The following is a 466,510-nucleotide window of genomic DNA, read 5'->3' on the forward strand; positions in this document are numbered from 1 at the left end:
CAAGAAGGATGTATAAACAAACCTTGTTGAACTAATCCTGATCTTCCTAGTTACCATTTCACCATTTACTACCCCTAGCCCAAATTTCTCTGTCTTATCAATTCTTCACAAATTTATTTTTTCCTTGTCTAAGAGGTATAAAAGCTTCCTGCTCTGGTCACTTTTTTGGGTCTTGATTCTCTTGTGAAGGCTCCCATCTACATGTAAAAATTTAATAAAATCTGCATGCTTTTCTCCCATTAATCTGTCCTTATTGGTTTAATTTTCAGATGCAGCCACGGGCCCTAAGAAGGTTGAGGAAAAATTTTTTCCTTCTCTATAGAACTGTATTATTTCAGAACTGTGAGTTTGTAAAGACTGTTTTTCTTGCATTTCCTAATTCAATAAAGAAAAAGAACATGTACAAACCCTTTTTCACGATAGATGCTGCAATCTAACCTTCAGTAGGACTGAAATGTAAACACTCATTTATCTAGAAGGAATTGGGTACTAAAGTCTATATACCCTGAATTATGCTTCTGTTTCCAAACCAAAGCATCCGTGACCTTCAGACAATAAAAGGAAATGTAAGATTCAGGGTCAGAGGATTGGAATTCTGGTTTCAGTCCAACCAGTGATTTGTTGTGTGAATAAAGGAGAACTCTTTAACCTCTCTAGGCCTCCATTTCCTCAACTCTAAAAATGGAAGATGGCACTAAGTGTGGTAAATTTATGTGATCATATGAGAAATCAAGAAGCCAAAAACAAATACTACATTCAGAAAATTCCATTTAGGGAAATGCCTATTATTTTATATAATCTTAAGAGAGTTGGGTAAGGCAACTAAATTCAGAGCTATGGCCAAAGTACACATTTGTGAGGATGGTCAACAGACTGTATGCTTACGTGACATTTTAAAAACCTGGAAATGAGGCCTATGAGAGAATTTCTATGAATGCCATGAAGTCCTTCTCTAAAGAAATATTTGAGCATTCTAAGAAGATGAGAAGTTTACTCAACTAAGCTAATGTCTCTTCTGGCTTTAAAGATATGTGATTTTGCAGACAATAGAAAAAAATTGTATTCCTTGCTGCCCCCTTGTGAGATTTAGGGAAAATATCCCTTGGTTTATTAAATTCATTTTTTAATTCAGCAAACATTTATTATTGTTTATAGTGTGCCAGGCACTCTACTAGTGATGAGAACATACAAATAATTAAGGCACAATGCCTACTCTAAAGGAACTCACAGATTAACAAAGGCTAGCAACAGCCAAACATTTACAATGCAGTGTGATAATGACAGGTTCAAGGACTTACTGAACCACCTACATCAGCCAGTTTGGTTTGGGGAGGTAGGGTGGAATACTCCGGAAAGTCACCCCAAGAAGGAATGGGAGAGGTTAGCTGTTTCCAAAAGACATTTAGGTAGTGGGGTTAATGAGACTCCCTGATACGGTGATAACAGAGATGTGGTGATAGGGATCAAAGAAATAGAGTCTAGGAGAACAACAAAGACTACGTCTGTACAGCCAAACCTGGACTGAATACCACACGGAAATAAAAGAAACTTGGGGCACCTGGGTGGCTCAGTCGGTTAAGCATCTGACTCTTGATTTCAGCTCGGGTCATGATCTTATGGTTTGTGGGATGGAGCCCCACATCTGGCTCTGCAGATGACAGTACAGAGCCTGCTTAGGATTCTCTCTCTCCCTCTCTCTCTGCCCCTCCCCCACTCATGCCCGCACTCTTTCTCTCTCTCAAAATAAATAAACATTAAAAAAAAGAAAAAAGAAAGAAAGAAAGATGGGGCACCTGGGTGGTTCAGTCGGTTGAGCCTCTGACTTCAGCTCAGGTCACGATCTCACAGCCCCTGAGTTAGAGCCCCATGTCGGACTCTGTGCTGACAGCTCAGAGCCTGGAGCCTGCTCCCAATTCTCTGTCTCCCTCTATCTCTGCCACTAACCCACTCGCATTCTGTCTCTGTCTCTCTCAAAAATAAATAAACATAAGGAAAGGAAAGGAAAGGAAAGGAAAGGAAAGGAAAGGAAAGGAAAGGAAAGGAAAGGAAAGGAAAGGAAAGGAAAGGAAAGGAAAGGAAAGGAAAGGAAAGGAAAGGAAAGGAAAGGAAAGGAAGGAGAAGGAAGGAAGGAAGAAAGAAAGAAAGAAAGAAAGAAAGAAAGAAAGAAAGAAAGAAAGAAAGAAAGAAAGAAAGAAAGAAAGAAAGAAAGAAAGAAAGAAAGGATTTGAAAATGGTCTTTTCAGTTCTTTCAGCATAGTCTCTGGGAGTTATTTCCTATCAGTATCTTAGCCATATTTCATATTTAATTTCTCTTCTAATCTCAGCTATTATCATTTAGTACTTTTTTTTGTTTTTTTAAGAGAGAGTGTGTGTGCAAGCCAGTGAAAGGGGCAGAGGGAGAGAGAGAAAGAATCTTAAGCAAGCTCCATGCTCAGCACAGAGGCCGACAAGGGGTTTGATCCCACAACCCTGGGATCATGACCTGAGCCAAAATCAAGGATCGGACAATCGAGCAACTGAGCGGCTCAGGCACCCCTTAATGTGGGACCCAAGGAATTTAACAAAAATCCCCTACCCCTGGACAAGCAGAGCAAGACTAACTCCATTTTGTACTACACCCACCATATCATGTATAACCCCCACATGACCTACTTATTGCTTAAGACACTCTCCCACCCTAGTCAAGCTGCTGAGCACACCCTCACTGGAAACCAGCTCAAATAGGAATGTGGAACCCCTAACCGCCAAAGAATGTAAACCCCGCCTTTTGCCCGCCAAACTTGCACGCCAATTCTGACCAGAGTGATAGGCTAGTTGAAACAGTTACTATAGGGTAAATTGTAATTCAACTGGCCACCTGCGTGTGGACTGACATGACTATGCAACTTTCTGTGTGTGTTACAATCTCATTGGCCACTGGCCCCTATAAAACTGCTACGCTTCTTAACCTAGGGGTCCAAGTCCCTGCTCTGCCGTGTAGGGTATACTTGGGCCCAAGCTCCAGCCTGCAAATAAACCTTCGTGCGTTTGCATCGGTATCGGCTCCTTGGTGGTCTCTCAGATTCAAAATCGGGGGCATTACACTTATCATTTAGTACTTTTAAGGATTTTATTAGGGCATAGTTACTATTTTACTTTGGTAACTGTAGACAAAGACCAGGTAATATTCAAACCATAATAACTCAAACACCAGTGTCATCAAGAATTTTTAACAATAAATAAAAGCATTGGTGGTGTCAGGAAACAAGTTTAAAAAAAATCAATTTCGCTTTCTGCCCATGGACGCCGCCGAGTAAGCATCGTGAAAGTCTCCCCTCCCACCGCCGTCATGTCTAAGTCAGAGTCTCCCAAAGAGCCTGAACAGCTGCGGAAGCTTTTCATTGGAGGTTTGAGCTTTGAAACAACCGATGAGAGTCTGAGGAGCCATTTTGAGCAATGGGGAACACTTCAGGACTGTGTGGTAATGAGAGATCCAAACACCAAGCGCTCCAGAGGCTTTGGGTTTGTCACCTATGCCACTGTGGAAGACGTGGATGCAGCCATGAATGCAAGGCCACACAAGGTGGATGGAACAGTTGTGGAACCAAAGAGGGCTGTCTCGAGAGAAGATTCTCAAAGACCTGGTGCCCACTTAACTGTGAAAAAGATTTTTGTCGGTGGCATTAAAGAAGACACTGAAGAACATCATCTAAGAGATTATTTTGAACAGTATGGGAAAACTGAAGTGATTGAAATCATGACTGACCGAAGCAGTGGCAAAAAGAGAGGCTTTGCTTTTGTGACCTTTGATGACCATGACTCTGTAGACAAGATTGTCATTCAAAAATACCATACTGTGAACGGACACAACTGTGAAGTAAGGAAAGCTTTATCTAAGCAAGAGATGGCTAGTGCTTCTTCCAGCCAAAGAGGTCGAAGTGGTTCTGGGAACTTCGGTGGTGGTCGTGGAGGTGGTTTTGGTGGGAATGACAACTTTGGCCGTGGAGGAAACTTCAGTGGGCGAGGTGGCTTTGGCGGCGGTCGAGGTGGTGGTGGATATGATGGCAGTGGGGATGGCTCTAACGGATTTGGTAACGATGGAAGCAACTTTGGAGGTGGTGGAAGCTATAATGATTTTGGCAATTACAACAATCAATCTTCAAATTTTGGACCCATGAAAGGAGGAAACTTTGGAGGCAGAAGCTCTGGCCCCTATGGTGGTGGAGGCCAATACTTTGCCAAACCACGAAACCAAGGTGGCTATGGCGGTTCCAGCAGCAGCAGTAGCTATGGTGGTGGCAGAAGGTTTTAATTACTGCCAGGAAACAAAGCTTAGCAGGAGAGGAGAGCCAGAGAAGTGACAGGGAAGCTACAGGTTACAACAGATTTGTGAACTCAGCCAAGCACAGTGGTGGCAGGGCCTAGCTGCTACAAAGAAGACATGTTTTAGACAATACTCATGTGTATGGACAAAAAACTCGAGGACTGTATTTGTGACTAATTGTATAACAGGTTATTTTAGTTTCTGTTCTGTGGAAAGTGTAAAGCATTCCAACAAAGGGTTTTAATGTAGATTTTTTTTTGCACCCATGCTGTTGATTGCTAAATGTAATAGTCTGATCATGACGCTGAATAAATGTGTCTTTTTTTAAATGTGCTGTGTAAAGTTAGTCTACTCTGAAGCCATCTTGGTAAACTACCCCAACAGTGTGAAGTTAGAATTCCATCAGGGTGATGCCAGGTTCCATTTGAAGTTTATTTGCAACCTGCTTGGGCACAGAAGCCGTTGTCTCCACAAACATTGGTGTGGTTGAACTGACAGTTAATGTGTTGTGACCTGGAGTTCACCGTTAAAAGGGTCACCCAAGCAAAGTCCTGGAGTTTATTTGGTTATTAATATGATTGTTGGCACATCCTATGCAATATATCTAAATTGAATTATGATATCAGATAAAATTATAGATGGGATTAAAGCTTGTGTATCGTCCATTATCATGTGTAATCAATAAACGATTTAATATTCTCTTGAAAAATAAAAAAATTAAAAAACTTAAAAATTTGGGGCGCCTGGGTGGCGCAGTCGGTTAAGCGTCCGACTTCAGCCAGGTCACGATCTCGCGGTCCGTGAGTTCGAGCCCCGCGTCAGGCTCTGGGCTGATGGCTCAGAGCCTGGAGCCTGTTTCCGATTCTGTGTCTCCCTCTCTCTCTGCCCCTCCCCCGTTCATGCTCTGTCTCTCTCTGTCCCAGAAATAAATAAACGTTCAAAAAAAGAAAATTAAAAAAAAAAAACTTAAAAATTTAAAAAAATTTTAAAAAATCAATTTCTCACAGTTATAATCTCCAGGACTATCTAGAAGACCTAGCAGATGATTGGTTGGTTGAAATAATAAATTTGCATGAATGACTAAAGAGTGAATGAATTTGAATCAGTGAATAGTTCTGATATCAGCCTGTGAGGAGAGGGTAAAATACGGGTTACTAGAAAAGAAGGAGATGAGTATTTGAGAAAGGGAGAGCCTCGTATAAGCTAAGGCCATTTATCAAAAGAAACATGAAACTGGTACATGGATTAATTATTAATTAGTGCTCAGTAATTTAGGGGGCTATTTGGGGGCACAGGTATCCAAATATAGACAGAATCTGACTTGGGTCTTTTCTCTGAGCCTCAGAGGATTATTTACTGTACATCTATTCTTTGGAATATGAAGAGACTGAAGCGGGGCTTAGGACCCAGAAGACCTCCCTCTTCCACTTCCCCCCAAAATGTTGGCCTGTGTTACAGGCTTCAACCACTTCTTTTCAAGACCTAGACACAAATCTGGTTCAATAAAAACAATTAGCAGAAGAGAGAACATTCAAGAGTTGTAATTACCTAAATGTCCCACCATTAACCATTTGAATGACTAAATCCTCTACATTGATTGTTTTAATGAATGATAATTAAAACCAAATAACCTCTAGGCTCATTTGATGCTACAGTGACAAAACTGAACCTCTAGGCATTATATTGCAAGGCCCTGAATTGAGCCAGGGGAAGCCAGATAGATAAAGTACAAGGAGAATGAGATGGTGAGTGGAAAGGTACTGGTGCACACTGGACTAGAAAGAAGATGATGGGGGTGTCTGGGTGACTCAGTCAGTTAAGCGTCTGACTTTGGCTCAGGTCATGATCTCACGGTTTGTGAGTTCGAGCCCCGTGTCGGGCTCTGTGCTGACAGCTCACAGCCTGGAGCCTGCTTCGGATTCTGTCTCCCTCTCTCTATCCCTCCCCGACCAATGCTCTGTCTCTCTGTCTCTAAACAATAAATACATGTAAAAAACAAAAAAAAAAATTTTTTTAATTAAAAAAAAAAAAAAAAGAAAGAAGGTGATGGCTGCCCTAGCAAACACATTTCAGTTAGTTATCCATTGATGGGAGAGCCCTCAATACCACTCCCTAGTTAGGAAAATTCTTCCAGGAAAACACTTTCAGTCAGAAAAATGCCTTTGTAACAAATAGTGGTGGGGTTAGAGCAATCGCTTCCTGCTATTGCCTACCACCAGCCGCCACGCAGCTCAGCCCCTGGCTTCTGCCCTCTGAAGCAATGGCTTCCCTCATTGTCAAATCACTTTACCCAGTTCCAGAAGGCCTGCTAGGAAGATTATGTGTTGTCAGCAAAGACACATGAGAGAGGATTTTTAACTTTTTAAATCTAAAGTAAGAATTTTGCAAGGCAGAATTTCCAACCCAAACAATATTATAATGGAAAGAGATTAAACAGATTTTGCGGAGACCACCTTCAGGCAAACAAGCTTGAGCAATGGAATGTGGAAAAGGCCACAGTGACCACCTGGTTGATACAGACAGGCCCATCAGGTGACCCACCTCAAAATGTCCTTAGGCCCTAACTGACCAATGGGCTCCTTATGACTAGGCACAGTTACCAAAAAAGGTAAGATTCTATACGTTGCCAAACCTCCTCTTTTTCCCCCTTTAAAAGCAGCCCCCACCCACTGTGTCTTTGCAGACAGCCACTCTTCTGCTCTCGTACCCACCACTCCCTTGTGGTGTATTCAATACATTTTTGTCTCCTTTGTTCTGCCTCAGGTGAATTCTTTCATCTCCCACACCATTGGCTTCCACCTGATCTGATTGTTGCCCCACATTTGGTGGCTCCCCTCCTATGAAGAGATACCCCATTTAGACACCACAGATTTGGTTTGCCATATTCATAATACAGAGGAAGCCATCATCTTGAATAAGTTAAAGGAAGAAACTGTCATACTCATCATTATACCCTGGTGCAGCACGGGTTCACAAAAATAATTGTTTGAACCGAACTCAACACAAAGTAATTTAAACTAAAACCCAGGACAGACCTAACAATATGAATGTACAAATCATGCACTAGTGGATCTTTCCAAAGCACTATATTTGTTGAAATTTTGAAATACATACAATGGCAGGTGAGCAGTCTCCATGATTGGTTGCTCTGTGGCACGTGTAAAGACTGTTCTAAGCTTTTCTTCTGCAGGAAAAGCATTTCTAAGTTGAAGTCAGAGCCAGAAAGTTTGGGCAGTTCAGCACTTTTTATAACCAATCAGTGAATCAACATTTATAAAGCACTTATTGCGTGCAACGTACTGTTCTAAGGCGCTGGGATTATAATGGAGAGTCACTGGGGTTGAAAAGGGACTTTAGTCACCTCCATTTTGACCTTGGTCTGTACTTCCTAACTGATTTAAATTCTCCTTTGTTTATCTCTTAGACAAAAAAACCCAGGAGGCAAAGCATCCTCTGACAGGAACATAATTACCCTTCAAGCAATAACAACTGCCCTGAGCCAGCAAGACCCTGCTTGATTGACCCCAAGATAATGACCTTTACTGCCCATCTGCATGTACCCACTGACCTTTGTCTCATGTTTTCCTTATATAAAGGTAAAAGTATTTTCCGCACTGTGAAGACAGTCTTTGAGAGGCTTAGTCCCCTGTCTTCTGACTGGTGACGTCACTGAAATAAATTTCCTGTCTTATTTCACTACTGCTCCTCTTCCTGCCTTGGGATTTGTCAGTGGCCGGTGGTGGCTCCTGGTCCGCTTGGGACCCCCAGAGCCTGGTGCTCTTGCACCCCTGTGCCCCAGTTACAGGATCCCCTAAAAGTACAGGAAGGCTCTTCCCCAATGAAATACAAATTACCCCCAAATCTTCTATTTGCTTGAAATTTTTATTAAGACCCTCATAATCAAATAAAACTTGATACCAAGTACATGGGTTGATTATTAATTAGCGCTGACTGATTTAGTGGGCTACTTGAGGGCATAAGTATCCAAATGTAGACAGAAAGCAACTATTTTAAAATAGTGTGGGGCACCTGGGTGGCTCACTTGGTTGAGCAGCAACTTCGGCTCAGGTCATGATCTCACAGTTCATGAGTTCGAGCCCCACATGAGGGGCTCGGTGCTGACAGTTCGGAGCCTGGAGCCGGCTTCAGATTCTGTGTCTCCCTCTCTCTCTGCCCCTCCCCTGCTCTCTCTCAAAAATAAGTAAACACTGAGTGCGCCCCGCAGTCCTTCGGATCTGTCTCTTGCTTCAACAGCGTTTGGACGGAACAGACCCAGGGACGCCCATTCTACCGGCCTCCGACCACCCTCAACCTTTTTTCCAGTCGCAACCTTCGGAGCCATCTTCTTGCCACCCTCTGCCTCCGGGACCAGCCAACACGCGATTTTGAATTTAGCTCCTCATTACCAATCAACCCCGAGCGCCCAAATTAGTCAGAAGTACTCCACAGAGGTGGAAGCCACCGTCAACATGCACCTGCGGGCCTCCTACACCTACCTCTCACGGGGCTTCTATTCCGACCGGGACGACGTGGTCCTGGAGGGCGTGGGCCATTTCTCCCGCGGGGTGGCTGAGAAGAAGTGGGAGGGCGCCGAGCGTCTCTTGAAGATGCAAAACCAGTGCGGAGGCCATGGCCTCTTCCGGGAAGTGTAGACGCCGTCCCACGATGAGTGGGGTAAATCCTTGGACGCCAGGGAAGCCGCCCTGCTTCTGGAGAAGAACTTGAAGCAGGCCCTTCTGGATCTGCATGCCCTGGGCTCTGCCCGCGCAAACCCCCATCTCTGTGACTTCCTGGAGGATCACGTTCTAGATGAGGAAGTGAAACTCATTAAGAAGATGGGCGACCACCTAACTAATCTCTGCAGGTCGTCCGGTCCCCAGGCTGGGCTGGGCGAGTCTCTCTTCCAAAGGCTCACTCTCAAGCACGGCTAGAAGTCTCTGGAGCCCAGCAGCCTTTGAGAGGGTCCCTCTGACATCCACCAGGTGCCAGGGCTTGTGCCTGAGTCTCTCCTTGCAGCCACTAGGCAGCTTTTTAACCACGTGGAGCCCTTTCCCAAGCGGTGGACCAAATGAAAACAATAAAGCTTTCTGCAGCAAAAAAAAAAAAAAAAAAAAAAAAAAAAAGAAAGAAAGAAAGAAAAGAAAAAAGAAAAGAAAAAAAAGTAAACATTTAAAAATTTTAAAAATAAAATAAAATAGTGCAGTTTTCATAGCCTGGGTGTGTGTAATAGGACCCATGCACAATGGCATCTATGATGTGCCAAATAAATGAGTTCACAAAATGCACACTATAAATTAAACAATCATAGAAAACACAGTGCCAACTTCTCCCCTAGTAATCTTAAATTCAGATGCCTATGTTTGTCATTTTTTAAAATATTTATTTATTTTTGAGACAGAGAGTGGCAGAGCATGAGCGGGGGAGGGTCAGAGAGAGGGAGACAAAGAATCCAAAGCAGGCTGCAGGCTCTGAGCTGTCAGCGCAGAGCCCAACACGGGCCGAACTCACAGACTGTGAGATCATGACCCAAGCTGAAGTCGGATGCCCAACCGACTGAGCCACCTAGGAGCCCCTGTGTTTGTTATTATAGCAAACACTTTGTCTCTTTTAATTGTTTCCTTTTTTTTTTACCATGTACATGTATTCTCTATTACCATTCCTCCATCCACCTCGCTCCCACCAAATCTGTACCCATAATGGTACTTTTTTCTTTCAGGGAACTATCCAAGTTTGCAAAAGTTGACAAGAGGCATATCTCTTCAGCAAGAATAGGTCAGAAAAAAAAATTACTGTATTGAATTAATTTCAGATGATGTAAAGACCAAAATGGGAAAAGCAAAAGTCTTAAATGATTAGAAACCCATTTGGGAGACTCTGACATCCAGACATAAACATGATCCAAAACACAAAACATACAGAAAAATATTCATAAATTCAACTACATTAACACATAAAGCTTCTAAATAACAACAGTGACCATTTTAAAAAGTTAAGAAAAAGTTACAGACTGAGAGATGATATTTAGGAATGTAGATTAGCACAATTACTTTCAAGGCAATTTGTCTACATTTCATAAAGTTGGAAATACACATATCCTATACCCCAGCAATCCTACTGTAAAATGTATAGCTGGAACAGTAATTCTCAAACTTTAGCTTGTGTCAGAACCACTGGGGAGCTTGTGAAAATACAGTTTGTGGAGTCCCACCACCAGTTTCTGATTGAGTAAACCTGGGTGAAGGCCCTAGAATTTGCATTTCTAACAAGTTCCAGATGATATTAATGCTCTTGCTGCTGATTCAGGCACTACATTTTGCAGATCACTGCCCCCAAAGAAATCTCATACCTGCACTTAAGGGGACACATGCAAAAAAATTTTCACCACAGGATTGTCCACAGTTGTGACAAACTAGAAACCAACAATAAGGAAATGGATGGATAAATGTATATTCAAGCAGGGCAGTTAAATGAATGAACAACACGTATCGATATGAATAATTCTCAAATCCTAATGGTGAGGGGAAAAAACAAGCTGTAAAAGAATATATTCAAGATACCAATAAGGTAAATCTTATACAACAGTCTACTGTTTATGTGTACATTCACATGTACCAAAAGTACAAAAGCAGGGATAGCAAAGATACATGTTAGTGAGGGGTTAAGGGAATTAAGATTGGGAAGGGGTTCAAAAGGAGCCTCACTGTATCTGTGATCTCTTGTTTCTTTAAAACTGACCTGGAGCCCACTCCTTTCCAATTCCCTCCTCCCTACCCCAGCAGAGGGCACTGAGAAAGTGAGATCAGCCACCGTGTCTGGAGGAGAACTGCAAAGCATGTTTCAATGGGAGCATCCCTCTCTGCACAGCAAAATGATACAGGATTGAGAATGATCTATTTCACTACTTTTCATTTCTTTTTTCCTGGCTTTCTCTTTTTTAATATTTTTTAATGTTTATTCTTTTTTTTTTTTTTTTCTTTTTTGAGAGAGAGAGACACAGAGCACAAGCAGGGAAGGGGCAGAGAGAGAAGGAGACAGAATCTGAAGCAGACTCCAGGCTCTGAACTGTCAGCACAGAACCTGTTGCGGGGCTCAAGCACACGAACCTCGAGATCATGACCTGAGCCGAAGTCGGACGCTCAACTGACTGAGCCACCCAAGTGCCCCAGTGTTTTGGGGTTTTTTCCTGGTTTTCCAAACAAACTTAGACATCAGTACCTGCCTATATGGATGGAAGGAAGGAAGGAAGGAAGGAAGGAAGGAAGGAAGGAAGGAAGGAAGGAAGGAAGGAAGGAAGGAAGGAAGGAAGGAAGGAAGGAAGGAAGGAAATGATGGATCACACCAGCACTTATTAGAAGGATAATGCCTCTCTTTAGAGAATAGATATATTTTATCATCATGGTGTGTGAGAGGCACAGTGGGAGCCACAAAATCAATAATAACACCAACTTATATTTCCATAGTACCTTTCCGTTTCCAAGCTGTTTCACTGGGAGTAGAAAATAGACAGTTATATAAAGTAAGAGAAATTCAATGTACGCTGTTATGACTACCATAGGTTTGGGCTCTGATGAAAAAAATTCCTTCTTCCTTTGAATGTGAAGAGGTTCAGGGCATGTTAACCCCAAAATATGCTGCTTTGACATATAGACTATTTTGAGTTAAAGGCACTGGAAAACAGTGAATATAAGAAAAAGACTCTGACTTTCCTTCTGGTTCTTAAAAGCAGGAAATGAAATTCCCATGCACAGATGTCCTCCCAATGCAAAAAGGAAAGTAACATTCTTATCATCAAGGACGAGAAGCTGAGACCCAGAGAATCCTACACAAGCAGACCTTGTTAAAAGCATCCTCTCCCTTCAGCTGCCCCACAGTCTAGTCACTTCTGCACACTTGCCTTTGTTCAACTTTGTACAAAAACAAATAGGTTTTGCCATTTTTTGAGTCTTCATTCCTTAGGAGGTCTCATGTGTCACATAAAACTTAACATAAGTAGGGGCCAGTAAATATTTGTGGGACATATGAATGAATGAAGGAATCTATCTTTCTTGTGGTCTCTGTTCATCTTCCTATTTTTTAAGTTTATTTATTTATTTTTAGAGAGAGAGAGAGAGAGAGAGAGAGAGTGTGTGTGTGTGTGTGTGTGTGTGTGTGTGTGTGCGCGCGTGCCTGTAAATGGGAGGGGCTGAGAGAGAGAGAAAATCCTAAGCAGTCTCCTCACTATGAATGCTGAGCCTGATGCGGGGCCGAACCCATAAACCTCGAGACCATGACCTGAGCAGAAGTCAAAAGTCAGACACCTGACTGACTGAGCCACCCAGGCACCCCTGTTCATCTTCCTATTAATATTCTCCCCACTAATTCTAGATACCCTCCAGAGGGTGGTGCACTGCCAATGTACCAAGATATTTCAATCTTTTGCTTTTAATTCAACCTCGCATGCCCACTATACAAGAGGCTGCTGCAGAATCTCACACTCTCTGCTACCAAACAAACATCATTTTATTTTCTCCAAAAGAAGAAATTCAAATCAGGGTCCCCTTCACATCCCATCTGCCACCAACGCTTATCACTTCTTTCCCTATAATTGTTTCAGTCTTTTGTCACTGTTTACCATTGTTAATATAGCTCAGAATAACATAACAAATTTTAACTGAACATTGCCAATACAAAGTATTTTAAATTAATCTTACTTGACCCTTAAAACTGTATAAAACTGGGTATTTATCTTAGAGAAGTGAAGCTTGTGTTCATACAAACCTGTATGTTTATAAAAACATAAATGCTTACAGCGGTATTATTTGTAAGAGTCAAAGACTAGAAACAACTCAAATATCCCCCAGTAGGTGAATGGATACACTGCGGTACACTCATATAATGGAATACTACTCGTTAATTACTCGTTAATAAAAAAGAACTATTAACACATGCAACAACCTGGATGGGTCTTAAGAGCCTTCTACTGAGTGAAAAAGTCAATCTCAAAAGTTGACACATTGTATAATTGCATTTACATAACATTCTCAAAATGACAAAGTTATAGTGATGGAGAAGAGATTGGGTGACAGGGAGGGTGTGACTTTAAGGGATGATACAAGGGAACTTCCTTGTGGCAGTGGACCAGTTCTATATCCTGACTGTGCCAGTGGTTACACAAATCTATATATTTGAAAATTTCATAGAACTACTTAGCAAACCACCCTCCAAATCAGTATTTGTAAGAACTGTGAAATCTAAATAAAATCTGAATTATTGTTAGTATTTACCAATGTCCACTGACTGGTTTTGATAGTGTTATCATTGGAGGAAGTGGAGTAAAGGATCCACAGGAACTTTATACTGTGTTTGCAACTTTGAGGATACAAAATTATTTTGAAATAAAAAGCTTACAATGACTATTTTATTTTTTTAATGTCTATTTTTGAGAGAGAGAGAGAGAGAGAGAGAGAGAGAGAGAAAGAAAGAACACATGCACATGCACAAGCAGGGGAAGGGCAGAGACAGAGGGAGACAGAGGATCCAAAGTGTGCTCCCCACTGACAGCAAAGAGCCCGACATGGGGCTCAAACTCACAAATTGTGAGATCACAACCTGAGCTGAAGTTGGAGGCCCAACCAAATGAACCACCAGGCACAATGACCACTTTTAATTAGAAGGGCTACCAAGTAAAAAATTCACTTTGGGAAGATCCTCACTTGCAAACATTAGGGCTATATTTAATATTCTGTAGATCTACATATTCTGAATCCTTCCAAAAACTTAATAAAAACAATGACACTCTGAATTGGTAGCTGATAATTGTGATTAATGAGAAGCAAATGTAATTTTACTAACCTGGAGCTATAGCTGCCATCAGGGTTTCCAGAATAACTGCTTCCACTGAATTGGTCTGCTTTTACTCTCCATAAGGCTAGCCTCCCCTACATCTGCTGTGCAGGAGTCACCTGGCCTGAAATGTGATTGGGCAGGGGGTGGGGCACATAAAGCTAGTACTCAAAACAGTATGGTACTGGCACAAAAATAGACACATAGATCAACAGAACAGAATATAAAGCCCATAAATAAACACAAAATTAGAAGGTCAATTAATCTTTGACAATGTTGGCAAGAATATGCAATGGGAAAAAGACAGTCTCTTCAACAAATGATGCTGGGAAAACTGGACAATTACATGCAAAAGAATGAAACTGGACCACTTTTTTACACCATACACAAAAATAAGCTCTCACATTAAGGACCTAAATGTGAGACAGGAAACCATCAAAATCCTAGAACACAGTATAGGCAGTAATTTCTCCAACATTGGCCATAACAACATGTTTCTAGATATGTCTCCTGAGGCAAGAGAAATAAAAGCAAAAAGAAACTCTGGGACATCAAATAAAAAGCTTCTACATCAAAGAAAACAATAAACAAAACTAAAAGACAACCTACAGAATGGGTGAAGACATTGGCAAACAACATAGCCGATAAAGGGTTAGTATACAAAAATATAAAGAACTTCTACAACTCAGGGTGCTGCTTAAGCCTGCTTATTCTCTGTTTCTCTCTCTCTCAAAAATAAACTTTAAAAAAATAATAATTAAAAAAAGAACATACAAATCAACACCAAAAAAACCCCCATATAATCCACTTCAAAAGTGGGCAAAAGACATGAACAGACATTTCTCCAAAGAAGACATTCAGATGGCCAACAGACACACAAAAAAAGATGCTGAACATCACTCATCATCAGAGAAATGCAAATCAAAACTACAGTGAGAGGGGCATCTGGGTGGCTCAGTCAGTTAAGTGTCCAACTTCAACTCAGGTCACTATCTCGCAGTTTGTGAGTTTGAGCCCCACATCTGGCTCTCTGATGCCAGCGTGGAACTCACTTTGGATCCTCTGTTTTCTTCTCTCTGCCCCTCCCCCACTTGAGTGTGCACACATTCTCTCAAAAATAAAATAAGCATTAAAAACAAAAACTACAATGAGATATCACCTCACACCTGTCAAAGTGGCTAAGATCAAAAACACAAAAACAACAAGTATTGGCAAGGATGCGGAAAAAGTAACCCTGTGCACAGTTGGTGGGGATGCAAACTAGTACAGCCACTGTGGAAGACAGTATGAATATTCCCTCAAAAAGGTAAAATAGAACTACATTACAATACAGTATCACACTACTGGGTATTTACCCAAAAAATACAAAAACACTAATTCAAAGGGATATCTACACCCCTATGTTTATTGCAGCATTATTTACAATAGCCCAGTTTTGGGAACAGCCCAAGTTTCAAGATAATTGAAATTTTCAATTATTCAAGATAAATGAATAAAGAAGATGTGAGATAGATACACACACACACACACACACACACACACAAACACACACACTGGAATACTATTCAGCCATAAAAATGAATGAAAGCTTGCCATTTGTAACAACATGGATAGATCCAGAGAGTAAAATTCTAAGCAAAATAAGCCAGTCAGAGAAAGACAAATACCATATGACTTAACTCATATGTGTAATTTAAGAAACAAAACAAATGAGCAAAGAGGGGGAAAAAAGAGAGAGACAAACCAAAAAACAAACTCTTGACTATAGAGAACAATTGGATGTTTACCAGAGGGGAGGTGGGTAGGGGGATGGGTGAAATAGGTGGAGGGGATTAAGAGTACACTCACTTATCTTGAGGGGAGCCTGAGTGGCTCAGTCAGCTGAGCATCTGACTCTTGATTTCAGCTTGGGTCATGATCCCAGGGTTGTGGGATCAAGCCCTGTGTCGGGCTCTGCGCTGAGCATGGGGCCTACTTGGGATCCTCTCTCTCCCCCTCTGCCCCTCTCCCCAACTCATTCTCTCTCTCTAAAATAAAAAAAATAAATTAAAAAAAAAAAGAGTATTCTATCTTGATGAGCACTGAGTGATACATGGAACTGTTGAGTCACTATATTTTATACCTGAAACTAATAAAACACTATGTTAACTGGAACTAAAATTAAAAAAATCAAGTGTACAACATGATGATTTATGAATGCAATGTGAAAGAGGAAATAAGTTAACTTTTGTAATTTGGTTTTATGTCATTTATAATTTGATTTTATGTCATTTAAAAATTTCCCTTTGAGATGGAACAAGTTTAAAAAAAAAAAATCAAGGCTGAAAAAAGGATTCTGGGAACATAGTAGATAAGAAGCACCAGAAATCTGTCTCCTAACCTAGACAACAACTACACTGGTAGAACCTGTCTGATGTAACTATTTTGGAGCTCTGGAGTCTACGAAAGGTTTGAACTTACAGGGAAATGCCTGGAGAGCAAACAGGTTAATTTGGGTCCATTTCAACTCTCAGTTCAATAGCAGCTGCACATCCTTTACCCTCCAGCCCTACAGGCAGACAGCTCTATGGGCATTCCTGCAGCAGCCTGCATACAACTATGGAAGCCAGTGTTTGCAATAAGGATTTTGTCCTCCAAATACTGGGGATCTGTACCCTGATTCCCTAATCGCTGCATCTGATCACACAGGTGCACACACAGAGATGGACAGCTATTATTGCACTGCCCCACGGGCCCCCTCACCTCACATTGTTGCACGCCTCTCCCCATCTGACTGAAGCAACTGCAATGAAATTTAGAGGACTAGACCATCTCCCCACCCCCCCCACCCCGCCCTGCCACCTCTTCATTTTCTTCTTTTTCCCATTTTGGGAGTCAGACATTAAAGACTAGGACATTCAGGGGCACCTAGCTGGCTCACTCAGAAGAGCATGTGACTCTTGATCTCGGGGTTGTGAGTTCAAGCCCCATGTTGGGTGTAGAGATTACAAAATTAGAAAGGCATCATATAGGGGCACCCGGGCGGCTCAGTCGGTTAAGTGTTTGACTTCGGCTCAGGTCATCATCTCACAGTTTGTGAGTCTGCGGCCCACATCAGGCTCACTGCTGTCAGCACGGATCCTACTTTGGATCCTCTGTCACCCCCTCTCTCTCTGCCCCTCCCTGCGCACAGTCTCTCTCTCTCTCAAAAATAAATGAACATTAAAAAAAGGAAATGAAAAAGAAAGGCACCATATGTCCCCAGAGAAAAGCACAGACTCAAAAAATGACCTGAGAGCACCTTAATTCTATACTGCAGGCTGACCCTTCACAGAGAAAGCCTACAATTTTTTTTAATGTTTATTTATTTTGAGAGAAAGAGAGAATATGAGCAGGGGAGGGTCAGAGAGAGAGAGAATCCCCACAGGCTCCATACTCAGCGCAGAGCCAAACACAGGGCTTGATCTCATGACCATGAGATCATGACCTGAGCTCAAACCATGAGTCGGACACCTAACCAACTGAGCCACCCAGGCACCCCAGCCTACAAGTTTTCTGAAAAGCAAAACAAAACAAAACAAAACCAAAAGCCAAAAAATCTTGGGAAAGGAAGAGAATCTGATTTCCAGAGTTAGGCCATATCATTAGATTCAAATATTCATGTTTTCAACAACAACAACAACAAACCCACAAGGCATACAAAGAAACAGGAAGAGGAAAAAAACCACACCAACAGACCCGTCTCAATAGGTGGACCTACTACACAATGTCTGAACAAAGTAGACATATCAATAGGGAGATGATTACCCCATCTAATCCCCACCGTAACCAAAAGAAACCAAAAAGAGATTCTAGAGCCCAAAAGCACAATAACTAAAATAAAATTTTCAGAGATGGATTTGAGCAGGCAGAAGAAAGAATTAGCAAATTTGAAGAAAGAACAATGGAAACTATCGAGTCTGAGGAATGGAAAGAAAAAAGATTAAAGGAAAGTGAACAGGGTATACCATCAAGCAAACCATCACACACAGTGTGGGAGTCTCAAAATAAGAAAGAGAAAAGAGAAGAGATTATTTAAAGAAATAAGGGCTGAAAACTTGCCAAATTTGATGAGCTATGAATATGAACACCCAGCAAGCTCAACAAATTCCAAGTAGTATGAAATCAAGAGACCCACACCAAGATACATTGTGATCAATCTATTGAAAGAAAAAGAACAAGAGAGAATCTTAAACACACCAAAAGAGAAGTAACTCATCATATCAGGGACCCTCAATAACATTATTCACAGATTTCTCATCAGATACCGTGAGAGCCAGAAGGCAGTGGACTGAAATACTCAAAGTGCTAAATGAAAAAATTGTGAACCAAGAATCTTGTATCTGGCAAAAGTGTCCTTCAAAAATGAGACAGCCTCAGATGAGGGAATTTGTTACCACTAGGCCTACCCTGCAGGAAATGTTAAAGGGAGTCCTGCAGGTTGAAATGAAAAGACATTAGCCTATAACTCAAAGCTGTGTGAAGAAATAAAGATATTGTGAAGGTAAATATGTGGGCAACTATAAAACCAGTATCATCTGTAAAAAATGGTTCGTAACTCTACTTTTTGCTTTCTACATGATTTAAGAGAATAATACATTTTTAAGATTTTATTTTATTTATTTATTTTTTTAATGTTTATTTATTTTTGAGACAGAGAGAGACAGCATGAACGGGGGAGGGTCAGGGAGACAGGGAGACACAGAATCTGAAACAGGCTCCAGGCTCTGAGCCATCAGCATAGAGCCTGACGCGGGGCTTGAACTCACGAACCGTGAGATCATGACCTGAGCTGAAGTCGGACGCTTAACCGACTGAGCCACCCAGGCGCCCCTAAGATTTTATTTTTAAGTAATCTCTCCACCCAACATAGGTCTCAAACTTACAACCCCCAGATCAAGAGTTGCAAGCTCCAGACTGAGTCAGCCAGGCACCCCAAGAATACTACATTAAAAAAAAAAAAAAAACCATTAATCTAAAGCTCATATTCTTATAACTGATTTATGATTCCACATTTTATTTCCTACACAACTGACTAATACATTATAAATAACAATTATTAGTTTATGGTTTGGGACACACCATATATAAAGATGGATCCTATGACATCAATAACTAAAAGTAATGGGGAGGGAGCTATATAGGAGCACAGTTTTTGTACGTTATTAAAGTTAAGCCGGCATAAATTGAAATTAGAATGTTTATAACTTTAAGCTGTCAAATCTAATTCCCATGGCAACCACAAAGAAAATAGTTACAGAATATACACAAAAGAAGAAGGGAATTAAGGCATTTTACTACAAAAAATATCAGCTAAACACAAAAGAAAACAGTAATGCAGGAAATAAGGGACAAAAAAAGCTATTAGGCATACAAAAACACATAGCAAAATGACAGGAGTTCCTCTTTATCAGTTATTACTTCAAATGTAAATAGATTAAACTCTCCAATCAAAATACAGAGGTTGACAGAATGGACTTAAAATAATGATTTAGCTCTATGCTCTCTACTGTAGATTCATTTTATTTTATTTTTTTCAGAGACTCACTTTAGATCCAAAGACACAACTAGGTTGAAAGTGAAAGGATTAAAAAAAAGTCTTTCTATGCAAATAGTAGCCAAAACAAAGCAGAGGTGGCTATACTAATATTGGACAAAATAGACTTTTTAAAAAGTTTATTTATTTATTTATTTATTTATTTATTTATTTATATAAAGAGAGCACGTGCAGGGGGAGTAGAGGGGTGGGGGAAGGGAGAGAATCCCAAGCAGGCTCTGCACTGTCAGCATGGAGCCCAATGCGGGGCTCAAACTCATGAACCATGAGAATGTGACTTCACTTGATCTTAGCCAAAAGGCCAAGAAGTGATTCCATGAGAACATGACTTGAGCGGAAATCAAGAGTTGGAGGTTTAAGCAACTGAGCCACCAGGCACCCCCCAAAATAGGCTTTAAATTTTTAAAAGTTTGCAAGATGGGGTGCCTGCATGGCTCAGCCGGTTAAGCATCCAACTTCAGCTCAGGTCAAGATCTCCAGGTTCATGAGTTCAAGCCCCTCTTTGGACTGTGTTGACAGTTCAGAGCCTGGAGCCTACTTTGGATTCTATGTCTCTCTCTCTGTTCCTCCCCTGCTTGCACTCTGCACTCTGTCTCTCTCTCTCTCAAAAATAAATAAACATTTAAAAAGCTTGCAAGAGTCAAAGAAAGACATTATATATTCGTAAGTGGTTGAATACAATAAGAGGATAACAATTGTAAACATTTATGCACCTAATAATGAAAATCAAAATATATAAAGCAGAAACTGACGGAATTGAAGGGGAAAGTGGAAGTTCCACAATAATAGTTGGAGACTTTAATACCTTATTCTTTTTTTTAAATTTTTTTTTTTTCAACGTTTATTTATTTTTGGGACAGAGAGAGACAGAGCATGAACGGGGGAGGGGCAGAGAGAGAGGGAGACACAGAATCGGAAACAGGCTCCAGACTCTGAGCCATCAGCCCAGAGCCTGACGTGGGGCTCGAACTCACGGACCGCGAGATCGTGACCTGGCTGAAGTCGGACGCTTAACCGACTGCGCCACCCAGGCGCCCCTTTAATACCTTATTCTTAATAATTAATAGAACAAATAGAAGATAATTAAAGGGAGGATTTGAACACAATAAATCAAATAGATCTGAAAGGCATATATAGAACACTCTACCCAACACCAGTGTACACATTCTCCTTAAGTGCACATTGGACATTTTCCAAGATAAGCTATATGTTAGGCCAAAGATGAAGCCTCAAAATACTTTAAAAGATGGATAGCATACAAAATATCTTCTCTCATCACAAGATGAAGTTAGAAATCAGTAACAGAAGGAAAACTGGAACGTTAATAAATTTATAGAAATTAAACAACACACTCTTAAATAACCAATGAATCAAAAATGAAATCACAAAGGACGTTTTCTAATTTCTAATTTTCTAATAGTTAGAAACTAATGAAAATGAAAACACAACATACCAAAACTTATGGGACACAGCAAAAGGATTGTTAAGGGGAAAATTTATAGCTATAAATGTTTATATTAAAAAAACAAGAAAGATCTCAAATCAATAACCTAACTTAACAACCTAAGAAACTAAGAAACAAAGTAACAATAAACTCAAAGCTAGCTGAGAAGATAATATAGAGCATAAATGAATGTAATAAAGGGTAAGAGTAATAAATGTAATAAACAATGGAGAAAATCAATAAAACCAAAAGTTGGTTTTTCAAAAATGTCAGCAAATCGATATACCTTTAGCTAGATTGAATAGGAAAAAAGAGAAGACACAAATTATTTTAAAAAAAACAAAAAATAAAAATAAATGAAAGTGGGGATATTACCGCTGAATCTACAGATATAAAAATTATTATAAGAGAATACTATGAGCAACTATATGCCAACAAATTCGATAACCTAGATGAAGTGGACAAATTCCTAGAAAACACGAAAACTGCCAAGTCTAAAAAAGAAATAGAAAATCTGAATAGACCTGTAACAAATAAGGAAATTGAATCAGTAATCAAAAACCTCCCCCAAAATAAAAGCATTAGACCTGATGGCTCCGTGGTGAATTCTACCAAACATTTAAAGAAGAGCTAATACCAATCCTTCCCAAACTTTTGAAAGAACTGAAGAGGGGAGAACACTTCTAATCTCATGAGATCAGCATTTCTGTGATACCAAAGCCAGTCAATGACACTACAAAAAAAGAAAACCACAGACTATTATCTCTTATGAGCATTGACGCAAACATTCTCAAGAAATACTAGCAAACCAAATTCGACAGCATTTTTGGTCAAAATTTTCTTTAAATTCTTGTTAGCTAACATATAGTATAATACTGATTGCAGGAGTAGAATTTAGCGATTCATCACTTACATGTAACACCCAATGTTCATTACAGCAAGTGTCCTCTTTAATGCCTATCACCCATTTACACATTTACCCCACCCATCTCCCTCCATCAGTCTTCAGTTTGTTCTCTATCTTTGTGAGGCTCTTATAGTTTGCTTCCCTCTCTCTTTTTTTTTTCCTGCTTCCCATATGTTCATCTGATTGTTTCGTAAATTCCACATATGAGTGAAATCATACAGTATTTGTCTTTCTCTGATGGACATATTGAGCTTAGCATAATACACTCTAGCTCTATCCATACCATTGCAATTGGCAAGATTTCATTATTTTTGATGGCTGAGTAATATTCCATTGCATATTTGTGTATATACTACATCTTCTTTATCCATTCATTAGTCGATAGACATTTGGGCTCTTTCCATAGTTTGGCTATTGTTGATAATGCTGCTATAAACATCAGGGTGCACGTATCCCTTTGAATCTGTATTTTTTGCATCCTTTGGATAAATACCTAGTCGTGCAATTGCTGGGTTGTAGGGCAGTTCTATTTTTAACTTTTTGAGGAAACTCCATATCAAATTCAACAGCATAATAAAAGGATAATACATCATTGCCAAGTGGGAATTATTCCTGGAATTCAAGGAGGGTTCAACATATAAAAATTGATCAGTATAATACACCATATTAACAGAATGAAGGAAAAAACCCTTCATGACCATCTCAATTGATGCAGCAAAAGTATTTGATAAAAATTCAACATTCTTTGGGGCGCCTGGGTGGCGCAGTCGGTTAAGCGTCCGACTTCAGCCAGGTCACGATCTCGCGGTCCGTGAGTTCGAGCCCCGCGTCAGGCTCTGGGCTGATGGCTCAGAGCCTGGAGCCTGTTTCCGATTCTGTGTCTCCCTCTCTCTCTGCCCCTCCCCCGTTCATGCTCTGTCTCTCTCTGTCCCAAAAATAAATAAAACGTTGAAAAAAAAAATTTAAAAAAAAATATATATATATATTTAAAAAAAAAAAATTCAACATTCTTTTAGGATAAACACACACACACACACACACACACACACGCACACGCACATGCACACGCACACGCACACCAAACTAGGAGAAAGAAAGAACAAAACATCTAAATCAGAAAGAAATAAGTAAAATTATCTCTATTCACAGATAATGTGATCTTATATGTAAAAAACCTTAAAGATTTCACAAAAAAAAATTGTTAGAATAAATTAATTCAGCAAAACAGCAGGATATAAAGTACACACAAAAATCAGTTGAATTTCTATACACTAATATTGAACAAACTAAAAAGGAAATTAAAAAAAAAACAGTTCTACTGGGGCACCTGGGTGGCTCAGTTGGTTAAGTGTTTGACTCTTGATTTTGGCTCAGGTCATGATCTCTCAGTTCGTGGGATCAAGCCCCACGTTGGACTCCGTGCTGGCAGCTTGTTTCTCTTCCCCTGTGTGTGCCCCTCCCCTGCTCTCTCTTTCTCTCTCAAAAGAAATAAATAAACTTCTAAAAACTAAATAAAAAATAAAAATAGGGGCACCTGGGTGTCTCAGTCGGTTTAGCATCCAACTCTTGATTTCGGCTCAGGTCATGATCTTGTGGTTCTGATTCATGAGATCAAGTTCTGCATCCCCTGCTTGGGATTCTCTCTCTCCCTCTCTCTCTGCCCCTCCCCCCCACACACACACTCTCTCTCTCTCTCAAAATAAAAAACAAATAAATAAAAATTAAAAAAAAACAGTCCTACTTATAATAGCATCAAAAAGAGTAAAATATGTAAGAATTAGCTACCTAAGGAGATAAAAGACTTATACAAAGAAAACTAAAAGACATTACTGAGATTAAAGACATAAATAAATTGAAAAATATCCCATGCTCATGAATTAGAAGATTTAATATGTTTAAAATATCCTTACTACTCAAAATGATCTATAGACTCAATGTAATCCCTGTCAAAATACCAATGACATCTTTTGCAGAAGTAGAAAAAAATGAACCTAAAATTCATATGGAATTTCAAGGGACCCAGAGTAGCTAAAACCATCTTGAAAAAGAACAAAATTGGAAGTCTCCTACATCCTGATTTTGGAACTTACTGTAACACTACAGTAATCAAAACAGGGTGGTGGTGGCATAAAGATAGACATAGAGACCAATGGAATTGAATAGAGAGCCCAGAAATAAATCTTCTCATATATATGGACAACTGATTTTTGACAAGGGTGCCAAAGCCTTTTCCCCATTCAATGGGGAAAGGATGGTCTTTCCAACAAATGGTGATGTGAAAACTGGACATCCACGTGCAAAAGAATGATCTTGGACTCTTACCTAACACCATATACAAAAATTAAGTCAAAATTGACCACCAACCTAAACATAAAACTCTTAGAAGAAACCATGGAGCAAAAGCTTCATGACATTGGATTTGACAACGATTCCTGGATATGACACCGAAGGCCCAAGCAACAAAAGACAAAATAGACAAGTCAGACTTCAAGAAAATGTCAAACTTTTGTGCATCAAAGGACACTTTGAACAGCCTTTCCTGAGAGTTGCCATGGTTTCCTGCTTTGACAGTGCCTGGAGGGAAAAGGCGCTAACCCAACCCCCCCCCCCCCTCAGAGCCAGCCCTGGGCACCGCCTCACAGTTTCAGACTGCCCCAAGGCCATCACCCCTCTCCAGCAGCAGGGGGAGGGGGGGAGGGCAGCTGCTGTTGCCTCTCTTCAGCTGCTCACTGTGACCTCCTCGTCTCCCACACGGATGGGCCGGAAATACCACCAGGACTCAGAGGCCACTATCCACTGCCAGATCAGCCTGAAACTCTACACCTCCTACATCTACCTATCCATGTCTTACTACTTTGACCTCAGTGATGTGGCTTTGAAGAACTTCAACAAATATTTTCCTCACCAATCTCATGAAGAGAGAGAAAAAGCTGAGAAACTGATGAAGCTGCAGAACCAATGACCACATCCTCCTTAAGGCTATCAAGAAACGGGACCAGAAAGGACTGGGAAAACAGGCTGAATGCAATGGAGTATGCATTTTACTTGGAAAGCATGAATCAGTCACTACTGGTAATGGCCAGAATGGCCACCGACAAAAAACCCTACTTGTGTGACTTCACCGAGACTCATCACCTGAATTAGCAGGTAAAATCCACCAAAGAATTGGATGACCACATAACCAACTTGTACAAGAAATCTGGCACGGCAGAGTGTCTGTTTGACAAGTACACACAGACAGAGAGTGATAACAAGAGCTAAGACTTAGGCTGGGGTAACTTCCCTGGTCATAGCCACAGAGGTGACTTCCTGGTCACCAAGGTAGTGCATGCATGTTGGGGTTACCTTTACCTTTTCTATAGGTCTTACCAAAATGAATACTTAGGTTCTTTCATTTGTACCATTGCTTCAAATAAAGCAATTTGGTACTCCCTCCAAAAATGAGACTTTTGTGACAGAATGAAAAGGCAATCCCTAGAATGGGAGAAAATATTTGCCAACCATATACCTGCTAAGGGGCGCCTGGGTGGCTCAGTCGGTTGAGCATCCGACTTCGGCTCAGGTCATGTTCTTGCGGTCCATGAGTTCGAGACCCGCATCGGTTCTGTGCTGACCGCTCAGAGCCTGGAGCCTGTTTCAGATTCTGTGTCTCCCTCTCTCTCTGACCCTCCCCCGTTCATGCTCTGTCTCTCTCTGTCTCAAAAATAAATAAACTTTAAAACAAAATACATAGAGAACTCTAAAACTGAACAACAAAGAAACAAATAACCTGATTCGGGGGCACCTGGGTGACTCAGTTGGTTGACTGGCTGACTTTAGCTCAAGTCATGATTTCATGGTCCATGGGTTTGAGCCCCGTGTCGGGCTCTGTGCTGGCAGCTCGGAGCCTGGAGCCTGCTTTGGATTCTGTGTCTCCCTCTGTCTCAGCTCCTCTCCTGCTTTTGCTCTCTCTCTCTGTGTCTCTCAAAAATAAATGTTTAAAAAAATTTTTTAAATAACCTGATTCAAAAATGGGCAAAGGACTTAAATAGACATTTCTTCAAAGAAGATATTCAAATGGACAGTAAGCGCATGAAAAGATGCTTAACATTATAATCATTAGGGAAATGTAAAGCAAAACCACAGTGAGATAGCACTTCATATCTATTGGGATAGCTACAATGAAAAAATGTAAGGGGTGCCTAGCTGTCTCAGTCAGTAGAGCATGCAACTCTTAATCTCAGGGCTGTGAGTTTGAACCCCATACTGGGAGTGGAAGATACTTAAAATAACTTTTTAAAATTTGAAATAAAAAATGTTGGTAGGGATGTGGATAAATTGGAACCCTTGTGCACTGTTGGTTTGAATGTAAAATGGTGCAGCCGCTGTGGAAAACAGTATGGCAGTTCCACAAAAGATTAAAAATAGATGTAGCATATGATTCAGCAATTCCACTGATGGGTACACACCTAAAAGAATCGAAAACAGGGGCTCAAAGATATATTTGCACACCCATGTTCAGAGCATCATTATTCACAATAGCTAAATCAACTCAACGGTCCATAACATGGAAGCAACCCATCGGTCCATAAACAGATAAATAAGCAAAATGTGGTATACACTTATAATGGAATATTCAGCCTTAACAAAGAAGGAAATTCTGATATATGCTACACATGGATGAACCCTGAGAACATTATGCTAAGTGAAACAAGACAGCCACAAAAAGACTAATGCTGTATGACTCCATTTATATGAGGTACCTAGAGTAGTCAAAATCATAGGGACAGAAAGTAGAATGGTGGTTTCCAGGGGCTAGGGAGATGGGGAATAGGGAGTTATTGTTTAATGGGTACGAAACTTCAGTTTTGTAAGATGAAAAGAGTTCTGGAGATGGATCGTGGTGACAGTTGCTCAACAATACAAACATAACTAATGCCACTGAACTGCACACTTCAACATGATTCGGATGACAATTTTTGTCTTTTGAATATTTTACCAAAAATTTTTGAAAAAAAGTCAGGGCTAATTCAGTCCAAATCCAGTATGCACATATGTAGACCTTAGTCTTTATGTTTTTAAGTTTCTATGCAGTTAGTAAATTAAGCAACTAATTTGATTTGCCACCCCTCTATTACCTCTCACGTCCCAGAGGCATAGATTTTACAAATCAAGCTTCCCTATATACTCAACAAGTGAGAGAAGATTATACCCTATCTAACCAAACTGTCTTAAGCATGAGTGTAGGACAAAGGCATTGTCATACATGCAAAGCCTCCAAAAATTTACATTGCAAGCATTCTTTCTTCAGAGACTACTCTACAACAGAAGTCAGTCCATAACTGCTGGTATAAGGTAGCATGTGTTTTTCTCTAATGTCCCCACAGAACCTATTACAATTACAAACTCCCTGGGGAAGGGACCACATTTTATACTCCTGTTACTCAACAGGATTTTGAGACCGTGTTCATATTAGAGATTCAATAAATGTTATTTATTCTAGAGGTATTACCAACAGAAAGTGAATCTTCTATTAGCAGAACTAGGGGAGGAAAGAAGTCACCTGGGACACGGGGAGTGTTAAGTCTCATTTCTATAGGCAGTCCCCCCAAGTCCATCCAACCTCACCTCTAGTTCTTGCCAACATACACCCTTCCAGCTGGAATCCTCTTGGCTGCCTCTTCTGGAAATGATCGTTATTCATATTCTCCGTTGTCAAGAAACTCCTTGTGCTGGGAAAATAGAAATGGCTGTGCCCCACTTCCAAAGACAGACTGTCTCTGCAGTTCCACTAAGTCTCACTAGGTGGCAGTGACACCGTACAAACAGGTTCCAGTTTGATCTCTGTTTATTGAAAAAATCCATCTCCTTTTGCCATTGAGGTTACAATATTTATTTTTAGTGTGATTTGATGGGCCTTGTCTGTAATTTAACAATATTGGAATCAAATTCTGATACCTAATCACATGGATGTAAGCTCTATTAGATTTCAATTAGCATTCACTCTGATTTGATTATCAAGCTTTAGCCATTCAAATGGCTAATAGGGAAACATTTAGATAATTGCAGCTGTCTGGCATTATTACATTTGCTATCATTTCCACAGAGTGATTCATTTAAAGACTGGGCCATAAAATTTGTTTTTGTTGGTGGAGACAAGAAGTTATGGCTTTTGGGGTTGTGGGGCACTATTAAGCATTACGCTATTATGGTCAGACATTTGGGGTTGTTTTTCTCATTAGGAGGGAAATACAAGTGTAGGGTGCTTGCCATTTAACTATTTTCCAAAAAGATATTCTTGATTCTCCATCCACAATATGATTTCCTTTGACAAAAGAAAAGAGGCATTAGTCAAGCTTCCTTTTCCTCTCTTTTAATTGAACTGAATTACATTTGAACTGAACAAATTAACCACATCAAAACTTATCTCCTACACAAAGGCCTTCCTGAGTAAGTGAAATTGGGGTCTCCCTTCTCACCTAATACTATTCCTAGGTACAAACACTAGAGGTGTTTCACCAAAGTTGCTAGACCTCTTGGTGAGGATACTGAGGCATGCTTTAAGCATAGATGGAGTAGTTGGCTAAATGACCTTTAAGGGCACTTCGGGGCCCTAACATCTAAGATTTTAGGGATCAACAAAATAATTGTCCCTGCCCCCAAAAGCCCTCAGACCCTAGAAGCAGGACCAGTGCCTAGGAGCAGTCCACAAGTACTGTATTCCTCTGTGTGGGACAGAAGGCCTGCTCTAGAGAGGTGGGGGACCTCACCTGCAGAAAGTCACCTCTATTCCGTGTGGGCTGCTAAGAGCCAATTCAAATTGGCAGGGGGGAGTCATTGATGAAAAGTCATGTGTTTTTGAATCCCATGCTTTAGTCTATGGCCGTAACACCCTGAACGCGCCAGATCTCATCTGAACCCCATGCTTTAAAATTTTTACCCACAGATAACTTGATAATGCATAAATATGGCTTCCAAACTAACTTCTGTTCTAGGAAACAGATGTGGTCTCTGAAGATTCAAAACCAAATTGTGAGGGAAAGCTTAGAATTCTCTTTTGTTCTGCTGGAAACTATTTCTCATGTACTGATGTGACGACATGAATCATCATAGATACCGCTCCATTCTCAGAGGTCTCAGACATAACCTCTTAGAGTCCGGGACTGCATCTTTTTAGTCCCACGTTTGTGCGGGACCCAGCTCAAGGCTCTGCAGACAATAGTCAGGCACTTCACTGTGCCTCAGACCCAATTCTATCCCAAGTCATATTGTTTTTGTGAGAACATAAAAAAAGGCAAAATTTCTTAGAACAATGATCCATCCAGCCTAGTAGTTTGCCTTTGACTGTGGCAATTGTTACTTTTAAGATTTCTCTATGTTTGAATATAAATTCAGTAATCTGCCAGAAAGACAAACATGCTAGCCTGTCCTTTAATGTGTTAATGAATCGTTTTTTTCCCCAGTACAGGTGGCTGTGGGGTGCGCCAGGCCCCAAAAGGCTTGACCATAAAAAGAGTGTAGGCTGACAAACTAAAGGTCTGAGCCACCGCCCACGACTCATATGGGTGGGGTCAATTTTTCCCAGAAATGCACACAATGTAACTTGTAATACAGAAAAAATGCAGCAGACATTGCCAGGGCAATTCTCTTGGAATTTAGTGAAGAGATGGGGGGGGGGGGGGAGTGCCCCAGTGGATTAGGGAGGGAGAGAATGGGGTAGTGCACACATACACATAAAAGGTAACCAAAGAAACATTTCCTTCTCTATTTGTCTCTATTTGTCTTTCCAGGCTGGTCTGCATTCAATTGTTTTGGTAAAACACGCAGTTGAGCAAACTCATTAGCCACTAATGAGATCTCACTAATGAGATCTTAGTACTGGGAGATCCATAGCTCAAGTTTGGGACCTAGTGTTCCCTCAAAAGTAAATAGTACATTTTGGTTCAAGAAAAACAGAGTGATACTTATGGAAGAATTTTCTAAATGTTGTTAAAAATCAATCCCTAAGATCCCCAACACTGATCTGGTGCTCTATTATCTCTGATTTCATTTCCTCTTAGTCTTCCCCTGAGTCACTTTAGGTCACTCACACTGAGTCCTTGCTGTTCCTCAAAGGGTGTTCCCACCTCAGGGTCTTTGCACTCACTGAATACTGTGCAGACCATTCTTCCCCTAGATACCCACACAACTCACTCTTTGCTTCCTTCAGATCAGTCTGTCAATGTTGTCCTTTTAACCTCCCAGCCGTCCTCCTTAAAATTTTAAGAGGTCCTCTTTTTTTTAAAGTTTATTTTTCTTAGTACTCTCTATGGAGCTCAAACCCATGACCCCAAGATCAAGGGACACATGCTCTTGATCGCCAGTCAGGGCACCCCAAAATTTTAACATGTCCTCTTGCCCTGACATTTCTATCCTTTTCCCCTTTTTCTCTTCAGCATTCTCACTAATTTATTATATATTTCACTCATTTATCTAGTATATTTGTGTCTCCTGCACAAGGGACCCTCCCTGAGAGCAGAGTTTTGACCATATCCCCCAAAGCTACAAGAGTGTATAGAAGAGTGAGAGTGCTCAAAACAGAGGTTTGAATAAAGTTCTGTTCCATATTCATACTTTCCACAGAGACACTCTGATGCATGAAAAAAATATTCTTTCTAAGCAAATTAATATTATAAGGAGGGTTACTTAAAGAATGATTAAGCAACCTGGGAGATTTAACTGCTTTCTAGATTCCTCAAGCACTTTTAAGTGTTAGGGATAAAGAAGCCATATACAATAGTGGTTCTCAAAGTGGTCCCAGGCCAGAAGCAATAGAGAACAGGGAAGTTGTGAGAAGTGGGTTCTCAAGCCCCACTCCAGACCTCCTGAATTAAAATCTTGGGGGAGGCAAACCATAACAGACTCTTAACAAAAGAGAACAAAATGAGGTTTGATGGAGGGAGGTGGGTGGGGGATGGGCGAGTGGGGGGTGGGTATTAAGAAGGGCACTTGTAAAAAAAAAAAAAAGAAGGGCACTTGTTATGATGAGCATTGGGTATTGTATGTAAGCGATGAATCACTAAATTCTACTCCTGAAATTCTACTATACGCTAACTAGAATTGAAATAAAAATTTGAAACATTAAAAAAATAATAAATAAATAAATAAATAAATAAATAAATAAATAAATAAATAAAATCTTGGTGGAGAGGTCAGCATTACCTGTTTTAAAAGCTCTCCAGGTGACTCTAGTACAAGCTGATGTTTGAGAACCCACCACTGATCTAGAGGAAAGAGCTGTGGGCTAAATACATAGAGAGCTGGATTCAGGTCCTGATCTATTTCATTGGGTGATTCTGGTACATCCCTTAACCTCATCTACTTCCATCTGTTCACTTAAAAAATGAAAGAGATGCTGTATTTTTATTACATGCTTTTAATGTCCTAATGGTAAATCTTTAATTCACAGCCCCAAAGGACCCCTTTAGTTCGCCTTTGTATGTTTGTGAGTAAACATCATATCTCAAGTAAAACCTTTTCTTTCAGCCTGGCCTTTTTCTTCTCAAGTCAGCCTTGAGAAGAATTAGTGAGCAATTCACACAGACACACTCAACACTCTTCACAATGACCATCGCCTTGCACGGCTCACCTTTTTCAGCCTCTGGGACAGCTCCTGGTTTCCTTCTCATTTCTCTGAATGTTCTTTCTCAGTTTCCTCCACTGGCTTCTTAGCCTCAGCTCACTCCTTATGTGCTATTATTCCTGTCTTCCACCTTGGACCTCTCCACACAATTCCTGCGTGGCTTTGTCTTCACCCTGCCTTTATTTCTCGATAAGGGCATGACTTTTAGATATTTCATTCTCTTAGAACTGCCCACATTAAATCACCTGTTCTATATCCAGCAGGCTCTCAAATAAGCATGTCCAAGACAGAACTCAGTCTCTTTCCCCCAACCCACTTCTCCTGTTTCCCCACTGGGCGGCCCAAGTCAGAAATTGAGAGCTCCTAGATGCTTCCTCTCGCCTTCCCTCACATCCAGTTAGTCACCATGGCTGGCAGATCCTCATTCTTGGATCTCTCTTTAGCCATCTCTCTTCTTCCTGTTCCAGTCACTGCCTTTAGCTGGTCACCAGCTTCGTGTGTCACCCACTCCAGTCTATCTGCCACACTGTCTTCTGAAACACACACGGCTGATGGCCACCATATAAACTCCCTCGGTGGCTTCCAGGGTGCTGTGCCAGCTTCTCTGCTTGGTCACATGGCCACGCACCATCTCCTTCCTGCCTAACCCTCTCATCTTCCTCTACCACACACCAAGCCTCCTCACACAACACCAAGTTGGTCTACAACTCCGTGCTTATGCCTTGCCACAGGCTCAACCTTCTCTGGCATGCCCTTCGTACCCCTCTGACCGACCCCTACTTGTCCCTCAAAAGCCATCCTTGACCAGCCCTCCCCATCTGCTGTGGCTTCCCCTGTTCTTTGCTTCCAGAGCACTTTGTTCTTACCTCAACCAGAGCCCTTAACACTCCTTACTAGAATCACTCATTTACCTATTTCTCCACATCTATAAGGTCCCTGAGAATGGGAGCCCTCTTTGATTTTCTTTGTATTTCCAGACCTCAGTACAGTGCCTGGTACAAAATAAGTACATAAGAAATGCTTGATGAATTCGTGTTTATTTTTTGATTTCTAGAATACGTTTTTCTCTTTAGAGATTTCTTTTTCCATATTAGCCATGTGTGTCCATATTTCACATTATCTTAACCAATCTTTTGACTAAATGTAGCTCCAGGCAGTTAGGGACAGACGTCTTTGCTTGATCCTGGAGTAGGAACTTGGAACGTGAATTCACCCGGAAGGAAAGCCTCTGATCTGAGGTCTAGGGGTGAGGAATAAGAGCCTGTCTGTAGGAACTGTGATATTTTGAAAGCACCAAATTCACTGTCATCTTGAGCCTTTTTCTGTGGGGCAAAAGGGGTGACAGAGGTAGGGGCTTTTGTCCTCTCTTGTGGGCAGATTTCTTTGGTGAGTTTTCCTTTTGTGGTGCCTGTGGCCACAAAGGAGGCTGCCTCAGGAACCCCCACCTATTTTTAGCCTCAGTTCAACACCCTCCAGACAGCAACCTTCTCACATACCACTATGTTAACTTTCAATCTTGCTCTTGCCAATATGAATCACCCAGGGTTGGCCTGGAAAATTGCTAGACCTGAAATGAGAACAAAAAGACTTGCAGCCAAAAGGTAAAGTCTCGGACAGTGGAAAGTTGCAGTGATTCCCTGACATCTAATATGTCTAATAGCCCCCCTTTGCTACTGTTACCCAAAATTTCATGTATATTCCTATGTAATGTGATCTGAAAGAAGTTCTCTGTGATCAGTCTGAGATGTGGCGCCTACACCAGAAAACCTCAACTCCTCCCTAGGATTTCCTCTTTAAGGAAAACTTATCTGAAAAATGAGTGGTTCTAGATGTTACCTGAGTCAGATAGACTACACCAGGCTATTTTCTGATTAGGTTAGTTTCTGTATGCTTTGTTAAACTAGGTCGGTCAAACTCTTGATGTATGATATTTGCTGTTGGAAATTCTGCTACTGAAAGCCATCACAGATCACCTTGGAAGGGCAGCTGCTGGGCCTTCCCAGTTGCACCTCCACTAGGTCCAGCCAGCCATGTGTCCATGCACCTTCAGCCTTGCGGTCCATTGATGGGAATTCTGGGGATGCATCATCCTGCCTGGCAAGCTCTCAATCAACCAGACTGACTCCCCCTGTTCAGCCCCCTTCCCCTCATTCTACATCCCCAAAGGATTTTTGACCCAGGGGGTACTCTAAGCAAACGTTCAACTATTCCTCTAGACTGGAGCTCCTGCCCCAGTTTCCTTGTTGATCTCTCGTCCTGGGGAGCTGGGCTAAGCACTAAGCAAGACTCTAAAACCTCATCAATTTCCAAAGTAAAGGAGTCTTCCTCCTAACTCTGGGGCCCACCAGAGGTAACTCTCAGGCAGCAAAAGAAGAAAAAAGAGAGAAAAGAGGGGGAGGCAGGTACTGTCCAGGTCTATTTATAGTCTCCTCACTCTTCTTACAAATGCTCTAATGTCCAGGTGCGCTGCATCTATGGTGGCTCTGGTTTGACTTCCTGTCCTCCTAACAGCCTTTATTCCACAATGCCTCCTTCCTTTATAAAGTGAGAATAACACCAAGGCAGAAGCTGGGCCAGATGAGTTCTTGAGATGATTTTCAGATAGAGAAGAAAAGTTGATTGGATGAAAAGTCAGGTAGTGACAGAGAAGAAGAGTCAAAGAACAATTATGATAGGTCTGAGGGAAAGGGGATACTCATGCCTCAAACAATGGCTGGACAAAGGAGACACAGAAGAAATGAATGCTTTTCCTCCACACCCAGCAGTGCCCATTCCACCCCACATTCTTAAGTGTCTAACTGGAATCAGATGAGGACATGAGGAATAATTAGGCAGCGCAAGGCAACGTGTGACCACAGGCCCCGTACGTAAGACAGACGGCAAGAATTAGAAGGGTTCAGAAGAGAACAGAGTTCTCCAGGGAGAGGGAGGACAGGGAAGGACTCTTGGAAAGGGCCCGCCCTGGCAAGGAAACAGAAAGAAGTTGGTCCTTGGACCGAGCAAGAGAGCAGAGGACATATCCCAGGGAAGCCCAGAGAAGTTGGAACAGAGTGTTGGTGCCGGGGAGAAATGAGGACTAAGAGTGGCCAAGCTAGGCAGAGTCTGATTCTGGAGAGTTTTAAATGCTGCCTGAGGAATTCAGACTCCATGCTACAGGCCACGGTAGGTCTCTCCAGGCTCTGTTACAGGAAATAACATGACGAAATGTGTGTTAGAAACAATAGTGAAAGGGAATTTAATTGTATAATTGCAGCCCTTGTATGTTACTTGAACTTTTAACCATGTGCAAGTGTTATTATTTCAATTTAAAAACTAATTACCATAGAAAATGCAATGTATAAGTTGTGTCAATATCTTTGCAAATGTTTAAAATAAAAATTGTCAAGGGGTGCCTGGGTGGCTCAGTCGGTTAAGTGTCCAACTTCGGCTCAGGTCATGATCTCGTAGTTTGTGGGTTCGAGCCCCATATCGGGCTCTGTGCTGACAGCTCAGAGCCTGGAGCCTGTTTTGGATTTTGTGTCTCCCTCTTTCTTTGCCCCTCCCCTGCTTGAGCACGCTCTCTCTTTCTTTCTCTCTCTCTCTCTCAAAAATAAACATTAAAAAAATTTTTAAATAAAAATAAGCAACATTGTACAGTGTGGAGAGCAAAGAAAGGAGGGGCAGCACGGGGTGATAGGTTTGCACGCTGACTTCTGCCTTCTGAGTGAGGGGCTTACCCCCTTCTGAGCCTCTAATTCCTTTAAAACAGAAATAATGGTACCCACCCAACAGAATGGTTGTGAAGATTGAAGTATGCCAAATGGCAACCCTGGTAAGCATTCAAGGACTGTACCCATAGATGAGAGGCTACTATGGTAAAACAGGGCCTTCACTAATGAGGGGACGGTGAAAATGGAAGGAGGGTGGCGCTGGAGTCACAGCAAAAGCAGGATGAGAGGAGGTGCTCAGCTAGAAGGGTTTCAGGAGAAAGAACACTCACAGCTTTCCCTTGGGACTGTGACGAACGATGGATGCACTGTCGTGGCACTAAGCATCCAGCCTCAGTGGACATCTTTAACCTGACTTTCCCAAAATCCCCTCAAGAAAACGGGATTCCTCAGAGAACAGTTATTCCACAGACGGCCTGAAGATGTCACTGGAGACAGTTCCATCCACACTGTGCTCCTCCTCTTGGCGGCTGGATCCTGCCATTTGTGAAGGAAAAATTCCACTGTGGCTCCTTACCTAATTCCCCTTCCTCCATGCTCCTGACCTGTAGGCAGCCTCCTCTTTTTCGTGTGAATCCTTGTCCTTCCCCGTATCTCCCTGTCCTGATGCCCAGGCCACCTGGGGGTGGATCTGAGTCCTTTATGGACAATGTCAACGTTGTGACTGGGTTACATGTGTGCTTCCCTGTTATCTCTCCATTGTCTGTTCATATAGATTATTTACCAAGACCTACAGTCATGCTGTCACCCCCACCCATGGTCCCCTTGCTTCCTGAGTTTCAGTCAGTGAATGTCAGGGCACTCCCATTCCCTATCTCCCACGGTCTTTAACTTCTCTTCTAAATTGTCCCAGTTTTTAAATATTAACATTTAAAGATTTGGAGATGCATTAATCCACTTTGCTTTCTGAAAATATTAGTGTTCTTGGCACAATAATCCCTAAACTGTAGGCTATAGGCAGCCCTAGGATATAGGAAATGATGAGCATTCCTGAGCCAAGCTGAGTGACTTATCCAGAGGCAATATGTCACAGTCATGAGACTAGACTCTGACAGCAGAGACCTGGTAACAAAGGAAAGCCATTCTAGGCCAATTTCCCCCTTTCTCCTGCTCACAGCTCCTGCTTGTGACTCTTCTTACTCTGTCTCTCACTTAATTTCAGTATTTACAAATAAGCCTAAAAATAACTTTCAGAATCAATATTTTTATAGGTATCCCTCATTAATTGCTTCCGAGACTCATCTCAATTTCTAATACTTATCCAAGTAACCTGGGGCTCTACTCCAGAGGAGAGAGGCTCTAAAAGGAGTTTCGGGAAAGATATTATCTTATGATTACAAGAAAGGGCTGAGGATCAAGGTTCCTAAATCTTTATTTGTAAGCTGAAGCACATCTTTTAGCAGCTATGATTCTGTTTACCTTTGTCCTAAATCATTCCCAAGACCTTAGACCAAAGAGGGGAAAAAAATGTCCACATATAGTTTCTTTTAAAAAAAAAAAAAAACATTTATTCATTTTTGAGACAGAGAGAGATAGAGTGTGAGTGGGGGAGGGGCAGAGAGAGAGCTAGACACAGAATCCGAAGCAGGCTCCAGGCTCTGAGCTGTCAGCACAGAGCCTGACGCGGGGCTCGAACTCACTGGCTGTGGGATCATGACCTGAGCTGAAGTCTGAAGCTTATCCGACTGAGCCACCCAGGCGCCCCTACCTAATGTTTCTGATAGATTTTAACTCTGATGCTGACCCCCTGCCACCTGACTATGGTGCCCAAGAACAGGGACCTCCTATCATTCATGTCCTGTATCCTGCTACCAGGCTTCTGTGTAGAATTGCCCAAATGCTGAAAATGTCCTCATGCCCTGACTAAACTCAGAATGAATTTAACACACCAGACAAAACAGCAAATATAATGGCATGCAGAGGAAGCAATGTGCTCTTAAGCCTCCACCCCCTTCCTGATCCAGCTACTCCTCCCTAAACACAACAGAACATAAACAACCCCACACACCTATAGATATTACTTGGTTACTGCCAACAAACAATGTAAAGGGAGAGCCAGGAATTTTGGCCAGGGTGACACGTGCAGGCCTCCTTCTCTGACAGCAGGTTGTCCAACATGCAGACTGGGCACGTGGTTGGGGCACCAGCAGAGCAGGAACGTCTTGAAGAGGTGTTCATTAAAAGGAGTTAAAATAGGGGCGCCTGGGTGGCGCAGTCGGTTAAGCGTCCGACTTCAGCCAGGTCACGATCTCGCGGTCCGTGAGTTTGAGCCCCGCGTCGGGCTCTGGGCTGATGGCTCAGAGCCTGGAGCCTGCTTCCGATTCTGTGTCTCCCTCTCTCTCTGCCCCTCCCCCGTTCATGCTCTGTCTCTCTCTGTCCCAAAAATAAATAAAAAACGTTGGAAAAAAAAAAATTTTTTTTAAAAAAAAAGGAGATAAAATAAAATAAAATAAAATAAAATAAAATAAAATAAAATAAAATAATAAAATAAAATAAAACAAGACTACCTAAGTAGTCTTTGTGAGAAAAATCAGAACTTTGTTGAATTTGTTATACTTGTTTTACAATGTAATGTTTAAAAATTCTTTGGGGGAAGATAACTCTCCTCTTAGGGCTTAGAGCCTCTGATTCTAATCCTGCCTGCGAGGAGCAAAGCAAAACTTCCTGGACGGACACAACTGTGATCCTGGCCTCCAGTTGCACAGAGGAACAGAGACCCTGCGATACCAAGGAAGCCAAAGGCTAGTGCCTTCCCCCAAAGCACCATAAAAACATCATACCTTGGGGCGCCTGGGTGGCGCAGTCGGTTAAGCGTCTGACTTCAGCCAGGTCACGATCTCTCGGTCCGTGAGTTCGAGCCCCGCGTCGGGCTCTGGGCTGATGGCTCAGAGCCTGGAGCCTGTTTCCGATTCTGTGTCTCCCTCTCTCTCTGCCCCTCCCCCGTTCATGCTCTCTCTCTGTCCCAAAAATAAATAAACGTTGAAAAAAAAAAAAAAAATCATACCTGAGCTGAAAAAGAGGTTGTACACACATAAGCCTGTGGGCTCAACTTAGCCAGAAGATGCAGATATGTATTTTGTTTGGTTCCCACGTTTTAAAATGTTCACATCAAAATCCATTTTCTGATTTTTTTTTCTTTAACAATGGAACATCAGTACTGAATTGTGCTCCTTGGTAAGAATTGCCTGAGCTGAGGGTGAGGGACGTGGTCTCCCAGGTCTAGTCTGTTAGAGATGCCACTACATCCCTCTTGGACGCACATGGCTGGCCTCACTCATTTGTGAAACCCTCCTGGCCCCTATGCATTAGATATTTGAGTTTGAGACCCTTTAAAGCTTTGATCCCCCATTAATTTGCAGAATTTGTAGCAAAAGAAACACATGAAGGCTTTGACAGTGTTATTTTCAGTTCAGTACAAATGAAGGTCCTGATGGTCTTTCCTAAGAAGAGGTCCAGAGCTTGGGAGCTCCAGGTTCCGAGAGGGATGGAGGGCAGCAGTTGCTAACTATCACAGGAGGAAAAGACAGGGCCTGGGACTGAAAGCGGAATATAAATGCCGAGTTTCCTAACGGGGCTGTCCATCTGTGGTGTGCCTGACTTGCCTGCCCTTCAGGGCGGTGCCATGGCCACTCTCTCTTCCAGTCTGGCTGTATCAAGCAATCGGGTAGCTTTCTTCCGGAGTTCAGTTTGCTGGGGCTAACACAATTTTAGTTCCAATGGGCAAGGCAACTGGCATAGGACACCCTGTCCATGATGTTCAGCAAAGCCAAATATATTGGACAATGCTCTAAGCTGCTAGACCACTGGGCACTTCAGACGGTAGGTCCAGTCCACACTGCATTTCCTACCCAGGAGGAGTGCATGAAGGGCCTGTGTTCACACAGGCCTCTGTCGGTGCTCCTTCTTCCATGGGGGTGCTCCTGCCCAGAGTGAGGCCCAGTGAGCATCACTGACCATCCTGTCATTCTCTCTGGCTCCCTTCTGGGCTAAAATATAAAACCACTTTGAAGTGAACATATTCATTCCTTTGTCTTTTGCATTAAAATTTTTAAAGGCAGGGGCACCTGGGTGACTCAGTCAGCTAAGCATCAGACTTCGGCTCAGGTCATGATCTCAGGGTTCATGGAATGAAGCCCCAAGTCAGGCTCTGTCAGAGCCTGGAGCCTGCTTTGGATTCTGTGTCTCCCTCGCTCTCTGCCCCTCTCTCGCTTGTGCTCTGTCTCTCTCTCTCTCTCTCTCTCAAAAGTAAACAGTGAAAAAAATTAAAAAAGGAAAAAAAGGCAAATGACATTAAAAATGAGTTATCTAAGGTTTTAACATCTTTAGAATGTTGGGAGAAGTCTAAATGCCCAAGAGTTCATAAAGGTGTTGTTAAGCCAATCATGTCTTGCTGTCTTATTTTGCCCCACCTGCTCGTTTTCTGACTTCCAAGTACGTTCTTTTATTGTCTAAATTGTAACGTTTGTTGATTTAAACCACATAGAGCTACCTATGATAGAAAATATGTTGGATCACATTATTCAAAACTGTCTCCCAGGTTGCAGAAAATCATAGGGTACCTCCTTGGGAATCCCCACCACAGGGACAGGTCATCAAGGCTCAGCACCACCCAAAATTTCCAAAAGCACTATGACATATCAGGGAATGCCTGGGCCTGACTCTTACCACTAGGTGTCACACTACACAATCAGGAATAAAGACTACCAGTACTTCAACTCCATCAGGAACACAGAGCAGTAAGAGGTGCAAAGAAAGCTATTCTTGAGATACTTTTTATTTATGCATGGTTTTCTTTTTAAATAATCATTTTTAAACCTGGAGCTAAAAATCCTCCTCTAAGGTATATAAGTGGGGCACTTAGAGTTCAAGATTTCTGTACTTTTTTTTTTTCTTTTACAGACATGAATATTTCCAAACAGGGGAACATCTACCCTCTATTTTACCTCATGATTGGAGTAGAAAATATTTTTAGTATCTTCTTCAAATTATAGTATATTCAATATACTATATATTTTCATATTTTCACAACATGTTTTCAACAGTGTTAACACAACAATTGCTTTGGCCAAATGATTAATATGTTGGGATAGAAATTAGGTAAACTGCCATGGAGTGCCTAGGTAAATTTCTCTGCACTTCAGTTTCTTTGGGGGAAAGTAGGAAAAATACCTATCTTACAAAATTAGTTCTGAGAACGATGTTTGCATAAAGTCTTGGAGTCCTTCCAAAAACTTATACTGTGATATTTCTAAGAGACACAGTCACCCTTAAGCAGCTATACATGCATTTGTGAACAAGCAATAAAATTTTTAAGCTCAGAAAAAACCTTCAATGACATTAAATCCAATCTTATTATAGAAGCAGGTATACCACAGCAAAGTTAACTAATCTCTCCAATTAATGTGTAGTTAATTAGAGGTAGAGCCTGGAATTGAGATTTACTTATAGTTGCTGTTCTACCCTGCCTCAATAATTATCTATTTTGTACATCGTGTGCCTCCAGAGACAATGGAGTCTATGCTTGGGAACCTTTCATTGTAACATGTGATCATTACTATCCTGAAGGTTTTATTTCTTGATTTTAGGTTTTTTCCCCCTTATATGGTTTATCTTACCCCCACTGAACCAGATTCCCTATATTCAGATAGTTGGAGGGGCGTTAGGAGAATGGCCAGTCAAGTTAAAGATGCTTGCAATAATCACCAGACATTTCTGCACAACTATAGAGGCTTCTGGGGCTAATTCTGAAGAATTCAGACCCAAGTTGCTTTATTTTGCCTGAACCAATTCTAGAAGTAGATGAGTTCAATTACAGGCTTGTTGGCTAGGAGATGGGGGTGGGGCAGGGAACATAAGTTCTATTTCTGCAGGTGAAACCAGAGGATGAGGAGTCTGGAGTAGTTACACATATTGCCAGGAGAGGTCCAACTGCTTCCACCCCCACCCCCATCCCAGGACAGGTGTGCATGGAGTCAGCAAGGGGGTAATGTTAGGGCTGCCATGAGCCTCCTTGTGGTGTGCTTAGCAACTACTTTATTAACCATCCTTAAGGCCCAATCTTGTGTAAGGCACTACTCAACTAATTAATTCTTTAGCCTCTTCCAAATGCCCTTGGAAAGTCGCCCAGCTCGGCACCCAGAAGCAGTCACAGGATCCATTCTCTACAGCAGCACAATGCAAATCAGAGAACATGACCTCAATAATTATTTTGTTAACGCAAGGTAGCAACCTATAACCTCTACTACAAAGATTAACACCTTGCTTTACTTGAAAAAACATACGGTCATATTCAGCATTTTCCCCTGAATGCAGGGCAGAGTGCTTCCCTCTCCAGTCAATAGGACTGTTAACCCCGAGGAAACTATTTGAGGGTTCTCCAAGCATTTAGACTTTTAATGCCAAAGCATTCACAACTTCTACCTGAGGAGAGGGAGTGCTCGGGGACTTGCTACCTGTCCCTGTGCTGCAGAGAGCCTGGTACTGACAGGATGGCGGAGGCAGTCTGCAACCTTCTAACCCGCCAGGGCGTCCTTCCCCGCAGAGAAAAGTTTGGGGAAACAAATCCCCTCGTCTAGCCATCATTTCCACTCCCGTTTTCAAAAGAGCAAAAATCGGAAAGGACCGGCAGTTTGGCAAACCCCAAGGAGGAACTGCCCGGCAGGTCTGCGTTCTTTGGGATCTCAGCAGTCGACGACCCCAAATCGAATCGAACGTGGGAAACCCCAGGGAAAGGTTTCTTGCAGAGGGACAGGATTACTAGGTGCAGGCTGCAGGGAAGTACCGGGGGAGGGGGCCTTAGTCGGGAGGACTTTCCAGCCACTCAGCGTTCATCAAAAAGTTCCCAGTACATGACCCCAGTGGCTCATCGCAGGGAGTTTCTCTGATGAACCCCGGCTCAGAGTTTAGGCTTCTCCCCCTCCCACCCCCCCCGCCCGAGCAGAGGACGAGGCCAGTTCTCTTTTCTGGTCTGACTGGCTTGGAAATTCCCCGCGCCTGACCCCGCCCCAGAGAAATCCCCTGCCAGCGTTTATAGGGCGCCGCGGCGGCGCTGGCGAGCCCACAACAGTCGCAGCCAGCGGTCCTCCCCTCCGTGACACTGCGAGGCAGCGAGCGCGCAGCCCGCGGCCGAGCGCACCTGGGCAGCAGCGCCTGAGCTTTCACCGCGCCATGTTTCAACCCGCCGAGCACGCCCAGGACTGGGCCATGGAGGGTCCCCGGGACGCGCTCAAGAAAGAGCGGCTGCTGGACGACCGCCACGACAGCGGCCTGGACTCCATGAAGGACGAGGAGTACGAGCAGATGGTGAAGGAGCTGCGGGAGATCCGGCTTGAGCCCCAGGAGGCGCCGCGCGGCACCGAGCCCTGGAAGCAGCAGCTCACCGAGGACGGAGACTCGTAAGTGTCGCGGGCCCGGGTGGGGACGCCGGGCCTGCAGCGCGAGGCCCGCGAGGCGTCCGCAGATTGGGGTTTATGCACCGCCCCTGAGACCTTGCAAAGCAGCGGGCTGCGGGGGGGGGGGGGGTGGGGGGGAGGGGGGGCGCAGAGGATTAGGGTCAGATCCCGGGGCGGCGTTGCAGCAGCTCTGCCTTGCAGCCGCGCGCACCCCTCCCCCCAACCCCGGGTCCCGGTCCTCGGTCCTCTCGGCGGGGGCGGGGCGGCGGCGGGGACGCGAAGTCCCGGCTTGCATAAGAGGGGCGGGAGTTTCTGCCCCGCTGGCGGGCGCCGCGCGGCCGGGAGGGGAAGTACAGGGCGTTCCGGCCCGGCGGGAGGGCGGGGCGGTCTGGCCGGCGCCCGCCTAGGAGGAAGGGGGCGGGGGCCGGAAAGTCCCTGGGTGCCTGCCAGGAACACTCAGCTCATAATAACCTCGCGGAAAACACCGCGGCCTCGGCCTCCAGAAACCCCGGCCTTGCGCAATCCCCCGCAGCCCGCGCCTCCCTGGGCCCCACGCAATGCACTCAGCGGCCCTGGGGGTTTTTCCCTCTCTTACCCTTAGGTTCCTGCACTTGGCCATCATCCATGAAGAGAAGGCATTGACCATGGAAGTAGTCCGCCAAGTGAAAGGAGACCTGGCCTTCCTCAATTTCCAGAACAACCTGCAGCAGGTGCGCCGGCTTGCCCAGCCCCGTGCCTCTGGCCCAGTGAGGAAGTTACATTCTAGCACAGTTGCTCCCAATCCTTCCTAAATTAATCATCACTGGTCATTATCTGTCCTGACCTTTTACATTGGAATCAGTCAACATCCTAGAGAGTAAAGAAAATCCCATTGATTTGGTGAGGACTTTATGAAAGCCCACCTGGGGCCTCTGGGATTTGTCTTGCCCCTTATACCTGTCCGGGAGGAGCATCACCCACAATCAGGAGCTCTCTGGGGTTCAAGGGAATACAGACTGAGTTTGGGCCATGCTAATGCTCTTTCTGTTCCCTCTTCTGTTTGTAGACTCCACTCCACTTGGCTGTGATCACCAACCAACCAGAAATTGCTGAGGCACTTCTGGAAGCTGGCTGTGATCCTGAGCTCCGAGACTTTCGAGGAAATACCCCCCTACACCTCGCCTGTGAGCAAGGCTGCCTGGCCAGTGTGGGAGTCCTGACTCAGACCTGCAGGACCCAGCACCTCTACTCCATCTTGCAGGCCACCAACTACAATGGTAGGTCTGCCTGTCCTACCCTGCCGATTAGAAGGCAGGTGACATGGAGAAGGGAGAGGTGGGCCGACTCTAGGAGTCCAGGCAAAAGCTTAAAACACTCAACACTTGAAAGGTTGAGAAAATATGCGTGCAAAAGGCCTATTTGATCCCTTTATAAAGTTCATTCAGAACCCATGTTCTGGCTTCTTCAAATTCGAAAGAATTTGTTCCCTAAAAGGATAGGTGAAAGGTTCTTCTTGGGATCTGAGGGTTGAAACAAGTGGTTGGTTATACTTTCTTCATTGTTCTCCTAGGTCACACATGTCTACACTTAGCCTCTATCCATGGCTACCTGGGCATCGTGGAGCTTTTGGTGTCTTTGGGTGCTGATGTCAATGCTCAGGTGAGTGCTTCATGTCTCCAGATGGAATGCATCAGCTTTCAGGGCCCTCCTAAGATTTCACATATTTTTGTTGCAAGCAGAAATTCCAAACTCAGCTTAAACATCTCAAATTCCTATTGGTTTCAGGAGCCCTGTAATGGCCGAACTGCCCTCCACCTTGCAGTGGACCTGCAGAATTCCGACCTCGTGTCGCTTTTGTTGAAGTGTGGGGCTGATGTCAACAGAGTCACCTACCAAGGCTACTCCCCGTACCAGCTCACCTGGGGTCGTCCAAGTACACGGATACAGCAGCAGCTGGGCCAGCTGACCCTAGAAAACCTTCAGATGCTGCCAGAGAGCGAGGATGAGGAGAGCTACGACACGGAGTCAGAGTTCACAGAGGACGAGGTGAGTCTCCACTTTGTCACTCTGCACAAAGCACTGCCTTCCCAGGCCCCTAGAGCTACTCTTTATCCAAAGGTCTCAATGTAGCGAAGTTCTCAAACTTCAGGGTGCATGACCAGTAGTATCCTAAGAGTGTCTGTCTTTGCCCTTTTTAAAGGAGAGGAACATTAAAGGAAAACTTCTCAGCCCCTGAAGTTAATTTATGTTTGGGTTATGGAGAATAGAATCCAAGAATACTTGAGTTCCTTCCAGGAGCAGCCCTCACCATTATCCCAGGGCTTTTGGCAAAGCTCTGGGAGTTTAACATGCCTTTTTTTTCTCATGTGTTTAGCTGCCCTATGATGACTGTGTGCTTGGAGGCCAACGCCTGACGTTATGAGCTTCAAAAAGTACCTAAAAGAACATGGACTTGTATATTTGTACAAAAAGAGAGTTTTATTTTTCTAAAAAAAAAAAAAAGAAAGAAAGAAAAAAAATCAAAAGGGGTTACTTACAACCATACTTCACACTGCGTGGCCTGAACATTTACTGTTCTGGATCAGCCCCCATTTTTTTTTTTTTTTTTTTTTTTTTTTGGTGAACTTTGGAAGGGGGACAAAGAAGATCGTTGGAATTCAAAGAAAACCACTTTCAAGCCTCACCTCTATGGGGTTTTTGGAGAAGGTTATCCAAAAATGTGATGAAAGGATTACATTTTATTTATTGTGCTTTTGCCATTGAGTCACCATGGATTCCGTGGCTGAGCTCAGTGGTATCCTGTGACGTGTAACAACCAGGTGTGTTGTTCAACCTTTTGGCGGTGTGGGGTTAAAAGTCACTACCTATCAAGGTTTGTGTTACCCTCCTGTAAATGGTGTACATTGTGTATTTTGTTGGTAATTATTTTGGTACTTCTAAAATGTGTATTTATTAAACAGATTTTTACAAACAGAATTATCCTGATCATTCTCATTGGGCTGCAGCGGGGTTCCTAATCTGAGAGTTATCCGATCATCCACTGGCGGTGGAGAGTTGTGTGGGAGCACTTACCACAGCCAGCCACAAAGACCTTTCAGAGAGCAGCTTCTCACGCTGTGTATGCAGGACTCCCAGCCGGGGTTTGCAGGCGGCCCCAGGGCCCTGTGTGTGGGAGGGGAGGCTGTTGCAAGAAGATAGGAAACACCATTCTCAGGCTGGGGGTGGCAGCAAGCTGCTTGGCCTACAGCTGGAAACCTCCATTATCAATTGCTTTCATCTTGGTTTAATCTGTGCCAAGACCGTTTCACTTTAGGAAATTATTTGGGTCAAGTGGGATATGCTGAAATCCTATGTCATAGAGCTGGGAAAGATCTTGACTATGATACTGGCAGTTCCTAAGGAACGGGCTCGGGAATGGGACTGCACTAATGTGTTTTTAGCAGGTACCCACCTCTGAGCCTTCATTTCTTCACTTATAAACTGGGCTGTTGTGAAGATTGCACAAGACAATGTACGTACAAAGCATAGCAGAGTGCCAGGCACACAGTGCTAAAGAAAAATACAAGCTATTGCACAACATCCTGTATTTCACAGGGGAAGAAACAAGTCCAGAGAGAATGTCCTGTCCTAGGTCACCTTGCAGAAGAGGCAGGCAGTCAACTAATACTCTTGTTTTCAGGTGGTTAACATCTTTTACCTGCGTTCCACCTCTAAATTAACCTATTGTTACCAGCTGTAGTATGAAGGCTTGAAAAAATCTTTTTCCTCAGTGCAGTCTAATTCTACTTAATGGATTTGACAAGAAATCAGTAACTTGTGAAATTTATGTTTCAATGCTCTGTATCGATGTTTTCATCCCTAAAATACATCTCTTGCCTAGGTAGAAAGAGTAATAAAGGAAAGTTCGTGGCATTCTATAAAATACAGAAGGGCATATAAATACAATTCATGAACTTAAAAATTTTTTTTTTTTAACGTTTACTTATTTTTTTGGGGACAGAGAGAGACAGAGCATGAATGGGGGAGGGGCAGAGAGAGAGGGAGACACAGAATCAGAAACAGGCTCCAGGCTCTGAGCCATCAGCCCAGAGCCCGACGCGGGGCTCGAACTCACGGAGCGCGAGATCGTGACCTGGCTGAAGTCGGACGCTTAACCGACTGCGCCACCCAGGTGCCCCCATGAACTTTATACCTTAGAAAACATCGCCATTAAGTTGTCCCTTTCCAGATCCGTAAATGCTGTCAAAGTCAAGTGAATATGATGGTCACCTTCCTCAGACCAAAAAAGAGCCAATACACAGTGGGTCTTTCAATGTATAAAGTGTTTTGCTGTCGACTGGACTGACCAAAGCCAGTCCTGTCACCCTCCTACAGCTTCAGTCATCTAGAGCTGAGCACTGTGATAGCCCCTGTACCAGTCTTTCCATCTTTCAAAGTGATCCAGGCCCCCATCACTGAAACTCCTTGTGCATCCCAGAACACATGAACCCAGCCGCTTTGTGATGTGACACGTGAATGTCGGCTAACTAGGTTCAGCTCTGTCAGTTGATGAGTAGAAGAGGTAAGAGGGGTGTGGGGGCAGAGGAGGGAGGAATATCCACCTCATATCTAAAAGAACACAGGTTGGAAACTTGGCTTCCAAATTTGGAATGATTCGCTTAGGTCTGCTCAGTCAGACGTGCTTCTTTTTCCCCGTGTGATGGCACTGAATTTGTGCCAACTTGCTCATCACTCTTACTCCAGGTCTATGAGAAGACTGGAGAAATGGGACAGAGGGATGTGGCCCACTCTTCGGAAGCCTCCTTCATGGCTGGCTTTTGTGTGGGGTTGACACCTTCCATGGTCATGGCAGGGAGGGGCCTCTTCTGACCCATTTGGGCCCAGCCTCCCACATTTCTAGGCTTCGGCTTTACTGCTCTTCAGGACCCCAACCCTGAAGAGGGAGAGGGAGTGGATTCCATTGTCTGCATAAATCTTGAGGTCGCTTGGCCCAGTTTCTTACTCTCTGGTTCTTCTTCCTGTTTCTCCACCTCCTTTCTTTCTCTTCTTTTTATTTTAAACCTACTTTCTTTCCTTCATGCCATTGGTTGGGTGGCTGGAGTCTGGAGTTCCCTAAAGAAAAATTTTAGAATGGACACATTCTAATCTGTAGAAAGTCTTCAGCAAATTTCTAAGCAAACCAGAAGTTTTCAAAGAAAACAGAGCAGCAGACTGAGAGCCTTTTATGCACTTCAATTTTCTCCAAGGAGCCAAAGGTCTTGTCAGGACAGGTAGAAGTACGAGAGCCTTGGGAAAGAGGGAAGTGACAGAAGAGGGAAATAAAAAGTCACATCAGCAACTTCCTTGAATTTAGTTCCTTGATTCCTTCTGCCTGCCTCATCCTCAGGACAAATTTCCTTTATAGGTCACATGTTCCAAGTCCCTTCCAGAAGGAAGGGTGTTTCTTTAAGAGGGAACAAACTCCAGTCTGAGCAATCTGAAGACCATGTGGGGCCTGGGTGCTTGGGGGTATTTGCATTGAAACTTCGATTGCTACTGGAAGTGATTAAGTGCTGACGGTTAGAACTGAGTCAGTGAGATGGGTTCTTCCCTCGCCCCCTTTCCTCCCTGTTTTCATCAGCTTGCCTTAGGTGCAGTTGAAGTTTCCTTTGGCAAGAAAGGTCAGAGTGGAACTCCAGTCAGAAACATGCCCAAAAAGCATTCCCCAACACTGGTACTTGGGCAAGAATAGCCCAGGTCGTGTCCCCCATTTTAAGGGAGCATTACAGAAACTAAAAACAGATATCCTGTGTGTTTCCCTCCTAGAGAAGTAGAACTCTCAGATGCATTCATTCATTCACATTATAAAGCACTATTATTCGCCAGGTCCTGTGCCAGGGACCAGAGACCCTAAGAGGAACCAGTCACAGCCTCTGCCTCAAAGAGCTCCTTGCAGGGGCGCCTGGGTGGCGCAGTCGGTTAAGCGTCCGACTTCAGCCAGGTCACGATCTCGCGGTCCGTAAGTTCGAGCCCCGCGTCGGGCTCTGGGCTGATGGCTCGGAGCCTGGAGCCTGTTTCCGATTCTGTGTCTCCCTCTCTCTCTGCCCCTCCCCCGTTCATGCTCTGTCTCTCTCTGTCCCAAAAATAAATAAAAACGTTGAAAAAAAAAATTAAAAAAAAAAAAGCTCCTTGCTTAGGTCAGAAAGAGAACTGAACAAGCACAGCACATTTAAGACAGGCGGGTAAGATGAAGCACAGAGTACGATGTGAGCTCAGATCAGGGGTCCCTAACACTGAGTGCAGTGGGGGAAGGGGTCACGGGATTACACTCATGTGAGCTATTTGCCCCCACCCCTCCCCCAGCCAGTACTATCTATTCTTATTCCATGTCCCAAGTGACCAGTGGCACCCTTTTGACAAGTGGCAGAGAACAAAGCTATACTCAGAACAAAACTTATGGGCTGGGATAGGCTGTTCATTTTTGTATCTGTGTGCGATCCTGGAATCCAGAGCTGAGTCTGGCATCTGCCGCCAGCCTTTGAATTAATGGCAAATGATGTGCATGCCTTAGGCCAGAGCATCTTCAACTCAGCATGCAACGTGGCCTGGAGATGGTGTTGAAATGCAGGTTCTGATTCAGTTGGCCCAGAGCTGGCCTGACACTTGCATTTCTAACAAGTTCCCAGACAAGGTCTGTGCTGCTGGTCCGAGAAGCACACTCTGAAGAGCGTTTTGAATAACATTTTGAATAAAATGCTGTTTTAGTTATTTAAGGCCAGCACTTGCTGGCATTCTCCAGCTGGTACCACTGCAAACCAGGATAAGCTCTTCGGCAGCCACATATGAGGATGATCCAGCATCGGGCAACATGAGTCTTTTGGAAAGTAGGGCAGGATCCTGAGCACTGCTGGCCAAGACCAACAAAGCTGCCATTGAAACAAGTAAGTGTAATAAGGAAGGCTGACCAAAGGTATACAAGGCCAAAGGTATAATCAACTGAGGTCTAAGAAAGGAACAAAATTCTTCAAGGAAATGTATTTGAAGGGTGATACACTAATTAAGAAGTTGACAAGTTCGTTTTTATTTTTTTAAATGTTTATTAATTTTTGAGAGAGAAAGAGAGAGAATGAGCAGGGGAGGGGCAGGGAGAGAGGGAGACAGAGGATCTCAAGCGGGCTCTGCACGGACAGCAAGGAGCCCAAAGTGGGGCTGGAACTCACAAACCATGAGATCATGACCTGAGCTGAGGTCAGATGCTTAACCAACTGAGCCACCCAGGAGGCTGTTTTTGTTGTTGTTGTTTAAAGTTTTATTTATTTATTTTGAGAGAGAGAGTGTAAGCAGGGGAGGAGCAAAGAGAGGGGGAGAGAGGAGAGAGGGAGACAGAGAGAGAGGCGGGGGGGGGGGGGGGGGTGCGGAGAGAATCCCAAGTAGGCTCTATGCCCAGCACGGAGTCTGATGCAGGGCTCAATCCCACGGCTATGAGATCATGACCTGAGCTGAAATCGAGAGTTGGGTGCTTAATAGACTAAGCCACCCAGGCGCCCTGACAAGTTGGTTTTTAAAATGAACTTTTTGTACCTTCTTATAGGATTGGTGTGGCATGTGGCCCTGACCAGGCCCCTAGAAGGAGGGGAGGGAGAGCTGCTTCCCTATGACATAGTCCCCACTATCCTTATCAGAATATGAGAAGCCCTAACAAAGAGTTGACGAAAATATACTGGGGAAAACCTTAACCAAAGAATAACTTCTCCCTGGGGCACCTGGGTGACTCAGTCCTTGAAGCGTCCCACACTTGATTTTAGCTGGGGTTATGATCTCAAGGTTGTGGGATCAAGCCCCCAGCCCAGCACCGTGTTGAGCCCTGAATGGGGTTCTGTGCTGGGCATGGAGCCTGCTTGACATCATTTTCCTCTTTCCCTCTGCCCCCTCCTCCTCTCATGTTCACTCTTTCTCTCTAAAAATTAATTAACTAATTAATTTTTTAAAAAGAATAACTTCTTTTAAATGTTGCCATCATTTCATATTTTTAATTTATTGAATATAAAGTACTAGCACAAAAATAGACACATAGATCAATAGAACAGAATAGAAAACCCAGGAAGAAACCCATAATTATACGGTCAATTAATCTTCAACACGAGAGGCAAGAATATGCAATGGGGAAAAGACAGTCTCTTCAACAAAGGATGTTGGGAAAACTGGACAGCTACATGCAAAGGAATGAAACTGGAACACTTTCTTATACCATACACAAAAATAAACTCAAAATGGATTAAGGACCTAAATGTGAGACAGGAAACCATCGAAATCCTAAAACACAGCACACACAGTAGTAATTTCTCGGACATCAGCCGTAACAACATCTTTCTAGATATGTCTCCTAAGGCAAGGGAAATAAAAGCAAAAATAAACTACTGGGACTACATCCAAATTTAAAAAAAAAAAAAAAAAAAAAGCTTCTGCACAACAAAGGAAACAAACAACAAAACCAAAAGATAACCTACTGAATGGGAGAAGATATTTGCAAATGACATATCCAATAAAGGGTTAGAGTCCAAAATATACAAAAAACTATACAACTCAACACCAAAAACCCAAATAATCTACTTAAAAAATGGGCAGGAGTGCCTGGGTGGCTCCGTCGAATGAGTGTCCGATTTCGGCTCAGGTCATGATCTCACAGTTCCTGAGTTGAAGCCCCACACCGGACTCTGTGCTGACAGCTCAGAGCCTGGAGCCTGCTTCACATTCTGTGTCTCCCTCTCTCTCTGCCCCTCTATGTTTGCACTCTGTCTCTCAAAAATGAATAAACATTAAAAAAATTTTTTTAATGGGCAGAAGACATGAACAGAGCTTTCTCCAAAGAAGACATACAAATGCCCAACAGACACATGAAAAGATGCTCAACATCACATCATCAGGGAAATGCAAATCAAAACCACAATGAGATATCACCTCACACCTGTCACAATGGCTAAACTCAACAACACAAGAAACAACAGGTGTTGGTGAGGATGTGGAGAAAAGGGAACCCTCTTGCACTGTTGGTGGGAATGCAAACTGGTGCAGCCATTCTGGAAAACAGTATGGAGATTCCTCTAAAAATTAAAAGTAGAATGGCCCTATAATCCAGTAATTGCACTACTGGGTATTTACCCGAAAAATACTAATTCAAAGGGATACATGCACCCCAATGTTTATAGCAGCATTATCTACAGCCCAAGCCAAATTATAGAAGGAGCCCAAGTGTCCATTGATAGATGAATGGATAAAGAAGATGTGGTATATATATACAATGGAATATTATTTATCCACAAAAATGAAGTCTTGCCATTTGCAACAACATGGATGGATCTAGAAAGTATAATGCAAAATAAAGTAAGCCAGTCAGAGAAAGACATATGCCATATGAATTCACTCCTATATGGAATTTAAGAAACAAAACAAATGAACAAAAGAAAAAAAGAGAGAAAGAAAGAGAAGCCAAAAAACAGGCTCTTAAATATAGAGAACTGATGGTTACCAAAGGGGAGGTGGGGGGGGGTGGTATGGGTGAACTAGGTGAAGGAGATTAAGAGCACACTTATCTTTTTTTTTTTTTTTTTTTTTGAGAGAGAGAGAGACAGACAGAGAGAGAGAGCGTGCACAGTAGGAGAGGGACAGAGGGAGAGGGAGAATCTTAAGCAGAGCCCAACCAGGAGCTCAATCTCATGAACTGTGAGATCATGACCTGAGCCAAAATCAAGAACTAGACTGAGACATCCAGGTGCCCCTCTGGTTTTTTTTTAAGATTTTATTTTTAAGCAATGTCTACACCCAAGTAGGGCTCAAACTTATAGCTCTGAGATCAAGAGTCACATGCTCCATGCACTGAGCCAGCCAGGCATCCCACGAATATACTTATCTTGATGAGCACTGAGTAGTATATGGAATTGTTGAATCACTATATGGTACACCTGAAACTAACATAATACTGTATGTTAATTACACTGGAATTAATTTTTTTAAATTTATTGAATTATAGCTTATATGGAAAGCATTCAGCTATTTAAACGTAAGTTTTTAAAGTCTTTTAAATTGTCGTATTTTGTTTGTACAATGTATTTTTCAAAATCTCACTCAACTGATCTATGGTAACATATATCATGGGATAAAATAATAAATTCACCTTTTATTTATTAAACATGTATACAGCATTTCCTATGTGCCAGATACTATTCTAAATGGTTTGCAAATATTAATTCCTGTAATCTACAAACCACCCTGTGAGGTAGGTGCTATTATTATTTTCATATTTTTTTATAAGGAAACTGAAGCACAGTCAACTTAAGAACCTCAGCCCAGGCCACACAACGCCAGGCTTGGGTGGGCTCCAGATCCACATTCCCAACCTGTTAGTATAAAGCAGGCTTCAGGGGCACCTGGGTGGCTCAGCTGGTTAAGTGTGCAACTCTCGGTTTCGGCTGAGTTAGAGCCACGCATTGGGCTCTGTGCTGACAGTACAGAGTCTGCTTGGGGTTCTCTCTCTCCCAATCTCTTGGCCTCCCCCCTCCACGCAACCGCCCCCCCGCCCCCGCTCTATCTCTGTCTCTCAAAAATAAATAAACATTTAAAAAAATAATAAAACAAACAAATAAATAAAGCAGGCTTCAAAGGCACGCATGGGATTCCCACTGACTGAAGTGATCGCAACGCATCAATTTTGAACCTGTTTCTTACACATTCATTACAGGTATCCTACAGAAATGGGATAAATATTCCAAAGGATGGTTTGAATTCTGAGGTGTCCTGTTAAAGGAAGAGTGTCTCATAGAAACTATATGATAAGGCAGAGAATGGAAGATGTGAGCTCGCAGGAAACCTCAGTAACTTGAACAATAGTGGGGACCCGGATTCATCTCTGAATGTTTAGTGTTGAGTTTCATGTGGTGCTAAATAAAAGGAAGTGAGGCATGTCTGTCCTTCCAGGAGTTTCCAGTTGTGCGGTCTAGGTTCACTTGTGATTGAGGCTAGGTGTACCCAAAGTCACCACATTAAACATTTTGGTCAGACTTCTAAAAACTTGGCTGTATTTTAATATTCATCTCCAGGGAGGCCTAATACAAACTAGCAAGTGCAAGTTTTAAGGACTAATGAATGGGCTTCTTTCAGGTGAAATGTTCTAGTGTTGATTCCATTTTAAGTTGGGTTTTAACGTTCTCCTTCCAAGCCCTCACACACACACACACCACCGCCATTGGGAGGCAACTTCCCAGGACAGGACTTTGCCGTGTGACCCACCGTGTGTGGCCGGCCAGTTGTAGGGGACGAGCAGCCCTGGCTCCAGGGTCAAAAAACATTTCTGGGTATTTGCATTTAACTCAGTTGTTCTCCACAAAACACAGAGTAAGCCTCCGGTTTGAAGGAGAGGCCTGAACCATTGATATGTAAATACCATCAATTTACAAGTCGAATGGAGTAGAAAGCTTTCACCTTTTTGAAGGCAGAACTGGGAATAACTGTTCCACCAGCAGATTCACCACCAAAGAGCCTTGCTGGGGTGTAAGCAGTACTTTCCAGGTCTGAAATGCACACCCAGAGATGGGCAAGAGTGGCTCTACGCACAGGATCCTCCGCCCACAGTCCCCAAAGCACCCCAAGGGGATGACACAAGGTCAAATCTCAATGAGAATTTCAAGTTTCTCTTAAGCGGGTCTTTCAATGCAGGGCTTGATTGGGATTGGCAAAAGTTCAAGATAACAGCAGTTTGGGGTTGGAAAGAGCAAGGTGAGGGGTTATTTAAGGCAAGGGGTTTGAAGTGTCTCAGGCATGAACTGTCTGTTGATGCTTCCTACTAAAGAGTTGATGGGTCTTTTAGGAAATTCCTATGATAAACAATCAAGTTATTTGCCTAGGCAAGAGCAGCTTGGAATAGTTAAGTTACTATAATGAAGTTGAAGAATAGTTATGTTAATGTAGGCAGTAAACGAGGGGGCAGGATGGGGTAGATTCATCCCCAACCTGACTAGTCATTAGGCCTAGAGTAAGGGTCTGAGGAATATGAGGACACATGACAGGGACATTGTGATAAATTAAAATGATTAAAAATTCAGGACATAGACCTGAGAGCAATTGGGGGGGGTGGCGGGGGGAGAGGGGGAATGGGGCTGGGCGTGGGCTAACAGGGAGTTTGCAGAGGAAACTCTACACTTGGAGCACAGAGCAAGTGAGGCAAGGGTCAAGAAACAAGTTTTACATGTTCTGTCATTTCACCTGTAATTGAAGAGCCTGAGCTACAACATCTCTCTTTAAACGCATTAATTCACATCATAAATTCACACCGCCAAGTACCCAGGTAATCCAGCTACTGGTGAAAAATAATAGGAGGCATCATTTCTCAAACAGTGGCTATATGCCAGCCATTTTACATATAAGATCACTACAGGGCAGAGGTGGCATTATTAGCCCCATTTTACAGAGGTTCAGAGAGGTTTAGCAACTTGTCTGAGGTGATGCAGCCAGGAAAAGTGGCAGTGCTGGGATTCGAACGCTGCCCCCTGGGCCCCCAAGGCCCTTTCCCACCAGGCTGGCCAGGGTGAGCCTCCTCATTTACTGAAGATGTCTGAAGCTCCCAACAACTGCCATTTTCCACTACTGCTGTCGTTAGTCTTGAGTAGCTCTGACTGCCACACAAACCCATTTTACTCTGAGAAGCCACTTGCTACGACTTCTATTTCATAAAATTTCCTCATCGGAAAGGTTGGAAAAGTACCTCACAGGAGTGTCTGAAAGGTAACTGAGAGGGGGGCGTCTGGCTGGCTGAGTCAGAAGAGCATGCAACTCTTGATCTTGGGGATCGTGAGTTCGAGCCCCACGTGTAGAGATTACATACATATCTACACACTTAAAAAAAAAAAGTAACTGATAGAGCTGCTACAAGTGCATAGGAAACTCACCGCGCAGCTGTGGACGCAGTGCTGGGAGAGTTCTTGAAAGCGGCTGGTAGGAACCCACCTGCAAAGGAGAGAGAAAATTCCACGTTCTCTGGGCCTGCTGGGAAACCCTGTGCAAGGTCATTTGTGATTAAGTTTAGACCACATTCAGCTGACCCTCTGAGGAGGAGATTGGTACAGTGAGCAAATGCCCGTGGGGCCTGGGGGCAGCTGTTTCAAGGGGCGTCACCACTGGTGACTATCTGGACAGAGGCAGCCTCCAGAGGGACTTCCCAGTTAAGAGTATGTGGGGGGTGTCCTTTTGTAAGTATACAGACCTCCTTCCTCCTTCATTCTCTCAAACACTGTTAATGCTGCTACAAGAATGAGGGCGGTCTCTCACTCTCTTTCCCTGCCTTTTCCACAAGTGGGCAGGTAGAAGGAAAGGCAGGGTCTCCATAATTAAAGCTCACTTTCCTCATAATGAGGCAGGCCTGAGGGTACACCAACCTGGCTCCCACTCTGGGCCCCAATCTGTACCACTGCGCCCCTGGGCTAGTTGCTTAACTTCTCTGCTTCTCAGTTTCTCTTGTGTAAAGCAGGATGGCACAGCTCTCTGGCAGTTGCTGTGATGCTGGTGTCTGTGAAACTCTGGCAAAGCGCCCCGCACGTAGTAAAAGCTCAGATGACAGCTTGTCCTATTAGGATTAGTCACATGAGCAGGCGCCTGGGGGGGGGGGCTCAGTCGGTTAAGCTTCCTGGGTTCTAGCCCCATGTTGGGCTCTGTGCTGACAGCTCCGAGCCTGGAGCCTGCTTCAGATTCTGTGTCTCCCTCTCTCTCTGCCCCCACCCCCCACCCCGCTCACGCGCGCGCGCTCTGTCTCTGTCTCTCTCTCAAAAAATGAATAAACATTAAAAAAAAAAGTATTCACATTAGTAGCATTGAAGCAGCTGACAACCCTCCCTTTGGCATCCCACCCCTGCAAGTAGCACTCCTTCCTCTACCTCTCAGGGAAGCCCAGGACCTGTGGGACCAGATTCTCTAGGGACAAACTAGGGCAAGGAGCTTACCTACAGCTTCCATGACCTTGTGCCTTGCCCCAGGGCTCCACCCTCACCCAGCCCCATTTTGGCCTCCTATTGTCGTCGCCTGGAATGGGGACCAGACAGGCTGAGGGGAGCCCATTCAAACTGTACCTGACACACAGGAGTTTCCACGGGGCTGGACTAGGAGGGCCTGATCAATGAGGTGCCTGACCAAAGGTGGGAAACTGAAGGTTGTTGTGGGCCCCGGCAGGGGGGCGGCAGGCCTGGTGGCTCCTGACCTCCGACAGCCCTGTAAAGCCTTGGATGGTGTAACCTTTGCTCCTGTAATCAGCAGGCGGTCAGGCTCAGTCTGCCCAGGGGAGGAGGCTCAGTGGAAAAACAGGGCCTGCTTATGGAGGGTGACACACACCCCTCTCTTGGGGCCTGGCCGGGAGCCCACTGATAGGGGATGGCTGGTCAGGCACATCGTGACTCATTATGAGAAAGTGAACTTTTATTATGAAGACCCTTCCTTCCCTTCTACCACTTGTGGGAAAGGCAGGGAAGAGCGCCCTCATTCTTGAAGCAGCATTAGCAGCAGTTTGAGAGAATAAAGGAGGGAGGTCTGTATACCTACAGAGACTCCTTCCTCATGCTATTAAGTGGCGGCGGGTGGGGGGGGGAAGAGGTGGGGGGAGCACCTTACAGAGCAGTTTGCATAGTATAATCTTGTCAGTGAGCAAAAAACTATACAAAATGTTGTGCCCACCAGGATTTTCAGTTTGAGGGAAAGAAACAAATTCTGGATAATTTAGGCAGAAAATGTTTGTGAGAGGATTTGGGGGCGCCCTCAGAATCTCCAGGAAGGCTAAGGAGCCAAAGAGAAGAACTAGTGAGCTTACCACGGCAGCCTAAGTTGACCCACTGTGGCCCTAATGGAGTCCACACAATACCTCCCATTATTAGCCTCTGATTCAAGGTCCCGGGAGAGGGTGTGATTGCTGGAGGCTCTGTCATGTGCCTGAGAAAGGAGGCTGAGAACGTGAGTGGCTGGCATTTTTGCTTCAAGTTATGGCATCTCCTCCAAACATAATAAGTGGGTTAGGATGACAAATTTGAGTGACATATGTCCCAAGATGTTAATGGTAGTTATTTCTGGGTAGCTGGATTAAAGGGTGAGGTGTTGTTTTTGTTTTTTTGTATTTCAAGCAGATAAAAATGCAGAAAGAATATTTTTTTTTTTTTAATTTTTTTTTTTTCCAACGTTTATTTATTTTTGGGACAGAGAGAGACAGAGCATGAACGGGGGAGGGGCAGAGAGAGAGGGAGACACAGAATCGGAAACAGGCTCCAGGCTCTGAGCCATCAGCCCAGAGCCTGACGCGGGGCTCGAACTCACGGACCGCGAGATCGTGACCTGGCTGAAGTCGGACGCTTAACCGACTGCGCCACCCAGGCGCCCCGAGAAAGAATATTAAAATGAACCCCCATCCCTGGCTTCAGTTATCAGCCCTTGGGCAATTTTGTTTTATGTATACTTCCATCCACCTGCTTTCCCTCTCTTATTTTGAAGTAAACACCAGTCATCACATGTACATTCATAAAAGGTCATATAAGTTCACCCTTAAATATCTTAGTCCTTATGCCTAAAAATACAAACTACATTTTATTTATTTATTTATTTATTTATTTATTTATTTATTTACTTATTTTTAATTTTTAGGTTTTTATTTATTTTTGAGAGAGAGAGAGAGAGAGAGACAGAGTGTGAGCGGGGGAGGGGCCCAGAGAGAGGGAGACACAGAATCTGAGGCAGGATCCAGGCTCTGAACTGTCAGCACAGAGTCCGACATGGGCTTGAACCCACAAACTATGAGATCATGACCTGAGCCAAAGTCGGCTGAGCCACCCAGGTGCCCCGATTTTATTTCTTTTTTTAAAAGATTTTAAGTAATCTTTACACCCAACATGGGGCTCGAACACACAACCCCGAGATCAAGAGTTGCATGTTCCACCGACTGAGTCAGCCAGGTGCTCCAGAGAAGAGCAATATTTTAAAGATGTAACTTTAATACGATTATCACACCTAAAAAAAATAATTAACAATAATTCAGAGGGATTTTTAAAATTCTCTTCTTTGTATATTTCTCTATTACTTTAGTTGTCAGGAAAAAATAAAGCTATTGTCATATTTAATTTGTTCTAAAAAACATTAACCACAGTTGGGCATGCCTCACAAACTCAGTCTGAGACAGGGGCCAGTCAGGAAACACAGAAGCATAACCCAGGGTGACAGGGGCCATGGTTTAGGTCACAAGTAACAGAAGTCCCTGGTGCAAGGGCTCTGGAGGCTCACCGAAGTGGTGAGGCCATCAGACATCACCTGGGCCTCCACCTGTGCTCCTCTCAAACAAATAGCTCTGCCTGTTTCCTGTGTGTCCTGTCACATGGCAGGTGAGCCTGGCTGTGGCTGCCAAGAGCACAGGTGATAGGCACAGGATGGAGACAGGCCAACCCCTCAATGAATCTCGCTCTTTTTCTTACACACACGTTGACACACATCCACACTCTTAACACATACATTCATACTTACACATTCACCCACACACATATGTTCACACCCCTGTCCCATAAACACTCTGAGGGAGACAATCATATGGGTCTAATTATATCCCCAAAGTAGGGCATGTTTACACCTGTCAAGTCTTGACAGCCTGCAGCGAATCGGCCGATGAGCCTAGGCAGATCGATGACCAGAAGGAGAGCCACCATGAGCTGGAGAGCCAGCCTAGTAGGCGCTGACCTCACAAGAGGTCTGCGCTGGCAGAGGGTTTGGTTTCAGGAAAAGCCCCAATGCGGAAAATGGTTAGAAAGTCATACGGAGCATGACGCAGGGTTGGCGGTGGCCCGGGCAGCAGCACCCACCAGGGAGAGTCCTGTAGACTACAGCATTACCGACTCCCAGACTCTGCACACCAGTCAGGCTGCGGTCCGTGTGACTGGGGCCAACAGTGGGCTCTGTGCCTTTGTGGACCGTATGTGTCTCCTTTTTTCTGGGGTGCAACAGGCCAAGACCAGCTGCACCCACTCAGTTCATAGGACTGTAATGATGAAGGAAGAAGGGAGAGAAAGGGAGACCTTTGGATGGCCCCTCCATGACCTCTTCCAGGGCTGGGGCCTCATGAAAGAAAGGGGCGAACAACAGTGTGGGGAGGGGGCTTTGCGTGGAATTTGTTCAACTGGGAAACTGGGAGGAACCATCAACAGCCACCTGACCCATCCTGGGCCTTCTACAGAGGACAGAAGCAGCCCACAGGGAGGGTCAGTGATGCCCCAAACCAAGACAAGTTCCTAGAAACCCTGAACCAGATCCATAGAGCCAAATTCTTGCCAGAGTTTGGACAGACAAGAAGGGACAGGCTTTCCAACAGGGGAAGTGCCAAGGTGGGTGTCCAGTTGGAGCCATTCAAGGAGTACACACAGGGCTTCTATGGTCAGATGGCGGGAGCAGTACCAGATTAAAGGAGTGTATGGATGTCTAGACTTGACCCACACTAGGTTCTTGAGCAGAGAAGTGACAGGATAAAGGGCTCCAGTGACACTTAGCACAGCTAAGGATGCAGAGTGAGCTATAAGGGAAAACAGTTAGGAAGCAGTTGCAGTTGCCCAGATGGAAGGGATGGGGGATGAATTAAAAACAAGATATATTGTGAAGAGAAGAGTGTGGGATACTCTGGCTGACTCCCCATTACTAACTATCAGATGAGTGCTTGACTCGGGCTGATGCTTGCATCCATAATCTGTAAGCCAGCCCCAGCAGGTTTTAAGCAAAGGGGAAGTTGGTGGAAGCCCACAGGGAGTGGAGAGCTCACAGAATAGACAAGAGATTGGGAAGAGCAGGCTCAGGAAAGTCAGGAACCGAGCTCTCTAGAGAGCCAGAAGAAGGTCATGGCCTGTGCACCAAGACTGCAGCAACCCGGCTGCACCTGCTTGTGTAAATGACCTCTAACCACTCACTGTCCTCAGCTCACTTGCCCAGGATCTGAAACCCTAGGCAAGAATGTCCATTGGCCAGGTGGAGGCCACATTCCTGTCCTGACTGGGCAGGAAAGGGGGTGGAGTGGAGAGGATTTGGCTGCCTTAAATCTCTTTGGCTCTCTTTTGTTGAGGGAAGTAGGGATGAGGCAGTCCCCTCCAAAGGAGGTGAGAATGCTCTTTGTGGGTGCTGGACACACCCCAAAAATGACAACTACCTTCCACCTAGCCCTTGCTTCCATCCCACTGATTCCCCAGGTTGCTGAGATCTCTGACCAACACTATTCCTCTCCTGAAACTGCTCTCCACTACTACTGCCCTTGTAAGGGCCGCTCAAACATCCTGTGTTGCTTGATTTTGGGGAGTGCATTTGAGGTTCCTGCAATGACAGAGAATGCCTGCCCCTGGGCAAGTGGATGAGTGGTGGGCTGACCACTGGGCTTTCAGGACAACTCAGGGTGGTCTCTGACTCCTAGGGTAACTTCCTCCCCTAGTTCACCTTCACATAGCCCCAAAGCAAACCTTCCAGCATCCTCAAGATGAAGCTAAGTTCTTCTGGGGGCACATGAGGTCCCAAGGATCTGGTCCTGCCTGTGTGGCCTCCTTATCAGCCACACACACTTGCCACATTCTGTATATCCTTGCTTCTGCTGTTCCTCTGCTGAAAGACCTCTGGATCCACCCACCAGCCCAGGTCTGGCTGAGGCTAGCAGACTCCTCTTCAGCTCGCAGAACCCCTTCCCCAATCTCCCTAGCATTCCTAAACCCTCCTCCTTCCATCCTATCACATTGGTACATATCTCAACCAAAGCATCTCCCCCTGCCCAAATATCACATTGTATGATAGTTGTTTGCCATACTTTTTTCCTTTCAGTTAGAAAGGGGACTTGACACATAATTTGTAAAAAGTCCTTTTTAACTGCCCCCACCTCCCCCCACCCACCCCATTGCTGCATTTCCCTCCCTTCTCCCCTCTCTGTAGAGGTAGCACTTTCCTGAATTTGCTGGGTAGCCTCCAGATCCATTTTGTTTACTTTTATACACTTCTATTTACCCATAACCAGTGCTCAGTACCGGTCTTTGGTGGTGTTGATTTTATGCTTATTTGCATCAGTGTCGTCATGCTCCAAGCATCATTTGGTGCCCTCATTTTCCCTACTCAGCATCATCATGGCAACCAGCACACTGTGCTGTAACTATTTCTCTCTCACCATTTGTGTCCCCCTTGGAGGGCAGGGCCTGTATCTTTTCCCCTCTATATTCCCAGTTAGGTGCTCAATAAATACTTTTGAATAAATATATGAATATGAACACGGCTCGAGTTAATTTCAATATTTCTACTGAGAATGTGAAGTCATGGTAGCTGCTTCATTTCCCATCTTGCCTGTCTCCATCAAGTTCTACTTTGAGTTCTAAACTTTATTTATTTATTCATTCATTTTAATGTTTATTTTTGAGAGACAGAGACAGAGCATGAGCGGGGGAGGGGCAGAGAGAGGGAGACACAGAATCTGAAGCAAGCTCCAGACTCTGAGCTGTCAGCATAGAGCCCTACCTACACAAGGTTTGAACTCACGAGCTGAGCCCAGCTGTGAGATCATGACCTGAGCTGAAGTCAGACATACAGCCCACTGAGCCATCCAGGTGCCTCAATTAGTTCTAAACTTTAAATCCACATGGATCCTGCTCCTGCACCCCCTCCTTGTAATCACCTAATTTCCCATATAACATCTTCAGTTCTCCTGATCTTTTGGAGGACATTTGAATAAAAATTTGTGAAATGCAAAATCAAATGACTATAAATGGCCCCTCTCAGCCAGCAGGAAGAAATCAGATGACCTAATCCCAGCCATCAGAAAGGGAGGGCTCACGGTGTCTTCCTTTTATACATTTAGTTCTTTTTCTTTATAAAGGAAATGCATGTTTCGAAAGAAAGAAGGAAAGAAAGAAAGAAAGAAAGAAAGAAAGAAAGAAAGAAAGAAAGAAAGAAAGAAAGAAGAAAGAAAGAAGAAAAAATTCAACTCAACAAGACTTTCCTTACCCAACAAACTCAGCTACAGAGTAGCTCTCAAATTACTATTTTGAATTATTTCTTCCCTGATTTAAAAAAAAAAAAAAATTTAACGTTTGTTTATTTTGGGGACAGAGAGAGACAGAGCATGAATGGGGAGGGTCAGAGAGAGAGGAAGACACAGAATCTGAAACAGGACCCAGGCTCTGAGCTGTCAGCACTGAGCCTGATGCGGGGCTCAAACTCACAGACTGTGAGGTCGTGACCTGAGCCGAAGTCGGACGCTTAACCAACTGAGCCACCCAGGTGCCCCATTTCTTTCCTGATTTTATGCCATTTTTTTCTTTATACAGCTGTGTATATATACTTTCATAATCTATTTTAAAAAGTAACATAATGTAAGCAGTTTTCATATTATATAAGTTATTTAAATAGTAAGTCTTAATGGTTGCATAAAATCTAACAAGTAAATACTGTAATTTACCAAGTCACTTCTCTAATATTAGATACTTAATTTCCACTTTTTTTTCTTTTTCTTTTTTTTTTTTTTTTTTAGTACTGGAAAGAATGTTGAATACAGAGCTTCTTATGTATTTAAGGTGATACCTTTGGGATGGAATTTCATAAGAGCATGTGTTGACTGGGCCAAAGGGCATGGATGGGCTTACTAAGGCTCCTTACAACATTGCTAAATCTGTGCACTTTCTGGGAGCAAGCCCCAGTCTCCCAGCAGGGTATTAGTAAGAACACTTCTACAACAGTACTTTTTCTAACCCTGGATATTATACATTTTTAAAGTCAGCTAATTTGATAGATGGGAAATATACCCTATTTTAAATGCAAATATTTGAGGGTGCCTGGTGACTCAGTCAGTTGAGCGTCAGACTACATTTTGGCTTAGGTCATGATCTCAGCCAGGGTCATGGGATTGAGCCCCACAGTCAGTCTCCATGCTGAGCTCCTCGGGCCCTCTCCCTGCTGCTCGTGTGCTTTCTCTAAGATGGAAAAAAAACTAAATGCAAATATTTGATTGTTATACCTTTTCAATTGGTTAGTAATCAATTGTATTTTTCTTTTGTGATTTGTCTACTCATATTCTTTATCTTGGAATTATATTATTTTTCTTGCCCATTTAATATACAGTAAGAGTTTTAACACTTTGTCACCTTGCCTATCAATATCTTTCACCAGATTTTCTTTTAGTTTTTAAAAAGTTTATAATCATAGTATTGGACTTAGTTGAAATGTTTAGCCATGGTATTAAATCTCAGGCATACCATGTGTTTTCTAATGCTGTTTTCTGAGTATATTTTCTCCCACAAGGTACATGCTACTTCTGTGCTATTCCTGGGAAAGGATTTCACGGTCTACATTTTATTGGGATGCAGAGGCCATAGGCCAGCCTAGAGGTATTTCCTTCCTTGCCACAGGAAATAATCTTTACTCATCTCAGTTTGGTGTGGCTTAAAATATTTTTAAATCAAATCTATCAATCTTTGTAAAAAAATTTTTTAAGTTTATTTATTTTTGACAGAAAGAGACAGAGCATGAACAGGAGAGGGGCAGACAGAGACGGAAACACAGAATCAGAAACAGGAGCCAGGCTCTGAGCTGTCAGCCAGAGCCCGATGTGGGGCTCGAACTCACAAGCAGTGAGATCATGGCCTGAGCTGAAGTCAGATGCTTGCTTAACCGACTGAGCCACCTACGCGCCCTTATCAATCTTTTTATTTTTATTGTTTTTAAGAGAGCGAAAGAGAAAGAATGTGTGCGAACTAGGGGGAGGGGCAAAGGCAGGAGGGAGAGAGAATCTCAAGCAGACTCCACACTCAGCACAGAGCTCCATGTGGGGCTTAATCCCACAACTCTGGGATCATGACCTGAGCTGAAATCAAGAGTTGGACACTCAATTGTCTGAGCCATCCAGGCACCCTGATTATTTCTCTTTTAAATTCCGAAAGTCCTCTCATCTCCAATGGTTATATTACTTATTTTCTTTTGCTTTCCTTTAAATTTTGTGGGGTTTTTGCTCTTTTTTTAAAACTATCTAACTTCATTCCATATGGAATTTATTTTGGTGAGGTAAGTATAGGGTCAGTTTGGAAATAGGCAACAAGAGCTATATTTATATTCTCTGACCCACTTTAGAAGTACACTTCCAAGAAAGTAATTCAAAATGGAAGATTTTCCCAGATGTTCATGGCAGCACTATTTATAATAGAAACAGTGTAGAAAGTTTAGATACCTACTCCAGAGGAAGAGTTAAACACACCATGACACGGAATAGGAAAAAGAAAGGTACGTGTGATGAATTTTAATTCTTTAAATGTTTATTTTTGAGAGACAGAGAGAGAGAAAGTATGAGTGGGGTGGAGCAGAGAGAAAGGGAGACACAGAATCCGAAGGAGGCTCCAGGCTCTGAGCTATCAGTACAGAGCCCGATAATGCGGGGCTTGAACTTACAAACTGTGAACCAAAGTCAGACAGTTAACCAACTGAGCCACCGGGGCGCCCCTGAATTTTAAAAAGAATACAAAATGTACCTACTCTATGTTTACACTTACATATAATCAGGCAAGAAAATGACCATAGCCTGGGAAAAAGACACAAGTGGTAGGGTTGTGAGTAAATTACTGATTGCAGCTGGGCAGGGGTGGCCCCTGGCTGTCTGTCCCTTTCTTGAAAGGTATTCAGAAAGGGGATCTGGAGTTGGGAAGGGTGCCCCTGAATGAATTGTTTTCCCTTTAAATTTAAATTCTATTAATATCAGCAAAAGATTTATTACATTAATACAGCAGCTGCCTGACATTTGCAATGGATATGTTTCAAGAACTTTGTTAATCTCCAAATACGTACATAAGGAAACATCCATCTGCTCACCTGCTGGACCGTGTCTTCACAGAGACTCCTTGTGTGTCTCTTGCTTATTCTTGCATCTTTTCAACCATCACTAGTAGTCATTTTCTGGGTCTTGGGTTCTTCTTGAGAGACAGTGGGAGCAGAAGTGGGGGTGGGGCAGAAAGAGAGGAGAGAGAGAAACCCTAGAAGGCTCCACAGGGTTCCATCTCACAGACCATGAGATCATGACCTGAGCAGAAATCAAGGGTTGATGCTCAACCTACTGTGCCACCCAAGTGCCCTCAACCATCACTAGTTTGATCTCTCACATGACGCCCTTTCTTTTTTTCCACAAGGAGAAAGTGTTGAATCCCACTGCCCCCATCCCACACTTTAGGAGAACTACCCAGTAGTCAAGGTGAGTGGATGCCATCTAAACTTTGACAGGTGCTGCACAGACAGCCAGGCTCATTCACCAGTAAGTAATTCTCACTTCAGCACTGGCCTGGAGACACAATTCTAACACTGTCCTTGCAAAATCACAATCCCGACATCAGGTTTGCTCACAAGTGATTGGACCTGACATCATCAAATCCATAACTATTCGCGGTCCTCTGGAAAAGAAGGATGTTGCGGCAGACTGCTACACTGTGGTAGACTGTGCCCTCCCAGGAAGCAAGCTTCCTGGAATCCTTGTCCTTGTGTAGTCCCTCCCACATCATCCCTGGCCTTGGCCATGTGTCTGGCTTTGGCCAATGGGACTTTAAGGAGGCATAATACATGAACAGCCTTGATAAGCGCTTGTGTTTTAGGTTTGTCTGCTTGGCATACTCCCTCTTAGAATCCAGCTGCATGCTTTAAGGAAGTCCTGGCTAGCCAGTGGGAGTGTGGAGATGCCTGGGAGAATGAGACAGCTCATGGAGAAGAACAGAGGTGCCCAGTTGAGCCCCCAGCTGAATGCAGCCACATGAGTAACACCATGTGGAGCAGAAGAATCTCCCAACCAACCCACAGGATGATGAAAAATAATAAAGGTAGTTTTAAGCCACTAAATTTGGGGTAGTTTGTTAAACAGTAACAGATGGCTGAAATACATGGAAATGTACATGCAGTATATACTGTAGTATGTTAAGTGAGAAAGTAAAATACTGGGGTGCCTGCGTGGCTCTGTTGGTTTAGCATCTGATTCTTGATTTTGGCTCAGGTCATGATCCCAGGGTCATGGGATAGAGCCCCATGTCAGGCTTCACAATGAGCGTGGAGCCTAAGATCTTCTCTCTCTCCCTCTCTCTCTATGTCCCTGTCCCCCACTCATGCTCTCTCTCTCTCTCAAACCAGTACTAAAAGCCACTTTAAAATTATAGAAAATGGGGCACCTGGATGGCTCAGTTGATTAAGCGTCTGACCTCAGCTCAGGTCATGATCTCACAGTTCGTGAGTTCGAGCCCTGTGTTGGGCTCTGTGCCAAAAGCTTGGAGCCCAGAGCCTGCTTTGGATTCTGTCTCTCTCTCTCTCTCTGCCCCTTCCCTGCTTGTGCTCTCTCTCTCAAAAATAGATTAATAAAAAACATTTAAAAATTATAGAAAGTGCTGTTCATTAGGTTCCTTTTTTTTTAAGTTTTGATTTAAATTGCAGTTAGTTAACACACAGCCTAATATTAGTTTCAAGTGTACAAAAGAGTGACTCCACACTTCCATACTTCCATCCATTGCTCATCACAATAAGTACAATCCTTAATCCCCATCACCTATTTAACCCATACTCTCACCCACCTCCCCTCTGGTAACCATCAATTTGTTCTCTGTAATTAAGAGTCCGTTTCTTGGTTTGCCTTTCTCTCTCTTTTCTCCCCCTTTGCGCATCTGTTTTATTTCTTAAATTCCACATATGAGTGAAATCATATGGTATTCGTCTTTCTCTGACTTATTTTGCTTAGCATAATACTCTGTAGCTCAATCCAATGGTAAGATTTAATTCTTTTTTACGGCTGAGGAATATACCATCGTATGTATATCTACCACGTCTTCTTTATCCATTCACTTAATGCAATCCCTATCAAAATACCAATAGTATTTTTCACAGAGTTAGAACAAACAAACTTAAATTTGTATGGAACCACAGAAGAACCCAAATAGTCAAAGCAACCTTGAAAAGGAAGAGCAAAACTGGAGGCATCACAATTCTGGAATTCAAGTTATATTACAAAGCTGTAGTCATCAAGACAATATGGTACCGGTGCAAAAACAAAGAGATCAATGGAATAGAATAGAAAACCCAGAAAATGAACCCACAACTATGTGGTCAATTAATCTTCAACAAAGAGAGAAAGAATATCCAACGGAAACAAACATCTCTTCAACAAATGGTGATGGGAAAACCAACATTTTGCAACATGCTAAAGAATGAAACTAGACCACTTTCTTACACTATACACAAAACTAAATTCAAAATGGGGTGCCTAGCTGGCTCAGTTGGTGGAACATGCTACTCTTCACATCAGGGTCATGAATTCAAGGTCATGTAGAGATTATTAAAAAATTAAATAAATTAAAAAAAATTTTTTAATGGATTAAAGACCTAAATGTGAGACCTGAAACCATAAAAATCCTAGAAGAGAGCACAGGCAGTAACTTCTTTGACATCAGCCATAGCAACTTCTTTCTAGACATGTCTCCTACTGCAAAGGACAAAAAGCAAAAATAAACTATTGGGACCTCATCAAAATAATAAGCTTCTGCACAGTGAAGGAAACAATCAACAAAACTAAAGGCAACCTACAGAATGGGAGAAAATATTTACAAATGACAAATCTGATAAAGGGTTAGTATCCAAAATCTACAGAGAACTTATCAAACTCTACACCCCAAAAATAAATAATCCAATTAAAAAATAGGCAGAAGACATGAACAGACATTTCTCCAAAGAAGACATACAAATGCCCAATAGACACATGAAAAGATGCTCAACATCACGCATCATCAGGGAAATGCAAATCAAAACCACAATGAGATATCACCTCACACTTGTCACAATGGCTAAACTCAACAACACAAGAAACAACAGGTGTTGGTGAGGATGTGGAGAAAGGGGAACCCTCTTGCACTGTTGGTGGGAATGCAAACTGGTGTAGCCATTCTGGAAAACAGTATGGAGATTCCTCTAAAAATTAAAAGTAGAATGTAAACATTAAAAAAAAAAGGGGGGGGGTGCCTGGGTGGCTCAATTGGTTGAGCGTCCAACTTTGGCTCAGGTCATGATCTTGCAGCTTGTGAGTTCGAGCCCTGCGTCGGGCTCTGTGCTGACAGCTCGGAGCCTGTGAATCCCTCTCTCTCTGCCCCTAACCCACTCACATTCTGTCTCTGTTTCTCTCAAAAATAAATAAACATTAAAAATTTTTTTAAAAAAGTAGAATGACCCTATAATCCAGTAATTGCACTACTGGGTATTTACCCGAAAAATACTAATTCAAAGGGATACATGAACCCTGATGTTTATCGCAGCATTATCTACAGCCCAAGTCAAATTATGGAAATAGCCCAAGTGTTCATTAGGTTATTTTTAAAGTATATAGTTCTTTGAGTGTTATAGGGAATTTCAAAAAGTCTATCATGGCTCTTAGTCTCAAGAACTTCCAATCCTTGAGAAAAGTAGTGCCAGGCAGCTTTTGGGAACAATACTTGTGACTCCCAGCCCAGAGAGGGACTGGCTGAGTCGGAGAAGTTCTGGGGTCAGCAGAAGGCTAGGATGGCTTCTAGAAGAAGCAACTGACATCCTCTTTTTTGGAAAAGTGGCTCTCAGTAAGGAAGAAGTTCCACTATGAAACAAAATGATTGTGTATATGTGTATGCATATGAATGTGTGTGTGTGCATATGCATGCTAACAAAAAGTAATCCAGCACTAGAACCTTCCCCAATGCTGCCCAGTCCTGAGCCTCTGTGGTTTTGACAGTGTCGGTTCAGTCCGTAGGCTCTGGGACCTTCCTGGGACTCACTGATAAGTCTTGAACTCTCTCAACTCTTCCAGTCAACTCAGGCCTAATCATGCTGTGGTTGCCATCAGCGAGTGCATGACATGATGGGAGATGTCAATTGGGATGTTCTAAAGTTAACTGAATGCTTGCTGGCTAAAATACACTATATGTGAAGTTTGTGCAAAATTAGGAAGATTATAGCATTGGTAAGGAGGGCATGACTTCTGGGAAAGTATTTTTTAAAAAATAAACAACTTAAGTAATTGTGCAAAATAAGCAACTAGTAAAACAAAAAACTTTTACCTCCATCCTTCCAGTTTCTTGACTAATTATAGTAAATGTCCACATACATTTGCAAAATACATTTATAAGAGGAAATGGACATTAATGAAAAAATCAGAAACCATTGAGCATACTGTAAGTGAAAGCTTTTGGGGAGCATCTGCTTTTGAATGTGATTTCATGTCTTATTCATAGGCAAATTTTCTGTTGGCAACGTTGCTTCTTGGACTCATAGTTCAACATTTCCCAGTGTTCCAGAAGAACGCCCTGGCTACCACCAGGGCTGAACTAGTCTAGGATGCTCTGCAGAAGCACATCAGGTCACTCAGCCATTCCAGACTCAACTGTTTCTGAAAAGGTGAGCGCGCTATTGCTGCCAATCACGAATCTTGTAACTGAGCCCAGGGCCATCAGCAAAAAGTTCAGGAGTCAGGAAATCCTGGTTCAATCCACTTAGTTAGAGGGAACAACAACGTTCTTGCGAAACTTCTGGTTCCCTTTGTGAAATGAAGAAGTACTGAGTCACCTTTCTGAGGTATTCCTGCAATGAGCTTCCTACATTTCCCAAGATTTTTTACTTCATTTTCCCTTGATTAAGAAAGTAGTACAATGAATAGCCCAGTAAATGTCACAGAAGGTAGAAAGCCACTGGTGTTGACAACGAGGACTGCGTCAGGGTCAGGAAACTGGAAGCCGGACATGCCTTTCTGTTTGCTGAAATCTCCATTCACAGATGCAGGAAAGATTGCTGAGACCCTGTCCTGGGAAAGGAGTGGACCAGCCACACAGTGTTGATTTTCCTCCCAAATGGTGTCCTTCAACAACAACTTTGAGTTCTGATTGGAACCTTTTGTTCTAGCTGCTTAGTGAACAAGACCTCTGTGATCTTGATAAGGGGAGGCACCTTTCCTATTTTTTCTGGCTTCTTAGCCTGGCATTTTGGCTTGGTTTCCAGCCTTATTGTTTCAGTCTGTTCGAATAACCAGCTCTCTGGTGAGGGTTCTACGACCCATCCTCCAGCAGGCAGCACCGGGACTGGGGCCAGGGTCAGGCTGAACCCATTCCCCACGGGTCCTCTCCGTGCTCACTTGTTGCCTCAGAGACCCACTGGGCACCCAGGGGTGGAGCCCGGGCAAGGATGTCTCACAGCTCAGAGGAATAGTCATGGAACTATTGGAGTCCTGATGGTGACATAAAAAAGAATTAAGTTCCCTCATCTTGGAACTCCGCGTGCCTGAGCAGCCTTTGTGACTCTCTGCTCAGAGGACCCCTCAACATCCCATCAAGGGCAGGGAGGCCACCACAGAATCACTTTCAGGGGGAGGGGGCAGTAGAACATAGTGGTTAATGGTGGCCTCCTGGCCTTACCACTTGTCAACCATGAGGTTTTGAGAACATCATTCAACCTTTCTGTGCCTTGGTGTTCTCATCTTTAAATTGGGGGGTTTGGAAGTTCTTATCCATAGAGTTAAAAGGAGAAATCCAAATGCCATGGTAAGCTCTCAATAATACAACCATGAATATTAATTGTAAGGTGGGGAGAATAGGAAGTCTTTTTATCTGCTCTGCTCCAGAGAACAATCTCAATCGGTTCCTGTTAATCTGGCCCCAACCCCCATCCTCACCCCTGCTTGGCTGTAGAAGGCCTTGTCCCAGCTGGGATGGCCTAGGCATTAGCACTCAGACCTTCTTCAACCTCAGTCCTTGGATGTCTGTGGCTTCTGTTCTAGAGTGACTGTTTATCCAAATTGAACACACACTGTTCAGGTAGGACATGAATGGGGAAGTGGAAAATTGCCTAGGAGTCTGTGTACTGTGCAGGAGGAAAGAGCACTGACATTACATAGAAAAGGTGGATTGATATAGATGAATGTTAATGTTTACAGTCGACTTGGGGAGATCCAGAGAAACAGAGGGTTTCAGGGAAGGAAAGGGAACGGTAACTCCAATAAGGGTCATCAGGAAAAGCTTTGGAAAGCAGCATTTACTTTTCTCTCATTTGCCAGGATCATCCCTCCCAGCATCTGAACAACCAGGTTTCAACAAAGTATCTTTCACCTGAGCCTCTAGGCCTTTGGCAAAGGGTTTAGAAAAGCTGCTCAGAAGACAGCTTAGTGCCACAGGAGAGCAGGGTTGGCGGGAAAGGTGCAGTTCCAGGCTTTTGGATTTCTGGGTTCTAGCCCGGCTCTGCAACCCAGGCCCTTCCTTGTCTATGAAATCAGGGTGGTTAGGAAGTTGGCCAGAAGCTCCCCAACCTCTCTTCTGGCTTGCTACGTCCAGGATCCTTTGCGCTCCAGGCCCTGCCCCCACCCCAACCATAAATCTGGGCACCTGGGGAAGAAGCCCCGACAGGATTCAGCTGACTCATGTATGTTACCGTAACAGGATACATTTCATATTGCTCTCTGGACCTGGAAAAAGCCGAGAGTGCCAAGGGCGGACCTGTACGTGAACGCTTCCTGTTTCTCCCAAGGCTCACAGGCTTTCCGCATCCCGGGAGCAGCGCAGGCCAGCATCTCCCGAAATGCCCGAACCTCCAGGCCTCACTGGTTCTTTAGAGCGCTGGGCGTGGTTTCCGTGCGCTCAAACCCTCTGACGCAGGAGCCGGGAGCTGTCATCCCCCCCTCGCTGCTCCTCGGTGTTGCTGTTGTGGGAAAGAAGGGTTTAGCTCCGCAGCCTGGAAGCTCCTTAAGGGTTTTGTGCGCCCCGGCGTGCGCCGCACGCGGCTGGCGCGGAGGAGGGGGTCACATTGATCCCCGGTGCATCCAGAGGCTCCACATCTGGAGGAATGTGCTCGTCACATCCGTCTGTCGTGTTCCTGCGGGCCCTCCTCCCAGGATGGATTCATGCTTCCAGACTATAAGCCCTACCAATTCCTTTAAATGCACCGCTCTTGGATCTCCCAGGCTCTGGGCGTCCCCAGTGGAGGGTGGCATTCGTGGAGGTCATTTTGACAGGACACTGTGGGGGTGAGGACTGGATACGAGGAGAGGGTCTGAAATATCTGTTGTGAACATCACTGGTGTAACCGTCACCCGCACAGCAGGTAATTCCTCACTGCAGAGTTGAATAAAGAGACTTTTGAGAAAGGCGAGGGGGAGGGTGTGCGGGGTGGGGGGCGCTTGAGGCTCAGTGCAAGGCCTAGAGTCGCAGCAGTGGTCACGACCCTAGAAGCCTACGGGGGAGAGAGGGCGGCGATGGCCGAGCCCTGCAAGAGCCGGCAGCAGCGAGTGGGGGTGGGTGGGTGGGGGCAGGGAACGGCCCGGCCGTGCTCTCCCTCCCTCAGCCCTGGACGCCCAGCTTCTGTGCTGCTGCCCCCGCGGGGCAGAGAAGGGGGCGGAAGAGAGGAGCCGGAGGGAGAACCGTCATGCACTGCTAGCTCACGTCTAGGTGGTTTTGTTTTGTCTTTGCAGTTTAGAGATAACCGTATAAAATTAGCTGCATCCAGAGGTCTCAAGAGTCAAGGGAGTCCCCCTGAAACGCCAGGCCTCTCTCTGGCTTTGTGTTCTGGGGCCATTCGTGGAGCACATACTTCCTCCTCTGAGGTCTCTAGCACCAGCCTCAGGTGCGCGCTCTTCTGCTCAGTGGCCACTGTCACCAGCATGCTCAGGTCTCCTGTCCAGAAAAGCCTCTGAATCGCCGTTTCCACCCCGAGACCACTTAGAAGTTACAGCTGCTTACTTATTGTCCCTTCTCTGGGCCACCGTTGTGCGGAATCCCAGCTGAAGGAAAGCACCAGTGACTCCAAGTTACTTAAGAATAAAAATATACTTCTTATCCCAACAACATAAAACATTAAGAGGAATTATGTTTTTTACAAAATCCAACAAACCACCCACGATTGTACCTACCAAGCAAAAGCGGTACCTTTGTAAGCAGAGCAATGATGAAACAGACTCTGGCCACTTGATCTCAGGTCCTGGGCAGACCTTTAGGTGCCAGTCTTGTTTCTAACAGTCTGAAAAAGAGTTGACAAAAAGTAATGTTTATTGGCTACTTCCTAGGTCCTGTAAACCTGGACAAGTTTCTTAACCCTTCTGTGCCCCCCAACTTTTTATCTGTAGAATGGGAATAATCTCAATGCCTCTTAGGGTTTTGTGAGTATTAAATGAGTCCATCTCTGGAAAGTACTTGAATGGTATCTGGCGCACAGAAAAGCAGTATTTACATGTTACCTCAATATCAGCTACGATCACATGGCAGCCCAAAGGGGGTTCACGGTCTCTGTTTTTGAGACTATGGCTTCAGGGCTTCCTCAACACCCAGGGCCAGCAGCCATTAAGTGGAGCCATGGGTCTCCTGATCTTCGTTCCCTGGGGAGAGGTGTCTCCAGAACTCTCTCTCTAGGCCCTGCCTCCTCTAGCCTGAGTGCCAGGCACCTGGACCTGCCTTGGTGGTGGAAAGCGGCCCTGAGTTAGGATTCAGAAGATACTCAGTGTGGCAGCTGAGTGACCTTAATCTTTGGGCCTCAGGGTTCCTATCTGTACATTAGAGATAATAGTTGCCCTCCCCACAAACCCACATGCAGGGTGGTTTTAAAGACCAAATGCAAAATAACTAAAAGTTCTTCCTAGAGGTGACATCATGAGTCTCTGCTGTGCCTCCAACCCCAAATTGCACTTTTTTTTTATTATTTAAAAAAAATTTTTTTAACGTTTATTTATTTTTTAGAGACAGTGAGAGCAGGGGAGGGGTAGAGAGAGAGGGAGACACAGAATCCGAAGCAGGCTCCAGACTCCAAGCTGTCAACACAGAGCCCGATGCGAGGCTCAAACCCACGAACTGCAAGACCATAACCTGAGCTGAAGCTGGATGCTTAACCGACTGAGCCACCCAGGCGCCCCCCCCAAATTGCACTTTTTAAAGCTCAGCTGGGGGGTAGAATGGATTGAAAATAAACCAACCTCGATAGTTGTGCAGGGGTCTCAGGGGAGCTCCTTAGCCCTATAGAGTCCCTGTCTGCCCCCACTGCCAGGCTGCTACAGGGAGGAAACCATTAGCCCGAGTGAACTCTTGAAACACTGGGGGCGGTTGTTCCATCCCAGGTGGTTCCCATGTTCCAGGAGGAAGTAAGGATCTTGCCCCCAAAGAGCCCAGGATGGAGTCTGAGAGGAGGGTCTTCTGGAAAAGGCAGCCCAGGCCTTGGATGTGAAGCAAACCTAAGCAAACCCTTTGCAAACCTAAAGCTCTTAGCTGCAGCTGTGGGTAAGGGAAAGAGCCTGGGAAGGTAAGGGGCCCTGTCGGCAGAGCATCCTGCAATGGGGGAAATAAAAATACAGATAGGGTTCTCCCTGTCCCCACCCCAGTTGAAGAAGCCTAGCACTGGCCTGGCACTTAATAGATGCACAATGAATTTGTTCCTTTTATGCACCTGTGCACACACACACACACACACACACACACACATAACTCCATTTGGCCTCAAAGTACCTGCTACGTGCTGGGCACTGTGCAAGTTCAGGGGACCAGGTGCAAGAACTGGCCTTGACCTCTGGGAGTTGTATTTGGTGGTTGAGATAAACTTCAGCCCGGGAGAGAATTGGAGCCCTAAGAGGAGCCCTGGGGAGGTGCTCCAGAGCTGGGAGTGCTAGTAGAAGGGCCCCTAGGCTGAGGGGACAGCAGGCACAGAAGGAGGGGGCAGGAGCTCTGGGGTGACTGGGTTAGGCAGAGGGAAGATTCTTGGATGGTATTTTCTTGTTACATACCTATTTGATCTATTCTTTGGTACTTTCTGGAGAGGCAGGACCTTGGCTGCCCACCTTTGCAGGCCTCTGCATAACCGGTACGCAGTAATCCCAGCATGGAACCCCCGTCGTGGAAGGGGATGGCAGTGTAGCTCTTACCCCAGATAATAGCACAGGTGGACTGGAAGAATCTACAGAAGAGTCCTGTCCTCTGGGTTCCAGGAGAATCCTAACCAGCCACAGTCCTCATGGGACTGAATGTTTTCCCCGAGGTAGCTCCTAGGACTAACTCCAGGTGCAAGGCCTGGGTGCCACCCATCACTTCTTCCCTCCTGCCCACCCCACTTTTAGGAGAAGGTAGCCAGTTCTGTCCACATCTGGCTACCTGTAGGATGGTCCTGGGGTGTCAGATCCAGAGTAGGAAAGGAGAGGGTGGAAAAGAATCCTCTTCAGTGGTCTGCCCCTTGGGTGGGTGTCTCGAGCTAGGCCATCCTTCACACCACCCAGAGAAATCAACTCCTCAATTACGATGATGGAACTTGTTTCCTCCAGCCACATATTTGCATGAAAAGTTGGGGACTGGATATGGGGGAGGGAAAGCGATAACTCTGAGAGTTGACACCAGGGCTCAACTCTGGTGCCAGTTTGAGTTGTGCCTCAGAGCAGGTTTAGAACAAGGAACATGAAGGGGTGCCTGTGTGATTCAGTCAGTTAAGTGTCTGACTTCAGCTCAGGTCGTGACCTCATGGTTTGTGAGTTCAAGCCCCATATTCAGGGTCTATGCTGACAGCACGGAGTCTGCTTTGGATCCTCTGTTCCCCTTTCTCTCTGCTCCTCCCCCACTCATGCTCTCACTCTCTCTCTCAAAAATAAATTAAAAAACATTTTAAAAAAATGAGGAACATGTATTGAAGAGCACCTACTATGTGCCAGGCCCTTTGCATGTATTCTGCATGAGGTAGGTGTGTGAGGTAGGTGTTCTAGACACATTTTATAGATGAGGAAACTGAGATAGAGCGAGTTTAATTGAGTTGCCCAGAGTCACACAGCGACCTGAGAGGAGTAGAATCTGGTTCTGCTGGCAGGACTGTCTTTTCTGACTGAGGGTCCTTCAGCAAGCTCCTGGGACAGTGTGGATTCTGGGCGGATGGCTGCAGCTCAACTTGATGCTGCAGCCTGAGGAACCGTGTGGAAGGCCGGCTTGGTGAGCATAGCAGCCGTGTCACAGATGGATCAGGGCTTTGGGTGTCCTGCCGGCCAGTGAGGAACCATGCGAGGCGTTTGCACAGGCTACCCTATTCCTGAAGCCAGTGGGGGTCTCCAAGTCTTCTGGCGTGGGTGAAGGCTGCTTCCCAGTTGATGCACTTGGAAAAGCCCCTGCCTCTACCATGGGCCACGGAGTGCTGTGTAATTTCCTCTGTGGGTCAGTCCTCCACCAAGGGCTGTGACAGGGTGGTGAGTCAGACCGCAGCCTGTCACTGATAAGCCACCAGCTGCCTTGCTTCTAGCCTGCTTGGTGGACATGGGGATGGCTGCTCACTGCCTTCTCCCATCTCTGCTCTGCCCTGCGTAGGAGAAGTGGGGCTGCTCAGGGGAGGGTCAGGCAGACATCCGCTGTGGGTCATGTAAACCTCCAGGGTCAGAAATTGAGGTGCCACCCGGAAGCTGTTTGAACCTGGCCTGATCACACCATTCATCTCCCAAGCAAGAACATTCTCTGCCTTCCCCTCAAGTTCGGGAGACCCACAGGGGAATCTGCTCTTCTCAGAAAAAAGCACTTAGCTTAGGTGATTAAAAAAAAAAAATCAGTGGTTATTTCAACTGCCTTCAAGGAATTCACCATGTACAGACGGGCTTTGAAACTCAACAGCTGGCTTTTAGAAAACAAGAAGGATTATCTCTGGATCCCTTGCTGTGAGCTGACAGTGGCTCATCCAGAATCCCTCAGGGTAGGGAGGCTGTCACAGGCTGGAGTGCCAGTCATACTTCTGGGCAATTTAAAGCCACGTGCTCTGTGTCACCAAGACTGTGACTCAACCGTGTGCTTGCCAAAACTCATTCACAGAGGGGTTGAAACTGCTCTGTAGGCACTTTTCAGAGTGAGGGCTCTTCATGTCCTGGAGGGAAACGGGGGATGCACAGGAGATGAGCCTTCCCAGCAGTCCAGGTGAGGGCCGCTTCGAGCCAGGCCCCGTAGTTGTTCGCTTCTGTTACCTCGGCTCCTAGGCTTTCCATAAGTGTCTGTTAGATGACTGAATGAACAACAGAAGAAACAAAGTGAAGCTGGCACAAAAACCTAAAGCCCATACTTTCCTATGTGTGTCTTGCTGCTTAGCAAAAAGGAGTGATGCTCATGTGGTCCCCACAAGGGAGCCTGATCCTCCACAGACAGACCAGATGCCTGGCTGGCTGCCAAGAGATCCATGCACCCCGAGGGCTCACCCTTTCTCTGCATTCCTCCAAGAAGGTAGGAGTTGGCCCCAAACACCTTGAGGGAATAAGGCCACTCATATCTGGGCTATTTCTGGAATTTTAAATTTTTTTTAATGTTTATTTATTTTTGAGGAAGAGAGAGAGAGAGAGAGAGGCAGAGTGTGAGCAAGGGAGGGGCAGAGACAGAGGGAGACACAGAATCCAAAGCAGGATCCAGGCTCTGAGCTGTCAGCACAGAGCCCAAAGCGGGGCTCAAACTAACAGACCACGAGATCATGATGAGCTGAAGTCGGATGCTCAACCGACTGAGCCACCCAGGTGCCCCTATTTCTGGAATTATAAAGAGTTTGTGTTGGCTGAGATCCTCAAAAGAGATTTCTTAAATTATTATTATTTTGCTCCTTAAAGACAAAAACAAAAACAAAAACAAAGGCCTGATGACAGGTGCTAAGAGTCCAGGCTAGATCAGCATGGCCAGGCCGGGAGGAGTGAGCAGCCACCAGTGGGTCTGGTCAGGCAGCCCTGCCAGAGTGGGCAGGCAGGTCCTCACACTGCAGTCTCCATCAACCCATGCATCTCCTCACATCTTGAAATCTCCATCTTCAGTTACACCTGCGGGCTGGACAGCCACATTTAGACCAGCTCCTGCCATCACTACTCCTCACTGCAGAGCGCGACCCAGGCATCTTGGCTTTTTTTCTTTCCTTTTCTATCCTTTTTCTATCTCTTCCTTTTTCTTTCTTTGCCTTCTCCTTACTTAGTCTAATTGTCAGCCTGGCTGGTAGAGACCAGAGGCCGGAGAGGGTGTGACACTAGACAGAGACTTCCAGGGGCAGCAAGAGCCCAGTAGTGAGGATGGGGTGACTAGGGGGTTCCTTGGCCCGCCATGTGACAAGCAGATCCGGCTTATCATCCTGGAGACTTGGTTCCGAGGTTCTGCCCAGGAAATAGCTATAGGGCAGGAGAGAACAGGGGCAGGGGAGAGACACCAAGATTTGGGTCTCTAAGAGAAGAAGACAAGAAACGTCAACAGTTTTATTGGGCTGATCACATAAACTGCCAAAACACCAGAGCTGCGTGGATCAGAAACACATCAAGCATTGGTGGCTGGAGAATTCGAGTTTGTTCTGTGCTTAGAACTGTGATGTCCACATGGGAGGATTTTTCACTGGCTGGGGCCTTCCACAGAAGCGCATTTTTACCATTCTCTGCACCATAAACAAATGCAAACCCTCATGACAAGCGGTTTTCAAAGACTGTTGTCTCTAAAAGGAAATCGGGACTGCATTTTCCCACAAGAACTTCAAGGAATTATGATTACTCAGAACTCCCTCTTGACATTCTTGTGAACATTTGAGAAATTCCCAGTGCCTCCTGTCGCCCTGAGTGCGGGAAGCCAGGGATGTGCCGACTCACACACAGCCCAGAGAATGCTTTCAGGCTCATAGCAACTGCATAAACCATTGCATAACTGCAATCGCGCCTTTTTTTTTTTTTTTAAACTTTGATAATGAAAGGAAATGCAAATAAAGAAGTAATGACTTCTGGGAAAATGATGCCTAGAAGATGACTTCTTCCTCTCTATCCCTCCCATCTCCTCAAAAGTGCTCCTCTCTAGATCTCTTTTTCAGGAGCTGAATTCCCACAGCAATTTTCCAGGATTGTAAAGGGACATGGGACAGTCCGCATAATTAATTCTGTGAGCTCCCCTACTTTGGGGCTCAAACATTCCCTCAGGCCCAGAGATGGATGCAGGGACTCTCCAGGCTAGAAGAACTTCTGGCCACCAGCCAACTTCCAATGCAAAGTACAACTCCAATCATGAAACAGACATGGAGAGCCTCACCAAATACTAAAGACTACCGGAAAAGAGTTAAGGGCCTGCGTGAGCCTGCCCCCATCACTCAGTAGAGAGAGACAGCTCACCTTTGTTACCTACAACCATGGACAGTAGGTGTATAGGGACTGGATATGTAACCAGATATGTAACTGGATCTGGTAACCAGAGGGCTACCAGAAAGCCCAAAGAAAGTAACTAGTCACATGCATGCTACAGCACGAAAGGGGAAATAGCCACTGGACAGAAGAGAGTTCTGGAAAATAAAGTTTCCTAGAATTTTCTGCCTGGAGAATGCTGTAGGCAGGTAGACACATGTCTCATTTCTTTTTTTTTTTTAAGTTTATTTATTTATTTTGAGGGGGTGGGGAGAGAGTGAGAGCAAGTGTGCATGAGCAGGGGAGGGGCAGAGGGAGAGAGGGAGAGAGAGAATCCCAATGTTCAGCATTCAGGGCCTGAACGCACCACTGTGAGATCATGACCTGAGCCAAGATCAAGAGTCAGACAATCAACTGAGCCACCCAGGTGCCCAAAATGTTTAGTTTCTAATGAATGATTTGTTTTTCTAAGAAAGAAGAAGGAAGGAAGGAAGGAAGGAAGGAAGGAAGGAAGGAAGGAAGGAGAGAGGAAAAGAAAGAAAGAAAGAAAGAAAGAAAGAAAGAAAGAAAGAAAGAAAGAAAGAAAAAGAGGAAGGGAAGAAAGAAATGGGAAGGAAGGAGGGAAAGAGGGAAGGAGGCGGAGGGGGAGGGGAAGAAAAGAGGGAGGAAGAAAACACAAAAGGAAAGAAGAGGGGTGCCTGGGTGGCTTAGTCATTTAAGCATCCAACTTTGGCTCAGGTCATAATCTCACAGCTCAGCTTGTGAGTTCGAGCCCCACATCAGGCTCTGTGCTCAGAGCCTGGAGGCTGCTTCAGATTCTGTGTGTGTGTGTCTTTCTCTCTGCCCCTCCCCCACTCACGCTCCGTGTGTGTGTGTGTGTGTGTGTGTGTGTGTGTGTCTCAAAAATAAATAAACATTTTAAAAAAATTTTTTAAAGAAAAGGAAAAAAGATAAAAATTCTAGAGCTGTGCTGTTCCATATGGTAGCTTCTGCTCGCAAATGGCTTTTGGGTCCTTGAAGTACAGCTGATCTGAATTGAGATACACTGTAAGAATAAAATATATGCTGGATCTCAGTACAAAGAAAGGCATGTAAAATAAATACCAATTAATAATGGTTATCAATTACACAGTGAAATGATGTTTTGGAGATTAAAAAAAAATTTAATGTTCTTATTTATTTTTGAGACAGAGAGAGATAGAGCATGAGCAGGGGAGGGGCAGAGAGAGGGGGAGACACAGAATCCGAAGCAGGCTCCAGGCTCTGAGCTGTCAGCACAGAGCCAGAAGCCGGGCGAGTGTCTCTCACGGAGTGTGAGATCATGACCTGAGCTGAAGTCGGATGCTCAACCAACTGAGCCACCCAGGCATGCCTGGAGATTTTGAATTAAACAATATACATTAAAATGAATGTCATCTATTTTTCACTCTTTTTAATGTGGCTCCTAGAGCATTTACAGTTACATCTGCGGCCACACTCCATTTCTCTTGCAGCGCTGCTCTGGGTAGCTGCCTTCCGTGGCACAGGGCTGCCCTGGGGTTCCAGCCCCACTTCTAGCTCCTGCCACACTGTAGAGGGCCTCAGCTCCACCCCTTTCCCTGGACTGAAAATGAACTAGCTCAGATGGGAGATGTCTTGATTCTTAGATTCTCCAGAAAAGATCCAAACATCTCCCTGGAAAACCCTTTTGAGTTTCAAGCAGTCATGTTTGACCTTTCAAAATCCTCTGCATAGCATGAAGGCGCACAGGGGCTTTCTTGCACTCGTTCGAGAGATGGTAGGTGGCTGTGTGATAGCAACGGAAACTTTGAATAGGATGTGTGAGTCGTGGGAGGTTTTGGTGAGGCCTCAGTGGGGACTAAGACATTGACAGACACTGTTAAAGTTTGAATCCAGGTTCACCGGTAAATATTTAGGAGAATTTTTTACATTTTTTAAAAGTAGTCTTCACACCAAACCCGGGGCTTGAACTCATGACCCTGAGATCAAGACCTGAGCTGAGATCAAGAGTCTGATGCTTAACTAACGGAGCCACCCAGGAGCCCCCTAGGAGAATTTTTTAAAGTGGCAGAATATCGCGGCAACGTTGACAAAACATTTCTTCCAAAAATATGTGTTTGAGCACCTTCTCTTTGCCTGGAGTAAACTAAGCGATGAGCACAGCCGTCTGCTGTGGAGCCCTAGAAAGCAGAGAGGAAAGGCTGGGTGTGTGATGTGGGAGGGACAGGGTCCAGGCGCCAACGGTATACCTGCTCAGTTTCCCAGGCCTCCAGCCACCGTGTGCAGACTTTTACAAAGTTGAAATTATAGTATGCTTGCATGTTTTGCTTTATACTTCTTTCTCATAAATGCTCAGAAGCATTTCCCATGTTCCTATATAGTCTTCATAATCATCCTTTTTAGTACTTAACTGATACTCCAAGTGACTGTATCATTTTGTAACCTCCTGTGGGACAGTTTCCAGTTTTGTTTAAATAAGATAGCAGCAAAAATGCAATTTGCTTTCTTTGCTGTCTTTCCTTTTGGATTTAATTAATTGCCAGAAAAGAAAGAAACTACCGTGTTCAGGGGTATGAAATCTTTTCTAGTTCTTGATGGATATTGCCAAGGCGCTGTCCAAAAGGCATGTATGAAATTATATTGCTTGTCGCGATGGATGTACATACTAAGTTTCTTACAACTTTGCCAGGATTGAAGTTACAGTATATATATGTATATATGTGTATGTGTATTTTTAAGCATTTAAATTTGCAAACGTATATATACATGTACATGTATACATACACATAATATGTATGTATACGTTTGCAAATTGTATTGCATATGTTTTGAAGCTTGAGATTTTTGAAGCTTTTATAAGCAAAATGTTTATAGACAAGTAACACTATATATATATTTTTTTTTTCTGAAAATGCCATGATATTGTCTTGAGCATTTCCGGACTCTGCATGCATTTCTGTCTTTAGATTGTTCTGCACAAGTTTAAGAAACAAAACAGATGAACATAGGAGAAGGGAAAGAGAAATAAGATGAGAGAGGGAGGCAAACTGTAAGACTCTTAAATACAGAGAACAAACTGAGGGTGGCTGAAAGGGTGTTGGGTGGGAGAATGGGCTAATGGGTGATGAGCATTAAGGAGGGCACTTGTTGGGATGAGTTATAAGTAAGTGATGTATCACTGGGTTCTATTCCTGAAATCATTATTACACTATATGTTAACCTGGATTTGAATTTTTTTTTTTTTAAATTTTTTTTTTCAACGTTTATTTATTTTTGGGACAGAGAGAGACAGAGCATGAACGGGGGAGGGGCAGAGAGAGAGGGAGACACAGAATCAGAAACAGGCTCCAGGCTCTGAGCCATCAGCCCAGAGCCTGACGCGGGGCTCGAACTCACAGACCGCGAGATCGTGACCTGGCTGAAGTCGGACGCTTACCCGACTGCGCCACCCAGGCGCCCCTGGATTTGAATTTTTAAAAAAGTGCTATTGTCAGCCTCAAATATTTAAAAAAATTTTAAAAATGTTCTGCAAAGATATGTCTCTTTTTCTCCATTTATTAATTTATTTATATCAATATGGACTCATTTTATATTTTGGGTTCTACTCCAATTGATTGTGTTGCCCAAATCTTCCAGCTTAGGCCATCGGGATCTCTTTCATTTGGCTCCTGTGCCCCTTTGACATACCCTATCAATGTATTTGTAATTATCTCCTTACTTTCCAGCACTCCAAGGTGCTCCAGGCTCATCTTTCTCAGTCTTAGAGTCAGTCTGTTCTCCACGGGGCCCTGTTATTGGAGAATGGTTCTAGAAACCAAGATCTGGGTGCTCAGTGTGCTTATTGCTACTATGGTGTCGTTTTTCAGGTTCTCAGGTGACAGAGAAAAGACATATGCGTGTTTACCAGCCTGCATCAGGGGTAGATTCCCATAAGTGACATTTCTGGATCAGAGCAAACCCACATTAAACATGTTGTTACTGCCTAGTTGTCCTAAAAAAAAAAAGAGTGTTTTTCACTCTTCCCAGTGGTGCTTAAGAGCACCTGTTTTCCCACACTCTCACCAATACTGAATAGTAACAAATACAAAATTAGCAAATTTTTACTGATCTGATGAGTGGAAAATGGGATCTCCGTGTTTGAATAATTTGAATTGACTTTGAACTTATGTTTCTAGTTTTCTCACTGCTCATCTGTTACTAGACTTTGAATTTCTTCTTTCATCTTCTTTTATCTTGTGTAAGCATTTGCATCCTTCCAAATAATATCTAAAACGACTCTTTTAAAACTCTTTGCTGACCTCACCTTTGAGCTTAGGTAGATTTTGCTGAGAAATGGAAGCTCTTTTGACAGACTGACAACCGCACAGCTGGGGACAAGAGGACTCATTTTCCATCTCTCCTTGCAGGCACTTCCTTATTAGTCCTTCCCAGCCCCATCTAGAGCCCCTCCGGATAAACTATTCTAGAACACGTCGGCAATGCCTGCCTTTGGGAGGTTGTGAACTTTTGTCACAGTTTCCAGGGTGACTGTGACTCAGCCCCTGTTCCTGAAGTCTGAGGCTGTCCGCCTAGAAAGCGCTCATTCCCTAGCACAAACATGCCTCCCTCAGCCTCAGGCCAGCAGAAGCTCTTCTGTGCCTTCCTCCCCTTGCTCCTCCACTCCCGCTCCCCACTTTAACTCATAGTGTCATTATACAAATGAAACGTCCACAGACACGAACCATTCAAACAGTACACAATTATCCTGTGAAAATATATGGGTATTTGTTTAACCTCTGTGCCTCTTCAGAAATAACCATGCATAAACAAGAATATATTTGCATATAGATTCTTTTTTTTTAATGTTTATTTATTTATTTATTATTAAAAAAATTTTTTAAGTTTCTTTATTTCTGAGAGAGAGAGAGAGCAAGCGCATGAACGGGGGAGGAGCAGAGAGAGGGAGACACAGAATCCAAAGCAGTCTCCAGGCTCTGAGCTGTCAGCACAAAGCCTGACCCGGGGCTCAAACTCGAGAACTGCGAGATCATGACCTGAGCAGAAGTCAGATGCTTAATCGACTGAGCCACCCGGGTGCCCCATTGTTTATTTATTTTTTAGAGAGAGGGAGAAAGTGTGAGCAGGCAAGGGGCAGAGAGAAAGGGAGACAGAGAATCTGAAGCAGGCTCCAGGCTCTGAGCTGTCAGCACAGAGCCCGACGAGAGGCTCAAACTCGCAAACTGCGAGATCATGCCCTGAGCCGAAGTAGGACGCACAACAGACTGAGCCACCCAGGGGCCCCTATACATTCTTTTTTTATAAGGCAACTGGCAGAAAACTCTACACAGTGTTCTGCACCTTGCTTTTATTTTTAATTACCAGTGTATTTCGAAGATCTTTCCACATCAGCCTACACAAATCTGTCATTTTGAATGGCCACATGGTATTCCACTGATGTGTTATTGTTTATCTAGTCCCATTTTAATAGATACTGGATTTTTCCTTTTTTTTTTTTTTTTTTTGCCACTAGAAAGAATGCTACTATGAACATCCTTGTGGACCTGTGGGGTTATACCTGCAGGGTAAATTCTTTAAACTGGAATTTCAGGGTCAAAGAAAATGGTGTACTTTAATTCCAATAGATATTGCCAATTTGCTCTCCGAAGGGGCTGTGCCAATTTACCCTCCCGTCAACAGTCATGAGAGAGGCTATCTCTCTGTCCTCTCTCACCGGCATCCAGCTCCGTTATACTTATAAACCTCCTCCCAGCTGATAGGTGAAAATGGTATCTCATTATAATCTTAATTTGCATTTCTCTCATTATGGTTGAGGGATGTATTTCCTTTTTTTTTTTAAGTTTATTTATTTATTTTGAGAGAGAGAGAGAGAGAGAGTGTGTGTGTGAGCACTAGCTGGGGAGAGGCCGAGAGAGAATCCCAAGCAGGCTCCACCCTGTCAGTGCAGAGCCTGATGTGGGGCTCTGTCTCACAAACCATGAGATCATGACCTGAGCCGATATCCAGCGTCAGACACTCAACTGACCAAGCCACCCAGGCACCCTGAGGGATATATTTCAAGTGGCAAGAAGTCATTTATATTTCTTTTCCTGTGAACTACTTATATCCTTTGTGAATTATCCCATATGTTGCCAGTTTTTATCTTACTGATTTAGAAGCATTCTTCCTATATGAAGGAAATTAGTATTTTTGTTATATATGGTATAATGATTTCCCCCCAGTTCATTGTTTGTCTTTTGTTGGTGGGCTTTTTAAAAAAAATATACATGCTGCCCTTATAGATTCTGTCTTACAGCAGGTTAGAATTTCAATATACATATTTGGGTACATTTCTACATTTCATCTCCCATCCCCCTGAGGGGGCAGACACGTCTTGTCATCAGTTCAAAGATCAGCTGGTCCTCTCGTCCCCTCAAAGTTCCTGGGATGGTCCTGAGTTCAGTACACGAGAGGACAGATGGAGCACCTTCAATTCCCCAGGCTAGCTGGCCAGCTGGCATCGCCTGGGATTCCCTGGCTGGTCACTTTGGGCTGTCACTTCTTGTCCACAGGATCCCTCCATGTCTGCTCTCTCCTCCATACCCCTACACTACCAGTTACACAGGACTCTTTCTGCCACCCACAGCGAGGCAGAGACCCGTCTGCCTGACACGCCACAGCCATTTCTAACCTGGACCTTTGCCACTTCCTCTGGGTTCCGCCTAGGAAACCCAGGCAGGGTTTCTTTCTCAGGACCTCAACAACACCCACGTATATCTCAGGACACCCCTCACCTCTGCCCTCTTCCCAAGCCCAGACTGGCAAGCCTTGCTATTCCTTGTCAAGGAGCTCCCACATCTATTCCTGTGTTTTCCATTCCTCTGTGGACTTAAAATTCTGGAACTCAGAGGTCAGGAAGACTTTCTTTCCATACTTTTTCTTCTGTTTCTGTCTCACATCCTTTCCCTGAGGCAGCACACACAGAATGGTCAGAAGTGTGTGTGTGTGTGTGTGTGTGTGTGTGTGTGTGTGTGTGGTTCCTGGGGAGGGAGAGGCCAAAACTTGTCAGGAACCCCAGGAGAAAGCAGCCAGGTGTGAAACCCTGTGAACTTCCCCAGCCTCTCCCAGCAAGTCTCAGCCACACCCCTCGTTGCTGGGGGTCTGTTCTCTCCTAGGCCCTCTCTGATACCATCTGAGGCTGCTGTGGGTTGAGTGGTTGCCTGTGCCCCCTTTGTGGGTGGGGGCTGGCCCATCTTGCTATCCTCTGTGGAATCTAGACCATGGGCCTTGCACATCTGGGCACTCAGGATGTATGGCATTGAAGCACCTGCTGGTTTTACCAAGCCAGCTTGTCCTTGTTCTTGGTGCTCTCCGAGAGGCCAGGAAGGTGGGGCATCAGTGAGAGGGGTCCCCAAATACCCTCCTCAGCTTCTGCTTTCTTCTGAAGGCATTCCTCAGCTGACCTTGAGAAGCCAGGGTGAAAGAAGGTTTTCTCCAGAGAGCACTGTCGGCAGATGAGGCCTCCTCACCCAAGTTTGTCTCCCCTAGTCTCCATTCCTACTTTTGCTGTTCCTGCAGGCTAGGGGGCTGGATAGTGTGAGATGACCTCAGATCTCAGGTCCTCAGGAAGGGATGTTGGAGGGAGGAGCCAGAGAGGAGGTGAATACAACTGAATTCATTCCTCATGAATCCCATCCCTACTGTACTCCTGGTTCCATTTTTACTTTGCCTCTAGCTAAAAAACCTCTACCTTTTTTTTTTTTTAATTTTTTTTTCAACGTTTATTTTTATTTTTGGGACAGAGAGAGACAGAGCATGAATGGGGGAGGGGCAGAGAGAGGGAGACACAGAATCCGAAACAGGCTCCAGGCTCTGAGCTGTCAGCACAGAGCCCGACGTGGGGCTCGAACTCACGGACCGCGAGATCATGACCTGAGCCGAAGTCGGCCGCTTAACCGACTGAGCCACCCAGGCGCCCCTACAATTCCTTTTTTAACTAGAAGTTGGAAATGGCAATGGCAGTGTTAGGGAGGAAAAGCAGTGCTGGGTGTGGGTGGAAAGATAAACAGGCTATCAGCAGCCACACCCCCTCGAGTAGGTGCCAGCAAGTTCAGCTGGGATTGAATCAAGTTTGGAAACCTCGTGCTGAGCTCCTCACATCAGCAGGTGCCAGCCAGGCTCCCTGCCCCTGCAGGTGCGGTGCTCCCCACGAGCCAGTGTGAGGAAGGCAACCCCACCCATGGATGCTACGGGGGCCACCGATGCCCTCTTCCATTACCTTGTGTCATTGTGGTTTGTCACATCTGAAACATAGGCCACCAGGGAGGGTGCTGGGCCCACGAGACGTGGGCTGGGCTCACTGCAGAGCCAGAGGTGAAGGAACAGTTAGTTCCCTGAGAGGGAACAGCGAGTCAGGAACCTGGAGGACTGGAAGGCTCTGAAGTCACCGCAGTGGTTGGTTTCCCTTGTAGGGATGCAGAGTGGGAGATGCAGGGTAATGAGCCAGGAAAGGAAACAGGAGCTTAGAAACAAACTGCAGCTATCTGTGCAAAGATTGAACACACCTTCAGTTTCCATCACGGTGGGAAGACCGAATCATATAGGGACTATCCATACAAGGGCAGGCTGAACAGAAGGATGAGAATTGCATTATTTATTGATGTGACATGACATCCAATATGTATCACTAAATGAAAAAAGCAAGATGCCAACGGTGTATAAAAGAAGCTACCATTCATGTTTTTATTTGTGTGCATTTGCTTGAATATGTGTAAAATGTCTCTGGAGAAATTCACTGAGAAACAACTTCAAGGAGTTCATGTTTAATGGGTGCAGAGTTTCAGTTGGGGTAGATGGAAAAGTGCTGAGAAGGATGGTGCAGGTGGCTGTACAACAGTGTGAATGTACTTCATGTCACAGATTGTACACTTTAAAATTATCAAAATGGCAAATCTTATATATATTTAACCACAATAAAAATACTCCCAAACATTTCATCAGTTGCCTGTGGGGAGAGCAGGGTATTCGAGAGAGAGAGGAAGGGAGAATTTTACTATATATCCCTTTGTGCCCATTTAAATCTTTTCAACAAATAATTAAGAAAAATGAAAAATAAATGAGGCAGCAGACTGATAAGACCCCAAAACAAGCTAAGCCGTGCCGGATGGGTAGCCGTGAGCAGTACAGGGCGGTGGCTGGCTCACTTACACAGGAACTTTTTTTTTTTAAATTTTTTTTTAATGTTTATTTTTTTTTGAGACAATGTGAGAGACAGAGTGCAAGCAGCGGAGGGGCAGACAGAGACACAGAATCTGAAGCAGGCTCCAGGCTCTGAGCTGTCAGCCCAGAGCCCGACGCTGGGCTCCAACTCACGAACCATGAGATCTTGACCTGAGACAAAGTCTGACGCTTAACCAACTGAGCCACTCAGGCGCCCCTTCACAAGAACTATTTATAAAGATGTAAAGGGGGGAAAGAGAGCATGTGGACAGTGCAGCACCCTGGGGTCAAAAGCAACAGTTACTCATACTACTTACTGGAATTAGGAAGGAGAGAATCATTGCAAGAGGCTGCCTGACAGAGGCTGTGACCTTCCTTCCCGGGTCACAGCCAGCCTGGGTGACCCTACAGGGAGGGTCTTCCTGACTTCCATCTTTTCCCTTCCTTTAGTGTCTCATGGGCTCCCCATTGGCCAACACCGAAAGGCAGCCGGAGGCCAGGTGCACCTGTCAGGGCAGGATCAGTCACGTGGGTCAGCTTGCTCTGGACACAGTGCAGGGTGGCAAAGGATGAGGAGAGGATCTGGTGAGACAAAGGGACCGTCTCTGCGACGGCTTGCAAACCCAGGCACCAGCCTGCTACTGACTGCCTGGGTGCCCTTAGGCATCCTGATCTGTAACAGGCATAATTGTACCTCTCCGATAGGCTGGTAGGAGTGTTAAATTTAATATCCACGTACAGTGCTTAGAACAGTGCCGTGCACGTGGTAAACCCTATATGCGATTTGTGACTTACTTATTACAGCCTCCCCTGTGAGACCCAAAGCTTTCCGTGGTTCCTACTGAGGCCCGGTGCAATGGAGCAGGCCCATTCCGTGAGGAGAAGGGGGAAGCTGCAGTGAGTATCCTGGTGAGGCTGGCACCTGGAAGTAACAAAAAGAGCTACTCATCCAGCACCTCTCAGAGGCAGCCCTGTGCTGGGTCTGCTGTATCCATTGTCATGAAACCCTCACCACATGTGCCAGCTGGGTGGAATCTTCTTGCCTTACAGCTGAGGAAAGACTGCAGCTCAGAAGGGGAAGCCCCTGCCCAAGGCCACACAGCTAAGAAAAGTTACTCTCAGCAAGCACTCACCATGACAGCCCTCCCAGCTGCCAAGTGTTCCTTTAGAAACTCAGAGCCCAAGAAAGATTTACAAATTGCAGTACAAAAATTGCAGAAGGTATTAAGGATACCCTCTGTTTACAGAATTTCTCTGAGCTTCCTAGTCTTTATACAGAGGGTAAATCTCATTTAAAAATATTATGGTCGGGGCTCCTGGGTGGCTCAGTCAGTTGAGTGTCCAACTTTGGCTCAGGTCATGATCTCACAGCTCTTGAGTTTGAGCCCTGCGTCGGGCTCTGTGCTGACAGCTCGGAGCCTGGAGTCTGCTTCAGATTCTGTGTTTCCCTCTCTCTGCCCCTCCCTTGCTTGCGCTCTGCCTCTCTTTCTCTCAAAAATAAGTAAACATTAAAAAAATTTTAAGTATAAAATAAACTAATCTTATTTTTGAAGCAGCTCTTTCTGCCTATGGGTCATGTCCCCGTGCTTTAATAAAACCACCTCGCTGCACAGAGAAAACAACCTTATTTTTGAAAATAGTTTTTAAATACATTATTTTAGGGGCGCCTGGGTGGGGCAGTCGGTTAAGACTCTTGATGTCGGCTCAGGTCATGATCTTGCAGTTCATGAGTTTGAGCCCCACATCTGGCTCTGTTCTGATGGTGTGGAACCTGCTTGGGACTCTGCCTCTCCTTCTCTCTGCCCGTCCCCTGCTTGCACTCTGTCTCTTTCTCAAAATAAATAAATAAACATTAAAGATACATTATTTTGAAAGAGCACCAATATAATAAAATCAATTTGTTAGTCAAAAATACTTTAAAAAATGTAAAAGACAATGGCCAGGCCATATATCAGCATCTGTCAATGGACACATGGGCCACGTCCTTGCTCCCTGCCCCTGTCTCTTTACAAACTGACAAATGAAGGGTGCCTGGGTGGCTCAGTCAGTTGAGCATCTGATTCTTGATTTTGGCTCAGGTCGTGATCTCCTGGTTGGTGAATGAGAGCCCCACATCAAGCTCTGTGCTGACAGCTCACAGCCTGCTTGGGATTCTCTCTCTCCTCTCTCTGCCCCTCTCCCACTGTGTGCGTGCTCTCTTTCTCTCAAAATTAATTAGTTAATTAAAAAAAATGAAAGCTGATTTTCATCCCTATCAGTCTCCATTCATGGTAAATATAAATGAATGAGTGAGTGGATGGACAAATGGTGTATTTGAAGGAAAAATAAACCAATGAGAAGAGGTGCCGGTGATGAGCTTGAAAGACAGTTTGGATATGTGGGAAAGCCTTTGACCCAAGGCTGAGGAGAGGATTTCCCTCAAGAGGTGGTATAGTGCCCATTGGGGTTTAGGTCAGGAGAGTGATGTGACTCAGGCTTTAAGGAGATTTATCTCACTGAGGGGTAAGAGGACGGTAGGGAAGCTAGTAGTGTCAGTGTCACCATTTGGGGGCTCAAGGTGACATCTTCTTTGGGAGGTTCTGGAAAGAAAGGGAAAGAAGCCTGAGGGCCGGTAAAGAGAACTGGCAGGATCTGGTGGGTGCCTGGGTTGGGGGCCCAGGAGAGGGAGAGGTTGGAGATACGCTGGTCCCTTTGGCAGTTCCAGGGAAGCCAAGCAGTGGGGAGGAAACCTTTTCTGTCAGCATTAGAGTTATACTACCTGCCTCCCAAGAGTGGGGGTGATATTGAGATCATTCTTGAATCAAGACCTGTGTCTGAGGCTCGATGTCTCCCTTGTGCCCAGAACGGAGGACGCCAAGGCCACAGTACCACACTTCCTCTGATTCTGGCCCTGTTTCCGAGGTGAGGTTCTGTCCTCTACTTGAGTGGCTGATGGGAGGCATTGTATCCTTCATTACAGTCCCTGAGACTTCTCCCAAGCAGGCGGACCCTGGGCAGAACATTAATCCAGACACGCTTTTATATCCCTTAGCACATTTCCAGGATACCTGGTGGATAACTTGTCAACCACCTGAGACCATCATCTGTCTGTGCTGAATCCTCAGGGGCTGAGACAGCATAAGAACAGAAGATCCTAGATCATCTATCTTTGGCTCTTTACAGTCCTGCCTCGAATGTCAAAGTTCAGAATGAACTAGACATAAGGGAGAAGACAAACCATAAAGAAAGTGACTGCCCCTTCCATTCAGGCACACAGAAAGGCATGCTGGTAAGGAGGCCAAAAGGCCACAGACCGGAAGCTTCTGATTCTTGTCTGCAAGGCCAGTGCTGGGTAGATGGGATATTTATCAGTAAGAATACAGATCAAGTAGTCAGCAGCCTCTTCTAGTGTCGCATGGATGACTTATGATGCCTGTGAGCCGCAGGCTGCTCCTCACACAGGGGTCAAGTCCCTTGCCCGAAGCAGCCTTGGTTGTAAGAAGGCTGTGTCTGGAATCAAATGGCCATTTTCAAATTTTCAAATGAAACTTCTGAGTGATCCATGCCTGTTCCTGGTGGAGAGGACAGGGCTAGGCCATAGTATCAAAGACACTTTGGCAGCTCTGGCCATTTCCTTCATTCAGCACATATTTATGGAACATCCCCTGGCTCTGTCTGCCTTCTAAAGTTCCAGCAGAGCCTGGGATCACTCTAGGGTGAGGGCTGATGCATTTCAAGTGCGTGCTCAGCTCTCCTTGGCCACGGGAACCCAGGGCCAGCAGCAAGTAGGTAGAAGCCAGGAGGGTTGTAGAGAATGGGGCTATGGCCAGTGGAATCCTTGGGACATGCATGGGGCAGGGTAGGCCCTTCAAGTCCTGGGCAGCAGGTTCCTCAAAAGCAAAACCACTTGAAACACATCATGTGGGACAGCTGAGGCCCCTATGGCCAGCCCCCAGCAGCCCAGGAGGTTTCTGTTGTGGAAAGCCCCGGCCAACAAGGGCAGCTGCTGGCCAGAGATGCCCAGAGATGCATCTCCTGCCACACCCCTGCACAGTGCCCAGGATGGCTGCGAGCAAGGGGCTTGGGGCCAAGGAACAAGGAGGTGACTCTGGGGAGACAGCCACTCCGAGGGTTCCCTTGGGCTCCAGGACTACTCAGCCCTAAGCTCAAGCTCCCCCCCCCCACCCCCCCCCCATCTTGGCTCTGTTCCCCTCTTCTGTTCTCAGCTCTTGTCTTTCCCCCAGTGGAGGCAGGCTGGGAGGCTCGACTGCCCTGGGTAGCTGCCAACAAGCTGTGGAAGGCAGGGGCTTGGCAAGCACACAGTGTCGCCTCTGTGGGAGCAGTGGAGCTAATTATACTCAGCTGGCGGCAGCAGTGGCCGGGAGTTTCCCAGCTCACTCGCCTCGCCTCCTTCTGTGTGGTAAACACTAAAGGGAGGTGTGGGGACAGAGGGTGGGGAGGTGTGGGCAGGAGCCCAAGTCAGGCCTTGAAGGGGAGCCAGGTGGGACAGCCCAGCCAGTGCTGGCTCCAGCTAGGAACCTGACTTAGAATCCTTGGGTGTGGGGCCAGTGTGACACCCCCAGGGTTCAGGGTCCTATTGAAGGGGTCCAAGCCTCACCCAGCTGGGATATGGTAGAACCAAAAGGGGATGGAATGCTTGGGGAAGGCCCAGAGAAGCGGCCTGGTGGAGAATGTACTGTGTCTGCCTTTCCTTTTCCTACAAATCTTGGGGACTTTCCTGGGGTCAAGGCTGCTGTGTACAACTGTGCAGGTGTGGGCTGAGGCATGAGTGGGGACTAACCCAGATGGTGCTGGGTTGTGTCCATCTGAATGATGGGTCACCTTTTTCCAAATCACACAAAGGCCTGGTGCTGGCTGGTATCTGGTGCCCACCAGGCCAGAGTCAGAGGAGGCTGTTCATCAGAGGCGAGCCCTGTACACTGGATATCTGCCGGCCTTGGGAGTCCTTCCCCAGAGGATGGGGTGATGCTTTCAGGTCTGCACATCTGACCTGGTGTGGTGGGTTGGTAAACTCTCGGCCCAGGAGGTGACCAGCAGGTTTTCAGAGTAGCCTGAGGCCTCTGGCTGAGAAAACCCAGATCCCTCTCCTCCTCCCCAGACCGGTTGCTTCCACATCTTTCCTGCCTGCGTTCTAGCTTTTGCCACTGTGGCAGAGTCACCTCTGAACCAATCAGACGTCATCGCAAGTGGCTTGGGTCACACAGAATCAGGATGAGGAGTGAGCCTGTGGAAGCGAAGGCCGGGAGTCAAGTACATTGGAGCAAGACCAATGATTTAATTTCATACCCATCATTACATAATGCACAAGAATGTTCAGATTTACGAAAACTAATCTCAAAGCCCTATTCACTCCTTCAGCAAACATTAACTGACCACCTCCTGGGTCTCACTCAGCATTGTTTCTGAACTCAGCAGGGAAGCGGTTGCACCATATCACCACTCACATTCTAGTGGGTAAGACAGACGGACGAAAAGGCAAGAAAACAAGATAATTGCAAATTGCAAATAAGCCCCAGGGAGCAAATAGCATGCCACAGGGGAGAGCAACTGGCCTGTGTGAGTGTTGAAGGTGTAACTGAGCCGGTCCTGCTTCACTTTTTCTTTTTTTAATGTTTATTTATGTTTGAAAGAGAGAGAGAGAGAGAGAGAGAGAGAGAGAGAGAGACCGGGAGAGGGGCAGAGAGAAAGGGAGACGCAGATTCCAAAGCAGGATCCATGCTCCGAGCTGTCAGCCCAGAACCCAGCGTGGGGCTTAAACTAGCTAACCGAGAGATCATGACAAGAGCAGAAGTTGGATACTTAATCAACTGAGCCACCCAGGTGCCCCATGGTCCTGCTTCACTTCTGAAATAAGATCATAAGAAACCTACCCAAATCATTGGCAGATGTAAAACAAACCCTGAACTACCTCCAGACCAAATCCAGAAGAACCCGCTTCCCTGCACACCTACTCCAAGCTGCAGCTGCTCACAGAGGAGAGGCCCTCAGGGAGCCTTTGCTGACAAGAGGGCTCACAGACATGAGGGACATGACCACAGACACGAAAGACGTGCCACCTCGCAGGCACCATGGGAGAGGGAGACATCAGTTCTCTGTCAGGGTGGCAGGAAGGATTCATAGAAAAGGTGAGGGAATCGAGGTTGGTTTTGAAAGATGAATTCAAATTTGCAGGCCCACAAGGGGGAGGCCTACCCAGCACAGAGGTGCAGAGCAGAGTCACCGGAGTGTGCTGGAATGGGGTGCAGTGGGCACCCTGAGAGGAGAGGCCCAAGGCCTCCACCCGGAGTGTCAGAGAGCACCCAAGAAAAGGATGCATTCCCAGACCTCCATGGTCCCCCCCCCCCTCCTCCTGCCACCTCTGAGGCTCTCACGGGGTTTTCCCAGGCCGTCAGCCTGGCCAGAATTCCATAGGGCAAGGTCCAGGCAGAGTGACAGGAAGGGGGCAGGACTCTAGGGAGGGGCTCCTTCTCCTCAGGCCTGGCCACTCGTTTGTCTGTAGAAAGCACCAGGATACTGAGAGATGCCGCTCTTACTGAATGTCTGGCCATGAACACAGAAATTCAGGGAGGGAGGAGCTGGCTAGGGAAGAGGAAACAGGCTTTGTATAGAGGTGCCCTTGGTCTGGGTCTGGCCTGAGTAGGAGGGGCGATGGTTCTCAAACTCGAGGGTGCAAAATTCACCTGGGGGCAGAGGGGACTGTTAGCATGAAGATTCCCTGAGCTTCTTCCCCTCCTTTGAGATCAGAATGTCTAGGGTGGGACCCGTGAATGTGCAGTTTTAACAAGTACCCAGGCAATACTGATGCAGGTAGCTGGTGGGTCCAGAGCCCTGGAAATTGGGCCTACATGGCACAGAACTCACCAGGGAGGCTGGGAATTGGTGGCTCACTATGGGGCATGGCAGCTCCAGAGACCCCAAGACTTTTCCTTTGGTCCATATCAGTACCCGCCTCCCCCCTCATTCCACCACAAGATCTCAGAAGGGGGGCTTCTTGCTGGCATTTCCACCTGCTCTATCTGTGCTCTGACACATAAATGAAAGCCCCCTCCTCCATATTCTCAATAATGTTTTTTTCCACCAGAAAAACAGCCTGAACAAAGCAAACGTGAGGATTTGTGGTGGCCTCGGTCTGGGACCTCAAAGATGAATGCATTTTACCTTCAGGTAAGTCCTTCCCCACCGCCAGCACTCAGCTGATAGTGATGTTTCAGTGGACAAAGATGAATATCCCACAAGAAAGGCTTGAAACCACCAAGCAGTAGAGAGAGCTCACAGCTGCTAAGAACCTGGTGGCATCAAAGCTTTACTTCTCTGCTCACCCCACAGCTGTTAGGTTACACATGCCACAGGCAGGGTTGAGTATCCTGGTTGGCAGGAGAGTCAGAGGGGTGGAGAGGCCCAAGGAGGACCTCAGGCAGGTCAAGGATGCTGCCCTCAACTGGCCACCCCTCTCCAGGGTCAGAGACTGACATAGTAGAGGCACATCGTGCTTACCTGGGAGCAGATGGGCCTTGTTTGCATAAATTTTAGGGCCTCAAGATTCTTACTCACCTGCAGCCCATTGTTTCCTAAATCCTGAACTGCAGCCCTGGGGAGGTGAGCGCCTGGACTGTGGGGCTGCCCTTAAGGCCCTTGCTTGGGGGGCTGGGCAGAATGAGGCCTATGTTACGACTTGCTAGACTTTGTGGGAGGCAGAGCTTTTGCCCTGATAATTCTCGTCCCTTCCCAGCTCTGATCCAAGCTGTAGCCTGTGGCTTTTCTCCCATGAGAGCTGCCAAGCTGGGGGTTAAGAAGGGTTGCCCTGCCTGAATAGGAGATAGGTTCACAGGCTCAGCCCCAGAGCCCCAAACTCCTCCCTGACTTCTGGCTGGTGAGATCCACATCACTGACCACAATGAATAAATTTAGCTGCCTATTACCATCCAACACGAGCAAATTACACTTTGAAATTGTAAGGCAAGTTTACTTTGACTTGCTTCTTATTTGGCCTTATATCTCATTGGGTCTACACCCTAATTTGGAGGGCTCAGTGTGAAAATGGGACAGCTTCGCCTACCTTATTATTGTTAACCACCACTCCAGAAAGGCCATTTCAGAAAGCTGAGCCAATTCATACCTGTGTCTTCTACGGGCCTCAAGGGAGGCTCTGGGCTCCCTGTTGGAGGCGTCAGGATGCTGCAAGACTTGGAGTCAGGAGCTGGGCGAGAATAGGATGAACTGTGCTGGCTTTTGTAAGACAAGGCTGTGTGTTCTGGGCAACAGCTGCCTGTGGAAAGACTTGATGGCCATTGAATTCCAAACAGACCTGGCTTTGAATCATCGTCTACCACCTGTGTGTCCTTGGGCAAATCGCTAATCATTCTGAGCTTCAGAATCCCATCTGTCAAATAAGCATGACAACATCCACCTCATAGGATTGCTCTCGAGAGACAGTCGGTGGAGGTAGCGTTTACTTCAAGCACCAGTCTGAGGGCCTGGTACACAGTAGATGCTCAGTGAGTGTTCCTGCTACCTCGCCTTAATTAGGAGCCAGAGCCCCTAGGATTCCATTCCTCTCCTGAGCAATCATGACCTGATCACGAGAGGCAGCAGCTGCGAGAGGAGGAGGGTTGGCTGCCATGACTGCGCGGCCCTCACCAGGTCCTGGCCCTTACCCCTAGATGACCGGCGCTCTTGTGTGTCACTGCATGAGTCACGACCCAGGACTGTGGGACTTACAGGTGTTTGCTCACATGTCTCCACTTTCTGCTCTGGTCAGGACAATGCTTTTAAATTAAACAGAGATAAAGGCTAAACATGAACACAAACTTCATACAAACCATATATATATATATATATATATATATATATATATATAATTATATAATATATATATAAAACTTTATTATATATATAATTTTTAAAAATGTTCTTTATTTTTCAAGAGACAGAGAGCGCAAGCAGGGGAGGGGCAGAGAGAGAGGGGGACAGAGAATCCGAAGCAGGTTCTGTACTGACTAGCCGATAGCAGAGAGCCGACGTGGGCCTGACCTCACGAATCGTGAGTTTGTGACCTGAGCCAAAATTGGATGCTCAACCGACTGAGCCACCCAGACGCCTCCCATTTTTATATACTAAACAGACAAAAAGGACCTCAGAACATCGGAGAGGTCTCTGGTTTGAGCTCTGTTCCCTTACACGCAAAGCCAAGGCTTTTGTCTGGTCCCCACGTGGCCCTGCTGTGAGTTCTTGGCCCCGTGGGTGTGGTCGCCGAGGGCACTGAGGAACACGGGCCTGTCTTGTCCTCCTTTCCTGGGTCTCTCAGAGACAGACATTGCAGCTGCCTGAGCAATCCCAGGAGCACATTTGCATTATTTGGTGGCAACAAGCAAATTTCCTGGAGGGGGTTTTTTGGAAGAGCTGGGAGCCTTCCAGAGTGAAAGCCGAAAGAAGCAAGAGAGCAGGAGGCCAGGAAGAAACAGGCCTGGGCAGAGGTAGAGGCTGTGGGGGAACACAGCCTTGGCCTGAACGCTGGGCTGAGGGATATCTGGGGCGCTGAACCCCTCCTCCACCCTCCTGAGCTGCAGAGGGCGAAGCCAGGGCCCGAGCAGGCCCAGGCACTGCCTGAACCACCCATGCTGACCTGCAGGAAAGCTTGCCCAGCCCAGGCCTGTGTCAGTGGCTGGTGATGATCTATTTAAGGAGGAGCCGACAGGGCTGTAAGATGGAAAATCCCCATGGCGCTCCTACACGTGAGGCAGCACCCAGGGTGGGGGCTGGGCACCGTGCTCCACTCAGGCCCTGACTATAGGAGGCATGTGCCTGACTCCTGGGTTTGGCAGGGCGGCTGCCATCGGGGCGCCAGCAACTGAACAACTTCGAGGAGAAGGGAATAGAAACCTGGCCTTTGACCTTCCTCTTTATTCTTGTGTCCTGAGAAATGGCCTGACTCCAGGCTTAGTGTTCGTATGTGCTGGGTGGGATGCGGAGGGCATGAGGAAATGAGAGAAGGCAGACCCGTTTTCTGAATATAAAAAAGGTCCAACGACCACTCGAAATAGGCTGGGAATCTGAAAAAAAACAGGTCATAGTGGTTTAAAGAAATCAAACAGCATTCCACAAGCATGTAAGTCACTATTAAAAGTCAGATGCAGACATTCTAAGGTGCCACCAATACTGATGAACATCAGGCTGTACTGGGCTTTGGGCCTCAAGGAAGAACACCCATGGGGCACCCGCTGTGTGGTGGCACCGTCACATAGTCTCTCCTTCAGTTCTTGCTTGGTAGGGGCCCTGTGAGCAGGAGGGTGTGCTTGATGAGTACAGAGCAACATAGAAACACTCCTGATCTCTCTGCCCTCTCAGTTTCCCCCAAGAAGCCAGGCTCGAACAGACTGTCTCAAGGCCCTGGGAATGTAGGTGTTTTCCATCCAGTCAGTCTCTGGAGCAGAAACTTCATGTTCCCTGTACTCCAGGAAGATGAGAAGGATCTAGGTATCAGCGGATGTGTCCCCACTGTGGGGAGGCTGTGTGGGGCCCAGCCAAGGGAAGAAGGAAGGAAGCCATGCAAGATAGGACTTCCCCACCTCAAGGCCTACAATCTGGCTCCAATCACCTGATAAGCAAGTTGGTTTGTTAGCTAACCTGTAGTTTTCTACAGGTGACAAAGCCACTAGGAGGTTGCAAAATCTCTCCCACACAAGCAGATTTCAAGAGGACATGCTTTTTCCACAGGGATATGAAGAGAAGGTGCACAAACCCTGGACATTCTATAGAGGCTGACTAGCACGGCCCAAAACTACAGAGAGGAACTCAGTAGCACAGGAGGATTTCTCGTCTGTCCTCCCCATTCTTCTGGCCAGTTAGTGCTCCTCCACCTCTGCCCCTCCCTCCCTAACTGGGCTTGACTCACACACTCTCTGGGTGAGGCACCTGCCCTCTGGCCTCCCTCCATCTGTTTTGCTCTCCTCCCCAGGCTACCCAGGGTGAGGAGCCCCTGGCCAGGCAGGCTCTAGGTACAGGCCGGAGCCTTACTGCTCTGTGCTGGGGTCCAGCTGAGCCAGGACCACCAGGGTTCTTGAGGATTCTGCAGGCCCTGAAGGTGTGGAGGTGGGAGGAGATCTGAGCCTGGGTTCCCCTCAGAGCTCCGGGAGACTGGACTCATGGAAGGGTCAGAAGCTGCTTGCTTCCTGATGCCATCTTGTGTGTTCTTCCAGGACAAGAAGGCTCTATCCAGGACAGGATTAGCCCCAAAGGCCGGGGACCCCCGTGGGGAAAACTTACAGCCTGTGGATGTCATGAGCAAGTGAGCAATGGAGGTTCCCAGGAAGGAATCCCTTCACCCAGAAAGAAGGGGGAAGCTGGCTGAGCCATGAGCCTTGTGCAAGTTACTGAGGCCACACCTGCTCAGCTCTGGCTTGCAAGAAAGGCTTTTTCACTATAGGCTGGCTTCTGCCCTGTCCACCCTACTACTTAGGTGAAAATTTCCCAGGAAATTGTAATTTGGAAGGTCAGAATGCTTCAGAAACTTGAAAGCATTTAAGAGCCATTCTGGAAGAGCTACACCATATTCTGTTGATAGTACCTACTGTTCTCAGCACTTTAAGTGCATTATGTCATTTAATACCCACAGCAACCCTTTGAGATGGATCCTATGATTATATCATTTTGCAGAAGAGAAAACTGAGGCTGTAAATTACTGAGCTGTGGATCAAGAATTCAATGCGCCTCTCTGTTGGAGAGTTGAAGTCCTTGGCACTTGAATCTAACAGAGAGAGCCTGGGGGTGTAAGTGCCCCTTTCCCCCACCTCTCTAGTCTGTCTCTGTCACCTGGGTCTCCTCAGGCTTCCTGAAATGGAACAAAGGCAGAACTGAGACTTCAGTGGTGGGTGTGTATGTAGCCAGCAGGCGCTGTTGGCATGGTGTTTTCAGCGGGATCCTCCTCACTCCCAGTTTCGCTGTTGTCTGATGTCGGGTTCTTGTAACCTCTGCATGGAAAGCCCCTCCCTCTAAGGCCATCAGCTCCCCCCAACCCCCACCCCACCACTTTGTGTAAAGGAGGCCTGGTACTGGGGTTTTTCAGAAATGTGAAATCAGCTGTGAGCAGCTGTGAGCGCCTGCAGCCCTTCCTGCTTCAGAAGAAACCATACAATACTCTGTTTTACAATGACGTTTGTTTTTTAAGAACACAGAGTAGAAGAAAAAAAAAAAAACAACCCAGAAGGGATCTCCGTGTAGTTTGTGGCAGGAAAGGAACACACTAAGCATATGACAAATGAGAGTTGTTAGAGGCATCTTCTCACCCATCACAGGCAGGTTGCTGCTGGTCCCTGGGGGCCCCAACAAAGCCCATCTGGAAGACAGCCTGGAGGCTGGTTTGGCACAAGGTGCCTCCATGCCCAGTGTGCTTCTGTGAAGGGTCCACTCCCTACCCTGCTGGATGGAGGCAGGATGCAAACATCTCGTGACAGCTCACTCGCAGGAGATGCTCTGAGAAAGAAGCAAGAGCCCAAATCCTTAGCACCTGGAGAGAATTAGGCTGCATCGCCTTGTTTATCACTGTGACCCCAGGCCCAAAACCTGGGTCTGACTTGTAGCAGGGGTCAAAAATATTTGCCGGTAAATCAGAAGAACTAAAGAGAACTTTCCTACATTAACAGGAAATGGTGCAATAACATGGCCCCTGCACAGCAGCTCTCCTCCCCGGGTCCCTCCTAAAGCACATGTTGTCGGGTGGTTGCTGGACACAGAGGCACAGAGAAGCTGGCAGCCTGCTCCAAGTCACTCCCCAAGTCTCTCCAGCCATTCTATTAGGATCAATGAGCTACTTTTTTGGAGGGGGTGATTTTGTCCCATCGTGTCCATCCAAAACCTAGAGCCATCACAGAAGCACACTGGGCATGGAGGCACCTTGTGTCACCATTACTTAAGAAGTGCCTTGGGGCGCCTGGGTGGCTCAGTGTGTGAAGTGTCCGACTCTTGGCTTTGGCTCAGGTCATGATCTCATGGTTTGTGGGTTCGAGCCCCACGTCGGACTCTGCACTGACAGCGTGGAACCTGCTTGGGATTCTCTTTCTCTCTTTCTCTCTGCCCCTCCCCATCTCCGCATTCTGTTTCTCTCTCAAAAAATAGGCAAACATTAAAAAAAAAATCTTTAAAAAAGAAATGTGAGCATGGCCATCCTCACAGAAGCTTTCTTGCCTTCCCTTTTGGTGAGAACTTACATAAGCTCCCTGAAACTTGTGCTCACCAGGCCCCTGGAGGCTGCTCAAGGAGTCTGGCCCTAGCTATACTGACCCAGGCAAACGTAGCTCTGATGGTGGTTATCAACTAGAGAGCTAGGACCCATTGATAACCGAGGTTCTGCCTTTATCCCTGGAAAACCCCAGCGAGGCCGGGCACTCTGTGGCTGTTCGCTGGGGCTCCCCCCAATTCATCCCTACTCTGCCCAGGGAAACCAGGTCTTTCCTGTTCTTCTTCTGCTTCTCCTTTTCATCTTCATTCCAGTCCCCAGTAGAGCCTTAATCACTGTAGCTCTTGGTAAAACCTACATGACTGGGTTAACTCTGAGGTTTGCAGGTCAACTTGTGCAGTTAGGCCAGATGCTGATTTCTGTGTGAAAGATGTCTAATGCAGACAGTCTTCTTGTGGTAACCTCTCAGAAGGGGCATGAAGAGCATCACCAAAGTTTCTGCAACACCACTTGTCTTATGGGACAATGGCACATTCCCTTCTCCTAAATGTGTATTTCCCTGTATTCCCTTCACGTCCCTCTGGATCTTGAGCCCTTGCAAGGGGAACCCCAGGATACAGTTGCTGCAAGCTGGGCTGCTGAGAAGGGTTAATTATTGTTAGACATTTGCATTTTTTGTCCCCTTGACTGACTTTAGGACTCAAGGATGAGGTCAGAAAGGCACAAATGACATTAACCTAATGTACAGGGGTCACATCCTGGACACCCACTTGACTCTTCAGCACCCCAGAAGCTTCCCACTTACCAAAAAAGGAGTAAAGGGGAGATAAGCCCCAAATACACTTCACTATGATCACGCCACCGTTAATTACCTCTTACAATATTTCCTAACCAGCAGCAAACACCAGAACCACTGGGGAGCACCTCAAAATACACATGTCCAGAGCAGCATCCTGGGAACCTCTGAGTGATTGATCAAGATTAGAAGCCAGGTTCGTGTTCTTCACAAGAGTTCCCCTGGTGGTTCTGATGTGAAACCCTGGCTAAGAACACTAAGTCAGACATTTCAGTTTAAAAATCTTCACTGCTTACCCTCATGAGATGTGGGCATAGAAGAGTGGTATTACAGAGAATTTGAAACCACACTGAGCTCAGTGATTTCCTTCTTGGTAGAGAGGTCAGTGGGCAAAATAGTGCTTTTCGCTACCCAGGAGGCTCTTTTTCAGTCAGAAGCACCTGATGCTTTCTCTAAAGCTAAGGTGAGGCAGGTTCCCAGGGCTAGAGGTGAGGTCTAACGGATAACCCACAAGCACGGTGAGATTGTGCACCAGGGAACTTTGTAGGTTCCCCAACGTGTGCTGTGTGTGGCACTGATGATTTGGCCCGGGAAATGTAAACACTTCATGCATGCTCAGAGTTTGGGCCACCTGGGTTAGGGATTGTCTGTGCTCTGAACTGGGGAAAGCAAGCACCCATGGAGAGTTTGAACAAGGGGTCTTGACCAACACATGACTAGCTGAGCAAGGCTCCTCTCCAGTTAATGCTTCCCTCCAGGTAGGCTGTGCAAACACTTCAAAAATGGGTAAGACCCTCCATACCTTCACTTTTGGTATTTCACCAGGAAAATGTGGGCTTAAATTTGCTCATTAAAAAACTGAAAATTTCCATCAGGTTTTCAAAATCCATGCTTTTCAGTATAGGTTTTTAGAGTTCAGAACTTAATTTTTGCCTGGTCGTATAAGTAATACATAATCCATTTAAAAATTTGGAAAATACATTAAGGTATAAGAAATGAGAAAAATTATTCATAACTGATATAAACACTTTGGATTATCTCTTGAAATTTTCTCCAAGCATTTAAAAAATTAATAGACTTTATTTTTTAGAACAGTTTTAAATTTACAGAAAGATTGAGTGGATTGTACGGAGAATTCCCATATAACTCCCCTCTGCACCCACACACATACCTGTTTTCCCTATTATGAATATCTTGCATTAGTGTAGCACATTTATTTGATACATTATTATGAAGTAATATTGATACATTAACTAATGAACCAATGAACTAATATTGATACATTATTATGAACCAAAGTCCATGGTTTATATAGATATTCACCCTTTGTGTTGTACATCTCTATGGGTTTTGACAAATGCAGAATGTTGTGCATCCACCAGTACTGTATCAAACAATAGTTTGACCACCTTAAACCTGTGCTTCTCTAGTCGCTGATCCCTACCATCCTCCACTTTCCTTCACCCGTTCCAAATACCCAGTAATCATTGATTTTTTACTGTCACTATAGTTTTGCTTTTCCAGAATGTCATACAGTTGGAAGCTTAGTCTTTCCAGACTGGCTTCTTTCACTTAAAATGTTCACTTACAGGTTCTCGATGTCTTTTCATAACTTGATAGCACATTTCTTTTTAGAGCTGAATAATATTCCATTGTCTGGATGTACCACAGTTTGTTTTCCAATCACTTATTGAAGGACATCTTGCTTGCTTCTAGTTTGGGGCAATTATGAATAAAGCTGCTAAAAACATTTGGGGTTTTTTGTTGGTCTTTAAAGTTTATTTATTTATTTATTTTGAGGGAGTGTGAGTGGGGGAGGGACAGAGAGAGAAGGGGAGAGAGAATCCATCCCAAGCAGGGTCTGTGCTGTCAGCACAGAGCCCGATGCGGGGCTCAATCCCACTAACTGTGAGGTCATGACCTGAGCTGAAATCAAGAGTGGGACGCTTAACTGACTGAGCTGCCCAGGCACCCCTAAAAACATTTGTGTGTAGGTTTTTGTGTGGGCATAAGCTAGATCTTACAGCAAGATGGTATCAAACTGCCATCCAGAGTCATTCTCACCAGTTTCTGCTGTTTTTTATCTCCACCAGAATTTCATATAGTCAATTTGTTTTAAACCATCCTAATAGATGTGTAGTGATATCACATTATTGTTCTAATTTGCAACTCCTGATGACCTACAGTGTTGGCTCCATGCTGACAGCAAAGAGCCGGATGCAGGGCTCGAACTCACAAACTGTGAGACCGTGACCCAAATCAAAGTTGGTCCTCAGCCAACTGAACCACCCAGGCACCTCTGCCAGTTTTTGAACTGGACATTGTCTTACTGTTGAGTTTTAAGAATTATATATTTTTGGGGCGCCTGGGTGGCGCAGTCGGTTAAGTGTCCGACTTCAGCCAGGTCACGATCTCGCGGTCCGTGAGTTCGAGCCCCGCATTGGGCTCTGGGCTGATGGCTCAGAGCCTGGAGCCTGTTTCCGATTCTGTGTCTCCCTCTCTCTCTGCCCCTCCCCTGTTCATGCTCTGTCTCTCTCTGTCCCAAAAATAAATAAACGTTGAAAAAAAAATTTTTTTTTTAAATTAAAAAAAAAAAAAGAATTATATATTTTTGATTATCAGTTCTTTATCAGATATGAGTGTGCAGATTTTCTCCCAGCCCGTGGCTTGTCTTTCCCCTTTTTTTTTTTTTAACGTTTATTTATTTTTGAGACAGAGAGAGACAGAGCATGAATGGAGGAGGGTCAGAGAGAGGGAGACACAGAATCTGAAACAGGCTCCAGGCTCTGAGCTGTCAGCACAGAGCCCGACGTGGGGCTCGAAATCACGGACCCTGAGATCATGACCTGAGCCGAAGTCGGCCGCTTAACCGACTGAGCCACCCAGGTGCCCCAGTCTTTTCATTCTCTTAAGTGTCTTCACAGAGCAGAAAAAGTTTAGTTTATTAGCTTTTTCTTTCATGAATATGCTTTTGGTGGTGTATCCAAAAGCTCATTGCCAAACCCAACCTTGGGTTATGGTCTAAAAGTTTTATAGTTTGTTGTTTTACTTCAAGTCTATGATCCATCTGGAGTTACTTTTTGTGATAGGTGAACGTTTTGCATGTGAATGTCCAGTTGTTACAGCACCATTTGTCAAAAAGACTATTTTTTCTCCATTGAATTGCTGTTGCTCCTTTTTTCAAAGATTAGTTCATTATATGTGTGGGAGTCTATTTCTGGGATTTCCAACTGTCCTAATTGATTTACCTATCCTTTTACCAATACCAAGCTATCTTGACTACCCTAAGTTTGTAGTAAGCCTTTAAGTCAGATAGTATCAGTCCTTTGACTTTGTTCTTCTTTGGTAACTTTGGCTATTCTGGGTCTTTTGCCTCTCCATAGAAACTTTAGAATCAGCTTGTTAATGTCCACAAAATTACTTGCTGGGATTTTGTTTGGGATTGTGTGGAACCTATGGATTATGTTGGGAAGAATTGGCAACTTGACAATATTGACTCTTCCTATCAATATTGACTCTTCCTTTTCATTTATTTAAATCTTTCATCAGGGCCTCCTGGATGGCTCAGTCGGTTAAGCATCCGACTTCAGCTCAGGTCATGATCTCACGGTTCGTGGGTTCCAGCTCCGCGTAGGGCTCTGTGCTGACAGCTCCGAGTCTGGAGCCTGCTTCAGATTCTGTGTCTCCCTCTCCCTCTGCACCTCCATCGCTCACGCTCTGTCTCTCTCAAAAATAAACAAACATAAAAAAAAAACCCTTTAAATTTTTCATCAGTTTTAAAACTTTCCTCATATGGATATAGCACATATTTTATCAGATTTATATCTACGTATTTAATTTTTGGAGGGTGCTAATGTAAGTGGTAGTGTTGTGTTTTAATTTCAAATTCCAATTGTGCACTGCTGGTGTACAGGAAAGCAACTGACTTTTGTATATTAATCCATATCTGCAACCTTCCTATAAACACTTACTAGTTCCAACAGTTCCAAGAGTTTTTTTCTACATTGTTTGTATTGTTGAAATCATAGACTTTGTAAACAATCACATGCTATTTTTTCTCTCAATTATGTCATGGCATTTTCCAATGTAATTAAAAAAAATTTTTAAACACTTTTAATGGCAGCAAAATATTTTACTGAGCTATGATTAACATCCATCTTTAACTTCATGCATATTCCTTATTAGAAATACAGAAGAGTATAAAAAAACGTGCTCATAGTTCTACCATAAATAACCAAATTAATTTCCACCAGAAATAACCACAGTTCGGGGCGCCTGGGTGGCGCAGTCGGTTAAGCGTCCGACTTCAGCCAGGTCACGATCTCGCGGTCCGTGAGTTCGAGCCCCGCGTCGGGCTCTGGGCTGATGGCTCAGAGCCTGGAGCCTGTTTCCGATTCTGTGTCTCCCTCTCTCTGTGCCCCTCGCCAGTTCATGCTCTGTCTCTCTCTGTCCCAAAAATAAATAAACGTTGAAAAAAAAAATTAAAAAAAAAAAAAAAAAAAAAGAAATAACCACAGTTCATATTCTGTTGTTTTCCTTCTACTGTTTTTTTTCTGCCAATGGTTCGCCTTTCTTGGGCAATAGCCTTCTTTGAATATCTGATGAAAGCTATGGGTCTCTCCCAGGAAATTAAGATATGCACTAAATTTTGCAAAGTTCCAGAGGTCTAGAGGCCTCTATGGCCCATCCCAGAAATGACTGACAAGAGGCTGGGACAGGGCTACACTTATGGCTGCCCTGGGGGATGAGATGTTGGGACAGTTACATGTACCAAATGTACATCCCCTTCTGGTACCCCACCCCCACCTGCTTGTTTGCCACTAAGGGCAAGGGTGTGGCAGGTGGCACCAGGGCGAGGGCTATCTTCCTGCTTCCTCCTACTCGTCCTCCTCTGCTGGGGTGGCCTTGTCATCTCTCATGAATTATAGGCACTTTGACAGCTATCAGCAGGCGCAGCTCACGGCCCTTCTGTTGTGGGTGAGCCCAGGTCTCTGAGGAAGTTATAGTCACAACAGCAGCAACAACAAAATAGAGACAGAATATATAGAGAATATTCCCTCTGTTGACCTGAATATATTCTATGACATATAATTATAGAGAAAATATATGTGTTCTATTTTTGGAACATTCTTGGTATAGAATAATGGCATTTTTTAGAATTTTGAATCTAGCCACCTAACTGATGGTGGGGAGGGGAGAACTTGACGTAAGTGATTGTAGGTTTCATCTAATGCCCTGACAAAGAAGTCTTGGGGTCAGACAGTTGTGTGTGGGTCTACTCCTGTCATCAATGCTTGTGTGATCTTGGACAAATTAATTTATTGAGCTCAGTTTTTTCACTTGCGGTAGGGGACTATTGACAGTATGGATCTATGATCCTTTCTGCATTAACTCTTATATATCCCAGACTCTTAAAACACACACACACACACAAACACACACACACACAGAACTAGAGTGACTTAATGTTCATACTTAAATTGATCATTTCCATTTCTTCTGGCTCATTTAAGCATAATTTAGCCAATCCAAGAAGCTTAATACTATTTTATACTTGGGGCATCTGGCTGCCTCAGTCGGTATAGCATGTGACTCTTGCTTTCAAGGTTATGAGTTCGAGCCCCACATTGGGTGTGGAGATTACCTAAAAATAAAGTCTTAAAAAAACACTATTTTATACAGTAAAACCTTGGTTTGCGAGCATAATTCCTTCCAGAAACATGTTTGTAATCCAAAGCACTTGTATATCAAAGTGAATTTCAAAAACCATTGGCTCAGTTGTGATCATGTGACATTTGATGTTATGTACTCTTCTTATTGAAAGACATTGCTCATTTATCAACCTAAAATTTATCAGAATGTTTGCTCGTCTTGCAGAACACTCACAGAACAAGTTACTTACAATCCAAGGGTTTACTGTACTTAAATTTGTCTAGATTTTGCATAATGTAAAACTTATTTTTCTAACAAATGAGGCAATTTGCATTTTCTACCACTAAGAGGTATTTTCTCACAAAATAGCCAAGGTATTTGCTAGACTTTCTCCCATGACTCCAGAAGGGTGGAGTCGGTCAAAACTCTAAGGGTATAGTTGTCTGTTCAGTGAAGTAGGCTGAGGGTCTACACAGACCCCACTTTGAAAATGGTAGTACCTTTACAGGGCCTAGTGGATATAGATGGGTAATCCCAGAGCAGCAGCCCCTGAACTGGAAGACCTTGCTTCCCCTTTAGGACTCATGACTCAGCTCTGAAGAGGATGTGGTCTGTGAAGTTTCCTGCTTTTAGTGGTCACAAGTTCACATGGTCTCCCCTTTTGTGGGACTGGTGGCTACAGATACAGGAGCAACTGCCTCCAGGCATTTGTATTAGGCCAGCAGCCACGTTCACCTGTTGTGTGTGGTAACAGCCTGTCTCACCCAGGGCAAATGAGGACATGAAACGTATCAACCTTAGAAATTGCGAGATTTTTGGATCATCTGTAACAATTAGCGATTCATGTCACCAGGGTATCACTATGGGAATTTAAAAAAACTTAATTCTGGGGGCGCCTGGGTGGCGCAGTCGGTTAAGCGTCCGACTTCAGCCAGGTCACGATCTTGCGGTCCGTGAGTTCGAGCCCCGCGTCAGGCTCTGGGCTGATGGCTCGGAGCCTGGAGCCTGTTTCAGATTCTGTGTCTCCCTCTCTCTCTGCCCCTCCCCCGTTCATGCTCTGTCTCTCTCTGTCCCAAAAATAAATAAATAAACATTGAAAAAAAAAATTTAAAAGATAAAAAAACTTAATTCTGTTCAGTAATGATTTTTCTGAATATAATCTGCTCTTCTTTTTCCCTTAACATTGTTTATAGTGGCATCTCTACTATAGGCCAATTCCTTAAAGTCTGCTTTAAATAATTTTAAGGCAGCATAGAAAATACATATATTCTACAACTTTCCTGGCCTCACTGTTTCTCAAAGGTAACTGCAATTTTTGCTCTTAAAAATACTGCATCTTACGGAGTAGAGATTAAATGTGTATCTCAAAACCACTAATAACAATGCCAATCTTTTCACTCTGGTTAAAACCTCTGACAGAACTTGGGAGTCCAGTTCAGGAATATTCCATTTGAATGAATGAAGAAATGCAAAATAAAGGTCTTGCCTCACATGCCAGCTTACAATCAGAGCAAGTTTTACAACCACAGTTTTTAGTTTGCCATTTATTCATTAGGCCATAGAGCTATAGTTTAAACTTCTGCCTGTTAAGTTCCTAAAGCCAAAGAAACTTGGATCTCTGTCAACAAAAAGAATAAAGCTACAATGTGAGGATGGTGGGCACTAACAGTCTGCATGCACCAGAGGCTTACGACTTAAAACTTGAGGTGAAATTAAGACAAGATGCGATTATTTTCCAAAAGCACTATTTTTTTTTATTTATACAGAGTCCTAACCACTTCAGTGGCAGGAGGAGTGGGAGAGGTTCCTTTTTCAATCCAGGGGCCTCCATAATGTTGGTCTGTTGTTACCAAACACACAGGCAAGTGGCGTCATGGATTTGGTAAACTAACTACATACAATGTTTAGTCTCTCTCTGCTAGAGCAACAAGGTGAGCATCAATCTCTGCTTCTGTAAGAATCCTAGAAGGCAAGGAGAAAAAAACCCGTAACTATTTTACTTTTTGAAAACTTTTTCTTATCTAAAATTCCAAACACACGAAAGTAGAATAGATAGTAATGAATTCCTGTGTACCTAACTTGGACAATTATCAATTTACAGATTTAAAAAATCTGTATACCTGTCATCCCTTTAGAATTCCTAGGTATTTCATCAACTTTATCTATACACAAAAATGTTTACTTCTTTGACATCAGATCTAAAATTAGGTTTTCTGAAAGCAAACTCTTTTAGTTGTAGCTATGACAGAAAATATTTAAAGCAAACCTATACATAATGTATTCTATTTTAGCTCCAATGTCAAAATGCCCTTTAGAAAAAAGACGGACATCCGGGTGGCTCAGTTGGTTGAGTGTCTGACTCTTGGTTTTGGCTCAGGTCATGATCTCATGGTTTGTGAGACTGAGCCCATGTTGGGCTCTGTGCTGACAGTGTGGAGCCTGCTTGGGATTCTCTCTCTCTCTGCTCCTCCCCCACTTGCTCACTCTCTCTCAATATAATAAATAAACATTTAAAAAAAAAAAAAAAAAAGAGAAAAGAACTTGCAGGTCCTTTAAGCAGATTTATAAATTGCTCCTGCAGGAAAAATACTGCTAAAACCAAACACACAATTACTTCCCACAGAACCAAAAAAAAAAAAAAGTATAGATTCAAAAAATTTTTAATTCCATGAATTTTTCTTAAATCATTCATGTTTAAACCACTTACCTACAGGCAACAAAGAGAATAAATTAGAAGAAAAAATGCATGGTAACAAAAAACTCTGTAAGGTCCAGTTAAGCTTAGTTTACCACCTTTTTCCCCACCCCTAACCATTATCAAGTATCCCTGTAACTGTGACCTAAGAGTAAATACAAATTATAGTTAACATGCCTTCCAGCAGTTCCCTGCATCTGTGGATTTAACTGAAGTATTTTTCACAAGTGCATCCAGATTCATGGTAAGTAAACCACCTCACTAGGTTCTGGGGGGATTAAATGAGATGGTATATGTTAAGCACCCAGTATAGATTTGACTCATGGAAGCTATAAGGTTGATCTGTAGGAGTTAGTTACTTAGTAAGAACAGACAAGCATCCAGCATCTGCAATTCAATTAGCTATATTCAAAATTTGGGGTTTCCAAAGATCTCCAGACAGGGTCTGATATAGATCAGTATTTCATATTACTCTCAAAGCTCCACTTAAATAATCACTAAATAATCAAAGCTTCACCTGAAAAAAACTAAAAACTACTACTCTGGGAGATGAGGTTTCTATTGGCCATAAGGTAAAAAAAGGTAACACTTATGCTTACTTTACTCCCAACATAAAGAAGGTTATTTTATGTTGCCTCTGATATTTGATATAAAATCACTGAGAAATGAGAAGCAGTTATGTCTGCCTTAAAGAGATTTCTGGTAAGTTTTAAAACAGATCTCTCAGGTAATGAGGGAAAAAACTGCAATTAAAAAAAAAAATGCTTTCCCCCCGCAAGTTGTAGGACAAATGGACCCACACACTTCTACCCTTCTAGGCTGTAATTAATCTCTTGGCAAACTTCTTTAAGCACCTGTCCAACAATATAACTCACCTGAATTTAGGATTTTCAACTGTAACTACTCCAACTTCTATTTCTGAAGGTTTAAAATCAATTGATAGAACAGTAGATAGGCATGTAATTGCAGTCTGAAAAAAGTATCAACATTAAAATAGTATTTTTCAGAGATTCCAAGATTTTTCATTCCAAGCTTATTCAGATCATGAATTAACCACAAACTATTCATTTTTGTTCCATGTTTCAGTGATGCAGTTCTACAACCACGTGTTACCAACAGATTGCTTAATTCTAATATGTTGCCTGCCAATGAGAAGAAACTTGGCTTATACTAAGTCAAGTCATAAATGAAAGGGGTCTATCAAAAAACACAGGATGAATCACACACAACAGTCTGTTTGCTTGATGACCTCTACATGCTGGGCACTATGCTTAGCACTTGGGGTGAGATGGGGGAGAGGATAAACATGAATGATACAGCCTTCCTTCAAGGCAAATTTACAGTAATAACAGTTTAAGAATGTTTTAAAGTAGCTCTGTATCTGATGTGATTAATCATTTATGTAATTATGAACTGCAAGTAAAAGACCTTTTATAAACATTTAAACAGGACACAGTACCTCCCAGATGAGAACTAGCTTTATATCTCCCATTACTATAAATAATACTGCCAACCAAACATAAAAGTATTAGATAGTAATTCTTCTTTTGTCACTTACCAGAATCATGTTTTAAGTCTTTGGAATGGTTGTATCCCAGACCCTCCTTTCCAAAATTTACTAAAATTTTTGTTTTCAACTTCTTGGCAGTAAATAAGAGGTTTCCTTGGTCTAATATTACTAAACATTTATGTAAAATTTTAGCTTGTTGTCTCCATTTAAAACATCCCAATCATAATGAATAATCAATCCCCTATCATTCCTGCATTAAGCTAGCTCTGCTTTTGCATCCCAGATAGAATTTCTCTGTCAAGTTATCGCATGAGCATATATTCTTTAACCAAGAAGATGTTTGTTTGCTGAGAATCTGGTATGTGGCTGTTTCTCCTTTAGGGCCATAAGAGTAACACTGCGGACTCAATTTTTTCACTTTTGCTTCCAGGAAGCTTAAGTCTAATTTGAGTCACAACCATGCAGGTCTCAGGCCCTGGTCTTGAATTCTCATTTTTAGTTACATCTTCCCATTTTATAAGTGTTTTATTGGAAGCAGTTTCAAATACATTATGACATGAGATAAGGAATTACGTGAATACAAGCAGTCCTCATTGTTCCCATGTCAGCTGAATGACACCAATTTTACTATTAAGCCAACAAACTTGGTTCTGTGATAAATCCAGAACAGCCTTTTTAGATGGTCAATTTATACAATGATCTTCCCTATTCTATTTAGCATTAAAAAAAAAAAAAGGTCAGATCCTTTTGACTAACTTACTTCCACTGTCTGTTCAAATGTCCAATCAAATTTCTTCTTGACTTTTTTTTCAAGGAAGCTGGTTGATTCAGTTTGTTTAACTCCTGCTGCAGTGGCTTTAAACCCACAGTAGTAACCTGCAGGATCACACTTGTACACCTGAGGGCCTTGTTCTTCATCTATACCAATTAAAATCATACCTAAAAAGAAAGACCCTCATGAAATATCTTATACTTTTGTACAACACAATTTCTTCTTTCTTTGTATTGTCATAAAGCTATTGTTAATCACTATTCTGCCCATCTATTTTAGGATATGTATTTTGCTTAAAGAACACTGATAAAATACAGGTTATCACCACAGATAAACTAGGTAACCAAGAACTTTCCATTTCACAAAAGGCTTATCAAAGATGTTTTTAAAATTTGAATTATTACAATTATAATTTACAACCTTCTAAATCCTTGCTATTACTCAAAGCATATTCCTCTGAACCCTTGAGATGTTACCAAATAAATTTGAATTGAATTGAATTGAAGTTGAATTCAGTTAAATTTTTCATCTTCCTTTTAGAGAAAATAATATATAGTAGTATGGTAAATGTTCTGCTGTAGACTGACCTACTTAAACTTAGTAGTTCTTTAATTTATTTGACCAAGGAAGACTTTTTCTTTTTTTTAAGAACTTAAGGTTCTAAAGAATTTAAGGTTCCAGGGAACCAAAATTGTGGAATACACCTTGGGAATGGCGCAAAACGAAATACACCTTGAGGCTACTTGCTTATCTTCAGACTGCCCATCTTTGATACTGCTGGTATATATTCCCCTAGTAGTCAGGAGAAACCAAATTCTAAATTCTGTACACAGAACTTTATTATTACAAATCCATACAGTTAAATGACATACAGTTAAAATAAACACCACACCAAACTTCTTTCTACTCAGCAAAGCAGGTAATAAAGTATTTAAAGAATGACTTAACTCCTGGTTTCTTGTATTTCTAGATCTGAACCTCTTTTATGTATAGGCATGCCTCGTTTTATTGCGTGTTGCCTTGTTGCACTTCACAGATACTGCATTTCTTTATAAAGGTTTGTAGCAACCCTGTGTTAAGTCTATTTTTCCAATAGTGTTTGCTTGCTTCATGTCTGTCACATTTTGCTAATTCCTGGAATATTTCAAACATTTTCCATTATTCTTCTTATACTTGTTACAGTCATCTATTATCAGTGATTAGGACTTGTTGAAAGTTTAGATGTTAGCATTTTAGCAATAAAGTATTTTTAAATTAAGGTATGTACATGGCTTTTTTAGATATAATGCTATTGCACACTTAATAGAGTACAGTGTAAACATAACTTTCATATGCACTGGGAAACCAAAAAGTTCATCTGACTCACTATATTGTGATATTAGCTTTATTGCAGTGGTCTGTACTGAACCTGCAGTATCTCTGAGGTATGCCTGTAGTTTCCTCTGTTTTAAGATTCAGTAGTAGTCAATCACTTTATTCACATTTAGAGATGTTTTACCGAGTCTACCAATGAGGAATTTTGAAACTTATTTGATAAACACGATGACAGTGATCAGATATCTGTTTTAATCAAAGGTTATGTCACCCTCTAATTTTCCTTACATTTTATACTTGATATAAAGTATAGGGCAACACCAAAGAGATATCCACTTACTGCTTGAGGGAACAAACACTTTTTTACTCCAGTCTTGCAAGATCAGCTGGGTTTAATAGATGGTAGAGACATGAAGGGCAATCAAGGCAAAAGGAACAACATGCACAAAGGCATCAAGACATGAAAGGTCTTGTTATACCCAGGTGATGACAAAAGACCCACGCACTACCGAGACTTCAGGTGAGGAAGGAAAGCAGTACACGGAAGAAGGTGCTTGGGAATAAGCTGCATGTCATATTAAGGGGCTTGGAATTTACACTGTAGCTGATGAGGAATCAGTTTTTCTAGGGAGTAACAATCAAAATTTAATTTTAAAATAACTCACATAGCAACATGGAAGACTAGGAAAGAGTGAAAAAAGAGAGAAGAGACAAGTAAACTAAGTGGCAAAGGCAAGAGATGATGAAGAAGGAACAGAGGAGACAGGAAAGAACAGATATTCTGAGGTGAAGCTCGAAGACTAATCATATGACCAAGGAAGGTGGAGTAGGCGTAGCAAAGAGAAGTTGAGGATAAAAGCAGGAAAACAGCAATGATTTCAAGTCTGAAGCATCTGCAGGCTGTGGAGGAAGGGACTGGGCTAACACTAACGTAGTAGTGACTGGCTGAATACAGGTAGTAAACGAAAGTATGAAAGAGGGTGAGATCACTGACACAGAACCAAGAGGGAGAGAAGGACCACAGAGAAAGCCTGGTGAGCAAAAACATTTAAAGGAAAAGCAGAAGATGAGCTAAGGAAAGTGAGGAAAAGGGGGAAAGAGCATCACTGAAGAAACTGAGGGAGCATTTTTAAATGAGAGGTCAAAAATAGGGTCATATGTTAGAGAAAAATCATTACACTCACTGTTTTAATTCCCATAAACGACACAATGTCAAAAACAAATGTGTTCAATTTTTCAGGATAATGTATTACATTCAATCTAAAATCAGTAAACCTCATCTCTCTCCTAATAGAATTTTACTTATTTTTAAAAAAACATAATATAGTCTACAAATATGAACCACAGGTATATGTGTTTGAGCCTAATTCTTTAGGGTGATCAAAAAAAAGAGCTACATTGTTAAGATGCCTATTGAGACATATGCATGGAAAGAGTAATCTGGAATTGCAGTACAACTCCCATTACAACAGCCCAATGTAACAGTGACTTGGATCTTTCAAATCAAACATCCTTAAAAGAACTATTTTAATAAAGTCTAATAGCACCTAAAGCTTAAGAGATAATACCTAAAATACTGTTGTGAAACCTATCCTTCATCGCTGATTTATTATAGAGTTCCACCCTTTATATAATTTTCTTTTATTCCTCTTTCTGAAAAAATGTAATTCATCAATTATTTGTGAGCCTTGTTAGCATACTTACAACAACCAAGAGGCCTCATTTCAGCATTCTGTGTGTAGACCTGAGAAATATCAGCAATTCTTTTGCACAGCATGTCCACAGGAATCTCATAGCCATACTTGTACTTCCAATTAGCTGCCTCATAGCGTGCCCTCTGTACCTGGGATCTGCTGTCCGCTTAGAGCAGAAAAAACAAGTTTACTTCTTTAGAGGAAAGAGTGAACGTAAAATCAGACAATTTTCCATTTTCCATACATATATAAAATCTCCACTCTAACTTAAGGAAGGTAGAGTGGTCCACTATGGTTTCTTCTACCACCAATGAACGGTCGATGACTCAGCAACAAATACATGACAAAAAAGGAAAACATATTTAAAGATGGAGTTCTACACATAGCACTTCCTTTTACGCTGAGTCCTTTATCAGCCGTCAAAATAGTTTCCACAAGTGTTTAATAATTCCCAAAAGAACAAGTTTTAAGGAGAATGTTTCTCTTATCTTTTTTGTAGGCTTGAATTTTCTCTTGATTTCAGAAAACAGAAACCCAAAGTAATTTTTATAATTCTCATCTACTTCTAACTGTGCCATTATTACCAGGTGTGAAATATATGGACTTAACTGCCCTTAAAGTATTAACTATATATGAAATAAATCATCTATGAGAGGGGCCTCAGCCCAGTTTCCCTGACGGTAGTATACAGATCTAATTCTATTATACTTATGATTTCAAAAAAGCTCACAATACTCCGAATATACTGATACTAACCTTGGAAGATGGCAAATATACTCCTATATATCAGGCACATCAGGCACTAAAGGGAGCCTTTTAAAATTAATACAAAACTCAAAAATAATTGAAGAAAATAACAAATCTAAGTAGACATCAAATCAGTTACCTGTCATTCCTGTCATCACACAGCCAATGTTTTCAGTTATCTTGAATAAGTGAGTCACTGTGCTAGAATCCAATAATTTGTCCTAATGAACAAAAGAGATCAAGATAATTTTTGTAAAATCAGAGGTCCCAGTGCAGGGATAAAAAAAATACTATGGAGTTATGATAAACTATGTAACAAATGTCTTCTGTTCATTTTATTGTTAAACCCAATTTTTTAAAAAAGGCAGGGGATAGACTTTGTCTTCCTTTGTTAGATGATAGGTTTCCTGTGGGGGAGAACTATATCACCAAAGCCTGTTGCAAGATTCCTGAAGAAAAAAGACCTAGAATTCCTACTGTGCTTATAATCATTACCACAAAGTTCAATATGTTAATTCAGTCTACTCAGCTAAACAGTCCATAGCTGCCGAGTAAATACTTCTGGAGTGAAACGGGAAAGCACGAGGAAAGCAAGAATGTTAATGTATATAGGTTGTAATATAACTTTGTTTATACAAAACAAACTCATGAGTTTGTTGTTGTACAAACTAATGAAAAATCCTTACATTATATTCTGTAACAACAGGCTATCTGAGCAGTATTACTTACAGGTACTTTCTTCTGTGTGACAATTACTGCACAGTCTTTCCCTCTGACAGCTACTGATGTAAGGCCACCCTGGTTAATAGCCTTAAAAGCATATTCTGGAAAACAGAATATTGTTTTTAAAAGGTGGAATAAATTATTATAGATTCATCAAATGGAATAAGCAGTCACTGAAAAGAATGAGCTAGAGCTATACAAACTAACATGGAATGCTGTCCAAGACATGCAAAGTTAAAATAATAATGATAATAATAAATTCCAGTTAAACCAACTCCATTTCTTTTCATTTTAGTTTACTCATCATTTTCATCAGACTAAGTACCAAATTTCCAAAAAAGATTTAATTTATCATATCAAGTCTTTAAAAAAAATTTTTTTTAATGCTCATTTTTGAGAGAGAGACAGAGCATGAGTGGGGAAGGGGCAGAAAGAGAGGGACACACACAATCAGAAGCAGGCTCCAGGCTCTGAGCTGTCAGCACAGAGCCCGATGCGGGGCTTGAACTCACAAACTGTGAGATCATGACCTGAGCTGAAGTCAGACACTTAACCAACTGAGCTACCCAGGCACCCCTATCATATCAAGTCTTTATCAATTACATTTTATAATTTGAAAAGTTTGTTTTGTGGTCATTATTTCTACCAAGTATGGTTTTCATAGGTCAAATTTAGTTGCTCTAAATATTCTCAAGATCTACTACTACTGCTAATTTTGGCCAGTAACTAATTTGACCGTATGCAATTTTAATTGCTATTAAGATTATTCTGTATTGTCTTTTCCCCTACCAAGTTGAAATTTTCTGGATCATAGTTTTTCTGATTTTCATGATATCTAAAACAAGGATTCTTTAGTTTGTCTATAACAAACTTCAGCTTGTGCACTTCTAGCTGCTATCAAACCAGTCCCCAGGTTAAAACAGATGGATCAAAGAGGGAGCATGAAAACAAACTACTTTAACACCATGCAGTTGACAACAACTGCTTTTGAAGAGTAGAATTACAAATGAGACTACCCCTTTCTATGTTTTGTATTTCTTTAATATCTAAATCTAATATAAACACACTTTGTAATTATAAAAGTAGCAACAGATGAACTATTGGAACCTCATCAAGATAAAAAGCTTCTGTACACAAAGGAATCAATCAACAAAACTAAAAGGCAACGGACAGAATGGGAGAAGATATCTGCAAATGACATATCGGATAAAGGCTTAATATCCAAATACATGAAGAACTTACCAAACTCAACACCCAAAAAAACAAATAATCCAGTGAGGAAATGGGCAGAAGACATGAATAGACACCTTTCCAAAGACATCCAGATGGCTAACAGACATGAAAAGATACTCAACATCACTCATCATCAGGGAAATACAAATCCAAACCACACTGAGATACCACCTCACAGCTGTCAGAAAGTGGAGAAAGGGGAACCCTTTTGCAAGGTTGGTGGAAATGCAAACTGGTGCAGCCACTTTGGAAAACGGAATGCAAGTTCCTCAAAAATTACCTACAGAACTACCCTACAACCCAGAATTGCACTACTAGGTATTTATCCAAAAGACACAGGAGTGATGTTTCAAATGGGCACATGCACTCCAATGTTTATAGCAGAATTATTGACAATAGCAAAAGTATGGAAAGAGCCCAAATGTCCATCGACAGTTAAATGGATAAAGAAGATGTGGTATAGATACCCAATGGAGTATTACTTGGTTATCAAAGAGAATAAAATCTTGCCATTTGCAGCAATGTGGATGGAACTAGAGTGTGTTATGCTAAACAAAATAAGTCAGGCAGAGAAAGACAAATATCCTATGATTTCACTCATATATAGAATTTAAGAAACACAGCAGATGAACATAGGGGAAGGGAAGGACAAATAAGGTAAAAGGTAAAAACAGAGAGGAAGGCAAGCCATAAGAGACTCTTAAATACAGAGAACAAACTTGGGGTTGCTAGAGAGGAGGTGGATGGGGGGTGGGCTAAATAGGTGATGGGCATTAAGAAGAGCACATGTTGGGATGAGCCCTGGGTGTTATATGTAAGTGATGAATCACTGGGTTCTATTCCTGAAATTGATACTACACTGTATGTTAACTAACTTGAATTTAAAAAAAAAATTAAAAGAAATTAAAATAAAATATTAGTCATAAAAAATAGCAACAGAAATATTTGCTCACTGTAGAAAATACGGGGATTATAGAATACAATGTAAAAAAAAGAGTCACTCATAACTCTAATCATTATTGACATTTTAACATAATAGATGTTTTTAAAATTCTGTCAAGTATTACTCTGGGCACAGGGTCTGAATCCTAGTCTTCTATGTTCAGAAAGCCAACTGGTGACGAGGACCAGCAAAGAAAGATTACCTGTGCCAAAGAACTTCCTTTAATAGGAGCTATAATAAAAAACTCATTGGGGCACCTGGGTGGCACAGTCGGTTAAGCGTCTGACTTCAGCCAGGTCACGATCTTGCGGTCCGTGAGCTCGAGCCCCGCATCGGCCTCTGGGCTGATGGCTCAGAGCCTGGAGCCTGTTTCCGATTCTGTGTCTCCCTCTCTCTCTGCCCCTCCCCTGTTCATGCTCTGTCTCTCTCTGTCCCAAAAATAAATAAACGTTGAAAAAAAAAAAAAACTCATCAAATATTTCTAAGTAGCTATAGATTGAAGACAGAAAAATAGAGTAAAAAAGACTCTAGCAAAACACCATAAAGAAAATCCTCAAATCTACCTTAGATTCAACTAGATTATACTAGTTTATTTTTACCATCACCACAAATAATTTCTAAAGCATAATGTTTCAAAATGCTTCTCAGTTCGGGGCGCCTGGGTGGCGCAGTCGGTTAAGCGTCCGACTTCAGCCAGGTCACGATCTCGCGGTCCGTGAGTTCGAGCCCCGCGTCGGGCTCTGAGCTGATGGCTCAGAGCCTGGAGCCTGTTTCCGATTCTGTGTCTCCCTCTCACTCTGCCCCTCCCCCGTTCGTGCTCTGTCTCTCTCTGTCCCAAAAATAAATAAACGTTGAAAAAAAAAAAATTAAAAAAAAAAAAATGCTTCTCAGTTCTATTTCTTATATGGCCAAAAAGCTTCTATCAGATCAAACCTCCACAGATAAAAAACCATAAACTCTGAATAACTACCTGAAGACACCAGAAAGTGACAAACAGTAGGCAGATTCTAGAAGGGGAGGACAATGCTTGGAAGAAAGGAATGGCATGAATGAGTTTCCCATTTTCACAGCTTATAGACTGAGTGCAGGCCCTGGTCAGGGCTAAATACCCACAGAAAATTCAGTCTTTTTAGCCTGAAGAATTAGAGAACAGTTTGGGGGTAACTACAGCTACTGGAAAATGAGGGAAAGAAAGGAGAGAGCCAGAGAGGGAAAGACTCAACCCATATATTATGTTACCCAAATCTCTGGCTGATTCCATAATCACATATACACAAGACAGACTCCAGGCAGCTTAGCTAAGGATAAAAGAAAGGGAGATTTGAGCTGCCACCCAAATTAACTGCCTGCTAGAACAAATCAACATTCTTTGGAGGAATATAGCAGAATCCATGTCAACTGCATTAAATATTAATGGATAAAATACTCCAATTAAAGGCAGAAACTGTCAGAATGGATAAAAAAGCAAACCTCAAATATATGCTATCTACCACAGACACACTTTACTAAATGAATGGAAAAAAAGATGCTTACCATATAAACAGTAAGCATCATGTTTATATGCTTACCATATAAACAGAAGCATCAGAAAGTTGAATGGACAATATTAATATCGGACAAAGTAGAGATTTCAAGACAACAAATGTATCAGAGATAAAGAGGGACACTTCAAAAAAATGTCACAGAATGTCAAAAAATGTCATAGAAAAATCAATTCATAAGAAAGAAGACAGAACAATCATAATGTATATGCACCTTATAAGAGTACTTTAAAATACATAAAAGTAAAATTGACAAAATTAAAAAGAGAAATGGCCAATCCCATCCAGTTTAAGATTTTACCACCACCACCGGGGCAACTGAAATAGACATAAACACACAAAGTAGACATTCATGATATGGACCACACTATCAATCACCTTGACTGAGTTGTATCTACAGAACACTACTGGCAACAACTGAAGAATATACATGCACATGGTGTAATACAAATGTACATGGTACCTTTACTGAGACAGCATATATTAGAGACCATAAAACAAGTCTCAATAAATTTTAAAGTATTGAGATCCCTAACTATTTGAAAAATTTAAAACACCCTTCTAAATAATCCATGGATCAAAGACATAATCATAAGAGAAACTTAAAAATATTTTGAACTGACTGGTAATAATGTATCAAAATTTGTAGGATGCAGCTAAAAGAAGGAATTGTATTGCTATGGTAGAAAGACCCTAAAGTGGCCTCCTCTATATAATCCCTGCCTCCGGGTGTTCACACCTTTGTGTAATCCCCTCCTCCTGAATGTGAGCAGGACCCTTACTTGCTTCCGACAAAATGTGGCAAAGGTGATGGGATGTCATTCTCCTAATTACATAAGACATCTTAAAAGCAAAAACATATGTTACCTTCCATTGCATATTTCTCCTACCATCATCTTTTTGTAACATTCTTTTTGCCTTAAAGGTAAATGTCTGCCCCAAATGAATATGCAAAAATTAAAAATAAAAATGTTTAATTAATACAGTTTAATGCTTGTAAGAACAGCCAAACTAATTCCAATTACTTCATAAGTTGAAATGTACACTGATAGCTTTGAATGCAAAAATATTATCAGAGGTAACAATTATGGCATTTACAGATGTCATTAAGTGAGCTTATAAAATGATTTACCTGTGACATGAGGCTAATTTCAGTCCTTAACTGTACTTGTATGTGTCTCATTTATCAATAAAATTATATATATAGTTTATATATAAACAGATATATAAACATATATATTTATATAAATATAAACATATATAAAGACTCTGTCTTGCTAGCAGACTAACTCTAGAGATTCCTCTTGCTGGCTTGCTAAATGGCTGTATGACAAAGAACCATGGGTGTCTTCCAGTGAACAGTCAGCTAGTAGCTGGGACCCTCAGTCTTATACTGAAAGGAAATGAATTCTGCCAACATCCTCAGTGAGCTTGAAAGCAGAGTCTTCTCTAGTTGAACCTCCAGATGAAAACACAACCCAGACAACATGATTGCAGCCTTGTGATATTCTAAGCAAACTACTCCTGACCCACAGTAACTGTGACTTAATAGATGTATTAGTTTTAGCAGCTAAGTTTGTAGTAATGTTTACTCAGCATAGAAAACTAATATGCTAGCCTTGTTTATATTAGACAAGGTCTAAAATCAATTATTTAAGTTACTACTTTAAGAAAATAGGAGGGTGTCTGGGTGGCTCAGTTAGCTGAGTGCCCAACTTTAGCTTGGGTCATGACCTCACTGTTCATGAGTTCGAGCCCCACATTGGGCTCTGTGCTGACAGCTCAGAGCCTGGAGCCTGCTTCAGATTCTGTCTCTTCCTCTCTCTACACCTCCCTTGTTCACACACTCTATCAAAAATAAATAAACCTTAAAAAAATTTTTTTTAAATAAAAAGAAAGAAACTTAGAAGGGGCACCTGGGTGGCTCACTTGGTTAAATTTCCGACTTTGGCTCAGGTCACGAGTTCACAGTTTGTGAGTTCGAGCAAGCATGGGGCTCTCTGCAATCAGCTCAGAGCCCGCTTTGGATCCTCTTTCCCCCCCTCTTTCTGCCCATTCCCTGCTCATGTGCTCTCTCTCCCTCTCTCAAAATAAACATTAAAAAAAATAAGAAACTAAGGAAAGGTAAAATAAACCTGGTTCCCCCCAGATTTCCTTATCTAATTCCCATCTATATCAATTCACCTTCTCTGAGGAACCTTTCCTGGCTCTCCCTGGCTATGTCACTTTCTTCCCTTTTTTTATTTTTTTAAGATTTTTATTTCTTATTTTTTGGAGTAATTTCTACACCAAACATAGAGCTCGAAGTCATAACTCTGAGATCAAGAGCCACACGCTCAACTAACTGAGCCAGCCAGGTGGCCCATGTGTCACTTTCTATAGTAACCTTCTTTGTACTGTTATTTTAGTACTCACCATGTTGCACTGTAATTTCCAATAAAATTGTATATAAATGAATCCCTATTGTAATATTACCAGTGTAAAATATATATTTTATAGTAATTTCCAGAAAAATGGAAACTGCTGGAGTAAAGAATCTTGAGACAACATAATAAGTAAAAAGTATCTTCTAAAGAAACACTGGTAGGGTAAAAATATAGTTTACAGCAGAGGGGAGCATGAAGGCTAATTAAGAAAAAAACAGAACAGCATAAGGGGAACATTTAAAGGTGTATTTGATTTTTAAAGCCAGAATTCAAATACTGGAAATAGTAATTAAACACTTTATTTCCATCACTAAAGATTGGGACTTTTAGGGTAAAATTTCAGAAAAACTTACAAACTAGCAAGCACTATTACATTAATCTCCATAATCTGTTTTTGAATGCCCAAAATTATGCAGGATAATAACTGATAGTCCATTTCCCATTTTTTAAATGGAACAAATTATAATGAATTACACTCAATCTCAAGTCTTCATTTCCTTAAATACATAGTAAAATACATATTTGTAAAGTATTAGGTTGACCCACGAAAATCACTTTAATAGGTAAAAAAAAATAGTAAAATATCAGCAGTTTCACATAGTTCAACCTAACAATAAACCATAAGGTTAGAACGCAAATTGCTTCCTTGACCACAAACAAAATGGTAAATCAACAGTTGTTTTGTATAGTTATCTATTTCACAGTCATCTCTTATTCACTTTCTTTCCTTATACTTTTTCCCAGCACTTTCCCAACTTTCCTGGGAGTCATTTGTATAGTACTAGGAAAAAAACAGTGGGAAAATATAAAAGATACTGTGATAAAATGTTTAGGACAATCACAATACAGACAATGGCTCATACTACGACCTGCAACAGCAGAGATGCATATCCCCTTTATGAACACTCATCAGCTTTGCAAGGCATCTATAGATGATTCTGAGGTTCTGCCAATTACAGGACTATACTCAAGATTTTCCCCACCCATAATTTTGTTTAAAATGCTGTACTGAGTTTTGAGAGATAGATATGGGTTTTTTTCCCCCATATAATAAACATGGGCTGGAAAAATAAAAAAAATGAGAGATCTATACATTCTATGAAGTTTGGTTATGGAAAAAAAAAAAAAGGGTTGTTCTACTGGGGCAAGGCAGGTATTCTGCAAAATATGTCTATTTAATTTCAATGCTGCATGCTAGAAACTTTTTGTTAGTAAGATTTTTGGAAGCTGTTTATTCTTCTGTCTTTCCCTAACCTTGGAACATAAATGAGAAGTGCATCTCATTCCTTAGCACCACCTATTACCCTCTTTAAAACTGTGATCTTGGGGCGCCTGGGTGGCGCAGTCGGTTAAGCGTCCGACTTCAGCCAGGTCACGATCTCGCGGTTCGTGAGTTCGAGCCCCGCGTCAGGCTCTGGGCTGATGGCTCAGAGCCTGGAGCCTGTTTCCGATTCTGTGTCTTCCTCTCTCTCTGCCCCTCCCCCGTTCATGCTCTGTCTCTCTCTGTCCCAAAAATAAATAAAAAATGTTGAAAAAAAAAAATTAAAAAAAAAAAAACAAAAAAAAACCTGTGATCTTTGGGGTGCCTGGATGGCTCAGTCGGTTGAACGTCCGACTCTTGATTTTGGCTCAAGTCATGATCTCAGGTCCTGGGATTGAACCCTGCATCCAGCTCTGCGCTGGGTGTGGAGCCTCCTTGGGATCCTCTCCCTCCCCACCCCCTCTCTCTCTCTGCCTCTTTGTCCCCCTCCTCCACTCACTCGTGGGCACTCTCCCAAATGAAAAGACAAAACAACTGTGATCTTTAAGCAGGTGGGGTCATTAGAAATCTTGGCACTGGCGTGGGGATGCAGAGGGTGTATATGAGGTTTGAAAACATAGTGTTTGATCTCGTTACTTTCTGGTGTAGTTATAATATGTATGTATTTATGTATACAGACATTTAATTTCAAATCGATTCAAGGAGGGCATGAGAAGTCTAGGTTCAGAAACACTATTTTTTTTAATGTTTATTTATTTTTGAGAGAGAGAGAGAGAGAGAGGTGCATGAGAAGGGGAGGGACAAAGAGAGAAGGGGACAGAGTATCCAAGATGGGCTCCAGGCTGACAGCAGTGAGCCTAATGTGAGGCCTGAACTCATGAACTGTGAGATCATGACTGAGCCGAAGTCGGATGCTCGACTGACTGACCAGGTGCCCCAGAAATACTACTTTAACACGAGTTTTTTTTTTTAATAGCAAAAAATGTAAACAGTAAATACTTCCCAGTCCATTTATTTATAAAACTCTTGATTCCATTTTTATCACCCACTCATTTCTTCCTGACAGCATCCCTCACTGAAACATTTATTGAGCACTTACTTTGTGAAAGATACTGTTCTAATAAGTACATTGTATCTATTAAGTCATTAAATCCTTACAGCCCTATAAGGGACACGAAATTATTATTTCTATTTTACAAATCGAAGAAAATTCTCATAGTTGGTGTGGAGCAAGAACTTGAACTCAGGAATCCTGGCTTTGATACTATGCCAGACTGGTATTTCTAGATTAGAAAAGTGTCCTATCCAGTCTGATTCTACCAGTCTATTTCTTTCCTGTTCCTTATCAGCATACTCCCTTCTTAGAAGCAACTGGGCAGTGCTCATATCCCCCTGGCAGGCACATTCAAATGACACTCCTCTCCTCCCTTGCCAGACCTATCCAGCAAAGGATCAGCAAAATCAGGAGAGAAAAGCCCGAAAATAGTGAGGTTTATTTTGTCCCACCTGGGCCTTAGTTTCTTCATTGATAACTTAGGGATTTCTGAAGCTGGTGCTCTGTGTATAGTTCTACAATTTTTACATACACACATCCTGAATACATTCATTAAAAGAAAATTTTCAGTAGTTACTAAAGAGTACAAACAACAATGAGAAATCTTTCTCTTACTCCCTGGGAGCAAACACTGTCAACAGTTTGTAATTATGGGTAACATTTTAACTTTAAATTTGTATCTCTATTTTTTAAATTATTGCCTTTAGACTACATTTATGTTTTGAGTCCAACTATGGAAGAGGAGGAGCACACACTCACCTCTCCATTAATCTTTCCTTCCCCAGTCACCTCCCCATTTTTGCTTTATTTTTTTCCACTATCAAAGTTAACAATTTGCACTCATAATTCTTATATACTTTGTCTCTGGTGGATTCTAAAGTTTATAAACTCATCAACAGCATTCACAATATTATAATGTACAAATATTTCACTAGAAAACCAAGTATGGATAGACCATAAAAAAGTAAATACTCCATGTTTACAGAGCTACTAAGCTAACAGACCAAAAAAATGAGCCAAAGAATCAAATAAGCACCTAAAAACATTTACTGAGCATTTAATACTGTGCTAAGCACTCTACATGTATCATCATATTTAATCCTCAAAACAAGCACACAGGAAGGAATCGTTAACCCAACTCTGCAAACGGAAACTAAGGCTAATGTTAATGTCATAGATCACTTGCCCAGGTTGGCTAGTATGCAGTATGCAAGGATCTGAATCCAGGTAAGGCTCCAGGGCCTGACCTCTTCGCTATACTGCTTGCTCACACTAACTGTTCTTTCACTTTCCTTTTCCTAGCAATATCTAATTAGTGCCCTGAATAGCAGAATGTGTTATTCAACAAGGCAGTGCTTAAAGTCATCCTGTCTAGAGATTAAGCTTTTGGACTACATGTTTCATTCCAAATCTTTTTAAATTACTTAACTGACACTATATCCAGCCTTTCCACTCACCTAATCTGGAAGTATTAAAGACTACTTTTTGGCTGGATTTCACAATATGGTATACAGCAAAGTAAAGAGTAGGTCTGACTTTTCCTGTTCACATATTAAAAATCATAAAATAGAACATTCAAAGCAGTAGTCTAATACAGAAAAATTCTCTAAAACTCGGGAAAGAAACTAAAAATGAAACTTCCTTGAGGAGTTATCTTTCTTCTGTCTTTGGTCATATTTTTCGATTGAGGATGAGTGAAATGGGTTACTGAATTACCCTTGTTTCTTGCTACCTTGTAAACAGTATATAGCCATATACTGTGTAAGTTTCATTCCAAGTTATCTTGAACTATTTCTAAAATTTACAGGTGAAGAGAACCTCATTTATAGGTCAACTCTCTTATGATTTCCAACCAGAGATGGTATTACTGTCCTCCCCAAAGCACTGTGGCGGTAAACTCACTCAAAAATCAAAGGATCATGGGGTCAGATGTAAATCAGATTCTCCAGATATTAATTAAATTCCCTATGGCAGGAGATTAAGAATCCCTGACACCATTTCAATCCAACAAAATATATTGTTACACTGAATGAATGGTAAATAGTTTAGGGTTTATTTCCACTCAGGCTGTCTTTCAGGAAACAGCTAGTTCACCACTTCTCATCCACAATTCAAAACAAGCTTTTAAACTATTTAGAAACATTCAGATGTGGGTTAAAAGGGGATGCTAATTTCAAGAACAGCTCCAGAATTGACAGCCACTCACTCGATCTGCCAGTTTTTCAAAGATGTCCTGATCTGTAGATCCTTGTAATCTGGCACTTTTTATTTTTCTTTTTATACGTTTGTTTACGTTATATGTTACTCCCTTTAAGCTGTGAGCTTCAGTATAGGAGAGGGTGTGACATCTTTGCATCCCCTAGGACCGCCACAGTGTCCTCCACATAAAAGGGTCTGAATGCCAGTGTGGAATTAACTACTACAAGGAAGTACATGTTGCAAACAAAGGAAAACGGAGAGGAGTGTTTTAATGGCAAACTTAAGGTGCCAATTATTCTTTAGAGAAGTCCAGATGTTGGGCCCATCCAGGCCAAAACGTAACAAGTGAAAAAGCTTCAAGAAACCAGAGTCCAGAATTGCAGTCCTACCTTCCTTAACTCTTTATTGTGTCCAGGAGGTGCGGCCTCTCGCCCTTAAGAGCTCGAGGCCTTCAGCCTTCGGGCCCCCCGATCCCTGCCTCCAGACAGGCGTGGGAACACCTTGGGAATGGACCCTGACTCGGCCTTTCTCCCGTCCCAGCTCGGGCCATGCTTCAGTCGCGGACTAAACTCCGGCCGCGTCTGCCTGTTCCAGGCCATACCATGACAGAGCAATTCAAGTGGACCACAGGCGGACTCGGTTCACTCACCTACTTGGTAGAGCCGGCCCTCGGGTGAAAAAATGGTAATGTGGCGATCAAACCCAGCGCTGGAACCACGGGACATGTTGGCGCACCCACTATTTCAAGCACTGTCTCTGAGCCCCGTAGCTCCCGTACCAGGCGTACAAACCCCCCCGGAAGTTGCAACAACTGCTTCCGGGGCACCGGCCGGCTTCATCCGCTCTTACGCGCGGAACTCGCGACTCCAGCTCCAATTCAGGCGCGGAGAGCGTTCCGAGGCCACACCCCTTCTTGGGGGGTGGGGAGAGCAGGGACGGTGCGGCGTGGGGGGCGTTTTCGGTGAGCGCTTGCGTCAGCTACGCGTCTGAGCCTTGTGCAGATACCAGGTGAAACTGGCGTTGTGGCGGTTTAGAGTTTTTATCTGGAAAGTGAATGGACTGCAGCAAGGACGAAAAAGCTTTCTGGGGGCCCCGAGTAATAATCTGCCTACCGGTGGGACCTAAATGGATGGATGATGTGTTTAAGTCTCTCGTTAGTTTGGGGACGTATGTATCCAGCTTGTGTCTAGATTTCTTGCGTTCTTTCTAATCTACTTTTTACCCATCCACTTTTCTTCCTACTACAGGAGAAAATGCGTTGCAGGGGTTGCGGCAGTAACCGTTAATTTTAGGTACAGAAGGGACCGGGTTCTAGTAGCTACTGGAAAGAACAGAACTGTCTTCTGGCCAGGCAAGGCCAGCAATCCCGACAGTTTTGTCTTAGAAGTAGAACTGAGGAAATATAGGTGAGGAATATGAGGAATCATGAAGTTAAGTTGCTTTAATTGATAAGAACGGAAAGGACATGGAGTATAGCCCTGTTCATTTGTTGAATGAACTAATGGGAGTAGCGGACTGGGTGGCTCCGGGGAGGAAAAGTGGCTTTTCAAATTGTAAAACGGTGCCTATTTTGACTTTTCCCCAAGGCACACTCCTATTTAACCAATATTGAATGCAAAACATGACGTTAGGCTGGTGTCCCTAACCTCCCCCGTTTGTGCATCTGGGAGGCCGGTTTTGCCAAGGTTTCTGGCACTTGAGTGCCTGCTGTAAGTTAATACTAAAGCAAGGATTCTTACCTCTTTAACATATTTTCTCCTAAGCTCACTTTGCATTTAAAGGAAAAAAATGTGTAAGAACCTCTTAAGTAGTTCTTTTTTTTTTTTTTTTTTAATTTTTTTTTTCAACATTTATTTATTTTTGGGACAGAGAGAGACAGAGCATGAACGGGGGAGGGGCAGAGAGAGAGGGAGACACAGAATCGGAAACAGGCTCCAGGCTCTGAGCCATCAGCCCAGAGCCCGAGGCGGGGCTCGAACTCACGGACCGCGAGATCGTGACCTGGCTGAAGTCAGACGCTTAACCGACTGCGCCACCCAGGCGCCCCTCTTAAGTAGTTCTTAAGGAAACCCCAAATGTCAACAATGTTTTTAAAAATTAAACCTCCATTTTTATCAAGCTGAAAAAGTCCAAAAGTGAGACATGATTAAGATAATACTAAATGCATACAACATCTTTGGCACACAGGGTACTTTCCAGCTCTAATTTCCAAGTGTACGGATAAAAGTTGTCCCTTACTTCTGCCGCAGGTCCCTACCCTACCCTCAGGACAAACTCCTGACCTTTTGGGTGCTTTTTTCCTCACACTCTGAGCAACGCTAGTGTATTATAATTTTCCAGACTTTACCTGAATAGAGTTCTCTGTAAGGCTGCTAAGGAGGGTGAACTCTTTTAGTTGCACAGCCTCAACAGCCCCCCACCCCCACCCCATGCTAATGTCTCCCAAACCTATGTCTCTAGCTGGACCCTTCTCCAGAACGCATTCTTATCTAATTGCCTGTGGGATGTTTTTCACGTTGAGACAAAAGGTACCTCAAAACCCAATGCATTTAAAACAGAGCTCATCATGTCATTTCTTCCCCCACCAAGCCAGTTCCCACCCCTTGTACCACACTTTACAAGTACTCAGAACCCAAACCGTGCAGCAGTCTTCGATTCCTCAAAACTTCTTACTCTGTCCCTATAGTATCCTGATCCTTCATTTTCTTTTTTTCTGTTCTGTAATTCATAATTTTGTTCACTGTTTATTGTCCCATCCCCCACCCCACCCCCACTGCCCCCACCCCCCACTTGCTTCATGAGGGCAAGAATCTTTGTTCACTCCTGTAGCTCAGGCAACTTGAACAATGCCTAGCATATATCAAGTGCTCAATAAATACTAGTTGAATGAATGAATCCTTTACAGCATCGGGGTTAGGAGTACATCCTTTTCTATTTAAATATGGATTTAAATGCCATTTGTGGCAGTTACTAGATATGTGACCTTATGCAAACTCTCTAAGTCTGGATTCCCTTGTCTATTAATTTTGGATAATATCCACTTTATTGGAGGCTGTTGTGAGGATTAAATGAGAAGGCAAGTGAAGAACTAAACAAAGTACCTAGCACGTGACCGGGCGCATTAAACAGTTTATGTTATTGTTGCTTTCCTGTCTGGTCAGTTACCAAATCCTGTTGATTATTCCTATGGGATAGGATATGTCTGCTTTTCATTCCCACTGCCATGCAGTGATGGGATATTTAAAATCACAGACACTGGAAGCCATTAGAATGTCACATGTTCAAAGAAATCCTCATCCCTTCTTGAGGTTACATTTAAGCTGGGCCCTGAAAGAGGCATTGGATTTCAGATGGTATATACATTTTAGTACTCAACCTGGAAAGAATCAACCTCATTTTCCACACAAACACAAACTGAAAGCTACAGTTAGAACATTAGACTCCCTTAGGGCAGTGGGCACATTTATTTTGCTCCCCAGTGTATCCTCAATGGCAAACCATGTCTAGCATGAAGTAAGCACTCAGATCATTCAATGGATATGCATGCTCACTATCTGAGTTTTCTGTTATGTTTGTTTTTCCTAATTTGGAGAGAGTTGTGAATAAATGAGAAATCCAAATTTCAAAAACCTAAAAGGTCAGAGATTTTATATTAGAATTTGAGATTTTTTTCCCCATACACAAATGAATTCCTCTGGGAAATCTTTCTGAAAGACAAACCCCTCGCTGATTCCACTGCTAAGGGAAATCCCCTGGAAGCAGACTGAGTATGTGCCACTGGGTGCCAAGCAGCAGCCAAACTACTCACCCAGGTGGACTTCCCCCTTGGGTTAGGGAGCTTTCACCAAAGTCGTCAATACTCTTGTAGCTTTAACACAGGCCTATGGGGGCAGACTTGCTGTGTCTTTGTGGAAAATTTGATCTTCCTCTCTGTGGGGCCACCAAGTTAGACTTTTTGAAATGACTTTCTGGTTTTTTGAAAAATTTTAGAGATGACTTGACATCTTGTGAGTCTTGGAAAATCTCCTGGGGGCCTCCATTTGGCAAGGCCCACATTCTCCCCTGGGGGTGGAGGTAGGTGGAAGGTTGGGGTTACCCACAAGGCAAAGGTAAAAAGTGGCAGCGTAGATTCCCAGTGACTGCAGACATGCTGAATCACGTGGTGTTTAAAGGCAAGATAAGAATTTAGCCCTTAGCTTATAGTGAGCCCAGGGAATATAAAAATGGAGCTTATCTGTGTTTCCATGTGATATTAGCAGATGTTGAAACACAATGCCCTGTGAGTTAGCCATCAACACTGGTAACAGTATTTTAGGAGAGTGAGGATTTCTTGATGTTAAGGGACCCCAAAGTCAACTGGAGCCAGGACAGAGCTCAGGATGTAGCAGCTTGGGTGGACAGTAGGAGGGAGGTAGACCTCTGCCCAGCTCCCTGGCCAGACTTCCCAGTCAGGTGCTTCTCAGGGGACTGAGGGCAGGGACCTGGCTCTATTTGTATGTTTCCCTATTTGTATCATTCTCACAGCAATGTCAGTCCTACAGCTCTTCCTCCAGTAGCTATGGTTGGCTGCCTGGGAGTTGTCATTCTGGCTGAGTCTCTGGGAAGGAGAAAAGTGATGTCTCTGTACTCTAGTTCTATATAATTTATGGGCAGAAAAGGACAAATGCACCAAATGTGGGGGAAGCGTGCTTCTGTGACTTACATGAAGCACTTGATTATGCCTTTACTTGAAAGTCCTTCAAATCCTTTACGTGACCAGATTCCAATAAAGCAACACTCCCCTGCCCCCTTGTCCGTAACATCTTGTGTGGTTCTCTCATCCTCCAATACCAATGGTAGGTACGAGATGATGTCTGTCGACAGAACAGTCACACAACTGTCATTTCCATTCTGCTCCATCCTTTCCTTACCAGTCCATATAATTCTGTGCCTGGATTCTATTAGTCATCGCCAATATTGAGAATGTTGTCCTTTGCTATGAAAGGGAATAAACTTGCATCAGCCTAACCCAAAGGACATTTAACTAAAACTATCCAGGAATCCCCCACCTTCCCTTATATAGAGCCAAAACTTTTTTTTTCTTTTTTAGAGCCAAAACCTTTAGCTTTCAGTTTACCCTTGATTTTTAGCTATAACAACGTCAGTATTATCCTCTTACAACTTTTGACGTTTCTCTTGCTTTCTCAAACCCTCCTTAAATGAAGATGCAGTGCTCGACTGATCTCTTGTTTCTGGAAGCCAAAGGTCTTGAGAAACACTTGAGAGGTCTCATGGGTCTCCCCAGAATACTGGAAGAAGCAATGGAAGACCCCAGCTGTCTTGGGCTTAACCGTTGGTGGTTTTTAACATACAACTTCCCCTTAGGCATGATAACACAGGAAGCCCTGCATAGCTTAAGAGAACAGCAAATGTTCCAGTGAAAAATCTGAAGGGGAAGGGAGGGGCCTGAGTCTCGAACATGGTCAGGCTCTGAGTGTCAGAAGCGCTGAATTACAATCTGAGCCTTGCCACAGACTACCTGATGACCATGACCTCGGTTTCTTAAACAGGCAAGCATGCTGTACCCACCTTAAAGGCACAAAGAAAAAAATATTAACCACTACTGTGAAAATAAGTCACATACTAATAGACTTGAACTCAGCTTCTCTCTTTGTAAAGGGGAGCCACTGGTGAATAAAGGACTGGATTGTTGGCTATTTTGCTTTGATCTCACCCTAGTACAGAAGAAAACCAAGTACTGCACCAACCTGCACTGCACTCTGCTATTGTTCAGAAGTGAAAGTCTATTTTCTTAACTTGGAGAGCAGCCAGTTCTTACCCACCCTGTCCCACACACATGCAGCCTCACCCACGGCTGTGGACAGGGGGGTGGGAACTGTAAGCATCAATCAGTTCATTGATAAGATTTTCATACCTATCATCTTGAGGTCTTTAGGAATGCTATTTAACTTCATTCGCTCTGCTCGCCACCCTCACCCTTACCCCCATTCCAGCCCCCTAACCAGGTGGGGAAAGGGAGGTACAGAAGTTCGCCAGCACCAAGAGACCGAATTAAGGACAGAGAGGAAATAAGACTCAGCAGCCTTCCCTTTAGCCTAGAGACACTTCCTCTTCCTTGAGGTTTCCTAATTGGCTTCCTCTAATTCCTATTTTCTTACCACAAAATTAAGTCATCTCTGATGCTCAGAATCAGCCAGCCTCTCTCGGGGTAGTAACAGGGGAGACAGCAAATGAATGAGGTTTCTGATCATTATAACCAATATTTTCAGTCACTAATTTAGGAACTAGTTTTGAGAAGCCAGTTATTGATGGGAAAGTAAGAGAATGCTCCAGTCTTATTTTCTCCTTGCTTTGAAATGATTGATGGACCTGAGTTGAGATCCCCAAATTTCACCCCAAATGCATTTTGTCCACAGTGGTCAAACAAAGGCAACTTTGGAAAATCAACCAATAACAGATCTAAAACATTTCCAAGAGTAAAAATTCTGGAATGAGGTCTTACAGGTGTATAGCAAATTTTATTCCAGTTATCACAGTGCATGTACATAATGATGCCTAATACATCATACTGAATTCATATAAGACACAGGGGGCTTACATGGTAATGATTATAGAGGGTGGCAGTGAGAAGTTAATATTTCTTGAGGATCAAAGGATCAGACACCAAAGACTATGTTCTTGAGTTAGCCAGCTCACACACAAAATACCATGGAGCAAGAGGGGAATTCACTCAAAGGAGAAGTGGGAATTGGAGATAAAAATCAGGAAGATATTTTCAAACAACTTCTCCAAAGTCATTCAACAAACATGTATTGAGCCCCTTCTATGAGTAAGAAGCTGGGCTGGCTGCTCTGGGAGGCACAGAGATGAACCAGACAAGGGCCCCACCAGAACCAGAGTTCAGTGGGGAAGATGAAACATGACTAAAAGCAACACTAACAGTTCGTGATACATAAGGTAGACTCCAACAGAGCACTGTAAATGGCAAATTACCTTGGGCCATAGGGAATGTACGCTTCCTGTTGTAAGAAGTATATGTGAGCTTAGCATAGGAAGACAAATCCTCCAGGTGTGTTAGTTGTTGGAAGCAATGTCAATCAGTGGCACCAAGATGTAACATGGAGTGGGAGTGACACGAAGAGAGAAGCAGAGAAGGGAAAAAAAGCCTGTGCTTAGGACATGGCAATGGCGTAGCTTGACTAGGACTCACAAATTTTCTAGATTAGGGCACAAATGCAAGGAAGAGGCCTTGAATGCCTAAGCTAAGGAACTTAGGCTCTGGTTGGAAGGCAATGGGGAGACATTTAATATTTTTGCTTTAAAAAAAAATTTTTTTTTTTTTTTTTAGTGTTTATTTTTGAGAGGGAGGGACAGAGTGCGAGTGATGGAGGGGCAGAGAGAGAGGGAGACCCAGAATTCAAAGCAGGATCCAGGCTCTGAGCTGTCAGCACAGAGCCTGACACGGGGCTCGAACTCACGAGCTGTGAGATCATGACCTGAGCCGAAGTCAGACGCTTAACCAATGGAGCTACCCAGGTGCACCAATATTTAATGTTTTGGACTAAGGGAAGCAGCATAATTAGAACTATGCCCTGGGAATATAAAGCTAGTGGCATTGTTTATGATGAACTATATATAGATGGGGATATCAATCAGGAGGCTATTGTGAATAGTCCAAGTGAATGTTTCTGAAGGCCTGAACTGGGGTGGTAGTAATGGTTATGAAAGGGAAAGAATATTTACAAGAGATTTTTAAATAGCTGTCCCCCTATTGTTAAAAGTAATATACTATTCAAAGCAGTGCTATTTGTAATAGGCAAAAACTGGAAGCATTTAAATGCCCATGAATGGTACAATCAATAGTTGTGGTGTTCACACTATACAACATTGTACAACAATAAAAATGACTGAAATACAGTTACATGCAACAATATGGATGAACTTCACATAATGTTGAAAGGAAGAAGCCAGCCACAAAAGAGCACATCCTGAAGATTCCATTTACATAAAGTATAAAAACAGGCAGAATGAATCTATACTGTTAGAATAAGTAGTGTTTAAGTTTGCGGGGGCAAGAAATGATGGAAGCAGGCATCTGCGTTCTGCTAACAGAATCTGATGAACAGATTGTGATAAAACTCCAATTTGATTTTTCCTCTCCCACCCTTTCTTCAATCTTTCTTTCCTCTACACGAAAACCTGGCAGGTCCCATTACTTTGCTGTTCCTCAGACAATATGCAGTTCCATGGTCACTTTAAGTAATAAATGAAGTCTCAATTCAGAAATCAGAATATCCAGTTCTAGAACAATAAAAATTCCAAACAGCACTGCATCATTTCTAATCTGCCAGCTTAAGTTGGTTTCAGATTAAAGCCTCCCAGCGGAAAGGGATTGGGAACGTGGTTGGCTTTTCTGGTTCAGTCACTCCTGGTTCAATTCTGCCCCCAGCCAAGGTGGAGGATGGACAGTGGAGGGCTAGGATGGGAGGGTAGGTAAGAATGAATGGTTAATGTTTTCTGGGCCTAGCAGCTACTTAAAGCTGGTGCTTCTGGTGAGCCTGGTTAAAGCTGATGCTTCTTCTCTTGGCCACTCTTCTAGGGCCGTATATCTTTATGTGTAGGTGGCTACTTGCAGCAACTTCTTCAACCCTCTGGGCATCCAGAAGTTCCTCTCCAGCCCAAGACAACCCAACCCCAACACATCTGGCTCCCATCTGGCCCTTGGGAAACCTTTCAAGGCAGTGGCCTTGACTCAAGGGAGCCTCTGACTCCCTTTCCAATACTGCTTTTTGGCCCTTCTGTCATCTTCTATATTTGCAGACACACTCAGGCCCCATCCCCAAAGGCTTCAGCTTTCTCAGGCACCAGAACTCTGGGTCACCCATACTGTAGGAGGCTCTCCAAGTCCTCCTGCTGAAGCATCTTTCTTGGGATCCTGGGGGCAGAGGACACAACTCAGAGCCTGGCAATGGCTCTCTAAAGAAACTTCATCTTTTTCTTTCCTCTGACTCTTTTATATATTTGGCCTGGCTAAGAGGCCAGAGGTTGTGAGTCAGATTCTTCTTTATTCTTTTTGTAAAATCTGTGTATGTACCTCACATTCATCTGGGAATCTTAGTATGTACTGTATTTGTGCCTCAGTGGAATACAGCACATATATTGTAACAATTTCAGGCTATGCAGGAGATGAAAAGAAGAAAGTAAAAATCATCCACAGTTCTAACACCCAGAGATACCTATTAATATTTTGGAATCAATACAATGTTACTTTTTTTTTTTTTTAAATTTTAAAAAGACTTTATGTTTTTAAGTAATGTTTTATCCTTCATGGGGCTTGAACTCATAACCTTGAGACCAAAGGTTGCATGCTCTACCGACTGAGCCAGGCAGGCAGCACAATGAAATGTTATTTAAGATACATTTCTCCAGGTATCTCTTTCCTTCCCTCCTATTTATTTTATTTTTTTTTTAATTTTTTTTTTCAACGTTTATTTATTTTTGGGACAGAGAGAGACAGAGCATGAACGGGGGAGGGGCAGAGAGAGAGGGAGACACAGAATCGGAAACAGGCTCCAGGCTCTGAGCCATCAGCCCAGAGCCTGACGCGGGGCTCGAACTCACGGACCGCGAGATCGTGACCTGGCTGAAGTCGGACGCTTAACTGACTGCGCCACCCAGGCGCCCCATCCTTCCCTCCTATTTAAAAAATGGGATCATATTAGACATACCATTTTGTAGATGCTTTTCATTTAATTCATGCCAACACACAGAGTTTCATTTTAGTCACTGTAACATTAAAAACTACATTTACTTTTTTATTCCCTTGTTTTGAGCACTTAGTTATTTCCAATTTTATTATTATCATCAGTAACACTATTATGAACATCTTCAGGTACAAAGCTTTACAAAAGAACTTTTTTTTTTGAAAGACAGTCAAGAGTCGACTAGCCTGCAACAGACATTTTGAAGGTATAAATCAACGCAATTTGCTAATTGAGTAGGTATGCGAGTAAGGGGAAAGGAACAAGAAAAAATAACAAAGTAAGGCAGGAAGTTGCTTTGGGTGAAGATGAGTGGTTCCCACAGTGGTTCAGTTTGTAGGTCCTCAGGCCACCCAGGTAGAGATACTCAGCTGCAAATGTGAAATTAGAAAGAAACCAGGGGTAGAGATGGCGCCTACCTTTGAGATGTTTGTCTATTATACTAACCCTAGCAAGGCATGGTTTATGTCAGGCTACAAGCCTAAAGGTATTTGCAGTTAGCTGCGCAAAGAGCCAGTGGAAAGGGATTAACTGAAGAGAACAAGGTCTCAAGCCACCAAGAAGGGACAGAATGGAGGCAAGTAGAAAAAGTAACCTAGAAAAGAAAAGGGAGAAAAGTTCAGGATGGGAAAGTTACTGGAAAGGACAAAAATTGCAGAAGAGGCTTCAGCAGATTGCAGATGGCTTGTAGATCTTAGTTAAGTCATCTGCTGACAGTGAGAATAGTGAGGTTATGACTCAGGACTCAGACTCATGAGTGTTGTTGTATTATTATTTTAAAATAAGCTTGAGCTCACTTGAAGCTACTCACGATACTACTCAAAATATGGTCTGTAGCATTGCATCACTTGGTACACCAGACGTTAAATCAGAATCTGCATTTTAAACAAGATTCCAGATGATTCTATGTCTATTAAAGTTTGAGAAGTACTGCTGTAGCCCATCTTCCCAATTAACAGAAAAGGGAATGGAGGTTTTAGGAGATAAGCCATTTTTCAAGTTAATATTGCAAAGGGTGAGAGAGCTCCTTCAGGAAATTAATGGGAATTCAATTAAAGATGAAAACAAGGATCTTCAAATGAGAGTGAAGGTCCAGCTGTATAATTTCACGACTTTTCTAGCAATACTTGTGTGTAGGAATGGAGGAAGTGGAATGGTTTGGGGCTGTCCAAAATTAGGTTTAGGTAAGATGCTGCAGGAGGTGAAAGGAACAAAAGAAGGCAAGCAAAGGCAGATGGGGATGGACAATAGAGGCCTTTAGGTAAGGAAGGGATGGGCCAAAGAATACACCAAGGAACTGGTAGTTGGGATGAAGGAGTGGGGCTGGTAAAGAGGTTGTGGTCAAAATGAAGAACTTAAAAGTTTGAAATCCTGAAGGTAGAACACCTTTTTTTTTTTTTTGGTTTACTTATTTATTTTGAGAGAGAGAAACAGAGAGCAGGTGGGGGTTGGGGAGGGGAAGAGACAGAGAGAGAATCCCAAGCAAGTTCCAATCAGCACAGGGTTCTATGAAGGGCAGGACTTGATCTCACAACCCGTGAGATCTGGACCTGAGCCCAAACCGAGAGTCAGTGCTTAACTGACTGAGCCACCTAGGCACCCCTGGAACACTTTTAAGTAATTTAAAAGGTCCAGGTTGGCCATCTCACAGGGGGCTAAAAATGACCAGGTTTAAGAGGTTAAGAAACAAGACCAACATATGAGTGGTGTTAGATCTCTGGGTATAATGGCAGTGGACCAGAATAAAAAATCTGGTGACATTTATAAAGCACAAACTGTTCAATACTGATTGCCTCACATAAACTTCCCTTGGTGGGTCAACGAACAAAAAGAGCCATGTGATTTGCTTTAAAAGATAAAAAGCCCTTTTTATCTGTGTAAAGCAGCAATCCTTCCTGAGACTTTCTCTTCAAAAACTTGGTCTGACTAGAGTTTATTTCTTTAGCAGTTGGACATCAGAGGGCCTAACTTGGAAAAGATCCATTTCTTCAAAGATCTGACTACTCCTGCCACAGAATAAGACTAAATGCCAAAGGACATGACCCTTAATTTGAATCAATAGATACTATCAGAGTGACAGCTTCCTGGAACACAAATTTCCTTCTGAACACAAGGAAGCCTTGAGTAGTATATGAGTATACAGCTCTGCAAGTAGTAGTTTATGGTATACAACAGCCCTAGCTTAACTTGGCTGGCTCTCTTTATAAATTTACATTATTATGATTAGAGTATACGAAGAAGAAATGGTAGAAGACCATATAAACGTTTTCATTTTCTCTCAGGTGAACAAAAAGTTACAAAAGAGTTTACAGAGAATTGATCCTTTAAAAAAATCATATGTATGTAATAGACATATCTACGTATGTATAAAAGCTTAGTAGCAACAGACAGCCCAGCTTTGGAGCAAGGGATAGAGAAAAAAAAAATGCAGCTGTGGATTCTAGGACAAGGTCACTGAAATGAGGAAAATAGAATAATATATTTTTAAAGACTTAGGAATAGGTGCACCTAGCTGGCTCAGTTAGTACAGCGTGTGGCTCGATCTCAGGATTGTGAGTTTGAGCCTCACACTGGGAGTAGAGATCACTTAAAAAAATAAATAAACTTACAAAAAAAAAAAAAAAAGACTTAGTAGTTCAGTACATCTTAAGCAACAGGGCACTTACCTTCGGGAAGACCTGCCATGACCACTTCCAAAGGAACCTATTTCATGGAAGTGGAGGCCCATTCTCTTCTCCCAGGCCAGGACACCACTCTGCCCCGGACAGCCCAAGGAACAGCAGAATTGTGAGAGAATTCCACTGGCACCTATCAGAACCTGGACATTCTCTGTTCTGATGTGGTCATAGAAAGCAAAAGAAACCTGTTCAATTTTAAAGGTTTCTATGTGAACTAAGCTTGATACCAAGTAATGTTCTAGTCTAGCTGAGAGTGATAGGGCAATCTGACCCAGTCTCTTCAGAAATGAATTTATGTCTCTACCATAGTAGAAATTTAAGTCCCTAGCAGTGATTTTTCCAGCATTTGCTTTTTGTGCTGGATTTTAATTAACACCAAAGAGATGGTGGGGTAATCATTTTAATGTGGTTGAAATTTCCATCACATTTCTTGTCAGAAACTACCAAAACCCCTTCATATGACACTGTTATTTACAATAAATTATCGTGGTTACCTTAATAACCTAATCCATTTGATAATAGTGAACTGAGAGGACTCTGTACAAACTATTTTTGGCTGCCATCAATGACTACTAGATAATTGTCTTCCTGTTTATTTCAATTCCGGGTTGAAAGCAAGTTGTGTATGTAGGGTCTCTGGAAGCATCCGTCGGACTGAATATTGCCAACAAAGAACAAATCTCGGAAGACAGAGCTTCCCTAGAAGTATTTTTCAGTGGCAGAGCTTCAGGGAATTTTGAAACATCAAATGAAATAGACATGACAAGAGAAAATTAAAGACTATCTCTCCAGATTTACTGCATTTACTCATTGGTGTTCCCATCTCTTATATTTTTTCATCTCACTGCTTTCTATGGCTTTTTCTAAGTAGTTCTCTAAATGGAAGTCCCTTTGCTTATAGAGTGTACATTCAAGCAGATTTGTTATCAGCTGGGACCAGCAGGGAAAAGCTGGTCTTCTTGCCTTTCCTTCCTCTCTCAGGTGCCTTTTACTCACCTCCTTTCTTCTCCTTGTTTCCCTCCTGCCTCCTGTAAGACTACTGGGCTGTTAGATGCTTCATTCCCCACTACCACTCACCCTCCCATGTATGTCTCACCTAGGGTTGTCAGATGTACTAAATATAGGGTGCCCTGTTAAATGTGAACTTCAGATAGGCAATATTTTAGTATGAGTCTGTCCCTGCAATACTTGAGACATATTTACACTAAAAAAATGTAAATGCAAATTTAACTCCTAGTCCTGTATTTTACTTGAGAACCCTACTCATTGTGGGCTATAGGGGGCGCTAACAGCTGCCTGGTCTCTCTTACTGAGAACTCCATTTGCTGAAAGAATACCTAAATCAAAATAGCACCATTTCAGGGTGCCTGGGTGGCTCAGTTAGTTAAGCATCCGATGTCTGATTTTAGCCCAGGCCATGATCTCACGGGCTGAGCTCCTCGCTGATGGTGCAGAGCCTGCTTGGGATTCTCTCTCTCCATCTCTCTACCTTTCCCCTGCTCATGTGCTGTCTCTCTCTCTTTCTCAAAATAAATAGGGTGGCTGGGTGGCTCTGTCGGTTAAGTGTCCAATTCTTGGTTTCAGCTTAGGTCATGATGTCACAACTTGTGAGTTCAAGCCCCGTGTCAGGCTCTGCACTAATGGCACGGAGCCTGCTTAGGTTTCTCTGTCTCTCTCTCTCTGCCCCTCCCCTGCTCACACTCTGTCTCAAATATAAATAAATAAACATTAGAAAAAATAGGGGCACCTGGGTGGCTCAGTCGGTTAAGCGTCTGACTTTAGTTCAGGTCATGATCTCACGGTTCATGGGTTTGAGCCCTGTGTCAGGTTCTGTGCTGACAGCTCAGAGCTTGAAGCCTGTTTTGGATTCTGTGTCTCCCTCTCTCTCTGCCCCTCCCCTGCTCGTGCTCTGCCTCTCTCTCTCAAAAATTAAAAAAAAAAAAAAAACATTTAAAAGAAAAAAGAAATATCACCATATCTTCACAATGGTCTATGTTGCTATACTCCCAGTCATTCCCACAAGGGCTCCCTTAGGTGTTTTTCACTCTAGGAATTCCAAATTACTGAAGGACGGCTGAAATACCAGATCTGGACTCCATTTAGCTTTGCCCTCAATTACCCTGATAATACTAATTTTTAGCAAATGAGTATAAGACTCACCATGATGGACAGAATTCAGGTGCCCATATAACACACTCTTCCTTTCCATTCCTGCTTTAGAATGAAGCTATTAGGGAAAAAGAAATCCAACGTGAACATATATGATGTATTTTATAATACATTAGGACAATTTTTCAAAAAATGAGAAACCTGCTACAGGACCAAAGAGCAAGTAATTATATTTAAATGCAAACTTGTAGACACAAATTAATGTGAAGAACAAGACACCTGAGGTGAGGTAGTGTCAATGTAGTCCTGAGAGAATAATTAACTCAGGCTTCCCCTTTGAGATCTTCTCTTTATTCAGTCCGAGAACGGCAGGAGGCAAAGAGAGTATAAATTCAGGAGCATTTCTGAGGGAAACACAAAGCACTTTAGAAGATTGATTGATTGATCAATTGATTTAGAGAGAACATGAGCAGGGGAGAGGCAGAGAGAGAGAGAGAGAGAGAGAGAATCCCAAGCAGGCTCCATGCTGTCAGCACGGTGCCCCACATGGGGCTTGACCCCATGATCCTGGGATCATGACGTGAGCCAAAATGAAGAGTCGTACACTTAACTGACTGAGCCACCCAGGCGCCCCTGGAGGTATTTTCCAGTGGCAGAGTTAATGCTCTTTCAAAGCCTTCATTTGCCCTTTCAAAGCCTTCATTTGTTCATAGCTGACTTAAAAGACACTATTAATCCAGAAAATAACTTTTTTTTTTTAGTTTATTGTTTTTAATTTACTTTGAGAGAGAGAGCAAGCAAGGTAGGGGCAGAGAGAGGGGGACAGAATCCCAAGCAGGCTCTGCACTATCAGTGCAGAGCCCGATGTTGGGCTGGGACTCATGAACCGTGAGATCATGACCTGAGCTGAAATCCAGAGTCTGATGCTTAACTGCTTCACCACTTCACGAACTGAGCCACTGAGGCCCCCTTGAGCATAACTTAAAAGAATTCCTCTTCCCATTGTCTCAGACTTTGCTTAACTGGTAGCTTTTTTTTCTTTTTCATTCAGAATACAAAAGGGCAGCCTAAGTGTTTGGTACCAGCTCCCTTCCTTCAGAAGATCCCTGCACTCCTCAGTGTCCTGTGTCAGTGTCATTTACACTAAGCAGCCCTAGAATTCCCTTACTCCTGGACAAAGAACAGATGCACCTCAACTCAAGCAGAAATTAGGATTTTTCAAATTATTTATTTATTTTAGTAATGTCTATACCCAGCGTGGGGCTTCAACTCACAACCCTGGGATTAAGAGTCACATGTTCTTCAGACTGAGCCAGAGTTGTATTTTTTAACAGTATTAAAGAGTTCAAAAATAATGTAATTTCCCTGACACAATTTTGTACACTGAAGAGCCATTCTACAAATGTGGACCCTTTAAAGAGGTACTCCCTTGTTTCTTTGCTCTCATTCTTCCCCCTTTCTCTTATGTGGCTAAGTCCCTCAATCTAAATACTGGATGCCCTATGATTCAGTCTGTTTGAGTTTTTTTTGTTTTTTTTTTTAATTTTTTTTTTTCAACGTTTATTTATTTTTGGGACAGAGAGAGACAGAGCATGAACGGGGGAGGGGCAGAGAGAGAGGGAGACACAGAATCGGAAACAGGCTCCAGGCTCTGAGCCATCAGCCCAGAGCCCGACGCGGGGCTCGAACTCACGGACCGTGAGATCTTGACCTGGTTGCTTGACCTGGTTGAAGTCGGACGCTTAACCGACTGCGCCACCCAGGCGCCCCTAAGTCTGTTTGAGTTTTTATGAACTACCCTAACCTAAATCACAGTGTAGAGAAGGAAGATTATTTGGCTGGGAATCAGGGAAGGTAGGTTACAGTTGAAATGTCTCCACGAACTAGCTATGGGATCCACAGAAGCCATTTCATCTTTCAGGGTCTGTCCCTCCTCTATAAAATGCTACTGCTGGACTTTCTGTTCTTCAAGGTTCACTCAAAGTTCTGGGATTCCTTTTGTATTCTCCCCCATCTCCATGTGCTCCTTGTGAGGTATTTGTGTTAGGCTGTCAGATAAGCTTATTTAACAAACACATTTCTCTTTTTTAAAAATTTTCCAAAAACTAGGATAGTTACTTTAAAAAAATGTAACTCACTGAAAACACAGTTTTCTGTCTGTAGTTTATGAAATTTAGAAAATAAGCAGATTGGATGTAGGAGAATTTTCTGATCTTCAATATTTTCAAATTATTGCACACTTTTCTGGAAAGCTATTTTTTCTAGGCACGCAGCAGAGTAGGATCCAGTAAATGGATAAGGAGATGAAACATTCCCCTCCTGTGTTTTTCCTGAATAGTCTCTCTGTGCATAATACACACCCTACTTATATCTGTGTATATGGCTTTATGTAAGTGAGGTAATTATTTATTTCATGTAAATAATTATCTTAAAAAGTTTTTTAACACTTATTTAAAAAAAAAATTTTTTTTAACGTTTATTTATTTTTGAGACAGAGAGAGACAGAGCACGAAGGGGGGAGGGGCAGAGAAAGAGGGAGACACAGAATCGGAAGCAGGCTCCAGGCTCTGAGCCATCAGCCCAGAGCCTGACGCGGGGCTCAAACTCACGGACCGCAAGATCGTGACCTGAGGTGAAGTCGGACGCTTAACCGACTGTGCCACCCAGGCGCCCCTTTAAGACTTATTTTTGAGAGAGAGACAGAACGCGAATGGGGCAGGGGCAGAGAGAGGGAGACACAGAATCTGAAGCAGGCACCAGGCTCCGAGCTTGTCAGCACAGAGCCCAATGCGGGGCTCGAACTCACGAACTGTGAGATCATGACCTGAGCTGAAGTCAGGCATTTAACTGACTGAGCCACCCAGGAGCCCCAATAACTATCTTTTTAAGGTTAATGTTTTTTGAGCTACATTGTTGTAAAGGCATCCATTTTAAGTAGTGTGATAAATCGACCAGTATACACATACACCTAAGTTAGCATCACCCAGATCAATATAGAGGGAACTTTATATCACCCTCCAGAAAGGTCTCTTGTGCTCTTGCCTCAGGCAACTACTATTGTGATTTTTATCACCATAGACTGGGTTTGCCTGTTCTTTTTTTAAGTTCATTTATTATTTATTTCTGAGAGAGAGAGTGCACAAATGAGGGAGGAGCAGAGAGAGAAACAGAGAGAATCCTATAGAGGTTCTGCACTGTCAGCACAGAGCCCGATGTGGGGCTCAAACTCACGAACTGTGAGATCATGACCTGAGCCAAAATCAAAAGTCGGATGCTTCACTGACTGGGCCACCCAGGTGCCCCCGGTTTTGCCTATTCTTGAGTATTAAATCATACAGCATGTATAAATAAAGAAAAAACATAAAGTATTGTGGACATGAATATTTCCAGCTAAAATTAAGGCCCAGTGAGGTATAAGCAGGCTGGCAAGGAAGTAAAAGAGAGGCAAACATGAAAAGTTAATCACTTTGTTAAACTAAGTCAAACTTGATTAAATGAAAAAAAATCTGTATCCTTTAAAAAGCCCTCATATTCTGAGTGATGGAATTAATAGTGTTCACAAAATATTGAACCAATTTGAAAAAGGCATTGTAGAATGAAGAAATGACCACAGGCTAAAGAGAACAAACTGCTCCTTTCTCTCCCACTCAAATCATTGGGTGGTAAGTAAAAGTTGCTAATAAGCTTCTGATTTCTTGGCCAGTTTATCACAGAGGAGCATAAGTGATTCAGTATGAGTAGCAGATCATGTGTAGAGGATGAGATCATGCCAGAAATGGTAGAAGGGGTTTAGAAACAACATGAGTAGCCTAGGCCTAGATGCATTGGCTCTGCTATTTGTGGACCTGGAAGGTGAGGTCAGGGGTAGCAAAATGGATACCAGAAGCACCTGTTGTCCAAGTGAATGGCCAAGCTGGCCCGACAGGAGAAACGTAGACTTCACTCTGCCCTGACTTCCCCAACTATGGATAAATTCTCCAAAAACAAATGGCTGGTAAAAAAAAAAAAATACAAATACAACTGCTTATGAAAAGATATTATATTTTATTTAATTTAAAAAAACCCCTCAATTTGTTGACACCTGGACTGAACAGGACAAAGTGGATCACACAGGAGCAATGCTCTAAGTGAGCACTGACTGAAGAGCTCTGATGCCAACCAGAAGGGCACCCAAACACAAGTTCTGCATGGGGTATAGTCTTTATGTCTTTCGGTGAAGGCACAGCCATTTGGTTGGCACTTCATAGGAATATCTTTCCAACAAGTCTTCATCATATGGTATGTGCCATGAGTCTCCAGTTGTTTGCACCACTGTGTCATAACTGGGGATATGCTGTTGAATTAAAAAGGGAGCCAAACATTGAGAACAACACAGAGGGTTTACCTGGCCATTTCCCTTTCTTTTCTGACAACTTCTCAGTTTGCTTCAGGAGTATTCTCTGTCTTACTTAACAATGGATTTTCAAAGAGCAGCTAGCTCTGTGAAGATGAACCCTAGCATTAGGGGTTTCTTTTTTGGGGGAGAGTTTATCTTTAAGGTTAAAGACTCTCTACAGCAGAGTCTATATTTGGACTGAAAGAAAATTTTCATATATACAAAATAGAGAAATAGTATAATGAACTCCCATGTATGCACCACCCAGCTTCAGCCATTATCAACTCATGGATAATTTTATTTCATCCATACCACCCCCCAAGATTATTGTGAAGCAAATCTCAGCTATCATATCCCTTCTTCTATAATATTTAGTATGTACCTTTATTTTTATTTGTGAGAGAGAGAGAAAGTGGGAGAGAGGGGCAGAGGGAGAAAGAATCTGAAGCAGGCTCCATGCTCAGTGTGCAGCCCGAGGTGGGGCTCGACCCCAGGACTCTGGGATCATGACCTGAGCCGAAATTAAGAGTTGGAAGCTCAACTGACTGAGCCATCCAGGCGCCCCTCAGTATGTACCTTTAAGGATCTATTTTGTAAATATAAGATCAATACTATTATTACACTTAAGAGTTAATAATTCCTTATCATCAGATATCTACTATTTACATTTCCCCAATTATTAAATATGTGTACATATATTTTACAGTCGATTTCTTCGATTAGGAGTTGAAATTAGGTTATTACATCGTGACTGAATTATCTGTTAATTTTAATTAGAGCTTTACTTTCCATCTCTGTTTTTCTTGTCATTCTGTTGTTGTTGAGGAAACCAAGTCAGTTGTCCTGAATAGTTTCCCCCAGTCTTGATTTTTCCTATAGAGCTGTTGTTTTGTATATTTTTTGACCATTGGACCACATATACCATTGGCTAGTGTATTTTTCTATAATAGCTTGCCTTTGGATTTTTTCCCTTTGCTTTCACACAAGAGATAAGAGATCTCATATTTGCAGGGATCTAAACTAGAACCAAAGGAGAACTCAACTGAGACCATGCCGCAGAAGTGAACTAACAGGAAAAAGAGTTACTTAGCAGAAATATGACGAACCATAAGGGATAAGGAATTTTCAGGAAAATAAAAAACATGTATGAGGAGTTATAATCGGTGGCATAACTGAAGTCACAATTGATGACATCTCAGATGTTTTTGATATGTCAATTAATGTGATGTGAGGCTGGTCTATGGAAACTTTTGCTCTGGCAGACTTTCTGTGTCCAGGAACTGGCTAATCCCAAATACCAAACTACAGCTGAGAAAAATAAAGCATTCAGCACCTTCAACTAAGTGCAACATTCTTTGACTATGCCACATTCTTACTATCTATCTATATACCGTGACTATATACTGTACTTGACCCTGTTGGCATTATGTAGAGAACAAATAACATACCTGAAAGGTTATTTTTGATCCTGGAAGCCTATTAATGATTGCTAGCTGATGGCCCTGCTGCCACTTAAAGAAGAGGCGCTGGGTCTTGGCATCATGTAGACAGGCCTTGTGGTCCCGCATCAGATCTTTTGTGATAAACTTGCAGTGGTTCCCCGAGTGCAGCGTGGCATACAGAAGGAATGGGTCGTCTGCCGAGCTAAGCCAGGCATAAGAAAGAATACAATTAAGCACAGCCCCAAGGAGGCAGAGGATGGCATTCTTCACCACGCTTTTTACTTCTTACTCTATCTACTTTCCTCAGAGGTGCTCTGCATTCTTAACTGACATGATCTCAGTGATGCTTACAAACTACCTGCATCATGTCCTTTGCTAGTAGACAGCATTCTCTAGAACACAGGTTGGAAAGCTAAATGGAAGGGAATGCAAATGCTCAACTTGGTCCACTGTAGTGGGCTCTCCCACTAAAATGAAGAATTCTAACAATGACTTTCTCTTCACATTCACAGAGAACCCTGGTTCTCTGTGTGCCCAAGGTGTTGTTCCTATTGCCTTATCCACCACAGGGCACACCCACGCCACCCCCCTTCTCACCTTTCCTCATTTAAATTTGAGGAATATTCAAAATATTAATAAGGCAGGATGACACTTCCTTGCAAGCTACCAAAAATAATGGGCTGCCCTCAAAGCTAATAGTGGTATCTCAAAGAAGCTTCTGGGTAGTCACCCAGATCAGCACTCAACGGCATCTCCTGCTATGAGATGAACCAGTGACTCAGAGTTTCTAACAGACCCTCCACTTGAGCACTTACCACTGTAGTATGTGTGCTATAAAAACAGCCAAGTAGTTGCCTTGCTCAGGAGATTTGGACTATAGCATGTGGTATGTCTTATGCCTTGATCCAAATGACCCAAAGTAGGACCATTTATAGTTTATTTTATACTCAACTATTTCAAATGAAATGATAAATGACTAGAATCTATCTGCCTTAAAAATCTCCAGGAAAAAAGAGAGCGGAAAGAAAAATAGAAAAAATGTAGGGGGTTATATGCAACAATATCAGAAAAATGATAGTAATTGCTGGAGCTGGGTGACACTTCCATGGAGATTCACTATACTATTCTCTTATAGTATAGTATCTGTTTGAAAAGGCTTCTTTGGTACATTAGTGGAAAATAGAATTAATGTTAAAAACTTAAATATTCAAATCCAAAGCCACAGGAGGTCACTGAATCAATCTTTACAACTGGGTTTGGAACTTTAACAGACACAATAAACACAAGCCCCAAACCAAGCATGAGACCAATTTCCAACAGGCTTCTTGGTTGTAACACTGCATTTATCCAGTTCCTCCACCTAAGAAAAATAAAAGTGATGATGATGGCACTTACATATATGCTTTCCAAGTACTTGGTGCCCTGCTACAGTTTTCCATGGATTATTTACAAATATTACCTCACTTAATCTTCACAGAAACCCCATGGGGGTTATATATGAAGACACAGAGGGAAACATCTTCCCAGATAGGAGGTGGCAGGGCTGATATGAATCTGGGTAGACTAATTCCCAAGCCTGTGCTCCTCTTGTCTATCCCATTCTGCCTAAAGTGAGTGTGAAGAGTATTATTATTGCCTTCTACTCACAGAGACAAAGAAGCAACCCTTCCCGTGAATACATAAAAGGACTTAGCTAAGGAAAAAGGGATTGGTTTGGGATCTGAACAAGGGGTTAGCTCCCTGTTCCATGCACAGAGAGTCATTTTACCTTTTTAGGAATAAATGATTTGGGGAATACTGACAAATCTTGAAGCTACCACATTCAACATAATGAAACCTATACCCAGGACTGAGGTACACACATGATCCAGGCAAAGTTAAAAATAAACTTTTGTCAGCATAAATTGGATGTAAAACTAGGTGTATGTTAAAAGTTTACATGTCCTGTTGAGGATCTGTGCCCCTCCTCTGCTTTCTTCTTTATGGACACTGTACCATTTTGTCACTCACCGTGTTTTCCATGTTTCTTTGGATTCCTGAGAAGCTGTGGTTCACAGCAACATTCCCTTTATATTTAGAATAAATTCCAGGCTCCTCGCTTGCCTATCCGAGTCCACAGGTCTTCTGTACTATGGTCCTTTCCTTCTGAGTCCAGAACCTCCTGCTTTTCCTTCTTGCTGCTACAGCTCATCTACAATAGTTTGTTTGCTTTCTTCAAACATGTCAAACACATTCCTGCTTCAGGGCTTTTTGAACAGTGGCTGTTCCCTCTGCTTCATATATTCTTCCATCCACCCTCCCCCGTTTTCTCAAATGACTTCTTCCCTCTGGTTTTGCCCCCTCCAAAAGGCTATTCCTGACCACCCCATCTACTACCCTCTGACCTACCCCCTACCTAATCCTTTTTAATCTATTTACTCTGCTTTATTGTCTTCCTAGCCATTGATCACTGCCTGGAATTACATGACCTTTTTATTTGTTTACCTATTTACATCCCAAGAAGGCAGGCACTCAATGAACGACTGCTGTTTTCCAAGAACACAGAGCGTGCTCATATTTATACAATATTGGTTAAATGATCTGTGTAGGACCTTATGGCATGCATTCTGTGTACTCATCCCACTTCTGACTTTATCTCCCTCCTATTTCTCCTTTATCCTTATTTTATCATCCATTTAAATGTATCCCGCTGTAGAAAGTATATTTTCGTAAGCTGCTTCAAATCTTCTTTTAGAATGAGGCTGAATATACTACATATATACATTCAGACACATGCACTTTAAAAATGGCAAGAATAGGTAACTAACAAGCAGATGATGGAAGCCTAGTGTAATTCACCTAGTGCCTTCAGTACTTACATGTTGTCAGCAAAGAAGCAGCTGGCTTGCTTCTGCACCTCTTTCATCTCATCCTTTCTCCACCTGGAGTGCTGTGTTAGCATGTGCTTTCGGCCCAAGACCAGCAGCTGCAGATTCTGCTTGGCTAGTTGAGAGACCACATGCAAGAGCTAAAAAACACAAAGCCAGTCCCCAAAAGGGCCAGGAGAAGAATGTCAAGTAAGTGGAGTGATTCTTCTACCTGGTAGTCTCAATGGTGAAACACTCTTTTCTGGTAAGGGGTGAGAAAACATTCCTTAAAACAATTCTGCATCTTTGTAAGCCTGAAGCAAATGTTTCTTTGTTACAACTGTAGCCTACTGGTCGGGCTACATTACATTGGGTCTGGTCGGGGGGGGGGGAGGTTTCCTAAGCATAGACAAAATAGGTTGTTGTTGTTGTTGTTGTTGTTGTTTTACATTTAATTATTTTTGAAAGACAGAGAGAGACAGAGTACAAGTGGGGGAGGGGCAGAGAGAGGAGACACAGAATCCAAAGCAGGCTCCAGTCTCGGAGCTGTCAGCACAGAGCCCGACGCAGGGCCCCGAACTCACAAACGGTGAGATCATGACCAGAGCCAAAGTCGGACGCTTAACCGACTGAGCCACCCAGGCGCCCCCAAAATGAATTGTTTTTAAAGTGTGTTCCGCAGAGTCCACTGGGATAGAGACAGAGAGGTTCAATGAGGATGGGGTTTAGTTCCTATACTCCCGACCCTGTTTCAACCAAAACAAGCTCAGCTTTGGTACATTTATACATAGGTATTCTGCATAAGTTGTCACTTGAATAAAGTGAACAAAGTGTTCTACTTTTTTTTTTCTTGTAAGTTTGTATATGGCTGGAATAGATTGCATCTTTTCAGCCAACTTTTCCATGTCATGATTCTGCGGAGACTGATACCTTTCACTGAAATTCTTTTTTCCACTCAAAGACCTGTCAATTTCTGTTCCCCACCCAAAGATTGTTAATATGTATTTACCAGTGGTTTTATTTCATGCATTTTTATATAATCTTATAAGCCATAATTTTAAAAGGCTAGTAATCAAAAGCAAACATCTACACTATAAGAAAGTTTGGTTCATTGATTCAAACACCTCAAAAGATACTGAGAGGTGCATCTCCTTTAGAATGCATTTATAACATCCCTTCATTTATTTATTTTAATGTTTATTTATTTATTTTGAGAGAGAGAGAGAGAGAGAGAGAGAGAGCGAGCATGTGAACAAGCAGGGGGGAGACAGAGAGAGGGAGCGAGAGAATCCCAAGAAGGCCCATGCTCAATGTGGAGCCCAATTCGGGGCTTGATCTCACAAACTGTGAGATCATGACCTGAGCTGAAATCAAGAGTTGGGCACTTAACCAACTGAGCCACCCAGGCACCCATAACATTCCTTTCTTAAAACTATGCTGAGATTACAGATTATTTTCGGTGAGTTCAATTATAAAACGGCAACTGGATTCATTAAGAAGAATGACAATTAGTTTTAAAATTTTCCATATGAATTTCCATTGGATTATCACTTTATATTTTTAGTTTACTACTATACCCTGGTTTAGATAAATGGCCTTGAGTTTACTAATATTAAGTTAAAAAGAGGGGCCCAGGGAAGAACAGAAAGGGATTAGCTTGAACTGCTCTGGGGCACCATCTTGTGGCTTAGAGGTCTGTAGTAGCAGCAGCTCTCTGAAATGATGCTAACAAAAGAGAATAAAAGAAAGATACAGGAAAGAAAGATGAGTTTACAGAATAAAGGCACTGGCCTGAAACTCTATGACAGTCTAGCCATGAGCAGACTTCCTCTGCAGTAAATTCCAAGGCTAGATCCAGTGGGCTGGGTCAGAGTCACAGGTATACTCAGAATAGTAAAGAAAAAGAAAATTTACCTTAATTCTATGTTAGATCAAAAATAAAACTGGGGGGGATTTCCACTTCTTGGAAGATGGAAGTAGATCTACTTTTCCCTATCTCTAAAGTACTACTAAAAAGCCCAGACATTCTACAAAACAAACGTATAAAGACTTTGAAAGTTTGATGTTTCCAAAAATCAAAATGTTTTCAAACACATCTAAAATATAAAATACATCATAGGGGCACCTGGCTAGCTCAGTCCGTGGTATGTGCAACTCCTGATCTCAGGGTTGTGAGTTCAAGTCCCATGCTGGGTGTGGAGATTGCTTAAAAATAAAATCTTAAAAAAAATACCATAAAATGAAATTTATACCCATTTTGCACATAAGAAAAATATCAGAAATTAGAAAAAAGAAGACTGTGAAAGGTACAGAGGAAAAAGCAGACTGGCTAGGGACCTGAGGGCATGAAGAATGACATGGTAAGTGAGTTCCCTGTATATTCTTTTTGACTCATATATCCTAGACTTAGAGTGAAGAAGCTGGCAACCCAGAAATGCCAATGGGTACAAAAAGACCCCAAGAAAGGCCCAATTTCTATAGCCCAAGGACCAGGAAAGAGGCCATCCAGCAAGACAGAAAACTTGTTACAATGATGACACCAGAAGACTGTGGTATTGTGTGTGTGTGTGTGTGTGTGTGTGTGTGTGTACATATATACATGCAGTTCCCAGAGCAGCCATTAAAAATCTACACTAAAACACACTATATATTAAAAAACAAAACACAGTAAAAAACCCAGGACAGATACATAAAAATAGAATTCTATAAAAAAGTTCAAGTAGCCAATAGGAAGGCAGGAAAAATGAAACAGAAAACAAAATAGAGATGATATAAAACAAAAAATAAAATGGCAGGCATAAATCCTAACATTTCAATAAGGACATGAAATACAAAGGGTTTTAATACACCAATTAAAAAACAGAGGCGGGCAATGTGGATTAAAAAACATAACCCAACTATATACTACATAAAAGAAACTCATTTTAAATATAAAAATATAGGCTAGTGGAAAGTTAAAGGATGGAATAAGTTAAATCATGCAAAGATTCATTAAAGGAGTGCCAGAGTGGCTACATTAATATTAAATGAAGTAAAATTTAGAGCAAAGAAAATTACCAGATATGCAGAGGGACATTATGTGATAAAAGGATCAATTCACCAAGTAGACACAGCAATCCTAAATGTGTGTGCACCAAACAACAGAGCTACAAAATATGTGAAGCAAAAGCTGATAGAATGCAAAAGTGAAACAGACAAATCCATAATTATAGTTTGAGATTTCAATATTCCTCTCTCAACAACTGAGAGAAGACCCAGACGGAAAATCAGCAAGTATATAGAAGAACTCAACAACACCATCCATGTTCATAGATTGGAACACTCAAGACAGTAAAGATGTCAATTCTCCTCAAATTGATATATGGGTTTTAAATGCAATTCCTATCAAAATCCCAGCAAGTTTTTTTTGTAGATATAGACAAGATTATTATAAACTTACAGGGTAAGGCAAAGGAAGAGCAGCTGAAACAGTTTTGAAAAAAAAATAATAAAGTGTGGGAAAAATAAGTCTACCTCATCTGAAGCCTTATTACAGAGCTAAAGTAATCTACATTGTGTGATATTGGTAAAGGGATAGGCATATAGATCAATAGAACAGAATAGATGAGCCAGAAATAGACCCATATAAATATGCCAAGGAAAGGGAAGTTTTTCAACAAATGGTGCTGAAGTAATTGGACATCCATAAGTAAAAAATGAACCTCTATTTAAATCTCACACCTTATACAGAAAATTAAATCAGAGAAGATCATGGACTTAAATATAAAGCATAAACTATACAGTTGTAGGAAAAAAACCTAGGAGAAAAATCTTCATGACCAGAGATCTACACAGAGTTCTTAGATTTGACATCTAAGACATTGTCTATAAGAGGAATCTTTGGGGGTGCCTGGGTAGCTCAGTTGGTCAAGCATCTGACTCTTGATTTTGGCTCAAGTTGTGATTCCACAGTTCGTGACTTCAAGCCCTGCATTGAGCTCTGCGCTGACAGCACGGAACCTGCTTTGGATTCTCTCTCTCTCTCTGCCCCTCCCCTGCTCATGCTTTCTCTCTCCCTTCCTCGCTCTCAAAATAAATAAATAAAAACTTTTAAAAAAATTAAAAAAAAGAGGAATCATTGATAAATTGGACTTCAAAATTAAAACTGTTTGCATTGTGAAAGGTCCTGTTAAAAAAGATGAAAAGACAAGTTACAGACTGGGAGAAAATACTTGCAAACCATATATTCAACAAAGAAGTGATATCTAGAACATATAAAGAACTTTCAAAACTCAACAGTTAAAAAAAAGCAAATAATCCAAATAAAACATGAACAAAGACCTTTTCGAGTGCTTGGCTGGCTCAGGTGGTAGAGCGTGTGACCTTGATCTTGGTATTGTGAGTTTGAGCCCCACATTGGGGGTAAAGTTTACTTAAAAACAAAACAAAACAAAACGGGTGCGTGGGTAGCTCAGTCAGTTAAGCATCTGACTTCAGCTCAGGTCATAATCTCACAGTTGATGGGTTGAGCCCTATGTTGGGCTCTGTGCTGACAGCTCAGAGCCTGGAACCTGCTTCAGATTCTGTGTCTCCCTCTCTCTCTGCCCCTCTTCTGCCCATGCGCACGCGCGCTCTCTCTCTCTCTCTCTCTCAAAAACAAATAAAAATGTTAAAAAAAATTTTTTTTTAACAAAACAAAACAAAACCCAAAGAACTTTCACCAAAGAATGCACACAGACGACAAATGAGCACATGAAAAGATATCCAAAATTATTAGCCATTAGGGAAATGCAAATTATAACCCAATGAGGGATCACTATATACCTATCAAAATGGCTAAAGAAAAAATAGTAATGACACCAAATGCTGGTGAGTGAGGACAAGGAGAAACGGAATCACTCGCATATTGCTGGTGGGAATTTAAAATGGTACAGCCACTCTAGCTACAGTTTCTTGTAAAACTAAACATGCAACTACCACATGACCAAGGTATTGTATTTCTGGGCATTTATCCCAGAGAAATGAAGACCTATGTTCACATAAAAACTTGTACACATATGTTTAACTACTTAGGTTTATTTGTAATAGCCAAAATCTGGAAACAATCCAGATGTCCTTCAATAGGTGAACAGTTAAACTGGTGCATCTAGATCATCGAATACTAAACAACAATAAAAAGGAACAAACTATTGATACTGCAACAATCTGGATTGATTTCCAAAGAATTATTTAAGGGAAAAAAGCCAAACACAAAAGGTTATGTACTGTGTGATTCCACTTACATAACATGTCTGAAATGAGAAAATTATAAAAACTGAGAACAGATTGGTGGCAGCTGTGGGCTAAAGAGAAGGTGAGGTCAGGAGGGAAGTAGGTATGGCTATAATAAGGAAACAGGAGGGTTCCTTGTGGTGATGGAAATGTTCTCTATCTTGACTGTATCAAGGTCAATATTCCTGGTTGTGATAATATAGTTTGGCAAGATGCTACCATTGGAGGAAAGTGGGTAAAAGATACATGGGATCTCTGTCACTATTTCTTACATCTGTATATGAATCTACAATTATCTCAAAATAAGAAGTTAAACAAAAAAGCCAAAATAAAACAAAACCTCTAAACCAAAACAAACTGGGGCTCCTAAGGACAAACGGGTATGTGACAAATATCCAATGCATCCTGGATGGTCAGTATAAGATATAAAAGGCAATCCTCTCCTGAGACTATCAGCAGGAAATAAGTTTAGATAAGAAAGATAAGGAAGGGTTTTCTTAAACTCAGGACAGTCATGACCAGAGAAGCCACAATCCACTCTGGACTGTTCTAATGTGGAAAACCATGAATGAGATGGTAAGGGATAGTTCTGGGTTTGTCTAAGTAATCTAGAATCTGAGCCACATAATAGAACAAAATAAATAGTATGGCTCCTTCTGGAGAGTATCCAAAATTCCAAATTGATTCTAGAACTTCTCTGGGTATCTCAAGGTTAACCAGAGATTGGATCTCAACGCCACCACCACCCCCCGCCCAACCCCATTGCTCCTTAGGATGTCTAAAGGATAATTTTCCAAAAACCAGAAGAAGAAGAATAAATTTCAGACTAATATTTGATGCAAACACTTTCTGGTTTGGCTTCCATTCTAATTTGGTTTATCTCCTACAGGAACAGATAAAAGGTTTTTGTTTGTTTGTTTTTGTTTTGTTTTTTTTTACTTGTAAGTGACACTTATTTTTGGTATAAAATTGCTGAAAGGTAGTTCCTGAGTTTAGGGTAAAAATACATTTGGCAGGGCCACATCTGTTAGAAATAACTGCGTAGGGATACTCAGGAAGTAGAAAAGCTGCCTGGGAGGTGGTAGAGGCCAATGAGACCAAGAGTTTTTCTGAGTAATCCTAAACTGCAAGTGTAACTTCCTTTCCCTATTCTTAACTTTATACATCACCCCCTGCAGTCTCTTGTGCTTCCTGGGTTGTGTGGACTGTAGGTCTTCAAAAACTCTTAAGCTTTTGGGATCTGATGTCTACAGAAATTAGTTTTATGCCAGTTCTTCAGCAAGATAACTATAATCAGTATACCTTATATATGAGAATAGTTATTATCAGATACCTTCTGGAAAAAGTTTTGGAAACAACCCAAATGTCCATCAATAGATGGAAAGATAAACAAAACGTGTATATACACACAACAGAGCATTATACAGCTTTAAGAAGGAATAAAATTCTGATACATGCTACAACATGGAGAAACCTAGAAGACATTACGTTAACATTACGTTAACTTAAGACATTAAGCCAGACACAAAAGAACAAATATTGTATGATTCCACTTATGTGACGTATGTAGTCAAATTCATAGACAGAAAATATACTGATTGTAAGGGGTAGGGGTGGGGGAAAATGAGGAGTTATTGTTTAATGGGTACAGAGTTTCAGTTTGGGAAGATGAAAACGTTCTAGAGATGAATGGTGACGATGATGGGACAACAATGTGAAGCATTTAATGCCACAGAACTGTACACTTAAAAATGGTTAAAATAGAAAAAAAAGGTTAAAATAGGGTGTTATATGTACGGGATGAAATCATTAAATTCTATCCTGAAAATAAAATTATACTAAATGGTAACTAACTGGAATTTATTTATTTATTTATTTTTTTTAATGTTTGTTTATTTTTGAGAGAGAGAGACAGAGTGCAAGTCGGGGAGGGGCAGAGAGATGGGGAGACACAGAATCCAAAGCAGGATCCAGGCTCCGAGCTATCAGCACAGAGCCCAATACAGGGCTCGAACTCACTAACGGCGAGATCATGACCTGAGCCGAAGTCAGATGCTTAACCGGCTGAGCCACTCAGGTGCCCCATTAACTAACTGGAATTTAAATAAAAACTAGAAACTATAAAAGTGGTTAAAATGAATTTTATGTTGTGTATGTTTTGCCACAATGAAAGTTTTATTATAGAAATCTAAGCATATAAACAAAAGTCAAATATAATCACACTACTGTGTGCCTGTCACTAGTTTCAATAATTATCAGCTTAGGGCCAATCCAATTTCATCTATATCCCCACCCAGATTATGCTCCCATTCATATTATTTTGAAACAAATCCTAGACATTATATCACTTCATCTGTAAATATGTCAGAATATACTTCTAAACATAAGGACTGTTTTTTAAAAATAAGCACATAATACCATTATCACATCTAAAAAATTAACAATAATTCCTTAATGTCAAATATACACTATTCGTATTTCTCATTCATGATTTTTTTTTACAGTTTTCAAAAAAAAAATCAGGATCTAAAAAAGCTCCATATATTGCAATTGCTTGACTGCAGTTACAGAAATGTGGCCGTTTGTCTTACAGTATTTCCTGTACTTAGATTTTGCTGACCGCATCCCTATGGTATCATGTAACATATTCTCCAGTCCTCTGTTTTTGTTATAAATTAGTAGTTGGATCTAGAGAGTCAACCAAACTCAAGGATTTTTTTTGGTGTGTACTCATGTATGTGTGTGTATGTGAAACTCCAGTTCCTTCATAGAACATGAACGAGAACTTCTCTGTCAAGTCAATAAACAGGGGGCACTGGAGATACAGATATAAAGACACAGTAATCCCTAACCTCCAGGAGTTTACAGTCAAATGATTCTAGCAGAATTGAATAAGTCTAAGAGGGAGCACAAGGGATGGGCACTTAAATCACACTGAGGGTAGGGAGGGTGGTCAGGGACGTCTCCACAGAGGAAGCGACCGCTGAGGTTTCAGATGAATTATCCAGGCAAGGAATGGGAATTTCCAAGGACAAGGAGCAGCATGTTGAAGGTGGAAGCTCTTTATTAGTACACCGAATTCGAGGAACTGCAAGCTGTCAAATGTGTTTCAAGCAAAGGTGTGGGATGACCTGAGGAATGCCACAAATAAGGCTGGAAATAAATGTAGAAGTCAGTTCACAAAGGTCCTTGTAAGTTGTGATAAGGAATCTTTTCCCACCTGAAAGCAATGGGGGGGAAACAAAGAATTTAAAACAGGAGCATGGTATGACTACCAAGTTAGATCAAAACTGTGAACTTTGAGAAGGCTAGACTAGGAGATCAAGTAGCGGGGGCGGGGGGGGGGTTCTGCAGTAATTCAAGTAAGAGATGAGAACTGAGGCACGGGCAGTAAAGCTGGAGAGAAGAGAGCCTTCTAAGTTAGTAGAGTTAGTGGAGCAGAACTGATCAAGCTTAGTCACTGATTACCTGTGGAAATGAGGAGAGGGATAAACCAAGGAAGACTGGGACAACTGGACAAATGTTAGTACCAAGACAGGGTCTATGAGAAGAAAAGCTCATCATATCCCCAGGTGGGAGATATCCAGTGGGCAGCCAGTTATGTGACTCTACTATCTAGCAGGGGGCTCTGGGCTGGAGATAAAGATTCCAAGGCATCATGGAGTAGAAGTTTAACAGGAAGGATACAGAGAAAGGAATAAAACTGAGGATGAAATATGAAGAATACTATTTTTTGAAGGCTAGAATGATAAGAATTTAATGTCAACTGAGGAATGGTCAGAGAGATAAAGAAAAACCAGGAGACAGAAGTCTCTCAGACTATCAAGAGCTTTTAAGAAGAAAGGAGAGGCTAAGTATCAGTGCTTATAGAGACACCAAGGTGTGGCCTGCAACGTGGAGGAGTCATTTTGAGGAAGCCATGGGGACAGGAGTGAGATTTCAGTTGGTTTCCTAAACTACATAAGGTTTGCTTTTTCCAGAGAGACTCTGTTTTACAAGCATATCTGTATTTTGTTTACCAAAAATAACAATTCTGCTTTTTCATTTCAGAAACAATGTTGTGTGGTCTCTTCAAAACTTCCAACCTCCAGAAGCTTCATTTTGAAGGGAGGAGGTATTTGATTTTATTTTTTTAAAGACAGAAGACTTGAGAATATTTACATCCTGATCAGAAAAAGTCAGCGGCAAGGTAAAGGATGAAGATACAAGGCACAGAAAGGATAATTGTTGGAACAAGTTTCCTGAGAAAGCAGTAAGAGAATCCAGAGAATAGGCAAGAGAGAAAGAAAGAACACCTCTAGCACTGAAATGGATTTGAGCATAGATAAATTGGCTTGACCATGTGGCTCGTCTATGTATGTGTGTGGTGTGTATGTTGAAATGTGAGGTCACTCCTCCTGACAGTTTCTATTTTCTGTGTGCGACAGGAGGTGAGTCACTGGCAGCGGGATGGTGGGGAGGGTAGAGCAGGAGGCTTGATGGCAGAGACACGGAGGAGATACAGCTGGTGTGAGATTAGGAGTGAGAGCTGACCTCGGACTCACAGAGCAAGCCAGACAGCATAAAAACCCAGAAGAGGGTGGAAGCCAGGAGTGCCTTGAGGCAGCAGCAGTTGGCACAGTAGGGAGATTTTCAGCAGGCAGCATCCTGGCTGAGTGAGAAGGCCAGTGTGGGTAATGATAATCCCTTGCTCCGCATTTGGTCCAAAGGCACTTACAGGTGGAACCATCATCAAAACATCAGTCATCTAATATCGCTCTCCCTATTTACTACTGAAGATCTCATTCCAAATTGTTATCAATATAGGATCTGTGGTTTGGGGGTTCTGGCCTGAGTCAGGAATTTCAAATTCCTATTTATTTACTCAGATTGCTTTATTTTTAAAATGTGAAATAAGTTACCTCCCACCCTCTTCGCTCCCCCTCCCACTATCCTCAACAGTATTATGAACATTTATCTATCAAGTTATCATCAATAAAAATGTAAAATGACATCAACTCACATACAACTTCTATATGGAAAGATCTTTGGAGCAAGGATCTCAAAACCATCTGGCTTTCATGGCATGTTCTTTCTGGCAATGTTTCTCGCCTCTAATGACTTTTGGAAACCACTAGGGGTCAATTTGATAAGGGGTCCCAGGGGGCCACATGTTAGTGCTGAAGTATGTTTCCTTCCTCAACCTACCTCTCCACCTTCAGCCCTACCTCTCTCCTTTTAATGTATTAGTGTGGGGGGGGGGGAATGGGGGGTGGTGGTGAGAAGTTGTATTTACTTATCTTAGCCTTAGTTAAGAGCAGACGCCCCCCCCCCCCCCAGTCCCCAATTCTATTCAGCTAGTTGGAGCCCAGTACCCAGTGGATAAGGCACCCAGTATCATTCCCTGGCAGCTTCTGATGGTAATATTCAACGTGTGAAATGAGTAAGTGTAAACAGCTCTTCAGGAATCATGGAAAGTTGAAATTCCTGCACTTGGCTGGGGACAGTTTTCTTTAAAGGATCTAATATACAGATGGGAAGTGGGAAAAAAAGAGAAAAGAGGGAAACAAACTACAGGAGACTCCTAATAACAGAGAAAAACTGGGGGTTGATGGATGGAGGTGGGTGGCAGATGGGCTAGATGGGTGATGGGTATTAAAGGAAGGCACTTGTGATGAGCACTGGGTGTTGTACTTAAGTGATGAATCACTGAATTCTACTCCTGAAAACCAATATTGCACTGTATGTTAACTAAAATTTAAATAAGGAAAAAAAAAAAAAAGGACCTGATGTAGAAGGGGAGCTTAATTAAAGTAGAAGTTGTTCTCTCTGAAAATGGTCAGCAGCTGTTTATAGGTAAAAACTGATCAGGTGGGGTGTTTGAGGAGCAAGGCATCATGCATTTGACTGGTCCAAGCTTTTGGAGGCTTCATTTTTTCTCAGATAAAACCATACTAGTGCTCACACCAAGGAAGATGTGAAGTGATTTTGTCTTTGACCTGTCTCCTCTTTACACATACACACAGCTGTAGTTCAGCACCTGAACTGCAAAATGAAAAATTAATTTAAAAAAAATTTTTTTAAGTTTATTTGAGAGAGAGAGTGCACAAATGGGGTAGGGTCAGGGAGAGAGAGGGAAGAGAGAATCCCCAGGCTCTGGGCTGTCAGTGCAGAGCCTGATGCGGGGCACAAATTCACGAACTGTGAGATAATGACCTGAGCCAAAACCAAGAGTTGGATGCTTAACTGACTGAGCCACTCAGGAGCTCCAGAAAGCAGATTAATTTTATTAAAATTTTTTTTTTTCAATGTTTATTTATTTTTTTTTTTTTGGGACAGAGAGAGACAGAGCATGAACGGGGGAGGGTCAGAGAGAGAGGGAGACACAGAATCGGAAACAGGCTCCAGGCTCCGAGCCATCAGCCCAGAGCCTGACGCGGGGCTCGAACTCACGGACCGCGAGATCGTGACCTGGCTGAAGTCGGACGCTTAACCGACTGCGCCACCCAGGCGCCCCGAAAGCAGATTAATTTTAAATACAATGTTGCTATGGGGCACCTGGGTGGCTCAGTTGGTTAAGCATCTGACTTTGGCTCAGGTCGTGATTTCATGGTTCATAAGTTCGAGCCCCAAGTCAGGCTCTGTGCTGACAGCTCAGAGCCTGGAGCCTGCTTTGGATTCTGTGTCTCCCTCTCTCTCTGCCCCTCCTCCACTCACACTCTGTTTCTCTCTCTCTCTCAAAAATAAATAAACATTTAAGTCAAAGGCAAGCAAGAAAAGTAAGTAAAAATTCTTTGGCTCATTTTCTGTCATGTGCATTAATTAATTTTGACAATTATTTCCCACAAACTAAGAGAATATGAAATCACTTTAGATACACAATGAATGATTCTATAGAGGCAGTGTTCTCAGACTCAGAAGACTACAAACACAATGTTTATAACTGATGCACTGTGCTCTCCACAAAGTTTACAGCAGAAAAAACAAGGCAAGTCATAACTTACACTGAACAATGGAGTTTTCTACTTGTTTCTGTGTTGTTTCTACCATCTGCAGGTAAGCTCATACCTAGTTTCATTCTCTCTTCTGTTTTTGTAAGTCTCAGTGTTCTCTTGAGCTAAGTTTTGGGAAGAGAATTCCTGCTCAGGTGACTGCTATATTCAACATTTTTCTGTATACCTTAGAAAATACCAACAAGAAGGAGTTTAGGAAAACCACCAAAGTTTTGGCTCAAAGCTTCTCATCATGTTTTCATTTGCCAACTACTTACTGGTGCTGTCTCAGCCTCAGTTCTATCTTAGAGAGAGATATCATTCTTTGCTTAAGGAAGATGAATGATACTTCGTTGTTGGAACTGTTCAAGAGCTATCCACCATGTAAGATGTAGATTAGCACTTGATGAAAATGGGAGAATTAGAAGAAGATGAAAAAGGAAATGTTTTAGAGAAGCGGCAGAAGCTGGGGTGAGGAGGGGAGGGGTACTTTACTGGGTGGTATTCAAATGGAAGCTTCATAAACATGGTGGTAGAGTTCCAGAGAGAAAAGGCTGAGACTAAACCAGGGTTCCACTCCCATCTCTGGGACCATGTACTCTGACCACAGAAGATTTAAAACTTTGATGACTATGTAAATTTCTTTGAATCTCTTGGAAGAAAGCATATACACAAAATACTGTTACTTTATTATGATGTCATAAATGATCCCACTGGTTTACACTAGACTCACCATGTTCTATATATCCTGCTTTCATCAGTCTTTGGTATTTTGGGGAGATTTGAATGATCTCACGTTGTCTTTATTCAATGAAACAATTCTACTGAGGAAGAGAAATGCCCTTCCTGCCCTGGGAACATCCTGTCAAGTGTGGGATGTGTTTCCTGCATACCTTGTCTTCTCTGATGCCATTAGCACCCACACAATTGTCCAGCCTTTTAGAGAATGATTAACTTGGCCAAGATGGATTTCCCCAGCTAGCTGAGAGTCAGCACTGTCTAGAAAATAGAAGATTTGGCTCCTGACTCATAGTATGACTTTTCTCCAAACATTACATGCATCCTTTGGTCTTTTTAGTTTCTCTGTAAGATATTTGCGTTTCCTTTATCACTGTGAGACAGAAAAGGATAGTATTTTGAAGACTGAAAACTAATTTCAGGAAGATTAAATTAACTTACTCGGATACATTTTAATTTCCACTTGCAACAATTTAATAAAAATTTCCACTAGGGTTCTAGATCCAGTCCATGTACAGGGAGTAATCTGCTCACACTGATAAAGTATGTAAATACTTTCAGGCTCATAGATACCATTTAATGACTAGAAAAGAAAGAATATGATGACTGGGGCTGTGGAGGCTTGAAAATTTATGTAACCTTTCCATGGCTGCATTGATTTACATAGGTTCTGTTTTAGTAGAGAGCCACACACAAGAGTATATTATGGCTATTGATTTTGTTCACTTAAAAAAGTTTTTTTTTTAACGTTTATTTATATTTGAGAAAGAGAGACAGAGTGTGAGCAAGGGAGTGGCAGAGAGATGGAGATAGAATCTGAGGCAGGCTCCAGGCCCCAAGCTGTCAGCACAGAGCCTGACATGGGGCTCAAACCCATGAGCAGTGAGATCATGACCTGAGCTGAAGTCGGACGCTCAACTGACTGAGCCACCCAGGTGCCCCTTGATTTTGTTTTCTGGAACAAGCCTGTCAGTTCTAAATATATGAGAGACATAGGAATATAAAAAGACACCTTGGATATCTCCAGTTAATGTTCCAAGTCATCTTATACAGTTCTGTAGTGGAAAGGCTGATATGGTAAATGAAACTGAATAGAGACATAAAAGAAACTTTTGCAATTCATATCTAGTATTTGATAGTATAGTAATTAACAGCAATAAGCTTTGATATCAGGCTGCCTAGTTCAGATTCTGGCTCTACTGTGTCAGAGCTGTGTGACCTCAAGAAAGTTACATTTCTTTTTTGGGCCTCTGTTTCATCATTGGTAGAATGGAGATACAAATTGGGTTATTATGAGGATTAATTTAGATTCATTTAGCTACAAAGCACATGGAAAAATACTCAATAAATGCTAGCTATTATTAGACAGTACAGTCTGGATTAGTAAATTTAGACCTCCCAAACCCCACTGTATTCCCACTCCCTCAAAAAACAAAAACAAAAAACAAAACAGAAAGAGAATAAAACAGATAAAAAAGAAAGAAAAGAGAGATTCTTTTGGTATTATCACAGACCTCGGTGATTTTTGTATTAATCTCTCTGTCAACGCTTGTTAAGAGTAGAACATAAGCTTTCAGGTTAAGAAGACAAAAAACACATGCATCTAATATTAACCCCACTTGAAAACCTACTAAAACTATAATACAGAGCCTTCTAAAATGACAAATCCACAAGAACCTGGAAACAAGGGAGATAACAGCAATAAAATTTGGAAGCTGGAAAGGAGATGGACAGGTGGTAACTAATCTTGCAGATCCAACAAAGTCAATTTTGAAGAGGGGTGAACTAAGAACCAACCAACCTAATTTCTCAAAATACTCCAGAACTGGAAGCAAAGGAGGCAGGCTAACTGGAGGCGTATGTCTTCACTCAGAAGACCTGGATAAAAGCTGTTAAGGAAGCATCAGATTCCTAAATCTTCCCTCCCCACTCCACATACATACTGTTTCTGCTGTGGTGGGGGTAGGAAGTCTGAAGGTTCATTACTTGGATGTGGTAAATCAAAGGATCTCTATACTGGAGTACTGTGCACATTTCACAGTGTGACTACAATACTGAAAAATAGGCATGACGTGAATATACGTATATTGAAAGCAGGATGTAGAGAAACTCAGACCTGTTCCTGTTCCTCTACTTGGCTCTCAGAAACACTGGCAGTAGTAAGCCCTTGGCCCTGCAGTCAAGAGATTGGAAACTCTCCTTTGGGGAATCTGACCAGGCAAAGAAAAAACCCTAGACATCCTGACTGTTGGGAATTCCCCAACAAATGGCCCACCCAGATCATCCTACCATGAAGTCAATAAGCCCCACCTACACACCCAGAGCTTCTAATCAGCTCTTGAGATTATGTTTAATCTTAAGCACATAGCAAAGAATTATCACAGCTGTGGAGAGCCTATGACATGGAAGAGTCTAAAATAAATAAGAAAAAAAACAACAACAAAAGACTATAAAGGGACAAGGCCAAAATCCTACAAAAACTTATTAAAATCATGAGATAATATATATTCATTATGTATTTTTTTTAAAGGAAGAAAATAAAGAAGAGCTCTTAGGAATTAAAATATGGCTGCAACCATGAATTAAAAAAAAAAGCAATAGAAGGGTAGAAAGAGAACACTGAAGAGGCCTCCCAGGAAAGGAGCAAAGGGATAAAAATTAAGAAATTTAGAAGACCAGCCTGGAAGATCTAACATCTGAATAAGAGACAGAGAGAGACAGAGAAGAAGAAAGGGAGAGAGGAAGAAGGGAACGAACAGGGAAAAAAGAGAGGAGGGGTCATCAATGAAATAATCAAAGAACATTTCCCAAAACAGAAAGATACGAGTTTTTAGAATGAATGGATAGCAACTTGACCATATCAAGTCACACTACTGTAAAAGCTTACAATGCTGGAAACAAAAAGACAATTCCAAAAGCTTCCAAAGAGAAAAAAAAAATCATATAGAAAAGATCGGGAGTCAGAATGTCTTCAGATTTCCACTCTTCCTGTAAGCAGCCTGAGATGATCTTTGAAAATGGTTCACTATTCAGTTGACCCGGAAAATCATACAAAATCATGCAAATCAAGAGGTTCAAGGGTGCCTGAGTGGCTCAGTTGGTGAAACATCAGACTCTTGATTTCAGCTCAGGTCACGATCCCAAGCTTGTTGGGATTGAGCCCAGTGTCAGGCTCCGTGGTGAGCATGTAGCCTGCTTGTGATTCTCTCTCTCTCTCTCTCTCTCTCTCTCTCTCTCTCTCTCTCTCTCTCTCCCTCTCTCTCTCTCTCTCTCTCTCTCTATCTCTCCCTCTCTCTCTCTCTCTCTATCTCTCCCTCCCCACCCCATCCCCCATGCTTGTGAGCATGTGCTCTCTCTCTTAAAAAAAAAAAAAAGAGGTTCAAATCTTCATGTTCACTTTAACAACACATGTGAAACTGCCTAGGCCATCAAGGGTATGCATATCCAAAAAGCCACACAGTATCTGAAGGATGTCACTTTGCAGAAGCAATGTATGCCATTCCATTGCTACAAAGAGTGGGGCTAGACACAAGGTTGGTGTCCCAAAAAGAGTGCCAAATTTTTATTGTACGTGTTTAAAAATGCACAGAGTAATGCTGAACTTAAGGATTTGGATGTAGATTTTCTGGTCATTGAGCACATCCAGGTGAGCAAAGACCCCAAGATGTGGTGTAGAACTTACAGGACTCATGCAGATTAACCCATACATGAGCTCTCCCTTCCACACTGAGATGATCCTTACTGAAAAAAGAGCAGATTGTTTCTAAAGCAGAAAAGGAGGTTGCACAGAGGAGAAGGATATCCTAGAGGAAACTGAAGAAACAAAAACTTATGGCTCTGAAGTACATTCTGCATAAACTAAATGCAAATAAAAGTAAAAAAACAAAAACAAAAAACAAATGTCTTCAAATTTTCAACACTGGAAACATAAAATACTATCTTTAAAATTCTGGAAGAATATTATTTCTAACCTAGAGATCTATTTTCAGCCACTCTATCATATGTAAGAATAATATAAAGACACTTTCAGACATGGAAGCATTCCAAAATTTTACCTCCCATGCATCCTTCCTTAAGAAGCTCCTGGAGAATGTTTTCCACTAAAGATACTAACCCAAGAAAGAGGAAGACAGGAAAGAGAATCCAATACAGGAGAGAGGCAATGGGAATTGCAGGAGGATGGTGAAGAGAGATTCCAGGATAATTGTCTATGTATCAGATTCAGAGGGCAATCAATCTAGATTGGAAAGTGAGTCCAGAGACAGCCACACTGGGGACAGTCATCACCACGATCTCCACTACCATCACATCATCATTTTCATTTGAGCATACAGTGCTCAAATGCATGAGCTTGTACTTGGCTGTCTTAACCACAGTCTGGAGTTACTATACTCTCTACTCCCTGCCCTGCTGCCTGGATCAGTAAAGACTTGCATTTTACTGAAAATGCAAGCAAGTTTTGCTTTGATCTACTCCTAAAAGCTGGAGGAAAGCCATGTGAGTGTAGAGGCAGTAAACAGCAGCCTGTTTGGTTTGACCATATTTCTGTCAAATGTTTTGTAACTGATCCAAACTATAACTCTGCCAGATGCCTGATAAAACCTCTGTTTCCTAAGACTCATGCCTAACGCTGAATGCTTACTTCCCCAGAAGGGGCTCTTACAAGCTTTCAGAGAAGCCATGAACCAAAGACTCTGTTCACCTTCTCCAGGGAGTTGTCATCTAATAGCAACAACACTGGTCTTTCTTTACACAGCTAGGGTTGAGCTTGCTACTTGGTTTTTCTAAATTTTTTTTTTCAACATTTATTTATTTTTGGGACAGAGAGAGACAGAGCATGAACGGGGGAGGGGCAGAGAGAGAGGGAGACACACAGAGTCGGAAACAGGCTCCAGGCTCTGAGCCATCAGCCCAGAGCCTGACGCGGGCTCGAACTCCCGGACCGCGAGATCGTGACCTGGCTGAAGTCGGACGTTCAACTGACTGCGCCACCCAGGCGCCCCATGGTTTTTCAAATCTAAACAAAGAAGAGCAAGAAAATTATTTATACCATACTCAGGGTGTCAGGATGAAGAAGAGGTTAGTAGAAGAAAGAAAAATAAGTTAGGGCAGAGAGCTTCTTAATCTGACAGGTATAGGAGAGTTTTATTATTATTATTCTTTACATCATACATTTACATTTAAAGTGTTCTTGGGGCGCTTGGGTGGCTCAGTTGGTAGAGCATCCATCTCTTGATTTTGGCTCAGGTCATGATCTCCCAGTTCATGGGTTCTAGCCCCATGTCAGGCTCTGCTGACAGCATGGAGCTCACTTGGGATTCTGTCTCCTTTGCTCTCTCTTCTTCCCCTGCAGGCGTGCATGCACGTATGATCTCTTGATAATAAATAAACTTAAAAAAAAGTGTTATTTATAGATGATTATGTTTCTCTCTCTCTCTCTCTCTCTCTCACACACACACACACACACACACACACACACACACAGGCTCTGTAATATGAATCATATGAAGTTCCCAATATTCTACCATTTTTGAGGTGCAAAATAGCAACCTCCTATGTTTAAATCTAATAGTTGAGGCTCAGCAATGTACCTTATGCCCTTGAGGTGAGTTAAGAGCCTAAGTTTCCCCATCTGCAAAGTGTAGAGTGAAAAATAAAACAACAGAGAAATCAAAGAGTAGAGTGAAAAATAAAACAACAGAGAAATCAATGTAATGAACTCTCATAACTGTGTAACTCTCATACTATGTATGCCCAATACAATAATTCCTGTCCTCCAAAAAGTTAAAATGTAAGACTAAATGGGGAAATTCCTTTGTGTTTCCCAGAGTAAAGATCTGGCAAATATTATATTCACATAAGTATAGTTTAATGTAATGTAACAATGAGAACTTAGGAACAGTTTTTAGAAATCCCCAAACCCTCACATTTCCCTCACTTCTGCTTTTCTTAAAGAAATAGGGGCACAGAAACTGGAAATGGCAGGAAGCAATAATGGGGATGTGATTTGAGGGAGAGGTGTGAGAAGAGGAATTAGATATCAAATGAGACAAGTGTATTCACTATGCTCTAATCAAGGCAGAGATATGGGCAGACTGAGTTGGTTCTTGGTAGAAGAGCTATTTTGAGGCTTTTTCCAAGCATACAGAATAAACACTCATGTAAACTAAAAAGAATCATCTTCTTTTCTCCCTTTAGTATAATTTACTGGGCAATTCTGGTGGGTCAGAAGCACTTTAGGGGCGCCTGGGTGGCGCAGTCGGTTAAGCGTCCGACTTCAGCCAGGTCACGATCTCGCGGTCCGTGAGTTTGAGCCCCGTGTCGGGCTCTGGGCTGACAGCTCGGAGCCTGGAGCCTGTTTCGGATTCTGTGTCTCCCTCTCTCTCTGCCCCTCCCCCGTTCATGCTCTGCCTCTCTCTGTCCCAAAAATAAATAAATGTTGAAAAAAAAAATTAAAAAAAAAAAAAAAAGAAGCACTTTAAACATCTTTATATACATCTTCACTTCATCCTCATAGACGTCCTATGAATTTGGTACCATTATTAGCACCCTGCTCCTAATGCCCTTTTATGTACGAGTAACTGAGGCTCAGTAAAGTTAAGGAACTAGCTCAAGGTCACAGGCCAGTAAATAGCAGAGCCAGGTTTCAAACCTGGGCTAATTCTAACTTCAAACCCATTCTTCTTAATCAGTAACCCCCTTATACTGAATACATCTTGATTCTAACTCCTTTCTTTTCAAAATGTTCCCCCTTCTTAATCCTGCCCCTTAATCTATAGCTGTGACTATGATTTTTCCAGTAACATCTATTGCTTCCTCCTTCCTGAGTTGTGGGAAATCCCTAGCTACTTTTTTTTGACAGCCTAACGCTGTATTTCTTACACTGGGGTATGCACAAACAGTACTTGGCAACATATTGGGGGCACCCAGAAGCCCATAGGATAAACAGGCACATCCTCCTGGACTGACCATTTTACTTCAGTTTTGAGACTCTCCTTGCTTCTGATTTGAAAACAAACCCAGAACTGCTGTGATATCTTCAACTGCAAGATCTATACTGACTTTTAAGATGAAAGAAACAAGACTCCAGATATATTTTCTATTTGTGGCAGGGTCATATACTGCAACCTCTGGTTATAGGTGCTTTCTCCTCTACAAGTGTTAAGGAGTGATCACTGGGCTGTAAAGTAGGTCAGCAGAGAACAGCACTCTAACCAGCCCAGGAACAAAGGCAGACTATGGAACACTGCCCTAATCTGACTGTTCAAAGACACTTAGAAAACTTTGTACTTACTGGAAATGCATATATTTTTAAAAATGCAAATTTTAGAAAACTATGTTTAATGATGGCATTTCTGTGCAAAATAATTGTGTGTATGTGTGAAAACAGTCTTGAAAGATACATACTTAACTGTTATCAGTGGTTTCCTTTGAGGAGCAGAACTGAGAGAACTTTCAATTTCTTCTTTTTTTTTTAAATTTTTAAATGTTTGTTTATTTTTGAGAGAGAGAGACAGAGACAGAGCACAAGCAGGGGAGGGCAGAGAGAGAGAGAGAGGGAGACACAGAATCCAAAGCAGGCTCCAGGCTCTGAGCGGTCACAGAGCCTGACGCAGGGCTCGACCCATGAACCACGAGATCATGACCTGAGCCGAAGTCAGACACTAAACTGACTGAGCCACCCAAGTGCCCCAGGAATTTTCAATTTCTATCATTTGATAGTATTTGACTTTTTCCCTAATGAACATGTATACTACCTTTAGAAAACAAGAAAAACATCTGATGGTTAAAAAATAGAAAGAAGAAAGTGGGGGAAATGGGTGAATGTTGCCAAAAGGTACAAACTTACAGCTGTAAGGTAAGTAAGTTCTAGGAATGTAAAGTATAGCATGGTGACCACAGTTAACAATACTGCATTATATATTTGGAAGTTGCTAAGGAGTAGATCTTAAAAGTTCTCATCACAAGAAAAAAAAAACTATATGTGAAGTGACGGATATGTTAACTAAATTTAGCATGGTAATCATTTCACTATTTCGAATATCTATAAAGCAAATCAGTATACCTCAAACTTTAGGTATACAAATCAGTATACCTAAAACGAAGGGGAAAAATAGCAACAACAGCACACACAGCAATCCCCCAAACTAAAGATAAAAAAGGATTCCTAGAGATCTTCCAAATCAGTAATTCTCTGAATGACTGAGCCTAAAAGGTCAATCTGAAAATCAGCAGATCTCAGAGTAGGTTCTACCTGAATTTATTTAATTCAATTCAGCAAATATGGTGTCCACTCTGGTAGGCACTACTTGAGGTGCTGGGATATATAGACCTTTTTTTTTTTTTTAATAGATCTTAATATGAATAAGATTCACTTCTTTTGGGGCGACTGGGTGGCGCAGTCGGTTAAGCGTCTGACTTCAGCCAGGTCACGATCTCGCGGTCCGTGAGTTCGAGCCCCGCGTCAGGCTCTGGGCTGATGGCTCAGAGCCTGGAGCCTGTTTCCGATTCTGTGTCTCCCTCTCTCTCTGCCCCTCCCCCGTTCATGCTCTGTTTCTCTCTGTCCCAAAAATAAATAAACGTTGAAAAAAAAAAAAAAAGATTCACTTCTTTTCTTCCAAGAGTTCTGTCCAGGGACACAGACATGTAAACAAATCACTGTAATATATATAGTTTTAGTGCAATACAAAAATTTACCAAATGGATATAACTCTTCTGCTCCAGGTGACAGAAGGGTAAGCAAGACATGGTAACCTACCCTCAAGGAGCTTAGAGCTCACTGGGAGTAAATATAAGGTGTTGGCAGAATCTCTACAAAGGAGGCTGAAAAGAGAGGCCTGTGGCAAGTATTGAAAGTTAAAATGAAATGAAACGAAACTTCCTAGTCACATGGGGGAAATATAGGGGAGAATATTCTAGATTAAAGAAGTAGCAAATGCAAAGGCACAGATGAATGAAACAACACAGTATGTTTAAGGAAAGGCAGGAATTTTAGGATTGGTGGAGTGTACAGTGCAGGGTAGGAGGAAGGAGGTGCTGAGAAGGTGAGAGAAGGGCCAAGAGGTACGGAGAAGTCAAACAATCAGGACTGTGCACTGTACAGTACCTTGGGTTTATGTGATGACAAGCCTCTGAAGAGCTGTGGCAGCAGAGTAGTGACACTTTCAGATGTCCATTTCAGAAAGAGCATTCTCACTGAGGTTCAAAATGTAGGGAGGTCAATTATTAAACTTCAGCAGTAGTGAGAGATGAAGAGTCTAAATAAGATAGGACAAGACAGACGAGAGAAGTACAGCCCAAGTGAAATATGACATGAGCTGCAAATATAAGTTTGGTAGCCACATTAAAAACAAATAGAGGGGCGCCTGGGTGACTCAGTCAGTTGAGCATCCGACTTGGACTCAGGTCATGATCTCACAGTTCGTGGGTTCCAGCCTGCATGGGCTCTGTGTTGACAGCTTGGAGCCTGGAGCCTGCTTCGGATTCTGTGTCTCCCTCTCTCTCTGCCCCTCCCCCATTGATGCTCTGTCTCTCTCTCTCTCAAAAATAAATAATAAAACATTAAAAATTTTTTTTAAAGTTAAGAAAATAAAAAGAAACACAAAATATTTTTACTTAACACACTACATTAAAAATGTAGTTCAATATCAAAAATCAAAAGTTCAATATGAAATTAATATAAAAATTATTAATGAACTAGTTCCTATCCCTTTGTACACTAAATCTTCAAAACATGGTGTATTTTTCACACTTACAGCACTTCTCAGTTTGGTTAGCCACACTTCAAGGGTTCAACAGCCCCACTGACTGGTGGCTACCATATTAGTGCAGGACTGGAGGGATTAATTTAGGAGGCAATATTGATTTGCAGGATTTGTTAATTTCGTGAATGTGGAGAATAAGAAGGTAGAAATACCTGGAATTGCTGGCTTGGGTAACTGGATGGACAGTGGTACCAGCAAACCAAATAGAGGATATAGAAAGAAGAATGGGTCTGAGGGAGGGAAGGGAGGAGACAGAAAGTTTGGTTTTAGAGTGTTAACTTTGCAATGAAGTTATTTGCCCAAGCTAGTAACCTAGCTAATACATGACAGAGCCAGAATCCTGACCCAGATCTCTTTGATGTCAAACCTTTTCTAAAGATTACTCTAAGTGAGGATTTGACAAAAAAGAAGGATGAGGCATGGGAGGTCAAAGTCTCCCTTTATTTTCATTCAATATGAAATACCTTCACATTGACATGTCTCAGAAAACAAAACAAAAAAATTAAAAATCCCAAGTATGTGAGGCTTTTCATTCCATCTCCAAATTTCGTGCATTAACAGTGCAGCCATAATTTTCAGCATTTTTGAAAGACAGCAAGAGATTTTTTGAAATATGCCCAATTTAAGAAATCTAATGTAAAAAAATACACTTTCCAAGGTACTATATCCTACTTTGTAAATTTACACCAAGCCTAGAAATGGGATTTTTAAGATTTCATCAAAATTATGTCCATACTGTAGGTGAAGGTATTAATTTTTAAGACTCACCAGATAGTCAGAAAATTACTAAGACCTTCTGATATGCTAAAAAGTGCAGTCTGATTCTATATGTGAATTCACAGATGTTTACTTGAATTAAATTTTGGTTTCTCCTGCATATACGCCTAGGAAGAGAGTATTGGGAAAATGATACATCCAAAAGTAGGTGGCATAATAGCTGTCCTTGAGATTATTTGCTGCTTCAAAATACAACTGGTTGCCTTAGAAATGACTATGATCACACACACTCTCACATGCACATGCGCCTGCCCATATATGCCCCAAAGCTATCTATGAATGGGAATAAACAAAATAATTTGTTTTCAAAGGCATGATTTTCCAAAACAGAAACAGGCAAAGTGAGAAAACTTACCTGAGTCAGTTTTTTTTTTTTTATTTTAATTTTTTTTTTTTCCAACGTTTATTTATTTTTGGGACAGAGAGAGACAGAGCATGAACGGGGAAGGGGCAGAGAGAGAGGGAGACACAGAATCGGAAACAGGCTCCAGGCTCTGAGCCATCAGCCCAGAGCCTGACGCGGGGCTCGAACTCACGGACCGCGAGATCGTGACCTGGCTGAAGTCGGACGCTTAACCGACTGCGCCACCCAGGCGCCCCACCTGAGTCAGTTTTAAAACAAAGAAAAGAATGGTTTAAAATTTGACCACTATCCAGGAAATGGTAGCCACAATATTTTTAAAGGATGCTAAAATTAGAATGTATGTGTACAGAATGCAGTCTGAGTAGTAACTCTGGTGATAGTGAAATGATTTATAAACCACCAACTCTGTGCCAGTCTGCACAACATTCCTATCAAGCACTCTGTTTAAAAAAACTTTTCTCATTTTTTAAATAGAGAACAGAGCAGAAGACCCTTGGTTTTCCAGTTAGACAAGGCAGGACAATTCATGTCCATGGGAAAGTTATTTCAGTGTGACATACCACTGAGTTGAAATGGCAATGGTATGGCTTCATTTACTTACTCCTATTAGGCAATATAGGAAATGCAGAAGCAATAATGTGCCTGTTATCTGTCACCTGCCAAAAGGAAGGACAATGCTGTTTGTAAGATGTAGACCAGGCAGGCATCAAATTCTAGAAAATATTGCAGTTGGGAGTTATCACAAGAAAATCATTTTATGAACTGTCTTAGTCAGCTTGGGCTACCATAACAAAATATCATAGACTGGATGGTTTAAACAACAGAAATGTATTTCTCATAGTTCTGTAGGCTGGAAGTCTGAGATTAGGGAGCCAGCATGGTTGGATTCTGGTAAATGCTCTCTTCCTAGCTCACAGACAGCTGCCTTCTCACTGTGTCCTTGGCGTGGCAGAGAGAGAGAGCTGTCTCTTCCTCTTCTGACACTAATCTCAGGTCTCTTCCTCTTCTCATAAGAACCCCCCATGACCTCATGTTAACCTAAACATTGGTAGTTAGGGCTTCAACATGGCAGGGGTACACAATTCAGTCCATAGCCCATAGCATGAATCAGATCATCTGTTCTTATTTACCCACTGCCTGATCTAACCAACTCATGATATGCTGCCAAGCTGGCATTCAAACGGTGAGAATTTGATCATTTGCTTTGAGAAATATTGTTCGTTTTCGGGGAGGCAGAACATCTCTGAGAAAAGCACAGTATATGGATTCCGTGCAGTACTAGACAGCTGTTAACCTCTGGGCAAGTCACTTAACTTCTGAGCCTGTTTCCTCATATGTAAAATGACAAAAATACAACCACTTACTCCAAAGAAACATGTGAGGATAAAATCAGATAATATCTATGAAAGGACTCAGTAAGCTGTAAAAGACTACATATTGTTATTGTTAGGCTATGAAAGCACAAAAATGTGGTCCATTTATACATGGCTTTGACAGATCCTAAAAGATTACGATTTTAAGAGAATTAAGTTTTCATGAAAAAAGAGTGGACATATATTTGCAAAGATGCTTTAACTCCTTGATTTAAGCACATTCATTTCTTCTTGGTTTCACTGTCATCACTTGACTTCAAGATGCAATTAGGTCTCCTGACTGGTCTTCCAACCAGGATTCTCCTGGATCACTGCCAGGTTACTTTTCCTGCTATTCATTCTACTTTCTGGGATTCATCCCAATTTCTGGGATTCTAGGCTATCCTAAATTGTAGGTATGACAAATCCAGAATTACCTGGTGAGGAGAGGGCTACATATGCAGGTTTGGAAATTATAACACAGAACAACATACACAACACAGGAAGAGTAGCATAGTGGGAAGACCATGAACTTTGGAGTCAGATTGGCATTTGAATTCTGAATCTATTACTTGTATTTATTTACTCTAGGAAATGGTTTAATTGCATCTCAGTTTGTAAAATGGAAAGTTAATTGCTTACTTCATAGGGTTATTTAAGCACAGTGTCTAACTTTATTAGTGTGTGTGTTTTAGTTTCTGTCCCTTCATATAAAACAGATAGAAAAATAAGATGTTAATAAAAACAAAATGGTTATGTGCATTGTATATTTAGAGTTTTGTTTGCTCCACTGCATAATCAGGTACTATATCTAAAGTGCAAGAAGATAAAAAGGCTACATTGGAAAAGGGAACAATTTAACAAAATAGTTCACATCTGTTCCCAAAATAAATCTTTTTTTTTTTTAATGTTTATTTTTGAGAGAGAGAAAGGCAGGGCACAAACAGAGGAGGGGCATAGAAAGAGGGAGACACAGAATCCAAAGTAGGCTTCAGGCTCCGAGCTGTCAGCACAGAGCCTGATGTGGGGCTAGAACCCACGAACCGTTGAGATCATGACCTGAGCCAAAGTTGGACACTTAACCAATTGAGCCACCCAGGCGGCCCTCAAAATAAATCTTTTGACATATTCAGATATCTCCTTGGTCAAAACATCAAATGTAAATCTATGGTTACACTGTAAATTAAGTTTGAGATTTACATTTTTGTCTGTAGGATAGGTTGGATTTGAAAGAAACAAAACTGGAGATGAGAATCCAGTTACGAGGATATAGTAGCTATTTAAGCAAATGCTAATAAAGATTTGAAGAGAAGGCTATAGAACAGAGGGAAGGAAGAGAACTGATTTGAGAAATAATTAGAAAGTAAAATTGGCAAGACTTGGTGAATGACTGCATTTGAGGGCTATGGAGAGGGAGGAGTCACAGACCACGCCCAGGTTTCTACACTGGATGCCTGGAAGGATGGTGGTATCATCTGTAGGAGTAGAGGTTAGGGATGAAGATGCTGACTTCAGTTTTGGACATTCTTAGTTCGAAGTATGTACTTGTCTAGGGTAGAGATGCAGATTTGGAACTTGACAGCCCAGAAAGTGGATGAGATCCACTAAGGTGGAGCCTGAGACAGAGCTTCAGGGAATATCAACACTTAAGGGGTAAGAGGAGCTCAAGTATAAAAGATGACAAGGAATGGTCAGAGTACAAGAAGAAGGATAAGAGTATGGACTCACAGAATTTACATTTCAAGAAGAAAAAAAAAATAAAGTACTAAATATAAGAGAAAATGTCTGCATGTCTGTATCTCCCCACTGAATTCACATATTGAACGCTAACCCCTAGTGTGATATTAAGTGGGGATGGGAGTCTTTTGGGGGTGGTGATTAGGTTATAAGGACAGACCCCTCCTGAATGGGATTAGTACCCTTAGAAAAAAGGCCAGAGAGATCTCCCTTGCCCTTCTGCCATGTGAGAACACTGTGAAAAGTTGGCTATCTATGAACACAGAATCAGGCACTCACCAGACACTGAATCTGCAAAGCCACGAACTTGACTTCCCAGCACCCAGAACTGTGAGAAATAAATGTTTGTTGTTTATAAAGTTACCCAGGTTATGGTATTTTTGTTATAGCAACTCAAATGGACTAATACAAGGACTAAAATATGTCCACTGGAACTGGCAATTAGGAAACTACTGATGGCCTCAGTGGGGCTAGTTTCAAAAAAGTGATGGGGGCTAAGCCATCCCTTAGGGGTTAGGGAGTAAATGGATAGCAAGAAAGAAATTGTATACTAGTCTTTTGAGAAGTTTTGAGAAGTTTAGGAAGAGAGAAACTAGAGCAAGCTAGCTGTTTATGAGTTAGTGATTAAAGCAATGGAGATCCAAAGAATCAAAAGCATGATACAAAGAGGCCAAAGTAGAATTTCAGGAAAGAGGGACAAACAGATCTGTTATAGAAGAACATGGATTTTGGAAAGAAGTATTTATAATCCTGTAACTTTGCCCTTTCCTAGCTATGAGACAAATTACTTAACCCTTTTTGAGTTGTAGTTTCCTTATCCTTAAGAAAGAAATACCACTATCTGTGGTTCCGCTGTGAGAATTAAACGAGATGCTACATATAAAAGTGCCTTGCACAGGCACCTTCTGCTTGCTCCACAGAACATACTCAACAAATACTAGCTTCTATCTCCCCACAGAAGTCACTAGTAACATTGAAGAGTGTCATTTCAACTAAGCAGTGAAGATGATGTTAAATTGTCCTAGATTAAGGCATTCAGTTATGAAATATTACAAATAGGGAACAAGAATTGAAAGAGAAAAAGGATCTGAGAGAGTTAACCATGTTTGAAGCCTAAAAAGGATGAGGCAAGTAAACTGCCAAGAAAAACTAAGGCCAGAGGAGCCCTCATGTCTTATATACGATTAGTGTACGTCCCCAAATTATTTGAAATAGAGGTCCCCCACTGGTCTATAAAGGGTGCAATTTGCAACAAAGATGGAAGCTGTAGAAAGCTGGACATGGAAAGGATCACAGGTCAAATGAGCCACGTCATGGAGGAAAGTTTTGATGGAGCCTGGTGCTGTTGATCATTTCAGCAAAGATCGAGGAAACAAAATATTTAAGAATATTAGCTTCCAAAGCAGACTTGAATTCAAGCATCCCTGGGCCTGTTAACAAATGTGAAGCACACAGCTAGAGAATTTGTGGGTAGAAAACATTCCCTAATTGCACAATCTCTAAACCTTCCCATCTGATTCTAACTATAACAGATGTTCAAACAAATATACGTCTCAAGTTTTCCAACCCAAATGCACAAAGAATTACTCTCTTCAAACATACATTCATTCTAATAATTAGTCTTGACATGACAGCTTTCTTAAATAAATTCAAAGTCATTCCAGATGGGGTGTGTGTGTGTATGTGTGTGAAATTATCAATATTTTCAGCTTCATATGTTGGTTACAGAGAAAACCTAACGTTTAAAGAATTTAGAACTGCACAGACTCAAAAAGCAAGATAATGGTATAATGGAATCCAATGCTATTCTTTTTTCATATCTCTCTTCCTAAATAAATACAAGAAATGCAACTCTCTCTTCAAAATACAGGGCACAGACTTCTTACCAACTGCACATTTACTGACCGCAAATCAAGGTGGATGAGCAACCACATAGCTCGGAAGAAAAAAAGAGATGCTGTGATCATGTGAGGGAAAAGAAAACTAGAAAAAACTTCCCATGTTTCTCTGTACAGGGAAGAAAGAAAGAAAGAAAGAAAGAAAGAAAGAAAGAAAGAAAGAAAGAAAGAAAGAAAGAAAGAAAGAAAGAAAGGAAGGAAGGAAGGAAGGAAGGAAGGAAGGAAGGAAAGAAAAGAAAAGAAAAGAAAAGAAATTAGAGAACTCTTTAAAGGCAAAGAAAAAAATCTTCCAATTACTACTGAAGGTAAAGAAAGAAGTGGTAAGTGAATTTGAGAGCAACTTAACACAGGTAGTCTGAAGAAAGACAAAGGTTGGTTTCTCCACAAAACTTCTTCCACCCCCTGGGAGAGAACTTATGTGCTTTCCTTAAAGAAAAGAGTTGCACTCTGGCAATGCTGGAACGTGGGAAATGACTGACTTTATTATAGGAAATTAATTTTGACAAACATCCAAATTAAGCATAGTAGACAAGGTCACTGTGTGGAGTTGAGCTGGCTGTGCACTGCACAACTCTAGGGCAACATTCACACAGACTAAGATGTGAGAGCCCCTGTGGGTGATGCGCAGCAGCAGCCCTGATGGCAGGCATGTACTGAAAACAATGTGAGCTCCAAGAGGGCAGGGGATTTTCTCTGTTTCATTCATGGTATCCCTGGCACAAAGAATAGGGCCTGGTACTTAAGACGATCAATTAAAATGTGCTGCATGAATGAATGCATTAATGAATAAAAGAAAAGGGGAAAACTGAAGTTTGAGAGCAGAGGGGAAGTATATGTTAGAGCAGGATTCCTTTCAACTGGAAGACTGAGCAAGTAAAAAAATCCAGAACCTTGGAATGGAATTCCTACCTGTTATGTAGGAGGAGAAAGAAGGGATGACAGAACCAGTTTGAACTGTCTTGCCAAGTTTTATTGTGCTCTGGCATGGACTTATTAAGAGTGAAGCTAAAGTTATATTAATAAAGAGGGGTGGAAAGACCATGTTGGCATAGATGGGAACTTTTCTTCTTATTTTTTTCTTCTTAGTTAACAGGCTAAGTATGTCAAGAAAAGTTCACTCAATTGCTTTTTTTCTATCAAAAGTATCTACATGGCCATAACCATACAGGGAGGTGGAAGTCAGAAGAGGATTTTCACCATAATATGACTCCCCCCCCCAACAAATAAATTCTTGAACACATGATCAAGTAAAATGAACACTGCAGAAGTGATCTCTAAATTGTTATACACTACCATAGTGTTAGCTGTTTTTATTATCCAATTAATAGAAACAGAATTCACAAAGAAAGATTAACCAGTCACGTAATGTCTACTGACCATATTCTGAACTTGAGCATATATGCATGTATATAAAATAGGTAACTTATATTATTCCTTGATTTTCATTCTGTTCTATTTATCAGGTTTCAACTAGACCTGTAGTCTGTTTCCTTAAAACCCTCAACATCATCTTTACATGATCCCATTAAATAGATATAGAATTTCTAAGGATATGGGCTGTTTCTATGGAATTTCTTTACACATTCACAGTATTTTTTTTTTTAAGTTTTATTGATTTATTTTGAGAGATAGGGAGAGAGAACACTCGAGCACAAGTGAGGGAGGGGCAGAGAGAGAGAAGGAGAGAGAGGATCTCAAGCAGGCTCTACCCTGTCAGCACAGAGCCCAATGCAGGAACCAAACTCATGAATTGCAAGATCATGACCTGAACTAAAATCAAGAACTAAAATCAGAAGCTTAACTGACTGAGCCACCCAGGTGCCCCATATTCACAATGTTTCTTAAAATTTCAGCTACAAAAATTTATTTCAGGAGAGCTGATGCCTCTATATGTCCTGTTATGATTCCTCTGATGACATATCACAAACAATTCATCTCACCAAAGAAATTTGCTAAGTTGCTCTATATTCTGAGCAATACAAAGGTACTTACTGAACCATATTTTTTCTGTTCACAATCTGTTTTCTGCCATGGGTTTTGGGACACACCATCTGTAATTTCCATTAAAACAACAAAAGCAAACAAAAACAAAACACATAGCTCTTCGCTGTATAAAAAATCTGTAGTTGGCTTCTCTGGGAGGAACCACTCCTACTCACAGCCACTTGATGTTTATTAGGATCTATTAGTTGAGAGCTGTGAAAAATAGAGTGGGAAGTTCCCTGTAACCAAAACAAAAATGTTACAAATACTTACGTGATCCTTAGCAATACCTGTCTCCTATCCACCATATGTTTAGGAGTTTAGTAGGTTATAGAACCCACCAAATAAAGGACAACTCTTCATGTGGTAATGTGATGTACCAAGCCATTAAAGCTTTATTTTTCTATGGGTAATAAATCCACATGGTTCAAAAATCCAAAAGAAACCAAAGGGTATTCACTGAAAAGTTTCCCTCCCATCCTATCCTCCAGCCACCTAGCGCCTTTCCCCAGAAGCAACCAATATTTTCCACTTGTTGGGTGGCCTTCTCAAGAGACATGAACAAGCAAGTGTGTGTGTGTGTTTTCTTTCCCCTTCTTTGCACAATGGGTGGCACAATGTATACTGCTTAGACTCCTAAGCACTTCTCCCACTGTGCCATGGATAGGGAATAGGCTTCTTATATGGGTTTTTTTGTCGTTGTTAGATAGAACGATAGCAGTTTCCTCAAGTGCTGTGTTGTGAAGGAGCTTGAGGCCAGCAGGCTTGAAGGACAGTATGTTGTGAATGTTCTGTAATATCTGCTACAGCCATCTATTCCCGTTCTGTGCCTTACTTTATCTTCTACATGCCTCTATTATAAGAATTACCACACTTTATTATGCTTGGGAAGGGGTGTCTAAAGGTAGGTACCATGCTCTTTTATGGATATAATGCAAGGTGCCTACCCAGCACAGGACCTAGCATATAATTAGCATTTAATAAATATTTACTCAGTGAATCCCACAGCAAAATTCCCAACGTTTAGGGAGAATGAGAGAGCTTTTCATATTCATGGAAGAGCTACTTCCCTCCATACAAAGATAGATTTGATCAACTCTGGAACTGTAGATATACAATGATGGTGTATTTGAAACACAGGTGACAGTGTTCTCCCTGTCCCAGTCAGAATTTTCAGCAATGCCATGTGGCACTCAACCTCCTTGAGAAAAAATAATTTTACAGAACTTTACACAGGATCCTATATGTATAATCACCTGGTTTCCAATCACTGCCATGTAAAGGGAAAATGGTTGTATAACATGTGATTTCTGAAACAAAGGTGAGGTGAGAGGGAGGTCAGGTGATGGTGAAATAAAAATGAATGGAAACATCATGAGTGAAAAAGAAAGTTTATGATTATTTTTTAAAAATCCAGCAAATGAGAAAAATTAAGAACATTTCAACTGAACTTTACTCATTTAAGACTCCATCTGCTAATCATTCTCATATAAGTACTGCCATCTACAGTACATCTAGGAATCCTGGTATTTTTTTAGGGAGGAAATAACAGAAATGAAACGTCTGGCACACAACAGGCTAATGTCTTCATGCCCTTTTAAATACATGCATTTATCAAAGTTACATGGTATATTTTCTCTTTGTCATTTTGAAAGGTAATAATGCTTAATGGGTTGGTTATTATCTTTTAAAAATTTATAGTGTAAAGCTAGAGCTTATGATTTTAAGTCTTTAAATTACATGTTATGTAACTATTAATAGTGAAGAAAAAAAGAACTAATTTATAATTTTAACCTAGAATTTTAAGAAATATTTTAATATGCTCAAATTCTCATTCACTTCATTTTGTTGTAAGATACAAATTGGGACTCTCCAAGGAGAAGTAAAGAGAGTCCCTTTTTTGAAGTGAAAAGAATCTCTTATTTTGGGTGGGATTCTCTTTACTGACCTGTGGGTTAGTGTAGGGACAGACAGGATGGAAAAGGAGGAAGGGCCATCAAAAGTGAACAGACTGACTCATATTTGTAGGTACAAGCTGGAAAAGCCTAAATGAAGTTATCCCAAACCACAGGTGATCTTCATGTTCCCAAGAGAATATTATACCAATGTGCTGTGTTGTCACAACACAGCTTTTAAGGTAAATAAGTGGAATCCATTCAAAATACACTTTAGAATCAAAAAGAAGAAATTTGATTTTGGAGATAACATAACCACCAATATTAAGAAGACAGTGAATTTTTCTGGGTTGTTTATCCAACTATTGCCAACTGGGTATAAAATTTCATCTTTTTTCTCAAATCCCATCGTATTATGGGTACGAAGTGTTTGACAATAGGAAAAAAAGAGTGATATTTAGTACTTCCCCCACACACACCCTTTACTCCCTACCTCCCAAGAACTACTTGGCTACATAGTGCTATTTGAACATGTTGTCTGCACACAGAATCAGCCCCCCTTCTTTCTCACCTCCTCAGCTCTAGTTATAGAAACCTAACCTAGTCATAAAGAACCAATTAAATGGTGATGTCTGTCCATAAAGTATTCTTTTATTCCTCCTTAGCTAAAAGTAGTTTTCCTTAGCCTATGATTTTTTTTTTTTTTTTTTTTTTTTTAGTTTTTCTGAAATACTTCTTAGGGCCCTTATAAATAGTCTACATATGAACAACTTGAGTATTTACAAGATTATAAACTCCTTGACAAGGAGAGAACTGCATTTTACTCACCTTTGTATCTGCCACAATACCCAGCACTATGCCTGGCACAGGATAGGAAGTCAGTAAAGATTTAATGAATAATGTGTGTTTACATTTTAAAATTTATATTGTCCACAAGTAATTTTTTTGAGAAATATCATGGCACAAAGATCAACAACAGAAGCGTCTTTGTTAAATATTTCTTGGGCAAGGAAAGCCAGAATCTATGGCAACTACAGTAAAATATACATACTTAAGCTCATGGTTTTTATAAGAGTAATACTTAGTGTCATTAAGTCACTAGCAGTCTAGTGACAACTTAAAATTATAACTTGTCAGAGCTGTGGTTAGGCTAGGGGCATTTGATTTACAAGGAGCTAAAACTTCTAAAGTTCTTTTCTAATCATTAATTTATAGACTAGACAGATTGTACTATTGCCAGGGAGATGTCGTAACTACCAGAAAGGAAAGCATAACAAATTCTAAAACACACCAAATGTTGGGAAGAATGGCAGGTATTAGAATCCTTAGCCTTTTGTTTACTGATTTCATTTCTTGGGTCTCTCTTCACTACAGTAGAAAAATGCCCTACCAAGGTATTCAAGTGTTGAGGCTCTCTTATTCAGAGTTCCTAATAAGTTTATGTATGTGGAATGTTATACTACATAAAATTAACTACAACAGAGTTTCTTTTAAAACAATCAAGAACAATATATTCAGAAAAGAACACAAATCTATGCAGAGATATGGAAAAAATTAATTCATGATACTAGCAAAACCAATCAATATCAATGATTAGATATGAACATGGACAGGTGGAAATAATTATCAGGAAAAATTATAATTAAGCTAAAAGAGAAATAGATGAAAAGACATCATTAGTGTAACCCTGGAAACAATCAATAAACTTCCCACAATCTCAACCCAAAACATACCACAATCAACCAAAAGGAGTTTGTGGTCAAAGATAAACAAGAGCTAGATACAAACCATGTAATTTCAAAGCTGGGAAATGGGGAGAGAACCAAGGAGACAATAATTACCAGGGAGGGAACACTATTGTAATTAGGTAGCTTTGGGGAAAGTTATAATTATGAAGGTCAAGGTGCTACACATCTGATAAAATCCTTAATTAGTTGTTGTTTCAGTAATGTTTCATGTTCTTTAGGTATTTTCTAGTATAGGCTGTAACATTTTTTTCCATTGGAACTTTAGAAAGAAAATAAATTGGAAAGGCTGCATTATGTAGTGTTTAGAGCATAGGCTCAAGCCAGATTTCTTTAATTCAAAGTCTAGCTCTTGCTTAACTAGCTTTGTGACCTCAGGGATGTCACCTAATCTCTCTAAGCTTCAGTTTCCTCATCTACAAAATGGGAGCTAATACTGGTTCTCACCTGATAGGAGGATTTGTTTTTTATGAGGGTTAAATGATTAATTTAGTAAATTAATTTATTGTTTATAAGGCACTTTGGAACTGTCTCCCACAGAAGTGCTACGTGAATGTTTGATAAATAATATCGGTCCTCAATATTCCCACTGTTCATCTGACTTAAAAACTTTGAGATTGATCTGATTGCTGTAGATATCTGGCACCCCAGTCCAAGTTAGCATGTTCCAATTTTAAGGTCCCCATAGACCACTCTGATGGCCATGATCGAGAAGATCTTCAGATGTACGTATTATGATGACACTAGGTGTAATTTAAAAAATGGTTTTCTATTTTTTTTTTTTAATTTTTTTTTTCAACGTTTATTTATTTTTGGGACAGAGAGAGACAGAGCATGAACGGGGGAGGAGCAGAGAGAGAGGGAGACACAGAATCGGAAACAGGCTCCAGGCTCTGAGCCATCAGCCCAGAGCCTGATGCGGGGCTCGAACTCACGGACCGCGAGATCGTGACCTGGCTGAAGTCGGACGCTTAACCGACTGCGCCACCCAGGCGCCCAAAAATGGTTTTCTATTTTTGAAAAAGCCCTGCTTTGACTTTACTGTCTGTCCTTCATTCCCCCTGCTATGATTTCTAACTCTGTTTCTATAATTTTAGTTAAAAGATAGTTATCCAGGAAACAGTATACCTCTTACTCAGGGTGCTTAAGTGTTCACTGCCTCCAAATCTGCCATGACCCTAAAGAAATTAAAGGGCACACACACACACACACACACACACACGTCAGGGGAATACATAGAGAGAGGATATAAGAAGATATGCATCATTTCCACTGTTAGATATATGACAGTACACAGTAAAGCTGCGGATAGAGTGGGGTCTGAAGTCTCAATAAGACCATGTAAAATCAAGAAGAGCTCCCACATAGAGGTGCTGGTGTGATACCTAAAGAATACTATAGTAGAGGCTTTCAATAATTTATCAGTGAAAAATCAAGTAGATGGAGAGTAAGATAATGGCCTTATTCCTAATAACAATCTCTAGAACATGGATAACAAGAAAAGGAAAACTTGAAAGGTTAACACATGGAGGCAAGTGTCACTGAGACTCATGACACTGAAAAGGTATGTTCTATTCGAATGATGCTGTTGTGGTTGACGAACTGTGATGCTTTCCTAACACAGATTACAAAACAGATATAGACACGAACATACGGTAGTAACGGGAAATGTCACCTCTCCCAGCATGGGTGAGAGGTTTCATTCTGGTAAAAGTAGAGCACCTGGTAAGTTGATATCATATTGACAATTTCATTTCTCAGCAGAGGAAACAACAAAGAGAACTGCTATTCAGGAGTATAAAGACTGTCGAGGAGGAAACTATAGATGATGTGACAACGGCTTTAAAAGACATGATGGTCCTCACTAGTCTGGACTTTATAAGAGCAAAGGAAGGAAACATTTCCCATGGGAGGACCCTAGACCCTGAGAGAGAAAATGTCAAAGTGTTCAGACAGTATGGAGTAATTCCAAGCTAGAAACTCTAACAGGGAGTATAACCTAAGACAAGTGGAAGGTAAGGCTTTAAAAACAAAATTGTAATATTATTGACTCTATTGAGAAAAAAAGGAGAGAAGCAACTAAAGAAAAAAATTAAACACAGGTAGAGATGCATTTATTAAAGGATGAATACAAAAAGTGGTGCAAACTCACTACAATAATATCAAGAAAGTTAACGCCCAGAAGGAGATTATTTTTTTTCCTAAGCACATGACCTTTTTGTTTCCTGCTCTTCCTTGCCTCCCCCCTCCGCCCCACCCTGCTTCTCCTTCAGGTCAGAACTGCTGGTTAAGTTCTACCTAGCAAGGAGACCAGAGAATTAGAATCTCAGCCTGGGAAAAGAACTTGAGAGTACAAAATGGGGCAAAGACAGTATGTGTTAGGGACTTGGCAGTATCCAAAATAAGCTATTTTATGGCCATCAGAGTGGTCTATGGGGACCTTAAAATCGGGACATGCTAACTTGGACTGGGGGTGCCAGATATCTACAGAAATCAGGGAGACAGGGCTAGCCCCATCAGTGGATCTGAGTGGTATGTCCGTATTTCTCATGACTTTTTCTGTAGGTAACTGTTATTTTGAGCTTTTTGTTGCTTTTACTGAATATGCTCTGAAGTTCTTGAACCAAATCTGTAGTACTGTTACACATATGTCAATTTTTGAGGCCATTCTTTCCAAATACTGGACTCTGAGTGTAATAAATACTGAATAATGTCTCCCAGCTGTTTCTTGGTGAGTATCATTTGTTTTCATCCATGGATGCCTCTGGTGCTGGTCTTTGGTGAGATCCACTGAGCCTGGCATCCTTTAATCTCTGCTGTTCATATATTCAGGTCCAATGACTATTACAATTTGTAAGTTATGGACAACAGAAAATAAAAGTTCCAAGTTATATTCAAGTTGGAAATGCTGCACAAAAGACTGAATGAGAAAAGAAGTACAAGAGAATTGACTGAAAAAAATAATTACTCCAAGCGAGTTCATTTTTCTAGGCCTGGATGAATTTCATCCTAAGATACCAAGAAAACGTATATATATAATTGTGCAGCCATTACTGGTTATCTCTAAAGAAGGAAGAATGGAAGTCTGGAGATAAACAAACATGACTAATTTTCAAAAAGGAAGGAAATATAAATCTCGAATACCACAACACCAGTTCAGAAGAGGAACAAGATCAAAGAAGGTCAGAGTAGTAACACAGCCAAGGTCATGCCACAGGAGTGGTTAATTAGACACTGCCTCTGGGGCCCGCCACTGGACCCTCAGGTGAGCATGCTTGCATGTCGTGCAGGCACATACACCACAGTCACAGTAGGGCAGGATACAGACTTCCACTGCCGTTGTGAAATGTCTCTAACCGCATCTGTGTCTTTATATCCTCCAGAGTCAAAGTCCCAGGAAGAAAAGCCCACCTGGCTAAGCATGGATCTTGTCTGTCCGTTTTAGTTGCAGGGCTGGGACCAGAATGAGGTGACTAAGGCCCTTGCCTTGGGCACAAAATTTAAAGGGGCACCAAAAAATTCACTGAATAAGATGAACAGTACTTTAATGCAGTATTTTGCACGATCAAAATCAATGCACAAAAATCCACGATGAACAAAATATCAAAATTTAAAGAAAGACAGGTTCAATAATAGTGCCACGCCAAGCCATACCGGTGCCTATGACAAAAGGGACAATCAATAACAGTGATTCAGTTTTTCTTTAAAATTTCGATATTTTGCTCATCATGGATTTTTTTTTTTTTTAGTTTATTTACTTATTTAAGTAATCTCTACACCCAATGTGGGGATCAAACTCATGGCCCTGAGCTCATGAGTCCCATACTCTTCCAACTGAGTCAGTCAGGCACTCCCATCATGGATTTTTTTACATTAATTGTGATTTTTAAAATATTGCATTAAAACATTTATCCTTATTAATTACTGCATTTTGGGGCATCTCCTTAAATACTACAGCTGAGGTGAGTGCCTCATTCTTACCCCAGCCTCAGGCCTGCCCCTTGGTTCCAAGGAGCAACAAGAAGAACTGTTTGGAGCCATCTTTGATTTTCCCTGTGGGAGGGCATGGCTCCAAAATAGGAAGTGAATGTGGATGCTCCTTCTGCCTGGAACATAAATCTGCCCTGCCTCCCTCCTCTCTTCTTGATTGTCAGGTCTCAGTTTAGATCTCACTTCATCACTACTGATTTAGTTATTCCTCTATGCTCTCTCAGTATCCTATACATAAGCTTACCAAATATTTACCACAGTGTTTTACAATTTATTTGTTTACATCCTCCCCCAAACTACAGTCTTAGATGACACAGATTCTGGGATATTAATCCTTACATCATTCTAATACTTAACATAGTGCCTGATCATATTAGGCCCTCAATAAATACTTTCTGAATGAAAGTATGGAAGCCATATCATAGGGGAGTAAATGAAAATGAAAAGTATTGATTCCAGAAAACAAGACTCAGGGAAATATAAATAGTTGTCCTCATCTACCTGAATGGCTGTCATGAGGAAGAAGGTTAAGATTGCATTTCTCAATCTTTTGTCCATTCTCCACCCTCCTGGAGGAAGTTCATGACACATCCATCACAACTGGCTCACAATGATATTAAATATTCATTTAATATATTTTTTAATGGGATTTTTTTTTTTGGAGGGTGATGGTGGTAGTATATATGCTGGAAAGGATCTCATACCCCTAGAAGACTGTGTCAGAATGCTAGAGAAGCAGTACATGTGTTATTCTCCCCAAACCTGAGAATCATGGGACAAGTTTTTCTTATCCCATATAGCTTTATAGGAGATCTAGAACCCACTGTCAAATATTATCCCAGAACAGGTTTTGGCTCAACAGAAAGAAGGATTTTTACCCTTTAGAACTGCTCATAAACAAGATAGGTAGAGATGAGAAATGATGAATGTGCCATGACCATGAACATTGCAGCTCCTTATCAGGGTGTTGCAAAGTGAATCTGGCAGGAAGTGGAGTGAGATTAGGGTGTGGGTTGAATAGTGAACCTCAAAAAGATATATCCATGTCCTAATGTCTGGAAACTGTGAACTTGTTTGAGAAAAGAGTCTTTTAAGATGTAATCAAGTTAAGGATCTCCAAGGTGAGATCATCCTGGATTACCCAGATGAGTCCTAAATCCAAGGACTACAAGAGACAGAAGGAGAGAGCTCAGGGACACTGAGAAAGAGACATGAATATGGAGACAGGGAGAAATGAGACAAGTAGATTTGTGAGAACTTCTAAATTGAAGAATCTTTGTTTCTAGTCATTTCCTGCTTAGCAAATAAATCAAAACAAAACAAAACAAAAAAAAACCAGAAAACCAGAAAAACCGAGACCATATGGAAAGCTACCACTCAGGAAAGCTTTTCTGCGATGTTTCCTGAAACTGACACCTCTACTCTTCGTGCAGTAAAGGGTAAGTATTTTAATACAATCAAGTAGCATTTCTGTTGGCATACAGAAACTACAAAAAAATTAACTGGTAATGTTGTGAAGTTGATGGTACCAACTTATCTTTAACAAATGCATGAAGCTATGTCTAACACGTAGGATTTAGATGTGGACTCCATCCAAATGTCATGTATGGTCACTTAGGAAATGGTAGCTAATCCAAATTATGCAGGTAAGGGACAAAGTATGCTCTTCTGAGGGTCCACCAAACACTTTTCAAATACTCAGTGTCTAAACAATGTCACGTGTAGGCCACTAACTTTCATAAATGCTGTATGTCCCTTTGTAGAAAAAAATGTTTCTGTAGGCCCATCTTATTCTGCCCATAACTTGCTATTAATTTACAAAATGGGCTTTAAAAAATCTGTGACTATTTCTTAAGCTTTTAAAGAAAATGTAAATACCCAAAAATAATGACATTCCAATTTCACACTTTTTGGATTGTTAATTAAAAAGGGGGATAGCACAACTAAGAAAAAGGAATAAATCTTAACTATATGTCACCAGTGATTTTTACACCTCGAAATTGTTTTCATAAGACCAAATACTTTAAATAAAAAGGAATTTTTCTCCTTCCAATATAAGTTTTATTTGCTAATCACAAAACCATTTTATCAAACAGCCTAGTGTGTGATGGAGTTGGGTTGCACACAGATAATAAGAAAGACAGATCCAAACCCAGATTTGGGAGATCCAAACCCAGATACCTTTGCTCCTGCGCTCTTAAGCCGTCTGTCATGGTGTCTCCCAAGTTATTATTCTATTGGTGTTAACAGGCTACCCTGAGCTGGTCCACCAGTGTCTAAATTTATTTAGTTGTTCAAAATATTTAACGACAGTGTACTATGTGAGAATGTGTTGAGCCACAAAGGTGAAAAATACAGAGAACTGCAAGAAATAGAGTGACATGTAGGGAAGAAAAAACATGGACTGTAACAAATGTTCATCGATGGGTGAATGGATAAAGAAGATGTGGTGTATATATACAATGGAGTATTACTCAGCATCAAAAAGAATGAAATCTTGCCATTTGCAACTACGTGGATGGAACTAGAGGGTATTATGCTAAGCAAAACTGGTCAGTCGGAGAAAGACAAGTATCATATGACTTCACTCATATGAGAACTTTAAAACACAGAACAGATGAACACAAGGGAAGAGAAGCAAAAATAATATAAAAAACAGGGAGGGAGGGGTGCCTGGGTAGCTCAGTCAGTTAAGCATCTGACTTCGGCCCAGGTCGTGATCTCACAGTTTGAGTTCGAGCCCTGCATCAGGCTCTATGCCGACAGCTTGGAGCCTGGAGCCTGCTTCAGATTCTGTGTCCCCCTCTCTTTTTGCCCCTCCCCTGCTTGCACTCTGTCTCTCTCTCTCAAAAATAAATAAACATAAAAAAATTAAAAAAAACAGTAGGGAGACAAAACATAAGAAACTCTTAAATATGGAGAACAAACAGAGGGTTACTGGGGGGGCGGGGGTTGTGGGAGAGGCGATAGGCTAAATGGGTAAGGGGCATTAAGGAATCTACTCCTGAAATCATTATTGCACTATATGCTAACTAACTTGGATGTAAATTAAAAAAACAAACAACAACAACAACAACAACAACAAACTATAACATAACGAGTGGCAAATGCTACAAGACAGAGACAAAATAGGAATTCCAAAGAGAAAGAGATTATTTTTAGCCTGAAATAAGAGTAGAGTGGTAGAATCTGGGAAAATTTTTGAGATGTGCCCATGTGATATCTCAGAGTCAGCTCACTAGAGGAGGTAAGCAATGGAATGGTGATGATGATGATAACATCACCCATTAACTGAGCACTTATCAACATTTAAATTGCATTTTAAAATTTAATTCTCACTAAAATCCAATGGGTAGGTATTTGTCCTCCTTTTATAGATGAAGCAGTCAGAGAGACTGCATCTCTGTGGCATCTAAGTGGGCATAGGCCCGGGATCCTGCTAAGCATGGACAACAACAACAATGAACAACATAACCTCAAACAAAGAATTATCTGGCCTAAAATGTCAATAGTGCCAAGTTTAAGAACCCCTGGGCTACGCTATCTGGTCTCAACACTCCTGATTAAGATAGAACGAGGAATGTTCTACTTTAGAGAGCAAGTTAGAAAGAAGGAGATGAAAGAGGTAGAGAATGAAGAGGACTGAACAGAAAAAAAAAATAAGAAGAAACTCTGTAGCTTGAAGCTGGCTAATTAGTATGAGAAACATTAAAAAAGAAAGAAAAGAAAATGAAAAAAGAATAGCCACTCTTACAGTTTCTGACACAGGAAAAGAACTAAGAACAGAGAACACAGGCAAGGCAAGGCAAATCAAAGTCTTTCTCAGAATTAAAAGAACACGGGAATCTTGAAGGAGGTTACATGTAAAAACTTGAAGTTACACTGCTCTACTGAAAACCCAGTGATGTGTGCGTGCATAGGAAAGTCTTTTAACACCAAGTAAATCTAGCAAATTATACCAAGGTACTTTGGTGAGGTTTGTTGTGGGGTGCGGGGCAGAGGGGGAATCAAAAACAACCCCAAAATAAAACTAAGGAATTAGGATAGACTGACAACATCTCTGATATAATTATTATAAAGTATTTAAAATTTTGTTGTTTTAGGACTAATAAAACAGTTCTATTTATATATTTTAAAAATAAGTTTAAAAATGTAATCTACCTCTAAATGGCTTTTTGGACCACAGTGGCCAAGATTCATCTGATTTCCTAACAAGAATGAATTTAGGAAGGGGGAAATTTTCCAAAGAAACAAAGAAAAAATTAGATTAGGCCACTTAAAAACTAAAAGCTTGGGAAAATATTTGCAATAAATATAATAAGGTCCAATATACTTGCTTTATAAAGAATGCATACAAACAAAATAAATTTTAGGCCAACAGAAAAAAAAGCATAAACATATAAACTTACAGAAATAACATAAATTCACAGAAGAAATCGAAACTGCTAACAAACATGAAAACTGTCAGTCTCATTATTTACTTAAAAAATACAAATGAAAACAAGATACTTTAGATTCAATGTAATCCCTATACCAAAACATCAGCTGGCTTTTATGTAGAAATTGACAAGCTGATCCTAAAATTCCCATGGAAATTTAAGGGACTTAGAATGACCAAAACAATAAAAAAAAGAAGGTGGAGACTCACATTTTTCAATTTCAAAACTTACAACAAAGCTACAGTAATTAACACTATGTGGTACTGACATAAGAACAAACATACAGATCAGTGGAATAGAATTGAGGGTCCTGAAATAAATATTCACATTTATGGTCAAGCTAGATCATACCTTATACCATATATAAAAATCAACTGAAATCGATCAAAGATCTAAATATATACATATACACACATTCTACATACATACATATACATATATATATATATACATATACATATATATATTTACATACACACACACCCACACACACCCACACATACACACTCACTGGTAAAAAATTGAATGAGACAAAAAAAAAAAAGAATAGAAATACACCAAAATATTAATACTGAGTGTTGAGATTATGTGTACTGAAAATTTTTTCTTTGAAATATTATTTGCCAGATTTTCTAAAGTCAACATTAAAGAAAAGCTTTTAGAAACATCAATAACATTAAGAATTGGTTTATATTACCTTATCTATATAAATTTAGGGTATGAGATGCTATTTCTCAAAGGTTGGTAGTCTGAAGACATAAAATTAAGCTGAGACTCTACCTCTGTTCAGTTCTTTTCAAGAAAATGCTAAGGCTCTCAGAAATACCACAGCACCCTCTTTTGGAAGAAATGCATTGTTTTTCACAGGGAGTCTGCTGGAATCACTAAGTTTTACTGAGAGTCTCTTAGTATATTAAGCCTGGTCTCCTCATTTTATAAATAGGAATTTGGGGTTCAGAAAGGAAACACTACCCAAATCATAAAGGGAGGTAGCAGCAGAGCTGAGACTAGAGCCCCACATTAGATCTTAACCAGAGTATTTTTTTTCTTTTCATTTTTTATTAAGCACATTAGAAAATTTTTTTATTAAAAAATTTTTTTAAAGTTTACTTATTTATTTTGAGAGAAAGCGTGTGTGTGCGTGTGTGTGTGTGTGTGTGTGTGTGTGTGCACGCACGAGCAGGGAAGGAGCAGAGAGAGAGGGAGAAAATCACAAGCAGCCTCCGCATGCTGTCAGTGCCGTGTCGGATGCAGGGCTCGATCTCACAAATTGTGAGACCATGACCTGAGCTGAAATCGAGTCGGACACTCAACTGACCAAGCCACCCAGGCGCCCCTAAACACATTTTTTAAAGATTAAAAAAAAAATAATACTCTGCCATTCTTTGGTAAGTATGAGAGCCTAAACTCAAAAAGTACTCTAGGCACCCAGCCATTTAAAAGAATTATTTTAGAAGGGGCGCCTGGGTGGCTCAGTCGGTTAAGTGTCTGACCTTGGCTCTGGTCATGATTTCATGGTTCACGGGTTCGAGCCCAGCGTCAGGCTCTGAGCTGTCAGCACCCGCTTCAGATCCTGTGTCTCCCTCTCTCTCTTCCCCTCCCCCACTTGCACTCTCTCTTTCTCTCTCAAAAATAAACATAAATTTTTTAAATAAATAAATAAAAATAAAAGTATTATTTTAGAAGGGCACGTACATTCTTGCCTGTTGCTTGATACAAATCAGAATAAGAATTTATAGGAGCGCTTGGGTGGCTCAGTTGGGTGAGTGACCAACTATTGATTTTGGGTCAGGTCATGATCCCAGTGTTGTGGGACTGAGGCCCGTGTTGGGCTGTACGCTAAGCATGGAAACTGCTTGGGATTCTCAATCTCTCCCTCTGCCCCTCTCCTCTGCTCTTGCTCCCTATCTCTCTCTCTCTCTCTCTCTAAATTAAAAAAAAAAAGAATTTATAATACCTCACAACCTTTGCATCTATTAATAACACATCCTTATTATAAAAAGCAACAGTAGGGGCACCTGGGTGGCTCAGTCGGTTAAGCGTCCGACTTCAGCTCAGGTCACGATCTCGCAGTCCGTGAGTTCGAGCCCCGTGTCGGGCTCTGGGCTGATGGCTCAGAGGCTGGAGCCTGCTTCTGATTCTGTGTCTCCCTCTCTCTCTGCCCCTCCCCCGTTCATGTTCTGTCTCTCTCTCAAAAATAAATAAACGTTAAAAAAAATTATAAAAAGCAACAGTAGACAAGAAAGTAAAATCATTCTGTTTAGTTCTAAAAAAATTATTCTCTAAATCTATTCTCTAGTGAGAACAGATTCAATATTAGTTTGGGGCTTCTGAAAAAAATCGCTATCAGATAACTGACCTAATGTACTGGGATATTATTCTGGAGTAAAGTCCTACAATTTCACTACTTAGGCTGGTTTATGAATGTCTATTCATAAAGGGAAAGAAACAGTATATAACTCTTTTCCAAAAATATAAATAATATAGGGACTATTTCAGCCTTTATTCTCCTATTTGTAGATCTGAACAGTATACCTACTTCCCTGATAGGCAGTATTCTTTGAAAGAACACCCTGTGTTTTCCTCTTATTTGAAGGATGACTAGCAAAAAAAAAAAAAAAAAAAAAAAAAAAAAGACATGTGACAAGTGTTGAATAAAAGAATAAAGTATGGCTTCTATCATCAGCAGCATTTTAACAGCCTTTAAAGTATACTGAATACTGGGCACATGATACTTATTCCTGATTGATAGTTATTTGTCTATTGATGCACCTATAAAAGTAAGAATCATTAATTCTTTTGACAAATATTTACTGAGCAGCTATTGTCTGCAAGGCACGGTTTTAGGTGCTGGGAATATAGCAGTGAATAAAAGAGGCAAGGTCTCTGCTCTCATGGAAGAGAGAAAGCAAAATGAGAACCAGTAAACAAAGAAAAACAAACGAATAAGGTGATTGTGAAATGTGAAGACAACAAAATGGGTACCTAAGAAAAAACATAAAATTAATCTTTACAGTGTTGAACACCCACTAAAAATTGTTCACCAGTTCCACTGTAGCAACTGAGCGAATCCTATATATATGACTGTCCATTATAGTGCAATGTGATGTGGGCATAAAGCCTATAGTGGCTTGTTCTACTGAAGAAAACTGGAGGAGGTGAACTGTTGTGCTCTTTTTCTTCTCTTTCCAGAAGTTTAGTGTGCATATCTAAGTATTCCAGATATTTAAATTAGTTTATTTATCTAGTATCTAAATTAGGCAATGTTTCAGGTATTTCTAGCTAGTCACATGTGTTGATTTTCAAGATAATTAACACTTACCAACATGAGCTTCTTCTTACGAAATTCTGCCACTGTCAGAATACTAGCTATTCTTGCCACTTCTGCTGACTTCCCAGTCTAACTCTTCTCATGGGCTCAGTCAAGACTCCTAACTACGAGCTAAATGTTAAAAATGAAAACCACCCAGATGTAACTGAAATCAGAAATGTTTTATATAACTTTGACTTTTCCTCATCCATTCTGAAAACAGAGAATGAGATGATGCATCTTCACTATCCAAAATTAGATTTTTTTAAAGTTTATATATTTATTTTGAGAGAGAGAGCATGGCCAGGAGAGGGGGGGAGGGGGAGGGTGATGGTGAGAGCGAGAGAGAGAGAGAGAGAGAGAGAGAGAGAGAGAGAGGATCCCAAGTAGGGATAACCCTGACACAGGGCTTGAACTCATGAACTGTGAGATCATGACCTGGGCCAAAATCAAAATCAAGAGTCAGACACTCAACCGACTGAGCCACCCAGGCGCCCCTGAAACTAAATATTTTGTTAGTGGAAAAAAAAAAAGAAAGAAAGAAAGAATTTAGATGCCTTCCAATAAATAATTAACGATAGCTCAATTTATACATAGGAACATTCTTCTAGTTATTCAGCCAAATGTCTTTCTCCTAGTCAAAACTTCGTAACACCTAATCAATTTCTTTTTTTCCATTTGTGAGTTTGAGTGTGTCTGTTTGTGCGTGTGTGCACACATGCACACACACATATGCAATTCTATGAGTTTTATCAATACCACGATCAGGATACAGAACAATTTCACCACTAATTAATTTTTAATTTTTATAATTCTATGCTGGTTAATATTTTAACACTAGCATTTATTTTTTATTTTTACAATTGCAATATAAAGATCTTATCTGTTTTAGAGACACTGCTCTAGCAAAAAAGGGAGAAGGTAAACTGGCACAGCTTGAAACTAGAGGTAGGGGGCAGAAAACTAATAAAAAAATACATTAAATATTGCTATAGGGAATGCAATTCAACTCTAAGTATTGATGCCAAGAAATCAAGAGAAATGATTACGGGGGGGGACTAATAAGTATCTAACAAGGGAACTAAGAATAAAAATGACCTCGACACAAAAGGGTATGGCTTGCTGTGATACATACCACTACTTCTTTTGCATTCATTAGGAAATTGATTGCTAAGTCATTATATTCAGGCATGGACATTTATCAGAAGAAATATACTCCTGAGGTTTAAAAGTCTAGAACTATCTTGTCCAATATGGTAGCAATTAGCTACGTTACTATTGAGCACTTGAAATATAACTAAGTAGAATTGAGGTGCACTGGATTTCTATGAAAATTACTATTCACATAGAATATAAAATGTTTCATCAGTAATTTAAAAAATATTAATTACATGCTGAAATGATAACATTTTGGACATGCTGGGTTAAATAAGATTTAATGTTATTTCACTTGTTTCTCTTAATTTTTTTATATGGCTATTAGAAGATTTAATCTAATATTATATTTCTATTGAATAGTGCTGATCTACAATGTTACTCTAGAATGTTACTGGTCTGTTCTGTGAAAACCACTCTGTATAAGCTGACAGCACTGTACCAATAAGGCTGGTAATATGCGTTAAGAACTTAAGAGGAGTCAGAAGTGGTCATGTCTGCGCACTTGAATCCAGCCAGTTTGGGCAGGAATATACACACTGATCAAAGAGAATAGGTATAGACAGCTATAATCTACTTTGAAATATATTTTTAAAATCCACACTAATTAATGAATAGATGAAAGAAAGACAAACAGCTAACAAAACAAGTATAGTAAAATGTTAATAGTAGAATCAAGGAGATGGGTGTACAGATGTTCGCTGTAAATTCTTTAAACTTTAATGTATTTTTAAAATGTTTCATAATAAAATGTTGAAAAAAAAAGGGAAACAGGAAGCATTGTCTCAGCATGGAATAGTAGCTGATACGGATTAAACTGGAGGGTTAGGAGGCCTGTTCCAGATACCATCACTGTTAAAATGTATACTTTGCAGTTTCTTTGTTGGTGGAGAACAGGACAATGAACTATTTACGTATGCATAGTAATAGTGAAGAAAGTATTTTTTTCTGACAACTACAGTTCTTTATATTTGTTATCTGAATTCTGCCTTCAGGAAGTAAGGCTTTTCAATAAAACTATAAGGTCTTTTATTTTACATTCAAAAACTTTCTTTTAAGAGTAGAGAGTTAATCCCTTTCATGAAGATGGCAGCGAAGGCAGAAGGAAGCCCCTGCCCCTCCCAAAGCCGAAGCCAAAGCAAAGGCTTTGAAGGCCAAGAAAGCAGTGCTGAAAGTCGTCCACAGTCATAAAAAAAAGATCCGCAGGTCACCTACATTCCGAGGGCCCAAGACACTGTGTCTCCGAAGGCAGCCCAAATATCCTCTAAAGAGCACCCCCAGGAGAAACAACCTTGACCACTATGCCATCATCAAATTCCCCCTGACTACCGAGTCAGCCATGAAGAAAATAGAAAACAACAACACTCTTGTGTTCATTGTGGATGTCAAGGCCAACAAGCACCAGATCAAACAGGCTGTGAAGAAGCTCTATGACATTGACGTCGCCAAGGTCTACACTCTGATCAGGCCTGATGGAGAAAAGAAAGCATATGTTCAACTGGCTCCTGACTATGATGCTTTGGATGTTGCCAACAAAATTGGGATCATCTAAACTGAGTCCAGCTGGCTAAATCTAAATATAAATTTTTTCAACATAAAAAAAAAAAAAAAAGAGTAGAGAGTTAAAAGGCCCAGGAAAACACTTCAGCATTTATGTCATGTAGGATATAAATGTAGGCGCATGCCCAAAAGGCTCTGGCGTCCTTAGGTAAATGGCTTGACAGTATTCATTTGTTCAGCATTATTAGGCTGTTAGTCCTGAAGAAAAAATAAAAGAAACACAACCACCTTGAGAAAAGAATTCAAAAAGAGACGACTCCACGTGATAATAATCTACTATCAGCAAACTTCAGGGGTTAAAAATCAACACGCTGAATGTAATGAAGTTCATGTGTTAGAATTTCAACACTGTCATCAACAATGACAAACAAATGGCAAATGTATAATCACTACAGAGAAGAAAACTTCTCATTGACTTTCTCAATGAGCAGCACTGGAACACGGCTAAATAATTAACATAAATTATGTGTCCTAAAATAGAAATGGAATGGACCTTGAGAAACAATCCAGGTTAGTTCTATGGTCTCATGAACATAAAAACTCTCACATTAGAAAACAGATGAATGAGGCCCAAAGAAGCTCACTGTCTTACCTAAGGTCACCTGGTCAAAAAACATTGGTGGTGGGAATGGTGTGCAGTTTTTCTGACATCTGATATATGATGATGTTGCTAGTCTACAGACTTGTGATGGAGAAAAAGAGATTGGCTTCAGGTCAGGGGTGAATATTTAGGAATGATCTATCACCTTGACCAAAAGGTTTAAACCTGGTGCTGGTTGGTGAGAATATAAAGTATAAAATAGCTATGGGCCTGCACAGTGTAGACGTAGCCAATATTTAAATCAGAGGTCTTAACCAGTAAACTATAAGCTACCAACAGACTCTGAGGTTTCATGTCAGTGCCACTATCCTCCCCCTAACTCTACAGCTTGGCCCCCTTCTCACTGCGAAGGGAAGTAAGAGCAACACCAGTGTCCTCTACCCTACTCAGGGAATTCGCTAATAGCATTCCCCCACTCCTTTCCCATCTGATGACCTCAAGCCTTTAGGGATATGAAAAACAGTATTCACCAGAAAGAAATGGAGAGCCAAACAAAAGGTACGTTGTCTATCATAAGAACCACTATCATAGCCATCAAACATTCCACAAGTCTAAAAATACACTTTGGGTCAAACATTCACTCAACCTTTTGTGTATACTTAGCATATGCCAGACACTGTACTGGATGTCGAAATTTCTAAAAAGAACAGTTCCTGCTATCAAGGAGCTTAAGATAATTGCAATCGTGTGACTGATGCTACACCAGAGATGAGAGCGGGGTACTCAGAGAGCACACATTAAGAGGCCAACTGCCCAGACAAAAGATGACCTCTGGGAGAAGACAGGAAATGTGGGGAAGGGGTTTTAGGAATGAGAGAGGATTCCCAAGCTGAGCCCTGAAAGGCAAGAAGAACTTAGCCATACTACAGAAGCAACATGTACAAAAGCAAAAAATTATGCTGATATTACAAGTCTCAAGTGTTTGGTAGACTGTGAACATTTTCTATTTCAAGATCATGTCAATACTTAATTAAAATAAACAAATGCCACTGATGGCTTTCCTTTCACTTCTGAAGCTGCTTTTCTTTGTTAATAGAACAGATGTATGGAAAGCTGGCAAGATCGATAGAAAAGAATATAACACAGTGTTATTAGTCTTAGCCTCTGCTGTTAGAGAGCCTGGGTTTGAGTCTCAATTCTGACATTTACTAACTGTAAATTTATCATGGGCAAGTTTCTTGACTTCTCCAACCCCTTGTTTCTACATCTGTAAAATGGAAATGACACCTTATAAGACTGCTGTGAGGAATAAATGAGATAACATACGTAAAGGGCTTAGAACAGTTCCTGGCACATGTGAAATTCTTAATTTTCTCATTTCTTTTACAAATTATCTCCCAATATGACTTTCCAGTAACACGACCATGTGACATGAGTATCACCTGTAACAAAGTTAAAGTGGAAGATAAAAATTTTAAAGGAGAAGGGTAAGTAAACAGAAAATTACCTCTTCCTCTGCAGGAAGTTTTTTGTGGTTGCCAGATTAAAGGAGATAACAGATACCATTTGTGAAATACCAAGCACTAGATAACTACATAAGGGGTACATATTTAGTAGTTCAGAATTTAATTAACTAATTCAATAAAAAAACCTTTCGGATATTCTTGCTTGATTTTCAGGTTTCTTTTTTCTTTTTTTGCCTCAACACAGTAACAAAATGATCAATTCTATCAAAAGAATACCCTTACACTAAAATCTAGATGTTATTAGTGGTAAGATCAAGCAAAATTAAATAAGGTTTAAATCTACATTAATATACAATTTCTTTGCTTTTATAGACTAATCTTAAGAAAGTATAAAGAACATTTTACTATCTAAAATTACTTTTAATTTATTCTAAAAGGAGTCCAGGATTAAAAAGCATTAAAAACACTAATTTCGAATATCTGTTACAGCTTCTCATATAACAAGTGAATAGTACTTGATGACTTAGAAAGTTTGGAAGACGGTTGGTTACGCTTTAAGGCAAAATTTCCCCAAGTGTATTTTGAAGAATATGCCCTTCAAAATGCTCTGTGAAAAAAGTTCCATAGTCAAATAATACATCCTCTCTTGGAAAATATCCGTATACACTGTTCTTCTTCCCTCCATACTTCCTGTTTTGGCTAATTCCTCCTTCTATGCTCTGGACCCTATTGCTTTCCACCTTCTTTAATACACTAACCATTCACTCTTCTTCTCTTACATAGTCAGCTTCAACCCCAACCTGGATCTTCTCTCACATGTCTACTTTCTTTATCCCCCTTCAGATACTGCCCTGTTTCTATCCTTCCTACTTCACAGCCTCAATTTCCTTTATTCCTTGTGACATAATGAAAAGTATACATATATTGGTCTCTGCCCTGGTTCCCGGCATAGAGTCCCTAAAACCCTTATAATTTCCTAAGTGATAAGAATACTAGGAGCTCATCTTTTGTTTTAATATTTGGTCTCTGATCCCAGTTCATGATGCAGAGCTCCTAAATTCCTTAGAATTTCCTGGGTGATAGGAGCATCTTCCTTTCTAAGGAAGTGACTCCTGGTGAGCTCCTGGATAGCTTCAGGACAGGGGCTGATCACCAAAGAAAGACCAAACCATGATTAGAAGCTTGGAACTTTCAGCCCTAGCCCTTCATCCTCCAGGAAAGGAAGAGGGGCTGGGAACTGAGTTAATGATCATGCCTAAATGATGAAGCCTCCATAAAAATCCTCAAGTATGGGGTTTGGAAAGCTTCTAGGGTGGTCAATACATCTACGTGCCAAGAGGGTAGCACACCCCAACTCCACCAGTATGGAAGCTCCTGTACTTAGGACTTTTCCAGACCTTGCCCTATGTATTTCCTCATCTGGCTGTTCATCTGTATTTTTTACCATATCCTTTATTATATAATAAACTGGTAATCATAAGTGTTTCCCTGAGTTCCATGAGCCATTCTAGCAAACGATAAAACTTGAGGAGGGGTCATGGGAACCTCCAATTTATAGCTGATCAGTCAGAAGTACAGGTGACAACCTGGGAACTGCAATTGGTATTTAAGGGGTATAGGGAATCTTGCGGGAGAGCCCTTAACTTATGGAGTCTGCGCTAACTGCAGTTAGTATCAAAAAAATTTAACTCAATTGTAGGACAACCAGCTGGTATCACAGATAATTGCTTGATGTGTGAAAAACCCACACATCTGGTGTCAGAAGTTAAGTAAAGTGTGGGATGTTCTGTGTAAGTGATAAAGGAGAGACACACAGAGTGTGTAGTCCAAGCTACTCCATTTGACTGCTTATCCCTTCTCTCCACCTCCATAGCTCATTCTATGGTCACCAATCATCTCCATATCACTATATTCAATGACACCTCCTGATCCTCATTCCCCCATGATAGTTGTGTAATATTTGCAAATATTAATCTCTGCTCCCTTTTGAAACATTCTCTTCCCTTGGCTGCCATAACATACTTACTCTTCCAGTTTACCTATCATCTCTGTAGGTACTCTTCCATGTCCTTTGCAAGCTTATCCTCTTCCATATACTGGTTTATATATTAGAGTGCCTTAAAGCTTGGTCCTAGAATTACTCCTTTTTCATTCCAGATGGTTTCAATTATCACCTATAGGTATTTGAGTTAAAATTTCTACCTCCTGCCCAGACTCCTCTTTTGCATCGTAGGGCTATATGCCCAACTATCTATTAGGTATCTCCTTTTGGATACCCCAGAGGCATCAAACTCAACATATCTAAAGGCAGACTCATAATTTTCCCTCCAATTGTCTTCCAACCAACCTCTCAGGAAATGGCATCACCTTCTGTCCAGTTAAACAAACCCATTCCTTGGTATCATCCTTGATCACTTTCTCCAATTAACACCCCCCCCCCATCCAGTTCATTACCAAATTCTCTGTTTTATTTCCTAAATATTTGAAGATTCGTCCATTTTCTACCTAGTCTCTCCCTCTCTAAATTTATCTTTCTATGCTTCATTCTGGGTGAGTTTCTCAGTACCAACTTCCAATTCATAAACTCTTTCATTGTGGCCAGTCTAGAGTTTATTATGTCTACTGAATTATTTCAATGACTATTTTTCATTCAAGAGTTCTGATTCTTTTAAACATCTGTTTCTGTTTCATTTGCTTCATATTTTCTTGCTTGCCTTAAATAGAATATATTCATTTGAATCTGAGCAAATATATTAAACATACTTTAAAATATTTGAACCTTTACAGAATTAACTTGATCTATAAATTTATGTGTTTTTTATTTATTTTATTTTAGGGAGAGAGAAAGGGAGAGAGAGAGAGAGAGCAAGAGCACATAAGCAGAGGAGACAAGCAGAGGAAGAGAGAGAATCCCAAGCAGGTTCCATGTTCAGCGTGGAGCCCAATGTTGGGCTCAATCCCAAGACCCTGGGATCATGACCTGAGCTGAAATCGAGTCAGATGCTCAACCAACTGATCCACCGAGGTGCCCCTGTAAATTTATGTTTTAATTGTTCTGTTGGTTTTCTTTCTTAGCGTTAAATTTCTTCACACTTTGAGTTTTGGTTTGTAGACTTATTTTCATTTTAAGTTTAGAGTTTTTGGTTCTTTTCTCTCTTTCACATTCTTAGCTGCCATTATGCTGATCCTATCCCTCCTAAAAGTTTTGGGATTACTCATCTCCCTAGTTCCTGAGTCCTTTGTTGATGGGAATATCACAGATCCTGTCACTGGTGAGTTGCTAGAGTATTCTTCTGTCTTCATTCCTGGGGCTTGCAACTAGTTGACAGGCCATTAACTTCAAATGGTAGTTAAAAGGTTCCCCCCAACCTCCCACCCCAGTACCCCAGCTTCCTCTGCCATTTTGAGAAGCTTTGCTCCTGCTCTAGCTTTAAACAATAAAGCCCCATCTCACATGGCACACTTTTAGTCTTTCCTACCCCAAAGGAGTTAAATCCCTGCCTCCATGCCTATTCTAGGACTCAGAGCTAAGCAGGCCTGTGGTTACAGTTCTATTGAAGGTTTTGTTTATGCTTTGTTTTGTTTTTGAGCTTGGCAATATCTTTTTAGTTTGTAGTTTCTATAGTTCATCTATCATTGATATATACATGTAAAGAAGTGGTACATCAAAGTGTGAATTTATGGAACCACCTTAACTGGAAATCACTGATTCACTTTCCACACTACAGCCAGAATTATACTTTTAAAATGAAAACTGCATTATGTCAATTCCCTGCTTTCTATCACTCTCAGGATAAAGAACCAACTCCTTGAAGTCTATAATGTCTGGACCTTTTCCAATCCTACCATCCTGACCTTTCAGTCTCTCATACTTGTCATCTTCCTGTTAACCAGCCCCCACCAAGGGCCTCTGCACATGCTATTCTCTACCTAAAATACTTCCTTTTTTGTTATCTTTCTCTACTTAGTTAACTCCTATTCATCCCTCTGACCTCAACCCATTTGCCATTTCTTCAAAGAAACCTTTCCTGATCTTGTCCAGGTCAAGTTTTGTTTTTGTTTTCTTAAATGTCTTCATAGCACCATGTACCTTCTGTTTGTTTGTTTCATATCATTTATCACAACTGCAATTTTACACATATTTCTAGGATTATTATAACGTCAGGCTATAAACTCCACAGGGGTGATGATCATGCCTGTTCTGATTTACCACTGTACCTAGTTGCTGAATGACTGAAAGAAAATTCCAACCCTTCAATATTATATTTAAGGTGCTCCAAACCATGGCCACAACCAACATTTTCAACCTTATCTCCCACTACTACCAAACAAGTAAGCTATGTTCCAACTACTAGTGGTCTACTCACTAGTCTTCAAGTGTGCCTTTATTTTCTGCCTTTAAACACTCATGACTCAAACCATTGCCTCTGCTTAGACCACCCTTGCCCACTGACTCTGCCTGATGAAGTTCATCTCAAATGCCACCTTGTTCATGAAGTCTTTACCTAATCTCCTGATCTACATCTCACTAATGATGTTAATCCTCCTGCTCCTCCCTCATTTGAATATGTGTCTTATCACTTCTAGGTTGTGAGTTTCCTGAGAGCAAACACCATAAGGCCATTTCCAGAACCACACAATAGTAACTTAGTATTTACTGAACTGAATTCTGGGCACAGAGAGTTAAACTTATTTTTATTGATTTGCAGAAGATTTTATTAGAAAGTGACTATGCTGTATTTAAACTCTGGCAAACAAAACGTTATAGTAAAACAAAACCTCTTTGGCTTTGAGTTATATAACACAAATGTCTGGTTGTTTTACGGTATACTGAAATAAAAATAAGAACACACGGAGAGGACAAAAAGACACATTTTATGGCACAAAGAAATATAAACAAAACTCTATCAATGTTTTATTTAAAATATCCTAATTTCGAAATGGGAGAGCCATTTTTTAGGGGCTCTTGTGGGGGTGTGGAGGTAAACAGATTACTGGCTGCCGTGACATTCTTATTTTGAGATCGTGCCATATCCCAGGGAAAATGTGGAGGGGTTCCCTTGAGTTGGCAGGTCCAAGTTGGTGGGTGAAGAAGAGAGGAAAAAGAACAGGTAAGTAACCTTAGGTTGTAAGGGTCAGTGTGCATAGAATAGAGAACCCAGTGGATATAAAAAAAGAAAGAAAGAAATCAAGTCTCAGGATAGCATGGAAAAGCAGCAGAACAAAGAACCAGTGGGAAAGATTCCCACCTATTCCTTCTGCAGCAACACACCAAAACTGTATGTCTTTTTATAAGTGGTCTTCTCTACCTACAATATATTTGTAACTTCATTAAAGAAAAGTTTTACACTTCTGAAACGACTGTCAGAGAATACCAAAAATCTCCATGTTTAAAGCAGGCATTGCAATTACATAAAACAATTGGGCAGATACACCAATTTCACTAGTACAGGTACAGGCAAACAATATTAATGCAAAATAACTACAAGTCTTGAGTATATCAGGTGTGGGGGGGAAGTCCTTAAGTTCCAAAGCATTTCAAACCACAGAAAGGGTAAGTTTTTTTCTTTGCATCTCCACTGACTCTAAAAATAAGCCTTTACTATTTTCCAGATTATAAAAGAAATGTAAGTTCATTATTTAAAAAAATTCTAAAACTACACAAATACAGAAAGCCAACATTCTATATAACCCTTCCCTTTTAGAGGTAACTAGTGTTTATCAGATGGGTAACGACCACTTTTTGATTACTTGAGACACAGTAATAGTAGAGCTGCTCTGAACAAGTTTATGCTAATTATTTCAATTTATCCTTTGAGCTGTTACCTTTCCTACTCCACTGCTAAGGAAACAAAAAAGGAAAAAGAAAATTCAAAATACACGCTGATCCTCCAAAACAGGCAACACACAAATAAGATTAACCCCTGAGGAAAAAAAATCAAAGGTGACTGGGCAAAACTGTTACACTAAGTGGCAGAAACAAGTATTATTTGATATTGAAAAATAGAGTAAAAGTAGAAAAAACACTAACCTTTCTTGTTTATTGTTCTCAATAATCAAAAATGGAGACAGCATCTTTCCCTTCAATGGAGACTGATGCAGCCTACTTAATTACCTGTGTTTTCTAGCTTTCAAAAAAGAATGTTGTACAACTGAGTTACACTGTGGTGCCAGAAAGTAAGGAAATGCTCACAACATTGACAATGATGGGGGTATGTCAAAGAGACACAGGAGCCAACAAAAAGTTTGCAACTGCCAAAGCTAGAATATATTGAACAACAAAATAAATATTAGATTATAACCCAAAGTATAAAATAAAATATCCATGAGTCCATACTACTATAAATAAGCATTAAATAAATAAGTAAATGGGGGACAATACACACATTTCCCATGTAGAAGAATCTAAAATAATTTATGTAAATCCTCTGCCTCCAAGAAGGAAGAACATAACTCCCTCCTCTCCACATGTGGCTGCATACTGACTTCCTTCTGAAGATTACAACATGAAAAGAGGGGGAAAAAGAAAAACTTCAATATCATATTGGAGAAGTCTGACAAACACTTCCTCAGCCAGGTGATCACAGGTAACAACAGGAGGGATAAGTCATGTTGATACTATGTACTTTTAATATCATGTTATGGGACTGGTAATTTACCTCCATGGTCTTCCTCCCCAAAACCCATAACCCCACACTAATCATGAGAAAAACATCATACAAACCCCAACCGAGGGACATTCTATGTAATACCTGCCCAGCACCCCTCAAAACTGTCAAGGTCATCAAAATAAAGTCTGAGAAACTGTCACAGGGAAGAGGAGTCTAACAAGATGTAATGATTAAATGTAAGGTGGTATTTCTGGATGAGACCCTATGACAGATGTTATGATATCTTAATGTCATTTTTTTCTCTCTGATGACATGTCAGAATGACAACCAGGTAGTGGACATTGAAATGGAATTAATAAAACAAAATATTGGAAGTAATTAAGAATTTGGTATACTTAGAATGTTTTCATAACCATAGAACTATGCGGCTTTGCAGTTTTCACTTTCAAGTTCTTATTTTGGTAAAAGACTGATATTGATAAAACACTTTATGTGTATTTTGCAGGGTTATTTTGGTCCATTTTAAGAGGAAGTGCTATTTCCATTTATCTTCTAAGCTTAAACCAGTAAAATTGCCTGTTATCTCTTTCCTAAACCAATGAGAAAATTTTCAAGAGGTTTTCCTGCCATTCATATCATATGTGCAGATATTTTTGTGGAGAGAGATATCTATAATAATCGGAAAGCTTCAATTCAGATTAATTTTGTAACTTTATGTACACAAGTACTTTCTCGGCATTTATGATTTACACAAGACTGAGTGAGAAAGCACTACACTGATTAAATTAAATGATGTTGAGTTTGCAAGCTTCTTCTTTCACATAAAATAAATGGTATTTGCTATAATTACTTAACAAAAACCAAAGGCACTTCAGATACTCCAACCCACCTGAGTATCTCTTTAAATCTTAAGAGTGCTTGCTACATAGGCAGTGTATTAGAGATATATGTTTCCTAGCCAGATTTTTTAAAAAACTGAAATCAAATTATATATTTTAAAAACAAGGTCTAGGGGTGCCTGGGTGGCTCAGTTGGCTGAGCATCCGACTTCGGGTCAGGTCATGATCTCATAGTTAGTGAGTTCAAGCCCCGCGTGAGGCTCTGTGCTGACAGCTCGGAGCCTGGAGCCTGTTTCGGATTCTGTGTCTCCCTCTCTCTCTGCCCCTCCCCCACTCGTGCTCTGTCTCTCTTTCTGTCAAAAATAAATAAAAATTTTTAAAAAATAAATAAAAAATAAAATAAAAACAAGGTGTAGTACCACTGTGGATTACTGTGGATCCAAAGTGAAAAACCAGCTTACCCATTTTCCAAAGAGGTCAAGAAGCATGAGTTCTGCTACCAGGCCTTCTCACCAACTTGAGACAGCATTAATGATAATTAGTTATTGAGGCCTGTTCTCTCAAGCTCGTATATTATTCTTCTGACTCCTTTACTGCTGATACTTACACAGTCCATTCGCCTGGTCCTAACAAGGGTGTTGTAAAGAGCACCCACAGTGCCCACATGCCCTCTACTAAAAAGGCCTACAAGTGAAATCTCTTTGGTTCAAATATTAGAAATAATGGTACTGTCCCCAAACAATTAGTTTCCATTTGGTCTTATGAATTACATGAATCCCCCAAATCAATGAACCTTACAGTGGAAATAACTTCCTTAGAAGGTGTACCAGAATTGTGTGTCTTCAAACTGCTCTACTTTCTGATTATCTCTTCACTCTCCCAAAACCCATCCCAGTCCCTGTGAGAATCTCTTTAAGGAAAGAGAGTGTTTATAAATGGCAGTGTGGAGTGCTTATGAATGATGTACAGGCAGATAAAAGGACAAACCCCTACTCTTCCGCAATCATGTTTTCATCTTCAAGTCTGTTGACAGAATTTACAGCCAAATTACTAGAGCACTGCATGGTATAAATTTTGTGGAACCAAACTCAAGCCTCTTATTTTTCCTAAGCTTATATTCCCTTTGTGCTCTTATTTTAAGTTCATTTTATTTTATTTTATTTTTTTAATTTTTTTTTCAACGTTTTTTATTTATTTTTGGGACAGAGAGAGACAGAGCATGAACGGGGGAGGGGCAGAGAGAGAGGGAGACACAGAATCGGAAACAGGCTCCAGGCTCTGAGCCATCAGCCCAGAGCCCGATGCGGGGCTCGAACTCACAGACCGCGAGATCGTGACCTGGCTGAAGTCAGACGCTTAACCGAGTGCGCCACACAGGCGCCCCAAGTTCATTTTATTTTTAACTTATTTTAAGTTTATTTTCTGCATTACACACACTTTTTTTTTTTTAATTTTTAATGCTTTATTTATTTTTGAGAGAGAGAGCATGAGAAGGGGAGGGACAGGGGTGGAGTAGGGGGGGGAAAGAAGATCTGAAGCAGGCTCTGCGCTGAGAGCAGCCAGCCCGATGTGGGGCTCGAACTCACAAACTGCAAGATCATGACCCGGGCTGAAGTCAAACGCTCAACCGACTGAGCTACCCAGGCGCCCCTGCAGTGTACACATTATTATAATCATCTTTTATCTCATAGAACAAAGTGGGACACAGATAATCTACAAATAAAGAATAGCTATGGTGGAGGGGGAGATGAATACCTGAAGAACTATATACACTTCCCAATACTATCTAGGAAAAAAAACCACGTCTAAATGAAATATTGCAATAAAATCTAAGATCTGAATTGATCTCAATCAATCGATCTTCATTGTATTTGACTGGGAGAAAAATCAGCCTTTCAGTAGTTAAAAGTCTGAAATAGAAGCTATTTTAAAAGGAGAATTATTTTAAAATAAATATTTTAATATAAAATTAATGACTAATAAAGTATTACCACTGTAATAATAGGTAAGAATAATTGATATAACTTCAAAAACATGTTTAAGTAAACTTACTACTCATTCTGGAATTGCTGTTTACCTTAGAGATTTAACAAATATATATTTTTAAATTTTGATTAAAGTGGGTATTATATTTTCATAGGGAGCTCTGCCTACCACATTCCTGGAAGTGTTTTAAAACATTGTCATAGAAGCAAGGTACACACAATAATGATTCACAAAGATAATCTCACCACACCCCAAACAGTTATCACACAAACATTATCAGTGGCACATCAAGAGAAGAATCAACTTGTCATTGAGATTTTGTCAGAGAGACAACAGATATGGAAGCCTGGCAACGCTGTATTCCTAACAATGCTGTTCTAAGACACACAATCACTTGAATGAGTAACGCAATGGGGGAAATTTTCTTTCAAACACTATGCAAAATAATACCTTTTTGGAGATGTCTGGAAAGAAAGGGACATGAGGCTAACATCATTATAGAAATTTTGCCTGGCTTCATTCATCTTTCTACTTATTCCCTTGATTACTTCACCAAAACCCCACTTATGTGACAGTTGATCATTCACCCCATTAGCAGTTGGTACATGTAAGAATAATTCTGAGTGGTGTAGACTATTCTAGCAGTCACATAACAAAACAGAATTCTTATGTGTGTCAGGCAGGTAGAGTGGGTGGAATTGCACGTGGGTGAAAGGAAGTACCTAGTCAGTGTGGCATTATTTGATTGCAGGTAATGTGACCTCCTTGAGTTATCATGTCATGAAAGATGAATAGTAAGAAAAGGAACATATTTTGTGTTTTCCAGTAAATTCTAGATTGGCATTCACTAATGCCTATTTATTTCCCCAAGTCACTTAGATCATCTTTGACTAGCTAGATATAATTATTCTAAAAATAAGGAATCAAGATTAGACCTACTTTTTCTCTCCCATGTAGTAAGTTTATAGATTAGAGAACTCTTATCAGCCCTTCCAAAATCCCAATAAAACAGAACTTAAATGCTGCTACAGGTTAGCTGCCTTAAGATTCACAGTCCAAGTTTATAGTTACCACTGATTTTCTTTTAATCTTAGGCTTATAAATACATACTAACAATGACTTATTTGGGTGATTATTTCAGATGCCCTAGAGAGAAACAAGCAATTCCACTGGTTTGATACTCCCTATAATTAATTAATTGAGTCTTAGGCTTTCCCCAGTTAGCACATTCTCTTTGGGCTACTTAACATATTTTTTTAAAGTCATATTCTAGGTACCTGAAAATCATCATAATGCTAATATAACAACTTGATAATGTAACTGTTGGTTATGGAAACATGACAAACTTCTACTTTGAAAGTGGAAGAAGTATATTATTCTTAGGACCAAGTTTCAGTACCTTAAAATGAGTTTCATATATTCAGTTAAAAAAGCAGAATCCCAATCTAAAAATTATTAAGACTTCTAATAATTTTGAGTGTTTACCTTTTATAAACTGCTTGTTTTTGTAAAGCAGTATGAACACACTTCTGAGAAACTGTCTTTATATTATAGTGGTTCTCAAAATGTGGTCCCCAAACCAGCAGCATCAGCATTACCTTCTCAGCCCCACCCCCAGACCTTCAGAATCAGGAACTCTGGGGGTAGGGCCTGCATCCTGTTTTAACAAGCCCTCAAGGTGATTCTGAGGCACACTAAAGTCTGAGAGTCAATATTCTAAAATATAGCCGAATCACTAGAGGTTAAGTTTGTAATACTACATATTTATTTCAAAGTTTTTTTTTCTTTAAAAATATGTTAATTTTTTCTAAAGAAACATAAAATGAACAGTGAAGTCCTTTGCCGGATTAGAGTTTAACCTAGAAAAAACTGGATTCACAATTGTTCTTACAGCTCCTAGCCTTAAAAACACTGAAAGAACCAGTCTTTAAATTCCACTGGAGGGGCGCCTGGGTGGCGCAGTGGGTTAAGCCTCCGACTTCAGCCAGGTCACGATCTCGCAGTCCCGGTCACGATCTCGGGGTCCGTGAGTTCGAGCCCCGCGTCAGGCTCTGGGCTGATGGCTCGGAGCCTGAAGCCTGTTTCCGATTCTGTGTCTCCCTCTCTCTCTGCCCCTCCCCCGTTCATGCTCTGTCTCTCTCTGTCCCAAAAATAAATAAAAACTTTGAAAAAAAAATTTTTTTTAAATAAATTCCACTGGAAAGAAACTATTGTTAACCAGTTGACTAAAATTAAGAACATGTTTAGAAACAATCTCCAATCACTTATTTCCAGTCATTAGTAATCAACGAAACTTACGAAAGTAAACTGGGAAAAATGACAAGTTTTCAATTTGACATTTCAGTACAGAAAAAAGTTACTCAAACACCTTCTCAGAGGAAACATGGGGGTTAGTACATGTTTTCTGAAGGCAACAATAGCAGCATGACATCCTAGTTTTGAGACCCAAGGAACAAGACCTTCTACCTCTAAAGCCAGTCCTTAAGAGCTAGTCTTTAAGTAGGAAGAAAAACTATATGGAGAAAAGTATTTAAAAGTTAAGAAGGTATTATTAATAAAAATACTTCAATACTTAATCTAACATTTGCCACTGCAAACACAGTAAAATAATTTAAGAGTTTCTGTGCTACTTTAATATTATTAAAACATAATTTTGGGGCACCGGGGTGGCTCAGTCGGTTAAGCAGCCAACTTTGGCTCAGGTCATGATCTCGCGGTCTGTGAGTTCGAGCCCCGCGTCGGGCTCTGTGCTGACAGCTCAGAGCCTGGAGCCTGTTTCGGATTCTGTGTCTCCCTCTCTCTGACCCTCCCCCGTTCATGCTCTGTCTCTGTCTCAAAAATAAATAAACGCTAAAAAAAAAAACAAAAAAAACCCCATAATTTCAAGCACAGTTGGTGTTAAACTCTACAATATTTCTACCGTTTGAGCAAAAAAAAAAAAAAAAAGCCCAAGATCACACACACACCACACAAAACACTGAGCATAGTTTATTGTATCTTAGGTTTTTTATGGTATTGAAACATTTACAAGAGACTATGTAAATCAACCAAAAGAAATAAAATAACTTGGGTGGCAGAAAAAAAAAGAGAGAACTCATTGCTAAGTAAATGCTACTGCCAAATAACCTTTACTGGCTAATACCCATGCTTCAATTTTTCTCTCACTATAGTAAAACCAACTAAGAGGTAGCAATCAAAACAAATTCTGCAGTGTTTCCACCAAACTACTTTCTATTCAATGCCTCAAGCATGCTGTAAGGATAAAGCATTCAGTGCTGATGTCTGGCCATAATTCTTTTAAATTACATTATATATTTTCATTCTGTAGAAGCTATTTTAACCAATTCTCAGTTATCGACAAAAATTGGTAGCAGAGTTTTGAACAGCTAGCAAAATTAACTAAAATGATGTACTTTTCCCCCTATACACTACACCCTCTACTAAAGGAGCTTATTATGAACAAATGAAAATCCAAAATGCAAGCTGCAAAAGGAGCAAGGAACAAGGACACTAGGACTGAATTATGGGTAGGAGCGTGAGCCTGTGTGTGTGTGTGTGTGTGTGTGTGTGTGTTTGGCAGGGGAGACAAGAGAGAAAACTCAAAATAAGAACCCTTCCAATTTATATCCTTTTATTTTCTAGGTAAAAGGTTAGTACGGTGTCCCTGTCCCCTCAAGATGATCTCACATTGCCAATTATTAATGATGAATTGGTGGTTCAAAAGAAAAACTCATCCTGAAAATGAAAGTTGTGAAAGTGTGTGTAAAATATGAGTCATGGAGACCTTAGAATTCCTATCTGTTCATTCTAGAAAAAAAAAAATCAACCATCAGTTCTTTCTACATAAAACCATGGTGAAGGAAACTGATATTGGAAAAAAGAACCTAGGTGAAGACAGTTTGCATGGTCATGCTGAAACTCATTTCTAGCTCCTGGGCTACACTTGACCATTGTAACAAGCAAGACATCACCAACCTCAGTGTGGTAGTCATTAGAGCTATTCAAAAACATTAATTCTCCTTCTCCTTCTGGGCACATGTGGTGGGATTTCCCCCCAGTCCCCATCTTACTGAACTCAGGTGTAGCTGCATAGCTTGCATTAGCTGCTAATAAATTATGAGCAGAAGTGATAGGTATCAGATCTGAGTAGAAGCTTTATGAGTCAGCATGTGCTCTACACCTTCCCTTTTCCCTCTGTCACAGTGACTGGCAATATTTCAGAAAATTATGCGGAATCCTGGAATAAGGATGACAATGAGACAGATGATCCACACTGAACATGCAGCATAAACAAGAAATAATTTGTTTTAAGCCATTGAAATTTGGGTCTATTTTTTTTTTAATTTTATTTATTTATTTTGAGATAGAGACAGAGACAGAGACAGAGAGGGAGAAAATCTCACAAACCACGAGATCATGACCTGAGCCAAAGTCAGGAGTTGGATGCTTAACCCACTCAGCCACCCGGGCGCCCCAGAAATTTTGGGTTTATGACTGCAGCATTACATAACCTATCCTAATGAATACTAATACAGTCTTTTATTTTCTCTGTACCATTAATATATTTCTTATTTAATTATTTTACAGAAAAGTTAGCCATTTATTTAGACACTCAGGTTTAGATTCTAAGCATCAGTTCAAAACAATGAAGACCCCCAAATTGAAAAAACTAAGAGCGGATTGTCAGTTATATTTAAATTAGGAAACTAAACGCATCATAAAAAACTACCAGGGGCGCCTGGGTGGCGCAGTCGGTTAAGCGTCCGACTTCAGCCAGGTCACGATCTTGCCGTCCGCGAGTTCGAGCCCCGCGTCAGGCTCTGGGCTGATGGCTCAGAGCCTGGAGCCTGTTTCCGATTCTGTGTCTCCCTCTCTCTCTGCCCCTCCCCCGTTCATGCTCTGTCTCTCTCTGTCGCAAAAATAAATAAACGTTGAAAAAAAAAAAATTTAAAAACTGCCATACTTTGGTACCTACAAAGTTAAGACCATGGACAACTAAATGCACTCACAAGGTGGTGGTGGTTTTTTTTTTTTTTTTCTGCTTAAATTTATTGGACTATGTGCCAGGCACTGCAATAAGTGCTTTTCAATGATTAGTTCATTTATCTTTACAGAAGGCATGAAGAGCTTTAACAGCCTAGATCACAAAGCTAGCAAGTGAATGAAGTTGCAGAGTGAAACTCAAGAAGTCTTTCAGAGTTAACCCCCAAACCCAGTTATTTCTAACAGTTTATATAATTTCCTGTAACTCTATATCCATTTGTTCATTCTTTCATTCATTTACTAAGTATCTAGTGAGCAATTTACTATGTGTAAGGCCCTTTTCTCAGTGCTGAAACTATAACTGTAAACAAGATGTACAAGATCTTCAATATTGGGGCATTTTCATTCTGATGGAGGTTAATACAGTAAACAGAGACATGTATCGGAAATTGTAGATACTAAGTGCTATGAAGGAATTAAATAACTATTGCTGTATAATTAACTACCCTGAAACTTGGGTTAAAATAACCACTTATTTTCTCACAGTATTATGGGTTGGCAACTTAGGTTGGGCTCAGTTGGACAGTTATTCTGCTCCACATGGCATTGGTTAGGCCAATCCATGTGTTCACAATCAGTTGGCAGGTTGTCCAGAGGCTGTCTGGTCCCAGATGACCTTACTCATATGTTTGGAGCCTTAGTTGGGATGGCTGTGTCCCTGATCTTTCTTGCCCTGTTTTTCCCTCTCCCTCTCTCTCTATGTGGCATCTCATTCTTATTTATTTATTTATTTATTTATTTATTTATTTATTTATTTATTTAAATTTAATTTATGTTTTTAGTTTACATCCGAGTTACTTAGCATATAGTGCAACAATGATTTCAGGAGTAGATTCCTTAATGCTCCTTACCCATTTAGCCCATCTCCCCTCCCAAAACCCCTCCGATAACCCTCTGTTTGTTTTCCATATTTATGAGTCTCTTCTGTTTTGTCCCCCTCCCTGTTTTTATATTATTTTTGTTTCCCTTCCCTTATGTTCATCTGTTTTGTGTCTTAGAGTCCTCATATGAGTGAAGTCATATGATTTTTGTCTTTCTCTGACTAATTTCATTTAGCATAATACCCTCCAGTTCCATCCACGTATTTGCAAATGGCAAGATTTCATTCTTTTTGATTGTTGAGTAATACTCCATTTATATCTATACCACATCTTTTTTTTTTTTTATATATGAAATTTATTGTCAAATTGGTTTCCATACAACACCCAGTGCTCATCCCAAAAGGTGCCCTCCTCAGTACCCATCACCCACCCTCTCCTCCCTCCCACCCCCCATCAACCCTTAGTTTGTTCTCAGTTCTCAACAGTCTCTTATGCTTTGGCTCTCTCCCACTCTAACCTCTTTTTTTTTTTTTTTTTCCCCCTCCCCCATGGGTTTCTCTTAAGTTTCTCAGGATCCACATAAGAGTGAAACCATGTGGTATCTGTCTTTCTCTGTATGGCTTATTTCACTTAGCATCACACTCTCCAGTTCCATCCACGTTGCTACAAAAGGCCATATTTCATTTTTTCTCATTGCCACGTAGTACTCCATTGTGTATATAAACCACAATTTCTTTATCCATTCATCAGTTGATGGACATTTAGGCTCTTTCCATAATTTGGCTATTGTTGAGAGTGCTGCTATGAACATTGGGGTACAAGTGCCCCTATGCATCAGTACTCCTGTGTCCCTTGGATAAATTCCTAGCAGTGCTATTGCTGGGTCATAGGGTAGGTCTATTTTTAATTTTCTGAGGAACCTCCACACTGCTTTCCAGAGCGGCTGCACCAATTTGCATTCCCACCAACAGTGCAAGAGGGTTCCCGTTTCTCCACATCCTCTCCAGCATCTATAGTCTCCTGATTTGTTCATTTTGGCCACTCTGACTGGCGTGAGGTGATATCTGAGTGTGGTTTTGATTTGTATTTCCCTGATAAGGAGCGACGCTGAACATCTTTTCATGTGCCTGTTGGCCATCCGGATGTCTTCTTTAGAGAAGTGTCTATTCATGTTTTCTGCCCATTTCTTCACTGGGTTATTTGCTTTTCGGGTGTGGAGTTTGGTGAGCTCTTTATAGATTTTGGAGACTAGCCCTTTGTCCGATATGTCATTTGCAAATATCTTTTCCCATTCCGTTGGTTGCCTTTTAGTTTTGTTGGTTGTTTCCTTTGCTGTGCAGAAGCTTTTTATCTTCATAAGGTCCCAGTAATTCACTTTTGCTTTTAATTCCCTTGCCTTTGGGGATGTGTCGAGTAAGAGATTGCTACGGCTGAGGTCAGAGAGGTCTTTTCCTGCTTTCTCCTCTAGGGTTTTGATGGTTTTTTGTCTCACATTCAGGTCCTTTATCCATTTTGAGTTTATTTTTGTGAATGGTGTGAGAAAGTGGTCTAGTTTCAACCTTCTGTATGTTGCTGTCCAGTTCTCCCAGCACCATTTGTTAAAGAGACTGTCTTTTTTCCATTGGATGTTCTTTCCTGCTTTGTCAAAGATGAGTTGGCCATACGTTTGTGGGTCTAGTTCTGGGGTTTCTATTCTATTCCATTGGTCTATGTGTCTGTTTTTGTGCCAATACCATGCTGTCTTGATGATGACAGCTTTGTAGTAGAGGCTAAAGTCTGGGATTGTGATGCCTCCTGCTTTGGTCTTCTTCTTCAAAATTACTTTGGCTATTCGGGGCCTTTTGTGTTTCCATATGAATTTTAGGATTGCTTGTTCTAGTTTCGAGAAGAATGCTGGTGCAATTTTGATTGGGATTGCATTGAATGTGTAGATAGCTTTGGGTAGTATTGACATTTTGATAATATTTATTCTTCCAATCCACGAGCAGGGAATGTCTTTCCATTTCTTTAAATCTTCTTCAATTACCTTCATAAGCTTTCTATAGTTTTCAGCATACAGATCCTTCACATCTTTGGTTAGATTTATTCCTAGGTATTTTATGCTTCTTGGTGCAATTGTGAATGGGATCAGTTTCTTTATTTGTCTTTCTGTTGCTTCATTGTTAGTGTATAAGAATGCAACTGATTTCTGTACATTGATTTTGTATCCTGCAACTTTGCTGAATTCATGTATCAGTTCTAGCAGACTTTTGGTGGAGTCTATCGGATATTCCATGTATAATATCATGTCATCTGCAAAGAGCGAAAGCTTGACTTCATCTTTGCCAATTTTGACGCCTTTGATTTCCTTTTGTTGTCTGATTGCTGTTGCTAGAACTTCCAGCACTATGTTAAACAACAGCGGTGAGAGTGGGCATCCCTGTCGTGTTCCTGATCTCAGGGAAAAAGCTCTCAGTTTTTCCCCGTTGAGGATGATGTTAGCTGTGGGCTTTTCATAAATGGCTTTTATGATCTTTAAGTATGTTCCTTCTATCCCGACTTTCTCAAGGGTTTTTATTAAGAAAGGGTGCTGGATTTTGTCAAAGGCCTTTTCTGCATCGATTGACAGGATCATATGGTTTTTCTCTTTTTTTTTGTTAATGTGATGTATCACGTTGATTGATTTGCGAATGTTGAACCAGCCCTGCATCCCAGGAATGAATCCCACTTGATCATGGTGAATAATTCTTTTTATATGCCGTTGAATTCGATTTGCTAGTATCTTATTGAGAATTTTGGCATCCATATTCATCAGGGATATTGGCCTGTAGTTCTCTTTTTTTACTGGGTCTCTGTCTGGTTTAGGAATCAAAGTAATACTGGCTTCATAGAATGAGTCTGGAAGTTTTCCTTCCCTTTCTATTTCTTGGAATAGCTTGAGAAGGATAGGTATTATCTCTGCTTTAAACGTCTGGTAGAACTCCCCTGGGAAGCCATCTGGTCCTGGACTCTTATTTGTTGGGAGATTTTTGATAACCGATTCAATTTCTTCGCTGGTGATGGGTCTGTTCAAGCTTTCTATTTCCTCCTGATTGAGTTTTGGAAGAGTGTGGGTGTTCAGGAATTTGTCCATTTCTTCCAGGTTGTCCAATTTGTTGGCATATAATTTTTCATAGTATTCCCTGATAATTGTTTGTATCTCTGAGGGATTGGTTGTAATAATTCCATTTTCATTCATGATTTTATCTATTTGGGTCATCTCCCTTTTCTTTTTGAGAAGCCTGGCTAGAGGTTTGTCAATTTTGTTTATTTTTTCAAAAAACCAACTCTTGGTTTCGTTGATCTGCTCTACAGTTTTTTTAGATTCTATATTGTTTATTTCTGCTCTGATCTTTATTATTTCTCTTCTTCTGCTGGGTTTAGGCTGCCTTTGCTGTTCTGCTTCTAGTTCCTTTAGGTGTGCTGTTAGATTTTGTATTTGGGATTTTTCTTGTTTCTTGAGATGGGCCTGGATTGCAATGTATTTTCCTCTCAGGACTGCCTTTGCTGCGTCCCAAAGCGTTTGGATTGTTGTATTTTCATTTTCGTTTGTTTCCATATATTTTTTAATTTCTTCTCGAATTGCCTGGTTGACCCACTCATTCGTTAGTAGGGTGTTCTTTAACCTCCATGCTTTTGGAGGTTTTCCAGACTTTTTTCTGTGGTTGATTTCAAGCTTCATAGCATTGTGGTCTGAAAGTATGCATGGTATGATTTCAATTCTTGTAAACTTATGAAGGTCTGTTTTGTGACCCAGTATATGATCTATCTTGGAGAATGTTCCATGTGCACTCGAGAAGAAAGTATATTCTGTTGCTTTGGGGTGCAGAGTTCTAAATAGATCTGTCAAGTCCATCTGATCCAATGTCTCATTCAGGGCCCTTGTTTCTTTATTGACCGTGTGTCTAGATGATCTATCCATTTCTGTAAGTGGGGTGTTAAAGTCCCCTGCAATTACCACATTCTTCTCAATAAGGTTGCTTATGTTTATGAGTAATTGTTTTATATATTTGGGCGCTCCGGTATTCGGCGCATAGACATTTATAATTGTTAGCTCTTCCTGATGGATAGACCCTGTCACTATTATATAATGTCCTTCTTCATCTCTTGTTACAGCCTTTAATTTAAAGTCTAGTTTGTCTGATATAAGTATGGCTACTCCAGCTTTCTTTTGGCTTCCAGTAGCATGATAAATAGATCTCCATCCCCTCACTCTCAATCTAAAGGTGTCCTCAGGTCTAAAATGAGTCTCTTGTAGACAGCAAATAGATGGGTCTTGTTTTTTTATCCATTCTGATACCCTATGTCTTTTGGTTGGCGCATTTAATCCATTTACATTCAGTGTTATTATAGAAAGGTATGGGTTTAGAGTCATTGTGATGTCTGTATGTTTTATGCTTGTAGTGATGTCTCTGGTACTTTGTCTCACAGGGTCCCCCTTAGGATCTCTTGTAGGGCTGGTTTAGTGGTGACAAATTCCTTCAGTTTTTGTTTGTTTGGGAAGACCTTTATCTCTCCTTCTATTCTAAATGACAGACTTGCTGGATAAAGGATTCTCGGCTGCATATTTTTTCTGTCTAGCACACTGAAAATCTCGTGCCAATTCTTTCTGGCCTGTGGCATCTCATTCTTAAGGAGACTGATGTAGGCTTGTTCACAAGGTGGTAATTCCTTGAGAGTGACAGCATAGCTGCATGACCTCTTGCGCCCTTGCCCAGAAGTCCCACAATGTCACTTGTGCCACATTCTACTGGCCAAAGCAAGTCATAGAGCAAGCCCAGATTCAAAATGTGGGGAAACACTCCATCTCCAAATGAGAGGAACTGCAAAGAATCTGTGGCCGTTTTTAATCCATTACCAAAGTAAATAAGGTTGATGTAACTGAAAATGCAGGCAGAAGGTAGGAAAGCAGACTGGGGTTACTTCAGAAGAATTAGGGAAGGCCTCTGAGGTGCTGATAATGACCCCGCCATTTTAAGAAGAAAGAACATTAAAGGCTGAAGGAATAGCAAGTACAAAGACTTTAAGGCAGGAACAAGTTCAGTGTGTTTGAGGAACAGGAAAAATGCTAGTGTGCACATTATTCATTGAAAGAAAAAACAACAGTACTATAATCCATGATAAGGAACTTGGATTTCATTCTAAGTGTAACTGAAAGACATTAGGGCAAGGGTGAAAAAGCAAGGAGACCACTTAGGAGTTTAGATGAGAGATGATGTGAATGGAGATGGAAAGAGATAAGATTATGGGATATATCTGGGGGTTATGACCAATAAAACTTGTCATCGGGGCACCTGGGTGGTTCAGTCAGTTAAGCATCCGACTTCATCTCAGTTCGCCTTGTGGTTCATGAGTTCAAACCCCGTGCTGGGCTCTGTGCTGAAAGCTCAGAGCCTGGGGCCTGCTTCGAATTCTGTGTCTCCCTCTCTCTCTCTCTCTCTCTACCCCTCCCCTGCTTGTCTCTGTCTCTCAAAAATAAACATTAAAAAAATTGTTTTTAAGCAAACAAAAACAAAAAAACTTGTCAGTCAACTGGATTTGGAGCTAGTGAAAAAGAGCAATTGAGGCTAGAATCTTTGGTTTTTGACTTGAACAACTGGGGAGATGGTGGTGCCAATTACTTACTCACTTAAGCTCTAAAAAATACAAGTTAATTTCTACCTCTGGCTATGCAAAGCTTTTCCTCCAAAGACTTGTGGATTTATTTTATTTTATAATATTTTATTTATTTTTGAAGGAGAGAGAGAGAGACAGAGTGTGAGCAGGGGAGGGGCAGAGAGAGAGGAAGACACAGAATCCGAAGCAGGCTCCAGGCTCTGAGCTGTCAGCACAAAGCCCTACACAGGGCTCGAACCCATGAACCGTGAGATCATGACCTAAGTTGAAGTTGGAAGCTTAACCAACTGAACCACCCAGGTGCCCCTTTCCTTAGAAGTATTTGTAAGAGTCAAAATAGCATGCTGTTGGATGGCTGTTAATAAAGAGATTCATGAACCTAAAACTATGCTAAAAAGATAAGTTTATTAAATTAAAAGACAATAAATGCAATTGAAGAAAATCCAAAATACTGTATCTTGCAGAAGGTAATGCTAAAGAGATACCAGTTCAAGTGAGTCAAGGGTTCAATGGAGCAAGAGTTCATACCTGATACTTTAGTCAAAGTTTAAAATGTAATCAAATTTAGTTTCTCCCAAATTACAACACATTCTGGAGAACTGAATGTTATGAAAACTGTTTTGCAATACTTATTAAAAAAATTTTTAGCCCATGTATTTTGGGTAAACGTTATTCTCTACTCTGACATTTGAAGTAAATTTTTAAAAAAAGAATCATATACAAATATAAGAATCACTGTTAATGAACAACAAAATGCACAATATACTACAAATGTCTTGCTTAGATAACATACCTATTAGCCCAATTATGTTCCTAGCATTTATTGGCCTACAGACATATCCTCACATCTTAAAACAATATCTGACATGGAATAGGTGCTCAGCAAACAGTAACTGAATCTACATTGTAATTCCTGGCTAAGATGTTCTAACTGTCCTCAAAAAGGAGACTATATAATTAACCACTGGTCACCCAGAACCCTTCCCACTTTTCAAAATAAAAATACAAATTGGATCTTTTCTTCTTCTGAAAATTTGAAACTAAATATATATATTTTTAAGCAGGATACACTTTACATTTGAAAAATATCTACAAGATTAGTAACAAGTCTTATTTTCCCCAGATTTACTGAAGATTAAACAAATGAATCAGAAACAGTCAAAGGTAGTCCTATCTGAATCTATCTTCTAAATTATTGCTTATCATTTACCCATGACTATATCTCTAAATATTCAGAAACCATAAATGCAGGAACTAAAACTATAGAACTCTTAGAAGAAAACATAGGCATAAATTTTCATGATCTAGGTTTAGGCAATGATATTTTAATTTTTTATGTATTATTATTATTTTTTTTAATTTATTTTTGGCAATGATTTTTTTTTAGATATGACACCAACAATGACAGGCAACAAAAGAAAAACAATAAACTGGACTTCATTAAAATTAAAAACTTTTGTGCTTCAAAAGACAATCTAATTGGGAGAATATATTTGCAAATCATTTACCTGATAAAGATCTAATATTCAGAATATATAAAAAATACAACTCAACAATAAAAAGACAAGTTACTATTAAAAAATAGAGTATTTTTGGGGCGCCTGGGTGGCGCAGTCGGTTAAGCGTCCGACTTCAGCCAGGTCACGATCTCGCGGTCCGTGAGTTCGAGCCCCGCGTCGGGCTCTGGGCTGATGGCTCAGAGCCTGGAGCCTGTTTCCGATTCTGTGTCTCCCTCTCTCTCTGCCCCTCCCCCGTTCATGCTCTGTCTCTCTCTCTGTCCCAAAAATAAATAAACGTTGAAAAAAAAAAATTAAAAAAAAAAAATAGAGTATTTTTTAAATGTTTATTTACTTTTGAAAGAGAAAGACAGAGAGAATGAGAGAGAGAAAACGCAAGCAGGGGAAGGACAGAAAGAGAGGGCGACACAGAATCCCAAGCAGGCTCTCTGTTGCCAGTGCAGAGCCTGAGACAGGGCTTGAACTCACAAACCATGAGATCATGACCTGAGCCAAAATCAAGAGTCAGACACTCAACCAATGGAGCCACCCAGGTGCCACCCAAATAGAGGATTTTAATAGGTATTTCTCCAAAGAAGACATGCAAATGGCCAACAAACATAAAAAGATGCTTAACATCCTATGTCATTAGAAATGCAAATCAAAACCCACAAAAAATTCCACTTCATATACACTAGAATGGTTATAATAAAAAAGACTGATAGTAACATGTTGGTGAGGATGCAGAAAAACTGGAACTCTTATATACTGTTATGGAGATGTAAAATGGTGCAGCTGCTTTGGAAGTTTGGCAGTTCCTCAAAAGTTTAAACAGAGAATTACCATATGACCTGGCAATTCTACTCCCAATTATAGATCCAAGAGAGCAGAAAACATGTCCACACAGTGCAGCAAAAGTGGTTCTAAGGAAGAAGCATATAGCAATACAGGCCTACCTCAAGAAGTAAAAAAAAATCTCAACTAAACAACTTAACCATATACCTGAAGGAGCTAGAAAAAGAATAAGCAAAGCCCAAACCCAGCAAAAGGAAGTAAATAATAAAGATAAGAGCAGAAATAAATGATATACAAACTAAAAAAACAACAGAACAGATCAATGAAACCAGGAGCTGGATCTTTGAGGAGATCAACAAAACTGGTAAACCTCTAGCCAGACTCATCTAAAAAAAATAAAAAGAGGAAGAGAGAGAGGATCCAAATAAACAAAATCACTAATGAAATATGAAATAACAACCAACACCATAGAAATATAAACAACTGTAACAATATTACAAAAACCTACATGCCAACAAATTGGACAACTTAGGAAAAATGAATAAATTCCTAGAAACATATAAATAAATAAAGCAGGAAGAAAGTGAAAATTTGAACAAATTATCAGCAATGAAATTGAAGCAGTAATCAAAAAACTCCCAAAAAACAAAAGTCTAGAACCAGACAGCTTTACAGGCAAAATCTACTAAACACTTAAAAAAGAGTTAATGCCTATTCTTCTCAAACTATTCCAAAAAATAGGAGAGGAAGGAAAACTTATAAATTCATTCTATGAGGACAACATTACCCTCATACCAATACCAGATAAAAGATTAAAAGAGAGAGAGAGAACTACAGACCAGTATCTCTCATGAACACAGATGCAAAAATCCCCAACAAAATATTAGCAAACTAAATACAACAATACATTAAAAAAATCATATACCATGATCAAGTAGGATTTATTCTGGGGATGCAAGGGTGGTTCAATATTCACAAAACAATCAGTATATCACATCAATAAAAGAAAGGATAATAAACATAAGGTCATTTCAATAGACGCAGAAAAAGAATTCAATAAAGTGTAACATCTATTTATGATTAAAAAAAAAACCTCTGCAAAGTAGGTCTACAGAGAATATACCTCAACATACTAAAGACCTTATATGAAAAACCCACAGCAAACATCATACTCAAAGGGGAAAAAGAGAGCTTTTCCCCTAAGGTCAGGAACAAGACAAGAATGTCTACTCTCACCATTTATATTCAACATAGTACTGGAAATCCTAGCCACAGCAATTTGACAACATAAAGAAATATAAGGCATCCAAATTGGTAAGGGAGAAGTAAAACTCTCATTATCTGCAGATAACATGATATTATATATAGAAAACCCTAAAGACTCCATCAAAAAACTACTAAAACTGATAAATTCAGTAAAGTTGCAGGATACAAAATCAATGTAGAGAAAGCTGTTGCATTTCTATACACTAATAAGGAAGTGGCAGAAAGTGAAATGAAGAAAACAGTTCCATTTACAATTGCACCAAAAACAATAAAAAATATCTAGGAATAAACTTAACCAAAGAGATTAAAGACCTGTACTCTGAAAGCTATAAAATGCTGATGAAAGAAATTCAAGAGGACACAAAGAAATGGAATAACATTCTATGCTTATGGGTTGAGGAACAAATATTGTTAAAATCTCTGTATTACTCAAAGCAATATACAGATTTAATGCAATCCTTATCAAAATACCAACAGCATTTTTCATAGAACTAGAATAATCAATCCTAAAATTTGTATGGAACCACAAAAGACCCCAAATAGCCAAAGCAATCTTGAAAAAGAAAAAAAGGGAAGGTATCACAATTCCATACTTCAAAACTTACTACAAAGTTGTAGTGGTCAAAACAGTATGGTACTGGCACAAAAACAGACACGTAGATCAATGGAATAGAACATAAAACGCAGAAATAAACCCACAAATACATGGTCAATTAATCTTCGATAAAAGAAGAATGAGTATACAGCGGGAAAAAGACAGTCTCTTAAACAAATGGTGCTGGGAAAAGACAGCTACATGCAAAAGAATGAAACTGGACAATTTCTTACACCATACACAGAAATAAACTAAAAATGGACTAAAGGCCTAAATGTGAGACCTGAAACCATACAAATCCTTGAAGAGAGCACATGCAATAATTGCTCTGACATTGGCCCTAGCAACATTTTTCTAGATAGGTCTCTTGAGGCAAGGGAAATAAAAAGCAAAAATAAACCACTGGAACTACATCAAAATAAAAAATTTCTGCACAGTGAAGGAAAACAGTCAACAAAATTAAAGGGGAACCTACTGAATGGGAAAAGATATTTGCAAACAACATATCCTATAAAGGGTTAGTATTCAAAATAAATAAAGAACTGATATAACTCAACACCCCCAAAAAACAAACAATCCAATTAAAAAATGAGCAGAAGACATGAACAAACATTTCTCCAAAGAAGACATCCAGGGGAGCCTGGGTGGTTCAGTCAGTTAAGCATTGGACTCTTGATTTCAGCTAAGTCATGATCTCATGGTTGTTGAGATTGAGCTGCACTTTGGGCTCCACACTGAGAGTGGAGTTTGCTTGGGATTTTCTCTTTCCCTCTCTCTCTGCCTCTCCCCTGCTCGTGCACTCTCTCTCTCAAAATAAATAAACATTCAAAAAAAAAGACATCTAGATGGCCAGCAGACACATGACAAGATGATCAACATCAGTCATCATCAGGGAAATGCAAATCAAGTTACATGAGATATTTCCTCACACCTGTGAGAATGGTTAAAATAAAAAACACAAGAAACAGCAAGTGTTGACGAGAATGTGGAGAAAAAGGAAGACTCTCACACTGTTGACGGGAACGCAAACTGGTGCAGTCATTGTGGAAAACAGTATGGAAGTTCCTCAAAAAATTAAAGTAAAAACTACCCTGTAATCCAGTAATTGCACTACTGGGTACTTACCCAAAAAATACAAAAAAACACTAATTTAAAAGGATACATACACCCCTATGTTTACCGCGGCATTATTTACAATAGTCAAACAATGGAAGCAGCACAAGTGTCCATCGACAGATGAATGGATAAAAAAGAAATGGTATATATATATATATATATATATATATATATATATATATATATATATATAAAATGAAATATCATTTAGCCAAAAAAAGAATGAAATTTGGCCCTTTTCAACAGCATGGACAGAGCTAGAGAGTATAATGTGAAAATGAAATAAGTCAGAAAAAGACAAACACCAGGGCACCTGGGTGGCTCAGTGAATTAAGTGTCGGACTTTGGCTCAGGTCATGATCACACAGTTTGTGCGTTTGAGCCCCACATTGGGCTCTCCACTGTCAAGCATGGAGTCTGTTTCAGATCCTCTGTATCTCTCTCTTTTCCCCTCCCCTGCTCATGCTCTCTCTCTTTCTCTCTCTCTCTCTCAAAAGTAAACATTAAAAAAATCTTGCATTAAAAAAAAGAAAATAGAGATAAAGACAAATACCATGATTTCACTCATTTGTGGAGTTTAAGAAACAAAACAAAACAAATGAGCAGAGGGAAAAAGAGAAAGACAAACCAAGATACAGACTCTTAACTACAGGGAACAAATTGATGGATTTACCAGAGGGGAAGAGGGAGTGGGTAGGTGAAATAGGTAATGGGAATTAAGGGGTGCACTTATCATGAGGAAAAAAATTTTTTTTAATTAAAAAAAATTTTTTTAAAGGGTAGTTCACTAAATATTCAGTTTGCTAGCTGGATTCAGCTATTTTATTTTCTCCAAAATGACTTGCTTGTCTAGATTTGGCCCCTGAATCAAGATTAAACTTTCTAAAGGGTCATTACCTTAAAAGGTCATTTAATCTTATACCCATCCCTTGGGGGTGCCATTCAGGAAGGTAATTCTTCAATGTCATTAAGAGTTCTCTGGAGATCATGACCTGAGCCAAAATCAAGAGTCAGAGGCTTAACAGACTGAGCCACCCAGGTACCCCTTTTTATGTGCTCTTTTAAGGTGCTTCCATCTCAAATATTTTATTTTTTTAACTGTTTATTTAAGTTTATTTATTTGAGAGTTTTGAGAAAGTATGTACATGAGCGAGGGAGGGGCAGACAGAAAGGGAGAGAGAGAATCCCAAGCAGTCTCTCTGTGCTGTCAGTGCAGAGCCCGAAGCAGGGCTTGATCTCAAGAACTGCGAAATCATGACCTGAGCCAAAATCAAGAGTTAGATGCTTAACCAACTGAGCCACCAAGACACCCCTCAAATATTTTTAAATGGGTACTTCTACACCTTTTAGAATTTCGTTTTTATTGAGAGCTTTCAACAACTGTGAATTAAAATGCAGATATATAGTCATTACACAGTTGAAGCTCAATTAGGTAAGAAAATGGAAAAACACTGCAAGGAAATAAACACTGACAATGATTATTGTTGAATGATAGGGCTATATATAATTTTATTTACTGTAATTTCCAAATTTTCTACATGCATTACTTTTATAATCAGAGGAAACTAAAATTTCTTAAAATCATCACATTAGGGGCGCCTGGGTGGCTCAGTAGGTTAAGCATCTAACTTAGGCTCAGGTCATGATCTTGTGGTTCTTGAGTTCCAGCCCCGCATTGGGGTATCTGCTGTCAGCACAGAGCCCGCTTTGGATCCTCTGTCTCCGTCTCTCTGCCCTTCCCCCACTTGCTCTCGCTCGCTCTCTCTCAAAAATAAACGTAAAAACATTTTTAAAAACATCATTGCATTTAAAATTTTTCTTAAGTTTTTGGTAGTACTGCCTTCAATTCTCAATTATTACTTGAATACCTGACCTAGATTCAGTCTAATACTAAGGCAGAGTTTTGTATTTTAATTCTATTTACATAGATGATACGACGGAAAAAAACTGCCAAATAAGGGTCTACTGAAAGCAAGAATTACGGTTCCAGATAGGAAATCAATCTGAATAGTAATCACAATAATAGTTACACCTATTAGATACTTACAATGTGCCAAATGCTTACATATATTAACTCATTTATTCTTTATAACATCTTTGTAAGATAGGTACTATTATTATCTCCATTTTACACACTGGGAAACTAAGGCACAGAGAGGTTAATTTGTTCAAACCATGAAAGCTACTGAAAGTGGAAGAACCAGAACTAGAATTCAAAAAGTCTGACTCCGGAATCCTTATTCTTAACTTCTAAGCTAAAATTCTATTTACAAGGTTAACAGAAAAACTGGGAAGCTAGTTCTGACAACCTACAAAGTGTTAAAGAATAAACCTAAGCCACAAGAGGGTCTGACAATAGATATAAATAAAAAGGGGGGGGGGGGAGAGGCCTATGAGAAATATGATATATCTGTATTTTTTTAAATATAAATCTCTAGATTCGGAGATTTGAGAAAAAACTTGAGAAGGAAATTTTTTCCTTTTTCCTTATTCAGGTGGCATCTCTAAGCTGAGAGCCTCTGAGCTGCAGTTTCCCAAATATAATACCAATGTACTGCTACAAGATAAGAGTGCTTTTACGAGCTGAGTAATAACAGTTACCTGTCCACATAAAGTGTTGTTAACATTAAATTATTTTAAGAGTGAAAGCTAAAAGTGGTGGCAGCTGCCTATGATTTCACAGGTTAATCTTTGTTCCTTGCCTCTTGGTTTGCCAAAATCTGCTAAGATCTTTCCAAATGTAAAAAATTTTCTCCTATAGGGGCACCTGGGTGGCTCGGTCGGTTAAGCGTCCAACTTCGGCTCAGGTCATGATCTTGTGGTCCGTGAGTTCGAGCCCCGTGTCGGGCTCTGTGCTGACAGCTCAGAGCCTGGAGCCTGTTTCAGATTCTGTGTCTCCCTCTCTCTCTGCCTCTCCCCTGTGCATGCTCTGTCTCTCTCTGTCTCAAAAATAAATAAATGTTAAAAAAAAAAATCTCCTATAATACTAGGGGATGTATCCACTACAGCATTTTCAACGTGTTACTTTCCCCAAAAATGTTCACCCAGTTTGGGCTATATATTTCTGGCAAGCCAATTTTTACTGCTTTGTGTGAAACTGAATGTCAAATAAAAGGTAAACAAATACAAAACTTTACACAGATTAGCTGAGGAAGTTCTGATTTTGAGCTCCACCATGTACTAGTGATAGTAATTTTATGCTTCATTTTCTGGCTTTGCCCTTTTCAATATTGCTGCCTCAAATAACCCTTCAAGTACCTAAAGGACAAAAATATTTTCAACTTGCTTTTGTGTTTTTTAAAAATAAAGGATTGAAAAGTACATACTTGACCATAAAAATGTAGGCATAAAGGATAGACACATAAAGAAATTTCTGTAAATCAACCTCGTCCTTGGTACTTGTAAGCTTTTCTGAGTATAAATGGCCAAAAGGAACTAGTCGCATCTCTGAGAAAAAGCTTTTAAATTGGCAGTAATTTTTAAGAAATAACACAGATTAACTACAGATGAATGGCCATAGATTGCCAGCAGTAAGAACCACAAGCTTGAAATCCAGGAGCTGTCTACAATTTAATTCTGATGTTATGACTGCTTTCTACAGATTTACTATACAAAATTGGCTTCACTTTTCTAGTATTCTAATCTATAAAAATGAGCAATAAAAATTGCCATAAATTATATGTAAAATTTTATATAACTGCTATTAAAAATCATGATATTCCTATTAGAAACTACAGGACACTTATAAACTTATAGAACAAATGATTACCTTACAAAAAAAAAGAGCTGGTTAGATTCATTTATGAACATACTATGTTTGGAAAAAACAAGTATGGGTATATTAACATCTCTTAGTTTATGTTGAAAATTTTCAAATAGAGGAATGTGACTCACAGGGAAATGACAGAGTAACCCCAAAGAAAGAGTAGAGATGTAGAAGAAGGTTAGTTAAAGGTTATATAAGTAAAAAGGCTGAGGGCACCTGGGTGGTGCAGTTGGTTAAGTGTCTTGACTTCGGCTCAGGTCATGATCTTGCAGTTCATGAGTTCGAGTCCCACCTTGGGCTCTGTGCTGGCAACTTGGGAGCCTGGAGCCTGCTGTGTCTTCCTCTCTCTCAGCCCCTCCCCCACTTGTGCTCTCTCCCTTTCTGTCTCTCTCTCTCAAAAATAAACATTTAAAAAATTTTTAAAAAAGAAAGAAAGAAAGAAAGAAAAGAAAGAAAGAAAGAAAGAAAGAAAGAAAGAAAGAAAGAAAGAAAGAAAGAAAGAAAGAAAAAGGGCTGAAATGGCCCTCTACTACATGGCTTTTTAATCACTCTTGGCCAGCCTATAAGAGTCACTTTGTTGCCAGAGATGAAAACAGTGAATCTTAGATAAGTGGTTGGTTACTGTGACACCTTTCGGAGCTTATTTTTAGAGGAAGGAAAAATGGGGAGTTAACACATCCAAGGAAGATCACAAATAAGTACACTAAATATTTCTAGAGATTTGGAATAACAAAATAAAACTTGTACTTACAACTTGAGATTCACGAGCTTTAGGAAATGTTTTGGCAACATTGAGCCCATCGATGACGATATCAAAAGGAGGACAGCATTTTACAAAGTTCTGAAATCTCTCAAGTTCCTAAAAAAGAAAAGCCAGATAAAACAATAAAACTTAGCAAGGGCTTTATGATAAACACACTGTTATGACTTTTATTATTGTTCTGATAAGTAAATATATTCATCCCTTAAAAATACACACAAAAAGGGGCACCTGGGTAGCTCAGTTAATCACCCGACTTCAGGGTCTGGTCATGATCTCATAGTTTGTGGGTTCAAGCCCCGCATTGGCCTCTGTGCTGACAGCTCAGAGCCTGGAGGCTGGTTCAGATTCTGTCTCTCTCTCTCTCTCTGACCGCTCCCCTGCTCTCTCTCTCTCTCTCAAAAATAAAAAAATAAACATTAAAAAACTTTTTTTAAATGCACACAAAGATACTTTCAAAATGAAATCCAAAAAGACCAGACTAATAAATGCAACCACATGTAATTAACTGATATACCTTATAATCTCATAGCACTGTACACTTCCTAGAGTACTTTCACATGCTATTTCATTCGATCTTCACCTAGCTATTGCCTACTAAACTGACTTACATGGTAGTCATGATGAGAATGAAATGTCAAAATCTCTATATCCTGTTCTGTATGCCAAGGAGAAGTAAACCTCAGATATGTCAGTCTACTAGTGCAACTGTGTTGAAAGAACATGGCTCTACAATAGCTCTTTGGTCATCAAGAGGTTTTTATTTACTTCTGGCTATTTTGAAGAGTTGGGTTATTCAACAAATATTTGTGGGGCATCTACTGTGTGCCCAGCAGTTACCAGACAGATAAAACTCTAACTTAGTGGAATCTGCATTTTAGTGGAAGGAGACATAAAATAAACACATAAGTTAATAAATTATATTAAATGTCAAATGTGATGAGTGCTATGGAAGGAAGAAAAGGAGAAGGAGCTCCATTTCTGGTAATGATGGAATAGTCTGTCCTGGACTATGAGATAATATAAATTTTACATAAAAACCAACTATTTGAAGATACTAGACAATGACCGAAAGCAGGCAGAAATTAGAGGAAATGCAAAATGTGAATGACAGTATGGTGTTTTATTATTATTCTTCTTTTAAATCTTTTTTTGAGAAAGAGGGAGAGAGAGCATGCACAAGTGAGGGAGAGGCAGAGGGAGAGGGAGGGAGAGAATCCCAAGCAGGCTCCATGCTGAGCATGGATCTCGATGCAGGGCTAGATCTCATGACCTTGAGATCATGATCTGAGCCAAAATCAAGAGTCAGACACTTAACTGACTGAGCCACCCAAACTTACAGTTTTAAAATAAGTCATAAGGATGTAAAGTACAGCATAGGAAATATAATCAATAATACTGTAGTAACTTTGTATGGTGACAGATAACTATACTTACCTCAGTGAGCATTTCATAATGTATATAAATGTTGAATCACTATGTTGTACACCTGAAACTACTATAATGTTGTATGTCAACCAGGCTTCATTTAAAACTAAATTAATTAGGGGCGCCTGGGTGGTGCAGTCGGTTAAGCGTCCGACTTCAGCCAGGTCACGATCTCGCGGTCCGGGAGTTCGAGCCCCGCGTCGGGCTCTGGGCTGACGGCTCAGAGCCTGGAGCCTGTTTCCGATTCTGTGTCTCCCTCTCTCTCTGACCCTCCCCCGTTCATGCTCTGTCTCTCTCTGTCCCAAAAATAAATAAACGTTGAAAAAAAAATTTTTAACTAAATTAATTAAAAATAAAATAAAACTGGGGCGCCTGGGTGGCGCAGTCGGTTAAGCGTCCGACTTCAGCCAGGTCACGATCTCGCGGTCCGTGAGTTCGAGCCCCGCGTCAGGCTCTGGGCTGATGGCTCAGAGCCTGGAGCCTGTTTCCGATTCTGTGTCTCCCTCTCTCTCTGCCCCTTCCCCGTTCATGCTCTGTCTCTCTCTGTCCCAAAAATAAATAAACGTTGAAAAAAAAAATTTAAAAATAAAATAAAACAACCACTAATCCATATGCATGCTTTCATTTCTCACTTGACTTCTTTAGCTTTTCTATCCTTGCCAACTCCAGTTGTATGGGACCAACCTCTTTCCTTTCTACTCAGCATAACACTTTTTAAAAATTTCTTTGCTCAAATATATTTCCTGAAAAATGTTTAGAAAGTTCCAACTAATATCAAAACTAACTAAATAAAGTTGCAATAGGAATACTGTTTTTTATAAATGGAAATAAAACTATCAAGGAGAATTAAAACAGTTTGCATACAATATGACCATTTCTTGTTTTGGTCTGAATGAACCAAGGGAAACAAAACAAGTGCATTAAATTCTAAAATTCAGGTTTCACTAATTAACATGGAAAAGATTTCCCACTATACTTCCAATATATCATTGTGGTGTTGCTCTTAGTACTATGTTGTATTCACCTCAGGAGTAATGACAAAGCAAGGCAGTTCACCATGACTGGCAAAATGGACATTTGGAAAATCAAGAGTCAAACTAGATAACTTACAAAGTCCCCTTCCAGTTCCGATATTCTATGTTAACAAGACTTGGAAATCCCTTAAAATCACAGAATGGAAAAGGTTATACTTGTGATGGTTTGTTTGAAAGGTGAGTCTCAGGAACCTCTGTGCAATCATAGAATGTGTAGTAAAATTCCATCTGGAGATTTAGCCTCCTGATTCGTATCTAATACACAGAAAAATTTTAAATGTCAGATTGGGCTTTTCCCCCATTACGAAATCTCCATTTACTAAATATTACCAGTCGAGGAGTAACAATTTATTACTTTGTAATACTTTCTGTGTGTATCCAAGATGCTCACTTTTCAAACTAAACAAGTTTATATGTCGTTGCACTCAAAAGCCACTGAGTAGATCATGCTGATAAGGCATGACAAAGAAAGAGGTGACCTACTGAGACAGCATATTAACTATGGCATAGGCCTATACAAATCTGCAAGCTTAAGTGTTTTAATGGAGGGTAAATTTAAATTATTTCTTTCTAGTGCTGCTGCTGGGATTGTACTTGATTAGATTGGCTAATGATTTAAAGTATGAAAATCCACCAATCTTTTGATCATTTGTTTCTTGACTAACAAAAGAAGTTCTTTTGAAAAAAATTTATTGATACATAATTCATATACCATATGATTCACTCATTTGAAGTATAGTAAAACCTTGGTTTCTGAGCATAATTCCTTCCAGAAACACGCTTGTAATCCAAAGCACTTGTATACCAAATCAAATTTCCAGAACCATTGGCTCAGTTGTGATCATGCCATCTCAGTTTTAATCATGTGACCACGCATTCGGCATCACTTATTATTCATGTTGCAAAACATCGTTCATTTATCAAGTTAAAATTTATTAGAAATATTTTCTTGTCTTGCAGAACACTTGCAGAACAAGTCAGTTGCAATTCAAGGTTTCACTTGTATACAATTCACAGGTTGTGCGACATTACTGCAATCCAATTTTAGTTCTGTCTTTCCTACTAGAAACTCCATGCTCAGCAGTCAATCCCCATTCCACTACCTTACCACGTGGCAAACTGAATTATACAAATATATAGTCTTTTGTGACTGACTTCTTTCACTCAATATAATGATTTCAAGGTTCATTAGTATTATAACATAAATGAGTACTTCATTCCTTTCTATTGCCAAATAATATTCCATTGTATGGATTATACCACATTTTATTTATCCATTCATTAGTTGATGGACATTTGGATTATTTCCACTTCTTGGATATTACACACAATGTTGCAATGAACATCTGTGTACAAATTTTAGATGGATGTATGTTTCATTACTCTTGGGTATACATCTAGGAGGGAAACTGTCATGAGCTACCATATGCAATAATAGTAACTCTCTGTTTAACTTTTTGAGGAACTGCTAGACTGTCTTCCAAGTAGCTATACCATTTTACATTCCCAACTACAATGTACAAGGCTTCCAATTTCTCGACAGCCTCACCGATACTTGTTATTTTATGTGTTTTTTATTATACTCATACTTTCAGATGTGAAATGGTACCTCAGTGCGGTTTTGATGTACATTTCCCAAATGACTAATGATGTTGAGCATCTTATTGTGTGCTCATTGGCCTAAAAGGAATTCATTTGTGTGACATATAGGCTTTACAAATTCAACATATATTTCCTTCAATAAAAAGTCACAACTTCTATCATCTTTACTCATTTTACACTTCTAGGCTTAAATCTAAGAGGTGTTACTGCATAGGAATTACAAACACCATAACTTGCAATAGAGATTGTTAGCTCAAATGTCTACAAGGACCAGGCAGGTGACCTAAATAAGTAAAATGGGCCAAGTCTATGAAAACACAACAGAGCAGGCAAAATGACAAATAGCAAATAGTGTAAGTCTCATGGTCCAAGATTCTATAGAAAGAAGTAAAGGCTGACAAACTGGAGAATGTAGGTCCCTTACAAAGGGAGTAGCCCAGTGCTCAGCCAGCTAATTGCTGCCACATGAAATAAATATCCAGGGCTAGGAGATTTAATTTTTCAAGGAAAATAAAAAATCTGGCATTTTGAAACACTGTTAAATAACTATTAAAAAGAATAAAATACAAAGAAGCTCAAACAAAAAACATTTTTGGGCTAGATTCCACCTGCAGACCACAAGTTTATAATACATTCACTTGGTCAGTCAATAGATTTTCATTGAGCATGTGTTATGTGCCAAATAATATTCTTCTTCCTAGGAACAGAACAGAATAGTGAACAAATTCACTGAGCTAAAGAAATTTATATATTCGTAGAGGAAACAAGCAATACCAAGTTAACAAATAGATATTTAATTTTAGGTAGAGAAAAGTGCCTTGAAGAAAATTTAATCAGGGCAGGGTGTTACCCCAACTCTTCCAAGCCCCTCTCTACTTTAGATATGGTGAAAGAAAAAGGTCTTTCTAATCAGGTAACATTTAAACAAAGACTTGAATGAAGTGAAGGGGTCAACAACCATGCTTCCTCTGAGGGAAGAGCCTTTTAGGCAGAAGAAAGAACAACCAAGGCCCTTAACTAAACACCAAAAGCTTTGAACGTTTGATGATTAATGATTAGGCAATTTGAAAGTTCAAATAACTATAAAGTTTTTATGTATTATGTTTTGAGTTTAAGTTTTAAAAATTCAATTCTTGTTTATTACTACAATATGGGAAAGAGGAAATAAATGTAAAACAATTCTAAAACAGCTAATCAAAAGTTTTAGATTCTGTATCATATCCAATTTCTTATTTGAAACAAAGAAGCAGAATTGATATTTATTGTTTTGTAGTTGTTACCTAATCATAAATGAGTAGCAAAATGATCCAAATATGTGCATCAAAAAAAGAAATAAAAGAATGGGACAGCATATACATTACACAGATGATTCCAGCACCTGCCATCAAAGATCTGACTTCCTAATTATAAATGACTCTCACAATATACATGGCAATAGAAATTAACTCTTCTATTTATTACTCCTCCTACGTTATGGATGAGAAGGCAAAGAGGTTAAGCAACTGATTTTTCTCAACAAATGATATTCCAAGAGATGCTAAAACTTCTCTTTTACCTTTCTACCTAGAAGAGGTTAAATTCTTCAATTTTTTGAAATGATGGTTTATAGCAGTTTACTTAGGAGACTTTGATATAAACCTCACCAGGAAATTCAAAACAGATCTCTCTCATTTATTGTATTGAGTTAACATCCTCCTCTACAATGGCAACTCAGGGGAAACAGGACTACAACAATGTATACTCAAAATTTTACATCATAAAAGAAACAATGAACTCAACATGTTAATTATATCCAATGTACTACAACAATCATTATATTTTCCAAAGATTAGAAGAAAGGGAGTATTAAAACAACTGGCTTTAGTCATAACAGATATGGAAAAACAGGGGAATACCAGCTATTTTGGTGGGAAGCACTGTTCTTAACATGGAACCACAATAAAAAATCCATCTCTGCATCTAATGGACAAATTTCTTTGCATACCTTCTTTACCCCATGAGATATAAATAAGTGTGAAATAAAAAGAACACTAAAATGATTGCCTTACTGTAGCCAAAGAAAAACGAATTTGTATGTCTAGAAAATGTCACTGCAATCTAACAACTAATAGTCTTAGAAAGCTTACACTCCCTTAATAACAAGTTATATTTTAGGAGATGTTTTTCACTTAGTAATTATAGCTAGAACTACTATACTATGCTACTCTGTTTTTAAATACTTACAATCTTATCTGAGTTTTCTGATTCCAGAAAGATGAAAAAAACCCCAACAAACCCTGTCTGCCAGAAGTTTCTAAAAGGCTGTGTAAAATACAACAAAAATACCTTTGCATGGTTGAACTTGAAAGAGAGAAAGAAAGAAAGAAAGAGAAAAAGAAAAAGTATCCCAGTGCCAGAGATAAAGCCAAATCTGAAAATCAGAATGGTAAGGATAAAAATTGATGCTAATGTTGTCTAGGAGACAAGAAAAGGAATGGAGTGGGTATTAGCAAACAGGAGCCTGGTTTCTGATACCACCATGGAACCTGGAGATATAGCAAACCTTCCAAATGAAGGGAGAAATTGGAAGTGAATTCCCAAATAAAAGAGGAACCTTTACAGATGGGAACACTGATGTCAAAACACAATACACCGCCCTTTCTATCTCTACCAGGGATCTAAGTAGGAGGATCCCTGAACAAAAAGAAACTCCAGGTTTGTGTTTTAAATGTGTTTTAAAATGTTCCACTGAGAAATTACATAAAAACTAGTTCTGATCCAGAGGCGCCTGGCAGGCTCTGTCAGTAGAGCATGTAACTCTTGATCTCAGGGTCATGAGTTCAAGCCCTATGTTGGGAGCAGAGCTTACTTTAAAACACGCACACACGCGCACACACACACACACACACACACACACACACACACACACACACCTGGTTCTGATCCAGTAACATCTCTTGGACACTTGGCAGAAGCAAATACCAAACCTCTCCAGAGAGATAATACCGATAATCTAGGCAACAAAGGGACACTCATAGAAAGAGCAAGTCCTTCTAAAACCGAACTCACCAATTTAAAATTAAAAAACACAAGAGTAAACAATCTACCATGTGGGAGTCTTCTGACACACCGAAGGATTAATGCCCAAAGAGTTCAGGCAAAAGGAAAAATGGAGAAACCTAAGAGACAATATAAAATATGTAAAAATAATTAAAATGTACAAAAAGAATCAAAACTGTAAGAAAAGAAAGAGACCATGAAAAAAATGAAGAAAACAATTTGAAAGAGAAGTTCTAAAATTAACATCCTAAAATAACTAACTGAAACTAAACGGATGGGAGAAAATCCAAATGTCCATCAGTTGGTGAATGAACAAACTCTGATGTATTAACACACTTAAATACACTCAGCAATGAAAAATAACTGATACATGCAACAAAAACTCAAAAACACTATATTTCAAACTAAATCTAATATATTGTAAAAACAAATACACAGCATGATTTTAAGTGAAAGACAAACAAAAACATTACAGATTATATGATTCTATTTATACGCAACTATTAGTAAAGACAAAACTACAGAGACAGACAGCAGCTCAGTGGTTGCTGGGGTTATAGGAGTAGGAGTAGGGACTGACCTCCAAAGGGCATGATGAAAGTTTTTGGTGAAAGAAGTATTCTAAAGCTGAATCATGGTGGTAGCCACACAAGTATATAAATTTACTCAAAATCATTGAACTGTTCACTTAAAATGGTGAATTCTGTGGTCTGTAAATTATTGAAACAATAGGGGAAAAGCCCAGAAATAAATGGGTAGAGAGAAGAACAGACACATATGGGGTAAGAAGTAGTGAATTAGAAGATAGATCTAAAAATGTTACCCAGAATGCAATTCAGAAATATAACAAGATGAAATAATATGAAAGAAAGAGTAGGAGCATCTCAATGTCTCAGTCAGTTCAGTGTATGACTTCAGCTCAGGTCATGATCTTGAGGTTCGTGAGTTCGAGCTCCCACATTGGGCTCACTGCTGGAAGCCTGTCAGCTCAGAGCCTGCTTTGGATCCCCTGTTCCCCTCTCTCTGCCCCTCCCTGACTTGTGCTCTGCCCAAAATAAATATTAAAGGAAAGAAAGAAAGAAAGAAAGAAAGAAAGAAAGAAAGAAAGAAAGAGTAAGAGACATAGAGGAGAGTGAAAGGGTCTCACAAATGTCTAATGGGAATTTCAGGAGAGGCAATATTTGAAGATATAAGGGCTGAGAATTATTCAGAAGTGATTCAAGATATGAAACATCAGATTCAGGAAGCTCAGTGAATCCCAAGCAGGAAAAAGAAATACATTCATAATACATATCATAGTGAAACAGAAGTGAAAACAATTTTAAAGAGCAACCAGGAGGATGGAGATGATATACAGAACAAAAATTGAACTGATAGGGCACCTGGCTGGCTCAGTTGGAGGAGTGTGCGACTCTTCATCTTGGGGTCGTGAATTTGAGCCCTATATTAAGTGTAGGGATTACTTAAATAAAAAACTTAAAAAAAAAAATTGGACCAAAGCAATCTTCTCAATAGTAACTAAAATAGAGACCAGAAGATATTGCAATACTATCATCAAAGTGTTGAGGAAAGACATTAAATTCCATGTAATTAAACTATCATTCAAATAGACATTTACAGACAAAGAATAAAATAGTTTACCACTCTCATCCTGTCACTGAAAGGATGGTATTCAGGAAGATGGCCAACAGGAAGTTTGGGGTTCGGTGAGAATGTGAGGGCTAGAGCTATATATATCTTTGAGTCATTGGCACACAGGTGCTAGAGAAAACCAGAGTGGGTAAAATGGCCAGAAAGAATGGGTAGTGTAGCAAAAGCAGAAGCAGAAGTTCAGAAACAACAAAAACTCAGGGGATAGAGGACATATTTTATTATTGTTTATTTATTATTGAGGACAAATTCAGTTGCATTTATGAAGAAAGAGACCTGGCAAAAATAAAAGAAATGCAAGAAAAAACGAATTGCAACTGCAGAATTTAAATCTCCATGAAAAGCCATAAAGATTAGATTAGTAATTTACCAGAACATGGATTTGGTGAACCAACTTTGAGAAATTCTACAAGAATGCAGAGGAAAAGAACTAAAAGAAAATGTTAAGAGAAAAAAACATTATAGATACAAAGGACAGAGAACAGAGACAACTTAAGCCTCACAACAATGAGGAATAAATCAGACAAAAAGATGAGAACTGGGGTGCCTGGGTGGCTCAGTCCGTTAAGTGTCCAACTTCGGCTTAGGTCATGATCTCACAGTTCATGGGTTCGAGCCCCATGTTGGGCTCTGTGTTAACAGCTCAGAACCTAGAGCCTGCTTCAGATTCTGTGTCTCCCTCTCTCTCTCTCTGCCCTTACCCTGCTCATGCTCTGCCTCTCTCTGTCTCTCAAAAACAAATAAATGTTAAAAAACTTTTTTAAAAAGAACAAAAGATGAGAACTAATCATTAAAAAAAAATCTTTCCTAATATTAAACAAAAAATCTAAGTCTTTAAGGATTCATGAAATTCAGGGAAACTTAATGAAAAAATTCACCTAGTCCTCTTCTCACAAAATTTTTAATTTTGAGGTTGAAGAAAAAATCCTATATACATCCAAGTCAAATAAGAGTTACAGAAAGACTTTCATAGGGTTTTCTATGTGACAAGCAGATCACAAAATAGAGAAAAACAAGAATTCTAAGCGCTTTTCATATATTAACTTTCTCCTTCCTAAAAAGTGGTTAGGAACTTAACAGATTAGGAAAGTGAAAGCACAGAGAAGTTAAGCCAGTCACATAACTAGTAAGTGGTGGACTTGGGATTTAAAACCTAGAAGTCCATGCTCTCATATGTTCTACAACAGCTCAGAGAAACCAAAATCAAGCTGGCAACCACAAAAGCCAGAAGACAACCAAATGACTATGTTTGAAGATGGTGGAGTAGTCCTCAGAAGGGCCTGAACCCCACAGCACCTGCTTCGGAATAATTTTTCCTTCTTCCTGGACAGTACATACTAATAAATTGTGGCCTATGCTCTTTTTTTCCATTTTATTGAGAAATAAATGACATACATCACTGTATAAGTTTTAGGTGTACAGTATGAAGATTCACTTTACATATATTGTAAAATGTTGTCACAATAGATTTAATTAACATCATTTCATATAGGTACAATAAGAGGAAAAAAAATTTTCTCCTTGTGATGAGATCTCTAAAGAGCTACTTTCCAAACAACTTTCCTAGATATCCTACAGCAGTGTTAGCTACAGTCATCATGCTGTATATTACATACCGAGTACTTATTTATCTTATAACAGGAAGTTTGTATCTTTTGACCATCTTCCCCTAATTCTCCTCGCGACCTCCTGCCTCTGGTAACCACAAGTCTGATCTCTTTTTGTTTGAGTTCGGTGGGGGTTTTGCTTTTTTTTTTTTTTTTTTAAATTAGATTCCACATATAAGTGAGATCATAACAGTGTCTTTGTCTGACATTTCATTTAACATAATGCCTTCAAGGTCCATCCATATTGTCATAAATGGTAAAATTTCCTTGTTTTTTTATGACTAAATAATATTCCTGCCGTGTGTGTGTGTGTGTGTGTGTGTGTGTGTGTGTGTAACTTCTTTATCCATTCATCCATCGATGGACAGTTAGGTCATTTCCCTGTCTTTGCTATTGTAAATAATGCTAAGAAGATGGCAGTGTAGACATCTCTTTGAGTTAGTATTTTCATTTCCTTTGGATATGTTCCCAGAACTAGAATTTTTAGTTTTTTGAAGAACTTCCATATTTCATACTGTTTCCCATAGTGGCTGTACCAAAATTACAATCCCACCAACAGTACATAAGGATTTCCTTTTTTCCATATCCACACCAGTATTTATCTCTTGTCTTCAGGACAACGGTCATTCTTTTTGTTTGTTTTAGAGAGAGAGAGTACATGTGCAAGGTAGGCAGAGGGAGAGAGACAGAATCTTAAGCAGGCTCCACACTGAGCACAGACCTCAATCCGGGGCCTGATCCCAAGACACTGGGATCATGACCTGAGCCGAAATCAAGAGTCAGATGCTTAACCAACTGAGCCACCCAGGCTCCCTGAAGATGGCTATTCTAACAGGTTGTAATGTGATATCTCATTGTGGTTTTAATTTGCATTTCCCTAATAACTAGTAACGTTGAGAATCTTTTCATGTACCTATTGACCATTCATATAACTTCTTTTTTTTTAATGTTTATTTATTTTTGAGAGAGAGAGACAGACAGACAGCACGAGTGGGGGAGGGGCAGAGAGAGGGAGACATAGAATCAGACTCCAAGCTCTGAGCTGTCAGCACAGAGCCAGATGTGAGGCTCGAATTCACTAACTGTAAGATCATGACACGAGCTGAAGTTGGATGCTTAACTGACTGAGCTACCCAGGCGCTCCCATTCATATAACTTCTTTGGACAAATGTCTATTCAGGTCCTTTGTCCACTTTTCAGACAATGATGAAAGAAATCTAAGAAGATACAAATAAATGGAAAAGTATCCTATGTTGATGAATTGGAAGAATTAATACTGTTAAAATGCCAATACTATCAAAAAGCCATCTATAGATTCAATGCAATCCCTATCAAGATTCCAACAGCATTTTTAAAATAGAAATAGAAAAAATACTCCTAAAATTTATATGGAAACACGAAGACCCCAAGTAGCCAAAGAAATACTGAAAAAGAACAAAGAACAAGGCATCATACTTCCTGATTTCAAGCTACACTATAAGACTATAATAATTAAGACAGTATGATATCAGCCTAAGAACAAATACACCCGTGAAACAGAATGGAGAGCCTAGAAATAAGTCCAAGCATATACAGTCAACTAAAATTTAACAAGGGAGCCAAGAATATTCAATGGAGAAAAGATAGTCTCTTCAATAAGTGGTGCTGGGAAAACTGGATATTCATTTAAAACAATGAAACTTCACCCCTATCTTACACCACTAACAAAAATCAACACAAACTGGATTAAAGACTTAGATGTAAAACCTGAAACCATGAAACTTCTAGAAGAAAACAGGGGGAAAAAAGCTCCTTCACATGGGTCTTAGTAATAATTTTTTGGAAATCATACCTAAAGCAAAGCAATAAAATAAAAAGTAGGACTACATCAAGCTAAAAGCCTTCTGCAATAGTTTGAAAAAATATTTCCAGCCCAAAAAATGATAGGGAATATGAAAAATATATAAAGAACTCAAACTCAATAGCAAAAAACCCCAAATAGTCCAATTTAAAAAGCGGCCTATGTACTTTTCTTTTTTTTTTCTTCAAGTTTTTATTTTGGGGTGCCTGGGCAGCCCAGATGGTTCGGTGTGTGACTTCTACTCAGATCATGATCTCACGGTTCTCAGTTCGAGTCCCACATCGGGCTTGCTGCTGTGAGTACACAGCCTGCTTAGGATCCTCTGTCCCTCTCTCTCTGCCCTTCCTCCACTGGCACTCTCTCTCTCTCTCTCTCTCAAAAGTAAATAAACAGAACAAAAAAAGCTGTTTAGTTTTAAATAAATAAATAAATAAAAGCTTTTACTTTAACCACTCAGTGCTCATCAGGACAACTGTACTCCTTAATCCCCATCACCTATTTTACCCATCACCCCCTCACTTCCCCTCTGGTAACCATCACTTTGTTCTCTACAGTTAAGAGTTTGTTTCTTGGTTTACCTCTCTATCTCTTTTTTCCCCCTTTGCTCATTTGTTTTGTTTCTTAAATTCCACATAAGAGAGAAATCATATGGTATTTGTCTTTCTCTTATTTTGCTTAGTATTACACTCCCTAGTTCTATCCATGCTGTTGCAAACGGCAAGATTTCATTCTTTTTTATGGCTGAGTAATATTCCATCACACACACACACACACACACACACACACACACACACACACACACAGCCCACAACTTTATCCATTCATCTATCAGGCTACTTTTTATTTAATTTTTCTTTTTAAATGTATTTTCTTATAAGATTTTGTTTAAATTCAAGTTAGTTAACATATAGTGTAGTATTGGTTTCAGGAGTAGAATGTAGTGACTCATCACTTACATATAACACCCAGTGCTCATCACAAGTGGTCTCTTTAATGCCCATCACCCATTTAGCCCATTCCCCCCCCGCCGACCTCCCTTCCAGCAACCCTCAGTTTGTTCTCTATAGTTAAGAGTCTCTTATGGTTTGCCTTCCTCTCTGTTTTTATCTTATTTTATTTTTCTTTCTCTTCCCTTATGTTCATCTGTTTTGTTTCTTAAATTCCACATGAGTGAAATCATATGGTACTTGTCTTTCTCTGACTATCTTATTTTGCTTAGCAAAATATACTCTGGGTTCTATCCATGTTGTTGCAAAGGCAAGATTTCATTCTTTCTGATTACTGAGTAATATATATCTCACATCTTCTTTATTTGCTCATCAGCCAATGGACATTTGGGCTTTTTCCATAATTTGGCTATTGTTAATAGTACTGCTATAAACATTGGGGTGCATGCGCCTCCTCAAATCAGTATTTTTGTATCTTTTGGATAAATACCTACCAGTGCAATTGTTGGGTCATAGGGTAATTCTACCTTTAACTTTCTGAGGAAACTTCACAATGTTTGCCAAGATTGGCTGCACCAGTTTGCATTCCCACCAATAGGTTGAGAGGGTTCCCCTTTCCCCATATCCTCAACAACTGGGCTACTACCCTATCAGGACTGTTGTAAATAATGCTGCAATAAACATAGGGGTGCATGTATCCCTTTGAGTTAGTGCTTTTCTATTCTTTGGGTAAATACCCAGCAGTGCCATTGCTGGATTGTAGGGCAGTTCTATTTTCCAGACTGGCTGCAACAGTTTGCATTCAAAGTGGCCTAAGTTCTTATACAAGGCACGCCAATCAAGACTACTATGTTCTCCTATAAAGTACTTGCAAACAATGGGAGAGAAACGCAAATGTCTTTTCTGAGTTCTTTTGTTGAGAAATTCTACTTGCTTTGAAGTGGTCTTCCTTATTTATTTAGGATGAGATATCCCCCCTTCTCCTGCTCCCCCCCCTCCAAAAAAAAAATGACTACTATAGACTAATGGGATTTCACCTGAATAGAATTCTAATAAGGTATTTTTCAACTGCGGGTCACAGCTCAGTACTGGGTTACGAAATTAGTTTAATAGGTTGCAACCAGCATTTGTGGGGGGAAAGTATACAATTAGAGTACAACACATGTACCAAGAAGACATAATTTTTTGTACGTAAATTTTTTTCACTTGTAACATTGGTTGTTACATAAAATACAGTTTGTGCTTGAATTGTAGCCAAAAAAATTAAAGGTAATGAGACTCTGTCATACATACAAAACACGATTTTGTCCAAGGGAACATTATTAATACATTTTATCATAAGCCTATAATATTTGTCCCTTGAAAGTTTATTAAAATAAGGGTCAGAACTCTAAGGATTAATTCTACTATATTAAGATATATTATAAAACTACAATAATCAAAACAGTATGGTCAGGTACACAGATTAATGAATTAGAATAGAAAGTCCAAGACACAGACCCAAATATATATGGGAATTTGATATATGTTAAAAGTGGGATACCAACCTACTAGAGGAAAAGATAGGTTGTTATATAAATGGTGTTGACACAACTAGGCAATTAGCTGGGGCAAAAAAAGTCAAGTTGGAACTATACTACATCTACACCATAAAAAACTCCAAATGCATCAAAAATGTGAGGGAAAACAAAAGCAGTGGGGGACAAAAGGAGGGTTTTTTTTGGTTTGTTGCTTTGTTCATTTTTAAATAATCTTGTAATGGAAAGGTCTTCCTAAAAATATAAAGCCCAAAAGCCATAGAGAAAAGTTTGACAAATTTTACTATTTAAAATTTTGCATGGGAAGAAACAACGTAAGAGAAGGAAAGAAAGAAAGAAAGAAAGAAAGAAAGAAAGAAAGAAAGAAAGAAAGAAAGAGAAAGAAAGAAAGAAAGAAAGAAAGAAAGAAAGAAAGAAAGAAAGAAAGAAAGAAAGAAACAAGAAAGTCTCAAAAAATTCAAATCATAATTTTTCAGATAAAAAGCTCCTAAAAATCAATAAAACTCTCAGTAACTCAAAAATTAGCAAGACAGAAGCAAGCAGTTTGCAGAAAAGAAATACAAGTGGTTTTTAAACCTATGAAAAAATGCTTAACTTATTCATTAAGAAAAATGTAGGAGCACGTAGGTGGCTCAGTTGGTTAAGCGTCCGACTTCGGCTCAGGTCATGATCTCGCGGTTCGTGCGTTCAAGCCCTGCATCGGGCTCTGTGCTGACTGCTCAGAGCCTGGAGCCTGCTTCAGATTCTGTGTCTCCCTCTGTCTCTGTGCCCCTCCCCTGCTTATGCTCTGTTTCTCAAAAATAAACATTAAAGAAATTAAAAAAAAAAAGAAAAATGTAAATTAATCCTATACTGAGATTCCCTTTTTTACTTCAGATAGGCAAAAATCAAAATGTCTGATGACACACTGGAACACAAAAGTGTGGAGAAACAAAAATTCTCATACTTTGCTGATCAGTGTATGTATGTGTGTATATATATATATATATATATATATATATATATATATATATACATACATACTGATAAATTTCCATGGAGGCCAATCAAAATTGATTTTTTCCATTGCCCTAGCAATTCAACTTGCAGTAATCTATGTTACCGGTATCTTGGAATATGTGAGAAATTGCAAATGTGTAAGGGGATTCACTGTGGCATTTTTACAATAGTAAGATTTAATTTAGACAACCTAAATATCCTTTAATAAGTAAATTATGGTCATTCTGTTAGCTAGGATACAAAGGGAAGTTCCTCAAATAAGAGGGCTGAAAGCTATCAAACAGAAAGGAGAAGGAGAAGGAACAAAAGTAGGGAAGGAATGTATTTTGTTTTGCAGAATCAACAGTCCCAGCCAAAGAGACACTAATTAGGTGTTTCACTTGATAGCCCTTGCTAGTTGTGTCTTGCCTGACAGCCCTTTTACATGAGCCAGTTTGAGCTGGATTCGAGTTAAGGAGCTGTGCAGGAGCCCCCGGGAGCTGACGTGAAGTTACCTTTAGCTTCTTATAATACTAACATCTCTTGCTATCAGCAGAGTTTTCTGCCATTGTTTGAACATACAATGTACGCACTAGCATGTTGCCATGCTAGGCATGTGCAACTGAACAAAAGCTGTCTGCAAGCTCTCTGCCCCACCCCCTAACACACTGAATAAAAACTTTCTGTACTAATCCCAGAGACAGGCAGGCTTTGGGAGCTATCTCCTTGTCTCCTTACTTGTAACAAGTAATGAAAGTTCTTTTTCTTTGCTTTCAATATTTACCTTGGATTGTGTTTAATTTGATGCCCTCCAAGTGGTAAACCCCTTGAGTTCCATTACAATCCTATACAATGCAAAACTATACAGCTAGAAAAAGAAGAGAGGAAGAAAAGGAAGAGGAGTGGGGGGAAGAAGATAATCTATCTTTTGCTTTGAAACACAAATGATAGCGTACTATTAATTGCAAAAAGGACTGGAAATTTCCCTAAAAAAATTCTCAACTATCTAGAATTCAGAGTTGAAGACAAGTGTTCTCTAGCAGGTAAGTGTATTTTCACATAGATTTTTCTACTAAATATCCCAGACAGAATGGTACATACTCACAAGCTTAAAGTCATTTTTCTTTTTAAAAATTTTTAAAATTTGTATTTATTTGTTTTTGAGAGACATACAGAGAGAGCAAGCACAGGAGGGGCAGAGAGAGAGAGAGAGAGAGAGAGAGAGAGAGAGAGAATCCCACCCAAGCAGGCTCCTCACTGACAGCATGGAGACCAATGCAGGGCTCAAAACCACGAACCATGACATCATAACCTGAGCTGAAACTAAGAGTTAGACTCCCAATTGACTGAGCCACCCAGGCACCCCTTAAAGTTATTTCTTAAATCTTGCATGGGCTTTGGGGAAACAGATCTGATTCGGGTAAAAATAGTTTAAAAATTAAACTCCTAAGGGTGCCTGGGTGGCAAACCCAGTTAAGCATGCAACTCATGATTTCGGCTCAGGTCATGATCCCAGGGCAGAGGATAGAGCCCTATGACGGGCTCTGTGCTGAGCATGGAGCCTGCTTAAGATTCTCTTTCTCTTTCCCTCTGCCCCTCTCCCTCTCTCTCTAAAATAAAATAAACAAATAAATAAATTAAACTTCTAGGTAGAATAAAAAGCTGTATTCTTTATAATCCCACTCTCCTTTCTGTTCATATCATACCCTGACTGAGTTATAAAGACCAGCTAAAGGGAGCCTGGGGTGCTAAGTTGGTTAAGGGTCTGACTTCGGCTAAGGTCATGATCTCACAGTTCATGAGCTTGAGCCTCATGTTGCGCTCTGTGCTGACAGCTCAGAGCCTGGAACCTGCTCCAGATTCTGTGTCTCCTTCTCTCTGCCTCTCCCCCATTCGCTCTCTCTCTCTCTCTCTCTCAAAAATAAACATTAAAAAAAATTTTTTTAAGACCAGCTAACAGAAAGACAAAAAGGCAACACATTAAAAATAATTTTTAAAAATTTATTTTAATGTTTATTTTTGAGAGAGTGCACGCACGCAAGCAGGGGAGGGGCAGAGAGAGAGAGAGGGAGAGAGAGAATCCGAAGCAGGCTCTACACTGTCAGCACAAAGCCCAATGTGGGGCTCAAACCCATAAACCATGAGATCATGAACTGAGCCGAAGTCAGACACTCAACCAACTAAGCCACCCAGGCGCCCCAAAAAGGCAATCCATTTTTTTTTTTTTTTTCAACGTTTATTTATTTTTTTGGGACAGAGAGAGACAGAGCATGAACGGGCGAGGGGCAGAGAGAGAGGGAGACACAGAATCGGAAACAGGCTCCAGGCTCTGAGCCATCAGCCCAGAGCCCGACGCGGGGCTCGAACTCATGGACTGTGAGATCGTGACCTGGTTGAAGTCGGACGCTTAACCGACTGCGCCACCCAGGCGCCCCAAGGCAATCCATTTTTAATTGCAGACTCTTGCTCCCAAATTAGAAAGGAAAAAATCAGACGAGGAAACACGACAAACCTGGCTCCCAGAAATGCTGTTAAATCACTTTTTTTTTTTTTTTAAATTCTGCTTTTAGTTAAAGGAGTTCATCCATGCTTACACATCCTGGAAATCCCCTCTACTTCACAACCAACCAGGAACCAGCTCTAGAGCACCAACACTGTACCTAACTAACTTCCCTCCTTCCTGGGAAGCAAACAGAAAATTTAAGTCCCTTCAATGGATGATCCCAAAACAAAACAAAATTTAAAATATTGCACAGCTAAAGCTCATTGAAGAACTTTTCCAAGAAAAAAAAATCAGAAAATAAACACTTTTCAAACAAGGAAAAGTCTTAAAGAAAAATTTAGCACTATATATAGACAGAACTTGAAGCCCTTAAAAAGAATTCCCAGAGAAAAGCAATTACAGAGGGCTGCCCAAGGCTCTTTTTAAGAATCATTACAGATTTTTCATTGTCTACCCTAAAAAATGATCAAATTCAAAATGTTTCCTTTAACAATAACCTTGGACACTGTACTATTATTATTATCCCTCCCAGGAACAAGTACAAACCGTCAGAGGAGCTGTGGGGGTACCAAAGGAGCCGATCTGGGTTTGCATCTTCTCTGCTGGGCCACCCATTAGCTTATATGACTTTGGTCAAGTCACTGGACTTTTCTGGACCTCAAGATTCCTCTGGTATAAAGTAGAGCTACGTACCTACTTTAAAGAGCTATTGTAAGGACTCAATAAAATTAAGTGATTTGACTACAAAAAGTCTACACTACACAAGCCTCTAACATGTGCATTAGGTAAGTAGAAATAGTAGCACAAGTTTTACCAATAGTTTGTCACCAGATATAACTCTTTGGTTTTAAAAAAGGATACCAGGAAAATAACTATCCCTGCTCCTGTCTTAACATCGTGGTAAAATAGATGGATCCCTATAAGTATCAATAACCTGCCTCCAGATGTGTGAGGAAAGCATGTCTACACTTCATTTTTTTTCCCCCAGGTGTTCTGATTCAGGGGCCAAAGAAACTGTTCAGCCCACCCCCTTCAGAAGGGCTTTGGTCTAAGACGAGATCCACTGCCCTTGCCGTACACAAGTAAAGATAATTTATAAACCAAATGTTCTCCCCTGGGATTGCCTGTCGTGCATCCTTGAAAACTACTTTATGCTTTACAATTGAATATATCTTCTGATTCTGTCCTCCAAACAACCCTCTTAGAAAAATGAGTATACAGGAAAAAAAAAAAAAAACCGTAATGACTACGTAAAAGATACAGAACCTCTATTTCTGACTCCTACTTAACTCATTACCTTATTGAGCTGAATAAGCTATTTCTTTTATTTATAAAGCAGAAACAACATTGTATCTGCAAAAGCCATCAAAGTTTAAAGTCTTCTCATTAGCAGTAAAGCTGAATGAATCTACTATCATCTACACTCATTTTTATTGCTAATTAAAAAAGAAAACGGTTTGGGCTGTCTTTTTGTCCTCTTTCAGTGAAAAAAAAAATCAAGAATAGAAAAGGGAGAAGAGAGAAGGGAAAATTTAAAATTCCTGGGATTTCTAGTGCCTGAGTAAACAATACAAAATCTGACTAAGGTAAAAGAAGCAGACAGTAAATCCCTGTGCATCACAGTAGTAAAAAGTAGCCCACTGGGGGCGCCTGGGTGGCGCAGTCGATTAAGCGTCTGACTTCAGCCAGGTCACGATCTCGCGGTCCGTGAGTTCGAGCCCCGCGTCGGGCTCTGGGCTGATGGCTCAGAGCCTGGAGCCTGTTTCCGATTCTGTGTCTCCCTCTCTCTCTGCCCCTCCCCCGTTCATGCTCTGTCTCTCTCTGTCCCAAAAATAAAGAAACGTTGAAAAAAAAAAAATTAAAAAAAAAAGTAGCCCACTGAAGCTGTCTACATGGAAGGCAGAAAGGAACTGGGAAGTGATTTTCACTCTGAAAGAAATCCAAAAGATGAAAGACTGAAACAGTAAATGGGAGAGGCAAGAATACACAGGCAGACATCTTGGGGATATCCCGGGAATACTCATAAGCTCAAATGACGTGTCTCGCACATCTCATCAGTGGTTTTCCCTCCCATGTCCAACCTAAACAAATATTGAGTCGCTTAAGAACAACGTACAACTGGAAGATGAGTCACTCCACCAGTAAGCAACGAGATTAAGGGGAAATTTTAGTTTCCTGTGAACTCTGACACAGTTTGCTTGGCACAGTTTGCATCTGTTTGCATTATCCCTGTTAGCAATTACTGCTAATCCATGTTTGCACATCTTTTCTGCTACCATTAATTAAGCAAGTAATAGCAAGGTAAGTGTTAAGCACTCTTCCACCCTCAAAAAACATGCATCAAACTAATAAGGAAGTAGAATTACTAACAAGTGTAAATAGCATGTGTAATTGAATCCAAAGACTTGGGTTTGAATCCTGGATTCATGACTTAAACAGTGTGGCTTTGGCAAGCTACTGAACTTCTTTAAGCCTCAATTTCCTCATCTGTAAAGTATATAAAATACTTCTTCCCTCAAAATCATTGTAAAGATTAAACAATATATTAAGTATATGGTAGCTATTACATAAGAAATAGAAACATTGAAAAAAAAAAGAAATATAAACATTGGAGTGATAATACAGAAGTAACAATAGTTACTGCATGCCTACTGGATTCCAAGCATTGTGGAGAATACAAAGAAGGGCATCTTGCCCTTCCAAGAGTTTACAATGTGAGTGAAGAGATAACAGATACTGATGTGAAAAACCAAGCACTAGAATGAGAACACACAGTACAGGGTCAACGACAAGTGTGTGGCAGGGTTCAGAAATGCTACAAGTTCAAAAGAAGAAAAGATAAATGCAGACTAGAGAGGTCAGGAAAAGTCTGAAAAGGGTTTGGAGACAAGTGTAGATTTTAGAGGAGGAGAAAAAGCAGAGGAAAAAAGCAGCAAAGGAGGCCAGAGCCAGTGAGTCAGCTCTGGCTGCAGCAGGTGTTTGTAGAGGAGAATAAGAGATGAGGCTAAAAAAGTGGGTCGTGACCAGAAAAGGAGCTACTTTTAGGGTAGGAATGGGAAACTGCAAAAGGTTTTTGGGTAAGGGAATAATACAACTAAATCAGTGTTTTGATAAAACTGATCTAGCAATAGTGTGAAAGAGAGATGCAAGGAGGAGAGTGCAGACACATGAAAACCAGTTGGGAAGTAAAATGGGAGTTGAGGTTGAGGAAAGAAGTAGTGAAGGGATGGAAATAGTGGAAATGGACAAGCGGAGGCAGATGAGAGCAATACTGCACAACAGGATTCATGACTGATTAGCCACAAAGGTTAAGGATACGAGAGGAGTCAAAAGCAGTTTTACTCTCTTCAGTCTCAGTGGCAAAGAGGAAAGTTACAAAAAGAAACTCAATGGTGTGTGATCAGAAGCTAGAAGATAGAAGAGAAGAAGCGTTTATGAAGAATTTGATTTGTGACACGCTGAATTTGAGTTCATAATGGCATATTACATATAAATGTCACAAAGGCAGTTGATTACATTGATCTGGCATTCAAGAGAATAGTCAGAATTAAAGAAAACACTTTGGGAGTCACTTAGACAAAACAGCATTAAAGCTGAGGGAAAAAAAATCCCATCAGGGACACTATAAAGGCTCTGGGTCTTCTTCCAGGAGAAAAATCCATTCCATTGCAGGGAAATGTGGTTTCTCCTCTGGTGAGGAGGGGCTATGGAGTCCAGGAGAGCCCAATACTCATAAAAGTCCTCTTAAAGGAGGCATCCAGATTGTCTCTGTAAACAGTGGTCAGCCTAGGTATAAAAGATCTGTGATGCAATATGAATTAACATAGGAAGATCCTACCTTGGATGGCCATTGTCACTGGCTGCTCAGCCCCATTAGGGACTCCAGGGACCTAGGGAAAGTTTGCTGAAATACACTGCACTTGTTTCTTCTATATTTGGCCATTTTCTTTCTTTCCTTTCTTTCTTTCTCTTTTTAAAAATTTTTTTTAAAGTTTATTTATTTTTGAGACAGAGAGAGACACAGCATGAACAGGGGAGGGGCAGAGAGAGAGGGAGACACAGAATCGGAAGCAGGATCCAGGCTCTGAGCCATCAGCCCAGAGCCTGACGCAGGGCTCGAACTCGCAGACCGCGAGATCGTGACCTGAGCTGAAGTCGGACGCTCAACCGACTGAGCCACCCAGGCGCCCCAGTCTTTCTTTCTCTTTTTAATGTTTATTTTTGAGAGAAAGAGAGAGACACAGCTCAAGCAGGAGAGGGGCAGAGAGAGGAAGACACAGAATCTGAAGCAGGCTCAGGCTCTGAGCTGTCAGCACAGAGCCTGATGCAGGGCTCGAACCTACAGACCACGAGATCATGACCTGAGCTGAGGGCTCGAACCTACAGACCATGAGATCATGACCCGAGCTGGAGTCGGACGTTTAACCGATTGAGCCACCCAGGCGCCCCTATATTTGGCCATTGTCTGATAAAGTTTGGTGTCCGTAGCTATATAAACAGGGAATTTAATCTAATTTTACTCTGGATATAAGTGTGGTGTCTACCTACTAATCCAAAACCCACTTGAAACACTGCACACATATTTACACATAATTTTACTAAAGTTTCTGGGGTCTCAGAATCCCATGGAACAAGACCTAAGAACCACCAGAGTTAATTACAAAACAAGGGGAGGAAGAGTTATGTTCCTTTTCCCTCCTCCCCAAATCTACTATTATTCCTTTGCTTTATAAGGTTATTCTACTTTAAAAGTTTTATTCTAACACAATAATGTTAAATTAAAAGTAAACACTTTGGATTTTAATACTAGCTCAGCTTCACTGATAACATAGCTGACAGTTGGGAATGATGAATGCTGTACTTCGGATCTGATCGGTCAGCTCTGCTAGTTCTGGAAGTGATCTGTCAGGTTATTTTGGTACTTTATACAACAATCAGTTCCTTATATATATCCAATCACTATGTTATACACCTTAAACTAATACAATGTTATATGTCAATTGCATCTCAATGAAGTTGGAAACATTAAAAATAATAATCAGTTCTTGTTTTCTAATAATCATATGGAGTTTCTCGGATTGCAGACACAGAAGCCTTATACTATTAACACAATATTAAGCAACCTGAAAAGAGGTCACTTCAAAAATTTCTATATCCAGAGGACTGGCCCATTTATATTTATGAAAATATAGGCCCCTAAATATATTTTGAAAAAAATGAACCATGGTTATTAGGCCATGAGACAATGACTACAGAAAAGGTATACATTTTTGATAATGCCTTTCCCCTTTCACCTAATGCTTAATAGCTCTTGAGCATTTATTCTAATAAGTTCTTTTCACTTCCCAGAGACACTGCACCCACGTGCAGTACCTGATATGGCCTTATCCCATGTTCCTGAAAAATACCCCTTCTCATTTTTCTCATTTTGGAGAATTTATAGGTTAAATAATAAGTTCAACCCCAAAGACAAGAATTTACATTGCATTAATCTGCAAAGGAGATATAATATTTTTATTAAGATGACAGAATGCAATTTTGCCATTCATAGTTTTTCAGTTAGTTTGCAAACTTACTGTTAAATAAAGCAGTGGTCTGTCAAGATGGATGCCCACCTCTGAGACAACTGCGTTATCTGCTACTTCAAATCATCGGAATAAATGGCACAAATGCAGTGAATTTATAAACAAACAAAACAACACAACTGTTTAAATCAGCTGTGTGAATAGCTCAATCCATATGCATTCCACTCTTCCAATTATAAGTCTCCAGAAGTAAACCCAGTACTTGCCAGTGCAGGAAATCACATTTTACTACCCTGCAGCTGCTTCATAGCTCAGGAAAATGCAAAAACAAAGAGGAAATACGCCTGGAGATCTTATTAACAAAGAGTGGAAATCCCCTTACTCCACATCTTCCAATTAGCACTGCTTGAGAACATAAGCTCTTGGGTTCAAATTTCCCTTCATGGAAGGCCCAACCACACTGGAATTAATCTGCAGTTGCCACCTGCACTAAAGACAGGAGTAGATGCACACTGGAGCATTCCAGATTGCCACTTTAGCTATCATTTTCACTACAGAATGGATTAACATGTAAAGGATTTTTTTTAACTCCAGAACAGACATTAATCTTTTTGCAAAGCAAAAGCAATGTAGTTCAATAGAAAATCTCTCTCCTGCTCTTGATCTAAATTTCATCTTTCATGCATTTCATAAATGCAAAAAAGAATATTTATCATGTGCAAAAGACATGACAATTTTCAGTATTTTTAAATATTTGATGAAAGAAGGGGATTTTCACTTTCTATCGTGACATTTCTAAACTACTTTTGTATTTGACAATTAATATATGTTTGGGGAAGATATTATAGAAAGATGTTGCCTCTGCATGAAATTCACTAAAGATGCATTGTTTTATTAAACTCCCTCTTCACAATTTCTATCCTGAAAGCATATGTGTATTTATGTCGATTTTTAAAAAGACCTTTACAATAGAAATTTCAAACATATACAAAGTAGAATGATATAATAAATCCCAATGAACCCACAAACTAACTTTATCAACTCATGGCTAATCTTGTTTCATATGTAACTGTACCCATTCCATCCCCCATTTCCCAGCTATTTTTGAAGCATATCTTGGGCATCACATCTTTCATCCATAAATATTTTAGAGTGTAGCTCTAAATTATAAAGTTTTTAAAATGTTTGTTTATTTTTGAGAGACAGAGTGAGAATATGGGGGGAGAGAGAGAGAGAGAGAGAGAGAGAGAGAGAGAGAGAGAGAGAATGAATCCCAAGCAGATTCCATGCTGTCAGCACAGAGCCCAACTCAGGGCTTGAACTCATGAACCATGAGATCATGACCTGAGCCAAAATCAAGAGTTGGATGCCTAACCAACTGAGCCACCCAGATGCCCCTAAAATACAAAGTTTTTAAAAGATAACTCACTAGCATTATTATACCTAAAAAATAATAAACAATAATTTCTTAGTGTCTCCAACAATCAGTGTTCAGATTTCCCTGATTGTTCAAATCAGGAATTAAAAGCCAAATACAGTACACACTCTGCAAATGATTGATATATTACAAACTGCTTTTGATCTACAGGTCTCTGTTTCCTTGCAATTGATTTATTAGAAGATACTAGGTTGTCTCAGAGTTTCCCATGGACTGGATTTGGTACTGTATCCTCTAGGTGTAACATTTTCCCTATATTTCCTATAAATTAGTAGCTGGCTATAGATGCTTGATCAGATTCAAGTTTGACACTTTCATGTACCAGATTCTTAACTCTTACCTCCTATTTCTTGAAACCTAGGGAGAGAAGAAACACTGGCCAAGTTTCAACCTATTGCTAAAAAGTAGTACTGAATATTAAGGAGGTGTCATATGCTCTGCTGAAAACTTAACTTCAAATTTCTACCTTTGAAAGGCAGGGAGGGAAAGAGCTTCACACCACTGAAACCTCAACAATGATTTGATGCTCCCTTTCTTCCTTCCCAGACTGATACTGTGCTAGATACAGATTCTGCATTGTTTTGTTTTTTTAGAGAGAGAGAGAGCACATGAGCAGGGGAGAGGGGCAGAGGGAGAGAAAGAGAGAATTTTATGCAGGCTCCACGCTCAGCATGGTGCCCAATGCAGGGCTTGATCCCACAACCCTGGGATCACAACCTGAGCCAAAATCAAGAGTCAGATGCTCAACTGACTGAGCCACCCAGGCACCCCCAAGTTCTGCATTTTTATTCATCTAAATCACAACTTCCTCTTCTACTCTGTACTGTTTTCAGGGCTCCACCCTCATCTCTACTCCCACTAGGGAAAGACTACCTTATCTGACTAAAACATAACTAAATTGCCTGGCAACAGTTAGAAAGTCTTGACATTTCAGACCTGGAAGGGGCCTTGGAGATCATGGAGTCCAATCTGCTCTGTTTGATGTTTTTTTAATTTTATTTTTCAATCTGCTCTGTTTAATGATGAGGGAACAGAGAACAAGAATACAGTAGTCCTTCCTTATCTGCAGAGGATATATTCCAAGACCCAGTGGGTGTCTGAAACCAGGAATAGTACCAAACCCAAATACACTATATTTTTTCATACATACAAACCTGCGATAAAGTTTAATTTGCAAATTAGGCACAGTAAGAGATGAACAGCAATAACTAATAACAAAATAGAACAATTATAACAACATACTGTACAGAAGTTATGTGAATGCACTCTCCCTCTCTCACAAAATATCTATTGTACTGTACTCAGCCTTCTTCTTGTGATGATATGAGGTGATAAAATGCCTATGTGATGAGATAAAGTGAGGTGAATGACAGGCATTGTGATGCAGCTTTAGGCTACTACTGACCTGACAATTCGTCAGAAGGAGGATAGTCAGCTTCCAGACCACAGCTAACTACAGGTTGCTGAAACCGCAGAAAGTGAAACTGCAGATAAACAGACACTATTGCAATGAAGTAACTTGCCAATGGTTATGAAGATGATGTTAAATGAGTTAATAGCTATAAAATCCTCACAAAAGTGACTAACATATAATAAGCCTTATATAAATGTGTGCTTTATTTTAAAAAACATAGTTAAAACTAATTAAAAAGCAAAATTAATATTTGAAAGGATCTCTCAAATTTCTTCAAGAATATAAACACTCCCTTCTACCTTGCATGTTGGGGGAATAATATATTCTATATATAAGTAAATGTTCAAGATAACTGCTCCTTTAAATAACCAACTTTATTCCATATTAATCTTTACATTTTTTTAAATGTTTTTTTTTTTATTTTTGAGAGAAAGAGAGACAGACAGAGTGCAAGTAGGGGAGGGGCAGAGAGAGAAGGAGGCACAGAATCCAAGCAGGCTCCAGGCTCCAAGCTGTCAGCACAGAGCCCAACACAGGGCTCGAACTCATGAAGTGCGAGATCATGACCTGAGCTGAAGTCAGATGCCTAACTGACTGAGCCACCCAGGTGCCCCTCTATATTAATTTTTTAAAGTCAAGATAATCCAAGACAGAAATTGTTAGAAATATATTGCATACTTTCCTTTATCAAATGAAGAACACTAAACAATCTTATTAAATTTCAAAGTGACCTAGTATTTCGTTATGAACACAGGTAAGCTTAATGAAGAGAACTCAGATTTTAGAGACTTGGGTTCTAATCTTAGCTCTGTTACTTGAGTTCTAATCCTAGCTCTGCCAAAAAGCTTGTCTTGGCAAAGTCCCTTAACCTCTCTGAGACCTAGCAAATAAGAGATGCTGCTTTCCCTAGAGAATTATCAAAAGGATTAAAGATAACAAAGGTCTAACACAGTGCCTGATACATAGTCAGCATTTAGTAAATGGTAACTATTATTCATTAATTCAACAAAGTGAGAATCTTCATGCCAAGCATTGTTCTAAGATATGGGAATACCACAGAGTTCAAACAGATAAAAATTCCTACTATCATGGAGCTTCTAGTCTAATATGTGAAAAAAAATATTAAAAGCTAATAAAATATACAGTAATGTCAGATGGTAATAAGTGCTATGGAAAAAATAAAGCAGGGACAGAGTGCTTGGGCAAGGTGTGAGGGTATATATGCAATTTTAAATGCGGTGGTCAGAAAAAACCATTCTAACAAGTCTATACTTCAGAAAAGAGTTAACAGTGGATAAATAATCATGCAGATATTGGGAGGAAGAGGAAATAGCAAGGGTGAATGTCCTGAGGTAGGAGCATATCTGGTAGGATTGAGAAATAAGAAGGAAATATAAAGAAAAAGAAAAGAAACACACAAGAGTCCAATACAGCTGGAATGGAGCAAGATCTGAGAGGTTATGGGATGCCAGACTAAGCAGAGCCTTTCAGGTCACTGTAAAGACTGACTTTCAGCCTGAGTGACATGGAAAGCTCTTGGAAAGTTTTCAGCAGAGAAGAGATATGATCCAACATGGATTTAAAAGGATCACTCTGGCTGAAAACAAACTTGGGCACTGGGAAACAGGGAAACCAGTTAGGAGGCTACTGCAATTGCTTGGTCTAGCGATGATGGTGGCTTAGATCAAAAACTTGGTAGTAGTGAATGAAGGTGATGAGAAATGGTCTGATATCCTTTGAAGGAAATCAACAGAACTTTCTGGTAGACAGGAAGAAGGGTATGAAGGAAGAGAGAAGTCAAGAATGAGTGACATTTATATTGATATCTAAATAACTAGAAGGAGAAAGTTTTATTTACTGAGAGAAGAAAGGCTGCAAGAAGGGCATCTTTACAAAGATCAGGAATTTGGAGCTATGAAGGATGAAGGAGACCTTCTGCCCTTATTCTCAATATTTCTGCTGCTGCCATTTCACATTAATAATTTTCTCTTTCCTCAGAAGTAAACAGTCTTCAGAACCAGTTTGTTATCGTTTCTAATCTCTTATTTACACCATTCTATTCTCTAGGGAGAACAAATGAAAAGGCAATAAAAACTACTACATTTATTCAATAGTGAAAGAAAAAACTGAATCAGAAATCTAGGGCAGCAGTTTCTAAGGAAAAGAAAACTTAAAAGTGTGGTCACTCTGGGTAGTGCTCCACTTCCAACACATTATTTCTAAAAATTCACTTATAAAATGGTCATTTAGAACTCACAATATTTTTCTCATAAATACAAGTTTATAAGAAATGACTTGGTTTGGGGCACCTGGGGACTCAGTTGGACTGAGCATCTGACTTCGGCTCAGGTTCTCATGGTTCAGGGGAATCTGTCAGCAGACTCTCTCTCCCTCTCTCTCTGCCCCTTCCCCACTTTGCTTTCTCTCTCTCTCTCTCTCTCTCTCAAAAAGAAATAAACTTAAAAGAAAGAAAGAAATGACTTGGTTTCCATGCCAAACTAGATAATGGAACTACATTGTAACAAAAACTGTACCAGCCTGAATCTAAGGGAGAAAAGATCACAGCGTATAAGAAAGACCAGACTTCCTTGCCCTTGGCCTAAGAGAAAAATTAGTCAAGTTTCTCCTTTGCACATTCCCACCTTGTTCAAATCACTTATACTAAAAGCACCGTTATTAAAGCTTCTTGGCCTTTTGGCTAAGATCAAGGGTCTAAAAGCACCTTTATCCTCTGCCTGTAACACTGTAATCTCCATGAAACCTCCTATTCTAGCATTGTCTTCAAATCTGCCTGGAAATATGTTTTATGTTCTCTATGACCACCCAGTTCTAAAACAGCAGCCACCAAACACCCACGACCACACACAATTCTCATTCCCTTGTAAAACAAGACTCGGCAAAGCATCAGGAGGAAACGCACTGGTTAAAGTTAATTCTAATAAAAATGACTTGATCCCAGTTGGAAGAATTTCAGTAAGTACTATATAAGAGAAAATGAAGAATATAGAAATAAGAAGAATATTTCACATTGAGAAGTCCACTGCAAAGAATCAGCCTGCTTCTTTCTACATTTTCACCTTTCCTGTACTTCTAAACTCACTGATTTTTCTAGAAGTTTTACCTAAGTTTTCTAATTACATTTTGCCATAATTCTTGCACCAACACCCTGGACAATCTAGAGATTACATGTCTATTTTCCAGTTTTCCTTTTTTTTTTTTTAAGTTTATTTATTTATTTTGAGAGAGAGTGAGCGAGCGAGCAGGGGAGGGGCAGAGAGAGAGAGGGAGAGACAGAATCCCAACGAGGCTCCATGCTATCAGCAGAGCCCCATGCTGGAACTCATGAACCGTGAGATCATGACCTGAGCTGAAACCAAGATTCAGACGCTTAACTGACTGAGCCACCCAAGTGTCCCTTCCAGTTTTCAATTGTGGAGCTGAAGAAGAGGGAATGGGGAATAAAATTAGTGATTAATTAAGTATGCATTGGTAAAATGTTTTTAAGTTAAGAACTATATTCATTAATGGGCTTTTATAAATAAAGACTTCAAAATACATGGATTTAAAGCTATACTTTGCATATAATTAAATTTCTTTCTCAGGTTTTCTTCTTAAACTACCAAACCCCTCAAGTTTGCCATTTGCCATTCAACATTTTTTAAAATCTGGGGCGGGGGGGAACCTCATAGTTCATGTAAAAGATAACGAGCAAAAAAAAAAAAAAAAAAAAAGAGAGATAACTGGAGCCTCAAACCCAGAAAGATGAGAGAGCAAAGTTCTGAAGACTGCAACAAAGGGCTCAGTTAGTTCACATCTTTCAAGTTTGCAGCTGCCACCCAAACTAAAAACAACAACAAACACCTACATTAGATCAGTTCTTTTTTTTTTTTTTAAGTTTATTTTGACAGACTGCATGCATGCACAGGAGGGGCAGAGAGAGGGAGAGAGAAAACCAAGCTACACACTATCAGTGCGGAGCCCGATGCAGGGCTCAAACGCACAAACTGTAAATCATGACCTGGGCTGAAATCAAGAGTTGGACGCTCAACTGACTGAGCCACCCAGGCACCCCTCATTGGATCACTTCTTATACTGACATTCATTTGGGTCACATGTGCTGTCTTAAATCGGTAGTTAGAGAAACACCAGAAGGTCTCCCTTCTGTCATTTAACTCAAGAGATATCATCAAGCAGAACAAATTGTTTGACTTAAACTTAGCCCTAAAAATGATAGGGAAAAATGTTATAAGATGGCTGACAGGACTAATAGGAAAATTCCTGTCCCCGACCGACAGGACAGGTTGTTCTTCCCACCCTGCTTGCAGCATTGCTCCAAATTACTACTAATGCAGAATGCATATGTAACAGACTATAAATTGTTCCCTCTGTGTATCCTCAGGGCTCAGACCTCTGGAGAGTTAGCTCCTCTGAGCCCACAGGTGTAAAATAAACCTCCTGCCTTTCAAGATCTCTGAGTGCCGAGTACTGCTTGGTTCTTCCACTGGGTGATCCAGACCAGGTTCCGTAACAAAAACTCAATTAAATGTACGATAGGTGATTTACCTTCCTCCAATCCCTTTTTCAGAAAACAGAATCCCAAGTCATTAAAGTTTTTTTTAAGAAGTCCTAAATCACAGGATTATGGGGGACTGCTATTGTGATTAAAGTTTCATTTAGAGTTAAAAAAAAAAAGTTTTATTAAAAGTTCAAACTGAGAGGACCCTGGTAGGCTATTATTTCCCTCTTTAGAATTATCTATTTTAACTGTAGTTTTTAAATAATTAATAAACATCATTTTTATAATTAGAACAAAAGGCACTTCCATTTTGGAAAGTGACCAATGGTCAGGAAGTAAGTCTCAATAAGAGCTAAAAGAGAAGACCCTAAATAGAAAATAAGCTGAGTAGTGAGGCTGTTGTCTTTCACTTCTTTTGTTGATGTCTGTAGAATAAAACTGAGAGAAATAAATTTTACTTAAACTTTTCAAAGAGTTAGAAAAAGGAAACTACATCTGCAGTGGAATATTTCTAGAGCAGTGGTTCCCACACTGTGGTTTGCAGACTTCTGGGCATCTGTAAGACCCCTTTGGGAACTCTGTGAGGTTAAAAATGATTTTTATAATAATACTAACATGTTCTCTGCATTTTCCATTCTCATTTGCTCAAAAGTGTGGAGTTTTGGTAGAATATCAAAGAATAACCACAGTTACCTGAAAATGTCAATAAAATACTCTTAACTTTTTTATGTTTACCTATATGAGGTCCCTTTTTTTCATATGCTTCAGCCAAAATCACATACAATAAACTGAGTACAGAAGCAGACATAAAAATTCAGCTGTCTTCTATTAAGTTATGTAACTAAAGAGACTTCCAAATATATGACAATGCCTCTCTTTTCACAAATTTTTTTTGTTTTGGATGATAGTTATTACTAAGGAAATATTATTTATGTTAACATGTAATAGTATTTACATTGTCGTTTTAAATAAATTAATATTTTTAAAGGTTCTCAGTTTTAATTTCTAATCCAGTAATTATCAATAGATATAATCTCACATAAAATCTCTCAGGAGTCCTTAATTTTAAGCTATAAAAAGGTTGTGGGGCACGTGGCTGGCTCAGTTGGTGGAGCGTGCAACTCTTGGTCTTGGGATTGTAAATTTGAGCTCCACATAGGGTGGAGAGATTAAAAAAAAAATCTTAAAAAAAAAAAAAAAAGAATGTAAAAGGGTCTTGAGACCAAAAAGTTTGACAATTTTTACTGTTCTAAAGTATTCTTAGTTTTTTTTTTTTTTTTTTTTTAATGTTTATTTTTGAGAGAGAGAGGGTGAGTGGGGCAGGGGCAGAGAGAGAGGGAGACACAGAATCTGAAGCAGGCTCCAGGCTCTGAGCTGTCCACACAGAGCCCGGCGTGGGGCTCGAATCCACGAACTGTGAGACCATGACCTGATCAGGGGTGGGACGCTTAACTGACTAAGCCACCCAGGTGCCCAAGTGTTTCTTAGTTTTTAAGAAAAAATCACTGTGGGGGTGCCTGGGTGGCGCAGTCGGTTAAGCGTCCGACTTCAGCCAGGTCACGATCTCGCGGTCCATCAGTTCGAGCCCTGCGTCGGGCTCTGGGCTGATGGCTCAGGGCCTGGAGCCTGTTTCCGATTCTGTGTCTCCCTCTCTCTCTGCCCCTCCCCCGTTCATGCTCTGTCTCTCTCTGTCCCAAAAATAAATAAACGTTGAAAAAAAATTAAAAAAAAAAAACGAAAAAAATCACTGTGTAAAGAATTTTTTAGGTAAGAGAAACAAGTGAAGTGAATTTATAATTAACAGGACAAATGATTAAGATCACATTTGCTTCACAATCTGAGGAGCAAACAAGAAACAGGTGGAAGTGTTCATGAAATAAAAGTGGCCATGAGTTAATGATCATTGAGCTAGCGGTTCATTATACCAGTCTCTCTCCTTGACAGATGTTTGAAATTTTTCCTAATAAAAAGATTAAAGAAAGAAGTGAATTCAAATTTTTTTTTTCAACGTTTATTTATTTTTGGGACAGAGAGAGACAGAGCATGAACGGGGGAGGGGCAGAGAGAGAGGGAGACACAGACTCGGAAACAGGCTCCAGGCTCTGAGCCATCAGCCCAGAGCACGACGCGGGGCTCAAACTCACGGACCGCGAGATCGTGACCTGAGCTGAAGTCGGATGCTTAACCGACTGTGCCACCCAGGCGCCCCAGAAAGAAGTGAATTCAGACTTAGCAGTTGAATTAAAAAAAAAAATCGGACTGTAAAGTAACATTACTGCTTAGAATGAAGGAAAATAAAGGGAGGAAATCTTAATATTAAAAATTAACATTAATTATTAACTATTAATATTAAACTAGCAGTATCTACATAGCTCCAAATGCACTTAAAATTTTTTTTTAATGTTTCATTTATTTTTGAGAGAGAGAGTGTGAGCAGGGAAGGGGCATGGAGAGAGGGAGACACAGAATCTGAAGCAGGCTCCAGGTTCTGAGCTGTCAGCACAGAGTCTGATGTGGGGCTAGAACTCATGAACTGTGAGATAATGACCTAAGCTGGAGTTGGACGTTCAACTGACTGAGCCACCCAGGTGCCCCCCAAATGCACTTTTTAAAAAGGTTTATTTATTTTGAGAAAGACGGAGACAGTGTAAGTGGGGGAGGGGCAGAGAGGGAGGGAGACAGAGAATCCCAAGCAGGCTCCACGCTGCCAGCTGTGGAGCCTGATGTGGGGCTCAAACTCATGAACTATGAGATCATGACTGAGCCAAAGCCAAGAATCAGATGCTTAACCAACTGAGCCACTCAGGTGTCCTCCAAATACACTTTTTGATCTCCAATGATCTTTTCTCAATTAGTTTCATATAGTTAAACCAGCAAGATACACATACCATTCAGAGTTCTGCTTTGTTCACTTAAAATTCACTTATACAGCTCCTATCTTTACCTACTATCACTAACCAGACTTAAAAATGACATGCATCTCTTTCGGCTTAATAATTTTTTAAAAGATTTTTTTAATGTTTATTTATTTTTGAGAAAGAGAGAGCAGGAGCAAGAGAGGGGCAGAGAGAGAGGGAGACAACAGAATCCAAAGCAGGCTCCAGGCTCTGAGTAGTCAGCACAGAGCCTGATGCAGGACTTGAACTCATAAACCACGAGATCATGACCTGAGCCAAAGTCAGACACTTAATTGACCAAGCCACCCAGGTGCCTTTCTTTCAGTTTAATAATTAAATAAGGTTAGCAAATCCTTTAACCTAATTGATCTGACTATACAATAAATTTTACATGTGATACTATTGCCATCTGCTGGCTGTGATGTCTAAGTACAGTAAACAAAGGTTTAAAACAGAAAAGCTAAAAATCTACCTATGACTGAGGTTTTCTCCCAAAATTATCCTGTAGAAAAGAAGCTGCCATACATACATTAGGGTTCTGCAAAACATCACATTAGACAAGATTGGATGCATTCATCGTGGTATGGCTGTAGACCAAAACCTCACATCAGAAGCAGTGGTTCTTGACCCTGGTTACACTTTATTTAAAAAAAATTTTTTTAATGTTTATTTTTGAAAGAGAGAAAGATAGAGCAAAAGTGAGGAAGGGGCAGAGAGAGAGAGGGAGACACAGAATCCAAAGCAGACTCAGGCTCTGAGCTGTCAGCACAGAGACCGATGCAGGGATCAAACCCACAAACTGTGAGATCGTGACCTGACCCGAATTCAGACGCTTAACTGACTCAGCCACACGGGTGCCCCAACGTTGGCTGCACTTTAAAATCACCTGGGAGCTTTTGAAAATCCTGATGCCTGGGACCTAAAACCAGAACAATTAAATCAAATCTCTATTTTATAAAAATGAAAGGCAAGCCACAGACAGTAAAGATATTTGCAGAAGATCTATCTGACATAGGAAGTATACCTAGAATATATAAACTGTTACAACTAAATAAGAAAGCAACCCAGTTTTAACAATGGGCAAAATATCTGAACAGGCACTCACCAAAGCACATAAAAAGATGCTCAACATTATCAGTCATTAGGAAAACATAAATTAAAACAACGAGAGGGGTGCCTGGTGGCTCAGTCAGTCAAGCGTGCGACTGCGGCTCAGGTCATGATTTCACTCTCTGTGAGTTCAAGCCCCAGTAGGGCTCTGTGCTGACAGCTCAGAGCCTGGAGCCTGCTTTGGATTCTGTGTCTCCCCCAACTCTCTCTGCCCCTCCCCCACTTGTGTTCTGTCCCACTCTATCTCTCAAAAATAAAAAAATGTTAAAAAAAATGCAAACAAACAATGAAATACTACTTCAGATCCATTAGAGTAGCTAAAGGTAAAGAGACATCATAGTAAGTGTTGACCAGGATGTGGAACAACTGTAATGTTCATATAGTGCTAATAAAAATATAAAATGGGACAACCACTTTGGAAAACAGTTTGGCAGTTTCTTAAAAAGCTACACACACACCTACCATAAGACCCAACCACTCTACTGCTAGATACGTACCCAAGAGAAAGAAAAGTTTTAGTGGTTAGTATGCCTTCTAAAATTCATGCCCACCCAGGAGCGCCTGGGTGGCTCAGTCGGTTAAGCATCTGATTTCAGCTCAGGTCATGATCTCATGGTTCGTGGGTTTGAGCCCTGTGTTGGGTTCTGTGCTGACAGCTCAGAGCCTGGAGCCTGCTTTGGATTCTGTGTCTCCCTCTCTCTCTCTCTCTCTGCCCCTTCCCTGCTCGTGCTATCTCTCACTCTCTCAAAAATGAACAAACATTTAAAAAAAAAAATTTTTTTTAATTCATGTCCACCCAGAATGTGACCTTATCTGGATGCAGTTATAATTAGCTAAGATGAGATCATACTGGAATAAGATGAGCCCTGAATCCAATGACTAATGTGCTCATAAGAAGAGATGGCACACAGGGGTGCCTGGGTGGCTCAGTTGGTTAAGCGTCTGACTTCGGCTCAGGTCATTATCTTGCAGTCCATGAGTTTGAGCCCCGCATCGGGCTCTGTGCTGACAGCTCAGAGCCTGGAGCCTGCTTCAGATTCTATGTCTCCTTCTCTCTCTGCCTCTCTCCCACTCGTACTCTGTGTGTGCCTCTTTCTCAAAATAAACATTAAAAACAAAAGAAAAGAAAGACAAAAGAAAATATGGCACACAAAGAAGCAGAGAAATACACCTAAAAGCCAAGAAAAACCAAGGATTACCAGGAGTCAAGAGCTTGTGAAGCTAGAAAAAGAGAAGGATTCTTCCCTAGAGCCTTCAGAAGGAGCATGGCCCAACAAATACCTTGATTTTGGACTTCTAGCCTCCAGAACTATGAAATAACAGATGTTTTAAGTTACCCAGTTTGTAGCAATTTGGCATCCTTAGGCACCCCTAGGAAACAAACACAGAGGAACAAAGCACAAACTCTTGTACAAGAATGTTCTTTTATATTTTTTTAATTTACTAATTTGAGAGAGAGAGTACATGAATGTGTGGGGGAGGGGCAGAGAGAAAAAGCCAGAGACAGACTCCCAAGCAGGCTCTATCCTGTCAGCACAGAGCCCAAGATAGGGTTCAAACTCATGAACCATGAGATCATGACCTGAGTGGAAATCAAGAGTCAGACACTTAACTGACTGTGCCACCCAGGCACCGCATAAAAGAATGTTCTTATTAGCTATATTTGTAATAGCCCCAAAATGGAAATAACCCAAATGTCCATCAATAAATGAAAGAATTTATAAGTTGTGGTATATCCACCCCAACAGAATGTTACTCGGAATAAAATTGATTGAGACACAAAATATGAATGAAATCTCAAAATTATGCTCAATATTAAAAAAAAACAGACAAAAAATACTATATATGGTGTGCTTCCATGGTGTTTATGGGGCATGGGGCAAGGAAAGAGTGAGGTACAGGAGTCATTAGAAAGTAGCACAAAGAAACTTTTGGAGATGATATATTCATTATATTGACCGTGGTGACAGTTCCACAGGAGTATATATGTGTCAAAACTCACTAAGTTGAGGGGAAGATGGTAGAGATGAAAGCACCAGGAATTTGTCTCTCCCACCTAGATAACAATTACACTGACAGAATTTGTCTGATGTAACTATTTTGGAACTCTGGAGTCTGTTGAAGGCTTGCAAATTGCAGAAGGAGCCTTGTATGATAAACAGTGGTTAATTTTGTTTAGTTTTAACACTTAATACAGTAGCAACTACCCATTCCACACCCGAAGCCAAATGGCAGGCATCTGTCATGTTCCTAGAGCAGCTTGCACGCATTATGGGAGCCTGGGTGGACAAAAAGGATCCTGTCTTCCAAATACTGGGGATCTACGCTCTGCTGATCGCTGCTTTTGATCACAGAGGTACAGACAACAAGGCATAATCACAAAGAAAAAGAAAATCTGAATATACCTATACCTAGTATATATACCTAGTAAGGAAACAGAACCAGTAAGAAAATCTTCCAACAACAACAACAACAATAACAACAGCGGCAATGACATCTTGGACCTGATGGCTCACTGGTGAATTCTACAAAAGAGAATTAATATCAATCCTTCTCAAGCTTTTCCAAAAAACTGAAGAGGAGAGAATACTTCCTAATTCATTCTTGGAGGCCAGCATTACACTGGCTCTACCAAAGCTAGAGAAAGACACTACAAAAAAACTACATACCAAGATCCTCCATGAACAGTGATGCAAAAATCCTCAACAAAATACTAGCAAGCAAAATTTAGCAGCATATTAAAGGGATTACACAATATGACCAAGCAGGTCTATTCCTGGAATGCATGGATGGTTCAACATATGAAAATCTATCAATGTAATAGGCCACATCAACAGAATAAAGGAAAAATAAAACACATGATCATCTCAACTGATGCAGAAAAGCATTTGACAAAAAACCCTTTTCATGATTAAAAAAAAAACCCAAAAACTAGGAATAAACTACCTCAATATAAAAGCCATATGTGAAAAACCTACAGCAAACATAATATTCAACGGTGAAAGACTGAGAGCTTTTCCTCTAAGATCAAGACCAAGGCAAGGATGCCTTCTACTTCTACTTAACATAGTACTGGAAGTTCTAGCTAGAGCAATTTAATCATGTAAAATAAGTAAAAGGCATCCAAGTCAGAAAGGAAGATGTAAAATTATTTTTGTTTGCAGATGACTTGATCTTATATGCAGAAAATCCTAAAGATTCCACACCCAAAAAAAGCTGTTACAATATATCAGTTCAGCAAAGTAGCAGATTACAAAGTCAACATACAAAAACTGGTTGCATTTCTATAAACTAACAATGAACAATCTAAAAAATAAATGACGAAAACAATTCTATTTACAATAGTATCAAAAAGAATGAAATAGTTAGGAAGTAACCTAACCAAGGAAGTGAAACACTTTATAATGAAAACCACAAAAGATTGCTGAAAGAAATTAAAGACATAAATAAATGGAAACACATCCCATGTTCCTGAACTGGAAGACTTAACCTTGTTAAAATGTTGATACTACCCAAAGCAATCTACAAATTCAATGCAATCCCTATTAAAATCCAAATGATATTTTTTGTAGAAATAGAAAAACTCATCCTAAACTTCATATGGGATCTCAAAGGACCCTGAATAGCCAAAGCAATCTTTAAAAAGAACAAAACTCATACTTCCTGATTTTAAAACTTACTATAAAGTTACAGTAATCAAAACAGTGTAGTACTGGTGTAAAAACACACATACAGACCAACAGAATAGACATAAACCCAGACCCTCTCATCCATAGTCAAATGATTTCTGACAAGGGTGCCAAGACCATTCAATGGGGAAAGGGCAGTCTTTCAACAAATGGTGCTGGGAAAACTGGATATCGACATGCAAAAGAATGAAGCTGGACCCTTACATAACACCATACACAAACATGAACTCAAAATGAATCAAAGATCTAAATATTAAGACCTAAAAGAGTAAAACTCTTAGAAGAAAACAGAACAAAAACTGAATTCAACAATGATTTTCTTGGATATGACACCAAAGACATATGGTAACAAAAAAAAACAACAAACAAATTGGACTTCACATTAATAAAAAAATTTTGTGCATCAAGAGACACTATCAATAGAGTAAAGAGACAACTCATAGAATAGGAGATATTTGTAAATCATATCATCTGATAAGAAATTAATATCCAGAATATATAGAGACCACTTAAAACTCAACAACAAAAAAACAAAATCCTGGTTCAAAAATGGGCAAAGGAATTGAATAGGCATTTCTCCAAAGAGGATATACAAATGGCCAAAGAGCACATGAAAAGATGCTTAACATCACTAACCATTAGGGAAATACAAATCTAAAACTACAATGAGATACCACCTCATTAGAAGAGATACTACAATGAGATACCACCTCATTAGAAGAGATACTATTTTAAAAAAAGAAAAGATCAACAATAGCCAAAGTATGGAAAGAGCCCAAATGTCCCTCGATGGATGAATGGATAAAGAAGATGTGATACACACACACACACACACACACACACACACACACACACACACACACACACACACACACACACACACACACTGGAGTATTACTCGGCAATCAAAAAGAATGAAATCTTGCCATTTGCAACTACATGGATGGAACTGGAGGGTATTATGCTGAGTGAAATTAGTCAGTCAGAGAAAGATAAAAATCATATGACTTCACTCATTTGAGGACTTTAAGAGACAAAAAAGATAGATATAAGGGAAGGGAAACAAAAATAATATAAAAACAGGGAGGGAGACAAAACAGAAGAGACTCATAAATATGGAGAACAAACTGAGGGTTGCTGGAGGGGTTGTGGGAGGGGGGATGGGCTAAATGGGTAAGGGGCACTAAGGAATCTACTCCTGAAATCATTGTTGCACTATATGCTAATTTGGATGTAAATTAAAAAAATAATAAAATTAAATTAAAAAAAATAAATAAAAGACAAGAAAACAAGTGTTGGCAAGGATGTGGAGACAGTGGAATCCTCTTGTGCATTGTTGGTGTGAATGTCAAATGGTGCAGCTACTGTGTAACACAGTTCCTCAAAAAATTAAAAACAGATTTAGCCATATGATATAGCAATTCCACTTCCAGTAACATACCCAAAAGAACTGCAAGCAGAACCTCAAAGAGATATCTGTACACCCATGCTCATAAACAGCATTTTCATAATAGCTAAAATGTAGAATCAACTGAAGTATCCATTGCTGGATGAATGGATAAACAAAATATGGTACATACATACAATGGAATATTATTCAGCCTTAAAAAGGAAGGAAGGGCAGCTGGGTGGCTCAGTCTGTTTAGCATCTGACTTTGGCTCAAGTCATGGTCTCAAGGTTCTTGAGTTCGAGCCCTGCATAAGGCTCTGTGCTAACAGCTCAGAGCCTGAAGCCTGCTTCAGATTCTGTGTCTCCCTCTCTCTGCCCCTCCCCCACGTTCTCTCTCTCTCTCTCTCTCTCTCTCTCTCAAAATAAACATTTTTTAAAACTTAAAAAGAAGGGGCTCCTGGGTGGCTCAGTCGGTTAAGCGGCCGACTTCGGCTCAGGTCATGATCTCGCAGTCCATGAGTTCGAGCCCCGTGTCAGGCTCTGTGCTGACAGCTCAGAGCCTGGAGCCTGTTTCAGATTCTGTGTCTCCCTCTCTCTGACCCTCCCCCGTTCATGCTTTGTCTCTCTCTGTCTCAAAAATAAATAAACGTTAAAAAAAAATTTTTTTTAAAAACTTAAAAAGAAAAAGAGGAAGAAATGTCTGCACTATGCTACAACATGGATGAATGTTGAGGACATTATGCTAAGTGAAATAACCCAGTCAAAAAGGCAAATCATAATCCTTCATAATCCTTCTGCCCTGAGTTAGCATTTCTGCCATTCTCCTTAAGAACCATTCCAAACCATCTCTACTGTCTCTAGTGTTGACTAGACTTTCCACTTGACTCCAATCTCTCACCTTATATCCATTTGACACAGATGTCACTTCCCTCAAATTTCTCTCCCTCTTACCTATATATTATCTATATCTGCACCCATCTTCACTTTCTTTTCTACAGTCTCAAATAAGAACTCTCATTTCTAACCTCCCCATTTGTGCTCTTTTTGGCAACTCCTCCTACTTCTGAAGCTGGGTCATTCATAATCCATTCTCTCTCTTACGTGTCCTGCTTATTCAACATTTTTATCTTTACTGACACCTTTTCTCCATCATCTAAACATGCACAAGTCTCTCCCATCTCCCTATATCCCCTCCCTTGACGTCTACCATCCTCCAGCCACAACTATCCCATTTCTTCTAATTGATTTTCATCTAATCTTCTCAAAAGTATAGTTTACACTCAATGTGTGTTCACTCAGTTGCTCTAACATGGCTGGCTTTGGCCTCCAGTGTAGTATCAAAACTACTCTTCCTGAGGTTACCAATGATTTCTTAGTTACTTAGTTCTTAGGGAACCTATTCTCTCAAAGCATGCTATAGGACTGAGGAGAAAGAAAAGGCCCTCTTCTAGTACCCACTGCTCCTTCAAAATCACTATGTCTTGGAGTGCCTGGGTGGCTCAGTTGGTTAAGCGTCCGACTTCGGCTCAGGTCATGATCTCGCAGTTCATGAGTTCTAGCCCAGCATCAGGCTCTGTGCTGACAGCTCAGAGCCTGGAACCTGCTTTGCATTCTGTGTCTCCTTCTTTCTCTCTGCCCCTCTCCTGCTCACACTGTCATCTCTCTCTCTCAAAAATAAATAAAATTTCAAAATCACTGACTCCAATCCTCACATCAACTAAGGCTTATGATATTCATCTATACCACTGCTCAGCAAATTTTTCTGTAAAGGGCCAGATAGTAAACAGTTTAGGTTTTATGGGCCACATGGTCTCTTTTTACAGGTACCCAATTCTGCAAGGCAAAAGCAGCCATAGACAATACAGAAATGAATGCATATGGCTATGTTCCAATAAAACTTTATTCATAAAACCACGTGGTGGGCTGGATTTGGTCTGCAGGCCATACTTTGCTGACTCCTCCTCTTTGCTCTCACCTGTGTCACCCCAGACATTTCTACATGCGTCAAGAATTTGCCATCCGACTCAGTCCTCATCACCAGCCTAAATAACAAAGCACAGTGCCTGGCACCTGGTAAGCATTCCATAAAATGTGGCTATTTTAAAAAGCCACATGAATAAATTTAAATTTATTTAAATAACAATTTATTTAATTATTTAAATAATTTTAAAATTATTATTAAAAAAATTATCATATGGACACTCAATAAATCTGTGGATGACCATCTAGCACTTGTGGCTCTCAGTCTCTTCATCTGCTTAACTGTCATACTCTGGACTTTGTCATCACTGTAGAGCACTCAATCTCTAACATCTAAACTCTAATACACACTGATCAAAATCTCCTGTTTGTCATTCTCACTCCTTTTATGCTTGCTCTTCAACCTCAATGAGCCTCCAATCCACTTTTATGTCGATTGTCTCCTAATCCATGAGCTCCCACCCATCTTTACTTCCTTCCTATCAAGCTTGATCTCCTGGCCCATTAACTGATCCATCCTTTCACCTACACCTTCAACTCCTGTTTTCCCTCAACTATACCAGATTAGCAAAATCCTGTACCATCCCATCTATCTGCTTTCCCTATTCCTATTCCTAGATGGCCCAGGAATGCTGAAAATGTGTCACAGATCAATTCCATTACAAACTTATGCTCTCCACCCTCAGTTGGGACTCCAGCACCATCCAGTAATACTTTCTCCAATCCTCTCCCATATATTCCAAACTTCCAAGGCTTAAAACTCCTCAAGGCTCCTTAGGCTATATGCTTTCTCACACCTTCAAACGACAGATTTGCCTTGGGCTCTAGTCCCAGAAAAAGAGTTGGTTCTACTCCAATCCACTAGCGGTGCTCTGGATCCATCCCTGCCCCTTCTCCTCCACCAATACCACAAAAACTAAACCCTGAACAATCCAGCCACATCATATGACTTTCTTCACTGCTCTTTAACCATGGATACATTGCTTATCCTGAGCTTCCTCATCTTCAGAAGGGTGATATCCTTGCAATGTTGTCGTGAGTGTAACAGATCTTGAAGTACCTGACATATGATAATCATTCCATAAATGGTGCAATTATTATTATGTTAACAGCTTGAAGGTGAAAGGCAGTTTCAAGAGATGGAATATAGGGTTGGAGACCTTCAGGGGGAAAGGGGAAGCATACTGAAAAGAGAGAATAATTTCCCTTGCCCTAAAATATTCCAATCCTTTGGTGAATATAATCAGTTACTTTGTCAATTACAGTAATTAAATGTATGACTACTCTCTGCTACTCTCACCATAGTCTGGAGCGTGCAACTCCTCTTGCAGTATAACGCTGTCCAACGAGAAGATGTGCTCTGGGTTCTAAGTCTTTTCCAAAAGAGAATACTAACAAATCTTCCTTCTATTAATCTAGATTTAAAGTGATATTCATTAAAAAGGAATTACAGCAATGTTTAACCACTGAGAGGTGTCAAACAAAAGTATTCTATTAGTGATTGTGTCAGAAAGAAGAGAAGTGCAAAATCTGGGGGCAAAAACTGATAGGGTAGTGGTGAAATGCCAAAAAGAAACAGGAGATGGCTTGAAGGGGGCTCCTAAAAGATAAATCCAAGACAATTTGAGCATCAAAAAGAATAATGATGGTAATGGATTCTAACACAATTAATTAAAAAAAGAAAGTCCTTGTCCTTATGCCTATATAGAATAATAAAAAAACAAAACAGGGGCGCCTGGGTGGCTCAGTTGGTTAGGCGTCTGACTTCAGCTCAGGTCATGATCTCGCAGTCCATGGGTTCGAGCCCCACGTCAGGCTCAGACAGCTCAGAGCCTGGAGCCTGTTTCAGATTCTGTGTCTCCCTCTTTCTCTGACCCTCCCCTGTTCATGCTCTCTCTCTCTCTCTGTCTCAAAAATAATGTTTAAAAAACAAACAAACAAACAAAAGAGCTCCAAGAAAGAGAAAAACCATTTATAGAATAGTACCAGTTAATAAATGTGGAAGGAATAAAGTAACTCGAAGATCACCACTGTGCAACCTCCAAAAGTAGAGATCATCTCCATGATGTGAAAAACACTAGGTGAAGAGTTAACAGGAAATCCGCAAGAGTGACAGGATATCTGCATAGTCCTGAAATATTACTCCACAGATTACTTTTTAAATGTTTGTTTATTTTTTAGAGAGAGTATGCATGTGCACATGTGTGAACAGGGGAGGAGCAGAGAGAGACAGGGAGACACAGAACCCAAAGCAGGCTCCAGACTGAGCTGTCAGCACAGAGCCCGATGCAGGGCTCGAACTCACAAACCAAACCATGAGATCGTGACCTAAGCCAAAGTCAGACGCCCAAGTGACTGAGCCACCCAGGTGCCCCAAATCCCAAGCAAGCTCTGCACCATCAGCACAGAGCCGGTGCTGGGCTCCAACTCATGAAATGTGAGATCATGACCTGAGCCGAGATCAAGAGTTAGACGATTAACCAATTATGCCACCCAGGCACCCCACTTTTTAATTACAAAGATTACAAAGGGAAAAATGTACCTTTATAATGGAGATATCTGGCAGTTGTCCTCTTAATCAAGTGATGAAACTTAGCATCAATAGTGAAAATAACCTAGTATTATGTGGCTGCAATAAGCACACAGCATCACCCACATACTTTACCCAAAATCTTTTATACTGAATTAATGAATAAAAAGCAATCAATCAGTCTAAAGTCTTATTGCTCAAAATGTGGTCTAAAGACCAGAATCATATCATCTGGGAGCTTGTTCAAAATACAAAGTCTTGGGACCCTAGACAACTCAATCATAATTTGCATTTTAACCAGACCTTCAAATGATTCACAGGTACAAAGTTTGAGAAGTCCAGTATAAGACAAAACACCTAGACTTTTCAAAAAAAACATCAATGTCATTAAAAAAAAAAAAAAAAAAAAGCAGTGTGGGAGGGGCTGCTCTTGATTTAGAGAGACCTAACCACCAAAAGCAATGAACAAATCTTGACTGAATCCTGGATCAGTGGGGGGAAAAGTTATAAAATACATTTCAAGGAGGCAACTGGGAAAATTTGAATATGTGCCTTTTATAAAGTTATATTAATATGAAGGTTCTTAGATGTGATAATGGTATTTAATAACAGAATTTTCTTATTCTTAGAAGATACAGGCTGAAATATTTAAGGTAATATGTCTACAACCTATTATTTTTTTTTATTTGTTTATTTTGAAAGAAAGAGCAAGCAGGGGAGGGGCAGAGAAAGAAGAGAGAGAGACAGAGAGAGAGAGAGAGAGAGAGAGAGAGAGAATCCCAAGCAGGCTCCACACTAACAGTTCAATGTGGGCTTGAACTTACAAACCTTGAGATCATGACCTGAGCTGACAACAAGAGTTAGATGCTCAACCAACTGAGAGACACCCAGGTGCCCCCACAATCTACATTTATATAACTCATAAAAACATACGGAGGGAATGCATAAATGGCATGGTAACAATTGGTTACTCAAAATGAAGAGTATGTAGGTGTCTATTGTGCTATTCTTTCATTTTTCCTTTAGGTTGAAGACTATTAAATAAAAAATGAAAGGTGAGAAAACTTCAATTAATCCACAACAGAAATGGTTAAGTTTTTGGCAGCAAACAGCATAATTTGTATACAACCTTGCATCTATCTTAAGATCTACTGTAGAAAATACAGATAAGCGTTCAACAGATGTTTGATGAGGGAAATGAAATTTATTTATTTAAATCGTATTTCAGCTGGCAGAAATTCTTAAAGCTGCTCCAACCAGCTGGCTGTCAGATTTATATGGAACTATGGACTGTCATGCAGTGAGAGGCAATAGAGTGTGACAGTAAAGGTTTTAGGGTCAGTCAGTCCTAGTGAGGGGTCCTTGGGCAGATTTAATCTCCCAAAGCCTCAGTCACTCTTTCTATAAAACAGAAATAAAATAGTACCTTTTAGGGTGGTTATAGAAATTAAATAATATATAAGATAATGAATATAAAATACTTAGCATCATTAATAAACATTAACTAATTTTATTTATCAATAAAGTTAGCTAAAAGGTATTCCATAAAATGAAGCTAACGTTTTTATGGACCATATTTTGACTTTATTTTGAGGATTACAAGTTTTCATACGATCTAGGGGCCTTCTGTGACAATTTTAAGTCAAGGGGAGAAGGCAAAACTATTTTTACTTCTTATTTTTATTTGGTATCTTGAAGAAAACGCATTTAGTAAGATGATAAGCAATTTTTCCCCAAGTTGTAAAAGCATTTTAGTTCTTCAACTTAATCTTAGTGAACCAGTATAAAGTACTGAAGATTAGCAAAATGAAGCTATTAAAAATGACTTACAGAATCAAATTCAATACTTAGAAAATTTGGAAATAATTTTGTCAAGTTACCTTAAATTCTCTTGATTAGAAGAGTTGTGAAAAGCCATGTTTTCATGGGAATTTACTGAACACAGTTTTCTGGAAATACTTAGACAAAAAAATAAGCACCTATCTTTTTGGCTTAAGTGGACTTGCATCTACACGAAACAGAACTGACTTCAATACATGGATGACAGTCTACCCCAATTATTCTATTAAATTCTAAGCAGTCTCTCCTAAAGGTTGGCAACTATAGCTGGCAGGCCAAATCCAGCCCACTGTTATTTTCATTAATATAGTTTTACTGTAACACAGCCATGCTCATTCATTTATGTACTATATTATGTATTGTATTTCAAGTTGAAAAGTTGCAACAGAGACTGTATGGCCCACAAAGCCCAAAATATTTACTGGCCCACAAAGCCTAAAATATTTACTATCAGTCTTTTATAGAAAAAAATTGCCAACCCCTACTCTAGAAAAGCAATCCAAAAAAGGAATAAATCCTGTTCAGGACTCACCTGAGGGGTTGTCTTTTTGTATTGATCACCTCCATCTATCACATCCCTCATGATTTTTTCCTTGAGAAATTCATACTCTTCTGGACTCAGGTGAAGAGACTCTATGGTTTTTCCACAGCCCGAACACTGACCACTGTAATTACAAAAGTTTGTGTTAAATGGTATCCTGGAAAAGAATTTTCTCTAGAATGAATAATCCTAGGACAGAAAGAAATTGAAAGGTAATTTAAAAAGAATGTTATAATCTTTGTGATCATCACATGCAATTTTTTGTAAAACTGATAATAACACACATTAGATATGCCAGAAAACCCGAAAAAGTAGACTGCTGGGCATCCAGATAAAGTATTTAAACTTATTCCCAAAACACAACTGGGTCCCAGATCTGTAGGGCAAAATATCTCTGAGGCTTCACATAAGGCTCACTGCACCTATGGGAAAAACATGTTGAGCACTGCAAATCCTCCATATGCCAAATATGGCTTTTTTTTCTTGGGTACTCTCTTAATTATCCTATTTCTAAAATATTCTTAAAATGTTTTTGATCGGTAGCAACAAAACCTCCTAAACCTGAATCAAACAAGTTAAAAATAAAATACTGGTCTTTACCTTCCCTGGATTGTTGTGAACTGTCCTTTCCATTGTTCCCCAGGAACACTACAAAAAAAGATTACAACACCAAATCATTACGTCAGATTCCTAAAACTTGAAACAATATAAACAAATTGATAAAATAAATGAGATAATAATTCTAATTTTTTAAAAAAAAGAAAAAAGGTCAGATTCCCATAGAACCAAAAAATAGGCATTTTATTTAGAAACTGTATTTAGAAACTCGGCAGGCAAGAGCTCTGAAATGTTCAGGATACTTCCCCAGGATGGTTTAATTAGAAGAGTGGGTGATACACTGTGATGGGGCTAAGGAGGGAACAGTACCCTACTGTGGACCTCCTTCCCTTCACTTCTCTGGTCATTCAACCCTCATCTTCAAGTCTAAATCTACTTTCACGGGATTGTGCAGCTAACATTAATAGTGTAACCTCTAAATCAAACTCAACTCTTTCTCCATGAAGCTGCCAGAGATTGTTCCTGCCCAGAGTAATTCCTTCCCTTACACTATCTTCTTATACACCACTATTAACTGTCAAGTATTGCATTCTCCATTAGGTTGTGAATGCCATCATAATAGATCTTACATCACAAAACACCCAAAGTGCCTACCCAAATGGAAGCATTCAAAACTACCTGATTTATTTGCTCAATCAATGTATTCCTTTTTTTTCTCTCACATATACTACCATCAGTTTCTAAGGACTCTGTTGCCTTCTCCTTCCCTAGTTCATAATTCAGGATCTCATCATCTCTCATTCAAACCTACAATTGCCTCCAAACAGATCTTCCTATTTCCAATCTTAATCCCTCTCCAACCTTTTTTTCTGTTTTGGCAATTACCTTTTTTATTTTTATTTTTTAATTTATTTTTTGAGAGAGAGAGGAGAGTGAGTGCACACGCAAGAGAGCAGGGAAGGGGCAGAGAGAGAGAGAGGGAGACAATCTTAAGCAGGCTCCATGCTCAGCGTGGAGCCTGACACAGGGCTCTATCTCATAACCCTGAGATTAGGTCTCATGACCTGAGCCAAAATTAAGAGTAGGATGCTTAACCGACTGAGCCAGGTGCCCTGGAACTCTACTCTAAGGTAACAGAACAAAACCCAAAATCCTTGGCATTCAAATAATTTCACAATCTAGCTCCTCCACTCATATTCAACAAATTTGTTAAATAAGATAATTAAACATGATTGCTACTTCAAAGCTCTGTGCAAAGGATATACATATAGTTGAAAAGAGAAAAACAGAAAAAGAATGAATTTTTTTGAAAGTGCCTAAAAAAAATTAGTAGTGAATCAGTGAATAAAAAACTGAAGCAATAAATAGGGTCACAGCCAGGAACGTGAACAAAAAGCAAATGGAAAGCAGAGAGCCTTGGAGAGAGCAGTTGGGTGATGGAAAGATACAAAATGAACTGGAATGAAGAGATTTTCCACTTTTAACACTCGCATATCATGTTGCTCAGGCTTCCCTTATCTGTTCTAAACATCCAAGTTGATGAAATGCATAGATTAAACAGATACCAGTCACTAGGTTTCAGAAGAACTTCTGAAAATACTAATATGATCCAAAGACAGCTCCAGTTTTCTTGCTATAAACTCCAGCCATAAGTACTATTGGTAGGCACATCAAAGTGAATACCTCAGAAAAAACAGATGATCCTTCCAAACAGAAAAAATACATAAAAACATACAAATGATCTATAATTTCCCTTTTACGTGATGAATGGAAAATACAACAACTTGTTTATGCTATTACTTTTTTTAAAGAGAGAAAATGTTGTCTTTAACGAGAAATAAATCTCAAGGAAGGAAAGTATAATTTGAATAGAGTAATTCTCAGCAACAAAAAAAGGAGGCAGCTGCTTTTAGATAACAGTTTCAATTAAAAACATGCATATAAAAAAATTAAAATTACCTCTCAAACCATGTTTTTATACTGTGTGCAAATGATTCCCCAGGATATAGATGATTATTTCTTAGATACAAAAGAATGTCAAATAGCTTGTTTGAATACTGATCATCTTTTATGTTTTTTCCAAAATCAAAGAATGCTTTTAAAGTTTTCAACATAGGAATAAGATTATGACCCAACAATTCCTGATACAAATTCCACGCTAGGTTTACATCTTGGTGAAGGAGGGCTCCCTCGATACAATCATTGTAGTTCTTTTTTGAAGGAATCATGACTTTTTTGATATCCTCTAACAGCAGCAAGGCCTCTTTCCATCTGTCTGAGTGGATTAATCCTTGGATGAGAAGAGTATATCCTCCAGGTTCTAACCTCTTGTATCTGGCTTTCATGATTTCATAGACATCAATAACTTCTGATATATGTTTATGAAAGACGCAGAGATACAAATACTTGACCAGCAAATCATAGCCTACAATACCATTGTTTTTTGCAGCTACCCAGGCTAACAGAGATTTGGCCACATCTATAGAGCTATGGCAGTGAGCCATTTGTGAAATGATCCAACTTTCAAAATTAGCCTTTCCTTTGAAATCTTCCTTCAATTTATCCCACTCTTCTGAATTCAGAGGTCTTGTTGGAAGTTGCATAGTGTTCCTCACAGGTGGCAAGCCATGATCTTCCCTATGAGTATTCATCTGTGATCTCTTCTTAGCTGCTCCAGCAGCAAAAAGATGGGAATCAGAAGAAACTTGATTACTGCCTTCATCTCCTTTCCTGAGATATCTGGCCTTGGCAATCAGAAGATTCACTGCTTTAGTATTTTGTGGAGACACCGTTTTAAGAGAAAACCACTTCTGTTGGTTCCTGATGCCACAATAGTCTTTGAGAAAGAGAGAGAAATAAGAGTGTCCTGGGCCTACGCTAAGGTATGGGTTGCTCTTCCAAAACTTAGGAAGGCTTCGAATACCAGTGAAACAGAAAGTCATCATGCGGTGAGATCAGCACCAGATATAATTAGAGAGATGTTCATAAAGCCCCTACTTCTACAGCGTAATTAAGGAATTGGGCGTGAGGGGCGAAGAACCAAAGCACAATTTCTTAAAAGATGATTTTCATTTTCTCACAGACAAATCAAGGATCTGCTTTTTGGGCTATTAATACAACGAAGTCTGGTGAGTTCTCTCCATTAAACAACCATCCAGGGACAGCCAATGTTAGTCACAAGTCCCAGAACCAGGCGATAGGGCAGGAATCTTCTGGTGGCAGATAAATTCCAACCTATAAACCTGAGGAAAAAGCACAAGGAGGTCCGTCCAATTTGTTTCGCGTGTGTGCCCTTGAAAAAAGGTAGGATCCCATGGGAGCCTTGCTGACGGAAGGGCTTAAAGTGGAAAACCGCTACCAGGAGTCCCCAACCCCAGACCTAGCAGCAGCATGGACAGCGGCGAAAGCCCAAGTCTAGGAGCCCTGGGCCTGCATTACAACCCTCCCAGGCCGCCAAAGACGTCAGGTAAGGGTATGAGGGCAGGGGAGGTGGGGAGACAGCAGAGCCAACAATTCAAGTAAGGAAGGGAGGTACACAAAGGTCACTGCCTGCTATGTACGAACCGATCACAAACAATGTTCACTCCATTCAACAACTCACCTCAGCACTCACGCTGAACGCAACCATAAACACGGCGGAAACTACCGCATCCAGAATGCACCGCGAGGGCCCGGACCGCGGGGGCGTGACAGAACTCTACGCGAGCGTTTCGCTGGGCCGTAGGGCGATAAAAAAAACTACTTTGAAGCTTTTAGTGGCAGAATTGGCTGTTGACGTCTGCTACATTCAGAGAACCTTTATGGCCTCTAGATATCAGCAGTGAGCAATGAAAAGAAATTGTGAAGGAAGAAAACCTTCCCCCCGCCCCATCCCCGGGCCGGAAACGCTTAAGGACTCCTGAGTCACGTGGCCCATACGCGCCTAAGCCCCAAGTTAAAGAACACGTGGGGCTTCCTTATCCTGAACCTTTCAAATTGGACTTGGTGAAGTTGGGTGCTGACTTGCAGAGGATTGTTTTTAACGTCCCTTTCAAGTCCGTGTTGCCCGCTGTTAACGTGATTAGCCGTGTTCGCCGCAGTGGCAATAATCGTTTGTTCGCCTCTTCAGCCGACTTCCGCCCATGTCCAACATGGCGATTGAATATTCCTGACCTTTACGGGGTTGGGCGGTGATTGCTGTCTGAGCTGGTAGGGGGTGGAGCGGTTAGTAAACAGCAAATGCAGGAGCTTCTGCGCGGGAGTCAGCCATGGACTGGAAAGAAATTCTTCGCCGGCGATTAGCGACGCCCAGCACCGGTACTAACAGTGAGTTTGGGAGGGGCTGCTCGCAGAGATAGCCAGGCCCTAAATTCCTGAAGATGCGGGGAGATGCGGGAGAAGCAGCTACTGGGAGCCGCACTTTACGCTTCTATGGAAGCTCTCTCGATAAAGGCAGTTGGACTGTGATTTAGGGTTACTGAAAGGTTTGATCCCCACTTCCCGGGAAGAGGAGTTGCGGAATGAGGAGCTACCTTAGCACCAACTTACGTGGCTGTGACCTAGGCTTTTGAGGAATAATTGAGAATCCCAGTCCCAACAACTCTTTAATCCTACTGTAACCTATAATCCATTGATCTTTTGTCTTTTTATTATCACACTTTTTTTTACTTCCCTCCTTATACATTTTAGATTTCATAATAGATTTTTCCCTTATCCCTTCCCTTCACCTTCACGCTTGCCTGTTAACCAACCTGGTTAAAACTATCTTTCCTATTTCACACGTGCCTTCAGGGTAGCCAAAAGTGGCTGGAGAAAAACGAAACCATGGTGAATGGTCTCACTTTTAGTTCATGTCCACGAACCTAAAGGAAGTGTTTCAGTCATTTATTTACGCATATTCCTTGTTTCCTTACACTCAGTTCTGGCAGTTCTCATCTTCCAGACATCCAGTTCTCCAGTATACCCTACCTACTCTTTATCTTCAGTTGATGAACTTGTATATGTATTTGAGAAAGTCGGAGCTCACCTGTTCCCACTTACCATTTCTATCAGCCCTTTCCTCACCGTAGATGCCCATACACTCTGCCTTTACTGTTAAAATGAACTAATTGTCCCTGCTCCTATTTGAGACAATTCCTCCACTCCAACATTAGATCATGCTCTCTTTCTTTTATTCACTCTCATCTTCTCTCTCAGCTATTATCAGATTTTCCTTCTTTATTGGATCATTTCCATCAACTGACAAACATGTTATAATATACTCCATGGAAGAAAAATATTTTTTTAAACATTTATTTTATTTTTGAGAGACAGAGATAGAGCATGAGCAGGGGAGGGGCAGAGAGAGAGGGAGACACAGAATCTTAGGCAGGCTCCAGGCCCTGAGCTGTCAGCGCAGAGCCCGATGCGGGGCTCGAACTCATGGGCCGCGAGATCATGACCTGAGCCGAAGTCGGACGCTTAACCAACTGAGCCACCCAGGCGCCCCAGAAAAACATTTCTTCTCACATCTCCTTCCAGCTTTTGCTACATTTTTCTGTGCCGTTTATAGGAAAAGTTACATGTACTTGTACATCCTCGTCACTCTTCTCTTTTTTGAATTTTTTATAACATTTATTTATTTTTTGAGAGAGAGAGAGACACAGAGTGTGAGCAGGGGGCGGGCAGAGAGAGAGAGACACAGAATCCGAAGCAGGCTCCATGCCCCTAACTGTCAGCACAGAGCCCAATGTGGGGTTCAAACTCATGAACCACAAGATCATGACCTGAGCCAAAGTCAGAGGCCTAACCGACTGAGCCACCCACGTGCCCCATTCTCTGCTTTGCTCTTTTTTTTTTTTTTAATGTTTGTTTATTTTTGAGAGATAGACACACAGTGTGAACAGGGGAGGGTCAGAGAGAGAGGGAGACACAGAATCTGAAGCAGACTCCAGGCTTTGAGCTGTCAGCACAGAGCCCGACGTGGGGGCTCAAACTCACAAGCTGTGAGATCATGACCTGAGTCAGACGCCCAACCCACTGGGGCACCCGGGCGTCCCCTCTGCTTCGCTCTTAAACCCACCCCATTGCATGCTTGTTATGTGCCAAGTACTGTTCTAGGCTATAGCAGTAAACAAAACAGATAAAAAAAAGTCCTTGTAGAACTTAAGCTTTAGTGTTGGGAGAGATAAATAAAATAATAAGTAAATCATTTAGGTTGTACAGCTTCTATTTAAGGCTGTTTCCTTCAGTAGTGTGCTAGATCCCATTTTTACCTATTCAAAGGTGTACTCCTGCAGTTGTCTCTGTCTCCTGCACCAGGTTTTCTTTCTCAGTCATTCCTATCAGTATTTAAACATGGTGGTATTTCTCTCACCTTAAGAAATATTCTTGTCTTAAACTTCTACCTCTTAGCTATGCCTCATTTCCCTGTTCACCTTATATTATTGCTTGTTAAAAGAACTGTTGATTATGGGGCGCCTGGGTGGCTCAGTCGGTTGGGCGTCTGACTTCAGCTCGGGTCATGATCTCGCCATCCGTGAGTTCGAGCCCCACATTGGGCTCCGTGCTGACAGCTCGGAGCCTGGAGCCTGCTTCGGATTCTGTGTCTCCCTCTGTCTGCCCCTCCCCCACTTATGCGCGCGCTCGCGCGCTCTCTCTCTCTCTCTCTCTCTCTGTCAAAAATAAATAACTTAAAAAAAAAAAACCTGTTGATTAAATCTGTACTGTAATTCCTGCTTGTCAAGATCATTAGTGATCTCTGTGTTGTTCCAGTGGTCAGTGTTTAGTCCTCACTTTCCTTGACCTGCCAGGGATATAGTAGTTCACTCTCGTCCTAAGTATACTTTTCTCTCTTGGTTTCTGGGAGACACACTCCCTTAGTTTTCTTCTCACCTCACCAGTCATCCCTTCTCAATCTTTGTTTTCTTCTCCCCAGCAATTTACCATCAGAGTGCCCAAAGCTAAGTCCTTGGTCAGCTTCTATTCTATTCTCTATCTACACTTACCTTCATGGTGAAATTAACCATTATTTTTAAGGCTTTAAATACTGTATATTTGCTTTTGTCTCTTAAATGTGTATTTCCACTTCCCAAATGCCAGACTCATATATCTAATTGCCTACTTGACATGGCCACTTGGTTTTAATAGGAATCTTTTTTTTTTTTTTTTTTTTTTTGAGAGAGAGAGAGAGAGCACGTGCGCAATCCAGGAGAGAGGCAGAGGGAGACAGAGAGAGAGGGAGAGAGAGAGAGAGAGAGAGAGAGAGAGAGAGAGAGAGAGAGAGAGAGAGAGAGAAAATCTTAAGCAGGCTGCATGCTCAGTGAGGAGTGGGGTTTGATCCCATGACCCTGGGGTCATGACCTGCACTGAAATCAAGAGTCGGATGCTCAACCAACTGAGCCACCCAAGCACCCCTGTAATAGGTATCTTAATCTTAATTTATCCAAGACTGAACTCCTGCTTTCCTTTCTAACTTGCTCACTGGTAGCTTTCCACCTTTTTGATATTGGCCACCCCATCTGCTCAGGTCAAAATCTTTAGAGATATGTTCAACTGCTCTTTTTCTCTGATATCCACATCCAGTGTGTTTGCAAATCCAGGGACTAAAAAGAAAATATATCTAGAATATTTACTCCTAACTGCCTCCATTGCAGCCACCATGATCCAGGCCTCCACCATCTGTCACCTGGATTACTGCATTAGCCTCCTAATTGTTTCTGGTGGCTCTCTCCCTCACCAATGAGCTAGTGGCCTTGTCTCCCGTTAATCTGCCTTCCCTCATCTACGTTTCCTCTGGCCCACTCTGCTACAGCCACACTCACTGCCTCCCTCTTCCCTGGACACACCAGGCACACTCCTCTATCTTAGGGCCTTGACACTGGCTATTTCCTTGCCTGGTATGCCCTTCTCCCATGATATCTGGATAGCCTGCTTCCTTGCCTTCTTCAGTTTTTTGCCCAGTTTCATCTCCATGAAGCTTTCCCAGACACTGTTGAAAGTGTTGTGTGTATGTATGGACACATGTGCATGTGTCCACTCACACATATATTTGTGTGTCCCTAGAATAGTTGAGTGAAAAAAGAATGAGTGAAATAATGAAAATGACTCTAGGGGTTTGGGCTTGGGTGACTGGATGAATACCATTAACTGGGATAGAAACATGGAATTAGGAGAAGAGTAGTGAGGTGAGGAATGGGAAATTATTAGGTATGTTGGAGTGTGAGGATGAAAATATTTTGTTTTGAATGTATGAGGTTAGAGTTCAAGAGCAGTGTCTGTGTTAGTGACATACACTTGGGACTTAGAAGTCACACTACAAAAGTTGAAATGAGGAAGAAAGAGTAACAAAAATAAATGGCCAGAAAATAAGAGAATCGACAGTGTGGTCCAAGGTTAGGAATTAACATGGCACATGTGGCAGAAATGCAGGCATAAGAGAGGTTTAGGGGAACAACTATAGGCATGTTGGAAGGAAGTGGAAAGAGGAAAAGGAGGAGGAAAGTAAACTATTGAGAAAATAGACCCCAGAATTGAAGATTTCAGTGAGGCTGCAGTGTAGGTATGATGACAGTGAGGTTTTGAATACCAGAAGGAGAGAAAAGTTATCTGAGGGTATATGAGAGTTTAAGATTTTATATAAGGTTAGTATATTTAGGAGCAGATAAGATCTGTGGTCTTGCCATGGAACTGAGTGACAGAGGTGACCCCCTCTTCAGAGTTGAGGTGTCATGGTTACTATCATAAACGTTATCCTTCCTTGATGATTAATGCAAGACATTGAGGTGAAGAACACGGCACCAGTTGCTATGGTCAACAAACTGGCAGACTGACTAAATATGATGGCTATAGGCCAGCTGCAGGTGGTTTGGTGGGTAATAGCATCCTGAGGTCTGAGCTCAGATGGACGGGATTTGCATTAGGTAGAGGAACAGTGATTGCAAGCTGAAACTCATATGAGGTCCAGGACTGTTTTCTTACTGCTCTAGCCCCAGTGTCTAATAGTGCTCTATACATAGTAGGTGCTCAGTAAGTACTTTTAATGGAATGAATCATGAACATGCCAGAAGTCTGTAAGGGAGGCAGTGACTTGAGGAAGAGACAAGTATAGTGATAAAAAGAAGTGAAAGGAGCAGCTGAGATATGGTTGAAGTTGCAGGGGAGGCTTTTTCAGTGGAAGATAGTGATTCTTCCTGTTTTCAGAAAATTAATATAGATGTTCAGTATCTAAGCACAATTTTCAATGTCTTTTTTGCACTGTAATTACCCTATGGTAAAAAATACTTATTCCAAAAGTGCTTTTCCCTTTTAATCTATTTTGTTACCAGAAAAAAAAACTGAACAAGAATTAAAAGATGAAGAAATGGATTTATTTACCAAATACTACTCAGAATGGAAAGGAGATAGGAAAAACACAAATGAATTCTATAAGACCATTCCCCGGTTTTATTATAGGGTAAGTGGTATCTAAGCAAATGTCTTAACAGAGTTTATAAGTGAAATGTAATTTTTAAAATGGGATCAGCATCTTTTATTTTGTATAAATACAGGATTATATTTAAAATTTTATATAGTCTTTCATTGTAGTTGATCTTACTGTTTTGGAATTGATATATCTCAGGGCTTGATATAAATTGGTATAAGAACACAAAGTTGTTACTTGGCCCCCTTTTTTTGGGTTACTGGCTTTTTATTCCTCATTTTCCTATGGATATTTGTGGTAGGTATTCTGTTGGATTATGTTGTCTTTTTATAAGACTTAGGTTTACTTGGCTGATCACCATTTTTAACTTTTGTCTTTTACTCATGTTCTAAGGTATAATACATTTTGCTCAAGGTTGAACTGAAAAATAGATTAAAATGGAAAACTTGAAAAGTTAGACTCAATTATGTTTCCTCATGCCAAAACCGTGAAGTCTTTGATAAAGATTATAGTAAACAGTAAGACCTTAAGAAAGCTACTTAGAGCTGAAGTTGAAGGAATAAGACCTATTCAGTATTATGTAAAATGTGACCACTGTAGAAAAGTTAACTGTGGAATTTTAGCAGAATGTCTCTTAAACCTGTTACCTTCTAAACTCAATTATAACAATATTTACAAAGAAAGTAGGAGCAATGTATTAATATAAGTGAATTATCCAGATATTCTTCAAGTACAAACTTTTTCCAAGTAAAACAGTGTGGACATTCCTCAAAAAATTAAAAATAGTTCTACCCTATGACCCAGCAATAGCACTGCTAAGAATTTACCCAAGGGATACAGGAGTGCTGATGCATAGGGGCACTTGTACCCCAATGTTTATAGCAGCACTTTAACAATAGCCAAATTATGGAAAGAGCCTAAAAGTCCATCAACTGATGAATGGATAAAGAAATTGTGGTTTGTAAACACAATGGAATACTACTTGGCAATAAGAAAGAATGAAATATGGCCTTTTGTAGCAACGTGGATGGAACTGGAGAGTGTTATGCTAAGTGAAATAAGTCATACAGAGAAAGATAGACACCATGTGTTTTCACTCCTATGTGGATCCTGAGAAACTTAACAGAAGACCATGGGGGAGGGGAAGGGAAAAAAAAAAGTTAGAGCGGGAGGGAGCCAAACCATAAGAAACTCTTAAAAACTAAGAATAAACTGAGGGTTGATGCGGGGGTGGGAAGGAGGGTGGGGTGGGTAATGGTCATTGAGGAGGGCACCTGTTGGAAGGAGCACTGGGTGTTGTATGGAAACCAATTTGACAATAAATTTCATATTAAAAAAAAACTTTTTCCAAGTAAACCATTTTTATTGGAAACCTTTTTATAATACTGTTTGGCAGTCTTTTAAGAATTATATGACTAGGGGTGCCTGGCTTGCTCAATTGGTAGAGCATCCAAATCTTGATCTTGGGGTCATGAGTTTGAGCCCCACATCAGGTGTAGAAATTACTTAAAAATAAAATCTTTTTAAAAATTACATAACTAAGCCACATTTGTCATGGAAAAGAGAAAATACAGCTGATATTCTCCCATAACATTGCAGACATATAAGTATTTTTGCATGAATTCTTCTACATACTTCTGTGTACATGTATGTGTTTACCAAAAATGGGATGATACCATACATACTTCTGCTTTTTGTATTTCATAATTTCTTAAACAGTCCACTAGACAACTGAAAATTTTCGGTAGTCTGGGGGCACAGGAAGGGAATTGACATTTATTGAGTGCCAGTGTACTTCAGAGCATTTTATATTCATGATTTCATTTAATCAGGATTATGAAATAGTATCTTACTAACCCAGGAACAGCCCTTAGATGTTGATATGATCCCATTTCTGAACCCAGGAGTCCATTTTCCTGTATTTCCAGTACTAACCTTTGGCTTGCCATTGTGGTTCCTGAGGGAAACCCCTATGTCCCATTTCTGTTTCTTCCTTCTCTCTGTGACCTCTTCCAGATCCCAGATGGTTTCCTGTTTGCAGATGCGGATTTGTGGGATGTTCTTTTTGTTGTTTCTTCTCTCTCTGTCTTTCCACAGCCTTGGAGAACCTAGTATCTTTATCTTTGGTCACCACTTCCCTCCTTGGCAGATTAGCTGGTTGACTAGCCATTGGAGCACAGTCAGAGTTTCATCCCCAGCCTTACTTCCCAATACTTCTTCCTTTTCATGGGAGGGATGGCATCTTAATTCTTGGAAATGAAAGGTGGAAATCATGGCCAATTTGGATTATGGTTACTTAGCCACATTTAATGGGGCAGAGATATGGAAGAAGAAATCCTTGAAGCAAATTGTTTGAAGTCGAATTGGAATGAGTCATTTTTAAGCCCTGTTTATGGAAATCACTCCAGTGGGCATACCCTCTACTTGGAGGGGAACATAATAGACACTGACTTGACCATTTCCAAGGAGTAAGATCATCCAGGCTCAGAAGTCATATTCTGCTAAGGCGGTCTATCTTCAGTCCTAATTTCATTCTGTCAGTCTAAGGTTATAGTGGAAAGAGCACTCTGAGAATATAAAATGAAACTTGGGCTGGACCGTTAGTTCTTTCTAGGCAGGGATATGGTCTTGCTGATCATTGAATTCTCTGTGGATCTTTTTTTTATTTTTATTTTTTTTTATTTTTTTATTTTTTTATTTTTTTTTTTCAATGTTTATTTATTTTTGGGACAGAGAGAGACAGAGCATGAACGGGGGAGGGGCAGAGAGAGAGGGAGACACAGAATCGGAAACAGGCTCCAGGTTCCGAGCCATCAGCCCAGAGCCTGACGCGGGGCTCGAACTCACGGACCACGAGATCGTGACCTGGCTGAAGTCGGACGCTTAACCGACTGCGCCACCCAGGCGCCCCAGTGGATCTTTTTTTTAAATGTGTGTTTATTTTTGAGAGAGAGAGAGTGTGTGTGCATACAAGTAGGGGAGGGGCATAGAGAGGTAGGGACAGAGGATCTGAAATGGGCTCTGCACTGACAGCAGAGAGTCCGATGCAGGGCTCAAACTCAACGAACCGTGAGATTATGTCCTGAGCCGAAATTGGACACTTAGAACTGACTGGGCCACCCAGGTGCCCCTAAATGAACTTTTTAAATTAATAACTTGAAGTTAAGAAAAATTGAGATGCAAAAAGTAATTTGAGGGTGTGTACTTAATTTATGTACTATTTTATGAGGCCAAATATATTTTACATAATCCAGAACTGTGTAAATCCTAGAATTTAGGTGTAGAGAAATTAACTCTAGTGTATTTTTAGCTGCCAGCTGAAGATGAAGTCTTACTACAAAAATTAAGAGAGGAATCCAGAGCTGTCTTTCTGCAGAGGAAAAGCAGAGAACTATTAGATAATGAAGAATTACAGGTAAGCATAGAATAAAAGGTTGCTTTGGATGTTAGCTATTTTGTATTTGTACTAAAGTCATACAGGATCTCAGGGTTTCTTAATGGAATCACTGCTGCAGAGTGGGTGAAGGCCCTGGAGCAATGGTTCCTGTCAAAGTCAGCTGCAGAACTTGCCTGGGCACAGTTCTCCCCAAAATAGTTTTGTTTTTTCAAGTCCCTAGGTGGAAACCAATTTGACAATAAACTTCATATATTGAAAAAAAATAAAAAATAAAGTCCCTAGGTGACCTAACAAGGCCAAAGTTGAGAGCCACAAGTATGGGGTCAAACTGGGGGGGTTCACATCCTAGCCAGGCTCTGTGATCTTGGACAGTGGACTTAACATTTCTGTGCTCCAAATCTCATTTATAAAGTAGAGATAACAGTGTCTATGTCACATAGTTTATGGATTAAGGAAGTGTTGTATAAGAAAACTTTAAACTTAGGCATTCAATAAATGCTAGCTATTTGTATTATGTTCTTAGTAATCAAAAGGATAATAGGGGATAAGATTCATCTTAATACTAAATTTCTATCATGCTACCATTTTAATGGAAATAACACATTTAACCAATGTTAAATTTTGTTTTGTTAACTGTAACATCTTCATTTCTGCAATTCTCCTAAGAACTTATGGTTTTTGCTGGATAAGCACCAAACACCACCTATGATTGGAGAGGAAGCAATGATTAATTATGAAAATTTTTTGAAAGTTGGTGAAAAAGCTGGACCAAAGTGCAAGTAAGAATAGTATAACTAACAAAGGAGTATGTTAAACATTTTAAATGCCTCAAATAAATGTTAATGAAAATATAAGCCAGTGGGGTGACAATTTGAGTCCATTTGAGTTATTAATCAAGTTTAATAAAATTAGTCAAAATTCTATTGGTATGAAGTTGTTAAAAGAAATAATACTTTATAATATGGAGTATTTACATATCTTGCAACTACATATATATAGTACATTTATTTACAACAGTATGGGCTTTCATTCTTAGGATGATAAAATACAAAGATGTATGACTTAATATTTTAAGTTTTGAACTACGATTCTCACTTTGATTTTTTTCGTTTTGATTTTTAATTCTTTGGATTCATGCTGTTGTTAACTAATTCAATATAGAAGTCATTTTTATATTATGTTGGCATATGATTTTAATCTTTATTTCCTTTCCTTAGGCAGTTTTTTACAGCAAAAGTCTTTGCTAAACTCCTTCATACAGACTCTTATGGAAGAATTTCTATTATGCAATTCTTCAATTATGTCATGAGGAAAGGTGATTTCATTTTCATTGTGCTTAAATTCCTCTGGGAATCAAAGAGTTTTTGGTACATGCTTTTATAGTATCCCTTCCATGTGAAACAACTCTCTTAGTAAGTCTGAATAGCAGAATTTGACCCAGATTTGTTTTCTTATTACTCCATTTCTCTCCTGGAATTTGCTAGAGCTGAGATTTCTTACCATAAATTTGGGTTCATTATTATAAACAAAACAAAAACATGTATCCTAAAGATACTAACTAAAAAATATTAGGGGTGCCTGGGTGGCTCAGTTGGTTAAGTATCCAACTCTTCATTTTGGCTCAAGTCGTGATCCCAAGGTCATGGGATTAAGCCCCTCGTTGGGCTCTGCACTGAGTGTAGAGCCTGCTTGAGATTCTCTCTCTCTCCCTCTGCCCCTCTCCACTTGTATGCTCTCTTTTTCTTTTTTTTTTTTTTTTTTTAATTTTTTTTTTCAACGTTTATTTATTTTTGGGACAGAGAGAGACAGAGCATGAACGGGGGAGGGGCAGAGAGAGAGGGAGACACAGAATCAGAAACAGGCTCCAGGCTCTGAGCCATCAGCCCAGAGCCCGACGCGGGGCTCGAACTCACGGATCGCGAGATCGTGACCTGGCTGAAGTCGGACGCTTAACCGACTGCGCCACCCAGGCGCCCCTCTCTCTTTTTCTAAATAAATTAAATAAATACATACATACATACATACATACTATATATTAAAGGCTAAACCAAGAGTTTTAATGTATGGTGATTTAAATTATTTTAATTCACTGGTAATTCTATTTCACCAATATACAGTTGACTCTTGAACTACACAAGGGTTGGGGTACTGACCTCCCATGTAGTCAAAATGAGTATAAGTTTTGACTCCCCCAAAACTGACCTGTTAATAGCTTGTTATTGACTGGAAGCTTTTCCAATAATATAAACAGTTGATTAACCCATATTATATATGTTATATGTATTCCATACTGTATTCTTACAATAAAGGAAACCAGAGAAAAGAATGTTAAGAAAATTGTAAGGTGGGGCACCTGGCTAGCTCAGTTAGTGGAGTGTATAACTCTTGATCTCAGGGTTGTACGTTCGAGCCCCATGTTGTTTGTAGAGATTACTTAAAAAAAGGGGTGCCTGGGTGGCTCAGTCAGTTCAGTCTCCAACTCTTGATCTTAGTTCAGGTCTTGATCTCAGGGTCGTGAGTTCAAGCCCTGCATTGGGCCCTGCATTGGGCTCTGCACTGGGCATGAAGCCTACTTGGAGAAAAAAAAAAAAAACATAAGGAAGAGAAAGTACATTTATAGTACTATACTGTATTTATTGAAAAAAAATCCATGTATAAGTGGGCCCACACAGTTCAGACCCATGTTGTTCAAGGGTCAGCTGTATTGTAGGTTGAGTTGCCTGAGGATAGTTTCAAATTCAAAATTGTAGCATCACATTCTAGGAGTTTTTATTAAACAACCTGGAGTTATGATTCCTATTAAGTTCCAGAAAGATCTGTGAAGTTCTAGATGTATGATTTTTAACTAGTACTTAGTCACAGTAATAACCTCGGTAGAATAAATGCACCTTCATTGAAGGCATAACATTATAATTGCTGTCCCTTTTTGGTGAAACACCAAGTTTAATGGATGTAGAACAATATTCTCAAGGGCATGAACTTTATTGTCACTTTAGGCAGGGTAGACGTGTTGATATCTGCCATTAATTATATGGTATATTTCATTACAAACAATTTTGGGGTAATATATGTGTGAGAAATGTTTGTAGAGTTACTAGTTTGTCCCCCTAATCTAGCTGTCTATCTCCTTTTATCCAAATATATGCTAAAGGACAGATCTTAAAATTACATTTCATCTTCTTATGTATTGTCAGTTTGGCTTCATCAGACAAGAATAGGACTCAGTTTATATGATGTTGCTGGACAAGGGTACCTTCGGGAATCTGTAAGTATTAACCTATTTTAATAATTACTGTAGACACCAAAATGTTAAAAGTAGTTATCACTGGTTGGGTTACAGGTGATTCTTACATTGTTTTTGTTTTTGCAAATAATGTGTTTCCCCCAAAAAACTTTTAAAATGTACATTGACCACAAGAATTCCTTTTTAGATTCTTTTCCTCCAACTTTTTTTCTCCAACTTCTAAAAAGAGCCTTTCAAAAAGAAAATAAAAAGAATATAGTGTTTTAACAGCATTAAAACTCATTAAAGAAACAGAGGAAAGCTTTTGGTTATTCATGAGTGTCATAAATGATAGGGCCAGGAATTTTTCAGGCTGACAAAGATCAAAAAGTTCGATAATGCATTTAAGAAGGGAATATAAAATAGGGTGTGGTTTCCCAGACTCTCAATTCATGGTGCCCTTAGTATCTCATTAATTTTTGCATAGTTCCTCTACATCAAAAGAAATACCTAGCAGTTGCATTTATTAACCAGCTGGTTCTAAACAATTTATGAAAGTATCCATTAAGCTTATTATTGTATTAGCCATTTGAAAAAATAATACACATAAGTTGAAAATAAGTAATATTTTTGCTTCATTCTTAAATTACAATTACTAACGGAATCTGTGCCCATGGAGCAATGTATGGGTAGTCAAACTTGGCAATTAGATTGGACAGTCATCCTCATTTCCTATTCCATACTAATTTTCCTGTGGTACTTGCTTTATCACCACAACCATCAAGAACCTAGCTTTGCAAAGATTGATGTCATTAAAAAGCACATATCTCAATCAGTGTTGAAAATGTGAACTACCTTGAGCTCATAGCTCTAGCTCATAGTGACATCTATTATGTACTCTCTGGCAGATGTCACTGTTCTCCTGAAATTTTGAAAATACCCTGCTGCACCCCTGTGAGCTTACTGCAGCATTCCTGGGGCACAATTTGGGAACTGTTGGTTTAGCCTTGACTTGCTGGTGGGAGTGTAAAGTAGGTGTGGGCTTTTGGGGCAAGGTGGGAAATTTGCCAGTGTCTATCAAAATTATGAACATGCACATTCTTAAAAAAATTTTTTTTAATGTTTATTCACTTTTGAGAGAAAAGAGCATGAGTGGGGGAGGGGCAGAGAGAGATGGAGACAGAATCCAAAGCAGGCTCCAGGCTCTGAGCTGTCAGCACAGAGCCCAATGCAGGGCTTGAACTCACTGACCGTGAGATCATGACTTGAGCCAAAGTTGGACACTTAACCGACTGAGCCACCCAGGCGCCCCTGAACATGCACATTCTTTGACTCAGCAATTTCACTTACAGAAATTATGTCCCATGTTCTCTCATAATATCTGTGAATGGAAAATTAGCTTATTGTCCCTGGAGTATTGTTTTTAGTATGACAAAAGATTAGAAACAGTCTAAATGTCCATCAGTAGAAGACTGGTTAAATGGATTATGGTACACATTTACAACTACATGGATGGAACTAGAGTGTATTAAGCGAAATTAGCCAGAGAAAGACAAATATCATATGTCCTCACTGATTTGAGGAATTTAAGTTACAAAACAGATGAACATAAAGGAAGGGAAGCAAAATTATATAAAAACAAGGAGGAGGACAAAACGTTAAGAGACTCTTAAGTATAGAGAACAAACAGGGTTGCTGGAGGGGTTCATGGGAGGGAGGATGGACTAAACGGGTAGAGGCATTAAAGAATCTACTCTTGGGGCGCCTGGGTGGCGCAGTCGGTTAAGCGTCCGACTTCAGCCAGGTCACGATCTCGCGGTCCGTGAGTTCGAGCCCCGCGTCAGGCTCTGGGCTGATGGCTCAGAGCCTGGAGCCTGTTTCCGATTCTGTGTCTCCCTCTCTCTCTGCCCCTCCCCCGTTCATGCTCTGTCTCTCTCTGTCCCAAAAATAAATAAACGTTGAAAAAAAAAAAATTAAAAAAAAAAAAAAAAGAATCTACTCTTGAAATCATTGTTGCACTATATGCTAACTAACTTGGATGTAAATTTAAAAATGAATTAATTAAAAAAATGAAAAGAGAGCAAAAAAATAAATAAAAATTGGGGTGCCTGGGTGGCTCAGTCGGTTGAGCGCCCAGGTCATGATCTCATGCTCATGAGTTCGAGCTCCACGTCCAGCTCTGTGCTGACAGCCCAGAGCCTGGAGCCTGCTTTGGATTCTCTGTCTCCCTCTCTCTCTGCCCCTCACCTGCTTGCATGCTCTCTCTCTCTCTATCTCTCTCAAAAATAAATAAATATAAAAAATTTTTTTTTGAAAATAAATGGATTATGGTACATCTGTACAATGAAAAAATACATAACTATTTAAAAACAAGAACCTTGGGGTGCCTAAGTGGCTCAGTCGGGTAGGCGTCCGATTTCAGCTCAGGTCATAATCTCATGGTTTGTGAGTTCAAGCCCCACATCAGGCTCTGTGCTCACAGCTCACAGCTTGGAGCCTGCTTCCGATTCTGTGCCTCCCTCTCTCTCTGCCCCTGTCCCCCTTTCTCTCTCTCTCTCTCTGTCTATCTTTCTCCCTCTCTCAAAAATAAATATTTTTTTAAAAATTTAAATACAAAAATTTAAAAAATAAAAGCAAGAAGCTCTTTGAGAGCCAGGATTGAATGACTGTAAAGTATGTTGTTAAGTGATAAAAGCAAGATACAGAAGAATTTGCATAGTTTGCTGCTATATCCTTCATAAAAAGAGACAGAGAGGGGCTCCTGGGTGGTTCAGTTAGTTAAGCAGCCAACTTCAGGTCATGGTCTCACAGCTCAAAGGCTTGTGAATTTGAGCCCCATGTCGGGCTCTGTGCTGAGAGCTCAGAGCCTGGAGCCTGCTTCGGATTCTGTGTCTCCTTCTCTCCCTGCCCCTCGCCTGCTCATGGTTGGTCTCTCTCTCTCTCTCTCTCTCAAAAATAAATAAACATTAAAAAAAATTTTTTAAGAGAAAGAGAAATACACATATATATGTATTGGTTTGTATGTGCATAAGTTATTTTGGAAAGATGCATCAGAAGCTGATATAGGTTACCTCTGGGAAGAGGAAATAGACGAGACTTTCAATGAATACTTTTTGTTCCTTTTGAATTTGGAATTTTGTAGAATGTATTACTCAAAAATATGTTAAAATTGAAATAAAAAATAAATTTGTAGAAACACAATTTAATATGTTTACCACTCACATAGTTATATAACTAATTTAAGTAGTTTAATTATTTATTTTAAGTTTTATCACTCACATAGTTAATATACTATTAATGCTGAATGATTTTTAGGACTGAAATTCAATATTCCAGTATTTAATGAAGAAACAAGATTAGACATTTAACACTTTGATTTAACATTTTGATTTGTTTTATTCTTTCAGGACTTAGAAAACTACATATTGGAACTTATCCCTACTTTGCCACAATTAGATGGGCTGGAAAAGTCTTTTTACTCCTTTTATGTTTGTACAGCAGTTAGGAAGTTCTTCTTCTTTTTAGACCCTCTAAGAACAGGTAAAAGAAAATCTTATCTTAGATATTATAAGGATATTATTCTAAATCTTAATAAGCAGAGAAGTCATTAAGATGTCATTTATTTTTCTAACATGTCATTGCCCTTAATATATAAATATCTTTTATGATTTATTTGCACCAACTATAACGAGCTGTGTGACACTGGGCATGTCACCTAACCTCTAAAATGATGTATGAATTGGTTAATCAGTGGCTCCTTCCAGTTCTAAAAAACAGTTATTCTGTTCTGATACTTGCTCTTCCTGTTATGTAATATACGGAGAATTGGTTCTTTTTGATGTAAAATATGAAACTTTAAAATACCAATTGTGTGATTACTCTTCTAAAATACCTTTATAAAATTGAGTTCCTCTATTTTTTTTTAAATGAAATTGTGTTTGTTCTTTAAAGGGAAAATTAAAATTCAAGATATTTTAGCATGCAGCTTCCTAGATGATTTATTGGAGGTAAATATGTTTTTAAAATACTTAATTATATCACTTGACAGTTACTGTCTTCTAATCATGTCTCTGTGTTTATTTAGTTAAGGGATGAGGAACTGTCCAAAGAGAGTCAAGAAACTAATTGGTTTTCTGCACCTTCTGCCTTAAGGGTTTATGGTATGGTTCCTATCATAATGCTAAAATTTGAGTTATCCTTTCCTCAGTTAATTGGTGTGCAAAGAACAGTTTTATACATAGGCTAATGTAGCTTAGGATCAAAGTATTCTAATTACCTTAAGAGCTAGTATTATAAATTACTAAAATTTACTTCTCAGTTTCTTGCTCTTTAATAGAACATACAGAATGTAATTTGACCCTTTCTTAATGACTCAGGAGCATCTTTATGAACATCAGCTATTATCTTGCATTGTGATTAAAATGCCACTGCTGTCAGTATCCAGAGGCAGGTGTTCTAGGGACTGTTTGCTTATTTCCTTTAATTTCATTAGTCTGCTACACTATTCTCTTGGGTGGTCTTCTGATTCATTTTGGCATCCTTGATCTCTGCTTTCAAATACTCACATTTCAGTGCTTTTTATTGACCCCATCTCTCTCTAATTTCAACACCTAGGAAAGTTTTAAACGCCTGCAAACTGAAAACAAATAATGATGCGGAATAGCCCAAAGGCCATGGCCTTCATGATGGGTTTTCTTTAACTGGTTCTAGCTTAAGGGCTGGTGTGACAGAGTCCAGGGATAGTTGATCTTAGGGCACTACCCTAATATAGTTTGAAAATCAAAGTATTAGCCAATAGAAAGAACTTTTTGTGTTTATTCTTTTGTATTCTAATTAGAATTTTACTTCTGTCATGTCTTTTTATAACTTTTGTTCCCAAGGCCAGTATTTGAATCTTGATAAGGATCACAATGGCATGCTCAGTAAAGAAGAACTCTCCCGCTATGGAACAGCAACCATGACCAATGTCTTCTTAGACCGTGTTTTCCAGGAGTGTCTCACTTATGATGGAGAAATGGTAGTAGTTTAAAGCTCTGATAAGTTTTAAAAATTTAGGCTCCCGCAACTCCCACAAACCCTTTTCTTGATGTGATACAGCATTATTTTTACATCTATCTTAAAAAGTCCGAACTAATCAAATTGTTTGAGTTTTGGAGACTTTGATCTTAAGGAAAGTTCACTTTAAACATGGACTCGGGGCGCCTGGGTGGTGCAGTCGGTTAAGCGTCCGACTTCAGCCAGGTCACGATCTCGTGGTCCGTGAGTTCGAGCCCCGCGTCAGGCTCTGGGCTGATGGCTCAGAGCCTGGAGCCTGTTTCCGATTCTGTGTCTCCCTCTCTCTCTGCCCCTCCCCCGTTCATGCTCTGTCTCTCTCTGTCCCAAAAATAAATAAACGTTGAAAAAAAAAAAATTAAACATGGACTCAGGACAGATACAAAATTTTAATATTTTCATTTCATTATCGTCTCTTTTTTTTTTAATGTTTCAAGTTTTTATTTAAATTCTAGTTAGTTAACATACTGTGTAATATTAGTTTAAGGAGTAGAATTTAGTGATTCATCACTTATATAACACCCAGTGCTCATCACAACACATGTCCTCCTTAATACCCATCACCCATTTAGCCTATCCTCTGCCCACCTCCCCTGAAGAGTATGGACTAGTGAGAAAACAAAAAAAAAATCTCAAATGGGCAAATCCTATCGACTGTTTTCATATAGATGATTCATTCTTTAAACTACTAGGTCAGGTATAGTACCACAGATGCCATGGTTTAAATCCAAGAATCAGGTTGTATTATTTTCTGTAAGTGGCTATGTTAGTACCTAACAATTCACATGCACCTGTCCTTTTATCACAACAATGCAAAATACTTTAGGAAATTCTAACTAGTATTTTATGTTTTTTTGTTTATTTATTTTGAGAGAGAGTGAGAGTGCACGGGGGAAGGGCAGGGTAAGAGGGGAGAGAATCCCAAACAGGCTCCACACTGTCGGCACAGAGCCCACTGTGGGGCTCCAACTCATGAAATGTGAGATCACGACCTGAGCTGAAACCGAGTCGGACACTTAACTGAGCCACCCGGGTGCCCATCTAGCGTTTTAAAATCACCATCCTTGCTGTTAAAAACACATGTTAGGGATCTGATAAATTGTCAAACGAATGACAGTTAAGAAATGGTCGGGGATGGGGCGCCTGGGTGGCGCAGTCGGTTAAGCGTCCGACTTCAGCCAGGTCACGATCTCGCGGTCCGTGAGTTTGAGCCCCGCGTCAGGCTCTGGGCTGATGGCTCGGAGCCTGGAGCCTGTTTCCGATTCTGTGTCTCCCTCTCTCTCTGCCCCTCCCCCGTTCATGCTCTGTCTCTCTCTGTCCCAAAAATAAAGAAACGTTGAAAAAAAAAATTAAAAAAAAAAAAAAGAAATGGTCGGGGCGCCTGGGTGGCACAGTCGGTTGAGCGTCCGACTTCAGCCAGGTCACGATCTCGCGGTCCGTGAGTTCGAGCCCCGCATCAGGCTCTGGGCTGATGGCTCAGAGCCTGGAGCCTGTTTCTGATTCTGTGTCTCCCTCTCTCTCTGCCCCTCCCCCGTTCATGCTCTGTCTCTCTCTGTCCCAAAAAAAATAAATAAATGTTGAAAAAAAATTTTTTTTTAAGAAATGGTCATATTGTCAGAAGAGAATTGGGGTTTTAGGTTTTATCATTTAGCTTTAATAAGCAGTTTTCTGAATAACATAATTGATAGCTGGTGGCACAGGAAAAGGAGGGAAAGGTACAGAAACTCTGCTTTGTGACTCCTACGGCTGTTTACACTCTGAGGAGCTTGTACTATTCTAATGACTTCTGGTGAATAAAGTAAACCAGAGGCTTCAACTGTGAACGGAGTTAGATCATGATGAGGCTGCATCTCTTTAGCTCTTTATATTGCAATTTATGCAAAAAGGAATTCTTAATGTTAGCCTAAAAAAGTATTTTCCAAGAATATAAATTTTTTTCTAAGTGAGAATCTCTCAAGTGTTCTTTTCACCATGCAAAAGTAATCTGAATATGCCTTTTTTGTAGAGAAAGCTTTCTGTTCTCCTTATGTCATTCTAGCTTTTATTTGTGCTTTTTTCCATTTCTTTGCAGGAGAACAGTTTCAGTTAAAGTAGAATGTCTGGTAGTCTTAAGATGGCTTCTTACTGGAAATCATCTGATTTAAAAATGTTTAAACAGTATTTCAAAGTAACTATTTAAACATACTATTCTATTCCAGATAAACTTCCCCCCACCCCCAAAACTGACCACATTGAAATGAAGATGCTAATTTAGTGGCATTGTACAATAGCTTGGTCACTGTCCTGTCCATTTCAAAGGCATAATCAAAGAAAATTACTCCTTAAAGCAGCAAATCTCTCGTAAGAAAATGAGCTGTGTCCCCCAGACTATTCCCAATACAGATTAACTGCTAAGTAGAATCCCTAGAAACCAATATTAAGTATACAAGTGGATGTCTCATTTCATATTAAAAAAAATTGCCATCTTTGATTGTAAAATGGCTTCAATTCATTAGATACTCACTTGAAAAATTAATTCCAAATAAGGCTTCTAATGAACATCCTTTTCTTTTCTGTAGGACTATAAGACCTACCTGGACTTTGTTCTTGCGTTAGAGAATCGAAAAGAACCTGCAGCTCTGCAGTATATTTTCAAATTACTTGATATTGAGAACAAAGGATATCTGAATGTCTTTTCACTTAATTACTTCTTCAGGGTAAGTCTCATTTAACAAAACGTTTACTAATAGATGTTAGAAGCAAATCAAGTCTGCTTTTAGTTTTTTGTTTTTTTTTCCTATTTAAATTGACTAAAAGCTGATTAGATTAGTTGTAGAACACTAAAAAAGTGCAAATATGGAAGGGGTTATACTGGACATGGAGATACAGATATGCATGAGAAATTCGTTGCTTTGGTGATCAAAAACTAATGTGTAAAATCCTACAGAAGCTTCAATTAAACAGTTCAGAAAAGGTAGAACTTTTGCAGACTTTGGTAGTAGTAGATTCTTTTATTTTTTATTTATTTATTTTTTTTAATGTTTATTTTTTTGAGACAGAGAGAGACGGAGCATGAACAGGGGAGGGCCAGAGAGAGAGGGAGACACAGAATCCGAGGTGGTCTCCAGGCTCTGAGCTGTCAGCACAGAGCCTGATGTGGGGCTTGAACTCACGGATGGTGAGGTCATGACCTGAGCCGAAGTCAGACGCCCAACCGACTGAGCCACCCAGGCGCCCCAGTAGTAGATTCTTTTAAATGCTGTGCTGTAAAAAAAAAAAAATTATTTTTGTATGTATATATTTTTAATATTTATTTTTGAGAGAGAGATACAGAACACAAGCAGGGGAGGAGCAGAGAGAGACACAGAATCCGAAGCAGGCTCCAGGCTCCAAGCTGTCAGCACAGAGCCCGACATGGGGTTCACACTCACAGACTGTGGGATCATGACCTGAGCTGAAGTTGGACGCTTAACTGACTGAGCCACCCAAGTGCCCCTTATTATCATATTTAAAATAATTTTAGAACTGGCTAGGGGCGCCTGGGTGACTCAGTCAGTTGGGCATCTGACTCTTGATTTCGGCTCAGGTCATGATCCCAGACTCATGGGATTGAGCCCCACGTCAGGTTCTATGCTGTCAGCCCAGAGCCTGCTTGGGATTCTCTCTCTCCCTCTGCCCCTCACCCCTGTGTCACACGTGCACTCTCTAATAAAAAGAAAGTAACTTAGAAATAGGAATAATAATAATAAATTTAAAACTGGCTAGAATTGTGTGCCACATTTCAGCATGAAAACATTATTGCTGAAGTACTTATATTGCACCTTAGGTGGTCTCAGGGAATAACATGATGAGTTCTGAAGGGAAATTTAATTGTATCTTATCTGATAAGCCTCCAGGTGCACAAGGTATAAAAGTAGGAATGTCTGCCCTTTTAAGACAAATCATTCCTAAATTTGGTGACTTTTCCATTTGGTAGAATAATTTTGTATAGTAGTATTTCATTCCATTACCTTAGAAGACTAAGTGATTTTTATATGGTTAAGACAACAGTAGGAAGAAATGGCTTTTTTTAAATGATAAAAATGACATTTTCACATCTTTCTCATAAACCATTTTTCTCCAGAGGCTTTCTCTTTGCCATTTAAAAATTTGATATTTTAAAAATAACTATTTGGTTTCTGAGTTTCATACTATGTATTTCTTAGTTTCATGTTAAATTCTCTAAAACTTCCATTATGATTTCCTAGGTCGTAATGACTGCAAATATTAGGATAAATTACAATTGCAGTATTAGTATACATTTTTTAGAAACTGAGTCAATGGCTAATATAAGAATATAATACCAACTCATCATAGGGATCTCCCACTTTAGGCAGACCTATTCAATTAAGATTCAATTTTAGGAAAACAAAGTAAATGTATCTTTTGGAAATTAAACCCTCAACTCTTTTTCAAAAAGATTTCTTTATAACATTCTTATAATACTAAATTTTGTCAAATATTTTATATTGGGGTGCCTGGATGGCTCATTCGCTTAGTGTCCGATTCTTGATTTCAGCTCAGGTCATGATTCCACGGTAGCAAAATCGAGCTGTGTGCTTAAGATTCTTTCTCTCTCTCTCTGCCCCTCCTGCTTGCTCTCATTTATTTTATCAAAGTATTTAGGCTTGGTTGTGTGGGTTAAGGTAATTATTTATTGGTACTGAGTCCTGCAGTCCTAAGCTGTTCATAAAGTCTTTGTACGTCAATATTCCAGTTATAAAGTGGGCCTAGATGTTGCACTCTAGATCATACCTCCAGGTCTACCCCTCTAGTAGCTGGGGGTGTACTTAAAGATTCTCATCTACTTCAAAGAGATGCCCTGTGCACACACTGATACCAGTGGCACCACATACTGAGTAAGCACCTGCAACGTATTTATTTGACTATTTACCAAGAATTTTCCAGTGAATGACTCTCACCTAAAATATTTATTAGTCCAACTGGATCACAGTAGTTTCTTTAGTTAGGGTTTTTTGTTGTTGTTGTTCTTAAAGGTTATAAAAAAGTTTGAGGGAGTTTTGCTTACATTTTTTTCTGTCAAGTAGAAGGCAAAGTATAGGGTGGGAGGCAGAGGTGGCGTATTGGGTGTCTTAAAGAATGGTGAGGGTATGGGGCGCCTAGGTGGCTCAGTAGGTTAAGTGGCCGACTTCAGCTCAGGTCACGATCTCACGGTTTGTGGGTTCAAGCCCCGTGTCAGGCTCTGTGCTGACAGCTCAGATCCTGGAACCTGCTTCGGATTCTGTGTCTACCTCTTTCTCTTCCCCTTTCCTGCTCCCGCGCTCTCTCTCTCAAAAATAAACATACATTAAAAAATTAAAAAAAAAAAAAAAAAAAGAACGGTGAGGGTTTGAACAGCATTCCTGGAAAATGAGTGGATCAGGCATCACAGATTAATCACTAGGCCATGTAAAGGCCGATCTGAGGTTGGAGACCATTCCTATATGGTAGCAATAATCTGTAGACTTTTTTTCTGGGATTCTCAATAGCAACGTTATGTATCTTGAAAGGTTGGTAGTTACACTGAAATTGTTTAAGTTTGGCCGACTGGATGTGAAGCAAGGTCAAGGAAGTTGAGAATATTGGCAAGAGTGGTTGAAATGATAAGGCTTGTGGTCTGATAGGAAAGGAAGTGGAACTAGAAAGGGGCCTTGGGACAGGAAGGGGGCTGTTGTGCATTTTTTATTTACAGACTTATTTCTATCCATACAGGCCATACAGGAACTAATGAAAATCCATGGACAAGATCCGGTTTCATTTCAAGATGTCAAGGTTACCTTTTCTTTCCTTTTCAGTAAGCTCTACACCCACATAGAGCTTGAAGTCATGACCAGGAGTTGCATGCTCTACTAACTGAGCCAGCCAGGCTCCTCTACCTTTTAATATATGTAATACAGATAATCACCTATATTAAATGAAATTTTATATGAAAGAAACTTATGAACTATGAAGTGAATGAAATCAAGTATTTGCTGTTACTTGCTCTGAACCAATATTTAAATCATTAGTAACTGAGACCACACTTGGACTAATGATTTGTATAGTTAATGATTTTAGCATGTCAGTCTGTATTTTCATCGGAAGCATTCATTCATTTGATTGAAAATTAAGAGAATCCATATAACCTGCATCCTTTGGCAGCCTATTCCAAGTTAAAATGAATTTTTAGCTTGGTAACTATAGTTGACCCTTGAACAACACAGGAGCTAGGGGCAATACCCTCCCTGCTCACCCAAGCAGTTGGAAATTCACGTATAACTTTTTAAAAAATGTTTGTTTATTTTGAGAGAGAAAGAGAGTGTGTGTGCAAGCAGGGGGAGGCAAAGAGAGGGAGAGGATCCCAAGCAGGCTCCACGCTGTCAACAGAGTCCAATGCAAGACTCGATCCCACGGAACCGTGAGATCATGACCTGAGCTGAAATCAAGAGTCAGATGCTTAACCAACTGAGCCACCCAGGCGCCCCCCTCTCCCCCACCTATAACTTTTGACCCCCTGGAACTTAATTAATAGCCTACTTTTGACTGGAAGCCTCACATAAACAATAACATAAACAGTTAACACATATTTTATATATTACATGTTTTATATACTATATTTTTAAAAATGAAGCTAGGGAAAAAATATTGAGAAAATCGTAAGGAAAAGAAAATGCATTTACTGTATACTGTATTTATCAAAAATATCTATGTCTAAGCAGACCCATCCATTTCAAGTCCATATTGTTCAAGAATCAACTATATTTAGGTTTGGACACTTTTTAAATCTGCTACTTCAAAGGTCTTGCTTGCTTTGATACTATTATGGAAACATCAGTCTTACAATATGAAAACTACCACTATTTGAAACACATGCTGCTACTTAGCATTTTTGTAGACTTTACCAGCTATGAAAAACATTCAGTATCTAGTACAGATTCAGATTCAGGCTAAGTAAATAATAAAATAACACATCCAGTTTTAATTAAGTATAAAACAATAATAATAATAATAAATGAGACAAATCTGAAACTATGCAACAGGCAACCTAAGAATTAGTAATTTTAAATTGCCACTAACCTAGAAAGGGACGTTTCACAAACATACAAGATTAAAAGCTCATAGATTTCATTTACCTGAATTCTTCTAATCTTTTTAAAATGTAATCTCCCTCTTTAATTTTTTTTTTTTTTCAATGTTTGTTTATTTTTGGGACAGAGAGAGACAGAGCATGAACGGGGGAGGGGCAGAGAGAGAGAGAGACACAGAATCGGAAACAGGCTCCAGGCTCCGAGCCATCAGCCCATGTAATCTCCCTCTTTAAATGCTACTAAATCCTGAGTAATTTTCCTGCAAAAAGATTAGAAAACGTGCACCTAATTCCTTGTAAATATTCATATAGTATATCTCATAATATAGAAGAGATTTTTCCATCTATTCCAGTAACTTTTAGCACAATTTCATGGTCATTCTGGAATTCCTTGATACTGAATGTCCCTCACCCACCACCCATCTTAGATCCAGAGTATAAAACATTGACATCACTATTGGAAATGAAGCGTTGTCATTATTCTTGGCTCTGGAAGCATTTAAGTTTTTAGTTTGAGCTGAGTTTGCACTTAAATCAAGACCTTGCTTTACCAACAATTAGAAGACAACATTAAAGTATAAGATACTTATCATGTATTCAAAGAACACTGCATTAGTTTTACCACTAATTAGCTATATAGCTTGGATCAGATGAAACTCCAAGCCTCAGTTTCTTTCTCTCTCAAGATGAGAGATAGATGCCACATACCTAAGGAATCTTCCAGTAAAAATTTGATTGTGTGTAGGGAAAAGGAGTTGTCTGTTAAATGGAAAAGAAAAAAACTAGAACAAAAAATTTTACATGAGGTCAAGTGCCAGCCTTGAATTTCACATCACTATATGAAAGAAATTAAGTTCATCAGATACCAGGTTTCATTGTATTTTTTTCTCTCTCACAGGATGAAATCTTTGACATGGTTAAACCAAAGGATCCTTTGAAAATCTCTCTTCAGGATTTAATCAACAGTAATCAAGGAGACACAGTCACCACCATTCTAATCGATCTGAATGGCTTCTGGACTTATGAGAACAGAGAAGCCCTTGTTGCAAATGACAATGAAAACTCTGCAGACCTTGATGATACATGATCTCTCAAAGACTAGACTGTGTTCATTAAGATAAACTTGAATGCTGCATGCAAAACCTTTCAAGCTGGATCCTTAGAAATGGCCTAAATAAAATACTTTATATGCCTATAGAACACAGCAAATGTTCTGGTTATTGGAATTTTGTTTGCAGTAGTTGGAAAGCAATAGGATGAAATGTTTTAGGAGGTAGTAAATTCTGGTTCCACTTAGCTCAAGTAAGGCAAGTGTGATTTGGTAAAGGTAGGAGTCCACTTTAAACCTATATCATCTTCAGAAATGAAGTTTTCATGGGATATTTCTGACATTAGACATTGAGAATTTGCATATTTGAGGGATAATTTATTTATATGTGGTCACTTAACCTTGAGTCTTCTAAAGCATTAAGTCTTCTAAAGCATTAAAGCAGAGATTATAAACTTACCCATTCATTAGAAGAGAGCCATTTCATTTCTGGGTTAGAAGTCTTTGGACGTGATGTTTCTTTTTAGGATGTTTCAATAAAAAGTATTCAAGTTAATATTTCAACTAAAAACACTATTGTATTTTTAAAAATCTGTCTAGCTTTATTAACCAGTACCAGGGTTACACTGTACAAAACTCCATTTCGTTAAGGATTTTGTTAGAGAAATTAACTCAGTGTAAAGATTCTCAATTATACTGTTCTGTGTTTAATTTGTTTATGAGAAGAAAGATTAGAAGAGGGCAAAATATCATGAACTATGATCCAAAGGAAATAGTAATTATAAAAAGAGTTGAAAAGGAAGGAAAAGTGAAAGAGGCTTAAAAATAAGACAAAACCATTTAATGCATTTCTGGGAAATTTTATAGTTTGCATAAGTAAAGTATAAAAATTTAAGGCACAGTGAATAACTATATAAACATTACAAACTGGCCACTGTTGGACAAGTAGAGAAAGTGAAATTTAAGAAACAAAACCTTCATAATTCATCTTCTACTACAATCAGAAGAGTTTCTAGGTAAACTTTCAGATCTAGTGCCTTTCAAGAGAGAAGATTCAGATCATCTTTAGATATGCATGCCTTCACTGGATAAACCAATAAATATCTGAGTTAGAGGTCCTATCTCAAATGAAGTTTAAAACAAATTGGAGGAGGTCAGGTTAACATGTTTTAGCGCTACTGGTAAACTAAAATTTATGGTGACATTAATTACATAATCTGAAGATTAATCCTTTAAGTACTAAATTAAAGAGTTTATACCCATGACCAAAAAATTACCATCATATACCATGAAGTACCATACCACAAATCCTTGTAACTGAAGATTCCAGTTGAAAAATTATCTTTCCTAAATCCTTCAAATTTTAGTTGAAGAACTTAATGGCCAGATGTTCGTGTTCACTGATAAAAGATTTCCTTAACAGGCCTACTGTACCCTATGTTAGAGTTTCTCTGAAGCCATATTTTATATAAAAATATTTAAAACTGAAAGCTTAATGCTGGTTTGAACAACCATTAATCTCTGAAAGCTTTAAGTTTGTGAAAAAGCTTTTAAGAGCAGCGTTTCTGAAATACTCCACACATTCTTCCTTACCCACATTTAGTTATAAATCAATCATACAGATACCTGTAAGACTATGAGCACATACTTAGGAATATTTTCAAAATCAGTTTCATATTACACTTTTGTTAAGTTTTGCCAATAGCACAGTGGACTCTAGAGAGATGACCATACCTGGGTTAAGTAAATTGTCCACTTTACTGTTGTTTGAAAAGGTAATAACCAGTCACCACTATGCTACCATGGCACCTTATACAATATTCAACAGTGAGCCCCTGAAGGGTTAAGTCTTCATCTGTCCCTTACTCCACCCACCTCACTGCAATGACTTATCCCATAGGAAGCATTCAGGGTCCACTGAGTGACAAAACTAGGATGCCACGTGGATAACCACTAGGTGTTACCACTTGAATACAAACACGTTAATAAATTCATCCCGTAACTAGTGTTTTTAACATAATTTTCAAAGCTAGTTATTTGAGTACTGAAAAAGAAAAAGATTAAGTAGTAACCTGCATTAAAAAAAGTAAACCCATCTTAAAATTGGTGTTATCATCTTTTCATAAAATATTCTCAAGGAAAGAAAAATCAAAGTGCTTTTGTCTTGCTCCTTTTATTACACACAGTAAACCATCCTTAGTATGAAATTAATGGTTAGATGTATAAATGTAAGACAACATGAGAAAATCTATGGGGGAAAGTCCTCATTTTAATCTGAGACCAGGAAGATCAGCTCCAATTAGTCTTAATCAGTAATTTAACTATTTTTTTTCTTACAAACACAAATAACAGACACGTTTGATAATTTAACTCTTAATTGGCAATTACGGCTCTAGAATGTCCTTATTTTTTTAAAGAATATTTTAAAACCAAAGCACTAATTTGACATACAGTAAAAGCATAATATAAATGCCCAAATTTCAGATCTGGCTTTTGCTAGACAGAGCCTAAGAATAAAGAAACATTTCTCCCTTTCCAGATAATAATTTAAAATATAAATAATTGTATTAAGTCCCACTGAATAAAGAATGTGAAAGTTCCTGGTATTATAAAAACCCTAGAGTTTGAAGTCTGATAGTCATTTTCATTCTATGGTGGGACAGAGACTGGATTTTGTTTGTTTTCCATAACTACTTCACAGTCTGCCTCCATTTCAAAATTGAGATTCACAAATGAACTGGATGCCCCTGTTTCTGGTTGATCCGTCTGGACAATGGAATCAGCTTGCAGTTTACTCTGCTGGTACTGTCTTTCTGCTTCTTCAGACATCCTGTTTTCTTCTTCTTCTTCTTCTTCCTAAAAAGAGGAAATATCAAGAATTGTTGAAATATAAATGCCCAGAAGAAATATTTGTTCCCCTGCTTTCAACTACTTGTGCCTTTGTTTTTTTTAAACTAAAACATTAGTGTCATGTCCAATTCAGTTTGGTCAAATTAAGACAAGACTTACCTCCCTGTCCCCTGTTCCCAAACTGAAATGGAAACTATTATATGACATTTTAAAGAAAGTGATGTTATTTTTAAAACACGGTACAGCACTGCTTCCCTTAGATGGGACCTGAATTAACTTTGACAAAGGCTATATCTTTTCAGATTCTAATCTAAATTAAAAAATTGCTAGAGGCGCCTGGGTGGTTCAGCCAGCTGAAGAAGTGTCTGACTTCAGCTGAGGTCAGGTCTCGTGGTTCATGAGTTCGAGCCCTGCATCAGGCTCTGTGCTGACAGCTCAGAGCCTGCAGCCTGCTTCAGATTCTGTGTGTGTCTCTCTCTCTCTCTCTGCCCCTCCGCCACTCATGCTCTAACTCTCTCAAGAATAAACATTAAAAAAATTTTTTTAATTGCTAAATACTGTATCACTTCAATTACAGGATATCAGCCTATTCAATGGAATAGGGTGGTCTATTCACTAAATGGTCTAACATGGTTAATGCTTCTGTAAGCAACTTGTATACAGATAAGGCAGTCACTGCCCTCAAGAAGTTTACAATCTGGGAGGGAAGTTAAGACATGTAAAAAGAGTATTAAGACAGAAAGGAATAAGCACTATAGAGATTTAGACAGTAAGTAATTTCTAGTTCCAGAAATACTAAATTCATGGAAGAAGTGGCAATTGTATCAGTCAACACAATATGGGTAGTTAGTACAGAATAAGTAAACTGTCAAGATCACTCTAGAGCTTGCTTGAGAGAAAACAAGAAAAAGAGAACACTTAGGACTCTTTATTAGTCCAGGTGAGGTAATGAGGCTGTAAACAAGGCTGGTAGTGTTAAAAACACTCATGTGTTCATAAAACATTTTTGAAACCATATAACAAATATAAAGTAAGCTGCCTTAGGCACTCTCCCGTTGCACTCTGCTCCAGTGACAAAGTACTATTCTTGCCACTTCTCCAGATACATGACTTCTCTTCATGCCTCTACATTCTAGCTTTAGCTGAGCTGCCCTCCCCATTTGCTTGAAGGAAAATAATAAAAGATTCCAATATTTATCCCATGCTCATCTATATACATTGGGTGCTTTTTCTAAGCATTTTACATATTAACTCATTTAATCTGTAGAGCAACCCTGAACATGGATGCCACACTTCTGATTATTAAGATGAAGAAACTGAGGCTTACATGGGGCACCTGGGTGGCTCAGTCAGTTAAGTGCCTGACTTTGGCTCAAGTTGTGGTCTCCCAGTTCACGAGTTCGAGCTTGCACTGGGCTCTGTGCTGACAGCTCGGAGCCTGGAACCTGCCTCGGATTCTGTGTTTCCTTCTCTCTGCCCCTCCCCCCACTCACACTCTGTTTTCCTCTCTCAAAACATCAATAAACATTTTTAAAAATTTAAAAAAAAAGAAACTGAGGCTTTACAGACGTTAAGCATCTTGCTCGAAGTTACTAAGTTAGAAGTGGCAGAGTCAAAACTCGAATTCAGACCCTTTGGTTCTTCAGCCCATGCTCTTGAGAGCTAAACTTTTCTCATTCCTTAAGGCTCAACCCATTTTACCCCCACCCTAAGACCTCACTACATTTGCAGACAAAATTGCTTCACCTCTTTGTGCCTTAACAACTGGCACTTACACATTTCTAATACTTGTAATTTTCTGTGCACCTAACCCTCCACATCTATATATCCTAAGTATAGAGACTAAGTCTTCTTTGCTCATCTTAAAATTGCAAAAATAATCCAAAGAGAGATGTATGAAGATTAAATAACACCTCACATAACACCTAGCACAATGAAATCTAGCTTAGTTTCACACCAAGATCCTAGAGAAATTTCAGTATTAAAAAATACATAAATTAAAAATATCTAAGTTGATAAATTAATAACACTAGAATGAAATGCCTATCCTAAGGGAGCTCTCTTTTGGGCAGCTAAGGACGATATATATGCTCATTACACAACCCATGAAGTCCACAGTAAACCGAACTGAATGAAAAAAATGTAAAAAGGAGACACACCTCCTTCTTCATCCGGTAATACTCATCAATGGCATATTGGTATTTAGGGGTGCTGATGCCCAAAACAGACGCAATCTTCTCTCCAAGAAAGTCACACACTAAGGATACAAAAGTTAGATGACTTACACAATTCCATAAACTTTTTTTAAGTATTTTCTATGTGCAAGACACTGTAAAAATACAAAAGTTACAGTCTCTGCCCTCAGGGAGATTATGAACACTTAATATGTCTCTTCTGTGTATCTTCCTTGATTTCCCCAAGAGGCAGTAGTGGCTCCTTCTGTTCCTAACAACACTCTCCTTATACCTCTAATTATAACCCATATCACCATGTATTATAATTATCTATTATGTGTCTATTTTTTAAAGAAAAACATATACTCTCAGAGAGTTGGGACACCATTAGGCTGTAGGAGAGGAAGGGCTTGTTCTCTAACACTCACTGAGTGCCTGCCACATGCCAGGCACTCTGAAAGGTTAGACTCAGAAGGGCTGATGAAGCACATCCAAAATGTAATCCAGGTCTGAATGTAAAGCTCATGTTCTTTTCATTACACCACACTGTGTAGGTATATTAAGTGCTCAGTAAACGTTTCTTGTATGAATTACTGTTCAAAATTAGCTCTAGTAAAAAGCAGAAAATGAAGGAAGCTATGAGGGAGTTAAAACTGGAAACAGAGGAAAGCTTCATGATTTAAAACCTATGTTTAAAGTTAGCATGATTAAGTCATAAGGTGATAATTCATTTCCTTCAAATATGACTTAGTTACAGCTCAACTTAAGATATGAAATATTAATGAAATTAAAATATAAATGAATTGTTAACTACAGGCTCTAGAATAAGCAGACAGAATGACAACAGTATCAGTAGGAAATCATGTAACAAAATAGCAAAATAGCTGCTGACAGAACTAAGTTTCAAAAACACAAAAATATAAAATAAACTAATAAAGCCATTTTTCAGTTCTTTAAAAAAAAAAAAAAAAAACCACAACCAGAAGCTGAAGATTAGATTAACATCTTCTAATGCTAGCTAGCTGCTGAAAGTAAAGTAATTACCTCCCTATTGTTTCTCCTTCACTTTGGAAACACCCCGTTTGGCAAAGCTCCTGTTTTTGGAGCATATTATAATAGTTATACAATACTCAAACAGAAAAGTAGTACCTGAAAGGGTTGATGTGGCAGCTCGAAGCATGTAAAACCATAAGTAGGGGCCCCAGGTAAGTTTTGTCTGCAACAAGAAGTCAGGTTAGCAACATTCATACCTAAACTCATTCTGTATATTTAGGCCAGAATGAAGTAATCAAATACTTGGTTGGCACATAAAACATTCTATAGATAGTACTATAGACTACAATCCAACTAAAAATTTAAAAGTTTTATAGACAGAATTCTACAAAGACATTTTATATTTACCCATTTAACTACCACCACCTTAAACCCATGGAATAACCAAAAAAAGCAGCAGCCCCTAAAAATGGAGTTGGTAAGTCATAGTCTTGATTATTTATGAATTGACAATCTATAGCCTTTCTCCTGTCTTGCTGTTTTTTTGTCTTTATTATTGATAAGCACAGTATCAGAGAGATGATGCAATAAATAGAAAGGGACCTTAAGAAATCATACAGTACATGGGAATGCAAACTGGTGAAGCCACTCTGGAAAACAGTATGGAGGTTCCTCAAAAAACTAAAAACAGAACTACCGCTATGACCGAGCAATTGCACTACTAGGTATTTATCCAAGGGATACAGGTATGTTGTTTTGAAGGGGCACATGCACCCCAATTTTTATAGCAGCACTATCAATAACAGCCAAAGTATGGAAAGAGCCCGAATGTCCATCGATGGATGAATGGATAAAGAAGATGTGATATACACATATACAATGGAGTATTACTTGGCAATGAAAAAGAATGAAATCTTGCCATTTGCAACCACCTGGTTGGAACTGGAGGATATTATGCTAAGCGAAATTAGTCAGTACGAGAAAGACAAATATCATATGGCTTCACTCATATGAGGACTTTAAGATACAAAACAGATGAACATAAGGGAAGGGAAGCAAAAATAATATAAAAACAGAAAGGGGGACAAAACATAAGAGATGCTTAAATATGGAGAACAAACAGAGGGTTGCTGGAGGGGTTGTGGGAGGGGGGATGGGCTAAATGGGTAAGGGGCATTAAGGAATCTACTCCTGAAATCACTGTTGCACTATATACTAACTAACTTGGATGTAAATTTAAAAATAAATTAATTCAAAAACATTTTTTAAATCATACAGTACAACATACTTTATGATACAGTAGGCAAATTAAGATTCAGATAAATGAAGCAGAATAAGTAAGGGTATATCAAATGAACTTTCAATGGTGGGAAAATAAATGACCAATAAGCAACAAGATGAGTTTTTCTGTTTCTTTAAAGGTTATAAAGGGACTAGACCATATAGCCCAAGACAAGCTGACTGTATATTTATAGGACCAATGGTAGAATGCAATCTACATTGTACAATTCCATTGTTAATCTTGATGCTGCACTTCCCACAGAATACTTCTGTGAAGCTTGCCACACAGATGACAGTTTGCCTCTGTGGATGAAATCAGTAATATAAGCATGCTTCACTATACCAATATTTTTGTTTACCAAAAGGAAGTAGAGAGCAATCAATCAAATAACGATTATTATTATTATTTTAATACTGTTTCCAGGAAGGAGAAAAAAGATAACATTCTTAGCTAAGATATGTTCATGATTATAAGGGTATTAAAACAGCAAACACAGGAATATCTGTAACTGGGTAGACGAACTAAAGAGAAAAGGGGAAAACATATAACACAATCTTCTCATGAAAAGTGGGTAAGCGAATTTCTGTGACAGGATTCTTGGAAAGACACAGAAGTGAGTTAGCTCCTCCACTTCTATTTACACAAGAATGAGTGTCCAAGCAAATACATTTAACTAAGAAAATACTGTATATTTATGTTTTCCTCAATCAAATCTAATATATGTATATCTTCTACATTCAGAGCAGGAAGCATCTCTCTTATTTGAGGATAAGGGTTATTTTAGGGACTCTGTTTAAGATGCTCTCATCTTAATGTTTACCTTTTTTTTTAATGCTTATTTTTGAGAGAGAGAGAGAGAGAAAGAGAGAGCAAGTGGGGAAGGGCAGAGAGAGGAAGACACAGAATCCGAAGCAGGCTCCAGGCTCTGAGCTGTCAGCACAGAGCCCAACGCAGGGCTTGAATTCACAGACTGCGAGATCACGACCTGAGCCGAAGTCAGACGCTCAGCCGACTGCGCCACCCAGGCCCCCCTTCATGTTTACCTTATAGTCCTTCCAGCAAATGGGACAGTGCAGTAATCTAGGGAATGGAACCAGTTTCTATAACACATTATAATGATAGGGCCAAGAAACTACTTAGAAAGGGATTAAGCAGGCTTTTGAAGGAAAGCATATATTTCTAAGTGGACCAATTCTCCTGGGGTTGTTTCTAGAGAGAACAATTGCTAATAACCATGTGGTGACTACCAAAAAGTCAAACCTGCTCCAGAGCTGAGGAACCGGATAAGGATCCCCGAATAACATCTATCATCACACACAATTATACAGAATGAACGTATAGGGCTCTTTGTTTAAACACTGACCTCACTGAATCAAAAGGACAGATGACTCAAGAGCCTACAATGGAACCTTGCCACTACTGCCAGCATCGCTACCGCCACCACCATCCCAGTAATAAGAAAAATGGACTAGATCTTGGTCTTCAAGACTTCCAGTTTATGATGCAAACTCAAGCTGATTCATTTTTTCTACAAAAATTTAAGTATCAATCTCTTCCTGCATAAAGTATCCATCTCTTCCTTAATAGAGAACTATTAAGACTTGCTATCTTTTTGATTGTTAAACTTATTTTTATTTTTTATTATTTTTTAAATGTTTTATTTGTTTTTTATTCTCAAATTAGTTAACATTCAGTGTAGTCTTGGTTCAGTAGAATCCAGTGACTCACCACTTACATATAACACCCAGTACTCATCCCAATAAGTGCCTTCCTTAATGCCCATCACCCATTTTCCCCACCCCCATCAACCCTCAGTTTGTTCTCTGTATTAGGAGTCTCTTATGGTTTGCCTCCCTCTCTGTTTATACCTTATTCTTCCTTCCCTTGCCCTATGTTCATCTGTTAAGATTCTCAAATTCCACATATGAGTGAAATCATGTGATGTCTTTCTCTGACTTACTTCACTTAGCTTAATACCCTCCAGTCCCAACCACATTGTTGCAAATGGCAAGATTTCATTCTTTTTCATCACTGAGTGGTATTCCATTGTATATATATACCACATCTTCTTTATCCATTCAGTTAACGGACATTTGGGCTTTTTCCATAATTTGGCTATTTGTTGATAGTGCTGCTATAAACATTGGGGTTCATGTAGCCTCTTGAATCAGCATTTTTGTATCCTTTGGATAAATATCTAGTAGTACAATTGCTGGGTTGTAGAGTAATTCTATTTTTAACTTTTTGAGGAACCTCCATACTGTTTTCCAGAGTGGCTGTACCAGTTTGCATTCCCACCAACAGTGAAAGAGGGTTACCCTTTCTCCACATCCTCACCAACATCTGTTGTTTCCTGAATTATTTTTAGCCACTCCGACAGGTGTGAGGTAATATCTCATTGTGGTTTTGATTTGTATTTCCCTGGTATGAGCGATGTTGAGCATCTTTTCATGTGTCTGTTAGCCATCCGGATGTCTTCTTTGGAAAAGTGTCTATTCATGTCTTTTGCCCATTTCTTCAGTGGATTATTTGTTCTTTGGGTGTTGAGTTCGATAAATTCTTTATAGATTTTGGATACAAACCCTTTATCTGATATGTCATTTGCAAATACCTTCTCCCATTCTGTCAGTTGCCTTTTAGTTTTGTTGATTGTTTCCTTTGCAGTGCAGAAGTTTTTTGGTTTTTTTAGATTTTTTTTTTAGTGTTTTATTCATTTTCTGAGAGAGACAGAGAGAGAGAGAGAGAGAGAGAGAGAGACAGCGAGCAGGGGAGGGGCAGAGGGAGACACAGAATCCGAAGCAGGCTCCACAGCCCAGAGCCTGATGTGGGGCTCGAACTCACGAACCATAAGATCATGACCCGAGCTGTAGTCAGACGTTTAACTGACTGAGCCACCCAGGCACCCCAGATGTGCAAAAGCTTTTTATCTTGATAAGGTCCCAATAGTTCATTTTTGCTTTTATTTCCCTTGCCTCCTCCAGAGGCATGTCAAGTAAGAAGCTGTTGTGGCCGAGGTCAAAGCAGTTGCTTCCTGTTTTCTCCTGTAGGATTTTGATGGTTTCCTGTCTCACAATTAGGTCTTTCATCCATTTTGAATTTACTTTTGTGTATGGTGTAAACGTGGTCCACATTCATTCTGCTGCATGTTGCTGTCCAGTTCTCCTAGCACCATTTACTAAGGAGACTGTCTTTTTTCCACTGGATACTCTTTCCTGCTTTGCTGAAGATTCATTGGCCATATATCTGTGGGTCCATTCTGGGTTTCCTATTCTATTTCATTGATTTATATGTCTGTTGTTGTGCCAGTACCATACTGTCTTGATGATTACAGCTTTGTAATACAGGTTAAAGTCTCGGATTTGATGCCTCCAGCTTTGGTTTTCTTTTTCAACATTACTTTGGCTATTGGGAGTCTTTTGTGGTTCCATACAAATTTTGGGACTGAACAACTTGTTTTTAGATTACAAAAGTAATGCTTATTTACTGTATAATACTTAGAAAATGGGGCAAAATATAAAGAACATCTAAGCCACCCATTTTTCCACTACCTGTAAATAATTATCATTAATATTTTAGTATATTTTCTCAGTCTTTTCCTAAGTGTGTATGTTTTTTACAACACTGTCATACTTTCTCTATCCTGCTGTTTTTCCCATTTACAATATTGGCATTTACCCAAAAGAACTGAAATCTGGACCCTGAAGAGTTATTTCCACTCCCATCTTCACTGTAGCATTATTCACAACAGCTAAGATGTGGAAACACCTAAATGTCCACTGACAAATGAATGGATAAAGAAATTGTGGTGTATACATATAATTGAAAAATTCACCGTAAAAAAGAAGGGAATTTTATCATATACAACAACCTAGATGAAACTGAGGACATTATGCTAATAAAATAAGCCAGTCTCAGAAGGACAAATATTGCATGATAGGCCATCAATCAGCATTTCTGATCCTGCCCACAAGCCACCTATTACTGAGACTAAGTTCCAGGTTAATGCAGTTGACAGGTAGGGGATTCCTTCTGTCAGCCCCCATTCATGGAATGGAGGCTATACCATGGACACGGTGCCACTAAGAATATTGGGGCACTAACAGGCCCGGTTCATGAGGCAGTGAAAAAAACCAAAAAGATCTAAGGCTCCCCACCTCCACCAAGCAGTCAGCTCTTAAAGTAGGTGTGTCTTGGGGCGCCTGGGTGGCTCAGTCGGTTAAGCGGCCGACTTTGGCTCAGGTCATGATCTCGCGGTCCGTGAGTTCGAGCCCCACGTCGGGCTCTGTGCTGACAGCTCAGAGCCTGGAGCCTGTTTCGGATTCTGTGTCTCCCTCTCTCTGACCCTCCCCTGTTCATGCTCTGCCTCTCTCTGTCTCAAAAAAAAATAAACGTCAAAAAAAAATTAAAAAAAAAAAAAAAAAAAAGTATGTGTGTCACTCAGAAATGCACCACTGTCCCTACCACCAACTTCAGAGCTCTGGTTAAGAGATTTTGCCCAGGAGAATAAGCCATAAAACAGATAGTTCCTAATCTTTTCCCAAAGGAACTGACTTCATTTGTAACAGAGCTGGAAAAGTTCAAGCCCAAAGGGTGCTCTCAAAATCAGTAGAGATTATGGTGAAAGGTAATTGAGAGGAAGTTCTTAGAGTCTATAAAGATGCAGGCTAAACTACAGGCCAGCTAGTTTTGTTTTTTTTTTAATGTTTTTAAATGTTTTATTTATTCTTGAGAGAGAGACAGAACATGAATGGGGGAGGGGCACAGCGAAAGAGGGAGACACAGAATCCGAAGCAGACTCCAGGCTCTGAGCTGTCAGCACAGAGCCCGACATGGGGTTTGAACTCATGAGCTGTGAGATCATGACCTAAGCCGAAGTCAGATGCTCAACCGACTGAGCCACCCAGGCGCCAACCCCCTTTTTTTTTTTTTTTAGGCCAGCTAGTTTGTAGGAGAGAACAGGACATGGGGAGGAGACAGACTTCACTAAAATAATCCAACAGTCACTAAACAGAACAAAACAAAACAAAAACACAAGCAAATAATAAGACTGGGTGGGAGGGAGGAGAGGGAGAAGGCAAGGGGCAGTACCCAGAGTTGTTGCAATATGTTATCTAAAATGTACAATTTCCAACAAAAAACTAAGAGTCATGCAAAGAAACAGAGAAGTATACTCTGTACACAGGAAGAAAAGCAGGCAACAGAAACTACCCATGAGTGACTAGATGTTGGATTTAACAGAAAAAACATCAAAGTAACAGAAAACATAATTAAAGAAATAAAGGAAGGAATAACAATGTTGCATCAAAAAGACAAAATCAGGGGCGCCTGGGTGGCTTGGTCGGTTAAGCGTCCGACTTCGGCTCAGGTCATGATCTCACGGTCCGTGAGTTCGAGCCCCGCGTCGGGCTCTGTGCTGACAGCTCAGAGCCTGGAGCCTGTTTCAGATTCTGTGTCTCCCTCTCTCTCTGCCCCTCCCCTGTGCATGCTCTGTCTCCCTCTGTCTCAAAAATAAATAAACGTTAAAAAAAAATTTTTTTTTAAAAAAGACAAAATCAATAAAAAAATGAAAATTATTAATGAGAACCAGATAGAAATTCTGTAGTTGAAAAGTGTAATAACTAAAATGAAAAATTCAGAAGAGGGACTCAACAAAAACTGACAGAAATAAAGGGAATAGACAACTCAACAATAACAGCTGGAGACAACACCCCATTTTGAATAATGAATAGGACAATCAGGCAGATCAACAAGGAAATTGAAGACTTGAAAAACACTATGAACCAACCAGACCTAACATATCTATAGAACACACCACCTAACAACAACAGAATATACATTTTTCTCAAGTATGTACAGAACATTCTCCACGACAGACCAGATGCTGATATCCATAAAACAAACTTCCATAGATTTAAAAGGAGAGAAAGAATACAAGGTATGTTCTCCAACCACATGGGTGTGAAATTAGAAATCAAGAAAGAAAAAAAAAATGTGAAAATTTAAGAAACATGGGGGAAATAAGGGCGCCTAGGTGACTCAGTGGGTTAAGCAACTGGCTCTTGATTTCAGCTCAGATCATGACCTCATGGTCAGTGGATTCGAGCTCCGCAATCAGCTAATGGCACAGAGCATGCTTCAGATTCTCCGCCTCCCTCTCTCCCTCTAACCCTCCTGCACACTTTCTCTTTCTCTCTCTGTCTCCCCCCTCTCAAAAATAAACTTAAAAAAAAAAGTAGTTAAAAAAAAAAGAAATATGTGGGAAATGAATAACATATTCTTAAAAAACCAATAGGTCAAAGAGAAAATACTTTGAGATGAATGAAAATGAAGATGTAACACACAAAATTTATGAGATGTAATTAAAACAGTTCTAAAAGGGAATTTCAGGGGCGCCTGGGTGGTTTAGTCAGTTGGATGACCAACTCTTGATTTTGGCTCAGGTCATGATCCCAAGGTCATGGGATTGAGCCCCGTGTCAGGCTCCACGCTGAGCATGGAGCCTACTTGAGATTCTGTCTCTCTCTCCCTCTGCCCTTCTCCCCTGCTCACACATTCTCTCCAAAATAATTTTTTTTAGAAGGGGAAGTTCATAGCTAATTAAGAAAGAAGATAACCTAACCTTCCACCTCAAGACACTGGAAAAAGTAGGGCAAACTAGACCTACAGCAAGCAGATGGAAGGAAAACTAATGAAATGGAGAAAAAAATAAAAGAGAAAATCAATGAAACCAAATGCTCATTCTTGGAAAAGATCAACAAAATTGATGAATCTTTTGCTAGACTGACCAAGAAAAAGGAAGACCCAAATTACTAGAATCAGAAATGAAAAAACAGAAAAAACTATAAAGGAATACTGTGAACAACTGCATGAAAACAAATTAGATAACTTACCTATAAGAAATAAACAGAACTGCCACAATGGACTTAAAAAGAAAGAAGATAATTTTGTAATAATAATAAAAAAAAAAACTATACACAGGGTGCCCGGGTGGCTTAGTCGGTTAAGCGTCCAACTCTTAATTTTGGCTCAGGTCATGACTCCACAGTTCATGGGATCAAGCCCCAAGTCATCCTCTGCACTGTCAGTGGAGCTGCTTGGAATTCCCTCCCCCTCCTCTCTGCCACTCTCCCACTTGTACTCTTTCCCTCTCTCAAAATAAATAAACTTTAAAAAAAAACAAAAACAAAAACAAAAAAAAAAACCAGACACAATGAAAAGCCTAGGCAGCTTCACAGGCAAAGTCTACCAAACATTTAAATAAGAATTAATACCAACTCTGGGGGCACCTGGGTGGCTCAGTCAGTTAAGCATCAGACTCGATTTCGGTTCAGGTCATGATCTCACAGTTCATGAGATCGAGCCCCACATCAGGTTCTGCACTGACAGCACAGAGTCTGCTTGGGATTCTCTCTCTCCCTCTCTCCCTGTCCCTTCCCTGATTTCTCTCAAAATAAATAAATAAACTTAAAAAAATAAAAGAATACCAATTCTTACAAACTCTTCCCCCCCACGCCCCCTCCAAAAAACCAGGAGTGGCAACAGTTCCCAACTCATTTTAGGAGGCCAGTATTACTCTGGTACTAAAACCAGACAAAGACCTTACAAGAAAATTACAGACCTGTATTTTCTATGAATATGGGTGCAAAAATTCACAGTAATTACCAGCAAACCAAATCAGGAACATATAAAAATAATTATATACAATGATCAAGTGGGTTTTATCCTAAGAATGTAAGGCTGGTTTAGCATCCAAAAAATCAATTAATGTCACTATACCAATAGAATAAAGAACAAAAATCTCAAAACCATCCCAATTGATGCAGAAAAAGCATTTTACAAAATTCAAGGCTGCATCATGATTTAAAAAAAAAAAAAAGCCTAAGAATAGAGGGAGGTTCTTCAAACTGATAAAGGGAATCTACAGAACACTCATGGCTACATCATATTTAACAGTAAAAGATGGAACAGTTTCGCGCAAGATTTAGAACAAGATGAGAATGGCCACTTCTCAGCACTTCTATTCAACATTGTAATGCAGGTTCTAGCTAGGGTAATTAGGCAAGAACATCAAATAAAAAGCATCCAGATTGGAAGAGAAGAAAACTGTAAGAAAACAATTCCACTTACAGTAGCATCAAAAAAAAAAAAAAAAAACACTTAGAAATAAATTTAAGAATGAAGTATAAAACTTATACTCTGAAAATTACAAAACAGTATAGAAAAAAATTAAGGGAGATCTAAAGAAGTTAAAGATTCATGAATTAAAAGTCTTAAGACATCGGGGCGCCTGGGTGGCGCAGTCGGTTAAGCGTCCGGCTTCAGCCAGGTCACGATCTCGCGGTCCGTGAGTTCGAGCCCCGCGTCGGGCTCTGGGCTGATGGCTCAGAGCCTGGAGCCTGTTTCCAATTCTGTGTCTCCCTCTCTCTCTGCCCCTCCCCCGTTCATGCTCTGTCTCTCTCTGTCCCAAAAATAATAAACGTTGAAAAAAAAAAAAAAAAAAAAAGTCTTAAGACATCAATGCTCTAAAATTTATCTACAGATTCAACATAATCCCTAGCTAACTTCTTTGCAGAAACTGACAAGCTGATTCTAAAATTCATATGGAATTGAAAGGGGCCCAGGATAGTCAAAACAATCTTGGGAGAAAAAGGACAAAGTAGAAAGTCTCAATGCCTTCAACGTCAAAATTTGCTATAAGGCAACAGTAACCCAGACAGTGTGGTACTGGTACAAGGAAAGACATATATACATATATCAGTGGAGGAGAACTGAGGGTCTAGAAATAAAACCACATTCTATGATCAAATTTGACAAGAATACTAAGATCATACAATGAGAAAAGAATGAGAAAAATGAAAAACCACATGCAAAATAATGAAGTTAGACCCTTACCTCAAACCATATACAAAAATTAACTCAAAATACATCAAAGACCTGGGGCACCTCAGTGGCTCAGTTGATTAAGTGTCCAACTCTTGATCTTGGCTCAGGTCATAATCTCATGGTTTGCTTTGTAAGTTTGAGCTCCATGCTGACAGCACGGAACCTGCTTGAGATCCTCTCTCTGTCTCTCTGCCCCTTCCCTGTTTGTGCACTTCCTCTCAAAAATAAATAAAACATTTAAATAAATAAATAAATAAATGCCAGGTCACTGTAACTTTATATCAGTGAATTGTATGCCAAGTGAACTGTATTTCAATAAAGATTTTATTTCCTTTTTTTAATTTTTTTTTTTTTTTAGAGAGAGAGAGTAAGGGTTGAAGGGCAGAGGGAGAGAAAGTGAGAGAGAGTGAGAGAGAGAGAGAGAGAGAGGAAGGGAGATGGGGAGGGAGGGAGAGAATCTTAAGCAGGCTCCACGCTCAGTGTGGAGCCCAATGTGGGGCTTGATCCCATGACCACAGAATTATGATCTGAGCTGAAATCAAGAGCTGGACACTCAACTGACTGTGCCACACAGGCACACTTAATCAAGCTTTTTTAAAAAAGAGTTAATCTTTAGGAAAGTAGTAAGAATGCATTCGTTTCTACGCAATGCTTTTATAAAATTTTTTTTTTTTCAACATTTATTTATTTTTTTTGGGACAGAGAGAGACAGAGCATGAATGGGGGAGGGGCAGAGAGAGAGGGAGACACAGAATCGGAAACAGGCTCCAGGCTCTGAGCCATCAGCCCAGAGCCTGACGCGGGGCCCGAACTCACGGACCGCGAGATCGTGACCTGGCTGAAGTCGGACGCTTAACCGACTGCGCCACCCAGGCGCCCCTACACAATGCTTTTATTATCAGTTTCTTTGTAAGTAGAGAGCAACTTTTGAGACAATGACTTTTAAGGGGAACCTGGGCAGCTCAGTCAGCTAAGTGACCAACTCTTGATTTCAGCTCAGGTCATTATCTCACAGTCTGTGAGCCCCACGTCAGGCACCATGCTGACAGCACGGAACCTACTTTAGATTCTCTCTCCCTTTCCCTCTGCTCCTTACCCACTCATGCTCTCTCTCTCTCAAAATAAATAAACATAAAAATTAAATTAAATTAAATTAAATTAAATTAAAATAAATTAAATTCATACATATATACACAATGTATATAAATAAGAATCCCTTCAAATTAATTTAAAAGAAAAACACTTATTCCAACAATTCTCCCAATGCATGAAACACCTCTGCAATGTTTTGCATGCATTTAGAAATGCCATCAGAGTATACTGCACAGTCTTTTGAATATATTCTATAGTAGAGACTCTGGATCTGATGTTTTTTTAATAACCAAAATTTATGAAGAGTGGAATCTAATAAAAAACTAGTAATAACATTTTTAAAATCGAATACAAATTAATAATTCTCTATCCTGTTATCCTGGTTTATTTTCTTTATAGCAATTTTCAGTCTAATAATTATAGTATGTATTTATTACCTGTCTGCCCACTAGCATGTAATAGAAATTTATGTACCCATTGCTGTATCACCAGTGCCTGAAAGAGAACCCATTAGAAAGTCAGTAAATACTGATCAACTAAACTCTAAAAAACCTACTTAGAAGGACAACACTCCTTTTTAAGAATGTACAGCTAGTCCTATAATTTTATAGTACATCATGTATAATTTAGAAATTCTTAAATTTAGCTGATAAGGCACATAAAATTAAGAACTATTCACTCCCATGTTCTTTTCTTTTTAATTTTTTTTTAATGTTTATTTATTTTTGAGAGAGAGAGAGAGAGAGCATAAGCTGGAAAGGGGCAGAAAGAGAGGAAGACACAGAATCCAAAGCAGGCCCCAGGCGCTGAGCTGTCAGCATAGAGCCTGCCATAGGCTTGAACCCACGAACCATGAGATCATGACCTGAGCCGAAGTCGGATGCTTAACCAACTGAGCCACCCAGGCATCCCTGTACACTCCCATCTTCTACTCAAACTTTGAGGCAATATAAAAAGAACTGACAAATCCTAAGTTTTAGGTGGAAACTATTACAGTCCTTAATTCAAAGGGACTGGAATTCAAACACTCTTCAGTAAGATAACTCTTAAAGAAACCTAGCTACACTGACAAAGAATTCTGACACTCAAATGATTTCACACTACTGAAATGCAGGAAATATTTCCATCCATATTTGTAAAAATACTATTTTATACCAAAATCATAATGTATAATTTGATAATCAATATATAGTTAATTTAAACCTCAAAAGGCCCCTTCATTCAATGTTTAAGGGGAAACAAATCAATTTTAAAAACCACTGACAGAAGTATCAAACTTACCGGGTCAACAGTAGGCAAAACGTCTTTCTTCTCCAGGCTATCAACTTCATCTTCATCTGTGCTGTATTCTTCCATTGTTTCACCACTCACAAAGTGGATGACTCTCCTCGGGACTTTCTTCTTTTTTCCTATGACTCCGAGTTCTACATTTTCAAAACCTCTTTCACTATTCATCTAATGTCAATAATAAGATAATGAGTTTCAAGTGAGGTTAATCTTTCAAATGGCGAAAAGATTCTTAGTTGCTGTATTGTAGGGAATTAAGAAACATAAACCAATCCTTAAAAGTTTTTTTAAAAGAGGTCACATACACACAAGAGTGTCAGCATAAATGTGGAGTTTAATGAATAATAAAGCAAACATATGCACACTCACTACTGAGGGTAAAAAATAGAACTTAACCAATAAACGTTCTTGAAGTCAACAGCTAAGAAATCAAGCACTGCACTTCAAGTCATAGCAATTCCAATGCTATATAATATGTGAAGATACTCTGGACTTCACTCATTTAAAGAATAATGCTAATTATGGATTAATGTACAATATCAAAGGAAAATCATATAGATGCACATATACATACAGTAGAGACATAAAATAACAGTTCATGGCAGAGAATTCTACATCTCTGGATTTGGGCTTAGCTACGTGTGGGCAAAACAAAACTAGTATAACTTAACTCTGTATCTCTCCTTTACCCAAAAGTTCCTAATTAAAATGCTTTTTAACGCCAACTGGTACCAAAAGTGAGCAAAACTATATAGGGAAGGGTAGACCCTGGGTTGAAAGCATCCCCCATGAAGACATTCAAACTGAAAAAAAATTTTAAACTGTGCAGTCCAAATAAAACTCATTTGTAAATCAAATCTGGAAAACAGGCCATAAGTGTTCTATCTCTAAATTTCCATATTTCTTAGTCAATAATGTATAGATGACAACAGTTTTCCTGATAGTAAAAGGATTTTACCAATTTCAGTACAACAGTGTGTATGGAATTCTAATTACACTCAAATTTCATTCCTAGGGAAATACTAATTTTACTTCACATATATAGCCATGTTCCAAACTCAGAGTAAATGCACATTGTGGGAGAGGACAAGGTTTTTCACTGTCATCTTGCCTCAAGTTTAAACTCCTAAGAAAGGCTTTATTTCATCTCCTTACTAGAATATTTCAAAAAGGCCAGTGCAATTGTGAAGAAAAATCTGGCAAGTGGTTACTCCTAGGGACAGGTACTAAGACAGGGGCAGAGGTTGAGGCAAGGGAGTAGTCAAGGGGGCCTGTTTTTCTTTTTTTGTATTTTGTTGTTTTCTTTGCTTTGTGATGAGACTATGTTCATGTATTACTGATATAATTTTATGACTAAACGAACAAAATGATATAGGACTACAGGACTCCCACGATTAGAGTCCACATTGGTGGGATTCTCTAGAATAGTCCAGAGTTCAAAAATTTTGTCCTCTATAAGGAGTCTTACACTTGTATATATGACCAAACAATTTAAAACCATGAATGTTGTTCGACCAACAGGAAAATTCTTTGAACTGCAGTTGCAGAGATGGGATTATACTGATAAAAATAGTGGACTAGAACTGCCCAGTTATATAAATATAAGTAACTTTACTTTTGCATTATTTCCTCTAATCCTCTAAGTTCCTTCTTCGAAAAAATATATGGCCTCTTTGTTCTTCACTTCCCAAAGGTAAGTTTAGTCATTAGCCAGGATTTGAACCCAGCTATAACCAACTCAAAGAACACATACATTGCTCCAAGACACACGAAGACATCACTGACAGCATCTACGACTCCTGTACAGTGAACTGAGATCATGAAAATCTTGAGAGCAGGGGCTATCTTTGGATTAACCTGAAAAAACAAAAGCCACAATTCTCCCTACCCTGTCTTGAAGGTTCAAACAAATCCTGGCCCTTAATAAAGGAAGACCAGCCCATTTATTATGTCCACAAACAAAATGGACAACAAATGGTCCACTAGGTTTACCTGGTCCCTAGGCACAGTGAGCCATTCCTACTCAATTTCATTTTTCCCCTTGAAATAAGATTTGGTTTATAGGTGTTCTGATGTCAATATTTCCTTCTGAACCATTACTCAGCTCTGCGGATCCCTTCACAAGCAAGGGAAAGTCAGAGGAGTTGGGTTATATCTCCAGTCATCACACTATCTGGATGGATCTGATGCCAAAGCAATAGTCCCTGTCGGTAGACAGAGCTGAGACCTTTCACAGCACATCACCATGTCCCGTTCCACCCCCATTAGAGCAGAAGCAGCTTCTCACTGCTCCCTCTGGTAATTTCTCATCGGCTTAATTTTTCCTTTCTTAGATAAAGGCAAAGGAGAAGGCGTATCTCTCATTGGCTCAACTACTTTACCTTCCTTCCTTGGACAACTTGAATACATCAAAACATTCTGGCTGGTTCATAACAATTAGTATAAACTTAGCTACTATCTTCATTAGCTGTGACTCTTGGCAATATTCCTTCCAAAAGATTTTTTAAAACCTGCAAAGGTGAAGGCTGAAACATGATTCATATTTTTCATTCCAACACCGAGGTTAAGTTTAAACAAAACTTTGAGTAATATTCTCTACACACAATATAGAATTAAAAATGGCATTTTAGGGGCGCCTGGGTGGCGCAGTCGGTTAAGCGTCCGACTTCAGCCAGGTCACGATCTCACGGTCCGTGAGTTCGAGCCCCGCGTCGGGCTCTGGGCTGATGGCTCAGAGCCTGGAGCCTGTTTCCGATTCTGTGTCTCCCTCTCTCTCTGCCCCTCCCCCGTTCATGCTCTGTCTCTCTCTGTCCCAAAAATGAATAAACTTTAAAAAAAAATAAAAATTAAAAAAAAATGGCATTTTATTTGCTCTAGTAACATTTCATATAAAGATTTTTATTAAAGAGACTTTTATCTAATGGCTTCCTTTTAAAAATTTAATATTAATTTTTGATACAGTAAAACCCAAGTTTTAGGTTTATCTTCTTAAACAGGAATAAGCAAACCTTTTCTGTAAAGGTCAGATGGTAAATATTTTAGGTTCTGCAGGCCATATAGCTTCTATCACAGCTACTCAACTCTGTGAAAGCAGCCATGGACAATACATAATAAATGGGTACAGCTGTGTTCCAAAAAAACTTTATATAGTGGCTAGTGGGAATCTGGCCCATAGGCTATATAGTTTGGTCAACCCATCATCTTAAGGAACGAGAGTGGCAAGTAAAAAAACCTGTGAAAGACAGTTTATGATATGTGATTCCAACCTCTAGGGAAAAAGAAAAGGGGGAACAGTGAAGGGAGGCATTGATGAGTAAAACCAACCAGAAAATGAAAATAGTCTGGTGCAAAATTCCCAACAATTATAAATGAAAGTTATTCTCTGAATTTTGCAAATGTTTCTTTTTTACTGATAAACAATAAACCTCTTAGTAAGAAAAATTTCACTGTCCATAATACAAATTCCATTTTAACAAATTCCAAAGATCCGAAAAAAGAGGTTCCTAACATCAGGAAATTAATAGATGCATTGTCAATTCACATTTTATAGTTAACCAGACTAGACTGTAAATTAACTTATCTAGTTCCTCGGGGCCTGATTTTAACAGCAATTTTCTTTTTACACAGTCTCTTAGCACCAAGAACTTCTTTAAAACATGTACTGCACATCATGGAATTTATTCTGTGTCACCATCCCCAACTAGGTAGCAACATGGAAGTAGGCAGAGTGTGTATCCTTCACTAGATAGTTCCTAGCACATCATAAGTTCTTGGTATCAGATGTGCTACATAAACGAATGTGTAGCACTAAAATTTTCACTCCTTTAATAATATTGAGGCTCAGATTTTGGTTAAAAGTCTAGTCAAAGAACCTGCCTGATAGGATATCACAACAGGTACTGAATGGCCTGATTTGAGGTGAAATTCTAAATACAAAGCCAAGCTCCTATTTCTTACTCCTTTCCCTACACTGCATTTAGAATTTCTCAGTTCAGATAACTGATCAAGGACAGGAGGCTCTCCTTCCACCCAAGTCCCCACTTGGGCCTCTTTGCTCTAAATATGCTCAAAGGCATAGATCTGGGGTTCCCAGAGATGTTTCTGTTTCAGGAATGTGAATGAGAGAGCAAAAAAGGGAAAGTCAGAAAACGGTTTGTATAGTATGAACCTATTTATGTTTAATGCAGAAGAGACTATATATGCATAGGAAATCTCAGAATGATCACAACAGAAACTTACTTTTGGTGAAAGTGAATGTGAGATACTGGCGATGGGGGTATTCTTATGACTTCCTACTTTTTGTTCAACAGCCTCCTTTACTGTTTAGATATTTATTATGTTTCAACCAGGAATCTGAAAATAATATAATATCACTAAACCAAAAAACAAAGAGCCTCTCTTCAAACAATATTTAGCTGATAAATCAATACAGGTATGTTTACTTTGCTATTAGAGTGATTCAAAGCTTGAAGCAGTGATGAAAACAATGATAACAACAGAAGGAAAAACCAAATGAAAATATATCGAACACTACAGACTTAAAGGTCCAGTTCACATGTACCTGTCAGCAACAGGTCTCTACTGAAAATGAAAAGAGGCTCCCTAATCAATTAGTGTTGCCCCTGAATTCCTTCTTGCTGATGACTTTTCTCCTTCTCAAGTAGGAGAAAAACAAGAAATTCCATATAAAAACTAGTATGGAGAAAAGTTTTTGTTCATGCAAACTACGTTCTATACTACAAGAAGCTACACTCGCATTCACGCACTATTCCCTAGGAAACTGTAGTTTGGGGGAAATGTCTTACTAACATTCAGGTGGTGGTTAGTCTCAAACTGAAGCTACCCAAAAAGCTTCATTTCCACTGAAGGTGGAAAGATTTCTACATAGGAGAAACTCGAGATTCTTAATGGCCCACACTGTACTAACAAGCTAGTTTCAGGTGAAACAATTTCTTCATTAGTTTTACTTGGCCAAAGTTCCTAAACTATTCCTTTTTTTTTTTTTTTTTAATAAAAGAACACTTTATTATTTTTCTTAAAGTAGGCTCCACACCCAAAGTGGGGCTTGAACTCACCATCTTGAGATGGAGTTGGATGCTCCACCAGCTGAGCCAGTTAGGCTCCCCTAAACTACTACTTTAAACTATGAAACTGAAAACAAAACAAACCTCCAGACCTTACCTCTCTAAACTTCTGCTGTCCAACACAGTAACCACTAGCCACATGTGGCTAATGCTCCCTTAAAATGAGGATAGCCCAAACTCAGATGTGCAATAGGTCTAAAACACACGCAGGATTCCTAAGCCTTGTACCAAAAAGAACGTAAAATATCTCATTGTTAACTTTCACATTAATTACATATTTAAGTTTTTTGTTAAATTAGGTTAATAAAATATTAATAATATACAAATAAAAATTAAAATTTCTTTTTACTTTTTAAGTAATGGCTACTAGAAAATGTGGCTCCCATTATGCTTCTATTGGGCAGCTCCGAGCCTTAGTTACCCCGCGAGTGAAATGGGGATAACGCCCACATCATGCAGAAGTTATCAGGATTAAGTGAAAGAAAGCCTGTAAACGCTCAGCACATAGTTGCTATTAGCTAACCAAAGGGCACAAACAAGACACTCAGGCGCTTGCACAAGGAGAGGCAGAGAAGTGTCTGAAGCCGCCGTCACCTGGCTTCCAGCTACTCTAAGGACAGCCTTTCGGAGCCACGCCTTCGTTCCTCGCTCGCAGACCCCAAGATGGAATAGCACCCCCGGGAGCCCCCCACAGTCCGCAGAGCTGCCAGCGGAAAGGGTTGGTGAGGGACGCCCTGCTGTGGCGAGGCGTTCGCCCCTTGCCCCAAGCCGGTGCCTTTGGGCAGAGGCGAGGATACCGTGAGGACGAACCCCGAAACGCACCTCCGGCGGGCGGCCTGCTGGGAGGAACACAACACCGGGCAGGCCAAAGAGGGCAGCCGGCGGACGAGGGCTGTCTCCTCTCAGCTAGTCTCTCCTAGCCCCAGCCTCCGCGCCGCCACCTCCCTCGCCGGCCCCACCTACCTGCCGAGTCGATTCCCTGAACGTCGCGGGGGCCGCAGCTCCAGAGGCTCCTACTGCTTCTCCCTCCGCACGGCTCAGAGGCTCCGGGTCCATCGTTGTCACCGCTACAGGGCTGCTGGCGCTGGCAAGATAGAACGTAATGGCCGATAAGCCCATTTCCATTCTCCGCCTCCCCACCCAGGCGCGGACCGAGCCGGCCGTCACGAACTGGCACTCACCGGCAGCGCCGACCTCGCGCCGCGCCCGGCCACGCCAAGGCAGGAGGAGTGGGGCTGCCTTGATGGGTGGGACCTGCCTGAGGGGCGGGGCCGGCCGGCGCCTCGCCCCCCACTCCGGTTTCGCAGACCGCGGCCTGGGCGACTCAGCGACCAGCTCGCGTGGGGCGGAGCGAGGAGGGCCTCCAGCAAAACCGCTTCCGGCCCAGCCCACGTCCGCAGCTCTCGGAGCCGCCGCCTGGCACCACCGGTGACGTCATGCCTCGTACCTGCACCTGGAGCTTGGCCTTGGGGATCCCGGGGCAGCCATGCAGCAGCTGCGTTTTGGGCAGTCACCCTCCCAGATCTTGGTTTCTGCACTTGTAAAACCAAACAGCCTTGTAGTATGCTTCAAAGGTTTGTCAAATAGATTTTAAGATGTACGGCTCATGCTGCATATTCCATACCTAACATGGATGACAGTCTAGCCAAAATACCCGTAAAATAAGAGCCTGAAAGGTAAATTTTGTTTACACTTCTCTGAAATACTTAAGTATAACTAGAGAAAAAGTTAAGTGATATCTGAAGGAGGGCAAAGGGCAGCCCCAAGGTTCCATTTTGACAAATACAAGGCATGTTTTATTATGTTTTAGGAGCGTGTGTGCATGTATAAGGGGATTTTTTCCCATTTTTCCCAATGTTCAACCAAATTAAAGTCATGATTGCACCGATTACAGTATTACTTAAACTAGTTGGAGTATTTCCAGCTAAAATTATTTTTATTGTAGTTTTAGTATGAAAGTTTTCACACAAGGTTTTGTGAATTGTAGAGGTCAAAAATAAAATACATTATTTGGGCCACAGGGAGCGTTATATGATACTTTAAATTCCATTTTTTATGCCAGTCAAAATCCAGAAATACTCTCCAAAGTTATGGCGTAGTGTATCTGTAATTCTACCTGACCCCAACAAGGTCCACACCCCTGTAATCTTAAATATTCCCTTCTCTCTTGTACAAAAATTGTTTTTCCTTACTCTCTGCTTAATATTTTTGTACACTTCTATCCTGCATGTAACTATAACCTAAAAAACCAAAAACCTTAAAGACAAAAGTTGATTATTTGAAAGCCAACATTTTAATAATTGGGAATTCATAATCCATTTTCTGGTAATAAAATCAAGTTAGCTTGTTGCTAAGGTAAACAGGTTTTAGTAATATGATCTGAGGCTGCCTAGTGTCATTAGCAAGGGTTGAGACAGTCCAAAACAGCAAAAACAATCTCTGCAATAAACTGAAAAGAAAAAGAGCCAATTGTTAAAGACCTTATGATTTGGCTTTCATAAACAAGAACAGTTCTGCATTACTTGTATTCAAAATCCCTTTCCTCTTAACGACATCAACGATATTATTTAAAAATTTTGTGGAATGTTTATAAATGCATGATTTTATTTTGCAAATTGGTGATTAAACATCAAATTACAATTTTCACTGCTGAAGCAGGACTTGTGTTCATAGTTTACAAGTGTATTTCTTAGTTAACTGAAAATTCAAAATGCAAGCCATATCCCAATATGAACTGGAAGCATTTCCTAAGAGTTACTTTTTTAACACAAATTAGCATTTGAAGGGCAGTCTATTACAAATGAAGGACTGATAGCAACAGAAAAGCATAGAAATTCTAATGGTTTTATTTTGGGCATTAACATTTTTGTCATTATTCCAGACTGCCATAGGTCAACTAAAAGTGGGCAAACAAAGCAATATGTCAAATCTTTCCTTCATTTACCTTGGTAGTGTAAGTTGTATTATATCACTATGACAAAAAAAACACATCTAGATATTAATATATCTACTTGAAAACATAATTGTGGCCTAAATTTATCACTTAATGGTGCTTATAGATCTAAAAAGGTGTAGTTGGATCCACCTATTTCTCTGAAAAGCTAGGAAAACAAAGCTAAAACTTGATAACCAGGAATGTCCATCAAATAAAACAAGATTTTCTTATGGTTTTATCATAGCTACATACATATTTTAATAGAAAATTTTTTAAGTTATCCCATCCCTCAAATAAGGGATCACTATCAATGACACATAAGAAAAAATAAGGTGGTAAAACGAAAAATGCACTTTAGGTTGATTTTAAGCATAAAAAAAGTTTTAAATCATAGTAGTGGCTTCACTTATGGAGCCCAGATACTGCGCTAAGGACTTTCCTTGTATGAACTCTTCCTCACTTCTAACAGCTGTGAGGTACTACTATAGTTACCAACATTCTACCGATGAGGAGACAAAAGCTTAGAGAGAGTAAGAAACTTACTCATGGGGCTCCTAGGTAGCTCAGTCAGTTGAGCATCTGAATCTTGATTTCAGCTCAGGTCATCGATCCCAGGGATGTGGGATCTATCCACACGATGGGCTCCGTGCTGAACGTGGAGCCTGCTTAAGATTGTCTGTCTCTCACTCTCTGACCCTCTTGCCCATGCTCTTACTTTAAAAAAAAAGCAGGGGGTGGAAGGAAGAAAGAAACTTGCTCATGGACACAGCAGGTAAGCAGCCAAGCAAGGATTCAAAGTCAGGCAGTTTGCTTCTGAAGCCTATACTTTTAGCTACTCTGCTCCTCTGGGAAAGAAAATGTCAGAAAATGGGCTATTAGGGGCAGAAAATCCCTACATCAAAGGTGAATGTGATAGATGAAAAGATGTGGAGGCAAATTATCAAAGTGTGTATATTTTTGAAGTCTATTCTAAGATACAGCCATTTGCAAGCCCTATATTTAAGAAACAAATGAAAATACCAAGTGAGCAGGTTTTATCTGATGCCATGTGAGCACATATCTTCTCATTGCAATTTGGTCAGATTTTTTTTGTCTCAAGAATAGACTACTGATATTCAACTAGCAGAATCTTTTATATGGCATTAGTCATAAAATATTAGGTTCTTTGTATACTCTGCCTAAACACAGTAATCTCAATGTTGAAAACTGTACATATTAATCTGAAGTCCGTAGAACACTAGGAGTCTTCTGGCAATAATCAAAAAAACAAGTATAAAGCTGTAATAAGGATTGCAACGGGGCACCTGGGTGGCCCAGTCACTTAAGCGTCTGACTCTAGATTTTGGCTCAGGTCATGGTATCATAGTTGATGAAATGGAGCCCCACATCAGCCTCCGTGTTGGCAGTGTGGAACCTGCTTAGGATTCTTTCTCTCTCTCTCCCCCTCTTCCTCCCTCTCTGTCTCTCTCCTCTCCCTTCCCCTTCCCAGCTCTCTTTCAAAATAAATATAAAAAATAAATAAATAAATAAATAAATAAATAAATAAATAAATAAATAAAAATAGGGACTGCCACAATTAAGGATCTTTCCATGTAACGTACATGATGACTATAGCTAACACTGATATACGATATATAGAAAACTTAATAAATCCTGAATTCTCATCACAAAGAGAAATTTTTTCTCCTTCTTCTTTTTTATTGTACCTACATGAGAAGATGGATGTTAGCTGAACCTATTTTGGTAATCATTTCATAATATGTGTAAATCAAGCTATCATGCTGTAACCTTAAACTTATACAGTGACCTATGTCCATTATTTTTCAAGAAAACTGGGGAAACAAAGATGCCATTTATCTCAGGGCAAGATTATCCACTGTTTCTCTTAACACAGTAAGAAGGAAACTGCAGAAAATCAAGAGACACACATCAACTGAAGGTTTTCACACTTCCTATATTTTGAGTGTGAAGAAACCAGCAGATATTTCTTGCACCACTTCTACCAGAAATGAAATTCTGACCCCCTTAATTGATTTCCCAAAGTCAGAAATTATGGACCCGTGAACATATCCAATAACAACTCTTACCTCTTTTGGGTCACTGAGGAACAAATTTCTCTCATTCAATTATAAAATCATAAAAAGCAAGCAAGCATGGTTCATAAACTATGCAGGTAGGCAGACATTGCATGTTGTCCTCACTGATGCAGACAGGAGACCTATCTCTGTAAAGAAGCTCACAAAACTTTAGCCATGTGTTGCTTAAAAATATACCATAGTCACAGGGTATTACTCCCTTCTGCTTCCCATGAGAAGGTAAAGCCTTTATGCCCCAGTGTCAGAGGAGGTAGGAGATTGTCTAAGGATCAGGTTCATCTGAATTATCCTTGTTACAGGTAGGTACTGCTGTGTAATTACTTGACTGTTTTTCCATTTAGATTCAACTGGTACCAGGAAACGCATTGTTTTAGGCTGAGAGAACCCTGTAAGCCAAATGAAGCTAAAAGATATATGCTTTTCAAATGATAATTTCAGATGGAGAGAAGAAAAGTAATGAGAAAATTGCAGATAGTAGCATAGGCATGCCAAACTCAAAAGAACTTGAGTGGCACCACATGCATATTATCAAAGGAAATACACCATAATCACCAGATTACAAGGTATATTTTCACTTTAAAAGTATCTGGAAATTACCTCGTACTCAGTATACCCATATCAGAGATACCAGGTCAGTAGAGACAGGGCCTAGATTCTTGGGTTAGCAACTACTTGACACTGAACACAAAGTTACTCCCCTCTAATTGCAAAGTATGGGAAAAAAACTATCATAGCAAAATTTCACATCACATCAACAACTATTTAACAAAGATAACTCTTAGACTACTCAACTCTCTAGAAGTTAAATTTAAATTAAGCCCCCAACATAGGAGATATAAATTCATCATTCCTGTAACTCATGACTCAAAAGCAAAGAAGATGTTAGGCTCAACTTTAATGCAATGGCTTAACATTGAGAGTATGGTAATTGGATTTTAGAGCAAAATTTTGAAGATGACCACTCCGTTTCGAATCTGGTAAATACAAGCAATGAACAAAATTATCTAAATATGAGGTGTGATGATGGATTTCTAGTTTTGGATATAACTTATTTGGCTTTATTAAAATTATTTCTAGGTTTTAAGGAAGATCAAAAGTTACATACATTTTGTTATTATTTAGCCATGGCTCTCACAGATCTAGTCTTTATTAGAACTTCTTCAAATTCCTTGGTTACTCTCTCATACAAACTATAAAATACTTGCTTTTACCACATACACAAGCATCAAGCTAAAATTCCTTTGCATTTAAATGCTTTTTCCATTTTTTACTGAAATATTTGTATGTACTAAAGCTATATATAAAAGAAATTCAATTTTATTTTTATATTGTGGCTTACTTTTTAAACCCTCTACATTCACTGAAATAAGGTATTAATATTATATGTTCTACCTATATGAATATGCATAATGAGACTTTAGTTCTAGTAAATTTCCTGCTTTTGTTACCTCTGTAGATCAGTATTTATTGACAATATTACATTTCTTTTTAGCTATGTGACACTATACTCAAGATAGTATATTACTGCATGTCAGACCTAGGAACTCTTCTCATTATAATGTACTGTATTTATCTGAACAAAATAATGATTTATATAAGACACTTTGAAATCATTTTTACTACATATGAAAGGTACTTAAATTTTTTCCAATAAATTACTCCATAAAATTGCAATGCATTGTATATACTTACCTTGTATCTTATATGCCAGCAAATACGGTACTTCCAGAAAAATACTGACATCCATCACATGAAATTGCCCACTAATTTGCCCTTTGCTGGTATTATAGTTTGTTGAAATTAATTTCCAAGTTTTTGTTTTATAATTACATAAGCATTGTAAGCTTAGGAACTACACCTAGTTTTATTTTTGTACATATTATAATAAACTTCAGGAAGAATCCAATGTTATACAATAGTAGATCTACGTAGGGGTCTAAGTTGGGAATATAACAGGTACCAAAAAGCTTAGGAACCAATTTTAACAATAGTGAAAAATAAAAGGAAATTTGGTCAAATTATTTATGCTGTCAAACTTACGTTGTTTGCACTTGGACAAAAACCGTGAGAATGGAAGGCTAGCTTTTGCAACTAAAGATGTCAGATTGAGGAATTAATGAAATCAGAAGTTTAGAGAGCATCTCCAGTTCCCTCGTCTTACCAAAGAGGAAATGGAAGCTGAACAGGTGTTCAGCTGTCCTTTGCCACTGTTATTTTTGCTTCTGAAAAATATAATTTGCACCAGACACAAAAAAAACTTAAAAGCAATACCTTAGTCATAAAGTTTGGCCAAGTGTCTCATTTCCTTTTTTGGTCAAAGTGAAAAGTGGTACCCCGAGGACAGAAATCACAAAAATGCTTGCCCAGAAAAGGTGGTATGCATCAGTTTAATTAGAAACTAATTTGGAAAACAGCATTTTCTCATTGTCAAATTTCTATAGCTGGACCTTATGACATTTGTGCAGAGTACAAGATACATCATTTATATAGGGTATACAGTGTTTTATAGGAGTATGCTAATTTTTAGCTGGTAAAAATAATTTAGTGGTATATAAAAAGCTGTGCCCAAGTAAACAAGAAAATCTGTTGCACTCTTTTTGTAATTATTTTTAAAAGATACTTTGGCTTATAAGACCTTTTTGAAACGCTTGAATCATAAAAAATTAATACTATAAAAATATCCTCTCCTACTACTACAAATCAATCCTGTGCTGAAGATCAATTCACTATAGCTCAAAATACACAACTATACCATATCTAGTCTTCATGATCAACAATGAATAAGTATAATAATTATTCTAGTATTTTTAATTTCATAACTTATTTAAAAGCCACTTTTCTAAATGTACTATGCAGCAATCCAAAGTAACCAACAACCAGATCAACCTTGTCATGGTCTCATTATTTTTAATATGTATTAACAGCCTAATATATGCAATTATTTTCCCATTAGGAGGTCTATACATTAACTATTAACAAAGTACATCAGTTTCATCAAACAGATTTTTTTGGTGTGTAAGAAACAAAATTGGCTTTTCAAAAAAAAACCAAATATTGTCATTAAGTCTTCAAAAATATGAGATAAGAAAATGGAAGCTATATACAAAACATTATATTGTAAACTAACCAAATTCACAATTTCAATTTAAATGGCAGGCCTAAGATTTGTATGGCAAAATTACCGTAATTATTCTAAGTTAAACAAAAATCCCTAATACTAATGGTTAAATTATTCTATGATATCTCCAATTAAAGGTATACATGTAGGACTAGCTTTAAGTGACATAGCAATTGGTTTTTCTGTCTGCCTTTTAATGTGATACATTGATAAATTTAAATCATAAGAAAGTTAACAACCCCTTAATTTATAACGAGTTTGAAGTTTATTTTACAGCACTTTTATTGAGACATCATGTAACTACTGACCAGGACTGTTTACAAATGTAATGCTTGGCCTTTGAGACAATTAAAAACTTTTAAGTACTAAATTTTACATCATGATTTGTTTAACTTAAGAAGTATTATGGTGGTGAACACTAACAGAAGAAAATCTAAAGCAAAAATAGAATGATTTCCACAAAAACTATATATTCCTCCCTTATATCAAAGGGAAGGAGAAAAGAAGGAAGGAAGAAGAAAAGGAGGGGGAAAAAAGATGAGAAGAAGAAAAAGAGCAAGACAGGCAAGAAAAATACTTTTTTTTTTCCTGTTTGCAAAAAGGAGGGAAACTCTGAGGTCTCAGCAAATAATGTAATCAACTGAGTCAGTTTATATTAAGGCATCTTCTTTACATATTATTGAATCCCATCATGCCTTTCATATTGCCAGCAGCACCCTGTTGAAACTGCCTCATCATTGACTGAAGTCCTGCCATACCACCTAGAGTGAAAGTAGAGTAAATTCAGATAATTATTATGCAGAACTTGAAACATTACTTTTGCCTAAGAAGTACTTTAACTTCTAAAAATTTACTGGGATCTGACTGCAATTTGGTCATCAGCCTTAAAGAACAAACCAATTAAAATTTTGTATTATCACCAATATCCTTATCTGTAAAACAGAATGAATAACATATCTCATCAAGTTATAAGGAATAAATGAGATAATATATGAAAGGATCTTAGAACAATACCTGGTACACAATAGGAAGTCAATAAAACTAAACAAAAAAATTTTTTCTGGGAAGTCCAAAAGACTCTTGTTGTAAATCACGACCAATTCAGGGGAGCAGAGGAGTTGTTTCATAGGACTTACAGGAAGAAAAGAATTTACCATTTATTGAACATCTGTATGCCCAGAACTGTACTAAATGCTTTCATATATATTAGCTCACAATGTCCTGATGAGCTATTATCTGTGATTTTACAAAAGAGGAAAGTGAGTTTCAGAAAGTTTAAGGAACTTTTCATAGGTCACATGGCAAAAGTATAACTGGGTTTCAGAATCCTTATATAATTTCAAAGTCTCCTCATTGAAAATACCCAGATTCCAAACTAGGGCAAAAGGTCTTCAAACATTAACAGAAGATGATTAAGTATCTTGCTCAAAAATCACACCAATGGAGCGCCTGGGTGGCTCAGTCAGTTAAGCATCCGACTCGGCTCAGGATATGATCTCACGGTTTGTGAGTTTGAGCCCCGCATCGGGCTCTGTGCTAACAGCTCGGGGCCTGGAGCCTGCTTCTGATTCTGTGTCTCCCTCCCCTCAGCTCCTCCCCTGCTCACACTCCGTCCCTCTCTCAAAAATAAAGATAAAAAAAAAAAAAATCACACCGATGGCAGCAGAAGAATAAATAAAACCTCTGTTATATAGCACTATTACAACCATTCAACTTAGAATTCAGATGGCCATTTCCCTAAACCATACATCTTTGAACAGATTTTCATAGTATCACAACAGAAGGCTTATTAAAACTCAACCTTTATAAATTAAAACTGTATGTTATAAACTGGCAACAATTTTATATTTACCCATGTGATGCAGAACTCTTGGATCCATCATTTTGGCCATTTGTTGATTCAATTTTGCCATCTGTGACTGACTCACATTCTTAGACATGTCACCACCTGAAAAAAAATAAAAAGGTTTTGAGTCAATGTAGAATGTAAGAATGTAATATAATCAGGGTATCAAAGAAAATTTTATGAATTGAGTAAAATTTTTAAACAATCACCCATAACCTTAGGTATTAGGTTATTACCCTGAACACATTATTTCTATTTATACATATTCCCTTCTAATCTTTATCTCAATTACATACATATTTTTGAGAAAGAACAAAATTCTATATTAAAATTCTATATTAAGGGACATTCAAGGGACTTTTTAAGGGCTATTTTTGTTAAAACTGTATCCAGTGGTTATTAACAGTAAGCTATAACAACAATTGTTTAATAGTCATACGGGAGAATGTTAAACAAAAAACTGACTTTATAGATAAGAGTTAATCAGGAATGAGCCTGGATTGCTGGTAAATGAATATGAAATAATAACTCTGAGAAAGCATGAAGATTTGCATATATCTAAGAAGCTATTAAAAATAATGAAAAGCTTCAGACAAGAGAAAGACAAATAATGCAACTCCATTTACCAATGAATTTCCACACACTTGGTTGAAACTCCACAGGAAAAAAGGAAGCCAATAAAAGAGATGCACTCTGAGGCAAAACAGGAAAGAGCATCCTTTAAGAGAATAGCTGCTGTGGTCTTAAGAGACAGGAAGCAAAAGAGATCATCGATGTAACAATAATGAGTAAGCAGAGCTGCTTCAAGCAAAATTATTTCAAAGGAACATAACTCTGGTGCTTCTCAAAAGTATTTATGAAAATGAGCATCAAAGCTGACTAATCTGAATAAGTTATATGAATTAAGATATATGAATGAAAAATATGTTTTTATAAAACATGGTAAAATCCGTGAAAAATTTTTCATGATTAATAAATGTGTGTAAAACATGAATTCTGTGTCTATTGGTAAACTGTCATATGTATTTGTTTCCGAGGACTTAAAACTTCTAAAAGAATATCAAGAGCTTGGTATGACAAGAATGTGTGCCACATCCACTGCTCATTTCATCTTGATTGTGCCTTTACTGAGTAATCAGTGCTTAGATCTGCAGTTCTATCAAGAATAGTCAGCGTTATTTGGGAAAGATGTTAAACTGACATAATGTGTTTAATAATCACTATCTGAAACAGCATGTGATGTTAGGAATTACAATTTTAAACATGTTAGTCTAACTTTTCTCCCTGCCACAAAAAACAAAATAGAATATAACAAGCATGGAAAATAAGCGTCTAGGACAAAAGGCAGTAAAAACTTCTATACATAATATAGAACAACATAGAAACATAGAAAAAAATTTTAATATAGAAAATATAGAAAAAAATTAGAATAAATTTTAAGAGAGGATTAGGACAGTTGATTAACTCTTTGGAAAAGTAAACATCTTTTTGCTTTATACAGTACACAGCAAAATAAATTTCAGATGGGATAAAGAGTTAAAAACTAAAACCAAAATAGAAAGTATAGGTGGCTATTGTGGTACCAACATGGAGAAGGCTTTTATGAGTATAAAGGAAATCAAAGAAAATGATAAATAGGCTTGGCTACATTAAAAATGAAAGCTTCCTTTCACTAAAAAAAATAAATAAAAGTAAAAGGCAAATGAAAACTGTGTAAAATATTTGCAGACACAAACGAAGCATTTTAAAGAGTTACTACAAAGCAATAGGGGGGGAAATGAGACAAATAAACAAGGAACCTAAGAGGTGATTCACAAAAGAAATTCAAACCAAAAAATGTATGAAGAGATGTTAAACTTGAGTGGTAATTTAAAAAACACATACTGAGAAAACATTTAACCACCAATTGGAAATAATAATTACAAAATTCGTTCAGCATCTACTATGTATCTGATTAAAATAGACAAAATCCCTGGCCTCATGGAAGATGCACAGGAACTGATGCAGGAACTGATACTGATATAGGAGCAAATGGATCAACATAAATAACCATTGCACTAAACGAAGATACAAGCATACCTGGGAGAGTATTCAGTGCTTCAAAGTTATATTTTGAAGAATATTTGACAATACAGAAAAATAGTCATGACGTATCAGAAGAAAGCACTCATTTACCAAATGTTATTTAAAATAAAACCCATAGGATTCTCTGGAGAGAAAAGGTAATGGGTGCTTTAAGATTTTTTTCTTATTCTTTCTTATATGCTCTAAATTGTCTTTAATATATATTACATCATAAAAATAAAGTCATTAAATTTGTTTTTTTTTAAACATTAGTATTTATTACTTTGAATGTGCAAACAGATAAATCACAGATCACATTCAAGAAGTACTTGAATATAACATGAAATTCAGCAGTGTTTGCCAATCCTGGTAGCACTCCTGGCTTTTAATTTCTCACCTTCTTTCTTTACTTTCAATACTAACAAAAGAGGAGTTTGTTACTTTTCTTACCTTTGAAAAGTCCTTTGATACCTCCCATCTTTTTTACCATCTGTGCAAATTTGGTATATTGTGTCAGAAGTTCTTGAACATCTCTAGTCGACACACCTGATCCTCTTGCCACTCTTTGGATTCTTCCTGGTTGTTTACTAAAAACCTTGGCACCATCAGTACTGTCAAGTTCTGTAGACAAGGATTAATTACTATCACTTACATACAATTAACATTCATTATCAAAACAGTTATGTACAAATACCTCACACACACGAAAACAAAATGATGAAGTCACCACCAAATTTAACAAATGTTATTATCATCTGCCATGTTTGCATCTGATTTTTAAAAATTAAACATGGAATATATTCGAAAGAACATTTATAATATTCATAAGCTATGAAAACAATAAAACAGGGGCTCCTAGCTTAGTCGGTTAAGCATCTGACTTGATTTTGGCTCAGGTCATGATCCCATGGTTCCTTCACGGGATGGAGCCCCGCATCAGGCTCTGAACCCACAGGAGGTGCTTGCTTGGGATTTTCTCTCTTCTCTCTCTTTGCCCGTCCACCTGCTCACATGTGCTCTCTCCCAAAATAAATAAATAAACTTTAAAACAAATAAACATGTACTCACCCCACAGTTTAGGTAAAATAGAACATTCTGAAAACCTTTGAAACCCATGTCCACTTTTTCCATATCTCATATCCACCTGCTCCTCAGAGCATATATTAGAAGCATAAGGTGTCTTTCAAAAAAGAAAACTGCTCATTTCTAAATAACTAGTAACACTTAAATCACAAATTTAGGCACTTAAGCAAGTGGAAGTAGGTAGGCTCTACCTATCATCAACAAAATAATGGTTATATTTTTTATAATCAAGTAATTATTATTAGTATTTTAATCCTTTCTATAACATAATGAGTTAATTCCCTCCAGCATTTTTAGTTTTTAATTTATTTTTATTTTTTTAAGAGTAATTTTTTTGGGGCGCCTGGGTGGCGCAGTCGGTTAAGCGATCGGCTTCAGCCAGGTCACGATCTCGCGGTCTGTGAGTTCGAGCCCCGCGTCAGGCTCTGGGCTGATGGCTCGGAGCCTGGAGCCTGTTTCCGATTCTGTGTCTCCCTCTCTCTCTGCCCCTCCCCCGTTCATGCTCTGTCTCTCTCTGTCCCAAAAATAAATAAAAAAACGTTGAAAAAAAAATTTAAAAAAAAAGAATAATTTTTTTAATTAAAAAAATTTTTAATGTTTATTTTTGAGAGAGAGAGAGAGACAGAGTGCAAACGGGTAAGGGGCAGAGAGAGAGGGAGACAGAATCTGAAGCGGGCTTTAAGCTCTGAGGTGTCAGCACAGAGCCTTACATGGGGCTCGAACTCACAAGCTGTGAAATCACTACCTGAGCCGAAGTCGGACACTTAAACGACTGAGCCACCCAGGGGCCCCATTTTTTTTTTTTAATTTTTAAGTTTATTTATTTTAGAGAGACAGAAAACACATGTGGGAGAGGGGCAGAAAGAGAGGGGGAGAGAGAGAATCCCAAGCAGGCTCTGCACTGTCAGTGGAGAGGCTGATGCTGGGCTCAAACTCACGAACTGTGAGATCATGACCTGAGCTGAAGTCAGACGTTTAACTGACTGAGCCAACCAGGCGCCCCACCCCTTCAGCATTTTTATAACTCTATGAGTATGATGTGTATTTCTTCTGGCTTTAGCTGCATACAATCTCAGGAACAGGATGGACTTTAGTCAATATTTCTATTATGTCTTCATTCTCTCTACAACATTCCCCAATAAATGGTCACCTAGTCTCCATCTTAATATCCCCAGGAGAGGTGACCCAGTATCTGAAATACAGTAATCTATGCCATTCTAATGTACCTATAATTATGGAAAATATTTCCAGGGCACCTGGGTGGCTCAGTTGGTTAAGTGTCCGACTCTTGATTTTGGCTCGGGTCACAATCTCATGGTTTGTGAGATCAAACCCCACGTCAGCATGGAGCCTGCTTCAGATTCTCTCTCTCCTTCTGTCTCTGCCCCTTCCACACTCATGCACACGTGCATGCACACATGAGCACTCTCTCAAAATAAATGAATAAACTTTAAAAATAAATACATAATAAAATATAGTAATCTATACCATCCTATTATACCTATAATTATGGAAAATCTTTTCACATATTAAAATGAAGTATGTTTCTATGGCACTTCTTCCTATTTGCATACATGTCTCCTTGTCAGGCACAAAGAATAAGGCTTTCTTTTTTTTTTTTTTTTTTTTTTTTTTTTAATTTTTTTTTTTTTTTCAACGTTTATTTATTTTTGGGACAGAGAGAGACAGAGCATGAACGGGGGAGGGGCAGAGAGAGAGGGAGACACAGAATCGGAAACAGGCTCCAGGCTCTGAGCCATCAGCCCAGAGCCCGACGCGGGGCTCGAACTCACGGAGCGCGAGATCGTGACCTGGCTGAAGTCGGACGCTTAACCGACTGCGCCACCCAGGAGCCCCAAGAATAAGGCTTTCAAATATTCTCAAATATTTGAGAATTTGAGAGACTATTTCAAATTCTTGTGAATTTCCTCTAGGTTACAAATAACATTTCCTAAATATATCTTCTAATTTGTCTATGCCCTCTAAGCATATCATCCAGAAGTGAACTGAAATCCAGGTGAAATTTGATTACCAATGAGATATAAATAAAGAGCAACTTGTCTCATAATAAACTTACAGTCATTAAAACCTAAATCCATTTCATAAATGCAGCTTTTAAGCCCCATCTTCACTATAAAATATTTAGGAATATGCATTCTAAGACCTCAAGTGTAGTGAAGAAAAAGACACGCTAATAACAGCATATCATGGTAAGTAACATGATAGATTTAAGCAAATAGCAAAAGGGGACATAATTTAAAGAAGAAAGTCAGGAAAGGCTCCATGCTGATGGTTTCTCTTTAACTGAGTAACAAGGTAACTCTTGTCCTAAAGGACAAGTATGAGGTTAAGTAAAGAAGAGAAAGCAAGGGACATTCTAGGAAGCAGAACATGGATTTCTAGAATAAAAATAGTTTTTTGTAGAGGAAACCAAGCTTGGGTAAGAGCTGAGATTTAGAAAGTTCCAAAAGTAGATAAGGACAAGATTATAAAGAACTTGTAAGCCAGGTTTAAGAGTTTCAAATTCATTATGACAACATTAAAGAGCCACTGAAGGAGTTTGACCCCAGAACTTTCTATGTTTAGAAAGATCATTCTTGTGGCAATGAAGAATACAAACTGAAAAGAGGGATGAAAAAGAGAAAGGGAAATGTTAGGAACCTATGATAGCAATCTAGGTAAGAAATGATGGGTGTAAAAAAAAAAGAGAGAGAAATGATGAGTGTATGAACTAATGTAGGGGATTTAGAGACAAAGAGAAGAGGGAAGATATGAGAAATATTAAGGAAATGGAACTCACTAAATCTAAGATAATGTTAAGGTTCCTATCTATTCCCCTAAAAGTGGTAAAATACTGATAGAAGTAGACTGTTTTAAGTTAAATATGTATGCATACTATAATACCTAAAGCAACCATTAAGAAAACTATTCAGGGGCGCCTGGGTGGCTCAGTCAGTTAAGCATTCAACTGTTGACTTCAGCTCAGGTCATTATCTCATGGTTCCTGACATTGTGCCCCTCATTGGGCTCTGTGCTGACAGCACGGAGCCTGCGTGGGATTCTCTCTGCCCCTCCCCTGCTGGTACTCTGTCTCTCCCTCTCTCAAAATAAATAAATAAACGTGAAAAAAATTTTTAAAAATCAGACAAAATAGGCAAGGGACAATGGAGGACATTACAGACATTATGATAAAAAGGTCAATTCACCAAGAAGACCCAACAATCCTAAATATGTATTGTACCCAACAAAAGAGCTTACCTGACAGAAAACTGACACAAGTAAAAGGAAAAAGTTAGGCACTTCAATACGTTTACCTCTGTCATCAGTTGAACCACTAGATAGAAAATCAGCAAGGAGACAAATCTAGGTTGACCCCAGTTTCTAGCTTAGGTGACTGAGTAAATAGGTATCTATTAGATAGATGAAGCGTCACTCACCAAGGGAGAAAAACTACATTTTGGATCTGTGCCTCAGAAAACTTTCAATTATGTAAATAAAGATGTCTGTCCACCATTTAGTGAGCATCTAGAAAGGAAGTGGTCCAGAGTGTAGACTCTTGAGCCAAAATGCCTGAGTTTGAAGCCCAGTCTCTCTACTCTGTAGCTAGTATCCTTGAACAAATTACTCAGCTTTCCTATATCTCAGTTTCCTAATCTACAAAAGTTACATAATAATGGATTTTAACCCCAGAACTGTCTCTTGAGAGTGACTGTGATAATTAGATGGGTTAATCTATGCAAAGTGCTCAGGACAGTAGCAGGACAGAGTAAATACTCCAATTATGGCTGCAATTGTTAATTCTACATACAAAACTTTTCATGGTGTTAAAGATTCAGAGATGAGAAAGATACAGTCTTATCTGGGTTACTATGAAAGCCTAGAGCCCAGGAAAGAGGTAGAGAATACAAAAAATAATCAGTGAAGCAGTAGAGGAAGCACAGATGTGGATGAATTATTCAAAGAAAATGAGCAGAATGAGAAGAAGCATTGGCAGAGGACAAAACTTGTAGTATGTATTCATTTAAGGGACAGGCTGGGAAAGTAACTGAGTTAACAAGAAAAGTAGGGTAAAAGTGGGGAGATGATATAACAGAAGCCAAGAAAAAAAGGTGATTAACAACAGTCAATGTTGTAAAGGTCAAGAAAAAGACTGAAAAGGATCCACTGGAGCAGCCCAGCAGGTTATTGGAAATCTTAGTATCTATTTCCAAGCAGTGGTAGGGACAGAAGTCAGATTTCACTAGTTTGAGAAAAATACAAACCGTTCTTTGAAGAAGTCTGACTGGAAAGAGAAAAAGAATAAAAAAGCATGAGAGAGAAGTATAGCTCAAAAAACTTAATGTTTATATGCTGATGGGAAAGAAAAGTCAAAAGATGAGAAGAGACTAGAGATCCAGGAAAGAATTGTACTGAAGGAGACCTAAGGTCCTTGAAAAAGCTTGAAGAGTGGTTTGTGGCTGCCACAATCGTATTGGTAAGGTAGCCAATGGTTGAGGAAGTTCAAGGCCAAAAGCCTGTATTTCTTTGTAAATGAAGTCAGAGGTCAAGTGGTAGAGTTAGACCTAAAAACTGTTCGGCATATCTTCTGGGCTGCATCAGAAAGGGTGCTAAAAAACTGGAAAAAAGATAAAGGGGTCATAGTACTATAAATGTTAACAAGCTAAGGATTACATAAAAGACCTGGAAGTATAATGCAGGATTACAGAGAACAGTGTATGTCTTTCTTTCTTCCTTTTAAAAAAAATTTTTTATTTTAGAGAGAGAGTACCCACACGCATGGGAGACAGAGAGGGAGAAAGAGAGACAGAGAGAGAGAGAGAGAGAGAGAGAGAGAGAGAGAGAATCCCAAGCAAGCTCCAGGCTCAGCACAGAGCCCAAGGTGGGGCTTAATCCCATGACCCTGGGATCATGACCTGAGCCAAAATGGAGACTCGGATGCTCAACCAACTGAGCCACTCAGGCACCCGGAGAGCAGTGTATCTCTAGTAAGACTGAAGCCCGAGAGTTTCAGTACAAAATAAGTTTGTAAACATTGCTTAAACTATCTTTCTGACAGATTCCCAATTCATGTTAGTATATGAGAGCACTAAGGAGACTTATAATAAGTAATAGTTTTTTTAGCCCATAATTCCCCCAAATTTATTTGATTACAGAACTCTCCTTTCAAGTTATTTCCATCATCATCATGAAGAGCTAGTGTTCTTTTCATGAAACTCATTTGGAGAACTGTATTAGACATTTCTCTCTCTGATAAAGTCAATCCAGTAATTACAACGCTTTGAGTAAGAGCTTTCAAAGGGCTACAAATCTACCTAACAATCTTTCAATCTAAATTTTTCCCCATCTTATCCACAAGAACACAGTGAATCCACTTGTAAATATTCAGAACATTGTCCTCTAAATCAAGTAGTCTGCCATCTTACCTTGATCATTCATACTATCCATTATCGTCATTAATTTCTTTAGCCTTGCCATTGACTCCTGTTCATTTCCTTTGCTCATAAAATCTGTTCCAAAACCAGGGATCATCCCCTAAAACAGATATATTTAAACATAAAATCAACAACAGCTTGAGATTAAACTGTTCACAATGTTCACATTTAAGTACTCAGCTTTAATTTTGACACTAAGTTTTTAAAGCATTTTTACGCAAATAGCAAAAATAATGAAAGTAAATGCATCTACTCTTTAAAATTTTAATGAAAAACAAAAGAAGATGAAAATAAACAAATTTTTTAGGATAACTAACCAAGATCTGACTGAAGGGGCCCATTTTCATAATATTTTGAAATTGTTCATACATGTCTCGCAACGTAAACTGACCTGAAATATAAATTATTCAGATATATTAGAAGGTGTACATTTCCATTCAATAAAATTAATCTTTTCCTTAGTCATGGGTTCATCCTGAAGCACACTTATAAAACATCTAATCAACAGATATTCCTGAGCAGTTACTCTGGGCAAGATCATAGGATGAATGCAGTACAGGATACACAGATGCATAGACAGATCCTATCCTAGAGAAGTTTACATTCTATCAGAGAAAATGGACAACAACAAACAACAAAAAACACGAAAACGAGGCAGATAAACTCTACCCACTAGGGTGACTAAAATTAAAAAGTGTGACAACACCAAAAGTTAAAGAAGATATGGGGCAAGACATGGAGCAAGCAGAATTCTCATATACTGCTAGTGAGAATGTAAAGTGGCAAAAACACTTTAGAACATCATTCGGCATTTTATAAACAACTTAGCTATCTGTGAACAAGAAAATGGAGAGACTGTGGATGAACTACTACTCAGCAATTAAAGAACAAGCTACAGGCACATGCAACTACATGGATGAATGTCAAAAATATGATGCTGAGTCAAAGGAACCAGGTGGGGGGAAAAAGGAATACTCTAGGATTCCTATACTATGAAGTACTTACTGGCAAGGAGAATAAGCAAGCTTTCTAGATAATGGAAATGTTGTTTCCTGACAGATATGGGTTATTATGCATTTGTCAAAATTGATGGAATGATACCCTTAGGATCTAAGCATTTCATTACATGTAAATTAACTTCAATTAACAATGACAAAAACATCCAGAGTATTTTCTATTTATGTCCTAAAGATATAAATGGAAAAGGTATTTGGTTTTAGCCATTCTGAATTTCAGTGGCAGTACAATATTTTAAAAGAAATGTTACAGCAGGGAGTTAGAAATGCAGAATTAAACAGTGGTAGAAAAAGTTAAGGCTGAAATATTATTTGGTCATTATACATACATGACAATTCAAGCCATGATAACAAAGGAAACTCACTGTCATGGAACCCAAGTGAAGAGTTTGAAAACAAAAGAAAGATAACACTTAAATATTGGGAACCAAGGGAAAAAAGAAAGGTTACTAGTTTTGCCCTTGGTGACCAAAGAAATGAGTAGAATGCTAAGAGCAGAAGCAAAATGCGGACATAAGGAGAGACCTAAGAGTCAAAAAGTAGACTGAGTAGGGATACTTTACCCAGTTTAGTGTGGTAGTGGAAGCAGCGGTAGGACTGTTCAAGATAGAGGAAGGCAGGGGAAAAGAGCCAGGCCATGAGGGACAGATTCATTCATTCAATAAATATTTATTAGAGATCTACTAAGTGTCAGAAACTGCTAGATACTGTAAACATAAAAGGTGAGGAACACAGCTATGAAACTTACCTTCACCTTCAAGCAGGGAAGACAGGTATCTAATAATTGTGATGAATGATACAAAAATTAGAGGGCGCGATGGAAACATAAAGCAGAGAGTTCTCAGTCCAGGGATCAGGTAAAACGTCCCTTTTGAAGAAGGAGAAACTTAAGTATGAGTAGAAGCTGCCCAGTATGGCTGGGGAGAGGAGGGTGGAGGGAGGAAGAAGATACCTAATAGGCAAAGGCACAGAGGAGACAGATAGCAATGTACATTTAAAAGCTGAGAGAAATTCAGCATGATTGGCACACAGAATCCTATGAAGAACAGCATCAAAAATGATGTAGAGGATGTGGGCTAGATGGTAGAGTCATTTTTTTTTAAGGATTTTATTTTTAAGTAATCTCTATACCCAACATGGGGCTCAAGCTCACAAACCCAAGATCAAGTTGCATGGTCCTCCAACTGAGCCAGCCAGCCAGCCTGATGGTAGACTCATGTAAAAACATTCTAAGGCCAAGAGGAAGCCACTGAAAGATTTTGAGAAAGGCAGTAGTAGGATCAGACTTGCATTTTTGAAAGATCATTTTGGCTGCAGTATAAAAAATAGATCCAAGGGGACGAATCCAAGAAACCGGAAGATCTGATAAAAGACAGAATAAGCAATCTGGGCAAGAGGTAAACTTGCATCATTACTGGAGCTGGAGAAGGGAATGGAATGAAGACAGGAGGTAAAATCAGTAGGAAAAGCTGACTGACAGGAAAAGTAATGGGCAGGGTGAGGAAGAAATAAGAGAGTCCATCACAATACTCAAGTTCCTAACTCTGGCAATGAGACAAATGATGTTAACATTCATTGATGGTAACAAGGGGGTGGGAAGTTAGGATGGGAAGATACGGATATGCTGAATTTGAAGTGTCTACAGAATATCCAAGAATGGTCTAATAAACATACAGATAGGAGTCTGAAGCTCCAGAGAAAGAAGGTGACCTAGCATGATCCCTGAAAAACACCAGTATTTAAAACAGGAATAAAGGCATAGGTAACTGACAACATGAGTGAGAAAGAGGAAAGAGGCAGGATAGTATGTGACCATGGAAACTAAAAGTAAGATCATTTTGAGAAAAACAGAATGGTCAATAATAGTATATGTTGAATGCTTCTGATGTGTTAGACATTTTATATATATCAGCTGATTTAATCTTCACAACTCCATGAGGAAGATACTTAGTACTACCTACTTTTTACAGGTAAGGAAATTAAAGTTAAGTAATTTGAAAAAGTTATACAGCTGAAAATAGATCAGATATAAATTCAGGTATGATAGATTTAAGAACTTGATTGAGTTCTTAATCACAACATATATTCTCTATAAGAGTGGTCTTTAATGTGGAGTCAAAAAAAGTGTTTATTAATCTCATTCTTTTAAATTTCCTATATTTTATAATGTAAATAATATACACACACACACATATATATATACACACATTTAATTTACAAGTAAACAGTTTAGAAGAGTGTTCTAACCTATATTTAACCTGTTTTACTTCAAGAAACTCCATTTCAATTTTAATTTTAAGGCAATTTGATTACAAGAAAGAAAATAAAAATACTCAATTCTACAACTGCTCACATATCTGAGATTTAAAATGATTTGCATACAAATCATGTAGAAAATAAACATTTGAAGAACTTTAATAAGAGATTTATCATTTGAAACAAATTAACAGTAGCTTTATCAAAAAGAAATCATGGGAAGACATCTGAGAGCAAATGCTTTTTGCTACTCATATACCATGTTTCAACTTCTCTATAAGCGCTTCATTGTCATCCAACTTCAACTCATTGACTTTATCTATCAGTCCTTCAATGTCACCCATACCTACAAGACCCAAAAAGAGAAAAATTAACAATAGCATATGCTGCTTTACATTATACAAAATACATGCACATAGATAATAACCATGTGAGATAGCAGGTCAGATATTCCTACCATACTTTACAGGTGAGAAAACTGAACCTAGAGTGACAAAGCAGGGACTCCAGCCCAGGGTTCCAAATTCCATGCTCTCTAACTCTATTACCTAGTACAAAAGTTTTACTGCCATTACCCCTGCTATTACCACAACCACATATTTTTGTATTGTGCTCTAAAACTTTTCCTAAAAATTTTCCATTGAGTTGCTCATTCTACCACTCTAACCACAAGAAGCAGAAAACCATCACCCTTACTTTTTACAGGTGAGGGAGATAAATCACGGAAGGTAATGGTTTTCCTGAACTAGTCAATGAGAGGGCAGGATTAAAATCCTAATCCATCCCAAAGATCTATGCTATTTTTCGGAGATTTTTCTATATCCCCTACCAATGTACATACCAAGAAGCTTGCTGATGAAAGGCTGTGTTTTGAAAGGTTCAAAGTCATCTATGTGTTCCCCTGTACCAATGAAAATAATTGGACTTTTTGTGGCAGCAACTCTGCAAAGAAAAAGAAAACATAAAATAATCTCAAAAAGGCAAACAAATTTCTAGCAGATTACAGAGTATTTAGACAAAGGTACACAGTTCAAATTTCTTTTCACCTATTAAAATGGAACTATACCAGAAAGACTCCAAAATTCTGTTTCAATTTAAACTTCTTTTATAGACCATATTAAGTCCACTATTGGAATATATTTTTATTTTATTTTTAATTATTTAAATTTGAGTATATATTGGAATATATTTTATTTTCTTAAATGTTTATTTATTTACTTTGGAGGCAGGGAGGGGCAGAGAGAAGGAGAGAGAGAATCCCATGTAGGCTCTGTACTGTCAGCACAGAGCCTGACACAGTGCTCAATCCCATGAACTGCGAGATCATGTCCCAAGCCAAAATCAAGAGTCGGGTGCTTAATTGACTGAGCCGTCCAGGGGCCCCTTGAATATATTTAAAAAAAAATTTTTTTTAGCATTTATTCATTTTTTGATAGAGCATGAATGGGGGAGGGGCAGACAGAGAGGGAGACAGAATCTGAAGCAAGCTCCAGGCTCTCAAAACTGACAGCACAGAGCCCGATGCAGGGCTTGAACTCCCGGACTGTGAGATCATGACCTGAGCCGAAGTTGGAAGCTCAACCGACTAAGCCACCCCGGTGCCCCACCTTGAATATATTTTTAATGATCAAAAAGAAAGCCATAAATACACTCATACACACACACACACACACGCCCAAGACTTAGGACAACAGCATCAATGGTACTTACGCACTGAGTGCACCACCTCCTTTTGCATGCCCATCAAGTTTTGTCACTATGACCGAGGCTACATCTACTTTATCTTTAAAAGCCTTTGCCTGGGCTTCACAAGCCTGCCCAATGGAGGCATCCATCACATAAACAATGTTATCAGGTTGCTAGAAAATTTAAATGAAAACAATACATATTTTTCCTGCTCTTAAGCAAATTTCATCATTAGAAGCTATAGAAAAATATTTATTATAAATAATTATTCATTCAATCAGTAAATATTTACTGAAGGAATACTATGTATTAGGCACCATTTAGGTCCTGAGACAAAGAGATGAATATGTAAATCCTAGTCCTTATAAGACTTGCATTCTAGTCAAAGGAGACAGATAATAAATGGGCAAGTAAACTTTAAGATGTATGATAATTAAAATGAGATAGAAAGTATGAGTTTTGAGATGTGGGAGGCTTCTTTAGGTGGGGCAGCCAGGGGAGGTCTCTCTGAAGGTAGTAACGTTTTAGCTAAAGTGTGACCTGAATAAAGAGGAAAAAAGTTATGCAAAGATCTGGAGAAATCACATTCTAAGCAAAGGGAATAGCAAAAGTAAATCAGAGGAAAAAACATATAAGAGTATGCACTAAAACCAATATTAATAAAACAGAGGTGAGGCTCTTTCCCTAAGCTCTGCTCAACTAGGTCAAAATAATGGCATGCCTAAAGAAAACCTCACTAGCATTAACCATTAACTAAAGAATCACTGCCAACTCTTCAATGGCAAAACATGGTTTCATGGGCAAAATATGTGCTACAGATTATTTACAAACCGCCTCTCTCTTCTCCCCAGATTATTTCCATCATAATTTTAAAGAGACACTAAATGATGATTAACATTTTTAAGTGCTTCATTTTGAAAATCTTTCAAAATTCATCTCAGGTAAATGTTCCAATTTAAATAATTTACAGAAAGGAAATTCAACAGATATTAAAAGTTAATTCTAAACTTTTGTTTCTTATTTTTTCTTATATGTACTAATAAGATAATTAAGTAAGAAAGGAAATTTTTGATACTTACTTATGAAAATTTCATACCTAGTTAGAGAAAATTAAGTCCTTACCATACAGATATACATACCCAAAATAGAAATAAATTACTTGGAATCTATCATACAGGCAAAAAATAACTTATAAATTTACATGGATCATAAATTCAGTCAGGTTTTGCAATTAAGTTAACCAAAGTCCTTACAATGTTATTAAATTGAAAGCTACTTACTATAGCATTAGCGACTTGAAGCATTTCTTCAAACAAAGAGTCTTCCTGTTTATGGCGGCCACTTGTATCAACAATAATAATTTCAAAATTTTCATTTTTGAATTTGTCCACTCCTTCAGAGGCAATGATAACAGGATCCATTTCTGTATAGCTATTTAACAAGGACAAATGATTTAACAACAACCACAAGAGCAAAACTTATGAATACTAATAATTTGGAAACTGTTTCTACACCTTTAATGCATTCTGAAAAAGTCATAATGATCACAACTGCAATTTAGAATAACAATATCTAATAAATATTAAAAATAGCAAACAAAAAAAAATAAAAATAGCAAACCACTTCTAGAGTATCATCAAGCAATATGCAGTTTTCCAATCACAAAATTCTATGTGATTCTGCCACATGTCTTCTCCGAATGTGTTTTCCTCAGATACTTTTTTTTTTTTTCAACGTTTTTTATTTATTTTGGGACAGAGAGAGACAGAGCATGAACGGGGGAGGGGCAGAGAGAGAGGGAGACACAGAATCGGAAACAGGCTCCAGGCTCTGAGCCATCAGCCCAGAGCCTGACGCGGGGCTCGAACTCACGGAGCGCGAGATCTTGACCTGGCTGAAGTCGGACGCTTAACCGACTGCGCCACCCAGGCGCCCCTCCTCAGATACTTTTTATATTTTCGTAAATAAATGACTGAGTTAGTGTTTCACACGTTTTCCCATGTAACACCCTTTCTTAAGCATTTTATAAAACCATTATTCTTGTAAAACATGACTTTTAGGCTATATAGCATTCCATCATATGGTTATGCAATCATTTCTTGAATAAATGCCCTATTGTTGGTCATCTGAGGTTTTTTTCAATTTCTTGGTATTAAAAACATAGTCAATATGAAGAGTTCATAATGTTGTTTCTTTGAAATTGTGATGACATTCTTACAGCTTGAATTTGTATCAAATGATATGATAATTTACGCTTTTTGTTTCTTCTTTGTTGATTTTGATGGGAGTTCTCTGTGCCTCTTGGATGTGGATGTCTGTTTCCTTCCCCAGATTAGGGAAGTTTTCAGCTATTACTTCCTCAAATAAATTTTCTGGCCCCTTTTCTCTCTCTTCTTCTGGTACTCCTATAACCTGAACGTTATTACATTTGATGGTAGGCTTTTGGCTCCTAAGAGGAAAATGTCTTCCATAAAATTTTAATTTCATTCCTATTTCACTACATTTTCACAATTCTCAAAACTCTTTTCAACTTGAAAATCAAGAAATGAAATCCCAGGGCTCCTGGGTGACTCAATCAATTAAATGTCTGACTTTGGCTCAGGTTGTGATCTCACAGTTCATGAGTTCAAGCCCAGCATTGGGCTCTCTGCTGCCAGCACAAAGCCCACTTCAGATCCTCCATCTCCCTCTATCCCTCTCTCTCTCTCTCTCTCCATCTCAAAAATAAATAAACATTTAAATTAAAGAAAAAAAAAAAGAAACGAAATCCCATTTTAATTTGCACTGTTTTCAGTAGCGGCAACTTCTTATACAGATCAATACTGTCAGATGAAAGGACTTATGTTAAAAAAAGTTTTCCCCCTAAATTAACAATAAAAATCAGGTATGAAGGCATTTGATAAAAATAAGTGTGAGATTTAAATGAAGAAAATTACTATATTTAAGGACATAAAGTTTTTAAAGCAAAAATGACATAGTAGGTTTCTAAGCTAACTATACAAATACAGTAAAGATGTCAACTCTTCACTAAGTTGATTAATTGGTTTCAATGTACTTCCAATCAAAATCTTAAGAGAGATTTTTCTTTTTGGAACTTAATAAGGAATTTTAAAATTTAATCTAGGAAAATAAGCAGGTGAGACTAGGCAAGAGAATGTTGGGAAAAAAATGTCATAAAAAAGAATTACATTAAATAGTATATTATCTATTCCAGAATTATTAAGATCCCATTTTTTTTTGTAAATGTGTTAACGAAGTATAATATATATATAGAAAAGCTGCACAAATTATAAACTCAGTGAATTTTCACAAAGCAAACACACCCAGATCAAAAAACAATAACCAGCACCACACTCCCTCCGAAGAGTAATCACAATCTGGTCATAAGATCTCATTTGTAATTTAAAAAAAAGACCCCACTTGTAATCAACTCTACAGTGGTCTACTGATATACAGGAAGATGCACTATTTTAAATGTTCATTTTGATGAGTTTTGACAAATTTACATATAACCACTACCACAACAATCAAGGTACAAAGCACTGTAACACTCCATTTCAATTTCAAATTATCTTTCTGTGTGGTTGTTTGTACTGACATAGAAAAAAAAGCACAGGTGGACACACTAAAAACTGGTAACTAGGAAGTGAAACTGTTAGTGCTTTCACTTCTTTAAAAGTTTTATGTGAAATAGTTTTTTTTTAACACAGAACAAATGATAATATAACAAACAGTCCTACATGTACCACCCCCTAAAATAAATGCTAATATGTAAATTTAACAGCAGAGATGCAGTTCAAATTCTTCCTCAGTCTCACTCCCTTCAGTCCTCCCAGAGGAAACAATGATACACTAATACTTTACTCCACACATACATGATGTTTCTTAAGTTTACATGAGCAAAGGAGAGATTATTTAATAAATGGTATTGAGATAACTGTTTAAAAATGCTCTGGCTTTGGGGGTCCGTGGGTGGCTCAGTCAGTTAAGCATCCAACTCTTGATTTTGGCTCAGGTCATGATCTCAAAGTTTGTGAGATTGAGCCCTGCATCAGGCTCTGCGCTGACCATGTAGAGCCTGCTTGGGATTCTCTTGCATGCACTTTCTCTCCCTCTCTCTGCCTCCTCCCCTGTTCATGCTCACACGTGCTCGTACACCCTCTCTCTCACAAAATAAATAAGTAAGGGCGCCTGGGTGGCTCAGCCATTTAAGCGTCTGACCCCTGATTTCAGCTCAGGTGAAATCTCACGGTTTGTGAGTTTGAGTCCCATGTGCTGACCATGTGGGGCCTACTTGGGATTCTCTTTCTCTCTTCCTCTTTCTGTCCCTCCCCTCCCTCGCAAAAAAAAAAAAAAAAAAAAGATAAACTTTAAAAGAAAATGGTTTGGCTTTGGCCAATAGTTCAAGTAATTATCAGCTAAATTGTTTACAAATTTTGAACCCTAAAGATAAAATTTTACTATTCCTTGATTTTTAAATCTATATTAGAAACCATTCTTATCCTAAAAAGATAAAATTCCTAACATTATTCTTTAATCTACCTGTAAGACATTATCATAAAAAAACTGAAAGGAGGGGCATCTGGGTGGCTCAGTCGGTTAAGCGGCTGACTTCAGCTCAGGTAATGATCTCGCAGTCAGTGAGTTCAAGCCCTGCGTCGGGCTCTGTGCTGACCGCTCAGAGCCTGGAGCCTGTTTCGGATTCTGTCTCCCTCTCTCTCTGACCCTCCCCCATTCATGCTCTGTCTTTCTCTGTTTCAAAAATAAATAAACGTTAAAAAAAAAATTTTAATAAAAATAAATAAATAAATAAATAAATAAAACTGAAAGGAAAAAAATTTAAATAAAGAATACATGGAAAGCGAAAGTTCGTTCGCATTTCTGGCCAGCCAAAAAGTAGAAGGCAGTGACTAACAAAATGATATCATTCATTTAATTACTTCAAAGTTTAGCTTCTTTAAACTTTCTTTCTAAGGGTATAATAAACCATTTATATTAATAATGTTAAAAAAATGCTATCCTCTCAAAAAGTCCTAAAATCAATCTAGACTTGATTTTTTTCATCAATCATTCTAACATGTATAAACTACCTACCTGAACTACTGTATCAAATGAAGGACAGCAATGATCAGAATCTCTGAGTTAATGACAAATTATAAGCTATTTTAAGATGTTCAAACACAAGTTTTTAAAATTATGTACTAAAGAAACAGTATGGAATTCAGCAGTGTGTATTTAATCGAGGAATGCTTCAGATAGGTCTTAAAAGAAACAACAGGAATAGGGAAGCAAGTCAGAAGGCATGCAAGGCAGGATGGTAAATACAGGCAGAATTATGAACTAAATAATGTCCACTCTGATCTATAAGGCTGGATCAGAAGAGTCATGGTACAATAATAAAAGATAATTTATTAATTATACCCTACTTAGTTCCAGAAAGATTTAAACTTCTAAGTAAATATTAAAAATGTCACAAGATGGCATAAAATAAAAACTTAGAGAAGACATGAGTATCAAAATAAAAACCAGAAACCCACCTTCCATAGAATGGAATTCTTGCTTTGGTAGCATTCTGTTTTAGTTGGTCAAAAGCTCCTATAAAATAAAGAATTAATGAGTTCTCAGACTTGAAAATAAAAATTACAGAGAACGGTTTTCAAATTTCAACACATTACCTGCTCTGAATGTGTCTGCACATATCAAACAGGTCTTCCAACCTTTCCTCTGGTAATAATATGCTAACTGGGAAAATAAGATTTAAAAAATACAATATCAATAAATACAAATTATTATACACAAAATACTTTTGTTTACTCTTGTTATTTACTTAAGGATTGAAGTAAAACTACTCATATTCTCCTGAGAGTAGTAGTATTACATTTTTAACAGTTTTAATTTTAATTTCAGTTAGTTACCAGTATAATATTAGTTTCAGGTGTATAATACAGTGATCCAACACTTCCATACAACACCCGGTGCTGATCACACCAAGCGCATTCCTTAATCCCCATCATCTATTTTGCCCATCACCCCACCTACCTCCCCTTTGATAACCATCAGTTTGTTCTCTATAGTTTAAAGAGTCTGTTTCTTTTTTCTTTAAGTTTCTTTATTTTTGAGAGAGAGAGAGAGCGTGAGCAGGGGAGGGGCAGAGAGAGAGGGAGAGAGAAAGGTAGAATTCCAAGCAGGCTCCGCACTGTCAGTGCAGAGCCTGACACGGGGCTCAATCTCACAAATCATGAGATCATGACCCAAGCCAAAATCAAGAGTTGGACACTTAAACGACTGAGCCACCCAGGCACCCTAAGAGTCTGTTTCTTTGTCTCTCTTTTCTTTTTCCCCTTGCTCACATTTGTTTTGTTTCTTAAGTTCCACATATGAGTGAAATCATATGGTATTTGTCTTTCTCTGACTTATTTCACTTAGCATAATACTCTCTAGCTCCACTCATGTCATTTCATTAATTTTTTTGATGTTTATTTTTGAGAGAGAGAGAAAGACAGAGTGCAAGAGGGACAGAGAGAGAGGGAGACACAGAATCCAAAGCAGGCTCCAGGCTCTGTCAACACAGAGCCTGACGCAGGGCTCGAACTCAAGAACCTTGAGATCATGACCTGAGCTGAAGCTGGACACTTCGACTAAGCCACCCAGGCACCCCCATCCATATCATTTCAAATGGCAAGATTTCATTCTTTTTTATGGCCGAGTAACATTCCATTATATATATATATATATATACACACACACACACACACACACACACGTATGTATTCCATTCCATTTCATTGTATATATATTATATTCTATTATATATAATATATATTATATATTATATTCTATTATATATAATATATATATTATACATTATATATATAATATATATACGTATATACACACACCACTATTATTACATTTTTGAACACAGCAAACATTCCATTATATATATATACATATATATTTATATTTATATACACACACCACTATTACTTTTTTTAAATGTTTATTTCTGAGACAGAGAGAGAGAGACAGAGCATGAGTGGGGGAGGGGCAGAGAGAGAGGGAGACACAGAATCCGAAGCAGGCTGCAGGCTCTGAGCTGTCAGCACAGAGCCCGACGCAGGGCTCGAACCCACAAACCATGAGATCATGATGTGAGCCGAAGTCAGTCGCTCAACTGACTGAGCCACCCAGGCACCCCTACATTTTTGAACATGGCGAATTTGCTAAAGAGTTTAAATTCTAACTGCCATACAGTAACATTCAAAGGACATAAAATGATCAAGCAATACATTACCATAGTGAAAAATACTAACTACTATTAATGTTAAGTAAAAATAAACAATAATAGAATCCTCTAAGAAATAATCCTTTTTTCTTTTTTTATAGACTATAACATAGTTGAGGCTTGTGAAACAAAATCCGGTAAAAAACTTGAGGCATTTAATTCTGAAGAAAGAGGTGGTATAATGAATTAAAAATTAGTAGAAGGATATGCAAAATAAAGATCTATGATTATGTTGGAGGGGGACACTGTGAAAAGAGAGCCTGGAACCACAGGAGATAAGCTAAACTTTCCATGTTCTCTTCTCCAAAAATCATATCCTCATGTCCTTGAAGTACAGGAACAGTCTCTTTGGTAAAAGAAACAGGATAGCTATGTAGAAGTCTACAATTCTTATAAAAAGCAATCACAAGGGAGACTCTGGGATTCTTCTTACCGTACAAAAAGCTATTACAAAAAAATAATAAGATACATCAAATAACACAAAATTGTAAAGCGAGCATTCTAGCCTGGCTTTAACATAAAACTTGATATATACAAACATATATGTTCCATGACTTTTTTTAAAACTAAGTATAATTTACCTTTGAACATGTTGTTGTTTTACCACTCCCTTGCAATCCAACAAACATGATCACATTCTGTTTTCCTTTAGTGGGTGTCCATGCTTTAACTCCAGGGTCTACAAGCTATGTACCAGAAATAATAAGATTGGGTTAACATATGCTTACATTCAAAACCCCTATCGCCACAACTTCTAAATTGTAAAAATAATTTAAAGGCACTTTGGTATAAAAGGCAACCATAATCCTACCATTCCCATAAAACTTGACTATTTCCCTATTTTGCCTACAGAGGCAAATTTTCCATTTTAGATTCTAGATTAAAAAGCAAACTGGAAATAATGTGAGGAATCCTACAGAGTTTAGAGATCAGACCTGGGTTTGCCACTAACTAGCTGTCTCACTTTTCTCAACTACAAATGAAGAAGCATGACTGGATAAATTCTCTGACCTCATATACGTCTGAATTTCTTTTTTTATTTATTAGTCTATAAGAAACCAAAGGAATAAATGAAACTACTCACACAATAAATGGAAAAATACTAGAAGACCACTAGCAGACATCTGTTGCTCTAAAAAAAGTTTTTATAGTTCCTTCCTTTTCTCCCCCTACCACTGAACCTATATCTGTTTTTTTTTAATGTTTATTTATTTATTTTTTTTTTTAAATTTTTTTTTCAACGTTTTTTATTTATTTTTGGGACAGAGAGAGACAGAGCATGAATGGGGGAGGGGCAGAGAGAGAGGGAGACACAGAATCTGAAACAGGCTCCAGGCTCTGAGCCATCAGCCCAGAGCCCGACACGGGGCTCGAACTCACGGACTGCGAGTTCGTGACCTGGCGTAAGTCGGACGCTTAACCGACTGCGCCACCCAGGCGCCCCAATGTTTATTTATTTTTGAGAGAGAGAGACAGAGCACAAGCAGGGGAAGGGCAAAAAGAGAGGGAGACACAGAATCCAAAGCAGGCTCCAGGCTCTGAGCTGTCAGCACAGAGTCCAAAACGGGGCTCGAACCCACGGACTGTGAGATCATTACCTGAGCTGAAGTTGAACGTTCAACCAACTGAGCCACCCAAGTGCCCCTATTTTTTCTTTTTTTTTTTTTTTTTTGAGAAAGTGAGAGAGAGTGAGAGAGAGAGAGACAGACAGAGAGCACAAGAGGAGCAGAAGGAGTAGGGGTGGGGGGAGAGAGAGAAAGACAGAATCTTAAGCAGACGCCATGCACAGCATGGTGCCCAATGGGGCTCAATCTCCCAACCATGAGACCATGACCTGAGCCAAAATCAAGAGTCAGATGCTTAACTGATTGAGTCACCCAAGTGCCCCAAGACCCATATATATTTTTTAAAGCTCTAAGATTCTCACCTTAATTTTCATGACCACGGAAGCAAAATCAGTTCTAAGGTGATACAAAGTAATAGGCTATATTTACCACTTGCAAAATAAAATTTCACCAATTGCTCATAATCTAAGCAAGAGTTGGGATATTTGGTCTTTTCAAAGGGAATTCTGTAAACAATGAACAGTTCAGAAAAGAAGACTTGTCAAGAGTGACTTTCCATACAAAAGTAAGACCAATAAGGTAAAACCTGATGCTAAAGAGGATAAACTCAAGAGAGGCCCTTCCATCCATTAATCTGTAGTGCAGTTTTACTTTTTGTAACCTGGCTTTGGGAATTGTTGCAGGAATAGTACTGGCCTTTCATATCTATACTCAGAACTTTGTATTCAGAAAAGTCAATAATAAACATAGGCCCCTTCAGAAAAGTTAATAATCTTTCCGTTAATATTTTTAATACAGATGAATATTCTATAAAAATGTAAGTAAGTATTCTGAAATAATATTCTTGTTCGCAGTGCTAATGTATTTTTACCCACTGAGGTCTACAGAGAATCATAGCACAATCCTGATATACTCTTACCTTCACAAGTTCTTTAAATACAGCGTGCTGAATCATTTTTCTTTTGTTAAGACCAGATGCCATCTCTTCAAGATCAATAGCAGACCTTCATGATGATGGTTATTTGTGGGTAGGAGAGAAAAGCCAGTTAAGACGTTCTGAAAAAAAGTTTCTGCTCCAGAGAATGTAAAAATATTCAATCATTCACATTAGTAGCCCTCTGATTAACATGCATATAATTACCACAGATTTATAAGTCTATATCCTAAAAAACTGATCAGGAAATATTAGACGCAAGACTGGTTAGTTTTTCAAGGTTTTTTTTTTTTTAAGTCTAAATATAAATTTGTCCTCATATCACCACAAAGTATTAATTTTATTTACTTATTTTTACATATATACTTTATACATCTTTACACCCAGCAGAAAATAGGATTAATTTCTCTAATTCTAAATGTGTAAATGCCAGCAGTTCTACATTCATTACCCAGTCTAACAGTATGAAAAGGAAAGATGGCCTGGACATGACAAGGGCGAGGATTCAAGAAGTTAACTGAGGTGCCTGTATTACTCTATGAGCCCTGCCCCAGTCAGTGCCTTTCCCAGTGAACACAGTAACTGAGATGACACACATTACTCCTTCATTCAAATACGGACAGAAAATCAAAAAGGAGAGCAAGAAATGAATACAATTCTCCAATAATGAAGGAAGCTCATTAATGTCATCTTAAGCCTGAAAAGGATAAACTGGCACCACTTTTGTATGAAGAATTGTTAAAAGGCTTTTATATCGAAATACTATACTGTATATGATTGAATCCATCCAAATAAAGGAGTAAAATGGAAAGAAATCCATAATTAAATGAAAGCCACATGTAGTTTATTCTTTGAAACATCATTACGGAAACATACTATAAATACAGTCTTGCAACATATGAGTTCTATTCTTTTCAAATGCTTAAAGCAGAAACATTTCTTGATATAGCAGACTTTTCTGGTTAGCTCCTCATCTCAGTAAACTAAATTCAGTTTTGCCTGCTTTTTACCTGATTAATTTAACTTACTTTACATTTTCTCTTAGTTGCTTCACTAGTTTAATATTAACATCTGCTTCCAATAATGCTGTACATACTTCTTTTAGCATAGCATTTAATACCTGCAAATAAATAAATACATAAAAATTTAACACAACCCCCCAAAAAAGTTTAACACTCCCCGTGTATCATTTCAATCTTATAAAAACAATGGCTGATTACTCATCATATACTACCATAACTTAATAAAAATAATACTACACTATTATAGGAAAAAAAGTTTTTCAATAAGCCTTAGAAAGAGCATTTTATCAAATGTCTAATCATGTTGTCAAAAAAAGACATTCTATTTAGTTTTATTCAACCAAATATTATCACAATTTTATTCCTATATTAACGTAACAGTAGTAAAGACTTTTTCTTTAAGCCAAAGAAAGTTACTACGCAAGAGATGCTGCTATTGAACACCTTCTGTGGCTGATACACAGCACTTTATATTCACTATATCTGCTTAATTGCACTACCATGGAGGAAAATATAACAACAACAACAAAAAATAACCAAGTCTGACCTAGCAGTCTTACTATTTCCACTCAGAGCAGAGGAACAAAGTTGAAAAGAAAACTATCCTCCATTGATAACTCACTATCAGGGCACCTGGGTGGTTCAGTCGGTTAACCGCCCCACTTGATTTTGGTTCAGGTCATGATCTCATGGTTTGTGAGTTTGAGCCATGCATCAGGCTCTATGCTGGGAGCCTGCTTGGGTTTCTCTCTCTTTCACTCTCTCTCTCTGCCCCTCCCCCGCCCACACTCTGTCTCTCAAAATAAATAAACATTGAAAAAAAATAAAAAAAAAACTATCATATGTTTGCTGAGTTACAAGGCCAGTTAAAAGGTCACAAACTATAAAGTCTTAAAAAAGGTGAGGCCTTGGGGCGCCTGGGTGGCGCAGTCGGTTAAGCATCCGACTTCAGCCAGGTCACGATCTCGCGGTCCGTGAGTTCGAGCCCCGCGTCGGGCTCTGGGCTGATGGCTCAGAGCCTGGAGCCTGTTTCCAATTCTGTGTCTCCCTCTCTCTCTGCCCCTCCCCCGTTCATGCTCTCTCTCTGTCCCCAAAATAAATAAATGTTGAAAAAAAAAAAAAAAAATTTTAAAAAAAAAAAAAAAGGTGAGGCCTTTGTTGCTCATGTAAATAAGTGTTTACACACTAAACTGTAAGCTCCATGAGGACAGGGATTCTGTAGTCTATTCTGTCACTGCCAAATCCCTGGTGCCAGCAAAAATGTATTCCTTGGGGCACCTGGCTGGCTCAGTCAGTGGACGGTGTGATGCTCAATCTCAGGCTGTGGGTTTGAGCTCCACACTGGGTACAGAGATGACTCAAACATAAAATCTTTAAAAAAAAATGTAGTCCCTCAAATCTTCTTGAATGAATTCCCATCTTCAACTCACTTCGTACATCCTACAGAGGCTTATCAGATCTATCTCTCACTAAAAGGGCCTGATAAAAATGGAACTGATCTTTCATTAGAGGGATTTCTTCTTGTTAATTCCCTAGCAGCACAGTACTAGGAACAGAGAAGTTTGCTAATTCAAGCAGTAGCTTTAACTCTACTTCCCACTAAGCTCTTTTCCCTGGTTTCTTTTTTTCTCCACTATAAACATAAAAAGCATAAAGGTTACACAATAGGGAAAACTGTTTTGAAAGCTGTTGTTTTATTTATTCTGAATTCCAAAGACTAAACAATGGTTTTAATTATTAGAAAAAGCACTGGATGAGGAATTAGAAAAAAGACACTAATCCTGGTTCTTCCAATAAATAAACATGTGAAACTGACTTTCTGTTGCTGTTAACTAAGAGGCTGGACTAGCTAAATTCAAAGATGGTCCCAAAATTATTCAATTCCATTAGCTTATTAAAATATTGATAACAAATTCTGCATTAGAATTTCTTCCCAGTGAGCACTGAGTAATGTACAGAAATACTGAATCACTGTATTATACACTGTATTGAACTAATATAGCACTGTTTGTTAACCACACTGGAATTAAAATTTTTTTTAATTAAAAAAAAGAAAAGAATTTTTTTTTCAAACTTCCAAGTTAGAAAGTACTTTTCATCTATTATTTCATTTGATCCTTAAAACCATCTTATAAGGTAAGTGCTTTTTTCTTATTTTATACATTAAAGAATCTGAAGTTGACTTGCCCAGATTTCTATCACAAGCTACTAAGTAGGTCACTAAACAAGGTCTTCTAAAACCAAATTCAGTACTCTCCCATTGGTACCACAAAATATAAAGTACACTTGTGGACTCTTATCTTTTTTCAATTCACAAATCATTAAGACACAAGACATGGGGGGAAAAAGAAAGAAATATTTTAAGAATTTTTTTTAATATATATTTTTTTATTTTAGAGAGGAAGGGGGGCAGAAGAGGAGACAGAGAGGGAGGGTGAAAGAGAGAGAGAATCTTAAGCAGACTCTATGATCAAAATGACTAACACACTCTGCATGGAGCCAACAGGGGGTCCTGAGACCCTGGGACCATGACCTGAGCTGAAATCAAGAGTTGGATGCTCAAATTTCTGAGCCACCCAGACACCCCCAGAAAGACATATTTTAAACTTAAAACAAGAAAGCCAGGAGGAAGAGTATTTCAGACACCATACAAGGAATCAGCTTACAAAATCTCTAAAACAACTGAGTGAAGATTTCAGAGAAAATGAATCAAAGTAGACAAAATAAAAATACTAGCCTTTAACAAGAATGCTAAGTAGAAGTCAAAGAGAAAAAGGTGAGACACACACACATGCCTAGCCAAGAAAAAAGAAGCAGGACAATGAAGTTTTAGGCCTATGTCAAGAGACAAAGCAAAAGTATATCTCCAGACCTAAGCCCTTTTTTAAAACATAAAATGTATGTCATTTTTACATGTTAGTGAAGGTTCGTTTTTTTGTTGTTGTTGTTTCTTTTTTTATAATTCTTTATAGCAAGTTAAACAGTAAGACGGTCAACTCAATAAAAGACACTAACTAGTGTCTTCAGTTTTAAGTGTTTACCTACAATGATTAAATCTACAACAGAACAAATATAAACAGAGAGATTACTAATAATTCACCTCCCCAATGCTAGTAATGATGTGCTATCACATGCATTTCACATATTTTACATACCTCTTCATTGATAATGGTGGCATTGCTCAATGAGCGTAATGCTGATGTTATTTTTCTTCCAAGGTCTGCTAGTACCATCTTGAAGGCTTTGGTAGATGTGATTACAAGAAAATCTAGGAAAGAAAAAATTAAATAAAAACATTTGAAAATAATCAATACCGGTTCCCATAACTGGAGACTTCTAAAAAAGAGTATTTAAATTCAAATAAAGTACTTCAGTCTTCAGATACTGTAACCTTGGGGTGCCTGGGTGGCTCAGTCAGTCGAGTGTCCGACTTTGACTCAGGTCATGATCTCATGGTTCCTGAGTTCAGGATGCACATAGGGCTTGCTGCTGTCAGTGCAGAGCCCGCCTCGGATCCTCTGTCTCCCTCTCTCTCCGTCCCTGTCCCTCCCTGGCTTGTGTTCTCTCCCTCTCAAAAATAAACAAACATTAAAAAAAATAGATACTGTGGGGCACCTGGGTGGCTCAGTCGGTTAAGCGTCCGACTTCGGCTCAGGTCATGATCTCACCGTCTGTGAGTTCGAGCCCTGCATCGGGCTCTGTGCTGACCGCTCAGAGCCTGAAGCCTGTTTCAAGTTCTGTGTCTCCCTCTCTCTCTGACCCTACCCCGTTTATGCTCTGTCTCTCTCTGTCTCAAAAATAAATAAACGTTAAAAAAAATTAAAAAAAAAAATAGATACTGTAACCTCAACCTCTATAGCCTCAATCTGCCACTTCAATATAGGCATGCCCAAAAGCTAAACCTACCACTTGATGATGTATACCTAATTGGGATATTTTATACAAATCAGCAAATTTAACCTATCAGATAATATGCTTTGAGGAAATGATGGTATGATCTCAAATCTGGAGATACATTTGAACATGGACATTTTGAACATACATTTGAATATGAGAAAGAGAAAGAAAAGGGGATTTCCACCCAGAAATATTGTCTAATTTATCACATAAAAAGACTTTTGTAAACTATTTTGATTCATGCTCTAAGCCAAAAAAAAAAAAAAGTTTTAATTAATAGGACACCTAACTTTTCACACACATTATATTAGCTCATCTTACTCTTCTAATAACCAAGGAAAGAGGTATATTACTAATCTTCCCATTTTAAAGCTGTTCTTGATTCCCCAACTCTGAAACAAGATAACCTCAAAGACCCTATCCAGCTCTAAAACGTTACAGTTTTATAAAGTATGCAGATATACCCATTACACTTAAGTCCTATGCAAGGATTTATGGACGGTAAGCAAGCAAGCATGACAGGTGGTCCCTGGCCTCAAGTTGCTTATCCACTAGCTGGTAAAACAAGGCACATGAATGAATGGCAAAATAAATACTAAGGGAAGTCCTCTTGCCTGACTGCCTTGAACCGGGACATTGGCTTTTTCCTACCTTCAGGCTCAAACGAAACATCAGCTCTTCCTGGGTCTCAAGCCCGCCAGCCTTTTTAGACTGGAACTACACCACTGGCTTAGCTCTCCTAGGTGTCCAGCTTGCCAAGTTGAAGGATTTTGGGGCTTAATTAGCCTCCATGATCACATGAACCATTTATTATTCCTTATAATAAGTCTCTTTTTATATATGTGTGTATATATATAAATGTGTGTATAAATATACACACATATATACACATATATGTAAATACACACACATATCCTATTGTTTTTGTGGAGACCTTTAATAACACCAGTAAAGTATGAGTTCAAAGTTAGTAATGAAACTTTATGATCAATGGCCAATGATTATTTCTATAAAAATTCTAAGCAAGAAAAAACAGGCTCAAGGAGACAGAACAGGCTGTACAGAGAAGCTTGAATGTGAATTTGATCCTGAAATATAGGTAGAACATGGGCAGGTGGAAAAGAAGACAAAAAGGAATTTGAAGATGATATGGCATAAGCAGAAATTGAGACATGGAAAAGCCTGGGACATACTTACAACTTACATATACATATGTATGGACTTGTAGATTATTAAATATGCATTATTTAGGAGACAGTAAATTATATATTCTAGTCAGACAGTGGGCTATCTAATTAAAAGGAAATGCAGTTAGTAAAGGGCTCTGAAACCACGTTAAAAAGTATCAATTATCTGGTATAAATAAGTACTATCAGCAGAAAAGTTCATTTGTTCAAAACAATTTAGTAACTCTTCTGAATTAATCCAATCTAATATAGTCAACCAAGATAATCTAGACTAGATCCTACATAGAGAGTATACAGGAGATTAAAAATAAGAGAAACAGAAGGACAAAATTGCTGACTCATTCAACATCCAGAAAGCGGAGATGAGGGGAGTCAAAAGAAGCAGGAAAGGAAACGCACTCAAGGACTTATCACTGGCAAAGAGATATTCCAGGTTGAGCTCCAGATTAAACACTACACTTCCACTCACATAAAATTTAGAACCTAAAAAATTACTAACAATACTTGATGAAATTGAAAACAATTGCTTACCATAACTTGTTTACAATTACATGGTTACTTCACCTAAAAGACCAACTACTTCACAGAAAAGATCCAGCACTTTTTGTTTCTTCTCCCATACTCCTTATATTATTATTGCTTAAGTAAATATTCTTGAGGTAAAAAGTAAGAGCCAGATGTTTCAGTTCATCTCCTTTACCACTGTGCTACCAGGAGAGATATAATCCTAATTATGACACCACAATTTACTTTTTTAGAGATCATGTCATAAACATGTCATCCTCCATTTTAAAAAGCTATACTAGTTAACTAAAATAAACCTATTTCCCATATTGGCCAGATCTTTTTTAAAAAGCTTGTTAAGTTTCCTTTCCTTTTTTAAAAAAAATTTTGAGAGAAAGAGAGCAAGCAGGGAAGGGGGGGCGGGCGGGGGTGGGGAGCGGACAGAGGAACCGAAGCAGGCTCTGTGCTGTCAACAGAAAGCCCGGTGCCAGGCTGGAACTCATGAACTGTGAGATCACAACCTGAGCCAAAGTCGGATGCTCAAACAAATAAGCCACCTAGGCACCTCCGTGAATTTTCTAATACATTTTTCCTTATGTAAGTACTTATTGGCAGCACATTTTCTTACACATTTGACTGATTATAAAAACCTGCATTTCAGTAGAGGAATAATGATACCTAATAGTACCTTTTATTTATATAGTATTTCCTCTGCAATTTCCAAGGATATGTTTGTGAAAACTCCGGTATTAGAATTCTGCTCAAAACCTCAATGCCTTCCTATTTCATGCAGAGATAAAGTCTTCAAAATGGACTGTAAGGCACTCCCAAACACACACACACACTCAGTTTTAATCACATGGACCTCCTTGCTGTTGATGCTGCACTATACCACCTCAGGACCTTTGTACTGGCTGGCATGCTCTTCCTCTGGCCCACACGGGTAAGACAGCTCCCTCCCCCATCTCCTTCAGGTGGTTGTCCAGACGCAGTTTCTCAGTGAGGCTTTCCCTAACCACTTGTTTAAAATCACAATCTGCCTTCTCTTTATTTTTCTCATCATTCCACTACCAACTGACATATGATTTACTCACACTGTGCTCTATATCCCCCAACTGAAATATAAGCTGCATGAGGGCAGGGACTTTTCCCCCTTTTGCTCTCCCTATGAGCTCACTGCTTTATGTATCCTCAGAGTTATGTATTGAAAATGAACTTTACAAATGAAAACATTTAAGACTTTAAGAATAAAGCAAGACTAGGGATCCAAAGTCATGAAAGGCCTTTCAAATATCTCCTTTAAGGGGCGCCTGGGTGGCGCAGTCGGTTAAGCGTCCGACTTCAGCCAGGTCACGATCTCGCGGTCCGTGAGTTCGAGCCCCGCGTCAGGCTCTGGGCTGATGGCTCAGAGCCTGGAGCCTGTTTCCGATTCTGTGTCTCCCTCTCTCTCTGCCCCTCCCCCGTTCATGCTCTGTCTCTCTCTGTCCCAAAAATGAATAAACGTTGAAAAAAAAAAAAAAAATTTAAAAAAAAAAAAAAAAAAAAAAAAATATCTCCTTTAAGACGACTAAAATAAACCAGTGAAGATAAGATGATAAATTTAAAAAAGTCAATGACCTATGTAATTGATATTGTACAATTAATACTCATTTGCCATCACTTATTATAACTTTTTAGAATTTCTCTATAAAATTTCCAACAAGATTCTTAAAAATGACCTTCACCTTGATCTTATATGCACACTAAAATGCAAAACATCTTTTTTAATGTTACTAGCTAACCCTATATCTCAAATTAGAGTAATTTACAATTCAAGAACACTCCCTCAAAATTCTCTTGTTCAACTAAAAAGATTTACAGAAGTAAAGCAGTGTGTGCTAGAACTTCACAAAAAAGGAATCTCTACTTAGATGAGGCTATTGGAAAGGTAAGGGTAAATTACCGTATAGTATTTCATTCAATTTAACATCTATTATCTCATTCCACCCTCACAACAATTTTATGATACAAGCAGGTTAGGGAATGGCTCTTCCCTAGAAGGAAAAAAAAAAAAAGGCAAAATGACTTCCCACAGTCCCTTGGCTACCCAGTCTTAGGCCCTATAGTATGAATGATGCTTTAAAAAATAGGGTTGAATGCCCCTGCTGGCAAACTCCAGGGTCAAATTTGTTGCTATATTACAACAGAGGAAATCGTCTTTTGAAAGCAAAAATGCACACTCTTCTCCATGGCAGAATAACTGCAATGTCCAGAAAGAACTGATGAGGACCACTGCAATCAGATGTGTGAGGACGGAGCTTCATCTGAGTCACATGTTCTGACAAGAATCTGACTAGGAGTTGGATAGTGAGGTGATGGAAACAGGCTCAAGTCTGGGTGCCCTCATAAGGCAAGCACAAGGCCAAGTATCATACTTACCTGCTGCAGTGTGAAGTACTGGAAAGAGCATGGGCTTTGGAGTCTGACAGACTTGGATTCAAACCCAGCTCTGTTACATACTGGCTGAGTTACTGTGGGCAAGTTACTTAATCTCTCTGAGCCTCACTTTCCTCACCTGCAAAATGGAGATAATACCATTATCAAGATAGTGACCCTGAAGGGATGTTGTGAGGGTTAAATGAGACAATAAATATAAAACTTCCTTGTTTTCTTGAATGACACCAACTGGCTCTCCCTATATTTTCATCCGAAGTGTAAGTAAACTAGAAATTTTCTTAAAAACCTTACCCTACTAAGTTTCCTATCCCATTACCTAGGAACCACCCCAGGAATCTTTAATGCCAATTATATGTTCCTGTAATTCTATTATTCAACAGAAGCTGGAGTATCCAAACAGCCACTTTATATTATTTATAAACAATTATAAATATGCCTGCCAGAACCTTGCCTGATCTGAGATTTTATAAACAGATCCTAATGACTAGAGATTTCAAATCCTATTACAATGAAAATCCCTATAAAAAACTTATTTTTAGCCCTAGTCAGTGACTAACTTATTGGATCAGTATTAGACTAAAAAACTAAATAAATATATTATTAGTAGTAAATATCTTTAGAAAATTTACTTCTACATTATATACATTTCCATAAATTAGTCAATAGCCCAAACCAAAACTTGCTTTCCTAACTATAATACTAAATATATGGATATATAAATTGTGTATGTCATATGTATTCACATTCTAGGATAACAGAAAAATAAATTTATTTAACAAAGTGGACTATCTATTTTAGCTGCTAAAATTATTATATTTGAATAACCAACAATATAATGTTAATTATGACTTTTAAATTTGTGGATATTTTTTCATACTGAATCTTGGTCCTCCAAGGAAATAATTCATAATAGTTTATGTTTTGTGATTACAGGAGGATACGTGTTCACTGTAAAAATTCAAACATTACAGAAACACTAAAGGCAGAAAATGTAATTCCCCTAATCTTACACCCTCTTGTCCCGACAACCACCAATAACAATTTAGTACATGTTCCTACAGATTTTATTTTCTATGCATATAAGTGAGGCAAGTTTTCTCAAGAATTATGATTTGGGGTAATGAAAAGGGAAGCAGTAATGAGGGAAATTCTTTTGTAAACATGCTCGCTAATGTTAAAAACATGCTTAAATGCAAAAGACAGAATACAAAACTGTATTTATTGTATAATCCATTTTTATCTATAAAAAAATATCAAAAAATAACATTAGCCTCCAGGGAAATGCAAATCAAAGGCACACTCAGATACTACTCCACACACAATAGGATGGCTATAGTCAAAAAGACATAACAAGTGTTGTTCCGAATGTGGAGAAATCAGAACCTTCATGTACTGTTGGTGGGGATGTAAAATGGTACAGCCCGTTGGAAACAATTTGGGCAATTCCTCAGAATGTTGAACACAGGGTTACTACATATGACCCAGCAATTCCACTCCTAGGTACAAGCCAAGAGAAAGTAAGATACATCCAAACAAAAATTTGTACATAAATGGTCATTGGCAGCATTATTCACTCTAGCCAAAAAGTAGAAAGAACCCAAACATCCCTCAACTGATGAGTGGGTAAAAATAATGTGATATATCCATAAAATGGAATATTTGATAATAAAAAGAAATGAACACAGCAAAGAAAACAATCAACCAAACTAACAGGCAATGCGAGAAGATCTTTGCAAATGACATATCAGATAAAAGGTTAGTTTCCAAAATCTATAAAGAATTTACCAAACTCAACACCCAAAAAACAAATAATCCAGTGAAGGAATGGGCAAAACACATGAATAGACAATTTTCCAAAGAAGACATCCAGATGGCTCACAGACACAGGAAAATACTCAACATCACTCATCATTAGGGAAATACAAATCAAAACCACAATGAGATACCACTTCATATCTGTCAGAACGGCTAAAATTAACAACTCAGGAAAGAACAGATGTTGGCAAAAATTCAGAGAAAGGGGAACCCTTTTGTACTGTTGGTGGGAATGCAAACTGGTACAGCCACTCTGGAAAACAGGAGGTTGGTTCCTCGAAAAATTAAAAATAGAACTACCCTAAGACCTAACAAATGCACTACTAGGTATTTATCCAAAGGATACAAAAATGCTGATTCAAAGGAGCACATGCACCCCAATGTTCATAGCAGTGATATGAACAATAGCCCAAATGTCCTTTGACTGATGAATGAATGAATAAAGAAGATGTGGTGTGTGTGTGTGTGTGTGTGTGTGTGTGTGTGTGTGTGTGTGTGTATAACAGAATGCTACTCAGCAATCAAAAAGAACAAAATCTTGCCATTTGCCACAAAGTGGATGGAACTAGAGTATATTATGCGACACGTAGTAAGTCAGAGAAAGACAGATACCATATGATTTCAAATATGGAATTTGAGAAACACAACAGATGAACATAGGGGAAGGGAAGGAAAAATAAGACAAAAACAGAAAGAGAGACAAACCACAAGAGAATCTTAAATACAGAGAATAGAGGGTTGTTGTAGGGGAAGCAGGTGGGGGGATGGGTTAACAGGTGATGAGCATTATGGAAGGCACTTGGGATGCACACTGGGTATTACATGTAAGAGATGAATCACTGGGTTCTGCTCCTGAAGCCAAGACTACACTCTATGTTAACTAACTTGAATTTAAATAAAAAAAAGAATTGAAGTACTGATTCATGCTACAACATGGATGAATACTGAAAACATAATCTGCATGAAAGAAACCAGTGACAAAAGATCACATATTCTAGGATTCCATTTATATGAAATGTCCAGAAGTAAATCTACAGAGACAGAAAGTGGATTAATGGTTAGGGCTCCGAAGTTGGGGGAAAATGAGGAGTGACTATTAATGGGTATGGGGTTTCTTCATGGAGTGATGAAAATGTTCTAAAATTGATTGTGGTGATGACTGCACAACTCTGTCAACACACTAAAAAGCACTGAATTGTAACTTTAGGTGAATTGTAGGATATGTGAATTTTATTTCAATAAAACTGTTAGCAAATAACATTTATCATTTCTGGATGAATTTTTATTTTCTTATTTACATCTTTTTGTAATTTACAAATTTTTGGTACGACTATTATTTTTTAAGTCAAAGGTAAAATTAATTATTTTTCAAAGTTCTCCTTGTGAGAATTACAATGATATTATACTGGGGATTGAGATGAAGTTGCCACATGGATTCATTTAGTTATTCATTCATCAAACACCTAGTATGTATTCCAGAAATTGTCCCAGCATGAGAAAAGCTCTAACTCCAAAATCAATAAATTACATCAATTTAACACAGACAAAACTCCTCCATTAACTTCAGAAGATAAATTATACATCATACCATCACTGACTTACCTGCTTTAATTCTGCAACAAAGGTTATATTCAATTACAACGAAAAGTATCAGGAAATTCCCTCTTCATTAAAATAATCTGTTTCCAAATTTTAAAATTCCTTTTAATCAAAAACAACAACAATACGACACTTTATAGTTTGATAACAGAAAAGGCGTACCAAAAACTCAATTAGCAACAAGAGGTAACAGTTCAAAAACAATGAGAATCATTCCTTTAAGATACTTTTTTGGCTATCAGGTCAATTATAACAAGAATTTTTATGTAAACTTTTACCAAGATTAAAACAAGTCAAAAGAATTCCTTGGAAACAGTATGTCCTGAAGTTGAACGTAGACTGAAAATACGGAAGAGGAGGAATGAGCTATTTCAAGCAATGGGTTATTTCAGCGACGTTTAGCTAACACCTATCAGCTAAAAATTAGATATTCAATCAACCTCTAGGGATAGTAACATCAAAAGGTGTTGGCAGAAGTGGCCTCATCTAAATTCTTCATTAGGAGAGTGAAACAAGGCATCAGATTTTGAAAAACTTCACTGGCTACATATTAAGTACAGCCAGGCTTAATAACCATTGCATGAAGCAATATTCTTCAAAGAAAAACAGAGAAAGAAAAATCTGTTCCATAATTTAAAAAGATTAGAGTCAAATAGCAAATACTTTGGAGGGAGAAAAACTTGAGAGGCAAAGAGACTACGTACACTAATCTTATCCCAAAAGTCTAATGGAGACGTGGGCTTGAACCAGGGAAGCAGAAAGCAAAACGGCTCAAGTCAAGCCCGTAAAACAGAAGCTACAGGACATAATGACCAAATGGTTGTGGAAAATGAAGGGAAAAAAAAGGCAAAAGTGACTCCAAGGTCTCAAACAGTAACCAGATGGCCAATGATGCCATTAACCAAAGAATGGAAGGCAAAGAGAAACTGGTTGGAAAATTAAAGAGTTAATACAGAAAAGGTTCAAGGGGCTGTAAGGTTTTGTAATGTTGTATTTGTAAAGTTTTACTAAAGTTGGATTTTGAGCACATCTACTAAAATATTTTGTAATGTTCTACTAAAAGTTGGATACTGTGCACATTCATTTTATTATTCCTTAAAAATTGAACATACAAATATCACAAAATTCAAGTACAAACAAGGAGTCAAAAACATGTATATATCATATAGTAATAATGAAAAGAATTTAAAAAAAGGAAAGTTGAGGTAGTAAGCTTGGTTTTGGACGTACTAAATTTATAGAAACTAAAAAACGATATCATTCATGAGACAGAAGTTACAGGAAAAAAAAAGAAGTTACAGAAGTTTGGAAATGGTTGGCATACAAGGATAATGCCATGGAAGCCATGGATGTAGATGATAATTCTCAAGAAGACTGTGAAAGACCATTTGGGTTACAGGGATGGCAAAGAGCCAACAAAAAGTAGTCAACTAAGACTGAGAATAATTAACAGGGATAGAAGCCCTTACTAATTCCTTACCCTCTCCAAAAGCATACAGAAGAAAATCAACTTTTTTAAAGCTACCATTTATATTTATCTTATTAAATTCCAGAGGTGGATCCAGAATTCCCAGTTAGGTGAAATTAGAGGCAAGATCTGTTTGAAGAAGGGCTTGAAGATGCTTTTATTAAATTAGAAAATACTAACTGACCACATGAAAACATCAAGAGAAAGAGTTTTAAGGGAAATAATTTACCCTTTGGCATCAACACTGCTATATTCTAGACACTGCCCAGAACAGATCACCTAATCTTTCATCCCCATAATAAGTTATTAGATAGATGAGGAAACTGAGACTGGATTGGACTAGCAACCTGCTGAGGGCCACAAATCCCCCTGAACAATCTCATCTGTGTTCCCATAGCTATCATGGCTCTTTAAACTTTCTCATTACTCATCTTGCTATAATGTATATTTATGTGCCTCTCTCACTGTACTGTTAGCTCCTCAATGGCAGTATTTTTGTCATTCATTTCAATATCCCTATAGATAGGAATAAGTAAATACTGTTGAATTAAGCATATGAAAGAACTAGGTGAGAATAGCATCAAGAAAGACAATAGGGGAAAGAGTTTAAAGAAAGTGTCAAATGTACAGAAAGAGCCATCGTATATCTGAAGTCACCATTGGCATTGAACTGATATCCCGTATTGTTTATTGAACGCCTACTATATGCAGAACAATGTGTCGAGCACAACGGACACGGAAAAATAAAATCTCGTACACGTCAAAAGGTTTTCGGAGAAGTAGCCACATCTAAATTATTGATCAAGAGAGCAAAGCAAAGAGCCAGGCCTGTAATTGCCTACATCTAATTTGGCTCGGGTAAATCTGAAGACAACTTAAAAGGGTCACAGTGCATCCTTTAATAAAACTTCTGACGGGGCACACGAGATGAAAAAGGGCCAGTGCACCTCAATCTCGGTGACGAGAGTCGGTGGCCAGAGAAGCCTACTCCCTCTGGAGTCTCTAGCCCCCAAGCAGGGCTGAGGCTGCCCCTAGCTGCCAGTCCGTGGTCGGGGGCGGGAAAAAGCAAGACACTTACCGCAAAAGGCACCGCTACCGCTGTGGCCCAAAGGGGCCGGGGATTCCTTCGCGAGGCCCCCGCAACGTGGGGGGAAACCAAGAAAAGCAGGGATCAGACAGACAGATGCGATCCCACAGCCCGACTTCCCAAACTATACAAACTAGGGCTCCAGCGCCCAGCACCGCGACGCCAACTCCCACCAGCTGGAAGACCGACGATTGCCACCGAACCTTCCGCCCAATGAGGAAACGTCACCACTCGGCGTAGTCCAGCCTCTTATGAAAAGGATACACTTCCGCTTCCGGGGCACCTGCCGCGTACTTTCAGTGCTTTCGCTGAAAGGGTTTACTGCGATGTTTCTTTGCTTCGACTGGCTTTGGGACATTCCGTTTCCTATTGCCCAATCACTGCGGCAGCAAAGTGGCAGTACAGGATGTTCTCTAGGGATGCGATCTCAGGAAATAATTCCGGCCTCGAGAAGTCACCTTAAAAAGTGACTGGGCAGTGCACTGCCAGCTGAAAGGAGAATCATGAGAGATGCAATTCAAAGTAGGGTTTCGTCCCCAGGCGCACGTGTGAACACCAACAAGGGGCGGGGCTTAGGGATTTCGCAGCCGGGGGAGGCGGGTTCCGCCGTGTCGGATCTGGAGTGGAGACCGCTCTCTGCTTGCGCGTGCGCATTGCGAACCTTCCCCGACGCTGTTTTCTGCTCCAAGATGGAATTCCGCTCCGCGCGGCAAGCAATAATGCAGCTGCTACGTACGGTGGCTCCGGCAGACCTCCCAGCGCTGCTCGAGTGGATGAGAACTACCCGTAAGCGACCAGAGCCAGACGCAAGTGGTTGGGACAAAGATATACTATAGGTGTTGACCTTGGGGACCTAAGACAGCATGAGGCCGAAAGCCTCCTAGGGGTCGCTGTGCCGGTCTCTGCTCCTCTCTATAGGAGAGGTTGACGGGGGGCACATTTCAAACCTTAGCAGGTTCAGAGTCCAGTTTGGAATTGGGTGCAGGAAGACCTGGCTCTGGGTTGTTTGTGATTGTGCTGCAGACTTCAGACAAGCCACCTAGAGGCTCCTTGTGCCTAATCCTTTTCTGAGGGAAGAGAAGGGGTGGAGGGTTTTGCCCTCCCCACCGCCATTACTCCCACGAATTTGTGGCTACCAGTAAGGTTAGTTACTACCTGAAAAAGCACTTTGCAAAAGGTGTTTCAGTGTGTGGGGCAGGAAGCTTTTACCCTACAAGCAAAGTCACCTGTAGCTAGTGCATTTATTTTCTCAGTTGTAAAATGGACCATCAATTTAATAGCAGTTTTCCAGGGTGAGGTAAGGGAGAGATTGGGGGGTGACTTTGATTTTAAGCTGTTAATAAAATTAATAATACAAAAAAGGACAACTTAGAATCGAGGAAATGTGGCAATTAGGTCCATTTATTGAAGAATGGTTACTGCTTTGGCAAAGTGAAGCCTGGTGAAAGCACAAGATAACAGGATATTCCTTGTTTGAGAACAATGCCAAAAAACCATGCTACCTTTATACCTCTAAACATTGATTCCCATGTTTATTTTCATCCAGACTCATGATTTGAAATATTCATGTGTGCTGATAACTTCCAAACGTAACTTTTTCCTAGAACTCTCTTTCTTTGTGATGTTATTAGTCAATCAGTAGGATTGGGTATTTTTACTATTATTACACATTTGGGGGGATCATTTTAGATGAGAGGCCAAAATGAAATTAACTTGGAAAACTGATAGAGTTAGCCTTTTAGAAAGTGGAGAAAACCAGACAGGTAGATTCAAGATAGGAATTGCTGAGTCAAAATATGCTGAGTCTCCTTATTTAAATTTTGTATTGCTAGTTTTATTTATCATATCCCGATTGATTATAAAAACCATAGTAGTTTCCGTTTGTTTTTTTCTGCATTCCTCAGCACAAGATCTTTTATTCCAAAAGCCCTAAGTGCCTACAAAAATGCCACCTACTGCCTGGTTCTGGCAATTGCACAGTTACTAAAATACTCTTATCCTCAAGATTTCAGTTTTGTGGAATCATTTGTAATCTAAATTTCCAGTTTTAGAGACATCAGTTGAGAGCCCCATTTTTCAAAATCAGGAAAACCTGTAAGCATGTCTTGGGTGATAATTTTGTAAACAAGAAGACCCAAGATCACTGACTTTAGAGTACATTTTTACTTTTTTAAAAGCTCTTTTTGTGCCTTTCTCCAGCAGATCCTGTAGTCAGAGAGCTCATGCAATTTATTAAATGATTTAGAAAACGACAGTGAATTTCTGAAAATGTTTATTAACATGAATATTGTAAGAAATGAGGGTGTCACTTTGCTTTAAATGGAGTGTTTTAACATAAATCTTGAAAAGCAACTTATTAGTATACCTTTTTTAGGTGGTAAAATATACATAACATAAAATTTACCATTTTAAGTTATTTTTAAGTGTACAGTTCAGTGACATTACATACATTTACGTTGTGCAACCATCACATCTGTCTCCAGAACTTTCTCATCTTCCCAAGCTGAAATTCTTAGTATACTTTTTTATGAAGTGGCTCTAAACAGAGCACAAAAGATTCTTCCAGTCAACCATTTTTTATTTTCCTAACTAATTTCCTTCTTCTAGGAAAAAAAAATTATCTTTTATCTCTAGCATTAAGTCACTTGCATAATATCTTATTTGTATGACATTTTCTTAAACTTTTAATAAGTATAAATCTCCTTGAATTTTTATACTATTTAATGAAATAGCAAGAGACAATAGTAGGTATTGAGTATGGCTTTGGTTTTGAGTTTTGCAATGCTTATTGAAACTGAAAAACATGTTGCTAACAGGTAAAATCATAATCATTTTAGATACACAAAAGGAAGGATAATCTTTTTTAATGTATATTTTTGAGAGAGAAAGAGAACGAGCAGGGGAGAGGCAGAGAAAGAGGGGGACAGAGGATCTGAAGCAGGCTCTGCACTAATAGCAGAGAGCCCGATGCAGAGCTCAAACCCACAAACCATGAGACCATGACCTGAGCCGAAATCAGACACTTTACTGACTGAGCCACCCAGGCACCCCAGAATAATATTCTTGATCTCTGAAGGAATAGTGGGATTATCACACCAACACCTGGAGTCATTTAGGATCAGGCTGGTAGAACTAGAAGCGTGGACCAGGGCAGAGCCAAGCACATGTCAATGCCTGATAAACTGAAGATGTAGAAAAAATAGATGGGAGCCTACATTTTACCTTGGTACAGCTTAGGCCAAAGATCTAGGAAACAAATGAATACCAATGTAGGAAGGATACACCCAGTCTGAAGGGCAAAGCACACAAAGATACCATCTCCCAAAATGAATGAATGAATGAATGAATGAATGAAGTAAAAAATACAGCAGGACCTCAGCTAATTGATTCTGATCTTGTGGCAGAACATCTGTTCTCTTCTATTTCCTGTATATATATAAAATGGGCTCTTGATCTAGATTTCAAAGTGTAGGAGAGTGACTGCAATCCATTGAGGAGAGCTGAGAGCCAGAACTGCAAGTGGGACCCCCAATAAGCATATTTTTAAAAAGTACATTGGAACAACTGTATGTTAACATATGCTATTCTGAAGCCACCGAATTTTTCTTGGATATGCAAATACAAATGAGGAAGTCAAACACACTGCCCAAAAGAGTTTCTATTAAGAATCAGATTACAGGGGCGCCTGGGTGGCGCAGTCGGTTAAGCGTCCGACTTCAGCCAGGTCACGATCTCGCGGTCCGTGAGTTCGAGCCCCGCGTCAGGCTCTGGGCTGATGGCTCGGAGCCTGGAGCCTGTTTCCGATTCTGTGTCTCCCTCTCTCTCTGCCCCTCCCCCGTTGGTGCTCTGTCTCTCTCTGTCCCAAAAATAAAAAAAATAAAAAAACGTTGAAAAAAAAAAGAATCAGATTACACAGGGTAGAAAATTAGGGTTTGCTCTAAGGAAATTAAAATCATCAAAAAATATTTAATGCTTAAAGCAGATAACAGTAGATGACTAGAAGCTTTTAGAAGCTTCACTGTATCGTATATTTTAGGTATATCTTCACTGACCGTAAGTGGACCTGTTTGTGAGCAGCAGCTACAGAGCTGTTAGAAATTCTTTGAAATTCCCACAAATCTAAAAAGCAAAGTCTGGTTTCTAGTTCCATTTGTCAGACAGTATACTGCTTCAGTTCCATATTGTATTACCACTGAGGAAGTATCATAACAAAGATATTCTAATCTTCATTGAAACCATATGAATTAATGAAAGTTACCAAGAACATGAGGTAACAAAAATAGATTGTTTTTTCAAAAACTAACAAGGTATACTAAGCAAATTGGTACCTCTCTTAAATTGGTACCTCTTAAAAATTTTCTATCAAATAAAAAGAATTACACTTTTGGGGCATCTGGGTGTCTGGGTCGGTTAAGCGTCTGACTCTTGATTTTGGCTCAGGTCATGATCTCACAATTTGATTCATGAGACCGAGTTATGTCTCAGGCTCTGTGCTAATAGCACAGAGCCTGCTTGGGATTCTCTCTCTCTGCCCCTCCCCCACGTGCATGCACACGTACTCTCTCTTTCAAAATAAATAAACTTTAAACAAAAAAATTATCCTTTTCTCTAAAGTACTTTTGTACTTTGAGGCACCTAGGTGGCTCAGTCAGTTGAGCATCCAACTTTGGCTCAGGTTATGATCTCACAGTTTGTGAATTCAAGCCTGGCATCAGGTTTACTGCTGTCATTGCAGAGCCCACTACAGGTCCTCTGTCCCTGTTTCTTTCTCTGCCTCTCCCCCCTCACGCTTTCCCTCACAAAAATAAATAAAACATTTTTTAAAAAGAGAGAATAAAGTACTTTTGTATTTTAATATATTGTTGTGTATAAAATGAGCAGGATAGGGGCTCCTGGGTGGCTCAATCGGTTAAGGGTCTGACTTCGGCTCAGATCATGATCTCGTGGTTTGTGAGTTTGAGCCCCGCGTTTGTCTCTGTGCTGACAGCGTGGATCCTGGAGCCTGCTTCAGATTCTGTGTCTCCCCCTCTCTCTGCCCCTCCCCCACTTGTGCTCTCTCTCTCTCTCTCTCTCTCTCTCTCTCTCTATCAAAAATAAATGTAAAAAAAAAAGGTTTTTTTTTTTTAAATGAGCAGGATATATAAAAGGATAATACATCATGAGCAACTGGGTTTATCCCAAGAATGCACTGTTGGTTTAACATTATAAAATCAGGGGCACCTGGGTGGCTCATTCAGTTAAGTGTCTGACTCTTAATTTTGGCTCCGGTCACAATCTCAGGGTTCAGGAGATCAAGCCCTGCATCAGACTCCACACTGATAGCATAAAGCCTGCTTGGGATTCTCTCTCTCCCTCTCTCACTGCCCCTCCCCTGTTCGTATGTTCTCTTTCCTCTCTCAAAATAAATAAACACTTTTAAAAATAAATGAGTAAAACATTATAAAATCAATCAATGTAATTCACCATATTCAGTAAAAAGAAAAACTATATTATTACCTCAATAGATCAGGAAAAGCATTTGACAACATCCAACACCTCTTCCTGATAACTCTCATCAAACTGGGAGTAGAAGGGAACATTCTCAACCTGATAAAGGACATGTATGAAAAATCTACAGCTAACATCATTCTTAAAAGTGAAAAGACTGAGTTCTTTCCCCTAAGATCAGAAATGACAAAGATGTGCACTCATCGCTACTATCCAGCATCATAATACAGCTTCTAGTCAGTACAGTATCTCAAGAACAAGTGAAGGAGGGAGGCATTTCAATTAGGAATGGGTGAATGGATGAGCAAATTGTGGTATATTTTTATAATGGAATACTACTTAGCAAATAAATGGAAAGAAGTATTTGCCCAACAATGTGAATAAATTATACTGAGTGAAAGCAACCATACTAAAAAAGACTGTATACAGCATGATTTCATTGATTTATAACTAGAAAACGCAGCCTGATCTATAGTGATAGAAAATACATCTGTGGCAACTGAGTGAGTGGAGGGATTGGAGAAGGATTACAGATGGGCAAAAGGAAACATTTGGGGGTAACAGATATGTCCACTACCTTGATTGTAGAGATAATTTCATGACTGTATCCATATGACAAAGTTTATATAATTATACACTTGAAATATGTATAGTTTATTTGTACAAATTCTTCTATAAAACTTTTTACAAAATGGCCACAAATTCTTTGATCCTCATTCCATGACAGGTCTGATCTATATTTTCTACCTTGAAATCTGAATGGGCTCTGTTACAGCTTTGGCCCATAGAATATGGCAGAAGTGACACTATGTCAGTTTCAGATCCAGGACTTAAGAAACTGGCAACTTCTACTTTCTTTCTCTTGGAATGCTTGGTCTGGGAGAAGGTAACCATCATATGTGTAGTCTGACTACCTTGAGATTATCAAACTGTCAGGAATCCCCAGCTAGCCTATGGACAGCAAGATGCTCAACCAGGCTGTAACTGTTCTTGCCATCCTTGCCTAGACACCAGACATAGGAGTAAAGAAGCCATCTGAAATGCCCACTCCAGTCAAACCTTTCTTACAAATAATATTGCTGTGAACACTCATGTGTAGATTTTTGTGATAACGTAAGTTTTCATTTCTCTGTGACAATATTCAAGAGTGCAATTGCTGGGTCATATGGTAAGTGCATTTTTAGTTTTATAGAAACTGTCAAACTGTTTTCCAGAGTGGCTGAGCCAATTTTATGTTAATACAAACATACTGTAATCTGATTTCTCTGCATCCTCACCAGCATTTGCTATTAGTTTTTTTTTCTTTCTTTTAATACTTACTTATTTTTGAGAGCGAGACACACAGAGTGTGAGTGGGGGAGAGGCAGAGAGAGAGAGGGAGACACAGAAGCTGAAGCAGGCTCCAGGATCTGCGCTGTCAGCACAGAGACTGAGGCTGCACTGGAACTCACAGACTGGGAGATCATGACCTGAGCCGAAGTCAAACACTTTTACCGACTGAGCCACCCAGGTACCCCAGTCAGTATTTTTTTTTAATGTTTATTTATATATTTAGAGAGCAAGAGAGAGAGAGAGAGAGAGGGCAAGTAGAGACAGGGGCAGAGGCTATCAGCATGGAGCCTAACACAGGGCTCAGTCTCACAAGCCATGAGATCCTGACCTGAGTCAAAATCAAGACTCAAGACACTTAACTGACTCAGTCGCTCCTATCAATATTTTTTATGTTAGCCATTCTGTTATTTGAGTGATATATCATTAGGTTGTTGAACATCTGCTCATGTGTTTATTTGCCATTTCAATATCGTCTTTGGTGAAATATCTGTTTATGTCTTTTGCCCAATTTTAATTGTATTTTTTCTATACTGTCATCTTGAGAGTTCTTAATGTATTCTAGGTATAAGCCCTTTATGAACATATATGTGGTTTGCAAGTATTTTCTCCAAGTCTGTAATTTGTTCATCCTCTTAACAGAGTTTTTATTTTATTTTTATTTATTTACTTATTTTTAAATTTAAATCCAAGTTTGTTAACATATAATGTAATAATTTTAGGAGTAGAATTTAGTGATTCATCACCTACATATAACACCCAGTGCTCATCCCAACAAGTGCCCTCCTTAATGCCCCTCGCCCATTTAGCCCATTCACCCACCCAACACCCCACCAGCAACCCACAGTTTGTTCATGTATTTAAGAGTCTCTTGGTTTGTCTCCGTCTTTGTTTTTATCTTATTTTGCTTCCCTTACCCTATGTTTATCTGTTTTGTTTCTTAAATTCCACATGAGTGGAATATATGATTTTTTTGCTTTTCTCTGGCTGACTTATTTTGCTTAGCATAATACATTCTAATTCCATCCACGTTGTTGCAAATGGTAAGATTTCATTCTTTTTGATCGCCAAGTAATATTCCATTGTGTATACACCGCATCTTTATCCATTTATCAGTTGGTGGATATTTGGGTGCTTTCCATACTTTGGCTATTGTCTATAGTGCTGCTATAAACATTGAGGTGCATGTGACCCTTCGAATCAGCATTTTTGAATCCTTTGGCTAAATACCTAGTAGTGCATTTGCTGGGTCATAGGGTAATTTTTTGAGGAACCCCCATACTTTTTTCCAGAGTGGCTACACCAGTTTGCATTCCCACTAGCAGTGCAAAAAAGATACTCTTTCTCTGCATCCTCACCAACATCTGTTGCCTGAGTTGTTAATCTTAGCCATTCAGACAGGTGTGAGGTGGTATCTCATTGTGGTTTTGATTAGTATTTCCCTAATGATGAGTGATGTTGAGCACCTTTTCGTGTGTCTGTTTGCCATCAGGATGTCTTCTTTGGAAAAGTGTCTATTCATGTCTTTTGCCCATTTCTTCAGTGGATTATTTGTTTTTTGGGTGTTGAGTTCGATAAATTCTTTATAGATTTTGGATACTAACCCTTTATCTGATATGTCATTTGCAAATATCTTCTCCCATTCCATCAGTTGCCTTTTAAATTTGCTGATTGTTTCTTTCGCTGTGCAGAAGCTTTTTATCTTGATGAGGTCCTAGTAGTTCATTTTTGCTTTTGTTTCCCTTGCCTCCAGAGACATTTCAAGTAAGAACTTGCTGTAGCTGAGGTCAAAGAGATTGTTGTCTGCTTTCTCCTCTAGGGTTTTGATGACTTCCTGTCTCACATTTAGGTCTTTCATTCATTTTGAATTTATTTTTGTGTATGGTGTAAAAGACTGGTCCAGGATCATTCTTCTGCACGTTGCTGTCTAGTTTTCCCAACACCACTGGCTGAAGAGGGTGTCTTTTTTCCACTGGATTTTCTTTCCTGCTTTGTCAAAGATGAGTTTGCCATGCATTTGTGGGTCCATTTCTGGGTTCTCTATTCTCTTCCATTGATCTGTGTGTCTTTTTGTGCCACTACCATAAACTGTGTTGATGATTACAACTTTGTAATACAGCTTGAAGTCCTGAATTGTGATGCCTTCAGCTTTGGTTTTCTTTTTCATCATTACTTTGGCTATTCAGGGACTTTTCTGATACCATCAAATTTTAGGATTGTTTGTTCAAGCTCTGTGAAGAATGCTAGTGTTATTTTGATAGGGATTGCATTGAATATGTAGATTGCTTTGGGTAGTATCAACATTTTAACAATATTTCTTCTTCCAATCCATGAGCATGGAATGTTTTTCCATTTTTTTGTGTCTTACTCAATTTCTTTCATAAGCTTTCGATAGTTTTCATTGTATAGATTTTTCACTTCTGTGGTTAGATTTATTCCTAGGTATTTAATTGTTTTGGTGCAATTGTAAATGGGATCAATTCCTTGATTTCTCTTTCTGCTGCTTCATTATTGGTGTATAGAAATGCATATGGGGGCGCCTGGGTGGCTCAATCAGTTAACCCTCCTACTTCAGCTCAGGTCACGATCTCATGGTCTGTGAGTTCTGTGAGTTCGAGCCGCGCGTTGGGCTCTGTGCTGACAGCTCGGAGTCTGGAGCCTGCTTCAGATTCTGTGTCTCCCTGTCTCTCTGCCCCTCCCCTGTTCATGCTCTGTCTCTCTGTCTCAAAAATAAACAAACATTAAAAAAAATTAAGAAAACATAACCAGGTACAGTCAAAGGTGGACACATTAAATTGAGATTACAGGTATTAGAGCTAAAGAGAGTTTTCACATTTACAAAAATTAATGTATTTCTGTGGCTGTATTTACATTTAAATAAGAAATATATTTAAAAAAAAGAAATGCATACGATTTCTGTACCTTGATTATAAAAAAATCCTCCTTGCCGATTTGGATGCCTTTTATTTCTTTTTGTTGTCTGATTGCTGAGGCTAGGACTTCCAACACTATGTTGAATAAATAATAGTGATGAGAGTGGACATCCCTGTCATGTTCCTGACCTTAGGGGCTTATCTTTCAGTTTTTCCCCATTGAGGATAATATTAGCAGTGAGTCTTTCTTATATGGCCTTTATGATCTTGAGATATGTTACTTCTATCCCTACTTTCTTAAGGATTTTTATCGAAGAAGGATTAGGGGCGCCTGAGTAGCTCAGTCAGGTAAGCATCCAACTTCAGCTCAGGTCATGATCTTGCTGTTCATGAGTTTGAGCCCCACGTCAAGCTCTTTGCTGACAGCTCAGAGCCTGGAGCCTGGTGGGGATTCTATGTGTCTGCCTGTCTCTGCCCCTCCCCCACTTTCACAAGTGCGCGCTCTATCTCTCTCTCAAAAATAAACAAACATTAAAAAAAAAAAGGATGCTATATTTTGTCAAATGCTTTTTCTGCATCTATTGAGAGGAATGTGTGGTTCTTATCCTTTCTTTCATTAATGTGATGTATCACATTGATTGATTTGCGAATATTGAACCAGTTCTGCGTCCCAGGAATAAATCCCACTTGATCGTGGTGAATAATTCTTTTAATGTATTGTTAGATCTGGTTTGCTAGTATCTTGTTGAGAATTTTTGCATCCATGTTCATCAGGGAAATTGCTGTGTAGTTCTCCTTTTTAGTGGGTTCTTTGTCTGGTTTTGGAATCGCAGTAATGCTGGCCTCATAGAATGAGTTTGGAAGTTTTCCTTCCATTTCTATTTTTTGGAATAGCTTCAAAAGAATATGTGTTAACTCCTTAAATGTTTGGTGGAATTCCCCTGGAAAGCTATCCAGGCCTGGACTCTTGTTTGTTGAGAGGTTTTTGATTACTGATTCAATTTCTTCACTGGTTATGGGTCTGTTCAAATTTTCTATTTCTTCCTGTTTCAGTTTTGGTAGTTTATATGTTTCTAGGAATTTGTCCATTGGGCAGTCTTCCAGATTGCCCAATTTATTGGCATATAATTGTTCATAATGTTCTCTTGTTGTTTGTATTTCTGTAGTATTGGTTGTGATCTCTCCTCTTTCATTCCTGATTTTATTTATTTGGGTCCTTTCCTTTTTGTTTTTGATCAATCTGGCTAGGGGTTTATGTCATTCTGGCTAGGGGCTTATCAATTTTGTTAATTCTTTCAAAGAACCAGCTCCTGGTTTCATTGATCAGTTCTTCTGGTTTTTTTATTTCAAGATTGATTTCTGTTGTAATGTTTATTATTCCGTTTCTTCTGCTGGTTTGGGGCAGAATTTTTTGCTGTTCTTTTTCCAGCTCTTTTAGGTTTAAGATTAGATTGTGTATTTGAGACCTTTCTTCCTTCTCTAGGAAGGCCTGATTGCTATAACTTCCCTCTTATGACCTTCTTTGCTGCATCCCAAAGGATCTGGACTGTCATACTTTCATTTTCATTGGCTTCCATATGCTTTTTAATTTCCTCTTTAACTTCTTGGTTAACCCATTCATTCTTTAGTAGGATGTTCTTTTTTTTTTTTTTTTAATGTTTATTTATTTTTGAGACAGAGGGAGACAGAGCATGAGTGGGGAGGGGCAGAGAGAGAGGGAGACACAGAATCTGAAACAGGCTCCAGGCTCTGAGCTGTCAGCACAGAGCCTGACATAGGGTTCAACCCATGAACTGTGAGATCATGACCTGAACCGAAGTCGGATGCTTAACCAACTGAGCCACCTGGGCACCCCTTAAACATGTTGATATTAAAACAAACATAAATCTAGTATGGAGTACAAACTTCAAGTAATTTAACAAATGTCTTTGAGTTCATATATCATTTCCCCTAATTGCTTTATCAATAACGTTGTCTATCAATGACCCATATTTAACAAATAAGAACACAAGGGCAAAAATCACACTGGAATTCAGATCTTTGTCCTGAACACTTTGTCCAGTGATCACTTTTTCACTAATACTGAAGTAAAAATTTAGCCATTGCTTTATAATTTTATAACCTTAAGATTATAATTTATTCTAAGTTCTGTCCTTAAAAATATAAAAAGTGAGTTACTTAATATCCTTAAAGTTGCAAAAAATGTAGAAATATAAAAACATTATTCAGTATATATTTTTCTTTAATTGTATTTCCTACTTCAGTAGTATGTGGGAGTTATTTTCTTCCTGCTAATGAATACATTTTTAGTAGCTTTTAAACAAAAAATATGAACTTAGGTCCAAATAATTTGTGACACAAAAACCATAAATTCTATTATCCAACAACAATTAGGAGCTTTTTAAATGAAACCACACAACATCCTAAAAGGCACTGGGATTTCTCCACTTCTAAACCACTGCTAAGCTGGAAAAAAAAATCTGGTTTTATCAGGAATCTCAGAATTGAGTGTTCTCCAAAATGGAAAGTATATAGTGCCATTTCAGGAAAAAGCTATTCAGCTCTCACCCCCAACATAATTAGGCTTCATATACTCTTCTAAGAAACCAAAACAAATACTGAAATCAAAATAAAAGATTACTTAAGGCTAATTATCATACATACAGGTTGTTTTAGTTCCTTGTTTTAAGCCCCCTTCTATAATATTAATAAAGTAAAATTAATATTTTACTGCAAAGAAAATTTATGGCTAGCGATATGTAAAATATATTTTTGTCATTAGTTCTTACATAAATACTGCATAGTGCCATTACCCAAATGGCAGGAACATTTTATGCCTACACTTCACTTCTGTATTTACAAAGAGAATTTGCATGATTTACATAAATGTAACTATCAGTGACGGTTTAACAATGGAAATGCAATCTAACATCCATAATATCTGATGTTTTACAGACAGCAATGAGCAACATAGAAGAGATGTATTTTTAAATACCTTTCATTTGAGTGACCTTATGTAAAATATAAAAGATCATTTAGAAGTTCTTGGTCTCCTAAGGAGATTTTCAAATGCACTTATAGAAATAGTGAGATCTTTAAGAAATATCTTCCATGTCCACATCCTGTTGTAATTTCTGCACCATTTTTTCTTCCAATTGCTTTCCTTTGCCGGCAAGATGGGCCCGGATAAGATGAATGTTTTGCTTGACTTCTTTGATGTCCTGAACTTTCTGTAATTCTTTATTTTTCTTTAATCTGTTCGTTATAAATTTAGCTTGGCGTTTCTGTTTGATCTCTTCAACTCTCTTCATTGCATCAGTAGTCTTACTCCATAGCTCTCACTGGTATTTAACACGTTCATTTCTACATTTTTCAAATTCAAATGAATTATCCACTGTAAGCTCTTTACCAGCTGCTTTACGGAATGCTTTAGTCCACCTGACCTTGCGAGGATTGCGCTTCTTTTTAAAGTTTTTATGACACTTGGATTTACAGAATCTGAACACCTTGCAATCCTTGTGGACAACATCATGCCGTGGCTGGGGTAAATGGGCCCCGAACAGAAATAACACTTCTCAATAGGCATGTTGAAACCACGTGAGTTCTCACAGACGAAACGCCGAACTTGAGCAGAAGTGATGCGACCCCTAGTAGGATGTTCTTTAATCTCCCAATTATTCATGGTCTTTCCAAATTTTTTCTTATGGTTGATTTCGAGTTTCATAGAGTTGTGGTCTGAAAACCTGCAAGGTATGATCTCAATCTTTTTGTACTTGTTGAGGGCTGATTTGTGTCCCAGTATGTGATCTATTCTGGAGAATGTTCCATGTGCACTCGAGAAGAGTGTGTATTCTGCTGCTTTTGGATGAAATGTTCTGAATATATCTGTTAAGTCCATCCAGTCTGGTGTGTCATTCAAAGCCATTGTTTCCTTGCTGATTTTGTTTCGATGATCTGTCCATTGCTGTAAGTGGGGTGTTGAAGACCCCTACTATTAAGGTATTATCAATGAGTTTCTTTATGTTTGTGATTAATTGATTTATGTATTTGGGTATTCCACATTGGGAACATAAATATTAACAATTTTTAGATCTTCTTGGTGTATAGACCCCCTTAATTATGATATAATGCCCTTCTTCACCCCTTGTTACAGTCTTCATTTTCAAATCTAGTTTGTCTGATATAAGTACGGTAGCATGATAGATGGTTCTCTGTCCCCTTTCTTTCAATCTGCAGGTGTCTTTAGGTCTAAAATGAGTCTCTTATAAGCAACATATAGATGGGTCTTGTTTTGTTATCCATTCTGATGCACTGTCTTTTTGATTGGAGCATTTAGTCCATTTACATTTAGAGTGAGTACTGAAAGATAGGAATTTAGTACCATTGTGTTCCCTTAGAGTTGGTGTTTCTGGTGATGTTCTGTGGTCCTTTATAATCTTTGTTGCTTTTGGTCTTTTTTGTTTTGTTGTGTCTTTTCTCCAAAGAGTCCCGCTTAAAATTTCTTGCAGGGCTGGTTTAGTGCTCATAAACTCCTTTAGTTTTTGTGTGTCTGGAAAACTGTCTCTTTGTATTTTGAATGACAGCCTTGCTGGATAAAGAATTCTTGGCTGCATATTTTCCCAATTGAACACATTAAATATATCCTGCCACTCCTTTCTGGTCTGTCAAGTTTCTCTGGATAGGTCTGCTGCGTTCCTGATCTGTCTTCCCTTACAGGTTAAAGACTTTTTTTTTCTGTTCTTTGTATAATAATTGATTTTCCATCATATCCTAGATATTTTGGATATCATGCCAGGATCATTTTGATTATATCTCAGATATTTTGGATGTTATGCTAAGACTTTTGTTCCTATTCAAATTTTTTTATCAATAGGCGGTTTGTTGTCTTGCTTAGTTCTAACCTGTTGGTTCTGGCCTGCTTTTGTGGGCTGTGTCTGTGATAACAATTTGGTTTTCAGTGTTCTTGCAGCGTTTTCAACTTTGCCTTGTTCTCTAGCACTGTTGCAGTTCTTGTTCAATCTATGCTGGTGTCATCTGCATGGGGAAACACATTGGGCTGCCCTGCCTTGCTAGGCTGCCTTCCAGTAGTGAGAATAGGAGACAAGCGATTCAGGACCTTGTTTGCTTTCCACCACTGAGCAGATGGCTAAGAGGTGCCAGACCTGGGTTTTTTTATGCCCCTGGGTAGAGGGTCCGAAGACTGGACAGTCTGCTGCTGGCCCAGGTGTGGAGTGGGGATTAGGGTTCCTCAGTAGGTCTCTGTTGTTTGTCCCCTTTACCAGTCTTTGGCAAGAGATAACACACTTTTCTTAATACTTTTTTTTTTCCTCCTATGCCTGTTAGTGGTTCTGGTATTGGTTTCTCTGGTACCTAGTCCAAGCTACATGGAAGATGAAAAGAAAATCCAGGGAACTCACTGCAGTGACTGTTCTTAAGTCCTAAGGCCCCTAGACAGTTCACCTTCTTTCTAGCTTTCCAATTCCTATTTTATAATTGCCTGTTGAATTATTTCCAGGGTATTTAGTTGTAGTTAGAGGGGAGGAACAAAGGAAAGTGAGGAAAGTTGCCATCTTGTCTGGGACCAGAAGTCCCCTCAATAAATTTTCAAAATTTCAGTAGGGACTTCAGAGTAATACATGATATGAATGAATAATAGGTTGTGTGTGTGTGTGTGTGCATAAAACCTTGTATTTATGCATTGTAAGTCATTAGATGTAAGAATATGGATAAGTTAAGGTTAGAGGTCGAAGGTCGGAATTCATGGAGAGGTGCCTGGAGGGCTCAGGTCATGATCTCTCGGTTTGCGAGTTCCAGTCCCATGTTGGGGACTCACGCTCCCTCACTCACACCCTGTCTCCCTCCTTCCCTCCCTCCCTCTCTCTCTCTCTCTCTCTCTCTCTCAAAAAATAAATGTTAAAAAATTTTTTTAATAAAAAAAGAAGCAATTCATGGACACAAAATAATTTGGACAGGCCCTTATTGCAAAAAGCTAGGTCATGCAGTTGAAAGGAACAGTATGAATGGGAAGGAGTATGGAAAACAACTGGGGAGAGTTGCCTCTTTTGTTTTTGAAAGATAGAGTATGAGCAGTGTAGAGGCAGAGAGAAAGGGAGACACAGAGTCCAAAGCAGGCTCCAGGCTCTGAGCTGTAAGCACAGAGCAGGACGGCAAGGCCTGAACTTGTAAACTGTGAGATCATGACCTAAGCTGAAGTCGGACACTCAACTAAGCCACCCAGGCACCCCAAGATTTGCCTGTCTTGAGCAGAAATTATGTTAGGGGTAATAAGGATAGAAAATAGGATGGTTAGACTCTTGATATAGAGGGCCTTAAATATCTAGTAGAAGATTTGATAGGTTGAAAAGTAGAAAGACATCCAAAAATTGTAAGGGAAGCAAGTGATATGAAAGTGAGGTTTCAGTGAGATTAGTTTAAAATAGATGTACAAGGTATGTTATAGTAGGGGAACCAAGATCAAGGGGCTAGTCATGAGTTTGTCCTAGTATCTAAGTGTGAAGTGATGACTGTGGCTGAGGTGGTTGGAGTGGGAATAAAGAGGAAGTAGGTTTTACAAGCAAAAAAGGCAGGACTTGATACTGACCAGGTATAAAAAGTGGGGCTTGATTCGTAGACTATCAGTTTTGTTGACTTCTGTTTACTCATATATTTAGTTAAATATAGGTAGGAAATTTTTAAAGAATTAATGTTGACCTTTAGAGCAACTTTTCTTTCTCCATTCCCTTCCCACCTACATGTGTAATTTGAGAAAAACTTTACTGGCAAGCAACTAACACCTTTCTTTAATCTTTTTCCAAGCATAATACTGTTACCACACATTCTGAAATAGCTATTATACATGTTAAAAGATGTCAGCCTCACCAGTAATTAAGGAAATGCAAATTAAAACAATAAAGTTTGTATGGTAATATTTACTGCTGCAGGGTTTAATGAAACACATATTCTTTTCTGTTAAAGTAAATTGGTGTTATCTTTCAGGAAAGAAATTTGACAATACGTAGCAAAAGCCTTTAAAATGTTTAAGTACTTCTAGTTCTAACCATTTACAATAAGCAAATAATCAGAAATGCAAGAGAAGATGAATGCCAAAATGTTAGTTGCAGTGTCCTTAATTTTTCACAGTTAGAGCTATATCTAAATGTGCATTAGAAGTGAATGGTTAAATAAATACACAATGGTGGAATATTGCACAGCCTTTAGAAATGATGTTTTAAGAAATTCCACTTTAATAACAGAGTAAATAGTTAACGATATAACGTGAAGTTCAGATTTACACACTTCAGTAATATCCTATCATATCATGCTTTTTTAACCTTATAGCCATTATTAGGGCAAAAATGTTTTGCTCTTCTTTTCAGAAGTTATTTGCCAACCACTACAGATACTAAGACTAATTTTAGCCTTCTTGCACTAAAAATTGCCATAGTGCTCAATAGTATTAGCTATAATTATTGAACCTCTTAAGAACTTTCTTCCTGGAAAAATATACATATTTATGTATACAACCGAGCATACAGCTTTAGGCCCTTTAAGGACCACATAAGTCCCATATGTAGATCCTCTTTAGGGCCACACTGAAGAATTACTGCTTGGGGCCCCTGGGTGGCTCAGTCAGTTTAAGTCTGACTCTCAGTTTTGGCTCAGGTCAGGATCTCAGTTCATGAGTTCAAGCCCCACATCGGGCTCCATGCTAACAGCACAGAGCCTGCTTGGGATGCTGTCTCTCTCCCTGTCTCTGCCCGTCCCCTGCTTGTGCTCTCTCTCTCTCTCAAAACAAATAAACTTAAAAAAAAAAAAAAAGGAATCATTGCTGTAACTGAAAAAATCTCTCTTTACCCTTGAATGTGGTTGAATCAGAGTTTGTTCAGGGTAAGAGGTGCCAGTTCTCTTTTTCACTTGGTATCCTTGGTATTGGGGTTAAACAAATGCAGTCTTCATTCATAACTACCTTTTTTAAATGACTGAATTTAATACACCTTTTCATAGTATCTCTCAACTGGTAATGCTCACATTAATTGAAGTATTGACTCTCAAATAAACATACTTCACCAGAGAGACAGCTGGAAATCGATTGTGATGGCTTAGAATTTGCAGCCATTCCCATCTGTCATTGTTCCAGCTTCCTTGATCTTTACATATGACTATTGAAGACACTCTTTGGCCTCCACTGCCACCATCGCTTCCAAATTTATTAATCACCCAGTAGCAGTAGTAATCAGGGCCCTAGCCTCCACAATGTGATAGAAGAAGAGAATAAACGAAGGTAGCCATGGATTAGAGAACTAGATTGGGAATGTGAGTTCCAAGGCTATATTTAAAGGGTTTTGTTGAACAAGTCCAGAAGACAGCAAGCAGATGGCAAAAGATATGGCTGCCACATCATATGGAGAACTGGTCAGAGGTGGGGAGAAGAGAAGATTATGGTAGTGATAGGAGAACTGTTACTAGCCAGCTGCCTTCTTTGCTATGATGTAGTAATTAAGAGTTCAGACTAAGCCCTGCATTTAAACCCCAACTCCACCTTTTGGCCAGTATGACTGAGGCAAGTAACTGAACCTCTGACCTCATATTTTCGTTGTTTTTGTTACAAAATAGAAATAATCATAGTTACCACCTATAGGATTTTTAGGATTAAATGATAGTGTGTGAAAAGTACCAAGTCTAGCATGCCTCAAGTGTTCATTCAGTAAATGTTGTATAGCGTTAAAGGTGATGATTCCTCTCAGAAAAAATGAGTTAATGTTATAGAGAGTCAGATTCTGGCTCAGCATGAGGAAGGAATTCTGTCCCTGAATACGTTCAAGCAAAGACTAAACAACTATCGTGTGTGTGTGTGTGTGTGTGTGTGTGTGTGTGTGTTTCTGTGTGTCTGTGTGTGTCTGTGTGTCTGTGTGTGTCTGTGTATGCATATGTATATATCAGAGATGCATAGATGGATGGGCCATTTGGTAATAGGTCATAGTCTAAGTTCCTTTTTCACTGTAAGACTTTTTTTAAATTTATTTTGAGAGAGAGAAGCATGCAGGTACATGAGCAGGGAAAGGGCAGAGAGAGGGAGAAAGGGAGAGAGAGAAAATCCTCAACAGGCTCCATGACTCGGGGCTCAGTCTCACGAGCCGAAATCAACAGTCAAGACACTTAACTGACTGAACCACCCAGGAGTCTCTGGGCTGCTTTTTATAAGGCAGACCCACATGAAAACTATGTTTTATTAATATGGTTGCTTATGTTACAGAATTAAATCCAAAGAAGTTGGGATAGGAAATATCTTAGTTTAACATAATGAGACTTTTTTTGGCTTTTCTAGTGATACCATTTACAAATTGAGAGAACCTGCTAAGGATCACTGGTGGGAGTGATATTATTAGAATTAATGTGAGTCATAGAGACTCCCAGACAGTGTTCTATCTATGGAGGGAAGGAAGCTAAGCAGATGTTAGATATTAATTAACACCTTGAGAAAACTTAGATTTTACAAATACAATTAAAAAGGCCAATTTTTTGAAAAACACATATCAGATGCTGTTTAAGTTCCACCTAAAAGAGTTTGGAATGAATTTTAATAGTATTTTTGTTTCTCTATAATTTTATGTTTTGTCTCCTTCTAGAAATAACTTTAAGCAACAGCTTAGAACATTATGCTAGATAGGTGAGGAAAGAAAAAAAGCTCAAAGACCTTCTCACATCCGTTCAGCAAACTGAATCTTTGTATTACTGTTGCTCAGTGAGAAGTTATGCAGAGAAAGATCCTTTGTGTGTAAGGCACCGAATAATACAGTGAAAAAGAAGAGTATCTTTATTTAGAATCAGAAAACCTCCGCTTATTTCCTTATGCTGCCATTGGCCTGCTTTGTAACTTTTAATTGTTATTAGTGACAGGATAATAGCATTCTGAACCAACACAAGAATTATTTTTTTGTTTAAGAACAAATCATGAGCTTACTTACAAACAGCCCACAATTCGGGGGCAGGGAATGTGGAGACAGATGACATTAACCTTCAGGATCTCCGTGTTTTCCTTCTACAGCTATTTTGAAACAGACCCTTTGGCATGCTTTTACTCTAGTAAGAGTTCAGTATAAGAAAGTCTTTTCAGAGAAAGGTAAAATATTTTCATTAGTAGTACTTTCCAGTCTACATTTGGCATCCCAAGTGGTAGCTAACTTTATGAGTATTTTACTTTCAGATAAGTCACATTCTATTTAAAATTACAGGGGCGCCTGGGTGGCGCAGTCGGTTAAGCGTCCGACTTCAGCCAGGTCACGATCTCGCGGTCCGTGAGTTCGAGCCCCGCGTCGGGCTCTGGGCTGATGGCTCAGAGCCTGGAGCCTGTTTCCGATTCTGTATCTCCCTCTCTCTCTGCCCCTCACCCGTTCATGCTCTGTCTCTCTCTGTCCCAAAAATAAATAAAAAAAGTTGGAAAAAAATTTAAAAAAAAAAAAAAAGAGAGAAAAAAAATAAAATTACATATGAGCTGCTTGGAAATAATACTTTTTTAGAACCAGAAAATATTAAACATGCCTAAAAGTAGAAACAACTGAACAATAAACACCCCTTTTATACCCTCACCTAGATTCATCAGCTGTCAATCTCTTAACTAGACCTTCCCCATCTTTATTGCTACACATACTCTCCCTTACCTCATCTACCCCTCCACTTTTTGCCAGATCATCCAGAAGTAGGCCATAGCCATCAGAAATATTTTCTTTTGGGGCATCTGGGTGGCTCAGTTGGTTGAGTGTCTGACATCGGCTCAGATCATGATCTTGAGGTTCATGAGTTTGAGCCCTACATCGGGCTTACTGCTGTCAGCACAGAGCCCTCTTCGGATCCTCTCTCCCTCCCTCTCTCTCTCCCTCTCAAAAAAGAAATATGCTTTTTTTTTTTTTTAGGTAAGCTCTACACCCCAACAAGGGACTCAAACTCATGACCGCAAGATCAAGATTTGCATGTTCCACCAACTGAGCCAGCCACGCACCCCCAGAAATACAGTTTTAATGATAATTTTACCTGCTGCTCAAATGCAGCAGAGCATCACGGTCATTGTTAAGTTTATTACATAGTTGGTGTCAGCCATTAGTGCTTATTATCTTAAGGCTTAGGTACATTTTGTTGGAGGCAGGGATACTCAGTTTAGTTATCTTCTTAGCAGTCTCTGTGATGCCTCCTACACTAAGATCTGTATGGTCTGAGAAGGAATATTTAACCACTTGCTGGTGAGTTTAAGACCCTAAAAAACTAATGGCAGTGCTATTTTCGAGTAAAAATAGTTTAAATACTACATATTATTCATGTGTTTACTTATTTTAATGTTTATTTTTAAGAGACAGAGAGAGCACAAGCAGGGGAGGGGCAGAGAGAGACACAGAATTCTTAGCAGGCTTAAGGCTCCGAGCTGTCAGCACAGAGCCTGATGCACGGCTCTAACTCATGGACCAAGAGATAATGACCTGAGCTGAAGTCAGACTCTTAACCAACTGAGCTACCCAGGTGCCCTTAAAATGTTATATATATTTTAAATTCCTTTGTTCTTCTTGAACAGGCTGAAATAGTCAAGTTTTGTATTTTCAAACAATTTGGGAAAAAGAAAAATTCACTATTTGAAATGGAACGTTTATTAGAATTTGAATATTTCATTGGTTAGAAGGCTTATTTATTGTTATAAATTGATGCTTTCTGATGGAAAATATGTCCATTGTATTAACTTAGGTATGACCAAAACCATAAAAGATATTTCTTTTTTTTTTTTCCCCAGGAGATTTTGATGAGTTCACTCAAGATAATAATGACATTATGTTGAAAAACATAGCAGAAGACCTTCGGAATTGCTTACCTCTAGAAACCATGCTTTCCTCAGAACATCTAGCGCTCCAAAAAGTAAATACATTAAATTAATTTACTTTCAGTGCTATTTGAGGATACTCCTATTCTTCCCTAATCCCACAGCCTCTCTGGTCTAATTAGTCCTGAATTCTGCTTTAAACAGTATTTCATTTGGTTCTTCAGCCATGTCCCTAATTCTTTTGAGTCTGTAACCCTCTGGCTCCCATTCATTCAACAAATATTTTATGAGGGCATCCTGTTTGCCAAGCACTTAACCCATCCCCACCCCCCTACAGAACAAGGCCCAACCATAATCTGGTCCTGCCTACATCATTGTCCTGGTTTTCTGTTTCCTGTTCCATTTCCCTCACTTTTATCAAAGGTGAAATTCATCTTTTTGTTTCCTTCTCCTGCTTTTGCACTGTACAATTTTTGCTTATTCAGTTCCTTTATTCCTAAAATAAGTCCCATGTTTCTTATCCAGACAACCCTCTCATTCAAGTCCCTTCAGATCTCAACTCTTATGGGGTACATATGCTAGGAATATTGTTTCCTAAAGCAAAGCTAATAATAATCCTTCTCCCACTAATCTGAAAACAGCAACTCTCTATGTGGTTTTTCAGCATGCAAATTCCTAAGCAGAAGAACTAAATCCCATAAATTTTTGATAGTGCTGTGCACATTGTGAACACTTAGCAAATCTTAGTAAACATCCAGTCATTCAGAGTGGATTCTCAAAGGTGGAAAGTAGTGAATAGTATAAAAACTGAGAGAGTATTTGTAATATAGTTTGGATGTTATTAATAAGACAGTCCTGTATCAGTGGCATGATATACCAAAATATATGAAACAAGGAAAAAGTATATTCATTGCCAGTAATCATTGACCCATAATCCCTTATTCTGACAAATGATTTTTATCTTCCTTTGTTTCTTTCTGGTCCTTGTGTTATGTTCATACATTTTACACACGTATAACAGATTCATGTATGTGTAGGTATAGATATAATTTTGTAGGTCTCTAAGTAAATAGGTTGATTCTTTATTATAGTTAAGGTAAAAAGAATCAGACATTTTTTCTTTGTAGCCACTTGCTATTATATCATATTTTGCCAGTATTAATAAAGGGTTATTAATTGTCAGCAAGAAATTTTACTAACATCTTTATTATTTGAAAACTTTGTCTCTGGGCTAAGATTACTTGCTAAGTATTTTGATGGGTAGTCACTGACATGTAGGACTCAGAAGAACGTGGTATTAGTTTTAGTTTCAATTCTTTCTTATGGTCGTTTTCTTTGGAGAAATCTGAGTATCAGTTTCTTTGTCTGTAAAATAAACTACTTAGGATGGACAGGATGGTCTCAAAATACTCCTTTAACTCAAATTTTATATATTTCTCATGGCCATGTTTTACATCATTTTGCATCAACTTAAAAGTTTCTAATTGTCTCAGAAATAATGAAAGAAGAGCAGGGTTGCCCTTCAATAAGTGAAACTTGTCTTTCTGTGCCTTGTTATTGCTCTCAGATTTTTAGCATATGAACCACTGATGTTTTGCCTTATTTAGCAATAAAAAGAGACTCCTTTGTACTTTGTTTCTTTTGAAGTTCTTCTTCTCTCCACCAGATACAGCAGCAGCCAGAACCCACAGTTCACGTTGATGCATTCCTTTATGATGAAGACTTTATTGATTCATTATGTGAGGAAGGAAAAATGAGCAGAAACTACTGTATGGTGTGTGGCTCACACCAGACTGCACCTTTAGGTAGGCATTCAACTATGCAAACCTGATGATTTTGTGTCTTTTCTTTACATTTCATGAGAATACAAATTCTTTTTTTTTAATTAATTTTATTTTAAGTTTGTTTATTTTTGAAAGAGCACTTGTGAGCAGGGGAGGGTCAGAGAGAGAGAGAGGGAGAGAGAGAATCCCAAGCAGGCTTCACTGTCAGCACAGAGCCTGACGTGGGGCTTGATCCCACCAACTGTGAGACCATGACCTGAGCCGAATCAAGAATCAGACGCTTAATCAACTAAGCCACCCAGTTGCCCAAGTATGCAAACTCTTGACCAAGGCATTCAATGGTTTTTGAAAGAAAAAGGCCAACCTCCAACATAGCCATTAGCAATTATTGAAGTTTAGGGAGGCAAAATAGAAATCTAACCCAGGAAAGTTAGGCCACTTAATGCCTCCAGGGAGGGTCTCTCTGCTTTTCACAGAAGTGACTTTTCAGGTCCAGAAACTAATCAGAAATAACTGAGTACAGGGAAACCAACTTATACTTTCCAAACTTACAAGAAATTCATAGATAAGCCATAATGCTAATTCATTTACAATGAGAACTATAACTGCAGGGGGGCTGAAATGTTCTTATAAAAGCATCTACTTGAGAAGTCAGATAGGGGCACCTGGGTGGCTCAGTTGGTTGGGCGTCCGAATTCGGCTAAGGTCATGATATCACAGTTCACGAGTTTCAGCCCCACGTCAGGCTCTGTGCTGACAGCTCAAAGCCTGGAGCCTCCTTCGAGTTCTATGTCTCCCTCTCTCTCTCTGTCTCTTCCTTGCGCTCTCTCTGTCTCTCTCTTTCCCTCAGAAATAAACAAACAAACAAAAAAAAGATAGTAACCAGATATTGTTGGATGGGCATAGATTCAGAGGACAGAGATAGATAATCTTGGGAACACCTGGGTGTCACAGTTGATTAAGCATTCAACTTCGACTCAGGTCATGATCTCACCGTTCATGAGTTTGAGCCCCTCAGGGGGCTCTGTGCTGACAGCTCAGAGCCTGGAGCCTGCTTTGGATTCTGTCTCCCCTTTTGTCTCTCTGCCCCTCCCCCACTCACACTGGCTGTCTGTCTCTCTCTCTCTCTCTCTCTCTCTCTCTCAAATGTAAATAAACATTTAAAAAAAATTTTAGGGGCACCTGGGTGGCTCAATCGATCAAGTGTCCAACGTCAGCTCAAGTCATGATCTTATGGTTCGTGGGTTCAAGCCCTGCATTGGGCTCTGATGACAGCTCAGAGCCTGGACCCTGCTTTGGATTCTGTGTCTCCCTCTCACTCTAACATTCTCTCTCTCTCTCTCAAAAATAAATAAACATTAAAAAAAACCTTTTTTTTTTTTTTATTTTTTCTTAAAAAGATGATCTTGAGAAAGAGTTTATTCAGGCCATGATTTGACCTAGTGAAACATCTCCAGTCCATAAGAGAGTACAGCTCTAGTGACAGAAAGTCTCTTGCATCTCTGCCCCTAAGATGCAACACTTATGTCTCAAATGGGAAGCTAGACTAACCCCATGCTGCTAAAATGCTAACTCTTCTGTTAATATATTCTTTGTTCAAATTGGATATGATCATCTAGGCTGTTGCTTTAGACATGCTATTTCAATCTTCCTGGTCACTTAGATTTAGTTATTGCTTATAGTGGCCTACCCCTCCGGGTAAGTAATCTTGTGTTGATATTACTGATCTCAGATAATATCATTGTCAAAAGTTGACTACTACCAAATTTGTAATGTGCTGCTAATACAAATATATTGTCTCTATATTATAATGGGGAATTAAACTTCCCTGATTTACTTGTTTAAGATTCTATTTTTAGATAGTACTCACAATTTCCATTTGAGATAGTTAAAATTCAAGAATAGAAAAGGACTTAGATAAGAACCATAAAAGGAAAACTAAAAAGTGAATTACAACTATAATACCATATCAGATCTGATTTGCAGAAGTCTAAAGAAGAGATATGTTTGACACATAGAAATTTGAAAATTACAAAGCATTTTGTGGGAAAATAGATGCATTTTCCCATAGAAATCAGGTTGTAAGTAGTGACTAGGTGTGCAGGCCAGCCCATATAACTACAGTGAATCTGAAAAAACTATCATCTTGTGGAACTCTCCTTCTATGAAAAGGGGCTTGTCTAGCTGTAAGACACTAATGATGACTCTGTAACCCAAGGCAGAAGCACTAATGTGACAAAGAGGGTAGTGAGGATGAGGATTCTAGGCAGAAAAGGATAGTAGTGGTCAAACGCTTTATTTCCTTCCAAGGGATTAGCCTGCCTGCTTCCCATTTTCTTTCCCACCATCTATTACTTATAGCCAAAGTATCTCCCCTTCCTACCATTGTATTATGTAGAACATAATATAGCAAGTCTTTAAAAAATATACTCAGGCTCTTCCAGATACTTGATTACACAAACAATGGAGTGAGATGAGCTAGGAGGCTTGTAACAGTTAAAAAATTGTAGCAATTAAACTCAGAAATAAAAATAATTTATGGGAATGTCTTTGCCTCCCCTCATACCAGCCTCCTCCTGCACTCCAGAACACATTTTAGGTTGGTCAGGGCTGCCACACTGCACAACTCCAGAGATGGTCATTCATTTGATAGTGTGTGTTCTATGCAGTAGTGTGTGGCTGTTCTGTGGTTGCTCTGGGATAAGGGGAGAAAGCCAGATGGTATGGGAGTTAGGAAGCATCCTACAGAATAAGAGTCCTAGGGAAAAGAAGAGAAAAACCAAGGACAAGGAAGTGAGGGGCACAGGGATAGGGACAGGTTGCTAAGTAGCTGTTCCCTAAATGTCAGAGACTTCATGTTTATTCTTCTCTAATACAGGTCAGAGTGAATGAATACAAAATTATCACATTAATTTTTTCTAAATAACCTCTGAATGGCCTTTGTTGATGAAGAGAAAAACATGAAATATGCTTTATAGGGGCACCTGGGTGGCTCAATCTATTGGGCATCCAACTTCAGCTCAGGTCATAATCTCACCATTTGTGGGTTCACACCCCACGTCGGGCTCTGTGCTGACAGCTCAGAGCCTGGAGCCTGCTTCAGATTCTGTGTTTCCATCTCTCTCTGCCCCTCCCTTCCTCCTTCTCTCTCTCTCTCTCTCTCTCTCTCTCTCTCTCTCTCTGTCTCAAAAATAAACATTTTAAAAAATTACAAAAGAGGGGTGCCTGGGTGGTTCAGTCAGTTAAGCGTCCAACTTTGGCTCAGGTCATGATCTCACAGTTCGTGAGTTCAAGCCCCTCATCAGGCTTTGTGCTGACAGCTCAGAGCCTGGAGCCTGCTTCGAATTCTGTGTCTCCCTCTCTCTCTGCTCTTCCCCTGCTCATGCTTTGTCTCTCTCTCCCCTTCAAAAATAATTAAAACATTAAAAAATAACAGTAAAAAAAAGAAAAAAGAAATATGCTTTATAAATTTGGTTAAAAGAATTAAAAATACAGAAGAGAATATTTAATACCCAAGTACAATTTGATGTTTATTCTGTTCTAATTCTCCAGGATTTATTTCTCATTCCTTCTCCCTCATGGAATTGAAGTTCATTTATCATCATGTCCTCCCTGATCTGTCGGGAAAGGTCTTGGTTGACGTTGGCTCCAGGCTTGGCGCAGTCCTTTATGGGGTAAAGTCCAGCTTGTGGACACACTCAACATTTGGAAAATACTTTCTTCTCCTGCTAGCAACAATTTTGCCTGCCACCATTCAAGGTGACAGCTTGGCTTTATTTATTAGAGTAACAGAATAATGAGGTTAAAATAGTATACTGGACTTGGAATTTCAAAGGCCAGCTCTCTGATATCCTTTACTAGTTTGTCTCTGTGACACAAATGAAGGAATAGCAACAAACAGAAGCAGGTGACCCTCATAACACTTTGCTATTTTGCCCATCACTACTGATGGACTGAGGTTTGGTAAGAGCTTTTAGTAAAATTTTTATAAAATTTACCTAACCTAGGAAATTGCATATGACCATAACCAAGTCACTTAACACCCTGGCTTCAAGCTCCTCACCTGTAAATAAGCTAACTAAATAATATCCAAGGACACATCTTGCTCCAACTTTCTGTGATTCAAGTTGAACGGAGACATTTGTTTCTGAAGTATCACTTCAAGGTGGCTTTTTAAAAAAAATTCAAATCACGAGTATTTCTAATGTTCTTAAATGGTTTTATCAAAAAACTTAAATGTGGTTTCTGGTTGTCATTAGCAGACTTGTTAAAACATGTGGCCAACAGCAGTAGAGACTCATACCAGAAACAGGCACCATCAGTTCCCAGCATCTGTTGCTGCTCTAATCAGAAAGTTAACTCTTTAGAGCTTAGTTTATGTTTTAGTGTTAAGACTTACATTCTATAATTAGTAATGATATCTGTAGTAGAAAATACAGATTGTCAGATGGTTTTGTTTGGAGAACATTAGAGATTATGATTGTTTACCATATTTGCTCCACTCTTGTCCATTTTCTGATTTGTTGGAAGAGTATATAGCTGAAAGAAATCTGGCTGTGCAGGTATGTGGCAGCATTAATAAATTTAAACGTATTGTCATTTTTCTCCCTATTAATATGGTTACCGATTCAACAGAAATTTTTGAGTACCTACATGCATTCTGTTGAACATATTCTAAAAATCCATCATGAGCTGTGAATACAAATCTGCTTTATACATGGGTGTTAGTTGACGTAAAATGATATTCAGAATATGATTTGCCTTTCCTTCCATATTATTTTTTTTGTTATTGCAACCAAAAATGGATACGTTATAATATCTAGTCACTTCTTGATTGTTCTTGTTGACTGATTGGTCAATTATCTTTGGCAGATTGCAGACACCAGACTGACTTCCCTAAGCCCAACAGGACACATCTTCAGCCACCTTCCTCTAGTGTCAGACTGTGCATGATTTTCCATTGTATTCCCCACAGGTTAACTCCTTTCTTGATTTCCCCTGATAAAACTTTCCAAGAAATTACAGAAATAGGGTATTAAACAGAGAATCTGTATGTGATCACTTTTCTCACTTCCAACTTTGTTGAATGCACGGTTTTATCAGGAAAAGTAAGAAGCGATCAATCTTTCAAAACATGATTGCTTTTAAATAATAGAAATTAATAAGCTACAATCAAGGTCTTGATCAGTAAGAGTCTTTAAGTTCTTGAAGTTGTAGGTTTTTTTTTTTTCAACGTTTTTTTGTTTTTTTTTTTTTTTTATTTATTTATGGGACAGACAGAGACAGAGCATGAACGGGGGAGGGGCAGAGAGAGAGGGAGACACAGAATCGGAAACAGGCTCCAGGCTCCGAGCCATCAGCCCAGAGCCTGACGCGGGGCTCGAACTCACGGACTGTGAGATCTTGACCTGGCTGAAGTCGGACGCTTAACCGACTGTGCCACCCAGGCACCCCGAAGTTGTAGGTTTTACATACACTACAAGTTATTATTTATCTTTCATTTTATTTTTACTTTATTGAATTCCATTTTTTTTAAGTTTGATTTTTTAAATTTTAGGTAGAAATGAACTCACAGTTAATTCATTTGCATCACAGTGTGTCTTCTTTTTCAGGGTTATCTTTACAGTTCAGCACTGCAACTATATGGAGTAGAATTGAATGGAGATTTTTGCCAGTTGCAGGAAATGGTTATTAAAAAATACCAGTTCACTGACAGAATAAAGGTACCCTTTTATTTATTTATTTATTTATTTATTTATTTATTTATTTATTTATGAGGGACAGTTGACCCAAAGTGTTACATTAGTTTCAGGTGTATAACATGGTGGTTGACAAGTCTGTACATTAATCTGTGCTCACCATGAGCATAGGTACCATCTGTCCCCACACAGCACTATTACAGTACCATTGACTGTGTTTCCTAAGCTGTATTAAAGGTACCTTTTTAGGGGTGCCTGGGTGGCACAGTCGGTTAAGCGTCCGACTTCAGCCAGGTCACGATCTCGCAGTCCGTGAGTTCGAGCCCCGCGTCAGGCTCTGGGCTGATGGCTCGGAGCCTGGAGCCTGTTTCCGATTCTGTGTCTCCCTCTCTCTCTGCCCCTCCCCCGTTCATGCTCTGTCTCTCTCTGTCCCAAAAATAAACATTGAAAAAAAAATTTTTTTTTAAAAATAAAGGTACCTTTTTAAATATACGTTCTGTTATCGGGGCACCTGGGTGTTTCAGTCAGTTAAGCGTCTGACTTCGGCTTAGGTCATGATCTCGCGGTCCGTGAGTTCAAGCCGCACGTCGGGCTCTGTGCTGACAGCTTAGAGCCTGGAGCCTGCTTCAGATTCTGTGTGTGTGTGTCTCTCTCTCTTTGCACTTCCCCTGCTCGCTCTCTCTCTCTCTCTCAAAAATAAATAAACATTAAAAATTAAATATATATATGTATATTTCTGTTGTCTATCTTATACCATAATTTAGCCAAGTTTCTTCTGAATTGGAGTTAGAAAATCTTTTTGAATCTATTCTTGGTTGCTGTTGTGTAGAAATAGGTGGAGTTGACTTAATATTTTAAAACATTAATAAAGATGAATGTAATTATAATTATCTTCCACTCCTATTTCTCTTCCTCCCCAGTGTTATTAGAAAGTGGAATTTTTTTTCTTAATCTCTTTCATCTCCACTTTAGTACAGTTTTGGTAGCATTTTTGAACCTCTAGATGTTGGTCAGAAGTGTATTTAATTAAATTCTTACGTTGAAAGTAAGCAAAAAAATTAATGCTCTCAGTTCTTTATCTTCTTTTTCTAAGCTTTCAGGAGGCTTTGTGGATGCCACAGAATGGCGGTTCAAGGGGAATGATGCCCTGGGTTGGGCTACAACAGAAATTTTCTCTTTTTCTGTATGTAAGGGCAAAAATAACCAAAAGGGGGAAAGGAAGTTTTTTGCTTAATGCAGTAATTCTTACCCTTTGACTGACAATCTTATACTTCTAGTGGCAATGCAGGGAAATATTGAGCATCGAAGGCTCTCTGGTGTTAAGGGCAATCTGATGTTGAAAGACATCTCAGTACAATTGAGGTCTAGTCTTCCCCTTTCTTACTGAAGGAAATTTTTTCATGGTCTTCCTCCTTCCAAACTTTCTTTTTTCTCTCTCTCTCTGTCTCTTTCTCATCTTAGAAATAAACAAATGATTAAAGTAAATTTATTGTCCAGTAAAAAAATTCATGGGTTGTTCTCACTATCCCATATTTAGTGAACGAAAACACATTGCTCTTGGATAATAAGAATCACATAATTAACAGTAGTGTCGATTTAATTGGAAATTCAGATTTAAAAATTAGGACCTCTGGAGCACCTGGGTGGCTTAGTTGGTTAAGCGTCTGACGTCAGTTCAGGTCGTGATCTCATGGTTTATGAGTTCCAACCCCACACTGGGCTCTCTGCTGTCAGCAGAGGCTGCTTGGGATCCTCTGCACCCTTTTCTCTCTGCCCCTCCCCCATTCACGTGCTCATTCTCTGTCAAAAATAAACATTAAAAAAAATTTTTTTAATAAAAAATAAAAATCAGGACCTCTGAGAATCATAGTTTATAAATGGACAACCAAATACTTTATTATTATTTTTTTAAAGAAGATGATAAAGTTATATAAAACATTTACGGGGTGCCCAAGTGGCTCAGTTGGTTAAGTATCTGACTTGATTTCAGCTCAGGTCATGATTTCAGTTTGTGAGGTTGAGGCCCAAATGGGGTGCTGTGCTGACCTCACAGAGCCTGCTTGGGATTCTCTCTCTCCCTGTCTCTCTCTGCCCCTCCCCTGCTCATGTGAATGCTCTCCCTCTCTCTAAATAAATGAACTTTAAAAAAAAAAAAGCATTTATTTACATTTTAAAAGATTTTTACCCCTTACTTTTCAAAGGAGTATATGGGGATGCATGCCCATCCCACATACTTTCCCAGCTTATGGCTTTGGTGGCTATTAGTAACCCAATGGCAGAAAGCTGTTTTTATACCATTTTATTGGCAACCTTCACAGTTTCCTTCCTTGATGCTAAAGATAATTGTTGTGTTTGAGAGGCCCTAAGATCAACAGAAAGGAATTGTAGGACTATTTTTTATAGTATCTGTTGAAACCCATCCACCCTTTAAGGCTCAGTCTCTGTGTTTTGTTTTGTTGTAGTTTGTGTTTGGTCTTTTTTGACAGGACTTTCCTCAGAAGTCTAAGAATCCTTGGTTGTCTGTTCATACTTGAAAGTGAGAAACAAAAAGGCTGGTTGAATTTCTCAGCACTTAGGTGGGAATTCTGAGCACTGTGGGCTTCACTGTTGAGTGATCTTGTTTGGGTAGTTAATTAGTTGGAGAATATCTGATAAAGTAGCTTAAGATCTTTCCTCTTGGGCTGGTCTGATTGCCCGGAGAAAACCTTTCCAGTCTCCTTACTAAATGGCAAACAACATCCTGGGGACTGAGGGATAGAGGAAAAGAATTGAGATGTGAGGGATTCACAGCATCCTGTCTGCGTTATTTCCTTACTTCCCTTGTTTTCAGTACATTAGCCTTTCTTTCAGCTAGTCCTGATATCCCCTGACCCAGACACCTTTGCATTTTATCCTTTGCAGAGAATAAACCTCTGTTGCTGGGGCAGGGCAGAGGTGTATAGGGGTCTGGGTGCTTCTAAAACTGACTTTCAACCAAATTACCTTATTTTTAGCATTTGTCTGTACTCCTTCACCCAGAAATGCCCAGTACCACCAAATATAAGCCTTTTTAAGATTCTGTAGTATAAATCAAGGCTGGATCTTTGCTTTCTATATGTCTAGGAATATATAGAATATATGTATATTATAGATATATATGTGCTTATATATAGATACATATTTTTATTCTATATAAAATTATAGATATATGTATAGAATTATGTATATAACTAAATATGTAGAATTATAGATATGTACAGAATATTTAGAATTATAGATACATAATCTACTTAGAAATCAGATTTTTCTGGTCCTAAATTCCTTATTAGTTCCTCTTTTTTTCCTAACATACTAATTTTTTTTAGATTTTATTTTAAGTAATCTCTACACCCAACATGGGGCTCGAACTTACAACCCTGAGATCAAGAGTCTCATGCTCTACCAACTGAGCCGGCCAAAGCACCTCCTTAACTTGTAAATTTTATGTCTGTTGTTTGCTTTCCTATTCTCTTCATCCTTGTAGGTATACATCTTCTTTTCTAAAAACCCCATATTTTTATTATAATGGGGTTTCAGGAAAGTACTAGAGTACATGCCATGTGTCTTATGCACTTTATGAAAAGACCCATTGATTTAAATTCTTCCCTTTCTTTTAGGCTAAAGGTGAATTTTCCTTTATTCATATCTTGCTTATTCCTTTGATGGGATTTAGAGTTACCAGCATAGCTGTTTCATCCCATTACTAGATTATAAAGTATTTCAGTATAGATAGTGTATCTCATTCATCATGTTATATCTCCTTGCATAGTATCTTATATATAGGAGGTGTCCATTAAAAATTGGTTAAATTGATTTTGGTTGCCTTGTGGCCTTTGCCTTGTTAGCATTCCAGTTTGTCCAGAGCCATTTTGAGGGGTTGCCCTGGGACCTCTATTGGTTGCCATAATTAATTGATCCACCATATTTTTTTACCCTATCTGTGGGATGAGGTGTGAGAGAGTGAACAGAGATAGGAAAGAAAAAGAGGAAACTATATGAGAGCTATACTATATCCATAGGTTAATTTGCATACCTATTTCATATCTCAGCAACATGTTTAGAAAGTTTAAAGTGAGGGGAGCTTGGGTGGCTCGGTCAGTTGGGTGTCAGACTTTGGCTCTGGTCATGATCTCACAGTTCATGGGTTCGAGCCCCACATTGGGCTCTGTGCTGACAGCTCAGAGCCTAGAGCCTGTTTCAAATTCTGTACCTCCCTCTCTCTTGCCCTTCCCCCACTCATGTTCTGTCTCTCAGAAATAAACGTTAAAAAAAATTTTTTTTAAAGAAATTTTAAAGTGAGTGTTTTCTAAGTGTGCTCAGGAACAACATGTCAAAGGTGTGGTTCAGAGACTACAGACCCACTTAATTTAAACTATTTTAGTATTTTTACTACTTAAAGAATAAAATATGTTAAGAATCAAGGGTGCCTGGGTGACTCAGATGATTAAGCGTCTGAATTGATTTTGGCTCAGGTCGGGATTTCACAATTCACTTGGGCATCTGACTTCAGCTCAGGTCATGATCTCTCGGTTAATGGGTTTGAGCCTTGTGTCAGGCTCTGTACTAACAATACGGAGCCTGCTTGGGATTCTCTCTCCCTCTCTCTGCCCCTCCCCTGCTCATGCTCGCTCCAAATAAATAAATAAATAAAACTTAAAAATAAATTTTTTTTAATATGTTAAGAATCAGACTCTACAACATTCTGAACAGTATTTATTTGTAAGACCAAAGAAATCATATGATACAAAATAGTTTAACTTTTTCTCTTCTTTTTAAAATGAAAAGAGGTGGGGCGCCTGGGTGGCGCAGTCGGTTAAGCGTCCGACTTCAGCCAGGTCACGATCTCGCGGTCCGTGAGTTCGAGCCCCGCGTCAGGCTCTGGGCTGATGGCTCAGAACCTGGAGCCTGTTTCCAATTCTGTGTCTCCCTCTCTCTCTGCCCCTCCCCCGTTCATGCTCTGTCTCTCTCTGTCCCAAAAATAAATAAACGTTGAAAAAAAAATTTTTTTAAATAAATAAATAAATAAATAAATAAAATGAAAAGAGGTTTATTCTGGGGCATCTGGGTGGCTCAGTTGGTTAAGCCTCCGACTTCAACTCGGGTCATGATCTCACAGTTCGTGAGTTCAAGCCCTGAGACAGGCTCTGTGCTGACAGCCTGGAGCCTGGAGCCCACTTCCAGTTCTGTGTCTCTCTCTCTATCTGCCCCTTCACTGATCACACTCTGTCTCTCTCTCTCTCCAAAATAAATAAACATTAAAAAAAATTTTTTTAAAGAAAAGAGGTTTGTTTTGCTCTTCAGAAAATAGATGTTTTCTCTTGTTATCTTGCCTGTGCTATGTAAGATTTGTTGATTCTGGTCTAGGTTAATTTTTTGAGGTATATAGTTTTTATTTTTTATTATTAAGTTTTTTGTTCTAATTCCAGTATAGTTAACATACAGTGTTAGATTAGTTTCAGGTGTACAATATAATAATTCAACAATTCTATACATTACTCTGTGTTCATCATGATAAGTGTACTCTTTAATCCCCATCACCTATTTCACCAATCCTCCCACCCACCTCCCCTCTGCTGACCATCAGTTTGTTCTCTAAGGTTAAGATTCCGTTTTTTACTTTGTCTCTCTCTTTTTTCCCTTTATTTGTTTTCATAAATTCCACACTTGAGTGAAATCGTATAGTATTTGTCCTTCTCTGACTTATTTCACTTAGCATTATACTCTCTAGCTCCGTCCATGTTACTGCAAATGGCAAATTTCATTCTTGTTTATGACTAATATTCCATTGTGTGTGTGTGTGTATATATATACATATACATATATATGTATATATATATATATATATACATACGTACGTATGTATATATACATACATACATATACCACCCCTTCTTTATCCATTCATCTGTTGGTGGACACTGGGACTGCTGCCATAATTTGGGTATTGTAAAGAATGCTGCAGTAAACATAGGGGTGCATGTGTCCCTTTGAATTAGTGCTTTTATATGTTTTCAGTAACTACCCAGTACTGCGAGTAATGGGTCATACAGTAGTCTTATTTTTACCTTTTTGAGGAACCTCCATACTGTCTTCCACAGTGGCTGCCTCAGTTTGCGTTCCCACCAGTAGTGCATGAAGGTTTCTTTTTCTCTATATCCTTGCCAACATTTGTTGTTTCTTGTGTTTTTTATTTTAGTCATTCTGACAGATGTGAAGTGATATCTCATTGTAGTTCTGATTTACATTTCCCTGATGATGAGTAATGTTGAGCATCTTTTCATGTGTCTGTTGGCCATCTATACGTCTTCTTTGGAGAAATGTCTCTTCATGTCTTCTGCCCATTTAATTGGATTATTTGGTTTTTTGGTGTTGAGTCTTATATGTTCTTTATAGATTTTGGATGCTAACCCTTTATCAGATATGTCATTTGCAAATATCGTTTCCCGTTCAGGAGTTTGTCATTTAGTTTTGTTGATTGTTTCCTTTGCTGTACAGAAGCTTTTCATTTTGATATAGTCCCAATAGTTTATTTTTGCTTTTGTTTCCCTTGCCTTGGGAGATCTATCTAGAAAGATGTTGCTATAGCCAGTGTCAGAGAAATTATTACCTGTACTCTCTTCTAGGATTTTTATGGTTTCGGGTCTTACCTTTAGGTCTTTACTCCATTTTGAGTTTATTTCTGCATATGGTGTAAGAAAGGGGTTCAGTTTCATACTTTTGCATGTAGCTGTACAGTTTTCCCAACACCATTTGTTAAAGACACTGTCTTTTTCTTGTTGCATATTCTTACCTCTTTTGTCAAAGATTAATTGACCACATAGTTGTGGATTTATTTCTGGGTTTTCTATTCTGTTCATTGATTTAGGTGTCTGTATTTGTGCCAGAACCATACTGTTTTGATCACTCCAATTTTGTAATACAACTTGAAGTCTAGAATTGTGTTATCTCCAGTTTTGTTTTTCTTTTTCAAGTTTGCTTTGGCCATTTAGGATCCTTTGTGATTCGATACAAAATTTAGGATTGTTTGTTCTAGTTCTGTGAAAATTGCTGTTGGTGTTTTGATAGGGATTCCATTAAGTCTTGATTTGAGTAGTATAGATATTTTAACAATATTTGTTCTTCCAGCCCATGAACATGAAATGTCTTTCCATTTCTTTGTGTCATCCTGAATTTCATTCATCAGTGTTTGTTTTCAAAGTACAGGTCTTTAATCCTGAGAAACTTAACAGAAACCCATGGAGGAGGGGAAGGAAAAAAAAAAAAAAAAGAGGTTAGAGTGGGAGAGAGCCAAAGCATAAGAGACTGTTAAAAACTGAGAACAAACTGAGGGTTGATGGGGGGTGGGAGGGAGGAGAGGGTGGGTGATGGGTATTGAGGAGGGCACATTTTGGGATGAGCACTGGGTGTTGTATGGAAACCAATTTGACAATAAATTTCATATATTAAAAAAAAAAAAAACAAAGTACAGGTCTTTAACCTCCTTGAATAAACTTATTCCTAGGTATTCTATTGTTTGGGGTATGAGGCATATAGTTAAAAAAATTTTTTTTTTTACTTTTTTTTTAGTGTTGATTTATTTTTGTGAGAGAGAAACAGAGTGCAAGCAGGGGAGGAACAGAGAAGGGGGAGACACAGAATCTGAAGCAGGCTTCAGGCTCTGAGCTGTCAGCACAGAACCTGAGCCGAAGTCGGACACCCAACTGACTGAACCACCCAGGTGCCCCTAGGCATATAGTTTTTAAATAAATTATCTTGTTAGCTTTTTTAGATAAATAATATATCAAGTAAATTTTAGATGAAAAGTTAGACAAAGCCAATAAGCATATTAACATTTTACAATGTATCAGTTACTTTTATTGTTTTTATATGATCCCATTTGATTCTGTGAATCATAATAGATATATTCCAATTTATTTATGAGGATACTGACTGCCTAAGTATACAAACTCCATTGATGATGGAGCCAGAATTTGACCCTAGGGCCTTTGACTCTTAACAATTAATGATATAATCATAGTGAGAAAAAGCTCTGAACTGGAGATTAAAAGACTATAATTATATGAATAAATTTTATATATGTATATATGTATAAATAAATCCATCTAAAACAAATTTTCACAAGTTTATGGTTTTCATTAGATATCAAGTATCTCCCCTAGACAGTACTATTAAATACACTGTTCTTTCTCCCCTTTTAAGTAGGTTAACTTCTCATATTGCCTCAACAACATCATTGAACCAATAAATATTTCTTCTTTGGTTATATGATACGGTATCTTTGTTTTCTTAAATGAACTCATTCTTCTTTAGGTGCTTCATGCAGACATCTGTACCCAAGGTTCACTTCTGCAAAATGCTGATGTTATTATAATGAATAACGTCTTCGAATATTTTCTTGATGAGGCAGAACAGGCCAGGTATGTTATTTATTCAAGCAAGAATCTGTTAAACTATATTCAGCAAAGTATGAAAAGGGGTTAGTGGGGCGCTTGGCTGGCTCAGTCAATCAGGCAACTCTTAATGTTGGGGTTATGAGTTCAAGCCCTACACTGGGTGTAGAGATTACTTAAATAAATGCATATTTTTTTAAAAAAATAAAGGGTTGATAAAGTAGAAATACTTTCATATTAAACTATTTTTTAAAACAACCTCAACAAGATTATATTAACAAGGAAATGCATTATGTATAAAATAAAAATAAACTTTGATTGTCTAACTTTGTAGAATATCACATCTAATTTGCAGGGGGGAGGGTATATATAAAATTATATCATGACTCAAGCACCTGCTTAGCAATCACGGATGCAATAAAATATCTATTCCCAGTGGGCGTTTATACTTACTCTTTTCTGTTTTATTTTCTTTGAAAAAACATCTCATGTGCTATTCTATCACAAAATGATGGGAATTAATTTTTGTGAGTATAAAGCAAGATATAAGAATATTCACCAAAATAGCGCTTAATTATCAAACTAAAAATATTTTTAAGGTGGTAATAGTTGGTTCCTAGAGTTATTCCACTCTTCAGGTAATGGAAAAATCAGCAAATCTGTTACCACTTTTTTGACTTCTCTGCCACAGTTTGATGTTTTTTGATCCATCAGGACCAGTAGGTTCCTCTAATTGGAAAATTCCTGTGGTCCATAGTCTGAGACACTGATTTTTCTGGCTAGTTAGGATTGCTGGCTTTTTATTTATCATAATGGCATATGTGTACTCTAGATGCAGGAAAGCTCCTTTCCATATGTATGAAAGGGAATTACACAAATGTTTGGATTAGTGTATCAATAAGGTTTCTACTGCAGAGAAATAAAAAGGCATATAGTTACAGACCATAAATAGTTATTACTAAGTGGACTCTCAAATGGCTAAACCTCTTCATCCTGCCACCCTTTTACCTTTAACCTTCACCCTGCCCCCAACTTTCTCCCTCCCTCCCTCCCTCCCTCTCTCTCTCTCTCTCTTTCACACACACGCACACACACACACACACACACACACACACACACACACACACACACACACACAAATACATATATCCAGAGGGTTGATGGGGGGTGGGAGGGAGGGGAAAATGGGTGACGGGCATTGAGGAGGGCACCTGTTGGGATGAGCACTGGGAGCACTGGGTGTTGTATAGAAACCAATTTGACAATAAATTTCATATTAAAAAATATATACATATATCCATACCCATTACTAGTAGGTTAAGGTCACTATGAAATTAACAATTTAAATATTTTAAAAAGAAACTAGTTCAGGGGCGCCTGGGTGGCTCAATGATTAAGCATCCTACTCTTGATTTCAGCTCAGGTTATGATCTCATGGTTCATGGGATCGTCAGGCTCTGTGCCAGTTGTGGAGCCTGCTTGGGATTCTCTCTCTCCCTCTCTATCTGCCCCTCCCCTGCTCACATTCTCCTCTTTCAAAATAAATAAGTAAACATTAAAAAAAGAAAGAAAGAAACTAGTTCAACAGAAAGCTAATCATATAGTCAAAGCTCAGCCACAATGAGTGACAATTTTTGGTCACAGGCTAAAGACCAGAAACACAACACGAGCAAAGTTGTTTTAATAATGGTGCTTTCTTTAAACTTAATTTCCAGTGGACAAAGTATGATTAGCTCTTTACCTTTTTAAGTTAATGACCACTAGCCAAAACATTACATAATTGTTGGAGAATGAAATATTAACCAGGTTTATGTTGTACAAGAAGTTAAAAGAGAAAAACACCTTAAAATTTTTGGAGATTCATTGTAGAAAGATTTAGACTACTGAAGACTGGTGAAAGCTACTGGTGAACTTGATATTGGAAATACTGCTGAATGTTTGGGCTGTTTTAAAAGCTTTCTTGGTACATTCAGTCACAAACTCTCATTGTTCAGTGAATAGGTTTTGGCCACATATGTTGGTTCGGTCATTTCTCCTAAATTAGTCTAGTGCAATGAAGTCTAAAATATATGCAGGTTATAGTCATGAATGACAGTATATAAGATAATGTTTAGAACACATAGTAAAGTATTCTGACATTGGAATCATTCTGAAGAAACTGATCATTTAGCTGTATTAATTCTGTATTGTACTAAGTGAAAAGGAACAGATGGCATTACATATAGCCTCCAAAGACTTGTAGTCTTAATTAGAATCTGGGACAAGTGGGATGATATTGCTATAGGAGTTAGTATATAAGAGAAAACAGAAATATATCATAATAATAGAAAATGTGTACTCAGGAAAGTCTGAGGCTTCAGAATAAGTTAGATCTCATTGCAGGGTAACACCCCAGATTTGTAGAGTAATTGTTAGTTTCAAAGGTGCCTCAATGCATTTTTTTATTAGGTAAAACAGATACAACTCCTACAGTGACAGCTTACCAGTATTTTGAGAGCCATGACCAACCGTGCCAATTTACTCAGCTTCTTCATTCTTATTAAATAAACTTGTAAAATACATCATTTTTAAGGCACCACATCAAAACAATAGCTCTAACCCAAGCACAGGGACTGTTATCAAGCACTGCTACGTGATTTTAGATCTAGCCTAAGAAAAAAGAACATTTGTATCATTTTGCCTAATAAACTCCAGAATACTAAACCTAATAAATTGTTGTAACTAAAATAAATACAAATGACACTGCTGCCCACGTGCCTGTTGCAAGGGATGCCCATCCCTGCTTTGCTGACCATCGCTCCCCAGTAGCGGGGTGCACTGTCGAGACTCGTGTACATGAGAATCCAGTTCATGTCTGCATTAAAGTGAGTCAGAACTGCTCAGGTGTTGCCCTCTGGCACATACATATGTACATGGTATTTTGTCGTGCTTTCAACCAGGCTGGCCCCACTAAACCATATTGTCCAGAAGTCTTTCCATTAAATATTTTTGACAACCAAATAAAGTATGATTTCACTCTTGATGTTATTTTTAAAATGTAATCTACATATTCTGCTTTATTGTTAGCTTTTTCTTGGTTTCTGGCTTCTGTGGCCTTTCTCTACGTCCCTTCTCCCCTCTCTTCCTCTCCCCAGCCCTTTTCCATCCGCAGATCCAGTTTTGACACACTTCATCAAGAGTTTAAGGGGCGTTAACTGCTGATCCACCTTTACCTTGTGTACTGGTCCTGAGAACTGAGTTTTTGGCTTACAGTACCTGGTAGTAACACAAATCCCCATCTTGCTAAATCTCTTCAATACTGAACTGAAAAATTTCCCAATTTCTAATTTGCTGCTATAATCCTGTTTCCTGCAGGCAAACACTTTTGCCCACCTGGATTTCTAGGTATTGCTTATGCTGCATTTTCTCTTGTCATTTTCTTTTTTTTTTTATGTGTTCAGTATCTGGTAAAACCTAAAATACAAGTTTTTAATATGTTGCAGAGCCTGGGAATATATCAGCCATAATGTAAGGAAACAAGGATCCTTATTAGTAACAGTACCAAGCCTTGAAGATTCTCTCTCAAGTCTTCAGGTATGTAAGCCTCTTTCCCAGCATTTTTATTGTCAAAACTTTTCTTCTACTTTTTTCTTTTTTTTTTTTTAAACATTTTTATTTATTTTAGAGAGACAGAGCATGAGCAGGGAAGGGGCAAAGAGAGAGGGAGACACAGAATCCGAAGCAGGCTCCAGGCTCTGAGCTGTCAGCACAGAGCCTAACTCAGGGCTCAGACCCATGAACCATGAAATCGTGACCTGAGCCGAAGTTGTCCGCTTAACCGACTGAGCCACCCAGGTGCCCCTCTTCTACTTTTTTCTGGTAGCTATTACAATATTCTGGAAATGCTTTTTCTGGATATAGTGACATATGATTGAAAGAATGCAGAAGCCTATGGCTTAAGAACTGGTTTGTAGTTTTTTCATTGACCTCAAGAGCTCAGAAATTATAATTCTTATCTTGGTATTGATTCCTTTGCTTCTCCACCTGGTTTTTCCAACGGGGGGGGTTACAGTTTTAGGTTAACAAATGCTCTTAAATGTTTGTAAGAAGCTTAGAACACCCACATCATAACATTTCCCTTAGAACAAAAGGAACAGAGTTGTTCAAGGCTTCTAGAATAAGATATGTAGATTGGAGGTCCATGTACTCTGTGTAGTTTGGAATCTTATGCAGTCCACTTCTTTGTTCCTCAGATTCTCCATATAAAATAAGTCCAGAGCACCTGAGTGGCTCAGTAGGTTGAACATACGACTTTGGCTAAAGTCATGATCTCATCATGGATTTGAGTCCCATGTCTGGCTTTGTGTTGACAGGGTGGAGGCTGCTCTGGATTCTCTGTCTACCTCTCTCTCTGCCCCTCTCCAACAGGCTTTCTCTCTCTTTCTCAAAAATAAACATCTTTTTGAAAAGGACAGATTTTTAAAAATAAATAAGGCCCATACTTACTAAGTTTCAACCCAATAAATTGACCTTTATATAAAGATTCATTAGTATTTATAAAGTTCTTAGAGACCCCCAGATGAAAGATACTGTTGTATTTCTCAATAATGGAGTGCTACAGTTTTTTTTAGTAGCGCTTTCCTTACCTATAAGCATTGCCAAATTTAAGTATCTATTTCTTCCTTAAAAAAAGACTAAACAATCATCAATAATACTGTAAGAACTTTTTGTTAATCATCTAAATTACAAAAGTAATTCATGTTTGCCATAAAAAGGGAAATAATCCTGAGATGTATTAAAAAAAGATGTTAATCTCCCCATTCCCTCCATTTAATTCTTTTCCGGAGAGACCCATCTCATGAGTGGTATGATCCTACCATACTTTTCCATACTTATAAAAATGTGTCTTTTAAATATATGGTCTCCAATTTATTATTTCTATATAGATTTGAAGTAACTTGGTGAGTTTTCACTTAACAAAATAGTAATTTTCACGCTAAATATGTAGATCTGTCTAGATAACCACTGGAAATTATTACTTAAGAATACATAAGTATTCATACATAAATTTATACATAAATTTTTTAATAACTTTATTGCTTTATTGTTTAATGAATCTTCTTTAACCAGATATATTCATTGGTGTCTCTAGAATTTCTGTGCCATGCAGACTCAAGTTTACAATGCAGAGGAAGGTGGGGGGAGCAGGTAAAAGTTATGGGGGGAGAGTAGATTAGCCCCTCTCATGCAGTCCCTTAGCACCATCACTGTGTATGTATGAATAGTTTTTTCTGTTCTCTGTGTATTCTCATTGTTCTAGTGTTTTATTGTTTAAACCTAATAATAATTATTAAACTAGTTACATTAAAACAATTACTCTATTCTGCATTTTCTTTTTTCTTTCAAGTTCCAAAATCATAGTAAATTAAATCCTGAATCCGCAGACCTGCCATGTAGTACAGCAAAGAATTGTTCATATGAGGGGCACCTGGGTGGCTCAGTCAGTTGAGTGTCTGACTCTTGGTTTTGGATCAGGTCATGATCTCATGGTTTCATGAGTTCGAGCCCTGCGTCAGTCTCTGCGCTGGCAGCACAGAGCCTGCTTGGGATTCTCTCTCTCTCCCTCTGTGCCCCTCCCCCACTTGCGCTCTCTGTGTCTCTCTCAAAATAAATAAATAAACTTTAAAAATATTGTTCATATAACACTATGTAAACTTAGTCCTGCTCATTGTAAAAAAAAATCTCTTGTATTCAGTTACTTAGTTCATCATGATTTCTTGAGTTCCAGAGAACAGGATCATTCTGCAGTTTACATGTGTTTTTATAATCTTTCTCTTCCAGATTAATATACAGTTATCTCCCTGGGTTGAAGAGGTACCATTGAACTACGATGTATACCCAGAAAAGCATATTGACAGAGAAGCTCTTGAACAAATTCATTTGTATAAGATTCTGTGACATTAAAATAGTCCTATCTCAGTGTAATGTTTTGTGGTGTATATTACAAATTTATTTTTAAAAATCCCCCCAATACCCTAACATATGTTTCTGTATTTTCCTTTCTAGTCTTTGTGTATATGTTTACATATTTGTAAATAGTTGTATGGGTATATATAAATATACATAGTTGTGTATAGACACATAGTTGTGTCTCTATACAACTTTGATTTCTGTGATAGTTTAATTAAATATCAGAATATTTTTGGTTTTCCCATTTCTTTTATCTTGTTTAAAACATAAATATAGGGGCATCTGGGTTGCTCAGTTCCTTGAATGTCCGACTCTTGATATCAGCTCAGGTCATGATCTGAGGGTCGTGAGATGGAGCCCAACATTGGGCTCCACGCTGAGGGTGGAGCCTGCTTGGGATTCATTCTCTCTCTCTCTCTCTCTCTCTCTCTCTCTCTCTCTCTCTCTCTCTTTCCCTCTCTCCCTCCCTCCCTCCCTCCCTTTGCCCCTCTCCCCCTCTTTCTCTCTCTCAAATAAATAAACAAACCACATAAATATGTCTTTCTTTAGTCACTAACTCTGCATATCAATCCAGATAGGACAAAAAAGATCAGAAGGTGTTTTTATCACAAAAGAAGGGTAGAGGGGAAGAAGGTAGGTTACATTAGATCCCATTTATTAGATCTGTATTCTGTAAGATTCCTTGCATACAGCTTTATGTGAAAAGGCTAGCAGAAGGACTAAAATAAAAAATAAGATACTTATAGCTGTTATTTGTATGACTATTTTATACATAATTAAATGTATCGGTTTACTGTAATAGCATATATCTAGGCACTTAAATTTCAAACACAACAAACAATACTAATGTAGCAAATACATAAGATACAAATAGTAATCACACATGAAAAAATAAGTTTATTAGTAACGGTGCATAATTACAGAACGATTATTGAATTTCACTTGATTGTGTACCTATTCTTTTTAATAGGGTTTTTTTTTTTTAATATTTATTTATTTTAGAGAGAGAGACAGAGTATGAGCAGGAGAGGGGCAGAGAGAGAGACACAGAATCTCAAGCAGGCTCCAGGCTCTGCGCTGTCAGCACAGAGCCTAACACAGGGCTCAAACCCATGAACCACAAGATCATGACCTGAGCTAAAGTCAGACACTTAACCAACTGACCCACCCAAGCATACCAATTGGGCACCTTTTCTTAAGAAATTATATTTCTGGGGCACCTGGGTGGCTCAGTCAGTTAAGCATCTGACTCTTGATCTCAGCTCAGGTTACAATCTTAAGATTCTGGGATTGAGCCCCACGTCAGGCTCTGTGCTGGAGCCTGCTTGGAGTTCCCTCTCTGCCCCTCCCCTACTCACACACTCAATCACTCTCAAAGAAAGAAAGAAAAAGAGAAAAGAAAAAGGAAGGAAAGAGAAAGAAACTGTATTTTCTAAACTCTGATTCCCAATTATCCTAGTGCTTGTTGAACTTCTAAAGCAAAATTTGCTTGCTCTGGCCCTGGGTATATGCCAGAACTCCCATTCTAGAATGCACTGGGCAGGACAAGAGAGATAACATTAGCAACACATGAAGGGACAAGTCTATTTGTAAATCATTCAGCCCCTAAGCTCTAAAATAAAAATAAATATTCAGCTATCATTAGTAGAATATATTCAAGAGCATAGAATATCAGTGGTTTCCATAGATACATGCATAAAGTTACAGAAAAAATTGACAATTATTTTTTTAAGTTTATTTTTTTTAGTAATCTCTGCACCAAATGTGGGGCTTGAACTCATGACCCCAAGATCAAGAGTTGCCCTACCGATTGAACCAGCCAGATGTCCCAACCATTGTTTAAATACTGTTGTCACTGCGATGATTTTAGTTATGTTAAACTATATATAAACTATTTTAGTTGTGTTAAACTATGGATCTTTAGTTGATGGAATGGAAAAGAAGGTATAAAAATGTATAAAATACAAAATACTGGAAATTATTCTATGTAATATTTATGCCATTAATACAGTTTTTAGTAAATGAGGCAAATATTAGAACTATAGGATATTGAGGAGACATTCTTACACCAGTATTAAAATTCTGTGTGTAAAATTCTTTAATATAGACTTTAATATAGATTTTTATGTATAGACTTTGAAATGTCTGTATGTTTGTCTAGATATCTCTAGACATATACTGTCATTAAAAAGGCTAGTTTCTCACTTGGGGAAAATTTTTCATCTATGGAATTTTACGCTCCAGTTTGTTACTCCTTGTGTGTCTCACAAGGTTCAGGGGAAAAAGGGTGGTGGAGCTCAGATATTTCTGTATTTCAGCAGCCAAATGAAAAAAATCACAAAACATTTTTTCATATTACTAGTGATCAGACTACTAAAAACATTAAGATTACAGTAAATGTCTGAATTATTTAACTCTTTACCTCCTAAAATGTGTGACCAATTTGATGAAAGAGTTAAACTGGATAGAAAACAAAATTGTTTTTAGAACTTTTTTCTAAAAAGTTTAGATATAAGGTAAGGACAGATGTTCCTAGTAAAGGGAACAGCATGTGCAGAGGCATAAAGGATGGAGAGTATTTCAGTATGACTAGACCCCAGGGTAGGAAGGATTACATGAGGGCCATGAAATAGATGGATGCCAGACCAGGAAGGGCATGGTATACCAAGCAAAGGAGATCACATTTTATTCTGAGTCAGGGTGAGCCATTACAAGATTTTAAGCAGAAAAAAAAAAAAAAAAAAAGATTTTAAGCAGCATATTGATATGGTCAGAATAAAATTATAGAAGCCACTATGGTGGTCCAGTGAACTGAGTAGGAATGAGCTAAGACATTGTCTCCAAGGATATACAGAAAAGAGTCCAGAGGTATTTAGGAGGTCTCAGCTCTTTGTTAGGGAGTACATAAACCCAGAATTGAAGAGGGTTTAAAAATTACATTTATGAAGATACATAAGAAAATCAGTGTGGCATTACAGCAAGTTTATTAGGTCAAAAGATAATAGCAAGAAATCTACTGAATGCAACCTTATACTATCAGCATAAAAATAGTTAAATCTAAGTATTTTGGCAAAAAAGAATGCTAGGAGGCAAAAATTATGACAATAGCTTAAAAAGGAACCTGCCAACACACACACACACACACACACACACACACACACACACACACACACCACAAAACAAGGATATTAATTAGCATTAAAGAGAAGGATTTGGGTGGGGCATAAAGTTCCAAACATTTTTCATGTAAATAAATGAAGAATCTAGCTGAGGGGGGAAAACAACCTAAAGGTTTCACTGGGGACATGCTAGCATAGTAAAAGATTTCTCCTTTTCAGAACTCGTTTCTGAGAAACAATATTAACTAAACCAGCCTTGTTTGGCAGCTGTAAATTCCCTAGACTTGTCCAGATGCCTAAAGCAACCCAACCACTTTAGGCTGTAGTTTACCTACTTGTAAATTAAGTTAATTAATGTTTTTGGACCATGAGTTTCACAGGAGTCTTAGGTACATTATCTGAATCATAACTACCTTGAGATACACACATGGAAGAGCACATAAATAGAATACAAATTGAAATTGATTTTAGTCTCTCTAAAGACATGCCCCAAGAAAACTGATAGATATAATAATCATAATTGTATCAAGGATTCTTGTTTCCAAGAGCTTTCAAATTCAAGTTCTTTTTGCCAGCAATGATGATCATTGGTTGTTACATTCTCCAAATCTTGTTTTCTTAAATTTCTACTTTCTTTGAGGAAGATAAGGAAAAGAAAAATGTGCCCAAGGTAACCTAGGAATAAATTGAATATGGATTAATGAAAATATAATCCTGTAGGCTAAGAAGAAAAAAAATGTATGAAAAATCTGAATCTAATGGCAGAAAAATATCACAGGCTATGAAATCCAGGCTCTATTAAAGCATATCCGTACTGACCTAAATCAAAGACAGACTTCTAAGGGGGCCTAGGTGGCTCAGTCAGTTAAGCATCCGACTTCAGCTTAGATCATGATCTCCCGGTTAGTGGCTTCAAGCCCTGAATCTGGCTCTGTGCTGACGTTCAACCTGGAGCCTGCTTCAGATAGTGTCTCCAGCTCTCTCTGCCCTCTCCCCTGCTCATGTTTCTCTCTCCCTCTCTCTCTTCTCTCAAAAACAAAGAAACGTTAAATCCTTAAAAGACACACTTCTAGATCAGGAGGTAATATATATTTAAATGCTGAGCCATCAAGAAAGATTTTCAGGTAAAAAAAAACAAAAACAAAAAACACCCTAAATTCATCAATACAGATTTTGTACTTGATGCATTACTGAGCCTGACAACAACCCAATGAAGTGGGAGCTATTAATCCTATTTAACAGATGAGTAAACTGAGTTTTAGTGAAGGTAAGAAACTTTCCAAAAGTTGTACAGCTGGTAAATGGCACAGCCAGGATTTAATTCTATTTTCTATCTAAACTCCAAAGCCTATGCTCTTTTGTTATGCTGCCTCTCTCTTAAATTTCATAGTCTAATATTAACCACTAAATTAACAGATTATTATGGAGAGAAGAAACTTCTTATTTTGCCTTTGGATTCCTCATCAATGTGAGAATTGCTTTAGTAATTATCAAATGTGTGGGTTGCAACTGTGATTTTTTTTTAAGTTTATTTAAATTGCAGCTAGTTCATATACAGTATAACAGTAGTTGCAGATATGTATAATATAGTGATTCCACACTTCATATGACAGCCAGCACTCATCACTACAAGTGCTCTCCATAATCCCCATCACCCATTTTCCCCTCCCCCCACCCCGCTACAGGTGTGATTTATAAATCTGGTGGATGAGGGGCGCCTGGGTGGCGCAGTCGGTTAAGCGTCCGACTTCAGCCAGGTCACGATCTCGCGGTCTGTGAGTTCGAGCCCCGCGTCGGGCTCTGGGCTGATGGCTCAGAGCCTGGAGCCTGTTTCCGATTCTGCGTCTCCCTCTCTCTCTGCCCCTCCCCCGTTCATGCTCTGTCTCTCTCTGTCCCTAAAATAAATAAAAAACGTTTGGAAAAAAAAAAAAAAATTTAAATCTGGTGGATGCTTAAACCAAGAGGAAAAGTGACAACTAGGTCATAGATCACATTTGGCTTTTGTATGAAAGAGAGGTACAACAGGGCTTTAATATTATAATTGATACTGATTAATACTATGATTATAACATCCTAGGTGGAAATTATTAATGTTTTATTATTAATATTATTTTTATATTTTATTAATATAATTATATATTATAATTTTATATTTTTATTAATATAAAATTATTGTTTTTACATTGAAAGTTACCTATATAAAAAGTAGGTTCAATTTCTTCCTTTTTGTCCACTTACTAAATTATTCATACATTGTAAAATAATACCTGAACTTTTCAAAAGCAACTGAAGACAAAACATGCCAAGATTTTGGTTCACAGGCAGAAAGGGTAACGAGTTCAGACTATAGATAATTTACCTAAAACAATGACTCAGGTTTTGGATTCCAGCTTTATTTTTTCCTTGCCAAACAAACATTATTATTATTTAGGTCAGACTGCAAGGTGCAAATAAGAAGAGCCATTCTTTCTGTTGGAAGATGAAGAATTTGGAGAAGCACAGATTTTTAGTTAGAAGTTACCTTAGGATAAACCAGTACAAATCCATTTTCTTAGAGAAAGAAAATTATATCTGGAACTTCTTTGCCAAGTGGGAAAAAGCAACTTCCTTAAAATAGATCTGCATTTTGGTGGTAACATGGGACCCACAATTTACGGGGTAAAATGAAGCTTGCAAAGTACTTTACGTTGGTATTGAGAAATTGGATCCTTCCTGGTAGGAATATAAGTTGGTAGGCGCCGTGGAAAACAGTTCGGTAGTTCCTCAAAATGTTAGCCATAGAGTTGCCATATGAACTACCAATTCCACTCCTATATATATATACCCAAGAAAAAGGAAAACTCACATCCAACCTCAAAACTTGTACACAAATGTTCATAGTACATTATTTAAAATAGCCAAAAAACAGGGTGGGGAAACAAATATCCATCAACTAGTAAATGGATAAATAAATAATGTATAAATAATTCCATACCATGGAATTTTATTCAGAATAAAAAGAAACCAAGGATTGATACATGCTAGCACATGGGTGAATCTTGAATACTTCATGCTAAGTGAAAGAAACGAGTCACAAAAGATCACGTCACAAAACGAGTCACGAAAGATCGCATGTTGTATGTTTCTATTTAAATGAAATGTCCAGAATAGGCAAATGTACAGAAAGTACATCAGTGGTTGCTTAGAGCTGGGAGGGGGAAGAGAGGGGATAGGAAGTGTCTATGAATAGGTATGGGGTTTCTTTTTGGGGTGATAAAAATAGTAAAATTAGATCATGGTGATAGCTGCATGCATAACTGTGAATAGAGGAAAAACCATTGAACGGGACACTTTAAATGGTTGAAATTGTATATGAATTACATCTAAATAAAATTGTTAAAGTAAAAAAAATGAGGTACCAAAATTACTTTAGGTTGTAAGCGATACCTGTGGCTTTCTCCTTATAAGAGTTGGGTAATTATTTAGCACAGCAGTGTTTATATTATTAAATCATGAAGTAAGAAGACTACCTATACTTAGCTTAACAAGTACATGCTTGATTCTCAGAAAGCAAATAATTACATTAAAAATTATGCTAATCTCAGGTTCATTAGAAGAAATGAGATTATTTTAGTACTCTCACTATTTTATATATATGTGATCATAAAGTTATCTGAAAACAGTGTAAACCAGTGGTCTTCTATTCTTCCACCCATGCAAATCCACTGGAGATCCTGGATGAATGTCTAGCATTTTCAGAGCCTTCATACATTTTTTAGCACTGAAAATAACTTTTCCATTTATGCCTATAGTCATGAAACAAGATCTGGAACATGTCTCACTGACAAAGGTCTAAAAGAAGGCAAGCTGCCCAAAAACCAAGGAGGCAGCAGGCCTAAAAGCAATTGAATACACTGTCCTTTTTTTTTCTGTATTTAGTAACAGTAACTGAACATAGGTACCAGAACACATAGATGCATACATACCCAAAACTGTCAGAAGGCTCTTGGGTAGGAAAGGAGTAGCACTGGTAAAATATATCTTTGATCACTGCAAAAGGACTACAATTTTTACAGGTAAAACACTGAAGAAACCAATTTGCAGGCTCTATTAATATACACATTTAGAATTCTAACTAGCTCTTGTAAGTACTACATCTAATATTAATACTGGTGTCAAACCATACAGTTTTATTGAAGTGTAATCAATATAAAATAATCTGTAAGAAGTACAGTAAGTGTACCATGACATAGGTATACACCTCTGAATCCATTACCATAATCAAGAGGACAAACATTTCCATCCCCACTAAGGTTTTCTCTTATTTCTTTGTCATCTATCCCTCCCTTGACCACTGTCCCAGGCAATCACTGATCTGATTTCTGTTGTGATAGATTAGTTTGCTTTACATAAATGGAACCATACTGTATACATTTTGTCAAACTTCTCTCATTCAGCATAAGGATTTTAATGTCTATCCATTTTGCACATATCAATAATTTATTCCTTTTTACTGATGAATAGTGTTCAGTAGTGTGGATTTACTACCATTTAAATACTACTACCACTGTAGATCTTCCAACTTTGTTTCTCTTTCAAAAATTTTGTGGCTACCCTAAGCCCTTTGTATTTCCATACAAATTTCAGAATCTACTTGTAAATTTCCACAGATAATCCTGCTGGATTTTTTTCATTGAGATTACATTGAATCCATAGATCAATTTGGAGAGGAATGACATCTTAACAATATGAGTTTTCTGGGGCGACTGGCTGGCTCAGTCAGTGGAGCATCTGATTCTAGATCTCGGGATTGAGGGTTGGAATCCCACAATGAGTGTAGAGATTACTTTTAAATCTTTTTAAAAAACAATGCTGAGTTTTCTGACCCAAGAATAAGGCATGTGTTTCCATTTACTTAGGTCTTTAATTTTTCTCAGCAATGTTTTACAGCTTTTAGTGTACAGGTCTTATGCTTCCTTTGTTAAGTTTATTCCTAAGCATTTCATTGTGTTTTTTGTTTCAACATTTATTTATTTATTTATTTATTTATTTATTTATTTATTTATTTATTCATATAGGGAAGAACACAAGCAGGGGAGGGGAAGAGAGAGAGGGACAGAGGATCCCAAGCAGGCTCTGCGCTGACAGGCTGACAGCAGCGAGCCCAATGTGAGTCTTGAACTCTCGAACCTCAAGGTCATGACCTGAGACAAAGTCCAACACTCAACTGACTGAGCCACCCAGGTGCCCCCTCAAACTTTTATTTAAGTTCTAGTTAGTTAACATATACTGTAATATTGGTTTCAGGAGTAGAATTCAGTGATTCATCACTTACGTATAACACCCAGTGCTCATCGTAACAAGTACCCTCCTTAATACCCATCACCCATTTAGCCCATCCCCTATCCACCTCCCTACATCAAACTTCAGTTTGTTATCTATAGTTAAGAGTCTCTTATGGTTTGCTTCCCTCTCTTGTTTAACCCACTTGTCCATCTGTTTTGTTCCTTCAATTCTACATATTCTACATATGAGTGAAATTATATGGTATTTGTTTCTCTGACTTTTTTCACTTAGCATAATACATTCTAGCTCCATCCACATCATTGCAAATGGCAAGATTTAATTCTTTTTGATGGCTGAGTAATATTCCATTGTATATATGTACCATCTCTTCTTTATCCATTCATCAGTCAGTGGACATTTGGGCTCTTTCCATAGTTTGGCTATTGTTGATAATGCTGCTATAAACATCGGGGCGCATGTGCCCCCTTTGAATCAGTCTTTTTGTATCTTTTGGGTAAATACCTAATAGTACAATTGCTGGATGCTAAGGTAGTTCTACTTTTTTTTTTTTTTTTTTTTTTTTTGAGAGAGAGAGAAACAGAGCATTCAAGCATAAACAAGGGAAGGACAGAGGGAGAGAGGGGGAGAGAATCCCAAACTGGCTCCATGCTCAGCACAGAGCCCAACAGTCTGAAGGGGAATCATGACCTGAGCTGAAATCAAGAGTCAGACGCTCAACCAACTGAGCCACCCAGCTGCTACAGATTATTTGCTTTTTGGATGGTGAGTCTGAGAAATTTTTTATAGATTTTGGATACTGTTTATCAAATATGTCATTTACAAATATCTTCCATTCCTTAAGCTGCCTTTTAATCTTGTTGATTGTTTCCTTCACTGTGCAGAAGCTTTTTATCTTGATGAAGTCCCAATAGTTCATTTTTGCTTTTGTTTCCCTTGCCTCCAGAGACCTGTCTAGTAAGAAGTTGCTATGGCCGAGGTCATAGAAGTTGCTATGGCTGAGGCCAAGGCCGAGGTTGCTGCCTATGTTCTTCTCTAGGATTTTGATGGTTTCCTGTCTCACATTTAGGTCTTTCATCCATTTTGAATTTATTTTTGCGTACAGTGTAACAAAGGGGTTCAGTTTCCTTCTTCTGCATGTCACTGTCCAGTTTTGTCAACACCATTTGTTGAAGAGACTGTCTTTTTTCCATTGGATATTCTTTCCTGCTTTGTCAAAGATTAGCTGACCATATCATTGTGGGTAAGCATTTCATATTTTAATGTTTTTAATGAATGGTATTTAAAATTTTTTTCAATTTCTGATTGTTGCTAGTATATAGAAGTACAATTGATATTTATGTATTGACCTGTATTCTGCAATCTTGCCAAATTCACTTATTAGTACTAGTAGATTTCTTATTGATTCCTTCAGAAAAAGTTTTACTTTTTCTCTTCCAATTTATAAACTTTTGTTTCTTTACTTGCCTTATTGCAGTAGCTCTGACTTCCAGTAAAATGTTCAACTGAAGTGGTAAGGACAACTTTGTCTTGTTTCCAATCTAATGGGGAAAAAGCACTTAGTCTTTCATTTTTAAGTATGATATTAGCTATAGGTTTTCAGGACATGCCCTTTATTAATTAAATGAATTTCCCTTCTATTCCTGGTTTGCTGAGAGTGTTAGCATAAGTGGATACTAATTTTGTCAAATTATTTTTATTGAGATGATCAAATGTTTCTCTTTTTAAGTCTGCAAAAGTTGTGAACTACATTGTTTGACTTTTCAAATGGTAAACCAACTTCGCAGCCCTGAGATAAACCCTCCTTGGTTATGAAATATTATTATTGTTTTTATAAATTATTGGGTTTGATTTGCTAGAATTTTAAATCCATGTTCGTAAGGAATATTGATATATAGACAATAGTTGTTGTTGTTCTTGTTACCTTGAAATGTCTTTGGTTTTGGTGTTAGGCTAATGCTTGCCTCTGACAATTTCTGCCTTTACATTGTGTGTTTAGACCATTTACATTTACTGTAATTGTTGATATAATTGAGTTAAAATTTATCATTTTTCTTTTTGTTTTCTATTTGTCTCATCTGTTGTTTGCTTTTTATTCTGGTCCTATCTTCTTTTGTATTAATCAGAACACTTTCGATGATTTTATTTTGTCTTCTTTATCTGCTTATTAGCAATACATGTTGTTTTTTTAAATGACTGCATTAGAGGGGTGCCTGGGTGGCTCATTTGGTTAAGTGTCCCACTCACGATTTCTACTATGATCTTGCAGTTGGTGAGTTCAAGCCCCACATTGGGCTCTGCACTGACAGTGCGAAGTCTGCTTGGGATTCTCTCACCCCTCTCTTTCTGCCCCTACCCAACTCACGCTCTCCCTCTCAAAATAAATAAATAAACTTTAAAAAAAAAATGGCTGCATTAGAGTTCATAGTATACATCTTTAACTCATCACAGTCTACCTTACGTGATATTATACTAATTCACATATAGTATAAAGACCTTACCACCATATACTTCCTTTTGTCCCCACCCAGTCCTTATGCTATTGTTGTCATATGTATTTACTTCCACGTGTATTATAGACCCCACAATACATGGCTATTATTTTTTGCTTTAAATGGATCATTATTTTAAAGATAACTTTAAAGTAAGGGAAAAGTCTTTTATATTTATCCCCACATTTGCCATTTCTAGTGCTCCTCATTTCTTTGTATAGATCCATATTTACAGTCGGTTATCATTTACCTTGTGCCTCAAGAGCTTCCTTTTTCCGTTTTTCAGCTGGTGTACTGGTGATGAATTCTCTCAGCTTTTCTGTGTCTAAAAAGGTCTTTATTTTGACTTCATTTTTAAAAGATTTTTGCTGGGTCTAGGATTCTACGTTAATGGTTTTATCTTTCAGTAGTTTAAGGATATTCTATGTGCACTCTGGCACCGCTCCTGTCATCCTTACTCTTGTTTCTCTGTATTTGTATCTTGTTTCTCTGGCTCCTTTTAATATTTTCCTTTTTTTAATGTTTTTATTTATTTTTGAGGGAGAGAGTATGAGTAGGTGAGGGACAGAGAGAGAGGGGGACAGAGGATCTAAAGCAGGCTCTGGGCAAAAAGCAACAATCCCATGCTGGGCTCGAACTGACCAACCATGAGATCATGACCTGAGCCGAAGTTGGACACTCAACTGACTGAGCCACCCAGGTGCCCCTGCTTGTATTATTTCCTTTTTGTTACTGGTCCTCAACAATTGCGTTTTGATTGGAATTGCTGTGTTTAGTTTCATTTTTCTCTTGCTTGGGATTTTTTTAGTTTCTTGGATCTGTGAGTTTATACTTCTAATCATAAATAGAAAATTTTGGGTTATGATTTCTTCATATATGCATTCCATTCATCAATCTTTCTCCTCCCCTTTGAGACTCTAAGGACACATACGTTAGGCTGCACAGTGTCCTGCAGTTCAGTGATGCTTTGTTCTTTTTTACCCTAGTCTTCTATCTTTCTGTGTTTCATTTTGAATAATTTCTATTGTTGTGTCTCCAAGTTTACTAATCTTTTTTTTTTTTTAAGTAATCTCCAACACCCAATGTGGGGCTCAAACTCACGACCCTGAGATCAAGAGTGGCATACTGTACTGACTGAGCCAGCTGAGCACCCTAAACTTACTAACATTTTATTCAGCAGTGTCCAATCTGCTGTTAATCTCATTCAGAGTATCGTTCATTTTAAGCATTGCTTCTTTTTTCATCTCCAGAAGTTTGATTTGGGTCCTTTTAAGATCTTACATACCTCTTATCATGCTCACACTTTCCTCTAACTTTTTGAAGATATGGAGTTGTATTATAATAGCTGTTTTAATGTTCCTAATTAATTTAACTAATTCTGTCACCTGTGTCATTTCTGGGGCTGTTTCTATTAATTTTTTTTTTCATTATAGGCTGTATTTGCCTGCTTGCTGGAATGCCTTCTAATTTTTTATTGCATGCCATTGTGCTGTGGTTTTCTTGTATAAACATTTTTGGGCTTTGTTCTGGGATACATTTATGTTACTTGGAAACAGTTTGAGCCTTTCAAGTCTCATGTTTAAGCTTTGTTGGGCAGGTCCAGAAGAGCCCTTCATTTACGGCTTATTGGCCCAACTGCTAAGGTGATAACCTTCTGAAGACTCTACTCGATGCCCTACATATGAGGTCTTTCCACTCTATCTGGTTGGAACACAAATTATTCCTGACACTGTGTGACTCCCAAGTTTTGTTGTGCTTCTTCTTTTCCAGTGATTTTTTTCCTCTGGCCCTGGTAGTTTTCTCACATGCCTGTACCGATCAGTACTCAGCTGAAGACTCAAGAGGTACTCTCCCAAGCTCTTCTTTTGTGCAGCTCTCTCCTCTGGTTTTCAACCTGAAATTCTGATGTTTTCACCTCCCAGATCTTCCAACTCTGTTTCCTCTGCTCAGAGAGGTGACCGAGCTTTGCTTGGGTTCCTCCTCCCTATGCTGCAGCCTGAAAAGATCTGCAGCCAGAGCAATTATAGGAATCACCTTGTTTATTTCCTTCTCTGAAAAATCTCTGTCCTGCACTGCCTGCTCTTTGATCCCTGAAAACTATGACTTCATACATTTTGTCCAGTTTCTAAATTATTTTAGGTGAGAGACTAATTCTGGTCTCTGGTGATAGCAGATATCATACCATATATTTTTTTTATTTCCTAATTTAAGTTTTTTGAATCATTTCTCAAGATGGAGGAAGCTAATAAAGTGGGAAAGGCAAAAAAGCCTGAAATGAACAATTAAGAAACGCAAGAAACAATCACGATACTTTGACAAAATGTAGTACTAGCTAATAACTAAATACCCAAAGCCTTTTAGAAAACATGTCAAAAACCCTTTTAATCATTACCATATCTCAACTTTACAGCTTCAAGTATTAAACAGACTCTAGCACTGGCAGCTTTTTGAAAACCCACCCTTCAGTGCAATTTTACCTGTAAGTAAAATTGGAAAATTTTTCTTTAAATTATGAAAGATATTGAGCATAAAACTTAATTTTCAAGTACCAGATTTTACTCTAATGAAGCCAAAGATGAGTATGGTCGTTTTTCCAGCACAAGTTATAGAATGATAGAAAAAATTACTTTAAAAAGAAATTTTTCAGGGGTGTCTGGGTGGCTCAGTCAGTTAAGGGTCCAACTTTGGCTCTGGTCATGATCTCGTGGTTCGTGAATTCGAGCCTAGCATCAGGCTGTGTGATGATGACAACTTGGAAACTGGAGCCGGTTTCAGATTCTGGGTCTCCCTCTCTTTCTCTGCCCCTCCCCCGCTCATGTGCGCGGGCTTTCTCTCTCTCTCAAAAATAAATAAACATTAAAAAATTTGTAATAAATAAAAAAGAAAAGAAAAATTTCAGGGGTTCCTGGGTGGCTCAGTTGGTTGAGTGTCTGACTTTGACTCAGGTCATGATCTCATGGTTTGTGAGTTTGAGCCCTGCGTCAGGGTCTATGCTGACAGCTTGGAGCCTGGAGCCTGCTTCAGATTCTGTGTCTCCCTCTTTTTCTGCCCCTGCCCTGTTCTCACACACACTCTCTCTCTCTGTCTCAAAAATAAACATTTAAAAAAATGAAAGAAAGCTTTCAAAGTGAAATAATAAATATATTTTCCCCTGTGAGGGGGAAAATCACCTCAGATGAGTTATCTCACTTTTTCCAAACAAAGAAATAATCGGGCTGACCAAAGGCATGGAAAGTTTCAAACACACATAAAGGGTGGTACAACTGAAAAGGGCTTGTAATACAGCAAGCTGGCCACCAGGCTTAATCACCTAAAAGCTGTATTGTCAGCATTCCTGTCGAATGGATGAATGAGCCCAGAAAGATACTTCTGATAAAAAAAAAAAGGAAGGCATAGTAGAAATGTTACTATGTAAGAGTGCCAATAGGCAAGAGAGGTGGTAATTATCCTTCACTAATCACCTAAAAATACAGCATCTTCTCCTTTTTGAGGGTCCCAATGATCCCCACCTGCTGACTTTCACACCTTTCTGTTATTCCCTCCCATTGTGTGTTGGCTGGACCCAGTGACTTGCTTCTCATGAATAGAATATGGCAAAAGTGATGGAAAGGTGTGTCTGAGATTAGTTTACAAAAGACCATGACTTCCATCTTCCTCTCTCTCTCTCTTGCTCTCTCACTTGCTCATTGTGATGGAGGAGACTGCCATGTTGTGAACCGCTCAGTGGTTAGGTCTAGGTGGCAAAGAACAGAGGGTAGCTTCCAGTCAACAGTCAGAGAGGAACTGAGGCCCTTAGTGCAACATACTGAGAGGAACTAAATCCTACCAATGTCCTCCGAGTAAGATAGAAGTGGATCCACCTCTAGTCAAGCATTAAGAACACTAAAAACACTGCAGCCACAGCTAACACCTTGACTGCAGCCTTGTGAGAGACCCAGAGTCAGAAGACCCAACTAAGCCATGTCTACCTTCCTTACCCATAGACGCTATAAGAGAGTAAATGTCTATTGCTTTTATTCATGAAGTGGTAACTTGTACAGCAATAGAAAACTAATATAGATTCCATATGATAAATAGTAACTTATCCCTAACTCAAATTTCACTTAAGAAGAAGTGAATATGCATCTGAGAAGATTTATTCTTTACCCAGTCAAGGTAGTTATTGTCCAGAAAAAGCTTAGATACATGCCAAGTGATCGTATCATGATCTCACTTCTGAGTTTAGAAATTAATCTGAAAGAATTGTAGTTTCCAGTCATATTTTTCCATTAAGAAACTATGAGGTTCTATTTTTATGAGCCATAAGTACAATTTTCCACTATTCTGAAAAATAATATACTCCTAGCTCTGTAGTAACTATGGTTGATTCCGGAAATAAGTATTCTGTAGTGGAAATTATCAGAACTGTGTATTTGAATAGACCTAACTATTTAAATAAACAGCCACCATTTTGTGAAAATTCAGAAGGAGAACAAATGATCTGACAATTCTCATAAATAGTTCATTTAAGAAATTATTCTCGGGGCACCTGGGTGGCTCGGTCAGTTAAGCATCCAGCTCGTGATTTCAGCTAAGGTCATGATCTCACAGTTTGTGAGACTAAGCCCCAAGTGGACTCCTTGCTGACAACAAGGAGCCTGCTTGGGTTTCTCTCTCTCCCTCTCTCAGTCTGCCCCTACCCCCCTGCACAGAGATGCTCTCTCTCTCTCAAAATAAGTAAATAAACTTTTAAAAGAGTTATTCTCAAACTAGTGGATATATTGATGTTTCTATAGTTCTTTAAAATCTACTTCTAGATTTTATATGCTCTTTGGTGTATATGATACATTTTATAATAAAAACCAAGTTAAAAAAATCAAACAAGCCTTCTGCCTTCTTCTGATATTTAAGACTTTATTTAAAAGTCAAGCTGTAAAGGGTGCATATGGTAGTCATCTGAAAAAAGATGTGCCTTCTAAGCTTCTATTAAGTTTAACATACTTTAGTTCTCCTAAAATTTTTTAAGTTACCTGTTTACCAAAGATCCAACCACTCAGGTCCTCCAAAATTAATCCTTTTGTTTTGTTTTGTTTTGTTTATTTTTGACAGGGGTGGGGGAGGGGCAGGGAGAGAGAGAGAGACTCTTTTTTTTTTTTTTTTTTTTTTTTTTTTTTTTTTTTTTTTTTTTTTTTTTTTTAAAATTTTTTTTCAACGTTTATTTATTTTTGGGACAGAGAGAGACAGAGCATGAACGGGGGAGGGGCAGAGAGAGAGGGAGACACAGAATCGGAAACAGGCTCCAGGCTCTGAGCCATCAGCCCAGAGCCTGACGCGGGGCTCGAACTCCCGGACCGCGAGATCGTGACCTGGCTGAAGTCGGACGCTTAACCGACTGCGCCACCCAGGCGCCCCGAGACTCTTTTTTTTAATTTTTTTTTTTCAACGTTTATTTATTTTTGGGACAGAGAGAGACAGAGCATGAACGGGGGAGGGGCAGAGAGAGAGGGAGACACAGAATCGGAAACAGGCTCCAGGCTGTGAGCCATCAGCCCAGAGCCTGACGCGGGGCTGGAACTCACGGACCGCGAGATCGTGACCTGGCTGAAGTCGGACGCTTAACCGACTGCGCCACCCAGGCGCCCCTTTTTTTTTTTTATTTTTTTTTTCAACGTTTATTTATTTTTGGGACAGAGAGAGACAGAGAGAGACTCTTAAGCAGGCTCCATGCCCAGCATGGCGCCCAGTGCGGGGTTTGAATCCTACAACCCTGGGATCGTGACCTGAGTGGAAATCAAGTCAGATACTCAACAGAATGAGCCACCCAGGCGCTTTTTAGTCCTTTTGTTTTAAAAGATAAAGGTGAAAAAGCAAAAAATAAAGAGAAGCCACACAATAAGAAAAAAGGTAAATTGCTTCTGCAGTTACCTCCTTTTTTCATCTGCCACAGGTTTAAACATTTGTCTACATGGATTGATCTCTTCCTTTTCTCAAATATTCAGTCAGAATACCTGAATCTCAGAATTCAGATCAGATCAGTCTGAATCTCAGAATTCAGTCAGAAGGGCTACTTCTGACACTGATATTATGAACCCCACTATGCATTTATTACTCATTCTGAGTATTACTATTAATATCATCATTCATTGAAGCAGTAATGCATGCTACCACTTTAAAGTTTGGAATTAGATTAAATTTGCAACTCTGTTGGCACATCTGGATTGTTTTACAACTGGATGCCTTTGGGGCTTTTGTTTATAGTATTTTATAAATGCAATGCTGTTTTGGTTTTTATTTTTTTACTCTTTTTGAATTACGGCTTTAGTTTTCATTCATTCAGAAAATATTTATAGACCTTTTACTACATATCTGGAACTATTTAAGATAGGTATGCAGCAGTGAACAAGATAAGCAAGGTCACAGTCTTTTTGGGGTGTATATCTTTTTTTTTAAGTTTATTTATTTTTGAGAGAGGGAGCGTGAGCAGGGGAGGGGGGGGGGCGGGGACAGAGGATCCAAAGCAGGCTCTGTGCTGACAGCAACAAGCCTTTGCAGGCTCAAACCCAAGAACTGTGAGATCATGACCTGAGCTGAAGTCGGACGCTCAACCGACTGAGCCACACAGGCGCCCCGTAGGGTGTGTATCTTAACTGGGAGAGGAGTGGAGGTGGAGGGTGCTAGGCAAGTAAAATAAATTACCAACTGAAGTTTTGCACTACATAATATTTTTCTTTTTTTAATATTTTACTTACTGTCATTTATTTATTTTTATTTTAGAGAGAAAAAGAACATACAAGTGGAGGAGAGGGGCAGAGGGAGAGAGAGAGAATCTTAAGCAGGCTCCACACTTAGTGCAGAGCCCAATGAGGGGTTTGATTCCTCGACCCTGGGATGATGACCTGAGCTGAAATCAAGAGTCTGACACTTAACTGACTGAGCCACCACCACTATATATATACACACTATATAGCATAGTATAGTATAGTATATACTACATAGGTATACTATTTACTATACAGTATACCTGTATATTACTATTTAGTATACAGTATACCTGTATATTTACTATATAGTAGTATAGTAAATTTACTATACAGTATTTACTATACAGTATACCTGTATATTACTATATATATATATATATATATATATATATGTGTGTGTGTGTATATATATATACACATAAATATGTGTGTGTGTGTGTATATATATATATATATATATATATATATATATACACACACACACACATATATATGTAGGTCATGAATACATATATATATATGTATATATGTATATACTGATACAGATTTGTAAAAGTGACAATAATACACTCATGCTCCCTTCTCTAAGTGTGTCTTAACAGATTAAACCACACACTTATGACATCTATACATTATATAATCAACATCTTAAATAACAGCTTTGAAATCTCTCAATGATAGGTTGCACTGCATGAAAAATCAAGATATAGGCACTTAATGCCATACTCATTAAAACAGGGAGGGATTAACTCTCATCATGTATATACTCAAATCAAAGTTAATGCCACTTGGTTTTCTTTTTCTTTCTTTTAATAAAAATTATATAGTTTGCCATTAAATATCTTTGAGTAGACCTGATCTTTCAGGTCATGAATTTTTTTTTTAATTTTTAATATTTATTCATTTTTTGAGAGACAGAGACAGTGCAAGCAGGGGAGGGCAGAGAGAGGGAGACACAGAATCCGAAGCAGGCTCCAGGCTCTGAGCTGTCTGCACAGAACCCGACGCAGGACTCAAACTCATGAACCGTGAGATCATGACCTGAGCTGAAGCCGGATGCTTAACCTACTGAGCCGCCCAGGTGCCCCTCAGGTCATGAATATTTAATGAAAGTAACAAAATTAGTTATCATCTTTGAAGGGGAGAAAATTCAGGTAAGAAAAGACCTATTCTGTCCACCTACAGTAGACTGCTTAATACTGCAAGGAAGGCATTTAGCAAGAGCACACTGGAGATAAGAAGTGCCCAGGGCTTTCTCCTCTTTGATCTACATATTGTGCTTCATGTGCCAAGGGTGTGACACCATCTTAAACACAATCTTACCTTTCCCCCCTCAGACACCAAATTGACAGGGTAGAATAGATGGAGCACTATATCTCTTTTCTGCTATGGCATACCAGGGAGAAAAATCTCTATTATGTAATTTTCTGTATCTTCAAAACAAATCAAGCTTCAAACAGGAAATATTGTCACCCCTAGAAAAGTTCTACCCATCAGAATATGAGATCCTCATATGTTGCTGATAGTAGTGTCATAAAAGCCTTAAAATGTTTAAAGACCTTGACTAAGCACTTCCATCTCTGGTAACTTAAGAAAATAACCAGATATTTATAGAATTACTTACATATGATGGTTCATCACAGTATTGTTTATAATGGTTAAACATTGGAAACAAACTAAATGTCTAATAGAGGTTAAGGACAGAGCAACCATATTCTGAAATGATAATCAGAAGTAGAAGAATATGTCAGAATGTGAATAAATATTCACAATGTATTGTTAGGTTAAAAAATGAGGTTACAATATATAGAAAAGTGTTTAATTGAAAATCAAATGTCAGTAAATGTCACAGATTTCACAGTAGACAGCAGTAAGCCAGTCACTCGTTTCAGACATCACTCTAAATCAGAATACTTATGTAAGGAACAATCCAAAGTTAAGCTCTTAGATAATGTGCATGCTATTATGCTTCAGAAGATTCAGGGGATACATTTTTGGACAGTTATCAGTAATTTCAATATGTTCCTTTTTTACATTGACCCTATTTGAGATTTGTGACTAGCAAATATTAATGTATCTCTGCTCTTAAATCACGAAATTCGTGTATTCCTTGTGGATATGTGAAATCACGTGGTTGCTTGTTTCTGCTTGAACAATATGAAATGCCTTTCTTCATTAGGTGGGATTCATGCATCTAATTTTCCATGGAAGATTAATGACAGCATAATATACAATATATGAGTAAAACCTAAATGGAGATGCTGTTCACGGTTGACTTGTAACATTGATATCATTACCTTGAAATTGGTGTTTAGGGCCTCATTCTTCTGCATTTTGTATGACTAAGAAATATTTTGAATTTTATAAATAAAATGTTATACCAATTGGTCTTTAAAGAAAAAGTGGTGCCAATCTATTAAAATACTGATGCATCTTTATAATAGTAATAGATAGAAGTAGAGAATATTAGTTGATGTGGTTGAAATGAAGAAACCTTCACAGATATCAGTAGAAGATAGCTAGCTAACTCTTTCCTAAAAAGGCATACAATTGTACATCAACATTTCTTAATAATTACTTCAGGCCTGAAAATTATTGAAATCCTTACTCCTAGGTCATTATATTAGAACAAGAATGCTTCTTGAATGCTTATAATCTATATTTTGAACAAGGATTATACAGTGGATTTGAAATTTAAAAAAAAAGAGGTCACAGAGTATTATATAGAATATGATCCCAATTACACATGTGTTTGTGTATATGTGTATAAATGTACATATAAATAAAAATGTTTAAAGTTATATGCCCAGATGTAAACAGTGATTATCTCAAAGGTGGCTTTTTTCTTTCTTTCTTTCTGCTTTTCTGTGTATTTCAAACTTTTTTTTTTTAATGTTTATTTTATTTTTGAGAGAGAGAGAGACAAAGCATGAGCAGGCAAGGGGCAGAGAGAGAGAGAGACACAGAATCTGAAACAGGCTCCAGGCTCTGAGCTGTCAGCACAGAGCCAGATGCAGGGCTTGAACCCACGGACCACGAGATCATGACCTGAGCCAAAGTCAGATGCCTAACTGACTGAGCCACTAGGTGCCCCTGCATATTTCAAACTTTTAAGAATGAAAAGCTGGTAGGGGCGCCTGGGTGGTTCAGTCAGTTGAGTGTCTGACTTGGGCTCAGGTCATGATCTCACGGTTCATGGGTTTGAGCCCCATGTTGGGCTCTGGGCTGACAGCTCAGAGCCCGGAGCCTACTTAGGATTCTGTGTCTCCCTCTCTCTCTGCCCCTCCCCCACTCGTGCTCTGTCTCTCTCAGCCTCTCAAAAATAAAGAAACGTAATAAAAAAAATTTGTTTAAAGAATGAAAAGTTGGTATTCCTTTTGTTGTCAAAGAAAAGTACAGCAATTTTTAACAAAGTTCTACTTTCCTGAAGTTCCATTGTTCTCATTTGGCATCACTCTTCCCATCCTCACTTTCTGAATGTCTATATATTGTCTATATCTTCGTAGTATCAATTGTCAATGTCTGATATTTATCAGAGATTCACCATTATAGGATTACGAGCTTCCAATTTTTCTCAAGGTACCTCTCCATTTAACAAGTATTTGCTAAATTAAACTAAATACATTTATCTTTCTGTTAGCCTAGCCTCTGTGACAGAGCTGCAAGGTAGAACTGTGTGTAATGGGGGCTTCAGGAGTAGGAGGGATAAATTAATATTATGCCAAATATTAATGCCAAACACTTAATAATTTCTTTGCAAAGCAATATTACAAAAATGGAATGCTGTATGCCAAGGTGAAATAGAAAATGTTCCAGAAAGGAGTGGGAACATTGGGAAGCCAACTAAACAGAAAAGTGTTGGGGCCCCTCCCCCAGAAAAAATCTTAAGGGTCTGGGAACTCTTTCTTTTTTTGCTTCTTCCTTCCTTTTTTTTTTTTTTTTTTTTTATGCAGTTATTATTTTTAGTTACTTATTTCCTTTTGGGCAACTCTATAGTGAGAAAAGTTTTTTCTTTCCCCCTAGCTCAAAGTTTAGGTATCAAACATGTGAATGAGCCAGTGCCTTCTCTCAGGGAGAGTGCAGCTCCAGGGAATGAAGACCAAGGATCTCTAGCTATCATTCTTGGGGGTGGTCCTAGAGAGTTAGAGCCTGTGCCTATTGAGAGAGACCGGAAGCCAAACCAGTGTGTGGGTCCGAAAGAGACCCAAAGACTAAGAATGGTCCTTGGTCACCTGTGGTGCTAGGAGTGAGATCACAGAGAAACAGCATGCAGCATCATTGACTGGCCAATTATTGGATTTAGGGATTAGCAGCAAAAACAAAACAGAACACATTGGGGACAACAGCATACGCACCTGAGGTGGTGACAGAGCTGGGATCTCTATTCTCAGGAAATTAGTTATTAAAATGGCCCTTTATGGGGCGCCTGGGTGGCTCACTCGGTTAAGCATCCGACTTCAGCTCAGGTCATGATCTTGTGGTTCATGGGTTCCAGCCCTTCATTGGGCTTTGTGCTAACAGCTCAGACCCTGGAGCCTGCTGTGGATTCTGTATCTCCCTCTCTCTCTGCTCCTCTCCCCGCTCATGCTCGCGCTCTCTCTCTCTCTGTCTCAAAAATAAACATTTTTTAAAAATAATAAAAATAAATAAATAAAATGCCTCTTTACTGGGCACCTGGCTGGCTCAGTCAGTGGAACATGTGACTCTTGATCTCAGGGTTATGAGTTCGAGCCCCACATTGGGTGTAGTGATTACTTAAAAATAAAATCTTTAAAATAAAATAAAATGCCCCTCTGCAGAAGAAATTACCAAAAAAAAAAAAAAAAAAAAAGACACAATACAGGTTTAGGGGAGGACAAGAGTAGGGGAAGTTACATGTGTACATAACACAGGACTGTGTTATCATCCACAACCCCACCACAGAGAGTTGGGGTGCAGCCACCAGTGGCAGACAACTTTCATCAAAAAGTAGACAGCTGTAACTTTAAGTCTCCAATGTGCTAGCCAGGGTAAGAGCCACTACTTCCATTAAGGGAACATAAAACTGAAAGCTGCAAATGACACTTTTTCTATTCTGTGCTTTGCTTTCCAGCAAGTCACGTGTTTATCAGACTTCTCTTTATTTAAAACTGGGTAATACTTCTTTCTCACCTTGCAGGTGCCTCCTGAAATACAGTCAACACAATGCTGTGCTTTGGCTACTTGTGTTTTTTAAGAATAAACCAAAATCAGCAATTTTAATCAACCACATTGGACCAGATTGGGAGAGAAAGACTAATGTGTTCCAATTGCCTCGTTCCTCTTTATGACCAAGCAGGAAGTTTCAGAGCAAACCTCCACCTCTCAGGAAGTTTACGTCAAAATGAGTATTGACATCCTGTTTAATAGAGTCTTAAATTTTTTCCTCACTTCCAGACACTCACCATTTGAATTAAAATGTTTGAGTAATCTGTCCTGAAATTATGTTTCCTTTGACTCTCAGAAGACTATGTCTAAGTGACAAATGGAATATCTCTATGACTAATAATGATAAAAGTTAAAGGTTTTTTTTTTAGTAGTAAGTACCTGTAATTATAACTCTTATTTATATCAGTATTCCCTACCCCTTATTCATTTGATCTTTCAAGTAGGCCCTTGTTAATTTTATTCTGATTCATTAGTTATGCCACCAATACACTAAAAACAAGCAGATGAAACCCTGAGTAGAACATTCTGGTGCTTCCCTCCAGGACATACTATGTAATACTGAAGTGAGAGAGGTGAGGTGCTGGTGGCTCTGGATCCTCTAGAAACCGGCTGTATGATTTGGCTGAGTCTCATAACCTCTCTGGCTTCAGCTTTCTCACCTGAAAATGAGGTGTGTGGTTAAATGATTGTCAGTACATCCTGTGCAATTGTACGATGGAGAAGTGGAAATCTTTATCTCAGATACTGTAAAGTCATACTTCTTAAATTAAAAAAAAAAAAGTACTCTAAGTGTAAGCCTCAGTTTGCATCTTCCTAAGTGTATTGGTTAGGATTCTTTAGGGTTGAAAGTAACGGAAATCCAAATGGACCTTATTTAGATAAGAAGGCAAATCTATTTTAAAGATATAGAAGCATCTCACAGAACTCAAGGACAGATAGTCAACTGCACATAAGGAGCCAGGAAGACAAATGTCCAAAGCACTCTCCTTCTCCAGTCTCCCCCTCTCTTTGTACATGTGCTTCATTCCACCTCCTCTCTGTAGACTAGGTTCTTCTGCTTCCCTTGACCACATCATGAAAAAGAGGACAGCCTGGAAGCTCTTGAGTTTAAAAGTTATAGTCCAGGCATAAAAAGAGAAATGGCTCATTTAGTCCAAATTCCATATCCAGAAAAGGCTCTGATTTGTCTGTATTAGGACAGATGCCCACCCCTGGACTAATTGACTGCCATGTAGGTTTGAGGCCAGTTAGATGGAACATAACAGCTTTCACCAGAATCCTGAGGGAAAGTAGAGAAATTTTTAGAGATGGGAAATAAATAGAAAATCCAACAGACATTCTTGCACTAAAATTCCACTTAACACAATAGTATTTTTTCATTTTGAAATAATTATATATTCACAGGAAGTTGAAAAATTAGAACAGAGAGGTTCCACCTAGTTTCCCTCAGTAGTAGCATTTTACATAACTGTAGTATGATATCAAAAGCAGGAAATTGACATTGGTATAATCCATAGAATTTATTCAGATTTCACCACCTTTACAGGCACTCATTTGTATGTGTGTATAAAAATCTATGCAGATTTATCACATCTTTATAGATTTGTGTAACCAACACCATCATCAAGATACAGAACAATTTGGTCAGCACAAAGACCCCGTGCACAAATGCACAGTTCATTTAATTTTCATGAAGTAAATTCACCCATGCAATTCAGTGCAAGAAACAAAATCACCACCATTTCAGAAGACCTCCTTATATCCCTTTTCAGTCATTACTCTCCGTTAAGAGTGAATCACATATTATGTACTCTTTTGTATCTGACTTCTTTTGCTCAATATTATGTTTGTGGCATTCATCTATAATTGCTTTATATAATTATGGCTCACTCATTCTTTAAGGAGCTTAATTTTAACATTTTTTGAGGTTATATGACATACAATAATCTGTACATTTTCAAAGTGTACAATTTGATGAGCTTTGATATATGTACCTATATCTGTAGCAATACCACAATCAAGATAATGAACATATCTACTTCCTCAAAATATTCCATGAATTTTTCAATTTTTTTTAATATTTATTCATTTTTGAGAGACAGAGAGAGACAGTGAGTGAGCAGGGGAGGGGCAGAGAGAAAGACACAGAATCTGAAGCAGGCTCCAGGCTTTGAGCTATCAGCACAGAGCCCAAAGCAGAGCTCAAACCCACCAACCATGAGATCATGACCTGAGCCGAAGTCGGACGCTTAACCAACTGAACGTCCACCAGGCACCCCTATTCCATGAATTTTTTAAACTAAGAATGGTTGGAAAAAAGTGAACTTCTTAGGGCTACATTGACTTTCAAATCTTTTGTGGAAGGTTGGGATAATTACTTTTCTCTATTGTTAGGACTTCAATGAGAAAAGTTCTTACATATGTTCTATCAAAAAAATATCCTGCTTTACAAGATCATAAATCTAAATAATTATTCTAAACTGCCACCTGAAGTGGTTTTATGAAGCAATGTTACTTGTGACTGCTGGAGACAAATAGGAAATCCTGATATAAAAGCAAACACAATCCACACACACACAAACGTGTACACATACATGCATTCATGCAAAAGGACTAACGGGACCAAAATCCTGGATGCACTAAGGTCCAAACCCCAAACTGTAAGTAGAATAATAGTGTTTAGAGGGCTATAGGCCAAAGGACATTTACTCATTTTATATACGTATAAAACTTACATAGCACTATTCTTAAATGTGTACAAACATAGTTGTTAAAATGAACAGTTCTGGGGCGCCTGGATGGCGCAGTCGGTTAAGCGTCCGACTTCAGCCAGGTCACGATCTCGCGGTCCGTGAGCTCGAGCCCCGCGTCGGGCTCTGGGCTGATGGCTCGGAGCCTGGAGCCTGTTTCCGATTCTGTGTCTCCCTCTTTCTCTGCCCCTCCCCCGTTCATGCTCTGTCTCTCTCTGTCCCAAAAATAAATAAACGTTGAAAAAAATAAAATGAACAGTTCTTCGCATTCATTGATTCACATATCCTCAAAGCTTCTCAGTAACTTTCCTTAACTGACTTGGCCCATTTTGTGAAAGGATATAAAGAACTCTGACTAAAGTTTAAGAGCAGTTCAAATGCATGAAACTGGAATTTAGTTATTCTCTTCATTCCATTGCTTAGGTCATGGAAAACTGTCCCTTGAGCTTCAAACTACTGTTGCTCTCCAGAGACAATAAACACCACACATCTGTAGAAAAGTGGATGTACTAAATAAAGTGAGTAAAAATCTGTATATATATTATTTTGCTCTGTTCCTTTCCTATAGGTGATCTAAAAGGAAATATTTTCATATATATACATTTACAGAACTCCCCCTGTCCCAAGTACGGGGAGCAGGGTGCAGGGGGAGGGATACAAAGACAAATAGCACAAGGTTTCTGTGCTTAGGGAGTTCGTGTGGGTTTTTTTTGTTTGTTTCAAGTTTTTATTTAAATTCCAGTTAGTTAACATACAGTGTAACATTAGTTTCAGGAGTAGAATTTAGTGATTCATCGCTTACCTATAACACCCAGTGCTCATCATAACATGTGCCCTCCTTAATCCCCATCACTCATTTAGCCCTTCCCCCCACCCACATCCCCTCCAACAACCCTTAGTTGTTCTCTATAGTTAAGAGTCTGTTGGGGCACCTGGGTGGCACAGTCGGTTAAGCGTCCGACTTCAGCCAGGTCACGATCTCGCGGTCCGTGAGTTCAAGCCCCGCGTCGGGCTCTGGGCTGATGGCTCAGAGCCTGGAGCCTGTTTCCGATTCTGTGTCTCCCTCTCTCTCTGCCCCTCCCCCGTTCATGCTCTGTCTCTCTCTGTCCCAGAAATAAATAAACGTTGAAAAAAAATTTTTTTTTAAAAAAATTTAAAAAAAAATTAAAAAAAAGAGTCTGTTTTATGGTCTGTCCCTCTCTTTTTTCCCCCCATGTTCATCTGTTTTGCTTTTAAATTCCACATATGAGTGAAATCATATGGTATTTGTCTTTCTCTGACTGACTTATTTTGCTTAGCATAATAGTCTCTGGCTCCATCCACATCATTGCAAATGGCAAGATTTCATTCTTTTTGATGGCTTCATAATATGCCATTGCATATATGTACCACATCTTCTTTGTCCACTCATCATTCGATGGCTCTTTCTATAATTTAGCTATTGTTGATAGTGCTGCTATAAACATCTGGGTGCATGTATTACTTTGAATCAGTATTTTTGTATCCTTTAGGTAAATACCTAGTAGTGCAATTGCTGGGCCCTAGGGTAGTTCTATTTTTAACTTTTGGAAGAACCTCCATACTATTTTCCAGAGTTAGGGAGTTTATGTTCTAATGAACACATCTACCTACCTTATAAGGGAATAAATAGTCTTTGCATTTTTTAATTGAAATATAGTTGACATGCAATATTATATTAGTTTCAGGTGTACAACATAATGATTCAACAAGTCTATACATTACTCAGTGCTCACCACAATTATTCACCATCCCTGTCACCATACAGTGTTACAACAATATAGTTGACTATATTCCCTATGCCATACTTTTCATCCCCATGACTTATTTATTTTATAACTGGAATTTTGTACCTCTGATCCCCTTCACCTATTTCTCCATCCCCTCACTACCCCTCCGCTCTGGTAACCACCAGTTTGTTCTCCGTACTTATGAGCTTGTTGCTGTTTTTGTTTTTTAGATTCCACATACAAGTGAAATCATATGATATTTGTCTTTTTCTGTCTGACTTATTTCACCTCCAAGATCTATCCATGTTGTTGTGAATGGCAAGATATCATTGTTTTTCTATGAATGAGCAATATTCCATTGTATATATTTATCACATCTTCTTTATCCATTCATCTATGATGGATACTTAGGTTACTTCCATATTGAGGCTATTATAAATAACAATTTGGGGTGCCTGGGTGGCTCAGTCGGTTGAGCGTCCGACTTCGGCTCAGGTCATGATCTCACGGTCCGTGAGTTTGAGCCCCGCGTCAGGCTCTGTGCTGACAGCTCAGAGCCTGGAGCCTGCTTCAGATTCTGTGTCTCCCTCTCTCTCTCTGCCCCTCCCTTGCTTATGCTCTCTCTCTCTGTCAAGAATAAATAAAACATTTAAAAAAAAAAAAAAACAAAAGTAAGTAAGTAAATAAATAAATAAATAACATAATTTATGCAATAAACCTAGGAGTGCATATATCTTTTCTAAATAATGGTACTATTTTCTTTAGGTAAATACCTAGAAGTGGAATTACTGGGTATTATGGTATTTCTATTTTACATTTTGTGAGGAAACTCCATACTATTTTCCATAGTGACTGCACCAATTAACATACCCACCAATAGTGCATGAGAGCTCCCTTTTCTCTACATCTTCACCAACACTTGTTATTTCTTGTCTTTTTGATACTAGCCATTCTGACTGGTGTGAGGTGATATCTCATTGTGGTTTTGATTTGGATTTCCCTGTAATGAGTGATATTGAGCAAATTTTCATGTGTCTGTTTGCCATCTGTATGTCTTCTTCAGAGAAATGTCCATTCAGGTCTCCTCTGCCCATTTTTAATCAGATTATTTGGGGTTTTTTTGGTGTTGGGTTATATGAGTTCTTTATATATTTTGGATATTAACCCCTTAGATGATATATACTTTGCAAATATCTTCTCCCTTTCTGTAGATTGTATCATTTTGTTGATGGTTTCCTTCATTCTGCAAAAATCTCTTACCTTGATGTGGTCCCACCTGTTTATTTTTATTTTTTTTGTTTTTGTTTCCTTTGCTTGAGGAAACATCCAGAAAAAATATTGCCAGGGCTGATGTCCAAGAGATTACCACCTATGTTTTCTTTTAGGGGTTTTATGGTTTCAGGTCTTACATTTAGGTCTTTAATCCGTTTTGAGTTTATTTTTCTGTATGGTATAAGAAAGTGGTCTAGTTTTATTCTTTTGCATGTAGTTGTTCAATTTCCCCAGCACCATTTATTGAAGAGACAATCTTTTCCCCCATTTTATATTCTTGCCTCCTTTGTCATAGATTAATTGATTGTATAAGCATGGATTTCTTGCTCTATTCTGTTCCATTGATCTATATTTCTATTTTTGTGCCAATACCATACTGTTTTGAATATGATAGCTTTGCATTTTAATTTATTTTTAATTTGTTTTTGTTTTTTATTTTTGAGAGAGAGAGTGCAAGAGCATGAGCAGAAGAGAGGGGCAGAGGGAGAGAGAATCTCAAGCAGACTCCAAGCTCAGCACAGATCCTGACATGGGCCTCAGTCCCACAACCCTGGGATCATGACCTGAGCCAAAATCAAAAGTCAAATGCTCAACCAACTGAGCCACCCAGGAGCCCTTATATATTTTTTTCTTTTTCTTTTTTTTCCCCTGTATTTTAATTTAAAACATAATGCTGTAAGTGCTAGAGTTATTTAAATTTTTTCTTGTTGAAATATGAGATGTTATAAACTAAGAAAAAAAACTTGAAAAATCTGACCAAATGCAGAGACATCCAGATGCCTAAAGAAAGGATTTTTTATATATTTTTATATTTTTCATAGAGGATAATTATTAGAAATGTCTATGGCATCTCAACACATCAAGTGTCTTCCTCTGTATGCATTTCATTAACACTTGTTATTAGGATTGAAGGTGCTAGAGAGAAAGTTTGCTAATATAGACAAAATGAAACCAATAATTTGGAAGGGATTATTACAATTATTATCCTATCAAGTTTTAATCATTTAATATCAACTGGAAGTCTACCATGGGCAAGTTTTCCAAAGAGGAGAACCATTTCCAAAAATCATTCTCATTATTGACATTAAAAGGCACTTTTAAATTAATCTGTGTTCAATATTTATATTTTCCTATATTATGGAAACAGACTATACCCTCCACAAAGGCTCGAGGGCACCAATACAAAACCAGGTGTGTACCTAATTGTAATTATCACGCTAAAAGTCTTTTACTGTGTTATTTATTAAAGATAATCAAATTTATAGATTTTGCTTCTGTTGACATATCTTCTTAATCAATAGCATAAGTAAAATCTATTCACATATAAAAATAAATCGTTTTAGTTTGGTAAAGTGATAAACTGTGATAAAAACCTATTCACTGTTGGTTGTGTTGGTTGGACATATTTTACCTTGTATATTGATGTCTGTTGCCAATGTGTATTCGATCAAAGTCTGTGCTTCAGAACAAAAAGCTTCCTATTGCTCCTCTAGTCACTTTCAACTTTGTAGACTCATCAGGAAGCTCTTAAGTAAATAAGCATTTAAATTGAAAGCAATGAAATTGTATTTTGTATTACCTGATACAGCTTCCACATATCCCACCTGCTCCATTCCTCTCATGTGCTGAACCCACTCTTTGTGTCCCTTACTATCAGTATCTGAGGAGTTGAACCTGCCACACAAACCAGCCCAGAACAAGACCATCTCCAGATGAGGCTGTCCCCTGCTGTACCTCATTGAAGTGATTGATAGTTGAAGAATTGTAAGGAAGAAGAGAGTGGTCAAAAGACCATAAAGACAGAGCAACATGATTTTCAGCAAGGGAAGAAAGGTAGATTCTGCATACTGTATTCTGACAAATTTAACATTAGTACCAGGAAAAAGTTGAGAATGGGTTTCCATAAATGATTTGAGTGCACTTACAGGATAGGACAGGGATCATTTGGAGCCAGCATGCGTTTACTGAAAGCAGGGTAAACCACACTAACTTTATTTCTTTTTCAGATAATATTGGTAGATTAGTGGTAAAGGAGAATGCTATATGAAGAGTATAGAACATTGAACTCTTTGTAGACATGATGAAAAACTATGGATCAGATTATAATGCAGTTAGATCTTGCCTGAAGACTTTGGCTCCAAAAAGCAGATAAATGTTTTCTTGGACAAGTCCTTCATTTATGCTGTAGGGATCGGTCATGGTCTCTACTGCACTTCACATTTAATTAATGGTGTGATAGAAACTCACATGTATTTGGTTTGAATAGATCATATGTAGTTAAGAGTTACTAATTTGTTCATTGACACTAAAAAGTTATTTGAGGGGCGCCTGGGTGGCGCAGTCGGTTGAGCGTCTGACTTCAGCCAGGTCACGATCTCGCGGTCCGTGAGTTCGAGCCCCGCGTCTGGCTCTGGGCTGATGGCTCAGAGCCTGGAGCCTGTTTCCGATTCTGTGTCTCCCTCTCTCTCTGCCCCTCCCCCGTTCATGCTCTGTCTCTCTCTGTCCCAAAAATAAATAAATGTTGAAAAAAAAAATTTAAAAAAAAAAAAAAAGTTATTTGATAAACCATTGTAAATGCCAGCATTTCTGTTAAAAATTGACTCTACAAGTATAGTTCAGGTAAACAGGTCCTTCAGCAGTATCTGAAGCAGTATCTAGAAGGACAAGAATCTTAGTAAACTACAACCTTGGGCTTTATTAATGAAAATTCAGTGTGTAGAACCAGAGAGACATTGGCCCCGTCTATTCTTGTTTGGTCAGACAACATCATATTTTCAAAACAGCATTGAGGGGTGCGCCTGGGTGGCTCAGTCGGTTACGCATCTGACTCTTGATTTGAGCTCAGGTCATGATCTCGCAGTTTGTGCAGTCAAGCTTCGTGTTGGGCTCTGTGCTGACAGTGTGGAGTTTGGGATTCTCTCTCTCCCTCTCTCTCTGTCCCACCCCTACTTACACGCTGTCTTTCTCAAAATAAATAAATAAAAATTGTAAAAAAGCATTGCTAAACCAAAAGTATCAAAGGAGGCCAACCAGGGTAATAGGAATTTGAACCTATGTCTTATGAAACCGCTGAAGATATGGTTTTGTCAAGGGGAGAGGGATCAATATATTTTCAGATATCTGAAAGAGAGTTATGTGGCAGATATTAAACTTGGTATTTGTGACTTTAAAGAACAAAGCCAGGATCAATATATAGAAACTACATGTAAACAAAGCTTAGCTCAATATGAGAACTTTCTAGCCATTGGAGTTGTAGGCTACTTTGGGAGGGTGTGGTAGAGAGAATAATGGTATCCACATCTTCAACCCTGAAACCCCTGAATATGTTGCTGTATATGCCAAAAGGCCATCTACTTTGTAGATGTGATTAATTTAAGAATCTTAATTTAAGGAGATTACCTGATAAGCCTATTGTAATAACAGTGGTTTTTAAAAGAAGAGAAAAAAAGAGAGAGAGAGAGAAAGGAATAAATAAATAAAAGATAGAAGAGAGAGGGGCGCCTGGGTGGCTCAGTTGGTTAAGCGTCCAACTCTTGATTTCGGCTCAGGTCATGATCTCATGGTTCACAGGATCAAGCCCTGGGTTGGGCTCTGCGCAGACAATGCAGAGCCTGCTTGGGATTCTCTCTCCCTCTCTCTCTGCCCCTCCCCCATTTGCTCTCTCTCTCTCATGCACGCACTCTCTCTCAAAATAAACAAACATTAAAAAAAGAGAAATTCTGTAAAAATAAAAAAATTTAAAATGGAAGAGGGAAGAGAATCAAAGAAGGAGTAGTGATGATGGAAGCAGAGGGCCAGGGTGAAAAGGAGATATGAAAATGTTATGTTGCTGGCATTGAAGATGAAGGAAGGGGCCATAAGTCAAGGAATGCAGGGAACTTCCAGAACCCAGAAAGACAAGGAAACAGATGCTACTAGTCTCTGGAAGGAATTCGGTCCTGTCAACGCCTTGATTTGGGCCTACTGAAACTCATTTTGGACATTTGACCTCCAGGATTGTAAGATTATATTTTTGTGTTATTAAACCACTAAATTTGTGGTAACTTGTTTCAGTGATAAGGGGAAACTATGTAGGGAGTTAATAAATTTCCATTATCACAAGTATAGTAGTAAAGTAGGATGATTTTATTCTGGGGAGTTGAGATTTTTGTAAAGGATTGGACTAGAATGATCTACATAGTCTTTTCCACCTGGACTGAGCCCTCTTTTTTCATTTTTTGATTATTTTTCCTTGGAGGTCTTAACCTCATAACTTCAGCTGTAACCTCTCTATTAACAATAGACAAATTCATAGCCCTAATTTCTCTTGAGTTCTAATTACACATATCTCATTAGTTGACATATTCATTTGGACATCCTGGAATCCCTTTACATCGAATATGCCTCCAGGGAGGAACAATGCTGGGATTGAGAGTTTAGAATACAGAGAGGTAAATATGGTCTTTCCTCGAAGGAGGGAAAATAAGACCAACTTCTCTTCTATAAGTGAGCAAATCCAAAATTGAGAAAAATCAGCCATGAAGAATTCTGATGACAAAATGTCAAGAGCTTTTGTGCAGCAAACTAGAGGTTTTTTAACCTAAAGGAGATAAAGATGTTTTGCCTTAAGTTGTACTTAAGTTTTTTCTTAAATGTTATGCTCTTAACAAGAAAAATTAGACTAAATAATATCTGGACCTGATCTGCATGTCGTCAACCATCTCTCTCAAGACTAGGCTGAGCCCAGTAAAATGGCAAAATGATAAACATGAGTTCAAATGGCAAAGAGCCATAGACTGTAATGGTTTAGAGTGCAGACTCTGGAGTCAGACTGTATGGATTGAGTCACAGCTGTAATAGTTGAGCTATACTCAATATTGGACAAGTAACTTTGGACAAGCTAGTTAACTTCACCTTGGTTTCTTCTTCTATAAAATGCAGATAGGTTGCCTACTCCATAGAGGTGGTATGCAAATTAAAAAATACAAGCAAAGCGCTTAGAATACTTGGAACATAGCAAATGGTCAATAAATATCTTTTTTTTTTTTTAAGAAGGTAACCATGGACACTCTTGACCATCAACCCAAAGGGAGATTCTAGTTTCCAAGTGGGATTTTTTTGCATACAAGATTTAATCCAAGGATACACTGACTTTTCCCATTGCAGCCTGACTCTGTCTAGTCCCTAATTTATGCCCTGGTAAGACATCTTTTTTGGTTTCCTAATTCCTCGATCATTTTGGTCCTGACTTGATGTCAACATTCTCCCTGACATCCTAATGACTAATTTGAAACACACCACAACTCCTTTCTAGTTCCTACCCTACCTGCTCCACATGGGCAACTAGACCCACCTGTTCTTCAGGGCTTTCAGGAATGCACCATTCCGGCAGCCCTCTACTGCCTTCACCTTTCACCCCTCCTAATAAGTGCAACATTCCAGCTCTGACTTCAGTTCCAAAAGAACCTTTGGTGGTTTGGGCAAGGTATTATTAAAAAAGAGTTGAAATTGACTGAGGTAGGGGTTTTGTGTATGAGTGCTTATGCTTCCCTAAATCTTATTGAATATGATGTCCAGAATATCTCATTAGTAATTGAAGAGGTCATACTTGAAGACTATTATTCTTTTTTTTTAAATGAGCAGCAGGCAAAAGTTTATTGGAGTATAAGATCAGAAAGTAAGAATAGTATGAAAGCTCTCTTTACAGAGAGGAGGCATTTGAAAGTGAATGCCCCTATTCTTTTTTTTTATTAAGTTTTTATTTTTTTATTATTATTTTTTTAATTTTTTTTAACGTTTATTTATTTTTGAGACAGAGAGAGACAGAGCATGAACGGGGGAGGGTCAGAGAGAGGGAGACACAGAATCTGAAACAGGCTCCAGGCTCTGAGCTGTCAGCACAGAGCCTGACACGGGGCTCGAACTCATGAACTGCTAAATTATGACCTGAGCCAAAGTCAGATGCTTAACCGACTGAGCCACCCAGACACCCCCTTTTCATTAAATTTTTAATTTTAATTACAGTGCAGCTAACATACAGTGTTATATTAATTTCAGGTGTACAATACAGTGACTCAACAATTCTGTACATTACTCAGTGCTCATCATGATAAGTGTACTCTTGGCCACTTTATTTCTCCCAGCCGCCACCACCGCCCCTCTGGTAATCATCAGTTTGTTCTTTATAGTTAAGACTCTGCTTCTTGGTTTGTCTCTCTCCCTCTCTTTTCTTTCCTTTGCTCGTTTGTTTGTTTCTTAAATTCCACATATGAGTGAAATCATATGGCATTTATCTCTCTCTCACTTATTTTGCTTAGCATTATATTCTCTAGTTCCATGCATGTTGTTGCAAATGGCAAGATTTCATTCTTTTCTATGGCTGAATAATATTCCATTATATATATTTACCACATCTCTATCCATTCATCTGTTGATGGACACTTGGACTGCTTCCATAATTTGGCTATTGTAAATAATGCTGCAATAAACATAGGGGTGCATATATCCCTTTGGATTAGTGTTTTTGTATTTTGGGAGTGAATACCCAGTAGTGCAGTTACTGGATCATAGGGTAGTTCTATTTTTACCTTTTTGAGGAACCTCCATACTGGCTGCACCAGTTTGCATTCCCACCAACAGTGCAAGAGGATTTCTTTTTCGCCACATCCTTGCCAACACTTGTTGTTTCTTATATTTTTTATTTTAGCCATTCTGACAGGTGTAAGGTAACATCTCATTATAGTTTTGATTTGCATTTCCTTGATGATGAGTGATGCTGAGCATCTTTTCATTTGTCTTTTGGCCATCTGTATGTCTTCTTTGGAAAAATATCTTTTCATGTTAAGACTATTATTCTTTTGTTGTTGTTGTGTTGCAAATGGCAAGATTTCATTCATTTTTTTTAAACTTACATTCAAATTAGTTAGCATATAGTGCAACAATGATTTCAGGAGTAGATTCCTTAGTGCCCCTTACCCATTTAGCCCATCCCCCCTCCCACACTCCCTCCAGCGACCCTCAGTTTGTTCTCCATATTTACGAGTCTCTTCTGTTTTGTCCCCCTCCCTGTTTTTATATTATTTTTGTTTCCCTTCCCTTATGTTCATCTGTTTTGTCTCTTAAAGTCCTCATATGAGTGAAGTCACATGATTTTTGTCTTCCTCTGACTAATTTCACTTAGCATAATACCCTCCAGTTCCATCCACATAGTTGCAAATGGCAAGACTATTATTCTTAATAAATAGATATGGTAGAAAAACTTACAGACTATATTCTCTTATCCAAACCAAAGAATAGACTAAACAATAAGTCCATGCAACCATAAACCAGGGACCACCATCCTCTTGGTAGCATCTGAATTATAAATATAATTTAGGCTCACAGAAAATAATACATTTTCATAAGGTTGGCCTTACCAAAATTACATCCATAACATGACCACAAATAGCCATTTTAAAGTGGTGTCCAGTGACCAATATAATGATGGAGAGAAAAGGAAAGATGTCAGTGTTGACTATAAAGTTAAAAAATAGAAATAAATTGGGGCCCCTGGGTGGCTCCATCAGTTGGGCATAGGACTTCAGCTCACTTCATGATCTTGCAGTCCATGAGTTCGAGCCCCACATCAGGCTCTGCACTCACAGCTCAGAGCCTGGAGCCTGCTTTGGATCCTGTCTCCCTCTCTGCCCCTCCCCTGCTCACACTCTGTCTGTCTCTCTCTCAAAAATAAAATTTAAAAAACATTTAAAAAAAATTTTTTTAATAGAAATAAATGGCCATAGACGGGATGACCTTTTGTACAAGTAGTTTGCAAAACACAAGTTTATTGAAGGATTAACATTTGTATAGCACTAGACAATATACGTTTCATACAGTCTACCTCATTCATTTCTTGTAACAGTATTATAACCTCAATGCTATTATTATTCCTATTTTAAAGATGAAGAAATTAAGGGTGGGAAAATTTAGGTAACTTGCCCCAGGTTAGGTTCACACATTCAAAAAGAGACAGAACCAGGGATTCAATTTTACTTGCCCCAGTTCCAAGTCCTGGACTTTCCCCATTATATCCACTACCTCACTAATACGGATTCCATTTAAATGTATGTAAGAACTTATTTTAAATAGGCTCTTAGAATCTCCATCCTTAGGAAATCTTCAACAAGAGAATACGTTTTTTTTTTTAAATTTTTTTTTCAATGTTTATTTATTTTTGGGACAGAGAGAGACAGAGCATGAACGGGGGAGGGGCAGAGAGAGAGGGAGACACAGAATCGGAAACAGGCTCCAGGCTCCGAGCCATCAGCCCAGAGCCCGACGCGGGGCTCGAACTCACGGACCGCGAGATCGTGACCTGGCTGAAGTCGGACGCTTAACCGACTGCGCCACCCAGGCGCCCCGAGAATACGTTTTAAATAATTTTAGCCAGTCTCTAAGCAAGCTTTTAGGCATAATCATCTTGGGGTTATTTTCCACTTTTTAATTTCCAGTTACTATCAGCCCCTTCTCGCTTAAGTTTATGACTTCTTATATCTATCCCACATGTAACGTATTTACCGAGGTAGCCTGAGCGTCTACTTTGGAAAGTTACCATTTAATCATAAGCAGTATGGTGTAGGTGACCAGGTAGGTAATTGTCTCATTACGTCACAACCTTCTGACCTGGGCTCCATTCATAACCTCGCTAGAGGCTGGGTCTGTAAACGTTTCCGGTCCCTTCTGCTTCTCCCTCACCTCCACCCCTGCGGGGACCCACTCTCTGTGCTCGACCGGCAACTTGCCCCCTTCGGAAGCTCTGCCGGCGGGGAAAGGCCCGCTTAGACCTCTGTCTTATCAAAAGTGTTTTGTTTTGCTTTTGGTGAGAGCCCTTCAAAATGTTTTCCTCAGAAATCGGGTCCTGGAATACACAGGATGATCTGAAGAGATCTGAAGGTCTCTTCAGGCTGGCGGCCATCCCTCAGCTCAGGGGCACAACCGGAAGGGCGCGCCCTGCAGGGGCTGGGTTGCTCTGGGCGGAGCGCTGGCCTCAGAGTTGCGTGGATTGTGCCTGCGCGGAGGATCCCGGCTCAGCTGGCTCGGCTCAGGAGGAGCAGGCGGTCACCAGGGAAGAATGTGAGGTTGCGAATATGTGGATCCAGGCCACAGGGGTGAGCAGGGCTCAGTGGGAGGGTGGACGCCTACCCTGGGTTTGTAGTCAGGGTCCTGGGGTTAACACTGGGCAGAAAACAAAAATGACCTGCTCTGAGCTACCAAGAAATTCCTTTATTCCACAAGAGCTTCAAAAGACTCTCTAGACTCAGTTTCTCATTATAAAAGTCCTTCATGGTATAACCCAGGGCAGGGGTCTTGATACCAGTTGTCCCCAAACCCATTGCTGAAGCACAGCGCTCATCTTTAGAGCTGACTCCTTTTGGTAACATCCTCTTTTTTGTTTTTTAAATTCAGCCCCCAGTCCAGTTCTCTTTCCCACACTGAGGTCTTTTTTTATACACCCCTAAAACGCTGTGGTGTAGAGTATACTCAGCCTATGAAATACAATCAACGTTAAAAGTGTCTCATTGAGGGGCGCCTGGGTGGCTCAGTCGGTTGAGCGGCCGACTTGGGCTCAGGTCATGATCTCTCAGTCCGTGAGTTCGAGCCCCGCGTCGGGCTCTGTGCTGACAGCTCGGAGCCTGGAGCCTGTTTCAGATTCTGTGTCTCCCTCTCTCTGCCCCTCCCCCGTTCATGCTCTGTCTCTCTCTGTCTCAAAAATAAATAAACGTTAAAAAATAAAAAAAGTGTCTTATTGAATTAAATCTACTTTTTAAGTTGTCCACAGTGTAGTTAGCCTTTTAACAATAAAATAATATATAATAATTTTTAAAAATTTAATGTTTATTTATTTTTGAGAGAAAGAGAGAGAGAGAGCAGGGAAGAGGAGAGAGAGACGGAGACATAGAATCTGAAGCAGGCTCCGGACTCCAGGCTGTCAGCACAGAGCCCAACATGGGGCTCGAACTCACAGACAGGGAAATCATGACCTGAGCCGAAGTCAGACACTTTAACTTGCTGAGCCACCCAGGCACCCCTATATGATAATTTTTTAAGACAAATATAGGATGTGACTATTACAATCTTAAGTTTATAAATGAGAAAAATAAACATACCCAAAAGGCATAGGAATATCCGATACATGCAAAAAAATGAAGTTGGGTTTTTAACTTACAGCATATAAAAAAATTAACTCAAAATGGATCAAAGCCCCAAATATAAGAGCAAAAGTATAAAACTCTTAGAAGAAAACATACAGAGAATCCTTTATGACTTTGGATTTGGAGATGTTGTCTCTGGTATGACATCCAAAGCACAAAACAACAAAGGAAAAAGATACATTGTACTTTATAAAAACTAAAACCTTACGCACATCAAAGGACACTATCAAGAGAGTGAAAAGACAGAAAATATTTGCAAATCATGTATGTGATAAGGGATTAATATCCAAAATATATAGAGAACTCCTACAACTCAGTAATGAAAAAACCCAACCCAATTAAAAAAGTGGGCAAAGGATTTGAATAGACATTTCTCCAAAGCAGATATGCAATGTCCAATAGCACATGAAAAAATGCTCAACATCACTAGTCATTAGACAAATGCAAACCCAAACCACTATGAGATCCTACTTCATGGTGCACCTGGATGGCTCAGTCGGTTGGGTGTCTGACTTTTGATTTCAGCTCAGGTCATGATCTCATGGTTTGTGGGATTGAGCCTGCTTGGCATTCTCTGTCTCCTCTCTCACTGCCCCTCCCCTGCTCATGCTCTCTCTCCTCTCTCAAAATAAATAAATAAACTTAAAACAGAGAGAGAGATACTACATCACACTCATTAGGATGGCTATGATTAAAAAATAAAACAGGTAATAATAAGTGTTGGTAATGATATGGAGAATTGGAATCCTCCTGCATGGATGATGCTAATATAAAATGGTGTGTACTAGAAAACAATATGGTGGTAAAGAAAGAAAGAAGGAGAAAGGAAAAGAAAGAAAGAAAGAAAGAGAGAGAGAGAGAGAGAAAGAAGGAAAGAAAGAAAAGAAAGAAAGAAAGAAAGAAAGAAAGAAAGAAAGAAAGAAAGAAAGAAAGAAAGAAAAAAGGAATTGTCATATGATACAGCAATTCCCCCTCTGGATATATACCTAAAAAAATTGAAAGCAGGAACTCAAACAGATACTTGTACACCAATTTTCATAGCAGAGTTAGTCACAACAGCCAAAAGATGGAAACAACCCAAAAGTCCATCAACAGATGAATAAACTAAATGTTGTATATCCATGCCATGTAGTATTATTTAGTCTCAAAAAAGAAATGAAATTCTGATACGAGGTACAACATGAATGAACCTTGAAAGCACCCTGCTAAGTACAATAAGCCAGACACAAAAGGACAAATATTATATGATCCCACTTACGTGAGATACCTAGAATAAGCAAATAGAGACAGAACGTAGATAGTTTACCAGGAGCTGGGGGGAGGAAGGAATGAGGAGTTACGTTTAATGGGTACAGAGTTTTTGTTTGGGATGATGAAGAATTTCTGGAAATGGATAGTGGTGATAATTGCACAACATTACTTAATACCACTGAACTGCATACTTAAAATTGGTTAAAACGGTAAATTTTGTATATGTATATTTTATCACAGTAAAAAAAAATTTTTAAGTTTATTTATTTTGAGAGAGAGAGAGAGAATGAGAGCAAGTAGGGGAGAGGCAGTGAGGGGAAGTGAGAGAATCCTAGGCAGGCTCTGTACTACTTGTATAGAGCCCAATGCAGGGCTCAATCTCACAAACCATGAGATCATGACCTGAGCCAAAGTCGACACTTAACCAACTGAGCCACCCAGGTGCCCCGCACAATATTTTTAAGCATAGGAAACATGAGTCCTTAACTTTATTTTGAAAGCCTTTGTGATCTCCATGTTTTTGCTACAGAGTGAACCCATAAGCCACCACACACACCATGGGAACATCAGATCCAAATGTGAATTTAGTTAAGAAATTGTGTGTATGTATGTGTATGTGTATGTGTATGTGTATGTGCAGACAATAAGTGTTTTGTCTACATTAGATATGATTCTTCTTCTGACTTGTCAGAAGTGCCACAGCCTCTTTGCTTCCTTTCTTCAATATATTGTGCCTCAGTTGTTACAGGGAGAGATGGAACAGAAATTGCTAGTGATGCTG

The 466,510-nt window shown here is 39.6% G+C and overlaps 7 protein-coding genes, 1 long non-coding RNA gene and 6 pseudogenes across 26 annotated transcripts; 8 read left to right on the forward strand and 6 right to left on the reverse strand.

The window, feature by feature from the left end:
- Window positions 1–3,273: 3,273 nt before the first annotated feature.
- LOC112855729 (heterogeneous nuclear ribonucleoprotein A1-like) lies at window positions 3,274–5,002 on the forward strand (annotated as a pseudogene).
- Window positions 5,003–7,418: 2,416 nt separating this feature from the next.
- Window positions 7,419–9,402, forward strand: LOC112855728 (ferritin light chain pseudogene; annotated as a pseudogene).
- Window positions 9,403–24,458: 15,056 nt separating this feature from the next.
- Window positions 24,459–25,312, forward strand: LOC112855727 (ferritin heavy chain pseudogene; annotated as a pseudogene).
- A 17,082-nt stretch (window positions 25,313–42,394) lies between these two features.
- On the forward strand, window positions 42,395–45,705 carry NFKBIA (NFKB inhibitor alpha). Its single transcript, XM_086709924.1, has 6 exons — window positions 42,395–42,753; window positions 43,352–43,460; window positions 43,796–44,006; window positions 44,300–44,388; window positions 44,515–44,775; window positions 45,104–45,705. Exons 1-6 carry the CDS (start codon window positions 42,527–42,529, stop codon window positions 45,149–45,151), a joined length of 945 nt encoding a protein of 314 aa, XP_086566050.1. The 5' UTR covers window positions 42,395–42,526; the 3' UTR covers window positions 45,152–45,705.
- A 20,668-nt stretch (window positions 45,706–66,373) lies between these two features.
- Window positions 66,374–72,863, forward strand: LOC147580009 (uncharacterized). Its single transcript, XR_015252425.1, has 3 exons — window positions 66,374–66,566; window positions 69,981–70,143; window positions 72,171–72,863. It is a non-coding gene; the product is annotated as an uncharacterized LOC147580009 (long non-coding RNA).
- Window positions 72,864–110,175: 37,312 nt separating this feature from the next.
- Window positions 110,176–141,224, reverse strand: PSMA6 (proteasome 20S subunit alpha 6). 3 transcript variants are annotated; one of them, XM_086709926.1, is made up of 7 exons: window positions 141,191–141,224; window positions 118,113–118,207; window positions 117,523–117,604; window positions 116,647–116,802; window positions 113,617–113,795; window positions 112,222–112,316; window positions 110,176–110,613 (listed from the first exon to the last, which is right to left on the reverse strand). In XM_086709926.1, exons 1-7 carry the CDS (start codon window positions 141,207–141,209, stop codon window positions 110,556–110,558), a joined length of 684 nt encoding a protein of 227 aa, XP_086566052.1. In that variant the 5' UTR covers window positions 141,210–141,224; the 3' UTR covers window positions 110,176–110,555. The 3 variants fall into 3 exon arrangements, with proteins under 3 accessions (XP_086566052.1, XP_025775306.1, XP_025775307.1); XM_025919521.2 differs by lacking the exon at window positions 141,191–141,224 and adding an exon at window positions 129,413–129,581; XM_025919522.2 differs by lacking the exons at window positions 112,222–112,316; window positions 141,191–141,224 and adding an exon at window positions 129,413–129,581.
- A 6,111-nt stretch (window positions 141,225–147,335) lies between these two features.
- PRORP (protein only RNase P catalytic subunit) lies at window positions 147,336–285,147 on the reverse strand. Of its 5 annotated transcripts, XM_025919519.2 has the most exons (8): window positions 284,832–285,127; window positions 283,190–284,472; window positions 281,273–281,320; window positions 280,664–280,796; window positions 233,629–233,736; window positions 151,987–152,135; window positions 149,135–149,330; window positions 147,336–147,644 (listed from the first exon to the last, which is right to left on the reverse strand). In XM_025919519.2, the coding sequence occupies exons 2-8, from the start codon at window positions 284,173–284,175 to the stop codon at window positions 147,513–147,515; spliced, it is 1,752 nt and encodes a 583-aa protein (XP_025775304.1). In that variant the 5' UTR covers window positions 284,176–284,472; window positions 284,832–285,127; the 3' UTR covers window positions 147,336–147,512. The 5 variants fall into 5 exon arrangements, 3 of the variants coding, with proteins under 3 accessions (XP_025775304.1, XP_086566054.1, XP_086566053.1); XM_086709928.1 differs by lacking the exon at window positions 283,190–284,472 and having other exon boundaries at window positions 284,832–285,110; XM_086709927.1 differs by lacking the exons at window positions 283,190–284,472; window positions 284,832–285,127 and adding an exon at window positions 281,722–281,742.
- LOC147580010 (divergent paired-related homeobox pseudogene) lies at window positions 188,541–192,859 on the reverse strand (annotated as a pseudogene).
- LOC112871087 (large ribosomal subunit protein uL23 pseudogene) lies at window positions 200,423–200,956 on the forward strand (annotated as a pseudogene).
- On the forward strand, window positions 284,972–310,565 carry PPP2R3C (protein phosphatase 2 regulatory subunit B''gamma). 3 transcript variants are annotated; one of them, XM_086709931.1, is made up of 13 exons: window positions 284,972–285,526; window positions 290,515–290,642; window positions 293,920–294,024; window positions 294,673–294,785; window positions 295,224–295,321; window positions 297,201–297,271; window positions 300,637–300,769; window positions 301,181–301,236; window positions 301,314–301,389; window positions 302,110–302,246; window positions 304,840–304,977; window positions 308,012–308,071; window positions 310,264–310,565. In XM_086709931.1, exons 1-13 carry the CDS (start codon window positions 285,478–285,480, stop codon window positions 310,450–310,452), a joined length of 1,353 nt encoding a protein of 450 aa, XP_086566057.1. In that variant the 5' UTR covers window positions 284,972–285,477; the 3' UTR covers window positions 310,453–310,565. The 3 variants fall into 3 exon arrangements, with proteins under 3 accessions (XP_086566057.1, XP_025775288.1, XP_086566058.1); XM_025919503.2 differs by having other exon boundaries at window positions 284,973–285,535; XM_086709932.1 differs by lacking the exon at window positions 290,515–290,642 and having other exon boundaries at window positions 284,978–285,535.
- A 2,002-nt stretch (window positions 310,566–312,567) lies between these two features.
- FAM177A1 (family with sequence similarity 177 member A1) lies at window positions 312,568–335,409 on the reverse strand. Of its 2 annotated transcripts, XM_025919541.2 has the most exons (6): window positions 335,240–335,409; window positions 335,022–335,142; window positions 328,969–329,142; window positions 316,587–316,653; window positions 315,423–315,520; window positions 312,568–313,269 (listed from the first exon to the last, which is right to left on the reverse strand). In XM_025919541.2, the coding sequence occupies exons 2-6, from the start codon at window positions 335,112–335,114 to the stop codon at window positions 313,063–313,065; spliced, it is 639 nt and encodes a 212-aa protein (XP_025775326.1). In that variant the 5' UTR covers window positions 335,115–335,142; window positions 335,240–335,409; the 3' UTR covers window positions 312,568–313,062. The 2 variants fall into 2 exon arrangements, with proteins under 2 accessions (XP_025775326.1, XP_025775325.1); XM_025919540.2 differs by lacking the exon at window positions 335,240–335,409 and having other exon boundaries at window positions 335,022–335,224.
- A 6,048-nt stretch (window positions 335,410–341,457) lies between these two features.
- Window positions 341,458–382,580, reverse strand: SRP54 (signal recognition particle 54). Of its 3 annotated transcripts, XM_086709929.1 has the most exons (17): window positions 382,381–382,580; window positions 376,403–376,538; window positions 371,552–371,664; window positions 368,403–368,494; window positions 367,360–367,444; window positions 365,457–365,561; window positions 363,266–363,332; window positions 363,128–363,185; window positions 358,871–359,021; window positions 357,615–357,763; window positions 356,746–356,846; window positions 356,164–356,250; window positions 352,950–353,023; window positions 352,624–352,732; window positions 346,568–346,738; window positions 344,060–344,155; window positions 341,458–342,968 (listed from the first exon to the last, which is right to left on the reverse strand). In XM_086709929.1, exons 2-17 carry the CDS (start codon window positions 376,431–376,433, stop codon window positions 342,877–342,879), a joined length of 1,581 nt encoding a protein of 526 aa, XP_086566055.1. In that variant the 5' UTR covers window positions 376,434–376,538; window positions 382,381–382,580; the 3' UTR covers window positions 341,458–342,876. The 3 variants fall into 3 exon arrangements, with proteins under 3 accessions (XP_086566055.1, XP_025775323.1, XP_086566056.1); XM_025919538.2 differs by lacking the exon at window positions 376,403–376,538 and having other exon boundaries at window positions 382,381–382,579; XM_086709930.1 differs by lacking the exons at window positions 376,403–376,538; window positions 382,381–382,580 and adding an exon at window positions 374,012–374,136.
- Window positions 382,581–382,597: 17 nt separating this feature from the next.
- On the forward strand, window positions 382,598–451,751 carry LOC112855725 (uncharacterized). Of its 8 annotated transcripts, none has more exons than XR_015252428.1 (12): window positions 382,598–383,175; window positions 403,852–403,973; window positions 405,545–405,683; window positions 409,215–409,336; window positions 411,275–411,385; window positions 419,690–419,796; window positions 423,252–423,342; window positions 431,269–434,885; window positions 435,226–435,363; window positions 438,383–438,456; window positions 439,023–439,091; window positions 451,713–451,751. XR_015252428.1 is itself a non-coding variant. In XM_086709933.1 (8 exons), the coding sequence occupies exons 1-8, from the start codon at window positions 382,893–382,895 to the stop codon at window positions 425,704–425,706; spliced, it is 1,092 nt and encodes a 363-aa protein (XP_086566059.1). In that variant the 5' UTR covers window positions 382,598–382,892; the 3' UTR covers window positions 425,707–425,949. The 8 variants fall into 8 exon arrangements, 1 of the variants encoding a protein (XP_086566059.1); XR_015252429.1 differs by lacking the exon at window positions 451,713–451,751 and adding an exon at window positions 448,511–448,812; XR_015252432.1 differs by lacking the exon at window positions 451,713–451,751 and having other exon boundaries at window positions 433,895–434,885; window positions 439,023–441,649.
- On the reverse strand, window positions 394,298–395,679 carry LOC147580011 (putative ribosome biogenesis protein RLP24 pseudogene; annotated as a pseudogene).
- Window positions 451,752–466,510: the final 14,759 nt, after the last annotated feature.

This window comes from Puma concolor, chromosome B3 (assembly GCF_028749965.1).
Source record: "Puma concolor isolate L17-30 chromosome B3, mPumCon1.1.hap2, whole genome shotgun sequence".
Classification (NCBI taxonomy): domain Eukaryota; kingdom Metazoa; phylum Chordata; class Mammalia; order Carnivora; family Felidae; genus Puma; species Puma concolor.

Bases quoted from the DNA above. Each gene is read 5' to 3' on its own strand.
- NFKBIA (XM_086709924.1), top strand. From the start codon at position 42,527: ATGTTTCAACCCGCCGAGCACGCCCAGGACTGGGCCATGGAGGGTCCC. The intron at 43,461-43,795 runs GTGCGCCGGCTT...TTCTGTTTGTAG, and splicing joins TCCAGAACAACCTGCAGCAG to ACTCCACTCCACTTGGCTGT. The intron at 44,389-44,514 runs GTGAGTGCTTCA...TATTGGTTTCAG, and splicing joins GTGCTGATGTCAATGCTCAG to GAGCCCTGTAATGGCCGAAC.
- FAM177A1 (XM_025919540.2), bottom strand. From the start codon at position 335,183: ATGGAAATGGGCTTATCGGCCATTACGTTCTATCTTGCCAGCGCCAGC. The intron at 329,143-335,021 runs GTAGGTGGGGCC...TATTGACATTAG, and splicing joins TCAGGGAATCGACTCGGCAG to ATGAATAGTGAAAGAGGTTT. The intron at 316,654-328,968 runs GTAAGTTTGATA...TTCTTGTTGCAG, and splicing joins TTTTGCCTACTGTTGACCCG to ACAAAACTTACCTGGGGCCC.
- LOC112855725 (XM_086709933.1), top strand. From the start codon at position 382,893: ATGAGAGATGCAATTCAAAGTAGGGTTTCGTCCCCAGGCGCACGTGTG. The intron at 409,337-411,274 runs GTAAAGTCCAGC...CTTCTTTTTCAG, and splicing joins TTGGCGCAGTCCTTTATGGG to GGTTATCTTTACAGTTCAGC. The intron at 411,386-419,689 runs GTACCCTTTTAT...ATTCTTCTTTAG, and splicing joins AGTTCACTGACAGAATAAAG to GTGCTTCATGCAGACATCTG.
- PSMA6 (XM_025919521.2), bottom strand. From the start codon at position 129,488: ATGTCCCGTGGTTCCAGCGCTGGGTTTGATCGCCACATTACCATTTTT. The intron at 117,605-118,112 runs GTAAGTAATACT...TTTGTTCATTAG, and splicing joins TCACACAGAAGAAAGTACCT to GACAAATTATTGGATTCTAG. The intron at 112,317-113,616 runs GTAAGTTAGTCA...TACTTTTTTCAG, and splicing joins CATTTGAACAGACAGTGGAA to ACTGCAATTACATGCCTATC.
- PPP2R3C (XM_025919503.2), top strand. From the start codon at position 285,478: ATGGACTGGAAAGAAATTCTTCGCCGGCGATTAGCGACGCCCAGCACC. The intron at 295,322-297,200 runs GTGATTTCATTT...ATGTATTGTCAG, and splicing joins CAATTATGTCATGAGGAAAG to TTTGGCTTCATCAGACAAGA. The intron at 300,770-301,180 runs GTAAAAGAAAAT...TGTTCTTTAAAG, and splicing joins TTTAGACCCTCTAAGAACAG to GGAAAATTAAAATTCAAGAT.
- PRORP (XM_025919519.2), bottom strand. From the start codon at position 284,175: ATGATGACTTTCTGTTTCACTGGTATTCGAAGCCTTCCTAAGTTTTGG. The intron at 152,136-233,628 runs GTAAGTACAAGT...TGTGTTTTTTAG, and splicing joins AAGCTCGTGAATCTCAAGTT to CTCTTGCATGTGGTCTCTCA. The intron at 149,331-151,986 runs GTAAGTACTGAA...TGCCTGGCTTAG, and splicing joins TGCTTCTTTGCTGACAACAT to CTCGGCAGACGACCCATTCC.
- SRP54 (XM_086709929.1), bottom strand. From the start codon at position 376,433: ATGCTCTTTCCAGTACTTCACACTGCAGCAG. The intron at 363,333-365,456 runs GTAAATTATACT...TTATTTTCCCAG, and splicing joins AAACAACAACATGTTCAAAG to TTAGCATATTATTACCAGAG. The intron at 359,022-363,127 runs GTGGGTTTCTGG...CTTGTTAAATAG, and splicing joins AGAATTCCATTCTATGGAAG to CTATACAGAAATGGATCCTG.